Source organism: Martes martes, assembly GCF_963455335.1.
Source record: "Martes martes genome assembly, chromosome: 15".
Lineage (NCBI taxonomy): Eukaryota > Metazoa > Chordata > Mammalia > Carnivora > Mustelidae > Martes > Martes martes.
In genome coordinates, this window is record NC_137903.1 from 22,168,091 (window position 1) to 22,744,806 (window position 576,716).

Genomic DNA, 576,716 nt, shown 5'->3' on the forward strand with positions numbered 1-576,716 from the left:
GGGGAATCTGCTTGAAGAGTCTTTCCCTCTGCCCCTCCCCCTATTTGTGCTTTCTCTTTCACTCTCTTTCTCTAAAATAAATAAATAAAATTTTTAAAAAAGAATAATGTTTTCCATAGGTTATTTTTGTAGGTATGCTCACTCAAGTTAAACATGTTTTACTTCTAGTTTGCTGTGAACTTTTTGTGTGTATCTTTTTTTTTTTTTTAAGATTTTATCTATCTATTTGACAGAGAGAGAGATCACAAGTAGGCAGAGAGGCAGGCAGAGAGAGAGGGAGAAGCAGGCTCCCCACCTAGCAGAGACCCTGATGCGGGGCTTGATCCCAGGACCCTGAGATCATGACCTGAGCCGAAGGCAGAGGCTTAACCCACTGAGCCACCCAGGCGCCCCTTTTTGTGTGTATCTTGTAACATAAATAGGTACTACTTTTTAATAAATTTTTAATTTTAATTTCAGTATAATGAACATACAGTATTATATTAGTTTCAGCTGTACAATACAGTGATTCAACAATTCTATACATTACTCGGCGGTCATCGTAAGTGTACTCTTAATCTCTTTCACCTATTTTACCCATCCCCCCAACCCATATTCCTTCTGGTAACCCTCAGTTTGTTCTCTATAAATAGGAGTCTCTTTTTTGGTTTGTCTCCTTTTTCCTTCTCATTCGCTTTCTTTCTTAAATTCTGCATATGAGTAAAATCATAGAGTATTTGTCTTTCTCTGCTGACTAAATTCACTTAGCATTATAGGCTATAGACCCATCCATGTTGTTGCAAATGGCAAGATTTCATTCTTTTTTATGGCTGAATAATATTCCATGGTATGTATGTATGTGCATATATATATATATATGAATATATGTACCACTGTTCTTTATACATTCATCTATCAATGGACACTTGGCCATCTTCCATTTCTTTTTTTTTTTTTTTTTAAGATTTTATTTATTTATTTGACAGACAGAGATCACAAGTAGGCAGAGAGGCAGGCAGAGAGAGAGGGAGGGAAGCAGGCTCCCCACTGAACAGAGAGCCCGGTGTGGGGCTTGATCCCAGGACCCTGGGATCATGACCTGAGCCAAAGGCAGAGGCTTTAACCCACTGAGCCACCCAGGCGCCCCCCATCTTCCATATCTTATCTATTGTAAATAATGCTAAAATAAACAGAGGGGTGCATATATCTTTTTGAATTAGTATTTTTGTATTCTTTGGATAAATACCCAGTAGTGGAGTTATTCTATCATAGGGTAATTCTATTTTTAGAACCTTCATATGGTTTTCCAAAGTGATTGCAACAGTTTGCATTCCCACCAACAGTTCATGAGGGTTCCTTTTTCTTCACATTCTTGCCAACACTTGTTCTATTTTTAATTTTAGTCATTCTGACAAGTGTGAGAGGATATCTCATTGTGGTTTTGATCTGCATTTTACTGATGATTAGTGATGTTGAGCATCTTTTCATGTGTCTGTTGGCCCCCTGTATGTCTCCCTCAGAGAAATGTCTGTTCATGTCTTCTGTTCAATTTTAATTGGATTATTTGGATTTATTTATTTATTTATTTTTGGCATTGAGTTGTAAAAGTTCTTTATGTACTTTGGTTACTAACAGTTAGATGTTACTTGCAACTATCTTCTCCCATTCAGTAGAGTATCTTTTAATTTTATTGTTTTGTTTAGTGTGCAGAAGCTTTTTATTTTGATCTAATCCTTATAGTTTATTTTTGCTTTTGTTTCACTTGCCTCAGGAATACAAAAATTATTTTTTAATTGCAAAGAGAAGATATTGCTAATCACCCATGTGTTTTCAAAACATATATATTCTCATTTCCTGTGTCCTTCCAAAATTCTTTTATTTATTGGCAATATGTGAGGCTTCATATCCAGATTTTAATATTAAATTTTTCATTTTGGTTTCCCATATGTTTGTTTAAAAACTATTTATGGCAGGGTGCCTGGGTGGCTCAGTGGGTTAAGCCTCTGCCTTCGACTCATGTCATGATCCCAGAGTCCTGGGATCGAGCTCCGCATTGGGCTCTCTGCTCATCAAGGAGCCTGCTTTCCCCTCTCTCTCCACCTACCTCTCTGCCTACTTGTAATCTGTCTCTGTCAAATAAATAAATAAAATCTTAAAAAAAAACAAAACTATTTATGGCTCTAGTCATTTATCTCCACATTAATAAACATGTATTCAGATAGAATATAATCTTTACTTCCTTTCAATGTCTATTATATTTCCTCTTATACTATAATTTTCCATTTTATAGTTCTTTACTGTTGTCTATTCTTATAAATTGGTGGATTAATTTTTTAATCATTTTCCCCTCAGGAAATGTACATGGGAGCTCTGTTTCCTCAATTATTGAGCCTATGATCAGATATTTCTGTGGTTTCACACATGGATGCTATGTGGCTGAGTTGAAAATCTGTACATCACAAAATTTTTTTTAAATTATTCTACGCAATTATTTTCTAGTGTTTAATATTTGGAGATGAGTTATGAAGATTTTCATTTTTTAAAAAAGTTCTTTAGTAGTCCTTTTTTCACACATGGATGCTTGGATGATTTTTTTCTGTCTATTTTAATTTTAACACGTTTAATCTCTAATAAGGAGAATTCCTTTTGTCAGATGTAAATGTGAAAATTATAATAATTAATTTTGATATCTATTTTCCTGGGGAGTCAAATGTAACCTTTATTTTTACAGCACCTTCTGTACCTATATTTGAAATAATAGCAGGCCTAGTTAGAGGAATTTAAAAAACATTTTAATGCTGAAAAGAAAGTTATCTCTTAACACAACACAATGCGACTTCCAGAGATTTTCTCTCTTCTTCATGGCAAACTCCTACCTTATGTACTTTGATTTGGAGTTAGAGGGCAAATTCTAACTCTAATTGTTGTTTTTGTTAATAATTTTTTTTTAAGATTTTATTTATTTTTTTTTTCGAGAGAGAGGATAGGAGGGGTGGGGAAGAGAAAAGGGAGAGGGAGAAGAAGACTCCTTGCTGAGCAGGGAGTCCACTGATCCCAGGACCCTGAGATCTTGACCTGAGCTGAAGGCAGATGCTTAACCAACTGAGCCACACAGGCACCCCCTGTTATTAGTAATTCTTTTTTTAATTTTTTTTTTTAAGATTTTGTTTATTTATTTGTCAGAGAGAGAGAGAGAGAGAGAGCACAACCAGGCAGAGTGGCAGGCAGAGGCAGAGAGAGAGGCAGGCTCCCCACTGAGCAAGGAGCCCGATGCGGCACTCCATCCCAGGACTCTGGGATCATGGCCTGAGCCAAAGGCAGATGCTTAACCAACTGAGCCACCAGGCACCCCCTGTTATTAGTAATTCTTAAGACTTGTTAGTACCAAAGTCTTTTTTTGGTCTTGTTTTGTTTTAGTTCCAAAGTCTTTCTTAAATGAATTCCATTCCTAGCCTTGGCCTTTAGGCAAATAAGCCTCTTAGTGCTTTGCTGAGTTATCTTAAACTCCTAAAGGAACAATCCCTTACAACATGTTATAAATTATATAACATAGAATGTTACAAAATGTAAGATAATGCTGTGTGTGTGCATTGTTTTCATTAGTAAAAACATTAAATTTTATTTTTTAAAATTTTACTATTAATATTTTTTTAGGGAGGGAGAGAGTGGGGTGGAGGGGCTGAGAGAGAGGGGGGAGAGAGAATCTTAAGCAGGCTCCATGGCCATCACTGAGCCTCACCCAGCACTCCATCTCACAACCCTGAGATTATCACCTGAGCCAAAGTCAAGAGTCAGATGCTTAGCAAACTTAGTCACCCATGTGACCCTTAAATTTTATTTTTAAAACATATCTGTATCTTTTATTTTTCTGAAGTTCTTATAACTTTTGGACATATACATGACCATGGTAGACAGGCTCTAAAGTTAGTCTTAGTTATCCCCATCTGCTGGCACACTTGTTAATCCTTCCGGCCCTTGTGTTGGCTAAACTTATGGATCCGACTTCTCACAAATAAAATATGGAAGAATTAATGGGACATCATATAAAGGTTAAGTTATAAAAAGATGTGGCTTCTGTCTTTGGTATCCTCTCTACTTTGCCTTGCATTGCCTTGAGAAGCCTTATGTTGTGCCATTAGGGAACCTCATGGAGATGCCTGCATGGTGAGAAACTAAGGCTGCTAATAACTACATGAGTGTGAGCAGGAATGCACAATCTCTCACTCAGTCCAGCTTCAGACAAAAACCACAGCCTTGGTTTACAGCTTGCCTGCAATCTCATGAGAAATCTTGAACCAGAAACATACAGCTAAAACTGTGCCTGGTTTCTGGGACCACAAAAACTGTGAGCTAAAAAAAAAAAAAAAAAAAAAAAAAAGTTGGTTGTCTTGACATGCTAAATTTTAGAATAACTTGTTCCACAACTGGAGATAACAAACATAGTGTTTTTCCTATTTATATGTTTTTCTCTTCAACGAAATAAGAGCCCAGTCCCACATATTAAGGTGGGGAACATATCGGAATGAAACAATTATTCATTCAATCATTATTAAAAGATCCTACAGGTAGAAATTGTATGTTTTTTTCCTTTACATACGCTATTTCAACAATAAATTCCACGAAAGAATAAACCAAAAGGCATAACTTTGTAGTTAAAATGATTATACATATTAATAATATCAGGAGATAATGTCCTAAGTCATTGCCATACCAACCTGAATTCTGGCCCATTCATTGAATTGACTGTTTCTCCTTGATTTTCCTTGGTTCTTCTTTACCATTTTAAATCATTACATGTTATTTTTGCTGTTGTTGTTTTTGTTATTCTTTTTTATAGGAATTCACCAGGAGCTGGGCTTTATTTACATGTGGCTGAAAACTAAATTTGGGACAGCTATAGTAATCTTAATTTTTTTTTTATTATTGAGAGTTTTTTAAAAAATAATGACTATGATATATTTCAGGAAACAGTTTCTTTCATGTCAATAATAAAAGTAAAAAGACTTAACTCATGTATCTTTTATGAGTCACTTTTGAGCTTTGAGTGCAGAGACAGTGGCTAAATCAATCTTTTTTGGAAGCTACACTAACAATTTGAAGCCATCAGGAAGAAGATCATGCAATGCCAACTCAAAAGAAATACTAACTGTGATTTATGACAATTCTGTTTTCAAATATATTTTCATAAATATTTCTCTATCATAACTTGCCCTAGACAAACAGATTTTTTTTTTTAAGTGCTAACACTGTTTCTTTAAAGCAGTCCAGGAGGCTATCAGATAACAGCTTTCAAAAATGTCATAAAATCTTAAAACGTGGTGTCACATAGGAAGCTCATGAAGTCAAAAGGTCAGGATTCTAAAAACTACCAGAGACTATGGTGGTACATGTTGTTATGTTGCATGAAAATAATTTTTGCAGCTTTTTATTTTAGATTAACTTAAAAATATATAGGTTATTAACTTTTAACTTCATTTTAACTGCAGCAAGTCAAACTCTGTAATACAGATCCTATTTCTAACCGCAGAATTTTACAAAGAAAACAGGTCTTAATTTATGTGTGATCTCAAAGCTTCTAAGATCTGTTACATTGTTTTAAAAGTCTTCTGGACAAGTTTCAGCATCAGATTAGTCCCTAAACCTTGGTAAAAACCATGGTATTATGGCTTATCTGCTTGTAGATCACTGTTGTGTAATAGGTTAGTGTTTTCATGTATAAAACAAAACATAACAAATGTGAATATAAAATATTTCCAAGGATCCCACTCCTCAGTTCATATTAAAGATTTTCTGGTCAATAGTGAACTGACTACAGTAGTTTATACAAAGTGACCAACATATTCGATTCTGGGCATAGTGGTATAAATTGTTAAAAAGAAAGGAATTAGATATTTATCATCAAAATATTTTCCTCTTTTACTAATCAAGTTTAGAATTGGAACTGTTTACCAAACTCTTTAGTAAATGTTTTAAGCCATAGAAGTGAAGTTAACCTAGTGCCCGTCCATCGCCAAAATATTCTCATAACCTGGGAAAAATACTGTGTACTTAGGCCTGAGAAAGTGAGTATTTTACAAGTGAGTTCATTTCCTATTTGATTAAATATTATTTAGGGTAGTGTTTGTGTTAGTTTGCTAGTGCTCTCATAAGAAAGTACCACAAACTGATGATTTAAACAACAAAGATTTATTGTCTCAAAGTTTTGGAGGCTAAAAATTTAAGATAAATGTGTTGACCAGATTGGTTCCTTCTGGAAGCTGTGGGGGAGAATCTGTTCCAGGGCTTTCCCCAGCTCCAGGTGGTCACTGGCCATCTTTGGCATACCATGGCTTCTGCTGCATTGCCCTGGTTTTCCCCTTCATCCTCACATGGCATTCTCTTGGTGTGTGGTGTGTGTCTGTGCCCAGATAGCCCCTTTTCACAAGGATACCAGTCAGATTTGGGCCCATCCTATTCTAGTATGACCTCATCTTCCATTTGCCATGACCCTATTTCCAAAGATGGACACATTCTAAAGGACTTGGGATTATGATATCAACATATGAATTTTGGGGTTGTGGAATTCAGCCCATAACAGTGTTCTCATTGTTCTCAATACCCCCCCCCCAAATAAATGGAGGAAAAGACATATTCACCACACCTAAGCCATAAATAAGAGTTTGTAGGTTATTAATGGACAATGGGATGGTGGCAGCTGCACAGGAGGACACTTAGGTGTTGAATTGTGTCCATTTTTTTTTTTTTATCCTGGAAATGAAATATATTTCTCTTATTTTCTCTTCAAAGTTCCTAGTCTCTCCACTTTCTATTTTTGAGGAATTCTCCTCCAGTTTCACCTAATTCTGATCTTAGTTTTAAAAGGTTAAAAAAAAAAAGGAATAGATAAAAATAACCAAAAATAATAAAATAAAAGCAAAGTCTGAAATTTCTTATGGAAGTCTTTTCTGTATTTCACTTTTTTGAATATTGATTTATTTCATTGAACTTTTAGTACATAGAGACTTTATTAAATCGCATTACCTTTTTCTTATTTTTGGTCTAGATAGAGTTTAGGGGATATAAAATATGGACCTTGTGCTACCCTATGAGAGAGTAGCATATGGTGGAAGTGTAGAGAAAACACATATGTTAAGGATTGACTATTTATGTCCACCCAAATTCATATGGTGAAACTCCAACCCCCTAAGTGATGTATCAGGAGATGGGACATTGGGATGTAATTAGGTCTAGATGAGCTCATGAGAGTCAAGTCCTCGTGGTGGGGTCAGTATCCTTATAAGAGGAGAAAGAGGCACCAGAGGTTCCTTCTGTGCTGTGTGAGGATACAGCGAGAAGTCAACAATCTGCAAGTCAGAAAGAGAACTCTTACCAGAACACAAACTTGTTGGTACCCTGATCTCAGTGTTCCTAGCCTCTAGAACTGTGAGAAACAAATGTCTGTTGCTTAAGCCATCCAGTACATGGTATTTTATTATAGCAGCCAAGCTAAGAGAGACTAAAATAAATATATTATATAAATATGTTAGTCAAATCTAACACTATCATATAAGCATCTAATTGTATATTAGAGAATGTTGCTGGGAGATCTTATGTTCACCAAACATAACTGCTATTTGTAAAGGGTATCCAATAGAACGGAAGAAACTTAGTTGAGCTGATGAGCCCTGGGTGACTTTAAATTATTATGATGGAGATAATGACATTAGGACACAGCACAGTAAATATTTTGTTTAAAGGCAGACACCTGGGATTGTTGAAACTATGGCCATTGTTTCATGAAATCTTGTTCAGTGAACTATAGTAATGTCTCGTTTAATGTCTTGAAATAAGAGAATGATTACTTTTGTCATTTTCTAAAATTACAAAATAGATGAATTATGTTTCTAGTTCTGATGAAAGAAGCATAATGATGCTGCATTAGCAAATGGAAATGCAATTAACCAAATACATGTAACATCTGAATAATTACTTCTAATATTAAAATAATTATTACATAATTACATAGCTTCCAATAGACTAAACTACATTTTATGAAGCCCATCAATAAGTAAATGTCATAGCATCTTACCATATATAAATAAAGCCCTGTATAACACTTTTATTTTATTTATAGACCACTATATGTTAGTATTTTATTTTAACTGCATCCATCATAGTTTATAGAACTAGCTTTTGGTGTCAACAGATGAAATGTCTAATGAGTTATGATCAGAAAAAGGAATACAGATGTACTGTATGTCAAATTCTCTTTTCCTCATTAGTACAGCAGCTGTTTGGCTGACAGTTTGAATGATGTTTTAGTGTTTATTCTAGATTGGTTTTATAATTTATGGAAGTTTTGGTTGGAACTTCCTATATTCTTCTTTCCTTTATTTTTCAAAGAAGCAAGTTAAAATAACCTTAGGTGAATCACCTATTATATTAATAAAACAAAATTATATACACATTGACCAAATAACCAAATAGTATAAATTGTCTGATATAATTGCATCCACAAAAAATGAGAAACAAATTATATTTCAACATTTAAAGATGTTATGATTTGTAAAAACCTATGTAAAAATCTATGCAACACTTTACAAGGAATATAAAGTGGACCTGTACATATTACTATTTTAAGAAATATATCTCAAGCATATTTGTGAATGGAAGGCTTAAATTCTCTCTCAATACACTCACATAATTAATATAATTCAAATAAAAATAAAATAAAATAAAAGAAAGTATAATAGAAAGAATAAAATAACAGAATAATTTGTCCTAAAATATTATTAAGCTGCAATACAAAATATTTGTTACTGGTGCAGAAATGGGCATACATATTAAGAAATGGTTGACAGAAGGGTGTTGCAAATGAAACTGAATGACGTCTAGGTAATTTGTTTGTCTAACTAAAAGAAAATTGAAACAGTTTGGGGATGAAGGAAATGTAATTTATAAAATGATTAAACAAGTTGAGTGGGGAAGGATCTAATAAAGAATATGACCTGGGTATCTAAATCCATTACAGAAAAAAATAGTTTAAAAACCTGAACAGAGGAACTCTATATATGCCATGATTATGCACCAAGCTTAACCACATGACTGGTAGAATTTTTATGAGAAACATTGTAATTGTAAATATATTTCCGAATCATACGTCATTCTTAAAAATAATAATAGTAATTCTTGAACATATGCTTTCAGAGTATTTATCTAACAACAGGCGATTATGGGTAGTCATGGTAGCTTATTAGAATCTTAATGAAAAAATCATAGCACCTCTGTTATTTGTTCAACAGAGAAAAGGAATTCCTATGTGCCTAAATAAATACCTACCAGTGAACTCCTTTTAGAAGGTGTTATGTTAGTGTTTTTTTTTTTTTTTTAAAGATTTTATTTATTTTTTTTGAGAGAGGAAGAGCAAAAGTGGGGAGAGAGGCAGAGGAGGAGAGACAAGCCAACTTTCAGACTAGCAAGGAGTCCAAGGCCTGGCTCCACACAGGGTTCATCCTAGGACCCCGGGATCATGCCCTGAGCTCAAGTCAAGACACTTAACTGAACCACCCAGGCACCGCATGATAGTGTTTTTAAACACATTCTTTACCTCTGTACATGTTACCCTTTTAATACTAAGATCACTTGGGTCATTAATAGTTTTACAAATTCTATTTTAATTTTACATACTACAGTTTATATATTAGAAGCATACACATTTTTATGTAAGGACAGTGAAATATTAACCCATCTTAATTCATTCCAGGAAAAGGTGAATCAATGTTGAATAAATGTGGTAAATTGTTAATTTTTAATTTCAGATTCTGTCTTTGCTGCAATCAGATTTCTATCCCGATTCAAGATATTTTGCTTCATTCAGGTGAGTCACTGCACTTTCACACAATGTATTAATAAACACAAATTTAAACAAAGCCAGAAGCTTACATTAGCCTAAAAACACTAACTCTCACTGGAGATTTTCCTTTGTATTTCAAAATGACATATATTGCATCATCTAATTTATTCTTAAATTCAAGCCATTTTAGTAACTTTCTTTTTTACATTTAACTTAGCTAATTTATTTTTTTATTATGTTCAGTTAGCCACTGTATAATAGTACATCTTTAGATTTTGATGTAGTGTTCAGTGATTGATTAGTTATGTATAACACCCAGTGCACATCACAACACGTGCCTTCCTTAATACCCATCACCCAGTTACCCTCTCCTTTTAAATGATCTGTAGGCAAATTAAACTTTTAAGAAAAACGTATTGGATTTTCTTTTGAAATAATTGACCTGTAACAATTTGAAAAAAAAATTAGGAAATGCAAAGTAATAAAGAGAAAGATTGTAGTATAAATATTATTATCAATTTGATTTATTATTTGTTTAGCTTTTAATTTTTATATGACTGTGGAAATCAAGGTATTTACTGATTTCTTAGTATTAAAATACTCCTTGCTTTCATTCTGTTTTTATTTATATGTTAAAGATTTTTCCTTTATCACTAAGACAGTTTAAAATAGTTTATACATAATTCAGAATGGGTATCAACATTACATATACACTTAATTTGCCAAGATTCCTCTAATTACCTTGCCATTGTCAAACCCACGAATTAATCCTTTATTTTCTTAAAAGTGAGATGAATGAAGGTTACTTGCAATCTCAGATACCTGGCTAGGCAGAGGAAGATCACTTCCTTTCTTTAGCAAATACAGTATCTTGAATTAAAAGCAAACAAGGGGACAAACAAAAAGAATAATAGGAATTACTGATCCTGAGCTAGGTTGCAATGACTGCCCCATTGACGTATATGTCTTCAGGTGACGTAATTTTTATTTACGTCTAGGCATTGTTTTGAAACAGGAATTTAATTTATGGAATCTCTAGTTATGTAGAGTATTAACATGTATTCACAATGTATGTGTACAATTACCCATTTAAATAAAAAATGGTAATAAAGAAATGTAGCAGGAGGAAAGTGAAGATATTTTAGAGTCAGGGAGAAATGTACTTGTGAGGTAATAATAATTTTCATATTACTGTATTAATTCATTCTGCTTATATCAGGAATATGATTTTAAGAAACCAGGTACAGAATCCAAAGTTTGTGTACTATAATACTTTAAGTATACTAAATAATACTTACTTTTGACGAGACTGAGTTGTGCTTTTTTGGATTGTCATATTTTTAGATTCAGTTCTCTATTACATATTTGAATATGAAACTTTATGGACAAAATTATGGAAAAGAGCATACATAATAGTGGTAGAGAAAAAAATACTTAAATGTCAGATGAAAGTATGTTGCCTATTTTAAATCTATGGGATCCCAGGGGAAATATTTTGTATTGTAAATATCTTGAAATTAACATATCATCCAAATACACTGCATTAAAATATGCTAATTGTTTTCTGGGTTAGCACATCATTTCTGAGTATTCTTGACAATTCTGTTTTTCCTAAAGATGTGCCTGAAAAATATGCTACATTTTAAACATAAAATATCATGTTACCAGTTGATACGCCCTTATAATTTCATGTTTCTGTCTTCCATTAATCTCATTTTACTCTTTTTATATGTTTATTGTTCTTAGAATTATGAAAAATTAGAAATATTAATGGGTACTACTCAGTTTTTCCCAAGATAATTTATCATTGATGATTTTACTCCCCTCAGAGAATTTACTAGCAACCAAAAAGCAGCAGATAAAATTGCCTTCCTCAACTAAATAAAGCAAAACAAAAAGAAAAATGTCCTAAGAATCTATTAGCAGCCACAAACCAAATTTGGTCATTCTATTCAAGTTATTATTATCACCATCTTCAATTCCTTGTTCAGTTATTACTTAGCCATTTACCATTTCTATAACCATATTCAAACAGACTAGCTTTTTTATAATATGTATGACTGAATTATTGCAAAATTAGGGAATATAACAACAAGAATTTTGACCAACAGTATATTGTTAATTCAATCACTATAATGAAAGTACTGTTCCATAATACATGCATGTTTTAATAATTAGGTTTTTTTTAAGATTTTTTTTTTTTTTTATTTGACAGAGAGGGATCACAAGTAGGCAGAGAGTCAGGCAGAGAGAGAGAGGCAGGCTCCCTGCTGAGCAGAGAGCCTGATGCGGGGCTCCATCCCAGGACCCTGGGATCATGACCTGAGCTGAAGGCAGAGGCTTTAACCCACTGAGCCAGCCAGGCGCCCCAATAATTAAGTTTTTTTTTTTTTTAAATAATATACTTTATGGAGTAGTGACAAAATTCCCTACCACAGTACTCGTGTAGAGATCTAAAATGCCAAGCAAGTTCTGCTCGTGTACATCAATGCCAATGTTAAGGTCTATAATTAATGGAATTATTATTTTGCTGGTATGTAAATCATTAAGTAGAATGTTTGCATTAAAAAAATGGAAATCTTCAGGAACCATAGTTATATATCGGATTCCTTGCATCAGCAATGCCTGATGCTTTATTTCTTAAGATAACCAGTGCTTGAGGTGTATTTAGTTCATATTAAATATCCTAGTTCTTGTTGAACTCAACCTTAGTACAGGTTGCATCTAGGAAGCACACAGGATTCTTCTTTTAACTCAACCTTCACTGAACAGGGATGTCTTCTCCGCCCAGGAGCGTCATTTTCTTCCTGTCTTGTGCTCACCTCTGAACGTTCTGCTTCCCTACATCATAGAAAGCCTGCTGTGTCTCTAGCCTTGAATAAAACACAAACAGCAAAAATGACAACACTGACCAAGCCAGAGTGGTCTGGAGGCGGCTCTCTGGAGGTGTTTCACACCCCTTCCTTTTCAAGGTTACCGTCTCCACTTTTCCTCTTCATTTGCCTCCTTCTTTCACCAGATAATCACTTTGTTACTTGGTGGATTTTTAATGCCCTGTTAAAGCATATTTTTCTGTTAGAGTTTTGCTAAAATACTTTCAATGTAATGACTTCCCAAATATCTTACCTTAATATAAATAGAGAGAACTTACAATAAAGAAGATATATTAAAATCCAAAATAACTTTTATTTTTTCCTTTAAAAGGAGTGGTAAAAAAAAAATACATGGGAGTAAGTCAAATGCTGAGTTAGATAACTGAGAAAATAAAATAGGAGGTGATAATTTTACATCATTTTAATTGAAAATGTTCTAAATTACTGTTGATTATAATATGAACTCCAGGAAATAATGCAAGTTTTTAGGATTTAGGGTATGTTTTTCAACAATGAGAGTGAGTTAGTAGACATTTGAATACTATCTCAGAGAATTTTCTTTTAAGTGACTAGATTTTAAGAGATTATTTTACCCCATCTAAGGACAGATTATATGCTTATGACTATCTTGAAATCCAATGATCTGTGTACAGAATTTGGATTTCTTAATTCCCATTTCAGAAAATAAACTTTAAATGAATGTTAATATTATGCATTTTCATGTGTGTGTCCTTTTACACATTAACACACACTGAGATAAACTGTTAATCAATGTTAATATTATTTATGCATTTTCATATTTAAGTGACTTCTAGGCATAACATAATCCATAATGCAATGTACAACATTTTAAATAAATTAGTAATTCTTCCACTGTTGGTAATAAAGAAGAATCCTTCTTCAAAACTCACTCTAAAATAATAAGCTACTAAATAATTAAGACATCATTTTACATATAAACACACACATAAGTACACACAGATTTATAAGTCATGGTCCAAAGAAGAATTGGGGTTACATGAACTGGAACAACTTCTATTCAGCATAAATGTAGAAAACACTGATCCTCAGGCATAACTGGGCTGGGCACACAGAGACAAAGTGGGTCATCATTGAAACAGGAATCAGTGAAGATTAGATGTACAGAATAACTTTTGAATTGGGTTTGAGAATATGTAAGGCTTTGTAATGCAGTGTGTTATTTGTGGGTGAAATTAATTACACTCTCAAATCACATAGTAAGTAGGTGATATAATGGATTAATAATACTATTTTTCTGACAAAAACTGAAAGCTGTTTGAGCTTCATAGGTTCTGTTGAATATCACCACACAGTGCTTAACAATGTGAATGGCTCTATGCCTGGCGCTATTAAGTGAAGTTGCTTTTAGAAAAATATTAGATATTTTGATTAGGGCAAGAGGGAACATATTTTAAAGAAGGCACCCTTATAGATGGTTTAAAATAACGTCAGTGACCAAAGGTATCTGACCTTTGAATGTCACAAAATGTCATTCTAATCTTGAACCATAGAGTGAAAATAAAGTTTCATTTACTATGGTTAGAAAATGGTGCATTTAGTTCCTTGCTTATGTATTACCATCAACAGAACACCTAGTAAAAGTCTATTTTTATGTTAAATAAAAAGAGCCACAGTTGCTCTTCTTTCAGTACAAAAAAAATGTTTGTTAAGTATTTCATTGTATTTGGAGTGATCAAATATTAGATCCAGGGAGCATATATTGTAGTAAAGGCTATTTCCTCATAGAGGTCTATATACCATAACAAAATAGAAATCACTCAATTTTTAGATATGTATTATCACATATTTTGTGTCAACAATATTTTATTTGGTGAGAATAAGAACAAAACTGGAAAACAAGGCTTGAAAGGAACTTCAAGTGCAGTTGATAAAGAGAACAAAGCAAGATAGCACACACATTGCATTATGTTACAGGAAGTGTGAGGATCTTAGACTGTCAGAGAATAGATAATTATATACAGAGGGAAATCACTATAAAACTTAATGGTTGGAAAAACTGCAAATGGTTAAATATAAATAGGTAGAACCAACAAGCATATTGTATATTGGAGATAAACAAGTCCAAGTGTATAGGAAAAAGTTCAAGGCAAAGGTAATTTATGAAAAAGTGGTATATAACATGATTTAATAAAAAGGGTGATGGGGGGCACCTGGGTGGCTCAGTGGGTTAAAGCCTCTGCCTTCGGCTCGGGTCATGATCCCAGGGTCCTGGGATCGAGCCCCGCATCGGGCTCTCTGCTCCATGGAGAGCCTGCTTTCTCCTCTCTCTCTGCCTGCCTCTCTGCCTACTTGTGATCTCTGTCAAATAAATAAATAAAATCTTTAAAAAAAAAAAAAAGGGTGATAGGAAAACAAACTAAACCTACTACCATAATTATACTACTTACTCTATCTCTGGTAACGTATCATTGTGGGGATTGTTCAATATCATCACTAAACTCTACATGCATTTTTCAAGCCCACTCACCTAACAGGTAGTCTGCACTATTAGAATTCAGGTTCGTTACTGGCTTGTGAATCTATGAACCGCTACTCTGATCTTACAAGTTGCTCTAAGTTATGTCTATATTTAAAATGGAATGGCTGTGATTATGAAGAGATTCATGTCATCTGAAAAAACCATTGCTTTGTTTTCAGGATTTGGGTTTACGCAATGTCTTTTGTTTTCGTTTTTGTTTTTGCTTTATATAACCTTACACAGTGTGACAAGTTATACATTCTTATGTACTCACCAATTGGGTGTATGTAAAAACAGGTAAGAATAAAAATGAACACCAAATGCATATAAATAGTTACTGGTGATAATTTACATAAGAGAAGTTTAAAGAGGCTTCTCATTGCAGTGTAGCCTTCAGGAAAACGTATCATATCTTTGGTCATGAAAGTAATTTGAGCAACTGCAGACAGAAACTGAACATAAAATAGCATAGTAGCAAACTGAGAAAAGGCATAGGGATCTGAAAAAATCTGTGCTTTCCAGGGATTTTCTAAGTTATCTATTGCTGTGTAATGAATTACCTCACTCCTTAGCAACTTAAACCGGCATTTTTTTTTTTTATATTAATGTTTTCGTGGAACAGAAATTGGTAATAGTTCAGTTATGGTGTTCTGTCTTGGGATCTCTCTCAGTTAAGCTGCAAGGTCTTCAGTCATGTCCAGCCTCAACGGGGGCTTAAGAATCTGCTTCCTGGGCACCTGGGTGGCTCAGTGGGTTAAAGCCTCTGCCTTCGGCTCAGGTCATGATCCCAGGGTCCTGGGATTGAGTCCCGCATCGGGCTCTCTGCTCCGCGGGGAGCCTGCTTCCTCCTCTCTCTCTCTCTGCCTGCCTCTCTGCCTACTTGCGATCTCTGTCTGTCAAATAAATAAATAAAATCTTTAAAAAAATAAAAAAAAATAAATAAAAGAATCTGCTTCCTACTTCACCTCTATCATTGGTAACCTCAGTTCCTCACTGAAGTTTGGTGGAACTTTCTGATCCTCATCATGTGAGCTCTCCGTAGGGTTGTTTACAACATGGTAGCTTGAGCAAGTGATTTAAGAAAGAGAAAGAAAATCCAAAGTGGCAGTTATAGTCTTTTTATAACCCCAAATTGTTTGCCAAATACCATTAGCATTGGTGACCATTCGTCACAAAGATCAACTGGTAAAGTGTGAGAGCGAACTAAACAGAGATCTGAAGAGCAGAAAGCGAGAGTCATGAGGTCCCTTTGGAGACTGGCTGCTACACAGAGCAGAGAATTCTACAGTCAAAGACATGACCCCTATCCCCTTCCCAGGAAATAGTTGGCAACATAGGGAGACAAGTTTGTCTGTCAGAACTAGGGGTGTTGTCTCTGCTATCTAATAAGAAAGGGCCAGAGATGCTGATAGACATCCTACAATGCACAGGACAGGCCCCCAAACTAATTTCCACCCACACATGTCAATAATGCTAAGGTGCTATAACACTGTTGAGCTAAGCTAGAAAGTGTACAGGAGGCTATTAATAAAAGTGATTTGTGACATGCATATTCTCTAAATATTATTCGCATATGACATTCAATGGAAGCCAGTGAAAGGGGCACTCAAATAAAACAAGAGATCTAGAAAGTTTGAACATGAAAAAAAAAAACAAAACAAAACCAAACCTGTAGGCATAGACAAAGAGAATATTATTGGCTATAACAGAATTAGGGAGAAAGAGAATTGTTTGCAAATAAATATTATTAACTCACTGTAATTTTTTTAGACATGTTACATGGACCTTTTCCCCCTTAATTTATAAATATCTCTATTGATAAGTCAAGTATTTACAGACTTTTAAAATCTTGTTTCAAGCTCCAAGTATTCCAATCTCCTTCTTATCCAGTAATCTTATAATTAAGGTTATTGACTTAAAGTTAAGACATTCTTTTCAGGGTTGATATTTCGATGGAAAAGTTTACCTTAGAATAATTAAAACAGTTAAAATATTAGTATTTTCTGGAAGAATTTCTTATGAAAAATCTTCCTTACATTAAAATTTTCCCTAAGTGGTAACTGAAATTTGTAATTGTGCTTGAAGTTATGCCATTTAAAAGATAAATACAAGAATGAGAATACATTATCCAGTCAAGAGGAAGTGTAAGTTTATCAGCCAGTGAATCCATAAGGAATTGACTGATAGTAAAAAATGAAATATCACTTGAGAATGCCTTGGTGCAGAAATCAACATCCTCCTGGAAAGTAGAATATGTGGAGAGTCGCTGTCTTTCAAAACAAATTTCTCATACACAATCAAGAACAGGAACATTTTTATAAGGTTTCAAAAAGATTCCTTAGGCAGTTGATGCAAATGATACCAGTCTGAGGGGAACTTCTTAAATTGGTATTCCTTGAGGTGAATTCAGAAGACAAATCTATTGGCTCTTTGTCTGTCTCCTGATTTATGAGCGTGGACTAATAGACATGTAACAGTGTTGCCAGTGGACAAACAGACAGAATGGTTAGTAGCAAAGCAGTGTTCCTACAGACAGTCAGCAAAGAAAATAAGTGTAATTACGATCATCTAACCGAAAAGGTATGGAGATCTTTATTCTTAGGATAAAGTAAATAAACTCAGCCTTGAAGGTCTTAATATCATTCAAAGCTTGATTCAGCATAGAACTTGTGACCAGTTGGCCTTGGCTGTGCTGCTTATAAACATAAAACCTATTACTGCATCTACAGCAAAGATTCATGGCCAAATATAGTAGAATCTCCAATTCTTTAGAAGCTCCCCCGCCAATTGCCACAAAGTTAGTTTTGCTTAGTGAAGCAACAGAGAGTCAAGAAGCACCAAGGGAATGGTTGAGTGTTTCACGGCAAAGGCATCTGGAGAAAAGTACTTAAAGAATTGGATGAACTAGAGTCAGTCCTTGAATGGTCTTGTTAGGGTGGATCAGTTTGCCACCTAGAGAACTCCTTGAGCAGTAAGAGAAATGCATGATGCTATAAGGAATTACTGATAAACCAGTTTTCCTGTAGTATTCTAGAAATATGGGACTGAATGTTCTGCTTAAATGAGTTTGAGTTTAAGCATTTGTCTTAAATTTCAGATTAACTTTTTTGTAAGTTACAGTTTTGTAAATTATGGTTTTTTCTATATCAATTCTTATGTGTCTGTTGTATTTTATCCAACATTTCTATGCATTATGCAGTACGAGTTTCTTTGTTTTTCAAGATATTTCCTGTCAAATATTGCTGGAAAGGGAAATGTCACATTATTTTGAAAATGACAAAAGAAAAAAATTAAATATAAGAAAAGTTTGCATTTATCTTTGCTATCATGAAGGGCTGTGGTGACTGATTTTAGGCATATCTGCTTTCATTACATCAAGGCATACTTGGATAAGTAAGACTCTTAATATCAATCAAAAGTAGATCATATTTAAATAAACATAATAACATTGAACATCCAAATCCCTGATGCCTGGAGCTAGAAAGGTTATTCAGTATTGCACAGTGTCAGTGATTTTGCATATTTTTGAAAAACGTTTTGTTGTGCATTCAACCTAAAAATTGTTCTATTCTTGCTTAAGTTCAATCCCCAGTAATACGTATTTTCTACTTCAAATAACATAAAGAGAGAAGTTATTTTCAGGCATGGGTAGCAAATGAAATTCCAGGACACATTTTCAAGAACAGTAAAATTTACTGCATAAAACTATTCAATGTTTAGTATTTGTATAATATTTGGAAATATACATAAATCTGAAATTTCATATTTTAGGCAAAGGTAATAACTTTTTATTCTTAGAATATCATTCTTATTATAAACTTGAGTCAGGGGTACAGGAGTGGCTCAGTCGATAAGTGTCTAACTCTTGATTTCAGCTCAGTTCATGATCTCACAGTTGTGGGATTGACCCCCCATGTTGGGCTCGACGCTCAGTGTGGCATCTGCTTGAGATTCCCTCTCTCCTCTCCTTCTATCCCTCCCCCCTTTTCTCTTTCAAACAAACAAAGCAAAACCCGAGTCATTTGAACCACAAATTTCACTGGCATTCAGGATTCCGCTAGTCATCAAAATTATATTCTGTAAGAATCATCACTTATAGAAGATGATTATTTCTTCTTAAAGTAATTCAAATAACAGTACTAATAGAGAGTTTCGAGGAAGGGAACTGGTGAATTTACATCTCTGTGTGTAAGTGTTTGTGTCCAGTGTTTGCACATTATATAAGACCAGGAAGGAAGTTCCTTGGCTAAAACCATCCGATCATTTGTGAGGTAGATGCTTTTCTCAAGCTCCATTATTCTGTCTATAAACAACATGGGTAATGCTAAGTAGATAGTTTTAATATACACCTATAATAATAAAAGGAAGATTAATCCAAACTTAACTAATGTCCCAGTGCAATACACTATATGTATCAATATAATTTGAAATCCACATATATTAAAAATTCAGAAATATATTTATAAGTGCATTTCTCTAAGAAACATATTAGGGAATAAACTACAGTTATTCATTAGAAAATTTGAAAGAACTGAGGAACAATTGAAAGTAGAGTTATTTGTTTTCAGGATTGTGTTTTTATGTTTATTTCTTAAAAGTTATTTTATTACCTATAACAAAAAAGTGTAGAGGAAGCCTGGAGTTACAAATAGAAAATATTAGAATCAATAATAATGAACTTCCCAATAATTAATAAGGCAGTTTAATGATTAACACATGATGAACTTAAACATGTGTGTGACAAATTCATGTTTTATTTTATTAAAATTAGTTGCTCCAAAGAAGTAAAAAAAATGAAATTGAAGCTGCCTGCCAAAAAAGAGAGAGAAAGCTCATAATGAGGACCTATACCGGGAGAGATAAGCTCAAGTATGAAGGGAAAAACAGTTTGGATTCCTTTGAACACTTGTTTCCCCTCAGTTTCTAATGGCACTCTGAGGTACATTTCACGAAGTGACTAATGTGCTATAGTACAGAAAGTAGAGTGCCAAAGAATTTTTTTTCCCTGATTGTGTCAAGATTAAAAATAGCAGTTTTAAAAACTGGCCTGCATGTATACCAGTTTCAAAATGTCAGCTTCAATACGGCACGATGGATAAAAAAGAGGGGAGAATGACCTAAAGCAGTGGCTTGACAAATGGGAAAAATAACTTGAAATAAATATAAATGTATTTTTGACATAAAAATGCCACCACTCATATTTTAAATGCACACCATCATTCATCCAATATTGTTATGTCCATTCTAATTTTCAATGTTTCTATTAAATTTCTCAACTTAACATGTGAAATATATATTCTTAATGACGGATATAATAATTATATTTAATACCTCCATGGTTGTTCAAAATGAAACTCAAGCTGTTTGCAGTAAGGTTTAGTGAGCATTTAGTTTGCATTCATTAAATGATGTAGAGGCTGACAAGAGAGACTCATTTTTAACTTTGTGATTTTTATATAACCAATTTAGAGAAGTTTAATTAGTACCTAAGATGATTTATCATATAACAATGATTTTACAGATGGATTTTGTGAAAAGTATATGTTCAAGCTATAAAGTTACATTTAATACATATTATTAAACCTTTGTGGATGCAAAAATTCTACTGAATAGTTATTTTACATATTTTCCAAAGTGAAAGTTTTAGGAGGTGCACCAGGGAAGTCTATTAGCTTCTTAGAGAAAGAAAGAGAGGGAGAGAAAAGAATATTATATTATGATTCCCAGTTCTTTTCAATATTTTATATTTACACAGCAATGCATGTAAAACTCGTTTCAATGAATAAGGTATATGAAGTGGTAAGAAGGGATATAAAAAAAGCACAATATCAGATTGGTGCATATTTTATAGATATTCTGTTATACATTCTAAGTAATGTTTAGAAATATAGGGGCACCTGGGTGCCTGAGTCCTTAAGTGTCTGCCTTAGGCTCAGGTCATGATCCCAGCATCTTGGGATTGAGCCCCGCATCTGGCTCCCTGCTCAGAAAGAAGCCTGCTTCTCACTCTCCCACTCCCCCTGCTTGTGTTCCCTCTGTCCCTGTGTCTCTCTCTGTCAAATAAATAAAATCTTAAAAAAAAAAGAAATTTAAAAAAATTACTCTTAAGTAGTATCTCAAAGTTTTCAGAAATGTTGACTCAAAAAGTGAGAGCCTTTCTATGTTAGCTAATTATGTACTTTCACATTTTTCTTCATCTTTGCTACATGGCATCCTCTTTGAACTTGCCTCTATAAAAATCTTCCTCTCTGTCTTATGTGACTTCAATACTAGACTATCTCATCACCAGATCATTTATTTATTTTCTCATTCAACAAACATGTATTTGGTGTTTCAAACATGCTTGACCTCATGCCAAGAAGTACAGAGTTGAATAAGGTAGACACAGATATTGATTTAAAAAATTCACTTCTTTTCCTACTAGCTACAAAGTCCACTAAGCTAAAGACCGCTAGAGTTACTTCATTTTCCAAGGAAGAACATGATAATAATTCCACATTTATTATGTGATAGGTATTAAGCAGGGATATTTACAAATAAATTATCTCATTTAACCTCCAAGACATCCTTTTGAGCTAGTTGTTCATAGCCATACTCTCACCTGAGGAAAACAAAGCTCAGAGACATAAAAACAATTTGCCCAATGTCCTCAGGTTGGTCTATAGTGAACTCAGGACAAATTTTGTTTCAAATCCATGTCAAGCACAACTTCATTAGGTCAAGAATCAATATAAGGTGGTGCTCTAGTATTTTTTAGTAGGCAGATAATTTCAGACATATCACAACTTCTCTGAGAAGATTTCCTTTTTAAAAATAATTCTCCCTCCTAGGCTATTGTGAAAAAAATAGAAATAAGTTACCTAAACATTATAGACCAAACAAATTAAACATGCCATTTACACATAATTATTCAGCTTATTGTGCTATGAATATACATTTTTTTCATCTCTTCTCAGTCATAAATTTCCTGGAGGTAAGGTTTAACCTCAACAACCTCGTGGTGAGAAGCGTATGAATTAAACCAGACCCTGAGGCTCCTTCAGATTTGAAGATTTGTGAGAAGGATTACTCAGGCTCAACTGAGTTTTCTTAGACTTTATTTTATTACTGAGCCAACAAGCAAGCAGTGAAAAGGAGAAGATTGAGAATAGATGTGGTTGGAGTAAATGAAACCTTACAGTGCTCTCCTCTGCAACATTAAAATCTGTGATATCAGCAGATATAAAGTGAAGAATATGCCAGGTCAGAGGAGCCCAGGACTACCAGCCCACTGACTTTTATCCTGCTTTAAATTAAAGTGGGTTGTTTTAACCCTCCAGGTCTACTGTGTTGCCGTAAATGGAATTCCATTTTGTATGTGCTTACCTGCTCTCCGTTTACTTGATGCTGCACCATTGAGTTTGCTCAAGATTTCAGTGCAGCTAGCAGAATGCAGTCTGTCCCCGTACAGATAAGTGATACAGCTGCTGGAGTGCAGCAGAGAGGAGCCAAGTAGAGAAGGAACAAGAGTGACTCCAGAGAGAAGTAAGGAGGTTGCAGCGGATTGCCCCAAGAACAGGCAGATGCCTGAGCGGAGAGGCAGGTGGTTGGGGTGGGGGGGGGGGCGGGGGGGATCAGTAGGAAGAGAGGCACACAAGCAGACACTCATCTATGGAAGGGTAAGCCAAAAACTAAAATCAGAGTGTACTGAACTCAGGATGGATGACCTTCGGAGACATTGGGATTGGGTAGCGGAGCCAAGCCACAGCATATTGACTCGGTGATGGGAAAGATTCCCAGAAGCCAGGCAGTTAAAATGGTTCAGCCAAGAATTTGCCAAGTTAATACCAAGATTAAAACCAGGTGTTGATAAATGAGCTTGAAGAGGTGGAATTAAACAGGATGGAGAGAAGCAATGCCATGTATGCAAAATTGCCAAAATAAAATCCTACCAGAGAATTCGGTGTTTGCTTGCTATGAATTCTTTTATTTCTGGTTAATACACGTGTGTATCGTCAATGGGAAAGCATTAAATAACTTAATGATTAATATATTAGTTCTTACAGTCTAATACTCTTCATCTCAATGTGTCTTCTCCTTTTTCAGAGATAGACTCTAAGAACAGAATTAATCATTTGTATTAAATAAAAAAGTATTTAGCCCCAAAGATGGAAATATATGCTCAGAAAATAGCTATATATATTTTTTTTAAAGGTAGGAGTAGGAAGTCAGAATAATTTCAGAAGGAACAGTTTGGTTATATCTGAAAGCATATTTTGAGTTCATATTTGTCTTGACATAGTTTTGGTATATAACAAGGCAGCCAGGAAAAAAAAAATGAAGGTTCAATGCTACCTCCTCAAATAACTGTCAGCAGTTTGATGCAAACCCCATTCAAAGAAGTGAAGATATATCATAGCCCTATATCATGCTCCCCACTTGCTAGAATTCCACCAAAAGGAAATCAGAATGAGTAATTTATATAAAACAGTTGGGTACAATATATTTGGAGAGCTAGAAAGTTACATTAATGGGATAGTTAATGCTTACCTAAGTGATTATTTTTGCTAGGTACCATTCTGAGCATTTAACACACACGAATGCATAAATACAGACACGCACATGTACATTCATACATATATATTTTTTCTATGTGTAATGTTCATATAACTTTGCGGCATACATGCTTTTATTATCTTTATTTTAAAGATGAGAAAACTGACGTGCACAGAAATCATGTTATCTGCCCAGAGGCAAACAGCTAATTAGTTGAATTGTTATTTGAGTGTTGTCTGGTTCTGTAAACTTGTACAGAACCAACACCTTATGCTGCTTTTTCTTAGATAGGGATAAATTTGTAGCTGCAGATAAAATATAATGATAAAACCGAAAATATAAAACAAAAATGTACTTACAGAAACAGAAATATCATGCCAGCTCCCTGCCCCCCTGCCATTATGTAGGACAGTCAAGAAAAGATGTCTCAGAGGGAATTCTGAGGAGGTGAAATTCAAAAAGGAAACTCAAAAAGAATGTGTAAAAGTGTGAGGGCTGAAATGGGGGGAAGAAATAGGTATTCAAAAAACCAACCATTGGATTTATGTGTGTGTGTGCATACAGGTATATATGCACACACAAATATATACCAGATTTTAATACAATTTATGATTTTAGGGAACTTACCAAGTAATATATCAATTTCTTTCCATTATGTATTCCATTGAATAGACAATATCAAAGCTATGTATTTAATAACTTGCACTTATGTCAAAGATTTTACAAGGTAGAAAAAGTGATTAATCCAATTTTTAATTACATTCAAGACATCGGCTCCTAATAGGTATGTGTAATTTCTTCAAACTATGAAATTACTTGGAATTTTGCACTTTATGTAGAGTTTTATGAAATAACAACTGCTTATATTTTATGGGGGTTTTTTTGGCTCAGGAAAATTTTCCCACTATTTTACAGAAATATCATTTAAAACATATAATATTAACATAAGAATTTTCCAATTTCTTTGGAGATCGGAAAATGTACATATTCTTTCATATATATTTTACTGCACAATTACTATTTTATATGCACCAGGAGAGTGGGCAACATATTTATTTTATTCACCACAGTATGTTCACTAGGACTGAGCCTGGCAATAAATAATGAATTAAGTAAGTTAATCAAGTATATTTTAAGGTGGGGAAACTTGGGAATAAACAGTGTACCTGATTTCCATTGTGAAGGGAGTAGATGCTCTAATCATGAGAGCTGTTAGTATCTACTTAGACTGATTCTTACTGATATTATTAATAGTCGTGTTGCATGACACATCAGAGAAACTAATCACACATTTGCTTACCAATTTATTCTCTAAATAGAAAAAGAGAACATGAGATTTCGAAGTATTTGATAAATTAAGCCTTCTATGTAGCGTATCTTGGGGAGAATACAAAAAGCCAGCTACAACTAATGAAATGTACATTTTAATTTATGATCTACATATAAAAGGAAATATTTAATAAATGAACTAAAATGAAAACTGAAGGAAGTTAAAGCAACATGCTTTGCATTTTTAATTTAAATGCAATGAAATATAAATACAACGGCATTACTGGATATTTTAATCATTCCCATTACAGTTTCTAATTTTCCACTAGGTTTAAGATAATGATGATAAAGGAAAAATAAAAAACTTAAGAGTGACGAATAAAGGCACATATATTACATAGCTAAAAATAGTAGGTGAAATTCAAGTGGATTGTTAAAATATTTCAAAGCTTTCTTTTATATTTTATTATTAATAACTCAACCTACTTAAATGAATACCTCTATATACATGATATATGAGTAGTTTGATCACATACTTTCCCCCGATGAGAGCTAAAGCTTACAAAGATAGCTCTTGCTTTAGAACTTCTAGAACTTTGCTTTTCATGGATTTTAGCTCTGCTTAACAAGCTTATTTCAGCTCCATAGTCTGCTCCCCGTCATTGCCCCATTAGCCTCACATCTGGCATACTTTCCCCCTTTGTGCTGCCTTGGTTCCTTTGATTGCTTTATTTGGGCATAAAATCAGGCTGGTGCTGCTGACATTGCCCAGGAAGCACCTGTCTCATTCCCACACCAGGCCTGATCAGGTAAAACCAGTGCAAAGGAGAGGCCACGGACCTTCCTTGAGCAGTAGGAGAGGTGTAAAATGTCTTTACTCTTCCTTCAGGATTTAATGGAGAAAATCCACCCCTCCCCCTAATCTATAATACATATAAGGTTTTACATCTGATAGATCAAAGGGAAATCTTTTTTGGGGGAGGTTTCCATTAGGTTAATATCCAAAACATCTCAAAAACCAAATTACTTAATCTTTATAGCCACCTCAATCCTCCTCTTTCCATATGCCTAGGATGTGTATATTGATATTATCCATCTAGGGAGCCAAGTTAGAAACTATATTCCCAGTATCTTCCTTGGCTGCATCTCAAGAAAATTATTCTTTGGAGACAAACCATAAGAGACTCTTAATCTCACAAGACAAACTGAGGGTTCCTGGAGGGAGGGGGGTTATGGAGAGGGTGGTTAGGTTATGGACATTGGGGAGGATATATGATATGGTGAGTGCTATGAAGTGTGTAAGCCTGACGATTCACAGACCTGTATCCCTGGGGCAAATAATACATTATACGTTAATAAAAATAATTAATAAAAATGATATCATTCGTTTGTTACAATTAATTAAGATTAAATTCCATCTTAGAATTTCTGCAATAGGCTGTACTTTTTTCTTGAAAAACCGGTGTAATGCCTCTAGAGACTAAGGTTCTCAAGCTTTGCCGTTTTGTGCCCTGCATACTTACCATCTCTGCTCTTCTTTTTTCACTGTAAAACAACTCTATTTTTATTAATTTAAAAGAGTTGCACAGTAACAAATGGGAAATAAGCCATTTGTAATAAGTAAAAGCCATAAGTATGATATCCTTATTCTTAGCAGCAGAATGTTCTGATTATCCTTTTGAAGGGTAGTAAACGTTTGTGTCATTTTAAATACTTTTTCCTTGTTAATATAACCTGAAATACTGAAAAAAAAATCTGAGAGGTGAATGGGTTTCAGGCAATGAAGTTAAATGTTTTGCAGTTTTCTGTATTTGCAACAATTTAAATTTTTGCTCATCCTCAAGAGAATATTATCTCCCACTCTGTGCTTCATATAGATAGGAGGACACATGTTTTGCACTGTTTAAGGCTTATATCTATAAAGCATTGAATTAGACTGCTAGTTTTATTGACTTGATTACAGTTCTTAAATGTCCTAGGGTAGAGCTTAGATACACACAAAGTTGGAAGGTAGACATTAGGAGTCTGGTGAGGTACCTCTTGCTCATGAAAGGATCCATATATTCTGTGTCTTTCTGTTTTGGAGTACACAGCTTTAATTTTTAAGGCCAAATTATGATTCATAGCCACTTCTTGGAATCCATTCGCATCATTTCTCTCATGGAAAGCAGAAATGAGAAAGGAAAGACAGTCCCCCACACTCAATGCAGCTTCCTTTCAGCATCTTTCTTTGAACTTCCAAGCAAGGTGTTTGGTTATGTCTCATTGACTAAAGAGTAGTCCTATGTCATGCCTAGCTGTAAGGGTGAAAGGGAAGTATCCTTTGGGCCAGGTACATTGCCACCTCCAAACAATATCATTCTTAAGGGATCAAGACACAGGATGTTGGGTGCAACTAATGTTATCCAACCCCATTAAAAACTTCAAGGAGGATCTAATCATATTTTAGAAAAAAATCCACTAATGTGTAACTAAACAGTATGTTATGTTTAAGATGGAATTTATCCTGTGAATCCTTCCCAATCCAAATTAGAAAATCAATTTAATTGATCACTTTTAAACATTAATCTATCTATCTATCTATCTATATGATTGATTATTTCCATAGTTGCAAAAATGGATAAAGTTGAATCTATTTATGATAAAAATTCTTTTTTTTTTTTTTTATAAATTTTATTTATTTATTTGACACAGAAAGATCACAAGTAGGCAGAGAGGCAGGCAGAGAGAGAGGAGGAAGCAGGCTCCCTGCTGAGCAGAGAGCCCGATGTGGGGCTTGATCCCAGGACCCTGAGATCATGACCTGAGCCGAAGGCAGAGGCTTTAACCCACTGAGCCACCCAGGCGCCCCTATGATAAAAATTCTTAACAAAGTACTAATAAAATTATACTTTCCTAATCTTGTAAGGAGTATGTAAAAATGCTGTACAAACCTCAGACTTAATGGTGACTGTTCAAAAGCATGCATCCCTTTGAGATGAGGAATAAAACAATTATGTCCACTCTTACCAATTCAGTTCAAAATTGTATTGGATTATCTAGCCGAAGTAGTTAAATGAGTAAATGATAGAATGTTCTAAAGGAAATAAAAGAAGGAAATATCCATAGATATTTTATTACAGTTGATAAGAACTTGGTCAAGCCTGGTGGTACAAAATCAACATACAAAAATCAGTATTAGGCCAGCAAATTGTTAGAAAACGAAAATTTATTTTTAAAATACATTTCAAAAAAGCACTAAAAATGTGAAGCATTTAAGAATAAATTTAACAAAATATCATTATAGTTTTTAAGGAAAAAATCTATTATTGAGAGAAAATTAAAGAAGTCTAAAATAAATCAGATAAAACAACCTACATATAGTGTTGTAAAGATATCTATTTCCCCAGATTTAATACACACCCAATATAGATTTTGTGTATATGAGAGAATGTGTGTTGTACCCACAGGTATGTGTATATAGATTACAGGCAGATGTTATAATATGTATGTAGTAGAAAGGGTCAAGAATGGCCAAGATACTTTTGAAGAAAAACATGGCAGGAAGCCTTGCTTTATTAGATTATCTAATAAATCCCTTCAAATTCACCATGCCAGATTTCTACTCTTAGTTATGTAATACGGCAAACTCTTCACATGTGCACCATGAGTCATGTACAAGATTGTCTATTGCAGAATTTTTTTTTCAGGGCAAAGTGTTATAAAAATATGAAAGGCAGTCAATAATAAAGGGCACATATATTATGGTATATCCATACAGAGTTATACTCTAAGCAGAGGATTAAATAATCAGCCTGGATATATTATACACATATAATATCAATGGAAAGAAGCAAAGCAGAAAGAAATCCAATAATTCTATACATAAGAAGTCTCAAGACAGTTGATATGTATAACATGTTGCTTAAATATGCACATGTGGAAGTTAAACCTACAGATAAAAGTAGGATAGTTATTTAAAGGGACAAGGGATGCTTTTGCAATAGAGATGAAGAGATTTCTAAAATAAATTGCTTATTGTCTTAACTGATTTGTGGTTGCATAAGTACTCACTGTATCATTTTCTTTAAGGTGCACATGTATGTTTCATATATTGCTAGATATGTAATGCATTTTACATAAGTAAAAATAAGTAGAGGAATAATACCTTGACTGTTTTTCATTCTTTCAGCTTTCACGGTAATCCATTTTACAGTTGTCTTAGTTATTGATTGTGTTCATAGATTTCATTTATACATAAGACACTGAATCTTAAACAGAAGAAAAGGGCAAAATCATAAAAATTTAACTTTATTTTTATTTATTGTTTATTATTATATTCAATTAGTCAACATATAGTACATCATTAGTTCTTGTTGCAATGTTCAACAATTCATTAGTTCTGTATAACACTCAGTGCTCATCACGACATGTGCCCTCCTTAATACCCATTGTGGTTACCCCATCCCCCCAACCCTTCCTTCTGTAACCCTCAGTTTGTTTCCTGGAGTCTAGAGTCTCTCATGGTATGTCTTCCTCTCTGATTTCTTCCCGTTCTGTTTTCCCTGCCTTCAAATTGTTTTTATTTAATTAATGAATTTATGTATTTTGTTTGGTTGGTTGGTTTTTGTTTGATATACAAAAAGCTGTATACAATTAATTTGTGTAACTTGTGATGAGCTTGGACATAAGTATACACCTGTGAAGCCATCACTATAGTCTGTGTCATAAAACCATCAAAAGTTTCTTCCTGTTTTCTTTATCATTACTTTTTTGGGATCCAAATACTTAACATAGATCTACCCTCTTAAGAAATCTTCAAATATACAGTACAGTATTGTTAACAGTAGGCACTGTGCTATGTAGTAGACCTCTAGGACCTATTCCTCTTTTATAACCAAACCCTTGTACCTGTTGACTAATGTCTCCTTATCTCCCTTATATTAAACTTTAAAAGCACTTTGTCAAGATGTGTGAAAGGTTTGAAATCTTGCAGTATTTTCACACTTACAAGTCTGTTTCATGCTGACACAAGTCTCCCATGTTAAAAACAAAGAGTTTATTACAGTATGCCCAACAGACTGTCATGTTTGTATGCTTCTCTCTGCACCCCACAGTCCATGAGGGAGGGAGTCACAGGTGAGTGGCATGTACATGGTGGGTTTACAACACTGCAGAGGAACCCTGAGCTTAGAAATCCTCAATCATTTATAGTGGCTTCTAGCAAACAGCCCAACCGTTGTCCTCGAGTCTTTACTATTCTGGACAGTGAAAAATGTGTTCTGTGCTTTAGAGTGAGACACTATCTCTCTGTCTTCCAAGTTTACTTCCTGCACAAACATCCTTGACATTATGGCCAGAACAAAAGAAAGGATGCACAGAAACTGAGACACCTATGAAAAATTATTTCCTAAGTCATATTAATTACTGAATACTTATCTTGAAAAGTTACAAAAGGCATTTGAAGATGTCTATTTAAATAATGGGTATTTCAAAGTTTAGTATTTGTGATCATCCTTATATTTATATTAAGTATAAAATTTCCCATAATATCAGAATTTTTAAAATAAAATTTCATTTGAGGAAGACACCAAGAAATGGAAAAATGTTCCATGCTCATGGATTGGAAGAACAAATATTGTGAAAATGTCTATGCTACCTAAAGCAATCTACACATTTAATGCAATCCCTATCAAAATCCCATCCATTTTTTCAAAGAAATGGAACAAATAATCCTAAAATTTATATGGAACCAGAAAAGACCTCGAATAGCCAAAGGATATTGAAAATAGAAATAGAAAGAATGTTGAAAAAAGAAAGCCAAAGTTGGTGGCATCACAATTCCAGACTTCAAGCTCTATTACAAAGCTGTCATCATCAAAACAGTATGGTACTGGCACAAAAACAGACATATATATCAATGGAACAGAATAGAGAGCCCAGAAAGAGACCCTCAACTCTATGGTCAACTCATCTTCGACAAAGCAGGAAGGAATGTCCAATGGAAAAAAGACAGCCTCTTCAACAAATGGTGTTGGGAAAATTGGACAGCCACATGCAGAAAAATGAAATTGGACCATTTCCTTACACCACACACGAAAATAGACTCAAAAGGATGAAGGACCTCAATGTGAGAAAGGAATCCATCAAAATCCTTGAGGAGAACACAGGCAGCAACCTCTTCGACCTCAGACACAGCAACTTCTTCCTAGGAACATCGCCAAAGGCAAGGGAAGCTAGGGCAAAGACGAACTATTGGGATTTCATTAAGATCAAAAGGTATTGCACAGCAAAGGAAACAGTTAACAAAATCAAAAGACAACGACAGGATGGAAGAAAATATTTGAAAATGACATATCAAATAAAGGGCTAGTATCCAAAATATATAAAGGGCTCACCAAACTCAACACCCAAAGAACAAATAATCCAATCAAGAAATGGGCAGAGGACACGAACAGACATTTCTGCAAAGAAGGCATCCAGATGGCCAACAGACACATGAAAAAATGCTCCACATCACTTGGTATCAGGGAAATACAAATCAAAACCGCAATGAGACACTACCTCACACCAGTCAGAATGGCTAAAATTAACAAGTCAAGAAATGACAGATGCTGGCAAGGATGTGGAGAAAGGGGAACCCTCCTACACTGTTGGTGGGAATGCAAGCTGGTGCAACCACTCTGGAAAACAGCATGGAGATTCTTCAAAAAGCTGAAAATAGACCTACCCTATGACCCAGCAATTGCACTACTGGGTATATATCCTAAAGATACAAACGTGGTGCTCTGAAGGGGCACGTGCACCCGAATGTTTATAGCAGCAATGTCCACAATAGCCAAACTATGGAAAGAACCTAGATGTCCATCAACAGATGAATGGATAAAGAAGAGGTGGTATATATACACAATGGAATACTATGCAGCCATCAAAAGAAATGAAATCTTGCCATTTGCGATGACGTGGATGGAATTAGAGGGTATTATGCTTAGCGAAATAAGTCAATTGGAGAAAAACAACTGTCATATGATCTCCCTGATATGAGGAAGTAGAGATGCAACATGTGGGGTTTGGGGGGTAGAAAAGAATAAATGAAAGAAGATGGGATCAGGAGGGAGACAAACCATAAGAGACTCTTAAGCTCACAAAACAAACTGAGGGTTGCTGGGAGGAAGGGGGTTGGGAGAGGGTGGTGGGGTTATGGACATTGGGGAGGGTATGTGCTATGATGAGTGCTGTGAAGTGTGTAAACCTGGTGATTCACAGACCCGTACCCCTGGGGATAAAAATACATTATATGTTTATAAAAAAATTTAAAAATTAATAAAAAAAAATGAGTAAGAAAGAAAAATAATGGAAGCCCCCCCAAAAATAAAAGTTCATTATTATGTTCACTAAAAAATAAAGTCTGTATACATGATTTGGTATATACTCACCAAATAAATTGATCATTTGAATGTATCTGTTGAATCAAATAATCTATTAGATTAGGGATGGCTAATCGGTGTGAACTCACACTATCTATCTAACCATTTGGTACTTGAATTCTCTGAAATGCTGAGTTGAGAAGAATTTTGAGTTCCAGTTATATTCATTATGAAAAACAATGTAATCCCTTATTAAAAGTGTTTACCATAAAAGTCAAAAAAAGAGGAAATACTGAACTTCTGTTTTATACTATCTTAAAAACAAAGCAGACAAAGACACCATTCAGCAAAATGATATGTCAAGATTCACACAGCTATCGTTTTTATGGAACACTTTACTTAATGTAATATACAGAGTACACATATTATTTATAACTCTTTTTTTTCCCTATGTTTTTATTTACTCCCAGCAAGAGCTCTAAAGCTAAGGCAAAGATTGTTCTATTTCATTGGCATAGAAATCAAGAGTCTTTTGATGAAAATAGGTAGCACTGGAAATAAGATGTTCTGAAAAGGATCTATCACTGAGGAAACTGAGAATACGGAGTGAATGCTTCAGTTAATGAAAAAGAAAGAAAAGCACATGACTCAGTTGGAAGGAACCAGATAGAGAAGATTTGATTCTTATTGATGTAAAGCGAAAGTGAGTAATCACAGACTCTTCCTTAATGGCTCCTTGAATTACATTGAATTTAGTTCTTGGCTCCACAAAGCCCTGGGGAATTTGGTCTCTTATTTGACTAATGGGTGCTTTTTAACTATAGGCACCCATACCCTACCCAACTCTTAAAGTAGCTATGGAAGGTTGCCTGGATGGCTCAGATGGTTAAGCGTCTGCCTTCGACTCAGGTCATGATCCCGGGGTCCTGGGGTCAAGTCCCGTATTGGGCTCCCAGCTCAGTGGGGACCCTCCTTCTCCCTCTGGCTCTGTCATGAATAAATAAAATCTTTACAAAAATAGCTATGGAAGAGTACATGTTCAGCAATACCACGTATTTAAAATGAACTCTGTGCCTTTAGTATGGTCACTTGGGAAATATAATTTATCCAAAAACAGGAATTTGAACTTGGATATGGCATTACTGTAAGGTAGAAAGTAAGATTTCTATACTCAACATGGGATAGAAGGTGAATTACTTACAGCAGGCATTAGCAAAACAAGTAAAAAAAAAAAAACCAAAACAAAACCATATATTCTCTTATTACTCAGGAGTGTGTTCAGTGAGATAAAAAAAAGTGCCACACTATAGCCACTCCCCCTAGAAAGCAGGTGAGATAATTGAAGATTGACCTCAGAGGGCTCTTCCTGGGATCTCCTACCAACTAAAATGCAGCATGGTAGATCTGAGCCGCCGCTGGGCTGCACTTTTGGCAATCATATTTTTGACTTCGAGACTCACATGCAAGAAGAAAAAAAAAAAGGAGCATATCAGTGGAGTGACCCATAAGGTTTGTAAGATTCACTAGTTTTATCACATACTCTACTGTGCACAAGTGTTTGATTTTAAAGTACCAGCCAGTGTTATATGCAACCAATAAATCATTGAACCTATATGAAAAACTAATGATGTACTATATTTTGGCTAATTCAATTTAAATTAAAATGAATAAATAATTATGTACCACAAATAAATATGATCAGCATATTAAGTGGCTACAATGCTGTCTGGTAGTATTTCTGAATTTTTGACATTTAACAACAGAAATGGCACTGCCAGTGTTCTGTTTGTACTCACTGATTTTACATAGGTTATGTTGGTATTGATTAAATGTAACTTTTTATCTCTAGACTGAAAAATGCTAAACAATAATATCTAGGTTGGGTTGGGAATAAAACTAGAAGAGAAATAGAAAACTGGAGGTTGTGAATTCTGAGACTAATGGAAGAAAAATAAATATGACCATAGGATACATGTCTGGATGAATGATTTTGTAATGGCTTTGGATTACTCTCTGGGTAGAGATTAAATGACTGGGCCTGTTGTATTTGTGATTACTAGGTAATACTAGTAGGAATATTAGAAAACACGTTTTGGATGAGGAATGTGTGTGTGTGTTTCCAACCAACAAGGTATGCAAGTGTATAATATTAAGAAAAACTGCCACAACTATGTTTATTGCAGAAATAATTTGTAACATATTGTCTTTATTGTTTTAATATGACTAAGTAGTTCTTTTGTTTGGGATTTTAGTCTTCCTGTGTCTATGGGTGTCTTGTGATTCTGCTTCCAAAAGACAGGAAGGATAGGGCTACCTATAGCTTCTTTATGAAAAGTAATAATCCATTTGTTGGCCAGCAAATTAAGACAAGAACTAGTGTGGAGACATACAAATCAAAAATTTTGAAAAATAAGGACTCAAAATATCTGTAAACAAGAATAAGGTCAATTATCCCTATGAATCAGGTTTCCTGTTTTTTGGAATTTCAACAAAGACTACAATGAAACCCTTAAGCTTGTAACAAGAATAGGAATGAAAAAGTTAAAAAAAAAAAAAAAGAAAGAAAAGCAAATTTATGGGAAAGTTCTTTAGCTAGATTAAAAATGAAGCACTTGGGGCGCCTGGGTAGCTCATTCATTGGGTATCTGTCTTCGGCTCGGGTCGTGGACCAGGGTCCTGGGATCGAGCCCCACATCGGGCTCCCTGCTCAGTGGGGAGCCTGCTTCTCCCTCTCCCATTACCCCTGCTTGTATTTCCTCTCTCACTGTCTCTCTTTGTGTCAAATAAGTAAATAAAATCTTTAAAAAAAAAAAAAAATGAAGCACTTGAGTAGTGGTTCTCAACCCTGACTGTTGTTATTAGAATCACCTAATCGCCTAGAGAGCTTTTAAGAACTACCAACGTCAGGGCCCTGTCCTGATCCTTTTGGTTTTTATGGGACGTACACATGAAAAAAAAATTTTTTTTTGAGGTTTTCCAGGTGTAACGTGAAGGGCATATTGAGAATAAGTGCACTAAACCCAAATTCCTACAACAAAAATCCCTGGATCAGTAGGCTTACATTTAGTTTCAGTTCAGAAGGCCTGCTGTATTAGGGTTAGTGTTCAGCTGTCTGTAACAGAAAACTCCCCCAATCTAAATGTCCAAAGCTAGTGATGTGACTCTGCTGTTATCAGGGACTTGCTCTCCCTGTTGAGATCCTTTAATGAAGGAGGAAGAGAATAGACAGATACTGAAAAGGCAGCCAACAATCACAAGAGACTAAGAAGTGCTATTTTCTGGTCTCTGATTTCATGAGAGCCCTCTCTCAAATGCATTTGAGAAATCTTATGTAAAACAAAGCTAAACACTTTTCTTTATTGCAGAACTTTTTTCAGTCTCTAATATATAGAAAACGATCTGAATTTCCAAGAAAAATAGATTGTTTGGTGTTTTCCAGATTTACTTGACAATTCGTTAAAAATAAAATCTAGCATTTTCTCTCACTCATTCTCTTTCTCTCTCTCTCTCTCTCTCTCTCTCTCACACACACACACACACACACACACTAAAAAAAAAAAAAAAAGAAAAAGAAAAAATTACTTTGGGAAACACTGCTATCCTGAAGTAGCGCATTCCTATGAAATCTTTCATAAGCCTGAATGATGTAAAGCATGGAAACAGTTACTAATTAATTTATATGGAAAATTGTGAGCATTCCCAGACCCCTAACATAACCTCTTGGTTTTTAGGACACATCTTTCTAAGGGATGCACAGAATAAATCTAGATAAAGCAAAGATCCTCCCAGAGTTCAAAGATCTGGCTGCTTGATGCTGAGAAGCTAAGTGTGGTTCCTGCAGAAGGGGCTTGCTGGGGCCATTTTCCCTGCTCCTGGTATGTGCTGCCTCCATAAGGCTAGCTGCTTTTTCATAAAAGCAAAAGTGCTCTTTGGATTTCTTTTGATTTTAGTGAAAACAGGTGCCAACTGTAGGTCTTAAAAATGAAGTGACATATTGTGAACTTTCAACAAAATGTGGGGAATAACTATAGAGAAACTATCCATTTTTCTTTTATTTCTGTCTACTAATAATTTTTCAAAGATTTTATTCATTTATTTATTAGAAAGAGAGTACAAGTGGGGAAAGGGATAGAGGGAGAGAACTTCCAAGCAGACTCCTGCTGAACATGGAGCCCAAAGTGGGGCTTGATCTCAAGACCCATGAGATTTTGACTCATAAAATGAGGAGCTGAGCTAAAACAGAGAGTCGGATGTTTAACTGACTGAGCCCCCAAGGCACTCTTATCTATTAATTATTTTAAGTAAAAGAGATACTCTTGCCTTAGATATTTCAGGATCTCAAAAACAAATTTTAAAACTCATAATTATGTTAGTTATTTTATATTTAGTTATAATTTTATAGGAATCTGTTATTCCTGCCCCATTTTCAAATAACCCCAGGGAAAATGTTGCAGTTAGTCAGGCATCATACTATGCTTTGTTCATCCCTAATACTGCTATTTGAACAGAGGTTCCTGATTAATAAATTAAATAGGAGAGATTATGATATCCTGTTATAAGGAATTAATTTTCATGATATGCCTCAAAGGAGAGGAATTTAAAATATCTCTTCTTTTATAAGAGTAGGTTCCTGGTACTTATTCCAGTGAAAATGTTCTCTAATATTATGACAAATGTGCAGTACCAATATATGTTTAGGGAGTCTAAAAGCTTGGAAGCTTGTGTTCAAGTAAAGTCAGAAACTAACTTTTCATTTAAATAATCCTTATTGATCACTGGCAGTCTTAGGTAGTGCTACTTACATGTTTCACGAACTATTAAAGGAAACAAAACCTCTACTGAACTGAAGACTACAAAAAACATGGTATGTTAAGCAAGAATAAATCTTAAGTGTTCTTACCACATCAAAGAAAAAAATCATAACTAACATGAAGTTATGGATGTGTTACTAACTTGGTTGTGGTGATCATTTCAAAATGTCTGTGTATATAAACCCCTCATTTTGTACACCTTAAGTATATACAATTTTGTTTGTTAACTATAATAGTGCTGAGGAAAAAGAAAAAAAAGAAAAAAAATTGGGAGAGAAGTTGATTTACCAAATTTGTTCATTAATATAGATGTAAAATCCTATAGAATTACGAAAAATATAATATTCCCCAATCAGACTGGATTCAGTGAGCTTGCCTCCAGGGACTCCTGGACTATAGCTAAGAGGGGCTGGACCCACTTCACCAGACATTTTAGGTTCACCATTAGCACCAAAGTCTGTGGGCCTGTCACTCGAGGAACTGGTGACCATGACTCTTCCTGGATCCTAGGACCAGTGAGGTTGAATTGACCACATGCACCCAGGCCTGTCTTGGTGATTTTGGACTCCACGGGCGTGTCACAACTTCCTGCCTGGATCCCCAAGCACCCACAGAGGCACTTTGTCTTGGGTGGCTGCCAAATTATTGTTGCTGATGGAGGATAGAAGAAGGTGAGGTCTTATTCTTCCATCTTGCTGACATCACTCCTCTTTGTCCTTTAATATCTTTGCCAGATTTTGTTATCAAAGTAATCCTGAGGGGCAATTATTTGGAAAATTCTCTGTGGACATATGTCTTCTGAGTGAGGCTCTGACTCCCATTTATTCCAGACAAACTTTAAGGTTCTTTGTATAGTGAATGGCTTTGGGAACTAGAAATACTGGCTGCCTTTGGTAGGCTACTGTCTTGTAGAAAGAGATAATATCTCTCTAAAGCAAAGATTAGGTAGACTTCCAAAAGATTTGAGCTCCCTAAGCCTGCTGTCCCTGTCCTGTAATATAACTCACTGTGTGTACTGGAGTCAACTGGCACTCTCTACATTACAAGAGAATAATGGCTTATGAGTTTCAAATCCATGTAAAATTAAAATATTTAAGAATAATAGGATAAAATTATATAAGATATAAATGGAGTTATAGTCTTCTACATACCTTATATTTTACAGGAAGTTTTAAAATTATTAATTTTTCTTATGTAAAAGCATAACTGTGAATTTCATAACTCATATAACCATAAAAAGCTTATCAAATTAGTATACAATTAGCAAGCTAATAGGAAAATGGAATAGTGAAATATTTCAATAGTTTAAAAATGTTGAAAGAAACACAAAATAGATGGCAGAATTATTAGGCATGTAGTAAAGTGGTAGACTTAGCTAAAACAAAGTAATTATATTAAATATATATGTACAAATGTATCCATTTAAAAATCTGTTAGCCTGGATCAGGGTAGACAAACATTTTCCATAAAGAAGTAGATAGTAAATGTTTTGGATTTGGTTGCCCATATGGTGTCTATCAGAACTGCTCAACTTTTGGATTGAAGCATGTAAGCAGCCATTTGTAACTGAATGAACAGGGTTGTGCTTAGAAAATTGAATTTACATAATAATTGGTGGGTAAGATTCAGCCTGTTGGAAGCAGTCTGCTGACCCCTGGTCTACAGCTTAATGGAATAGTTAGGAAAATATCTTAAATTGTTAATAAGAAATACCTTATTTTATTTTTACTTTTTAAAAGATTTATATTTATGTGAGAGAGAGAACTTGAATGGGGGGAGAATCGGAAGAAGCAAACTCCCCTGCTGATCAGGGATCCTGATTCGGGCCTCAATTCTAGGAATCTGGAATCGTGACCTGAGTGGGAGGCAGATGCTTAACTGACTGAGCCACCCAGGCATCCCAGAAATACCTTAAATATATGTACAAGAAAGCTTGAAAGTAGTAGGATGAAAAAGACAAGTACTGGGTACACAGATATTAGTTAGCTATACTAATAACAAGTAAAACACATTTATAGATAAAATGTATTACTAGAAACAAAGCACACCCAAATATTAATGTCCAATAACAGAAAAAAATAAGATGCTAAATTTCTATAAACCTAAACATATAATTTGAGAGTATACTAAAACAACAGGACCAAAAAAAAGGAGAAAGAAGACAAATTGAGAAAGGGGGAGAAGATTGATTATTGTTGTCTTAGTTAACTGACAAAAAAAAAATATATATATATATTAAAAACATGAAGGAGTTGTAGTACATGAAAATTATAAAATATGTTAAAATAAAAATTGTCTTAATTGACATTCACAGAACATTATATACAACTGTTATTATGAGTTTGTCTACATATTTTAAACTAATTAAGTTGCTGTTACTGTTTATAAATACCAATTTACATATATATATATATTTTAAAGATTTTATTTATTTGACAGAGATCACAAGTAGGCAGAGAGGCAGACAGAGAGAGAGGGGGGGGAAGCAGGCTCCCCACTGAGCAGAGAGCCTGATGCGGAACTCGATCCCAGGACCCTGAGATCATGACCTGAGCCGAAGGCAGGGACTTAACCCACTGAGCCACCCAGGCACCCTATAAATACCAATTTATATTTAGATTTGTTCACATATTTACTCTTCCATTGCTTTTTATTTTTTCCTGGATATTTATTTGTGCTTCCTTATGCCTCAAGAATGCCCTTCGTTACATTCTTCAGCACAGTTCCTTTGGCGACAGACTTTCTATTTGGTTTATCAGAAAATTTCTTCGTTGTTTATTTCATTTTAAAATTCTAAGTCAGGTGTTGTTTTGTTTTGATGCTTTAAAGATGTAATTCCATTTGTTTCATGGCTATCATTTTTTTCCTATTGAGAAGCCAGATGTAAATCTTACCTCTCTTTCCTCTAAAGAAATATGTTATCCTTTCACCATCTGACTGTTTTTAATCTTTGGTTTTCAGTTATTTATGATTTGTCTATATGTGGTTTGATTTGTATTCATCATGAATTTGTTGCATTGAATGTCTAAAAACTATGACTTTATGTCTCTTTGTAAATATTGCTTCTGTTATTTTTGGAATCAATCATAATATGTTAGATCTTTTCACCATGTTCTATAAATATTTTATGTTATTTTTCTTTCACTTTCTAATCATCTTACTTTGTATGTTTAAATCTGGATATTTTCTACTGTGCTATTTTCCAGTTGATTTATTCCTTCTTCAACTATGTCTCATCTACTTTCAAGTCTATCCACTGGTTCTTACTTTCAGTTGTTATTTTGGGTTCTTGAATTTCCATTGGAGAACACCATATATATTCCAATTATCTCATCATATTCACCAACTTGTTATTAATCTATTGAGTTAATTAATCACAGATATTGGGTCTGCTGGAAAGTAAATTTGAGTTTTTATAAAGCCTGTTTCTTTTAGTTTCCTCTTAAGCCTGTTTTATAATCTTTTGTAGTTTAAACTGAAAACGGAAGTTATTTATCAGTGACTCTCCTTTTTCTGCTCTTTGCTAAAGTTCTGTTTAGAACTCAAGGGAGAGAATAAGTCTAAATACTTTGTTTCCCTTTCTCTTCAAATTCTGAACATCTTAGTTCCTTGCTAAGAGGCTGAAATTTTGACACTTTCTTGTAGATTTTAGTTTCCGATTGTGTCTATTTTTTCTAGGTGTTCTCAGTGGGAGTGTATTTACATTAAGCTAATCTATGATAACTAAAAGCAGAAATACCCCTTGCCCATATTTTTGGTGGTGAACTTTACTGAGATGGAAAAACTAGAAAAGGAAATAATTTGGTGTTCATAACCAATTCCACCTTTAGAAAGATAGATTTGAGGTATTAATGGGATACACATAAAATTTTCAGAGGACAGTTGGATATACAAGTTTATCATTTGGATGATTTTAATTATAGATTCGAGTTGACAATTCCAATGAGATGTGTAAGTTCTTATAGGAATAGAGCTTTAGAGATAAAAAATAAAAGAGGGTTTAGATAAAAATTCTATGGAATTACAAAATTCAGATTATAATGGAAAACAAGGATAATGTCAAGGATAATACTAAGAAGCAAGCAAAGAGGAAGGAAGGAAGTCAAAATAATATGTTCATCTAAAAACTAACAAAAATATATCAAGAAAGGCAGAATAGTCAATTGTGACAAATTGTACACTTCAAGATGAATCAAAAAATATATCAATTGGAAATGGATTTTATAACAGAGTTTCTCTATTAGAGTTGTGGGGTGGAAAATAGAGGAGTGGGATAAAAATGAATGGAATAGGGGCACCTGGGTGGCTCAGTGGGTTGAGCCTCTGCCTTTGGCTCAGGTCATGATCTCAGGGTCCTGGGATCGAGCCCACATCGGGCTTTCTGCTCAGCAGGGAGCCTGCTTCCCCCTCTCTCTCTGCCTACTTGTGATCTGTCTCTCTCTGTCAAATAAATAAAATCATGAATGGAATACTATAATTTCCAGCAATTTTATGAACTATAAAACATTTTTAAAAACATCCTATTCTAAAGCACCATGTAATATTGTGCACAATATAAGAAACATTATTTTACATGCAAAAATGACTTTACAGAAACAGAAGAAAAACAGTCCTAGAGGATAGAAACAAAAAAGGAGCTAGAAGTAAGGCTATGAGTTGAAACAAAAATTTCTGCTCCCTGTCTCTGTAACAAAATACCTGCATTTGAACCACTTCATAATAATATTACAAAATGTAATACATATTATGTAATTCTTGAAAATAAATAATAAAATCACAAAAATGTATTAGGTGGAGTTAAAACAGAAATTAGAGTAAAATGGTTAAAAATGCATATATTTAAACAGAATCACTTAGAAATAATGAGGTGAACTCAGATGTAGGAAATAAGAAAAAGATAAACAGAACAAATCCAAAGGGAGTAGAAACAGGAAAATAAAAGTTCAGATACAAATTAATATGTGAAAAATAAATTAAGAGATTCGATATAGCTAAAAGTTGGTTACTTCAAAAGATGAATACAAATCTTTCTCAAATTTGGCCAAAACACACACACACACACACACACACACACACACACACACACGAGAGAGAGAGAGAGAGAGAGAGAGAGAGAGAAAAGAGAAGAGAAGAAAAATATTTTAAAAATAAAAAAATAGAGAATATGAACTACTTTTAACCAATAGATTTGGCAATATTGATGGTGAAGTAAATTTGACAAGTTGAATGGTTTTATCAAAAACTGGAGTTATTAGAAATTATAAAAAGAAATAGAAAACCTGAATAAACATGTTAGGATTAGAAAAGTGAATTCAGTAGTAAAATTATCCATAAAAATAAAATGAACACATGAAATCAATAACAACAGTAAAAAAACAGACCATAATTTTATAGCATGTTTTAACCAACATTCTAAGGACATATTATCCTAAATCTGTACAAATTCTTTAAGATGATAGACATTAATTTTATTATGATTGTATAACCTTGATTACAAAAAGCAGTTTTTACAAGTTTATAAAACTGTAAATTACATCCATCATTAGTTATTAGCAGACATATCAATACCAAAAGAGAACAAAGCAACCTAAATCCTTCAAAGTATCAAAAAAAATAGTCTATAATGATCAAATTAGGTTGTTTCAAAGAATAAAAGACTGTTTTGACACTTAAAAATCTGTTGATGTGATTTATCACATTAGCAGAATAAAAATAAAGATGACAAATGATTCTTCTCATTCAATGCCGAAAAGGACTTCAGTAAAATTAAAGTCATACAAAATCTAAAGTATTTGATCAAGCAAGGACATTCCTAATTTTTAAAAAAAGGTATTGATCAAAAGTCTTTAGAAACTCCATACATAATGATCAAACATTGAAGTCTTCCCTTTGAAACATAAATAATTTAAGGTGCTTAGATAATCACTTCTTTTCAGTATTGTCCTCCAAGTCTTTCAAGTACAGCAAGACAAAAAGAACATAAAGGTTAATAAAGATGAAGGAAGCAAAACATTATTTTCAGGTTATCTGTCTTTTCATATGAAACATAAGAGAAGATAGACAAATTTGGGGGATTAGAATAGTGTTAGTGAATATAAGAGCCTATAAAATACATTTCATTCTTATATACTAGCACCAAGTAATGATGGAAACAGAAGTACATAAACTATTTATAATATCAGCAGAAATAAGTTTGATGAGGATTAACTATCAGAATATAATTTTATAGGCATATTTGTAAAGAATGGAGGGACTCAGGACAGTCTAATTAGATGTAGCAAAACTTGAAAAATAACCAAGTTAGCATTTCAGATCGTGAAGGACCATTTAATAAACAGTTTGGGACAACTGAACGTATTTTTAACCAAATATCCAGCATATTAAAAATTAATCTAGAATTAGGTCTTAAATATAAAAGAATCTTTAATATTTATAAAATACATTCATCCAAATAACTTTATAATTTCCCTAAAAAAGATTTTTTTCAATAGCACAAGAAGTGAGAGCAACAACAACAAAAAATTAATACACTTTTTTTACATTTATATTGAAAAGATAAAAGGAATGGGAGGGATGTGAGTGATGTGAAAATGCAAGTTTACACAAAAATGTAAAGAAATGAAAGTACCATATTTAAAATATAATAGGCAAATCTGACGGATATCTTCAAAATAAAATCAGATTGTTAAAAAAATAGGTCTCCTTTGCATAATCTGCATAATCAGAAGATAAGTATAGCAAATAGTCATAAATCTTTGACTACAAAAAAAACTGTGTTCCAAATACTAAATACTAAAATTACTTGTGTGCATGTGTTGCGTGCATGTATCAATTTTTAACAAAACTGAAAAAATATTCTTGCACAAGCAGGTACCCACGAAGTACCCTATTTGAGTACCTCTCTAAACAAAACCTCAAAAGTAATTTTTTAACAGTTTTTTAAGGATGAAAAACTCTCAAGATGTCAAAGGTTTAGTGGAGATCTAACACCTGGTGTTCCCTATTGTATATATTAGTCTAATGTATCAAAAAAGTAATTACTTTTTCAATAAGCTTATAAAACCATCATAGGCTAGGTTATAGCAGAGTACATAATACAAAAAATAAAAACATGCATGTGTTCATTCACACACAACCCCCCAAGGATAGCAAATTAAATATAGTGAATTCAGTAACTTATTAATATATTAATAATATACAAAAAACCCGAGCTTGCCAAATGCAATTTTAACATATGAATTCAGAATTGTATTCGACACCCTTATGTCAAACTATAAATAAAAACAATACTATGATAAGGAAAATAAATGTCATCCAATCACGCCTTCTGGGTAAAAATACCTTCAAATAGAAATAAAATACTCCTTTTTAAATATTAAAAGAAATAATATCTACTTTAAAACATCTTACATGTGGTAAAAACTGAAGAGACATGAGGTAGGCCCCATTATTTTATATACATTGACTATTCAGGGGTGCCTGGGTGGCTCAGTGGGTTAAGCCTCTGCCTTTGGCTCAGGTCATGATCTCAGGGTCTTGGGATCGAGCCTCGCATCGGGCTCTCTCCTCGGCAGGGAGCCTGCTTCCCCCTCTCTCTCTGCCTGCCTCTCTGCCTACTTGTGATCTCTCTCTGTCTGTCAAATAGATAAAATCTTTAAAAAACAAACAAACAAAAAAACCAAAAAAGTTTGACTATTCAATTATTTTAAATGTTATCGTACAAGTGTTTTAATGCCTTCTTTTTTCTTTTCTTTTTCTTTTTCATTTTTTTTCTCTTATTTTCCACTCTCTGGATTCCTCAATGGTATCTCTCTGCCCTTCACCCTCCACCTGGGCAACCCATGCTTATTACCTCCCAGTGGATCCTTTCAAACAATGTTGAAAAGTTTTTCCTTCTCACTGTCTCAGTCTCTATGTTTATCTCTTTAGATCAAGTACTTAACTAGATACTTATTTAGTTAATTATCTGAAAACATACTTACCTGTTGGCCTCATTTTGAGTCCAGATAGGAAACAGATACCATACCAGCTACTTTAATACAGAGAATTTCATATGAGTAACTGCCCAAAAGATGTAAAATCATGATGTTAACACAAAAATGCAGCAAAAAGAATATTAACATATCAGAGAGGTATTAACTACAGAAAGCACCATTCCTGCAGCTGGGGAAACAGAGGAAAACTGTTGAAATGAGTTAAGGAATAAACTTTTTGGCAGGAGAACAGCATGGAGGTCAGTGTTAGCTGAGCTTGAAGGAAGGGTCTTCTGAGGCTGGGACCAGGTCTCTGAGGAGATTGCCAGCTGGATGAGGTCGTAGTCCCTGAGTTAGGTGAGCCTGATTTCATGAGCTTTAGAAACTTGCCAACTGTGTTCAACTGCTGATACAGAAAGGGACTGCTGATGCTGGGGGAGGAAGTGTAGGATGTACTCAGAAATCAACAAACAGAAAATACACAAGGAACAAAAAGGAAGCATTCAGTCGTTTATTGGCCAACCCAGCATGGGACACCTGGCACATGAGAAATGCAGTTTACAGAGTCTCAGCTCTGAAGTCATAAACTCCAGAAGTTTAGCTTTGGAGCTGAGAGGGAATAACTTCGTCAGTGGCACTGTCCATCCTTCAGGTCCCCCAGCATCTATATGTGCATTTCCGTTAAAAACAAACAGGGAAGCTGCTCTTTTCTTGCTTCTGGCTATTGCTTTGTCAAAAAACAAAAACAAACACAAATGCAAACAAACAAAACAACTCGCCAAGCATGCATACAGCTCCAAGTTCTGAACGGCAAAATTTTCTTTCACCTTTCTTCTCCAGGGCCACCCATGAGTGAGGCTATAAGGTGGCAGCTGTCCTCTTCTGGGATGGTGCTCGTGCATCCGAGTAGGATGCCATCTGAGAATTTCTACATAATTATTTAGAAAAAGCATAAATAAATAGATAGTGTTTACTAGAAAACAAGTTAGTCATAGCTCAAAATTATGCAAAAGAGTCACAGATAAACACTAGTGTTGTTTGTGCAGCTTTGAAATAAGGCTGTGGAAAACTGTGAAGTTGAGTAATAACAGAGTATACAGAGTCCCTCAAATTCTTTTTCCCCCACCTACAATTTAAATTAGCATAGATGAATTGCCAATGTCTAGTAGAGAAGAATCCCACTCTCTGTTTAGCATGGCAGAGAGTAGGGGGCATTTGTAGTCACAGGACAATTGGAGCAAATGGCCTTGTTAAAGAGAGGGAGACAGGAGACCAGTAGCAGGGTTGACATCACTCACACATGCTGAACCAGTTCTTATTAAATAACCTAGAGGAGGAGGGGAAGAGCCTATGGGACTATCTAGATTTGCTTGCCCTTACTCAACTCTGCCAAAAGTATTAAAAACTTAAATGAAAATAAAAACATAACATAAAGAAACTGAAAAAAAAAAGAAAAAAGATAATGACTATGTACATGACTTTGAGTGGGAAAGAACTTTGTGAGTATAATACAGCTAGAGAGCCAGTCATGTGAAAAAAGATTTAGAATCTTCTAAATCAGCAGATGCCTCCTTTATTAGATGAAATATTGTCAGGAATACTGAAATCTATATTGCATTATGTCTTTGTGGTCCTTTTCTCTAATTTTCCTAATTTTCTATGACTAGTACATATTTCTCTTATTATCATGGAAAAATAAAATGGTCATTGTTTCCTATATGTTTTTGATTGCCGTGTAAAAATTATTTGCCAGGTAAATCTTGTTTTTCAAGCTTGAAGAGAATAAATAATTCTTATGTTGCATACACTAAGCATAATTTTAAACATTAAAAATGATCAGGATATTCCAAAAACGGTAATCGCAAAGGAAGGAAAAGTTAAAAGCAATATAAATTGGCATAGTTAGCCCATTATTTTAGAATCTGCCCAACACAAATTGGACTGGTATTCACTCCTTGGAAGATTGTCCGTTTCTTCCCACTCCAGCCATATGGAGAGAGCCATATGGTTGTAATTGCCTTCAAGTCTTTTCTTAAATGTCGCCTTATCAGGGAAGTCTTCCCTGACCATCTTATACTAAACATAACATCTCTCCTTTGTTCTTCATGCCCTTTACAGTTTTATTTTTTGTGATAACATATGACAACCTGACACATTATTTTATTTGCCTCTTGTCTGTGTGCTCCACTAGCTTAGAATTAGAACAGGGACTGAGCTTTATTATCTATTTTATCCCAAATGAGTAGAAGACTGCAGTGGATGTGATAGGGCTCAACTAATATTTTTGAACATTTGATGAACATGAAAATTGTATCCTCACTGACCACATTTTAGTTTTGGAGAAGTCACATGAGTCAGAGTACTTTCAAAGCTTTACTCTACTAAGGAAAGAAGGGCTGTTGAGTCTTGTGATGGCAGCAGAGTGAGATACTGAGTGACTGACAACCCACAACAATGTTCCCAATATTATGATAAAGAATGGTCTAAAGTAATGAGACTGACCTACGGAAAAACCAAAGATGTTTGATTGAAGAGAAAGTCCAAGTGAGAATTGAGTTTCTCATTCCTATAATACTTAAATCTGTGCCTTATGTGCCACTGCCATGATTTATTTATATGAGCAACATATTTTCCTTGTGCGTACTTATAACATTTGACTTTCTGTCACTTTCCACAAATACGTTGCTGACTGATTATATTAGAATTATATAATATACTACAAGAATGTAGATTTGTAAATAATTCTTAGTAGATTTTAAATAATTTAAATAATTTAATAATTTAAATAATTCTATAAAGAATTCTATAAAGAATAAATAATTCTATAAAGAATAAAGAATTTAAATAATTCTTAGTAGATTTTAAAATAAAAATTAAATTAAAATTAAGTGAAATCTATAGAAATAAAATAAAAAATAAAAATAAAATAAAGGAAGAATATTGAATTTTAAGAGATAGCATTATTATTCTCTCAAGTTTGATTTTATTATCAACTTGTATCTCCTCTTTGTCAGTGAAAGAGTCTGACTCCAGAGCAGCTTTAGTTGAGATGCTAGGAAAAGTTCTAATCCGTTCTGAACTAGTTCGTGTAAAGTCCATGAGAAGAGCTAAGCAAATGTTATTTTTTATTAATTACTGTTTCCTCATTGTCTAAGTATTTCTTTAAATACAGCATGTACTTATTGAATCTTTACACCTCAGCTATTAAAGTTAATTTTTAGAGGAAATCTCTGTGAGATGGTGTTTTTCTCTCTCTCTTTCTCTCCTTTAATTTGTAATCTGAATAAATAGGAAAACTGAGGATATGTGCTTTCTCTATCAGGTATAGAAAAGAAGAGTAGTTTAAGCCCTCTATGGTGACTGTTCTTTTTTATAAAATCTAAGATGAAAATAGCTTCGTTGATCAGCACGAAGATATATTGTAGAACATTAAACATCTCAGTTATCAGCAATAAATGCAGAGATTTCCTGATTACACATTTAATGCTATGCAATTTACTTATCAAGATGCCTCTTATAATTAAACTAATAATCCTTTTAATCGTAGGATATTTGATTTACCTTTGTAATTGAGAACTTTACTTAGAGTATGGCACATAGTAGGCATTTGGGAAATATTTATGACATTGGGCTGAGTTGATCACTAACAGATTAGAAATTTTTTTAGGAAATTTTAATTTTAGAACAGTGTTTGAATTATAGAAAAGTTTAATACTATAATGTAATAGCAAAAATTATCCTCATATACCCATGCCCCAGCTCCCTATTATTAATATCTTATATTAGTATAGCACACTTATTACAATTAATAAACCACTATTAATACATTATTATTTGCTGAAGGTCATACTTTATTCAGTAGATTTTCTTAATATCTTTTTCCATTCCAGGATCCTATTACTACATTTCATTTAAGTGTCAGATCTCTTTAGTTTCCTCTAGGCTTTGATAGTTTCTATAACTTTCCCTGTTTTCAAAGACCTTGATAGTTTTGAGGACTATTGGTTAGGCATTTTGTAAAATGTGCTTTTATTGGGATTCTTTTCATGATTGGACAGAGTTTTGGATTGGCGGAAAAAACACAGAGATAAACTGTCTTTTTCATCATATCAAGAGTACATACTATCATCATGACTTCCCACTATAAATGCCAACCTTGGTAAATTGTTTGATGTACTTGTTTGCCAAGTGTATCTACCCATCAATAGAGTTGTTTCACTGATAGATGAGTTTTGGTTTTGCTTTCATTGAGTTCAAAATATTTTCTAACTTGCCTTTGGTTTCTTGTTTGAATCATGGATTCTTTGACAGTATGTTGTGTAATTTTCAATTACTTGGATATATTCCAGACATGTTTTTGTTGTTGGATTTGAATTTAATATTTTGTGATCAAATAAACTTGTCTGTATAATTTTGTCCTTTAAAATTTGATGAAATGTATTTTTGCTTAGAGGGTAGTCTATCTTGATATATGTTCCATATACAGTACATATATATGTATATATTCTATACACATGATTTAGAGTATATTTTTGTGTAAATATACACTAAGAAACATTATGTTTCTTAATGGGAGAGGTGTCAAGTCTTCTGATTTCTAAATTATTTTTTTGTCTGCTTTATACTATCAGTTACTGAGAGGAGAATGTAGAAACTTGCAAGTATGAGTGCCATCTGCGTTTACTTCATTTACTTTGTAGCTTTTTAAAAATGTTATGAAAATCACCATATTCATGGTTGATTAGGACCTAGATTTCCTTAAGGTTAATGACACTGTGCAGCACATGATATATTTGTTAATGGAGAAAAACACATACACACGCACCATAATAAATTGAAATCCATGATGCAACCATTGAACAAGTTACCATAGCTCCTCCAAATCATTAAATATATGAACTTAAATTTTTTATCAATGTGAAGTTTCTAGAAAATAAATTATGCTATCAATAATTATTTATATATGAATGACAAATATATGAAATATTTTATGTGAGCCCCTGAAGATCTAATTATACTTTATTTATTTTTGTGGCTAATGGGATAGGGACTGGCAAAATAATTGCTGAATACAAGAATAAATATTAAGTCTCCAATTTAAAGTGTGGAGTGTACATAACCCCTATATTTTATTCAAATTCCAGCAGCTAAAGTCCTACTTGTAAATATACTTAGATGTCTTAACGGCCAATGACTTCTAGACCTTAGTCATGACTGGTTTCATACTACGTAATTCTATCAAATACACTTTCTATTTTCACGTTACCTTATCCTTATTCTAAAACTTTTAATGATTCTTTCTTACCGCCAGAGAAAGAACAAATTCCTTTTCTAAACTTTCTGAGCTCCTCAGTCTTGACCCAATCTTATTATTATTTCACTTCACTTTTTTTCTACTTCAATTTCCTCAATTGTAAATTGGGATTTACAAAGTTTCTTTCTTCACCCTACATCTAATTGGAAGAAACACCATGTCACAGAATATATCTCCTAATCTTTATCCTGGTTTCTTTCTCTCCCTATTGTTTTATCACTATATAAAATACTTGACATTTATATGTTTAACAACCAAAATAAGCTAGGATATGCTGCCATATTTAAAATCAAACTGAAAAATCCCAGGGCTTAAAGTAACAAAGGTTTATTTTTCACTTATGTCATGTATGTATTAATGGTCAGTTGGATTCATCTCTTGGTTTTCATTACCCTCACTCCAGACCCAGGATGAATGAGCATCATTATCTAGAGCTTTTCTAGTCTCAGTTCTAAAACAAGAGTGATTGTGACAACATGTGCAGTGGAACTTAACTTTCTGTCCAGAAATGACAAATCACTTCCACTTGTATTTTATTGCCCCAAGTAAATTAAATAATTGTGAACAGGTCAAATGATTATTATACATTTTGGATATTGCCCATCTTTCTCATGAGCTATCAAACTCAATTAAAGTAAGAAGCTTTTCTATTTCATTTACTCTGCTATGATCTGGTCCTACAAGAGTACTTTACATATGGTTACCTCTAAATAAATACTTGTGGAATACACGTATTTTAATATGTTGTTCATAAAATAAAATTAATCAACATTTCTAAGTATTTAGAACACTATCTGGCACATAGAAAACATTGAATAATGTAAGCTACTCCTATTCAATGAAACAGAAACATATATATTAACAACTACTATTTACTGATTTCAGCCATAACTACTTCGTATCTTCTGTTTGGTAGGTAATGTGGCGTGTGTGTGTGTGTGTGTGCATGTGTCCTGGCTTTATTGAGATATGATTGGCAAAAGATTGTATGTATATTTTTAAGGTATACAGTGTGCTGTTTTGAGTATACCTTGTATAATGGTGGTAGGATTTTTTTCATATTGATTTTTCATTTCTTACAACCAAAAGGTAGGATCTCCTTCCCTGACCCTTCAGTTCAGGCTGGGTTTGTGACTTAATAAAATGTTCATAAATGACATTGTTACAGTCCTACCCCTAGGTCTAAAGCACCTTGCAAGCCTCTCTTCTTGCTGGAATATTGCCTCTGTGATAAGAACAAACCCAGGCTAGCCTGCTAAATGATGAGGGGCAAGTGGAGAAGAGGTGTACATGTCAGCTGGAAAGCTTCTGACCTCCAGATACATGAGATAATCTCCTCTAGGTTGAATCATGTAGATCCCTGACAGCACACTACAGATGCGTAGGATAAGCCCAAATATGACCAGAAAAATAGCCTAAATTCTCTATATGCACTGAGTGGAATAAATGGTTGTAGTGTTAAGCCACTGAGTGTTGAGATAGCTATTACAAAACAGATAAGTACACATAAAAAAAAATACAATAGCTATATGATGTCCTGAGACATCACACAGGAACCTGGCAGTACAAAATGTCATATCAAAAAATGGGACCCCTGTCCCCTCAGCTCTGAGTTTTTAAGATTTTAAGAATTTAAGACTCATGATTAGCCTAGCCTCTCTTTTGTTGGAATAAGAGATTAGGGCCAAAAGATTATAACATAACCAAATCTTGACTTATAGCCAAGGCCCCAAACCTCTACTTTCATTGTTGAGAGTGTACTGCCCCCATCACTTGTGATCAGTAGCTTGAAGCCAATGCATCTGCATAATGTATTTGAATAAGAGTTTTGGATCTGATCCAATATCAGTGTTATTACTAATATTGAAATCATTGGACTGATTTTAGGACATTTTAGGACATTATTTTATTAATAAATTTTAGGACATTATTTTATTAATAAATTTTTACTACTTAAAATGTATTGGAAATATATGGGAATTTTTAGAGTGGAAAGAGTAGTAATTACATTTTAAGATTCCAGAGGTGTTGAAATAGATGAGAAAAGAATGAAAACATTCAAGGGGCCTCAAAATGAAAAATTTCAGCAAAACCTTAGATCATTAAAGATTGCAACTTCAACTCAATATTTTTCACCTAAATACATGATTTTTTAGTAAATTCTTGCTAAGAATATTAAAGTTCTGGTGTTAAGAGGGTTAAACAATGGATATTTATAAAATAATATGGAAAGATTCCTTTGCTTATAAAAATTAATAAGCAATTGTTATATAGTATGACCAAAATTGGCTTCATGATTTAACTAATTTATTTTTTTAAACACTAGAAGGATATTGTATATAATTTATAATTTAAAAAAGTAGAAGAACCAACCACAGAAAGGAAGTCATAAAGACTGAGGGAGAGCGTGCACAGGGCAATGAGAAAGAGACCATGAAGACTGAGTGAGAGAGGTATTATATTATGAAGCCAAAAATAACTATTTCTGAGTTAGTGCAGATGAATCCATAGAACTTACATATTGAATTGGGGTAATTTGGCAGGTAATCATTTTATAGTGATATTAGGTTAAAAATTCAATATGAGATAGAGTTAAAACTGCTGGATAAGTAAATAATAGCATATCTTAGGTCATTAGTAGACAGGAAGGTTTTAAGAGTCTACAAATTTTTTAATGTTCTTTTTTTTTTTTTAAGATTTTATTTGTTTATTTGACAGAGATCACAAGTAGGCAGAGAGAGAGAGAGAGGGAAAGGGAAGCAGGCTCCCTGCTGAGCAGAGAGCCCGATGCGGGGCTCGATTCCAGGACCCTGGGATCATGACCTGAGCCGAAGGCAGAGGCTTCAACCCACTGAGTTGGCGCCCCTTTTTTAATGTTCTTATTGTTAAAACAGTTAAACTTTTAAAGATCTCTTATATTCCTTTTGACTTTATTCAGTTTTTAAAGTTAAATTTTAAAGGAAGAAATGGTATTTTGAAAATAATTTTGTGATTTTACTTAATGGTGTATTTTAAAAGAACTTCTAGATTCCTCATCCAGTTGCTTTGTAATAATACAATTGTTCTGTTATAAATGATGCACTATCTCTCAGAATACATTATTTTCTAAAGAAATTGGTCTATGCCAGTAAGAGAAGCAGGGTTTAGTGCAAAGCAAAATATATATTTCTCTGAAAATTGTTTTTAGATACAAAATAATAAAGTGTCTGAGTAAAAGATCATGATTCACTGGATACAGTAATTTCATGACTTCAAATGATATGTTAGTATTAAAAATACTGTCTACTACCTGAAAATGAACAATTTCCATTTTATCTTTGTCATGTGTAGACATTTTTTGTAAATTAAATGATGTCATGTAATAACTGCTGAATTTGCAGATGTTAGGAAAATGTGTAAATTCGTAGTAAGCATTTTCATCAAGCTGAATAAATATATCATACATTTTCTGTGTAATAGAAAACAGGTTTGCCCCCATTAATGGTTCATTACTGTGCTGAACATTTTATTTTATTAACATCATGTAGTGGCGTTTTTGTGTCTTACCATAAATTTTGTAGCTCGAATAAAATATAAGTGATTAAAAATAAAGATGAATTTTAAATCAGTGCCTAGCACATTGCCTAGCATCATAGACATTCAATAAATTTTGAATATTTCATTAATCACCAGAATTACACTCCATTCTTAGTTACTTTATAGGAACTATATATCTGTATCTTTATGTTTGCATTCCAGAAAATGTTTCCTTAATTAGAAATGTGATGTTTCAGCTTTGTTTATTGAATCCTCCCAAAATATATTGTATGAAAGCAAAGATAAATAAGCAAAAATAAACTAGCTTTCTGCATATGTTACACCTAAAATGTAACCACATGCTATTTTATATTTCTCATTCTGAGGGGCAGTTTTTATCCTTTATTTCACAGCAAAGAATTAAACAAGTTAAATGATTTGTTCAAAAAGATTCACCTAGTTATTTTAAGGGGCGGATTTTGGACTGAACCACTATTTTATATCTCTAATACTTCTTACTCTTTATAAAATAATTTGTTTATGTAAGAATTAGAAGAAGAGTTATACCCAGTTCCCCTCAAATTATATATCAAGCAACACATTTAAGAAAGATATAGCTAAAAAATCGAGGAATTCTAGGAAATGCTGACCATAATAAATTCTCAAATTGATTTTTAAATAATTATGAATTTTATAATGTCTGCCATTATATTTATTCTTATAAATATATTTGTTGTTCAGGCTGTTTTTGAAAATGCTAAATTTCTCAGATAACCTCCTTCTGCTTTCACTCAATAATTCAATTGAGTGAATGATATTTTATTGCAGCATTAGGGGAAAAGCATACTCCTATATTCATGCCAGGTTTTGGGGGTGACTTAGCTGGAGTGCATTAATCTCTGGTGTGCATTATGTACATCCATTAATTGTTAAACACACAGCTAATCTCTAAAGCCGCTTTGAGCAACAGTTGAACTATCAGTTGAGGCCACCAGTTCACACCCCACTATTGAGAAAAATTAACAGTTCTCATTCCCTTTATCTCTCATTGGCTTAAGCCAACGTGATCTTTGCTATACACTCCATGCATCATTTGCTATACATGACCATCACAGTTTCTGTCCTCTGCCATGGAGTCAGAATTTATCATGGTAAGCACCCTGGCAAGAACACTGGTGCTTTTTAGAAGATAATCAGAAATCAGTTATCTGAAAAAGAAGGAAACACTTTTCTCATCTCCATATTGTACCAGTATCTAGCAGAGTTTGGAACTACAAATATTTGTTGAAGAAATGAATTGATTGTGGATCTGAGCTTAACATCTAAGAGAATACTAGCGCTAAAGAAAATAAAGTATAAAAAAGTTGCAAGATTCTGTCTAGTCCAATTTGGCAGAGAAAGAAAAGAGACTTGGACTTTAGGGCCAAAGACTAAAATGCTATTCTTTGGGATTTATATCACAGGTAGCTGAGGATGCAGAAATGATAAAGAACTGTAATATCAGTATGGGAAAGAAATATTAGAATTTAAAATGAGTGCAAAATATACAGAAATGTACTACTATACTATTGTCCTAAATCAATACCTAATGATCTCTTATTTTCTATTTTTACTTTCTACTTTCTATTGTATTTGTGTATGTGTCAATGTGTGTGTATACCTGTGTCTGTGTATCTGTGTATCTGTTAATCCAAGCTATAAAAGGTGCTATAATTTACCTTTGGAAACTCCTTATAAGATATTTTTATATTATACTTTCATCAAAGATATGTAAGATTAACTTGTAAATTCCATAGATTTTAACATGGAAATATCTACTCTGAACACTGGCAAAGAATATCTTAAGAATTTGTAGATCGTGGGCACCCAGGTGGCTCAGTCAGTTGACCATCTGCCTTTGGCTCAGGTTGTAATCCCAGGGTCATGGGACTGAGTCCCACATTGGGCTCCCTGCTCAGAAGGGGAGTCTGCTTCTGCCTCTCCTTCTGCCCCTCCTCTCTGTTCCTGCTCTCTCTCTCTTTCTCTCTCTCTAAAGAAATAAATAATCTTAAAAAAAAAAGAATTCATAGATTGTTCTCATATTTTTGACTTATTATTTATTTGGCAAAACTGCTCTACTCATAGCACACATAAAGATATTTTTAACAATTAATGTATGTTAAACACCTTTATAGAAACTGCAGCATGCTGAAAGTGGCATTGCTATTATAATTATTATTAGTATATAAGAAAAATAAAATCACATTTTATTACTAAGTCTGTTTCAACATGTCCAAAATAAAGTTCGAATTCATAGATTCTTTCTGAATATCAGCCACAATCTATTTATAATTTTATTATTCCATATCTATTATAACCTGTTTTGGAATATATGTATACATATTCTATATTCTGTATATTCTACATGTAATGTGGATATGTATTATAATATACATAATATTATATATTTATGTATGTATTATGTATATATAGCTTATATACTCTATATGTATATAATAGCAATATTTTATTATATAGTATACAGAATGTTATACATATAGAATATTCTATTATATGGAATATATACACATATATAAATAATATATTAACACATTTTACACATATAATATAAATATATACATATCCCAAATTTTAGTATATTCACACAATGAGATTCTGTACAGAAATAAAAATGAACTTCAAGTTTGACAAAAATAAGTTTTAATACGAGAAACATAGTGATGAGCAAAAGATGATGGGCAAACAAAAAATATATTACCATATGATCTCATTGTATAAAGTTTAGAAAAAACAACTAAAACTAGTCTATGCTGCCAGAAGTCAGGATAGAATTATCCTGGATGGGGGGTGGAGGGGGTGGTCAACAGGAAATGGAAGGGAACATGAAAGAGGTTTCCAGAATGATTATATATTCTGTTACTTGATCTGACGGCTGCTTACATGGGTGTGCTCCATTTGTGAGTTTTCATCAAGCCGCATACTTTGATATGCGTACCGTTCTGTAAATACAAGATCGAGAAGGGAGAAAGTGGAGAGACTCACCATCACTTTAAAGATATGATTTGGAAGTTAGAACTATTGTCTTTGCTCCTAATCCTTGGGAGCCGTCTAACATCATGACTATAATTAGCTGGAAGAAAGACTGGGAAATGTGGTCAGCTTTCTGGCAGTGAGGTATTCAGCTAAAACAGATGTTCTCTTACTAAAGGGCAAAGGAGAAAAATGGAAATGGAGGGACAAGTAGGAGCTCTGCTGCCTTGAGTCAGGCCTTATTTCCAGAATGATGTTAGATTGATAGTTCAGTAATCATACCTTTCCTGTGCATTAAAAATGTATTTGAACTTGAAGTGAAATTTAAGGGGCAATGAAGGAGCAATTTTCTCAATAGGAAAAAGTATCTTGGTAAGACATTAGAAAATTGTTTGAGAGCCTGTAAAAATGAATAATCACAAAAATTCCCCGCATCATTTTATCTGTAGACTTTTTCTTTTTTTTTTTTTTTTTTTTTTAATTGTATTGGGGTACCTGGGTGGCCCAGTTGGTTAAGTGATGGACTCTTGGTTTTGGCTCAGGTTGTGATTTCAGGGTCATAAGATACAACTCTGCATGGGGCTCTGCTCAGTGTGAAGTCTGCTTAAAATACTCTGTCTTCCTCTGCCCCTCCCCTTCACTCTCTTTCTGTCTCTCTCTCAAATAAATAAATCTTTTAAAAATACTATTAAAAAGTGATTATATTTGAATTGTTTTTTTATACCTACAACTGATCTGGAAAATGATTTTGTGTAGAACATTTAAAGTCAATACCATCTGTACATAGAGCTGACAACTGATTTGACTGAATGAGGCAAAACTGTGGACAGTGCAGGAAAAACTTGTTTTAAGGGCTAGGACTAGATCATCTTGATCATTGGACAGGGTAAAGCTATGTCTGTGTAAGTCATTGTGTGTTTTTTTCTTATTTGTAGTAGATAATATTAAGTCTGGAATGCTTCCAGAACCATTTCTTATAAATTAATTTAGTCAACTAAGTATTTGGTCAAGCAAGGAATACATAGGGAAGAAAGAAGACTTCTATAATATGAGGGGAGTGGCAGGAAAAGTGACCAGAGTACTTGACCCACATCGAAAGATCATCCTCCCTTAGGGTCAATTATCAATACTTGAGGAAAGAGGAGTCTCTAGGATCTACAACAACAACAAAAACAAAACCCACCAACAATATAGATACTTGTGAGACGTTCCCCTTTAAAAAAAAAATAAAGCTGACAAATCAGTTGGTGGTTAAACCATATCTATATGCCAGAACTGACCTGTGGACCATCAATATGCAAACTTTGCATTACAGTTTGAAATGTATATTAATGTACTGTAAGTTAAGTATATCGTGCCACCAAATGTGAAATACTCCCTTTCATTATTATTTCTTAATATTGTTCATGTTGAGACTTCATATTTAAAGAACATTTTTTGCAGAACTTTTTTATAGGAAAACTAAAAAAAAAATTACAGAACTCTTTATTTAGTAAATAAAAAGTGTGTAAATGGAAGCAAATTCATATACTGTTAAGTAGAAATAAAAAGCACATAAAAGAATGTAGACATTACATTGATACATTTTCACAAGAGTTGACAGATTTGCACGACTGAGCCATGGGATATTTATAGTAAAGATGTCATTTTGAGTGACCTAGTGTATCTAATTAGGTTTTGTAGGTTTATGAACATTTAAAACCTCAGGCTTAAATGTAGATACGACAATTTTAAGCAAACAATTCAGTCATTAAAACTTTTCAGTAAGCTCTTGGGTAAATTTTTTTTTCTTTAACTTTGTTTCCTCACCAAAGATAAGTAAAATATTTACCTATGTAGAATATGTAAGCCAGGAAGGGAAAAAAAATCCCTTCATATACATATACATATACATATACATATACATATACATATTTTTGCCTTTCCAAAATTTTACATATGCTAGCATATATACTGTAGAAGTATTCTATTAGAAAATCCCCTTTTCCTGTTATTATACTGTTAAAATTATGAAATCTATAATATTTTTATCCTTTCTACTAAAGTTCATCTTCAGAGTTTTGATGCAATTTTAAGGCTTGGCAATGTACTTTTGAATTATGATACTATCGTTAAACTTATTTAAAATGTTACTTTTTAAAGATCACTAATTGTGGGGCACCTGGGTGGCTCAGTGGGTTAAGCCTCTGCCTTCGGCTCAGGTCATGATCTCAGGGTCCTGGAATCGAGTCCCGCATCCAGCTCTCTGCTCAGCGGAGAGCCTGCTTCCTCCTCTCTCTCTCTCTGCCTGCCTCTCTGCCTACTTGTGATCTCTGTCTGTCAAATAAATAAATAAAATCTTTAAAAAAAAAAAAAGATCACTAATTGTGTTATTTTCATATTCGTTTTTTCCCTTCACACACACACACAAAGATAGAGTGTAAGAAGTAATACATCATTTAATACATGTAAGAAATAATAGATCATGCCCAGAACTGGGAGAGTAGGGTAAGCAACAGTTAGGCTGGAAATGGGTTAGGAATGAGAATAAATTAATCCGAATTAGTAATTAGTAAATTACAGAACAAGACCTAGAGTTAAAAACAGTCAGAAAAGCAAATAGAAGAAAGCAAGTATTGGGGATATGCGATAAAGAGAGGCCAAGAGGAATTCCAGGAACAAATCAAGACAAATGTGATTAGAGCATCGGGACATGCAACATGTCCAGAGAGTTGATATCTTCAGGCAACTATTGAAGAATCTGGTAGTTATTAAAACTCAGCTCATAAGGGATCTATAAAGCAGAGAGAAAAACTGCACTCCACAAGCTGGGTCCTCAAGCACTGAGGTTCACCAACAGATTCAAGACTGGTTATGCTTCCTAAATTACAATAAAGTGAAGACAAGTAATAGCTTACTTGTAAAAAATGCTTACTGTATTATTTGACAGATGGATTTCGTATATAATCTCATTTAAATGACACTTCTGAAAGGAAGACATTATTATCTTTATTTAGTATTTGAAGAAGCTCAGACCCAGAGATTTTAGGAATCATGCCCCCTGTCACTAAGTTAATTAGCAGCAGACCTGAGAACTCAGTCCCTGTTCAATAAGACAGTGAATTAATTTTCACTTTCTACTACTTTTTTTTTTTTTACACTAACTTCTACTATTAATTGCTGCTCTGTTGTCTCCTACAAAAGCAAACCTATTACCTTTCGGTTCTGGAGGTCAGAGGTCAGGGGTCAGAGTAGGTATTGCTTGGCTTAAATCAGACAATCAGTTCAGTAGGGCTGCTTTCATTGGGGCAGGCTCCAGGGAATGACCCCATTTCATCCACTATGCTGGATACCTTTTTACAGTTTCTAGAGGATGCCTATATTTCTTGTCTTGTGACCCCATTCCTCCATTTTTAGAGCCAGAAACTGTGGGCTAAGTCCTCACATCGCACCCTCCCTGGTTCTTCCGAGTCACAGCTTCCTCTAGATCTTTTTAGGACCCTTACAATCACATTGGGCCTGCTTGGATAATTGAGGCTCATCTTCCTTTCATAACATCAGCTGGTTAGGAAACTTATTTGCACATGCAAACTTACTTCAGCTTTGCTGTGCAATGAAAGGTATCCACAGGTATTCCGGGTATTAAGGCCAGGCTGTCTTTGGGGTTGTGGGGGACATTGTTCTACTGACCATAGACATCAAAGCCTTGATACTTAGCCCTAACCTTTAAGGCTTCACCCAGTCAGGGGAATTTATATGGGTAATAAAATTATGAACACAGTGCCAGTTTCCTCCTCACTTCCTTGCCTAACTAGTTTTCTAGCTTTAACACTGAATCAGGGCTAATCCTCAAAAGTGTATAATCCAGAAGCAAAAGCTAAAGATAAGTGTGAGCCCCGGTTTAAAAAGAGAACTTTAATGTTCTGTTTTGTTTGTATTTTTGTTTTATGCTGATGAAGAAAAATGATGGATATATCATGCCAAGAATCTGGTCAAAAAATAAAAATTCTGTTTCAATATGTTCATATGTTCAGGTAATATATTTTTTTAGGGAAAGAATATAATCAGAAGAAATGTAAATGAGTATTTTTAAAAAATTAAGCTCCAGGTAGCTAAGAGGACATTATGTTAGAAACATGTTGAAATTGCTGATCTACTCAGATTCCTCCCTAGTGAATTCCAGCATAAATTATTTGAAAATGACAGTATGATAGACAAAGTAATTTAAGGTAATTGTGAGAAAATAGAAATATTTTTAAGGATAAAGAAATACAGATAAAATTATATTAAACATACAGATAAAATTATATTAAATCCATAAATTTATAAAATCCTAACATTAGAACTAGGAATCCAGGGGTTCTTTTTTTTTTTTTCTTTTTTTTTTTAATTTAAGTATACTTGACACACAATGTTACATTAGTTTCAGGTGTATAAGATAGTGACTCAACAGTATGCATTATACTATGTTCACCATAAGTGTAGTTACCATCTGAGAAGATACAGTGCTATTGTAATATCATTGACTATATTACTTATGGTGTGACTTATTCCTGTGACTTACTCATTCCATCACTGGACTCTTTTACTTCCCTTCACCCATTTTGCCCATCCCCACTCCACTTCCCTCTGGCAAACATCAGTTTATTCTATGTATAGGTCTAATTTGCTTTTTGTGTGTTTATTAATTTGTTGCTTTTTAGATGCTACGTATGAGTAAAATCAAATGGTATTTGTCTTTCTGTCTTTTTTTCACCTAGCATATAAGTAAAATCATATGGTATTTGTCTTTCTCAGTCTTTTTTTAACCTAGCATAATACTCTCTCAGTCCATTCATTTTGTCACAAATGGCAATATCTCATCCTTTTTTAAAGGATATAAAGCTATATAATATTCCATTGCACAAAATAAAAAGGGAAAAAAACCCAAAAAACAACTTTGTAGTTTAAGAGAATCCAAAGATTCTTAAACCTTTTGTGAATGATAGTTTCAAGTAAAATGAAAATTTCCTCTCTCTTGTTCAAAAACTGTGGTGAGTTGGAAGTATAAATTGCTTAACAGTGATTAATAGGTCATCCCCATACAGTAACTTCTTCTACATTATTAACCAAATAAACAATATAAGAAATAAAAGTAGACGGTGACATGATGGGAAGAGAAGGATGGAGTGAGGTAGGAATGGAACACTACTTGGGGATGACATCCTAATGGTCAGAAACCAATCAAGATTGCTGGATCAATCAAGGATCAACCAAGCACAGAGACACTCATTTCAATTAAATTTAAAAAATCCAATGTGACTATCTATTGTATAAGAAGAACATACTTAATTAACACATTCATCTCTTCATGCATTTGCCATGTGTTTGTGTGTGTATGTGAGAGAGAGAGCAAGAGAGAACTCCTAAAGTCTACCATCTTAGCAAATTCCAGTCTACAGTGCAATAGTATTGACTACTGTGCATCAGATCTCTAGAACTTATTTATTCTATATAACTTGTGCCCTTTGAGTAACATCTCCCCATTTTCCCCACCTCCCTGACTCTGTTAACCACTATTGTACTTTCTGCTTCTGTGCATTCAATATCTCTAGATGCTACAGAAGTGAGATCATGTAACATTTTTCTTTCTGTCTCTGGCTTTTTCACTTAACATAATGTCCTTCAGTTACATCCATCTTGTCGCAAATGATGGTATCTCCCTCTTTTTAAGGGCTGAATAATATTCCAGTGTGTGTAGAGTATTGTGTGTGTGTGTGTGTGTGTGTGTGCATATGTGTGTGTGTGTGTGTGTGTGTGTGCATCACAATTCCTTTGTCCCTTTCTCCATTGGCAGACACTAGAGGTACTTCCATGTCTTGGTCATTGTAAATAATGCTGCCATGAACATAGGAGCATAGATATCTCTTTGAGATACTGATTTCATTTATTTTGGATATATACATAGAAGAACGATTGCTGGATCATATGTTAGTTCTATTTTTAACATTTTCATTTCAGTATATTAATGTATATCAAAACATCATGTATATTTTAAATATATTTACATTTTATTTAAAAAAATGATAAAAAAACAAAACAACACAAAACAAAAAGAACATGCTTAAGGAAACAAAGAAAGGCAAATTAAAAAAAAAAAAAAACGAACAAATAAGGGAACATATAAGACATATATGAACTTAAATAAATCCCAGATTATCAGTTTAGTAGTAGCCAACTAAGGCTTGAACAGGAAAAGCCTTATAACAAAAAAGAGCAATTTTATGTATCAGTAAAATAAAATAAATCAATTTTTTGCAATTGTATGTCACTTGACAAAAGTAGAATTACAAAAAACAAAAGGATAGTAAAATTACCATATAAAGAAACTGAAATACAGTCTTTTAAATTGCGTGTGGTCTGATACAGTCTAGGGTTACCTGACAAGAGTATGTTAAATGACAAAGATGACAGAATATCACTGCCTTAGTTATGTTTCCTGACATATGACTCTGTTTAGCAGACTAGAGAGAGATAGTCTCCTGCTGGTCTTGAAGAAACAAACAGCCAGGTTGTGAACTCAGGAGAGGGTCATGAGTCACTGCTGGCGGCCTGTGAGACTGAAATGTGGCCATCAGCCAAAATCCAGCAAGAAAATGGGAACCTAATTCCTATAATCACTAGGACATTGATTCTGCCAACAACCTATGGGAGCTTGGCAGATGATTTATGCCTAGGCAAATCCCTAGACCACAAATGCCAACACCTTGATTGCAGTCTTGCAAGACCTTGAGCAGAGGGCACAGCTAAGCTGTGTTCAGACCTGTCCCAGAAACTGTAAAGTAATATGGGTGTTGTTTCAAACCACTATGTGTGTGATCATTTGTTTTGCAGCAATATGTGTATGTATATCTTGGTTAAAATAATACATAAGAGCTAAAGAAGGAATTCTCATGATTTCTAGAGATATTTGAAAAATTCTTTTCATATATTGAAGATAACTTCAAGTTAAGGATTTTTTTTTAAATTTATTTAAATTCAATTAGCCAACATATAGTATATGTTTTGGTCAGATTCTGCTAGCATGATGAGTCTAAATGTGATTTCATAGTAATGGGTTATGATTGAGCATACTGTACCTTGTAAGCATTTGTGAATTTGAACACATATTCAGGCACATTAAAGGAAGAACCTTGGGGGGATTCTGAATAAATTAAAAGAAAAATAATTTAATTAATTTATATTAATTTTTAGATTTTTTGTTACTAAAACTCTAAGAGCTTGTTAAATGAGGTTATAAGATAAAGTATTGCAGAGAATATAATATAAAAATCAATACAGCTAAACTTTTAAACACTGTTAAAAAACATAAAGACAAAAATGCAAATGTAATGAGATTTAGTAAGAATATCACCAGTTCTGACATGAAATAGGCAAAAAATGTACTTTAAATATGTGAACAACGTAAGTAATAAAGTGGGCATGAACTCAGAGTAAAGAATTAGAATTGTCTTTACCTTCCTTTTTTTTTTAGAAATTTTTTATTAGATTTTTTTCTTAGGGCAGTTTTATGTTTATAGAAAAATTGAGCAGAAAATACAGAGAGTTCCCATATATCCCCCACTCCACACAGTTTTCCTTATTTTTAACATCTTCCATTAGTGTAGTACATATGTTACAATTGTTACTCATAGCTGAATTAAACTGATATTTATTCATTACTACTAACAAAAGCCCATAGTGTACATTATGATATGCTGTATGTATTTCACATTCTATGGGCTTTAACAAATATATAATGCCATGTTTCCATCATTAGATTATCCTAAATAGTTTTACTGTCCTAAAAATCTTCTCTACTCTGTCTACTCATCCCTCCCTCTTTCTTCCCCAATCCCAACACCACAGATCTTTTTACTGTCTCCATTTTCCAGAATGCCATATAGGTGTAATCATACAGTATGTTGTTTTTTCAGATTGGCTCATTTCACTTAATAACATGCATTTGGTTTTCTTTATGTCTTTTCATAGGTTAATGACACACTTATTTCTATCATTAAATAATATGCCATGGAATGGATGTATCAAAATTTTTTTATCCACTCATCTGTTCAAGGGCATTCTGTTTACTTCCAAGTTTTGGCAATTGTGAACAAGGCTGTATAAACAGTTATGTGCCGGTTTTGGTGTGAACATAAATTTTCAACTCATTTAGGTAAATACCTAAGCGTGCGATACCTGGATCATATGGTGAGATTCTGTTTAGCTTTGTAAAATACTGCTGAAGTCATCTAAAATGGCGACACCATTTTGCATTACCGCCACCAATAAATGAAGGTTCCTTTTGCTTCACATGCTTGCCAGCATTTGGTATTATCAGTATTTTTTACTTTAAGCCATTTTAACAAGCGTATCATGCTTTCTCATTATTGTTTTAAGTTTCAATTCCCTAATTACATATAAAGTTGAGCATCTTTTCATATGCTTATTTGCCATCCGTATATCTTTGCTAAGATGCCTGTTCAGATCAGTTAATTTGTGTTGTTTTCTTATTGTTGCATCACTTTACATGCAAGGACTTTATATGCAAGTCCTTTAGCAGGTATGGGTTTAGCAAATGTTTTCTTCTCGTTGATGAGTTATCTTTACAGTGTTTTTCACAGAGCAGAAAGTTTTCATTTTAACAAAGTCTAATGTCAGTATTTTCTTTCATGGGACATGTTTTTGGTGTTTTATCTAAAAACTTAGTGTCAAACCTTAGCTCATCTAGATTTTCTGTTCTATGTTGTAGGACGTTCATGTTCTTATGTTTTACATTCAGGTCAATGAACCATTTTGGGTTAATTTTTATGAAGGATATAAATTATGTGTCTAGATTAATTATCATGCGTGAGGATGCCCAGTTGTTTGAGTGGCACTGTTAAAAAGGTTATCTTCTCTCCATTGAATTGCCTTTACTCCTTTGTCAAAGATTACTTGACTATGTTTGTGTGGGTCTCATTCTAAGTTCTCTATTATAAGCCTATTTTTCAAGTATCCTTGCAAAACTTACAAACACTGACTATTTGTATTTGGAACTAAATTACACCTATAGATTTGGAAAAAGTTGACATTGGCATCATTCAGTATTATATATTTTCTGTTTGGGTACGTTGTATTTTCTCTCCAATACAGTCTATTAAGTCAGAAGTTTTGAGAATTTTAATATCTCTAAGTTTATGTTGAATTGAGTATAAAATTTTGACTTTGTATTATTATTTTCTTATTAATTGGTTGGGAGCATTTCTTCATAGACCACCAGATTTTCTGTGGATAATTTAGTTCTGCCTTGTTATTTTTGCCTATCTGTGAAATCCTCTCTGAATAAAAGTAAAAAGAATTTAGTAACTTTCTGATTTACTAATGGTTCCCCATCATAACATGGATAATGAAGGCTGACATGTGAGTAGGCAGCAATCTACTAATCCTTGGAGGTTTCTACTTCTAACATGGATTTGTGGTGATTTACTACATATAAGCCACAGAATAAAACTATTAGAACAAGCTATCTTAAATCATAGCTGGGAGTGTGAAATAAATTAGTTAAGAGTTAAACAAAATAACAGTATGATTGGCTATTATTACATGAAGCTTTATAATGTTTGAATAATTGTGTAAATGATTCAGTGGGAAGTCTTGTGTTTCAATAAATTAATCTCATGGAGTGAAACATAAAGTATACACAGAATACTAAGATATGTTTCAAATAGGACTTGTTGCATAGTTAATTTATTCTTACTAGATTTATGTATGGATTGTTTACCAACAAATTAAACATGAATGATTTAGAGAGATTATTATGAACTTCAAAGTGGTAGATACCCTGAACTTGCTATTTTAAAAGCTCAACAAATTATGCAAATCTACTACTACTAATAATAAATATAGTAGATAGAAAAGCAACACTAATATCTTCTTCCTGCACTGGTAACATGGGAAAAAAAATAGGATACATTGAAGATGCTACATAGTATACCTGATGATAGTAGTCATTTTCCTTTACACAGATCAACTGATTGCCAGTTCCAAATAGCATAAAAACTTTTTAACATAAAAGAAAATCAGTGTTTTTCTCTTTGGAATGCAAGCACTTATAAGTATGTGTGAAGTACAAAGAAAATAATTCTAAATTATTTTTAATGTTAAACAAATGAAAAAAGAAAATAATACCATTTCCTGGGAACATTGTGAGAAAAGAAATAAAGAAGGCATTTATAGGACTTTTAAAATTACTCTCGGTCTGTCTCTCTCATCTATCTATCTATCTGGCCTAAAATTTTGTATGTCTTTTTCTGAGGAATGTTTTGATTCATATTTCCAAACATTTAAAGCATTTCAAATATCAGTGTTCCATATCATTGATAATGAGTTTTTTATACAAAGAATAATTTGATTTTAAATGTTTGCCTCTTTCTTTTTCTCATTCTCGTAGCCTCTCTCTTTCATCTCTCTTTCTCTGTCTCCCTTTCTCTGTCTCTCTCTCTCCAGCTAGCCTGGCAGAATATGTCCAAGTCAAAATAAAATCACAACTAAGCAATAATCAGTGAGCTTTCAGTTATAAATGCTATGTCTTTTAAAATACCCATTGCTCTTGTGATGTAAGAGCTTTGTTAATCGAATACATAAATAAATATTACTTTTTTGGAAGTATATTAAAGATTACATGCTAGTAGTAAAAAAAAGGTGTTATTTGTGCAATATTAATGACAGTATATAGAAAACAATGGCAGGAGGAAAGTAACAAGAAAAATGAGGTGAACTTATTTTATCTAATCATGGGAAATCAATTATTTCACTGGCTTACCTAATCACATAGCACAGATATCTTTCTTTTCCTGATAAAAAGATAGATGTACATCCAAGAATTTTTTAAAAATGGTATTCTTTAGGTAAGGACAATCCCTCACTTTTTTTTTTTTTTTCTGCATTCTATTTGGCTGATAAAGCTAATTAGGAAAATATCTGTTATACCTCACTTAATGTCCTCAGATCCTTTAAATTTAAAAGTTTATACTAAAGGATTTTGAGTGAAGTTACTAACCCAGCATTGATTTGTTTTGTTTTCCACACTTTAGTCAGCAATATCAATGTCTGGAAAGTAATTGAATTGATTAGTTGTAAACATGCTTGATGGCAAATTATAGAGGTTTGGATGCTGGATATTATTAGTTGGTGGAAACTAGCTTATAAACCCCCTTTCTGGTCATGTACCAGTTTATTTTAGATGCAAGAGATTTGGTTCCTAAAGAATAGTTTGACCATTCAGCAGTGTAACTACCTTTCTAGAAAATTTCAAACATATTTTGAATGTCAGAGTTGACTGGGGATATTTTCTGGTAGATCAACCACTGAGATAATTGAAATTAACTCTCTAAAGAGGCAATTCTAGTTTACAAGCTTAGAAAATAAAATGTACAATCAATAAATAGTAAATAATGTAATGCTGCTAGTAGCACATGGCACTAAAAAAACGAAATTGACAGTTGGCCATAAAGCAATGTCTACTAATTGGCATTTCAATTAGTATAATATCTAATATCTTTTGCATATATTATAAAATTAGTATCTCTAACATAAGAGTGCTTCTAATCACTATAGAAGTCTACAAACAATTACGAAAATAATATATATTCACACACAAGCACAAACTTAGTTACAAACTAAATGGAAATATAATTTACCATAAATACCAAATTTTGTATACAATATTCATAGTTCAAAATGCATGTTGATGGCTGTGTTTGTACAGGCTTATAAATAATGAACAATTATAATTTTTTTTATAATAAGTGTTTAGAATAGCTCATGGAGATTTATCATACTATCGCTACTATTCACAGTGGTAGAAGTATAAAATTTAAATATTGACAAAATAATATTCTATTATAATTATATATATATTTTTTTCAAGTGTTACAAAGGCAGAAACAGCTGGCTCTTGGGCCAAAAGTGGTCAGTAGATAGACATTTTGGGGCCAGTACTTTGCTTTAACATTAGGAATTAATATGTCTTTCTATTTGTCAAAGACTTAATACTTCTTTTCTCATATTTGGCCAGGCTTGTACTTTTATTTGGAACTCTGATGTTTGCAGGCATTTGATTTCCCTAAAATGCATGTTTTTTAATGGTCTTTGAATATCCTCTTATTGGTATTTCTACCTCATGTTTGATAAAAAGGGAAGGTGTATGACATCATAGGCCAAATAGCATTAGAGATTAATTCTTAGTTGATAATTCAGCCCCTCACATAAAGATATGCTTGTTTTTAAGAGGCCAACATGAGCACAATTAATGGGAGACATTATAGAAGTTTACACTGACTTAATTTTCAGGTCCTCAAGTAAACTCACATGGTGGAATTGTCTCATTGACCTTCTTAATCTCATTCTTTCCTCCTCTGGCCCTAGAAGCTATAGGTTTTTCTGCTTTACTGAAACGGGATTATCTCTTTATCTCTTCCAGCCCAATCATTACATTCTCAGGAGACTATCATACCCATAAAAATCTATCAAAATAGTTCCTCCTCGGGGTGGTTCATTCCCTTAGCATCTGCCTTTGGCCTAGGTCATGATCCCAGGGTTATAGGATCAGGATCTGCATTAGGCTCCCTGTTCAGGAAGCCTGCTTCTCCCTCTCCCTCTGCCTCCTGTTCCCTCTGCTGTGCTCCCCTCTCTCTCTCTCTCTCTCTCTGTGTCAAATAAGTAAATAAAATCTTTTTAAAAAAAGAAATAGTTCCTCCTCCAAAAGATGATTATTTTCCCATGAAAAGTATCATTTAACTGTATGTTATAATAACTATAATTTCCATTCCCATGTATACTCCTTTTGGAGTCCTACAACTTGGATTTAATTTTCTCAACAATATTTATGTATAAATCAGAGACAAATTTGAGCAGAATTTCACCCAAATAATGGTAGGAAGGAATGGCACAAAAGAATGTGACAAGTCATAAAAATTTTGTATGGTGTAATTATATATGGTAATTTGATGGAAATTGGAAATAATTAGCCAAATCCATAAATATATTCATGCCTTTGAACTAGTAATTTCAGGATTCCTGGAGACTGATTTTGAACAACTAATTTTAAAAAGAGCTGTAAATCAAAGCACTCACAAAAACATAATCAATAATAATTTTAAAGTAGAATGGTTTAGAAAATGATTATATGCAATTAATAGTTTTTAATCATTAATATACTAACCATGAAGATTATAGAAATATCAGAATGTCAATTATTTTTTAAAGAATATATAAAAATCAGGAATGTTAAAAATTTATATGAGTAATAGTAGTAATAATATAAGTTATTATAGTGAATGTATAGTAAATAGTATAACTGTTAAGTGGTACTATAATAAAGCCATTAAAATGTTTATTTCTATAATTATTAATAATCCCACTAAGAAGAAGAAACATATAGATACAGTTGTGAAATCACTGGTACTTATTAAATAGGAATTTCTATAAGGAATTTCCCACAATATGGGACACTGTATTTGACCGTTATTTTTCATATTTGGCAGGGAATCAGGGAAAGGTTTTCTTTAAATACACTTTTAAATTGCTTAGCATTTGAAGGAAAACATGTGAAGGAATTGCATATCCTTAATAGAACAAGGAAATAGTTAAAAATATATTTTTCAATAATATCTAGATAAAATATAGAAAAAAGTAAGAACTTATGTGTTTTAAGAGCTATGTATTTGTTCAGTTGCAGTCAACAACTATAATGTGCAGAATTCAAAGCCACAACTGACTTCATTTGCCATATCAAATAGGATATTGAATTTTCTTTTTCATTTCCTTTCACTTTCCCTTCATTTGTAAAGAGTTATTATTTTTAAGTGCAAGACATGTGGTTCTCATTAATTTGGTCAGTAGGAAATTTTGAAGAGCACAACATTTGTGTTAATGCTTTAAAATATTTTTTATTGGGGCGCCTGGGTGGCTCAGTGGGTTAAAGCCTCTGCCTTCGGCTCAGGTCATGGTCCCAGGGTCCTGGGATCGAGCCCCAAATCGGGCTCTCTGCTTGGTGGGGAGCCTGCTTCCTCCTCTCTCTCTGCCTGCCTCTCTGCCTACTTGTGATCTATCTCTCTCCCTGTTAAATAAATAAACAAAATCTTAAAAAATAATAATAATAAAATACTTTTTATTGCCTCTAAGAATGAAAAGATAAACTTATGTTATCAAGGACTAAGGATTGCATTGTCAACATTTTAAAACTTTTTTGAGTTTAATATAAGACATTATGAGTTATTTGTCACCTTATAGACAAAATCTGGAAAAGCATAGGTGAATTTTAATACAATGAAGATATTAAAATCTATTTGCACCCCTATAGAGGACATCTTTATATACTTATTAAATTTATAGCTGCACTGTATATTCTTTTAATCAGATTTACTGAATTATAATTTATATACAGTAGGATTCATCATTTTCATCTAGTTCACTGGATTTTGACAAAAGTTGTATAACGGTCACTACAATCAAGATATATAATGTCTTGAATACCACAAAAATTCCTCATGCTCCTTTGTACTTTATGTCCTTTCCTTACTTCACATACCTGACACAATTTGTGTGTTTCTTGCCCAGTACTTCAACCTACCCAAGCATGTCTTATAAATAGAATCTTATGGTACCTAGTCACTTAAGCCTGGCTTCTTTCACTTAACGCATTTGAGATTCCTCTCTATTGTTAAAAGAATCAGTAATCCACTCATTCTATTTATTTTATTTTATTTATTTTTTATTAGAGAGAGTACATGTGTGAGCAGGAGGAGGGGGCAGGCAGAGGGAGAGGGGGGAGAGAGAATCTTAAGTGTGAAACCCAGCGTGGGGCTCAGTCTTACGATGCTGAGATCATGACCTGAGCTGAAATCAAGAGTGAAGACTTGACTGACTAAGCCACCCAGGCACCGCTGTCCCTATTCACTCTTTTTATTAATAGCATTTCCATTCTATGTCTGTACCATAATTTGTTCAACGATTAAGGTCAAAGACATTTGGATTATTTTCATTTTGTGTTTAAACCACTGTAAATAGTTGCATACATATTTTTATGCAGATGTATACACTTACTTTTCTTGGGAAAATAGTCTCTTAGAATGCAGGTTTGTATGGTTAAGAATACGTTAGTTTATGAGGAACACTCCCAATTAATGTATCATTTTATAGTTACATCCATACTTCCTCTATCTTTTCCACCATTTAATACTCCAGGTTAAATTTGGAATCCTTTGTTGTGAATATTTTCATCTTTCATGTTTTTAATGGTGTCTTGATAAACTTTTTTTTTTTTTAAGATTTATTTATTTATTTGTTTGAGAGAGAGAGTGAGCACAAGTGGGGAGAGAGGCAGAGGGAGATGGAGAAGAAGTAGACCTTCCAATGAGCGCAGAGCCTGACTCAGGCTCAATCCCAGGACCCTGGGATCATGACCTGAGCCAAAGTCAGATGCTTAGCCAACAACTGAGCCACCCAGGCACCACCTGATAAGCAAATTCTTAAAAAAAAATCAATGATGTCCAATATATTGACATCTGGTAATGTTAGACACCAAGATATTTTATTTTATTTTATTTTCTAATTTTAAGTACAATCTGCCCTGCAATGTGGGGCTTAAATTTAATGACCCTGAGATCAAGAGTTGCATGCTTTATGGACTGAGCCAGCCAGACACCCCACGCTAGGATATTTTAAATATGAAAATAATACTGTCCTAATTTTATACCTGACTAATCATACTGTATATCTGTATCTGCTTTTATCTATATTTATTTATCTACAGAAATCTAATTAACATCTTCAGTGGTTGCCTCATGGACATAACAGATTTTTACAATACTTTGTCCCATCAACCTACCTCTTATTTCCTGTCCCTTTCAGACTCACTAAGTGACATCTTAATCCATGTTATTGCTCAATTAAAACTATCTGGATTCCTTTCTTTACATATTTTTTTTTCTCTTTTTACACAGCATGTCTCACTCATCACTAAATACTATGAATTAGAACTACAAAATCTGTCTTGATTCCTTCCATTTCCTTCTATATCACTGTCACTTCCATGATCCAACTTCCACTCTTGTCCTCTGCAATCATTGATAAATTTTTTACTATTTATTATTTTACTATTTACTATTTTTTACTATTTAGTATTTTTACTTTTTTACCATTAAATATTTTACTGTTTATACTTCCATACAGAATCATAAATGATATTTCTTAAATGTTAATTGGACATAAGTTCTGCTTGGAACCAACTAAAATTCTGTCTGTATCTAGCCCAAGCTCCACTCGTATAGAATTCTTTTCATTCACTCAACTATGGTCTCACTAGATTGTCAGTTCTTTAAAAAGCCCAGTATTTGTTTTTTTCCCATTTATGGTCCTAACACATGTTGTTATATCTCATTAAAGGCTTTTCCTTCCATTTTTAATTCTCAAACTCTTCCTTCAAGTAGTAGGTCAATTATCTTTTCTTCATCCACAATTTCCCTCACCACAGCTCTACCAATATCCTGTGTCACTAAAATACTTGCAGAGTAACTTAAAAGATGTAAGAGAGGATGTGAGGGCAATCTGGCTGTGACATCTGTCACCCCATTGATCGCAAGGGTTGATTCGGCTGATCTGGCTGGGTAGGCAGCCGTCCCCTTCCTCTCTTGGTTGAAGAGGATGACCTTCCCCAATAGAGGAAAGGACCCTTCTCCAGTCAAGGGTATATGAGTAGCTGTGCTCCCCTGCTAGAACCTCCAAACAAGCTCTCAAGGTCCATTTGTAGGAGAATTTAGGGTAGTCAAGCTTCCAGGACTCCAGACACATCCAAATGAGGTGCTGCACGTGACAGTCTCCCTTCAACAAATAGGAAAAAAAAAAAAAAAAAAAAGATGTAAGAGAGATGGGGTTATTAAAAAATTACTCATTAACCCCAAGAAATATTTTGAATTTGTTCATATTTTTTTAAAAAGTTTGAGTTCATTCATAATCTTTTTTACACCTTTAACAGCAAGCTTAATTTCCCACAAATAAAAAAAAATGCCAAATATAATTTAAATGCCAAATATATACATATTATTGGTTGCTTCCTCCCTGACTCCACCAGTTCTTATCAATCACATAGTAAAAAACACATTTTATCAATCATACATATAAAATAAGACTATTTTATACCCATACTGTGCAAAGGTGATTTAATAACAGCCAAGGGGATACATATTTTAATTAACTTGTGAGCACTCTGTTGGATTTACTACAGCATAGTAGTAAAATTTTATGTTTAATCCACAAACAGTGGTGACCTTTCCGTAATTTCCTCTTGGAAGAAAATGTTGGACAGTTAAAAGAAGTAAAAGAATTATTGCCACATGTTCACAATTTCGAAGCAGATTACTACTCTCTGAATGTAACCTGGTTTATTCAGCTATTGGTTGTAACTATTAATTTACACAGGCAAAAAATTTGAATGCATTTTATTCATGAAATCTATTTGGGTTTTATGGCAGTAGCAATAGATTCTTATTAAAAATGCATTACATAGAAATTCTCAAATTTATTATTTCCTATAGATGTTTCCAGGAAACAAAAAGGAGAATAAATAGAATTTAATCAGTTTTCAATATACTTAAATATACATATGATTTCAAGTAAGCAGCACTTACTTAACAACCTGTAATAAATGCTTGTGGAATCTTTGAATGGGCTTATATTTGACACTTACCCAAATTAAGACATGTACACATGCATGCTAGTTTAATATCTCTAATTTCTCTGTACTTGTCTGTTTTACACTAAGACTTTAAAGAAGTTGAATCATCACAAAAGGACAAAGTGTTTTCCACTTACCTGTCTTGGTCCTCCTCTTTTTTTCGGTTTTAGCTTTTTTACCTCCCTGTCCCGTTAATTCTGAGGCTATGAATATTTGCTCTTAAGATCTTCCTTTTTTTTTTTTTTTTTTTGTTTTGGTATCTTGTTGGACACTTGTTCTCAGTTTACCCTACTTTTAATCTGTACTTCTTCTTGGATATCATTTGGTTAATGGCTTGCCATCGATTTAGGTTGTATGGAACAACCACCAGGTAGCTCAATCTTTCTGAAAGGGACTGAACAAGATACCAAACATCTTAACACAAAGCGATTCAACTGATGCACAGTATTTTATCATCATGCCTCTTACTTCTGTCAAGAAAGAGTGTGTAAGAATGATCTGTGTTCAGTTTTGAATAGTTTCATGGGTAACTCAGGGTAAATACAGTCAAGGTGAGATGATATTAGTTTCCTGTTTTGCCAGAGAGATGTAATTGATCTTAAATATATAGTAAAAGGAAAGGAAAACTAGAATTCTTCTTCCAAGAACATCTTTACTTCCCATTTATTTTTACCCAAGAGCAACTTAAACCCTGAGGTATCTTTTCTTCCTGACAACCCAGTGTTTCACAATATATTGCAAATTCAAACTACAGAACACTTCCTCAGTACCTGAGGAATGATTTAATTGTTTTCATATACAAAATGATACAAATAATTAAAAAAACACACACTTGTATATATTTAACAATAATCTCTGTAAGAGAACAAGATTAGCCAATTGCAGGTTAAAAACTAAAACTAAAATGTGGACATTTTTATTTATGGTAAAAAAAAAAAAAAAAAAAAAAAAAGAAAAAAATCAGAGTGAACCAGAGGGAGAATAACATTTAGAAAAGAAGTAACAGGCAAAGTTATACAGAATTTTGTGACAAAAGTTAACTACATTTCTGTCTATTCCAATGCTTTTAGAGATGAGGCTACCTAGATCATTACAAAATAAACCAAAATTGAAAATTTAGTTGGCAGAGTAAAGATAGTCCTGATAAAGTAAGAGCATTTACAAGAAACAACACAAAAATAGATGAAAAAGATTTTGTTTTTTGGCATTAAAAGACATCGCCATTCGGGTGCCTGGGTGGCTCAGTGGGTTAAGCCGCTGCCTTCAGCTCAGGTCATGGCCTCAGGGTCCTGGGATCGAGTCCCGCATCGGGCTTTCTGCTCAGCAGGGAGCCTGCTTCCTCCTCTCTCTCTGCCTGCCTCTCTGCCTACCTGTGATCTCTCTGTGTTGGATAAATAAATAAAATCTTAAAAAAAAAAAAAGACATCGCCATTATAAGAATTCTGTCTTGCAATGAAGACAAGTCGATTGGGTCTTATTAAAGACAAAATATTAGGTATGAAATGAAATAATGGTAACTTAAAATAGTCCATATTAAACTCTCAATTTCACAGATTTAAAAGCAGCAACTAGAAAGTATGTGGAGAGAAATTCAAACTGTAGCACTTAAGGACAGCATGCCTAATAGATGTCTGTAAAAGTGTTGTCCTTACCCAACCCCATCCAATTGACCCCAGGACCACCGTTACATCAGGCAACTCTCCAAAGCAAACCTCAGACACCTCAAGCCCAAAATTGTTGGCAGGATTTTTGTTTCCCAGAATATTCTGGAATTATGTGTTCTTTTTTTTTTTTTTCTGAATACATTCTGCACTAATGATCACCATCCATTTCTTGAATTTGAGCTGTTTGAGTTTTTTGGTCCAGTTTTTTGTTGGCTTATTTGTTTAATTTTTTGCTATTTAGCTAAATGTCCACTTAATTTTTCTCTTCAGCTTCCTTTCATGTATTTGAATTCAGACACACATTTCATTATTTTGTGGAGACAACTCACTGGGTTTAAAATCTTGCTTCCAGTTTCTGGACTGTGTCCTTTCTGACCACATCTGCAGTGCATCCCATCCCATTCAGAAATCTGGATTTGAATACTTAGAAGGAAGAACTTTGAGATCACTGGATTTTTCACAAGGCCAAAATTGGGAGTTTAGTATTGATTACTTCAAGTTACCTTCTGGCTTAAAGTTTTATGATTCAAATCAAAATTTAATAGTGGTAATAAAATAATTCACATAAAAACTTCATACCAAATAATAATGAATATCTATCTTAAGTCATCCAGGCTTTCCCAATATGCTCTCATCTATTACACAAAGAGAAAGTATATGCCTCTTACCCAGGTAAGAGCTAAATGGAATTAAAATTATTTTAAATTAAAATTAATTATTTCAATTAATTTTAATATCTATTTGTGTTATCAATTTTTAAAATACCCACATAAACCCAAAACACATAATGACCTTGTAGCATAGATTTAAATTGCAAAATGGAGATATTTACATAAGTCCCTCTCTCATGTGGGTATATGTGTATGCTTGTACATTTTACATATCTTTTTATTTGTTATTATTTATTACAATGAAAGAAGAATGGTGAAAATTTTAAATTTTTAAGTAGAGAAAAAAGGTCCAGGGAACAATTACCCATTTTTAAAATTATTCATATATTTAAGAATGTAGTTCTATTTAAGCTGGGTCTTACAAAACCTGTAATAAAAAAAAAAAAAGAAACACAAAACTGTCCCATTTAATTGTTTAACCAGTTATCAGATTTCTAAGCTTCTAGACCACTGGAATACGTGTCCTCTATGGTCTCTTACACTTTAGTGTGGATAAGACTTATGAATATGATGTGATTATATTACCTTAAATTATGGCAGAAGGGATTTTAAAGGTGTGATTATGACCTCTAGTCAGTTGACTTTTAGTTAATCAAAAGAGAGATTATCCTAGGTGGACCTGACCTAATCAGTTGAACCTTTCAAAGATGTCTGGAGCTATTCAAATTGGAGTTAGAAAGATCTCTTGCTGCCCTTGCAGGAGAAAAATCCTATGATGTAGTGAGGGTCAGATAGCAGAGAATGACAAGCATTCTGTCCAGATTTATAAAGACCGGATTTATAAAGAGGAAGAAAGAGACCTTAGTTCTATACCCACAAGTGATTGAGTTCTGCCAACAACTGGTGAGTTTGGAAGAGAGCATTAGATGAGCTCTCAGCCCCTGTTTACTGTTTGATTTCACCCTTACAAGATCCTCCCTGGAGAACCTAGGTATGCTATGCTCAATCTCGTGACCTTATGCAACTGTGAGATAATAAATGGATGTTACATTAAGCTGCTACATCTGTGATAATTTATTATTCAGGAAGAGAAAACTCATGCAGTTGAACTAGACAAAATTCTAAGATGGTAGAAATTTGTACTCTCTGATGTACACAGGATGCAAAATCCCCTCCCCTTGTAAATGGGGAATGTATGTACTGGGACCTCTGACTAGAGGGAGGTAGAGGTCACTCCTGTGACTAGCAGGGGAGAGTGAAGGGACCTTTCAGATGAGATTAAGATCCTGAATTCGTTGTTTTAGAATTACTGAAATGGAGGATTGTGTTGGGTGGTTGTGAGCTATTAGGAGAAGCCCTTAGAGAGAGACTTGTCGTTCTGAAGAGATTTTCCTGCTGACTTGAATAAGTAAGCCACTACATTGTGAAAAAGCCTGGTGGGAGTCATGGGGATGGACCTGCAAGCATTGAGAGTTTCTGAGAGCAACCCCTAGCAGAGCGCCAGCAAGAAAGATAGCCCACAGCTCAACCAATGCAAAGACATGAATTCTGCCAGCAAATGCAAGAGCTTGAAAGGGGAGCCTGGGCTCCACGAAAGAATGGAGCCTGGCAAAATCCCTGATGGCAGACTGTGAGACCCTGAGTGAGAGACTCAATAGAGCTGTGCCCAGGCTGCTAAATTTATGGCCATTTGTTATGCTGAGATAGAAATAGAATGTGTATGTTGAGATTAAGATGAAGCTATGTGAGCAAAATTTAGCAAAAATCTGATGATTTTGATTAAAGTATTCAGAATTGTGATCTACACTGCTTGAATTCCCCAGACGTAATGTCCATATAGCTTTAACTTTACTTATGTAAGCAAAGATTTGTAATTGTGGAACATAGAAAAATAATTTTTCTTTTTTTTTTTTTAAGATTTTATGTATTTATTTGACAGAGAGAGATCACAAGTACGCAGAGAGGCAGGCAGAGAGAGGTGGGGGAGGGGTGTATGCAGGGTCCCTGCTGAGCAGAGAGCCCGATGCAGGGCTCCATCCCAGGATCCTGAGATTATGACCTGAGCCGAAGGCAGAGGCTTAACCCACTGAGCCACCCAGGTGTCTGAAAAATAATTTTTCTTTCAAATAATTTGATATGAATATGACTAATCTTTCCTGCATCTAGTAGTCCATAAGAATATGTTCTTGAGTAATTTTTTTCTTCATTTCAAATATCTTTTTGGATGAAGATGTTAACATAATCTGAATAATTCTGACTTTCAGTATTTAATGCTGACTGCCTTTTTTTTTTTTTTTTCTTACTCACTGTTGATTTTTTTCCTTAATAGTTTGTGAGTATAAACCTGGCCAGCTACAAGAAAATAGTTGTGGTTTATTTCATTTTGAGGTTTGAGAAAATATCTGTATAACCATGTTTAAATCATTCAGTGGTGAAATTAATGCTCTATTCATAGTATCAACAGTTTCCAGGCTGCCTTCCTGATTGGCAGGACTCAGATATGGCTAAAGCTGAAAGCTTCAAATCTGGCAGAATTTTGATTCATTCTGAAGAAGATAATTCAAAGTAACTAATAATGTGTGAGCATCTCGTATCAAATATAATTATCTTACACATTTTGCATATTCGGAGAAGAAACAGTTGACAACTGGTAGAGCTAAATTTCTTATTTTTAGTTGTGTTTATATATAATGGGTCAACTGGAATAGTCAGTCAATTCACAGACATATTTACGTATGTAAATAGTAGAGAATACACACAAAGCATATCTATCAGTGAATACAGACACATATCTATTTATGTAATTATGTTCCTCATCAAAATCTCTCCTCAGTCTTAGCCCCCAGTATAATTTATAAATACATTATTCCTTCTTGACTTAGGGGTTGTTAGTTTCTGTCTCATTTATCTATTCCTTCATATCTGTATCTAGATTTAAATGTCTTTTTATATCGGTACAAAATCATGGATTCTTATTTCATTCAAAGAGATAAGTAATAGAATCCATTACTATCATACTCAACACAGACAGATCCAGTTCTCCCACCAGTGACCTATGGAGCTGTTGATTCTCCCAGTCAAAGTCCCAGTCTAGTATCATGCATTTTATTCCATTGTCAAGTCTTTTCACTCACCTATAAGATGCAGCAGTGTTTCACACTCTTTATCTGTGCACTGCTTAACCTTGATATTTTAGAAGAGTGTAGGTCAGTTATTTTGTAGAATGCCTCTCAGATTGGTATTGCACAGTGATTAGATTCAAATTATGTAATTTTCAGGAGTATCAATGAACTGATTTGTCCTGCACAGTGCATCTTATTAGGAAGTGTGTGATGTTGACTTGTCTCAGTAATAGTGATACTAGTTTTGATGATTTGTTAAGGTAAGTGGCCACCAATTCTCTACACTGAAAGTTACTGTTTTCCCATTGGTAATTAATAAATAATTAGTTTGGGAGCGCCTGGGTGGCTCAGTGGGTTAAGCCTCTGCCTTCAGCTCAGGTCATGATCTCAGGGTCCTGGGATCGAGCCCCACATTGGGCTCTCTGCTCAGCGGGGAGCCTGCTTTCTCCTCTTTCTCTGCCTGCTTCTCTGCCTACTTGCAGTCTCTGTCTGTCAAATAAATAAATAAATAAACCTTTAAAAAATAATAATTAGTTGGGAGATACATTTTATATCTATGTAATATTTTGTTACTCTTCAACTCTAATGCATTAGCTTTATCATCCATTACAATTTTGAACTATAGTATCTCTTCCCTATGTACTAGTTGGCATATTGCTTCTATCTCATTTGTGTATGTATTTCTTGTTTATGTATGTATGTGTGTATGTATATATGTGTGTGTGTATTTTATATATATATATAGTGTGTGTGTGTATTTTATATATATATATATAGTGTGTGTGTGTGTGTGTGTGTGTGTGTGTGTAGTATAGAATATATATATATAGTATAGAATACAGAATGCAATACACTTGATTTGCAACCTTGGGAGATATTAATTTGCTACCTTGGGAGATCCCCAGGGGAAATTTAAAACTGGACCCTGTATATGGAGTGCAATGAGAGTCTGAAGAAAAAGACCACTCCAGATTGTTAGGTGGCAAGCTTAATAAGCAAAGAAACCTGCATGTGGGACTTATCTTGGTGGCTGAAAGCTCAGTAGATCTCTGCACCCACCTGCCAAAGTCTTAAAAGTTTATAAGAGGCCTTAACTGGGTTCGTAATATTGAGTTCAGATGGTCTCAACAACATCTTACTCTCTCATGCCTATATCCTTGAAATAGCTGCTAGGTTAGGAACAGTTGGTGGAATGTACATTCTGAGAACAGTTGGTGAGAAGCGTCCAGTTACATGAGTCCAGCTCATAGGTCAACCAGTGATCATGTCCTTCAGATGACCCCCTTGAACAATGGATTCTTCTTTTATTCAAAGACTTACAGTCTATGACTTATTATTCAGTTCATGTTCAAAATGTCACAGATGCACCAGTGAAGGAAGACCATCTCTGATGGACTTTCATGTCCTTTTGAGCTATCCCCATGATACTTTGAGTGCCTTCTCACTCTCTGTTCAAATAGTGTTTTAGGTACATCTTGTAATTTTCCTATACCAGCCCTGAAATTAGTCAAATTACCAAGGAACCCTTGTTTTTGTAAGAAATGAATGGTATTTAGAAGTCTAGATTTGCAAACTACTTTTGTTCACTGACAACAGAGTGTTACCTTCTATACAATTAAATACATATATTTATATTTACTATCAATTGGTAGATCTATCTTCTGTCAAAAAAAAATGTGAATTCTTACTAATTCCTCCAAATACAGTGGGTACACTCTAGTTATTACCACATCTGTTTCCATCATGCCCACTGGATAGTTGGAAAGGCCCTGCAGATATCCTAATGATGTTCAGTGTGTCTAGATAGACAAATATCCAGTCACCTCTTGCATAAATCCTTAAGTCCTGAGGCATTCTGTCTACACAAAATATATATTTCAACACTCCCCTTTTGTGGAAATCCAGGCTTTCTCAGTTAAAATCATTTTGGTGTTTTTGTTTTCTAGCTCTTTGCCACAAGACAGAATTTTCTATGGCTCACTCATGATCCCACATCACAGCACAGTCTTCAAGGATATAATACAACAAGGAGTGATGTGAACTGAATTCTACTAAGGGGCATTTAAATTATAATTGTGTGAAAAACTATTTTCCACAAAATTAAACATATATATTTTATTTCCTGTTCAAGTTTGAAAGTCCTGGCTTAGACTGTAAGGGGAAAAAAACACTTTTTAGCACTCACCTGATGCATGGAAAGTCAGGAAAAGACAAGAATTTCAGATCAAGATACCATGGCCATGCTTGTGATACCATGGCTATGCTCTTGAGAGAGTGAGAAAAATTATTTCATTGATTTTGATGTCTACGTGTATGAGAATAGAATATTATTGATTTTTTATCAGATTATCCTATCACATTAATTTTGATAATATCTCTGGCACATCTCTAAAAATCTAATGTTGACTCTCTATTTAAAATTCACTTTATAGCACCCAGATATGATGTTTAACTCATTTTCCTAAGACATAGGCACGTATTCAGATTTTTAAAACTTTCAAATTTGCAGTTTACATGTAGAGTTTAATGCTCAGCCTTAAAATTTCCTATGTAAAAATTGGCCATAATATTATCTTTCCATTGGCATATACCCTTTCTCCCTGTGTATATTCAGTGGTAATCTCTTCTTAAAAGAATTATTTTTAATTTATAAAATAATAAGTATTTAAGACAAAAACAATTCAAATAGTACAGAAAAATTTTGCATTTAAAACCTTACTAATTTTGCCAAGTTGTCCACACCCCACAAAAATATTTATTTACATAGTAAGACATACATGAAATCTTTTCTTATGTCATCTTCTCTAAAATTTCCCACATTTTCCCCACCCCCACCTCTCTTTCTCTCTCTCACACACACACATTGCACCCCCAAAGGAATTATTATATAAACTTGTTTTTTACTTGTATTTTAAAATTAATCAATATATGGGTCTTTATTCTACATCAATACCTGTAGATAACTTTGCTTCAGGTTTTTAATTATTACAATGTTGCAGTTGTCGTATTTAAATAATTACAGCAGTGATTGCTTCACTTTTCAGCTTCTGATAAGTAAATTACGGGACAATAGCTATGACCTCTCTAAACTACTTTCTGCTTCAAGCACACAATCAAAACTAGAAGAGTTCAAATACAGTAAGAGGAAAGTTTTATCATTACATTAGAGATAGTGATATTTGACTACTGATTGGGAAGGACATTTTTTTCTTTTTCTCTTCCTGTATATCAACCGGAGAATGTTTCATCCTATTGGATTTCCCCAGTGACTAGAAACCTTGTCTTCCAGTATTTTTTTTTTTTTTTTAAGAGAGAGAGCCATGGTGGAGGTGGGGGTTGGAAGGAGGAGAGAAGGGAAGCAGGGGCAGAGGGAGAGGGAAAGAGAGAATCTTAAGCAGACTTCATGCCCGACACAAGACTTGAGATCATTACCTGAGGTGAAATCAAGATAAGTCGCTTAACTGAATGAGCCACCCAGGTGCCCCTTCTGTGTTCCTTTATAACAGTAAAATTCCTACAAGGTCATTTAGGTAATAGTTGTTAGCTCTTAATGATTTTATTATTCTAACCATTTTGGCAACTAAAATTGTTATTTTTCAAAAAGTTATATTAATAGAATCAATAGGTCAAGAGAGAATATCAATTTCTCTGCCTCTTTCTCTTTGAAATGTTTAAAATAGATAGTGAGATGATATAAAAAATATCTTAAACAGAGGGTTCTCCAAAAAACATGAGTGAATTTGTGGCTTTTATGGATGTTCTTTTCCCTGTAGATTAGGATATTCATTTATTGATATTTAATGATTTCATTTAACTCAATAGGCTTATTAAGTATTTATTATGCCATGAGAATAGTAACTTGCCTTAACACATACTCAATTCACCATTATCAGAGATGTTTTAAGCTTTGGATTTATAATCAATGTGTAGGAAGAAAAAACAAGAATGTGCAAAAAGAAATAGAATTATCTTAAGTGAGTGACTGAAGATCCCTTTGAACTTCAGAATTTTAAGTGAAAATGATGATACTCAAAGGGAAAAATTATAAAGTTGTGTCATAATCCCTGACTTCCATTATCCAACATTTAATTACACCTGTTTATCTGTCCCTTATTCTTTCCTACACAAATATGTATTCTTTTTTTTAAAAAATTACATTCCATTAGAACTTGTTCCATATCATTATTCGTAATTTTGTGTATAAATAAGTAAAACATTTACTGTATTATTAACTTTGTACAAATAATAAAAAGGCTAATGATAGATAGTATCTTCTTAATGATGTATTTCAACTCAATTTTTGGAAATGGTAAATGTTGCACATGATTATTAGAGGTTATCAGGTTATGCTAATGACCATGGCCTAAAATGATCCTTGGATTTCACATTGTCGTGAATACCAGAAAAGTATTTATCCATCTGGAATCACAGACTACATTAAGAATAATAATAAAATGCCTATTAACAGTTATCTAATTTAAATACTGTATCAACAGTATCCCTCCATAGCTATATTTAAATAAACGCAAACTATTAGGCAGTATTTTTAAAATGAATGAGATGTTCGCAGTTTTCTACCTGCCATCACATTTAAGACATTAAAGTTAACACTTTTAATTTAAATCCTAGATTGGAGACAAAAGGGCTACTGGAATATTTTTTGGGGTGGTGGTGGTGATAATTTATGTTACTTACTTTTGTGACTTAAGAGTGGCAAGGAACTTTACATGTGAAATGGAGCAAGCTTTACAGTTGTTTCAAAGCAAAAGTGTTCTTTACATTGGAAAAATTATTTGCACATAGAGTCCAAACAGGATATATGGATATATGGAGATATAGGTATACATATATATATGTATATGTATATCTATATCTCCTCCAGTCTATACTACTTCAACCTGAGTAAATATAGATTATAGGCAAGTGGTTAGGAGATTATATTGAGAATGTAGATTTGCTGATTGTTATTCTGAAATCAGTCCCCAATTATGGTTGTACATTTGTGTTTATTGATGAAATTTTTAATTAATATCATCTTAATTGAAAGTCCCATGATATTCTGATCTCCTTTTGATAAAAAATATGTTTGACAAATTAATGATCAAAATTCTTCATTTTCATTTAGGAGTACTGATTGAGTTATTGTTATTATACTCTAATTTGCTATTAAATGGGCTTGTGCATTTCAAAATAAGAAATTTTTATATTAAATAACTACTTGTTTATTTCTTGAAGGATAAAATTGATTCAGTTTTGTTGTAGTTGCTGTTTAAAATATAGGCAATTATTCAATCTGTGGTAGAAAAAAGAACATTCATACTGAACCCTTGACTAAACCGTTGTTTAGAATTAATGGCACAGCACTGCATGTCAAAATGTTTCAAATCTGTCTTAAATATATTATGCATTTACTCTCCCCAATGTTTGTTTTGCATATTAAAAATATGAAATGAGGAAAAGGCAAAAGTGTCATGTCCAATGCACCAAGCACTGAATAAAAAACAGATAGCCTGATTCAAATTCTAAACATTTATTTACTAACCTACACTACCACTTTTTATGAGAACATTTTTTAGCTTAAAAATGAAAATATTTTTATATATTCTGTCATTTAAATAGAAATATGAGGGTAAAATGTTTTGAGGTTGAACCTTTTTTCTTTGTTCATATAGTTTATTTGTAGATTATCTTTTGAAACATTGTGGTAAGAATAAATCACTTAATGCAAATCCATATTTGAGAAAATATTAATTCTACTAACATCTCCTTTTTGTATTTTTATGTTTTAGAGAAATTGAAAACTCATAATAAAGACTATTTGATTTAGCTAAACATACTGAATTAGCAAACATAGAAGACAATTTCCAAGGTTATTTTTCCTCCTGCTACTTGTATCCTCTTATCTAAATGCATACAGCTTTCAGCCTGAACAAGCATTTGAATTCACTCTTCAAATTATGTATGTACACTTGACTTAGTCCAATGTGGGAATGTAACATAAACAGGAAAATCTGTACAGCAAACTAAAGCTATCAGAAAAAAATATATTTTTGGTGTCCTAGTATTCTAAAAAGAGGCATAGTAAAATTAAAAGTTAGTAATATATATTAAAAAGATTTTTAAAATATTTTAAGAACATGTTTTTTCCTCTAAAGAATTTTGCATAGCCTCAAGTGAATGATATATTTTAAGGAAGTTGTGATTTTTAACAAGGTATATTCTAAAAATTCTTATCAAAATAAAAGAACCTAGGTAGAGTTTTATTAAATAAAATTTTCTTCAAAAATGAGAGAAATAATTCAATTTTAAAATTCTATGTGAGTGCTATTTTAAGTTAGTTTCATATGTACATAAAGTTACTTAGTAATAACTTCAGAAGAAGTCACAAAGTGATGATTTAATTGGTAAGTGATGTTTCTAAAGGTCATGAAGATATTGTTGATTATATAATTTCTAAAGTTTCTCTGACTGCTCATCTGTTAACTCAAATCTGTTAAGGGCACTTCTCCAGATCCATATTAGCAATACATCTGTTACACTTGATCAGGTTGAAATAGAACAGAAGTAAACAGCATGTATTTGCCCAAAGAAGGTTGATTTTAAGTTGTTCTGGGGAGAGGCAGTCAGTTTGTAAAGTTCTGGAGAAGACAATAATTTTATTTGCTTGGTGAAATGTTCTCTCTCTATAGTATCAAATTATTTCAGAACAAGATATTTAAAAAGCAAAAGGAACTGAAATAATTAAAAAATATTCTACCATTAATAGTCAAGCCTGTCTTGATGTAACAAAAAATACTAATAATAAAACAAAATTTTATTAGCAAAATAATCTTATTAAAAATGACTTATTTTATTAATAAATATAGTATAACATTAGTGTAACAGTAACCAAAAGGGAACAAAAATTGTTGGAAAATAGGCATACAGCTAAACATGTATATCTTCAGAGTCTAAATACATCATAAAATTTCCACATACATTTAGATACAGAGAGTAAAGTAGAAGGTGACTAGATGTCTAAGAGCATGCATTGAAAGCAAATTGACTGAACTACAAGAGAAACTTGCCTTACCTGTGTTTAAAACTCATAATAGGGGCGCCTGGATGGCTCAGTGGGTTAAAGCCTCTGCCTTCAGCTCAGGTCGTGGTCCCAGAGTCCTGGGATGGACGAGCCCCGCATCAGGCTCTCTGCTCAGCGGGGAGCCTGCTTCCTCCTCTCTTTCTGCCTGTCTCTCTGCCTGCTTGTGATCTGTCAAGTAAATAAAAATAAAATCTTTAAAACTCATAATAAAGCTTGTAAGGCTCAAGCTAGTGTATGATAAAATTGCTCTAAAATGTACTATATAGGGACGTCTGGTTGGCTCTGTTGGTAGAGCCTGTGGCTCTCACGTTTATGAGTTCAAGCCCTACATTGGGCATGAAGCCTACTTTATAAACAAACAAACAAACAAAATGTGTTGTAGAACATATAAGGCAGTCATACTTGTTAGAAAACCAGTAGTCAGAGATTTTCAGGCACAGAATGTTAATGCCACTGCTTTTTTGCCCACTTGCTTCTTCTATTTGGCCCATTCCAAAACCTGTGTTCCAGATTGAAAAGGAATCCATGAAATTCTCACAATGATCCATTGTGGTACTAATATATAAAAGTTTATATTCAGGTGTTTTTTTGTTTTGTTTTGTTTTGTTTTTTTTTTTTTTTTGTTTTTTGTTTTTTGTCTTAAAAAGAAGAACAAGTAAGTTTCCTTGTATTTAATGTATGGATTTACATTGGAATCCCTCCTCTTCCATTAGTCATACATACTATGGAGGTCTGAAACTGCTTAGTGGATACAAGGCATCCTGAAAGAAGAGTGGGATTTCCCAGCACTGGGAATGTGGAGGTAGAGACTGGAAGAGAATGATGGGGTAGAAAAGTGGAAGGAAGAAAAGGACATGTAATTCATAATCAGAATTATGACATGTCTGAGAGTGAAATGAAGCCCAGTTGGCCAGGACATCAGCATAAGCCAACACTATTTTGTCAAAATGACTGGTATCATAAGGATTCATTGCTAGCCTATTGGGACATAGGGAATTTTAATGTGTGAAGTCTAATGTGGTTAAATTTATACCATACAGGTATTTAGTTATTTTTAAACAAATAAGTTATTGGGAAATGGACAAGAGATATGTAAGTTAGAGTTTGGTGGTGTTCATGTCTACAGTTGCTTATCAGAAACATCTCCAGGTGGATGTCTTACAGAATTCAGAATTTTCGAGTTTATGAAGCTAATGAGTGTATATTATCCCACCAGGTTTTGAGAAAACTTAAACATATTTCCACATATGTTAACATATTTTCAACAAAACACACATGTAATTGTACTGAAATACATAAAGATAATTAGTAACTTCATGCTAATTCACACCAAGTTTTCTACTAATGGATCACATGACTATATTTGCTTCCAAAAGTTTTGGGATTTAAGTTTTGAAAAAGGAATTATGGATATATAATACATATAAGAGGTCTTTCTTGGTAGAGCTTTACATAGATTTTAAACATTTTTACAATAAAGTAATCCACTTGCTTCTTAGTTTACTAATTAGATATTCATCTTCGCAGAACTTTTGTTTTGCCTGGTCTTTGCTTAAAATTGAAAATATATTTTTTTTTTGGTAATCCTGATGGTTCATTTTGTAAATTTATGCATGGCCATCATCTTTCTCTGAGCTCTTGCTATTAACCAAAGTGCAGATTTTCTAATAACTATTGTCAATCAGGAATAATATCAAATATTGCTTATAACTTTTGTACATCAGACAAAATGAGTAAGTCTATCAAATTTGAATTTCTCAATAAAACTAGATTAAAAGTCTAATCCTATTCAAGTGCAAATTTTTGCCACATTGTTTAGTATGTTTTTCATACCTATCCAGAATGTTATTCAAAACAGATTTTCACCATTCATTGTCAATCATGATGCATAGTGTAATTAAAGTCTCATAAATGACAATCACATACTCAGATGACTCAGTGGAATGATAGATTTCTTCTTTTACTACATCATTTTTCAATACTGAAATAATGTTGTTGGATAGCTTACCTAACTCATTATAATAAACACATGTTATATTATATATATGATCTTTCTATCTATAACATATTTCCTAACCTACCTCTGAAGAATGACTTAGGTTTTAAGTAGAACAGTGGGGGTTAAGTAGTGCCTCATAATTTTCTATCCTTACAGAAGATAGACAAATGGAATAATTTGAAAATGAAGAGATAAAACAGGTGCTTAGAATAATTTATTTAGAGACAGTTAAACTTGAGAATAAATGTGTAAACATTCAAGTCAATTAATGAGTGAGTTATGAATTTCTTCTATAAAGCCTTAAAAACTCCTATGACTTTCCTTCTAACTCAGTTGACTTTAACTGTGTGTTAAAGCTTTGAAAACCCTCCAACTGTGTAATTTTGTTAATGAGTTTTTTTTTTAAGATTTTATATATTTGACAGAGATCACAAGTATGCAGAGAGACAGGCAGGGAAGCAGGCTCTTTTCTGAGCAGAGAGCCTGATGTGGGGCTTGATCCCAGGACCTTGAGATCATGACCTGGGCCAAAGGCGGAGGCTTTAACCCACTGAGCCACCCAGGTGCCCCCTTGTTAATGAATTTCTTAATACTAAAGGGAGAAATAGCTTTCAGTATATTTTGGCAAAATATATGATCACAGAACTGAAATATTGTGCAGAACTGAAACACTGTATTTGTCAATACAGAAGATCTGATAGATTATGACTCTTAAATTTGAAAGATAATGGGTTTAGGTTTAGGTATATGAATAAGTATAAGCCATGTACTTATTTATAAATTGACTAAAAACCCTTTGATAATGAATAAAAAATAAAGGAATTTTGAAGGCTAATATGTTATTGGATTAATCCTCCATGACCAGTTGCAAATTCCTATAGAAATACACAGAGAACAAAATTCACAGTGAGATTATATGTAATCATCAGCCATTTGCTAGAGGATGCAAAGAATGTGAAATAAACATACTGAACAATAGATGGGAATAAAAAGACATCATGAGATAATGTGTGCTTTAACCTTTGTGGGAGAACAGCAGTGCCCAGTAAAATAAGAGTAGAAAATGGAAGAAATTTACAATCCGGCCCCTGATATGAATTGAAGGAGGTTTATTTCTGAAAACGTGAGATATTTTAAGATGTTTAGAGCTAATGTCTAAGTTTCTATTACTAAAAAGAAACCTGGGAAAGGGAGAAGGAAGAGAAAATAAGCAATTGATCATGATCAAAATCAGAATAGAATGAACTGGAGAAAGATCACAGATCACTCTTAAATGATGGGTTAACTTTTCTTCTGAACCTAGTGTAACTGAAGAAAGGAAGAATGTTGATATGTAAATCACTTCTCTTAGAATGTAAAATTAAGCACAACTCTGCCCTCTATTACTAAAGACTGACTCAGTAAAGTATCAATTCTTTTTCCACTCTTTCTTCTCTGGAGGATATGTATTACCAGGAAAAGTAGGTAGGAGAAGATTCAATCACAATGGCTTCCTACAAATTTCTGTCCCTGGTCCTTTTTCATCTCTGTTGCTCTGGACAGGCCACCATGGTATCTGGTCCCAGTGATTCTGTGCCTGATGATGGCGGCTCCTTACAGCTATTTTCAACTACAGCTCTTGATGTTTAGCCTTCACAGGCTTATATGTGCCTTTGAAGCCTGCCCATCCAGGAGGGACACAAGCGTTCACCTATACAGAAGCCTGAATGCTAGGTATCTTTCATGGATACTGAGAAAACACTTAAAGACTATAACTTTTTCCTACCCTTGATGCTTGACTATATTTTCTCCGTTTCAGATTACTTAAACTACTAAATGCAAATGCTTGCCAAATCGCTCTGCACAAGGAAAGGGCTTAACTCAAGGACTGTAATGACTGGCTAAACTTCTCTCAAAGGGATTTAATGAAAAAATATATATTTATTTATCCTTTACTTATGAACCCATAACATCAATATGTATACACACAGATGCCCCCCCTTCACATCCACACATATATAAAAATGAGTTCATCGAAGATTATCTATTCAGATTATCTTCCATATTATTTTATGATTAAAAATCTTATTTGGGGGTGCCTGGGTGGCTCAGTGGGTTAAGCCACTGCCTTTGGCTCAGGTCATAGTCTCTGGGATCAAGCCCCATATAGGGCTCTATGCTCAGTGGGGAGCCTGCTTCCCCCTCTGTCTCTGCCTGCCTCTCTGCCTACTTGTGATCTCTCTCTGTCAAATAAATAAATAAAATCTTCAAAAAAAAATAAAAAATAAAAACCTTATTTTGGAATATTTTAGTTTTAAAACCAATGATATTTTCACTGACTCAGAAAAAACTTCACTTGTTATATATAGGTTTAAGTTAGACTTATGCTTAATGGAATTTACCATGCATAAGCTGAAATCAACCATAACCAAAATGATTATAACTATAAAGCAAGTACTATAAATTCAATATCTCTTATTACAACTGGTAACATATAAGTTTATAATTTAATTAAAATTGAAAGATTAGATAATATCTTATTTATTAAAAAGGAAAAAGGTGAGACAATGGAGAATTTAGTAAACCCGAAAGAATTCCAAAGCATTAGAAAAACGAAAATATAATATATGTTAGTCATCTTATTTTATGGTTAATCAGAAGATGTAGAAAGAACTTTTTTTTTTCATACTTAATAGTTAAGGAAAACAATAGGTAAAAAGCATTAATGATATTTTCTGATTCATGGAAAGAAAGCCTGTGTTTTCATCACTAACTTGGGAAATGAGAGCTTAACTGATACGTATTTTAAGTATTTTAGTATTTTTCTATGTCTCTGTAATTCAGTGTTGTGGAAATTCCTCAGTGTCTTTTCAGTTGTATTACCTTTGTATAAGGAAATTCAATCCCAGGAAATTAGCTTAAATTCAGTTATAGTCTCTATTTTCTATGAAGTTATCTATGATAATAACACTGTCACCAAGATACCATTTATTCTGATATACGTGGAGGAAAATTTAATGTTCATTGCATGAAATCAAGAAGGTATTAAATATAACTTTGTTCTTACTCTTAAAAAGATGCCCAAAGGCAAAAGTGCCATTTTCTGTCAAGTACAACTCAATTGATAGTTCACTCTCCATTCTGCACAAATGCCTCTTTTAAAATGATTCAATTCCTCTACTACCTCATCTTCTCTGGCCAGGCAGGAGTCATCCAGAGAGAAGATTGGCCTATTATCTTCCCACTCTGTCAGAGGCAGCAGCAGTAATGGTCATGATTCTCTCATATGCTACCAGTTCAATGCTCCATAAAACACACGAACTATGCTATCTAGACTTAATTGTGCCTAGAGTAAAATAGAATGAAATGAGGTGAGTACTTAAATAATATGTTGGTATTCTGTTGTCTCTCTATGTACATATTTTAATTTTTAAAATCTAAATTAACATGTGACTACAATATATTAGGCATTACATAGTTAAAAATTTAACTTGCATTTCATCTAAAATTTGAGTTGCTTGGGATATTTTTACAATAAACAATCTAAAGAGCTGTTATAAAACATATTCAGTTCACTTTGTTAGCCCCCTTGTAAATGAAAAAAAAAAAATTAAGTTACCAGGTGTTATTTGTCTCTTAGATCAATTAATTTTGAACATATGGACAAAGCTTTAAGGATAATTGAATGCAGCTCTCTGCCCCCTCCCCCACTTTATTTTTCCTTTCAACTTTTGAGAATGTGATTTTATGTATGCATGCGTGTGACTGTCTGCATGAGTTCAGAAGCCAGCTGAAGGAGAAAATATCCTGTGCGATAGTCTTCTTTTTTTTTTTTTTTTTTTTAAGATTTTATTTATTTATTTGTCAGAGAGAGTGAGCACAGGCAGACAGAGAGGCAGGCAGAGGCAGAGGGAGAAGCAGGCTCCCTGCTGAGCAAAGAGCCCAATGTGGGACTCGATCCCAGGACGCTGGGATCATGACCTGAGCCGAAGGCAGCCGCTTAACCAACTGAGCCACCCCTCTTCTTTTCATGGCATTTCTGATCTTGCCAGTTAGAGAGTTAAAAAAAAAAAGATATGTGCCAGTTTATTCCTGTCAGATTTCCAGGCTGTTTCCAATTAAAATTCTCAAAGAAATATAGATGAACTGCAGAGAATTAAAACAAAACAAAACAAAAAAATCACGTACTAAAAATAAGTGTATTTCATAATCAGGGGACCCATCAAATCTCTCATTTGGCATATTAATGACTAGCCTCAGTAAAATATTAATCCCTTAAGCAAAATTTACCATTAACTCTGGTGTGCTCTATCCCAATTCCAGTCGTGTAAATAGCTATGAATAGGAGGAATATGGTACACATGTAGGCACACATGCATGCATGCATGCATGCCCATGATGAAAATTAGGACAAACCTATAGAAAGATTGAGAGCTGTGAGCTCATCTCTTTGGGAAGGAAGAGAAATCTGAGCTAAGGATAAAATGGAATATTTCCAGGAAAAACAGCAGAGGCCCAGCACTAGATGAGGCAAACAAAGGTGATGTCTAATAAGAGCTAGTGGGTGCAAATTTGCCATCTTGTCCATTCTATAATCTGTTGTATTTGGTGAATGCAATCAGGGGATAAAAGACCTTGGTAAGGAACGGCAGTACATGGGGGCATGGTAATAAGAGTTTCTACAGGGGCAAGATCAGCAAATTTGGGCATTTAACAGTTAATTGTGTTTCAGGGAAATTCTACCCACTAGGGCAACTACCTTAAACCTTAGCCCACCCAAGAGTCACGGATTTAAGCATTAATGACAACTCTTCCACCAGGGATATGTTATTATTATTAATTCATATTTTTAAGATAAAATGTATAATAAGTAATTATTTTTGAAATACATCTAAATAATATCCTACACAAATATGTTCTAGATCCAAACAGCAAAATTTCAAGGATCAGAAAACACAATGTATTTTAAGAGATAAGTGAGAAGCATGGCATAAAGTATGTTTACTCAACTCATCCAATAAGAATAATTATTGGGGCACCTGGGTGGCTCAGTGGGTTAAAGCCTCTGCCTTGGGGTCAGGTCATGATCTCAGGGTCCTGGGATCGAGCCCTTCATGGGGCTTTCTGCTCCATGGGGAGCCTGCTTCCCCCTCTCTCTCTGCCTGCCTCTCTGCCTACTTGTGATCTCTGTCAAATAAATAAATAAAATCTTTTTTTAAAAAAAGAATAATTATTAAATGGATTAAAACAGCACAAAAATAATAATATAGAAAAATGTCAATTATAGGCATTCATATGAAATTGGAATCTAATAGTGTACTGGTAAAATTGTATGTGTTCTTATTCTGGAAATTACAGCCTATATTTTCTAAAACTCATGACTCAAATTAAAAATAATATAGAAGTCTGGATGAAAAAAAATCTTCCTAAATGAATAGTTTTTAGTTTTCAAGAGATATAGGAATATAATATCCATAGGGGCAAAAAAAAAAGCAAGTTAAATTGGTAGTACCAGCTATAATTCTCCTGAATTTCTTTGATAAGTTATGTGGGAAGAATTTTTTTTTTTTTGTAGGAAGAACCTTAACTATCCCTAGACAGTACAAATGGTGGGGGGGGGGGGGGAGTAGTAATTGTAGTCTTGACTCACATTTAGAGAAAAGTCAGACTAAAATAAATATGCACCATCCTCACAGACATCTTCAAACACAATATATAAGGAGACCCGTGAATGGTGACTTGGCCTATGTTTGCTTAGGAGATAATAAAACAGTGAAGTTTCACTGGAAATCCTAAACACATTGAAATAGGGCTATATTTTAATCTATGTCAGTGGTTAAGCAAATTACAAACCAAAAAATAATATAGTGTCTTGAAGTTCCTAAGGGAAGTAAAAATTTTTTAAGGCAAATTCTGGAAAATCTTGTCTGAAGAGATAACCTCCCAACTCATACTAATTGACTTACAGCTATTAAGTAAATGTTATTGATTGTAATTTCTTTCATCAGTAAAACAAAACAGAATACTATATAACAGAAGTCTATGTGACTTCACTACTAAATTCTACCACATATTCAGGAAGAAATATTTCAAATCTTACCCAAACTATTTTAGAGCATAAAAAATAAAGAAAATATACTTAGCCAGGGGGCGCCTGGATGGCTCAGTGGGTTAAAGCCTCTGCTTTCAGCTTAGGTCATGATCTCAGGGTCCTGGGATCGAGCCCTGCATTGGGCTCTCTTCTCAGCAGGGAGCCTGCTTCCTCCCCTCTCTCTGCCTGCCTCTCTGCCTACTTGTGATCTCTGTCTGTCAAATAAATAAATAAAATCTTTAAATAAAAAAAAAAGAAAGAAAATATACTTAGCCTGATCATATTGTATGAAGGTATTATAATGTTTAGTGAAATCTAGACAAAGATAATATAAGAATGAAGAATCAGAGGATAATTTCACTAGGGAATATAGATTCAAAATCCAAGTTGTTAGCAAATTATATTTAGCAATATTGAGAAAATACAAGATACAACAAAATTGAATTTATCTCAAAAGCCATTAAACATTGCTTTAAAAATTAAAATAGTTAAAATTGGTACATTAAGAATCAATACAGTCATCTCAGCGAAGAGGCCAAAGTAGTTCTAAGGACTTGTTTTTATACAGAAACAATGAAAAAGAAGCAAAAACTGTCAGAATAAGTTCTGTCAGAATTCTAGAAAATAGACAAAGGTTTATAGCAACATGCCAGCATATTAAAAAAAAAGGGGGGGCGAATTAAAAATGATAATAAGGGTCGCCTGGGTGGCTCAGTGGGTTAAAGCCTCTGCCTTCGGCTCAGGTCATGATCCCAGGGTCCTGGGATGGAGCCCCGCATCGGGCTCTCTGCTCAGCAGGGAGCCTGCTTCCTTCTCTCTCTCTCTCTGCCTGCTTCTCTGCCAACTTGTGATCTCTGTCTGTCACATAAATAAATAAAGTCTTTGAAAAAACGATAATAATAACTTCGTGGTTTTTTATTTGCTTTCTTCTTCCCTATATTCAGTGCTACGGCAGTCTTCAGAGAGCATCCAACATTTCCAGTGTGGGATCTGGGTTATGTTTGTGATGGAGCAGAGTAGACCTTATTCTCAAGGATCAATTGTGCTTGTTTAGCCCTGTCTGAAGGTTAACTGAAGAACCAACACAGGACACTGGCCTTTGTTTCGCCTCATTAGGAACTGTTTCAGGCCAGAAAAGTGGTTACAGTTACCTGAAGGGCATTCCTCAAAAGCATTCAAAGGCAAATGAACAATCTCAAGAAATTACACTTGAGGCAAACAATAGAAATGCTTGTAGTCTGAGAGGAAACATCTATCCATGTCCTCCTTGGCCGTAAAACTTCACCATACCTTGGTTCCGTCAAAAGGTCAGTGTATAACTTTAATAAACGCTGCCCTATCTCCTTAATATATAACCAGTGAACCTCCTGCCTGACTAGATTTCCAAAACAAGTCACAGAATTCAGTCTCCATCTTCATCTACAACTAAAAACTTTTTGAGGTAAAATTTTCAGCCATAGAACTCACTATGCTCCCCTCAAGGATCTAGATGGAATGGCTTCCTTCCAGTAGCAGCTCAGATATCATCTAACGAGGGAGTGAGATCCTGGCAATCTAGAACTTAAATGCATTCTCCATGGGTCTCTTACTTAGGTTGACATGAGGTAATGTTTCTGCCCATGACCATAAGTAATTTTTAAAGAGAAAATTATGGGGCACCTGGGTGGCTCAGTTGGTTAAGCAACTGCCTTCGGCTCAGGTCATGATCTTGGAGTCCCAGGATCAAGTCCCACATCAGGCCCTCTGCTCCTCAGGGAGCTGGCTTCTCCCTCTACCCCTTGCCCCCTTCATGCTCTCTCTCTCTCAAATAAATAAAATCTTAAAAAATAAAAAAATAAAAAAATAAAAAATAAAGAGAAAAGTATGAGTAGGCTGAGGGAATCAAGAAAGGTGGTGTCAAGTGGTAGTTTGAAAATAAATGATTAGTCAAGCTAATGTCTGCAGGAATATAACAGCAGGAAAAAAGATTTTAGGTAAAGAAGGAAGTATGAAGATTAAAAAGTCTTGATTAATTCAGAAACCAAAGGCAATTATAGTAAAGACAAAAAGCAAATAATGGTATTTAATAATTGATTTAAAAAAAAAAAGAAGCAGCAGCTTGGGGAAAATTAACTTCAATTTGGAGGATCCAAAGAGACTTTTTTGAGGATATTGGTTCACTTAATTTAACTTCATCTACACATGTGATTTATTTTCAATTTCTTATTTCTGATTTATTAGCTTTTTATAGTAAATGTTTTTATGAACTGATTATTATTGAAAAAATTTATAGGACAATTTCACATATTTTTATGTTTAAAATACATTTTTACATATTCTTGTATTTAAGAATTCTGTTAGGCCTATATGATTTCTATGTGATTATACATGCGTATGCAAACAGAATATTCAAATAACATTTGTATACATTTCTTGGGAGTTTTTACAATAATTTTAAGTTTGGGCATTTTTTTTTTTTTATTTGAGAGAGAGAGTGAGAGAGAGCACGAGAGGGGAGAAGGTCAGAGGGAGAAGCAGACTTCCCATGGAGCTGGGAGCCCAACATGGGACTTGATCCTGGGACTCCAGGATCATGACCCAAACGTAAGGGAGTCGCTTAATCAACTGAGCCACCCAAGTGCCCAATAATTTTAAATTTGGATCTTCAAGCTCATGTTATAGCAGTAGGAACTAATAAGGACTTAAAAAGAAACATAGATATTGGGAAGTTTGGGGTATATTTCTATCATTCAAGCACTTTAAAATACTTTAGTTAAAAGCCATACTACAAACACAGTTCACCTTTAGCAAACTTAATTTTATCTTCTTTGATATTATGTCAGTTAATTAGGTATGTCCAAAAATTACAATGCTACCTTCTCTATTGACTATGTGAGTGGTTATTTTAGGAGTTAATATTGGGTTGTCATTTTATATGCAGTGCAGCTCTTTGTTCACAAGAATAAGGAACAATGAAATAACAACGTTTAACAAAGGGCTGTCTCTGCTAAACTGTCAGTACATGATGACAGGGAAACTAATGTAATCATTTTTATAATGTTAATATTTTTAAATAAAATAATACATACAAATTATAAGACAAAATGAGAAGTCATATAATTCAGGGTCAGATTGTGGAATCATATATGTGGAATTCCAGATTTTACATTGAAATCATTCTTTTCTGAAAGAAATAGGGGAACAAAGATAGAAATGACCTTGACTCTACCTTCCCTCAATATTCAGAGAGATTCAAATCAAATAAAGATAAAAAGTTTATTTTTTTTATCAACATATAATGTATTATTAGCCCAGGGGTACAGGTCTGTGAATTGCCAGACCTATAATTTTGAATTTACACACTTCACAGCACTCACCATAGCACATATCTTCCCCAATGTCCAAAACCCAATCACCCTCTCCCAAAAACTTTTTTTTTTTTTTTTAAGTGAAATGTGTGGGACATCTGGATGGCTCAGATGACCGAGGGTCCAACTCTTGGTATCAGCTCAGGTCATGATCTCGAGGTCCTGGGATCAAGCTCTGAGTCAGGCTCCAGCTCAGTGTAGAGTCTGCTTGTCCTTCTCCCTCTGCTCCTCTCCTCCCCCCAATCCTGCTCTCTCTCTTGTGCACTATCAAATAAATAAATAATTTTTAAGTGAAATACCCTAAACAATAAACTATAAAACAAAATAGACAATGTGTTTTAAGCACTTACATCATTTATTTCATACCCATAAAATTTTTGATCATTATATAGTTTTATGACATTTTTCCTCTTTAAAAGCACTCTAAAATTTATATACTGAAGGTATGAAAAGTCCTGAGAGAATAAGTGGTCTTTATAATTAGTAGAAAGGATTGAAGGGCTCTAGTGATTCATAAAAAATGAGCCAAAAAGGTGTAATGTGAGAATCTCAATATAATTTTAAAAAGCACGCATAATTTTTAGGTCTTGATTGTGTAACCTCTGGGAAAATGCTTGCACTTTCCATTCAACAACTTGGTAATCTTGTTTTAATGTTTATAAGAGCAAATGTAATATTATTACACATTCTTAGGCATTTTAAAATGAAAATCTAAATAATATCAGAAATGACAAATCTATTATTCAATTAGAGACTACTAGATAAGGTGGCTATAATCATGAAAAAAGAGAGAATTAGATGTATTCGACCTTATAAACAACTTTCACTCAGACAAATCAAGTAGAGCTTAATTACTCATAGGAGAAATTGCAAAACAATTGTAGTTTTGATAGAACTGTAACTTTAAAATAAGTTGACATTTTAAAAATAGAATATTAAATTAGTTTAGCTGTTTATAAAACCATAATAATTAAAAATAGAATGAATTAAATCCTTGGTGAGCAGCAGGTATAGCATATCACTTCATTTACATGATATAATAAAGATCACATTTCAAATGAGGTAATAAATAATTCAATAAATAGTGCTAGAATAATTATTCTTTAGGAGCTTGTTTTTAATTGAACTACAAAAGTTGTAACCAAACTAATTTCTAGGTGGACTAACATGGCACTTCTAAACTATCTCAGGAAAAAGAAAATAGCATAAATTTTTCAGGGGCACAGGATGATTTCAACCTTTCAAAACAATGGTAAAATAAAACAAATGATTTAGTGTTTTGCAGAGTAAATAATAGTTCTATACCAATTCTCTCTTCAGAGTTTCTAACTGCATATATGTTACACACTTAAGGATCTAAGCAGTGATCTATAACATAGCACTTGTTTGTTTATTTATTTTTACGATCTTTATTTATTTGAGAGAGAGAGAAAACAGCGAGAGAGAGAGCGAGAGAGCATGAGCAGTGGAGAGAGGGAGAAGCAGTCTTCCCCCATCCCAGGACCCTGGGGTCATCACCTGAGCTGAAGGCAGACGCTTAACGACTGAGCCACCCAGCACCCCATCACTTGTTTAGAAGTGCATTATGTTCTTTAATTACAAGCCTACCTTGTTTTATTGAGCTTTGCTTTATTGGTGTTTTTCACAATTCGAAGGTTTGTGGCAACTCTGTTGAGCAAGTCTATTGCATCATCTTTCCAATAGCACTTGCTCACTTCCTGTTTCTGTGTGATATTTTGGTAATTCTTACAATATTTCCAACATTTTTCATTATTAATGTATTTGTCACAGTGATCTGTGATCAGCGATTACAACTCGCTGAGAGTTCAAATGATGGTTAGCATTTTTAGCAATAAAAATTAAAAACCTTTTTTTAAGGTATACACATTATTTTTTAGACATAATGATTTTGCACGCTTGGCAAACTGTAGTATAGTGTAAACATAACTTTTTAATTTTTATTTTTTAAATTTTTTATTAACATATAATGTGTTATTTGCTTCAGGGGTACAAGTCTGTGATCATCAGTCTTACACAATTCACAGCACTCACCATAGCACATACCCTCCCCAATGTCCATAACCCAGCCACCCTATCCCTCCCCCCAACCACCAGCAACCCTCAGTTGGTTTCCTGAGATTAAGGGTATCTTACGGTTTATCTCCCTCCCTATCCCATCTTGCTTAATTTTTTCCCTCCCTGCCCCCCATAACCCCCCACCCTGCCTCTCAAATTCCTCATATCAGAGAGATCATATAATTTTCTTTCTCTGATTGACTTATTTCACCTAGCATAATACCTCTAGTTCCATCCACATTGTTGAAAATGGCAAGATTTCAGTTCTTTTGATGGCTGCAAGTATTCCATTATATACATACAGTATACACACACACACACACACACACACACACACACACACACACACCACCCCACATCTTCTTTATCCATTCATCTGTTGATGGACATATGTGTTCCTTCCATAGTTTGGCTATTGTGGACATTGCTGCTATAAACATTCAGGTGCACGTGCCCCTTCAGATCACTACATTTTTATCATTAGGTTAAATACCCATAGTGTGATGGATGGGTCATAGGGTATCTTTATTTTCAACTTCTTGAGGAATCGCCATACTGTTTTCCAGAGTGGCTGCACCAGCTTGCATTCCCACCAACAGTGTAGGAGGGGTTCCCTTTCTCCACATCCTCTCCAACCTGTGTCATTTCCTGACTTGTTAATTCTAGCCATTCTGACTGGTGTGAGGCGGTATCTCATTGTGTTTTTGATTTGTATTTCCCTGATGCTGAGTGATGTTGAGCACTTTTCCATGTGTCTGTTGGCCATTTGAATGTCTTCTTTGCAGAAATGTCTGTTCATGTCTTCTGCCCATTTCTTGATTGGATTATTTGTTCTTTGGGTGTTGAGTTTGATAAGTTCTTAATAGATTTTGGATACTAGCCCTTTATCTGATATGTCATTTGTGAATATATTCTCCCATTCTGTCAGTTGTCTTTTGGTTTTGTTGACTGTTTCCTTTGCTGTGCAAAAGTTTTGATCTTGATGAAGTCCCAATAGTTCATTTTTGCCCTTGCTTCCCTTGTATATATTCACAATTTTAAACACAACAGTATTATTGACAGGAATTAAAAAGGCAGATTTTGACTCTTGCATTTTAAAATAATAGTAAGAGTTGAAAGATATATTCTTTAGGTACTAAAGAAAATGCTTCTTAGCTGCCCAAGGGCAAGTTTTAGAAGGCAATTGTCCCTGTGACTAATTCAGTTGATAAAAATATATTCATCACACATTTAAACAATTTTATCAAATAGCTACAGTGCGATAGATATAATCTCTGACACTAAAATAAAATAAAGCTAAAATTGACACTATTTCTACCTACGGGGAGAATAAAGTTTTCCAAAGGAGAAAGAAATAGCTGAAATGATTGCAATGTGCATGGATAGATGCCACCTTGAAAAGCTCTGTGAATATGTTGCATAGTTGTGCGGTAGGACAGAGCATGTCACCTAAATAGCACATAAAAAGAAGCCCTTAGGGCTGGAGATAATACAAAAGGGATAGGGATGAAGGGTGTATGTGTTGCAACACGGGGCTACAGAGATTGTCAGGGCCCATCCTTTTAAAGGTATTAAAAGCAATTTAATAGCTATTTGTCTTCATAAGGACACGTCAAACTGAATTTAATCAAGTGGAGAAAGTCAGAAGATGGGAGACTCATAGGATTCGTTTTGCATGTTCAAAGTATCACTCTAATGTGAATAGTGGGTTGGAGGATTTCCACGATAGGGGGATTGGTAGGTCAGGGAATCAGTCCAAACCTGCTGGACACAGGCAAAAACTTTCTTAAAGAATCCTTTAAAAGTGCATAATCTTTCCAGCTTCACTCTAAGTATAGGAAAATGGGATTTCATGGCAGAGTAAGGTTTTCTTCAGCTATTGCCAATCTAATGAGAAAATGAAAACTGATATCTAAAGGATGTGTTTGCTACAAGGGAAGACACACATGATTTGCTAAAATAATGAGTGTTGCTTGCATTCAACTAGGCTCAAAGGAAAAATGGGACTGTATGGGCTTGCCTAACTCAATTCTGCCTGGCCCATGGAGGGAATGTATGCTTCCTGAATATTAATTAGAATTGAGCAAAATTATATCATCAGTTAATAAATTGCTGTTAATATGAATATACTTTTATTAATATGAATATAGTTTTGTCACTATGTAATATATGTTTTCTCACACTTAAAAGTTTTGATTTTTCTTGGGGAAGTTCTTATATGTATGCAAACATTTTTCAAAGGATCTTATCTAACAATAAATAAACATTAATAACTGAAATGTCAAGATTATTATTTTTTTCCCTGCAGGGGAAAGGATCTGTTTTTGTTGTTGGCTTGTTAGGGCTTTGCCCCAAGCTATAACAGAAAAATACCTTTTTTGAAAACAGAGTCAGTATCTTTAAAATAAGAAACTAGTTTAAAATTCACCTTTATTAAACCCAGTGCATATGAAAATTATAGAAATGAAGTAAAGGTAATATAAAACAGTGCAAAAAATAACACCACAATACTCTTAGGAATTTGCATCTTTATTAACATGAATAATAAGTGATTCTCCATTATGATTATTTCTAGACAATAATTCTCCATTAGCTAATGACAAACCTAAATATATCTAGAGAAAAGATGATAAAAAAAGATAATAAAAATTGCATATGAATACATAGAAGTTGTATCTTTTTTCTAAAATGATTTGCTCCAATTTGGAAAATTCAGAGCATGTCGAATATCTGTCAAACAATACAAAACTACAATCTTGCACCATGGGTCATGGCCTAGTTTTTTAAACTGTAACCAGATGAATCACACGTATTGCAGTGACTATATTTAATAGACAATGAGATGGATGGCTTGTATATTCCCTTCTATTGATTTTACCCAGTTTTAAAATAAAGTTTTTGCTATCACCATAAAATGAGTTCAGTAGCCTTCAACCATCTAGTCTTTGGAACAATCCACATCCAACAGGAATATATTTTCCTTCTTCCAAGCATAAATTTGGTGGAACTTCTGATCATATTTTAGATGGCTGCTTTTATGGGATGAAGATTTTCCTTCTCTTTAGCCATTATTTGTAAATTGAAGTTTTCTGTTTCTTTTTCACCAAATGTAACATTCTGTAGAAATTAATTTTTAATGATGCTTTTAAATTTTTATTGGTGTGTGTTTGTTTATAATTCACTTTAAGGGTCTTTGTATTTACCTTGTCTGAATTCGTGAAGCTCTAACACATCACATTTTATTTTTTGGAAAGTCTCTACATTTTTCTTACCAGGTCCTTACTAGTCCTGTTCCTATTATTGTTCTAATCTGATGATTTTCAATGAAGCAGCTCTTGTTTTTCTTGTTTTAATATTGTTTTATAGTCAGTTCTTTGTTTTATTTAATCTTTTCCTTATCTCTATTTTTCTTTTCTTCCTATGAGAGGAGGAGCAATGGCATTAATTTGATACCGTTTTGCTAATTTCGTTAAGAGCGTGAATGCTTTCACTTTGTATTGTTTTTGATTAATACATTTAGACAACTTTTTTCTTTTGCGGTATTTATTGCGTGAAAGGATCCAAGATCTGTTGTTGCTGTTATTATTGTTTGTTATTTAACATTGTCTCCATTTCCGCTTTAACCCAAAGTTTATTCACAGGAAGACTTTCTGAATTTCTATTTTTTTTCTATTTTTTATCAGTGATTTTTAATGATAGCAGGATTTGTTCATAGAATGTTCATTTTTGTGGGATTTTTCAGGCTTTCTTGTAGGTTAAACTAAAAAAAAGTGAATGTTATATTCTCTATGAAACTATAAACATATTCTCTATTAGTTCTGAATTCATTTTTGTGTGCTTTATTCATTTTAATTTTGAGTTATTGCTTTTCTGCATCTAACTCTTACAGTTTAACTCTGATTATTGATTTATATTTTCTGCATTTTTTTAAGGTTGTACCTTATATATTTTGGATTTATACTTTGGTTGTTTTTTATGTTTCATATTCCACATTAATTTTTTTTATTTTAAAATATGTAATTTTTTCCTTATGATTAAAAAAATTGAGTTACTGGTTTTCTGATATTAAAACTAACTAGACTTTCTTTTTAAATTTGGGTGTTTTTTTTTTTTTGTATTTTTCTTTTCATCATTTGATTTTCAGCAACACTGCATTATTTAGATTAAAATGCTTACCTTCAAATAATACATTGGTACGTCTTTTTTATTCTAATCCAATCTGAGAGTATCTGTTTTTTTGATAGGTAGATTTTAAAAAATTATTTTAGGTCACATATTATTCTGTCATCTCAGGTCCAGGGATGATAAAATAGCTAATTTAATGTTACAATGTAAACTAACATTAAATTAGCTATATTATCATATGAATAATAGTAATTCATATGTACTATATTTTTATTTTGATTATTGCCAGAATCTTTATATTTGAAGTTCTTTCTTCTATGTTTGCCCAAAAGTTAAGAAACAAGGTATTATAATAAATTATTGATTACATTATCCTGGACACACAAAAAAATGTTATACCATGACTGAATCAATTTTGGTCTTCTAAACTATTAAGAAATTAAAACTTTTTTAAGATTTTTTTGAGCAAACGGATTCAAATCAAGTATCACTAAACCAAAAGCGTTCCACCAGCAGGCTGGGACAAAGTCTTTTACAGAGCAGATGCTGAAGCAAAGGAAAGAAATTATTTGATTGGCTATGGCTTATGTGGTTGCCTTCTTTGGGAAAGTCTAGTTGGCTGCCTCAGACTTATTGTTGTTAAATTTCATTTTTTTAGGATAGGAGTACATTTACAGTGGACTCTGGCTTGGGTTTCTGTCGGTTTATATATGCTTCTAAGGCCCTGAGCCACATCATTTTAATGGCTTCCTTGTATAATTACTTTAACATTACAGTGTCAGGGTCACTATTATGCCTTTATATTTTTGATGTGACTATAACTTTGATGGCATTGATTTTTCCCCCCAACAAGAGGAAAATGGTTGGTTATTCCCCTCCACTTAGTTTCTTATTTTTTATTCAGATATGAATAACCAATCTTAATACTTCTGAAGCCTGTAATATCTTTAGAGTGTCTTCAATTTAAACAATGGTTGGAACAAATATATCCTTTGGAGTTTGATTTTATTTCCCTCAAGCTTAGAAAGTATTATTCCTTTCTTTTCCCTCTTGCTTAGAGTTTTGCTATTAAAAGTCTGACATGAATGCTAAGGAGAGATTGCATTAACAATATAACTTATAGTGTTTATTCAGTGCTTAGTTATTCGGTCTCTAGAACCAGTCTGACTAGATTTAAATCTCACTCATGGGTTTTCTAATATATAACTGGGAATAATGATAGTATGGTACAATTGTTGTATTAAGTTAGTTAATCACTTAAAACTGAATAGTCGGTAGAACATTTTAGCATTCAAATTCATTTAAGCTCCATTATTAAATATATTAAATGTGAAATCATTGTAGAAACCATATTAAGTATCCTCACTATTAATTTTGAATCAATATAAGATAAATACAAAACAAAGGTAGAAATTCATTACACTGAAAAAAAGAATGTATATTTAATATTGTCAAAAGTACCTATCCAACTAGAAGAAAAGAAACACTGGGTTTATGCTTCCTATTATATAGGAAAATTAACTCCAGATAGGTTAATAGACAAGTAAATAGAATAAATAAATATCTTACAAAAATTTTAAAATAGGCATGTCAAGGTCAGAGGGCCTTTGTAAAAAAGATAAAAAAGCACAGCAAGTATACTATAATGAACCTGTCCCCTCCCCCCACACACATACACACTTTCAAGATACAGAAGGCTATATAGAAATTTGTGAATCATTCATGACAAAAAATGACACATAGGAAAAAATGGTTGCTACTATCTAATAAACAAGTAATATACATAATAAAAATGCAATTAAATGCAATACAGAGAAATTAATAATCAAATAGAAAATATCTAAAGAATATCAAAAGTCAAAGAAGAGCAAAAAATAAATAATAAATACATTAAAAGAACTCAAACTTCACCAGTAGTCAAGAAAGCCTAAATAATCCATCAGTATAACTTTATGTTCATCATATAGCCAAAAACAACTATAAAAATGATCACTTGGGAATATTAGGAGAAATGATAGTATCATTTTGCAAGTGATTAAATAAATATATAGTCTCTTAGACAAGTAAACTGGCAATCTCAATCTCTCTCTTTCTCCCTCAGCTACCCTGCAACCAGGAGTATCATGTTAATATAGAAATATTATTACTGAACGTGATCAAAAAGATATGTGTACCTTAACATACATTGAGAAAATTTTCTTGATATCAATAAAAATTTGAAACTAAGTGCATATGTCATATTCAGCATGGTAGAGACTATCTTCTTTTTAAAAAAGAAAATAAAAGATTTAAAGTTATAAGGGATATGTAGGTATTGAATTAGAAGTATATAACATAACGATATACATAATGATGTACATAACGAAGTACATAATGATGGCATTGAATTAGAAATACGTAACAACAAGAGGAATAGAAAATAATAATTTTGGGGTGCCTGGGTGGTTCAGATGGTTAAGCGTCTGTCTTCAGCTCAGGTCATGATCCCAGGGTGTTGGGATCAAGCCCCGCATCTGGGCTCCCTGCTCAGTGGAGAGCCTGCTTCTACCTCTACCACTCCTGCTCTCCCTGCTTGTGTTCTCTTGCTCTCTGTCAAATAAATAAATAAATAAAATTTAAAAGAAAAAAAAGAAAAGAAAAGAATTGTTTGCTAAATAAAGCAAAATAGCAAAGTATTTGAAGAAAACGCAAAGGAAATAGGATAAAAAGAGGATAAAAGCAATGTATCAAAACCTATTAACTAAGTTAAATCAATAATTAAGGGAAGTTTATAGAAATAAATGTTACTATTGGAAATTATTTGGAAAAAAGAAAGGTCTAAAATCAGTAAGCTAAGCATCAATCTTAAAAAGCTAGAAAATACAAATGAAATCCAAAGTTGGTAAAAAGAATGAAATAATCAGATAGCAGTTATCAATGAAACAGAAAGTAGACAAATGATAGAGAAAATCTATTAAACTGTTTCTCTTTGTTTTATTTTTTAAGGATTTTATTTATTTATTTGAGAGAGAGACAATGAGAGAGAGCATGAGAGGCAGAAAGGTTCTGAGGGAGAACCAGACTCCCCATGGAGCAGGGAGCCCGATGTGGGACTCAATCCTGGGACTCTGAGATCATGACCTGAGCCAAAGACAATTGCTTAACCAACTGAGCCACCCAGGTGCCCTTTGTTTCATTTTTTTATTGTAGTTAAATACACATAACATAACGTTTACATTTTATTCAATTGTAAGTGTACAGTTCAACTGTATTAAGCATATCATCACTATCTGTTGTGCAAACATCACCATCATCAATCTCAGGAACTTTTTCTCCTGGAAAAACCACAAATCTATATCCATTCAATAATAATTCCCCATTCTTCTCTACACCTACTTCCAGGCAACTACCACTCTACTTTCTGTCTCTATTAAATTTGACTACTTTAGGTATCTGATATAAATGAAATTATACATTATCTGTGTTTTTGTGATTGGTTTATTTCACTTACTATATTTTTCTTAAAGATTTATACTTATTGTAGCATGTGTCAGAATTTCCTTCCTTTTTAAGACTATTATTTCATTAAATATATATCTGTTATATGTTGCTTATCTGTAGATATATTGAACGAGAATCAGGTTATTTCCACATGAATACTACAGCTATGGGAATGAGGACAAACATCTATTTGATACCTGTTTTGAGTTATGTTGGTCATGTACCCAGAACTAGAATTGCCATACCATATGATAATTCTTTTTTTTTTTTTTTTTTTTTTGAGGAACTACCTTTGCTACTTTCGGCAGCAGCTGTACCATTTTACTTACATGCCACCAATGTGCAAGTTTTCATCCACATCCTCAGCAACACTTGTCATTCTCTGTATTTGGTTTTTTTTCACTTTATTTTAATAGTAGCCATCCTGACGGGTGCGAGGTGGTATCTTATTGTGGTTTGATTTGTATTTCCTTAATGATTAGAAATGGTGACAGTCTTTTGATGTGCTTATTAGCCATTCATACATCTGTGAGAAAGTATCTTTTCAACTCCTTCACCCAATTTTAAGTCAAGCTATTTGTTTTCTTGTTGTTGAATTGTAGAAGTTCTCTGTATATTCTAAACTTTAACCCCTCATCAAATCTATGATTTGTAAATGTTTTCTGAGTTACCTTTTTACTCTGCCTTTTTTTTTAAAGTTTTAAAAAATCATGGAAATCATGAAAATCATGAAATCCAATTTGTCTATTTGTTGTTGTCGTTTCCTGTGCCTTTGGTATTGTATTCAAGAAATCATTGCCAAATGCAATGTTGTAAAGTTTTTGTCCTATGTTTTCTTCTCAGACTTTTATAGTTTTAGGTCTTAAATTTATTTCAAGAATCCATTTTGTATATCATTTTAGGTAAGAGTCCAGCTTCATTACCTTACATATGAATTATCTAATTTTCTTAACACTCTTTGTTGAAAAGATTGTCTTCTCCACTGAATGGTTTTGGAGTCATTGTCAAAAATAATTTTACCATTTATATGAGGACTTGTTCTGGACTTCTTACTCTCCTTTACTGGTCTATGTCTCTTCCTTTATAATCAGTACTACACTGTTTTGATTACTGTAGCTTTGTAATATGTTTTTAAATCAAGAAGTGTGAGTCCTCCAGATTTTTTTTCTTTTTCAGGATTGTTTTGGTTATTTGAAGTCATTTGAGAGTCCATATGAATTTTAGGATTTTTTTTTTTTTAATTTCTGCAAAAACAAAATGCCATTAAGATTTTTTTAGAGATAGCACTAAATCTGTAGAGTACTTGGATTGTATTGACATATTAACAATATTAAGTTTTTTAATCTATAAACATGGGATGTCTTTTCATTTATTTATGTCTTCCTTAATTTCTCTCAGGTGTTTTGTAGAGTTTTTTCTTTTCTTTTCTTTTCTTTTTTTTTTTAAATATTTTATTTTTAAGTTACCTCTACATCCAATGTGGGACTCGAATTTACAACCCCAGGATCAAGAGTCACATGTCCTACTGACTGAAGCATCCAGGTGCCCCTGTAGCTCTTAGTATAAAAGTCTTTCACTTTTTTGGTTTAACTAATTTCAAAGTATTTTTTATGTCATTATAAATGGAATTATTAATTTTCTTTTCAGATTTTTCATTGTTGCTGTATAGAAATATAACTGGTATTTGTGTTGACTTTGTATCCTACTACTTTGCAGAATTCGTGTATTATAAGATTATTGCATGTGTGTGGAATATTTGAAATAGTCTATGTTAAAGGTCATATTTTCTGCAAGTAGAGATAATTTTGCTTTTTTTTCCCCAAATTGGATGTTCTTTTTTAAATTTCTTTTTCTTGTTTAATTGGTCTATCTAGGAATTTCAGTACTATGTTGAATAGAAGTGGCCAAGGCAGGCATCTTGATCTTTGAGGAAAAACTATTAGTCTTTCGCCATTAAGTATGATGTTTTCTATGTATTCTTTATATATGGCTTTTATTATGTTGAGTGGTTTCCTTTTTATTTTGTTGAATGTTTTTATCATGAAAGGATGTTGAATTTTTTTCAAATGACTTTTTGCATCAACTGATATGATCTTGCACTTTTGTTTTGTTTTGTTTTCCTTTATGATGTTAATGTGGCATATTACTTTGATTGTGTTGCAAACCACCCCTGCATTCCAGAAGTGTTCTTTACTAGCATCATCACATGGCTAACCCTTACTACAGCTGGTCTCACATTCAATTTCATTGCAGATTTTCTTTTCTACAGAGGTCAGTCTCACAATACGTGCTCTAATAATACCTGTACTATTTTGTGTCATCCTTAATACTTAAATTACTTTTCATAAAGCTTTCTTCCTTCAAGACTGAAAGGATCTAGGGATCATGTCTCTCATTCATCACTGAATATCTCAGACTTCAATGGTTCCTATAATACAGTAGTTTTAAAATAATCTTTTGCTGTTTGCAACAATGATTGGGTGAGGAAAAATATATGAGAGTAGACAACAAAGATTTAACCTAACCTACATCAATGTTTTGACTTGAGTCAAAACTCTGATTTGTGATTTTCACAAGAATATTTTTTCTTTTTTTTTTAGTTTTTGTGTTAATGAGACTTGAAAATTTGCAAGCATATATAGACTTTCACATTTTCTCACATGATAGTAAATTCCCTAGAAAAATAAACTGATAAGGTTAAGACATTATAAAAATGCCAGTCTTAATTCTGTTTGCTGTATTTTGTCAAGGATTTTCACATTTATTTTCATCTAGATTATTGGGTTATAATTCTCTTTTCTTGTACTATCCTTCTCTGACTTTGATATCATGGTAATGCAAACCAAACTTAATAGCACATTAAAATCATCATACACCATGATTAAATGATTTTTATCCCTGCAATGCAAAGATGGTTCAATTTAGCAAATCAACAAATGTGTTACACCACATCAACAAAATAAAGATAAAAATCATATGGGCATCTTAAGAGATGAAGAAAAAGCATTTGTCAAAATTCATAGTCATTTCATGATTAAAACTCAACAGGTTAGGTAGAGAAGGTATATAGTTCAACATTATAAAGGACATATATGACAGACACACAGCTAACATCATACTCAGTGATAAAACTGAAAGCTTTTCTGCTATGATCAGATAAGGATACCTACTCTTGCCACTTCTGTTCAACAGAGAAATGGAAGTTAGTCAAAGCAATTAGACAAGAAAAAAACCATGAAAGAGTAAAACAACCTCTGTTGGCCAACAAAATGATCTTTTGTTCAGAAACTCTGAAGACCACTGAAAAACTATTACAACTAATAAAAAATTTCAGAAAATTTCCAGGATACAAAATAACATACAACTATCAGTTGCATTTCTAGACATTAACAATAAACTAAAAGAAGATTAAGAAAACAACCCCATTTATTATAGCACCAAAAAACAAAAACAAAAACTTAGGAATAAATTTAACCAAGGAGGTAAAAGATATATGCACTAAAAACTATCAAACATTGATGAAGTTAAGGACATGAACAAATGGAGAGATTTCTTCTGTTATTGGATTGGGAGAATTAGTATAGTTAAAATGTCCATACTATCCAACGTGATCTACAGATTCAAGTGCAATCCCTATGAAAATTTAAAGGCATTTTTCTAAGGAAAGAAAAAAAAATCTTAAAATTTGTGTGGAAACAAAAAGACCTATATGGCTAAAGTAAACCTGAGAAAGAACAAAGCTGGAGGCATCACACTTTCTGATTTTTTAAAATTATTTATTATTTTTTTTTTATTTTAGAAAGAGTGAGCGAGAGAGGATGAGTGGAGATAAGGGTAAGGAGACAAGGAGAAAGAGCATCCTCAAGCAGACACCCTGCTGAGTGTGGAGTCCAACGTGTGGCTTGATCCCAGGACTCTGAGATCATGGTCTAAGCCAAAATCAAGAGTCAGACACTTAATCAACTGAGTCACCCAGCCACCCCCCCAACATTCTGATCCCAAATTATATTACAAAACCGTAATAATCAAAACAGTATGTTATTGTCATAAAAACAGACAAACAGGCCAATGAAATAGAATAGATTGCTAAGAAATAACATATATATGTATATATTCAATTAATTTAAACCAAAGAGCCAAAAATATTCAGTGAAAAAAAGAACAGGTCTTCCAGACCCAATTCAGCTGGGGTAACTGAATTGCCACATGTTTGCACAACCCATCTTATACCATACACTAAAATCAACTCAAAATGATTGAAGACTTGAACATAAGACCTACAAATGTAGAAGTCCTAGAAGAAAACTTATGATGTTAAGTCTTGACATTGGTCGTGGCAATGACTTTTTTGGATTTGAAACCAAAAAGCAGAGGCCGCAAAATCAAAAACAAACAAGTAAGAATGCAAACTAAAAAGCTTCTGCACATCTAAGGAAATCATCAGAAAAATAAAAAAGCAACCTATGGAATGAGTAAAAATATTTGTAAACCACTTATTCAATGAAGGGTAAATATCCAAAATATACAAACAACTCAAACAACTCAAAAATAAAAAACAACCTAATTAAACAGAGGACGTGAAAAAACATTTTTCCAAAGAAGACATATAAAAGGCCAACAGGTACATAACAAGAGGAAGATGGGTATCTCTGCCACTCAGAACTTTCTCAGCATGGAATAATGTAATTAACTACCTTTCCTGTTAGAGTTAAAGAACTTTGTACAAAACTCTTCTATGAAAACAAACAAACAAAAAAACCTCCTATATTTGGAGACTTTAATGGTATATCATACAATGTAAGCAAATATATGCATCTATATGTATACATACATTTACATATATAATACAGATACTCAATTTACACCATTTTCATTTTTTTCTGTGTGAGTTGTAGTGTGAACAACCATCATCTGATATAAGATTAATTTAAACAAAAGAGAAACGCCAGGTGTATGGTATATTTAGAAATTGGTGACTAAGCTCAAAAGTCATCAGTGTTGTTTCATTGTATAAAACTTTCGTTATTTTTTTCTGCTACTACCTGAATTTAGACAGCACAATAGGATAATTGAAAAAGACACATTTTATATTTAAAGAGTTGGGTTTGTTTCCATGGGAACATTTGGCAATGATTTTTGCAAAAGAAAATGACTAAGCGTTCAGATTCTAATGCTGCTCTGTTTTGTTTGTTTTTTTTTTCCCCTAATGTTCAAGTCTCGAACAATTTAAATGATTGAGATTTCTACTGCTTAGATGAAATGCTTAACAAACTGCATTTCTACTTAAAAAAATGTAAAGAAAAAACATTTTCTGATTCATAGCAGTTCCATTTTTAGGCAGTCTGAAAGAAAGTTAATGCTACAATTTCTCTCTCTATATATGTCTAGGTTTTATGATATCATTTACATTTTTTTCTTTTCCAGCTATTTGTATTTGTGAACAAATCTTTTAGAGTTTTATGATTGCTTTAACTCGGTATATTTTTGTTTTTTATAGTTTAAAAAGGAAAATATATAAACAGTAATTAGCTTGATATCACATGAAATGATTTCTAACAAAAGAATTTTCATTGAAAAAATTCTCAATTTATTATGTTTCCTTTGAAATGAAATGTTCTACTTTATATGAAATAGAAGAGAAAAAAAAATAAAGTCCCTTGTGACCTTTTTGATTCCTGTGGTACTAATTGCATAATTTGTTCTCTTTTCATTTCTAAGCTATTTATTTGAAATTTCTCTCTCTGTTTTTCTTTCAGGATAGCTAAAGTCTTGTCAGTTTTGTCTTCAAAATACAGCTTTCACTTCTGTTGATTTTTTTCTGTTCTTTTTCCATTCTCTATTTCATTAATTTCTGATCCTATTATTATTCTCTTCCTTTTGCTAACTGTGGACTTAATTTGTTCGTTTTTTTTCTAATTCCTTAATATGTAAAGTTTTATTTATTTGAGATTGTTATTCTTTTTTAATGTAGGTGTTTATTGTTATGCATTCTTACTGCTTTTGCTGCATCCTATGTTTTAGCATGTTGTATTTTTATTTTTATTTGTATCAAGATGTTTTCTGATTTCACTTTTGAGTTTTTCTTTGACTAATTTGTTGCTTAGGAATGTATTGCTCGGTTTCCACATATTTATTAATTTTCCATTTTTGCTTCCTTTTGATTAATAATTACTTTGATGTCCAGTTTCATATCCTTGTGGTTGGAAAACATGTATGATATGATTTCACTGTAAAAATTGTATGACAACAAATTGGATAGCCTGGAAGAAATGAGTAAATTCCTAGAAACATACAACCTACCACGACTGAACCATGAAGAAATAGAATATTTGAACAGACCAATAACGAGTAAAGAGATTGAATAAATAATCAAAAACTCCCAAAAAAGAAAAGCCTGGGAGCGGATGGCTTCTCTGATGAATATTATCAAACACAGGAGAAGAATTAACACCAATCCTTCCAAAATTCTTCAAAAAATTTGAAGAGGGGATTCTTCCAGCTCACTTTGTGAGGCCAGCATTACCCAGATACTAAAATCAGAGAAAGACACCACAAGAAAAGAAAATTATACTCCATTATTCCATATGAACATAGATGTAAAATTTCTTAACAAAATACTTGGAAACCAAATTCAGCAGCCTATTGAAAGGATCATGGACCACAAACAAGTTGGATTTCTTCTTGGGATGCAGAATGGTTCAACTTCTATAAATCAATAAATGTGATACACATATTATCAGAAAGAAGGATAAAATAATACAATTATCTTAATTGATACAGAAAAGATTTCAACATCCTTTCATGATAACAGCACTCAACAAACTAAGTTTAGAAAGAATGTACCTCAACATAATGTCGTATATGATAAGCCCGCACCTAATATCATATTCAACAATAAAAACTGATTTTTATTTTATTCAATTAATTAATTTATTTATTTATTTATTTTACCATGGTCAAGAGCAATACAAGGATGCCCACTCTTGCTACTTTTATTTTAACATACTACTGGAAGTCCTAGCCAGAGCAATTCAACAAGAAAAAGAAATGAAATGCATTCAAATTGAAAAGGAAGAGGAAAAATTTTCTTTGGTACCAGATATTATTAATCTATAAAAATGGTAAACACTCCACCAAGAAAATTATTAAAACTAATAAGACAACAATTTAGTATAGTTTCAGGATATAAAATCAACAAAAATAAATCAGTTACATGTCTACACCCTAACACTGAACTATCTGAAACAGAAATTAAGAAAATTCCATTTATAATAGCATTGAAAAAATAAAATGCTTCAGAATAAACTTCACCAAGGAGGTAAAAGACTCATGCACTGAAAACTACAAATTATAGATGAAAGAACTTCATTAATATGTATATAAATAGAAAGACATCTCATGTTATATGGATTGGAAGCCTTAATATTAGTAAATGTTTATACTACCTGAAACAATCTCCAGATTCTAAAATTTCAATGGCATTTTTTAAGGAGGTGGGAAAAAAAATTTTAAATTCATGTGGAAACACCAAAGAACCAGAATAGACAAAGCAATCTTGGAAAGAACAAAGCTGAAGCCGTCATATGTCCTGATTGTAAAATGCATTACAAAGGTATAGTAACTAATACAGTACAGTATAGGCATAGAAACAGACATAAAGATTAATGGAACAGAATAGAAATCCCAGAAATAAGCCCACACATATATGGTCAACTGATGTTCGACAGGGTGCCAAAAATACAGAATGGTGAAAGGACAGTCTCTTCAACAAATGATAAAGAGAAAACTGAATATTCTCATGCAAAAGACTGACATTGAACCTCTATCTTATACCATGTATAAAAATCAATCAAAATGGATTATAAACTTAAAGGAAATACTTAAAACCATAAGATTTCTAGAAGAAAACATGGATTGAAAGGTTGACGTTGGTCTTGCTAATGGTATCTTGGATATGACAATTGAACACAAGCAACAGAAGCTAAAATATACAAATAGGACTGCATTAAAATGAAAAGCATCTGCACATCACAGCAAAGGAATGAATCAAGAGTGAACATCAACCTATGAAGCAGGAGAAAATATTTGCAAATAATTTATCTGAGATGTTGTTCATGTCAACAATACATAAGAAAATTCTGTAACTCAGGTGCCTGGGTGGCTCAGTTGGTTGAGCGACTGCCTTCAGCTCAGGTCATGATCCTGGAGTCCAAGAATCAAGTCCCACATCTGCATCCCAGCTCCAAGGGGAGTCTGCTCTCCCTCTGACCTTATCCCTTCTCATGCTCTCTCTCTCTCTCTCTCAAATACATAAATAAAATCTTTAAAAAAAACAACCAAAAACTAACTTTAAAAAAACAATCATGTAACTCAATGGCAAAAAAAAAAAAAAAAAATAGGTACAACAAATAACCCAATTAAAAATGGGTAAATGACTTAAAAAAATGACCAACGATTATATGCAAAGGTGCTCAAATAAACTCTGCAGATCTTCTATATAACATAGAAGCATAGTTAAGGACACAGTATTGCACACTTAAAATTTTATTGGAAAGTAGATCTCATGTTAAGGGTTCTTACCACACACAACCATAATAATAATAAAAAGGACATGAACTTGTAGAGGCAATGAATATGTTTATTATTTCCATTGTGGTGATAATATCATAGTGTATGCATATGTCCAAATCCATCAAGTTGTATACACTAAGCATGTGGAGATTTTTGTATATCAATTATGCCTCAATAAGTTGTTGTGAAAGAGAAAGCATATTTTGTAAACAATGTGAGCATTTGCCTTAATCACTTCTTAAGGCTTTACTGAGAAATTAAAATCCAGAAATTCTAGATATACTTATGAAGTGTCTTAATTGAAGCTCTGCTTAAAAATAGTCTGAAGAATTACTTTGCTCTCACATATAGACTTCTATTTTGTTTCTTGTTTCTCTGCCTCACTTAGTGACTGTATAGTTCAGACATAAAACTTGGCTCATAATTTTATCCTGAAAAAATTGCAAGGTTTGAGGAAAAATTTTCCTGTGGATTTTCCTTTTTCTTTTTTCAACCTCCTATATATTTATAACAGCAACACACAACACACACACACACACACACACACACACACACACACACACACATAAATGCACACACAACACATACAAACACACACACACACACACACACACACACACGTATACTCACATACCTTCAAATCATCATCCCCTTTAGAAACTAATGTCACTAGATAGAAAAGAAAGAGTCATATATTTTCCTCTTCATTATTTTCACTTCCACTGACATAACTGGCAAAGAAACAACACTTGTTTATGCGGGTCTGCAGTGTTCTGCCTGTTCTGCCTTTCCTCTCTCTTTTCTCCTATGTATTTAAAATGTTCATAAAGGGAAAAAAAATGTCATGGATCCATTAATTGTTTATAAGGTTAGAAGACAATAAACACCAAAAAAAAAAAAAAAAAAAAAAGAAGTCTAAGAGAAAAGAAGGCAAGATGCTAGAAGAAGACACATAAAAGAGATTAAAAAAGTAAAAGATGCTGTAAAAAGGTAACTAAAAGCCACCTAGCTTTCATAGTTGGGCCCAGAAAGCATGTAACTGTACAGATGACAGTGTAGTCAGTCTCTCACACTGTCTTGTGAAATGTGTCATTTCTGTTCTTTGTAATGACAACATTTCTGGCCCTGATCTACCAAGCCAAACTGTCACAGATGGAAGTTAGATGTAGTGTGAATCTGTCCTTTTTCCCATGTTCGGGAGAACACGGTTCCTAATAAGGAATATAAGTTTTGATGTCATTTTCTTTTGATGATACCTCAAAAAAAGTTCAGATTTTGAAGATGCTCACTTCAATGGACTGAGCTCGAAATGAGATGCTGTGAAGTCTGTAGGGAAATGACCTTTTATAATTTCTCCAAAATGACTTTGAATGCAAAGTTGTGCAAAACTCAAAAGTGGCAAATTGTTCATGTCATTATTTAATTGAAAAATCACTTCGTTAGTGGATCAGATATACTTAGTGTGTTATAATAAAAGAAAGTGTAATTTTGAGCTCAAGAATTCCATTTCAGACAAGCAAAAGCTTGTCTGAAAAAAAAAGGACCTGGAACACACCCATTGATTGTTACCTAATTTTTCTCAATCTTGTCCTGTAATTGTCAATTAATTTTACTAAGACTTATGAAAAGGAAGAGGGGTGGAGGAAATAGGAAGTTATTATTCAATGGGTATAAAGTTTGTTATGCAAGATGAATAATTTCTACAGATATGTCACATAACCTTGCCTATAGTAAACAATACAGTATTGTGTATTTTAAATTATATTTAGAGGGTATATTTCATGATAAATGCTCTTACCACATAAACAAACAAAAAACAAAAACACTCAAGGAAACTGTTGGATACGTCTATCCTCTGTACTGTGATGGTATGGATTTTTGTGCATGTCTAAATCCATCAAATTGTACACATTAAATATGTGCATTTCTTTTCATATCGGTTATACTTTCTCCATAAAGCTGTTGAATTAAAAAGTTATATATCTAAAAATCATAAAATGGATAAAAATATACTATATTGAAATTTGAGCCAGACTAATTTATATGAAAGTTTAATATCCATTTCAGGACATGTGGACCATTTTAACACAATAATAATGGTGAGTAAGGTTTTGAATGTCACTTCCACTAGTGTTTATCTGCAAGGCCCTGAGCAGGACAAATGTGTGATTAATATTACCTTCTTCATAAAAATGCAATGAAAGAGAAATGAGATATATAGTACAAAATAACTCAGGACTTCTTAGCTTCCAGTGAATGTTAAGTACTATTTTATTCTTTAAAGAAGCTTTGATCTTGGGTTGCCTGGGTAGCTCAGTCGGTTAAGCTTTGGACTCTTGATTTTGGCTCAGGTCATAATCTCAAGGTCATGAGATCAAGCTTCAGGTCAGGCTCCCTGCTGAGTGCTTGCTCTCTCTCTCCTCCCTCTCTCTCTTAAAAACCAAAACAAAATGAAACATTGATCTACTATGTAACTTCTTGTTTACCTTGGATTCCCAGCACTCAGCAGGATCCTAGCAAAAATTAGATCTTCAGTAATTATTTATGGACACATGAAAAATACCTTGAATTACATAAATCATCATTTGTATGTAATTCTCGAAAATGCCATTTCTAAATAATAATCAGTATCCAGCAGAAAAAAAGAAAACTGTAACGTAACATAACTCCTCACTTTGAAAGTCACCATATGAAGTAAGAAATACCTGATACTAAGGAAAGGAAAACCCAAATTTAGTAGATTGCAGTATGATCTCATTGTTTTGGCTACAGTTATCATTTTGGAGCATGCTTTTAAAGCCAAGCAACTTCTGAAATTTTTTCCCATTATATCATCTGGTGTTCTGCTTGCTCAAATCAACTCTGTGAGATAGGTACTATTATTGTCCTTCTTTTTTTTTAAAGATTTTATTTGTTTGCCAGAGAGAGAGAGAGAGAGTACACACAAGCAGGCAGAGAGGCAGGCAGAGGCAGCGAGAGAAGCAGGCTCCCTGCGGAGCAAGGAGCCCGATGGGGGACTCGATCCCTGGACCCTGGGATCATGACCTGAGCCGAAGGCAGCAGCTTAACCAACTAAGCCACCCAGGCGTCCCTATTGTCCTTTTTAAGAGCAAAGGGAAATTAATGAGGTTAAGATATTCTCTCAAGGTCACTCCACTGATACATGTCATTTTGAATTTTTAACATTTGAATATTGTATGAGTATGTATGTAAGTATGTTTGTGTTTAAGGCTATTACAGTTTGGTTATATATGTGTATTGGAATTTAATTTATTAACCTTATAAAAATGAAAACCTAGATTATTTTAAATGAATAATTTAAATTTGCAAATCATATTTTATTCCCCTTTTAATTTAATATATATGCCATTGAACAAGTTAAAATATTAAATTCCCCTAAATCATTTTCCGTTTACAAATTTAGCTAATTAAATTACCATAACATTTTATTGTTTCTACAGTTAACATGATATTCTAAAGCACTTTAATAGCTCTCAGAATATTCTTAAGATTAATCAAGCAAACTATTTCCATGTATTTAAGGAAATCTCATAATAAGTCAAAATAAAAAATACAGTAAATTAAGACCTCTTAAATATTCCAATATCACTTACAAACCTTAAACCTGATTATACATGCAACCTAATCTCACACACTTAGTTCTGACTGCATCTTTCAAATTAAAATTATACCTAATATTCTGGGTATTCTCAAATTTCATATTCTCTTAAAGATTAATCTTCAATAATAAACGCAATAAGTATACTGAAATAAAACTTCTTTCTAGGCTGGGAACACATTAATAGTGTGGGTTGAGATATTTCAACATCTTATTTCTAGAATATTTACTTCTAAAATTTAAAATATCTGGGGTTATAAAGTCATTCACATACTTCATGAGGTAGTTTTACCATTTTATTGTTTTGAACTTACTGGGAGAAAAAAATTAATAGGAAAGATACAAACCAGTCACGTATTAAAGATTGAAAATGGGGACCAGTGTACCATAGACTATAACACTGATTTCATCCTGTGGAGCTATCTCTTATAGTCATGTTCTCTGCTCTGTCTGCCACATCAACAATGAACTTTGAGCAAACACCTTTTTTTTTTTTTTTAAGATTATTTATTTATTTATTTGACAGACAGAGATCACAAGTAGGCAGAGAGGCAGGCAGAGAGAGAGAGGGGGGAAAGCGGGCTCCCTGCTGAGCAGAGAGCCCCATGCGGTACTTGATCCCAGGACCCTGAGACCATGACCTGAACCTAAGGCAGAGGCTTAACCCACTGAGCCACCCAGGTGCCCCAAGCAAACGCCTTCTTTTAGGATTTAGTTTCACAACTTAGTGGGTCATCCATCCCTTGAGTAATTTTAAATTTTAAATTGCTCAATTACTTTTGTAATTTTTCCCAGTTTAACACCTAATGGGGTAGCTGGAATTCTCCACATCACTCCCATACTGACTTATGTCCACACCCACGCATACATATGCACACAAATGCAATTAATGTATTTTCTGCATGACTAGTTAACCACTTTCTACAGTTACTAGTTTATAGTAGTAATAATAATTGTTGTAATGATCTCTCTTTTATTTGAGAATACTGTCTCATCTCCATTATATCATCTGTCTCATTGGCAATGAGTTTATATTTATAAAATTTTAAATATAGAGATATATTGTAAGCAAAATACTAAATAACAAGATTAGGGAAATATTTAGGTAATCGCTATTACTTATTAAAAGAACTGTGTTTACATGATTCAGATCAACACTTTGTAGATGACTATATAAAATTTATCAATGTGATGATAGGTGATCTTTATTTCTTAGCATGCTCTTATGCATTCCTCTTGTTTACACCAATTCTTACATTAATAATCCAGAGATTTCATTCTATTTGTTTTCTTCAGGAAGCTTTTATCCAGTCCAAAATTGGGATATTTATCCTCCCAGTGGCCTTTCTGCTAATTCTATCTTAGTGACCCACACTCTGCATTGATTGTGTCTATTTAGCTAGCTTCTGCTAATATACCATGGTCTACTTGAAGATGGAGCTAGTGATTGGCCACCACTTTCCTAGTAGACTGAAATATAATAAATGATCAAAATTACTTATTGAATATTATTTGTTAAATTATTTATTAAATAAATGTAATTTTTACATACACTCTACTAAGCTATATACTTCACCTCGATTAAATAATTATCAAACATTTTATAAGAGAACTTAAAAAATCTACCGAATCTGGGAAGTTATTAGCTTTTGGTAATGAATGAGGTTTTTGAATACACTTACCAGGCCCTCCTGGCCCCAGTAGTTATGGATCAAAAGTATAAATTAACTAAGACCAATTAATGTTTCATTCACCATAGTAATACACCAATTATCCTACCTGAAACTTCCATTATCACAGTCTTTAGAATGTACTCATCGGAAGCTTTTTCAAAGTTAACAAACTGAGCAAAAGGTAATGTTATAAAAATAAATTCCCACATTCTGTAATTTCCCTATTGTTTTTTTACTAAAACTGATCTGCCTGTGGACTGACCTACATACTTTCATAGGTTCCCCTTTCTCACATACCTTCCCTAAAACTCCTACTTAAAAAAGAAATATATCCTCTTGCTATTCTGATGTATTGTTCCTGGGGGTAAAACCACATGGGATGCAAAAGAAAGTGTCAATTAGAATTATTAGTTCTTGTGGAAACTCCTTTTATGATTTATTATAGCATAAACATTCTTGCTTTTCTCATACATATTTTTGTTTGAGTTAATGAGGCTTTAAAAGCAGAGTATTTTGGCACTTCTTGAGATCTTTTAAATTCAAATATATTGTAGAGCAGTTAGTGAAAGTGATTTGTCCTCTTCCATTTTTCCACCAGTTTTTGTCAAATAATACATGGCTTCTTAAGAAGAGAGTTTTAAAAACAAATCAAAGAAAATATCAAAAAAACAAATTAAGCAGTGTTTAAAGGTAAGTAATATTTTTAAGCTTTCTCAAAACTCATCATTAGGATGAATGAGTGGCTGAAAAGGAAAGCTGTGGGGGTGAAGAAAAAAGCTAAGTTTGTTTATGATGCCAAATCTTTTAAATATCACTGGAGTGCTTCCCAGGACACCCACAATTTTCAGGATGCACTGAGTAAACAAATGCGATTTCTTTTAGATGCACTGTTCATAATCCAATGAGATAGGTAATAATGTCATGAAGTATTTTCTCCAAATATGGCCATCTCTAATTTTATTTTTTTCTTACGATATGTTGCATTTCCTACTTATTATTACTGAAGTAGCTGTTAGCCATTTGATTTCAGCAGTATATAATTTTCATTCGATGCAAGGGAAATGGTGGCGAAAACAAACAGAATGAATGGATTTATTTCTTATTTTATTCATATTCTTATTTATTACTTAGATGTCAAAATCAGACTGCTATATACCCACACATAACTAAGAAATAATATCCTTTATTCTATCATACATCTTACTTCATAAATAACATAATTTTTTTAAAGATTTTATTTATTTATTTGACAGAGAGATAGAGAGTGCACAAGTAGGCAGAGCGGCAGGCAGAGGGAGAGGGAGAAGCAGGCTCTCTGTCAAGCAGGAAGCCTGATGTGGGGCTCGATCCCAGGACCTTGGGACCATGACCTGAGCAAAAGGCAGCCACTCAACTAACTGAGCCACTCAGGAACCCCTAAATAACATAATTTTTAACAACATAATAGAATACCTTGTTGCAGTTTAGATAACAAGAAACTTATATCATCTTAAACATGAAAAAGTTAATTATATTACCTGCAAATGATTAATTTTAATTCATTTTAAACATTAAAAAGTTATTTATATTACCTACAAATGATGTTGGTCATGACTTAAAAATTGTATTTCACAATTTATATCTTGGTTTTAAAAATATTTTGTAAGTGTATTTTAATATGTTCTTTGAATTGAAAAATGAAAATCATTTTCTAGAGAAGTAAATCTGATTTGGCTGGTTGGTTTGACAATGACAGCTGATTATTTTATAAAAATAATAAAATAGAAAATAGATGTAAAATTTAATTTGAAGATTTTGGCGAGAACCATTTAAACATGACATTTAAAAGACATTTTATTTGGGACAGCTGGGTGGCTCAGTTAAGCATCCAACTCTTGGTTTTAGCTCAATCCATGATCTCATGGGTCATGAGATCAAGCCCCGTGTAGGGCACTGTGCTCCCTGCAGAATCTGCTTGAAGAATTTCGCCCTCTGTCCTTCCCTGCTCGCTCTCTCTCTCTCTCTCTCTCTCTCTAAAATATGTAACTCTTTTTTAAAAAAAATTTTTCATTTGAAAACTGTAATAACACATGTATTGCCATTATTATTTTACCAAAATTGTTTGTAAATCTGATAAAATTAAAGCTCTCCACACAAAGGCATAATATATAGAATTACTAGTCATGTAATATAACTTATGAAAACCTTTGGTAAAAATTTTAAATGTAAGTGCATTTAATGATAGAGACAAATTCTGTTACATATCAAACTGGTTTCTTTTATATTGATTTCAACAACATTGATAAGGGGCTGGTTATCAGTTGGTAGATCATTAATTTTGTGGTGACAGACTATTATATAAATTTTGACTTACAACTTGAAATGAGTTCAAATAGTTGTGTGGTATAGATATATTAAAATTCTTTCCATGCCATCTACTACTATATGTGACCCAGATTTCTTAGAGTTCTTATTATCATTATTATGTAATTCTAAAATTCTGTAATTACATAATAATTCTAATACCAGATAATCAATGAGCATGAAAGGTAAGACTGGCTCTGTATTTCTAATCAACATGCTATTTATGAATTGGTGAGGTAGGAGTTCAGAAAAGGCAAGTTAGAGTTGATAATATTTGAGATAAGTCCAAAGAATGAATAGATCAGGAAAGAGTTTAAATATTTGCAGGTAAAAAGAAAAACCGGCAAAGGAAAGTAGGTGTTTTACACTATGGAGTACGTCAAGAAAGGGAAGTCAGTGTTAGGAATGGTAAGGTGAAAGCTAGAAATGCACTTTAAAAAGCACAAAGATATCCACGCATCAGTTCTCTCTTACACTCAGATGAACTCTCTAGAGTTTATGTTGGCTGCCAATGCAAAGATCTTGATAGAGTGGAGAAAAGGCAGGGGATGGATATATTTGGATAGTGAAAAAAGTTGATATAGTTGATATGTAGTTGCAAGGTGGACCTACATGGAGGAAGACTATGGACAAATAACTATAGACAGTAGTTACCTCCTACACAGATTTTGACTCTATTCATTCTGCTCCATATGCACCATCATAACCCTTGTCCATTCCATTTTGAGCTCTCACTGGAACTGTTGCAATATACTGCCATTTTTGTTTTTCATCTTCTGATCTTTTCCACCTTTCCTTTTCTTCATTCCTCACTAATACAATTCCACACAGCAGCCAGTGTTGTTATGGCTGTTACTTAAATTAGATGATGCCAGTCCATTGTTAAAAATGTTAAAAAAAATTCTTAATTAACTTATCATGTATGTTATATGCCAATCTTTGGACATATTCTCTAAGTAGAATGATTGTATAATTCCCTGTGTAAAAGTTTCTGAGGGTGACAGGGGGCACTATTGATAATTACACCAAAGCAACAGTCATAACCTCATTTGGGGCTTGCTGGAATGTATAGTTGCCCTCTTTATAATGGCCCATGTCTCTGTCTCCTATCTATCCAGCCAACCTCATCACATTTCAGTCTCCATCGTTTCTCTTTAGTTTATCTGCAGTAATCTCTTATATGTTCCATATAATCATTTGTATCTCTTCAATGCAAATGGTGTTATAATTGTTCTTCCCTTTCCTTCACCATTCTACCCAAAGTTTCTCCTGCTTTCCCAGTTACTTCCTACCGTATTGTATTTTTATTTTTACATATTATTTTTTACTTTCTGACTTTTGTTATTGAATTTGTCTACTTTCGTGTCATGTGTCTCCTCTCACAAGAATGAGGTTATATAAAAGAATGTACTTCGTCTGACTTATTCATTACTCTATCCCCAGTGCCTAGAACAATGTCTGGCACATTCAAAGAACTTAAATTTGTTCAGTAAACACATGAATAATTTAATTCATGCAGGGTTTCAGAAAACGCTGCAGTAGAATAGCCAAGATCTCCTGAGATATCGAAACCGCAATCGGTATTAGGGATCAAAAATAAGAAATAATAAATGTAAGAAATATTGCAGCAGTAAAAGAAGGAGGATTTTAGATTGACAAGCTTTGGATAGCACATAACTTTTCCAATGGGTAATATTGACATTTTTGAAGTAATAATCCTTTGTTTATTATTATCTGGTATATTGCAGGATTTTAGGATATCTGACTTTGGTCTACTAAAAACCAGTAGTATTTCTGTGTTTGTGACAATGAGATGTGTTCTCATGTATTTTACTCCTTCGAGAGGTGACAAAAGTTGAAAACCATTGAGTTAAAAAAAAAGAAGAGGAAACTTAATGACATTCAGATTTATGACAGAAGATGATATAAAAGCCAGTAAAAATCTAATAGTCAAGAAGTGACAAATTTTTCATGAGGTTGCAAATAATTAAGACTAATTAAGGTTTTGGGGTGCCCAGGTGGCTCAGTTTTTTGCGGGTCTGACTGTTGGTTTCAGCTCAAGTCATGACCTCAGAGTTGTGGGATCAAGCCCCATGTGAGGCTCCACACTTAATGTGGGGTCTGCTTGAGATTCTCCTTCTTCCTTTCCCTCTGCCCTTCCCCCAACTCGTGCTCTAAATAAATACATAAGTAAGTATATAAATAAATAAATAAAACCTTATATAAAAGAATAAGGTTTTGTATGTCTCTGAAATATACAAGCATTTTTAAAAGTAGATCCTCCACTAAGCTAGAAATATAGTTTTGAATATTGCCCATATTATAACATATGTGAGCAGATTACCTTCCCCAGTGAAAACAAGGAAAAAGGGCATTGGGCTGAGGCCAAAAATCCAAAGGTCACTAAAACCTAGAAAGCAGAGCAGAAAAGCTCACATAAAAACTGGGAAGAAACAAATTTAGGGAGAAGCTATGAGATTAATCACTAGGAAACCAAGTATCTTTTTGTCTATTAGAAGTTAGTTCAATATTCTTCTGAATAGTTATGAATTAGGAGATAATAATGGAAGCAAGACTTTTCTGATCTTTGATCCATTCCTTTATGAATCTTAATATTGGATGATGACAATAATTTAGTGTCATATGACTGGCTCCATTAAAGAATGAAATAGATAAAATCAAGTTTGAATAAATTCAAATTAGCTAATTTCCTAAATGGGAATTCAATGTGCAATGTTTAAAGAATACTAATAACATAAACTAATAAGAATGTAATATATAGTTTTCAAAATATTGTCATCTGTAAGTGTTCACTGCAACATAATACAATTCATGAAATATTATCTTAAATCTACTTGAGTACTGATCATTTTATTTCTGAATAAGTTTCTTAAAATAATTTATTATTATGGAATATTTGTGTCCATACTTATTATGCTTCTGAAATGGATATATGATTCATTGATATTAGTGTGTTATTTTTTTAAAGATTTATTTATACTGAGAGACACAAAGAGCACACACAGGGAGGAGGGGCAGAGGGAGAATGTAAGAGAGAATCTTGAGGGGCACCTGAGTGGCTCAGAGCGTTAAGCATCTGCCCTTCATCCAGGTCCTAGGATTGAGCCCCATGTTAGGCTCCCAGCTCAGCAGGGAGTCTGCTTCTTCTTCTCCCTCTGCTTCTCCTCCTGATTGTGCTCTCTCTGTCTTTGTCTCTCTCTCAAATGAATAAATAAAATCTTTAAAAGAGAGAGAGAGAGAGAAAGAGAGAGAGAGGGAAAGAGAGATAATGTCAATCACACTCTCCACTGAGCAGAGAGCCTGTCACAGAGCTCTATTCTCACAACCCTGAGATCATGACCTGAGCCAAAATCAAGAGTCAGATGTTCAACTGACAGACACCCAGGTGCCCCAGCATGTTATTTTGAACAACAACAGAAAGAGCCTTCAACATGGATGAGTATAGTATATACTCCTTTTAATTCTCAATCACAATAATAGTATAGATTCCTTATGATTGATGTATGAATTTCATATTAGCAGGGTGTTAAATGATCCACCTTAATTATGAATTTTTCAATCCACCAAAGCTTATACATCAAATGATTTTGAGATTGAAACCAAATTCCTAGTGTCAGATAACAGTTGAATCCATATTGTTTTCAGTATCTCATTACCTTTGAGATATTTTAATTATACACCCACATATTTATTCATTCAATAAATACTTATTGTTATGTGTAACGACTGATATTGACACTGAAAGACCTTGATTATAAAATGATAAACAAGAGAAACATACTCCTCCCCTCTTGTGTTTACAATCTAGGGAGTCTGTTAGAACCTACAGGAAAGTAAATAGACAATTTTAAATTTTCAATGTAGGGTCTAAGACAGTATTTCAAATGTAAGAGGACAGCCAGGTTTATGACAATCATATGTTCATTGCAAAGGCCAGGACTCTCGAGGCTTTTCTAATTCCCACCCAAAAAACTTCTCTGAAAAGAGATGACAGAAGTTTGGAACCACATTTCAGGGCAAAAAATTTGTTAAATTTTCTAATACAAAGTTCATCCATCTACAATATAAAGATGATAGTAACCTATACCATAGGGTTTTGATGAAAATTAAGTTAAGCTTTACCTGTAATGCGTAGTGCCTACAATGTCTGTGTATGTCTGCATGATTTCAATATATTATTGATATTATTATATTCATGCTGGGGTTCCTTGTACAAGACAGGAAGGAAAGATTGAATAGCAGAAAAGAGGTAAAAAGTGAAAAAAAAAGGGAACAAAATGTGACACTCTGTTGACTCTGACTGGTTTTAAATTCCCAATAGGTGGATGGACAAAACAAATTTAAATGTAATATTTAGTAAGATATTGAACTACTCCATAAGTCCCCAGAATCTTCACAAATATCTATCATAAATTTCAGTGTTTTGTGATATACATGGATGAATATGTGAATATATGTACATATATTAATGACAGAAGGAAACTGGTGCCCGAATTTATCATAAGAATGTTTCTGTATTTCTTCTTCCAGAAATCTGCATAAATCTTGGTCTTATGAGGACAGTTTTCTCTCATACAGGATGCAGTTGGGTATATTAAGCCAATACAATGTAGATTTTAAGTCCAAATCAAAGTCCTAACCTCCATATCATTTTCATATGTTTGTACCATTTATGAAATACAATTGATGAACGTATTTTAATGAAAGTTAAGTTTATCATGTTGATAAATTCATATCATGTTACATTGAATAAAAACATGAAGTGAATTAAATTAATAAAAGTACCTTAAAAATAGGACTTCAATTTGAATATGTATTCATGTAATAAAAATATCCTCCAGAATAGAAAAATATGAGAGTTATACATGTTTATATTTGTAAAATATGAAAAATATTTTGATTTATTAGGAGGCTTAATCATCTTTTTAAAAAAATACAAGGCCCAAATCATTTCAAAAATGATACTTTTCCTTCAAAAATACTCAATCTTTTTTAAGATTTTATTTATCTATTTTTAGAGAGAGAGATAAAGAGCATGAGCAGTGAGGAGGGACATAAAGGGAGAGAGAATATTGTGCAGACTCTGCACTGCATGTGGAGTCAATGTAGGGCTCAATCCCACAACCCTGAGATTATGACCTGAGCTAAAACCATGAGTGGGAGGCTTAACCAACTGAGCCACTCAGTTACCCACAAAATACTCAGTCTCTTAAAAATATACTAGAAATATAAAATAGTAGAAACAGTAAAAATATAATTATTGCAAATGAAGCTTTGCCAATATCTGTTCACTCATCTCATTAATCATGTCTTTGACTATTGTATTCTAAACAAATTGCAGATGATAAACACATAAGACGAATGACAAGGAACCATGAAATAATTTTATGAGAGAAATGACATAGAATTTGAATGTCAGTAAGATGCATAGTTCAATTTTTTTAGTGCCAATCAGAAATGTTGATCAAAGATACAGAAGAGAGGGTGCCTGCGTGGCTCAGTTGGTTAAGTGGCTGCCTTCAGCTCAGGTCATGACAGGATCCTGGGATTGAGTCCCCCATCAGGCTCCCTGCTCAGCAGAGAGCCTACTTCTCCCTCTCCCTCTGCCTGTCGCTTTGCATACTTGTGCTCTCTATCTCTCTGTCAAATAAATAAATAAAGTCTTAAAAAAAAAAAAAGGGATACAGAAGAGAGCTATGGTGCTAGATTCAAGAATCTTCATAAATTTAACTGTGATTATAGACTCAGATGTAGGAAATACTCTTTAGAAGAGGTATTTTAGATATTTGGAGTCTTTTTAGTCTAGCATCTGAATTTTTTTTCATATATTTAAGAAATTGTCAACTACCATGTAAGTTAAAATTGGCCTAGGGCATAGGCTTGTGAACAGGTCTCTATTATGTGGAAAGTATTGCTGATTGAATCTCCTCCATTCCATTTTTATTCTAGGGTACCTTTTTTTTATTTTATTTTTCCCCAAAATGTTACAGCTAGCAATTTAGTATGAAAACTTTCCAGGAAATAAGTATATGCACTCTTGATTTCTGGCAGTCAGAACTAAAGAAGAAGAAAAAAGTTGTCTTCCTGCTTTTTGAGGCTGTTTTTCTGCTGAGTCAAACAAGACTTCTCCACTTAACATATTCTAGCCAATAGGAAGGAGAAAGCATAGAAAAGAAAATGCATGTTGCATCCCAGAAGTATTAAAATGTAGTGGCAAGTGTCACTTCTTTTCATATCTTATTTGTCAGAACTTAACCACATATTTCCCCCAGTTTTCTGGGACAAAGTCGTTTCTCTGCAAGATAAAATCCAGGAGGAGTGTTATTACAGAAGAAGTCAGTACCTATTTGGGGAACATTTTTCTTGTAAGCCATTAATACCAGGCACAAGGAGATAAGAACACCTTCCAGCAGTGGGGCTGCTAATTGTTGCTGTGACTTTGGTTTCCATCCCAGGACTGACAGTGGCACACAGTGCTGGTGCTTGGTGAGTGAGAATGGCTGTGGTTCATTACCACTTCTGCGTGGGGGGCAGGGCATTGCTCTGGCTGCTTTGCCTCAGGGCCTTTGTTGCCAGCCTGCTCTGTGATCTACACAATATCCTTTTAATGGACTCATTGTCTCTTTAAAGCAGCTGGATGCAGCTCCTCTGGTGACTAAGAATTCTGAGTCTCACAATGATGAATGCAGACAGATGGCAAGAGGATAACAGAATCCAGAGGAATACAGCCTTTTTTCCCCCTATGGAAAATTAGGTACTAGGTATAGAAATCCATTCAAACCAATGTTAGTTGATCTTTTTAAAAGATATTTGTAGTATAAAGATAATGTGAGGGACTTCAGTTTTAGGAATCTCAGTTGGAGGAGTTTTTGAACTCTCCTATAAAAATTTCCAGGTGCGTCTACACAAAGAGTTATTTTGGGTTGTGCTGAGTGATTTAGATGATCAGTGTCTCATTTCTAAATTTCTTACAGAAAAGTCAGATTAGCCCAGCACATGATTTTTGGCCAGTAGAGTCAGGTGTCCCCCTCTCTCTCCCTTCTTCAATCAGTTTTGACATCAAGTTTCAGGTCTGCACATCTCCCTGTCTATAAAAAACACCATCTGGTATGACATGAAACCCAAAAATCTAAGTGACTAAAAAATAAAGCTGTATTTCCCACTTACAACAAGTCTGATGTGAATATCATTTGTCAGGAGGCTCTCTTTGGTGGCTCTTCTCCAAATAATAAATTCAAGGACTCATGCTTTTCCATTGTATATCTCTAGTATTATAACATCTTTAATTGCCAGTCATGTAGAGCAGGACAGCAAGAGTGGGACAAATCCAAGTTAGGAAATATATCTTCTATGTGCCAAAAAGGAAAATTAAGTCCTTTCATGAACATACAGCATTTGCCTCCTCCACATTATCCAGTGGTTGAACTTGTTGAGAGTGGTCAGTTTCTCTGAGAAAGACAGAGGAATAACACACCGTATGAAGCATTTAATATAAATGCTTAGAAACAGAAAATGTTCACAAAATTCAGGAAATACTATTTTCATTTTATAACTAACCAGACACAGAGAAACTAAGTAATTGTCTCATCATCACACAGCTGATTAGCAAAAGAACCAGATATTAAAACTGTAGAGTTTATCTTCATTGTTCGCCTTTTTAAACAATATTCTTCATTGGCCTCCATTGGCCTTTTATTCTGAAATTGCAAGATTTTTCTTTTGATGTTAATTGCACTTATGTATTTTTAGTTGTATTTTAACCAAAATCTTCATGTCTTTAGAAAATAAAAAGGAGGGATGTCGTCTCATTTCAACTTAGTCTGCCAAGTCTAAGTGGAAGGAGTAAATAATTTTTAACTATTAGAGAAATTAAAACAAAAATATAAAAAAATTACCTATTTAACAAATTCAAATTAAGAATGTAACAAGAAATAGCATACCAATTTCATAGATAAACTATACATTTAAAAAAGTACACACATAGTGATATATTTTTAATATCTATATTAATCAATGAGTTTTGAAAAATGGATTTTTAAACTTTCATAAATAATAAAAATTTTGCTGAAAGTGTCTATAAGAGAAGTATGCGGCAAAATGATTGATTAGTTTAGTATCAATTTATAGCCACTAGGATTTTGAACATTATACAATGAAATACATTACACAAAATGTGGGAAAAGAGAACATTAACACATTGCTAGTGTAAATATAAATTGTTACAGTATTTGAGACCTAGGAAACTATTCCATACATCTAAAACCACAAGTAAGTAAGTGTGATTGATCTTCATTAATTTGTTCAGTTTCCTCCCAAACTTTTTCTAAAGTGTAGAAGCTTGCATTCTTTGATATTTGGGATTAAGATAGTATTTTAAGATCTGTTAGTTGGATGCATTTGTGCAGGCTTTGATTTACAGCTAAATTATTCAGAGATAAGAACATTCAAGAAGGCATTCATTTTGCTCTTATTAATTATAGGAAAATCAGCATGGTTCTGATGTCTGAAATTATAATAGGAGTGTCCTGACTCAGGATACCAGATTGCAGAATTGAGAAGCACAGTTCTGTTTTGTGTTGTGAAATCTTATCTCTGGAGACAGACTAGAGAGATTTCAGCCCTCTCAATGATCTGGAAGGTTATGTGTATCTATTTTACGTGCCTGCGCATGCACAAACACACACTCACTTCCTTCATTAAATTCCTTTATATGAAAACTAGCAAGAGTGATTTCTGTTATATGTAATTAAGAATACTGAATGGTATAGTAACTGAGCTAATAAACATTTAAGGAATAGGTATCTATATCTATTTGTATCTATGTAATTGTATTTATCTTTCCTACCTGTTAGTTTTGTAGGCACTGAAGATCTGGTTTCAGGAAAGAGATATAGTAGGCCATAGCATTCAGGATTCAGTCAGTGGGGTCCTTCAGTAATCAACTGTGGTCATCTCGAATAAAATGTCTATTGAAGCAATAGGAGATAATAGACTGACATGAGTTGGGGATCATAAGGAATATAAAGACTGTAGCTATCTGCTTCTATTTACCATGGAAAAAGAATAGGTTTATGTTTTAGATTTTTCACCTTAAGGCACCGTCAAGAAAAAAAAAAAGAAAAAAGAAAAGGAAAAGAAACAATTTCTATCATTTACTTTAAAAATCTATTATATCAAAACCCCTAAGGACTGACACAGCTGAAATTAATGAGCCATTGCTAATCTTATGAGTTGGAGAATTACAAGACAGGTTTGATGTATAACTTCACAGGTTTGTATTTGTTTCTTCCAGACTTAGAGATCTGACTGGGAAAGAATAGGAAACCAAGATCTTACTGGTGATGTTTGAGAAGAGTGAGATGTCTTGTTTGTAGAAAAACATCTTATCTCTGGAGACAGACTAGAGAGATTTCAGCCCTCTCAATGACCTGTTAAGGAATGATAGGGCAGACATTATTCAGGAGGTATACCACCATGGGGTTTTGCAGCATGGGAGAGAGATTGGGTTTCACTCCAAATACAATAAGGAAAAGTGGAATTTAGAGCAGAAGGCAGGGTGGAGAGCCATGGATGTTTTTGGTTGTAATGCATTATAAGCCTTTCTAATTCCTTAATTACACAAGAGGCTCCTTAGGATCTGGAACAAATCTCAGTTTTCTGTAACTAGAAAATACTGCCCCTTTTAGATTCATTCCTTACCTTGGTATTGGACTTCAGAAATGACTTACTACCTGGTTTACATTGGGTTTTGCATGGGATGCTTTCACAAGCAAGAACTGAATGATTTTATTATCAAAAATGAACACAGAAGTGACTTAGGGGAAAGGAGGTTAGGGAGTACTTGTGGCGATGTTTCTTTCAACACATAGAGTTGTCTTCTTCCTCCACAAGGACAGACGCTTTCTTCTAGAGATCGGAGATCCACTCCAATGCAGAGGCAGTGGTTAATGATCTCATTAGAACTACTGGATGGTCAGGGACTGAAACAAGTAATATTGGAAGGTTCTTTTTAAAAATATGTTTGAAGGAAATATTGTGATGGAGTTTTTGGAATAGATATTGAGTATGCAGATGCTTTTCTTGAAAGCTATTTCTCAGGCAAAACCCTTCTACAATGACAGTTCTTAATCTAGGGGAAAGATAATCTATTTATGAAGTCAGTGAGCCTCTTCCCCAAGTCAACCCAATAGTTTCCCAGCGGCTTCATGATCAAAGTGTCTAGAATGGCAGTGATAGAAATTGTGTGGGTTTTTTAAAAATTTAATTTCATGAAGACTGATCAAGCTACTGTCAATTTTAATATTGATTCGACCATCAATAGGAACCAATGCTTACTCTCCAAGAAAAGCACTATATATCATCAAGGATGCCAGCTAGTTACTGGACCCATTCAAACATGAAAGAGGTAGGAATATTTTCTTCGCAGCACCTAACAACTCAAGATCTGGAAAAGATTTGTTGAGGTAAAGTAGGAGAAATGAAAGGATAAGAGATAATCAAAATCTGACAAAATATTTCAGTGTGATTTTAGTTTTTTAAAAAAATGATAAAAATAAACTTAAGAAGCCAAAATGAGCTATTATATATTCTTAGAGTCTATCTTGCTATTTTTGTTAAATATTTTACCTTTTTTTAAGGAATGTAACAGCACTTCTATTACAGATTATAGAAAATTGGTTGAAATTTCTTCAGTACTTTTCAGAGTGTGATAATACCTAACACTCTTTTATTCTTATGAAACATTTAATCATAAAATTAGCAATAAATCATAACTAAAAATGCCAAGAGACATATTTCCATAAAATAGGAAATTGCACCAATCTGCACATAGAAGCATTTTTCATTCTAAAAGTACTAAGTTTACTTGGATAAGACAAACAGATAAATAGGCTATTCCAAAATAGCACAATGTTTGTAAAATGGAGGAAAGTTCAGCAAGATTAACAGTTTTATTTAAGATTTTAAGTAGTTTTAGATTATTTATCACTGCTCCTTTGCTTTTCTTCTCCAAAAGGTGGTCTTAACTAGTTGCAGGACATCCATGAAAAAAAAAAAAAAAAAAGAAAAGACAAGTAAATATAAAATAAACATCTCAAATAAAAAGACAACTAGAGCATGTACACCATTATAGCAGCCAGCTGGAACTCAAGGGGAGAACACAAATGTAATCCATTGATAAAATAATCTCTTATGCACAAGGATAATCACTGTAGGTACAGGACCCTGATATGTAAGTGGAAATAAATACCCTCACTCTGTGAAAGGAAGAACAATCTCTTCTGATATAAATAATTTTAATCCTCTGAGTGCAATAGGCCGATAGCTAATTCCAGAGAAACCTAATGACAAAATTTCAAACAAAAAGCAATTAAAAATATATTCTATCAAAAATTTAGGAGTTGATCAGAATTCTCCTATGTTTTATAGATTTGTATCCCACACTCAGGTATCACTAATATCATGCAGAGTTGGCTTTCTCTTTGCATACATGTATTTAAATATATATTGGTCCATTTCTATCTGACCATTTTATTTATCCTTTAATTGAGTCACCTTTTGTTTCTTCATTATTAAAAAACTCAAAAATGAGAAATGATTATAAATAAATTTCTAGTGACAAAACAGTTACGTCTAATTGAATAACCTTTAACAATAAATGGATCTTATAACATCAATGGTTGTATTCTTAGTTCAAATATTACAGAAAAGTTATCCTTTGTATCTAATAAAAAATCAAGTTACATTTTTTTAAGTTTTTTTTTTTTTTTTAAGTACTTTCTACACCCAATGTGGGGCTGGAACTCACAACCCCTAGATCAAGCGTAGCACGCTCTATCGACTGAGATAGCCAGGTGTCTCTCAAGCTGCATTTTTTTTTTTTAAAGATTTTTATTTATTTATTTGAGAGAGAGAGATCACGAGTAGGCAGAGAGGCAGGCAGAAAGAGAGGGGGAAGCAGGCTCCCTGCTAAGCAGAGAGCCCGATGCAGGGCTCAATCCCAGGACCCTGGGATCATGACCCAAGCCGAAGGCAGAGGCCTTAACCCACTGAGCCACCCAGAGGCCCATCAAGCTGCATTTTTGAATGATGAAATGTTTAAGTTTAGGGCTTGTATTTTAAACACTACACAAAACAATATTAGAAAATAGTTAATATACTAAGTTATGTAAAATAATGCTGGTTTGTTATCTAAAGTCAAAAGTACTACTGTTTAGGAAAGGTCAGATTGAAATGGAGAAAAAAATCATCCATTTTAACTTGGCCTCATTCTTTTTAAGGTTATGAATATTTTATTTATTTATTTATTTATTTATTTTTTTAAAGATTTTATTTATTTATTTGACAGACAGAGATCACAAGTAGGCAGAGAGGCAGGCAGAGAGAGAGGAGGAAGCAGGCTCCCCGCTGAGCAGAGAGCCCGATGTGGGGCTCGATCCCAGGACTCTGAGATCATGACCTGAGCTGAAGGCAGAGGATTAACCCACTGAGCCACCCAGGTGCCCCAAGGTTATGAATATTTTAGACAGAAAAATAACTCATGGATATAAACAAGTAAAATCAAACAGCACTTTTTTTGGATTTGTTTTAATATTTTCATTGAATCTGCAGTCATGTCAAGCTGTTCGAAATTGTACTGCAAAAAGGTACTAATGCTCTCTCTACTTTTTAGAAGTTTATCTTAAGTAGGATACTACTCTAATATATTAAAATTTTGACTAACTAGAATCAAATTAATTTAGGCAAATGATAAAATATATCATATGATTAAAAAGTTTTTCTTTGATCTATCTACTTGTATTTTCATGTCTTCATTGATTTAACTATTATTTTCTAGAAAGTTGTCCATGTTCTCAAGCATCTAATTATTATTATAATTATTAATATAGTCACACAATTTACTTCATTAAATTTCTTAATTTTTCAAATATTATTGGTATAGTTCTTGGTTTTTAAAATTTACTTTAACTTGTTTTGGGGTACCTGGGTGGCTCAGTCATTAAACATCTGCCTTTGGTTCAATTCAGGTCATGATCCCGGGGTCCTGGGGTCCAGCCCTGTATCAGCTCTCTGCTTCCCGGAAAGCCTACTTCTCCCTTTCCCACTCCCCCTGCTTGTGTTCCCTCTTTTGCTGTCTCTCTCTCTGTCAAATAAATAAATAAAATCTTTAAAAAAATAAAAACTAAAAAAATATTTTTTTATTTCTTCTCCTTTGATTTGTTTGACCATTCTAACTTAGTAGGGAATCTCCTGGATATTTGGCATTTCTATTATTAAAGCAATTTTGACTTAATTTTTAAGAATTAACTCTATATTTATATTAAATTTTAATTTTAACTATTTTTCTATGTTTTTTGAGATAGAATTGACATATAATATTAAATTAGTTTAAGGGTACAACATAATGATTTGATATATGTATGTATTGTGAAATGATTACTATAATAAATTTAGTAAACATCCATCAGCTCACATAGTTATAAAATCTGTTCAGTGATGAGAACTTTTAAGATTTATTTTTTTCTTGTCTAATTGCTCTGGCTTGAATTTTCAATATTATATTGAATAAAAGTGGTGAGAGTGGGCATCGTTGCCTTGTTCAACCTTTCACAATTAAGTATGGTAGTTGTGGTCTTTTCATATATGGTCTTTATTATGTTCAGGTATGTTTCCTCTGTACCCAGTTTGTTAAGAGTTTTTGTCATGGATTTTTGACAATTTGACAAAAATGAGAGTTTATGTCATGTTGGTTTATCCCTTGCGTGAGGCCATTGTATTTCAAGAATATCCATTTAAAAAAAAGTTTTATTGTAAATTTTCATGTATTTCATAATTATCAAATGTTTATAGTCATTTATTAAATGTAATCACTATACATAAATATAGCTATAAATATATATGTGTATTTATTTAATTATCTATAGCCAGTAATTATTGTACCCTTAATAGTTTTTCTCCATTCTTCTCATTAGCAGAACTTAGGAAAACATACTTTAGATATGTTGTGGAATTGACAATTCTACTTGATTTCCACATTGGCATTTATCTTCTGCTTGAATTTTTTAGTTGGATTCTTCTCTTGTGCACTTTCTTTTAAGTGGATAAACTGCTCTTTTATTTTCTGAATTTTTAAAATATCTGCAAATGTAACTTTTCTCAATGCTATGATTGTGATATCTTAGTTAAGAAAAGATTTTGGGGCTGTGATCTCATTTCTCAGAAATTTTCAGATGCTCTTCTAGCAGTTGAGGACACTAGCAATAGAACTTTTAGTTATTTGTTAGTCATATGTTCTCTCTCTGTATGGAAATTTTGTAGATTAAGCTCAGGAGTTGTATGAGGCTAAGCCTCATATTAATATCCTTCCTCTCAATCTTGTCTATAATTAAAGGGTGGAATTCTTTCAGTCTTTAAATAAGGTTTCAAATTTTTTTCTTTCAATTAATTTTACTTGAAATATTGTTCATATGAACAGAGAAGAAAAAATAATTTGATGTACAGCTGTAACTGCAAAACACAACTTTTTCAATCTTATATTTATCAGGTTTACTCCAACTATTATTTTGTTGCCACTTTAAGTGAAAATAACTTACACATAAAGAAATTTCTTATGTATTCCTCCACAATCTATTCATCTTCCTCTTTCACAAGAAGGAAGGCATATAATGAATTTGGAAATTCTTAAACAATAGATGTATTGGAAAATGTTTCTCTTGTGATAAAATTTTAAATAAATGGTATATACTTCTGCAACTGCTTTTATACTTAGCATGGTTTTTGAATTTTATCAGTATTGATGCATATAGTGTTTGTTCATAGGTTTTAATTGCTAAATAATTGCTTCTAATATATGCATATACATAAAAAATATTTCTATGTATTTACATACATTTTGTAAGTTATATTTTGGTATTTACAGAAGTGCATATATACCTCAATGCATATATACATATTCTTAAATTATACATACATATTTAGTATTCATTTTCATTTTAATGTACATTTAAGATATTTGAAGTATTGCTATAAGAAATAATTTTAAACAAAAAATTTATCTTCCAGAGATATATGCACACACTTTTCTAGAATATTTCCTTATTAGTGGAATTGCTAAATCTTGAGTAATATTATGTAGCACAAAGTATAAAATACGTTCCCGGGCATGTCTGACTTAGTCTTCTGTTAGATATCTTTTTCTTTACCAAATCTATAAGGGTATTTCCCTATACTCTATATAACACTTTAATGTATTATGTTTTGCAATCAAATAACACCTTCATGTTTTTCTATGTTATTACTTGAGATGCATATTTTCTGTGTGAACATCAGGAAAGGATTAATAAGTAATAATTAATGGAAAAGTTCATGTTACCTGGAATTTATATGTGTGTATATTAGCTGATTACTCAATATCAAAGCATCATTTATTGAATATTTCATTGTTGTCCAATCCTATCATTAGTGAAGATGATAATGAGGATATAAGGACAAGGACACAGCTCTGTCTCAGGGAGCTCCATAAATACCAGAGACCCAATATTGCCAATAGCATGACACTAACGTTAAATGACCTGGTGAGATTAGCCAATTACAGAAATATTTCTGTGCATGAAACTAAGACTAGGGAACTGCATTTGTTCCTAAGAACAACTTTTATTTGACTGCAACTTACATTCTGGGGGTGGGGCACCAGGGTGGCTCCGTCAGTTGAGTCTTGGATTCTAGGTTTCAGCTCAAGTTATGATCTCAGGAACATGGAAGCCAGCCCTGCATTGGGCTCTGGGTTTAGCATTGAAGTCTGCTTGAAATTCTGTGCTTTAGGGCACCTGGGTGGCTCAGTTGGTTAAGTGTCTGCCTTAGGCTCCTGTCATGATCCTGGCATCCTGGATTTGAGCCCTGCATCTGGCTCCCTGCTCATTAGGAAATCTGCTACTCCTTCTCCCTCTGCCTGCCACTACCCCTGCTTAAGCTCTCTCTCTGTCTGTAAAATAAATAAAATCTTTAACAAAAAGGACATAAAAAGACACTCCACTGAGCTCATAGGTGATCCTGTTGCTCCTGCCAAAAAACAAAAACAAAAAAAACCCTTAAAATTAATATGTGAATTAATAATTAAAATAAGTAAGACTTCTATGGTCAGATTTTGGCTAAGTTTCATGTGTCCTTGAAACTAATATAAAATTTTATTTTTGTGTGTGTATTAGATTTTCAATATATCTATTATATAAAGTCTATTAATTATAGTCTTTCTAAGGTTTTTCTGATCATTACCCGCCCATTAGTAAAATAGTAAACTAGGGAATAGTTATTTGTTTTTTTTTTTTAAGTGACTGTGGATATATAAAAATTTTATTTGTCTTCTTTTTCTACATATCTAAGAGTACATAATCACAATCATCTACCAAAAAGTTGATTTCTTATATCCTCCTGTTCTTTTTTTTCACTTTATGATTAATGTGCTCTCCCATTTCATCATCAATAATTATTTTTTTCCTTAAGACCTCTTTGTCTGATACGAATATTGTGCCTACTTCATTTATGTGCTTATATCCCCTGTATATTTTAACATTTTTTTTTAAATTTTAATTTTCTTGTTAAGAGCTGATAAATGGAGTTCTACTTTTAGCCAGGATGTAGAAACAGACCAGAGTTGTCATCCCAAAGCTTGATACAATTAAAAGACCAGACAAAACATAGCGATGGTTTTGAGACCTTGGACATAAGGCAACATAGGACACTGATCCCTGCTGGTGGGGAAACAACTAAGTTGAAACCTCGGTTTGCCCCCAGCATCCTGTCTGGAGAGAGTTTTTAAGCCCCAACAGAGGAAGAGGGAAGTCTGGTGGAGCATGGTAGCCCTCCCCCCGCCCCCCAGTTGAGAAAACTTTGGGACAAAGGGAAGAGCAGGGCAGCTTGAGTTTGCAGGGCAGACAAGCACCAGAGAACTACTTTGACTGAGAGCTTTGAAAATCTTCCAAGGATCCCACTGGAGTCACCAACCTTGGTCTTCATAAGTAGTCCTATTGTGTAGGGTTAAATAACAAAGGTTTTACTGCTTTATATACAGGACTAAGTAAGAGGAAATCCTGCCTCATACTTATTTGCAATGGAAGCACTGATACAGTGGTTTAATAGGACTTAGAGTCATCTTTTCTAAAGGACAAGATTACCTGTAAAGTCTGTGTCAGGACTAACTGTGTAAAGAGGGTGTAAGAGATCCATATCATAATGTAAAATATCATAGAAGGGAAAGTTACATAAATAATTACAGAAATAGTTTATGTAGAGCTATGTTAAAATAAAATCAATATGGTTGTTTTCAATAGGAAGCCACTAATCATTATTATGTGAAGCACAACTCTTCTAAGTAGGAAATATTCATTAGAAGATAAGTTTTAACCCAATTAGCTGAGTGGTTGTTTTATGGGCGATCAATAAATTCAAATCTCCCACTCAGATCAATTAAAATATAATTTGTGTGCTGGTGAATAAATGCATTTCTGATGCATTTGCTTATTTAAAGGAGCATGCAATTCTTTAAAGATCAAGGGACAGATAAAACATCATTGTTTTCATGGAAAGAACTGACATATATACCATTTAATAGAAACTAAAAAATAAATAAAAAATTCTGAACCTGACAGATGTATAAAGCTCTCTATCTATTCAGGAACTCCACAGTAGTTAGTCCCCACCCTCTCTCCACATTTGGATGTAATGCTAGGAGAGCATTTTGGAAGAATATTTAACTAAGTGGAATCTCATCAGGAAGCACTTCAAAGGAGTGCTGTTTAATGTTCAAATATAAGTGTACTTTGATGACCTTCCTTTTATCGAGCTCACTATTAAAATGCTTTCCTAATACTTCCTTCCCCCAAAGCCTGGGCTTGTTAATCATATGATCTCTTTGAATAACCTTTGATCCTACTAGGTGATTAAAACCAAATTTGAAAAGAATATAAGGCATTGAAGCAAATTTGACCTTGGTAAAATTATAAACATTGTCTTCAAATATCCCCTCATCTGAATGTCATTTTGTTTAAATTTATTGATTTTCCTCTTATTACTCATGCTATCCCTCACTTCTCTCTGTCTTTTACAACCTTATCATAGCTTTCTACAAAGGTTGCCTACTTTCAAAAAATGTGACATTTGTGAGAACACATAATTGCAGAGAAACCCACACTCAAATTCTTCCTTCACTATTGTATTAGTTGGGTTACCTAGAGCCATATATTCTTTCTGAACTTCAATTCACTCATGCACGAAGCTGGAAACAAAAATCTGTGATTCCACATAGCGTTTAGATGGAATCAACTGATAATGCAGATTGATTTTTTCTTAATATAAAATATACTATAAATTAGTGTATTATTACCTTTAAGGTCATTTGTGGCATGTTTTTCCTCAATGAAGCCTTTTTTTTTTTTTTCTGAAAAATCACTTTATTCCTTTAAAAAAATCACTTTTGCTTTGTTTTGTATTATATCCCATGAATAACCCAGTTTGAAAAACACATACGCTGACATGACTTATCTTCCAGTTCATGTTAAATTAACATACTGAACATAAGAAGGACCAGTTAGGTAACACATTACAGGTAGAATATAAGCAAACAGAGTTAAATGGATAACTAAGGAAATGTTACTTCAAGTATTGTGAACAGTCTCTCTGTGGAATCTTTTTAATAGAAAAAATTCTCAAAATACTTTCCTTTTATATTCCAGTGAATCTATTCTATTCCTAATGGAAAATGAGGTACAACCTCATTGATTTTCATGTTTGCAGACTAAGGTGTACTTCTAGTAAATCAAATGAGTAATTAAACCAAAGTTTGGTATTCAGAGAAGAATAGTAATTCAAACATAATTTCCTGGTGATGTCTATGAAGTAAGTATTAAGCAGTGTACATGCCAAATAATGGCTGGCTGAACTGCAAAGCTCCTACTATGCAATGTACAAGTTTCAATTGTGGACACTCTTTTTGCAAAGAGTGCTTGCTCATTGGTTCTTCATGGTGTTATGGTTATGACATGGTACAGTTTTCAAATGTGGACACTTTTGCTTATATTTATTTATTGCTCCTAGTTTTGTTTTACTATAATTAGTATACTCTGCTGTAGCTTTTTAGTTAGCCCTATGTATCATAATGATATTTATAATAATATTTTTGACTTATAATTTCCTAATAACAAGATCAAAAACATGTTTTTAATATGAACAAATAAGTAAGATGTGTGCGGAAATCTTAAATATCTGAGCCTTTTTTTTCCAAAGGACAGTATGGATACATGTTATAGTTGAGCCAAAGGAGATAATCAAGCTGAGCAGAGTAAAACTGAACTTTTCAGAAAAATTTGGTGCCCAAATTTACAATATAAAAGAAGTATGTCAATTATGATTCTGGGTGGCATGGAATTTAAGAAACAAAACAATTGAGCAAGGGGAAGAGAGAATGAGAGAGAGAAATAAGCTAAGCAACAGCCTCTTAACTATTGAAAACAAACTGGTAGTTACAAGAGGGGAAGTAAATGGAGAGGATGGATGAAATAGGTGATGGGGATTAAGGAGGGCACTTGTGATGAGCACCAGATGATGTATGGAAGTGTTGAATCACCTGAAACTAATACAGCACTATATATTAACTATACTGGAATTAAAATAAAAAAAAAAGATTCTTGTGTGGCAGGAAATGGAAATGACTCGATAATTTAAAGGAAAAATAAATTTACTAAAAGATATAGACTAGTTTATAGAATGGAAACAAACCTCAGATGGCCTGGACAGAATAATTTCAGAACCCTGGGCACAGGCACTACTGGCAAACTTGTAGGCATAACCTAAGGAAGGACCTAGCTATTAACAGTTTGTTTTGTTCTAATAATTTCAAGTCTAGTTAGCTAGAATTCATCTCCAGCAAATATTAAATGTATTATTTGGTAGAAAACTTAAATTATCTGTCAGTGAATCACAAATCTGCATTGTATGCATACCACTGTTTTTAGCCTTTGATTTTTCTAATGTAGTACATTGTATGGTTTTTGGATGGAAGTCTATTTCATTATTTAAAATAAAATGTTTAAATATCTTCAAGTGTTATGGCTAACCTGGAAAGTTTCTAAAATTAGATAAAAATGCAATGCTTTTTAAAAGTGTAACTTAAAGTCTTAATGGCCCCTCATTTTCAGATGGTCCACTCTATATTTTTTTTTAAATTCTTTTCTAGAGAAAGTACATTTTATGGTGTACTTGGGAATGAAGGAGAGGGATTGATATATATTATATCTCTAGATTGAGAGTCATTTTTAGAAAGACAATAAATAATGGTTTATCTTCTACATTTTAGAAGAGGATGTTAGAAAAAAAACTTGGCAATGGCTGCTTTGGAGGGATGTTATTTTCTTTGAGAGTACACTCTAAAGGCCCCAGGCAAGTACTTTAATTAACACCGATTCCATCTATCATTTGAGTTCCCCCAAACTCAATTATCCACTTGAATAGTTCCAAACTTCCAGAATAAACCTTTGAACAACATAGCAGAATTATCAAAAGTGAGAAAAGCAGATTCATGGCTTACCCCCTTCAACATGGTCATTTTTTTTTTTTTATCACAGCCTTTGTGCAAGCAATAAATCCATTTTTCTTTACATAAGGTGGATGACATTATAGTTATAATCCTAAAATGTATTTTATATAGATATTGTTAATTCACATTTATGTGGATGTTTTAAGTTTTTAAATAAATCTTATTTAGAATAAATCTCTTTTAAGAACTAATGATTGGACATGAATGATCTTAATCACCTTGCTATAAATAATTTTCACTACTGATTTCATTAGAAAGTTTGTCAGAATGTAATATAGAGTATAAATAGCGATAATTCACAAATGTATGAATAGCCTTATAATTCATGGTGGTTCAGAGAAAAGCATTGGTGTCAGAACCTTGTTTTGACCTTGTTTCTGATAACTCTAAAATGTGTGTTTTGCTTAAACAGTTGTGTTTTTTGTTTGTTTGTTTTAGAGAGAGAGCTCCTGTGTGTGTAAGTGGGAGGAGGGCAGAAGGAGAGAGAGAGAATCCCAAGCAGGACCCACATCCTGGGCAGAGCCAGATGTAGGGTCCACCTCACAACCTTGAAGTCATGACCTGAGCCAAAATCAATATTCCGGCGCTAACCAACGGAGTCACGCAGGGGCCCCATTTTGTTTCTTTACTTTAAAAAAAAAAAAAAAAAAAAAATTGCTGACAGGTTAAATGGACTTAGTTCTATAAAAGGGCTTAGCAGAGCATCTTGTATATAGTAACATTTAAGAATTTGGGGGTGTATTGATAGAACCATACTAATTAAATTAATTTCTAACTAAACATACAAAAATGTTTGAAGACATTTTTTCCCATTTTATCAACAAACAAGTATTTTTCTAAAGTTCTAGTACTTTGAACACATGTTTTTGTTTATATTAGACTATCACATCAGTGAATACATATAATTGCTTCATTTTATATATACTTAAATGTTTGCAAGATAAAATATAATGTGAATATTTTATGAATATCAAATCTTCTACTTCTGTGGTAGAGCTGGGAACTGATGATCCCCTAAGTTCTATCAGTTTTGGTTTTCTCATTCTAGATTATTTTATATGAAATATCATGTTAGTTTATTTTTGTGCTAAAGTAAGAGTGTATTTTACAATAAAAAAAACCAAACTAAGATGTATAAAACAACACAAATCTTTCTAGTCAATAAGATACTGAAATATGAAAGGTTGTTTATTATTATTTAGCATCCTTAGAGACTGTGAAGACAAGTATCTTTTCTTACCTATTCCAGGAAGCTGAGGAGAACAGAAAGATTATTATTATTTGGCTTATTTTGTTGTTAGTCCGTTAGTCCTTCCTTCCATTCTTTCATCTTTTTATCCCCTCTTCCTCCACCCCTTCATCCCTTCATCACTTCCTGCCTTCCTGTCCGTGTTCTTCTCTTAGAGTAATGGGGTTAATTTCTGAGGAGTCATTCAGCTTCTGTGATTTCCTCTTATCCATAAGTCAGGGTTATTAAAAAAACAAAACAAACAACAAACAAACAAACAAACAAAATCCAACACCAATTGTGAAAAAGGAAAGATACAATCCCAATCAGCAGGCTACCATCCCAGTAAGGTTGATACAAGATGTGTTGCTGGGACGCTGACACTGAAGGTCACAGAAAGCAGATCATAGGAAAAGAAAGACAATCCATATCATATCACTTGAGGTTAAAATCAAGCCATACCTTAATACAAGAGCTCCCCTGATTTTTTGAACTTAATTGATGGTATTATCTTATGTGTTTCAAAGAGTTTGTATCTGCCCAAATGGAAAGAGTCCTAAATGACGCATCCATGCCCAACGATAAATACACGTTTGTGTGAATGAACACATGCATGTGCATGAGAAATCATGGGATATTTTCCAAATGAAACACATTTTTCCAAATAACATTAAACATTAAGGTATTTAATAATCTAATGTAAGCTATCAAACAAACATTGTAAGAGAGTCACTGGTTAAAAAAAGAGAGAGAGAGATTTTTCTCATCTTCAGCATGTGTGTTTTAAAAATCTCATGGAATTATAGATATCTATGGAATATGAGAAAGACATGCTTAGAAATTTTTAAATAATTCTGATTGCTGCCTACTTCTTTTCTGATAATAATGAGTAGTGATATGTCTTATTTATTACAGTACCTGCCCAAAAATACCACTCATTTAGACTTAGGTTTTCACCTTTGGTCTTTACAGATAACCCTAATTATTTGAGATAATCAGTTGCTCTTTATTTATTTTTTTAAATGTGCCTGTTGAATATTCACAGTCACAGTATTGGTTTATGGAAAGTATAACACATTAATTAAATGAATATTAAATTTTGCCATACAAATTCAACAGCAGGCATAAAAAATTCTCTGTTTCAAAATATAACATGAATGCACAGAGGAGACTGGCACCATGAATCCTGCTCAGATCATTTTTCCTATCAAGTAGAACTTGACACAGAATGGTTTTAAAAGATACCTCATACCTGCATTATACTTTGGGAAAGAAAATATGAATCATCTTGTTCTCTATTGATTCTTCTTTCATGGTGATCTTCCAGTTTCTCCACTGGATTCTGTTTGAAGCTCCTGCTGGATATTTCCATATAAAAAGTAGGACAGGCATGCTGTTTAACTCCATTTCAAATTTACTTCATTAAAAGAGATGTTTTAAAATAGGTATCTTCATTAAAAATTCTGTTAAAAGTTACTTCTAGCCTATTTAATGGGGAGACATAGTTTCAAAAAAAGTATTATATTTTATTCCACAATAAGATACTATTGTCATAAAGTCTTGAAAATATATGTGATACTCAGAACATTATGTCCATATGGCAAGATGGTTGGTGACTCATGGCCCATAATATTGCTCACTTTGCATGACTAAGCAGCTAGCCAAATGTGCAAATATAATTAGCCACACGTCTCATCTGTGAAAGGATGTCTTTAAAATGAATCCGGTTCATGGAGAATATCAGGTTCATTAACTCTTTGGGGCCATTAGGGTGCCATTTAAAAGGCATTTATTCTCTGTGACATAATTTTCCAAATCAGACTCTAGTGGCTTGTCTTGGGTATTCATTTACTTGAAGATACCAGAGAGAGGGTGTGGAAAAAGAAAACAAAAGAAGGAAGGAACGAAAGAAAGATTTTTATATTCATATCATGCCATGTTCTCAGTTTGTCCTTTTCATTTTTCTCCAACAAATCTGTATTTTTAGTTTTAGAAATATATACACATTATTTATAAATATACTAATAAATAACTGTAAAAGGTTTTTGGATTATTGTCTGAATCACCATGATTAAGGAAAAATAGGTAGTATGTCTTTTAAATGTAAATTTTGGAATCTATATTTGAATAATCTATAATAATATCTAAATAATTTGAATGATCTAAATCTAAAAAATAAATAATCTATAAAAGGCTATTTTCTATCAATCAACCTATCTATCTACCTATGTACCTATCTATATAAGAAACAAATAACTTCAGTAAGATCTTTGAATTTTTTTACATTAGCTAAAACTCAACTGTCAAGCATATGCTATATTACGGGGAAAATATGTACCCTAAATATATAGGAAAACTGTATTGAAGTTATAGTTCTTATTAGAGACCTGAATTCTTACCTATTTAAATGTTAAGTAAGATACCTTAAAAGCTATTATATTGACTTGTAAATTATATTGATAGAGTCCAGCCATTTTATAAACTGGGAAAATGAAAATTATACTCTGAAACAATATTTTTGTGTGTTTTCTGTATAGGCAAATAGGAATTTCATTACTTTTATTTACTTAAGAATACTTAAAAGGAAATCTTAATGCTTTTGTGCTATATATATTTTTAAATTTTCATTCTTTAATTTTTATAATAATAAACTTGATTTATACCTTTTTCCTATTGAAAAACATATGTGGGATATAGGACAAAGTCCTTAACAAGTGCTCACTTAGGATTAAATGGATAAATATCTAGACAGTAGAAACGAGGCAGATCAATTTTTAATGCACATTACTTACTATTTTTAAATTACCTGTTTTTAAGTAGTTTCCTGCTAAAATTTCCCTACGTAGTTTCAAATTCCATAAAATTGTTTGAATCTATATGAAATAGGTCTATCAGGTAATAGTACATTTTGGAAGGACTATCACCATCTTGATATAGATACACATGGAAGAAATGATAGTGAATGTTTAGCTATTTGAACAATGTTTCCAAAGTTTTTCTTTTTTTTTTTTTGCCTCCTTTAAAAAAGTTGAGATATAATTGACATACAATAATCGTGCAAGTTTAAGGTGTGTAACATGTTGATTTGATACATTTATATATTGCGGTATGATTCCCACCATAGCATTAGCTAACACCTCTATCACCTAATTAACATTTCTTTTTTATGGTGAGAACATTTAAGATCTAAACTCTTAGTAAATTTGAAGTATATAATAAAGTATTGTTGACTATAATCACTATGTTGTGCCTTAGATCTCCAGAACTTACTCATCTTCTAATCCTAAATTTGTGCCTTTGGAATATATTCTCAATTCCCTTACCCCCTCAGCCCCTGGTGATTACCATTCTGCTCTGTTTCCACAAATGTGGCTTTTTAAGGCTTCATATAGGGGCGCCTGGGTGGCTAAGTGGGTTAAGCCTCTGTCTTCGGCTTAGGTCATGAGCTCAGGGTCCTGGGATGGAGCCCTGCATCGAGCTGTCTGCTCAGAGGGGTGCCTGCTTCCCCCTCTCTCTCAGCCTGCTTCCCTACCTATGTATGATCTCTTTCTCTCTCTCTGTCAAGTAAATTTTAAAAAGTAAAATAAAATATTTAAAAAAAAGGCTCCATATATAAGTGATACCATACAGTATTTGTATTCCACTAACTTACATCTCACTTAGCATCATGCCCTCAAGGTCCATCAATCTTGTCACAGGTGATAGGATTTCCTTCTTCCTCATGGCTGAGTAATACTCCATTGTAAACATAAAGAGTATTTGTCTTCATCTATTCATCCACTGATGAACACATAAATTGTTTCTATATCTTGAAGAGTTCAGATAGCTCTTCAATATCCTGTTTTAACTTCTTTTAAATATATACCCAGAAGTAAGATTACTGTATCATATGGTAGTTGTATTTTTAATTTTTTAAAAGTAAACCCCGTGCTGTTTTCCACTGTGACTCTACCAATTTACATTTCCACCAATAGTGAATAAGTGTTCCCTTTCTCTACATTCTCACCAACAATTTTTATCTTCTGACTTGCTAATAGCCATTCTAACATGTGTGAGGCAATATTTCATTATGGTTTTGATTTGCATTTTCCATATGGTTAGTGATATTGAGCATCTTTTTTTATGAACCTGTTGACCATTTACATGTTTTCTTTGGCAAACTGTCTATTTAGTTCTTCTGACCATTTAATACCCAGCCTGTTTTTTATATATTGATTTTATGAGTTCTTTATATTTTGGATATTAACCCCATATCTGTTATATGGTTCACAAATATATTCTACCATTCCATAGTTTGTCTTCACATTTTTTATTGTTTCTTTTATTGTGCAGAATATTTTAAGATTAATATACTCCCACCTTGTTGATTTTTGCTCTTGTTGCTTGTACTTTCATTGTCATACTAACGTCATTGCTAAGACCAATGTTGAAGAGCTTTTTTTCTGTTTTCTTCTAGGAATTTTATGATTTCAGATCTTGTGTTTAAGTCTTTAAACCATTTTAAGTTAATTTTTGTGAATGGTGTAAAAATGGATGAGTTCAATTTAATTTTTCTGCATGTGGTTATCTGGTTTTCTCAACACTATTTATTGAAGAGACTATCTTTTTTTTTCATTACGTATTTTTGGATCTGTGTCAAATATTAGTTGACCATATATGTCTGGGTTTATTTTTGTGTTCTCTGTTCTGTGCTATTGGTCTGTGTCAGACTGTATGTCAGTATCTTTTTTTTTTTTTTTAGTTCCCCGGGCCCAGTGGTGTGACCTATCTGGGGCACACAGGGGATAATCCCCCCCTCCCCTGCCGCATACATGAATATCATGTTTGTTTTGATTACTACAGCTTTGTACTATAGTTTGAAGTCAGGGAGTATGATACCTTTAGCTTTGTTCTTCTTTCTCAAATTGCTTTAGTTCTTTGGGGTCTTCTGTGATTCCATTCAAATCATAGACATTTTTTTGAATTTATATGCAAAATGTCACTGAAATTTTGATAGGGATTGCATTGAAACTGTTGCTTTGGTACTCCCAGACATTGGGTAAGAGGGGGTTAGAGCTGTTTTACAAGTAATTACCAGCTCCACAGTCCATGACAGGGTCTGTCTGCTTATTTCCCGATGCACATATGGGCAAGACTCCTCCCAAATCCCTTGATGTATGATGTTGAATCTCACAGTTTCCACAGACACACTCTTATTCATGGATAGATTATGAATTTTGGATACGGAGGGTGGGTGGGATGAAACATGTCTTATGCCACCATGATGCTGACATTTCTCTCCCTTGTTTTATATACATAAATTTTTTTTTTTTTTTAGTTTAGTTGTCAAGAGTTTTAATTTTATGATTTTCCACCACCATATGATTTAATGTCTTCGGGGTGCCTGGGTGGCTCAGCCAGTTAAACCTCTGACTCGTGATTTCAGCTCTGGTCATGATCTCATGGTTCTGAGATTGAGCCCTGTGTTGGGCTCCACACTGGGCATAGAACATGCTTAATATTCATTCTCTCCCTCTGCTCTGCCCCTTCCCCACTCTTGCACACTCACACCACTCTCTCTCTCTCTCTTAAAAAAAAAAAAAAAAATTGAATCTTTATCTAGTACTCATTGGCATATTTTCTATGGTCAGTGTTGTCTTTGTTATTAATTTTTTGGTGTTTTTTAATCACAAATCTGTTCTCCCACTGTATCACAGCACTCTTTTCATCAGTGGTAACCCATTCATCAGCTTTCATATGTTTATCTTTCCATATCTTCTTTTCAACATCTAATTTTCACTTAAAACATTATTCCCTGCATTTCTGTGTTCAACATTATTTGACAGACAGGTCAAAAGTTTCTGAAAATATTTTCACTCATTGATATTAATATTCTGTTTATATAAGCATGATTTCAACTAAATCAAGGCTCCAACTTGGTTAATCTCAGCAAAGAGTCAAATTGAACAAATATGTAATAAAACAAAACACAGAAAGCCAAATCACAAGTCTGATATCCATAAAAAATATTAAAAATGATTATAACCTTTTCTATATCTCTTGAATAGTTATTTTATGACTGTAATTCTTGAATAGAGTTACATAGCTTGGTTCATAAGAAAAGATCTTATCATGACTCTTAACCCCTCTTCAAAGTTTCATTAAGTATGAGTATTTAGTCCACAGACTCCCTTTCTTTATTCTTTTTATGACAATTTTACTTTTTAAAGAAATTGATTTTCATTCCTTCTCCATGCATTACATATATATATCCTTGGTTGACCTCTTTCAGTCTTTTCTTTTAATCAGCATAAGAAATTCCTGGAAACCAAGAGGAAAAGAAAAAAAATCTTTATTTTGGGATTTAAAACAAGTTATAAATATTTATACTTTGATACTTTCGCTCCAAAATACATGGAAGATATATGATGATTATGTTTGTTTATATGTCTCTATTTCTCAACCTACATAATTATCAAAATGACAATCTGTTATAAGAGAAATTACTGCTAATAAAAATAATATTAATATAATAATAACAATAATAATATATATTGTATGTCTAGTCCTGTTAGTTACATTATCATAAGGGCCTCATGACTTTATTGATGTGGAAACTGAACCTAAACCTCAGGTAAATTATGCATCTTGACCAAAGTCACACTTCCAGGGAAGAGTTGTAGTTGCAATGTGAACACAGACAGCCTTACCTCCAACACCCATTTTTATTTCTATACCCTTCTGGTACATATGCTGTTCTTCCCAATTTTCTACAAATGATATTACTTTATTATTATGTGTGTCTACTAATTTGCACAGAGAATTCTTTAATTAAAAGATGTTTGTTTTAAGAACTCATGGGGAGGTAAGAGAAACAAGAATGAGTTTCAACAGCTATACAATCATACATTACTGAAGAAATATAGTGTTCATTATAAAACCTATTGACCAAAAATTAATTATAACACTTAGGCATGGAAGCTGCTCTATATTGTAACAATCATACAAGCTGAACTTTTTCTGTCCCTTCTGCATCAGATTTCCTTCAACTAAACACTGACTTGCATTAAACCTTCCAAGTGATTATGTGACTGTGTTAATCCACCACCGACTAGAGCACTCGCTATCATATAGATGATGCTTTGTAGTCTGGTGTCATTTACTGAGACAAACCAGCTGATAAGAATAGAGGGACTTCATGATACAACATCCAAGAAGAAATTGAATACTTCTGGCCAATTTTTCTTAGCAGGGAAAAAGAAAAAACTGTGCACATGGCATCAATAAAGGTACATAGAGTTTTGTACATATGATCAGAAAATAAAAGGATTAAACAGTGAAAGATTTAGTGAAAAACAGATCAAAAGTCTTAACAAAAAGAACATATGTAGTCTTGAGTCCAATGAGCTCATTGACCATATTTTACTCAGGCATATTTTTCTTTCATATAACACAATCCCCAGAACAAATTGATAATTTTCTAAACTAATGAACCTGGAGACCATGAAGGAAAGGAATCATGAACAATTAACAAAGGGCCCCTGGGTGGCTCAGTTGGTTAAGTGTCTGCCTTTGGTTCAGGTGATCTAGGGGTTCTAGGATCCAGCCCAGCTTTTGGCTCCCTGCTCAGCTGGGAGCCTGTTTCTCCCTCTCCTTCTGCCCCTCCCCCTGCTTATGCTCTCTCTCTCTCAAGTAAATAAATAAATACACTGTTAAAAAAAAAGAACTAGATTTCCAGTTCATTGGAACAGGGTTTAAGAGGGGACAGGAAATTGAAAATTTTAAACTTGGTGACTTAGAAGTTTAGTTTCAATAACATGGAGAAAGAATAAAGTATAAACACAAGGAAGTATCTATAGGAAATTTAGATTATGTCAAGTTGGATTCTTCTTTTTCATACCAATCAAAATTAAAATTTCTCTGAGCGATTAAAATTTATTTATTTTAACCCAAATTCAATATTCTACATTTTAAAGAGTTATACTACTGTATTTATGTCTATGCTTATTTTCTCATTATGTTTCCAGGCTGAAGTTTGTTTTTCTAGCCAGTGTGAACCCAATGCTACTTAATTATATTTCTTGATTTAGGAACCATACAGAAAATATTTAAGTATAATTGATTGTATGTGCATGTGTGTGTGCATTCGTGCACGTGTGTGCTTGGTGGGTAGGTTCAGTAATCTGTTTGCCGTTCAATTCTGCCACTTCCGTTGTTCTGTTTTGTTTTGGAGAACCGTTCTTGTGATTTTGTCATGACAGGCTCAGTCGCTGTGTCACCCGATGCATAGACAGACTCTGAGGTGCCAACTTCATTTCAAATATTAATCATGTCATCACATTTTAATCCTACTGATCATTTTTTGCCAATGGTTTTAAAAGTTCCTTCTTTAGAAAAAATATTTTTTGGTTTCTGCCATAAATAATGTTTAAATATACTCTTTCATCATAAGCAAAACTAAATATACATGCTTAAATATTCCATCTTGCAACAATACTACAGATGCAGGTTTCAATCTTTGGCATCTCCTGTTTTTTCTTTAATTCTGTTCTTTTGACCGTTAAAAAACTACCTCATATGCAACTGTAGTTTTAAAGAGAATTTGATTTTCAAAGCTTAGGAAATCTTCCTTTTCAGTTGATCTAATAACTGAATGTTAACATACACGTATAATTGGTATCTAAAATAGCACAAATTGGGGCACCTGGGTGGCTCAGTGGGTTAAAGCCTCTGCCTTTAGCTCAGGTCATGATCCCAAGGTCCTGGGTTCTCTGCTCAGCGGGGAGCCTGCTTCCCCCTCTCTGCCTGCCTCTCTGCCTACTTGTGATCTCTGCCTGTCAAATAAATAAATAAAATCTAAAACAAACAAACAAACAAACAAAACAAAACAAAACAAAACACCAATTTACTGACTGGAGAGCTTCATTTAAAACTTACTCTGCTTAGGGGCACCTGAGTGGCTCAGTTGGTTAAGCATCTGCTTTCGACTCAGGTCATGATCCCAGTGGGCTGGGATGGAGCCCTGCATTGGGCTCCCTCCTCAACAGGGAGCCTGCTTCTCCTCATTCCCTCTCTCTGCTGCTCCCCCTGCTTGTGCTCTCTCCCTCTCTCTGTGTCAAATAAATAAATAACATGTTTTAAAAAATAAATTTTATTCTGCTTGAACACCTTCACAGCGATGACATAAAATAAATAGAACATAAACTATTTTCAAACTTTCTTTGAGAAAGAAATTCTTTCTCTGTTGTATAATTCTCTGTTTAAGATACGAAGAGATACTTTCTTTACATGAACATCCCAACAAGATGACTCAAAAAGTGTGTATGTGAGGTAAGTATGTGTGTGTGTCGTGGAAAGGTGGGGAGATGGAGAAAGCCTTGTGTTAAGACAGACTATGGAGGATTGTTTTCCCATATAAAATTTACCACAAAATGTAACAGAGATTGTTCTCCTTTAATCAGTGTGGTTGTTACATGTTAAGATCTCAAGCCATGCAGGTTAGAAGAGGTGGTTGGTTTTCCATGCAGCTGATTTGACCAATGTATTAGATGCAGTGCTAAGCTGATTTCAGGGCTTGGTGCAGGAAGCTAAGTCTAGAAAGTTAGCTGGTCGAAGATATTTTTAATAACGTAAAAGCAGGTAATCTTTGAATAATCCATTATAGCTCACTGTTACCTGTTTCCTTCTCATTTTCCCTGTGTAGCATCCGTGTAAATAAATCCGCTTCTTTGTTTATTTCCTTGTTTCTTCTTCTTCCTTCCTCCCTCCCTCCTTCTCTCCCTTCCTTCCTTCTTTTCTTCCTCCCTTCTTTCCTAAATAATAATTTTTTTAAATTAACCTCTTATTTTTAAGACCATGACTACATTTTAAGTCCAGATTCTGACTGTGTCCTCAGTTTCAACTAATTTTAGTGTTGAAGTGTTTTGAAGCTTATAGGGAAATTAGAACTTTCTTAGTCCTAATGTCACCATGGTAAATTTCTGGAAATGTGGAAATAGTCTCAGGATGGTCCTAAATCTGCTAGCTAATGACAGGTTAGAAGGTAGGCCTCTGGTTTTTGTAAGTCCTCATCTTATTTTATTCTGTTATTTTATTTCACTTCATTTTATTTGTTCAAACAGTTATTTCCTGTTGAGAATAACATTCTTTATATTCTTGAAACAACTGAAATTACTGCTATTGCCAATAAATGTAAATTAGCACAAGTGATACCTGCGGAAACAGTAAAAAGAGAGTAAATTTTTAAAAATGATATAAGAATTGCTTGAAGATATCTTAAATTGTAAAATATTCTTAAAGCAAGATACTTAAAGTTCTGAGGTTGTACAAACATGATAACTTTATAAACACCAGGATAAATATATTCAGTTTCTCAGTGTTTACCCTATATGATCCTATGTCTCAATAACTTATTAGCAAAATACAGAAGTTATATAATAAATTTAAATATATATATATAATTAACAACTTACCTATATATATCCTTCAAAGGCAGATTACTTATGTGAACACAAATCAATGACTTCCTCTCATTTCTGAAAGTCAGGTAATCAGTAAAGAAAACAGTACAATAAACACATCCTTGAATGCTAATCAATCACTCATGTTTCTGCAAATAATGTCAATCTACTTTTACATCTGAAAGTCTACCACCACAGATCTCCATGCTTACCAAGAAACAAAAAACAAACAAACAAAAATACATACACATACGTACATACATTTATGAAAATCAACAGCCTGCACTGGTTGGAATACTGTGATTGACCTCCATGTAACTAACCATATATTGTAAGCATATGACATTATAGAAAGTTACAAATTCAGCTTTACCTTTTCATTTCAGATATTAAACCATGGTCTCATTATCCTTTGACGATTCTGGAAGTGGTCCTGAACTTACTCAAAGTCTCCCGAGTTTGGATATTTGAGAGGACTCATCAGCTCTCACAGGACATACTCATAGAAGACTTTTATTTAAAGGCAAGTGATATGGTGTCACAGGATAAAAAGAGTGTGAGAAAGCAGTAGGAAGTCCTAGAAATAGCTCAAGAACAAGCTCTCCTGGGTCTTCATTAATATACAAATGGACTGTCCTCTATTTCCAAATTGGACCCCCAATATCTATGTATAGAATCTCAGGTTTTGGAAGAAAATAGTTTTTCAGCACAGTTTTTACATGTGTTTGATCGTGTAACCTGGCCAGACTATCTAGAGTCAGCTGGGTCAGTTGAAATTGACCCTGGGGGTTATTTGTGGAATTTTGACTTTCAATAGCACATCACAAATCCCTCGAGTCCTAACCTCAAACAACAGTCAAAAAAAAAAAAAAAAAAAAAAATCCGAAAAACACAGACACCTAGGAATCCCCAACACCTTTCCAGTTTATCTATAAATCAATTCTACTCTCTACACTGCATGAAAGACCCTTGGTTGAGAGTCTTCTAGAGCTTCCTTGTACCGAGACCTGTACTCACTCTGCTGCTTGAGCTTCAATTCCATTTTTTCTTCCAGTTTGCCACCAGGTGTTTTGAATTCAATAATGATCTGAGTTTTAGTAGTTTGATTTAGTTCTTGCTGAATTTAGCTCTCTTAGCATCGTATTTCTTTTTTTTTTTTTTTTTAATTTTTTATTTATTTATTTGTCAGAGAGAGAGTGGGAGAGAGAGTGAGTGGGCAGAGACAGAGGGAGAAGCAGGCTCCCTGCCACGCAAGGAGCCCGATGTGGGACTCGATCCCAGGACACTGGGATCATGACCTGAGCCGAAGGCAGCTGCTTAACCAACTGAGCCACCCAGGCGTCCCTAGCATCGTATTTCTAACATAATAGGTCTTTGTATAGAGTCTTTAGGTCCATGTCATTATATAATATAATCAGACACAGATGTTTGTAGTATAAAGTAATCACATCTTTTGATTTTTAAGGTGTACCACATGATAAATAATTCAACTTGTTTCTTAGCATAAGGTACTCAGGACCAGGTTTTTGTATTAAGCAAGTTGAGTTTTGATTTGAAGGTGTATTTGGTAAATAACTAGGCTGAGGCTTTTGTACAAAGTCATTAGACATTTTGTTTTGGAAGTATAAAATTTAGTAAATATTTTGACATTAACCTGCTTTTCTCTTGCTTTAGCTATAAGCAAAATTAGCTGATAGTTAATAATAATAATAGCTATTGTCACTGCTTATCTATATATTGGTTTGCAAATTTTATTGAAAGAGACCACACAGTAAATATTTTAGGCTTTTTTTGGCTACATACCATCCCTATGGTAAATTCTTCTTTTGTGATTTTTACAAACATTTACAAATGTAAAAGTCTTCCTTGATTCAAAGGCCATAAACAAAAAGTCGTTTGACCTGTTAGGCTCATTAGCCATAGTTTGCTGACTACTACCTGTATGAGGACATATTCCGTGTATTTTTGTTTTACTCTTAACTGTCTTATTATAACTGATTTTTTTCAAAGATTTTACTTATTATTTATTTGAGAAAGAGAGAGCATGAGCAGGAGGAGGGGCAGAGGGACAAGAAGACTTGAGAGTGAGTGGGGAGCTAGAGGATGAAGCAAGGCTCAATACTGAGATCGTGACCCGGGCCCAAGGCAGACACTTAAATGACTGAGCCACCCAGGTACCCCTCCATCTGAATTTATAGACTCTTACAAGGAAAGATGGGGGTCATAGGCCCAATAAGTGTCTAATCCAAGTAGTCCTAAAAAGCTAATTGTTGGAGGTCTGTTGGAGGTCTGTTAGACTGAGGACCAGTTGGAAAACCATAATTAACCAATTTTGCCTTGGGCCTTACTTACATCTTTAGGAGCACACTTCGTATATCATTTATTTGTAAAATCAGAAAATCCTCATCACAGGCAAATTTCCATATAAAGTAGCCAATTTTTGGTCAAACCATCTGTATGTCACATACGTTTTTAAATTATCAATTTGGTCATAGTTTTTCTTTTTCACAGCTTTAGGTTTACACATTTCCCAACTAGTGTATCTTGTTCACTTCAATAATAAAATCTTGTTCACTTCAACAATAAAAATAACTTGTCTAAGTCCAGGATTTGATAGAGAAAATTATCACCCTAACTATATAACCTAGTTCTTCCCAGCTATCGTTAACACAACCAAATTAAAAAGTGATATTAAAGCTAAGATATACATTTATCTTGCCAATAAAGTTATTTTTAAAACAATGGATGAATTAAGAAAAATAGTCTTATACTAGAAGAATTATTAAGGTGAAAGAATATATCCACCACAGAAACACCCAGAGAAGACATTCCTACAACTGTGGTAAACTGATGATAACTGCAGTAAGACTCTTGGATTATTCTTCTTAGGTCTGAATTAAGCTCTTGGTGTCAATCTAAGACCAAGGCTAATTGCTTTGTGGGGATATTAGTTGAACAATTCTAAGGATATAATTCCCCCAAATACTCAGTGGGTTATGTATCCTTATAAAACTCCAAAGGGATGAAACACTATCTGGTGAGATAAATATTATCTAGTGGAAGAGACAACCAAAAATGTTCATTCTGTCAGTAAGAGTTGGAGAACTTGAGATGGCCATCAAAATAGTTGTGGCTGCCATATTAAATAAGGATATCCAAACCCTGACTGCACAACAATCCTGTCTATTATGCTTATTTTAAGTATGGATAAGAAGCTGGGCTTATAATCAGGGGGTGGCTATATATGAACTATCTAATATATAATAGTTCATGAATCATTGGGATTTGTCTTCTGTTATAGAAAAATTATGACACATTCATTAATTGTTGTAATTTTATTTTTTCCACAGAGAGTGATTTGTTGTTTGCACAGCAATTATTTTTTGTCAACACAAGGTGTGAGTTTGAACTTCTATCCCAAGTGTAAGTCAGATTTCTTATTCAGATCATCTATATTCACTCAATATTTTGATCAAGGTGTGAAGTCTTAGATGAGTTAACTGAACACATAAATGCAGTCATTAATATAATTAATCATGCCATTATCTCATCATTACAAGTTGTAAACTTTCAATTTATGTGGAGATTTTTTTTGAATATCCCTAGATTTGTAACATTAACTTGAAAGTTTATCCTCACTTGTAGTACTAGATTTTAGTGCCTTGTAACTTGACAATCTCCTACCAACTCCACACCAGTATTAATCAGTATTAATTTACTTCTTCTCCTAACCTAAAATCTGACATATGATCTCCTACAGGGGTGAGATAAATTTCTTTTTCAGCATTTGGAATCATCCCCTCTTTGATCTTATGAAGAAAGACTAACAGTATTCTTTTTGATCTTGGTAACATTTTATGTGAAACTCTGCTTCGAAGATACAATGATTTGGAGATTCTAATTTATAATTTATACTGCAGTTAAGTCTATGGGTAAACAATTTATGCAATTGTGGAAATAAGTTTATTTTCTGGTACTTCAGTGAGCATTATGATATCATTAAAAATGAACCATGAAAATGGAACTTTACCTTATTCTAAGTCTCTATCCTTGTTAGGTACTTTTGCAAAATCACATTTGATGTATTAGACAGTGAGTCCATTATTGGCTCTGTCCAAATGAAATAGGTAAATATTTCAAAGTATATTAGTGAAACACTTCAAATATTGAAGCTTTGATGATTTTAACCATTTTGACTTTTTTTTTTTGCTTTTGACCATAAAAAAATTTTATATTATGTTCAGTTAGTCACTGTATAGTATATCATTAGTTTTTGATATAGTGTTCAGTGATTCATTAGTTGCATATAACACCCAGTGCTAATCAGAACACATGCCCTCCTTAATACCCATCATCCTGTTATACCATCCTCCCACCCCTCAGTTTGTTTCCCGGAGTCCCTAGTCTCTCATGGTTCATCTCCCTCTCTGATTTGTCCCCCTTCAGATTTCCCTCCCTTCCCTATGCTATTGCTTATGTTCCACATATGAGTGAGGCCATATGATATTTGTCTTTCTCTGCTTGACTTATTTCACTTAGCATAATCCTCTCCAGTTCCATCCATGTCGATGCAAATGTTGGATATTCATCCTTTCTAATGGCTAAATAATATTCTATTGTATATATGTACCACATCTTCTTTATTCATTCATCTGTTGAAGGACATCTCGGCTCCTTCGCAGTTTGGCTATTGTAGACATTGTTGCTATGAACATTGGGGTGCGTGTGCCCCTTCTTTTCACTACAGATCTGTATCCCTTGGGTAAATACCTAGTAGTGTTATCTCTGGGTCATAGGATAGCTCTATTTTTAACATCTTGAGGAATTGCTAATAGATAGGAAGGAAATCGAGGAGGCCTGGGATAAACAGCTAAAAACGGACTCAGAGAGATTAACAATGCCATGAAATGTTCAAATATCAGAATTATTAGGATCCCTGAGGGGGGTGGAGAGAGAGAGAGAGGACTAGAAGGTATATTTGAGCAAATCATAGCTGAGAACTTCTCTAATCTGGGGAAGTAAACAAGCATTCATGTCCAAGAGGTAGAGAAGACTCCTTTCAAGATCAATGAGAACAGACCAATGTCCCGACATATAAAAGTAATATTTGCAAATCTTAGAACCAAGGAAGCTGTCCCGAGAGCAGCTAGGGGGAAGACATTATGATTGTTCTATGTGGGAATTTCTCATTCAAATGGTTTCTGACTCAGTCCTTACAAAGCTCCATTTTCTTGAGTTCTACTAATGACATATATGGAGTGCCAAAAAAGAGAAAACATAAAAAGCATTAAACTTATGCCTGACAAGAATGTTATTGTCTAGAATTGGTGAAAAAAAAAATTGCAGAAATAAGTGTGAAAGAAATTGTAAGAGAAATGTAAGAGATGTAAGAGAAATTGTAAAAGAAAATGTAAGAGAAATTACTAGGGACCTACCTTATTTTACCTTAAGTAAAATAAGAAGCCAATACCTGTCTGTTGAAATAAATAAGACAATATCTCTAACTTTTAACTCAGAGATGTTCGTCCAGAAAATAAAATCCTTATTCCACCACTGAGTAGATTCAACTCCCGAATGTTTGCCCATTTCCTCACTCCATAACTCAACTTCCACTTATAACCGTTCCTTATTGTTTTTAGATTTGTTGAAATATAATTAACATGTAACATTGTGTAAGTTTAAGCTGTACAATGTGGTGATTTGAGATATATATATGTGTGTGTGTATACATATATATATATATGTATATATATACAATTATCACAATAAGGTTAGTTAACCTGTCCATCTCCTCACATAGCCCCTCCCACCTACCTTCCTTCCTTCCTTCCTTCCTCTCTCCCTTCTTTCCTTCCTCTTTCTTTCCTTCCTTCCTTCCTTCTCTTTTTCTTCTGGTGAGAATATTTCTCTTAGCAACTTTCAGCTGTATAGGAATATAGTATTTTTAACTAAAATCACCATACTGTACATTAAATCCCAAGAACATATTAATCTTATACCTGAAAGTTTGTACTCTTCGACGGACATCTCTCCACTTCTCCTACTTCCCATTCCCTGGAAACCACCAGATCAGAGGAGAACATAGAGAAAAATGGACAAGGGAATTTTTCAAACTAGCAGGATCAGAAACTAATTGTTTGGACCATCTCCTTTTCAACCTGTTGGTGAAAGATGCATTTGGGAATGGTCATATGCACAACACATGCTATTAGACAGATGAAGTCATGGCAGTTTGTCACATAAAAGAATTATATATCATAATAGATAAATGTGTAATACATAATTATAATATGTAATTATATATTATATATGTGGTATTTATATATAAAATTATATATAAATATATATAATTGTCACTTATTAGTCACATATGAAATTACAGAGGAGGAATACACCATGCTGTCCAAAGTTACATAAGGTTTGTACTTAAGACAGGAACGAACAAGGAGGGGTTGTGGGAGGCACAACATCTTTTGTTGTAACAAAAGATGGGGTAATTTCTAATTCTCAGGAGAATGTGATTATGTTGTTTTTGAATAATGTTTTGGGCTGTCAAGGAACTGAAGCTAGCTAGCTATACACAAGAAGGCAGGTGCTATACCTAGAGGGCTGTGTAGCCATAGGACCTTATTCACAGGAGTAAAGTTAGGGAGGGGAGTGTGTGTTTAGGCATTTTTGGCCCTCCAAGCTTCTGATGTTATGGCAGCACATAATATTGAATCTTAATTTCAGGTCTTGTACCCATCAAAGAACATTTTATACCCAAAGGGATTACAGAGTTTCTATGGACCAAACACTGATATCTGGAATTATGCTGTACAAATTTCAACAGTATAGAGGATGTGTCACAGGGTAGATAACTTTTCTTTTTAGTTATGCAATCTCCAGATAAAGAGAAGGTGTATCAAGAATATGAAATTACCTTATATTACCTCACAGTGAGGATATTATAGTGCATTACCAAAAACTATTGGACCTTGATCTTGATGATAGGACTGTGTGAATTATTGAGTAATTTCCTCTGCAAAGAGCTTGAGTGCATTTTATAAGCAAATAGAAAGTGAATTTGGTATTTGATGGATTCTGGTGGCTATTAATGGTCTTCACAAGCGCTTAATTTCTCTTCATCTGAAGACAGCTTTGGCCCCTGGCTTATTTCAGCCAATGAAATATGACAAAAATATTTTATTTGGCATGTTATTTTCTCTCTGTTATGTTAATATGAAACATTATATATGGTGCAATCTCAGTTGGCTGGAATTCTTGAGTGTTTCATGACCCACACTGGCCAGCTACCTCTGATTTCAGCACCACCACTGTAATATTTTCATGAATACTAGCATGTGCAGTTACATTATTATTTTCCCGTGTGGATAAGTAATAGATATGTAGCTTGTACTACACACACAGACACACACACTCATACACACATGTATGTATATATAAATAAATTTTCTTGTTTTATGGCAGTGAAGTTCTAGTTTTTTTTAAGCCTCTTTTTTTTTTTTTTTAAAGATTTTATTTGTTTATTTGACAGAGAGAAAGAGATCACAAGTAGGCAGGGAGGCAGGTAGAGAGGGAGGAGGAAGCAGGCTCTCCGCAGAGCAGAGAGCCCGATGCGGGGCTTGATTCCAGGACCCTGAGATCATGACCTGAGCCAAAGGCAGAGGCTTTAACCCACTGAGCCACCCAGGCACCCCTAGTTTTTTTTTTAATACAGCTTTACTAAAATATAATTAACATAATAAACTCTATGTATTCCCTAATGATTGTTTTTTCCCCTTATCATAGATCATGTTTTCCCCACATCTTTGCATGACTTTAAATGGTGTGTCTGACAAGAGACAGTGTGAATTTTTCCTTCCTCTGTGCGATGAATAATTTTTTTTAATCCCTTAAATATTTTTTAGCTTTGTTCAGGGAGATCATAAAATTTTGAAAATGGTTTGTTCCCTTTCAATTTTTCTTAATACCGTTGAGGGAGGAACAGAAGTATCTAGTCTAGGGTTAATTTCTTTCCACTACCGAGGCAAGTCTTTCTGAATACTCTACCCGATTCCTCATGAACGAAGAGGGTTTCCAGTATGATTGGTAAGAATAGGCAGTTTTCTGGCATTTTGTGAGCTCCAGAGATTGTTTTGCTCTAATCCTGTCTGTAGCTCTTCCCACACCCTTGGGTAGTTTCTTGGTCAATATGTAACTGATTCTTGAAGGGGTTACCTGAGGATATCTGAGGTTCTCCTCTTGTGCAGCAGTCTTTTATCTGATATATTTTCCTGAAGTTCTGACTATCACAGTCTGCCTGGTTTCCTTTCTCTGTCTTACCAAGTCAGGGAAACTTTCTAGGTCTGCTTGGGTTCCTGCCGTCTGAACCTTGAGCCACAGCCTGGAAATATCTTCAGGCAGTAAACTGGGGAAATAATTGGATTTACTTTGTTTGTTTCCCATTTTCTCAGCAATCATTCTCCTTCACTGCCTAATGTCCAATGTCTTGAGACCCACTGTTTCATATATTTTGCCCAGTCTTTCAGTCGTTGGAGATTAGGACACTAAATTTTGCCCTGGTTACTGCATCATGGCCAGAAATGTATGTCATGGCTATTTTTTAATTACAACATGAGCTAGCCTTTTTGCCTACTATAGGGAAAGTTATAATAGAAGCAGTATACTAAAAAACTGATGCAGGACAAATTTTTAAAAAAGCACCTTATATATAATTTCTAAATAAGTTCTGAACATATGTGCATGTGAGTATGTATACATGTTTTATATGAAAAGAGAACAACCTTAATAAAGATAACCAATATATCAATCAAGATTCTATGCAAGACCAAGAAGATGCTTACACAATTTTTGGATGAAATAGAACAGTTGAAGTCACACAGTTACCATTGGGTTTGGGCTTTAATTTCATACAACTACAACTAGGATCAAGAAGCCAGGAAACTGCTTTTGTCCCCCAGAGTTTAGGAAATTGTTTCTGCCCCTTTTAACAATGCTGCCACAGTCATTACTTTCTTGGAACATGAGTCTGGTAATTAGACATTAAGACATGGATCCCAGCTTCTGCCAACCCTCATTGTTTTCAGAGCAACCTTAATCTGTCCAAAATACTCCAGAAATATGGATCTGCCTCATTTCTGACTTATAAATGTAATAACTAATTTATGTTCAGAACTCTAGCTTTGAAAATGTCTGAAAAATGCAATATTTAGCTTCCCAACCCTAGAAATACAAGGTAAAAGAAAGGTTGTCAGTATCAATCAACATATCCATCATACCCCATCAGTTTGGCTCCTCCAATTCCACTCATCACTTCCTATACATAATGAATGTCTGTCTTCACTGTAAGACGAAGCCAAGGGGGATTCCCAGTGCACCATCAGTCATGATATTCATCTCAGTGAGATCCATTCTCTGCTTATTTGGTCAAAATTCTGCCTTGATTTTCTGTAAATAGAAAACCAACTTATAGCTCAACTATCAAAGAATACAGCATATATAAAGTATTAGGGAAAAGGAAGGGGAAGCCTTTATCCATAATAAGGCAAGGAGAAAATATCCATAGTTACTGTATTAGGAAAGTCATAGGGAAATGTAGCTATATGTATCACCATGGAGGTATTTGAAAGGAAGAGAGGCCACACTCAGTTACTAATGTCTACTTTTCGGTTCCCAGGGCTACAGTTGATATTCATCTTACTCTTTGTTCACCATGTATTCCATGTTGCCTTTCCCTTCAGCCAGCATCTTAGCACTTAAACTTTTATTACTTGGTACTTTGAGCCATTAGTGTTTTTGCTTTTTCTATTAGTCCAGGTTATGAAGGAGTTGAGTGATTTACCTGAGGATCCTCTGTTTTCAAAACACACTCCTGCCTACCTGCTTCATCTTGATAATCAGAATTAAATGTCTCAGTGCAATAAACATCTCTTCTTGTGATTTAATGGCATAGGGTTCTAAAGTGGTATGGTGACTGCTTGGAAACAGTGTTTTGTTTTCTGAGTGAATTTCAATTTCTAAACCAGAAGAGCAGATTTCAGGTGATTGAAAATGAAAACTTACTAGTGAATTATTAGGAAATACCATTTACAGATATTGAACACCAGAATAGTATGTTGTGGCTGTGGCAGAAACAGTATCAAATATTGCCTAGGGAAGGCATGTTCATATCCTCCGTAATTGCTTATTCCAGTACCTACAAAGAGATGGTTATATCTATGGTATTACAAATAGATGGTTACATCTATGGTACTATTTGTAGTACCTAGAAATAGATTAGACAATATACTTAAACAGCTTATAGCAATGTCATTGTTAATTCTTTAAAATGTCCCTTCAGCTTTACATGAAAACAGTTTATTCTAGCTGAGAAAACTGGTAAGACAGATTCCCTAGACAAATGCCATTCCATCCTCAGTATTAATTTTTTTCCTGTTGTTTTTGTAAAAATGAATTGTTCATTCAAAAACAATGGTGTGCATATCGTAACCATGAATTAGACATTTGGCAAATCTGTAACTGATAATTCTCAGAGAAGTCTTATGGCCAGAGATGACAAATCCATATCCAGCATAATTTTTATCAAGGGAAGAAAGTTGCTCATTTAGAAAAGAAGGGGGTCAAACTGTCAAGATTTCACTGGGTGATTTCCCGATCCTCCAAGGAAATGGTGTTATATCAGTTAACAACAGTCGTCTTTGCGATTATGAGGCTGGGTTCCATCAATGGTTGTGACGCATTTAGCCTCAGTGAGGTGCACGCCCTGCTGTTTGATAGGGATGATCTCTATCCTGGCTCCTGTGTGAGCTTATTGATCAAGTTTTATGGTAATTAGGGAAAGAAGCTGACCAGGATGGGTAAGCTTGTCCCTCTGATTATCGAGTGTCTCTTCTGCAGTACATACCGTTTCGTTAGGATTCACATAGGAAACAGATATGCCCTCACTTGAGTCTCACCCTGAAGTTTCTATACATACAGTTCTTCCCCAAATTTCTTTATGAGGAAACAACTCTTTTCTTTTGTATTAATTGCCCTTGTCTTCTTGCCATGTGGTTAGCCATTGCCCATAAATCATTGCATAGTTGTACTTCCGGTACTTTTTTTCTTTAGGAAAAGTATACTTCTATATATACTGTTCAAAGTCCTGTCCATATGAGGGCTGATATTTTCCCCTAGCCTTCAGGTCTGTCCTTGAGTGTGTAGGTAAAATGGGATAACATTTCACTCTTAGCAGGAGCCAGTCAATGAGACAAAACAAACTGTAAATCAGACTTGAATCTGATTTCTTGAGTTGAGTGCTCATTATAAGCTCCCCATGGGTCTATAGATATGTACAAAATATTAGTGGCTTTAAGACAGATAGTCAGTCCTCCCTCATTTATACCGTTTCTACTTGAAGGAGTCCTGCGGCACGAGTGTAGGAAGCTGAGACTATTTCTCACAAGAAGAATGGTTCTTAGCATAGCTTCCTTTCATAAGCTAGTGGCCTGTGATGCCCTTCTCTGATTGAAGATTACTGCAGACTCTGACCAGAATCCTGATCCACCAGAGAAACATCGATCCTCTTTGGGATCTGCTGGATCAGCAGCAGCGTTCACGCAACACTGTGAACAACAGCTGGGACAGCATCTAAGCTTTTTCTGATTCTTGACTGTTGAATTCATGGGTTAAAACCAAATATTCAGCCAAATAGTCTATGTGACCTCCTAAATCTAAAGACATCTAATAAGAGTCATGTATTCTATCAGCTAAGAAAACCAGATTTTGTGATAATTAAGCACCAAAAAATCTCAGTGAAGGAAAAAATAGCCATAATCAAAAAAGAAGAAATAAGAACTGTTAATAATCACAGGTTATATGATTTCATGCATAAAACTATCCAAAGTAATCAAATTAATAATAATTGCTAATTATTAGAATTAACATGAGATTTTTAGGATGGCTGAATATACATTAATACATATATATATACATTTTATTTTAAAATAAAGTTACAAGTAGATTTTATTTCCTGATTCTAAAATTTAAACCGAAGTTCAACTGCCTACCATATCAAAATGCTACTGAAGGAGGAGATATAAAGAAAAAAAAATTGGTATTATTGTAGGAATTGACAAAATGACAATTGGGACAGAAGAGAAAGCCCAGGAATAGACCTACACCTATGCAGAAACTTGATATGTACATCATGGTATTCTAGGTAGTGTGAGGAAAGAATTTTTAATAATCAATGGTAGGAAATTTGTCTATCCATATAAGGAAAAGAAATGAAATTGGACCTCTACATCACACAATTAAAAGGGAATCAATGCCAGGTAGACTGAAGACCTAAAATGTAAAAGTTAAATATATAAAGCTTTTAGAAGGTAATATAGAAAATGATCTTCATTACAAACGTGGTGCTCCAAAGGGGCACGTGCACCCGAATGTTTATAGCAGCAATGTCCACAATAGCCAAACTGTGGAAAGAGCCTAGATGTCCATCAACAGATGAATGGATAAAGAAGAAGTGGTATATATACACAATGGAATACTATGCAGCCATCAAAAGACATGAAATCTTGCCATTTGCGATGACGTGGATGGAACTAGAGGGTATCATGCTTAGCGAAATAAGTCAATCGGAGAAAGACAACTATCATATGATCTCTTTGATGTGAGGAAGTGGAGATGCAAGGCAGGGGGGGTTGGGGGGTAGGAAAAGAAAAAATGAAAAGATGGGATTGGGAGGGAGACAAACCATAAAAGACTCAATCTCAAGAAACAGACTGAGGGTTGCGGGGGGAAGGGGGGACGGGAGAGGGTGGTGGGGAAATGGACATTGGGGAGGGTATGTGCTATGATGAGTGCTGTGAAATGTGTAAACCTGATGATTCACAGACCTGTACCCCTGGGGATAAAAATACATTATATGTTTATTAAAATAAAAAAATTAAATTTAAAAAAATGATCTTCATGACCTTGAGGAAGAAAATGATTTCTAAGACAAAACATAAAAGAACTAATGCAAGGAAAACATTGAGATCTTGTATAGGCATTGAAATTAGGAACTCATAAAAGTTGTGAAAAGATAATCTAAATAATGGTGACTATATAGAATACATTAAGTACTTGACAAATCAATGAGATTATTTTTAAAAAGCAAGTGAATAAATGGGAACTTTACGAAGGATGGACTCCAAATGGACAATGAATGTGTGAAAAGGCTCTCAATGTCTTTAGTAACCAGGCAAAAGCAAATCAAAGCCATACGGTGATGTTCCGACATCACAGATTGGTTAGCTAACATTAAAATCTGCCAGTATCAGTATTGGTGAGGGTGTAGATCTATGAGAACACTTCTACACTGCTGGATGTCATGCAAATCAGACAAAAGTTTTGGAGAACAAGTTGGCAATTTCTACAAAAGTTCACATATGTGTATCCCACAATTTAGCAATTCTACTTCCAGCTATAAACCCTAGAAAAAGAAGTGCACATCTAATCCAAAAAACATGCATGGCAATCTACATAGAATCATCATTTAGAATTGCCAGAAATTGGACATGACCCAAGTGTTCATCAACATTAGAATAAATGAATAAATTGTGGTATAACCACAACAGAATATGCAGAGCAATAAAAACTGATGAACCATAGCTATAGACCATTGGGAGGTATCTTGAACAATTCTTAAAAACAGAAAGAAAACAACAACAACAAAAAAACATATACAAGACAGAACCGAAGGCTAGTATGTGTTGACAGATTAACATATGTCTTCTTATCAACTCCTAAGGAATTTTTTCCTTGGTCATTTTTTGTCTGTCAGAGTGTTGAACATAGGTCATAAGGACTGAATATTATAATCTGAGGAGGATAGTTTTTAATGATACTGTTATCACACTGAAATCTAATGAGCAGGTTTGATTCTGCTATGTTTAACCTTTCGGCAATGACGGTTCAAAATCTTTTATCCAGTCAGGTGTATAATAAATTTTCATTAAGCTTATAAAGAAAAGCAGGAGAAAATGAGGCTAACCTGCCATTTCTCTGCGAGAGGATGCTTATTTTTAATATTTCTGCTAAGGACCATATGATTGAAAGCAAATGTTTTCACTCTTTTGTTCTCAATTTTTTTCCTCTTGAATCTGAAGAGGCCTGTACTCCTAGACATTTCCAAGATAAACAAACTACTACATGAATAATGCTTTGTGATGTTATTGCAAATGCTAATGTAATGTCTTCTCTCAGCCCATTTTTAAGAGAATAAAGTCATAGGAAACTCCTCTGAAGAGGCAGCAATAGATGTGGTTTTTAGACTCATAAATCCACTCTCTCTGGCCATGGTGAATAAAGTGAGGGTGAATGGCTGAGGGAAGAGTCTTTAATCCACACACTCGCCTGAATTTATGGTGAGGCCTCCTGAGAAAGATAACCTGAGTCAAACAAACTCTCATCTTGGGGACTATCAGCGGCAACTGGGACTGGAATGATGCACTGCAAGAGAAGATCGGGGTGAGCTGAAGTCATTACTGCCTCTAATGGGGATTTTAATCTTTCTGACTTTTTAGGTTCTTGGCCATGCTTTTCGAATGTTATCCATATACTTTTAACCCCATCTAGTGGGAAATAGACCTCAGCCTGATTTATGGTTTTGGCTTTGTGTTTCCACTACATGGAGACCACTTCTTCTAGCATTCTAAAGATTCACAACAGTTCACTAAAATTTCTATGGTTTTCAGACTTCTGAGTTTTCCCCATTTTTGTCCTCTTTCTTTATTCTGTTCTTTTTTCTGTTGTATATGGCTTATCATAAGTCCATGATTTCTTTTTCTGGATTGGTAGAATGATAGGACGAGCACAATAATCACTGGTAGGCCCTCCTGCTTTGACACTTTGGGGACCTGGAACTGAATACACACAATGCCATTGAATCAGCTGGTAGAAGAAAAACATTTCAAAAACCATATGGAGATATTCCAAAACCTCAGGGTTCTAGAGGGCAATGTGAAGTGCTAATTTATGAGTAAATAAAAACAAGAGCTACACAGGAATTTTGAGTAAAGTGAAGCGAGGACGTGGACCAGGATGTCAGTGGAAGAGGAGGAGGTTTGGTGCACATTGTAAAAGCCTGAATATAATGGCAGAGGAGGATTGAGGGTGCATGGCAGGGCTGATCTGAAAAGCTTTTGTGGACAATTGCATTTGTGTTGTAGTCTGCGAAGCCTGTTTATGTGTTATCCCTGACTTTCTATGAAGTCCAACTCTAGTAATATAATCCCAGGTTTCTGTTCTCTACCCTTATGGTACATAAAGTGTTTCCTTCCCTCCAGGCTCAGGAGCCAAGAAAACCCATGACTTAAGGCAGATGATGAACCTGGAGTAAAGCTCTCCAGCATACCAGCCCATACCCTCAGTATTAGTTAAGGCTGTTGGAACTGAAAGCTCCTGGTCCATCAAATGTCCCCATAACAACAGAACCCAAAGCGAGCTTAAGCACTGACAAAATTCACCCAATACTCACATTCAAGAGTAGTCAAAAAAATGTGCCATCAATCAGCATAACTAATATTTATTTCAGACGCAAGAGTCTTGCACATCATTAATCATCCAAGAAACACAAATTAAAACTACAGTGCTAACATACAACCAGCAATATAGCAAATATTCAAAAGAAAGATTGAGAATAATGATGGCAATGTAAGGCAAACAACTTTGTTAGAAATTGCTGGTAGGAGTGTAGATTAAGTAAACTAATAACTTAATTATTAATCATATAATATATTAATTAGATTGATAATTTCAATATTATTAATTATGTAATTTAAAAATATTTTATTTATTTATTTGACAGAGAGAGATCACAAGTAGGCAGAGAGGCAGGCAGAAAGAGAGGAGGAAGCAGGCTCCCTGCCCAGCAGAGAGCCCAATGTGGGGCTCAATCCCAGGACCCTGAGACCATGACCTGAGCCAAAGGCAGAGGCTTTAACCCATTGAGCCACCCAGGTGCCCCTAATTATGTAATTTATTAACATGAGTTTGCTCCTCTCTGAATTACAGGTGCAGACTACACCAGGTGGAACTGAAACACAAAAGAAATCTTATTTGAGGCAAATAAGGAAATCAAGGGGATTAACTTCCAAAGCTGTGACTTTCTGATCAAGGGTGAATGGTTTCCTTTTATTTTAGGGTTATGGTGAATAGTCAGAAAAGGAAGTTTTGTCATTTTGCTTAGAGGCAGGTAGAAGGGTGTGTTTGCATCTTAAGGAAACAGGCCCATACCTTGTACGTAATATTAATGAGGTTTGTGCTCCTCCTCTGGTGGAGACTTTAGCATTACAAGGAGGAAGAGATAACAGTCCAGGGTCCACCTGCCGTGATGGAAGTCAGTGGTAGAGCTCAAACTGCCCTGGACAGGTCAGAGCTCTTCTTCTGGACAGTTGTTACTGCTTAAGGAGTGGTTTCGGTTTCCATCATCAGATGCTTTGCCCATTGGGTCTTTGGCCTGAGTTAAAAGATAAACTGGAAGGAAGAACTTAAGGAAAATGTGGGATAAAGGTTAGGGAGTACATGCAGGTGGCAATAAAAGTCAGGTCCTGGGGTCTTGCTGGTGACAAAATCAGTTGGAAACCTATTTGGAAGTATTTGCTAAAACTGAAGTGTGACTCAGCAGTTATATGTCCAAGGAAATTGCGTACATATTTATACCAAAAGACATACCCGAGAATGTTCAAATCAGTGTTATTAATAAAAATGCAAACTGGGGATGTCGGGTGGCTAAGTTAGTTAAGCCTCTGACTTGATCTCAGCTTAGATCTTCATCTCAGGGTCATGATTTCAAGCCCTATATTGGGCTCCATGCTGGACGTGGAGCCTACTTAAAAAAAAAAAAAAAAAAAAAGCAAACTGGAAACAACAAACCTACCTTACTATGGTATGGTGGGTAAGTGCATTATCATTATGGAGTTAATACTACATATCAATGAAATGAATGAGTTATAAATTTCACAAACAATATTATCTGAAAGAAGACAACAAAAGTGTATACAATAAGAGTCCACTCATATTAGTATTATAAGATGATAAAATTAGTTGCTGGTGATAGAAATCCAATCAGCACTTTCTTCTGGATGGTGATTATCAACTGTGATGGACATTTTTTTGGTAGTTTCTGGGTTGCTATTAGTATTCTTTATCTTGTTTTATGCTGTAATAACATAGGTGTATTAAACTTTTCATAGTCCATCCAGCTGTATTATTATGAACTATGAAAATTTTTATGAATAAACAAAGTACTTAATTCATAAAAGAAGATCCAATCCATTTTCCCTGAAGACAGAATAAACAGAGGCATTTTGAAAGTAAGCAGGTGTTGGAAGATCAGGCCTTCAAGGATGTGGGCAATGAGAACCATGTACCCTGGCAAGCTGGAGTACTTTATCACAGACATTGTTCATACGTGCTAATTCATCATGGTAATTGAAAGCAGACTGAGTTTCAACCAGTGTATTATTGTTACATCTCTAAAACGATGTACTCTCCTATTGTCTGTACTCAGGACAGACCATCCTCATGGCCCACCCCCTTAATGTATCACTACTTTGAACAAAAAGCAAGCAGGAATCACAATTTCAAAATCTAACAACATACTACTCTAAGCAATAAATTAATCATTTATATTGAGAAATGTTGTGTATTGATCAAAAGAGCAACTCATCAAACATAGTAATTATCAGGACGCTTGGGTGGGTCAGTCAGTTAAAGCATCTGACTCTTGATTTTGGCTCAGATCATGATCTCTGCATGGTGAAATCCAGCCCCGAGTCAGGCTCTGTGCTTGTCATGGAGCCTGCCTAAGATTCTCTCTCTTCCCCTCCCTCTGCCCCTCTACCCATCCCATCCTCCCACCTGCCCCACCCCACTCACGTTCTTTCTCTTCCTCTCTCTCTGTTTCTCAAAAAAACAAAAACCTTGCAATGATCATGAGAATATACATGAATAAATCAAAATACATAATGTAAAATTATATCAATTTGAAATCAGCATTTATTGAAGGCTACTTTGTATCAAGCCTACTTCTAGGCACTTTGAAGACCTTGGTCAATAAGAGGTTTAAACTCTCTGTGGTTATGCAGCTTTTATTCCAGTAGATAAAATCAATAAATAACCAATTCAGGGGTGCCTGGGCGGCTCAGTTGGTTAAGCATCTTGCTTTAGCTCAGGTCATGATCCCGGGGTCCTGGGATCAAGCCCCACGGTGGGCTCTCTGCTCAGCAGGGAGCCTGCTTCTCCCTTTCCCTCTGCCTGCCACTCTCCCTGCTTATATGTATGCTCTCTCTCTCCCTCTCTCTGTCAAATTAATTAATTAATTAATTACCAAATAACCAGTTCAACAACAGTAGCACTTGGAAATATTCACACATCATTTTTGAAAGCTGCTGGATTCATGAGACAAATAAAAACAAAAATAAAGACCTGAATTGTGTAATTAACTAGTCTAGACTATATGTTGAATGTTATACAGTAAAACCATAAATATATTCCTGTATAGTATATGTGAAAAGTGGACAACGAAGTCCTTTTGTATTAGTCTACCATGGAACCCACCATTATCAATCTATTACCAAAAAAAAAAAAAAAAAGAAAAAAGTTCACGCAGACAATAATTCTTTACTTCAATAAATGTAAGAAATGTAGGAGTCAAGAACAGAAGTGTAGGCTAAAAAGTCAGTATGTCTGAAAACAAAATAACATAGTTAAATAACTTTTAGATTAAAGGTGAAAGCTTGGTTTCTCACTCTACTCTTTTCGAGGTAAGTGGTAGAGGGTGACTGTGGTGCATCCTTCATTCCTGTGAAAGATTTCTCCATTCTGTTCATCTTTCTGCCCTACCAAGACCATTACCTTGCAAGTGGAAGGCATCGGGAGCTCCAGGGCGTCTCTCATTGCTTTCCTTGCCCTTGTCTTCAATCAGCTTGTGCTGGTGTCCTGCAATCAGAAAGACATCTTGCACATCTCTCTTGGATCTTTGCCCTGCCCAGCTTTCCTGCACATGGTGAAGTCCTTGGAAACAGAGGCCTCATGAGTGCACCCTAGGACTTGGACTCCTCATCATTCTAACCATGACGCCCTTCCAGTGACAAACGTTTGTTAAAAATTTGTCTGGTTTCTCCACAATTACCAAATTAGCAGTTTCCTTCTCAACCTGCTTTTTTTTTTTTTCTTTTCTTTTTCTGATGGTATTTTCTCCCTTAAAAATGGGTAGGGGTACCCGAGTGGCGCAGTCAGTTGAGCATCTGACTCCTAAAATTTTGGCTCAGGTTATGATTTTAAGGTCCTGAGATGCAGCCCTGGCTGGCGCCCAGCTCAGCAGAGAGTCTGCTTCTCTCCTTCATCCGCACCCTCTGCCCCTCTCCCTATCCAGGCCTGCGTGTGTGTGTGTGTGTGTGTGTGAGAGAGAGAGAGAGAGAGAGAGAGAGAGATTGTGTGTGTGCACGTTTAGGCGCTAGCACTTGATCACTCTTTCTTGCTCTTTCTTAAAAAATGGCTAGCCACTTTCTGGAAATTCATTTACATTTCTTTACATCCCCAGCTTTTTGACGGGTTTTGAAAAATACTATGATTTTTGTGGCTTATTTGGCTTAATCTCATATTTTATAGAGGAAAAATGATCTACTGATAATTTCTATACCCGACACAGCAGCATTCTGTTTTGGTTTTAAACTAATGACTGCAAAAAAAAAAAAAAAAAAAAAAAAAAACTAATGACTGCAAACCACATCACTAGATATATCGCAAACAGAATATTATCTAAATCTGAAACCAGTCATTGTCTTTAATTATTTCAACTTGGAAGTATTTTCACACCTGGGTTCCACTTAGAGATGACATCCAGTTATTTCCACCATACTGTTTTATCTACTCATCCATCACATTCATCCAAACACGAATTCCACTGGGTGTCTGTCTTTTCATGCACCTCCACCAATGATAGCTATGCTTACATCCCGAGTGAGCAGATTGGTTTCTATCCTGCTGCTGATCCTCCCCCCCGTATCCTATAAACTCATTGTCCTTACATTTCACCTCATTCTAGAATATTTTCTTCTTGCCTCTTAAACGACCTCAGACATACCTCTTCCTGCTGTGTAATTATGTTCTTTGCTGTTTTTGACGATTTCATATTGTGTTATTTCTTATGAGAAGTGTTGCAGATGGTGATGCAACATGATTTGTCTTACTCAAAATTATTTCTTTTCTGCGCATGACATTCTTGTTTTTAGAAAAATCGTCCATTCGGAGCCCATACATCTTCACATTCTTCTGGTACCAGTTCATGTTCTCCACCTTTGTTAGCTTTGTGATCTGAGAAACTTCAGTAAATAAGTAGGTTTCTCACAGAAGGGATTATGTACTTATCCCCTGATTGCTCTAACCCAGTGATTTTCACCTCTTCTCTATTAATCTCATCCCATAACTATATCCTGCAGCCTAACAAAATCTTGAACAGCTTTACCTCTGAATTAATTAAACATCAAGATATCTAACTACAGCCCTTCTAGTTCTCACTAATTCCCATATTTACCTACCCTGATGAATTTGTTACCTTCCCCTTATGCCCCTATTTATTCTCAATTAATGATTTTCAATGTTTATTCTCCCTTCTGACAATCTAGAGAGACTGTATAAGACTAACTTCTTTCTTAAGACTTTCTCTATTTAAGACTTCATCCTTTTCTTTACATTGCCTTACATTTCCTCTTGTGAAAAACCCTAACTTGAACTAAGTATGTCTTCTTATTTCATTCACTTTTCGGAAACTGATAATAAATGTCACACTCTAGAAAGTTGTTTCTAAATATCGGGCTCAGTTGGTTGGGCAGCTGCCTTCGGCTCGGGTCATGATCCCGGCGTCCTGGGATCGAGTCCCACATCGGGCTCCTTGCTCGGCGGGGAGCCTGCTTCTCCCTCTGCCTGCCACTCTGTCTGCTTGTGCTCACTCTTGCTCCTCTCTCTCTCTCTCTGACAAATAAATAAATAAATAAATCTTTAAAAAAAAAAAAAAAAAAATTTGCACTTGACCCTTTGCTACTTGATGTTGTTTTGAATGTTTTCATGATAACTTGGTTAACAGTTCAAAATACATTTATGTGACTGATAGTTCCTGGTAACAAATAGAGTAATGTAAAATGTAAATCTAGAGATACAAAATTTTATTTGATCATATTTTATTTTTAATGTATCTATATACTATATAATAATTATATTCAATACAATGGCTGTATCAAGAAATATTACATTAAACGATTTTTGACCTTGACATCAGGTGGTACATTTTAAATGAAATGTTTTCCAGCCATTACTTTTATCTTGATCTTATGTTTTTTGCATTCAGGAGGAATTATTTGTGAAGATTGAACAGCAAATTGAAATAATGATAAGCAAAATACCCTTGAGTTTGCTATATGAATAGCATACAGGAATGTTAAAAGAAATAAAAATATCTGAATTTTAGCATTAGAGCTTATTTTAAAAAGGTGATTTGGAAATGATAATGCTGTTGAATACAAGCAGTACATTGGAAGTCAAACATTGTCAATAGGCTAAATTTGGTACCACTCTAGAAAATAAACAGTAGATGATTCCTGATCTCTACTTGAATTGCTTATATTTTAATATCTGAGCTAAGTTGTAAATTGGTTTAAGATATATGAATTAATAAATGTTCATGCAACTTGAAATACAAACCCTGACCTTAGCCAGAATTATGGGACTGATAAAAAGCTACTGTATGAGAACTCACTGCAGGGAATTAAAATGGTACAGCCTAGTAAATATGTCCTTCAATTAATCATTGAAAAGAAGGTTAACTGTTTATAAGCAACATTTTTCAGAATCTAAGGCAGTTAGATGTGGTAGTAAATGAGAAAGACAACTGTGCTTTCGGACATTATTCTTCACAGTGCTTTCAGTCCTTAATGATCTAGGGCCATAGTCCAGGAAGTGTGTTAACGCATTTGGGGGAGTCTGTAACTTTAGGATCCTTGAAGGTCATTAAAGATGCATGTGGCTCATGTACAGAAATTCTGAATTAAAAAAAAAGTTATCAACAGGAATTTGAAATTTATTTTTGTCAATTACCATCATGTCTTTGAATACCACCACAATTTCCAATCAGTGGGTGCTAAAAAGCAAATGAATCTGCACAAAAGAGATTTTACATGTGTTTTGTTTTGTTTTGTTTCTTAAATAAGATGGAAACTTGTATTGAAGCCAGAGGAACTGAGGGCCAAAGATAAGTAGGGAAAATATGAGACCTGTGACTTTATTAAGAATCATACTATTTTAAACGTTGGGATATGCAGTCTATAGGATTTCTTTTAGTCTTCAAAATACTTTCAAATACTAGATTTTCTAGAAGTGGTAATAATAGTATCGCAGTAGGGATTTAAAAATACGTTCTCTATTGTGTCTTCTGGGGAAAGCAAGCATATCCATTACAGGTTAGTGCATATATATTATTATTATTATTATTATCATTATCATTATTACATTCTTGCATATGGGGATATTCCTTTGCATTCTCCATGTCCACTATTGCATTTGTTATCTATTGCTTATAATAATTATGCTAAAATTTGGTCACTTAAAGCAATAAACATTATCTCACAATTTTTATGGGTTAGGAATCCAGGGGCAGCCTAGTTGGTACCTCTGACTCAGAGTATCTGTAATCAAGGTTATCACCTGGAACTTCAGTAATCTTGTGGCTCAATTAGGGATGGACTTACTCTTCTGGGTTATTGGACCAAAGATCTATGTTCCTTGCTGCCTATTGGATGATATCTGGACTCTGTTCTTTGCCATGTGAACATCATGAGAGATGCTACAATGGCATAACTACCACAAAGAAGGGATCATGGGGAGCCATTTCTGAAGTTGTCTACTGCAATCACATATTCAGGTCTATAACATAACATTATGTTTATAACATAAACATAATGCTTTCTGAAGAAAGCAGAAAGCATTAGATTTATTACAATTGCTCAAAATACTGCTGTCTTCATGGAAAAAAAAAAGAAAAGGTTAAAAGTTATCCAAGCCAAAAAAAAAGTTAAAAAAAATGTATGAGAGTCAAAAATTATAATTTTAATCTTCAAAAATTGTTTTCTCTAAAATGATGTTCTGGAACTCCCACTAACCCATTCACTATTAACACAGCCTGTGATCTTGCTGTCTTGAGTTGTTCAAATAAGAATTATAAGTGCTGGGACGCCTGGGTGGCTCAGTTGGTTAAGCGGCTGCCTTCGGCTCAGGTCATGATCCCAGCGTCCTGGGATCAAGTCCCACATCGGGCTCCTTGCTCAGCGGGGAGCCTGCTTCTCCCTCTGCCTCTGCCTGTCTCTCTGTCTGCCTGTGCTCACTCTCTCTGACAAATAAATAAATAAAATCTTTAAAAAAAAAAAAAAAAAAAAAAAAGAATTATAAGTGCTGTTTTCTACGGCAGCATTTTTTTCAACACATTTGAGTCAGGTTTTGAAAAGTATCTATCAGTTCTCTTTAATTCAAGAGTATATCATATACTCTTCATATCACTTGCATTTTATAGATTCTCAGTAAGCACTCATTATGAAAAAGACTGCCAAACATTTACTTGTATTTTAGGCATTCAAAAATTATTGGAATATGTGGCTACTAATTTGAGAATTCATAGGTTAGTTGAAGAGATAAGATATATGTAATTGGAAAAACAAAGTTTCAAAGCAACGTAGAAGTAGGTGTCAATATATAATAAATTATATGTCAATAATGTGAGGTAAGACTTAGTTTTGAGATAGAGCAGATCAGGATTCAAGGAAAATAATAGCATTAGGTGGGCAGCTAATATGTATTTATTTCTTTATTTTTAAATATTTATTTATTTATTTATTTGAGAGAGAGAAAGCATGACCAGAGTGAGGAGCAGAGAGAGAAGCGGGTTCCCTGCTGAGCAGGGAGCCGGATGCAGGACTTGATCCCAGGACCCCAGGATCATGACATGAGCTAAACTGAAGGCAGATGCTCAACCAACCGAGCCACCCAGGTGCCCCTTATTTATTTATTTTTAAAGATTTATTTATTTATTTGTCACAGAGAGAGCACAAGCAGGGGAAGCAGCAGGAGAGGGAGAAACAGCTTCTCCACTGAGCAAGAAGCCTGATGTGGAACTTGATCCGCGGACCCAGGGATCATGACCAGAGCTGAAGGCAGACGATTAACAAACTGAGCCACCCAGGCGTCCCAGCTGATATTATTTAATTAGGGTATTTACTTTCATCAAATGAAGATAACTACGTAACAGGATTTGCCTCAATATTCAACAAAAATAATGTGACTTACTGCTTTGAATACCAAACAGAGTCGAGATGTTTGGTAAAAAATGACAAGCAAATAAACATACAAATATATAACATATTCTCATAGATACACACATATACAGACACATGCATAAATGAGTGTATAAATAAATGTGTGATTGTGAAATTAGTGAATTAGTGAAAACTTGAAATGTTATCTCCAACTTTACCAATTTGATAAGTCAAGAAAAAAAATCTAGAAAATATAGAGAATCTGTGGGTTTTGGCAAGTTTAAAAGCAATACATGGATAAATGTTGTTTTTTTTCTTTACTGATTTCTATTTTTCCTAATTTTAGCAATCCACATGCCTTTCTTTTATTTAGAGAATAGTAATATTATTTTTAAATGCAACAAAAATAAGTAATAATAAATAAAAGGAGATGCCAATACCTCTTTTCATATTGTGGCTTGAAAGAGTTTCCTACGCTATATATTGCTTTCATGCTATAAATGAAGAAATGCTTTCTATGATGTTATTTTGTCACTAGGATTTTTCTTTCTTGTGCATGTGTCTTTTATACATAGTCTCATACTTTGTTGCATTCCACTGCCTATGTTCAATTTAACTTAGTTTTACACCATCTTCATTTCTATAGGTGAAGATCGATAGTGAAGGCAAAGTTCTTATCATAGATAACTTTTTTCCTGTGAAAAAGGTTAAAATGTTCTCTATATTTCTTATTTCCTCTTCTATTTTTAAACTGTTTGCTATTCACAAGGACTCTTACATCAGCCAGAAAGGGCAAACTTCAGCTATGATTTACTATCTTCTGATTTCTGACAGGCTTTGTTTATCCACAAAAGGACTGGTTTTACATATGCATTTACAGACTGTCTTACTATGTCTCCTGAAATGCTAACCTCATCAAGGAGGGGTTGACATTTCCTCTCCATCAGAATGAAAACTTCTCTTTGCTCCGTTTGGTTCTGCCCTTGCCCTTGTTTTTACAAATGTTCTATGTGTCTTTTCTTTCTAATATATAAAATTCATTTACCATAGTATCATTATAATCTTAAATCCAGTACTGAGACATAAATAAAGCAAACAATAGAATATATCTCAGAATAAGCGTGCCTACATCCTGATTCCATCATTCACTAATGCTATAACTGTAGATACATGTTTGAAAACTCTGTTTTACTGGTGGCCAACTTAAGATGGCCCAAGAATGGGATCATATTGAAGAACTGAGATAGAAGAAATTACTGATCAAAATGATAAAACAATTAGCAATTTTTCACAACCAAATCCTCAGCCAATGTAATAACTAAAAGCAGTCCTACAAATATGTTAATTAAATATTAATGTTTAAGAGGAATAAAGCATAACCCCAACCACCTCCAAGCTTCAGTGATAATATATCGGATAATAAACTTCTATTCAATCCAAATTATGGGAATTTAACATATTCGCTATGTGCATATATAACAGTTTATGTGACCTTTTAAATAATTCCTTTGTTTGTAGACCACTTTTAAAAGTACTATACTAGAACCTTCAGCCACAAGTTAATATCAATGCATACCAAAACTAACTTTAGTAACTTTAATAACCAAAAAGCCTTCACTTTTATGTACAAATTAAAATGCGAAATTAAAAAAAATTATCCCATGAAAAACAAAAAAAAGAGAGGACTCGCATTTTTGAATTAGCTTTTAATTAAGCACGGAGTTTCCATTAATCTACATATGTACTGCAGAACATACGTTGGTAAAAGTTTAAAAAATTATTAAATTTATGTTTATAAGCTAAATCTCTTTATATACAATAAACTCATCATACATGATTCAAGTCAGTTATTTATTGAGAGAGAGAAAGATAGAGAGAACATGTGCAAGCAGAGGGTTGGGGGGGCAGACAGAGAAGGAGAGAGATAATCTCAAGTAGACCCCTAGCTGAGCCCCAGTGTGGGACTAAGCCTTATCACCCTGAGATCATGACCTGAGCCAAAATCAAGGTTCACATATTTAACCAACTGAGCCACCCAGGTGCCCCTAAATCATTTCTTAAATTGCCCTATCATGTTCCCTCAGAGTGTATTTCGTGGAACATCCATTTTTCCTGAGTCTACACAAGAAGTAAAAATGAATTTCTGATTCATTTAATTTGGGAAATACAGGATTTAAAATAACTAAAATTTTTAAAAGTACATCTTACAGATTTCTTTTTTTTTTTTTTTTTTTTCATCTTACAGATTTCTAATAGAATAATGAAATACACATCTTCCAAATATATTTTATTGTATGGACCTTACTTCCAAAGAGACTATTGTGAATCTAGAGTAACATTGTTTAACAGACATTTCTCCAGTGATTGAAGTGTTCCTTGTCTCTGTTTTCCAAGACCCAAAAGGGTAGCCACTCATCACAAATGGCTATTCAATATTTGAAACGTAACCAGTATGACTGAGCAACTGAATTTTAATGTTATTTAGTTTTAATCAAAATTTGAAGTTACTTGCAGATAATGCTTATTTTATTGGACAACTCTAGTCTAGAGATTCATAAAACACACTGAGGCATGCTGTCCTATCATTACAGCTTATGAGTAATTTAGTTAGTTGGAAAGTACCTCTAAGGGGACATCAAGTAGGAATTTGATGATTGTAAATATCCCCATAGATCATGGACTGATGAGTGTACTAATGATGAAACCAGAGGAAGGGGGTTGTCTGCAAATAGAAAAGGTGTAAGGATCTGGGCATCAGGGTGGCTTGGTCAGTTAAGTGTCCAGCTCTCAGTTTTGGCTCAGGTCATGATCTCAAGGTCTTGGGATCGAGTCCTATATCTCAGCAGGGGTCTGCTTCCCTACTGTCTCTCCCCCTGCTCCTTCCCCCACTCCTGCACACACACACTCTCTCTAAAATAAATAAATCTTAAAAAGAAAAAGAAAAAGAAAAAGAAAAGGTGTAAGGGTCAGGAATGGAAGTTGGATGAAGCCAAAAGCAACTACAGATTCTAAATTGTATTATTTATTTCAGCTTTCTTAGAGGCACCCCTCACTTATCATCCTTTCTAGTGTTACAAAAAAAGGGAAAATAGAAATGAGTTAGCTAAAATGAATTGTTATGTTCATGCTGCAGAGCTACTTTTCAGAGACAAGCCTAGAACCCTGCAGTTACAAACATGGAATCACATTCTATTTCATTCCAATACTATTAAATTACAACTTTATTTATGATAATACATAAAACTTTATATGGTTATGAGGACTGGCTTACTAGTATATTGTATTAGTGAGCAGAACTTATTCTTGGAATAAGGTGTTCTTGGAAATATTAAGGGAAAATTTGTTCCTGAGTCTGTTCATCTCCGTAACTATTTTCCCGTGGCCTTCAACTTGAAGTTAATAGAACTGAATGAAGGTTAACTCACGTTTTCCCTCTTAATGATCTTAAAGTGTTGAGTATATAAACGTTGCTGTTGAAGGGAAGAAAAGCTCTTCTTTACCCCAAGGTCTTCAAGGTAGGCTGAGAATTAAATTTACATGAGATGGATTAACAGGAGAAAAAATCAGTTTTATTATGTGCATGAAGGCCCGATAATGGAATGGAGATCTGAAGAAATGATCAAGTCAGGCAGCTTTTATATTTTTTTAGACAAAGAGACAATAAATCCGTGAGGAATTGATAGAAAAAAAGAAAAAACAGAAGCTATAATTAGCAAGGACTTCTAAACAATTTGGGCTGGGGTAGTAAATTCGTAAAAAGTAACATGTTGGCAGAGGTAGGGCAGGATGGACAGTATAATTTTCAGTCAAGTGTCTTCTGCTTTTTTTAAATTTTGGAATCCAAATATATATATATATATATATATATATATATATATATATATATATATGTGTGTGTGTGTTTGTGTGTGTGTGTGTGTATAATATACACATAGATATATAATACATTATATATTTTTTATTTATAATATTTAAATATTTTAAAATTTAATATACATTTACAATTCCTAAAATTGGTTAGGTCTTATTCCATATTGTGTTTTTTTAAAATATTATTTTTGAAATTTTTTTCCTCACTGTCTTTTTATTCTGAATAAGTTGTCTGTTTTAAAGTTTCAAATAAAGTATTAGGTTAAACTTTTCAAATTTTTTTTTGTCATTTTATTGTCCTTTAAACCTCATTCATTTTATCTTCATCTTTTTATTTCTTATGACAACTGTATATTATTTTAGAGTAATCTTCACTTGTGCCCATTCATAAACAGATGGATTTTTTTTTTTTTTCTGACATCAAAGGTTTAGTTTTGTCTGGCTGGAATGGGCTATACTTTGTCTTCTCAGTGAGCCATTTCTATTACCTTCCAATCTTAGACACATATTCTATTTTCCTTGTAAATCTTCACCCAGCCCTTCCATTAGGTCCTTTTCTTTTCTCTAACTAATGCTCAAATAAATGTGCATTATCTTTTCTTCAGAATTTAGCCCCTGCCCTTCTGAGAGTATATGTTCACTAGATCTCTTTTCACTCTTAAGGACTTGACCATTATGGTACCATTTAGTCTTTGAGTTTCTACTAAATTTGTATGTGTATAACCCAACTGGAACCTCCGGGAATTTCTCCAGAATTCCCTGATCATGTTCAGACTTGTTTGCTCAGGATTTCAGTAAGGAGGGGCATCTACCCTTTCTGACATGTGTATTTGCTGATAATTTTTGGTCTCTGCCCTTATCCCCTATCTCCTATCACTCGACCAAAGGGGATCCCATGCTTCGTTTGATGTGATGGGTAATTGGCATTATGAGTTTGTGTGAGTGTTTTCCTCTTTCCCCAAAATCATACAGACCTCCCAGGATAGCATATTATTTTAAAATGCTGTTGTGACAATTTGCCAGAGACTTGGTGGCTTAAAATAGTACAGGTAGATTCTCTCACGGTTCCGGAGGGCAGAGGTCATTCATTGATTTTGGGAAAGTCAAGGGGTCAGTCAGGTTTGTTCCTTCTGAAGGCTGCAGGCAAGATTCCCCATTCCTTGTCTCTTCTGGTTCCTGGTGGCTGCATTCGTTTGTGGCTACATCACTCCAGTCACTATTTCTGTGATCACATTGCCTTCTCCTAGAAGATCCCAGCAATTACAGTGTCTGCCCATATAACCCATGGCAATCACCACATCTCAGGATCCTTAATATACTCATATGTGCAGAGTAATTTTTGCCATTTAAGGTAACACAGTCACTGATTTTGGGATTTGGATGTGGAGGATTTTCTTTTGGCGGGGGGGGGGGGGGGGCGGCATTTTTAGCCTGCTATAGATAGTCAAGAATAACTGGCTGGGGGGGGGGGAGTAATAGATAAATTGAAAAAAATATTTTTATTTTGGAAAAATAAAAATCATTTTAAGACATAAAAAAGACTGAGTTCAAACAGTACTTAAGGAATGAAGATCCCAGGAAGAAGGGAACTCCTCATAAGAGGGTGTTTCAACTTAGCGTCTTAGGGACAGGAAAGATTTGGAGGAGACCATTTTTGTAAATGATAATGCTGACGACTCGACATTCGGAGGAACTCTAGGTGGAAGAGAAAGAGTCTGACAGCTGCTGTCTGTCTGCACTGGTATTTACCAACTCTCCGAGTCGTTTGAGCTGTTGCTGCTGTCTTTTCTTACAGGCAGACCAACAAAAGTGGGGTAGCAAGCAGAAAGCTTAGCCGTGTTTCCTCCCACCATCTCCCACACCGCGGCTGCACACTCCATGCACCCAGCTGCTGCAGATCGCAGGCCTCAAATCGGATCTCAAACTGCAAAAGGGATTTTAATTTTTATTGTTATCATTAGTTCCTGAGCTCCTTCTACTATGTATTTCTGGCTTTGGAAAACGCATTCCCATTTCATATATTTTGATAGTGCACATTATAGGCATTTCAAATATTGTATGCAGATTGTCACACATTTTGGAGAATGTAGGTGAGAAATCCCTTTGACATTAGACCCTTATTAGGTGAAAGAGAGAGAAAGAGAGAAAGATAGAAAAATACACATGCACAGAGAGAGAGAGAGAGAGAGAGAGAGAGACAGGGAGGTCTGCTACATTGGCTAATTTCCCATTGTTCCAAAGTTAAAAGACAAATGATTCTTGAAACTCTTTTTTTTTTTTCTCTTTGCGAGAGAATGCTGCCATAAAGATGAAGGAAAATAAACAGAGAACTCAAGAAAGAGGATTTAGACTGGACAAGGAGGGAAGCTTTATAAATGTGTGTTGAGAGTTCTAGATTCATCTCTTTACTCTCAGTGAGCAGGCAAAGGTTATCAAAAATAGTTACCTAAACCCTTTAATAAGAAATAAAGCAAATAAATGCTTTTCTTTGTTTAAGCATACTTTTATTTTACTCAAATGTAGCATATGGCTCGTTAAAATACTAGATTTTATTTTAGCAGGATGGCCTTGCAATGTTTCTAACATGTGGTGACGCATTTTAATCCTTACCTTCCCATTTATAAAACTACGTTGGCATCTGCCATGTGTAAACAGTGTGATCAGCATCAGGTAAGTGTGTCGCTGTTTATTGTCCTCTAGGGGAAAAATGGAGGATGGCATTTAGCTGTATAAAAAAGAGTATACGACTTCTTTAATTTTGAAAAAAATATCATTGGTATTTCCACACTGTCGAATGCACGAATCTAAGATGTACACATTAGCAAAATAGGACATTTTATGTTCTGAGAAAATTAGATTGGCTAACAATCTGGTATTTCCTTATACAAAACAACGTGAACACGGTGTGTATAGAAAATGTGTATATTTACAACGCTGATATTTTGCTATGGGTTTGGCTGCTTGCAATATATTTGATTTCCTAGGACAATAAGACCTGAAGGAATTTCCTGAGGTCATCACATCCATTTTTCTGACTTAGAGAAGGTCTGTAACAACCCAAACAAAACAATCACTCACCAAGCCTGATTCTCATCTCACCGTGGGGAAAGACTAGGTTCGGAAATAACTGCTACGGAGCCTCAGAAGAACGCGTCCGTATGTAATTATATATATATATATATATATATATATATGTATATATATATATATATATAATGTATATAATAAAACACCAAAAATCATGCAGTGTCTCTTCTCAGGTCCTCAGATGCTGGGCCTGCTCTGACATTATAATATTCCATAGCTGTTTGTGACTGTTTCATTTAGATAGTGCTTTTCGCAAGCCATAGATATTTTTTATAGCATCATTAGCTCTTGAAATAATAATGACCATGTGCGAAGGATGAAGTATGAAAGACAATTTGAGGACGAGAGTTGTGAATTAATAAGTGGTTAGTCGTGTAACCTCTGGTCACTGCACAACAGCTCTCTCTCGTGCAGACAACAGAAGTGAAACGGGGGTAAGTGTGGATAAGAGGGTTGTGGGACAGAGTACGGGACTCCGAATCTGGCAAACTTAGCTCTCCGTGCCTCAACCCCGCCCTTCCTCCCTACCACAGCTCTGCTCCCATCTCCCTCAAACGTGCAACAACTCCTTTAATAACAAAGGGAGATAAAAAATGCAATTTTTCACTCTGTTGCAATCAAATCAAATTACATGTGGTCTCACCAAATTACACCAAAAGTGAAAGGTTGAAAAGTGATGGATTTTTAATAGCATAAAATATTTGGGTTTCTTTCCCTTGAAAATTTGCAGCACGAACCTGCTGACCCTGTATTTGTCCCCTGATAAGAAAAGACTTCACAGGCATTCCAAGTTTCTAAAATTCAGTCACTGTAGGTTTCTGGTATGTCCATGGCTTAATGTTCAAGAAATCTGAAGTAGAAAGAGAAAGGAGAATTGGGGACTTTCCCTTGCAGATTGCTGTAACCTCTCCCCACCTTGACAGATAGTGCCTGGGGCAAAGGCTGGAGATGAAATAACCCATATTTTATCTTTATCCCAAAGATTTGTCTCCATGTCTTGTCCTGCAAGCGGCTGTCTTTTTCTTGTATTTCTTCAACTTTTTTCCAATAATAACTTTTTCCCATTTTAGCTTAAAGGTATTTGGATAATTATTTCTAAAACAATTCTATAAGTATTTTAACAAAATAACTGAGCCAGGGAACGTACAATAATTCAAAGACTTTATCACATAATGTTTTTTGCTGATAAGATAATTTTAAAGGATATAATCTGACCTATACAAAACACAATGTAGACAAAGCTCAAATATAGGGGTGGGTGAAATTTTCAGAGGGAGAGGGAGAGACAGTTTTACACAGAGATCTGTGACTACAAGGAATAGTCACTGAGATAGGTGATTAAAACTGACCCCAACCTGCACGGTTCTCTTTTCATGTTTCCTACCATGGTTATGATTTCCCTTATGGTTTCTTTTAAAGTTTTAATTAGAAAGAAGGTTTTCTAAGTAAAGAGAATCAATGTCTAAATAGAAGATGGTTAAAAAGAAAACATGCTTGTTTTCTTCTTGAATGGTGGAACACAATTAATTTTGCTGATACAGAAGTTTTTTTCAAATATACCGTCTACACTACTGGGAGAGAATGAGATTTTGAAGAGCACACCAGGACTGAGAATAGAACAATACTTTGCAATCTGGTCATGAAATATGAATTATTTTTTTTTTGCCCTTTTGTTGTCTAGTACAGCTTACAAGCATTTATATGCGTATGTATATACATATGTGTATGCTTAAGAATCCACATATGTATTTGTGTACATACCATATACACAGAACACACAGGAGCACTGTCCTGAGCTAAATAATATCAATAACACGAAACCATTACAAGATGTTTTCTATTCTTGTGAATAGTTTAGATTTCAAAAGACAGGGAAGAATTGCATACACAAATATATGCATAATAATACAAAAATGTGTATTAGAAATATTGAAGTTGATATTCTTGTATAATTTGAGAATACTTTCCAGACCTGAACAAATTTTGAATTTGCAGATGAAAATACATACAGGAAAAAATACTGGCTGAGTTGTGCCTCCCCTCCTGCTGAGTTTATAGGATGAAATCTTAACCCCGATACCTCAGAATATGACTGTATTTGGAATTTAGGTCTTAAAAGAGATAATTAACATTAAATGAGGTCATTTGGGTGGGCCCTACAGCAATATGACTGGTGTCCTCACAAGAAGAGATTAGGACACAGGCACTCACAGAGGGAAACCCATGTGAGATGTGGGGAAAAGACGACCATCTATAAGCCAAGGAGAGAGATACTTAGAAAAAACCAACCTTACCTATACCTTGACCTTGAACTTCTGGCTTCCAGAACTGAAAGTGAATGCATTTCTATTGTTTAAACCACTCAGTATGTGGTACTTAGTTATGGCAAATCCACTAAACAAATACATTTGGAATATCAGATCAAATAAATGAGAAAAAAAAACAACTGGCTTTTCCACACATAAATTAAGAACATTTTCATTGTATTCAAGGACAACTGATACATTTAAAAACTTTTTTCTCAATAAAAAAATCATTACAAGATCAAGGTTAGACTGCACTTAAATGCCCCTCTTTTTCAAACTCAAGCTTCTCTTTTATTGCTTATACTATCCCAAAAGTAATAAAAATGATTGAAATAACTGTGGGTGTTTTTTGTTTGTTTTTTGGTTTTTTTTTTCCCATTTTGAAGGAAAAACAATTATTCCCATGCTATATCCACTGCCAGATGATGGGCCCCAAGACCTCAAATTTGTTTTTGTTTTTGTTTTCTAGATCTGGAAAAAGTATTTCTTAACAGTTCACTGGCAATAATTTGCATAGAACCTCTTTTGAATGATTCCCCTTTATTTTAATGTTTTTGTCCTAGATCACTCTTCCTCCAAATGTGCGTATCTCACATGCTCACTCCTGCTCACTCCCGCCCAGAGTCCCGCCTAAAGTTTTCACTAGCAATGTTGTCTAAAAACCACCCATCACAACCTATCCCTCTACCTTTTTTCCTCTATATGAAGAATTTCTACAAAGAAAAATTTATTACCTCCTAACATATATACGCTATGTTTATTTGGTTTTTTACCTACCTACCCACCTACACACACACACATGGACACACATATTTAAAGAGAGAAGGCCTTGTTTTATTCACATCATGTGTCAATAGCAGAGATTTCTGGAATGCTGTTGTTATTTATTAGAGTCAAAGGGAATGCACCTGTTACTTGCATATACTGGCCCATCTTTTCCTGGATTTTGCAAAACCACCGGCTGTTTTGGTCTTTGGTGAAATCAATACCTATATATTCTGGGGCCCTCCAAAAAAGTTGAAAAGGTTTAAAGTCTTTTGCCCTGATCCTTAGGGACTCCAGGGCCGAGAAATTCGGGGACTTGAATTTGAATTGGCTCCTCTCAGACCCCACATCTGCCTCTTTTGGAGGTATGTTATGGCCTGGAAGATGTTGTGGTTGTTAGACTGGGCTTTTGTTTTAATAAACAGATGCATTCCTTTTGAATAATTAGAAGAAAGAAAAACCAGAAGCAAGGAAAACTGGGATTCAGAAAGATAAACTAATCATTATTTAATTTTATGAAAGTTATAAAGGAAAGCATAATTGAAAAGTAAATTCTTCTGAATATTTTTCAGTGACTTCCACTGGTCTTTTTCAAATCCACATTTGTAGCATTGCAGACCCGGACTTCTCTAGCAACTGCTAACTTATAAATCCATGCTCTATCCTAACGAAAGCTTTCACCTTGGTCCTGTGAAGTTGCTTCCCCCCACCCCCAACCCCCCAGTTTGGAATTTATAAAATGCTCAAAATAGTATTGTGTAATTGCACACTTCAGTTGATGAAGTGTTACACAAAAGCAAAGACTGTGAGATTGGAAATAAGAATAAATCTGAGTTCCTCAAAGCTGGGTATTGTTTTTCAGCATGAATTTCAGTAGAATAATTATGTATTAGCACATCATTGCCCTGGGCCATACCTTGCATAGCATTTTTCAGTGAAAGGGTTCAGATGTTTCTAAGATACCTAATAGTTTTTAAATGGAGATGATAAATGCATGCAATTGTTCTCCAGACACTTATGCTCAGCAGTGTAAAATTTGGGGCAATCAAATCAGGAAACACAGATTTAAAGCAATTTCCTCAGACTTATGGTCACAATGAAACCCATACATTCCTGATTTCAGCCCTGTGCTTGTGCATGATGTGGGAGCCTCCTGCATAGTTAGCTGAGTGACGGTTTACCTCCTTAGTGATCTGCTACAGGCTCAGGGACCAAAGATGGGGAGTAGCCCTCTTGAAAGAGAGGCCTTACGAACAGCTGGAAAGTGAAAACCACTTTAAGTATGACAAAGTAGAATATATTTTCCTTCCATCAAATAGCACATGATATTGTATATAAAACCGTGGTTCTGGCTTCCTACAGTATTAAGTTTGCAAAGTGCTTGGGAGGGAACATGAGTAGAAATAAAAAAATACACATTTTATTTCTAATATGACGTCTGTGTGATGACTGGAAAAGGGTCTAGGGATAGCCAGTGTTGCAGGAGTTTAGGCTCTTCTCAGAGGTTAGATGAGGAATTAGGACAAAACTAGTGTTGGTGACATTTCATTCACAGATCTCAGTATCTTTTGACAATGGATGCAGCACATTCCAAGACTAAGTTCCCCCAGGAAGTCCTTATCTTGTATTCTTGCCAAACAAGAGGTGGCTATGCTCTAAATAATTCCAAATGTGCCGAGATTGTAAAATTGAAAAAGTCTGATGCAGCAGAATCCGGTACAGTTCTATTTTCACAGTATTCAGATCTTACCTTGAATTAGACAATTTAACTTAACCAGGACGATTTATTGAAAAATCTGTTCGCATTGCATTTTTCTCAATGTGCATATTTAATTTGGTTCACTTTATTTAAAAGAAAAAAAAAAACAGTCATGCATTAACACGAAAGAGAGGGAGATTATCCAAAAAAATGTATTAGAATTTCACCAAATTCAAAAGCAGAAGTACTGGTGGGGCCTTCTGGGAACTGAAAACTCATTATTTCTGTCTCTCTTCTGCCTGGGGCTACAAGGGCTCGATGCTCTGCTTCTCTGCCTTGTTTCATCTTCTTCTCTCTGAAGACTGCAGGCTCCACTCACTCCTCTGCTATCAGATGATTAGTCATATTTCTTTCCCTAGGTGGCAGCCTCAGCTCCTTGGTCTACCCACTCTTCTGGTTCCTCACAAACAACTAAGTTTTTTATATCCCAATTCCAAAATCTCCTTTCCAGGAATCCATTCAGCCTGCTTTGGCTCGGGTTCCACCCCGAGTCTAATCAACTCTGGACGGAGTCTTCTGGAACACAGGGCAGGCCATACCTGGCTCTGCGAGTGAAAGGGCAAAGCACAGAGGCACATATAGAAAGCACAGAGCAGAGATCTCTAAAATCTCTTTGGATAAAATTTCAATTTACCTTCATTGAAGATATGTAAATGATGTGAATGATGCTTTCCTTCAATGGTCAATAATGTTACAGTGTTACTTGTTAATGTTACAGTGTTACTTGTTATTATTAGTTGCAGCATGTAGGAGAATCTTGATAGGAGCTTAACTATTTTCAACAGGTATGGAGTACAATGTATTTATTTAGGCAGCAAACTTTTATTGACACTGTTTGCCACACAATGGTAATAATACGATAAGAAAAAGCATGAATAGACAAGCAAGGATCAGTAGAGGCAGAAATTGGAGATTTTGCTGAAAAGTTAAGTCAATCAGAATATGAAGTGGAGCTACTATTCTTCTGTTGGCCTCCTGTTAACTAGAGACAGTGTTAGTTTAAAACTGTCCTTATAACATATACAACCACATTCATTTATGTCTACTGTAGGTTTCTTTTTCTTGTTAAAACTCATTTATGAATTTTCAAAAGAAGACATAAGTACGTATATTATTCAGTTATTTTTTTGCTTGACATCAACAATTTTTAGATAAAGTATTTGTTTGCTAACATCAAGATAAAAATGAGCTGTAATTAAATCACATCACCTCCTATTTGTCAAGATAACTACAAATGTGCTTCTGTAGCACATTAGTTCCAATTCCAAAATTCATAAAATAAGAAAGTAATCCACTCTAATTGAGAAAATTAGAACACATTTAATACATTAGCTATATTTCAGTGATGTGCTAGTTTGAATTTACAATCATTTCCAACAAAGCCACCACTTAATGAGTTACAAAATTTTATGTACTCTTTTGAATATTGCTTCAAATTTTGCTCTACATTTTATATTTAGCCCTTATTTTGACAAGCATGATAAATACTGAATTTTTTCCTATAAAATACAAGTCTTTAAAAAAATAATATACAGAAAAATTCACAAAATTCCCAGTTCGAGTAGTCCTTTAGAAAGTTTTAAATATCATGAAAACAGTTGCAGTCTGCTTAAAGGAGATTATCTGAGGTAAAGTATGTGGCCTCATTTTAACAAGAGTAACCTATGTAGATTAGGGTTACATAAATTCTATTACAGTTGGAACACCAATAGAGTTATAGTGTTAACTGAAAATTAAGCCATATATTCCCAAGTTATTACGATATCTTAAAATATTGTAAAATTCGGTATTAATTTATATGCATTTCCTAAAATACAGACATTAGGATCCACTAGGAATGGACATGGAGGGACTGATTTGTATGCCTGTCCTCAATCCAAACATTATTTTCCCATTAAAAGTATCCTTCGATGAGGAGGGGGGAAGATATTTATTTTAATTCAGTGCAGAAAATAAGGTCTGTCTAAAGTATGGTAATGTACCATCATTAAAAGAACAGGTTTTAAATTTTATCAGATATCTTCTCATATCTATCATGGCTCATAAAGATATGTAACATATCACAAGTTACTGACATTGAATTATCAACTTAAAGATTTACATTTGAAAGTTTATCAACATACAGTCTTAAAACAGTGACTTGTGTCAGAGTTTAGGGTGATGGAATATAAACCATAAAAAATGTTAAACTATGGAAATACCACATTTTTATTTAAAAAATCCCATTTAAAACACACATACACGCACAAGGGAATAAAGCCGAGAATGTGAGATGGAGCAATAATGGCTTCAAAATCAACTGACATTTTAAGAAAGATTATATTATACATACAATTTAGAATCTAAAGCATGCATGGAATAGAAATACTGCTTTTGAACTTATCTGATTTTCAGGTTAGAGAAAGTGGTTCGGACAATCATTCTCTAATTAAACTCCATTTGGATGGTGTATTAAAATTTTTAATGGAAAATAATATACAAAAACTTTGTTTATATTGCTAATTAATAATCCTCCATTACAAAGTCATGACCTAACTTGATTGCTTATTAGTGGTATGTGCTGCCTTGTTCTGTGTACTCCTTACTCTCATTCATTCACTCATGAATGGTACTTTTGGCCAAGGAAAAAACTGTATTGGTTGTTCTCAAAAAGAGCAGAATTTCAAAGAAAAATAGCCCATGTCTTTAAAACTCAAAATGGAAAGAAAATTGTCCAGAATTTAATCAGCCACAGAGTTCAAAGGCTTTCTTCCTCTAAAATTGAACTTACTTTAATTATTTTCTTTAATAGGTTTACAGGGGTATGCGAATACTTCCTGATAATGTTGCATTGAAAGGTTTGCAAGAAGGAAAAAACTCTACACACAAAATAAAAGTGTTATAATAGAGGGTCGTGGAGTTTATAATCTGCCGTGGCAGTTTCCATAGTGATTTCACAGAGAGAAATGCTGCGTGCAACCCAGGATAACCTCTATTACATATAAAGAGACACACCTTTAATAAAACTAGATCATTTTAATGGATTTCAGGCTGACATAGCTCTTTTGTTTTATTTAGGTTTCATGGTTTTTGTATGGTACATTTACAATCAGAATCTCACTGAATGACACTTTGATTTTTTTCACTTTTATGAATATATCCTGAGATCTTAAGATATAAAATTTGAAGTTATTAAATCAGTAATCATGCCACTTATACTGTATTTGGTATTTCTTTCACCTAGAATGGTGCCTGAAGCATAGTAGGTGCTTAATAAATATGCATTCAAAGGATCACAAGTGTCTTCACCAGTTTAATTAAGAAATGTTTCCGTTTTACCCTTTCTTCACCTTAGTTCAGGACTAGTGCAAGGAGTATTGGCTGATATGATCACAAGTCTGAACATTTAGTCCTCTTTATCATGGACGCATTCCAAACCTCATATATAAAAGTGAAAATACATTTCTGAATTCTACTGACAGCAACATTATTTCATCTTCTGTACAGCCTCTGAGAGGAGGTTTAACGAGGAAAGAGACAATTGTTGATGCTTATTCTTTAATTGTAATTTTCTGTGTTTTCCCATTTAAAGTTTACAAGTTCAAAAGTAACTACGACTCTCCCATTCTGGATTGTAATCATCTCTCCAGTTCTGTCAGAACAGTGTAAAGATAAGGATCCTAAAATGTATACTAAGCAATTGTTATTCATAAGTTGAATCTGTACAGCCAACTGGGTACATTTATAAAGCAAACATTTATTAAATATTAAGCTGAGACATGAATGATAAGACAGCAGACTCTTAAATATTTTGTGGAAGAGATCATTTCACTCAGAGAAAATAGCTAATAGGCATAAGGGGAGAAAAGATGGGAGCATTTGAAGGGCAGCAAACAGTTACGCTGGATCTACTGGGTGAGAAGGAACAGAAATAAAAGGTAGTATGCAGATAGACAGCTGAGCCACCAATCACAGATGGCCTGTTAGGTGGAGAGAAACTATAATTATTTCACTGTATTTATGATGGGCTACCCTTGGATAATTGTGATTGTGTCTGGGATCTAGGTAGGGGATGATGGTGGTGAAAGAAAAAGAAAGTGGAGCTGGGAAAGCTCTTGAAAAAAAGCAAAAGAAAAGATGATAATGGCTGGAATAGTACTGGGCATGATTACCAATTTAATAACTTCAAAGAAGTGGTTAGATTTGGACATGCTTTGCATATATGAAAGAAGACTTGATGGGTGGGATGTGAGTTGTGCAAGAAAGAGAAGAATTAATGATGATTTCTTGGACTTGGTACTGATCAACTCAAATTAGTTGAAATTTGACTGGGACTCACTCAAGTCCCACTATGTGCTAATGGTTCAAGAATTCTATAACGGTATCTTCATAACCATACTCCTTAGGACATCCCACCATAAAAGTTTGCACTGCATGTACATAATGTAATATTATATGTAGCCACTAGATACTGGCATCAGTTTTGGGAAACAGAACCTAGGTAAGTGGGTGATGACGAATAACAACTTGCACCAGAGAAGATCTTCTCAAACTTCCAAGATATAAAGATTCTGAAAACATTGTGACCACTAGTTGAAGATGCTATTAAAAATAAATAAAGGTATATTAATAGTAAAATTACTGCTTGCTCTAGTTTTCAATTATTAATCTGTAATTCATACCTTAAGTCATAGGTTAGATTACAAGGTTAGGTTACAGCTCTTATGTTTTTGTTTTTTGGCTTTACACTTTAGTAGAAAACCCTCATAATAAAAGACTGTTGGGAATGGCATAATCTGTTTGGTACCTGTGCCATACAATTCTGAATATTTGAATCAATCCTGGATCCATAACTTAAGGAGTGATTTCTAATTGAAATCTATTTATCACTGCTAGATTTCTGACACGAGCAGGTGAAGTTAGGATTTACTAATATTTGAGGTAGTAAAATGGGGTTTAATTGACTAGTGGCTAAATTCTGTAAAGTATTTGTTCCTGTGTTGCCCACTGTGAAAATGTTGGGTTTTTTTTAAATTATTATTATGTTCAGTTAGCCAACATATAGTACGTCATTAATTTTTGATGTAGGGTTCAATGGTTTGTTAGTTTTGTATAACACTCAGTGGTCATCACACTGGGTACTCCCCACCCCCTCCCTTCTTCCCTCAGTTTGTTTCCCAGAGTCCAGAGTCTCTCATGGTTTGTCTCCTTCTCTGATTTCTTCCCTTTCAGTTTTCCCTCCCTTCCCCTATGGTCCTCCACACTATTCCTTATGTTCCACATATGACTGAAACCATATATGATACTTGTCTTAAGTATAATAGCAATTAATTTCTTTATCTGACTCTAAGAAAGTAATTGAAAAATAGTCAGCCTCAGTGAGTGAGTTCTTTATACTAGTCTGGTGTTGCAATATTCACATCTATACTAAAAACTAAGCACTGAAGTGATGAATTTATTCAAGATAGATAATTTATACTACCTCATAACATCTGTCATATTGTCATCTGATCTCCAATTATTTTTAAGAAATTTATTTCTAATATCTCACATTTCCAGAAAACTTTGTAGTGTCAACCTTACATAAAGTGTTAGGCTGGAATGGGCCCCAACAACTCACAAAAGTCAGTTTTCGACATTTCAGAAATTTTGCAAACAATTATTAAACACAGCAACTTAAAACATTGAATTATATAATCTTACAATTAAATGGTTATATTAGAAATAAAGGTAATAAATGCCCCAGCTCATCAGTTCCTTATTTTTTGTATTATATTTATCTAATAACTGTGATCCAGGGTTTTTTTTTTTTTTTTTTTTTTCGTATGTGCACAATAAAAATTCTATGTAATGGCTTGTTACTACACATCTCTCCCAACTCCCTGTTCAATGGTGTTATATTGCTACATTGAATTAGGACATTGTGAATATATTTATACCATGGAGATTGGCAAACACTACAGATAAGACTTGTCTTACTGTTTTTATTTCATAATTTCATAAATCTCTTTAGATTTAATACAATAAAGGGAAAATGTTAATAATGCAGATTAAAATAAAATTATGTGTAGCCTTTATACTGTGATTAGCACACAAGGAGAAGAAATGTACTTTAAATGTTAGAAACTATTGTCTGATTCAGTGAAGAAGTTGCTCACGTGATTGACAAATGAGGGCAGGCCTGCTATATATCTTAGTTGTTTCGCTTTTTTCATGCTTGTTAATATAAACAAAAAAAATAACTAAAATTCATGTTGGTATCACACTGGGAGAGCTGTTTGCCAAAAATTTATCATTACACCAATACTTGTAAATGTCTCTTTGCATACATGTGAGAGACTTTACCAAGTGTAATTCCAGAGAATTGATAGAAAATTTATTACAGATTGCCAATATATTCTCCAAAGTGGTTGTATAGTATGTATTCTATCAGTGAATGAAATTACTTATTGTTTTACATCTTTAGTAACACATGTTTTTTTTTTTTTCAGGTCTTTTAATTTCTCTAATGCAATAGCTGAAAATGACACACGAAGTATATAAATACACATATGTATATAATTAACCAGACGAATTATGAAGATGAGAATACTTCTAATATTTATTTATTTTTCAAGCATCCTTTTTCTGAATTGGCTGTTCATATATCCTACACACATTTTCGTGGGAAGGTCTTTTTAATTTAACAATTATATATGTATCACACACACATACTTACATGTATATATTATTCATATACATTTATTTGTATGTATATTCATTTATATACATTTATATGCATGAAATATCTTTTTTGTGTATGGAATTTTAACTTTGGTTATAATATTTTTCATAATTTTTATATTTCCATATAAATAATTAACATATCCTTATATTTTCCTTTATAGGTTACCTTTTTTTTTTTTTACTTCAGGTATTAAAAAATAAATATAAAAATCTCTTCCACGGGGTATGAGTCAAGATGGCGGAGAAGTAGCAGGCTGAGATGACATTGGGTAGCAGGAGATCAGCTAGATAGCTTATCTAACCATTGTGAACACCTACAAATCCAACGGGAAATCGAAGAGAAGAAGAGCAACCATTCTAGAAACAGAAAATCGATCACTTTCTGAAAGGTAGGACCTGCGGAGAAGTGAATCCAAAGCGACGGGAAGATAGACCCCGGGGGGAGGGGTGGGCTCCCGGCAAGCAGTGGAGCAACGGAGCACAAAATCGGGACTTTTAAAAGTCTGCTCCACTGGGAGACATCGCTCCAGAGGCTAAACTGGGGGGAAAGCCAGGCAGGGTCAGTGTAACCCCAGGTCCCGCAGGGTCACAGAAGGACCGGGGGTGTCTGAGTGCCGCAGAGCTTGCAGGTATTAGAGCGGGAAGCTGGCTACAGCGACAAAGCCGAAAAGTGAGCTCTCAGCCCGGGGTTACCTTGTGCCGGTTGCAGGCAGAGGCCACGGAGACGGAAGCGACCGAGAGCTTTTCTCCAAGTGCCAGCAATTGACTGCTTTCCTCCAGACGCGACTACAGGCCAGGGAGGCGGGGCAGTTGGGTGCTTTTCTCTGAGGGTGCTCTGAGGAGTGGGACCCCAAGCTCTCGGCTCCTCCGGGCCGGAGACTGGGAGGCCGCCATCTTCATTCTCGTCCTCCAGAACTCTATGGAAAGCACTCAGGGAACAAAAGCTCCTGAAAGGAAACCCGAGCAGATTACTTAGCCTGGCCTCTGGCAAGGGCGGTGCAATTCTGCCTGCGGCAAAGGCACTTGAGAATCACTACAACAGGCCCCTCCCCCAGAAGATCAACAAGAAACCCAGCCAAGACCAACTTCACTCACCAAGAACAGCGGAATTCCAGAGGAGGAGAAAGCAAATCTTATCTGGACAAAATGACAAGATGGAAAAACTCACCACAAAAAAAAGAACAAGAGGCAGTACCGAAGGCTGGGGACCTAATCAATATGGACATTGGTAATATGACAGATCTAGAGTTCAGAATGACGATTCTCAAGGTTCTAGCCGGGCTCGAAAAAGGCATAGAAGATATTAGAGAAACCCTCTCTGGAGAGATAAAAGCCCTTTCTGGAGAAATAAAAGAACTAAAATCTAACCAAGTTGAAATCAAAAAAGCTATTAATGAGGTGCAATCACAAATGGAAGCTCTTACTGCTAGGATAAATGAGGCAGAAGAAAGAATTAGTGACATAGAAGACCAAATGACAGAGAATAAAGAAGCTTAGCAAAAGAGAGACAAACAAATACTGGACCACGAGGAGAGAATTGGAGAGATAAGCGACACCATAAGATGACACAACATTAGAATAATTGGGATTCCAGAAGAAGAAGAAAGAGAGAGGGGAGCAGAAGGTATATTGGAGACAATTATTGGAGAGAATTTTCCTAATATGGCAAAGGGAACAAACATCAAAATCCAGGAGATGCTAAGAACGCCCCTCAAAATCAATAAAAATAGGTCCACACTTCATCACCTGATAGTAAAATTTACAAGTCTTAGTGACAAAGAGAAAATCCTGAAAGCAGCCCGGGAAAAGAAGTCTGTAACATACAAGGGTAAAAACAGATTGGCAGCGGACCTATCCACAGAGACCTGGCAGGCCAGAAAGAACTGGCATGATATATTCAGAGCACTAAACGAGAAAAACATGCAGCCAAGAGTACTATATCTGGCTAGGTTATCATTGAAAATAGAAGGAGAGATAAAGAGCTTCCAGGACAAACAAAAGCTGAAAGAATTTGCAAACACCAAACCAGCTCTACAGGAAATATTGAAAGGGGTCCTCTAAGCAAAGAGAGACCCTAAAAGTAGTAGATCAGAAAGAAACAGAGACAATATACAGTAACAGTCACCTTACAGGCAATACAATGGCAATAAATTCATATCTCTCAATAGCTACCCTGAATGTTAATGGTCTAAATGCCCCAATCAAAAGACACAGGGTATCAGAATGGATAAAAAAGCAAAACCCATCCATATGCTGCCTACAAGAAACTCATTTTAGACCCGAAGACACCTCCAGATTTAAAGTGAGGGGGTGGAAATTACCATGCTAATGGACATCAGAAGAAAGCTGGGGTGGCAATCCTTATATCAGATCAATTAGATTTTAAGCCAAAGACTATAATAAGAGATGAGGAAGGACAGTATATCATACTCAAAGGGTCTGTCCAACAAGAAGACCTAACAATCTTAAATATCTATGCCCCTAACATGGGAGCAGCTAACTATATAAACCAATTAATAACAAAATCAAGGAAATACATCGACAGGAATACAATAATAGCAGGGGACTTTAACACTCCCCTCACTGAAATGGACAGATCATCCAAGCAAAAGATCAACAAGGAAATAAAGGCTTTAAATGATACACTGGACCAGATGGACATCACAGATATATTCAGAACATTCCATCGAAAAGCAACAGAATATGAATTCTTCTCTAGTGCACATGGAACATTTTCCAGAATAGACCACATCCTGGGTCATAAATCAGGTCTCAACTGATATCAAAAGATTGGGATCATTCCCTGCATATTTACAGACCACAATGCTCTGAAGCTAGAACTCAATCACAAGAGGAAATTTGGAAAGAATGCAAAAACATGGAGACTAAACAGCATCCTTCTAAAAAATGAATGGGTCAACCAGGAAATTAAAGAAGAATTGAAAAAATTAATGGAAACAAATGCTAATGAAAACACAACGGTTTAAAATCTGTGGGACACAACAAAGGCAGTCCTGAGAGGAAAATATATAGCGGTACAAGCCTTTCTCAAGAAATAAGAAAGGTCTCAAATACACAACCTAACCCTACACCTAAAGGAGCTGGAGAAAGAACAACAAAGAAAGCCTAAACCCAGTAGGAAAAAAGAAATCATAAAGATCAGAGCAGAAATCAATGAAATAGAAACTAAAAAAAACCCAATAGAACAAATCAACAAAACTAGGAGCTGGTTCTTTGAAAGAATTAATAAGATTGACATTAAGAAAGAATTAATAAGATTGACAAACCCCTGGCCAGACTTATGAAAAAGAAAAGAGAAAGGATGCAAATAAATAAAATCATAAATGAAAGAGGAGAGATCACAACCAACACCAAAGAAATACAAACAATTATAAGAACATACTACGAGCAACTCTACGCCAACAAATTTGACAATCTGGAAGAAATGGATACATTTCTAGAGACGTATAAACTACCACAACTGAACCAGGAAGAAATAGAAAGCCTGAACAGACCCATAACCAGTAAGGAGATTGAAACAGTCATCAAAAATCTCCAAACAAACAAAAGCCCAGGGCCAGACAGCTTCCCAGGGGAATTCTACCAAACATTTAGAGAAGAATTAATTCTCCTGAAACTGTTCCAAAAAATAGAAATGGAAGGAAAAATTCCAAACTCATTTTATGAGGCCAGCATCACCTTGATCCCAAAATCAGACAAGGATCCCATCAAAAAAGAGAATTACAGACCAATATCCTTGATGAACACAGATGCGAAAATTCTCACCAAAATACAGGCCAATAGGATCCAACAGTACATTAAAAGGATTATTCACCACGACTAAGTGGGATTTATTCCAGGGCTGCAAGGTTGGTTCAACATCTGCAAATCCATGAATGTGATACAATACATTAATAAAAGAAAGAATAAGAACCGTATGATACTCTCAATAGATGCTGAAAAAGCATTTGACAAAGTGCAGCATCCCTTCCTGATTAAAACTCTTCAAAGTGTAGGGATAGAGGGCACATACCTCAATATTATCAAAGCCATCTATGAAAAACCCACTGCAAATATCATTCTCAATGGAGAAAAACTGAAAGCTTTTCTGCTAAGGTCAGCAAGGATGTCCGTTATCACCACTGCTGTTCAACATAGTACTAGAAGTCCTAGCCCCAGCAATCCAACAACAAAAAGAAATTAAAGGCATCCAAATTAGCAAAGAAGAAGTCAAACTATCACTCTTTACAGATGATATGATACTATATGTGGAAAACCCAAAAGGCTCCACTCCAAAACTGCTAGAACTTGTACAGGAATTCAGTAAAGTGTCAGGATATAAAGTCAATGCACAGAAATCAGTCGCATTTCTTTACACTAACAACAAGACAGAAGAAAGAGAAATTGAGGAGTCAGTCCCATTTACAATCGCACGCAAAACCATAAGATACCTAGGAATAAATCTAACCAAAGAGACAAGAATCTATACTCAGAAAACTATAAAGTACTCATGAAAGAAATTGAGGAAGACACAAAGAAATGGAAAAATATTCCATGCTCATGGATTGGAAGAACAAATATTGTGAAAATGTCTATTCTACCTAAAGCAATCTACACATTTAATGCAATCCCTATCAAAATCCCATCCATTTTTTTTAAAGAAATAGAACAAATAATCCTAAAATTTATATGGAACCCAAAAAGACCTCGAATAGCAAAAGGAATATTGAAAAAGAAAACCACCATAGGTACTGGCACAAAAACAGATATATAGATCAATGGAACAGAATAGAGAGCCCAGAAATAGACGCTCAACTCTATGGTCAACTCATCTTCGACAAAGCAGGAAGGAATGTCCAATGGAAAAAAGACAGCCTCTTTAACAAATGGTGCTGGGAAAATTGGACAGCCACATGCAGAAATATGAAATTGGACTATTTCCTTACACCACACACGAAAATAGACTCAAAATGGATGAAGGACCTCAATGTGAGAAAGGAATCCATCAAAATCCTTGAGGAGAATGCAGGTAGCAACCTCTTGGATCTCAACTGCAGCAACTTCTTCCTAGGAACATTGCCAAAGGCAACAGAAGCAAGGGCAAAAATGAACTATTGGGATTTCATCAAGATCAAAAGCTTTTGCACAGCAAAGGAAACAGTTAACAAAACCAAAAGACAACTGACAGAATGGGAGAAGATATTTGCAAACGACATATCAGATAAAGGGCTAGTATCCAAAATCTATAAAGAGCTTAGCAAACTCAACACCCAAAGAATAAATAATCCAGTCAAGAAATGGGCAGAGGACATGAACAGACATTTCTGCAAAGAAGACATCCAGATGGCCAACAGACACATGAAAAAAATGCTCCACGTCACTCGGCATCAGGGAAACACAAATCAAAACCACAATGAGATACCACTTCACACCAGTCAGAACGGCTAAAATTAACAAGTCAAGAAATGACAAATGCTGGCAAGGATGCGGAGAGAGGGGAACCCTCCTACACTGTTGGTGGGAATGCAAGCTGGTGCAACCACTCTGGAAAACAGTGTGGAGGTTCCTCAAAAAACTGAAAACAGAGCTACCCTATGACCCAGCAATTGCACTACTGGGTATATATCCTAAAGATACAAACGTGGTGCTCAGAAGGGGCACGTGCACCCGAATGTTTATAGCAGCAATGTCCACAATAGCCAAACTGTGGAAAGAGCCTAGATGTCCATAAACAGATGAATGGATAAAGAAGAAGTGATATATATATACAATGCAATACTATGCAGCCATCAAAAGAAATGAAATCTTGCCATTTGCAACAACGTGGATGGAACTAGAGGGTATTATGCTTAGCGAAATAAGTCAATTGGAGAAAGACAACTATCAGATAATCTCTTTGATATGAGGAAGTGGAGATGCAATGTAGGGGGGTTGGGGGGAGGTAGGGAAAGAAAAAATGAAAAGATGGGATTGGGAGGGAGACAAACCATAAAAGACTCAATCTCAAAAAACAGACTGAGGGTTGCTGGTTGGAGGGGGGACGGGAGAGGGTGGTGGGGATATGGACATTGGGGAGGGTATGTGCTATGATGAGTGCTGTGAAATGTGTAAAGCTGGTAATTCACAGACCTGTACCCCTGGGGATAAAAATACATTATATGTTTATTAAAATTAATTAAAGAATTAAAAAAAATCTCTTCCACCTTGAATTGTTTTTCACATGTATTTTCATCATGTTGGAATTTATTTGCATATAGGAATGCATCTTTCCATTTTTGAACTGGAAATCTAACTTTCTATAGCATTAACTCCATAACATCCATATTGGATTAAAAGAATGCCATTTATTTTCTATACCAAATTTATATAATAAATTTAATAATTTTATAAATAAATAAAATTAATAAATATAAATATATACACACATTTATATAGGTATGTATATAGACACACATCAATATGCCAATACATGCACATACATATATATATGCCTCGCTATAGGTGATTAATAACATTTAGGTAATTTTTTTCTTTAAATTGTTTTGAATTATATTAGTCAATCTTTAAATTTTAAGCCTTCTTTGCATTCCTGCAAAACATGTTGTTAGATCATAGCATATCGTTTTTTAGCATTGCACAATTTAATTTGTTAATATTAGATTTTGGATTTATGCATTTTTAAAAAAATTAACAACTTACAGTTTTCCTTTCTTTACCACTGAAATGAAAGTTATTTTTTTCTTATTTCAGAATATTTATATTATGTTTGGTAGGATTTTTTGACATATGCCAAAAGGAACTATCTATCGCTGTTGATTTTTAAAGGGAATATACTTGAATTACACTTGAAGTTACTTAAATAATTTTTTATTAGTCAGCTTCTCCAGTTTATGTTTATATAAGAATATAGTTCACTAAAGTTTTAAATCCTTTAAGCAATGATGTCAGTGTATTATTCTACAATTTTAAAATTACCCAGTTAATGTAAAAACATTACCTTTTCAATCCATGTTTATTTTTAGTCATGTCTTCTTTCTTCTTCCCAATGTTCTTTTTCCTTGGTCGATCATGTAAGTTCATTGATGTGGAAGCTATTACAAAAGATATTGGAATAAAGTAAAAAAAGACATATGGAAGGTGAAGGCAGTGAATGTAGACAAATCTCTTGTGAATATTTACTATAAAATTAAAATGCTGGTCATAGCAGGATAATGTCATGAGAAAGATTGTTTCTCCTTAGATGTCTTGGATCATGTTTTGGTTTGGATTCAGATGGGTGGTTTTGAGACAGAGCAGGAACTGGACTCAGATCCCGTCAACCCTGACCACAAAATCCAACATTTCTTGATAGCTGAAACCCTTTGTAGCACATTTTGGGGGAATGCAGAAGCAGGATACTTAACCAAAGGAGGGACTCAACTACAAAGACTGGCAAAGACCAAACCAAACCAGTCTATGCCAGGGGTTGACCTTTCACTGACTTTTTCCCCTCATAATAAGAATAAGCAAGCCCAGGGGTGGGGATTTAACATGTGAATGAACTATGCAGTACATAGTCTGTCCACTGCACCAGGTAACCTAGTGACCACCTTCCTGCAGCTTTCCCTGACCTTAGTGCTTATATGTCACTCCTTTCCTGTCTTAGCGCTTTAAAACTTTCCCGGACCTGTTTTGAGAGCTAGCATGGAGGACCCATTCTTTTTGCTGTCTTCTTGGGGATGAAGCATGAACCCCAGTAAAAGCCTTGACTGGGAATTCCCGTTTAGCCCCAGTCGGTTCTATTACTTGGAGAGTCTAAGGACTCCAGTTGGTACCAGTTTCAGAGCATATTTATTGGTTCATTTGTATATTGCTCTGGCATATCCAGAAAGGAATGGAAATAACTGAAAATGGTGATTAAAAGTAAATTTTAAAGGAAATATGAACAGACTGAAATTTGAAGAGCAGCAGACGTCTTCATTTGTGAAGGGAAAAGATGCTATGAACACAAATGAAGGTAAATGTGTGGATTTGATGGTGATGCAACAAAACAGTTTAACTGAAATTTATGAAAAGGATAGCAGCTCAAATTGAGGAAAGGGGAGGAGGGTAGACAGTTTCAAGAGAGAAAACAGAAATCTTCGATTTATAGAGGCAGAGTAAGTTTGTTGCAGTGATGAGATTTCGGTTATTTTCCATAAAGCCACTTGTGTATTTGAATGATTTTCTTCTGTATGAACCTGCACATGGCAGTATTACACTTGATTATATGCATTATTGACATTTTTCGATTGAAATGATGGCTTCTACCTTTGGTCATCATGCAGTAAGCACCACTGGACTTGCCCTACCACTAATTTATATATCATCAGAGTTCCAAAAAGAAGAGATGGTAGAGCAGAAAACAATTGAAAAAATAGTGACAGATATTGCTGCAACTTTGGTTCAACTGTCAACATTTAGATCCAAGAAACTGAAAGAATCCTAGCCTAAAAAAGAAAGAGAAATAATATATATAGGCTGATCATAGTGAAATCACTAAAAATCACTGGTAATGAAGAAGTGTTAAAGGAAGCTAGAGAAAAAGGACACAAGATATGCAGGTGATGAATGACACAATGACATCTGACTAGTCATCAGAGACAACAGAGTTTGGAAAACGTTGGAATGACATCCTTAAATTGCTGAAAGGGAAAAGTGTCAAAAAGATTCCTATATTTAATGCAAATATTCATCAAAAAAGGCAAAGCAGAGATGTTTCCTGATTAAGAAAAGCTGAGAGAATCCTTTGCCAGCAGACCTGGCCTAAAGGAAATGTTAAATATAGTTTTCAGGCTTACAGGAGCTTACATACAATCTATACTAAGGTATGAAGAGCAACATGATTAGGAAATATGTTTTCAAATATATCTGTGTGTTTTCTTCTTTTAATTTTTTTTAAATAAGGAAAGGTAGATTAAAAAGTTTGCCAGACATGAATTTTATGATGGATGCTGGATTCTAAATAATGATAGTGAGACTTATCCATAGAAGACTTACATGCAATGTAAATAATATGTCAAATTGGTCAGAAATCATAATAAAGTTTATAAAATGTAGTGTGTTACTTGAGTATTAGTCTGTAAAAAAACAGAATACAGAACTCTATAATTTTGGAGCTTTGCAATATTTTGTAATTACTCATTTCTACTTTATAACCATTTGTATAGACTTAAGGAAAGCAGTTTGTTTGTGGATGTAGACATTACATATAATTAAGGCAGGAGGTAATTAAGGTAAGGTCTCATGGTCTTATGGGCCATGAAACCAAGATCCTAAAACTAATGTTTTAATGACTAAGATAGAGAAGTTTCAACCAAGAATCCCCTTATTATTGCCCATTAAATGGAGGAAAGGTTCACATATCCAAATACCTTTAGCCTCAGAGGAATAGGAAATTTTGTGAAAGTTGTAATGGTAAGTAAGGAGGACACCTTTTCATCCTAATGTACTTATGGTGTGAGATACATTTTAGTGAATTGTAGTATCTTCACAAAAATAGCCATATATATGCATGCATATGCATGCATATGCATGCATAATCATACAAACACACACACACACACACACACACACACACACACACACATATCTACACTCTGAGGTGAATGGATAGGTTAGAATTCAGTATCCTCTTTATTTCCCATAACTAGACATTTAATTAAGGATTTACCTGACGTATCAGCATACAGTGGATTTTAAATGCTTAAGGGCAATTCTAGAACTCCAAACATCAAGTTAAGGGAAATTATTAAATTTAAAGGAGATGGGAATCACTTAGACCACTCTTAAAATTCATAGGATCAAGAAAGTTGATCATGTGTAAATCAGGGAGTGTTCCGTGTAGAACGCATGGGGAAAATATTTGCTCTGGGTGTACATTCTAGACAAGAAATTTTTATCAGAAGATAATGGGATACTAATAGAATGTGGACTAAAATAAAATAGTCCAAATGGAGAGCGAATGAGGCTGCTGAAAGAGAGGAATCACATAGCCCAACGTGTCTCATCTGATAAATGTCCACAGATCCTCAGAGGAAACATGTGATGATCCAGTGAGAAAAAATGGTTTTAAATATCAGGCAGGTCTAAAAAAGGGGGGGGGGCATCTTGCAATTGCTCCATTCAAATAAGAAATTTTGGCTCCAATCCCAGAGATGCAGGTAATGGCAGTTAGCCAGAAGACTAGGAAGGGGCAAAAGAAGTGAGTAGGAAAAACGAGCCAACCACGCTTCCTTCCATGTAGGTGTCAAGTCCACTGATAGATTCCAGCTGGAAGAATCGAGAGGAAGGTGATTCTTCTGAGTGAAGAGTAAGTCTTTATTAATATATCGAAGGGGTCATTGAAAATGCTGAAAAGAAGCTGGGCTTGATGAATGAAAGAAGCCTTGGGCTTTGCCAGAGTTTTCATTTAGTTACAAGAAAAATAATTTCCTTGTCATGTGTATATTAAACAGGAAGTGTGGGAGAGAAATATAAAGTGTGTTTTTATTATGTCCCACTTACTGTCCTTGTTCAAAGTACAGATTCCATCCCTTTAATGCACTTTCCCAGAATTTGCAGATAGCCAGAGGCATTCATTGAATATATTGGAAGGTTCCTACAACTAATTTCAGTTATAGATTTAGTACACGGTTAGAGACTGTTATTTTTCAGAAACATACCTTTCATGGGTTTATACAGGTATCCTGGTGAAAATAAAAGTGCTCAGATTTCATAGTCGATAACATTACGGTGAATAATCTAAACCACAGTTTATTCATATACAAATAGAATGACAATAATTACCTTGTAGGGTTGCTAAGAGGTTTCCAGATAATTAATACAAAGGAATTAATTCACTTCCATTATTTAATATACATTCTTGTCATCGTGCTGCTATAATTATTTCACAACCAACATTCTCTAACTCATTGTCACAAATTGCTAGATGGATACTAAGGATAAAATCTGAAATAACTTTCAATTTTACTTGATCTCAAGCTCTGCCTGTGTGTGAGGTGCTGACAACATTGACTCTATCGTTAGCCCTCCCTCTTGTTCATACCCTCAAAATGACCTCCCTCTGGGCCACAGGTTCCAGGCCCACTGCAGGATAATGTAAGCCCTGACCAGGATGTGGGTAGGCTTGTTCTGACCTTCCCTAAAGGGGCACCCAGGAAGCTCCACTTTAGATAACTAGTAGTGATCATCTGGTGCACAGAGGGCACCATTTAGATAATTGCCCTTTGACCTCAGCACAATGCCCCTTGCTCTATAAAAGCTGTGGGTTAAGGTCTGGCTTGGTGGAGAATAGCTGCATGGCGTTGGGTTGTCTCTCTGCCTAATTCCCCCGTCAGTAAGTTACCCTGCATAAAACTCTGTGTAAGTGGTATGCAGTACCTTGCTTCATTTTTTTGGTTTCAAATGTTTTCTCAGTCTGGAGGATACTTTACTGTCCCTCCTCCAGCTTGTAACAGCTTGATTACAAAACTTTTAATTAGACTAATCAAAAATTAGGGAAATTTGGGAATGCAAGAATATAGTCTAATAAATATTAAATAGTCTGTATTCTCTGAATTGCATAACATGCTGGTATATTTTTTTTTAAAGATTTTATTTATTTATCTGTCAGAGAGAGAGTACACACAAGTAGGCAGAGAGGCAGGCAGAGGCAGCGAGAGAAGCAGGCTCCCGCTGAGCAAGGAGCCCGACGTGGGACTGGATCCCAGGACCCTGGGATCATGACCTGAACCGAAGGCAGCGGCCCAACCAACTGAGCCACCCAGGCGTCCCAACATGCTGGTATATTTTTAAACCATGAATTCACTAAATAAGGCTTACTTTGTAAATAATCCTCTGGGACATTTATAAAAGATATAACATTGAACTATATATATATATATATATATATATATATATATATTAGTAATTTACTGGGACAAAAGTCACGTAGCATATAGTCACTCTTTTAAAGTGAGTAATTCCATGAATTTTAGTCCATCCACAAGGTTGTACAAGCACCACCCCATCTACTTACCAAATATTTCTCACAATATCTTGATTTATTCAAAACAGGCAATAGTCAACTTTTAGTGCTATTATTTGAGAATTCAAGTAACAAAGAGAAAAATGTTTAAAAATCATGAATCAAGATACTTTTCATAAATATTTAATTCTATTCATTATCATCAGTATTTCTCCTTAACATATAATAGCAAAAATAATTTTTACATTGGAAAGAAAAACTATATGCAATCATTCATTTTAAGGAAATATGTTCATGGAAAGTATTTAAACAAAATATAAAAATGAATTTAAAGATTTATTATTTGAGAGAGAGAGAGAGAAAATGTGGGGGGGGGGCAAGGGGCAGAGGAAGGAAGAGAGAGAGTGAATCTTAAGCAGACTCCCCACTGAGTACAGAGCGTTACTCCAGGCTTGATCCCACAGCCCTAAGATCATGACCTGAGTTGAAACGAAGAGTCTGATGCTTAATCAACTGAGCCACCCAGGTACTCCTAAAAATGAATTTAGAAGTGAGTCACATGCCTGTCATAGCAACATTATATGAATATTAGCATTTGGTTCAAATTTAAAATCAAACCCAATCATAATTTTATGTACTCAAAAATGCTGCATACAAAGTTTTGTTTCTAATGCATTTTCATCTCTATGACATTTTATCGCCAGTGCAATGTGTGATTACTTTTGTGATCTGTGTCCTCTTTCAGGATCTGAACTTGGCTAAAGAATATGGAGTGCGGGGGAAGATATCCAGGGATAGTTGGCTTTTGTAGGATAGAGCAGTTAGAGGGTGACGTGAGTGTCATTGATTTCAGAAGTTGGGAGAAAGGGGTTATGGAGTAGAAACAAAGGGTAACCAAAGGTTTGTGTTGCTGATAGATTTCTTTAGCAGCTGACAGTTTTCTGGCATTGGGTACAGGATCATATTATTGGTTCTCATTAATGTGAACTTTGTTTCATTCGCTGCTGCTGTGGTGGTGATTGTTGAGTGTGACTATGGAGGAAAGGAGAACAGAAAATAACAACCTAGGGAAACAGATTCTGGAGAGCATGGCAACCAGAAAGATAGGCCAAACTGACTAAGCTCCAGGTGGTCTGCAACTAAGCCTGCATTATACCATTTCTATATGTTCTAACAAATAGAATTATGATTCTGAGGATGGATAAAGTTAAACCAGGAAGCTGAGTCCCTCTTTTCCTGAGCAAAAGTACTCTAAACTAGGGCATCTTCCAGATAAGAAAAAAAATTCTTTTTTTTTTTTCTTTAAATCAGGACTCTGAGCTACCCCAGTCCTTAGCACACACTTTCAGATTACAGTTCATTAAATGGGGATACAGTTCATTATATGAGGATACCCTGTAAAATTAAGGACAGCTATATAGAAAACCTTGCTATGAATAGTTGAAAAACTCTTCTATTAACTTCTATTAACTTGCAATGTTAACTGCTACATAAAGGGCATTTTTAAATTTAATCTATGTTTGCACACTTAAAAAACACCTCAGGAATAATGCAATTGTTATATTATTTAAACAAAACTGAAGATAACGTTAACTTATTATAATCAAGCCAAGTGTTAACTGCTGTTCAAGCATCACTATGTAACTGGGTATTCATTATGCATTTTTATGTTCTGTACAATAAGAAAATGCACTGTTTGGTTGAATGGAGTTTGCTTAGAGACATCAACTTCACGTGGCAGCAAAATTAAACTCTGCCAACACAGCAAATTTTGTTTATTCAATTGCCAGGCTAAATGACCCATAATGACAGGTATTCTAACTTTGATTTCACCAAATGTCTTCTGACTTTAAAAATGTTTTAATGTTATTTAATTAGAATTTTTAAAATTAATAGAGGTACATTTGTTTTGCTGATATGGAAAAAATCATGTCATAAGTAATATTTTTAGAAAATTGCTTTTACCGTTTCACAGCATGACCATGGCAAATTTCCAAAAGAATATTTATAAACCTTCTTTATTGATTTTATAACATTTTACTTATTGCTTTTAATACTTGATTTTAGTTAAATGATTCCATATGTGTCATCTTTTCCATGCAAATATAGATACTAACAAACTCAGCTTACAGATTTTGTTTTATCTTTCCAATCATTGAAATTTTTATTAAAATATATTCACATTTCTATAGTTATGACTGATCCATTAAAAAGTAATAGATTTCTAAAATATTCTGAGAATCTTGGCTTTTATAGTTTTATAAAGAATTATAAATTTTTCACTGCTCCGCAAGTTTTCTGAAATACAACCTGGTGTTATTTGACAGGATATTGCATTAGCTAGAATAGTCATTATAAAGTTGTAAAATAATATTTTTAACAGTAATACTAAATTGTTACTTATTTAATTGGCAATACCTTAGTGAATTAACATTTTCTTTTTTTTCCATTTTCTAGTCCCAAATTGTATTGATTTGAAGTCCATGTATTTATGATATTTCTGAGTGAAAGTGAGAATAAAGTAGAAAAATAGAGCAAAGGAATTGTACTATTCATGCCCATTGGTGTTCTTTCTCTTCTCACCAATCAAATGTCCTTCTTTTCCCAAAGGGAGGAGCCAATGAGAAGAAGAAAGAAGAAACATTTTTCCCTCAAATAATCCTGAAAAGGTAAGTGTTCTTTTTTCCATGTGAAAAGAAATTCAAGGAGGGTAAGAGATAAATGCTTGGCTCCTAAATATTTATTCATTCGAGAAATCACAGTTGGTATGTATTAAGGCAGCAGAAATAAGTGGTGAACAAAAGAGACAAAACTTCTTGTGTTCACTTTGTTTTCATTCCAGTGCGTATTTATTTGTATGTGTAGGGATAATAAGTGTATTTAACAAGTAAATTATATGGCACAATAGTTGGTATTTAGTTGTGTGGAAAAAAGGAATTAAGGGGATGCCTGGGTGGCTCAGTTGGTTGAGTGTGTCTGTGTTTGGCTCAGGTCATGATCCCAAGGTCCCGGGATCCAGTCCCTCATCTGGCTCCTTGCTCAGCAGGGAGTCTGCTTCTCCCTCTGCATGCTGGTCCCCCTGCTTGTGTGCACTCACTTTCTCTCTCTCTCTCTCTCTCTCTCTGACAAGTAAATAAAATCTTTAAAAAAAGAAAAAAGGAATTAAGAAGGGTAAATAGGGAGTACCCGGTAGGTATGGAGGATGGCAATTTTGAGTTGGGTGTTTTGGGCAGGTCTTAATGAGAGGTGACATTTGAACCATGAGGCTCAAGGGAAGTCTCCCTAGAGGGAGACAGAATAGTGTGTACAAAGACCCAGAGAGGGAATTTGTCTGGTGTGTTCCAGGAAAAGCAAGGATGTTGGTCAAGGGGAAAAAAAAAAAAAAAATAACAACCTTAAATTTTGGGTAGAAATAGTCTGTAAAACTGTCTGGGTCTGGTAATCCTTTGTAAACCTTTTCGATTTATTTTTATTGAAACAGCCTGTTCAGGTTGTCCACATCTTTATGAGCCATCTTGGCAATTTATATTTTGAAAGAAAATATGCCATCAATTCGAGATACTAGAATAAACTTCAGCTTTTGTCTTTAAATTCCATTCATCTACTTTTAGTGTTTATAGCCCTGTTTTCCTTTGAATTTTTCATGTGACCTCCTGCCCCAGGTCTTGCAAAAGGTTTTAAACCAAATTTTCTTTTCAAAATAATTCTTTAGGTAAGTTATCAAGACACTTCAATAATAATTTTAAATAAGTAAGAACAAAGTTCCTGCCACATGGAGCCTATACTCTGGTACAAAAGGTGGAAAATAGAAATCAGTAAAATATGTAGTATGTGAAATAATAACAATGCATATGAAGAAAACAGCTGGAAAGTAAAAAGTTGTTAAGGATAAGTTGCAGTTTTAGATCGTGTGGTCAGGAAAGATCTCTACAAAAAGCAACAGGGTGATCTGTTTAGATATTTGCTGAAATTTTTCTTGGTGTTTTCTAAGCACAAAAATTTGAATCTAGGATAAGGCCAATACTAACACTCCATGTTTTTTAGTTGAAGAATTGTTCTTATAGACAGTCCATTTACAAGTTTTCTTTAAAATATGAATTATACATTTATTTCTCAGATTTTTGCATTCTATAACATTGCATTAATAGGATTGTTTAATAACATAATAATACTAATTAATTACAAAATAGACAGCAATAGTAAACATAATGTATTATTGATAAGTTATGGAGAAAAATAAGAAATGTGTAATGAACCATCAAATGCACATTTTTCAAAACAATTACAGGTAATGACAATAGTGAAGACAGGTAAGAGTGAAAATATTAGCGAGAGGAAATTAAAATGCATAGTGCTGTGCAATTAAACAAAACTTCATTCAGACATAATATTTTCTATTATTTTTGTTAGAAGTGCCAGAATTCCCAAGAGACTTTTCAAATCTGTTTTTAAAAAGTTCCTCTGTAAGCAAAGTTAATGCTGATGTTTGTACATTTGTTACATCTTTTGGTTAGTTGCATTGAATCAACATTTAATGATAGAGAAGTAATCTAGAGAAATAGTTTGAACTGCATTGAACATGAACTATTCTGATGACTAAGAGACTTTTTTTTTTTTTAAGGAAGAGGAATTTAGCATGTTAAATCGAGTGAATCTGCCAAAAATTTTATCACAGAAACCAAATGGTGGGAGTTTCCAAAAGCAATGAGAAAATGCAGGCATGGAAAATCCATCGTGAGCTTGCATCTCAATTCTAAAAGCTTTATTAATCAAGCATATAAAGTACACATTTAAAAAACTGATGTGGATTCAACCAGATTTACTGTGGTGATCATTTCAACATATACAAATATTAATTATTATGTTGTATGCCTGAAACTTATATAATGCCATGTGTCACATCTCAGTAAAAAAAAGATATATTTGATTTTCTCAAGTTTCTAATAAATGTACAGAATAACACATGCGTTTCCCTAGTCATGATGCTACATAAAAGATCAATTTGCTAAATATATTTCAAAGATATGCAAATCCTAGATAAAAAACTTAATTTAGAAACACCTGTTTAATAAGGTAAATATTTAAAATATTTAAAAATGATTAAATGAATTTAACATAACAATACCTTGAACATTTGTTTATGTTTCCAGGGGAAAAATATCCCCATTGTCCATCATATCCAGACTTCTCCCAGAGAGATTCTTGAGAAACATGCTGACTAATTTAATTGAGGTGATTTTTTAAAAATTTTATTGTCACAGACATTTTTAAATTAAACCTTGTGTTTTAACATAATTATAGATTCACATTCAGTTGGAAAAAATAATGTAGAAACTAATCTTGTGTATTCTTTACGCAGTTTCCCCTAATAGTAAGTTACTGCAAAATTATAGTACAATATCACAACCAAGATGTTAACACTAATACAGTAAAGACAGAGCTCATTCCCATTACCACTAGGATCCCTCATGTTGTCCTTCTATAATCACACTCTCTTCCCTCCCACCCAACACTCCCACTCTTAAACCCCAGCAACTACTAATTTGTTCTCCCAATTTCATAATTAGGTTGTTTCAAGAACATCATATACATAGAATCATAGAATATATAGTCTTTTGGGACCAGATTATTTTACTTAGTTTAATTCTCTGGAGATTCATGCAGGTTGAAGTGTGTATGAAGAATTTCTTTCTGAGTACTATTCCAAGCTAGGTATGTATCAAAATTCCTTGATTCATTTACCAGTTGAGAATATTTGGGTTGTTTCCAATTTGGGGCTATTCCAAATGAAGATGCTATAAATATTTGTGTAAGTTTGTATGTGAACTGAAGTCTTTGCTTCTATATGATAAATACCCAGGATTGCAATTACTCAGTCATATATTAGTTGCAGGCTCAGTTTGTTTTTCTTTTTTCAGAAATTTCCGAAGTGGTTTCCAAAGTAAGTGTGCCATTTTATATTTCCACCAATAACGCGTTAGTGATACTCACCGGCAGTTAGTGTTGTCACTTCTTTTAGCCATTCTGCTAAGTGTATAGTGATATCTGATTGTGATTTTAATTGGCATTTTTCTAATGGGTAATGATGTTGAATATCTTTTCATGTAATTACTTGTATGTATATCTATGGCAAAATATCGCTTCATGTCCTTTGTTGATGTTATAATTGAATTGTGTGCTTTCTAAAATTTACTTTGAATTTTGAGAGCTCTTTATATCATGTATATACTAGCCCATGCTGGATACACTATGTGTTAATGTTTTCTTTAAATCTGTAGCTTGTCTATTTATCCTTTTAACAGGGTCTTTCACAGAGGGGGGAAAAATCACTTTGATGACATCTATTTTATCAGATTTTCCCTGGATGGATTGAACTTTTGGTATCAAGTCTGAGAACTCTTTACCAACCCCTAAATTTTCTTTTTTTTTCCTAAAATGTTTCATAGTTTGACAATTTACGTTATGCTCTGTGATCTATTATGTGTTAATTGTGTAAGATGTGAGGTTTATATTGAGGTTTGCTCCTTTTTTTCTTTTTCATTCTTCTTCTTCTTCTTTTTTTTTTTTTTTTACTTTTCCTTTTCTTTTTTGGTCTATGGATGTGTAATTGTTCTGCCACCTTTTGTTGAAAAGGGTGTCTTTCCTTGAGCATGTTTTTGTAGGTTTACTTCTGAGTTCTCCATTCAGTTCCCTTCATCTATGTGTTTCTCCCTGTAACATTGCCAGAGTGTTATTTACTGTAGCTGCATAATATGTTATGAAATCAGATAAAGTGATTTCTCACATTTCCTTTTTATTAAATTTTTACTTTATTCTTTTAATCATTTTACTTGTTCTATTTCCTTAGCCATTCTATTAAAACAATTTAGTATAACCTTGTCTATGTCTAAAAAAATCATTTAGGAATTTCAGGCAGAAATCATATGTGATGATTAATTTTATGGACACCTTGGTATGTATCTGTCCTATGCATATGTACCATGAAATATCATATGCATACACATGCCTTATAATAGTCCAGAAATGAATGAAAAATTATTCTGAATATGTATTTAAAGAAACTATGATTCTAAGGCATTTTATCTAAGATAGACATTAGCAGAATTGGCACTGAACTCTAGATCTCTTATGTCAAGATGCATATTCTTAATTTCTATATCTAAAATATCTTCTCTACTATTTCCCTCAGATGGACACAATCTTTATGTAGTTGGCTGAATAATTGCCCCCCTCCCAAAGATGTTTATGTCCTAGTCCCCATAGCACATGAATATGTTACCTTCTATGGTAAAAAGGGATTTTATGTATGTGATTAAGTTAAGGATTTTGAGAAAGAATTATCTTATTTTATCTGAGTGGGTCTAATGTAATCATTAGGGTCATAAGGGAGGCAAGGAGAATGGTTTCAGAGACAATGAGTTAGCACTGAGGCAGAAGTCAGAAAAGAGAGATGTTACACTGAAGGCTTTGAAGATGGGGCCAGAGGCCACTAGCCAAAGAATGTAGGTGGGTACACAAAGCGGCTAAAAGGCCACAATTTTCCTCTGGAGACTCTAGGAGGAGTTCAGGCCTCCAGACACTGATTTTAGCCACTGATGTTTCACTCTGACTTCCAGAACTTCAGATGATAATTTTTGTTGTTTTAAACCACAAAGTTTGTGGCAATTTATTACAGTAGCAATGGGAAAGTAATATACCACGGTAGCTCAGTCGTCTATTATGTAAGATTCAACTTTCTTACATTAACGTCCCCATGCCACCACATTGTGGCATCACCACATTCTGGTGCCCTATGTATATAGTCTTCTGTAAAATATTTTCATATTCCTTGACCTTCTTCTTATTGGAATCTTTGCTTACACTCACCCTTAGTCTCCTATACATTCTCATCTCTGTTTCATAGTCATTTATCAACATTCTAGTGTAACTTATAATTCACCTTGATGTTTTCATTTAGTTTTTTGTTTGTTTGTTTTTTGTTGAATCTCTTTCCCTCTACTTTAATAATAAGTGTTGCTGCCCCTTTGCTTAGATATATGCCATATATGGTCTTTTGGTAAAGTCTTAGGTGAACTTCTTGCATCCCATCCCCAACTGCTTTATATAAAATGAACTGCAATTGTTTGAGAAAAAAAGCAGTCTTGTTCACATTTTTAGCTTTTAAGAGGTTCAGCAATATCTCTAAATAAAGCATGGCTATTGCAAAGAACAGAAACCACTCCAATTATTTTGAGTTAAGGGAGATAGTTATGTAAATAAACACTTGCTTAAATAAAATCCAAGCAAGAAAAGGGGGAAAAGGTAAGGTCAGGACAAAGAGCAGCTAACTGAACATTAGAACATCATGGACAAAGAACATTTTCTTCAACAGATGGCTCCATGGACTGTTGTTTTATTTCCTGTTGTCCGATTTCTTTAAAGTATTTGCCTTGCTCTCATTTTACCAAACATACTGCTCTAAACCTACCTTTAAAAAACCTTTCAATTCAAGTGCTTCTAATAACAGGTTCTATGCTTTTTAGTTCAAATCATCAAGTGATAAAGAATCTGATTGGCCAGTGATTTGAATGTCTATGGTAAGGTGCCACCCTTGGTTCAGTTAGCTTTCCCTGTGGGTGGGGATGGGTATATGGGAAAAGCATAACCTAGGATGAACTTTTACATGAGTGTGAATATCAAAGCTTGAGTAGAAGGGGAAGATACAGGTAGGTACATGGAATTTGACAAATGTCTACTCCAAAGCACAAAATTAAATGAAATAAAAATAGTACCTACGCCCAAAAGATACTTTTGTTCCTAATTTAATGATTTGGGTAGTCTGTGCTTTAGATTTTGAGTTGAGATAATAAACACATGAAAATAAGGCGCCTGGGTGGCTCAGTGGGTTAAGCCTCTGCCTTCGGCTCAGGTCACGTTCTCAGGGTCCTGGGATTGAGTCCCGCATTGGGCTCTCTGCTCAGCGGGGAGCCTGCTTCCCTCTCTCTCTCTCTCTCTCTCTGCCTGCCTCTCTGCCTACTTGTGATCTCTCTCTGTCAAATAAACAAATAAAATCTTTAAAAATAAAATAAAATAAAATAAAATAAACACATGAAAATATCAATTCATGTTATCTTACCTCTTCAGCCATCACAAGAAACTGTGTATAGGTTAATGTATTTAAACCAGAATTTAACAGTATAATCTGGGGATGATGAAAGTAATTATACTTTTATCTTTTTTTTTTTTTAATTATACTTTTTCATTATGATGAAAGTAATTATACTTTTATCTGCTTTTTATGTTTATTAGTTTAATGATGTTATTAGTATTTATTTGCTTAGTTATTTTATATTAATGTGATACCAATAAACAATTAGATAACAAAAATGAACATTTATGCTTTGAGACCCTTATAATTAAAATGTAATAAAAATCTATGAAAGGTTTTATATGTATTTATTTCACTCAACTACCTCCATTTATTAGCAATATACTGGATCATTCAGAACCCCCTTTAGGCTTAGTAAAAGACATGTACAATACAAGCAACAGCTTTCTTTTTTTTAAAGATTTATTTATTTATTTATTTGACATATAGAGATCACAAGTAGGCAGAGAGGCAGGCAGAGAGGGGTGGGCAGGCTCCCTGCTGAGCAGAGAGCCTGATGCAGGGCTCGATCCCTGACCCTGAGGTCATGACCTGAGCCTAAGGCTGAGACTTAACCCACTGAGCCACTCAGGCACCCCCCCAGCAACAGCTTTTAAAAAATATACTGGCACATTTTTTTCTTATGAAACAAAGGGTGATGGAGTCAATTTGATTTACAAAAATGTATTAAAAATAAAATATTAAAGATTTTTCTGAAGTACCACACTTAAGAACTCTTATTTCAAATTGCAATGCATCTATTATTCATTTATTCTAATTTCAACAAATTTAGTGAAACATCACTAAAGTTCTACTAAGTCAGTATTAAAGTGAATTAAAACTCTTATTTAAATATCAAAGTTCTGGTGATTGAGTAAGCCTAAAAATGGAAATCCTGCTCTTTTGTAACTATCTTGCTACCTCACATATATGTCCCCATGTACTTCTTTCTTTGTACTTACACATTAGTGCTCACAAGGGCACTATGAGTCTGGATTGTTCCTGGTTGAAGTCACCTAACCCACAATAACAACTACTGAATTTATAAATCTAAAATCTGCTATCTCAAGTCCAAAGTTCTTTGTTGAGATCCTGAATCCTACCTAACTCCCTATAGTACATGTACTTTCAGGGTTAACTCTGTGAGCTCTGAAAGTAGGGCATTAAAATAGAACATAAAATATTTTCCTCTACTTCTGCTCTAGGTATCCTGTAGACACTTCCTTTAACTGTCTCTGAGGTGGATTATTGGATGCACCACTACATCCAACATCACAAATGAATGTTTATTTCGCCATGACCTGGGAAAGTTGCTAGCAGTCCCCACTGAGTTATTGGCTCTCCTTGGAAAATGCCTCCTCTGAAAAGAGGCATTTTATGAAATGCCAATTTTTTCTTCCTGGGAATCCCACACCTACTGACTGTTTGACATGGGAGTATGAATATCAGCCTCTTGACTCAAATGGGGCCATTCTAAAAGGCTTTCTCAGCTTCAGAGCTCCATGGATGGTCAGCAGAGAGCCTTGACAGGGACCACATCTAGGTTCAATTTCTCCCTCTGCTCAATCTTATCCAAACTCTTCTTACTACATGCTGAAAAAAACCGATGCTAACAGGACTTTGGAGTTAGATCACACATTAACTTGTTGGCCATGAGGATACCATCATCACTAACAGAGGGAATATGGATAGTACCTGGCATGACAAAGCATTGCAACTGTGAATTTTTTTGTGTGTTAAGGTGTGTTGGATTTCCAGTGGAAGGGAATTAGCTATAATATTAGGTATAATATTAGGTATAATATATCAGACTTCTGTAAAAAAAAAAAGGCGGTGGGGAGAAAGAGTAACCATAAGGATAGTGGGATTGTGTGATTATTGCTGAGTATGGACGATGCATTTGAAAAAAGATAAGGAAAAGCTGAGAATGATTAATCAGCAACTGATCACCGAAGGTGAAAGCCAGAGGCCTCCTTAGTAACACTTAAAGAGTTTCTTATTAGAAGAGAAATCTGAGTCCTGGGCCCCTCACCTAATAATAAAAGTAGCAGATTCCCAAGAATCTTAGTTGAGATAGATCTGCTATGCTCGGTGAGGCCATTAGCTGGGAAAGAATTGGACCCTCATATATGGCATGAGGGCTGGGTTTATGTACCTGAAAATCTTGGCTCTTCAGATAACCCAGAATCTTTGGGCCTAGAGAAGTGGATCGGAGTTCACTATTAAGGGCTGTATTGCTTGAAGACAATGCAAAGGCTTCACTTCGCAGGATAAAGTAAGACTTCACCCACCTTCCCTCCCAGCCACTAGGCCACTAGCTAGGCTTAAGTCACAATGTAATTTCCCTGTGGGTGTACTCAGCTTAATAAAACATTAAATAAATTAGATGTCAAAATACCTGCAGAATCTAGCCAAACATGTACTGGCAGGAACAAGAAAGTATGTATTGAGCTTCATCAAGTGAGCAGAACATAATTTGGATGAAAAAAAGTTGATTGATTTGAGAACACATTTATAGGATTCAGGATAGAACTCTCCCAAAGGACCCCAAAAGACAGTACAAACACATTACTAATATGGCTCTGAGAAGCATGAAAAAAGTGCAAGTCCACATTAAATGTTGTAGAAAGACTGAAATTCCCATAACAGATAGTGGGTTGTGAGATTAAAAGATTTAGAGCAGTGAGCATGCTAAAATGAATATATTATCTAACACCAGAAGACCCACAATATTATTGTATCCTCTAGGAGGGCGTGGGAAAGAATGTCTTGTGAAAGGATTACCAACATCATGCATAAAATCAGTGGTGGCTTTCTTCTCTTGGCTGGTGGCAATGCCCAAACAGAACTGTACAAACTGATAGCAGTGAAGACGATGGGACTCCAGGGAGTGGATGATAGTTAAGGCAGGTGGATGCAATTGTAATTAGAGATGAGGAAATAGTAGTAATCATGGGGGGCTGACCCACAAGGAGCTATAAAGATGAAAATCTAATGCAGCATTCATGGGGATAATGTATATAGGCAGTCATACAGGAGAGAAGGACTCTTCCTCATGTAGCCTACATGGTACTGGGAAAGACCAGAAATAAGCATATTATTTCTGTGTTTGATACTATGAAGTAAAAACGAAGTAAATACTAGAGTGATCATCGGAAATGACTTCACTATTGTGGTCAGAGGAAATCTATCTGAGAACAATTGAACCATGGGGAGTCAGTTTAGCAAGGAACCTGAAGATACAATATTTTGAAAGTGTAAACAGGAAATTAGGTCAATGAGAAATCAGGCAGATATAATTATGTTAACAAACCAAAAAAAGAGAGCAAGAGAGAGAAAAGAAAGAGAAAGAAGGAAAGAAAAATGAAAAGTCAATAAATTATTTCAGGTACCTAGGATTAAAACATTATATTTTTTCTACAATATTTCCTTTAAGATCTTAATTTGCCTTACATTTGTTTCTCCTTGCCTTAAATTTGTCTTATGTTTAAATCCCTCATATTGAACTAAAGACTAATAATTTCTCAAACATATAATGTCTATCTCAAATTTTGGCTTAAGAGGTTTAATTTGAAGTTTTGGGAGTTTAAAAATATTTATAAAAATGTTAATTCAGCAATTCCAAAATAGATTTAAAACAATAACATGTTAGAATATTAAGTTATTAGTGTATAACATATAATAACATTTAAGTGAACATTTATACTCACAACTTTAACAATATAATTCAAACCACCAATTATTTATGTTTAACATATCTGTTTATTCATTTTGTAGTCAATAACCATTTGTGTAGTACTTGTCATGTACTATTCTAGAATAAATGTGTACATGAGTGAACTAAATGTAGATTACTCCCTTGGGTTTGTATTCTAGTAGGGATATATAGCTGATGATTAAGTAAATAAGTAAATATATAAATATAATGTAGTGAGAAGTGATCTAGAAGGAATTAATACAGATTAAAGGATCACAGATATAGAAGTGGGTTTTGATTTTACAGAGTGTTGGGGAAAGACCACGTGTATAAAATTGTTTGAATAGAAGATTTTAGAAAGTGATAAGACCATTATATGGAGGAAGAACATTCTAGGCAAAATGAAGAGTTAAAGCAGATACTGAGGTGAATGTATTTAGAGATGGTCATAGAACAGCTGAGGGGTTGGGGAGGAGGTTCAGTGTCACTGGAGCAGAATGAGCTGGAGGAAAGAGGAAATAGTTGAAGTAAAACAGGCAGTAGTTAACACACAACTGGAGATCTGTAAGCCATTGTATGGGTCTGACTTTTACCCCATCCTAACCAAATAAAGTGTTAATGGGGTGACATTTATCTACCTTTATTTGAAAACCTTTATTTTAACTCCCTTGTAGAAACTAGTCTCTACGTGTGTAAAAAATGGAAACACGTAATGAAAACTATTCCAATACTTCAAGTGAATGATTATGGCGGCCTGGCCCAGGGTTGTAGCAGAGCACATGTGGGGAATCATATGGACTCTTGGTGTGTTTGAGCACTAAGAAAACTTTGATGGTGGAATGGATTTGGGATGTGGGAGAAACAGTGTTAAGGAAAACGACAAGTTTTGGGGCTTGAACTACTTCAGGAAGAGAACTATCATTAATTGAGATGAGGAAGATTTTTGGAGGAGCAGATTTGAAGGAGAGCATAGGTGCTGAGCTTAACACTATTAAGTTGAAAATGCCTGCTGAGCTGAGAAGTGAAGATATGAAATAGGTTCTGGTATATATGAGTATGGAGTTCAGGTTAAATTTCTGAATTAAAATTATAAATTTGGAAGTAATTTAAATATTGATAGAACTGAAAATAATGAAGCTGGGTGAGATCCTATTGGCAGTGCTTACAGTTATTATTTTGATGTGTTATTGTGAAACAACATATCTTACAAAACAATTTTTAATTCTATTATTAACTATAAAACTGCAGAGGCTAATATTTAAACACAGGGAAATTATTATAATTAAAGAAAGTAGTAAATGTCTCTCAGAGATACAAATTGATAATTCTCTTCACATTTTAATCTTTCATTGAAAACTAGGAATACATGCCTGGACTTTTGAGGCAGTTTTGTTGACAGTGTTTATACACAGTGAACATGTCTATGCATGCCTTCTTATGTATGTGTGTGTGATTTTCCCTACTTACATATATATTCATAGGATAAATAGTGTTTTCTTCCTCCTGAAGTTAGCGATAGAGCATTAACAAGAACAACAAAAAGAGAAGAACCACTGCTTCCACACAATTTCCTATTTAGCAAAACTTTCAAAATAGATTAATTTACATTCAAGAAAAAAAATGTGAAGTTAATGCAATCCTCATAAATTCACTTATGTATTTCTGGGTAGTTATTTCCTTCTTTGCCTTCCTTTTCCATCAGGTGACACAGATTGGTACTGTAACTGAGGATTTTAGTATGACTGCCTGAGTTCAAGTTAGGATTCACACACTGGTAAGTATGAACCTTGAGAAAAATAAGCCAAACTCTCTTTACCTCCATTTCCTTGTCTCAAAAGTGAAAGTAATCATAGAACTTGCCTTATGAATTTTGTGATGATTAAATGAGTTAAATCTATAGGCTCGGGGCGCCTGGGTGGCTCAGTGGGTTAAGCCGCTGCCTTCGGCTCAGGTCATGATCTCGGGGTCCTGGGATCGAGTCCCACATCGGGCTCTCTGCTCAGCAGGGAGCCTGCTTCCCTCTCTCTCTCTCTGCCTGCCTCTCTGTCTACTGTGATCTCTCTCTGTCAAATAAATAAATAAAATCTTTAAAAAAAAAAAAAAAATCTATAGGCTCAATAACAAAGGGGTTGACACATTAAGGATTTAATAAATGTTAACAATTATTAGCTATTACAGAGGAGATTCTTCTGTTATTCCACTGATAAAGGCACTTTATATGATTGCTTTATCACCAACACCAGCTAACTCTGTACCTAATAATTATAGAAGTTAGTTATTTTTTTCTAGTAAACCTCATTTATTAGAGGTAATTACAACTAACAACCTAACCATATCTCCTCTTATCTGCATCTTAAGCATCTAATTAAAAAAGGACAGAAATAGAAATTAAAAAGATAAAGTCTAACAACTTTAGTTGTCAGGGTACTTTAAACTTCATTGTATATGGCACATTAAATCAAAATGGATAGAGCAAAATAAATCAAGTGAAAAAATTCATAAAAAGAGTTTTTATATCATCTTCGCTGCATTATGGTTCTCGATCTCAACATGATATTTTTCATTATTTAATGTTATGACATTCGTAGGATACTACTTAGAATTTATCTTTAATAATATATTTTCAATCACTTCACTTAGTATTTACTATTTCTAAGGCATCATGCTAGGAGGAAGTAAAGAAATAAGTATTGAACATTATACTTTAAAAGTACTAAAATTTCTAGCTCTATTGTTGGTGTAATGACTTGCTCACTGTGAGAAAAAAGAGTGCCCCAATATTAGTTCTTCAGTTTGCTTGAATTACTAGGGTTAATGAAAAGCCTACTTCAAACTATGTAATGTTATTTGTATCGCTATCATTGTGGGGGAGTTTTTCTTTATGAATAGGTACACCTAATTTTCTTTGAACATCCAAATATTAGAAAGCAAAAAAAATAAAAAATTTGTTTTTCTTTCTTTCTTTGAGAAGATTTATGGCTTGAGTCTGAGAATAGGGGAAAAGTCTAATTTCAGAAATTAAAAGTTATGTCTTCTAGTAGAATTTTGATCAAAGGATACTCCATAATAAATGTCTGCTATAATTATTATCATTAAGATTATGTAGATTAATGATTCTTCAAAAAGCTGGAATTTTAGACAAACAGTATTTTTGATGTAATAAAACTTAAGTTTAATTCAAAAGCAAAGAAAGTAAGTCTATTACATCTATTAATGTCTACTTTGACCGAATATAATTATGAGTAATTTTCAGTAACAGCAAACTTACCAAGCAGCGTCTACTCACATACTATATCACATGGCAAATAACCATGGAAAGGAGTGAACAGTATCAAATTTGAACATAAACATGAACGTAAGATCCAGGGAGAATACAGCAATTGAAACAAAATCAATTTCCAACTTATAAATTTGAATAGTGAAATAAAATTATGCTAATCTAATGTATTTGCCTTATTGTGTTTTTCAGTTCATTATGCTGCATGCATAAATATGAGATTGTTATTTTTCCTTTGATAATACTCCTTAAGTTATTTGCTTTAAATGGGTTTGCTTCCTTTAAGTACTGGCACAGTCTTGTGAAAGATTTTGTTTTCCAATGAGCTTTCATTGCCTGTTATATTTTATTTTTATTTAGTTTTGTTTACATCATGTAGAGGGCATTACCAATTATTTTACTTACTTGTATTATGAGACTATAGTACATAACTATCCCAAATTGCCTCCCATTTTCTTTTCAGAGTTCTATTCTCAGTAAGAACATATCAAAATTCTAGGATACTATTTCTGACAGTAAATACCTCTGAATTTTCCAGTGGTTCAGGTCATTGCTGCCCAACTTCTCTGACCCAAATTAACTTTATTTTTGTCCTACTTACTACCTAGCTGTTACATCTTTTTTTTCTCCTTCATATTAAGCACTTTCTGGTCTTTCACTATTATATAATCATTTCTATTTCCTTCATGGGAATGTCTCATTTTACTGAATACTCTGTGGTTACGCCAATAAATGAAAAATGAGGCATAAAATATTAAAATGATGTGTATGCTAAAGACTAACAGCATAAAATATGTTTATTCAGATTTTTCTTGTCTCTAGTTTTATTTTAAAAGTTCCAATATCTAGTAGAGGCTTACCACAGTGATACTGGAGGTTCAAGTCCAGACCACCATAACAGAGTGAATATTACAATAAAATGGGTTAAATGAATTTTTGATTTCCCAGTGCATATAGAAGTTGTGTTTATACTGCACTGTAGTCCACTGAGTGTGAAATACCATTATTCTAAAAACTGTATATACTTTAATTAAAAAAATTATTTATTGCTAAAAAGTGTTAGGTATCATCTGAGCTTTCAGGATGTTATAATCTTTTTGCTGACGGAAAGTCTTGCCTCAGTGTTGATTACTGCTGCCTGATCAGAGTAGTGGTTGCTGATCATTGGGGTGGCATGGCGATTTCTTAATATAAACCAACAATGAAGTTTGTCACAGTCATTGACTCTTCCCTTCACAAAGAATTCCTCTGTAGCATGCAATGCTATTTCATAGCATTTTACCAACAGTAGAACTTCTTTCAAAATTAGAGTTAATCCTCTCAAACCCTGCCGATACTTTATCAACTAAGATTATGTAATATTCTAAATCTACTGTTGTCATGTCAGTGGTCTTCAAAGCAGTTTCACCAAGAGTGGAGGCCATCTCAAGAACGCACTTTGTTTGGTCATCTGTAAGAATCAATTCTTTTCTTAAAGTTTTATTATGAGATTGCAGCAGTTCAGTCATATTTTCAGGCTTCACTTCTAATTCTAGTTCTTTTGTTATTTCTAACACATCAGCAGTGACTTCCTTCACTGAAGTCTTGAACCCCTAAAAATCATCCAGGAACATTAGAATTCACTTCTTCCAAACTCTTAATGTTGACATTTGACCTCCTACCATGAATGACAAATGTTCTTGATGGCATCTAGACTGATGAATCCTTCCCAGCAGGGTTTCAATTTATTTTGCTCAGATCCATCAGAGAAATCCCTATGTATGGCAGTTATGCCGTATGAAATGTATTCCTTAAATAATAAAACTTGAAAGTCAAAATTACTTCTTATCTATGGACTACAGGATGGATATTGTGTTAGCAGGCATGTAAATAATATTACTCTTTATACATCTCTATCAGACCTCTTGGGTGACCAGGTGCATTGTCAATGAGAAGTAATATCTGGAGAAGAACCCCTTCCTCTCCGAGCAATAGGTCTCAATGGTGGGCTTAAAATACTTGGTAAACCATGTTTTAAAGAGATGTGCTGTCATCCAGACTTTGCTGTTCCATTTATAGCACACAGGCAGAGCAGATTTAGCATAATTTCTATGGGCTTTAGGATTTTCAGAATGGTACATAAACATGGGCTATGACTTAAAGTCACCAGCTGCATTAGCCCCCTAACAAGAGATTCCACTTATCCTTTGAAGTGGCGTTGACTTTAAAGAAGGCATTGACTTCTCTCTAGCTAGGAAAGTCCTAGAGGGCATCTTCTTCTAATAGAAGACTGGTCTACATTGAAAATATATTGTTTAGTGTAGCCACCATCTTTAATGATCTTAGCTAGATCTTCTGGATAACTTAGGCATCTTCTGCATCAGCACTGGCTAATTCACCTTGTACTTTTATGTTATAGAGACAAGTTCTTTCCTTCAATCTTATGACTAACATTTCTTAGCTTTAAATTTTTCTTCTGCATCTTCTTCACAGCTCTCAGCTTTCATAGAATTGAAGAGAATTAAGACCTTGCTCTGCATGAGGCTTCGGCTTAAGGGAATGTTTTGGTTGTGCATAGTGCACATCAGCAGAAAATTCAAAGCAGTGGTTTAAGATTTTGGCTAGCATGGCATCTTCAACAAAGAATAATAGTTTGGAGAGAAATGACAGGACAAACGAAAGCAGTTTTAGGTCTACAAGGGAGGCAAACTATGGGAGGATAAATATATGGGAGGGAACAAATAGAATAAGATTTCTTTGCAGTTCCTCTGGTACCATCTCTGAGCTGATAAGAGTTTGTCTTCAAAAACAGATTTTATATCCTGCCCTGAGGCTGGAAAAAGGAAGATTTTTCTGGATTTTCCGCTTCTTAATTTCCTTCACCTTAAAATTACTCTATGTCAAATAGACATATTTGGGGTGAAATATTCTAGTTTCATCCAATAGATAGACCAGTATTTCTTTAAATCTCAGAGAGCTGAAATTGCCATGCTCTCTAGTTGAACAAGCCTTAATAACATCTCAGGTAGCATTTTGTTAGATAACTGAAAATCCTAAACTAAGCAGTAGAAATGCAATTTGCAAAACAAGCAAGAACTAGCCTCTTAACATACCTTCTTTGGAAAGATAAGTCCATTGGACTTTTATAGTAAATAAGCAGCATGAAAAGCTACTTTGAGCATGTTCTCAAACCATTTGAAAGCAACTGCCACCTGACCCTTTCACCCCAATATTAGTTGTTACCCAAAAGTTAATTCTTTTGGTAACTGTGTTCTCCCAAGTCCTAATCCAAGCCATAGCCCTTGTCCTAAAATTTCCTCTGAACGTACCTTTCTGATCAAGTTATTAAGAATTATTCTTAGCAGCCAATTTATATGCTCATAAAAATAAGGATAAACATGACTTACTTCTTTCATACATGTTTTTGAAATTATAGTTACTTGAAAAATAAAATCCAAACTTCTAGATCTTTAATATATAGGTTCTAGGCTTTTAAATATAAATTCACATTAACACAAAAGTTAACTCATCACATATTATATAGGTCTTCTTCTTCTTCCATAATTAATTTAAATGTGAACTTGTATTTCTTGGTACTATGGGCAAATTCTTTGTTATCCTAATCAAACAAAAAAGTCTTTATTGTATCTATATATTATTTACAGACAGACATAGAAATGGACATAGGTAGATTAATCTAGGCATTTCTCATAATCTCTATAGAATATTACGTTAAAATTAGACCAGTTACATTGAAAACAAGAACGCCTTCCTTAACGTGTGTCCTAACTCTTTTTTCCCTAAAGATCCATCTGTCCCACCTGAAGAGCTCTCAGTACTGGCCCCTTTTTGACTGTGAAGCACACATAGCCATTGTGACCTTCTAACATTGCCTCTTCCAGTATTCCCTGTGTTTGTGGCACAATGTGATATGCCATTGCAGATGCCCACCAAATTGTAAAGGATAGATTATATAATAAAGACAAATGTTTTGTTTTGAGAAAATGGGGAAACTATGCAGTGTCCATGAGATTGACTATACATGTATCTCATGCCCCAGAAATCTTAATTCTGAGTATGTGCTTAAGATTAATCATGTACAGATTCATAAGATGTGGACAGGAATATTTATTTCAGTGCAATTTGTGTTAGACAATAATTGGAAACACATTAGATGCTCATAATTAGAGAAGTAGATTAATTAAGAATGTGGTGGGTACAAATTACAATATGATTTGTAGCTGGAAACAACTATCTATATAGTTACAGTTAATATACATATGTACAGATAACATACTTATATTCATAAAAATAGATACACAAATACATTCATACATATATACAGTAACACAGAAGACTTTAAAAAGTAGAAATAGCAAAGACTAACGTAATACTATTAGGCAAATTTTTAAAAGGAATACACACAGTGACAATACTATTTTGAGAGCATACATAATCTTAAAAGACAGATGAAATCTGTGTCTGTGGAGAATGGGATTGGGTGCAGTTAAAAGGGAAAATTATAATTTAAAGACAAAATAGAAAACACAGACAGACTAATGTAAATATGAATTTTAGCATATGGGTATTTCAACTTGAGGAACAGATTCCTATAAGAAATATTAATATATAATCGAGGAGAAATTGTGTGATACATTTTTAGTTTGGTCTTGTTTTTGCTTTTTTCCTCTCCCTTGCATAGAGATGGTAGTTTGGGGATTGGATTTTTAATGATTGATACCGTTGTACAAAGGAAGAAAGGAATCATAATTGGCTATTTTATTTCATATATGGAGGATTTCCTTTTTATTTACTGTCAGAAGAGCTGATTTGAAAACTTACATAAATATAGTTGGACAGGCTAACTATGTTAACCAAACATAATTATTTAACAAAAAAAGCATGCTTTTCATTTTGACCTATAACTATTCCCTGCTAGGTATTTTGCAGTATTTAGTTCCAATGTATAATATAGTAAGAATAGACATAAGTAATAACAAAATAAGCAAGGGCTCCATAGTACATGGTGAAATTTTAAGAAGGAAAACACATTTTATATGAAGTGAACAATTAGTCTGATTAAATTGAATTCATACCAGTAACTTTAATGTTGACCTCAGAAACAGTAAGAGTTTTAAATGTGCCCCAGATCATATTTGAACTTGTAAGATGACTCTGGCTGCCCTGTGGGAGAAGATACAGGAGAAGAGAAGATACAGACAAGGAAAGAGGAGAATATCCAATTTAAATGGGCATTTTCCCATTATATTTTTAGGTTTTTATTTAAATTCCAGTTAGTTAACATACAGTATAATGTTTTTTTTGTGTGTAGAAAGCATCTTTCTATTTTATTTTTTTAATTTAAATTCAGTTAACCAACATATAGTACGTCGTAAGTTTCAGACATAGTAGTGATCAGTAATTTATCAGTTGTGTACAATACCCAGTGCTCATCACATCATATGCTCTCCTTAATGCCCATCACCTAGTTACCCCATCTCCCTACTCCCCTCCTCTCCACCAATACAGTTTATTTCCTATAGTTAAGAGTCTTTCGTGTTTTTCCTCCCGTTCTGATGACTTCCCAGTTTTCCCTCCCTTCTCCTATGATCCTCTGTGCTGTTTCTTATATTCCACATATGAGTGAAACCAGATGATAATTGTCTTTCTCTGATTGCATTATTTCACTTAGCATAATACCCTCCAGTTCCACCACATCACTGTAAATGATAAATATTCATCCTTTCTGATGCCTGAGTAATATTTTATTGTGTATATATACCACATCTCCTTTATCCATTCACTTACTGATGGACATGTTGGTTCTCTACACAGTTTGGCTCTGATGGACATTGCCACTATGAACATTAGTGTGCAGGTGCCCCTTCAGATCACTACATCTATATCTTTGGGGTAAATACCTAGTAGTACAATTGCTGGGTTGCAGGGTAGCTCTATTTTTAAGTTCTTGAGAAACTTCCATACCATTTTCCAGAGTGACTATACCAGCTTACATTCCTACCAGAAGTGTAAGAGAGTTCTGTTTTATCTGCATCCTCACCAACATTTGTTGTTTCCTGTCTTGTTAATTTTAGTCATTCTGGCTGGTGTGAGGTGGTATCTCATTATGGTTTTGATTTGTGTTTTCCTGATGTCAGGTGATATGGAGCATTTTTTCATGTGTCTGTTGGCCATTTATATGTCTTTGGAGAAATGTCAGTTTATGTTTATGTCTTCTGATCATTTTTTGGACTGGATTATTTGGGTTTTTTTGGGGGGGGGTATTGAGTTTGGTAAGTTCTTCATAGATCTTGGATACTAGCCTGTTATCTGATATATCATTTGCAAATATCTGCTCCCATTCAATGAGCTGCCTTTTAGTTTTGTTGACTGTTTCCTTTTTTGTGCAGAGGTTCTTATCTTGATGAAGTCCCAATAGTTAATTTTTGCTTTGTTTCCCTTGCCTTTGGAGACATGTCTAGCAAGAAGTTGTTGGGGCCGAGGGCGAAGAGGTTGGTGCACATGTTCTCCTTTAGGATTTTGACGGATTCCTGTCCACATTGAGGTATTTCATCCATTTAAAGTTTATTTTTGTGTATGGTGTAAGAAAATGGTCCAGTTTCATTCTTCTACATGAAAGAATGAATTTTTCTAGCACCATTTATTGAAGGGACTGTCCTTATTCCATTGGATATTCTTTCCTGCTTTGTCAAAGATTAGTTGACCATAGAGTTGAGGGTCCATTATTGGGTTCTCTATTCTGTTCCATTGATCTATGTATCTATTTTTGTGCCAGTACCATACTGTTTTGAGGATTACAGCTTTGTAATATACCTTGAAGTCTGGCATTGTAATATCACCTGTTTTGATTTTTGTTTTCAACATTCCTGTGGTTGTTTGGAGTCTTTTCTGGTTCCATAGAAATTTTAGGGTTACTTTTTCCAGCTCTATGAAAAGTGTCAATGGTATGTTGACAGGGGTTGCATTGAATGTGTAGATGGCTCTGGGTAGCATAGGCATTTTCACAATATTTATTCTTCTAATCCATGAGTATGGAATGTTTTCCCATTTCTTTGTGTCTTCATCAATTTCTTTTATAACTATTCTCTAGTTCTTAGAGTAGAGATCTTTTACCTCTTTGGTTAGGTTTATTCCTTATATCTCAAGTTTTTTGGTGCATTTGTAAATGGGAACAATTCCTTTATTTCTGTTTCTTTGGTTTCATTGTTAACATATAGAAATGTAACTGATTTCTGTGCATTGATTTTTATATTCTGCCACATTGTTGAATTCCTGTATGAGTTTTAGCGATTTTGGGGTGGAGTCATAAAGTATCATGTCATCTGTGAAGAAGAGAATTTAACTTTTTCTTTGCCAGTTTGAATGTCTTTTATTTCTTTTTGTTGTCTGATTGCTGTTGCTAGGACTTCTAGTACTATGTTGAACAACAGTGGTGAGAGTGGGCTTCCCTGTCGTGTTCCTGACCTTAGGTGAAAAGTTCTCAGTTTTTCCCCATTGAGAATGATATTTGCTGTGGGCTTTTCATTATGGTTTTTATGATATTATGGTATGTTTCCTCTATTTTTACACTGTGGTGTGCTCACTTCGGCAGCACATATATTTTTACACTGTGGAGAGTTTTAATCAAGGAAGAATGATGTATTTTGTCAAATGTTTTTCCTGCTTCAGTTATGATGATCATATGGTTTTTGTCCTTTCTTTTATTAACATGATGTATCATACTGATTGATTTGCAAATTTGAATGACACTTGCAGCCCAGTAATAAATACCACTTGGTCATAGTGAATAACCCATTTTATGTACTGTTGGATCTTATTGGCTAGTATCTTGGTGAGAATTTTGGCATCCAAGTTCATCAGAGATATTGGTCTGTAATTCTCCTTTTTGATGGGGTTATTGTCTGGTTTTGGGATCAAAGTATCACTGGCCATGTAGAATGAGTTTGGAAGTTTTCCTTCCATTTCCATTTTTTTGAAACAGCTTCAGAAGAATAGGTATTATTTCTTCTTTAAATGTTTGGTAGAATTCCCCTGGGTAGCCATCTGGCCCTGGACTCTTGTTTTTTGGGAGATTTTTGATTACTCCTTCAATTTCCTTGCCAGTTTTGGGTCTGTTCAGATTGTCTGTTTCTTCCTGGTTCAGTTTTGGTAGTTTATATGTTTCTAGGAATGCATCCATTTCTTCCTAATTTGTTGGAATGTAGTGCCTGATTTGCTGGCATGTAGTGGCTCATAATATGTTCTTAAAATTTCTTGTATTTCCTTGGTGTTGGTCATGATCTCTCCTCTTTCATTCACGATTTTATTAACTTAGGTCCTTTCTTTTTTCTTTTTGACAAGTCTGCCAGAGGTTTATTGATCTTATAAATTCTTTCAAATAACCAGCTTCTAGTTTCATTTATCTGTTCTGCTATTCTTCTGGTTTCTATTTCATTGATTTCTGCTCTGATCTTTATTATTTCTCTTCTCCTGCTTGGTTAAGGCTGCATTTGCTGTTCTTTCTCCAGCTCCTTTAGGTTTAAGGTTAGCTTGTGTATTTGAGACTTTTCTAATTTTTTGAGAAATGCTTTTATTGCTACATACTTCCCTCTTAGGACTGCTTTTGCTCTACCCCAAAGATTTTTAACAGTTGTGTTTTCATTTTCATTTGTTTCCATGAATTTTTAAAATTATTTTTTAATTTCCTGGTTAACCCATTCATTCTTTATTAGGATGCTCTTTAACCTCCAAGTGTTTGAGTTCCAAATTTCTTCTTGTGATTGAGTTCCAGTTTCAAAGCATTGTGGTGTTAACATATGAAGGGAATAACCTCATTTTTTTGGTATTGGTTGAGACCTGATTTGTGAGCCAATAAGTGATCTACTCTAGAGAATGTTCCATGTGCACTGGAAAGGAATGTGTATTCTGTTGCTTTAAAGTGGAATCCTCTCTCTATATATATTTATGAAGTCCTTCTGGTCCAGGGTGTCATTCAAAGCCTTTGTTTCCTTGTTGATCTTCTGCTTAGATGATCTGTCCATTGTTGTGAGTGGGGTGTTGAAGTCCCCTACTATTACTGCATTATTATCAGTGTGTTTCTTTAATTTGGTTATTAATTGGTTTATATAATTGGCTGTTCCCAAGTTTGGAGCATAAATATTTTTAATTGTTGGGTCCTCTTGATGGATAGCCCCTTTAAGTATGATATAGTGTCCCTCCTCATCCCTTACTACAGTCTTTGGTTTAAAACCTAATTTGTCTGATATGAGGATTGCTACCCCAGCTTCCTTTTTTTGTCCATTAGCATGATAAATTTGTTCTCCACCCCCTCACTTTCAATCTGGAATTGTCTTTAGGTCTAAAATGAGTCTCTTGTAGACAGCATATGGATGGGTTTTGCTTTTTTTTATCCAATCTGATACCATGTGTCTTTTGATTAGAGCAATTAGCCATTTATATTCAGAGTAACTATTAAAAGATATGAAGATAAGAATTTAGTGCCATTGTATTACCTGTGAAATCTCTGTTTCTGCGTTTTGTCCCTGTTTCTTTCTGGTCTGTGTTATTTTTGAGCTCTCTCTTCACTTACAGGATCCCCTTTAATATTTCTTGCAGGGCTGGTTTAATGGTATCAAATTCTTTTAGTTTATGTTTGTCCTGGAAGCTCTTTATTTCTCCTTCCATTCTGAATGGCAGCCTTGTTAGATAAAGTATTCTTGGCAGCATGTTTTTCTCATTTAGTACCCTGAATATATCATGCCAGCCTTTCTGGCCTGCCAGGTCTTCTATAGATAGGTCTGCTGTCAACCTGTTTCTACCCCTGTAGGTTAAAACCTCTTGTCTCAAGCTACTTTCAGGATTTTCCCTTTATCTCTGAAATTGCAAACTTCACTCTTGTGTCAGGGTATTAATCTATTTTTATTGATTTTTGAGGGTAGTTCTCTGTACCTCTTAGACTTGAAATTCTGTTTCCTTCCACAGATTAAGGAAGTTCTTGGCTATGATTTACTCAAATATACCAGCTGTCCTCTCTCTTCTTCCTCTGGGACCCCAGTAATTCTAATATTGTTTCACTTTATGATATAACTGATTTCTTGGTCTCCTCTCATGGTCTATTAGTTGTTTTTCTCTCTTTTCTTCAGCTTCCTTCCTTTCCATCATTTTGTCCTCCATGTCACTGGCACTCTCTTCCACCTCATTTACCCTAGCTGTTAGGGCATCCATTTTAGACTTCATATCAGTTAAAGCATTTTTAATTTTGGCCTGATTAGATTTTTATTTCTGCACTTAAGAGATTCTCTAGTGTCTTTTATGCTTTTTTTCCAAGCTCACCTAATAACTTTATAATCATTATTCTGAATTCCACCTCTGACATTTTACTTACATCCATTTCAATTAAATCTGTGGCAGAGTATTATCTCCATTTCTTTCTTTTGTTAGAAATTCCTCATTGTAGTCATTTTTACCAGAGAAGAATGGATAAATGAGAGAACAAAATAAAAAAGATCAACCATGACCCAATGAAATACACACTAGAAAAATCCGAAGTGGTCATAAACTAAAGAAAAGAAAAAGAAAAAAAATAAAGGTAGGCAGGGAGAGAGAATACAATATCCCAGCTGGATAAGACAGCATGATCCACTTGGTCCTGGGTGTATTTTGGTCTGTTTGTTAGAAGACACTAGATCCCAAAATTGTAAAGAAAGCAAAACTTATATATATACACAAAAATAAAATTCAATACAGTGAAAGGAAGCCAAAAATGAAGAATATATCCATAAAATGTAAATGTAAAAAATGAAAGTTAAAAAAAGACTTAAAAAAAAGAGTTGATAAAATAAGAAACTGGTTGAAAAGAAAAAGGAAAATTTTAAACTGAAAAATAAACAATTCATGATAAAAAAAACCTTCCAATTCAATGTGCTATTTTCCCCTAGCACTGGAGTTTTGCAGTCCTGTGTCCTCCATAAACTTGGTATTCCTGATGTTTTAGCTGGTCCTCTGGGGAGAGGGGCCTGCTGCACTGATCCTCAGGTGTCTTTGCCTGAATGGAGTTGCACCGCCCTTTGCCAGGGGGCCAGGCTCAGTATAAGCTGCTTTGGGTTGCTCTATGTGACTTTTGTCCCCTGAAGGCTTTCCACACCTCTTTAGAGGATGAAAATAAAAATGGCCATGCCCTGATCTACCACCCTGGAGCTAAAATATAGGGTCCCTTCTCTTCAGTAATCCCTCAAGGGTAAGTGGCCTTTACTTTTGTATGTGCCAAACTGCAGACTCCTGCAGTGCCCACTGCACTGATCCTCCTGAGGGAAGACAAATGGTTGCACTATTTCTGCCCTTTTCAGGGCCTCTACATAGAGAGTGGTCACCCAGTCATGCCAAAGTTCAGGAACCTAGTTGAGATTCCCCTCCCCCCATTGGCTCACTGACTATAACCAGTTTCCCTGCTCCAATGCTTGGGAACTCTCCAGGCTCAAGCATCCCCATTGTTTCTGTGACCCCAGGGATCCTGAGACCATACTGTCCAACCTAGGATCCTGCCTCCTTCACCACCTGACCACCTTTCAGGCAGTCATCTCTCACTAAAGATGATTTCTAAAGGTTCTGATTTTGTGCCCTGGGGCTATATCACTTTCTGGTAGCCAGCTTACAGAGGGTCCCTTTCTCCCACTTATCTTATGATATAGATCTCACCTCCTACCTTGCAAAAAGTGATCAATTTTCTATTTGTAGAATTCCAACAATTCATTTCCTACATCTCAGGTTGAAACCATAGGTGTTCAGAATGATTTGATAGTTATCTAGCTAAATTCAAGGAACCAGATGAAATGAGGTCCCCTACTCTTCCATCATCTTGCCTCCCCTGCCATCTTCCCATTATATTTTGAAGTTAGAACCTAAAGGATTTGACTTCAGTTACTTTAAGGTAACAAATGTTTTGTTTATGTTCTTGGGTTCTTTGATGTTAAAGTGAGTTAATAACTGCAAATTTGTTGGCATTATACCCAATAAGTGGTGATGTTGAAATCCAGATATTTCTGTTTATTCAAAAACTGGATTATCTGCATATTTTTAATAATGTATTTTTCTTATCAGTTAACATAGTTGCATTTATTTTTCCCTTTAAAATGTTTATTTACATAGAATACTAATACTTACTTAAAGAGAAAATTAGAAAAAATTAACTTTTCTCCTCTGCATTAGTCAAAGCAATTACTTAATTCTAATTCTATCTATTTAAATCAGCCCTTCAATATATATATATACATTTTCCAAATTCATTTAATATTTAGGGTGTCAGGAATAAGGTGTTATGTTGTGGTCCATCCAAATACTAGATTTTATGGCATATGCTAATGTTAGATGTAGTTTTCTGATGCCTCTTGAGGTGTGCTGGGTGTGATTGATCCTAAGTATGGTTATCCAAAATAAATTGATTCAGGTCATTTATAGTCAGAGGCAATAAGGCTTGATGTCCTAAGTAAAATGTATGTCTTTCAAAGAATTAATACAAAAATTGGAATAATTCTTGTTTGAGAAAGGTGTTTGAATTAATTACATCTTACCCAACTTATTAATTTTTTGGCTCATTGACCAGAACCTATCTTGTCTTTTGGGAGCACTTTTGGGAGAAAAATGATTAAATTGTCACAAAATCAGAATATGTTAGCTATGAAGTAATATTATATCTTATATCTTATATAGGCTTTATATAGCAGGGTAACAAGCACAATATAGTTCTTTATACCACATGAATATATGCAAATCAAAACTTTTTCTCCTTTCTTTTGCATCAGTAAAACTCCTTACGAGCCTGTACATGTTTATGACACTTGCTAAAAGTGATTGGAATTGAAGCATAATGTCATGAATACAGAATTTAGTCAATTACCCAGAATAAAATAAGAGTGTTTGTTAATTTCCCCGGGCATATGTGTGATTTATATATTTTGCTTAGTTTCAATGTGAGAAAAGTTCTAAAATATGGATACAAAAAGGATTGTTGATGATTAGTTCTAGAGTAATACCCCAGGCATCATCATTATGATCTATTTGGTCTAATTTTATTTATATTATTTCCCATTGAACTAAAGATTATTTTTTAGAGTAGTTTTAAGTTTACAACAAAATTGAAAGGTATGGAGATTTCTATATACCCCCTTTAGACTCCACATGCATAGCCTCTCCCATTATCAGTATCACTCACCAAAATTGTACATTTTTTTTACCTAATTTACAAGGGCATATCATAACCACTGGAATTCCATAGTTCACCTTTGGATGTACTCTTTGTGTTGCACATTCTGTAGTTTGGGACAAAGTATAATGATATATATCTACTATGCAGAGTATTTTCACTATACTCAAAATTCCATCCTCTCCACCAGCGCCCAGACAACCACTGATCTTTTCACTGTCTCCATAGTTTTGCCCCTTCCCAGAATGTCATCTAGTTGGAGTTACATCAGTACGCAGATTGGTTTCTATAACTTAGTAATATGCATTTACGTTTCCTTCATGTCTCTTCATGTTAGATGATTCATTTCTTTTTACCACTGAATAATATTCCATTGTCTAGATACACCACAGTTTATTTCTGAACAGGTATAATGGCAGAGCAAATTAAATACTTAAATTATATTTGCCCTTTATGACTATACAATATAAATAGGCTAGATGTAAATAGTTGAGGTGTCAAATTAAGCAATGGTAGGTTGAGCAAATACATAAAGATTTCAGTTGACCTCAGTCTCAATGTTTATCACTTGTTTGAGTTAGTTTTCAAATAAAATTTTATGTCAACTTCAGCTTTCCTAATACAAGTGTAAGACTGGAATGAGAGGAGCTCTAATACCTACCTAAATTGTATTTATCCAACTACATGTAGAGAACTATCAGTGCTGGGTATAATGTTTTTAGAGTTATCTTTATAGTGTGAAGTAGAAAAAACTTGAAATTTGACAGTAAATATAGCATTTAAAAATACTTAGGAAACATAGTAAGCTTAAAGAAATTATTTGATAATGAAAATGTAGTTATTTTGTTTTTCAAATTATTATTTATTAGAGTCTGTGACTGTATAACTGGAATATCTGTTTAGTTCACGTGACTTTACAATTTAAGCTTTGAGATGCTTGGAGGGCAGAAGAGAAAAATACAGGCTTCAATTCTTCATGATTGCCTAACTGTCTATCTGTCTATCTACCCATCTGTCTGCCTGCAGGCAGTGTTATGAGATAAAAGATGCAGAGGAGACAAAAAAGCCATGCCTCTGTCTGGAAGGACCTTATAGTCTCATAGGAAGAACTCAGAATGTATACAGTTAAATAACATTTTGTTATTTGATGGTAGAAATTACATAATCAGGGGAATTTAATAGAGGGTAACTTTATGAAGGCCTGCATTGTCTATGGAAATTGAAGGCTCTCTCTAGTAATATTATCTTTAGACAAACCCTGGTGAGATAAAAAGAAGCCAGCCATGAATAAAATAAGGATCAATATTCCAAACAGAGGGAGGCAGCTTATACATTTAACTTCCAGGGAAAAGGAAGTTTCTAGAAGTTCACTTTGGGAGAAACATCATGAATAATGGAAAGAGTGATTTGGAATGAGGTTGGAGATTTTGGTGGATGAAGTCAGTAAGGAGTGTTGGTGTTTTGCTTCCAAGCGAAATGAAACGTGGTGGGCTAAATATTTGTTATTTTTGTTTGTCCAGCATCCAAATGTCCTTCTAATAACTAAGACTTAATGAGAGACAGGTCCCCACCTTCAACTATAAAAACAGAAGGAACTTAGAAAATCTATTCTCCTGGCTCCCCGACAACTACTGTATTGGCCTAATTATCAGTGAGAATTACAGGGAACAGATCCATAAGAAAATGTAAGTAATCTTGGACTGATTACATAGCTAGCTAGGAATCCAGGTTCCCAATTAATATTCTCAATAGGAATATAGTGAATCTTGCTCCATGGGAGAAGGAGAATATTGAATTATTCTTGTTAAACTTAGTTATCCTTAATACCCTTCATATATAGTAAAGAACCCACTGAGATCTAACATTTTAAGGACCACATCGTCATTGCCACTCAATGGTGTGAACAAATGAAGAATCAAGAATTGTGAAGTGGGGTGCAGCCTCAAAAATCAGGAAACTTTAAAAAGAGCATAAAAGTTCAAATATTAGCTCAAGGCATTGGCAGAAACCAAGAAACTTTCTATAGCAGTGGTAAAAGAATCTTTTATCTCACGAAGCTGCAAAACTGAGATACCTGACATCCAAAATCAAACATTGATCTGTTGATCCTGCTGGTTGCAAATTACAATGTCAGTTACATTTACAGTCCTGCCAGGTATCCTACGTGAAAAGTAGGACATCTATAGGGTAAGATCAGAATCTTCAGAACTGTAATGGTTTAGGTTAGCATGAGTACCTGGTTGGACAGCTCCCACTAAATCTCCCGTACAGATTGCATTTTCTTCTTCACTTACTGATAAGGCTGATGACGCTGCTTGTCAGTGGTAATTTTCTGAAAAGGGGGACAGATGGTCCTCATTTCCTATGACTATCACTGCTCAATGTTCAAAAGTCTTTTAACAGAGTTGAGTTACCTCATGGAAGCAAGGTAGAAAAGAAGTGACCGTCAAGAATCAAACCATAAGAGGGAAGTAGAAGATAAAGATTTTTAGGACTTTTCCAATTTATGTAGGCTATCTAAATCTAAAGAGTAGGTGAAAAATTGATTCTAAATATGCATAACCAATGGCAGAGGAGCAAGTTATATATAGAACTGGAGCAGATACATTACTCAAACTTTCATCATATTCCCTCCTGACTCACAGTCATCTTTCAATCTTTCATTCTACCAACACTTGGGGTCTATAAGGATTTTGTGTGTGTGTGTGTGTGTGTCCATTAAACTTAGTAGGATAAATTTCAAACCTCCTTTAAAAATGGCTCTACAGGACATGCTGGCAGAGATCCTGATAGCCCTTCAGTGCCACTAGATCTTGCATAAAATAATCAGGAATGGCTTTGGTCTCATTTGGTCTCATTATCTGTGGTCTCTGGAAGAAGATAAGGTTTAAGGTAGGGATAAGCAAATGTACTTAAAAGTCTGGTGTCACGCAGAGCACACCAGAAGGACTCAAGGATGGCTGCTAGGTATGAACTCAAACCACAGTTATACCTCGCAAAATTTCAAATTTTCAAGAAGCAACAACATTTGATTCTCAACACGTTAATCAGATAGTTGCTGAAAGCAGATTGGCAAAATTGGGCTCATTTCCCTATGAGGAGGCCAATGATTTGTTTTTACTGAGTTATACAGACATTCATAATTTGGATATGCATTCTTGGTCTATTATACTTTTTTTAGCACTTAATTAATAACTTATAAATTGTCATGATATACTACAGAATATTGTTATGAATAGGAAATTCACCTTACAGTGAAATAAATATGTTAATAGACAATTAGCCATGTAATTTCTGGTCATATAAGATATCCCATCTTTAAAAAAACACTTGGATTTTTGGAATTACAAAATGGCCTATTGAAATTACAATTAATAATTGCACTGGAGATACTATCTTGAGGATTTTGCGCAAGAGTGTAAAGGAGCATGTTCTCTAAATTTACAGTATGCGGCTTGAGGTAGTTCACATTTAATTGCTTCTATAGTCTCTAAAAGAAAGGAGAGAAGTTCAACAAAATGAGTGTGAGAAATCAAAATGATAAAGGTAACCCAAAGAAAATATTGATAACAGGATTAGCAACTAGATGAAAGAAAAATGCTATTACTCTTGAACATTGCTGAGGGCCTGATCTAGTTTTAATACTGTTTACTATTTTGTTGCTAACAGTATTCTAAGTACTGAATGAAACAGAGCCCAATTTTAATCCTAATGTGGGGAGAATAAAAGTGGCAAAATATTAAACATCAAAGTGACAAGACTTGACAAAGGAATTGAGTGAAAGGAATTAAGAATGACTCAGTGGTTTATGGACTGAGCAACAGCAGCAATGTGGTAGCCAGCTGCTAAGCAAAAAGTCTTGGGAGAAGCAGGTTTGTGACAAAAATCATATATTTTCTTAAAGTAATGTTATTATTTTCGGAGTTCTGGTATTTCTTGTAGAAGTGTTCTCCAAAGCAGATAAAAGTGAGAAAGAGATTATTTGGATTAGTTTTTCTATTTTATAGATTAATTCAGTTAACAAAGAACCTGTGTGTTTAAGGTGAATAGTGAAGGGAATGAAGCCAAGGGAGATCCTATCAGAAGAAATGAAGGAGATATGGTAATGGATATCTCTGTGAAATCAACTAATAAATATTAAGTCATAGAAACTACACAATAAATCTAAGGTAAATATCATTACCCTTGCGGTATTGAGTTGTAGCTGAGTCTTAGAAAGTTTAATAACTTGGATAATACTTGGGTCTGCCTCTCAGCTAATAAATACTGCAGTTGGAATTTGAACTTTGAACAGTTTTTCTGACTGTTACGTAGTATCTCAACTGCTAAGGCATATTGTTTTTTCAAAAATTAGTAATGTCAAGGGATTTTGGTTAAATATGGCAAATCAAATTCATATATGTTATATAATATATTATGTAAATATTAATATAGATGTCCATTCTCCTCATGAAACTAATAAACAAAAAAATTCAGAAGTCCATGTTTTGTATACATTAATTTTACATAAAATGTATACATTCATTAAACAAAGAGAAAAACAAATGGAAAATAGGGAAAGAAAAAATCTAAGAATATTATAATATAAACCAGAACTTTAAGAAAAGGGCATATAGAAACTGATAGGAAACTATCAAACAAATAAATCAGTAAAATTTCTAGATCTGAATAACCTATCCTTTTGATTAAAAAAAAAAAAAAGTCCTCATGCACCAAATGCCTAGACAAATCTATGCTAAAATAGCTCCATAAACTACATTATTAGGAATTTCAGAAAACTATATGCTTAATGAAGATCTGATGGGGTTTAGGATGTATGTGGGTAAATAGAACAAATAAGAACAATCAGTACACACAAGCCATTGCATTTTTTTTAACACTTGGAAGCACAAAGATCATGCAAAATAACTTTAACATTTTTGAGGGAAAATGATATAGAAACAGGATTTGTATAATCAGCCAAATTGTATTTCAAAAAGTGAGGATAAAATGAAGTCTTTCAGACAAGACCCAAAATTGTATTTCCCCAGTACCACTTCTTGGAATCTGCAGAACTGTCTTGGGGTGCCTGGATAGCTCAGTCCATTAAGCCTCCAACTCTTGATTTTGCCTTAGGTCATGATCTCAGGGTCCAGGAACCAGCCCCACACCAGGCTCTGCACTGGGCATGGAGCCTGCTTGGATTTCTCTCTCTCCCACTCCCTCTGCTCATCCCAGCCACCCCTGCCTCAAGTATGCATGGTTGCTCTCATTCTTGTGCTCCGTCTCGAAAAATTAAAAAAACAAAACTCTCTGTGACATCAAAATGAGGTAATAAATCAAGAAAAGTAGAATGCATGGTCTCCAGGAGGGAAGAAATAGGAGATGAATGAAACACTCCAAAATGGAGGCCAGAGAAATTCCAGAAAGACAGTAATGTAGCAGACCTAGAATCAGGAGAATGTACAATTAGAGGTCTATCTCCAAGGAAGAATAAAAAGTGAAACCGACAAATGTTATATTTGATACTGTTGCAAATAGATTTATATTTCAACCAGTGAAGTGTGCACAAAATAAGAAAATGGGACAATATAAGCAATCAATATCCCCAGAAAGAAAGAGAAGTGGTATAATAAGGAAAATTATAGTATACTATGCTATATGTATCATTACTGAATTTGATATTTACATACACATACGTACGCATATAAATAAAAATAATAATAATACAATGGTAGTGTAACAGAACTAACTTGAGTTCACTCCTTTCTGACTTACAGATAGCAGACCAGGTGGAGCTGTCACAAAAAAGAAACCTTATTTGAGGCAAATACAGAAATCAAGGGAATTAACTTCCAAAGCTGTGACTCTCAGAGCAAGGGTGATTGGGTTCCTTTTATTTAAGGTCAGGGTGAATAGTCAGAAAAGGGAGTTTTGTCATTTTGCTTAGAGGCGGGTAGACTGCTGTATTTGCATCTTAAGGAACATGTCTATTTATTGTACTAATATATTGTTAATGAGGTTTGTGCTGCTCTTTGGGTGGAGACTTCAGCATTACAATGAGGAAGAGACAACAGTCCAGGGTCTATCTGTGGTGATGGGAGTCGGTGGTGGACCTCAAACTGGTCTAGGCAGTCTGGAGGGGTCAGAGCTCTTCTCTAGGCAGTTGTTACTGCTTGAGGGGGTAGTTTGGGTTTCCATCATTGGATGTTTGCCCATTGGGTCTTTTTACCCGAGTTAAAAGATAACTGGAAGGAAGAACTTAAGGAAAATGTGGGACAAAGGTCAGGGGTACATGCAGGTGACAGTAAAAGTCAGGTCTTAGGGTCAATCGTGCAGGGTTTTGCTGGTGACAGTATGTTGTCAAAGAGAAGTGTATGTGAAAATTGGAGGCCAAGTGTATGAAAGCCATAGGAGGAAGCCAAGAAAATTGTTTAATTGAAAGATAAATTATAGTAATTTTTTCGGGAAATTCAGGGTAAAATAAGAAGGAGCTAAAATACCTGGCTGTTTTCTCTGGGGAATGATAATTAGCAAATTTGGGAAGAGATAAGGAAAGAGACTATTTTTGTTTGTTTATGATTACAATCCTTTTAAAACTGGCCTTTTAAAACTTGAAACATGCAGGGCACCTGGGTGGTTCAGTCAATTAAGCCTCTGCCTTTGGCTCAGGTCATGATCCCTGAGTCCCTGGATCTAACCCCATGTTGGGCTCAGCAGATTCTCCTTCTTCATCTATCCCTTCCCCCAGCTTGTTCTTTCTGTCCCTCTCTCTCTCTCTCAGATAAATAAATAAAATAAATAAAATCTTTAAAACCAAAAATAAACTCTGAACATGTATAACTTTGAAAAAAATGAGAAATAAAGAGAGAAAATAGGAGGGGAAGATCTAGAGATAGCCCTTGTATTTTAAAAAGTAAGTAACAGGCTTCAGAATGATTCAAAGCCTAGTAACTTCCAGCATTGATGAAAAGATTTTTGTTTGTTTTCCTGCCATTATTTTAGACAGTGATTTGAATATGTTTCATGTAGTTCTACAATTATTATTTTAAATGTTCCAATTGTCCTAAACTAGTTGATCATATTATTTCATGAGAACAAACCAAATATGTCTCCTAAAAGAGTGTAATAAAATGTATAGAACTCTTTTGTCCAGTTTCCTGATTATAAACACGTTTGTGTGATTGTATAAAATTGTGACTGTGTTTGTGTGTGTGTGTAGCAGTTCTCTGAAGATAGAAGGAAGAATAAGAGAATGAGACTGTGGATACTTACTAATTTTGCTATTTTGATGTATGGTAAGGGACAGCCTATCTAAGGGAGGTAATGTATGAAGTATTAATTAAAAGGAAGGTAATGTATTTGGAACTTAGTGTTATTTTATATTCCTTATTATACCAAAGAAATGTATCTTAACCACTTAAAAACTTTAAATATCATATGGTCTTCATTTTGCAAAATTTTGTATATTCAATGTCTGAGTATATTCAGAAGTTTGCACCTAAATACCATTTTTCCCCCAATGCTTTAAAACAAATTTGGATGCCAAACTGCCTGTTCATATCCAGTAGAGAAGAAACAGTTTCTTTTGAGAAATAGCCATATGATAGCAGAATTATGTTTCACAGATCTCACAGGGAAATTGCAGCTTTGTTGTCCAAACAATTCAAAAAATCTATTATTTCCTGACAGACCATATTAATATATTTGGAAATCCAGCTGTTTGTTTACTTACAATCTCCATATTGTTTTACTTAGTAAGCCCTCTTTATGTCCCTGCCCTTTAGGAACACATTCCCATTTCACATAATTGCAGACACGGGGTTTTAAAACCATGGGGAACCAAAGAAGATATATGGATGGTGAATAAGCATATTGAAAGATGCTCCACTCAAAAGACATGAAGGAAACTTAAATGGGTTTCACTAAGTGAAAGAAGCTAATCTGAAAGGGCTATATACTGTATGATCCCAACTATGTAACATTATAAAAAAGACAACACTATGGCGACAGTAAAAAGATCAATAGTTAGCAGGGGGTAGAGGGAAGATAGGGATGAATAGGAAAAGCACAAAGAATTTTTAGTGCAGTGACACTATTCTCCATGATACTACAATGGTGGATACATATTGTTAGTCATTTGTCCAAACCCATGGAATGCGCAAAACTAAGAGTGAACCATAAAGTAATGATAGAGTTTGGGTGATTATGAAGTTTCAGCATAGACTCTTCAATCCTAAAATATGTTGCATTCTTGGGAATAATATTGATGATGGGGAGACTGTGTGTGAAGATGGACAGTATATAAGAACTTTCTGAAAAAAGCTGCTCTAAATAATAGTCTATTTCAAAAGAAAAGCAAAAACCAAAACATTAGGGGTGCATGAAATAGTTGAATAGATTTTAAATGTTCTATTTCTTAATCTGAATAATGAGTACAAGTGTGTTTGTAGTCATTCTATATAATTTATATGCAATATTTAGATATGTTATTTGAAATCTTTTATGGCATATATTAAGTTTTACAAAGACTAAGAAAATTTTTTGCTTGTTTTCAGTATTGGTAGTTGTGTGTTTTGTATACTGACCTAAAAATAATTTCTATAGCACCCTTTGTGAATTAAAGAAAAACTGATTAGAAATCAAGTATAAACTCATCTTAACAGCTCAAGTTTAAGTAATAGAGTTGCTTTCAGAATTTAAAATGAAGTTATCTGGAGATAGAAAAACGTGCAATTCCTTGTCACCAGCTGTTTTCAAACTATAGTGTTTTTAAGTGGCTGTAATACTTTATTGTTTCCCAACTTCAGATGTGCCCTTTATGTTGTTAATATTATGTCTGTCTTTAAAGTTTCTACTCTAAAATAAAAATGCTTTCAAGGAGTGTGGTTTCTACAGTGCAACATACCTTGCCAATATATTTAATGACATTCAAGTATATAAAACCCAGTTTACTAACAGACAGAAATGAAACTTAGTAGTTGATGTTTGAAAGCATTAATGTAAATGAGGAAAAAATTCTCCAAAATCACTGAAAATATTATGCCACTTTGTTGAAACTAATCAAAAATCTCCAAAGAAACAGGCAATCATCAACCACATATGTTATGATAAAAATGATGAACTAACAAAATTGAGATTTTCATTTCAATGGAAAGTTAATTTAGGGATTTTGAAAATATAATTAAGGTATTTCAATCTTATATGGAAATATAACATTTAAATGGGATGAGTATTTAATTTGATACAACATTAACTAATTGGCCTTCAGGTTCCAAGTAAGATTATTTCTAGGATTGTGTGTTGAGTGTTTGAAACAGTTATCAAGTTTACAAAAGTGAAAAAAACGCCATTTTATTTGTAATATTGTAGGTCTTTATCTTTATTCTTCTATAAATCTTCCAATGCCAAATACTACCATAAAATTTAACAAAGGCACTTTGAAACCTATATATGTTATCAGAAATACTACTATTTCAAATGGATCCCATTTCAAGGTAGATAAAGTATCATTTGGTGAATCCAAAAATTGTTAAGCTTTGCAATGCACTTTTATTGGGGCTATAGTTCCCAGACTAGAATGATTATATGTACCAATATTTTCCTTTAATACAATATTTTATATGAATAAAATAAACATAGTTTTAGCTTTAAAATAACTAAGCATACCATCAAAGTTATTATCTTATGATGCAATATCTCCTCTAGTTTGATTTGTAAAAGCTATTCAAAATTTTCTTCTTCATTCCAATGGCAAAACTGTAATGTTATCAGTGGTCATATTGGCTATAAATACATTAACTCTGAATTAAGAACTCTTGATAAAATTGCATTTTTTTCTTTTAGTTTACAATATAAATTAGGAAATTCTCATAATAAATGGGAAGAGCTATTCATCTCATCTATGTGTAAATTCTGTAATAATTATCTATTGTGCAAAACTGTGACTACTTCCAGTGATTACCTTCCTTATCACTGAGGACATGACTTACTCATCTTTGCCATACCACTAGGAATTCTCTAGCATTTTTCCTTTGACTTTGAATTAAAATGATATTGGTATTGTAAGACATAGAAACATTTTAACCCAGGTATCAAGGATTTTGTAAGGACCAAGGGTAGGCAGCTCCAAGATGATCCATGTTGGCATGAACATTATTTTGAGTTAAAAACAATGAAAACCGAGCAGATTCAGTAAAAGCTCTTTACTTCTCTCTATCAATCGCCTACTTGTACCAGGAAGACAGCTATTAACAGTTTCCTCTTTACCTAACAAGCTTACCTATATAATATGGCAACCTTTGTTTTCCAAACATCTCCTTTCACCTTCCTGTTAATGGTCTTTCTTCCCTTTGTATTCTCAGACCCCTACCCCTCCCCTTAGCTCATATAAACATCATGTTGCATGACTGTCTTTGGAACTCCCATATCTGCGTGGATCCCCAGTACTCACAGGCTATTAAATTTTATTTTCTCCTGTTAACCTGTCTCCTGTCAATTTGATTCTTAGTCCAACTAGAAAGACCTGGAAAGGTAGAAGTAATTCTTCCTCTTTTTATAGCAATTGCCAAATTTTCTCCAGAAAATTATTTCAAGTGAACATTATAATCAAGAGTTATCTGTTCTCCCAATTGCAGCAATAATAAGTATTGAAAAATACACCAACTAAAAAAACCAAAAACCTGATACCATTTCTAATTAACATAGAGAGGAAGAAGAGAAATAGAGGAGAAAAGTAGGGAGAGGAAGAAAGTCTAATAAATAAACCTGACATTCTAAAAATAACTAATTTTTTCTTTTTTTTTTTAAGATTTTATCTATTTATTTGACAGAGAGAGAGATCACAAGTAGGTAGAGAGGCAGGTGGGGGTGGGGGAAGCAGGCTCCCTGCTGAGCAGAGAGCTCAATGTGGGGCTTGATCCCAGGACCCTGAGATCATGACCTGAGCTGAAGGCAGAGGCTTAACCCACTGAGCCACCCAGGCACCCCTAAAAATAACTAATTTTTTAATACTCAAAAAATACAACTTGTTTCTTACAATCATAACTATGTAGTTAGTTAGTTGGTTACTGGGTAAGTTATTTAATTTCCTCTCAAATGTAACTTCATGAGGTACAAAATGTTTTCAAGTGCCTGGTACACCAAGCACTCAATAAATACATGTTAGATGGATAAATAAATGCATTTGTTCACCATTATTATATAAAATATTGTATTTTGTTTACCATGCGATTTTGTTTTAAAATTTTTAAATGTCCACATCATCTTCAAAAAAATACCAAACCACTTATACTGTCCTTATAGTTATGTCTTTCAAAGAATTTTAATTAGGTATTGCATTTTCTAGCAATAGGGCTTCAACTTTAACTAAGGTGTTTGAAACACATAGAAAGCAAGGAAAATTCATATTAGTTGGTGAGAGAGATGTTCAAAGAAGTATAAAGCAGGAATGTGACATCCTTAACATTGAGTATAAGGGAGGAGGGCACCTGGCTGGCTTAGTCCATAGAACATGTGACTTTTGATTTTAGGGTTGTGAGTTCAAGCCCAATATTGAGCGTAGAACTTACAATAAAAGAAAACAAAAAGGAAAAAATGTGTAAGGGAGCAAATTTTCATCTATGTTGTGCAAAACAAATAAGGAATTAATTAATCCTAATAAAGCAGTTCTATCGGTTGTAGCCCTTATAAGAAAAAGTGATGGTCATACTTATAATATCCATGGGTTCTATACTAAGTATTTTACATGATTACATTTTCTTAGTTATATCCATCACAACCTTAAGACTTAGGTATTATTATTATTACAGATCAGAAAACTGAGCCTCAGAAATCTGAAGCACTAGGAACTTTAAGTAGCAGTATTACAAACCAGATTGGATTTAAAAAGGAGAGTGTTCATTAAAATATACTTCTGCTAATAAATAAAATACTAAAATATTTGGTAGAAATTAACATGTTCATCTTTGAATCCTACACACACACACACACACACCCCTAGAAACTGTTTTTAGTCACATTAGCATGTTTAATCACAGTGATAGCCGTGTTTTTTCAGCTTCACTGGGTATCAGAATCATCAGGTTAGTAAAGAACAGATTTCCAGGTAGTCCCAGAGTTTCTAATTCAGTAGATCGGAATGGTGATTGAGGATTTTCATGCATAACAAGTGCCTAGCTGACGCTGATGTGCTATACTATGAAGAGCACTAATCCCGAGGTATAATCCCTATACAAGGTGCTCTTTTGGTGGGTAATAATACAGAGGTGATCTCTATTATCTCAGAGGAAAAAGCTTTGTCTTTGCATTTCATGCAGGCTAATGGACAGAATGTTTACCACTGCTGCTGGACACATGGGAAAGCATTGCTGATTGAGTAGAGACAGAGGCAGAATGGAAATAATTTATTCCCTAGAGAATTTAGCTGTTTCTCGATTCTCTGAGACTTTCTGAGATTGTCAAAGGGTTATAAAATAATTGTTATACATCCTTCTCTTCCAACATAGGTGCACTGCATTTTCCCAAATTAAATATGTGATGGTGGGTGCAGAAGAGAGATGAGAGTTATCAATTCCAGGTGATTTGGGCTTTCAGCTACTTTTCCAAAGAGAGCAGGAGGGATCCCAGAAATCCATTTGTGACATGCAAAAACTTCAGTCGCTTCAGCTGAGGGTGAAATAAGAGTGCTCAAAATATATATGGGAGGCATTCCCGGCCTTAACCGAATGTAGAGCATTTCTGTTTCAAAGACTAAGGGAAAGTCACAGGACGGATAAAGATCTCTAAAGGCACAGAAAGCTGAGAAGGGGCTTAGAGAACAAGGAAAACTCCTCTGTGACCCAAAAGGTCTATAGGGCTGGGCTATAGGAGCTGGGCTATAGGAGAGAGAGAGAGAGAGAATAAGATAAACTGAGGACTTAGCTAAAATAAGCACAGAGATCTTAGGGATCATGCAAAAATGCAGGTTCCAAACTTTTCTGAAGGAAATGTTCTGATTCCTCCTCAAAACATTTGAAGGCATGGAGCAAATGAAATCAGAGTTGCATAAAAAGCCTAAATACAACTTAAACACCCATCATATTTACTCAACACCTTACATCAGTAACGTGTCAAGACGCATGCTCTTTTCTGAAGGTAAATAGAGAGCAAAAGAAGTAGAAGAAGTATTTGAGAAATATTTGAGAATATTTGAGAAAAATAAAAGAATTAGAATATTAAAAAATGAAAAGCATCCACCCATAGATTCAGAAAGCTCAATCCTTTAACATACTTTTGTGCACTATGCCTTAGTAGCCAAAGCCAAAATATTAGGGCATTTCCTAACATATTGCATTACTCATTACTTGATGTGTATATATAATCCTTAGTATATATTTGTCAATTAAAATATAGAATGTTTCCAAAATTGTATTATCCCAGCACTATCGAATATTTGGTTGGTTCAATAAATTAAGACAAGTTGATTACTATTGTAAATATGGACCCTTTGAGCTGAGAAACAAACCTCAGTTGTCATGTATTCTGTGTTCAAAATCACAATTCACTGTATGTTTCTAATTGAAACAAAGTTCCCTATCTCCCAGGCTCATATTATATAGAAAAATCTCTCCAGAAGTACAATGTTTGGTCAATTAAACGATAAAGCATAATAAGTCAACAACTTGAGTTATCACACCAGCGATGCTTCTATGAATTAAAAGAACAGAATTTAGAGATTTTTTTAGAGAAAATTTTAGATTTGGAATCTAATATTTATGTTTTAAAGCATAGTGGCTAAAGAGGTTTCAAACAGCCGCAGTTAATTAATACAGTTCAATAAAATATACATACATGCCTACACACACACAATGATGCACACACATACATATGCGATCATACTCAAAGAATGCTGACAAAACCAAACATCTAGACAAATTTAAGCAAAATCCTAGTCAGCTTTCCAAGACCACTAACGAGTATAAATTATTGGTGGGTAGGTAGATATTAAATGTAAAGCAAAGTGAGATTTTTTTTCATTTTATTGTTAGTACTGTCATGTTAGCCCAGATCAAAAAGTCTGCACTGCAGTGAAAAAATACAGCTACCCATTTTTTAATTGACAGTAGGAAAAAAATTATTTTTAAATTAATTTTTAAGTTGTTTAAATGAGAAAAACAAAATAATCTATGACCAGGTTACAAAGATTTTTAAAAAGTTTTCATTTTCCATGCCATAATAATATACAGATTTATGATTTTCTGGCAGAAATTTTAATTATTTATTCCCAATGACATCACTTCAAAATATTATTGAATCTTTTGTTTAAATTCCAGTTGTGTCTTTTAACATTTATCAAGTACACCAAGAATCACAGGATGTGCAACTAGCTCTGGGTTTTATCCAAAGTTATTAAATCCCTAATTGTGGACTCTGTGTTGTCAGGAAAATGAGGGGAGTGTGTGTCATTTTACATGTTAAGGATGGCTGAACACAATGGGATTTTGTGTATGAACATGCATCAAATTATATTTCAAATGCATTGTCATCAGCAAAATTTCCGGTGAATTTTGTAAGCACTTAATGTGTCTCATTACCAGAGAAGACAGTAAAGATTTATGCTTTTGAGTTTCAGGGAAGGTAATTAAAGGTTCCCTAATAGGGAAGAAAGATTCATAAAATAAATAAGCAATAACATTATACTTTTTGATGCTCTTCATGTGGGAATTGCTCACAAAGTTATTCAATAGGTTCAATTTAAATAGGTTCAATTTAAAAGCACTTATTTTGGAGTCCTTACACAGAGGAAACTCCCATGCATTGAAAGAGCGGTTGTCCATTTAAAAGAGGATTTAAGACCAAACTAATAGAGGCTTTTTAAAAAAATTTTTATTTGTTTATTTGTTTGTTTGTTTTTACTTGCTTAGAGCCTGCATTTCTTTTATCTGATTCAGAATAAACTTAGCCATGAAATGCTTGGGAATGGCTTTCACAGAAATCAGTTTCCATAAAAATTGACAAAAACAAAATCATTAATTATTTTCCTAATTTGTGAACTATATTTATTAATAAAGTGATAGAACATTAAGCTACTATTCCGCCATGCTGTCCAATAAAGCGGACTCTAGACATGTTGCTATTTCAATTAATATTTATCTGAATTTAATAAAAATAAGAATTGAGTTTTTCTGTCCACTAGTCACATTTCAGGTGCTGAGGAATTACATGTAACTAAGAACTACCATATTGAACAGTGCAATAATAAAATATTTCCATCATTTCAGAAGTATCTATTAGAACTGGTGTAGAGTGACTTGTCTTAGATTAATCGGTATGTCGTGATGATAAGCAGCTGATAGGGCTTTTCCACTATGTTTTCAAAAATATATACCAATAAATGTATGTCTTATCATATATTGGTTATTTTCATTTTTTTGCAGAGAAGTTTTTACATATTGTAGACATACACTTGTAAGTAACTGGATTTTTTATTAACATTTTATAGCAAGGATCCCAGGAAAATTTTTAAATTTAATAGAAGTGTGCTCTTTTCTGATTCTTTCTTATTGACAGTATGATTATGTTAAATGTTTGGTTTCTTACTACTTTTAAATATTGATCTTATTTATAATTTTTAATATTTTCCATGGTAGTTTTTTTTGCATCATTAATTTACTGTACTTAGATTTAAGCTAGGTCAAGAAATATATTACTAAAAATCACAAAAGTTTGATTTCCTGTTTCAAAATGGAGTATACAAGATATTCTACAGAAATAAAAAATAATTATTATAAGGCTTAACATTAACCAGACTATACACCATCAAGATTCTAAAGAATCATAGTTATTTTTATTTTAGTATTGTTATATTTCTTATGAAACAAATTAATATGAAATAGAAAATATAGAAGGGAAAACAACAAAGAGGTGCAATAAGGGCCATAAGACACAATTTAGATATGAGTTAAGTGCAATTTAGAGGCAATCTCATTGACTTACTTCCTTAACATATCCTTAGTCTGTTATATTATTCTGTGTATTTTTTCTTCCACGAAAATGCCTCTCATTCTAACATTTAGTCCAGGAGGCTGCCCTTTTGAAGCTATAATCTGAATAAACAGCAGTGACCTATGTGAACAGTTATCCTGTGGAACCTAATTGGCCACACTTACAAAGCTTAGCTTTGCATTTCCTTTTCTGAGGTATATGTTGACATTTTCATGCAAAGGGAGAATGATTAAGTCCAATAATAAAAAGGACAGTTTGATAGTACAGAAGAAGTCTACTGGCATTTGCTTCAAAACTTCTAGTAGCATTCATTGAGTGTTAATGAGATCTCCTTCTTGGAAGAGTATATATAACATTCGTTTATTCGTAAGACATTTAATGAGTTCTACTGTGTGAAGGAATTGCACTAGACTTTCCAACACAACGAGACCGGTATATTGCTCAGGCATTAGGGATGAGTGGAAATGTTTTGTTTTGATGATTATCAAGTGACGTTCAAAGATGAGTACATGATTTCATCAGGTTTTTCAACTTCAGCACTATTTAAGTTTTGGACCAGATAAGTCTTTATTGTCAGGGATTGTCCTGTGCATTGTAAGACAATAGTATCATTGTCTTCTACCCCCTAGATGCCAGTAGCATTCTCAGTGACAACTAAAAATGTCAGTAGATTTTCCAAAGTCCCCTTTTGGGTTGAAGGATTTAAAACTGCCTCCAGTTGATAACTACTGGACTAAATCACCAGTTAGCGATAAGTACCAGGATGAAGATTTTCACAAAACTGTTCATAGTGATCATCTTTTTGCATAGCATATAGTCTGCCGGATGAGATGGAAATTGCTCCTCTCAGGATTTCAGTGGAGTGATAAGGCAGAAATCAACTCACTATAGGCAATAATAGGGAAATGGGAATCAGAAATTGGAGACAATAAATGAGATCCTGTATGCCAAGATACTTGGTTATGAAGGGGCTTCATATGAAGGACTTTGTGGAGTGACAATGAAGGGTCCAATGGAGTGAATATCATGCAGAGAGTCGGTGACACAGACCTGAACCTCAGACTCAGTTCTGGCTTGACTGTTCACGTTATGGTAGCATTAGTGTATTGTGATAAGTTAGCCACAAGTACATGGCACTTTTACTTATGCTAGCTCTTTTAAAACTTTAAATTAAAATTTATAGTCAATTAAGACAATTATGGGACATTCCACAAAATATCTGATCAGACTCTTTAAATTTTCCAGAGTCCTAAAAGATAAGGAAAGACTGACCAATTGCCCCATATTGGAGGGTACCAAGGAGATATTTAAATGAGATGTAGTGAGGGATCCCAGATAGGATTCTGGAGCAGAAAAAGAATTTATTAGAGAGAAATCTTCTAGAGTCCAAATGCTTGATGTACTTTAGTAGTAATAGCACTGTATCAAGGTTCATATTTTAGTTTTGATTAATATTTTGTCTAAATACAGGTAATTTGTCTTTTTTAAAAATATGTGTTTATTTTTTATTATGGACCACAATTACGGTTCAACCAGCCAGTATTTTTCTTTTTTATTATGAGTTTCAGATTCTCTTAGAAAGGACCTTGAAAGTAAGACACTCTTTAACACAATTCTGTTCTAATGATTGTATTTTTAAATAATTTTTCATATGTTATATATATTTTATTTCAGTGGAGAATCAAAGGTGACCTTAATATTTATTTTATATATCCTTTTCAAGTCTGTTAAAAATGCTACTTGCATTATAAATAAATTTTCAATATATGCAGGACCATTTTTGAACTTTATTCTTTATTAACTTATTTTTTATAATATACTTTGTTTAAAAATAAATCTGAAAAATATTATGACAAACTCTTTACCTTATTGTTTTTGTAACAAAATTGTCTTTATTACTCTTTGTTCATTTAATTTTCCTGATAAACTTCAGATTTAATTTATCATGTTACCAAAAACATTTGTACATTAATGTTAACTTGAAGATCTAAGTTCACTTAGAAGTATTGAAATCTCTGATATGTTTGTATATTTTTATATTATCTCTCAGAAAAAAATATAATTCTCAATTTTTTTTAGTTCTTTAAGGTTATATTTTGCATCTGATTATCTTTGCATATCAAAAACAAATCATATTTTTATGTTGAAAGTGGTATTTTTCAAGACTATATTACTTAGTTCACATAATTACATAAAAAGTTATTGACTTTCATATATTAATCAGACACCTAACTGAATCCCTTTTAACATAAAATCGTGTTTCAATTAATTCTCTGTGGTTTTCCAGATAATGAATCTTATCATCTATAAATAATGATGGCTCTTAAAATCTAAGTTGCACTTACCACATGCTAGACACTCTTTTGAAAATTTTATAAATATTAGTTCATGTAATATAGATTTGTAGTTTATTTTTCTTGTCTCATTACACTGTTTTATATACCTTAAAATAATACTGAAAAGCAACACTGACAATCTTTTTAAATTTTTTTTCATTCAATTACAATTAACATACAGTGTTATATTAGTTTCAGGTATACAATATAATAATTCAGTAATTCTATATATCACTCAGTACACATCAAGATAAGTATACTCTTAATCTTCTTTATCTCTTTTACTCATCTTCCCACCCACCTCCCCTATGACAACCACCAGTTTGTTCTCTGTATGTAAGAGCTTGATTTTTGTTTGTCTCTTTTTAACGTGTTTGCTCCTTTGTATTATTTATTACGTTCCCACATGTGAGTGAAATCATGGTATTTTCTCTGACTGACATTTTATTTAGCATTATACCTTCTAGGTCCATCCATGTTGTTGTAATGGCAAGATTTCATTCTTTTTTATGGCTAATATTCCATTTTGTATATGTACCACATCTTCTTTATCCATTCATCTATCAGTGGACACTTGGATTCATCCCATGTCTTGGCTATTGTGAATAACGCACTAAACATAGGGATGCCTATGTCTTTCTGATTTAGTCTTTTCATTTTATTTGGGTAAGTACCCAAAATCAATGTTGTCCATATCTTGCTTGTCCTCATCTTCAGAAATTCTAGCATATTTTTTCCCTATTTATTGTATACATTAACACTTAAAATTGGGCCAAGATATTTGTGAATTTATCATGTCACTGAGCCTACCCAGTTTGAATTGCACTTCATTGAGTTTCCTATAGCAAATGAAATTGGAAATGAAAGTCCCTTGCATGTAAAGATTAAATGTATGTCACTTCTTCTTAGCAAAGTGCTAATATTCAACATATATAACTTCTGTAAATTTATGGAATTTTATGACAGTAAGTTAATTTAAGTATCAAAAAATATAGTATATATAAAAAAGAGTAAATATATTCTCAAACTTAAATGAGCATTTTTGATGTCCAAAGATAACTATTTTCCATTTTCCAGAGAAAGTTAATTTGATAAAAGAAAATTAAAGGCAAAGTGACATTGGGTATAGTTTCTCTTTATTTCTTGAAAATGACAGATTTTGTGCAAAATGTCCTGAAAATACATGTAAAGTCCTGATTTTCCTCACTTGTTATGGTTGCCAACCAAAGGCTATAATATGTGTAATGAAATACTATTTTGAGGCTACCAATTCAAAGCCTTAGCTTTGCTAGCATTTTCTTTTCTGATACTGCAGACGATACATATTCCCCAAGTGTCTAATATCCTGGAATATATAACTGAAGCAATCACACCCTTGTCAAAACATTTAGTACTCAGGTTATAGACCCATGTGTACTGCCTGATTTGTGAAGCACTTTCTTAAATTCTTAATGACTTTCTCTGTAGGAAGATCTTCAAGTTGTAACTCAAGTATAAACTTCCAGACCCAATATTTGGAACTCTCTGTTAAAGATATACTTTGGATCTGGTATCTTTAAGCTACTTTCTTGTAAGTTGGGCATTTTTCTTCTCTAAGTATTAGGTGAAGAGCCAATTCAAACCTTTTGGCTGTAGTTATGTTTGGCAGATGTGGCATTCTTTGGATTTAAGAAATCTTAGAAAGTCAGGAATAAAAGTGAAAAAAAAATGTCTTGGAAGCATGTTGAAGAAAACTATTAACTTTTATTATTTAATTTGATCATGACAGAACACATTTGTAAAATTAAACTTCATACATCACAAACTCTCCTATAAAATATTGAACAATATATTTAAATAAAGTTTGGAGAAAAACAAACTTTTATTGGTGTATAAATTCAGAGAGAAAGAAGAATTAGAGCATTCAAGGGCTCTGGTTTTTGGAGGATAGGGCCAGATAACGAATTAATTTGTAATTTCTTAGATTCCACTAATAAAATATGGTAAAATTAAACAGAGGATGTGATTTTCAAACTGATAACAGAACAAACAGAATGAGGAAAAACTTTATGCAAATGAGGGAGAATATGAATAAACAAATTGGATGAATGGAGTGTGTAAAATAAGATATATTTTGAAATATATCATGAGCTATCAATAATCACTATAAATATAAAACTCCCTATAAACTATAATATGACTTGTTATAAGGATGCCTGATTGGCTCAGTTGGTTTAGTGCCTGACTTCAGCTCAGGTCATTATCCCAGGGTCCTGCTTTTCCCTCTCCTTCTGCCTGCTATCCCCTGCTTGTGTTCTCTCTCTGTCTCTGACCAATAAATAAATTAAATATTTAAAAAAATATGACTTGTTATAAAAACAAAAATATCACATAACATAGAGTTTTTAATCCAAAAAGCATTCTTAAAAATAAGGAAAGGTACAGTATTAAGAGTTTTAATTCCGGGGCGCCTGGGTGGCTCAGTGGGTTGGGCCTCTGCCTTTGGCTCAGGTCATGATCTCAGGGTTCTGGGATCGAGCCTCACATCGGGCTCTCTGCTCAGCAGGGAGCCTGCTTCCCTCTCTCTCTGCCTGTCTCTCTGCCTAATTGTGATCTTTGTCTATCAAATAAATAAATAAAATTTAAAAAAAAAAAAAAGAGTTTTAATTCCTCTTGTGTCTTGATGAGATCGATTTATAAAAACTCAAATGCATTTTGATATACCAGCAGCATACAGTTAGTGCACTTTACAGTACAGTAAAGCATCAACCAAATATTGTTTTAACAGATTCCTTAGTGTTTCTAGAAACATTGTCTCTCAACTAATAAAATGATTTTTACCAGATCATCTATTAAAGTTAAACATTATTATTATTATTATTATATGTATCATTTTAATAAGTGTATTATTCTGTTATTATAATTATAAATAAATTGATTGTATGTATGTTATAAATAAGCAGAATAATTGACAAACTCAGTGACTTTCCTCCCTGGCTAATAACCTCTTCATTCTTTGTTATCTTTGACTTATCATTTTCCTTGAATAATTATTGCAGTCCAGCCAAAATTTCACTGATCTGATTTTTTGATTATGCCATTTATACTCTTTCAATGCCTTTTTGTAGCAGGGAAATATTCTCATATTCCTGTTCACGAGGCCCTTCACTGTCCACTGCCTACCTCTCTAACTTTATCCGGACCCCCCTTCATTCATTGCACTCCCACATAACAGGGCTACTTTGAAGTATTTGAAAATCTACCTTCCTTTTAACAGTTCCTTTACAACTTGGTTTTATTACATCCGTTATTCTCTTCTTTAAAGAAAATCAGATAATGACCCAAAGATACATAGTAAGAACTAAGAGCTGGAGCTAGAAACTTGTAGCGTCTGTCACTAAATTCCTGAATCATGTTACAAGGAAAATAACCATTTTTGGTTTTGTTTTATAACAGAGTAACTCTAAAATACACATGAAGAGGAAAGGTGAACAACAGGTTCTTAGGTCATTCCTCTGAACCATCTTTGGACAGGACTGTTAGTCAATCTCTGTGACAATATTAACTAAAAAAACTTGTTAGGAATTTTCAGGTCCAAGTTGTAAGATTTGGGCAAAAGACTACCTATAGGATTAACTGCCTTTATCTGTTATGAAGATCCAGTAATAGGTATCCAGCATTTATGAGAGGCAGCTAATCTAGAGAATTAGGCCCAGGCTACTGTGCCTGAGGGCTATGTGATTTACGAGATATCAAAGTGGGAAGAACCAACACTGATGGCTTCCATGGTCTGAGGTTGTCCATGCACATTCAAGCTTCTCATGACTGTGCATGTCTTCAGGCCATCAGAATTCTGCCTGGAATCCAGTAGATGTGTGTGATGCTGTTGCTGTGTTTGCTATTTTGTTTCCTGCTCTGTATACTTTCTGATAACTAAGTAAACTTGATATTGGTTGAAGCTTCTCATGAAGCTTGTTTCTCTTAAGTTGTCAGTCTGCTCCTACCTAAGAGATGATGCTCCTATAAGCTGATAGTATGTTAAAAACTACACAACCCAGAGGACACTAAAATAATCCTACTCAAATTTCAGTGAAGCTCTGTTTCATTTTATCCTTATATGACCTGATACAACTTGTAAACAACTTTTTCTCCAGATTATACTAGTCTCTACACTGAGTTCTCCAATACAATAGGCACTAGGTAAAATATGATGTATCCAAAGGATACATTTGATCTTATACTATACATTAAGATGTTTAATAAATATTTCTAAATGATTTTCTAGTTGTACTGTAGTCATAATATCAGGGGACATTTGTCAGAAATTCAATATAATAAGAACAAACATTTGGCTTTATTTCCCTCAGACAGAGAAGATTAAATTACATCTATGTTGAAATTTTGATAAATACTATATAGTTAGATGTTTATTTAACTGGTGACGTGTGAAGAAGATATTTCATTAATTTTTCATTTCGTCAGTTTTGGTGGGCCAGTCATATAAACTCTCATTTTGTTATTTTATTCATATTCAACAAAGAAAATATATTTGAGGTATATAGACCTATGTAGCAAACTCTCTTTAAAGTAAGAAACTGATAACCATAAAATTTAAAATAGTAGTTACCTCTGTGGAAGAGGCAGTGATACAATAGGAAGGAGCAACCAGAAAACTTCAAAGTAACACTGCTGTTCTGGCTCTTAATTAGGGTGACTAGGTCGTGGCTGAATTATTATGCTTAATAGTATTCACATGTGATTTTGATTATATAATTACATTTGAGAAGTGTAACTGGGAAAGTCCTTGGGACAAGATAATTGTCTATGCGTACGAAAATGTAAAATAACAGGAAAATTACAATGTGTCTTAAGTAAAAATTTCTTTTGACTCATTGCTTTAAGAAGCCTAATCTAAGCCATTCTGTGAAAAAAAATTTCCCCAAAATGTAAAAATGGTCGGTGCTGTATATTTAACTTATATATAACTTATAATGTATAGAAAATTTGTGTTTAGTTTCATATATATTTTATCATCCATACTAATGTTTTATGATTGCAATTGAATTTGTAGAGATGAAATCCACAGATAACATTCAATAGTAAGTAAAGACTTTGACTTACAACACCATGAGCTATATTATTCCAACTTAGTATAGTGTATTTTTTACTTATTGCTGTTCCGAGATTTAATGGCTTAAAATAACACACATTTATTATCTCAAAGTTCCTGTGGTTCAGGAATCTGGGCATGATTTAGCTGGGTCTTCTGCTTCACATTTCTCACAAAGTTGTAATCTATGTCAGCCTAGGATCTGTAGTCTCATCCAAAGGCTCAAATAGGGAAAGATCTCCTTCTAAACCACCTAGTTATTGTTGGCAGCTTTCAGATCCTTGTCGGTTGTTGGCCGGTGGCTGTCCTCAGTTTCTTGTAACATGATCTCTCAAATGTGACAATTTACTTCATCAAAACTGTACACTGAGAAGAAGAGCTTGAAAGATGGAAGTTATAAACTTTTGTAACCTAATCATGGACGTGACCTATAACTTTGCCATGTTCTATCAGTTCATTACCATTTAGGGGAACAAAATTATACAGTCCATCAATACTAGGTGGCAGTGGTCATTGTGAAGTATCACAGAAGTGTATCTAGCACATATAGAAGGCACAGATTAATTAACTTAAGTAATTTGGGTGCTTGGAATAAATCAGTAATAAATATATCTAGTTGGAAAGGTGTGATGTATGTTTGAATGTGAGAATAAGGCATGCCAACTCACTGCACATTTGCAGCTACAAGCCTACTGAGATTGAAGGCATAACTTTCCTGTATGGTAGCATTTTATACAATTAAATTTAATTCATCTGACTAATTTCCTCTCAGGCAGAGAGTCAGACACTGGAAAGACTTGGTTTGTATTATAGTCATTTAAGTAGTAAAGGTAATTACATCTAGTAGGATGCTGAACATTTCATAGGCTTTCATCAAATGTTATGGTTTTTAATATCAATGTAAATAATCAAACCACTCAAAAATGTCTTCAAATATCTCAACCTCAAGTATTAGCAATAAAAATTACTATTTATATTTACTCTATGAAACATTAAAATATTATTATTAAAATAGTTATACATAATTATTATAACATCAAAATATATAGCACAAATCTATTTTAAAAGTAAAAGACATGAATTTTAAATCAAAGTAACAACTCAGCAGATAAGTGTATATAGTAAGGAAATGAGAGGTATGTGATTTCTGTGGCAATCACCAATACATCTTTAGAGTATCCTCATGATTAAAACTTTGCCAAACCACTTAAATTTATAGGGAAGATACCAAGGAGACTTGGGACACAGTCAACTATTTAAACTTCATGACAACTTTATGAGATGGATACTCATAATTAATCCCATAATAAGGATTATGAAGTATTAACAAAGAAAATTCATTAACTTGATTAAGGTTCATGAATGTTGACAAATACTAGGGTCATGTTTTCAACCTAAGTGGCTTGGTTTCAGAATCTGTGCTCTTAACCCAAAGCTGGTTTTTTGTTTTTTTTTTTTAGAAAATAATCTTAGTACACATAACTCCCTTATAAAAAACCAATTAACAAAACCAATTAATAATAACAACTATATATTTGAGAAATCATATAATTAAAAATCAAATTGACATGGAAAAGTATACAATTACAAAGCTGTCCATCTCCAGCCATTTCTAATTATTACTCCTTTATTTAAAAAGAACATGTCATTATCTGTGAACTGTAATCCCTGACTCCCCATTGATTCCTTGAAACTTTTTTCGGTTTCACATTACCTGAATCATAAATAAATGATACTAAATGTAAGCAGACTATTTTATCTCCAATGATGTAATGATGTTTGAACTCACTCAGCTGAACGTCCCTGGTAATTTCAAACTTCTGCTATGTAGAAAGGCGTAGGTTTTGTATGGTGATATGAAATCTGTCCACCTTGGAGAACTATTTAGTTCTGATGTCATGGGTGTTGCATCCTAAATATGTTTTACAAGCTCATGCAAAACAGTAATACAATGATGTGGGGACTAATCACTTGGATTAGGAGCATGGTGTAAGGATATCATATTTGACTGACCTTAATAGGAAGAAGGGAAAAAAGATTGGAGGAGCCTGGGTGCTTTAATGCATTAACCACATAGAAAGGAACAATCCAGATAGTTTTAAAGCCCAGGATACGGAACTAGATTCTCAAGGTCTGAACCTTGGCTCAGCAACTTAAATGTTTTATGATTTGGAGAATGCTAATTTGTTTTTATTTCATCTTTAAAATGGTAATAACGAAACTATCCATTTTAAAAGAGTGTAAACACACAATGCATTTATTGTGCTGAGACCTTGCTTTCTCAGGCCCTCTCTTAATTCTACAAGCTTTCTTTGGACTCCTCAAACCCATTCTGAATAAAATAAACTTCAGTCCTGAGATCTTGTCTGTATCCACCATCTCTTTTCAGTTGTCATATGTTACACATACTGAACTCCCCCACCCCCACTCACCCCTTGCTACTGGAAATCCTTGCAAAATCCAAATCTTTGCTTATTTTTTACATTTCAAGAAACCATCCCTGATCCTTTTCAGACCATTATTGGCACATACCTTCTGAGTAACAACATTACAACAGTTTACTTATTTTATAGATATTTGCAGTTATTTATTTTTACATTATCTCACTAGTCTGTGGGTTCTTTATGGCAGAGGCCATGTCTTTTAATACGGTGTCCCCAGTGACAGCCATTGTGCCTCAGACATCGTAGATGTTCAGGAGATCCTGGAACAAAGGGAAGTGGATAAATTATCTTTCTGCATGCCTGGTGCCATGTTTCCTCTACATATTTTTCCTCAATTCTCATTATAAAGCTATGAAGCAGTATTTTTGTCTCCATCTCACAAATGATAAGAGTCTGAAAGAGTTAACTTCTTCTCAAAAGATCATACGCTGGTAATTATAAAGCAGAGAATGGTTCCTAGACCTGTCTAGTCTAAAGTTCATGCTCTTTTCACTACCCCCTGACTGAGTGAAAGATGACTAAAGCTGCATTTAAAGAAGGACGTCTGGTGTCTGTGTGCATTATTCAAGGACTAATAAGAGCTCTAGCTTGCTTTAGAGGAAGAAAATGCTCTCCAAGGACAAGAGAGGCTGTTAGGGAGAGTAGCAGAGAAAAAGAAAGCTAATGGTAAGCCCAACTGGACCAGAGCCTGGAAATGATGATACCAAAGAAAGCCTGGGGACCCGTGAAGAATAGGTTCCAAGAGATCACATGGTCATTTTAGGAGTGATGGCATTGTTTACTTAAGGCTATATAAAGTCATTCTTTTTTCTAACAGAGTCCAACAAGAGCACACATACTTACTGATACCAGCAAAGTAAGGGGAGGAAGAATTGCAGACAAATTTATTTTTCAAACTATCAGTAAAATGAATTAAAAATGCAAAGGTTTTTTTCATATTTATGTACCATACAATTACAAATTGCAAATACAGTAGCAGTATATGCCTATTACTGTACTTTGTGAGATGGTTAGTTTCATGTGTCAGCTTGACTGGGCCATGGGTGCCCAGGCATTTGATTAAACATTATCTGGAGTGTATATATGGGGGTGATTCTGGATGAGATTAACATTTGAGTCAGTAGACCCAGTAGAACAGATTGCTCTCCCTAATGTGGGTGGGCCCCATCCAACTGCTGAACGAAAAGATGAGGAAGAGGAGCAGGAGGGGATTCCTCCTGCTTGGTGTCTTTGATCTGTTTCACTGGTATTTTTCTTGCCTTCAGACTTGAACTGAAACATTGGCTCTTTCCTGGGTCTCAAGCATGCAGACCTTTGGCATAGAACTATGCTATTGGCTCTCCTGGATCACTAGGTGCCCGCAGCATATTATATTCACTTGCATCATTATGTTACATAGTGTGCCTACCATGATCGTTATAGTAAAAACTGAAAATTGACCTCATATTTTTGTTATTTATTTTCCTGCTACATTATTGTTGTTGTTTTCCTTATAATTTATTGCTGTTTTTAACAAGCTCTTTTACTCAATGTTCCATTTTTGGATTGTTGCATGAAAAATGACCCCAAAATTCAGTGGTTTTAAAAAATAAACATTTTTACTATCGTTTACGACTTTCGTGGACCAGAACTTTAGGAAGAGCTTGCATAGAGTGGTACTGTCTCGGGGACTCAATGATTGCAGATTAATTACTGGAGCTGCGGCATCTGAAGGCTGGCTAAGAATTTTGTTCTTCATAGAGTCTTAAAGTTTCTCTATGGTGCCTTTCAACCAGGAGTTGTTTGATCTTTCTTACAATATGGAGGACTAAGGACAATCGAATTTCTTACAGTTCAGGGATCCAGGGTGAAGTGTTTCTGCAAGGAATCCAGAAGCCTTTTTACCTTTTTCTGACCTATGTGATGTGACAGCATCACATCTTTCTGATGTGATAATACTATAAAGTAGCATTGTAATTTTTCCCAGAGTCAAGCAAAGATGTCATGGTCCCCACTTTTGTCCAGAAAAGTATCAAATTCACATTTTAAAAAAAAAAGGCATATAGAGAGTGTTAAGCTGTCTTCAGAAAATACAATCCAATGGGGATCTGGGTGTCTCAATCTGTTGAATGAATGACTCTTGGTTTTAGCTTAGATCATGATCTCATGAGTTGTGAGATCCAACCGGCCTCAGTCCTCAGGTTGGTACTCAGCAGGGAGTCAGCCTGAAGAGTCTCTCCCTCTGCCTGTCCCTACTTGTGTGTGTGTGTGTGTGTGTGTGTGTGTGTTCATGTGCACACACGTGCGCCTGTCTGGCTCAGTCAGTTAGGCATCTGCCTTTGACTCAGGTCATGATCTACACATCCTAGGATGGAGCCCCGCTTCTGGCTCCCTATTCAGCAGGGAGTCTGCTTCTCCCTCTGCCTCTCTCCTCTGCTCCTGCTCTCTCTCTCTTTCCCTCATGAATAAATAAATCTTTAAAAAAATACAATCTTGGGGCTCCTGGGTGGCTCAGTGGGTTAAAGCCTCTGCCGTCATCTCAGGTCATCGTCCCGGGGTCCTGGGATCGAGCCCTGCATGGGGCTCTCTGCTCAGCAGGCAGCCTGCTCCGCCCCCTGCACCCCCTGCCTCCACCTGCCTCTCTGCCTACTTGTGATCTCTGTCTGTTAAATAAATAAATAAAATCTTTTAAAAAAATACAATCTAATACTCTCATTTATTCTATACTGATGTCTTTTGCACCCCCCCCAATACACACATTAGAATGTAAATTACACAAGAGCAGACCTATTTGTGTACTGGTTTTCTACGATTATATAAGAAGTTACTGACTTTCATCTTCCAATCACATACCTTATGAAACTGCTCATGACAAAATATTATAGTTCAAATGATTCTTTGGAGTTTTCCCAGATAGTACCTTTTGACATCGATAAATCATAATGCCACTTGAAATCTCTTATGTAGAAATTATATACCCAAGCTTGGATGTTTTATAAATATTTGTTCATATAATATAGATTTGTAATATATTTTTGTTTTTGCAGTTGTATATACCTTAAAAGTAGTGTTGACAACCATATTTTTTTTCTTAACAGAATGTTGTCCATATAATCCTTGGTGGTAAATACCATGCTATTTTTAACACTTTATCCAACGTTTTTAAACTGACTGGTATAAAATAGTTTATGAATTTTTAAGATTTATTTTGTATTTGTATGTGTCACTTGTGTCAATGTTAAAATACAAGTGTCTGTGGACCCAGGAATGGGGCACTTTGGATTCTTCAGATTTGTATAAATATATTTTTAAGTCATGTGCATTAAATATGATAATACCTAGAGACTGCTTGTTAAATTGCCTAGTACATAGGAAATAGGTGATGTATAAAACCACTGTCCACCCAACCCCCATACTTTTGCAGCTTACACTCAAATGTTCCAGATGCTCTAGGGATTTGATATATATCAATGAACAAAATACACAAAGATGATTGGACTCATATAGCTGAGAAACTAATATAATTAATTTTTTGTATGAAATGGAAGTGCAACAATTTTTTTAGATTTATTTATTTATTTTAGAGACAGAGGAAGTGAGTGAGGGGAGGAGCAGAGGGACAGAGAGAATCCAGAAGCAGACTCCCTGCTGAACACAGAGCCCAGTGTGGGTTTCAATCCCAGGACCCCAAGATCATGGCCTGAGCCGAAATCAAGAGTTGGCAGCCTAACCAACTGAGCCAGCCAGGTGCCCCCAAAGTGCAACAATTTAAACTAGAATTCTCCTTGAACTTAGGAATACATAACATGTCAGTAAATAAAATGGCTTCATTTTATTTTTATTTTTTATTTATTTTTTTTAAGATTTTATTTATTTGACAGAGAGATCACAAGTCGGCAGAGAGGCAGGCAGAGAGAGAAGGGGGAGAAGGCTCCCTGCTGAGCGGAGAGCCCAGTGTGCGGTTCAATCCCAGGACCCTGAGATCACGACCTGAGGTGAAGGCAGAGGCTTAACCCACTGAGCCACACAGGTGCCCCCAAATGGCTTCATTTTAAACATATTTATCTCTACATATTTATAAGCAATGGAGTAACAAATAATAAATACACAATAAAAATCAGCTTTTATATGACCATTTAAGTTAACTGTTGGTAAGGCACATTCAATACTATTTTCAGAAATAGAACTTTTTTCTTTTAAGGGACTGTATTAATTTTAGAATCTTTATTAGCAATAATATACAAGGTTATAGAAACAGCAATAAACAGAAATTAAAAACATACTCCAGAATAGAACACTACATATATCTTGAAATAAATAACCAAGGTTTCTTTCCTGATATCTCTCTTTATTTAATAAACATTTACAAGTGCCTATATTTTCTTTTCTAGATACTATGGGAGGCATTGTAGATATGACAGTGAAAAGGAAAGGTATCTTCTATGACATGATAGAGCTTACAGTGGAATAGAAGAAAGCTAGAATAAACACATAAAAAATAAGAAATTAAATTAAATATTTACAAATTGTGTCAAGTAGTTGATATGAAAAATACAGTACTACAAAAGAGAATAATGGGACAGTGTATTTTCATTAACATGTCAGAGGCTGGTATTCTACAGACGTATTTCCATCTCCTCTAGAGTAGAACTCTTAGATTTTTTAGATGAGTACCTGAGTACTTCAAATAAGTACTGACCTACCAAATTTTTCTTGATATTAGCAATGACCACGTGACCAAATTCTAGTCATTGAAAGAAAAATAGAACTTTCTCCTCTTTATCTCCTTCCTGACATCCAAATGTCATGTGAGGACCTAAAGGCATCACTGTGTACCATGAGATGGCATCCACATGTTGAAAAAGTGGGAAGAGCAAGAGAGAAGTTTGTGGGTACCAGATGACTAAGGAACTAGGAGGTTACCCCAAGACTCCTCATCAGGAGTTTTATATGAGAAAGAATTCCTTGAAGCGGAAACACAATCCCGTATCTACAAGTTGAGTGAAGTAATTAGGGCAAGGAAAGATAGAAAACAGACCGGCAGGAAAATGTTTTGCCTTAAAGGGGATAAAATAAGGCTAATGTGGATGAAATCAAGTATACTAGTGAGAACACATTAAAATATAAAGTTGAAAAAAGGTCCAAAGGTGCATACTATTCTTTGATTATACAATTATTTATTCAACACCTACTCTGTGCTTGCTGCTGTTTTAAGCTTCGGAATATGGCAACGATCAGGTCAGAAAAGGTCCCTTTGTCTCATTGCACTCTTTTTCTGAAAGAAGATTAAAAGATAAGTAAGCAAGCAAGCAAATAGTGATGCAGACTATACAGAGTTTGATCTGTAGGATGCAGGGATTCTTCAAGTAGTTGAGGAAGGCCTGTCTGAGAGATAATATCCCAGCTGAGATTTGTGTAGAAAGAATAAAACAACAATATCAAGAGGACAGAGAGCAGAAGTTTATAACCTGGGGTGGGAAGAATTAATCAAGGGGGCATATGATATAAGAGAACTACACAATGATCAGATAGGGTTGTCTATTAATGCAAGAGATATTAGATCATATTCTAAATTCAGTGAGAAATAGAGTGCTAACAATGAAATGACATGACTTAAGATATTAGTGTAGTTGTTGTATGGAGAATAGATTGGAGAAGATAAAGATACCTATTAGAAGCTGAACTGGTCTTGATAAGAGATATTTATTTGGCCAGGAAATTGACTGTAAATATAGAAAAAAAATTCGGGAATTCAATATATATTTGGATAAAAACACAGGGCATCCTGCCTTCTAGTTTCAGCTTTTGCAAAGTACTTAGTTTTTATTCCCACCCTTACAGTAAGAAAAAGACTGACCTTCAAAATTCCCCTTGATATTATTTGTGGCCACCTTACAAGTTAAATATCAACAAAACTTCCTTGGATACATCAGAGAACTGAAATTGCTGGCAAACCACCAGTCCCAAGTCTGGAGAGTTGGGTATATCCGGATAGGCACAGCTGAGATCTGCTTACGTGGAGCAGAAGCTGCCAGATGCCATAAGTTGGCAGGAATATTTAAACCATATATTTGACATAGTGCTGGAAATGAAGTGCAGACTATCACGAGACTGAAAAGTTCCTGAGGTGTTATATCGGTAGGGAGTTTTCCATAGTTTTGCAGGCTCTTCCTCTAGGTACCGCAGCAGGTTCTCAAAAAGAGGATTAGAGACAGCTCCCCAGGTGTAATGTCGGGGAAAAGGGGCAAGGCAGCCATTGTGAGATTGTTCAGACTCATGCCCCCAACAAAGGCTTGACCACTAGGGAAGGGAATTGGCCAGAGTACAACTCCGAAATCTTACCCATGTCAAGGAGTGGAACACACCAAAGCAGCTAGCTCTCGTCTTCTTGGCACATCCAGCCAGCCAGCCAGCCAGCCAGCCACAAATACATAAAGAAAATTTATTTAAATGCATATATAAATAAATAAATGAAGAAAAATAATAAATAAATGGCAAATGAATGAATGAATGACATAATCTATAGAGGAGAGGGCAATTAGGAAAGAGTCTGGAAACACTATCACCAGGGAAGGGACTAGGGGTTATGAAAGCTCTAATTCTGGAGAAGGGCAGAAGTATTTCTGAAGGGCACACTCACCAAACACAGGACTCTGAAAAGACCGAAAATTAGAGATCACATAACACCTCATGCTCTCACAACCTACTTTCACATTGAGAAGCATTGAGCAATAATAACAGTGGATTATGGGTAGAAGACGCAGACTTTCTCTGAGGACCAGCATAAAAAGAAACTCTAATGCCAAAAGGTAAGGGGGGTAAAAAAAAACAAAAAACAAAACAAAACAAAACAAAAAAAAAAAAAAAACAAAAACAAAAACAAAAACAAAACAAAACAAAACAAAACAAAACAAAACAAAACCTTACTAGAGCACTTTGAAGCTTCTGGTGCCTATAATTATATGAAGCAGGAAACATAGCCCAGCTCTAGAAAGATTAATAAAAACACAGATGCTAAAGGTCTATTTATCTCAGTAAATATTACTCCATACAATATGTCTGGTTTGGGACAAAAAATTACAAGCCACGTCAAAAGGCAAGAACAAATATGTCTGAAGAGACAAAGCAATCCTCATAGCCAGATTCAGATATGATACAGATGTTGGAACCATCAGACAGAGAATTTAAAATTCCCATGATTAGTACATTAATATTTCTGATGGGAAAGGTTGGCAACAGGCAAGTCCAAATAGATCATATCAACAGAGAGATTAAAGCTATAAGAAAAGGGAAGGGGGGGAAAATCCTAGCTATCAAAAACAAAGACAGAAATGAATACTTTTTCATTGACTTACCAATAGACTCAACAAGATGAGGGGGGAAAAATCAGTGAACTTGAAGACAGGTCAATAGAAACTTCCTGAAAAGAAATAAAAATGGAATAAACAAATCAGTGGTTGCCAGGGGTTCAGATGGAAAGGGGAAGGTTGAATAGGTACAGTGCAGGGTTTATTTTTTATTTTTATTTTTATTTTTTTCAATGCAGGGTTTAGAGGGATGAAGCTATTGTATGTGATACTCTAATGAGAAAGGTAAAATATCAAATATTTGTCAAAATTCATAGACTTTATAGCAAAAGAGCAAACTATAATGTAAAGTGTTAAAAATGGCTCAGGAGCCTAGGGAATGCAGGCTGGAATACAGAATGTGACAAAAAGAATCTAACTGTATTACAAATGTATGAGACACTAATGAAGGGAATGGGAGAGAAGTTGCTGACCTGAGTAATTTTGGAAATGGATGGAGTCTGTAAGGCAAAAAAGCAAAAGAAACTGTTCATAAGCACTGTACTTTGTTTTCAAAGTTGTTTCCCACAGGGGTATCAGTTAATTCTGATAACACTGTACTTATCTGATGGGATTGAATAATTAAGTAAATGAATGTTGAATGGTCAGAGCCTGGTTTCTGGCCGTTTGACTAAAGTTACAGATAATCAAGGGGAGGAGACTAGAATGATCCATGTTGTGATAGATTAGAATTGGAGACATCTGTATGAACTCATGTTTAGCTTAATATGAAGGCAGATCGTTACACAAAGAAGTATTTACATATACGATTATATCCCCAAGTTAGCATACACACATATGTTTTCTTGCTTTGTCGGCTGAGAGGGCCTAAAAGCAAAGGAACTTCAGTAGCAGTGAGCAGAACTAGTGCCCAGATCTATACCATTCTCCAATAAAAGTAACTTGCACTTGTTAAAAAAAAAAAAAAAGTTGATTCTGGACTATGGGGAGAAATAGACAAGATAAGCCTGTAACTTCTTGTAGACCAGAAAGTAAGGAAGTCATCAAAAAACAAGCAAACGAAAATCCTCAAACATTGGAATGCTTTAGAGGGACACAGGGCCAACTGAGAGTTCCCAATGGCCAAGGATGGAACAATTGGGGCACAATTGGGGCAAGAAAGTAAATTACTAATGGATTATAATTCAATATATAAAATGAACAGTCATCATCTTAAACAATAGAAATAAATAATTGAAAAATAAATAAATAAATCTCTTATGCAGACACATTTCAAATAATTTATGGAGATATTCCTCCCTGAAGGCGGATGAGCATATCACCCTATTCCTTACATGTAGTTTATAAGTAATAACTTTCAAGGAGTACAATGTAGAAAAGGATGATAAAAGAACAATTTTGTAGTTGAGAAACTTGACTAATAATGGCCACATGATCAAGGTTCACATTATCAGTGATTAAGTCAAAATGATAGCATGTACTCTTGATACATTGTATTAAAAATGGTACTTCACCTCTGTGCTCTCCCATCCCAAACCTACAAATCCAGTCTAACCATTAGAAAAGACATCAGACATGTTGAGGAACATTCTACAAAATATCTGACCAGGGCTTCTCAAATCTGTCAAGATCATGAAAAACAAGAAAAAAATTGAGCAACTGTTGCAGCTCAGAGGAACCTAGAGAGACTTGATAAATAAATGTGGTAAGATATTCTGGATGGAATTCTGAAACAGCAAGAGGACATTAGGGAGAAACTAATAAAATGCATATAAAGTACAGAGTTTAGTTAATAATAATCTATCAAATAGGTTCATTAATCATGACAAATGTACCAAATGTGGGAGATTAGGAAAAAGGAAATCAGGGCTGGCTGTCTAGAATTGTTGATACTCTCTTTCTGCTTTTCTATAAATTCAAAATTACCTCAAAACAAAAAAATTTAAAATATGTAAGTAATTTTAAAAACAAATTATGCTAACATAATATACATTACATATGTATGTGCATGTATATATAGATGTAAATATATAATTATATATAAATATATAAAATATATATACATGCATGTATAATTATGTATGTAAGTGTATACACACATATATTTGTATATAGATATACACACACACACATATAGAATATAAAGAGTAGAGTAATGGCCATGAGTGACTTCCAAAATTTTGGGGAATCAAGATTATTTTTAAATTTCATCTAAAGCTTCTATAGTGACTACACAAGATTATCTATGTTCAAGATTCTCTTTCTTCTCAAACAAAGCTATACATTTTAATTATCTGTGGAAGTTTTTAAAATTAATGATATCTGGGTTCCACCCTAAGAGATTCTGATTGATTGCTTTCTTCAGAGTTTCTACATGCTTCCTTATTGAGTTATCACTGAAAAATCACTATGTAGTTCATTTATTCCAAATCTTTATACTTGATGATACATTAAAAATTATTTTATTAATGGGAAACATTTCATTAGGTGATTAAATTTGAAGTCTAAAGTATAAGTCACTGATGTAACTAAATGATTTTCATTTTAGGAGCAATTGATAAAACAACTAATTTATGTGTGAGAGGAGAACACATGACACTATTTGAAATCAAATACTCTCCTGACAGGCAAATTTTGGGGTTTACCTGTACACTTTCTACCCAGGCTGCCCAGCTCTATCTATTGAAGAAATGTTCTATAATCCACACTGTCCAATATGGAACCATATGTGGTTATTGAGCATTTAAAATATAAGTAGTGTGATTAAAAAATGATTTTAATGTTTTAAAATTTAATTTAAAATTATTTAAATTTCAATAGCCACGTGTAGCTAGTAGCTATCATATTAGACGGCATGATTCTAGACATTTGTTCTGCAGAACCTGAAAGAAGTAAGACATGTCAATACCAAACTTTATTGGCTTTTATTCAAATGCATGGGCTCCTATTGGTCACAATAATGAAAGAGATATAAAATATGAAAATCGTGGGATGCCTGGGTGGCTCAGTCAGTTAAGCATCTGCCTTCGGCTCAGGTTATGATCCCAGGGTCCTGGGATTGAGTCCAGCATTGGGCTCCTTGCTCAGTGGGGAGCCTGCTTCTCCCTCTTCCTCTGCCTGCTGCTTTCCCTGCTTGTGCTCTCTCTCTCTGAAAAATAAATAAAATCTTTTAAAAAAAATATCAAAATAGTAAAGTAAGAAAACACAAAATACCCAAGGTGATGATGGAGTAAAGAACTAAGAACTAAAGATTTTAGATACAGCTTGGATAGATATGCAAAGATTTGACCAAATTTCTTAATTCATTTTAAACAAATATATAAGCAAATAATGCAACCAATATAAAATTCCATATCCATTTTCAGTGAAGCTTTCATTAATGAAATACATATTTTAATCTTTGCTAAACTAAGTTTTCCCTATTATATTACTCATTTGATAATTATTTAAAAAAAAGTGCCAGAATATGTATCATTTCATTAAGAGATAGGCATCTCCCATTTCCCTTTTATCTCAACTATACACGATTTCCATGTGCTATAACAAAATTCTGCACTTTCTCAAGTATTAAACTATGAATCTCTTTGGAAGGTGCTTTTTTTTTATGTCATACACAACAGATTATACAATTGGAAGAGTATACACGCTTTCAGAAGATTATAAAGTAAGAGCTAATTATACATTTGTTGAATAAATCTTGTAGCCACTGAACTTAAATGTTATATCTTTGCTCTTTTTAATTGAAAGTATTTAATTGAAAGTATAAAAGTATAAAAGTCCTGGTTTATGTCTCTTTTAGATAAAATCAGAAAACTTCAATGTTTCTATCACATGCAATAAACCAGCCATTGTTTTCAAATCACCCTTTAAAACACAGGAAAAAAACAAAAACAAAAACAAGACATGTGCTTGATTCTGTTATATTATCAGGTCTTTTCTGTTTCCTTTGTGGTTAATTAGAATCTTTTGTGCTTGCCTTCAGAGAGCTCTCCTGCTGCTTTAAGCATACATGCCCGTTGATATTATGGTTTTTAAAATGCATGTGATAAATTGTGAATTATATAATATGGAAACAATTAAGATAGAGATCAGGGTTGCTTAGAATATTACTGTCAGCAAGAGCGTGATGTTTTATTTTAGAGATATTCAAAGTAATATATTAATATTTATGACATTTACTCAAGCTTTGCAATCTGTTATGATTTGTCTCTGGGACCAAATGTTTCCTTGTTATAAATCTGTTAAAAGAAAAAATAATAGTTGTACCTAGTAGCTTCTAATATTGTTTGACTAGTAAAAAGATCTTCTTTCTATAATATATAAATAATATTGCCCAGAATATATTTCACATGGAATAATTTTGTATCTTTAAAAATTGATTTTATGAGAATATATATTTTTGAGTTTTACTGTGTGCAGCATTGAGTGCTATGCACTGTGTAGATTCAAATGGCATGGTGTCAGAAATGAGTGAAGTCACAGGCTGTACCACCAGCTTTCAAAAGAGGAATAGTTTTGAAGCTCAGGCATAGCTAGATCTGCCAAAACTGTGAACACTTTGGCAACTAAATTTATGATGAAAATTCATTGGCTCAATTTCTTCCTGATTTTTTTCTTAATCCTGAGAGGAATGTTTGCTTAGGTTAACAGTCTTTATGACCTTATACTATTTGATAATAATTTCTTATTTTTTTTTTCTTTGCAGCTTCGGTTGGGGTTAGCTATTTTTCAAAAAAGGCAAGATGAATAATGCAGATTTAGAAGACTATGCCCTAAACTAATATTCCTTAAAAAGAGAAAGAGAGAGAGAGAGAGAAATATTCCACAGAGAATTAACAGTTGTGTACCACAAAAACCAAAACCAAAAACAAACAAAAATAAAGCTCCCATATTAAATAAATTTGAGAAATACTGAGTCAAACTTTATTATACAGTTCCTAAGTGAAAGAATGATGATAGCATTCATGATTTTTAAAAAGGAAACATTGAACTACCAAAAGTGGGATTTGTTCTTCTAAGCGTATGTGTGTGGGGGGGGGGGTGGGTAGAGTGAGTGTGTATACATGAGAGAGAGAGAGAGAGGAAGAGAGACTCAGATACATACTGAAATACATATAAAATCATTTATCTAAAAAATGAATATGGAAGCTATATCTAGTATTTTTCCAATTCTGAATCTATATTTGACTAATCATGTTTCAGTTATCTATGTAGTATATTACATATGACAGACATTATTTCTAAACATATGCCAACTTAAATTATTAACATTAAATTACTCTCTCTTTAGAAAGTTAATCAACATAAGGAGTACACAGAGGACCATAGGAGAAGGGAGGGAAAACTGAATGGGAAGAAATCTAAGAGAGAGACAAGTCATGAGAGACTCTGGACTCTAGGAAACAAGCTGAGGGTTACAGAAGGGAGGGGGTTGATGAGAAAGGGTAATGGGGTGATGGGTATTAAGGAGGCACGTGTTGTGATGTGCCTGGTGTTATCCGCAACTAAAGAATCATTGAACAATATATCAAAAACTGATGATGTACTATATGTTGGCTGCCAACATAATAAAAAAAGTAATAAATACTAAAAAAAGTAAGTCACCTTTAAAGTCTGTCAAATATCTGAGCATCATTAAAGAACATTTCAAAACCATTTGTGGCAAAGCAAAATCCTATGCCAGAAACAATGTCTAAATGTTTTAATTTGAATGTGTTTTCAAGAATTAAGTAATTAATTGGTGATGTATATTCACATTTAATTGGATGCCTACCACACAAAGAAAAAATAACTCCAGGTGCATTAAGAACTATAATTTAAACAACAAAACCTTAACGTATTTGAAAAATAGAGGAGCATAACATTCTAACCACATTAAAGGCAAATGCTTTCATTAAAAGGAAGCAAAAGGACTGTTATATAATGTTATTATATTAAACTTATGAACTTCATATCATTAAATCACAAAAAATCCTTGAACTGAAGAAGACATTTATTACATATATAATTGGGAAAAAAGGGCTCCGATTATATGAAAAACTCATGATCCCGAAAAAGGGACAATTCAAGAGAAAGAAGATAAAACATAAGAGAAATACAAATGACCAATAATCATGAAAAATTTGCTGAACATCATTGTTAATCAGAATATTAAAATCGCAATAATCTGTTACACACACAACAAGAAAAAAAACAATTTAAAGTCTTTTAATAGCAAGTGTTGACAAGGATTTGGCTCATTGGATCTCACAATGTGGAAAGTCTGTAATAAATTACAGTATGTAGTTAGAAAAAAATGGGTCTTAATCTATTAAAACAAGCTAGCATGTGTTCTCTGCATAAGACCCAGCATTTACTCTAGTAGGTTTATATCTTAGAGAAAGTCTTGACCATTTCAAACCGTAAACATGTATAAAAATCTCACTATTGCCTTGTTAAGAGGTAAATGAAAATAATCGCAAAATCTAAACAGAGTAATGGGAAAATAATTTAGACAGTGTTCACACAATGGAATATTACAAAACACTGAAACTGCATAAACTTCAGCTTCATGTGTCAGCATGGATTTACCTCCTATGTATAATGTTGAATAAAAACGAGTTTCAGAAGAATTAATTATTATAAGATGCTATATTAGTACAAAGACTAGTAATCTATTAAACTGGTCTCTATAAATAAGTGATAAAGTTTTAGGAAACATAGGTTTGGGGGTTTTTTTTTTGTTTTTTTTTTTTTGTTTTTTTTAGTTCAAGATTCAGGCTATCTGGGGTAGGAGGCAGGAAGCAGATATTTAAAAGTACACAGATGAATTGAAAAACATGTGTAATACACACATACACATATATAAAACACTCATAAAACATCCTTCATCAGGGAAATAAAAAGATACATATCTATATCTCTAGATCTAGCTCTATACATCATGTTATTATCTATTTCAAAACAAAATAAGTTATATATATATTCTTTGTATATTTAAAAAAATGTTTTACAACTTTTTAAAGAAAAAAATATTCATTACTGAAAAATAGAAGAAAACTCTAGCCCAGCCAAATTTACAGATCAAGGGAATTCAATGTTCATTTATATACTATATTAGAAAAGGCCACTGTCTGACATGAAACATTACCAAAGATTAAAAATGATATTGCTACACTGTTATATGACCTGTAGTGAATTCCAGTATCAATATGAGCCTGCAATGCTGGCTGTATGTCAGAATCTACAGTAGCAGTCTGGATCTTAGAAAATACTGATGATCCTAGTCCTGTTTAACTTGGAAAAAATGAGGACCACATGAAATATCTGTGAAAGTCTTCCTTAACGACCACATATATATTCACTGTACAAGTTTCAGAGGCATAAGAAATACAGTTTGAAATATAGATGTTGCATTAAGGCAAATATTATTTGAATAAAAGAAAAGCATTTAAGAATGACAGTGTTCATTTTCAGCAGAGAAAATGACCATTAACTCAGGATGGAAGAAAACATTTGTGTCACTTGTTTTGTGGTTATATTAAATAAATTCAACATTTGATAACTACTGTACCATGAAAGTATATGAAATCACATCACTACTTTAAATATTTGTTTCCTCTGTTGGTTTTCAGTCATTATAGATTTATTATGTGTGTTATCAAGGTCTTTCTTTCTCTTAAAGTTAAAAGTATTCCATGGTATTAGAACAAATGAGAGAAGAGGTTTTTTTTTTTTTTTTTTTAAGATTTTATTTAAAAGATTTCATGCTCGGGCACCTGGGTGGCTCAGTGGTTTAAGCCTCTGACTTTGGCTTGGGTCATGATCTCAGGGTCCTGGGATCGAGCCCCACATCAGGCTCTCTGCTCAGCGGGGAGACTGTTTCTCCCTCTCTCTGCCTGCTGCTCTGCCTGCTTGTGATCTCTCTCTCTCTGTCAAAATAAATAAATAAAATCTTAAAAAAAAAAAAAAAAAGATTTCATGCTCATGTCAAACACACACACACACAGAGTAAGCTCCCTGAGCAGGGAGCCCAATGTGGGACTCAATCCCAGGACCCTGGAATCATGACCCAAGCCGAAGGCAGACGCTTAACCTACTGAGCCACCCAGGGGCCACAAAAAAGAGACTTTGACCTCACTTCTATCCCTTTTCACTGTTTCAATGGTATTCCGACCGTAAACACTAGACACTAAGGAATAGAGTATGTTCGATCTGTGAGAAAACAAATCTCAAGAGATTTTTTCAAAGCATAACAAGACTCTTCCTGCACACACTTGCTTAAATAGAAAATGCAGGTTGAATATACCATGGACTCGTGCAATCTCCCCAAGTTGTCAAAGCTCAGTGGAGCTACCGAGAAAGGGCAGAGAAACAGAGAATGCTGACCTGCCAGGTGCTGGAGCAGACCATTCAAGCAGTAACCCCAAAAGAAAAGAAGTCCTCAATCATTCACTGTGATGAAATATGCAAGTTCTAAATGGGGGGAAGCTCTAACTTCTGTTCCACTCCCCGCCAGGAAAGCAGACTCCATTCAGAGTTAGGTGGGTCAGTGCCGTCCTGGGGGTTATCTCACTATTGAGGAAACCCCAACAAAGGCTTCAGCAGTTTTATGGACCCAGGGGGATCAAAAGGAGGGGATGGAGTTAGGAGTAGAAAAGCAGGATACAGAGTCAGCGTGGGAAAAAATGTCTTCACGGTTTCCCTTTCCTCACCATCCTGTATAAGGAGGCTTGGGGTTGGAGGGATCGGTGAGGGAGCCAGAAGAAGACCCCTGCCCAAGGCCTGGGTAAGGACCTAGAAATGCAAATATCTGGAAAGCATAAGGACTAGAGGGTCCTGAGTCCTTGAATGAAACTCCCTTCAGAGACTGCAGTGGACTGACTGTGCAGTAAATCTAATGTGGGGAGGACAGCTTTTAGGTAAGGTCTTCGTAATTGCCAGAATCCGGCCTGAAAAATCACATAAAGGTGTATAGTCAGGAGCCAGACTCTTCACAGGAAGTTTTTATAGTTAGGTGGGGACTAGGCCAGGACCAGAGGTAGGACCACACACAATTTTTTTTTAAATCTTATTTGATGAAGAGCATACATTAAATCCATTCCCTGATTTAAACATTACTTGATAATGACATTCAGTTGTCGGATTGCCATATGCTGGGAAATATCTATATGTAGTTAAAATATAGCTGAAACTTGTCTGTGATGCTGAAAAAAATAGAACAGAATGTTATATTGGCACAAATATAGTGAAGAGTTCCTAATTAGAAGTGTTCAAGGAGACATTCATAGTTATATAATTTTAGATTTGGAAATAATCTGACATATCAAAACCAATCTATTGATTTTAAACAGGCATATAAAAAAGTAGAATTTAAAAAATTTGTCTAAGCTCACACAATTAATAATGGCATATTTGGGGCTATAAGCTAGAGTTCTTGGTTCATAAGCCCTTGAGCATTCTCCTGCATCATACGATCCTGATGTCAAGAGGCATATCATATAGTATTATAGAAATAGCATGAAATAATACACAACACCACCAGTAGAGTTTGGGCTACTTCACCTGGGAATTTCATATTCAAACTGCAGAAAACTAAAAGCAAAAAGAAAATAATGAAAAAAATCCAATCTCCCAATTTATGAAAATTAATATTTCATAAAACCCCAGATGCATTCCTCATATACAGACCAACCACTGGAAAGCCTGTCTCCCTGAAATGAATTTATTTTATTATTTTATTTAAGATTTTATTATTTATTTGACAGAGAGAAACACAGCGAGAGAGGGAACACAAGCAGGGTAAGTGGGAGAGGGAGAAGCAGGCTCTCTGTTGAGCAGGGAGCCCGATGCAGGGCTGGATCCCAGGACCCAGGGATCGGGACCTGAGCCAGACAGATGCCCAGTGACTGAGCCACCCAGGTGCCCCATGAAACAAATATTTTAGAACAAAAACAATGCTAACTTGATTCACAGCTTAAAGTGATCTGATTGGTCACAGCATTTGCTCTTTAGATGAAAAGTAGTCTCCATTTCTTATTCTTCATAGTCACAAATGAAATACCCAGCCACTGACAAGTAAATGTCAGTAACATTCAGTGATTGAGACATTTCATGTATGAAAGGAGCACATGCAATTCTCTCAGAATAATTCTATCAGCAGTGATACAATGATTGCCTTTACGATCAAAGTGAAGATTTAAGTAAGCATTGATAGCTTTTGAGCATCATATTTAGTTGCTCCAAGATTGTCAATAGGTTACTTACCTGGAGAAGGTTATTTTTGCTGTGTTGTTTCATTTGACAGTTACCTGGGCTTACTTCAATCTGACATACTTCAAGAAAAACTCTCCACTCTTAAATTGTTTCTCTTGCGATGATGCACTATAGTTACTTCTACTCAGGAATTCCTCAATTCCTGATGTGTTTTTCTTTACAACCGTTAATCACCTTACATATACTTAACCTTTATCTTATATTCTAATATTGCTTTTTAAGGAGGCTCAATATTTTAAATTTGGGATATCTTAAATTGTTAGGTCTTATCACTTTAGCTAAAAAATATCTAATAGTTCAATCTAAAATATTCAAGTCAGTAGTTGACCCACTTTATGCTATAGGGATGTAACCTGGCAGTTATTTCATCCCCTTAAAAGGAATAATAAGCCTTGGCTAATTGAATTTAAATAAAAAAGGAATAATAAAACTGTTTATAGACAGAGAAAGGAAAAGAAGCTAATATCAGAGAAGTTATTTTTCAAGACTTTGTTATGTCTTATGGGAAAATTGATTAAATGTGTGTTTGTAGATGGTAAAATTTTTAAATTTGTGTGTATTAGAGTGGACACTATTTGAGATTTCAAGTGAATTTTACATATCATGGTTGGGTTTAAATATTGCTTTAATGTTGTTTCTTATGTTTTTACTTTTTTAATAAAGACATTTTATTTATTTATTTATGAGAGTGAGTGGGCGGGGGGCGGGCAGAGGGAGAAGGAGAGAGAGAATTGTAAGCAGGCTCCACTGCTTAGCCTTGAGATCATGACCTGAGCCAAAATGAAGTGTGGGAAGCTTAATTGACTGAGTCATCCAGGCACCTGTGAAGACATTTTTAATTATTCTTTAAGGGAATTTTTTTTTAATTTTTAGTACAAAAATTATTTAAAATATTTTGGCATATCCATCAAAAAATAATCCTTAATTGATTATAATGTACAAAGGAGAATCAAATTGATATCAAATATCCATTACAAGAAAATATATTTCTAGATGATGATGAGGTTTTTTCTGTATTAAAGTGTAGTTTATATATGTTATTACATTAGTTCATTTATATGCATTACAATATGATCACCATGATAATCTAGCTACCTTCCATCATCATGCAAAGTTGTTATGTTATTATTCACTGTATTCCCTATGCTGTTCATTAAATCCCTAGGTCTTACTTATGAACGAAAGCTTCTGTTTTTTAGTCTCCTCCCATTTCTTCCTTTTTTCCACTTTCCCCACCCACCTCCCCTCTAGCAACTACCTTATTGTTTTTGTATCTGTGAGTCTCTTTCTGTTTTATTTGTTCATTTATTTTTTTATTGAAGATTCCACATAAAGTGAAATCATACAGTATTTGTTTTTTTCCGTCTAATTGATTACACTTTGCATATAACCCAGTGATCCATCCATATTGTCACAAATGGCAAGATTTCATTCTTATTTTATGTTAAAGAGCTTACTGCTTATGTTTTCTTCTAGGAGTTTTGTGGTTTCCAGCATTATACTTCAGTTTTTAATCCATTTTGAGTTTATTCTCATATCTGGTGTAAGTAATGGTCCAGTTTCATTCTTTTGCACATAGCTATCTAGTTTTCCCAACACCATATTGAGAAGAGTGTCTTTCCCCATTGCATATTCTTGCTTCCTTCATCAAAGATTAATTGACCATATATGTGTGGATTTATTTTTGGGATCTCTATTCTGTTACATTGATTTATATGTCTGTTTTTATGTCACTATTATACTGTTTTGATTACTATAGCTTTCTAGTATAGTTTGAAATTAGGGAACATGTTACCTCAAGCATTGTTCTTTTTAAGATTGCTTTGGCTATTTGAGGTGTTTTGTGGTTTCATACAAATTTTAGAATTGTTTGTTCTTGTTTTGTAAAAAAATACCATTGGTGTTTTGGTAGGGATTGCATTGAATGTATAGATTGCTTTGGATAGTATGGACATTTTAACAATTAGGATTCTTCCAATCTATGAGCACTGTATATCTTTCCATTTATTTTGTGTTATCTTCGATTTCTTTTGTCAGAGACTTACAGTTTTTAGAGTACAATTCTTTTGCCTCCTTGGTTAAATTAATTCATAGGTATTTTATTCTTTTTGATGCAATGGTAAATGGAATTGTTTTCTTAACTCCTCTTTCTGAAAGTTCATTATTAGTGTATAGAAATGCAACAGATATATGTATATTAATTTTGCATTCTACAAATTCACTGAATTTATTTATTGCTTCTGTTAGGTTTTAGGTGAAGTCTTAAGGGTTTTCTATGTGTAATATCATGTTGTCTGCACAGTGACAATTTATTTTACTTTTACTTTTCCAATTTAGAGTCCCTTTATTTCTTTTTTCTTGTCAGATTTCTGTGACTAGCACATCTAATTCTGTGTTGAATAAAGGGGGCGAGAGTGGGCATCCTCCTCTTGTTCCTGATATTAGAGTAAAAGCTTTCAGCTTTTCAACATTGAGTATGATGTTACCTATGGGTTTGTCATATATGACCTTTATTATGTTGAGTTATGTCTTTTCTATATCCACTGTTGAGAGTTTTTAACATAAGAAGATGTTGAAATTTATCAAATGTTTTTCTGCATATGATGGGCATTGTTGATGGTTTAATAATCTCTTAGAAAAATAGTAAACATGACTTAAATGATGACAATACAAACTACTGAAATCATGAGTAATTCACTTGCCTATAGTAGGTTTGCCCTCTATATTCAGTGGCTGAGATTCACTGTATCTTCTCTTTGGAGGAAAGAAGTGGATCAAGCAGCACTGAGAACATACATAAATATTCATTTTTTTTTTATGATAGGAAAAAAAAAGAGAGATTTCCAGTTATATAAAAATGAAATTTCTAATTTATTCTTATTAGGGGTAGACCAGATGAAAATCAACAGGAATTTTTATATGAAGTTAATTGATAGCAACCTGGTGCTGTTCCCAGGGCATTAGCTAATAATAATTAGATACTTGAATATTTTTTTAGTTGTTTTTGTTTTGTAAATTTTTAAAATAGGCTTCCTTTAGAGGATTGCCTGTAGTAAAGTTATAGGTTCATTCTTTTTAACCTTTCATCTAATTCTTTCATATCTTTAGAATAGTTTCTCTTTTCTTCTCCAAATAGTATGCTTTCTTTTAGGTGAGTGTGAAGAGTTCTGTAGAAATGGCAACAGGAAAAAAATCAATACATGTCAAAAAATCTATGTGGTTTTATATCAGAAAAAGTAAGTCTGATAATACCAATTGATGCTGAAAATGTGGAAATGTCTGCCTGCTGATGGGAGTGCAAATCTGCCAAAACAATTTTAATGTCAATTTGGCAATATCTCACAAAATTAGAGATGCATATAACCTACTTGCCAGCAATTCTATCCTGATTATTTACCCTGGAGAAGCTCACACTATGTCTCTTGAGGCACAGGGCAGTGTTTGGTCCAGCCATGCTTTTTAATACCAGCACTTAAAAAGGAGCACCTAAGTGGCTCAGTTGGTTGAATATGGGACTCTTGATTTCAGCTCAGTTCATGATCTCAGGGTCCTGAGGGATTGAGCACCACCCCACCAAGGGATCCACATCCTGTGGGGAATCTGCTTCTCTCTCCCTCTTCCTCTCCCTCTGCTCCTCCCCTGCTCATGCTCACTTGCTCTTTCAAATAAATCTTTTATTATTATTATTATTATTATGTTTTATTTATTTGAGAGAGCGCAAGCATGAGCAGGGGTAGAGAGAGAAGCAGGCTTCCCACTGAACAGGAAGCCCAATGCAGGGACTCAATCCCAGGAATCCGGCATCATGACCTGAGCCAAAGGTTTAACCAACTGAGCCACCTAGGTGCCCTTAAAATCTTTAAAAACAAACAAGCAAAAGCCTTAAAACAACCAAAGTCTTTGATGAAATTAACAGAACCAAGCCAGACATATCAGCAAGATGAACCTCACAAACACAAACCTGAGAATTTAACAGGTTGTAAATAAAATCCACGGCATATAAAACTATTTGAATAAGCCATTAAATTTGTAATACACCACCATCCCTTTAAAAAGGTACCTATGATATAAAAAACAGATGTGTATATACCATTAAATATGTAATTTAGCTCCAATTCAATTAAAACTATTTAATAACCGTGCTTATTTCCCACCCTCCCTCTCTCTCTCTTTCTTGCTCTTTTCCAGTTATGGAACATACATGCTAAAAAGCATTGAGTTTAGAGAAATATAAGTTTGCATTGAATATCAACTCAAAAACTTCATAAATGTGTAGTGTTAGGCTAATTACATGACCTCCATGAACTGTAATTCCTTCATCTGTTTCTTCAAAAGTACTGTGGAGTTTAAAGGAGAAAATGAATTTGAAGCTGCTAATATAGTGTCAATCTAAGGGCAGATATGTCTCTTTCAGATATCTATTTTTATTCCGTAAAAATAATCTTTGGTTATTAGTTATAAAAATATAATTAAGTAAGCTCTAGAAATTTTACATCTTCATATTTAATTTAAATACATTAATTAAAAACTGACAATATGAATTTGCCTGCTTTTAAATAGTTATTCATTGCCAAAATTTGGATATATGATTGTTGCTAATTCAATTTATTTCCTAGTCTGAACTTTTATTTCATTTATCATCTCTTTGTTATTCTTATGGGCAGAGAGTTTTTGTTTTGTATCTTTTAACTGCAATTTAAATAAAATTGGTTCTCTCTGCTTTCTTTGTTGAATGAATATGGATTAAAAATAAAAGGGCAAATACATTAAAAAGCCTATTTCTTCATAGCTTTTGAAAGATTTCTTGAAAGTTATTATTTCACATATTCTTTCATTAAGGAACTCATAATATAAGGGATTTCTACTCTGTTACTTTGTTAAATGCCATAGGAGATACAAAGCTGAGTAAATCAACTCCTATCCTCAAAAAACTCAAGCTCCATTTTGATCCTCAATGGGCACATCTAGGAATTCACACGACCAAACCGTGCTCTCAAGTGACTAGCGGGTTACTTTGCATATAAAATAGCGATTATTATAGCCAAACTCACTGCCCTCTTAAATTTTTCCATTCTAAATGTCTGTTCCATTCAGGAATTTTTATCTGTTCTGTTACTGCTTTATCTCTCTGCAGTGCCAGTGAAAATGACTATTGTAGATTTAATGGATTAATGAACAAATGAATGAAGAATGAATGAATATGTGTATTTCTGTGCAAGGACAACTTACATCCTTTGGTGCTTTTTAGTATATTTTGTTAACATAAGTACAGATTTTTTTTTTCTTCTCAAAAGGCTGCTGACCCTTCCTTTATAATAACTTAATTATTCAAAAACCTTCAAAATCTTTACCAGTTGTCCAAAAGTTTACACTTTTATTTCAAATGAAATTTTACTATGTTTTAAAATCAATATGAAGCTATGTGCTATTTTAAGTACATTTGTTAGTTTTTTAACTACTCAGAACAACCCGTGAAATAGGTTTTTCCCCCTGTGTTATATATGAGAACATTGGGGCACGTGAAAGTTAAATAATTTCTCTCTTAGAATAGATTGATTCTGCGATCTGAACCATGAAGTTTCTCTTCAAACTTTATATTCATAACAGCTACACTATTTTTTCTCCATATAAGATTATGTGTCTCTCTATAAAGCTGATATATACATATATATTATAAAAACTGAAGCAATAAAATTAAAAATGAGTGTGCAGAACACATATATAACATAAAAACTTAAAGGTGCACAAAAATATGTACATGTATGTGTTATGACACTGTACCTTTATTTTTAAGTTTTTATTAAATTGTTCTAATTGCAAAAGAAATCTTGCATTGCTATCGACCTTAAGAGAGATTATCCAGGGAGACTACATCTAATCAAGGATCCTCTTTAACAGCAGAATTTTCTCTGGCTGGCAACAGAAGAAAAAGTCAAAGAGATCCAAAACTTAAAACTGATTCACATACAGATGTTAGTTTGATGCTGGAGGAGGCAGGTGAGAAAGAATGTAGGCATCCTTTAGGGGCAGAGTGGCCCGGCTGACAGGAAGGAAACAGGGACTTTTAGCTTCCTGTTACAAAATATGGATTGTGCCAACAACTGGTAAGCTTGGAAGAATCCCACGTCCCAGATGAGAACTGCAGCCTTTGCCTACACATTATGATATGTTGAACAAAGAAGCCAGCCAGCCATGCCACCCGAGATCTGACATACAGAACTGTGAAATCATAAGTGAATGCTGTTTCATGCCCTATAATTATGGTGATTTGTAAGCAGGAGTAGAACACTGTGCATTCACTTTACCTTTGTGGTTATTTCTAAAATGAATGAAAACCACAGAAGAGGTACTAGCCTCTTAGACTGATTTGAATATTTGTTTAGTTAAGTAGATTCTCTTGTTTCCACCTGTAGATATTGATTATGTCTCTTCTGTATCTCTACCTCCTTTTCATTGTCTTAAGAAGTTAGTTCCTGTGGGCACCTGGTGGCTCAGTGGGTTAAGCCTCTGCCTTTGGCTCAGGTCAAGATCTCAGGATCCTGGAGTTGAGGCCTACATGGGGCTCTCTGCTCCGCAGGGAGCCTGTTTCTCCCTCTGTCTCTGCCTGCCTCCCTGCCTACTTGTGATCTCTCTCTCTCTGTCAAATAAATAAATAAAATCTTAAAGAAAAAAAAAAAAGAACTTAGTTCCTGCAGAACAATACAAAAAAACAGCAGTAATGAAAGACTTCACAATTTTTTTCTTCACATTAGTAGTGATTCTTTTATCACTTTATTATGTTAAGTATTGATATTGAGGGATGTACATTATCAATAAAGTCATGATACGTTTGCCTCCTTTTCAAGAATTTAACCACAATTGCTTATTAAACACTATCAAATGCATTTTAGTATCTTTTGAAATATGTAAATGGTCTTCCTTCTTTTAGTCATTTTTAGAATTGAATTATGTTACTAGTTTTCCTAAGAGTAAAACACCCTCATCTTCCTTTAATGACACAACCATTATTATACTGTTTTCTGTTTTGTCACTGTATTTGTCATACTTAATATCTTATTAAGTAACTGTGTGTCTATATTTGCATAAATGAAATGAATCCATTGTGTTCTTTGAGGGAGCAATGATGTCTGATAGAGTTGTAAATTTTATGCTACATAAAAAGAATTATAAAATATTTTCTATTTTTCTCTGTTTGGGAACACATAGAACTCTTTTTCTTTTCTTTTCTTTTTCTTTTTTTAAAGATTTTATTTATTTATTTTCGAGAGAGAGAAACAGGCTTCCTGCCGAACAAGGAGCCCACTGCAGGACTCAATCCCAGGGTCATGATCTAAGCTGAAGGAAGGTGCTTAACCATCTGAGCCACCCAGGTGTCCCAGAACTTTTTTTCTTTTTAAAATGTGTTCTAAGCTTCTTTTCTTTTAAAGCCTATTCATGTTAAATAATTCTTATGATTTAACATTAGCAATTTTTTCTTTAAAATTTACATCCTTCATTCAGTTTCTTTCAAATTTGTTGATAAAAGTTCATGTTGTTTATAAAATTTGCTTATGTTTAATCACCTCTGAATCTGTCAGTGTACTCTTTTTAATTTCTACTGCTTAATATTTAGGCTCAATTATCTTTTAGCATATGCCCTGATCAAGTTAGACTTGAACACAGTCTTCCTTTTAATTATCTACAGGCTTTTGTTTTTCATTTAACTACTGTGGTTTTCTTAATTTTTTCTGTTCACTTTCTTTGAAAGTTAATATTCTAGCTTCTTAGTTGGAAATCGAATTAATTCAGTCTTAGACATGCTTGCATGTATATATATATTTACAGCTTTAAATTCTCCCAGCATTGCTTTGAACCCACCCATTAATTGTGACAGGGCGCCTTTGGTTGTTCAAGTTACGCTGTCTCTGTGCAGTAGCGTACCACCTGGGTGCATGCTAGTCACATCTCAGACGTTAACTTCTGTGACAGCGTGTAATGAAATACAGTCTTTGGTCTTCCAGTAAAGTCTTGGAGCAGAAGAGGCAAGCCCCATTCTAAGTCAACCTATATTAGCACAGATAGCTGATAATTGCCACACAGACCTACCTGTGGCTACATGTTGTCCTTGGTGTTCTCCGAGATCCTCTTGAATGCTCTCTGGGGATCTCTTGAGATTTTTTTTTTTTAAAGATTTTATTCATTTATTTGACACAGAAATACAAGTAGGCTGAGAGGCAGGCAGAGAGAGGGGGAAGCAGGCTCCCCACCGAGCAGAGAGCCCGATGTGGGACTACATCCCAGGACCCTGGGATCATGACTTGAGCCGAAGGCAGAGGCTTAACCCACTGAGCCACCCAGACAGCCCTCTTGAGATCTCTTTTCTCCAGGGGATCCTTCTTTCTTATAGGACTGGATTCTCACTATTGGTTCCCTGTGGCCGAAACCCATCAAGCAGATAGGTGTGCTATAATAGCAATTTCCCCAGATTCGTAACCAGGGCTTAGGCTGCTGAGTTTCAAAGTTTACATTATATATTATTTTTATTAAATGAAAATAATGGCAGGCACCTGAGTGGCTCAGTCAAGTAAGCATCTGCTTTCAGCTCAGGTAATGATCTCAGGGTCCTAGGATTGAGTCCCTCATCTGGTTCCCTGCTCAGTGGGAAGCCTGCTTCTCCCACAACCCCTCCCCCCTGCTCCTGATCTCTCTCTCTCTCTGAAAAATAAATAAAATCTTTAAGAAAAATTTTAAAAAGCAGTGTATTGGTCATTGAATCCCACTACCAGAGCTTTTCTTATACTTTCCCTACTCATTTGTTTTTTTCTTCTTTCCTTTTCAAGATGACACTGTTCAGGGTCATCTAACACTGCTGAATTGGGGAGACCCCTTCAGTTTTGCTTTTCCCACATTCAGTAATATAATAATATTGTCTGAACTATCATACCATAAAAAACCATTACCTTGGGGAGTAAACACCTTTTCTTATTTTGCATAAATACCACTTTGGGCCAGTTAGCATCCCTAGGTTTTTAAACACAAATTATTTCAGTTTATAATTTTAGCTTTGAAATCTTCTGTAAGAAAGCTATTATATGAAAAAGAAATTGTGTGTATTGGCTTTGTGGTCATTCTGGTATTATTATTTTAGAAAGTTTTATTTTTTTTAAAGCTTTTATTTATTTATTTGACACAGAGGGAGATCACAAGGAGGCAGAGAGGCAGGCAGAGAGAGGGCGGTGGAGGGGGGGAAGCAGGCTCCCTGCTGAGCAGAGAGCTCAATGTGGGGCTTGATCCCAGGACCCTGAGATCACGACCTGAGCTGAAAGCAGAGGCTTAACTCACTGAGCCACCCAGGTGCCCCTGTTTTATTTTTATTTTTATTATTAAAGTATGCTTGCCATGCATGCATTGTTAGTTTCCGGTGCACAACATAGTGATTTAACAATTCTATACATTACACAGTGCCCACCACAATAAGTCACCATCTGTCACCATACAGCATTATTACAATATTGACAATAGTTCCTATGCTGTACTTTTCATCTCCATGAGTCGATTGTTTATAATTGGTTTGTACTTCTTTTTTTTATAACTTATTTTATTTAAATTCAATTAGTTAACACATAGTGTATTATTAGTTTCAGAGGTAGAATTCAGTTATTCATCAGTTGTATATAACACTCAGTGCCCATTACATCACATGCCCTCCTTAATGTCCATCACCCAGTTATCCCATTCCCCGACTTACCTCCCCTCCAGTAAACCACAGTTTGATTCCTGAAGTTTGTACCTCTTAACCCCTTCATCTATTTCATTCATCAAATTGTTTCCATTTATATTATCACGTAATTTCCTTTTTGTAAATGTCACAGGCTTCTGCCAAACTTCTACCTTATAAAGTAATAAGTGAATGAATATGTATGCATATGTGTATACTGATTATAGTTCTTTGCCTATTGGAAAGAAGAAATCAGAGGTGGATATGAGGCCAGGCAATAATTCCTTTTGGATATATGGAAACTTGATTTCTGGGTTTAAGAGTTTATGTGTTGAAGAAGACCACATATTACCTGGAGGCACTGCTTCATTTCTCCCAACAAGCCCCCACAATCTGGCGGCTTCCTCTGGTAGATCCTCCCATCAACTTGCCTTGGGCTTCAGGCTTAAAACACTGAAGTCAGCCATTCTGAGAATCAGGAACAAGAGCAACAAAGTAATTTAGTAACTGTATTAAAGACCCATATCCTGGGGCACCTGGGTGGCTCAGCGGGTTAAGCCTCTGCCTTCAGCTCAGGTCATGGATCCCAGGGTCCTGGGATCGAGCCCCGCATCGGGCTCTCTGCTCCGCGGGGAGCCTGCTTCCTCCTCTCTCTCTGCCTGCCTCTCTGCTTACTCGTGATCTCTGTCTCTCAAATGAATAAATAAATTCTTTAAAAAAAAAAAAAAAAGACCCATATCCTTCCCTTTTCCCAGATTCTTTAGCCTCTGACAGTATAGATACTCAAAAATTCTGCTGTGGAATCTGGATTTTCTGTCATCCTGATTCTCACCTATATGTCTTTGAAAGATGTTCAACACTTTTTATCCTTTTATATTAATTTGATTTCACCTGCTTTGTGTTTTAATTTCTCACTGTTTTGTTCCATTAATAACAAATGTCCTGATCTGCATTACACGATATAAGCACTCTTATTTTGCATTCCTTCAATTGTTTCAGTTGGATTTAGTGAAGGAATGGAAGGAAACATTCATTTACACTTCATGAACTAGATTTCCATTCATTTGTAAGACATCTTAATGGAAAAGAAAGTATTGTAATTATACATAAAATTATGGATGTTTAACTGTGATTATGCAAGTTATCCTGACAGGTGTCAAAGAAACTTATGACAGATTTCAAGATACTAATAATAGAAACATAGCTGTTAAAATTAAATTTCAAATCTTTTATCACCAGCAACATGACACACAGAGTAAAAGAGCTGTCTGAAAGTCAGCAGAGTGAACCACACTGAGGCAGAGTCATGTACTCATATTTTAATTTAGAAATTATCCCACACTTTATTTTTCCAGTCCCACTGAAACAAACTCATCAGTTAAATATATAAAGCTTTAGTCTCTCTTACTGACCATCCTTGGGTTTTCTTTGTTTGTTTTATTATTTATGTTTTTGTTGGTTATTTGGTTAGTTGGTTCTTGATTCATTAACCCAAAAAGAAGTTAAGAAGGATTTTGTTAGTATGTGTGATTTGGTACTCAAATACAACATTTCTAAATCATTCTATAGCCATCCTGAAGAGAGTGGTCCCAAAAGTCTGTCCTTTAAACCATGCATGATCATCAGAGATGAGTATCCTGGTAGAAGTAACATCTCATGTAAGGAAGGAGGCTATTTATAATGATACTATGTGTCAAATCTTTCTTGGAAGAGAAATATTGGTCCCTATTGTTGTAAGGACTTTTGTTAGTGTTCCAGTGGAGCCACATTCTAGACAGAAGATGGGAGTCATTTCTCTGTTATGCATTGAATTGTTGATGAACATCAACCAAAACTTGAGCTGCCTTTTTCAGACATCTATGAAGCCCATGGGACTCATGTGCAATGCCAACAAGCACAAAGATGCCTGTCAGGGTACTTATTATTTTTCTTTCTTCCCCTTCTTGTTTGATGTGGTCTTTAACGGTATTTCATTTAATCTAAGATTTTTTTTTTTTTAAAGATTTTATTTATTTATTTATTTGACAGACAGAGATCACAAGTGGGTAGAGAGACAGGCAGAGAGAGAGAGGGGGAAGCAGGCTCCCTGCTGAGCAGAGAGCCCAATGTGGGGCTCGATCCCAGGACCCTGAGATCATGACCTGAACTGAAGGCAGAGGTTTTAACCCACTGAGCCACCCAGGCACCCCTAAGATTTTTTTTTTTAAGATTGTGGGATTTCATTCTGATCCTTATGAAGCATATTTGCCACAATAGAATTCTCCATGAATGTTTCAACTCAAAAAAATATAATTACTGAGAACAGAGACCAGACTTCAGTTAAGAATTGTGTAATCTGACTAGAATCATTGCCCACCTTCCAATATTCTTGGACATAGCTACCTCATCACTAGATTCAGTAATTCTCTCAACACATCTGACATCATCTATGGGCAGTTTTTGACACGGTGGAACATTTCTTCCTCGTTAACAAGCTTTTCCCACTTGACTTCTAGGGTGGCCCTTTCTTTTTTCCTTACTGATTTTTCTTTCTTCTTTGCTTCCTTTGGACATATCCTAAAACTTTTAACTTCGGCGTGTCCCCAGACCTCTCAGTTTTTAGATCTCTTTTATTTTCCATCTGTAGTCCTCTCTATGATAAGCTTTTATGGCTTTAAAATTCATGTAGATACCGATCACTCCCAAACTTGTATCTCAGACACTAGCCTCTTCTCAGAACTCCAAGTGTATATCCAAATGCCTATCAGATATGTCTTCTTATATCTTTAATAAATATTGCACTCAACTGATCTGATCTTTCCCTGAAACTTGCTCTATCACCTTACTCCTTACTTTCAGTTGAAGACTCCATTCTTTAATTTGTTCTGTTTGAACACCTCCAAGTCTTCTTTGATTCTGTTTTTCTCTCAGTTCTCATTCAGTTATTACACACAAATCCTGCTGCCTGTAGCTTCTGAAAACTTGCCAGTACTTTGCTCAAACTCTTTCACTTCTTTCTTTGCTCAAACTACCTCGTTTCTTTTAAAGAACTTCTGATGACCTCAAGGCCCTACATGGTATATACTTTCACTCCCCCCTTAACTCTTGGCTTTAAACCCATGATATTTTTTCCTCTCATTCCTCTGTGGTCATGCTGGGCTGTTCTCTGAGTCTTATACATACTAGACATTCCTCCATCCCTGGTCTATGTTACCAAATTCTCTCTCTGCCTAGAGTGTTCCTATATAGATAACCAGACGGCTTACTCTTTCATTTCCTTCAAGTGTTGTTGATAAGTCACTTTTTAGTCAAGGGCCGCCTTGGCCATCCCAATTTAAATAACTTATCCCAATATTCTTCACTCTATGGAAATATTTGCTGTAATTATATTTGTTATAACTTTTCCCCATTACTTTCACTTTCTAATATGCTATATCATACATATTTTTAAGATGTGTTTCTTTCCTCATTAAAAATGGTCCTACCCATAAGAAAATCACTTTTTCACCGATATATCCCAGTGCTTAGAGGACTAGATATGACATATTTGTTAAGTGAATGAATGAAGGAATTGATAAATGAATAAAAATAAACTACATATAGCTATATGGTGCCTAATTTTATTTTCTTTCCTTCATAGATTTATTCACCTGGAATAATCCACTCAATCTTTGTTTCCTTGCTAAACTTTAGCCATAATGCAAATATAAATATATATTACACACACAATTTTTCTGGTTTTACCTTTTTAGGTTAAATAATTCTGTACTGAAGTGCACAGTAATGAATTTTTGATTAACTGAAGAAGTGATGATGAATTTTTGATGTGATGAATTTTTACAACCCAAATACCTCCATGAAATAACAATCTTGGTGAGGGGGATGTGGGAGTAGTAACAGTTTTCCAAAAACTTCTCTCATGCTTTACTCCAGTAATTATTACTTCAAAAAAATTAACCTCTGACATCATAAATTAGTTTCTTGTTTTAAAACTTTATAAAATTGAAATTCTTCTTAATGTACTCTTTTACATCTGGATTCCTTGTATTTCTCCAGATCTTTTGTGAGATTCATCAGTGTTGTTGCATGTCATAATAATAGTTCTTTTGATTGCTCTATAGTAATATATTATAAATTATGTCTATTCTAATTGTTCATAGACATTCGATTTTTTCTCATTTTGAGATGTTGTAAAATGCTTCATAGATGCTCCTTTGAATATTTTGTTCATTTTTTTGGTGCAAATAGTCATATGATTAGGGGAGTAATAACTGAGTCAAAGAGTAGAAATGTATTCTGCTTTAGTAAACAATTATGAACCCAGGTAGATACAGCTATTTACACTTCCATCAGCAATATCTAATAATTTTTAGTTACTTTAAATGTTTGTCAAATATGGCCTTATTAGTTTGCTGTTAGTGATGATGTTGCTGCAATTTTACTTATTTACTTACTACTTTTCATTGTTTTTATTTTTGTTGGGCAGGAGGCTGGTTATAGTTCTTTTTGTACTTTTCAGAAAACTAATGATGTTGAGAAATTTTCCATAAATTTATTTGTTATCTGGATTTTTTTTCATTCTCTATTCAAACACTAAATTGAATTTCTGGCTTTTTAAAATTGATGTCTATGTTCTCCACAAACTTTTATATATATATATAATCTTAGGTACCATATATATTTTATATATCAGGTATATAATAGGTATTAACATAATATTTATAATATGTAACATTTAATACATACCATATATGTAACATATAAAATATAATAATATATATTTATCATATATATCATATAAACACCAAATACTTCTATTTTGAGACTATGTTTTCTGTACTTTGATGAATATATATATATATATTCTTAATTATAATGAGGTCTAATTCATCAATCTTTATTTCATTTTGGTTAGTACTTTGTGTCCAGTTTAAGAAATCATTTCCTCCCTAGTGTGATGAATGATTCTTGACATCTACCACATGTCATAAACAAAAATTAATTCCAGTGAATCATAAACTGGGTGTAACTGGCAAGATTAGCTTTTAAAAGATAAACACTAAGATATTTTTAAATACATTGAATATTATATTCTATGTAACATATTGTACATATTATACATAATGTACAATATATGATATGCTGTATGACAATATATGATATATAATACGTTATGCATATGTATAATGATACATAGAATATATTTAAAGATTTTCTAGTGTTTATCTTTTATTTATTTTTAAGATTTTATTCATTTATTTGTCAGAGATGGAGGAAGAGAGAGAGAGAGAGACAGTGGCAGGCAGAGGAGAAGCAGTCTTCCTGTTGAGCAAGGAGCCCAATGTGAGACTCAATCCCAGGACCCTGGGATAATGACCTGAGCCAAAGGCAGACACTTAAATGACTGAGTCACCCAGGCATACCTAGTGTTTATCTTTTAAATGCCTTATTTTGCCATCCAAATATAGGTCTATTCTATAAATCATTATAATAATGTATATTATGTATTATATGTTATTATAAACCATATTATAAATAAAGCAATAATATAGATCCTATATGACCTAAATCATGATATACTATATATATATTGCATATTGTGGATTATATATATTATATATATAGTCATAATGTATTATTCAGCTCATTTATTATTACATTATATAATGTATTATGTGCATCTATCACTTTCAGTTAGTTTCTTAACACATTTTTTAGTTCTTAATTTTGTTTTATTTTTTTTTTTTTAAAGATTTTATTTATTTATTTGACAGACAGAAATCACAAGTAGGCAGAGAGGCAGGCAGAGAGAGAGGAGGAAGCAGGCTCCCTGCTGAGCAGAGAGCCCGATGCGGGACTCGATCCCAGGACCCTGGGATCACGACCTGAGCCGAAGGCAGAGGCTTTAACCCACTGAGCCACCCAGGCGCCCTTAATTTTGTTTTAAATATGTACTTTTATTACTTCTAAGAAAATGCAAGGTCCCTGCATAACTTAACCTCTATTTACTGTATTCCACATTTTTTCCATTGTTTTGATAAATTTCAATTTTTCATACATTTAAATCTCAAAAGATTATGGTTTTAAAAATTGTATAGCCCTTAATATTTACTGACACAATGTTGTCTGATGCTTTTTATTTTTTCTTATACTGGTGTAACTCATTTAACATCATATACCTTGATTTACTTTAGTATTTCTTTTAGTCCAGGCCTCTGTCAGAAAATATCTGTTTCTATTTGCTGAATTTTATTTATTTATTTATTTGTTTGTTTGTTTATTTATTTATTTTTAAAGATTTTGTTTATTTATTTGATACAGAGAGATCACAAGTAGGCAGAGAGGCAGGCAGAGTGGGGGGAGGGGAAGCAGGTTCACTGCTGAGCAGAGAGCCCAATGTTGGGCTTGATCCCAGGGCCCTGGGATCATCACCTGAGCTGAAGGCAGAGGCTTTATCCCATTGAGCCACCCAGGTGCCCCTATTTGCTGAATTTTATTTTATTTTTTTAATTTTTTTAAAAGATTTTATTTATTTATTTGACAGAGATCACAGTAGGCAGAGAGATAGGCAGAGAGAGAGAGAGGAGGAAGCAGGCTCCCCGCTGAGCAGAGAGCCTGATGTGGGGCTCGATCCCAGGACCCTAGGATCATGACTTGAGCCAAAGGCAGAGGCTTTAACCCACTGAGCCACGCAGGCGCCCCAAAGGTTGTACGAATATTTGCTGAATTTTAAAAAATATTTTCATTGATGGCAGGATTCTAGGATGACATTTATTTTATTTCAACACTAAAAGGTAACATTCTTTTGTTTTTATGCTTTCATGGTTTCTTTTGAGAAATGAAGTCTTAACTTCTTTAAAAAGAAGGTGTGTTTCTTCCCATATAGCAGTTATTAGTATTTTTTGTTTGTTTTTGATTTTCAGCAGTTTACTAGGTTGTGCTCAACATGCTTTTCTTTGTATTTAACATGCTTGGGTTTTATAGAGCTGTTTAAATATGTAGTCTGATCTCTTTCAACAGTTTTTAAAAATTCTCTGCCTAGGTCTTTTCTTCTGTAATTCAAATTATGTATATATACTGTACTTTCCTATTTTGTTTTTTAGTGGTATTCCTGCATTTATAATCTTGTTTTCAATTTAATTCTTTAATCTGGTTATTTTGTACTGATGTAATATAACTTCCACTTCACTAATCCTCTTTTCTGTTGTGTCTATTCTTTTTTTAATCTCATGTATGTAGTACTTAACCTTAGTATCTTTAAGTTCTATGATGTCTTTTTTTTTTTTTTTTTTTTTTTTAGGAGATTCAAGTTCTCTGGTAAGATTCTCAATGTTTATCTACTATCCTTAATATATTAATCGTAGTTATCATTATAATCATGATTTTTTCCTTCCATGGTGGTAAGTTTATATTATCTGCTTTCCAATTTGGTTTTATGCTATTTGGTACTCTTTGCTAGCCAAAATTCATAACTAAAAATTTTAGGTAATTTTTGATGAAATGCCTGTCATCTTGTATGGTAGCTTGTACAGTCTGTGGCTTTCCCTGAAGAGGATTGAATAGTTTTGTAACAGAGTCATAGGCTTTAAGTTGCAGCTTTGTATCAGTCCTCTAAGCCTCTGACACAGAAGTGAAAATACCGGTCTGAGGTTAGGGCTCATTTCACTGCACTTGTCTTTTACCTGACATCTTAACATATCATGGTCTATTTGGTTGATTTCTATTGTCTTTTGTTTGTTTCTGTTGAGGTAAATTGACATATAATGTTAGTTTCAGGCGTACAACACAGGGATTCAGTATGTATATATGCTGCAAAATTGGTCACCACAGTAAGTCTAGTTAACATCCTTCAACACATATAGTTACAAAAAATGTTGTGTGTGTGTGATGGTGACATTTAAGATTTAGTTTCTTAGCAACTTTCACATATATAATACAGTATGATTAACCACAGTCACCATGCTGTATATTATGTACATGTAACTTCATTTTGTAACTGAAATTTTGTGACTTTTGACCCCCTTAACCCATTTTGCTCACCCCATTATGCTGATCTCTGGCAACCACCAATCTATTCTCTATCTTTGAGCTATATTTTAAGTTATTCCTTTTGTGTTTTATGTATTCTGCACGTTGTCTTTGTTGCAAAAATAAGCGTAAAAACAAACAAACAAACAAAACCTTTAAAGCTGCTACCCAGCCATTTTTTCATATACATAAGTTGAACCACACTCTATTTGAACATTTTCCTGATCTATACCTCCTTCCATGGTGTGTTGAAGGAGTATGACATAATATGCATAAATCTCTCAACACTTTTCTCAGATACACTCTCAGTAAAGAGTAGCTAGCATTGTTATCACCATTTTCATGATGATGATGATAGTGATCACCATGTTAATAATCATTATCACATACAAACTTTAACAAAGATTAAGACTTTACCCTTTGGAAATACCCTGCAGAAGCCTCAACTTACTGATTTGTAAAACAGGAATAGTGATGCAACTATAGTGGAAATTTAGTGAATGTCACTGATCATCATTTTTTACCCTGTTTATGATTATGATACGCATTTCCTTGAGCTATTGATGTGTTTCATTTCTGAACATTCAGCACCTCACACGGGAGCAGAACCATTATAACTGCCTACTTAGAAATTTTTTAGACGAATTGCACGTGTATATTAAAAATTACTGCATTTTATTAACAATTTACCACGTCAAGTATGCTCATTCAAAATCAAATTATTTATTACTTCCTTAAAATTTAAGAGGGATGCCTGGGTGACTCAGTTGGTTAAGCATCTGGCTTTGGCTCAGGTCATGATTCCAGGGTCCTAGGATCAGCCCCACATTGGTTGGGCTCCCTGTTCAGCAGGGGGCCTGTTTCTCCCTCTCCCTCTGCCTCCTCTTCCCCCTGCTTGAGCTCTCTGTCTGTCAGATAAATAAATATTTAAAAAATAATAATAATAAAATAAAATTTAAGAGCATATATAATATATAATAGATACCCAAATAGAGCGAAGCACAACAGAATGGGTTTATGCTAAGAATTGATGAAACGTTGGATGTGTACTTCAAAACTGATAAGCACATGTCAGTCTGGATGCTTATCTGAGGTGTACCAGCACTCTCTTTAGGTTTTATGATCATGTTGACAACCACCTCCTTCCTGTGACATTTTCCTATTTCGGGAGAGTCAAAGAATGCTATTTCTCCGAGCCAGTTAAACTGGAAAGGGCAATGTTCCAAAAAATAAAATTTAGGAAATAAATCTCTTCCAATAAAATATTAATCAAGGGATTTCTTTGAAGTAAAATATTTTGTAGAAGCAGATATAAAATTGCTTTGACCTTTCAGGTACAATACAGAACAACCATTTGCATTTACAACAATAAAATACCTCACCCATATTAGACAGAAGGGTTTGGAAATCAGGAGAAAGTTCAATTAAATTTTCTCTTAGGTCTCAGTCCTGAATGCTAATTCTAGGTAATGTTAATAGGTGTTCCACATTATATATTTTTATTAGTATAAAATGGTAGATTTCTAACACAGGTATTCAGTAATGAGAAGCAAAAATGACCCTGCCTGCTATTCAGTTATTGAAGTTATAAACACAAGAGGACATTTTGGTTTTGTTTGGTTTTATTTCATTTTATTTTTATTTTATTTGGTTTTTAAGGAGTAGAGGTATTGGATGTGAAGTAGAAATCTAAGGTGGCAGAGAGGGAGGAGGAAGGACAGCAGAAACAACATTTTTATAGTTTTATAGCCTTGCCTAGGACTGGTCTTTGTCTCACGTAGTTGCTTCAATTTTCTAGTAATTTATAGGTGTGCTGCTATTGTAGACATTAACCTTAAATTTCCAGAGGAAAATAATGAAGCAAGAGAAAGTTAGTGAAAATAGATGAGTGGCAAGACATAAACGTGGCTTCTGCATTTTATGCTCACACCAGTGTATTCTACTTTAAATTTCTGTAATTTCCCCCCACATTTCAACTTAGTGGAAATTATTGGCTGCCCTTATGTGTAGTTAGTACATTTCTTTTGTGGGGGGAAAAGAGTTTTTTATTTTATTTAATTTTCTATTATGATATAAATCATATATTACATTGTGTAAGTTTAAGGTACACCACACATTGATTTGATACATGTGTATATTGCAGTTAGATTGGCACTGTAGCATTAGCTAACACTTCTACCACTTCCTATAATTATCATTTCTTTTTCTTGTGGGAAAATTTAATATCAGTCTTTTCACAACTTTCAAGTATGTAATATAGTATCTCTGACTATAATCACAATGCTGCACATTGGATCTCCAGAACTTACTCATGTTCTAATTACCAGTTTGTACCCTTTGAACAATATCTTCCCAGTTCCCCCACACTGCAGCCCCTGAAAACCAGCATTATACTCTGTCTCTATGAGTCTGGCTTTTTCAGAAGCTGCTATAGATGATAAAATACAGCATTTGTAGTTCTCTGATGTATCTCATGTAGCAAATTGCCCTCAAGGTTCATCCATGTTGTCACAAATGGAAGGGTTTCCTCTATTTTTATGGCTGAATATTTTCCTATTCTCTCTCTCTCTCTCTGTATATATATATATATATACAGAGAGAGAGAGAGAGATTTACATTGGCCAAGATATGGAAAAAAAAAACTGTGTCAAGATATGGAAGAAAAAATCAGTGGATGAATGGATCAAGATAGATCTCTCTCTCTCTTTCTCTCTGTATATATACACTGATTTTTTTTCCATATCTTGACACTTAGTTTTTTTTCCATATCTTGGCCAATGTAAAAAGTTGTGCAATAAACATGAGAGTGCAGATAACTTTTTGATATCCTGTTTTCATATTCCTTTCAGTATATACCCAGAAGTGGGATCACTGGATTATATGGTAATTTTATTTTTACTTTTCTGAGAAACCTCCATACTGTTTCCCATACTGGCTGAATTTTTATTTCCACCATTAGTTCGTAAGGGTTTATTTCTCTCTACATCTCTTGTCTGCTTGACGATAGCCATTCTAACAGGTGTGAGGTGATATATCATTGTGGTTTTTATTTGCAATTCCCTGATGATTAGTGGTGTTGGGCATATCTCCGTGTACCTGTTAGTGATTTAGATATCTTTTTTGGAAAAATGTCTTCCCAGTTCCTCTGCTCATTTTTAAATTAAATTGTTTGTTTTACTTTGATTTGTTTTGTTTTTTGATTTGGGTTGCATGAGTTCTTTAAACATTTTGGATATTAAACCCTCATCTAATATATAGTTTGCAAATAGTTTCTCCATTCTGTATATTGCCTTTTCATTTTGTTCTTTGTTTTTTGCTATGAGAAGATTTTAGTTTGATGTAGGCCCACTTTTTGATATTTGCTCTTTTGGTGTCACATCCAAAAAAGTCATTGCCAACACCAATGTCAACGAGCTTTTCCCCTGTGTCTTCTTCCAGGAGTTTTCTGGTTTCAAGTCTGATAGTTAAATCTTTAAACCATCTTGAATTAATTTTTGTTAATGGTGTGAGATAGGAGTCTGGTATCGTTTTTCTGCCTGTTTATCCCACTCTCCAGCACTATTTACTAAAGAGACTATTGTTCTCTCATGGTCTATTCTTAGCTCCTTTCATAAATAATTGACCATGGGTTTATTTCTAGGCTCTCCATTCTGTTGCATTGATCTATGCCTTTGCTTTTTATACCAGTACCAGACCACCTTAATTATTATACCTTCGTAATACAGTTTGAAATCAGCAAGTGTGATGTCTTTCTTTGTTCTTCTTTCTCAAGATTGCTTTGGCTATTAGGGGTTTTTGTGATTCCATACAAATTTTAAGATTTTTTTTTTCTATTTCTGTGTAAAGTATCTTGGGAATATTGGTGGAAATTATACTGAATCTGTAGGTTCTTTAAGTCATATGGACATTTTAGCAATTTTAATTCTTCTAATCCATGAGCATAGAATATTTTTCCATTGATTTGTGTCATCTCAATTTCTTCCATCAATCTACTTTTCATTGTACAGGACGCAATTTTAAATAGGATTACTTTCTTAATTTCACTTTTTGATAGTTTTGTTATTATTGTATAGAGGCAAAACTGATTTCATATATTGATTTTGTGCCCCATAACTCTACTGAACTCATTTATAAGTTCTGACAGGTTTTTGGTGACATCTTTAGGGTTTTCTATATATAATATAATATCATCTGCAGGTAGAGATACTTGCTTCCCTTTTCTTCATGGGAGTGGTCACAGCTGGCTAATTCAGCTTTATACTGCACCACCTTGGGGGAGAGGCAGCACTTACAGAGTTCCTCTTACCCTCTCCATTGTGGCCAAACTCATTTGTTTTTTTTCTCTCATGGAGTGCTGGAATGTCTCCTCAGGAAACCAGGACTTCTACAAATGCTCTTTCATCTGTGGGTATCTCCTCAAGTCAGCGATATCCTATAATTAATTCCCCAACCTTGACAAAGAGAGGGGAGGCCAGTTCACAGCCTCTTGCTGGTTCCACAGCCCATACTGAGGCTTGTATACCACCTGAAGCACAGGTGGGCAAGACTCCTTCCAAGTCCCTTAGCATATGGCACTAGATTCCACCACTTTCACAAAGACACCCTGCCCATATGTGGATGCCAAATTTTAGTTGTTAAGAGGGGAGGTAAAGGGGAACGTCTTATGCCACCATGATGCTGATGTCACTCCAGCTAGACATTTTGTCATGATATCTTCTATATAATTAATAATTGTTAATTAGTACCCAAAGAAAGTACTGTTGCTACTTTAAATGGTAATATGAGGGGCGCCTGGGTGGCTCAGTGGGTTAAAGCCTCTGTCTTCGGCTCAGGTCATGATCCCAGCATACTGGGATCAAGCCCCGCATCTCGCTCTCTGCTCAGCAGGGAGCCTGCTTCCTCCCTTCTCTGCCTGCCTCTCTGCCTACTTGTGATCTGTCTGTCAAATAAATAAATAAAATCTTTAAAAAAAATAAATAAATGGTAATATGAATCTATGGAAAGTAAACCAAATATATAATTTTACTGCTTGTAGGATTTCTCAGTTTAATATATGTGTGGCTCACATTTAAAGAAAAAAACACCAAAATAATTGATTGAAAAAGAAAAATACACATCTCTTCTACCCATTAAAACTTAATTTAAAAACAAAGTACAAAAGAAAAAGTTCAAAATAATTATGTAGGTGAGTTTGAAGCAGCTTAACGAGTTATATATAATGACTTTAGACCTTTGTTAATTATTTTAAATAAAATAGCAGCTCTAATTAAATATTTAAGGTCTTAACACATTCTTGTGTCAATTTTATATTTAAGTGTATGCATTTTGAACAAAGTTTCAGATTGATTCTTGTTTGGTTTTAACATATACTATTATTTGTCTTAATGTACTGAATTTTCCTTGAGGATGTATTTTTTCTTGCATATCCTTGCCATATTAATAAATAACAAATAGAAATGGAACATCTGCTTAAGTCAGCCTTATAAGAATCCCTAATCACTAACCGCAGACTTAGCTACCTCCCTGAAAATTTATTTTTTATGTTTATTTATTTTATGTTGAAAATAATTTGTAGAATCTGAGAATAAGCAACCAACCAAACAAAAAACCCTCCATTAATAAATTACAACTGAAAACCTGGTAAGAATATATCAGTAAAGAAAATGACAATGTGAACTGAATACAATTAAAATTTTCTTAGCCTTAAAGCCTGATTCTATACTCAGGGGAGGTGGCAGATTATAGGGAGAGTAAAAAACATATACAAATTGGGTAGAATATTACTCTTCTCTATTGATTGAATTATGTTTGTGTGTGTGTGTTTGTGTATGTGTATGTGCAAGTATGTGTATATATTCATATAGTGTTTGTGCATATTTTATATGGGTATATAGAAGTTGAGTGCAATCCCTAAGGTTTACTACTTGAGAATAAGCTCAATAATATTAAGAGTCAACTCAGGACTAAGCTTGGACTTTTTTGACATTTTGAAATTCTTGTAATTGAACTAGATGGAAATACCAATATTTAAATAAAAAGAAAGGATATTGCCTCACAGGACCATTAAAACTTTACTTAGGAGCTCTCCAGTTATTCATTGTCAAGTCCATAAAACTGAGCTATTTTCAACCCAACCTTTCAACCTAGCGTTCTAAATAAGATTAAACATTTTGTAGTGTATTTCTTGGTAAACTAATGAATGATTGGAAAAATCAGGATCCCATTCCCGTTTATTTTTCTTATTTCATGGTGTCACAATAAGAATTACATAGTCACTACTTGTTTCTTTATCTGATACTTACTTCTATCCTAAGTATCTTCTATTTAAAATAATAATTACTTTAATTCAACATTGAATAAAAGGATCCAACACAATGTACTGGAAAGAGCATAGGGATGAGAGATGGGAAAACTTAGGATTAATCATCTATCCAATTCTAAAAATACTGATTAGTCTTTCTCATGTAATACACTCAATTTCCTAGACTTAATCCCTCCAATTAGAAAACAAGGGTTTGTTTTACCATTAGGATACTGTTAGGTACTATTTCTGTCATCTCTAAAAATTGTATACAAAATTGCATCCTAATTTATTTATTTATCTATCTTTTTATTTATTTATTTAATGTTTCAAGTTTTTATTTAAATTTTAGTTAGTTAACATATAGTGTAATATTGGTTTCAGGAGTAGAATTTAGTGATTCGTCACTTACATACAACACCCCATGCTCATAACAAGTGTTCTCTTTAGGAAAGAATATTAGAACTGCCAAAAGTCTAGAATGTAATGTTCAGAGATCACTTACATTGCTTTAGAAACTCATGGTACTGAGAAAAGGCACTGAATTAAAGTCTATGTAAGATATTCCTAGAAAGTTACTTATCATTCTCCAATCACCATCACAGGGAAGGATCTATAGGACTTAAAGAATATCTCCTTTCTAAAATTGAAACTAGGGGCGCCTGGGTGGCTCAGTGGGTTAAAGCCTCTGCCTTCGGCTCAGGTCATGATCCCAGGGTCCTGGGATCGAGCCCCGCATCGGGCTCTCTGCTCAGCAGGGAGCCTGCTTCCCCCTCTCTCTCTGCCTGCCTCTCTGCCTTCTTGTGATCTCTGTCTGTCAAATAAATAAATAAATAAAATCTTTAAAAAAAATAAAATAAAATTGAAACTAGATCTTGATTGACAAAAATGTAGTTCCTCCAGCTATAAGGCACTTTCTCATGGCCTCTTCTTAATTTCTGTTCCATCGTTAAGTCATGAACAGTTTTACAATTCTAAATTAAATTAATATAAACTTATTATATAACAAAAATTTAAAAGAAGATATATAATACAACCATAAAAGATAATACAAATCTATTACATGATTTTCCAAATATACTAAAGCAGTTGTCATCATTTAAACTTTAGAACTGAATGAAACTCAATGTGAATACTACACATTTTGTTTTCCTTTAAATCAAATAATTGATTAGTCTCTGATTTAAAGTTTACAGGAAAAAAATGCTGCATTTTATTTGTGTTGCTGTTGTTGTTTTGCTTTTGTTCTTTTAGTAATTAGAATTCAATTTCCCTCCAATAAAGAGAATTAATTGCTCATGAAAATTTAAAAAAATCTATATTTCTTTCACTGCATTGTCCTCAACTTAAATACTTAAGTGAGAATGCCTTACTTAAAGTAACATTTTTCATTTTGATAAGATCAAAAAAAATCAGAGACTCAGGTATAATGCTGTTTATTCTCTGAAACTATAAAACTATAGTTGCATAATAATAAATATTTTCATGAAAGTTAGAAAAAAGTCAGCTAATTATTATTTAGATAGTTTTTATTTTCAAATATTTGGAAATGAATGCTTACTGTTCTTAAGATGGTATTTCTTCCTGGATTTTATTTTCATGCTTCCAAAGAGACCTTTATTTTTTACACTTTGCTGTTATTGAGAAAAAAAAAAGATTACATTCTAGAGAGGAAATAAAGTAGTCCCCCTTTTGTAAAGGGGGTATGTGTTCCAAGATGTCGAGTGGAAGCCTGAAACTGTAAATAGCACCAAAACGTATATATACATTATTTTTTTTTCTTATATGTACGTACCTATTTTGTACCTATTTGTAACTTTACAAATTAGGTACAGTAAGAGATTGAAAACAATAATAATAAAATAGAACCATTATAACAATATTCTGCAACAAAAGTTATATTTCTCTCTCTCTCTCCCCAAATCTCTCACTGTACTGTGCTCACCTTTCTTGTGACAATGGGAGATAATAAAAGGCCTACATGGTGGGATCTAGTAAGGTTAATGATACAGGCGTTGGGACGTGGTGTTAGGCTACTATGGACCTTCTGACCGTTTGTCAAAGGATCCTCTTCTTCCCCCATCGTTGAAGGCAGGTAACTGAAATCACAGGAAGGGCAGCAGCAGATAAAGGAGCGCTACTGTAAACTGCTAAGCCATCCTTCCTCCATGTCTCAGGCCCAAGGTAAAATGTTTCTTTTCCAAGAATTGAAAAAAACAAAACAAAAAACACATATACACACATACAAACATTGAATCACATAAGAATCAAGGGGTAGAGTTATTCCGACTAATCTTTAAAACTTTACTATTTGTGCAGTCTCCTCTTACTAAATATAGAGATACCCAGATGTTCAGGCTGAGCTTTAAGAAAATTTCTACCAAAAAAAAGAAGAAGAAGAAGAAGAAGAAGAAGAAGAAGAAGAAGGAGAAGGAGAAGGGGAAGGGGAAGGGGAAGGAGAAGGAGGAGAAGGAGAAGGAGAAGGAGAAGGAGAAGGAGAAAAATAAAAAATAAAATATACACACAAAAAGAAAATTTTTTCATTGTATTAAGTTGATATTCAGTATCATTTTTTTTTGTATGTCCTGAATTTCCAGTCATAAGGAGTTGAGAAGAGGATCTACAAATCTTTTAAAAGTAACGATAAACTGAGGCGCTTGGGTAGCTCAGTGGGTTAATAAACCTCTGCCTTCGGCTCAGGTCATGATCCCAGCGTTCTGGGATCGAGCCCCGCATTGGGCTCTCTGCTCAGCGGGGAGCCTGCTTCTCCCTCTCTCTGTGCCTGCCTCTCTGCCTGCTTTTGATCTCTGTCAAATAAATAAATAAAATCTTAAAAATAAAAAAAAATTTAAAGAAGTAATGATAAACTTTACCACCTTCACATTGAGGCACAATTATGGCTGATTTTTTTGCTTGACCTTAAAAAACACAATTTGTTATATTTTCTATAACTCCTATTAATTTTTCCTTCCATAATAACACATAATAACACTTGAAAATTAAATGAGTAAACCATCATAACTTAATATGTTGACAGTACAAACTTACATATATTACTGTATTTGTTGTTTTTTTCCTCAGAGGTTAGCATTTCATTCTAAAAAGCCTTGATTATTGATAGACCCTCACTGTTATCAGTTAATTATTTATTTTTATTATGTTATGTTTGTCACCATACAGTACATCATTAGTTTTTGATGTAGCGTTACATGATTCATTGTTTTCATATAACACCCAGTGCTCCATGCAATCCATGCTCTCCTTAATACCCACCACCAGGTTTACCCATTCCCCAACCCCCTCCCCTCTAAAACCCTCTGTTTGTTTCCCAGGGTCCATAGTCTCTCAAGGTTCATCTCCCCCTCCAAATACTCCCTTCATTTTTCCTTTCCTTTTCCTAATGTCCTCCATGCTATACCTTATGTTCCACAAATAAATGAAACCATATGATAATTGACTTTCTCTGCTTGACTTATTTCACTTAGCATAATCTCTTTCAGTCCCATCCACATTGATGCAAAAGTTGAGTATTCATCCTTTCTGATATTCCATTGTGTATATATGGACCACATCTTCTTTATCCATTTTTCTGTTGAAGGGCATCTCCTTCCTTTCCACAGTTTGGCTGTTATGGATATTGCTGCTCTGAACATTGGGGTAAATATGTCCTTCTTCTCACTACATCTGTATTTTTGACATAAAAACCCATAGTGCAATTGCTGGGTCATGGAGTAGCTCTATTTTTTTTTTCTTTTTTTGTAGCTCTATTTTTAACTTTTTGAGGATCTTCCACACTGTTATCCAAAGTGGTTGCACCAACTTGCATTCCCACCAACAATTAATAATTGAAAACTAAGCTATTGGGGCATCTAGGTGGCTCAGTCATTGAGTATTTGTCTTCAGCTCGGGTCATAATCTGATCCCAGGGTCCTGGGATTGACCACCACATCAGGCTCCCTACTCAGCTAGAAGCCTGCTTCTCCCACTCACACTTCCCCTGATTATGTTCCCTCTCTCACTGTGTCTCTGTCAAAAAATAAATAAAACCTTAAAAAAATTAAGGTATTTTTATGTTTGGTAATCTACATTTTGAAAAACCTTTCACATATATTATACTTTTAGGCTCCAATTCTGCTAGTGGAAAAATACATATGAGTTTTTCTTTCTAGAATATGGTGGCCAAAATAAAATCTCCAGAAACAACTGAAATATATTAATGATATCATATGAATAAGATAGTTTATAAATTTAAAATATCATGGAGAGAGCTGAGAGTTCTCAGTACTGATAATTCTTCATAAGCCTTTCTCTATAACAGAAATCTGCACAATGTTCTGCATGTTACGAATATGCTACTCCAAGTAACTTACTACAGAGTGGAAGGATTTGTTCTTGCAAAATAGAATACACAAAAAATGAAATATATGTCTCTCTTTGTCATTTACTAAAATATGGAAAATTATCCTTATATTTTTGAAATGTTTCTTTTTGCATTACTCATAATTAAAGAACTAGTCACGTTCTTTCTTCATCAAACTGAGTCCCATTGCAAGAGTTTTTGGAGATTTAACATCAAGGAGGATATAGAAGCCCAGCGGCCAAGCTTTTCACTATGAATCTTTTAGAAAATCAGTTTCTTGACCTGTATGCACTCATCTGTTTCCCTGATGAGTTTATGTGTAATTTCTGGAACTCTCAGTGATACATAAACAGGCTTTCAGGATCTAAGTTATTCTTAAGATATTAAACACAGTTATAGTTACAGTATAATTGTCATTAATACATTGACAAAATGATTAAAATGCTTGTGAGTGTAATATTTAAGACACAATTATTTAACATTTTATTAGATTATGGTTCTGTCTGAAAATGTTTAAAAATGTATCATTCTTTCAAATAACTGAAAATAAAATAGATTCAACCTGATACAGACCTGTTAATGTTTGCTATTTTGGTCTGTTTTATGTGGAAAGATATTAAGATATGAGCTTTTTGCCTGAACTGGTTGAAAGGATTAGATCTTTGGATATTAAAACACAAGAACAACATTAGTGTAGTAGGCACTCTATGCTAAGCACATTCTTACTCTGTAACAGCTTGTTGCCCTTGCAAATTACCCATGTTATTAAGTGGTCTTCTCCGTTAAAAAATAGAAAATAAAATCACTTGATTTTTCTCAGAGACTTTTATAATTTCTGAAGTTTATTTTTAAGTTGAATCATGAGGTTTAACTGGTTGCTCTATGGAAGTTGCTATGGAAAGTGATCCTGAGAATCCTGAGACATAAGTCAGGTCCTATGTCATAATTGTGAGAGGATGACAGACAGAGAGCTACTCCCTCGTACAACCTTTTAAGTCAGTGTTCCATGGTCCTCTGGTTGTGTTTTACTTTTACATTATGAGTAAAGATCACTTATTAACAACGAAAATATCACTAATTTATTCTTTTCTAAGTGTGTAGCTAATGAAAAATCCATCCTTTTTACAGAATAAATCAATGATTTTGGAAAATTTACAGGCCAGCGCTTCTGTTAAGGTGCTAATATCCAGGTCCATCAATTCTGTTGCACCAACTTTTGTGACAACCCCCAAGCTCTGAGTCATTCTGAACCATAATGACCTTAAGACTCCAAATGACAAAGAAGATCAAACAGCTATATGAAAAAACTCCTTCAGAAATTTTTAAAGGTTAAGTTTTCATAAAGAGTAGAAATATTATAACATTTTATTTAGGGGAAATATATTTATATCCTTGAGGAAGGAATGGGAGACTCTGAGATTTAAGAAATGTCCCCAAGATGATCAATCAAGAAGTCACAGTGAACAGACTTAAGACATTTTCTGTCCCCCTTCTCAAAAAAATAACATTCAAAATTAATCATGGGGGGGGGGAACTCTGTCTACTAAAATTAGAAGGGAACTTGAAGCTATGCCTTGCTTCTCTTGGCTTTTATTCCTTCTTCTAGCATAGTGACATATGTATATCAGACAAATAATAAATACTTGTGGATAAGTAAATTAATGGAGACTCTGCTTCTGCACTGGTAAAATAAGGGTAGGGTGGAAAGCAGAATTAAATGAAACCTGAAAGGTTTTCTTTTCTATACTCTTATACTCTAAAATACAATTTCTGTAGCTAAAAATAAATTATGGCTATCAATATTTTAAGATTTAACATAAAGTTTAAGTGAAGTATGTAATTAATTAAATCCTACTAAAGTTTTTATTCTCTTGGCTTACATCCCTTACAAAATGTTAAGCAAAACCTATCAACCTTCAAGTAAGGAAGATTTTAATCCTCATTTCATCCTCTGAATCTTAATGCCTGGTCATATTCCAGCATTAATTGCTTTATCTCCAAACTAATGAGCTAATTTGCATTTTTTACACAGTGTACTTGCTGTCAAAACATCTATATGAAACTGAAATTTAGTCAATCATCCATATATGTATCCTCATGCTTCCAAACATCTGGCTATTTAGAAACTGCAGGATGTTTGAAATAGCGTTTTAGCATTCATCTGGAGTATTGTTCATAAACTTTTGGGGTCAAAGGACTGTTTGGCAATAGATGATAGCTATCAGCCTAATCACTGGGGGGAAATTGCTTATTCACACACTCAGAAGATTTTGCATGCAATTTCAGAGAGTTAAATCATTTGAAGCCTGTCCATAATCTCAAGGCTAATTATCCCTGATCTTGAAGTTTACTGTTTTACAGTCAATATTTTAGGATAGATTATGTTGGTGTTAGGAGAATTTCAACCCCATCTTGTTCTGTACTCAAATCTTTTCAAATGTCTATAAACTATTACATATTTAAAGCATCTTTACATCATTATTTGCTTAATATCTACCTCCTCTGTTAGATACTCCCTGAGGTCAGTTATTCTTAATTTTGCTTAGCCATTTACCATCAGCACAGAAGATATTTCTTATTCCAACAGAGAGTGGTTGTTGAACTAACCGAATGGTTTATGAGTGATTCAATTATCCATGCTTGATAATATTTATATATTTGGTAATATATTGATAATATTAAACAACATTTTCAGTGCAAGAACAATTTTTCTTTCTCTGTCTCTGTTCCTCTGTCATTCTCTCTCTTTGTCCTGTTTTAAAATCCACAGTTTCAAACTAAGCCTAGTAGATATCTGTCACAGAAGAAAAGCAGCCATAATTTAAAATCTCTGTTTCGACTGTGAAGATTCAACTGAAGTACAGTTTTAGAGACTATGAAGAGGCTGAGATGGAGAAATTGACATGCATCCTCTGTATCTTCTCTATATATTAGATTTTCTTTCTGTACACAGACACCATCTATTTAGGTTACTAAGGTGACAGGAGGCATCTTGATCCAAATCCCAGTTAACGTAAATGTTTCTTAGCATTTGAAACAATGTATTACTCCTTTCTGATATATTCCCTTCACTAGGTGTTTTGGATCTCACATCTCCCTGTCTCACTGCTAGGTCTTTTGCTGCTTCCTGCTTTTATCCATGAATGTTAATGTTGAAGTGCATCAGAATTCTTATTTTCTCTCTTCTTTATCTATACTCACTCTTTTGGTAATCTCTTTCTGACCAAGGGAGGTTTTTTGTTTGTTTTGTTTTGTTTTAAGATTTATGTATTTATTTGGGAGAGAGAGAGTGTGTGTGTATGTGCAAGCAAGGGGTGAGTGGGATGGGGGGAGAGGGGCAGATGAAGAGGAAGAAAGAAAGAATCTCCAGCAGACTCCCCACTGAGCTCAGAGCCCAACATGGGGCTTGATCTCAGGACCCTGGGATCATGACCTACACTAGAATCAAGAGTTGGGTGCTTAACTGACTGAGCCACCCCGGTGCCCCTGACCAAGTGTTTTTAATTTCTGCATGCAAAAGAAAAAAAACAATCTGAAATGTATGTCTCTACCCTTCTCTTTCCCAAACTCCAAACTCAAACTGAATAATTAAGATATCAAATGTAATATATTCAAGATTAAATTCCTGATTTTCTCTTAGTCTCTTCCCGACCTCATCTTTTCCTTTCCCTACTGGTAACTTCATTAGGTCAAAAATATTGGATTCCTATAGGACTCTTCTTCTCCATTCATGCCTGATGCTTTAAACCCCATACTCAATCCACTGTAGAAAAAGAAAATGTTGGTTCTACCTTTATAACATATGCAGTATCTGAGCACTTGGCATTGCCTCTGCTGCCAACACCGTGGTCTGTACTAATAATCTCTAACTTGGATGGCTGGAATAAGCAGATCCTGCTTTCATACCTAAAGTTTGCACTTTATACTGAGGATGGAGTCATTCTTTTAAATAGAAGCAACATGATGACATTCCATTTCTGTAATCTTGCATAACTTAGTGTAAATGTCAAAAATCTAAATGATGGCTAAATCCCCACATGAGCTGGCTTCACACCCCCTGTCTGAATGTTTCTCTTTTTACTTTTTCCTTGGTTTGCTCCACTTCAGTCAGTATGGTCTTCTTGTTGTTTCTCAGATACTCTGGGCACATTTCTGCTTAGGGTTTTTATTTCATCTACTTGTAATCTACATCTACTTCTTGGTTATCTCTCAAAGTTTTTGCTCAAATCTTAACTTTTCAATCATCGGCCTATTTAAAAATCTCAAATATTTGCCTAGATACTCCGCCAAAATATTCCTTATCCTCTTTATCTTATTTTTTCATTTTCTTCCCCCATAACACCATTATTTTCTGGCATATTAGACAATTTGCTCACAACATTTAGTTCAGCACATAATCATCTTTGCATGAGTAGACTTTGAGAATACGTTTTTGATCTCTGATAGACTACTTCATAGAAATGTTGTCATCTGGGACGGCACCCAAGAAAGTGATTAAATCAATGTACACATAGTTGTGTAGACATCGAAGCATCAACCAGAATTAAAGGATGATTTGTTTTTACTGGAATATAATGTAGTGACTCATTTATAAGCATAATCACAAAAATGTAAAATTGGATGTAAAAATATAAAATTGCAAGGAAAAGACACAGTGATTTAAAAAAAAATCTATGTTAGGTATATAGGAAAGAAGATCAAGAGTAACATGATATTAAGGTTTTAATTATGTTTAATTTGTCATGCTAAAATGAGTACTGGAAAGATGCTTGCAGTTGTGCATTTTATACAGTTATTCCCAAGATACCCATATGCTTAAGGAAATAAATTTCCCCCTCTATAGGATTGAGTCCATTTGTTATACTGAAAAAGAAACTGTAGGAGTGAGGTATGACATGAAGAAAAATGAAAACTTTTTAAAAAAGGACTACTAATCTAAGGGCAAAACAGCCTTTATTTTTCCTTGATATGTGCCAAGATAAAGTTGCCTAATGGAGTCAATGGTTGGTCAGATATTTGGGAACCACCATCATCCTACGTATTAATAAATTTCCTTTATTATATAAAACTTCCAATATTTCCAACAAAAGCCCTGTTTTCCTCTAAGAAATAGGTTATAGAAAGAATAACAACACACACACACAGACACACACACACACACACACACACAATTTTACTACCAATGATGTTGGATTATTTTTAGTTAAAAAAAGAAATTATTGCCATGCAGATGTTTTAAAAAATGAATTTAAAACAATACTCTAGTTTATAGAGAAAACTTGAAAGTGTAACAAAAGCATTGCTTTTAAAGGTGAAATGTTTCATTTAAAGAATTCACATAGGTATCTATTTGGTATAATAAAGAATAGAAATATAACATCTTCCAAAGTAACATAAAATTTCCTTTAGAGTTTTATACCAGCTTTGTCAAATCTGAATCTCAGGGGAATGATAAACTGAGAATCTTTTGGGCTGTTTTAAGAGCCTTCACAAATGGGTCATGGGTGTAAGGATTGAATAGTACATAATAGAACAATATATTTTAAAATCTCAACATTAAAAAGAAATAAAATCTCAACATTTCATGTATGTAAATATTGTATCAATTAAAAAAATAGAGAAATGGTAAGAAAAACATATTTGGTGGATACTATGTTTTGACTCATAGTAGTCTATTATTTACTACTAGTTAATTGAATATGTCTCATACATCAAAATCCACAATACAGCAACTTTCTAAATGCTTGGGGAGTAAATACGGGGTATAAAAACTTGGTAAGATGTGGCTTTTTTAGTTGCCAGTATAGTTGCAATAACAATGCGTAACAATCTTGGAATTATATTTGAGGGACTTCTGAAAGAATGTGCTAATAGAAGACTACATACAAGATGAATGATTTGGCAGGAGAATCTTGCCAACTGCTCCTATTGTCACTATTTCCCCCGAAGCCAATCTACTTTGCAGTTCTCACTAAATCCTATTTGATTGGCTAGTATATGTGAGTAGGTATTAAACTCATTCTTCCGTGCCTGGAACTCACTGTCTTAAAGTACTGTGGATGACCTTTTGCTTCCTCGTTTGCAACCAAGTCTATACTTCCATTTTGGTTTGTCTTTGATTTTCCCTCTTGTTTATCCCTCAGACATATTAGGTGGTCGAATTCCTGCATCAGAATCACCACACACCTATTTCTGATGTGAGAGTGGCTGACCCTTCCTATCCTAAGTTTTGTGGTGTAAATGTAGTGTATTTCCATCTTCGGTAAAGTCCAATAAAGGTATTGACTAAATTTCAACACCTTACACAATAAATGTACACTAGAATGTTCACTCAGCATGTACACCATAAAATTTTTATAATATAGACCATTTTTAGTCCTTATTAGCAACTTTTCTAAAAATTCCCTAGTTTTCAATTTCTCAAAGACTTTTCCAAAGAAACCTCATCAGTAATGTCTGGGATACACCAGGAATTGGAATCCTTCTGAACCAGGCAGGGATATTCTATATTTCAGGTAGAAGTATAAGCTAAGGAAACACTATTTAATTAGAGAAAATAAAAAAAATGAAAATCATGATCCATAAGGATAATAGAGCAATGTCTTCTGGGTAACATATGTACAATTTATCCATTGATGAGATAGATAATTGTACGTGTTAGACTAATTTTGTATTTCTAGCATTCTCTGGTTTTCTTGCCGTTATTTGTTCTTTCTTTGATTATATATAAAAATGATATATAAGAATGTAGATTCCTCTCTACATCAATTTTAGCCCATATAGAATATAAAATTTGAAGAAACCGAGCAACAAAAAAATGCTTCATTGAAAACAGCCATATTTTTAAAGGACGGTTTTTAAATGTGATTAATAAGTTCTTTCTCATATAAGCTGTAGTTTGTACATGGTGTATTATAACTTTCATTAAATAACTTTTAATCAACATGGTTTTAATCAGAACATTTGTTGATGAATCTGTGAGTGGGTGTAGCAGAGGAAACAAGCAAAAAGGATATGATGAGAAAAAAGCAAAAGGTTAAAACACATTAAATCTAAATTTTGTGATTTATTATCTTTGGTTTATTATTCTTTCTTAACGTTATATTCTAGAGAATATTTTAACCTTAGAAGAACAAGTGTAATAATTTCATCATTTAAATTGTGATTAAAATCAATAAAAGTGCTTTATTATACTTTATAAAACTACTAATTGTATTTAAGTAGGATATAGTATATGAAACACAGTGGAAAAAATAAAAAGCACACAAAATAGAGATTTATCTCAATAACCCCATTTAAATACGTAAGAATTATTGACATGTCATATGTATGCATAGATGTATTCCATCTGTCTAGATCTATCTATTATCACTCATCTATCCATCCACCTCCCTGTCTGCCTAAATATCTAGTTGTATAGTTATTATCTCTAAATAATTATATTTTTATGCATTTGTTCTTGTTTAATATTCCTTGGACTCTTCTGTGACGTTATGGAAATAGACATCAAGTGCATTATCATTAACAGTTTCAAAGATACCTTCCTTACCATCAAAAATATGAAACTTCATCATGGTGTAATAATATATAATAGGTTTACAATTTTTGCCTGAACTGGTAGTATGAAGATATACTGGGACAGAATTATAATTGTGGAGTTATATTGTACTACACAAAGGCACCACATTCAACAGGTATCATTCACATCAATGATTATTTTATTTATAGTGATAATTTTCCAAATGATAAGAATAAAATATCTTGAGGAATTATTGTTTCTGCTGTTTTTCATTATTTTCTTTTCTTTTTAAAATTGTATTTCTTTTTAATTTTCACAAAATTTTCTTGGGCTAGCAATGACCTTTAGACATTTTGTTTGCTTAGACACCTACATGAAAACCATCACTGAATACTTCAGATGTAAAAGTAGCTGGTCCTTTTATGCACCTTGTCTAAGTTCTTTAGTGGAAAAGTAGTGCATCTTGATCTTTTGCATCTTCTCTACACTTACTTAGAAATTATGAAAGCTGTAAACTATGACTACTTCTTCATTAATGCCACAGGAGTGGTATGGCAAGGAAAGTAGGATATAGCTATATTTTCATGATGCCATGCAAGAGTGACATGATGTAAGATCAAAAACCTTACAAGAGTTTTATAGAAAAACAAAAAATCAGTACAAAATGCATCTCTTTGGTATTATCTCAGGCAAGATTGCTTCTTTTGAAGTGAGTTATTTTTAAGTGATCAAAAGGTTAAAATATAAAAATCGCAATTAGACTAAATACTAATTTTTACTTTCTTATGTTTTTCTTCTTAAAAAGTTAATAGCATCATCTGTAACCTACATTTTAATGAACATGACATTTTTTAAATTTAGAAAATAAGTAATTTTAATAATTTTAAAAGATTTCTCCTTGTTTTATCTTTCCTAATTAAACAGCTTAATCTTCTTTAAAAATAGTAATACAGATAAATCCTAGAGTTACTAGAGTTAATAATTAGTAGCAGTTAATAAACATTAACTCTTAAATATCAAATTTAAGGAACAAGGAAGTTTATTGGGTATTGCAAACATCAGTCTACATGGTGAACATAGTGAACAAACCAATGTGTGAGCATAATCTCAACACCTGTTGCACCTTTGGGAGGGAATAAATTGAATTAAAACTATAAGTCTGTATTTGACATTTGTCTTCCAGAGTGACAGTCAAATGTGCTCTATACTGAGTTAACTTAACATTTTTGTTGTTCTTTGGATGTAGCTAATCTGTAGTAATGCAGAGTACCTAGTGTTAAATATTCAATATTTGTATGAAATTTTTCTGGCTCATAATATATTAAAAAATGAGTCATTTGCCTACTAGCACACTAGAAGTATATATATATATATATATATATATATATATATGTATATACATATGTATATATATGTGTGTGTATATATATATATATATTTTTTTTTTACTCAAATTCTATGACTAAATTTGCACTCTGCTCAACCTTCCCACACAGAGTCCTGAATAAATTTTGAGAACATAAGAAAATGAGAACAACCTCCCCTTCATATATTTAAAGATCGTTAAATTTCTTAAATGAAATAACAAAGCTTTTGAGTACTTTTAAAGGATCTGCTGAAAAGAGGCTTGACAAACTGGTAAAAAATTAAAACAAATGAATGGGCAGCAATAATAGCAACCTTGCATAGTGTATAGTGTATTTTGCACTGATGATCAATTACTGAAGGGTACACACATTATAGTTTTCAAAATCATACACATACATGGAGAAGTAATACCTTTTTTCTGTAGTGAAAATAGCCAACATTTGTTGAGAACCTTCTATATTCTCAATTTTATGAAATCAGTACTCTTTCTTCTCAAAAGTATAGACATTAAGTAAATTGGCTAAGGTTTTTAAGCTTCAGCGTCCATCTGTAGGAAAAAGATTTTATAGTTCACTTGCTGTGTTATATTGTGTTTCAATACAGCATAATGGTGTCAAACATCTCAAAATCAATGTTATAAAGTCAATGAAAGAAAATAGAACACATATAATAGGATCTCTACATGTCATCTGAACATTTGCATTAATGCCTTTCACTTTTTACCATATTGTTAAATTAATAACAATGTTAATTATTTGCTAAAATTAATTAAGCCTTATTCATATGATTAAACAGTAGGATCTAGGAAATATACCAATAGAGCTTCTGAACCAAGAATTAGTCAAAAAAAATTCTAATCAAATCCTAGTTCGTCAAGAAAAAAAAGTTAAAAAACATTTCTAATTACTTTTGACTTTATCTAAATAAATTCACATGAAAAAGTTTTGAAATTTTGAATTATGGCAAAATATTCACATACTTTCAAAGTTATATATATATATTTTAATTTCTATTAGCAAAACTACATTGGATTCAGTTGTATTTGTAGACCTAAAGGCAGGAGGAAAAAAGCAAAAATAAGCAAATCAAACTACATCAAACTAAAAGGCTTTATGAGTTCTAGTAGTTTGGGGGTGGAGTATTTTGGGTTTTCCATATAAAGTATCATGTCATCTGTGAAGAGAGAGAGTTTGACTTCTTCTTTGCCAATTCAAATATATTTTATTTCTTTTTGTTGTCTGATTGCTGTTGCTAGGAATTCTAGTACTCTGTTGAACAACAGTGATGAGAGTGGACATCCTTGTCATGTTCCTGATCTCAAAGGGAAGGCTGTCAGTTTTTCCCCATTGAGGATGATATTCGCTATGGGTTTTTCATAGAGAGATTTTATGAAGTTGAGGAATGTTCCTTCTATCCCTTAAACTTTGAAGTGTTTTAATCAGGAACAGATGCTGTATCTTGTCAAATGCTTTTTCTGCATCAATTGAGAGGACCATTTGGTTCTTCTCTTCTCTTATTGATTTGTTCTATCACATTGATTTGTGAATGTTGAACCACCCTTTCATCCCATGGATAAATCCCACCTGGTCATGGCAGATAATCTTTTTAATGTACTGTTGGATCCTATCAGCTAGGATCTTGTTGAGAATCTTGGCATCCATATTCATCAGGGATATAGGTCTGAAATTCTCCTTTTTGGTGGGGCCTTTGCCTAATTTGGGAATCAGGGTAATAATGGTTTCATAAAAAGAGCCTGGAAGTTTTCCTTCTATTTCTATTTTTTGAAACAGCTTCAGGAGAATAGATATTGTTTCTTCTTTGAATGTTTGGTAGAATTATCCAGAGACTCTATCAGGACCTGGGCTCTTGTTTTCTGGGAGATTTTTGACCACTGCTTCAATCTCATTACAAAATATTGATCTATTCAGGTTGTCAATTTCTTTCTGATTCAGTTTTGGAAGTTTATAGGTTTCTAGGAATGTATCCATTTCTTCTAAGTTGCTTAATTTATTGGCATATGACTGTTGATAATAATTTCTGATGATTATTTCTACTTCCTTAGTCATGATCTCTCCCTTTTCATTCATAATTTTATTAATTTGGGTCCTCTTTCTTTCTTTTGGATCAGTTTGGCCAATGGTTTATCGATCTTATTGATTCTTTCAAAAAACCAGCTTCTAGTTTCATTGATGTGTTCTACTGTATCTCTACTTTCTATCTCATACAGCAATTCAGTAGTGTGGCAGAATACAAAATCAATGTACATAAATCAGTTGCTTTCTTATACACTAACAATGAAAATATAGAAAAGGAAATTAGAGAATCAATTCCATTTACTATAGCACCAAGAACCATAAGATACCCGGGAATAAACCTAACCAAAGAGGTAAAGGATCTGTACCCAAGGAACTAAAGAACACTCATGAAAGAAATTGAAGAAGACACAAAAAGATGGAAGAGCATTCCATGTTTATGGATCAGAAGAATAAACATTGTTAAAATGTCTATACTACCTACATCATCTATATTTTCAATGCCATCCCAATCAAAATTCCACCAGCATTTTTCAAAGAGCTGGAACAAACAATCCTAAAATTTGTATGGAACCAGAAGAGACCTTGTATAGTTAAGGAAATGTTGAAAAAGAAAAACAAAACTGGGGGCATCACATTGATTGATTTCAAGCTTTACTACAAAGCTGTGATCACCAGGACAGCATGATACTGGCACAAAAACAGACACACAGACCAGTGGAACAGAGTCGAGAGCCCAGATATGTACCTTCAACTCCATGGTCAAATAATCTTCGACAAAGCAGGATAAAATATACAGTGGGAAAAAGACAGTCTCTTCAATAAATGGTGCTGGGAAAATTGGACAGCTATGTATAGAAGAATGAAACTTGACCATTCTCTTACACTATACACAAAGATAAATTCATAATGGATAAAAGATCTCAATGTGAGTCAGGAATCTATCAAAATCCTAGAGGAGAACATTGGCAGTATCCTCTTCAATATCGGCCACAGCAACTTCTTTCAAGACATATCTCCAAAGGCAAAGGAAATAAAAGTGAAAATAAACTTTTGGGACTTCATCAAGATCAAAACCTTCTGCACAGCAAAGGAAACAGTCAATAAAACAAAGAGGCAATCCACAGAATGGGAGAAGATATTTGCAACTAACATTACAGACAAAGGTCTGATATCCAAGATCTATAAAGAACTCCTCAAACTCAACATTCAAAAAACAGATAATCACATCAAAAAATGGGCAGAAGACATTAACAGATTTCTTCTTTCCAAAGAAGACACAAATGGCTAAAAGACACGTGAAAAAGTGTTCATCATTACTAGCCATCAGGGAGATTCAAATCAAAACCACATTGAGATACCACTTTATACCAGTTAGAATGGCCAAAATCAACAAGACAGTAAACAACACATGTTGGAGAGGATGTGGAGAAAGGGGAACCCTCCTACACTGTTGGTGGGAATGCAAGTTGGTGCAGCCACTTCGGAAAACAGTGTAGAGATTCCTTAAGAGATTAAAAATAGAGTTACCTTATGACCCTGTAATTGCACTACTGGGTATTTACCCCAAAGATACAGATGTAGTGAAAAGAAGGGCCATCTGTACCTGAATGTTCATAGCAGCAATGACCACAGTTGCGAAACTGTGGAAAGAACCAAGATGCCCTTCAATGGACGAATGGATAAAGAAGATATGGTCCAAAAATACAATGGAGTATTATGCCTCCATCAGAAAAGATGAATACCCAACTTTTGTTGATATGAACGGGACTTAAAGAGATTATGCTGAGTGAAATAAGTCAAACAGAGACAATCAATTTTCATATGGTTTCACTTACTTTTTGAGCATAAGGAATAACTCGGAGGACATTGGGAGAAGGAGAGAAGTGAGTTGGGGGAAATTGGAGGGGGAGACAAACCATGAGAGACTGTGGACTCTGAGAAACAAACTGAGGGTTTTGGAGGGGAAGGGGGTGGGGGGGTTGGGTGAGCCTGGTGGTGGGTATTCAGGAGGGCACATATTGCATGGAGCACCAGGTGTGGTGCATAAACAATGAATTTTGGAACACTGAAAAAAAATAAATTTAATTCAACTTAACTTAACTTTATTTAATTTAATTTAAAAAACTAAAAGGCTCTTCTACTGCAAAGAAAACCATCATCAAAGTGAAAAGGCAATGTACTGAATGGAAGATGAGATTTGCAAATCATAAATTGATAAGGAGTTACTATCCAAATATGTAAAGAATTCACACTATTCAAGAACACCAAACAACAACAACAACAAAAAACCCTCAGTTAAAACATGGGCAGAGGGTCTGAATAGACATTTTTCTAAAGAAAACATCTAAATGGCCAGTAGGCACATGAAAAGATATTCAACATCACAAGCCTAGCCCTCCATGGAACGGGAAGTCCCAGAGAATCTGTCATTTCTGACACAAGTCTCTAAACACAGAACATTCTCAACCTAAGAAGTTCTCTGTTCTTCTTAAAACTTTCTTAAATGAAGATTTGTTTCCAAAACAAACAAACAAGCTTCTGCATTCACTTGTTGTTTATTGTCACCTTAATGCATATTGGCACAATGAGATCCCCTGCCAGCTTTGATCAGGATCAGAATGAATAGTAGCTATAATTGGTAAATCAGAAGAAGGAAAGTATAAAAGAGGACATATTTCAACAAAGATAAAAGATCTTCTTCGAAAGAGCAATCCTCAGTGAGCAATTAATGAAGATTAACAAGACAAGGGTGGTCCTTTTAGAATAAGTGAGATTACAGTAGGGTCATAAAGAATACATACTTTTAACAGAACCTTAATGGAAACTTTATTGTTTAATAATGAGATGTGATATTTAGCCGAGATGTCTTTTAAAATACGATGCCTATAAACTTCAAATGACATTAGTTCAAACCTGTGTCTCTTTGTTTTGAGTTTTCTCCTTCCATGAGACAAACAAGGAAGCCACTTTTGAGTTTGAGGATCATACAAACTCATTTTTCAGAACAGTTTAAATTTAGATATATCTTTCCCCTATTTTCATAAACATACTTAAGGAAGTTTTTTAAAAGTCTTAAATGAATCCGTGATTAATGGTAGGTCGAAAGTCAGGGATAGCATTCTTTTCTTTCCCATTGCATTATGAGATCTTCTGTGTAACTGCTGTCTGTTTACAAATTGCAGAGGGGACTATGTACTTTACTTCTATGTGCAATGTGTCTCAATCCATATTTTTATAAAGTTATATAAACAATGGTGAAGATCAATGGTGAAACAGAAGATTATTTTGGGTAAAAATGAAAAAAAAGATTTTTATGTTGCAATAGAGAATAACTTTCTACTATCCTAAGTATATATGCGTGTTTGTGTGTGTGTGTGTGTGTGTGTGTAACCATGTATATACTAGTGAAGATCTGATCTTTTACTGAAGTATCACTCTAAAAGCACTATAGCTTAATCAGTGCAAGTACATGGTCTTAGATTCTGACAGCTCTGCTAATAAACATTAGCTCTATCACTTGATTTGTGTCCTTAGTCAATTGCTATAAATTTTTGAGAACACTCTACTCATTTGTAAAATGGGGATATTGATGCATCCTGGAAAGAGTATTAATTCAGTACCATATTAACATGATATAGATAGCACACTATAGATCCTCAGTTGATGAGAAGAATTAATATTATTAAATATTGCTTTAGCACCATACCAAAGGCAGTACATACTGTTTAAAGAAAAAGGTAGTTGATAACATTAAAACAAATTTTTTTTTGTTTTCACTCAAGTAAAATTTGTCATCATTAAGGTAATACTCATAACTTCCTCTATATTTTCCTCAAGTGATTTTTTATATTGCTTGGCTCAGAAACAGAATTGGCTTGTATGTGCACAGGAAGCTTAGTGTGAAATTATAACTGCCTTTTAGTCACCAGGTTTGTCACTCTTCTTGGGTAGCAGCTCATCTACCAGCAGGATAAGCTGCCACCGGGAGTTAGGGGTTAGAATTTATCTGGATGCTGTCTGATTAACTAGAACCCATTACTGTTTTCCTCATTCATTCCCAATGAAGAATCCCTCTTTTTGACAGTGTCACCCATTACATGGACTTCAGGGATCACTGTGGGGAACAAAAGCCTCATTTGCTAAAGAAAAGAAGATTCTAGACTCTTTCTATTGAGAATTTCATTAGGATTTACAGTCCACTTGACAAGACAAATAATCAGGAACATGAACTCAGTGTACCCACAGGAAAGATCGAGTATATAATCTTCAACAGAAATTCTTATATAGACACTATACCAATCTGAAGACTTACACTTCATGTGCTAAAAAAAGGTTTTGTAGACTTCTTTGTCAGGGAATCTATGGGGTCCGGTGTTGTTCCATGTTTCTGCAAGGTTCACATTTCTAACTTGTATCAGTGTAATATCCTCCCCCCCAAAAAAGATGATATTCTAAGCCATTATCCTCATTTCAAAAGTGTGCAGATAATTCAAATTGATCAAACTAGCAAGCCACTAGCATTTTCTATAAGGCACTTTGCTAAGTACTGGAAGTATATGAATATATAAGCTGACCTCCATGCCCTCTAAGATAAAGCAATATAATTTAAAAGATTCAAATACAGAAATGATCAAATTACTAGGAGTATACAAAGAAGAGATTCACCTAAATTAGATGAATTGGGACCTAGAATTTGAACATTTAGGGATAGATTTTCAAAGATCAACAAAATCATATTTGGTTTGAAATGGCAGCAGGTAGACTTTTAATAGGAGTAAAGAGAATATAATAGCTCTCACATATTCAAGATGATGTGACTTTGCACTTATAAAATGTGTAAATTTCATAATATAGATACATTTAAATGATATATAATGCAAATGCATATAAAACAAATCAGACTTTTACATCAAAAATATCTCTATTTGTGTTAAAATTTTCCCATGGCATGTGATGACTTTACCAATGTAGATAGTCCTGTGTTATATTAATTCTGCTATATACATACAAAGAGAGCTTAATATAGTACATGTAATTGGGGTGTGTGTGTGTGAGAGAGATTCTGTATTTATGTACCAGTATTAGGTTCAATGAATCACCTGTGAAACTCAGAGCATTCTTTTCTACCTCATGTTACATATATATGTCATTTTGTCTGGAGGCTTTTTTTTTAAACTGCTCCCAATAAATAAGAGCCTTTGCAAACCAAGATCCATCAAAATGACCAGAGGGTCACAGAACATAACACTTAACAGGTCATGTGGTGTCACATTTTTCCCTTACAGGCGGCATTTAAATATCATATTCCAATAACAAGAACCTTTTTTGACAGCAAAGGGAAATGGCATAAAAGAAAGCTATTTCTGTGACAGTGATTTTGGCTAGAATGCCAAATAGTTCCTTACTTCAATCTTAGCTTATATAAAATATAATTTTACTTGTGATAATAAAGCAAACTGCACAAGTGGTAGCTGTTAAGGTATTGGAAACACAGTTCATAGACATATACCTTGCACATAATAATGATTTTTATACAACTAATTATAACAAACCACCAGGTTCAATGGGCGTTAAATATAAACAAGCTGATACTTAGTGAATTTGCTCTACAACATAAATGTAATATTTCAAATTATAATTTAAGTACTAGGTAACTAAAAGTAATTAAAATTATATGTTAATGTTAGAAGGATCTTAAAAGTTTGCTAGGTACTAATTTATAAATATACATTTATACATGTCTAATGATTTAATTCATTAACAGTTTGTAGACATTTTTGTTAAATATTATTTATTAATATGAAATCTTTGGAACAGTAGTAATGAAGACATATTTTGTGATTGAGAAAGAAAATCAAAAGCAGAGATTAGCAATTCTCATAACCTTTCAAAAAAAGGAAGTGGAGATAATTTTGTCTTTCTGACAATAAACAAATAATTAATTGGTACACTTAATGAAAATAGTCCAGAGGGCTTGTTACACATGACAACTGAAAGTCGTTTTGGGGAGAATCTGCTGATAGTTGTGTAAAGTACTGCATTTATCACCAATACTAAAGAATATATGAGGCTACGTTTTTAAAAGCCCAAACTCTCTTTCAATCATTTAAACATTATTATTTATATCTTTGGTGCTTGTTATTTACTTTACTTTTTTAAACAGCAAATTGTGTGTGTATGTGAGAGAGAGAGAGATTGTAGTGGTTGGTGTTGGTAGTATTGTCCTAATTTACTTCTTTTTGTTTCCATGTCTCATACCATGTGATGTGATCTGTGTTCCTTCCACTAGAAACTGGATTGACTTCTCACCTCTCGATTTGAGCCCACTCATGTAACTTGCTTTATCCACGGAGATATTAAGACACATGCATGTTTGTTTGGTGAACTTTCTCTTTTGTGCTGCTCTTGGCATGACAATAAAGGATCTGGGTAGGCCACTTGTTTAAGAAGAATCAGACTTCTTAAAGAAACAGACTTGAAACAGCACCTACCCTAACCTTTGTCACCCAAACACAAGCCAGACAAGAGATATGTGAGCAAGATAGATAATTTTTTTAAGTTTAGGTGTTGCGGAAAATCTGAAGCAACCGAGGAAACTCAAGCGGCACACGGAAATCAGGGAGAACTTAGCTTTATTATCACCGGCGGGCTTAGCGGGATCCTTTCCCAAAGGCTGAGCACCTGACAGGGTCAAGGGTGAGTTTTTATGGTTATGGGTGATGGGGGATGGTAACGGGGTTTTTTCGCTGTCTCTCAGGGCCAGTTGGCCCCCTTCGTGTGGAAGTATAATCTATATGGAGGCGTTTCAGGAGAGCGCTAAATCATCCCAGGGGACTTGTTTTTTTGTTTTTTCTTTTCTTTTCTTAACCAAACAGAATGGACATTTGGTCTTTTCTTTTGTCTCAGCAGGAGCAATGACTTGTTTTCTTATCTTAACCAAACAGGACAGCCATTTGGTCTTTTCTTCGCCTAATGGAGAGCAGCGGACAGGAAGGGGCTGGGGCCTGGGGGTGTCTATCTGCCTCATGTCCCCCCTCTTGATGATTGGCAGGGGTACCCTAGAGATCATCATTATCTAGACTTAAGGGACTGTATCCTTGGAGGGCGAGGATATGGGCTGTCATGTGTTAAGAGACGGTATTTCTGATGAAATGGATGAGGCTGTTGAGGAGACAAGGGCCAAGGGTGACTAGGAGGAGTAGGGGCAATAAAGGGCCTGCAGGGGGTAATAGCCAAGATGTCCATGATTGTGGGTTGAAACCCCAAGGTGTGAGTTCTTCTCAATGATGCTGGATGTGTTCCTGCAGCTCACGAACGTTGGAATTGACAATCCCAGACTGGTTGGTATCGTAGCAGCATTCTTCCTATAGGAAGAGACAGGTTCCTCCCTTTTCAGCAGTGAGGAGATCTAGTGCTCGCCGATTCTGGAGGGCTATTGCTGCCAGACTGGAGAGTTGTGTCCGGAGGGATGTTAATGAATCTGTGATGCGTTCCATGTCATCATGAAGTTCCTGTGAAAGCTTGAAGTAAAAGTTAAGGGAAGTCCCGCGGCCTGATGCACCAGTAGCTATGCCGGCGAAGACTCCGGCCCCCAGGAGGAACAGTAGGACTACTGCCCGTCGGCTTTGGTGGTGAAGAGAGACCCGGGACTGGAACTGGAAGTCTGAATATAGTGAGACAGAGGGGGACCAAAACAGAAGTATGCAAACAGAAGAGCATTACTTTTGTTGCGGCACCTAAAGAGAAGGTTGTCCCTGTAGCTGGCTCAGCATCTCCTTTTTGGTGTCCCTGACAGTGGATGACGGCTAAGCTCCCGGGCGCCCATACTGCTTCTAACAACTGGAGGATTTCGTTTTTGTTCTTGATGGTTTTTCCATCAGATGTGCGGAGTCCTCTTTCTTTGTAGATTGCCCCATGTATACGTAGAGTAGTGAAGGCATATCTTGAGTCAGTATATATGTTGACCTTTTTGTCCTTAGACAGTAAGAGCGCCCAGATGAGGGCCCAGAGTTCAGCTCTCTGAACTGACCATCCTGGAGGGAGTGCTTTAGCTTCTGGGACTTCTGTAGCCATCGTAACAGCATAACCCGCTTTTCTTGGGCCATTGCTTAGGAAGTTGCTACCATCAGTGTATAAGGTAAGGTCAGTGTTTGTCAGAGGGGAGTCGTGGAGGTCCGGCGGGCTGGTGTAGACTTCAGTTATGATTTCCAAACAGTTATGTTCTGGTTCCCCTTCCACCGTTGGGAGGTATGTGGCCGGGTTGAGGGCCTGCAGGGTCTGTAGGTTTATGCGAGGATTTTCTAGAAGTAGCCCTTGATATTGAGTGAGCCTGGCATTTGATATCCATTTCTGACCCTGACTGTTCAGAAGAGTGATCACTGAGTGGGGAACTTTTACTGTGAGCTGTTGTCCTAGAGTGAGCTTGTCAGCTCGATACTAGAGTGAGAAGTGTGGCGGCTGCCAAGGCCCGTAGGCAAGGGGGCCACCCGGAGGAAACAGGGTCTAATTTCTTTGAGAGATATGCTATGGGCTTTTCCCAAGGGCCTATTGGTTGGGTTAGAAGTCCTAAGGCAATTTTGTTTTTTTCATGAACATACAGGCAGAGGGTTTCCTGGTATTGGATAGGCCTAGGGCTGGGTCCCTTCCAAGTAAGTCCTTGAGTTCCTTGAAAGCCTTCTCTTTTCTGTCTTCCCATTGAAGAGGCTGATTATCCAGTCCCATTAGTGAATCATACAGGGGCCTGGCTACCACTGAGAACCCTGGTATCCGGATTCTACAGAATCCTGCAGCCCCCAGGAACTCACACAAAGCTTGTTTGGTGGTGGGCCATGGGAGCTTAGTTATCACGGCCTTTTGTTCGGTGCTGAGGGCCCGTCTTCCTTGAGTTATCATGAATCTTAAGTATTTGACCTCTTGTCTACATAATTAAGCCTTTTTCCAGGATGCTCCATATCCTCTTTTTGATAAGAGACGTAGGAGGTTGAGTGTTGCTCAGCGGCAGGTTTCCTTAGTTGGGCTGGTGGCAAGAAGGTCGTCAACATACTAGTGTACCATGCAGCCAGTTTGTTCCCTGGGGAAGTCAGCCAAGTCAGAGGACAGGGCTTCACTAAATGTTGCTGGTGAGTTTTTAAACCCCTGCAGAAGTCTGGTCCAGGTGAGTTGCATGTGGCATCCCGAGTTGACATCAGTCCATTCAAAGGCAAAGAGAGGTTGACTTATGGGGGCTAGGAGAATACAGAAAAAGGTGTCCTTTATATCGAGGCAGGTAAACCAGGCAGCGTCCAGTGGGATCTGGCTTAAGAGGGTATAGGGGTTTGGCACCACTGGGTGTAGAGTCTGAGCAACCCGGTTTATGACACGCAAGTCCTGGACGGTTCGGTAGTCACCATCGGGCTTTTTGACTGGGAGCAGTGGAGTGCTCCAGGGAGACTGGCATTTGACTAGAATACCTGTTTCTTTTAGTCGCTCTGAGTGGGCCTGTATGCCTATTTGGGCTTTCCGTGAGATCGGATACTGCCTTTGCCGTTGCAGCTATGTTCCAGCCTTTAGTTCCATAATGACTGGAGCTCTCCAGATGGCAAGTCCAGGAGGGTTATTCCAGTGGCCCTCAGGGTTTGTCTCAGGGTGTTCTTGTTCAAACAGTCTCCATTCTTCGTCCTGGGGTGTGTTGAGGGACAAGATGAGTTGAGGTCCGGCAGGGTTTAGGCTCATGGTGGCCTGTCCAGAAGATTTGAAAGAGATTTGTGCTCCTAATTTTGAAAGCAAATCTCTTCCCAGTAAAGGGAGTAGGCAGTCTGGAACATATAGAAATTCATGGGACATAATGTGTCCACTTAGCTTACAAGTTCAGGATTGGCAAAAGGGTTGGCTTGTGGTTTGATCCCCTGTGGCACCCATGATGGTTACAGTTCGTCCTGTAAGGAGTGTCACTGGTGTAGTGTTCTGCCCCGGTGTCCACTATGAAAGTGATCTTCTGGCCTCCCACATTTACATTAACCATGGGCTCCCGGGGGCCTAACGTTAACGAGCCCGGTCCCCATCGGTCCGAGTCTATGTTGGCTAGTCTGATAAAGTCTGGATCCCAGTCTGCCTGGGTTTCAGGTCGGGTGGAGGATGTGAATGGTTTTGGCCTTAGATTTGGACATTCATTCTTCCAGTGCCCCGTTTCCTTGCAGTATGCTTGTTGGTCCTTTTTGGGGGTTCTGCGTGGTTGAGGCTGTTCTCTTAACTGTTCTGTAAGTCCTTGTAGTTGAGAGTTTTGTTGAAGGGCTGCGGCCAGCAGGGTGACGTTTTGTTCCATCTTCTTTTCAGCCTTGTGTTTTGCTACGGTCTCTCGGTTTTGATAGACCTTACTGGCTATTTTTAGTAGCTGGGTGATGTTCATCCCCGCAAAACCCTCAAGTTTTTGGAGCTTGTGATGCATATCAGGAGCTGACTGTGCCATGAAGGCTTCATTTACCATCCACTGGTTCTTGGGTGCTTCTGGATCAAATGGAGTATATATGCAGAAAGCCTCGCAAAGCTGCTCTTAGTAATTACCAGGAGTTTCTTCCCCGTCCTGAGTCACATCAGCTGTCTTTGACATGTTGGTAGGTTTCTTGGCACCTTGTTGGGGACCTCACAGGATGGCTTCCTGGTAATGCTTGATAGCATTATGGCCTTCTTCTGTGTTGAAGTCGCAGTCAGGCTGATTATCTGGTACAGACTCCTCAGCCCATCCCTCGGTATTCATAACACCTGCTGGAGCCACCTCCTTGAGCCACTTACATGTCTCCTGAAGGATTCTTCTCTCCTTGGTGTTGAACAGGGTGCAAAAGAGCTGTTGGGGCACCTGGGTGGCTCAGTGGTTAAGTGTGCCTTTGGCTCAGGTCATGACCCCAGAGTTCTGGGATCGAGCCCTGCATCAGGCTCTCTGCTCCATGGGAAGCCTGCTTCTCCCTCACCCACTCCCCCTGCTGCTGTGTTCCCTCTCTCACTGTGTCTCTCTCTGTCAAATAAATTAATTAAAAAAAAAAAAAAAAGAGCTGTTGACAATCTTCCTACGTTGGTCAGTGGGTTTGGAAGATGGATTCCATGAGGTCAGTCATTGCCTGTGGTTTCTCTGAGTAAGTGGGAATATGATGTTTCCAGTTTAGGAGGCTGGTAGTGGTGAAAGGCTGATAATAGACGAGGGGCTGACCCGGTTGGGGGGTGTCATCTGCACCAGTTGTATCAGGACCTCAAGTCTCATGGAAGGGCACTTGGTAAGTTGGGATCTCCCATGTTCAGAGACGGTGTATGGTGTTTCAGGGTTCAGGTTCTGGGGAGGAGTTCCCATCACGAGTAGTTGGTGGCGGTGCAGAGACTGGTAGTGAAACCATTGATGGTTGGGGAACTGGAGGTGGCAGGGAGACTGCGACTGTTGGCAGAATCAGGTGTCGGAGAGGCGGCAGTTGGCACTGGAACGGGGGGAGGCAGGGATGGAGCCAGAGGCAGCTGAGAGACTGAAGGTGGCAGGGTGCTAGATCCCACTGCAGAAGCAGTCGGGGGGCCAAAGGAATATACGGTGGTGGGAGCTCTTCCTCTGAGTCCCCCTGATGTACGGCTTTATTCTGAGTATTTCTGGTTGGTTGAGCGATGAGGATCCTACACTGTCCCTTACTGTAAACACAGAACCGTACCCATGGGGGAAGGGTTCTGGCTATTTCTAATCAGGAGTCAATATATGGAAACTGATCTGGGTGCCCTGGGTTTCCCTTGACCATGTGATAAACACGTCTGACAGTGGGCAAATCTAAAGTTCCTTCTGAGGGCCATCCAACATCAAAACTAGGCCATTCTAGCTCGCAGAGGGTCCTGAGTTTTCCCGGGGTCATATGAACCCCGTAGTCACCGCTGAAGCCCTTTTTAAAGTTTTTAAGCATGCAGTCTAAGGCAGTGGGTTTACTGGCTTTCCCTCCCATTGTGAATGATGTCGCAGACAAAGGGAGGGGATTCTTTCAGGTGCTGTCCTGCTCGTGTCCTCGTGGGAACTTAGGAGTGTCTTAGCTAAGGTCTATCTGAATAAGCCCCGGACGAGGCTACTCCATGGAGTAGATGTCCGTTATGCCATATGACGCCCCGCGAGACTCAGGGTGCAGCCCACTCCGTAGCTGAAGCGGTGGAGCCGTACAGACAGAGTCACACAGTCAGGCCCTCTTCATATTCAATCAGGTTGGACACCCCCTTCTCTGGGTATTCCTGACCAATGGGAGGTGATCAGTCTCCCTTTCCATCCTCAATGGACGGGTCTGAACTGATGGTGTCATTTGAAGAAAAAAGCTTTTAAAGAAAAACAATATAAGGGCACCTGGGTGGCTCAGTGGGTTAAGTCTCTGCCTTTGGCTCAAGTCATGATCTCAGGGTCCTGGGATCGAGCCCCGCATCAGGATCTCTGCTCAGCAGGCGGCCTGCTTCCTCCTCTCTTTCTCTCTGCCTGCCTCTCTGCCTACTTGTGATCTCTCTCTGTCAAATAAATAAATAAAATCTTTAAAAAAGACTTAAAAAATATTTTGTCTTTGGTTGCATGTGCTTTTGGTATGACATATAAAAGCTTTTTCCTAGCCAGGTTTACTAGGCGATGCTCTAAGTCTTGTAGTTTTAGCTCTTACATGCTTTCATGCTTTTGTATTTTTGTCCTTCTGGCAGTATGACAATGTGCTCATTAAGAAAACTTTATAAATAAGTCCTAACTTATGGAGATATCGTTTCTTTTTGCATTCTTTGCACATCTTTTAAAATATTTACTCACACGTAATGGGTACTTTTTATGCTATCATACTTGACATTGTACTTTTAAGATACTTTCTAGCTGTGTGATACTAAAATATAATTTTCTATATTGTACATGTATCCATAAACTTACTAAATGTACTTATTGTAATAACTTTCTTGTAGGTTCCTTTATATTTTCTGTATACAAAATCATTTCAACTGAAAATAATGATCTTTCTTTCTTTCTTTCTTTCTAGTCATTAATCATTTTATTTCTTATTCTGGACTAATTTTGTGAGCTAGATCCTGCAGTACAATGATGAATGGAAATGGTGGTAGTGACCTTTCTTGTTTCCAATTTCAATATTTCACAATTCTGTAGAGATTGGCAGAAACTCTTAAGTAATTAAGTTCCATTCTCTTCTAAATGAGCATTGAGCTTTTCAAATACTTATTATATTGATAAGATCACATTTTTTTCTGTTTCAATCTCTTAATGTGGTGAATTATATTTTATGATTATAAAATGCTAAAACAAAAATGCTTTCTTAGCATAAACGTCATTTGGTTATGTAAGGTATCTTCCTTCCTGCATAATGCTTGATTTATTAATTGTTTCAGGTTATGTTTATGAGGGAGATCAGCCAGTAATTATCTTTTCTTATAGCATACAATTGCAATTTCTTATAAAAGGAAAGAATGTGAGAAGAGAAGGTGTTTAAAACATATTTTAGGGTAGGAGCAGATGAGAAGTTTGTTTATTTTTTGTTGAGAAGTTTGTTTATTTAGAAGCCTGTTAAATCAAAGATTCTTATTATTTATCCAAGAGAAGATGCCAAGTAAGAAATTGGATATATAAGTCCAAAGTTCAGAAGTGGTGTGAGCATTAGTGTTTGAAATTGGAACTTTGACAGTTATAGGTATTTATGGTATTTACTGCCAGGAGACTGTTCACTCACAACATAGACAAAGAAAAAAGTCTAAGGACACACCCCCAATAAGATAACACTTAAAGTTCAATGAAAGGATGAGGGAACCGTTTTGCTATAATAGTAAGGAGAAAAATGGTGAATTGTCTGAAGGGGAATCTAGAGATAACAGGAGACCTTGTTTTCAATTTGCTTTAGTTAATATAGCCTATTTGTATGCCAATGACTCAGTAAAAAGGGAAAATTACAAGATTAGTGACAAAAGGGGATCATTGTTGATTTGTAATCCCTGTGTGCTCAAGAGTAGATGGGATCCAGGATCCAGCGAATGAGGTGACTAAAAAGTCAATTTTACAAAGTATTCAATACCTACCTAAATTCTGCATTAATTAAGCTTTGTTCAATATTATACAAGTAGTCCGTGATTTATGGTATTTTGACTTACAGTTTTTTGACTTTATAATGGTGCAAGATGATAGGTATTCAGTAGAAACCATATTTCAAATTTCAAATTTTTGTCTTTTCCTGGAGTAGTGGTATACAATACCATCCTCTCTCCTGATGCTGGGCAGAGACAGAGAGCTAGAGCTCCTAGTCATCCCTGTGACCATGAGGGTAAACAATCAATGCTCTTACAACCATTTTGTACTAGGACAAGCATTCCGTTGTTCACTTTCAGTAGGGTCTTCAATAAATTATTTGGGATATCAAGATGTTATTATAAAACAGGCTTTGTGTTAGATGCTTTTGCCCAATGGTAGGCTAATGTAAGAGTTTTATAATGTAAGCTTCGAGGAATGAGAAGATAAATAAGGGAAAATAAGTATAAGTCACAAAGAAAATGTCTTTATATCTCCTCAAAGCAAGTATCTCATAATTAAAGTTGTTTTAATCAAGCATTCATGTTATAAATAGAGGCATAAAAGAACCCCAAATTAATTTTGTGATCTTGAATATATCTTAAATATACATAACTACAGCTTAATCATTGGAAGTTGCGTAGAGATTGTAAGAAAAAGTTGAGGGAATAAATAGCTCCTAAAAGAATGCAGGCATTGCATAAGATGACAATGGTATTTAGACAATGTTTATAAGTATACAAAAAACTGGGGCACCAGGGTGGCTCAGTTGGTTAAACATCAGACTTTTGATTTTGGCTCAGGTCATGATCTCAGGGTAATACTGTTTATAAAATATACTGAATTATCATGTTTGGCCATATCATCATATGTAATTAACAGTAATTATTTTTCCTTGAAAAAATCCATATAGATTTAGAGATTTTTAAAACTTATTTTAAAATAAAAACTATCTTTTTAAAATAAAAGTAAGCATTTAAAAATGTGTAGTCTCATGCAAAACTCCTTTTATGATTCTTTATTATAATTTTATTATAATTATTTGTTAAGTACCTGACAATGCATGCCCAGGTAAGATGCTAGATGTGCAAAGTATGTGGAAATGAATAAGACGATTGCTTATAAGGAGTTTAAAAAAACTATAGTGTGTGTTTGTGTGAGTGTGTGTAAGTATATGAGCATGCACATGAGGAAAACTCACAGGCATATAGTATATTCATAATAGATTCTTCTGGTGATAAATACCCACCATCCTTTTGGGTATTCATAGAGGAAAAGTACAGCAAGTTGTAGATAAATTCAGAAGAGGCTTCATAACAAAAAATTAATTTGACACTGATACTTTTGATTTGATCTTGACAACCAATGACTGGGGTAGGGAGTAGAGGAAGAGGCATTCTGGTGAGTCATGTGAGTCATGTGATTAAAGTCACAGAGGTAGAGTTGGACAGGTGTCTTTGGCAAGCAGACAATCCAGTTTTCCTGATAATTAAATCATGTGGATTGTCAAGTTTGTAATCCCTCTCCCAAATACACTGTACTTCTATTCACTTCCTAATTCCACAAGCATGTATTGCTTTTCTATTATATTCGAGAAGGAGCAGTACAATCTTAAGAATACAAAGGTAGAGAAAACCTAACTTACCACAAAGAAACAGGATTTAGTAGGCAAAAATGATGTTTTGGCATTTTGTGTGACAACTACCATTACAACCACAATATTGCAGTTAGAATGGCAGCATAACTAGAGGAATAAGGAGGGTGGTAAAATACATCCTGATTTTCCATCCTGAAATTGAGTAACACCTTGTACTATTCTAAATATAGAATCACCAGCTCTCTGTTAACTATGGGAGTGTCCTTGAAAGCACACTGAACAGGGATTTACAAATCCACAATTCAAATCATAGCTTGTTTATTTATTAGTTAAATGAACTCAGCCAAGTGACTAAGAGGTCAAAATGTCCAAGAAGAATTTCTGTTTTATTAAATCAGATCCAAGAAGAATTTTATTTGTTTTATTAAATCAGAGGTTAAAAGGTCCAAAAAGAATTTCTGTTTTATTAAATCAACAATTGGAATTTTAGGGCTCTGTAGTTAACAAAGTCACACTTTACACAAACTAGTTATATTTAACCCATTCACAGACTCCCTGAGGACATAGTAAGTACCATTCAGAAATGTGTGTCCTTTCATTTATGGTTTTGGAGATTTTACAGGGCCTCATTTTTAATCTCTGTAGTTATAAATTAGTGTAAGAAAATCAATAGAGCTATTTTCATGAAAGTTCAAAATTTTAGCTCTGGAATTAAATTTTAGGATGGCTGTATGAATTTTAATACTAATTAATACTAGAAAAAGCACATTTATCTTTATGTCCAAGACCATAATATCATACCAGAATTTTTATTTGTTTTTTAAGAGCTCAAATATTAACACGAATAGAATTTTAAAAATCTTATATCTGGTAAGATTCTATAACATAATTGGAGTCTAATGTTCTTCAATTAATTTTATATTTCAAATTTATGTCTTAGAAATACCATTGTAGGAAGTCATTTTGAATTAAAATTCTGTCTACCTTCTATTTTATTTTATTTATTATTTTTTAAAGATTTTGTTTATTTATTTAACTCAGAGAGAGATCACAAGTAGGCAGAGAGGCAGGCAGAGAGAGAGAGGGGGGGAAGCAGGCTTCTTGCTGAGCAGAAAGCCCGGTGTGGGGCTCAATCCCAGGACCCTGAGATCATGACCTTAACCGAAGGCAGAGGCTTAACCCACTGAGCCATGCAGGTGCCCCTCTACCTTTTATTTTCAGCCTATGAAATCCGTATTTTATTCAAGAACAAATGGTTACGTTGAAAAATTATCTTTTGTATAGAATACAAATGTTTGTATCTCCAAATTATCACTTCAATTATGTATATTTTATTCCTTTTCATTCAAATTTGTGCAAGTTATTTCCCTGGTACACTTTAGATCAAGTCATTAATATTGGTGATTAAGTAGGCAGAGGCAGTCATCTATATAGTCTCAAAATATGTAGACACACAAAAAGTATTAACTAGAACTGTATCTAAAAATCACCAATTCTTGAAAAAATGATAAATTTTATCAATCTTTAATTTGTCTTTAGTAACAAAATAATGATATTTAAAAACTGGAATCAAAATGAATTCTTTTCTAGTTATTACTTCTGTGTTAAAACATGAATTCTCTTTAGCTCTTCATGATAGTGAATTATTTTACTGTTTTCAGTACCTTTCTCTGAAAGAGGTTACATTCTAAATGACTTCTTTTGACTTTCAAAGTTTTCTATCTGGTAAAACAAAACAAAACAAAAAAATTACATTTCTCTATTTCTGTACATGTGTCCCTAGAGGTCCCCTGCAGCATTTCATGCGCTCAGTCCCTAACCAAAAGGTGACATGAAATACATTTGTGTTGTTATTTCACTTTTTCACCCATGTGGCATGGAAAGAACTATACAAATCCCATTCCTAACTTTATTCAATTGTGAGGATCAAATGAATTAGTATCTGAAAGTGCTTTGAAAACTGTAGAGCATTGTGAAAATATAAGGCATTGTTATGGGTATTAAGGGAAGGACATTTTCAGCCTTTATTATTTTCCCCTTCATCTTGGAAAGTAATTACTTCCAGTTGTATTCTTCCTACCTCTGATTTATATTCATCATTGAAAATGTGCATTGGATTGAGAGCAAATTTGGGGGAAAAAAATCTATGGCTCTTTTATTTTCTGTTTCATGTGCAGTGCTTATAGAAGTTTTGCAAATTGCAGCAGAGAAAATTGAGCACAAATTTAATGAACTTTCCTCAGTTTGATCTATTTGATTTAGCAGTCTTTACAGAATGTGTGTATTTGTGTCACCTGGGTGTTTGCTCTAATACAGAATCCTGGGATCCCTAGGATCTACTGAAACAAATTCTTAGGAGTATATGTTTCTTAAGGTTCCCAAGTGTTTTTTTTTTTTTTTTGTTTTGTTTTGTTTTATTTTGTTTGTTTGTTTTATGTTAAGTTTGAGAAATTTTCTTCTGGGGAGGTTAACATTGAATTGTGTGAAAATAAGCATTTAGTATAAGCCCAGGTTTTAAATAACCTGTAGCTACATTCTGATTAAACATATTTTTAATGGCAAAATATGTTGAAGTATGTTTTTGATATCAAAATTAAGGAGTTAAAACTATGTTTATTGAAAATAGATTTCAGCAAATTAAACTAACTAAAGGCATTACAAAAATTCCCTGGATCTTATCATGATTGTTTTCATTTGAAATATAGTCATTGGTATGGTCAATGGTAATCATATTTGGAGGTCATATTTTAAGGATTGCCTAAATAACAAGGGATATAGAATGGCAAAGTAGCAAAAGGCAGGATGCTATAGCCAGAGGGATGTTCCATATCACTTTAATAATAATATTATAATACCCACGAGTACAGAATGATATAGACTCACTGTGGAATGATAAAGACTCATTCTTTCCATAAAAACTAGAGCAGAATCAATCTGTATGTTTCCTATCCTTTTCTACCCAAAGGCACATCTACATAATTCAGAGCTGAGATGCTATAGAAAACTGATAAGAGTTTCAAACTGGGAATATTGGTATTTGATCAGAGAGAATCAGAATGACTTAGAACAACAGAGAATAAGGAATGTATTGCACATGCAATGCCTTATATAATTGTGGATACTGATTTAGTATCTATGTAAGAGTGTTTTTTCTGTATCTGATGTTGGGCTTGAACCAAACAGAACCAGAAGTTGAAAAGGAGGTTGAAGGAGGACATAAAAACTGCAAGAGTAAAGACACAGTGAAACTCACAATGACAATCTGGAAACAAAAGAACACATTGGAATATGCATCTGTCTCTCACTATTTCAACTCTTGTGGTACAAGTGATGCATAAACTGGTACCCTTCCCATTGAGCTGCCCATGTGCTTGCCCCACAATTTTAAAGAAGCCAAATCTGGTGGGAGCTACCGATTTGTGAATACGGCTGTTACCAATAGTTGAGTCAGCCGATGAGTGACACTGCATGGAACTGCAATAGGGTCTGGCCTCACCAATCTTCAGAATGTGAAAAGATGCTACTTCCTTTTCACATCCCAAACCTCACACCAGTTTCTACTGGACCAATTCTAACATAGGGACATGTGAGGAAGGGCATTCTGGGAAATGCAATTTTAGCTTAGCTAACTGGACGATGTTCAAACCCACTAACATCCTTGTCAATCTGGCACCAATACCCAGCACTTTTAGCCATATCTTAATGTTCGAATCAGGAAGTAGGAAAATTATGCTTCCGCTAACATGACACAGCTTGGCTACATCTAAACAAAGATGCAGTAATCCACTCCTCAAGAAGATACAAATTTTTGTTCTCTCTAAGGGACATTCAGATGTTCATTCCTCTGCTGAGTTATACTCTCTATTAATAGCCTATAATTTAAATGCTGGATATAAAATTACCTAAAATTTACAGTTCTAAGTGACTTGGTAGAAGGAAAGAAAATAAAAATAGGGTTTAGAATATAAGTATACATATGTATAATATATGTTCTGATCAGAATATGGAGAAATGTTCATAACAATTATAGTAATTTCTATAACTGGGCACAGGGTCATAGCTGATATTTATTACATCCTTTTTTTTATTACTCAATATATGTTCCTTTGCTCTCAGCAAGCAACTCAGTGGTCATAAATACTTGCTTAGTGGACTGATCCAAAACTTCCTTCCTAAAGAGTCTGGGCCATTATCTGCACTCCTCATAGTAGGTTGTTGCACTTTCCATTTTCTCTAACCACAGGACATAGTAATATTTAGAGACACCCTGTGGATCATCTGCATTCCAGACATCCTTCTCATCTTCAGTGTGTAGTAGCAGCTCAGCTTCTTTTCAGTTAAATAAGTTGCTCTGTCTAGTACAGTGGTCAGCATTTTGCCTGTTGGAAAGAGAATGTGGTCAGAATGTATCTTGTCTTCAAGTTTAATGGAACTCTTGCTGAATCTCCCGATGGACTCATTTGGGAAACTAAGGTCTTTAGACCAACAGACTTAAAATGAAAAGATCCATTTAAAGAGTGGTGAAAAGATAGGCTCTAATTTCTACTTCTTGACTCATGGTCATCTGAATTCCGGCTCTAAGAAAAACATCACATATATTAGTGCTGATTTTTCACAACATCCTAGAGGATCTTACTTCATGCTAGTTAGGTTTTTGCCACCCAGCTGGTATGTATGAGAAAAGCTGTTCAATTATTTTATCAGGATAGCTACTTTATGGTAATGGGAACATAATAAGACCAGTGAACTCCAGAGTTATCAACCCCATTGCCATGCTTCACTTGCTGGGAGATTATTTTCTTGGTCAGAAGTCATACTGTGTGTAATACTAAGACAGTGAAGACGGTATTTTGTAAGTCCACAGATTTTGGTTTCAGCAGAAGGAATAAGTAAGAGAATGCAAATCTGTAACCAGAGTAAGTGCCTATTTCAGGGAGAACGATGCTCTGTCTCTTCCATGATAAAACCACTGTTATCAACCTGCCACTACGAAGCTGGCTGATTCTACCGGGGAACATTAGAGTATGGGAACTCGTTTTTGTTTTCTGATATTGGCTAGTTGATCATGATCATGTGGTTGTAGCTGAGTAGGCCTTGGTGATTAGAAGTCATTTTGCTCAGTCCTTATGTAACATCCATTCTTGCCTCACTAGTCATTTTCTATGTGAGTCTTTTAGGCAAAGAAAAAGGATAGCTGGAGAAAATCTGATTGTCATCCACAGGGTGATTTATTTTGTTTAATTGTTAATCCTTCTTGGTTATTTACCTGGAACAGAAATATCTTTATAGTTTCTGCCCCTTCTGAAAGGGCTATGTACATATCTCTTTGCCAGAACTTCTTGTTACCAAGTTTCTACCAATTTCCTGCCAAACAATTAGACCTATATCTCTGGCCATCTCTCCTCCTAGGCAAAATGAACAACCAGATGCACGGCCCAAACTCTTGTCCACTAAGAGGGGAGAAGCTGGTACTCTTCATTATGGAGCTTCACACATGCTTAGTTCAGGGTTAGAGGGGCTGATGGAGAAGACCTGGCCATTTCTGGAGAACGTGCAGACCAGCTGCTGACCCACACCAACAAGAAGAACTAGCAGATCAGTAATATTGTGTAAGTCACAAGCACTTGGCATAACACTGGCCTTCGGTCCATAAAAATAGATGATTTTCTGTTTCTGTTTTCCAAATCTCACAGAAATTTTGCTTGTAGGCAAAAGTTACTTGAAAACATTCAGTGAAGAGAATTTTGGGAAACAAAGTTCAGTTTAGCTAATTGACAAGCAAAAAGCCATCACCTAGGGCAAGGATATTATGGATGAGGAGATGGAACACATTTGAAAAATGTAAATAAATTGCAAGTGATGATAAGGAAGGTAGCTCTCAATTGTGATTATAGTTCATGTCATTGGGTGAATGGTCATATCACCAACTGAAATAATAAAGAGGATAAAGATCCCTATCTTATCTCTGACAGTTACATTTCCAATATGACCTAAAAATCCAATTCTTCCAACTGAAATCAGAGAATAATTCCATTGTAGCATCACCACTATCTTCTCTACTATAGAAGGATAGCCCTTGCAGAGCTTTGGAAGTGTGCCAGTGTTCCTATGACTAGTTAATTTTTAATATCTTGGTCAAAGGAATGTCCTAGGGGGCCCCACCCGTTGTGGTAAAAGGGTAGTTGAGCTATTTGCTTATAATAGATTTATTCCAAAAATTTCATCTGGAGCTTTCAGACTCCATCCTCTACACAGGATGTCAAGAGTATTAGAAACGTACACTCAAATGGGACATTTGTAGAGAGTTTAAGAAAGAGATAATTTACATAGCTCTGTGGATGGCTTAAGGAAACCAAAAACATTTTGGAACACCAGGGCCGATATCCGAGAAGAACAATTACCAGCCTATGATGGTTACTTTTAAGTGTCAGTTTGATGAAGCTAAAAGGATGCCAAGACAGCTGGTAAAACATTATTTCTGGGTGTGTCTGTGATGGCATTTGTGAAAGAAGTTAGCATTTGTATGAAGATTATACTCACCAATGCAGGTAGGCATCATCCAATGTGCCCAGGGCCTGAGTAGAACAAAAGTGTGGAAGAAGGGCAGATTTGTTCTCTGCTTAAGCTGAGGCATCAGTCTCTGCTCTCAGACATCAGTACTTCTGGTGCTTGAGCCTTTGGACTTAGACTGGGATTTGGACTTAGATTGGGACTTGTATCATCAACTCCCTTGGGTCTTTGGACTTGGACTGAGTTATACCACTCACTTCTCAGCTTGCAAATTGCAGACAGTAGGATTCCTTAGGCTCCAAATTGTGTGAGCCAATTCTTATAATAAATCTTATATATATGAAACTGATATATACATACATATGAAACTGATATATACATATATAGCTACTTATATCTATCTCAGTCTTCTATCTCTTTACTTATCTACCTACCTATCATCTATCTATCTTTCTATCTATCTATCTATCTATCTATCTCCTTTTGGTTTTGTTTCTCTCAAACCATAATACACAGTCATAGGCCTAAAACACTGGTTCTTGGAAGGGAAAGATTTTGCCACCAGAGGACATGTGGCATCTGGAGATACTTTTGATCATACAGCTGGGGGGTTGCTCTTGGTATGTAATGTGTAGAGAGGCCAGGTACGCTGGTGAACATGCTGCAATGCATAGAACAGCCTTCTCCCAGAGCAAAGAAGTATGTATTCCCAAGTATCCATAATGCCAAGTTTGAAATACTGTGTCTCAAGATGTAAAAGGTAGGGGAGATTACTTTAAGTAAGGGTAACTTAGAGTTATTTGAAGAGTAACTCTAGAGAGGAATGCCTGAAAAGATCAGTCATTCCAAAACAACCCAACATTTTAAGAGCCCAGAAGATAAAAACCTGATAGGACTGCTTTCGTGCTTTTTTATACCCTGCCTGCGCTTCCAGGGAGGTGAATCTGTCTGCATATCTGCTAACAAATGGGTTACATGACACTGACTGGAAAATTTAGCACCTTAGGGCATCGGGAAAAGAGAAGTCAGGTAAAGAGTGCATCTGGAGTGGCAAATGGGGGATACCTACGTGATGTGTATAACTTGAGAATATACTTGACTATCTAGAAGAGGACTATAAATATAAAAATATATATATAGGATAGGACACTGAAGAACCATATATAAATGATGTGGAGAGGAAGTGAAACATGCAAAATATCAAATAACAAAGAAAAGAGATAGAATATATGAATAGCTTTCTTCTTCTTCTTCTTCTTTTTTTTTTTAAAAGATTTTATTTACTTATTTAAGAGAGAAAGTGAGAGAGAGCATGAGCGGGGATGAGAAGAAGGAGAAACTTGGGGCTCATTCCCAGGCCCCTGGGATCATGACCTGAGCTGAAGGCAGATACTTAACCGACTGAGCCCCTCAGGTGCCCACAAATGGCTTCCTTTAATGACATCACAAATTTAGATGTGTAGTCCAAATGGAAACAAATGTATTTCAGTTTTCTCTTACTTTCTTTTCTTCAAGTTTGGCTGTATATATTACCCAGTAATCATCACATGTTGCCTTGTTCAGATATTTGGCTTCTTCTTAGTCAGTAGCTTTCAAAGTGTTTTCACTAGATAGCAAAGTACTTTGTATTGAACACTCGAATCATACTTTCTCCTAAGACAAATCAAAACATTATCAAAAAAGCTCTACTTTAATTTGTAAGATTTCTATGGGAAGAAATAACTCAAGGCTAAATTTAAAAAAAATAGAACATCCACATTATTTTTTTGTTTGTTTTTCACTCTTTGGCTAAAAGTTTTAAAACCATAAAAAGACATCATCTGGATGATATCTATGTAGAGCATTTGAGGTTTTTGAATTTAATATTCCTGGAAGCATTGGGTATGCCATAAATATAGGAAGAAAGAAAAGAGCTGTTTGCAAAACAAATTTTGTTTCTATATTCACACCTTGAGAGTAATAGAGCAACTTTCAAAAGTCAAAATTTAAGGACCGTTAGATCACTTTAAAAAATGTGTGACAATAACAAAACATATTTTCAATATCCTTGGAAATAAAAGGCACTATTCAAAATCAACTTTATTAACTTTTTAGTAGTATTGATTTTGTGTTGTTTGTACACACTTTGCATTTGCTTATGACTTTGGGCAACTTTAGTAAAATGGTCTCATTTATATGCATGTCCACCATTTACTTGCAAATGTGAACTGAGGAATCTCATAAACATCTGAACTCTGTATTCAGGGGAAAATAACATCTGTTTTAAAGAAAAAGGTTTCACAACTGTTTCAAGGGATTTAAGGTTATAATGTCTGTGGTACTTTGCAGAGTCAACAGTTAAATTACATGTGTGTCAATGTGAGATAGTTTGTAGATACTCAATATTATAGAAGGAGAGACAGAGAGAGAAAAGAGATGAAGGAAGGGTACTTGCATAAAAAAGCAAAACCATTATATTAATAAAGTATTTTATTTTGTATGATAATGGGGGAAGCACTGAGACATAAAAGGAGTACTGAGATTTCTACAATTAACTAATCATTATAAATTATTTAGTTATGACTTCAGATGTGTGTAGAATTCTTTAATAATATTAATTCATCAGGGAAAATTCTCTCTATAATTTTGATTATGCTGAGAATTTAAGCTGTCTGTGGAACATGATGCTAGTAATTTTTTCCAAGAGATTCTTGTCCAGGAGGATTAGACTATAAACCAGTAAACAACTTCATTGCTCACTTTGGGAATTCCTAAAAATCAATTTATCTGACTGTTCAAATGGCAACATTCTCAGGGCAAAAGGTTGATGGTGTGCACAAATAGCATACTTCTCAGAACAACAGATCACTTAAGTGGGCAAACCATTGACTTATCAAAAACAGTTTATTCAAACAAGAGTCACAACCCTGTGTCCATTAGTCCTAAGCTCTGTAGCAAACGTTATTCAAATCACAACTGCATCTCACCATGAAAATACCTAACTACAGCTGCCATCATGCAGAACAGTAAAACCCTAGAATGTATCCTGCGGATGTTTCTCTTCTGAGTCATTGTAACATTCTGTCAAGTTGATGTTCCTCCTTATGGTAGGAAATAAACTCAGTTTTTCTTGATCAGCAAGTTATTCTTGTCAACTTTTAGGGAGTCAGCAGTTGAAAAAGTCAAGGTGTTGCATGGTACAGCAGTGTAGTATTTATACATATTTGTCTCTGTGGTCATCTATTATTTTTTGCTTGTGGCTTATCAATGCTTTAGAAATATGCTATATAATTATCAGCTACACATCATTGAGTTATTTGTTTTTAGTGAAAAAATTGGGAATGAATTTCCCTTACTTAGGGTAGATTTCGAAATTGCCAAGATTATTCAGGTAGCTGTGTTATGCCCAAGAAAATCAAACAAATGTTATCTAAATTTAAGCATAATTAGGACTACAAAACTGTTAAAAGTCAAAACAAAAAAGTCAAATGAAAGTCTCGTGGGTTTTGACCCATTTCAGATTTTGCAGGAAACTTCACCTCCCTCCACTGTGTGGGAAAACTCTCTGTCTCGTACCTAGTTTCTGGGAAAAATGTGAAGGTTCGGAAATCATGAAGCAAACAGTAACGAAAAGTATGAAAGCATAGAAGTTGAAAAACACCTCTATAGAAATGCAACGTAAGGAAGCAGTTTGGTATGTGTAAATGACCTTAGTTATTGCCTGAACTTATCAATTTGAACTTAAAATGTGTTAACAAAGTCAGAATACAGAATGTTCCCCTGGCATGTGACAGAGATAGCCTTAAAGTTCCCCTCAGCTTAATTAAATTTTAGACAAGCTTCTTCCAGACCACAGGCCCCTGATCTTCCTTTTCTGTAAAGCATTTACTTGAGAAAACTTTGAACAGTAAATTCTTTCTTTGTGCTTCTGAGATAGAAATCTTCTCCTAGACCCTTGTCAGTTCAAAATCCCTTGTCTTTCTCATTAGCCTGGAAGTCGTCCCTTTGAAATGTAATCAAAGACCTGTGAGAGGGTAGCAGCCTACTTTCCATAAGCAACAAATTGCAAATATGGTTGGCCTTAATCACAGAGAAAAACATTTACAAACTCAGGCATAATGACAAGATTAACCACAAATCAGTGTTTTTATTTTGTTGCATTGATAACATTCTACAAGAGGAAATTTTCTAAAACAAACAGTAGAAAGTTAAGACTCTTCTAGGCATGGTGAACATTCAAAGAAACCCAAACCTGATGAAGTTCTAGAACATAGGTGAGGTTCGGTGGTGTGAGGTCCAGAGCCGACGACCAAGAAAGAATTCTTGAGACATCTTTCATGCAAAATGGTGGTTTATTAAAGCACGGGGACAGGACCCGTGGGCAGGAAGAGCGGCTGCCCCGGGGATGTGAGGCGTGGTCTATTATATACCTGTAAGTTAGGGAGGGGATTAGGGATGGCCTAAGTCTCTGTGGAATTTTGGAAGCAAGGTTTCTAGGACCTTGAGGGGCTAGCTATTGTCTGGGGAAAAGGTTATTCATTACCAGTAATAAAACCTTCTCGTGAGACCCTTTAGATGTGTATCAGGGGGCCATATGCTTGGAAATGATTGTTGACACTATCTTGGAGGTTTAGAGATAAAGTTTCCTAAAGGAATTGTTAAAGTAGACTTACAGGATCCTGGTTGGGAGTAGGGGGTTGATCAAGCTAAGATTGCCCTTTGCCCTTAGCAAAGCCTGAAGGTAGAGGTCACTCTGCCTGTTTTAAGGGCTTGTCAGTAGGTAAGGAAATTTAATAATTATTCTTCTGCCTCTGTGTCCCACATCAAAACCCAAATCCACAATATTCTAGAAAAATTGAGTTTGTTCATTAATTAGTACATCCCATGGTGAAGTAGATGAAGGAATTGGATTGTATACCTTTTATAAAAGTCCACAATAAATATATTTCCTTATTTCCAAATTTCCCCTACAAGTTCCATCTTTTTCTAAAAACTGTTTTAATTCTCTCCTGCCTGGCATTCTTTCTAACTCCTGTACCCCCCGCCCTCAGCTCCTTAAGAATAATTACTTAAGGTATGCTAGTCCTTTCGTACATAAATTTAAGAATTTGCCACTTTGCTTTTCCTTTATTTTACTGATCAGATCAACATGGTATAAAAGTGAAACAATGAACATCCATCTTGGAATACTTTGGACTCATAGTACAACAAATAGTTGTTCTTAATAGTTCTTCATAATAGTTTTTACTTTATCAAATGATTAATTTCTCCATCTTGAATGTTCACAGAATCGGTTCTCATAAATAATATTATTTATATTTGCATTTATTACATTATATTTATGGTGCTAAGCTTAATTAGTGGTTTATAATCCTACCATCTCTTTCTTTTATAGTATAGTGACAATATGGAGATACCAAAATTAGGAAGGAATTCTGGCAGTAAGAAAAAAATGGCAATTAAAAATACTATGAGGAAATAAATATGGATACACTTGGGTGCTGTATTTTTTAACCATTTAGAACCTGATCCACCATTAGTGATACCCAAGCTTCTGGTGATCTCAATTCCAAAAGCTTTTCCTTTTGCAAGACATCTTCCTCATTGAGACCTCATTTGGTGCCAGTGATATTTTCAAAGCACTGCCCACAAACCATGATTTCCCATTTAAAAAAAAGTTATGATGCATCAAAATAATAGAATATAATAAAATACTTTAAAACCCACATTTAACAGAATACTTCACAACAGGAAACATGCTACTAATATTTCAGTAATTTTAAAAAGTAAGATGACAATAATGTATTTGATGCAATGACAGTTTGTGTTGGAAGAAATGTCTGTAAAAAGTACACAAAAATAAATAGACCTACTTGTGCTTTTGAGTGGTATTTATTTTAATCTGTATTCTCAAATATGCTTTCCAATTTCTCCAGTAATCATGTATCTTACAACCAGAATCTTCATTTTTTTCCTGCAATAAAAATCTCAATAAATAAAAATTAGGCAATGCAAAAAAAAAAAAAAAAAGAAAGAAAGAAAGAAAAAGAAAAGAAAAAAATAAAAAACTAACAAACAAAACTAAACCAAACACAAATTTTGGTGACCACAGAAAAATAAATAATAAAACATTAGTGTTTATAAAAACAGTATTTTTTTTATTCATACAGAATGTATACTTCTAACTTGGTTTTTAAAACTCACACTTGGCTTCAGCTATAAATGGGGCCATGTCAAAAATAGTTGCATGTATATGGGTTGTGGAAATAAATAAAGATAGCTGAACCGAGAAAAAAAAACAAAACAAAACAGAAACTATTTATTCAGTTTGCTATAGTAAAGTAGTCAGCCACAACCACTATCGCTTGCATTTGGCAGAGACTCAAAGGCAAACAGGAGAGTGGAATAGTTTATAGTGAAAAAATTAAGAAAGGGAATGGCTTCAGATATATTCTGATTAGAGGTTACTGGCAAGGGGTAGCCCAAAATGGGTTAACTAGAAATGGGGCATCTTATGTGATTGGTTTTAAGGGGCTATGTGGCTTTCTCTGGTTAGTCCTGACTTGGAAGCTATCTCCAAATGAAGTCACATTGAGAGTTAAGGTTTTCAAAAACATGAATTTTGGGAGGTTGGCTACATCTCAGTTCACAACCCTGGGTGTATGTTTACTCTCTATTGTTTAGATAGCCGACAGTCTCTGGTAAGTGCTATGAATTCTTCCGTGTAGGTTGCCCTTACCTCAGGTGTATTCTAAATGAGAGTTTAAATGAGCATATTCTGCTTGATAACCTCCAGTTTCAGTTTTGAGGTAGGATCCGTAAATAAATAATACTAGATCAGGGTTCTTAACGAGAGTCTGTAATAAAACTGGATTCGGTGCAAAAAGTTTCCTGAGATCAATCATACATTTCCCCAACTTCTGATTTAGAGGAAAGCTAATGCCAGCATTCAGGGTGTTGTGGTGGTGAATAATAATGAGAGAGGGGAAAAAGTAACAGAATCCTCTAAGAGGTTAATTAATTGGCTAGCTAAAAGTGTTGCGGGTTCTCAGTCAGTAGTAATGTTTGTACTGAATGAGGAACCATGAGTTGAAGCAGGGAGCCTAGAACTAGTTCAGCAGAAGTACCAGCAAGTCTTACAATGGCAACTAATGCCCAAAGAAAGGGAGGTAAGCCTTTGCAATCAGGTCAATGGTGAGGCTACGGTAAGTGATGGGTATTTGATGGTTTAACTAAAGTTGAGTTGAAACTCCAAGAGCTTACCAGATTTCTAAAACACAAATGACTAAGGGGCTTTCTATTGTTTATGATGGCTAAGGAAGGAGGCTATTCACGAGTTTTCTTTGGGTATTAGAAGCCCTGATCTTGTTTTGCTTCTCAGAGGAAAAGTTGTCTAACTGAAGACTAGTTGATTCATAAAGTGGCATTGCCATCTTTGAAAAACTTGCCACTCATTGTCTGCAATATGCAGTTAAACCCATAAATCTTACTAACTAGTATTTTATGAGGGATCTAGGATACATTTGGACAGGCTTTAGTCTGTTGAGAGAATGCTTTTCCCTCCTTAGATATGTCACACACTAAAAAGTAGACTATGTTTTGGCCAAATTATAATTTGTTTTTGAAAGTTTCATGTCCCTTTTCTGCTAAGGCTGAAAGCAAAGTTAATGGAAAGCTTTTTAAGACTACCTTGTTTTCCAAACAAACTAGAAAATCATCTACATATTATATCAGAAATGCCTCACAAGGGAAATTTAGATGGTTTGATTTTTGATAGGAGTCTTAGGTAAAATAAGAGGATATTTCAGTGAACCCTATAGTCGTGACTGTCCAAGTGCATTGCTGTCCTCCCCCAAGTAATGGCAAAAGGTATTGATTGTCTTCTAGAGACACACTGCCAAAGTCGAGAAAAATTCAGTAGTGAAGCAGTAGCTTCAGGCATAATTGTTGTCAGGATGGTATTTGGTTTAGGTACTGCCAGTGAGCAGGAGAGAATGATTTTGTTGATGGCCCTGAGGTCTTGAAAAAAAAATTAGTATCCTTCTCTATTTGGTTTCTTTCCTGGCAAGACAGGAGTACAACCAGGACTAATGCAACATAGGAAGAGATGATTGGCTATAAGGCTTTTAACTTCTTAATAAGGTTTAAACCCTTCCTTTACTTCTTTCTTCAATGGATATGAGAAAAGCTTTGGTAAGAGCACCTGGGTGGCTCACCTGACCTCTGCCTTCAGCTCAGGTCATGATCTCCAGGTCCTGGGATGGAGCCCCATGTCGGGCTCCCAGCTCAGCTGGGATTCTGCTTCTCCTCTCTCTGCTCCCCCTGCTTGTGCTCTCTGTCTCTCTCTCTCAAATGAATAAGTTTTAAAAAATTTAAAAATGTAAGTTTCAGTAATAGTTTGATAAGATCTATCTAACCTTTAATAGATTTTGCTTTAATTATTTTTCCTATGTCATTAATTTCTATGTCAATTATTTTTTAAAAAATGTGATTTTTAGAACACTTTTAGGTTTACAATAAAATTAAGAGGAAAGTACAGATTTTCTTATATACCCCCTGTTCTTTTGTGCATAGGTTTCTCCGTTATCAACATCATTCACCAGAATTTTATATATATATATGTATTTTTTTTTTAAACTAAAAATGAACTTGCATTTTCACATCAGAAACATTCCACAGTCTATAGCTTACCTTAGGGTGTACTCTCAGTGTTTTACATTCTGTCAGTTTGGACAAAAGTATAATGATAAACATCCGTTATTATAATTCATGCAGAGTATTTTCAGTGTCCTAAAATCTTCTGTATTCTGCCTATCCATCCGCCAAACCCACACCCATAGCAAACACTGATCTCTTTATTGTTTCCATAGTTTGCTCTTTTCCGGAATGTCATGTCATTGGAATCGTACAGCATGTACCTTTTCAGACTGTGTTCTTTCACTTAAGCCTTTCCATTTTCTCTTTGTCTTTTCATGACTCAACAATGCGTTTTTTGTTTTAGTTTTTGTTTTTTTAAGCACTGAAAAATATTCCATTGTCTGAATGTACTGTGGTATATTTATCTGTTCACCATACCAAAGCACATCTTGGTGCTTTCCATGGTTTGGAGATTATGAATAAAGCTGCTATAAATATCCTCGTTCAGGTTTTTATGTTAACATAAGTTTCCCTTTCCTTTAGGTAAATACCAAGGAGCACAAATGGTAGATCATATCTTGTTTACCCTTGTGAGAAACAGCCTAATTGTCTTCTGAGGTGGCTATCCCATTTCTGCCTTTCCACCACCATTATGTAAGAATTCTTATTGCTCCATAGTCTTGCCAGCATTTGGTGTTGTCGTCTTTCAGATTTTGGTCATCTAATGGTGTATAGTGGTATCTTATTGTTTCAGTTTACATTTTCCTGATGACCTATCATATGGAGCATCTTTTCATCGTTTGGATGATAGTCCTTTCTCAGCTGTGTCTTTTGCAAGTATTTTCTCCCCAGCTGTGGCTTATCTTCTAATGCTCTTGATTTTGTCTTTGCATAGTAGAAATTTCCAATTTTAATGAAGTCCAGATTAGCAATTATTTCTTTAATGGATCATGCCTCAAAAAGTCATCATCATATCCAAGGTAATCTAGATTTTCTCCTGTTATTTTCTAAGAGTTTTATAGGTTTGCATTTCATATTTAGGTCTGTGATCTATTTTGAGTTGTTGTTTTGTGAAAAGCATCAGGTCTATGTCTGGTTTCACTTTTTTTGCAAGTGGATGTCCAATTTTTCCACCACCATTTGTCATAGAGCTTTTCCTTTGAAATTAGAATAAAATACGAACTTTTACTTCGCCACCAAATTCCTGTATGATTTCAGTCTTTTTACTTTTCAGATTTCGCATCCTACTCTTCCCTCCCTGTTCACTATTATTCAACCTCACTAATTTATTTCTCTTTCTAGATCAAACCAAATTCAGTCCTACTTCATGATCTTGGCACTTTGTACCCCATGACTGTTAATGAGCTAGTTTTTTCTCTACTCAAATTTTACTGCCACAGAGAACATACTTTTGGCCAACCCATAGGTTATTTTCTATCACATTCAGCTGTTCATTTCATTCGTGGCCTTTATCAAAATTTGAAATTGTCATTTTAGTTTTGTGTTTTCATTTTTATTGTGTGTTTCTTAAGAACACATTGAAAAATTTATGAGGGAACTTGCATTATTTTTTATAGCTCTGTTCTCAGTATAACACCTCAATAACTTTTTATTTAATAAAAGAATGATCATTGTTGTCAATAGCATGAAAAACAAATCTCACAATGTCCCAAATAACCACATTATATAACAATGACTAATGTTTAGCAGATAGTAAAAATTGCTGTATCTATTATTTTCACTTCCAATAGAAATTTTAGCAAGTCACACTTTTAATAAAGTCACACTTGTGAGACACAATTGAATAGGTATTAGCAGAGACAAGTGAGATAAAAATTAGCAACCCTGAAATCTATACACAACATTGATTTTTAAATGGTGCCTAAACTACATGCAATTCTCCTTCACAGGATAATTATTCAGACTGAGTGATTGTTCATTGAATCAAAGTCTATTCATATGTTTCAAATGCAATGGCTTTAGAAATGATTTTGAACATAGTTACTGAGAGTCAAAAAAGGGACAAGGAAAGCAAGATTTCTGTCATAATGTTCAAAGCATTTGTAGCTCTACTCCTGCCCACCCCTCACCATCCCTCCTCCTAGCACAGGCTGGGTTTAAAAAGAAAAGAAAAAGGATTCACAGAGTTACAAATACACATTTTCATCATTCTATAGCAACCAAGTGAAATGTTTAAAGATCAATTGTGGTTGTTTTTTGTTTTTCTTTTCTGCACAAAAGAAGTTGATAAATTTTATGGATTGCTTTTTGTATTGCTTTTGAATAATTCACAGTGGCAATATGGAGTAGAGCCACCATATATTTAAGGTTTACTCTGGGCCACTAACTTTTCTCATTTAACCCTGACAATTATTTAATGACATTGATTAGAATAATCAGTTTTACTAATGAGACCTTGAAGTATAGAAAAGTTAGGCAACTCATTCAAAGTTACACAAGTCTGAGTAATAATGATGGAACGTATTTTCAGATCTGACCAGATAAAGCCAGTGTCTTTTCCATAAACAATTATCTCATATTTTCTCACCTACTGACACATAGGTAGCATATCTTTTTGTCCTTATTTATCAAATCCTTTTCTCTTTCTAGTATTAACATCACTATTTTATCTTATTATTTTAACAAAAGTTTTTATCATTCAGTTTCACAAACATTTATTTTAGAATAAAAAAAATGTTAGAAATGAAAATGGACCTTCAAGGTACTCTCACTATAATCTGCTCATGGGAGTATACACTGGTGGGCTCTAACTGGAAAAAAATACATTTTAAAAACTTTAAAATATATTAACTGTCACAGTGTATCTACTTCTAGAAATACCATCTTAATGAAAACAATCCTAGGGACAAATGAAATATAATCATATGGTATCACTATGAATAAAACAAGAATTATGAAAATCCAAGAATAATAAACTAATTAATAGAGGGTTTGCTAAATAAATGAGGACATGTTATGGTGCCATGGAAATTGTGTTTTTGAGGAATATTTATTAACATGGAAAACAGTTCACAAAATATTTGATTACATAGGAATACAAAACTGAATGTAGGATAAATTCCCAATTTCAGTAGGATTTGTGGAACTGTATATTAGAATGGAAGGAAATAGTTATTAAAGATGAATTCTCTAGTCCAAAAGAAGAGTCTAGATCCGTGAGTAGTTTTTGTGTTTTTTTCTTGGATGAAGAACCTTTACACAAAATCACCGAGTAACAGAGTTTTTAAGAAACATAAGTAAGCATTAATGTTGCCTCGACTGTGCTGAGACAAAGTGGGAATGACCGGGGTGGATCCTCAGCCAAAGGGAAGAGTTGAGTTACTACTTCGAAGCTAAGCAGAATCTAATGCCTTCCTGAGCTGAGAAGGGGTATCGGGAATTGGTGTTATTTAGGTTACATAGGTATCTTTAGAATGACGAGTTCTGTCTGATTAAATCAAGGGCAGGTAACTTCATCAGGACATTTTAGCAAAGGCTGTTCCAGATGAAAGGAAAGGCACCACGTTCTCAACCTATTCTCTTTTTTCCCCAAACACAAAGTGACCTAAATGGACCAGTTGAGTATCTCTCTCTGACCCTTTTCATAACACCAAGGCATGTAGGGGGCAAACACCTTTTACCTTATAGAGGATGAGCATTTTAAAGGAAATATATGTATGCATAGAAATACATAGGGGATCTATATATCTCCTAAACTCTATCTATCTACACACACACACACACACACACACACATACACACACAACAGGGTCTATACCTCTATGCAATGTTAGTTAGGTTCTGAGGATGACAAGACATAACACAGTGATTCTAGGATTGATAAAAAAAAATATTATTATTATTTACAACTTTGGAGGAGGGAAGGCTGCCACACTGGGCCATATGGGGTTTGCTCTGAAGAAAGGGCTAACAGCAGGCTGGAATTGTAAGAGGTGATTTATGTGTGACAAGCTGACTTCCTACAGATTGGGTGTTCTGCGTATTTCCATGGGCCTAACAAAGAAGTACCTGTCCCTAGATGTTTGGCATCTGGGATTTATGGCAGCTGGGTATGTATGTTGTAACCCAGGAGTTAAAGTCTATAAGGGAAGTGGCTGGTAGGCAAGCTTAGCAAACTCATTCAAAGTGGAATTGAGACCCGTTTTTTAGCCATGATCTCAAAACTGGATCAAGACAGGCCCCATGAAATATGGTAGTATTGTCTCTCCCGGAAACTATATTTTTAAAAGCACAGTCAGTAATATACCAAACATAGGTTTGATTCCTAAATTCAAACTGTTTTATTGCAAGCAAGTTGCATCTGTGAATCTGTAAGAGTGTGTGTGTGTGTGTGTGTGTGTATGAGAGAGAGGCGGGGCTGGAGATCCTTCATTCTTTAAACTGCTTTAGAGGCAATTATCAAAAGGAAGCAAGTTGTTTTTCAAAGAGGCTATAGGGAAGAAATAGGCTAGGCCCCAGCAATTGATTATTTCAAAGTCTCTTTATAAGGACACTCACTGTTAATGTAATGTTAAACTTAAAGATGAAACAGCCAATTATTTTACTAGCAAAATGAGTTCGTTCCAGAGTATCCAAGGAATTGCAATTTGGTTCAAGCAAAGTATGGTGAACCATAGCAAAGTCCAAAGAGATGAATGGAAGGTCAGTTTTGGTTAGGTGTTAGGTGGAAATTGGAGAGAGTTTGAACAAAAGTTCATTGGAGAACAACAAGAGTTAAGAAATTGTGATGGTTTCTCATCGGCTGCAAGCAGTGGTTAGTGCATTGTTGCTGGAGCAGGGAAAGATCTTCCTTCTTTTTCTAAAAAGCAGGAGATAATACTTCTTTGTGGAAAAAAAAATTTCTTGGTCAAATTATTCTGATTTTCCCTTTTTCCTGCTGGTTATGCAGGCTACAAGTGGTATGTGCATGAGAGCGCCCCCCGCAGGGCCTCCTGTTCTTTTTTTTTTTTTTTTTTAAGTTTTTGTTAATTTGAGAGAGAGAGAAAGTGACCTGAGGGGATGGGGAGAGGCAAAGGAAGAGAGAGAATCTAGGGGCACTGTGTGCTCATTTGGTTAAGCATCTGCCTTTGGCTCAGGTCATGATCCCGGAATCCCCATATGGAGCCCCATGTTGGGCTCCCTGCTCAGCAGGGAGTGAGCTTCTCCCTCTCCCTTGCTTCCTTCTTACCCGCCTCCCCCACCACAGCTCATGCTCTTGCTCTCTCTTGCTCGTTATCTTTCTCAGATAAATAAATAAATAAATAATTCTAAAGGTGGCGGGGGCAGAGGGGTGCGGGAGGAGACTCTGAAGCAGTGTTTATGCTGAGCATGGAGCCTTGCCCAGAGCATGATTCCGTGACCAGAGATCATGACCTGAGCTGGAATCAAGAGTCAGCCACTTAATGGACTGAGCCACCCAAACATTCCCTGAATCCATTTTTAATGAGGCTCCCTTTACTCACTTCCACAATAAAAATATTCCATTGACTGTCTCGTATGGGTTTTATTTTATTTTTATACATACTTATTTTTATGATGTTTTTTGCAATGTACATGTTTATCTTTTATAAAATGCCAAAATAATCATTATAGAAAGTATCATACAATTTAAAAGATTATTATATTCAGACATATTCTGGATAAAGATCTAATAATTATTAGCTTTCTGATATCACATTAAAATGTTAATGTTTTATGAATGACCATTCTCATTTTTAAATGAGATTATTTGACATTTCAATCATCTTTATTATTGTACTATTTATTAAACCTTTCCCATTGTCATAAACCCTGTTCATATGGACAGAAAATAAAAATAATTCTTGGGGAGCTTACTTTCGAAGAACTTTGACTTTTTTGACATAAGTTTTATTATTTGGACTTCTCATGTTATTTTTTCAGTTGTTTTGATTGTGTGATGACCTTTAAGATTTTGTTGACTATATATCCTATCTCTTCACCATTTTGTAAGCTTTCTTTACACAGGAGAAGCACAAATATAAGTAAAGCAAAAGGATATAAGGAGAGTAGTGAGTTTTTGTTGTTCTTTCATAAAATAAGGGAGAAGATCAAAGATCTATAGGTGGTTGTCAAAATGAGGCAAATTCAAGTTCAGCATAAAGAAATTGTGATACCTAAGGAATTTGAAACACAGAATGGATTGACTTGGAAAGTTTTAAGCTCTTCCATGTACAGAATGGAGTAGAAATTGGATGATTATCTTCAGGTATATTTCATAAGGAACTTATATCTTGAAAGAGAAGAATCATGACTTTTAAGTTTAATTCCAATTATGCCATTTTGGATTTTTAAAAATTAAGACAGAAGCACATGTGGCTCAGTTGGTTAAGTGTCTGACTCTGATTTTGACTCGGGTCATGATCTCAGGGTTGTTAGATCGAGCCACGTTTCAGGCTCATGCTCAGTGGGGAGTCTGCTTGAGATTCTCTCTCTCTCCTTCTCCCTCTCCCCCTCCCCCCTGCTCTCTCTCATTCTCTCTCTAAAATAAATAAATAAATAAATCGATTTTTGAAAATGTTTAGATAGTCTAGAATAAACTAAAATGAAATCACTCATAATGGGGACAGAGTGGAGACAGTCAATGCAAAGTATAAAGGAAAATGAAACTTGGCCTCACCTAACAGGAATTTACAGTGATTCTTAGAGATCAGTAGGAGACTTCCAGTCCATCTTCAAATGCCAAGTCTGTTCATTAAAACTCTGGATTGCCTACTCAGCTACCCTGATCCAAATAAGGAATCAAGCAATCAAGTGAATAAAAACAAGTAACTTTCATATTTATCCCATAAAAATCTGTTAGTCTGTGAGCAACCTGCTCACAGCCCATTGCTCCCATAACCTTGTGTTTCACAGCTTATAGGTTGAAACCCTTGTAATAAACTCATCTTTCTGCTTTGTTTTACTCAAGTGTGCAGAATTTGGTTTCTGACCCATGGTAAAATGTTTATATTTTGAAAATAGTGACTCTTTCATTAAGACACAGGCAATGATTAAGCTATTTGGGCTCTTTGTTTTTTAAATGTTTCTACCCAGATTATAAAGGCAATGATTAGATCTATGCAGAGATCCAGAACAGTAATAATAACACTTTAGTTGCATTGATATAAGCTCATATTTATATCATCTTAAGATAGCCCTCAGGAAACTAAATGTGAATTCTGTATCTATCCTGCCACCAGGTTTATTTTTAGTTTTGTGTTGTTATTGTTTTTGTTGTTGTTAAGTTGGTAGTTTTCTTATATATTCATATGACCTATTCGTATACTGAGGTTAAACATAGTGATCTTAAGGTCTAATATAAATATTGTGCAAACCACTGATTTGCAGACCTATAGACATTATTATGATCTCACTAATATTGGACTGTGGTCCACTTACCATGTATTTTGTATGGGGAAATCATGAAGGATTATAACATTAGGTCAAGCATCCATCTCACTGACTTCTATCATCTTCTTGTCCAATAGGATTTGGGGGAAGAAAAGCAAAAGATTCAAAGTATATCATCTCTAACTGCTGGGTGAAGATTTTGCAGGTATGTGTGCTGGGCTGGTTTTGCTGTCTAAAACAAAATCTGACTAGTGAACTTGGAACTGTGCAAACTGTCCTTTGCAGTTCTTCATAATGGTGGTATAAGTTACCACATCATAATACTTCCATTGCAGATATTAAGATTTTTTTTTTTTTTTTTTAATTAGGAAGCCCTGTTCTCCTACCATGGCCAGTTTCAGGCTGACATGATGATGTCACTGATCATGGCGATGGCAGAAAACACAGCTCAAGAAAACTAAATGATCTCCAACACATACAAAATAGGATTTGGGTTACCTTTTATATTAATTCTTGATTATATATTTTAACTGTTATGCTATGTGGGGGAATAAAAAAGTGTATATTTATCTTTTTCTTCTTGCTCTACTCTGGCTATTCAACGTTTGTAAATTACATGTTTTTTTTTTTAATATTTTGTTTATTTATTCGACAGACAGAGATCACAAGTAGGCAGAGAGGCAGGCAGAGAGAGGAGGAAGCAGGCTCCCTGTTGAGCAGAGAGCCCAATGCGGGGCTCGATCCCAGGTCACTAGGATCATGACCTGAGCCGAAGGCAGAAGCTTTAACCCACTGAGCCACCGAGGCACCCCTTTCATATGTTTTAATTTTTTAATTTCAGTCTGTGACTTTTATGGTATGTTGACTCATAGATGGGCTTTTAAAATTCATGTTTTTACTAACCTGTTTTTTGACTGCTTAAGAAAGTCCTTCCCTCCCCAAAAGTCATAACGATATCCTTATATATATCCTAACAAAGAATTATTATTTTTTGCAATTAGGTCTTTAATCCAAATAGAATTGATCTCTGTGTGTGAAGAAAAGGAAATTTATTTTATTTTACTTTCCATATGGATAGCCAGTTGTCTCATTTACTGAATTGTCCATCCATATCTACTTATTTACAATGACATGCCTGTGATATATCAAGTTTCCATAAAAGCATGAGTTTTTTTCTGAGTTCCTCATTTTGTTCTGTTAGACCATTTATTACATCTTTTCCAATACTAAACTGTCTTATTATTCATAATGTTTATAATAATTGTTGAAATCTGATAGGGCAGTGAGCTCACTTTTTCTTGTTTGAAATTTTCTTGTATATTTTCTTCCTTACAGTTTTTCACATGAGTTTAGAGTTATTTTGTTCAGTTTTGCAAAAAAGCCTGTTAGGAATTTGTCCAGAATTATAATGATATTTTATATTGATTTAGAAAGAGTGAACATTTTTATTATTTGGACTCATAGACATTATGAAATTCTCATTTCAAGGACTCTTCTTTAATGTCTTTAATAAAATGTTATACCTTTTTTCATAAAGATAATGTAGATACATTTCTCAAAAAATTATAGGCTTTGCCAGTATTTCAAATAATATGTTTTAACATATTCCATTTTTACAACTGCCTTATGCTTGTATAAATCAAGCAAACCAGCTGAACTTATTACTGCTAGAGTATATTTACAGATTTTCTCAGCTTTTGAGGAAAAAGGTTCTATTCCAAATAATGACAAAATTGGTTCTGTTTAAGTCCTAATTAGATCTAATGTTTTTTCTTGATTCTCTGCCCTAGATAGGAACTCCAGTAAAGTTTTGGGGAAATGTAGTAATTCTTTCTCTGCTCATAGCTTTAAAAGAAATATTCCTTATGTTTCTTTGTTACGAATGATGTCTACTATAGTTTTGTGTATTTATTTTGTTGTTATTTGCATTACTATTCAATTGCTGTGTAGCAAATTACCACAAACTCAGCAGCCTAAACAATACATATTCATTTTCTCATAGTTTCTGTGGATCAGGAGTGTAGCATGTTTTTACTGCGTCCTCTGTTCAGGGTCTCACATGGCTAAAATACAAGTATAAGCTTGTCATGTCCTCACCTATAGACACCACTGGAAAAACGTCTTCCATGGACACTCAGGTCACTGGCAGAATTCAGTTCGTAACCATTGTAGATCTGAAGACCGCATTTTCTTGCTGGTCGTCTGCTGGACAGGCCTCCTGGGGTGGGTGTCAGGTCCTTGCTATACACTCTGCTAATTCGAATCTCTTCCTACAGCAAAGGTCCAATCTCCTTTTCAAAAGCTCACCTGAAACCTTCAGGCTCCTCAGTGTAATCTCTTTTTCCTTAACTCAAAGTAGTGAATTTGGAACCTAAATTATATCTAAATCTATGGGATTCCTTCACCTTTGTCATACAGGTAAAACTAATCACAGGAGTAATTATTTATTTATTTATTTATTTATTTTTTAGTATTCAATATCCTATCCACATTCAAGAATAGGGGATTATACGGGGTGTGTGCACAGAAGGCAGGATTCTTGGGGACCAACTTAGATTTCTGTTATCACATTATTCTTTACCAAATTATTATCATCCTTTTCAATTATTGGTTTACTAAGACATTGTGTTTTTAAATATACTTATCCTTATACCTCCCTCACAAGAATCAGGGCTAGCCTGAAAGTAAATCTTTAAATCAGGCAGTACAAACTTCAATTTTTTTTCCAATTTTATTTTGACTATTCTAAGTTCAATGTATATTAATATAGATTTTAGAGACAATTGACTATTTTTTTTAAACAGAGAGACCTGATATTCTCTGGTCTTACTTATTTCTAGCATCTTTATGGTGGAATTATTAGAATTTTCTATGTACACAATCACATCACCTGAGATAAAGATGGCTTTTCTTCTTCCTTTCCAATTTGTAGCTTTTAGTCATTTTTTCGACCTAATACATTGTTTAGATTTTCCAATGTTGAATAGGAGAGGTGAGAACAGAAAACTTTGTCTTGTTCACAATCTTAGAGAAAAAACATTCTGTCTTTAAACATTGAAGAAGTCATCTGTAGGTTTTTCATAGAGTTTTTTTTTTTTTTTTTATCAGATTGAGGAATTTCCCTTCCATCTCAGCTTCTTAAAATTTTTTATCGTGAGTCGTATTGAATTTTATCATGTATGCATTCTGTATCTCATGAGATGATTATGTGTGTGTGTGTGTGTGTGTGTGTGTGTGTGTGTGTTCTCTTTTCTTCTGGAGATTTGGTAAGTTAAATTGTTTCATTTTTCCATGGTAAACCAACCTCTCAATTCTGTTACAAACCCTGTTTTTTCATGGTGTTATCTTTTTATATATTGCTGAATTTGATTTGCTACATTTCATAGGAATTAAGATACAATGCATCTGTGTTTGAGAGGAATATTTGGCTGTAGCTTCCTTATAATTTCTTGTCTGATCACATAATACTGTCACCAGATGACTTTGGGGTATTCATTCCTCTTTATTTTCTGAAAGGGTTTGTATTGAATGAGTATTATTTCATTTTTAAATGTTTGATAAAACTTGCCAGTGAAATCATCTGGGCTCAGTGATTTGTTTAAAGGAAGATGACACCCAGCTTGGAAATTGGAAATTGGAGAAGAATTTAGTTCAATTCTGCTGTGGATATTGACATTTCTGGTGCAATTCAGTAATTATTTACTGAGAATTCTAGTGTATCTGAGGCATTTAGCCTAGTACTGGGCAAATAAAAGAGGCAGTTCTTGTTCTTTAGGGATGTTAGAGGCATAAGAGAAATAACATTTAGAATAGTGATGATAAAAGGTTATGTTTACAGGTAAAGGAATAAAGTTTTAGAAATAAGAAAGCATGGAGAACATACAAAGGACAGAAAGTAAGTAAGTTTCTAGGAGTGAGTAGTCCTTGACAATACTACACATAGTCTGAAATTTGAGTATCATATTAGGTGGCCATATTTTTTGGGTGTGTGTGTGTGAAGATTTATGTATTTATTTTACAGAGAGAGAGAGATCATGCACATTTAGGGAGAGGGGCAAAGGGAGAGGGAGAGAGAGAATCCCAAGCAAACTCCCTATTGAGCATAGGGCCCTATGCAGGGCTCAATCCCAAGACCCTGAGACCATGACCTGAGCCAAAATCAAGAGTCCTATGCTTAACAGACTGAGCCACCTAGGTGTCCCTAGGTGGCCATATTTTTATAACACCTATATCAAAATCTACTTAATAGTTTTCTTTAGTCAATCTTTACTTATGTGACTTAACATATATACAAAATTTCTTTATACATGTACATGTATATATATATATATATATGTGTAAATAAAAATGTTTATCTGAACATCACTTAAAATTAATGTACCCATCATTAGTGATACAGCCAATAGCATCTTTATGACACATTGTGAAATGTTGAGGGTAATTATTAGAGACAAATACAAAGTACATTTTAATTATCCTGCAGGGAAACTTAAATGCCATACTAAGAACTAGTTATTATTTCAGCAACCTGTGTATACCCACAGGGCTTTTCTCGACAGGGAATTGCCATAATCAGAAGTATGCTTTAGAATGACTGATCATAAAAGGACATAGAGAAGAGGAACTGGATAGAGGATACCAGTGGACATGCAGGTAGGAAGCTGTTATAATGGACCCTCTGATTATAAATCTCCATTAGCTTTTGTCCTTCAATGATACCGATTTAAGTAAATTTGTTGATTATATGATCAGAAAAAATTGTTGGTTTAGATTTGGTTTTGTTTATTTCAGGACAGAAAATTTAATAGTGGATTATTACATGGTTTGTACAACATTCATTATAAAATTAACATGACTTAAGGAAGGAAATGAATAGCTAAAATAGGTATTGCAAACCCTCATTTTAGAAAGACAATTTTCTGTGAGTTTTCTTGAATGGGAAGATAAATGTGCCTATTCATTTTGTCAAGGAATCATTTCTTAAAATATAGTTAAATGCCATTTCTAAATTTTAAAGTTACATAATCAAAATATTCTTGATTGGAATAATATGTACTTAAACTAAAAGCGTAAGCTATTTACAACGAAAAGTAATTTATACAATAACTGGGAATGATTTTTAAGATATGTACAATATTTACATAAGGAAAGTAGACAAGTTTTCAGAAGATCTTAAAAAAGAGACTTGAATAATGATATTTCTCAATGTAAAAGTGCACCTGTTCTAAAGGTATCATTTACCCTTAATTAAGATATAATTTTATGACATTTCAATAATAATGCTTAGTGGAAACTTCTTACAAGCATAATAATTCATGAGAATGTTTTATACAAATATTTTAAGTCATTTTGAATCTGGCATAATTAAAACCATGTGTTCTTGGCAACATGAAAAATAAAAGTTTCAGCAATAAACCAAAAAAATTACATGCAATAACTTTATTGATCATAAAATGGCATGTAAACTTGGTAAAACTAAGTAGAATATTAAGTACATGGTAATGATATAAGAGGCTAAGCTTCGGGTAAAATATTATATTCATGTATCTTTCACAAATCAAAATAAGTCTCACTACATAAAATAATATATGTAAGAAAAAAAAAAAGAAAAGAAAAGAAAACAGGAGTGCTTGGGTGGCCAGTTAGTTACACATCTGACTTTGGCTCAGGTAAGGATCTCAGGGTCCTGGGGTGGAGCCCTGGGTCAGGCTCAGCAGGGAGTCTGCTTGTCTCTCTCCCTCTGCCCCTCCCTCTTTCATGCTCTCTCTGTCTCTCTCAAATTAATAAATAAAATCTTTTTAAAAAAAGGAACCATAAGAACATTAGAATTCTCTCATAATATAAAAGTGAATTCTCTTGTAATATAAAAATACAGGGCTTTCTAATGACAAAAATAATTTAAAGCAATACTGAATTAGGTGAATCTAACTGACAAACAGAAAACTTCCAACGTAAATGAATGAATAACAGACAAAAAACCCAAGAAGAGTATCTGTGGCGTATATCACAGGTTAATCAGGAGTAAGGTTGTTATAAACGGAGGTAAATGCATGCATATGGAATGATTAAGAAGGCACATTCTGTCAGAGAGCACTAGGGCCACAACCCAACAACAATCTTAGTTAATTTACTTAATTTCTCTGTGCTTCATTTTCCTTATCTAAAAATTGGGCATTCTAATACCTGCTTTGCAAGTTTTTTGAACGTTAGATGCATTTAAAGATGACTTATCCCAATGTCCAGCTTTTAGTAAGCACTCAGTGTTGAATATTGCTAATAGTGAATATCCCTTAAATCAGTGGTATTGCTTCAATCAGCTTGGTTGGACTTTTTATCACTTATTTACAAAAGAATAACAAAATATTTAGAACTTAATACTTGAAGTTAAGGTGGAGTAATTAAAGACAAAAAGGTAGAAATGCTGGATTGTGAGAATGAACACCAGCTACGGTGAGGTGAGAAGTTAGTGAGCTTTGTCATGCAGGCCTACAACGTCTAAACCGCAACTCACTTTTATGTGTGACTTAGGTGATTTCTTACTTAGTTTGCATCAGTGGAAGACACGGTAGGAAAAACAAACAAACAACTGCTTTTTAGCACTTTCAAAGATGGCACAAAATTGAAACTTGAGTCTAGGTTGAAATGGGTTCCATGAAAGCAGAGAATAAGGAAGATTTCGTTGATAGGAATTTTTTGTCTTTTGTTTTCAGTCATAAACTAGAGCCTGCAGGGATTGAAAGAAGTGGATTATGGTTTTATCACCACTAGAAACCATGTGAGCCAAAGCAAAACACAAGCAAAGTGTAAGAAGTAAGATGGGGATCTGGGAGAACCCTCATCTCCTACGCCCGTCCTAAGTGCTTACTGTTAGGAACTTCAGGATGACGAATGTGACAAAATTCTTCATTGCAAAGCCGCTGTTGAGCCATAGGCGAGGTCTGGAAGCAGATTCCAAGGGCCTGCCCATTCGGATAGTGTTTTAAATTGTGCTGAGGCAGAGAACAATTTGGGGGCCATTAAGATGAAATTTAGAGAGAGAACAGAACATAAAAGCTGATTTCTAAGACAGAAATTCCCAAGCTGGTTTCCCAACTAAAGGGGAAAACAAACAAACAAACTATAAATCAATAAGATCTCTTGTTTTAGCCATTAGATCATGAGAGTAGCCTGAAGTAAATTTAGCAAAAGCCAGTCACATATTTGGGGAATTGTTTCCACCGTGAGGCGAGCTCTAGAGTAGAGAGCTTCCACAAAGCCCATCTCATATATACCCTTAAACCTGGACAAGGTCTGATGCACAGGACCCCGTGTTTTGACTTATCACTTATCACAAACACAGGACCACAAAGACAGTTTGTCACTGTTTCATAAAAGTTTCCTCCCTGCTCCCAAAGTTTTAACGTGGCTCACCATACAGGAGTATGGGATGTGATCAGGTTGGGGCTGAACAGGAGCCCCAAGCCAGAGGAGAGGGACTAATGAGCCTGTGGTGTGTTGGGAAGAATCATCACGCTTTCTGCTCAGGGAAAGTAGAGCAAGAATTGCTGTTTTTGTCTTGAGTTAGCTACCCTAACACACCCTAAATACATGTCCAGGTTGACTGTGTTTCCAAACCAATTGTGTCCTTTTCCTCACCTCCTTTTGGGTTTTTTGGGTTGCATGCACTTGCGAGGCACTTAGAATTGTCTGGGAATCCTGCATGAAACATGGAGCTCAAAGGCAAAGTCTTGGCCTGAGGAGGCTTTCAGATTCCCTCCTTGGGCTGAGGAGTGGAAAGTGATGGGAAGGAGGGTGTTTAAATTGGTCTTTGTATCGAATCAGATTTTATAGTTAATCATAGGATTTATTTGTATGGTCAGCCTAGAATATACCTATACGATGTAAAATCAGAAAAAAAAAATACAGAACTAAATATTCTTAAATCCTTCAATTTTAATCAGTATCCATCCTCTATTTAAAAAATACATCCCATTTTTTTATTTTGTTTTGACAATTTTTTAAAAAATATTTTATTTATTTATTTGAGAGAGAGATCAGAAGTGGGTAGAGAGGCAGGCAGAGAGAGAGGGGGAAGCAGGCTCCCTGCTGAGCAGAGAGCCCAATGCAGGGCTGGATCCCAGGTCCCTGAGACCAAGACCTGAGCCGAAGGCAGAGGCGTAACCCACTGAGCCACCCAGGCACCCCATTGTTTAAACATTTTTATTCTTCCATTCCTAAAGTGGTATACTTGGAATTGAAATGTGTCAACTCTAACATACATTAGACTTGGGAAAGTTTCCCAGTTCTGTCACTAACTGGTTTTGTGATCTAAACTGCTATCACCCAGGCCTTCCAGCCATCAGTGTCATCATCTGTAAAGTAAAAGAATTGTACTAGGCTATATCTTAACATAAATGGAACCCTCATAATCAGAGGCTTTAAGGAGAAGGTGCTAGCAAATGACGCAGAGAAGAATGGTGTTTGTATCTTATCCTTCTAAACATTGCAAGCCAATCAGCAAAACAAATTTAAAGCAAAACTCATTATTCAAATAATTGGGCTTTATACTCATTCTGCTAGTTTATTATTTTATAATAAATTATCACAAGTGATAATGAAAACATGTTGTGTATTTTAGTTTAAGTTAGGTTGTTATGTGCTAATTTCTATAAAATCATAATTTAATATTTCATAAATAAAACTACTGTTTATTCATATTGTAAAACTGAAACTGTAAATAATGTCCAAAGTTGTACCTTATTTTTAGGCCACCATCATTTACCAAGAATCCTTCAATTTAGCTCTCATTTCCACAAAATATTTCATTGGAATGGGTATTTATGAGGACAAAAGAAAATATTTATAGTATTTTATTTATATAAATAAAATTTATTTTATAATAAAATTTATTTTTAACAAAAATACAATTTAATTTATAATATTAACTTTACAGTAAAATATATTCATTCATGACATACATTTGAACAATTTTTTTTATGTGAACTTCCCTACATCTTTCAGGATTATTTACTGAAGGATCCTAAAACTGAATTGGAATACTTGAGACTCTATTATTTAAATAATATCTCAAAGTCTCAAATGTATTTTTAATATCTATTACATCTTAATAGAACTGTGGTTTTTCAAATATGATATTGTTTTAATTAAATATTCCAAATTATAAATACCTCAGTAGTTGACATATCCTTTTACTGGCTCTTTTGCTTATGTATATTGTAACATCAGTGACAATGTTAGAGCAACCAAAATGCAATTCACTACTCAAAACATCCATCTTTAAAGAATCAAGCACAAATGAACTGTTAAATGATACATCCTATAATTGGCCTTACCTTTTAAAAATGTATACAGTAGCAATGTAAATAATGGATGTATGGAAAACATGGATATCAGTACAAGTGGATTTTTTTTTATGTTCAGTTAGCCAGCATATAGTACATTGTTAATTTTTGATATAGTGCTCAACGATTCATTAGCTGTGTGTAACACCCAGTGCTCATCACAACACGTGCCCTCCTTAATATCCATCACCCTGTTACCCTCTCCCCCACCCTCTTCCCCTCTCTATCCCTCAGTTTGTTTCCCAGAATCCAGAGTACAAGTGGATTTAGACACAATTTTAAGGTATTCCTTCTGTATCAGGACTTAATATGAATCCTCCTTTTTAAATAGAAAGTTTTTTTATTTTGGAGTATGTTACTATTTAATCACTTGTCTTTTAACTGTTCCGAGGGTTAAATAGAGGCTTATTGAAATACACTGTAAATCAAATTTAAAATGATGGTTTTCTTTTTTTTTTTTTTCTTTTTCTTGGAAAACATTTTCCAAGCACATGGGCTTCCTGGCAATGTATTCAGAACTTTGAACATAGACAAAGAAAGCTATTGACTAGCTGTCATTTAGAAAGGGCTTAAAAGTGTGTTCACAGTCTCAAACACATTAATCAAAAATATCCTACTGTATTCTAGAAATGAAGTAGAAGAAAACCGGCCAAAATACTTTGTTTCTCTAAATGATTATCATATAGCAATCCATTTAATGATTTCACTTTCAAAATGTATAATTGTGGAATATTTTAAATGATTATTGTACATTTTTGAAGCAGAAAATTGGATGCCTGTTGATAATTTGCTTAGTAACAGAATGAACCCCTGAAACCAAGGTATTCCTTCAAAGAATGCTTCCAGAAAATATGGAAAATATGTTTGTTTTCATTTGGGAAATGAAGAGTGATCTTAAATTTTCAAAATAATTATAGCAGAATGAAACACAAAATTTAAACAGATTCTCAAAGAAATAATACAGAGAACATTGCATGTACTAAAGAGAGGGAAGTTTAGATATTTTCATTTAGCACGAAAAATAATAGGGTTTTATTTTAAAGACATCATTCCTCTCCCCATAAGTATTGTTACTAGGATATTTGGAGTTTAGAGGAAGAAAACACACAGCTTTTAAATAATTCTCACATCATTAATTTTATTTGCTCTGAAGTATATTTATATACTGCATAAAACTGATTAAAGTAATAAATTCTATAATATTAATGCATTATTGTAATCTTCCTTCTTGATATTTGATATTCAAAATCCCCTCAATGATAAATCTCAGTTCATCTGAGACAACACATTATAAATAATATAAATAATAAGATAATATAACATCAAATCTATGGGGAAATAAAGTTCATCATGATATTTATTCAACTGTTCCTCTATTGGGGGAACAGGTTATAGACAAATAGTTCTGAAAGCCTACCTACCAGTTGCTGGTGCATCACCTGTCTAAAACAATGTCTTCAGGAAGAAGAGTTTCTTGAGAAAGTCTTCTAGTCATGCATTTAAATTGCTTTTTAAATTCCATAAAACACCTTCTTAGTAGAATAAGCTTATCCACATTTTAAGTGTTAGTATAATGTGGGTTTCGTCCTTATGTTCCATACACTACACAACATGAGGAAAAAAGAAATTTTAGGGGGACAGTGTATGAATCTGTTTCAACTCATGTGGATTGGCACTCTTTAAGGCATTTGCATTGTACAGCTGGTTTTTAGGGATACTTGGTAGAGCCCCCATGAAGACCATGGTTAGCTAAAACAATGAAATATTTTTTTATATCTACTTTTATTTCATAGGCACAGATTAAGACTCTAGTAAGTTTAATTCATGATTTGATCAAGTTTAAGAAAATATTTATACTTTTCAAGCAATGCTAGCAAGGTACCTCTCCTCGTTTTCATTTGCTTTATTTTGCAATCGACCTATGTGGTTCTATTATATTACTATTTGATGGTTTTAGTTACTTAATTTTTAGATATGCCCATAGTTACATAATGGAACAGCAATCATAAATCAGTGTTAATAAACAAACACCTTTTACTAACTTTTGACATTGATTTGTCATTATTTCCTTTGAGAATCACTTATTTTTCATTCTTGCCAACCAGTATGAATAGTAAATTTGAGAGAGAATGTATGCAACTGTTAAATTTTCTTGGTGAACCTATCATTAATTTTCATCCTGTGGAGCAATAATTTGCTGTGATAAAGATCAGACATAGCCAAAGCAGACAGAATCACTTTACTTTGTGTCACAGATATGGACACATTTTCCTGATTTCTATAATGGGGTAAAAAGTTGGGGTGAAATATGAAAATTAAAAAAGTATAAATGCCAATATTCTTTTCTTTTTCTCTTTAAGATCAACTTTGGCATCATGTAAGAATCCCATTTCATTCAGATTTCAACCAAGACCAAATAAATGAAATGCCCACTATATTAATATATTCATTCAGTGTTGATGGATATGTCAAGAGTAGATTATAAGGGATTTATAATCCCTTATCATTTAGGTGACAGGGTAGGGGAATACACACACACACACACACACGTCATATGTCATATATGTGTCACATATATGTTGTATGTCACATATGCCATATATATGACAAGGTAAGGGAATATATATGTCATATATATGATAATGACAGGGTCGGGGAATATATACTGTGTGTGTGTGTCTCATATGTCACACATATGTCATACGTCAAAAGTAGATTATAAGGGATTTATAATCCCTTATTTAGGTGATAGGGTAGGGGAATACACGCACACATGCACACCATGTCATATGTCATACATGTGTCACGTATATATCATATATATGCCATATATATGATAAGGTAGGGGAATATTTATGTCATATATATGATAATGACAGGGTAGGGGAATATATATATTGTGTGTGTGTGTGTGTGTGTGTGAGATATTTCTCCTCAGTAAAGTATCATAAAATCTTAATTTTATCCAAATAAATGACATTTAGGCTTGTGTGGAGCAATTCAGATTTTTGTTAGAATCGTCTTCTTAAATGAAGAATATCTTGAATATGAAAAGTGCACTCAAAATTATTTTCTTTGATTCTCTTCACCTGCTTGGTCTACATAGCTGTGCCAATGTACTCCACATTAAAATCTTCAGGTCACATTAGACCATTCCCTTTCCTTAAAGCTATGTAATTGAGCATGAGTCCTGTTGAGTCTAGCTCTGAACCATAATTCTAATCTCTTTCCTCCCAACTACATCATTAAAATAGTTAAATTCTGGTTTTATCCATCTTTTCTTCTTTTTTTAACCCGTCTTTTCACAAGATAATTTTAGTAATTGCTAACCTCTCTTCATTCTATTTTTTTTATTCCTTCAGTGTATATCCCATACTTTAAAAAAATGTAGTGAACTATAAGATTTAGAACAGCCTGACTCACCTGTCTGGCATTGAGCAGGCCGTTCTGGGTTTCATCTCATGGCTTCAGTCACAAGATTCTGAAAGCAACCAAGAAAGCGATCTGTAATAGTGCAAGCAGTTTTCAAGAATATATCCATTTTGCCAATTTTTCTTTTCAGTCAAATTAAGTCATATGGCCAACCTAAATATAAGGGGTAGGAAATGAAAAACTTGATGAAAGAGAAAGAATTGGTATGGTTGTTGCAGTCTAGCATCACTTTCCTTTTTGAAAGTGACTGCTCGTTGCCCCCGTAAGCTCTGAACTCTTCAGCGTGGCATACAAGGACCTTGTCTCCAGGTCCCACATCCAACCACGCCAATCTGTTCACCAGCTTTATTGCACCTCTCGGCATGTGTTTTCTCTGTCAAAGAGGACTTAATTTTCATGCCGTTCTTACTCTGCTATGCACACCCTACCCATACCTATTTCTTTTCTAAATGACTAATTCTTTTGTGCTAATTAAAGATCAGGTCACTAGACAGAGAAAGATAGATACCATATGATTTCGCTCATATGTGAAATCTGAAATAGACCACAGAAAAACAAATAAAACAAAACAGAAACAGCCGCCTAGATACAGAGAACAATTTGGTGATTGCCAGACAGAAGAGGGTGGGAGGATGCTCAAAATAGGAGAAAGGGATCAAAAGGTACAAAGACTGATAATTCGTAGACCTGTACCCCTGAAACAAATGATACATTTTATGTTAAAATATATATATATATGTATATATACACATATATATACAGGGAATACAATGTCCAATATGTGGAATATAGTTAATAATATGTAATAACTTTGCATGGTGACAGATAGTAGCTAGATCTATTGTGGCAATTAGAAATGTCCATGCTAAATCACTATATGGTACACTTGAAACTAATACAACATTGTGTGTAAAATATGTTTAAATTTGGAAAAAAAAATCATCAGGTCACTTTCTCCAAATGATCTCTAAAGTTTCAAAGAAAGTTCCAGTAAAAATGGCTAACTTCACTTTTATAGATCTTTATATTTAAAGCACCATATAGTATTAGGGTTATTTATTTGCTTTAACTTTTTTCTTCACTGCCACAGCCCCAAATCCAGAATACCAACTACTTAGGACAGGGATGTTATTGTCTCTTTGTCCTCAAATCCTAGAATGGTGCCTCTGATGTTATAAAATGAATGTTGTGGGACTGGATGTATTGAGGCATTATTAGTCCCTTCTGTGTTATATTTATAAATGATTATATGCTACCTCAGTTTTATTTTAAACTAATGGAGCTATATATGTTATATACACATTCTTTGGTGTAACATTTTCTCTTACAACGGTGTAAACTCCTTCAAGGAGAAATGAACCTTTTTATTTTTGTATGTGGTTTATGTAAGTGTAGAAACAAAGTAAGTATTATAATAATAGTTTTGAATTAAGTAAAAAATTCCTTCTTGCAAATTAAAATTATACATTAAATATCAGTTTTAAGTCTCATATCTGGTGACTAATCAATTTTACTGGGTTTTTAAAACTGTAAAGAGAATTTTATTTTTTCACTGTTACAAATATTTGACTTCAGCTCTATCCAGTTTATACAACTCTGTGGAGCTCAGACCACTTATAAAAAGCCTTACACATTTTTTCCCCCAAATACAGAAATAAATATGTGGCAGAAAACATTTACAAAGCTGTTTTTTAGAATTAGTAGTGCCTTGTAGTCCAGTTCTAAGAATAATGAAAAATCTCAGCTCAGTTTATTTAAAGAAACGACTGTAATCTGAACATTTTGAATACATGTTAATTTTTGTAAGAGAGTTTTATTTAGGTCCTTGACCCCATTTATTTAGCTAAAGTTTGTGAAGAATTTAGTTGCTCAGACCAATAACTTGTGAGTGAAAGACACCAGTAAAGTGTTTTGGTTGAGTGAACTTTGGGCTGCATGCTAACACAAGGCTTGACAAGATATCTCTGATAGTTTAGCCACATTTTCTGTACTGTTTCTCTACTGCAATTTTCTTTTTTTTTTTTTCCTCTCTCTCTTTTCTAGCTTTATAATACTTGACTTTTTAATCCTCCTATAGTGGATTATATGATTTATTTTGTATCAGTAAATTATAAATTATAGGTCAGCATAAGCAGACGTTCATGTCTCTACTTGTCTCCTACCAAATTTTCAGCAATGAAAAAAAAATAGTGATGATTATCAGTACATTATTCAAATATATATACCTCAGTGCTTTGTTAGTTCTTAGTTTTGACCCATGGTGAAAAAGCCATGCCCTAAAACACACAAATGGTATGTGTTCTTGCCATTCAAAATATTATAATTAAAAGTCATATCCATGGAGAGCAATATTATTTTCACATGTTAAACAACTTCATTCTGGAGCTTGTTATACGGAGTTGCCTATATTAAAGTCACAAATCAATAACAAATCAAAACTGGTAAGCCTAAGAATCTATATAAACTGCATTTAAGATCAGGCTCACATTTAAAATCACTATTTTTTACTCCTTAGTTTTTTAGTACATGTGACTTGAATTTTTCATTTGGAAGTCAAGCAAACCTGTCATACTGCGGTACTGCGCCGAAGCTGATAAGACATGATTATTTTTTTGATTTTTCCCAGGGTTTCCAGAAAAAATTTTTGCATGTCACCTAATTTAGCCTAATCTACATTTAAATCAGAGTAATACAAATATTCACAAAATGTTTTGTTAAAATCTCCCTGCATTCTCAGCCTTTCTTTTTTTTTTTATAACTTAAAAAAAAATTTTTATAAACATATAATGTATTATTAGCCCCAGGGGTACAGGTCTGTGAATCGCCAGGCCCACATACTTCACAGCACTCACCCCAGCACATACCCTCTCCAATGTCCACAATCCCACCACCCTTTCCCTGCCCCCCTCCCCTTGACAACCCTCAGCTTGTTCTCAGCCTTTCTTAAGAAAGATTCTGTATTTTTGAGATGCTTCCTCAAACTATGCAATGAATATATTTATATTTACGTGATATACCATATTGAAAGTCACACCAACTAAAATACATCCTTCTAACTTGGTGAAAATGTTTCCTGTTTCCCCTGCCCTAGAAAAAAACTTCTCATTTCTTAGAGATATTTTCCAGGAGACCCAAAGTGAATTTTGTAATTATCACAAGATTTATAGTTTCAGAAAAAACATTCCTAAAACTCAATCTTCAAAATGGTCCTAAATGCATGTACTTATTTGCATTGTTGTGGAATTTATTTTTATTATCTAAACACAGGTTTTATTTTAGATCATTGTCTAAATTGAGAGTTTAAGTGTAAAAAGAAGCAGAAAATCCTCCCAAAGTACCTGAGGAGATGAGGTTATATTATAAAAACACCTGGGTGGCTCAGTTAGTTAAACATCCTGCTGAATAGTATTTTATATTTTGTTTATTTATTTTATTATTTTATTTATTTTTTTATTTTATTTTACTATTTTATTTATTTGTTTGTTTATTTATTTATTTATTTATTTATTTATTTTACTCTTTTACTAAAACATCCTGCTAGAAGCCACTTGGGTGGCTCAGTCAGTTAAACATCCTACTGAATAATAGTTTATTCTTTGGGTGTACCACAGTCTGTTTATTCAATCATATGTTATTGAATTGGTTTCCTCATACTTCATTGTGGACTATTTCATCTATATTCATAAGGGATATTGGTCTGTAATTTTCTTCCCTTGTGGTATCTTTAACTGGCTTTGGTTTCAGAGTAATGTTGGTCTCATAGAATGACTTAGGAAGTGTCCCTGTTTTTGCAGGGTTGGGTGCTAATTCTTCCTTAAATATTCCATAGAGTTCACCGAAAAAGACATACCATCCTAGACTTTTCTTCATTGGAAGATTTTTGATTAGTGATGTAATCTTTTTATTTGTTATACATCTACTAAGACTTTCTGTGTTTTCCTGAATTGGTTTAAATAATTTGTGTGTCTCCAGGAATTTGTTCATTTCATCTATGTTATCTAATTTTTTACTGTACAGCTCTTCATAAAATTTACTAATAATCCTTTATTATTTCTGTAAGGTCACTTGTAATGTTTCCACTTTCATTTCTGATTATAGTGATTCGTGTCTTCTCTTTTTCCTTTTTTGGTCCATCTAAATGTTTGTTGATTTTATTCTTTTCCAGAGGAAACGACTTTTGATTTCGTTGATTCTCTTTATTGTTTTTCTATTTGTTATTGCATTTATCTCAATCTAGTTTTTATTATTTCCTTTCTTCTGCTAGTTTTGAGTTGGTTGCTTTTCTTTTCTCCCTCTTCAAAGCTATTGTTCTGATTTATTTTTCTTATTTGATGTAGATGTCTGCAGTTAGGTTTTCCTTTACAGTTATCATATACCTTATTTTAATTTTCATTTGTCTCTAAGTATTTTTTATTTTCCTTGTGATTTCTTCTTTGACTCATTGGTTGTTTAAGAATTTGTTGCTTTATTTCCACGTATTTGTGGATTTTTCAGTTTTCTTCCTATTTTCAATTTCATTGTGATTAGAAAGATACTTCTTATGATCTTAATCTTTTAAAATTTATTGAGACTTGTTTTCTGGTTTAACATATGGTATTAACCTGGAGAATCTTCCATGTGTACTTGAGAAGAATGTTTATTCTGCTGTTTTGGTGTTGAGTGTTCTATTTTGTCTATTATATCTACTTCGATTATAATGTTGTTCTCTGTTTCCTTACAGATTTTCTGTCTAGATTATCCATTATTCAAAGTAGTGTCTTGAAGTTCCCAACTATCATTGTGGAATTACATATTTCTCCCTTTAATTCTGTCAGTGTTTTCTTCTATATTTTGGGCTCCATTGTTTTCCATGTATGTTAATAAATGTTACATCTTCTTGATGAATTAATCCTATTATTAGGGTATAATGCCATTTTGTTTCTTACAACAGTTTTTGACTTAAAATCTACTTCATCTGATATTAACATAGCTACTACTTTTCCTTTTGGTTACTATTAGCATGAAATATATATTTCCATTCCTCCACTTAATTTTGTCTTTGGATTGGAAGTGTGTCTTTGTAGACAGCATATAGATGGATCATTTAAAAGAAAAAAACCATTCTGCCAATCACAAGTTCCAAAATTTGGAGAATTTTATCCATTTACACTACTGTAACTACTGATAAAGTAGGACTTGTGCCATTTTGCTGGGTTTTTTGGGTACGTCTTATACTCTAGATTCTTGTTTCCTCCATTGCTGTCTTCTCTTGTATTTACTTGAATTTTTTGTAGGGAACTGTTTGAATGCCATTTCATATCCTTTTTCTTGGTATATTTTTGAGATATTTTCTTTATGCCTACCATAGAAATTTTATCTAGCACCCTAAATTTATAAAATCAAGTTTGAATTTGAATTTATACTGACTTAAGTGACATACAAAATTCTACTTCCAGGTAACTCCACACTCTTCTCATGTGGAGTTATGTACAGTGAACTTAATTAAGGCCTCGAGTTACTCAGCTGAAAGTAGCTGAATCACCTCCAGACCACAGCACAGGCACTGTCTATGACGACTTACACATAAACCCAGTTATCTAGGTAGAAGTTAGCCTTGTAACTTAGTGGATGTTTAAGCCTATTCACAAATTTCACTGCCTCCAATTGTTAGTGTTTTGAGAAAGAAATCGTAATTAGTTTTCCTTATGTTTATACTTTTATACTTCATTTTCTATTAGTTGTCATTTTGTTCTGATGAAACGACACTATTAAGGCTATAATATATTAATCTGTGGATCTTAAAATGTCATAAAATCATTAACTAATTTTCTCTGCTATAGTGACCATCAAACCAAATAGCTCAGGAAAAAACAATGTGTTTAGATTAAATAATGTGAATATTTTCAGGTCTTTACAATGTAACAAACAAAGAAGTTATCTATATAATTCTTCTGGTTGTTTTAAGAAATATTCCCTAAAATCAAAAAGAAGGATGTTTCATAAATGAAACCTATCTTTCTAGTCTGTGCATGTAAATTAAACATTAGTATGCAATAGAATTTAAAGCTGGGATAAATATTCAGTATCAACTGCATTCAATTCATGTTAGCGCTTTTTAGCATTCCTGCTATCCATCATTGCTAGAGTAGTTGGCCAGCACTTAAACATGTTTGGCCAAAATCAGTTGGCAAGAGCATGACATTGTCAGTTAAATGTATTTTAGTGACTTTTGTATTATGATTCAAGTCCAACGTACCTTTTTTTAATCTTACTTTTTACATTTTCATGAATTTGAGTAATTTGTACAGTCAAAAATATATTGCATTTCTGGAAAGAACTTTCATTTTCTTTATTACATTTGATTTTATGTATGCCACACACACACACATACACACACACACACACACACCCCATCATTACCACCACTGCCACCAAAAGCAGAAATCTAAATAACTCTTCTTTATGTTTAAGTTTCTACAGTTCAAGCTTTTCCATTACTTACTAATTAAATATCTATTTGTTATTTATTAAATACTTCAAGTACATATATTATTGTTCATTTCCAAAGGTTTTACTAAACCCAATTTTTTTTTTAAAGATTTTATTTATTTATTTGACAGGCAGATCACAAGCAGGCAGAGAGGCAGGCAGAGAGAGAGGAGGAAGCAGGCTCCCTGCTGAGCAGAGAGCCCGATGTGGGGCTCGATCCCAGGACGCTGGGATCATGACCCGAGCTGAAGGCAGAGGCTTTAACCCACTGAGCCACCCAGGCGCCCCCTAAACCCAATTTTGAATGAAATTATTGAATACAATTTTTTGAATACTATAATTATAAAAGAATAGTATGCCTTCTTTTTAATATAGCTGTTCTCTAAACATATTCCTCCAAAACAGGATCTTTAAGTATATATGAATATGATGTCCATTTGATAAATAACTATATATTGAGAAAATTAAAGAAAAGTTTCAATAATAATCTATTTTATAACTATACTAAGATATAACAGTCTAATAGTTCCCCACACAATGATATTATAATGAGCTATCTCACTAAAAATGCTATATGATGCCATATTGGATCATTCAAGATATAATACCACAAAATAGTTAAAAGTTACAAAAATATTTTAAAAATTGAGATGAAACTCTACAAGATTTTTTAAAACAAAACTGATGAAGAGGGGCGCCTGGGTGGCTCAGTGGGTTAAAGCCTCTGCCTTTGGCTCAGGTCATGATCCCAGGGTCCAGGGATGGAGCCCCGCATCGGGCTCTCTGCTCAGCAGGGAGCCTGCTTCCTCCTCTCTCTCACTGCCTGCCTCTCTGCCTACTTGTGATCTTTGTCTGTCAAATAAATAAATAAAATCTTAAAAAAACAAAAAACTGATGAAGAGCTGAGATTTTGATTTCTTAAAGATGTAGATACTTTCATACAATTATATTGCTACATAATGGCAAGAATATTTGCTGATTTTACATACTTTAAATGTTCTACACCAAAAATTAATTAAGTAGGTGAACTTCAGTGTTTTATATTTTAGACCCTATAACCTCAATCTAATAAAATTGTGTTGTGAAGTTATGTAAGAGGTAATTTTCTAACTCATATTTAAAATTCACTGTGGTTAGTACACTTCAAATGACAATAATGGAAACCAACAAAAATAAGCTTAAAAATAAAGGTGTACAGGTTTTTTATATGAACTGTAAATGTAAACATACAGTTGTACCTAAAAAAGGCACTAGAACCAGAAGAGGAAAAAGGATGTTTTTCAGACTCTTGCCTCTTTTTCCGTCTTCAAATGACTTACTCTTTCCTCTCAGTACACTTTTTTTTTTTTTTTCTGTATAGTTCAAAAAGCGTGGTATGGCTTTCCCTATCTTTTAATTCAGCCTAGATTCCTATTTGCACAAGGAAAAGAAATTTACTGGAAAGAGATTGGGTTCTTTGTGGAAGCTTTGGGGATTGTTTTGGGAGACTTCAAAAACAAGCAGGAACAAACACGCATACATGCAGTTAATAGTGGGGCTGAGCTGATCTATGGGGTTGATCTGAGGAAGCTATCGTGGCTACTGCCATTTAATATTAATTCCATATCTTGCAATCTGGCACCACCAGTGTTAGCTGGATAGGGCCACACCCTTTCCTATTTTGCTTCTGGTAATGGTTGTAACAACTTCATTATTACAATAACCCTTAGTTCCAGGTTCAAAAATTGTGTAAAGGTATCTCTTCCTAGTTGAGCATCACCTGTGTCATAGGTATATCTGGGCTCAAAAAGTCTACCAAGAATGCACATATTTGTTCACCCTTAAGAATTCAAAGTGAGCTCTTTCTCCCAAGGAGACTTATAATTTGTGGAGATATCTAATCAAGAAATGGGGCACAGAAATTCTTCTAGACTAAGTGGTAACATATTTGTCTCTGTTATCTTGTTCACGTGATAAATACATAAGTTAACAGAAAAATTGTAAGATAGTTACCTAACTCCTCTGCCAAATTTTTAGGGGAACAGTGTCTCACTAGGGCAAATTTGATCAGGTAGTCTTTCCTGTCACATTTTATTTTAAGATTTATTTATTTATTTGAGAGAGAGAGAGAGTAGGGGGAGGGACAGGGAGAGAATCTTTTCGGCAGACTCTACTCAGCATGGAGCCCAACATGTGGCTCAGTCTCATGACCCATTTGATCACGATCTGAGACAAAACCAAAAGTCAGATGCTAACTGACTGAACCACCCAGGCACCCCCATTCTTGTTGCATTTGTTGACTGATAGGACATAGGCAACAGAAATTTGGACAAGCCTTCCGCTGTATTGGGTTGTTATGACTACTGTAATAAATTATCACAAATCTGCTGATTTAAAACAACAGAAATTTATTTTCTCATGGTTCTGGAGGCTAGAAGTTCAATATTAGTTTTACTGTGCTGAAATCTGGTGGCGGCAGGGTCACAGTCCTAGATGCTCTAGAGAAGTGTTCCTAACCTCTTTGAGCTTCTGATAACTGCTGGCTTTTCTTAACTTGTGGCCATATCACTACAATCTCTGCCTCTATGGTCACATTACCTTCTCTTTTTCATCTGTGCATGTCAAATTTTTTACTCCCCCGCCTTAAAAATGATACATGTGATTGCATTTAGGACCCACACAGATAATCTAGGATAAGATTATCGCAAGAGTTAATTCAATCACATGTGGAAATTCTTTTCTTTCTTTCTTTCTTTCTTTCTTTCTTTCTTTCTTTCTTTCATTTCTTCTTCATGTAAAATAATATGCACAGACAGCTTCTAAGAATTAAGACACGAATATCATTTACAGGGAATGGCATTCATTAAACAACTGCAGTCTGCCCTCAGCCTTTATTTATTTTTAAAACATTTTATTTATTTATTTGACAGACAGGGAGAGAGAGAGCAGAAGCAGGGGGAACTGCAGGTTACCTGATGAGCAGGGAGCCCTATGTGAGGCTCGATCCCAGGACCCCGGGATTGTGACCTGAGTCAAAGGCAGCGGCTTAACTGACTGAGCCACCAATGTGCCCCTGCCCTTAGCCTTTAAAGATTCATGTCCACCCTATACACAAAATACATTCAGCCCAGAGTGTTTAAGAACCTCAACCCATCAGAACATGAACTCAGAGTCCAAAATCCAGTCTGTTGGCACAGACATTCCCAATGTCAGCACCTAAATTAAGTATGGGTAAGTCTCTGTGTATGATCTATCCTGGGGCAAATTTGTCTCCATTTGTGGACCTGAGAAGCTACAAAAGAAGTTACCTACTTCCAAAATGCAACAGTGGTACAGGCATAGAATAATAGTTACAGACATTCCCATCCCCTAAAGGAGAAAATATTTTCCAAGGAAGGAACTGATCTTAAGTTATTTAGTTTTTAAAGATTTTTTAAAAAGATGTTTTATTTATCTATTAGACAGAGAGAGAGAGAGATCACAAGTAAGCAGAGAGGCAGGCAGAGAGAGAGAGGAAGCAGGCTCCCTGCTGAGCAGAGAGCCCTATGTGGGGCTCGATCCCAGGACCCTGGGATCATGACCTGAGCCGAAGGCAGAGGCTCAACCCACTGAGCCACCCAGGTGCCCCAATCTTAAGTTATTTTTAACACAAGCAGGAAAAATTTCATTAGGTTTCAAGGAATGGGGGGAAAAAAAAATCCTCCTTGGCTTGATGTTTTGCTCTCTGGATTCACAGAGGTAGAATAATTTTCAGATTCCAGACAAGTTGCTATGATTTGGAAGAAATATCAAAATCTATATAACTACAAAAGGAACTGCTGGCAAACTTAAAAAATATCCTTGGAAACATATTGGGTACTCTTAAGTTGTCTTATCAAGGAAAGTACTAATAAAGCATACAAGTAGAATGTCTTTCAAATCCAGATCTATTCAGTAACTCATTATATGAGAAATTCAGAAAATAGTCTTATGTTGTGACCTTTTTAAAAAATGTATATGCTTTTGGAAATTAACTGTGCATTTGTAAAAGTAAATATATATATATTGTAAGTATATATAATATATAATATACATTATAATATATAATATAATATATAATATAATATATATATTTTTAAGTATTACTAAAATACTTAGCATATATATATATGCATATATATATATGCTAAGTATTTTATTTTCTTAACTACTTCTTTAGTCTAGAAATTTGAATATGACTCCTCAAAGAAGAAAGAAAAACAAGGTTTACTCTAAAAGGTAAACATTTCCTACAATCATGACTTTCTTGAGAATTTATCATAGCTTCTGTTTGAGTCTCTTTACGATAAAAAATATTCTTTCCTCTCTATTTAAAATCCATTGATCTAGCTGTGCTATTTAAAATGACAAATAGAGTCTTTTGTTATGAAAAGGAGTTAAGCAACCAAACAATGAGTCAAATTACTTTTTTTGTAACTTTTCATTTGCAAGATTGCCTGGTTAATGACTTGAAAAAAAATGTTCCACTGCCCCATTTGACCGGGTGAAATGAAGCAACATTGTTATACTTCATTGCATTTAGGCCTTACAACATGTCACTTTTTTTTTTTTTTTTTTTGAGATAAACCACAAACCATTGACTGATTTTTTTCCCCCCAGGCAAACCTTATTTTGGAAACAATTTCCTGATATCTCCTACCCTTCTCATGGAAGGAAGAGACAACTTTTGCACAACAAAATAATTCTGGAGCATAGATATGAAATTACCGGTTTCTAACATATTACATGTTTATTTTGTTCATTTTTTTTTCTTTTTTAGTATCCAACAATACTAAGGGCTCCCATTTATTTAGCACTACTAATATCAGGGTATATTTGATTTTCGCAATTACAAAAAAAAAAATCTCTCTTTCAGATAAAGAAATTGAAACTGAACAAATTAATTTTCAAAAACCCATACTGTTATTAATGTCAAACTAAAAATAAAATATTGCATTTCTCTGGCTTCAAAATCTATGATCATTCCATTGCAATTCATGACCTTTGTAACAGTGGATAAACATAAAAAGCGATTTTATCTGTTCACATTTTTGCCTATATTTCTTATTTACAAGCAATATAGAGTTAATTTAAGAGTAAACTTATTTGGGGTGCCTGGGTGGCTCAGTTGGTTAAGCAATTGACTTCGGCTCAGGTCATGATCCCAGAGTCCTGGGATCGAGTCCCACATCAGGCTCCCTGCTCCTTGGAGAGTCTGCTTCTCCCTCTGACTTTCTCCCCTCTCATGCTCTCTCTCACTGTCTCTCTCTCAAATAAATAAATAAAATCTAAAAAAAAAAAAAAAAAAGAGTAAACTTATTTGAGGTTTAAATGGAAGAGTCTTTTTGGATCATTTTGTGCAGCTGGAACTCTAACGCCTTTGCCTTTGGGCACAATGAGGTTTTTAAAAGCAGACATAAAAACATAATCAACAGTAGTCCTGTGGCTCTTGGTCCTTGTCCAGTAGCCAAATCACACCCCTGTCTGTAAACATGAAACCAATCCAATTCTCTGACCAAGCCCGGTGGGAAGCTGAATGAAAAAGTCGCTTTAAGAGCTATAAGACCTCAGTGTAGACTGACCTGGAACACTTTTGTACTGGAATAGATAACACCTTGGCTGATTAACTTCACTCTAACTAAATGTCATGAGCTTCTAGCTACAACTTGCAACTCCTGTAATTTTCTGCAGTCCTCTTTATGTATATTTTAGGACCAGGGACAGTTCTCCATTGTTCTGCCCTCTTGGACAATACACACTTTACCCAAGAAGCTAGGGGCATACTGCTTTATGAATATGGGAAAATATAGATTCTCCTCAATGAGTTGGCTGACACATTTTTACCAACGAAAAATGGTTAGGGAGAAAAATTCCCCACATTGGTCCCCAAATTAAACCAAAAGTGGTAGCCTTTTTGGTCTCTTTACTTCTCTGAGGTAATTTCTATGCTCACACATTCTAACTTTTTTTCTACCCCTTCTTAGATTTCCCCTAACTTGACTTTTTAAAATTAGTGCTTTTTTGCTACTTTGGGAATTGTTCCATGCATGAAACAAATCTATTATGTTAGTTTTACATAAAGAGAGACGTAGAAAAAGGAAACAGTCTATTGGAAACAGATTGTTGATGGAGGAAATTTCATAGAGAAATAGTATAATATGAAGTTTGAGAGTAGAGGGTTTTGCTTGTTTGCTTTTTATTGTATGCAAGAACAGTATTCAGCTCACGAGATTATTTGAAGTTTCAATGGTATAACTTTTAAAAATCCCCATTTCTAAAATAAGGCATAAAAATAGATATTATAATTATATTCATGATTATGTTAACGATTATGTCACTAATATGGAAGCTAAAACCACATATGGATCTTATTATGGCAAGAAACAACAGGCATTTCAGGGATAATGAGAGCTTCCCAAGAAACTCTTTAATCTTTTAAGTAATTTTTATTTTGGTTTACAGAAATCAATAGCAACATCACTAAGCTTTCCAATAAGCAGCCATGTTTTCCAAGATAGCTCATTCTTGAAGTTCTTGTCTTTTTTAACTTCCATTGTATAAGTCTGCTGGCAGCAAATCAAATTGGACACTTGCCAACTGGATTATTATCATCTGTTCTCTGGAAATATTTTCTATTTTCCATCTGATCCCTCAGTCAGCCAGTGCCGAACACAGCAGTTGCACCATCTTCAATTACGAAAGGTACTTCTCATATCAGTGATCAAGCATATATATTCCATTCAAATTTGCTATTATTGAAGCAGTCATACGTAAAAAAATATATATATATATCAAAAATTCCGATTTTACAAGTAACACAAGTGCCTTCTTGAAATTTGAGAAAATTACACATGTATGAAATAAATTAAAAGTCTCTGTTACCATAATAATCATTTTAAACATTTTTCTTTATTCTATGTGGGTATATTTAATACATATTTAAATAAAAATTTCTCTAACCTAACTCCAACTATAAGAAAATTCAAAATGGTGTATTAAACATAAGCCTAACTTTGTAAAAAATAAATGTATATGTATATATACTTTTTAAAAAAGATTTTGTTTATTTATTTGACAGAGAGAGAAATCACAAGTAGGCAGAGAGGCAAGCAGAGAGAGAGAGGTGGGGGGAGGCAGGCTCCCTGTTCAGCAGGGAGCCTGACGTGGAGCTCAATCTCAGGACCCTGAGATCATGACCTGAGCCGAAGGCAGAGGCTTAACCCACTGAGCCACCCAGGTGCCCCATAAATATATGTATATATATATATATATGTATATATATATATATATACTCTTCTGTTTGCTTTTCTTTTCATTTTTACTAAGTTTTTAATTTTTATTCCAGTCTAGTTAACATATAATGTTATATTAGTTTCAGGTGTGTAATGTTTCAGTACATTACTCAGAACTAAGAAGTCTTTTTATCCCCCTCCTATGCAAGAGGTGATTCCATAGGCTATAGAAAGAAAAAAATATATAAAATATGACAAATTTGGAGCATTTTTAACATTCAATTTTTGAGTCCTTATGTTGTTAAATTTTAAGAAACTTTATCCAAATAATGTAATTAGAATATCTATGAATGGAGAAATGAACCAATATAAATGGTGAAAGTATAAGAAAATGTAAGCATTTGTAATAGTGAAAGTATGAGCTTTTAAAGTTGACCTGTAAATTTCAGTTAGTGCACTTCTTATGCCCTGAATTATCACCGCCAATTTGCTTAGCTTCTTTGATCTCAGTTTCCCCATTGTAAAAAAAGAGTAATAATAGTACCTTACTCAATGGAGTTTTAGAAGTTTCATGAACTATGTATGTTCTCAATAAATGTTGGCAATTATTATGCAAAATAAATAAATCAGGCAATTTTTCTATACCCTACAATTTCAAATTACCTAGAAATTTTAAAGTGAGAAAAACTGAAACATAAAAATATGGAGCAAAGAAACAAAAAGCCTTCCATTAGTCATGGGAGAGCTTTATCCTCTCATGATAATGAAACATATTTTTCATTTAGAGTTTTTATATTTTGGGGGAGGGAGGCTGTTATGGTTCCATATAATATGACATTCTACATTATCTTTTATGTCAAGTTAGCAAATTAAATGTGTTGAGTATTATATGCCCAGAAATTATTTGTAGGTTTTAAAATGTATTTTTGTTTTCATACATTAATAGACAACTAGGAAAATTTAAATATATATTTGGATTTGAGTAAATTTTACATCATTCAGAACACAGTATTTTTATAAATGTGATAGATATAGACTGAAAATAGTTTGCACAATATTCTTGCTTCTTTTATTTTCAACATCAAAAATATCAGCAATCGGGCACCTGGGTGGCTCAGTGGGTTAAAGCCTCTGCCTTCGGCTCAGGTCATGATCCCAGGGTCCTGGGATCGAGCCCCACATCGGGCTCTCTGCTCAGCAGGGAGCCTGCTTCCTCCTCTCTCTGCCTGCCTCTCTGCCTACTTGCGATCTCTATCTGTCAAATAAATAAATAAAATCTTTTAAAAAAAAAAAAAAAAAAAAAAAAAAAAAAAAAAAAAAAAAAATATCAGCAATCACCTTATCAATTTCCTTTCTGTAAATGAATGTCATCATTGTACTTATTTTCTGTTTTCTCAATCTTTTTTTTTTTTTTAATTTTTTATTTTAATAAACATATAATGTATTTTTATCCCCAGGGGTACAGGTCTGTGAATCATCTGGTTTACACATTTCACAGCACTCATCATAGCCCATACCCTCCCCAATGTCCATTTCCCCACCACCCTCTCCTGTCCCCCTTCCCCCCCGCAACCCTCAGTCTGTTTCTTGAGATTGAGTCTTTTATGGTTTGTCTCCCTCCCAATCCCATCTTTTCATTTTTTCTTTTCCTACCTCCCCCCAAACCCCCCCACCTTGCATCTCCCCTTCCTCATATCAAAGAGATCATATGATAGTTATATTTCTCCGATTGACTTATTTCGCTAAGCATGATACCCTCTAGTTCCATCCACGTCGTCGCAAATGGCAAGATTTCATGTCTTTTGATGGCTGCATAGTATTCCATTGTGTATATATACCACATCTTCTTTATCCATTCATCTGTTGATGGACATCTAGGCGCTTTCCACAGTTTGGCTATTGTGGACATTGCTGCTATAAACATTCGGGTGCACGTGCCCCTTCGGAGCACCACGTTTGTATCTTTAGGATATATACCCAGTAGTGCAATTGCTGGGTCGTAGGGTAGCTCTATTTTCAGTTTTTTGAGGAACCTCCACACTGTTTTCCAGAGTGGTTGCACCAGCTTGCATTCCCACCAACAGTGTAGGAGGGTTCCCCTCTCTCCGCATCCTCGCCAGCATCTGTCATTTCTTGACTTGTTAATTTTAGCCATTCTGACTGGTGTGAGGTGGTATCTCATTGTGGTTTTGATTTGTATTTCCCTGATGCCGAGTGATGTGGAGCATTTTTTCATGTGTCTGTTGGCCATCTGGATGTCTTCCTTGCAGAAATGTCTGTTCATGTCCTCTGCCCATTTCTTGACTGGATTATTTGTTCTTTGGGTATTGAGTTTGATAAGCTCTTTATAGATTTTGGATACGAGCCCTTTATCTGATATGTCGTTTGCAAATATCTTCTCCCATTCTGTCAGTTGTCTTTTGGTTTTGTTTACTGTTTCCTTTGCTGTGCAAAAGCTTTTGATCTTGATGAAATCCCAATAGTTCATTTTTGCCCTTGCTTCTGTTGCCTTTGGCGATGTTCCTAGGAAGAAGTTGCTGCGGTTGAGGTCAAAGAGGTTGCTGCCTGCATTGTCCTCAAGGATTTTGATAGATTCCTTTCGCACATTGAGGTCCTTCATCCACTTTGAGTCTATTTTCGTGTGTGGTGTAAGGAAATAGTCCAATTTCATTTTTCTGCATGTGGCTGTCCAATTTTCCCAGCACCATTTGTTGAAGAGGCTGTCTTTTTTCCATTGGATATTCTTTCCTGCTTTGTCGAAGATTAGTTGACCATAGAGTTGAGGGTCTATTTCTGGGCTCTCTATTCTGTTCCATTGATCTATATGTCTGTTTTTGTGCCAGTACCATACTGTCTTGATGATGACAGCTTTGTAATAGAGCTTGAAGTCTGGAATTGTGATGCCACCGACTTTGGCTTTCTTTTTCAATATTCCTTTGGCTATTCGAGGTCTTTTCTGGTTCCATATAAATTTTAGGATTATTTGTTCTATTTCTTTAAAAAAAATGGATGGGATTTTGATAGGGATTGCATTAAATGTGTAGATTGCTTTAGGTAGAATAGACATTTTCACAATATTTGTTCTTCCAATCCATGAGCATGGAATATTTTCCCATTTCTTTGTGTCTTCCTCAATTTCTTTCATGAGTACTTTATAGTTTTCTGAGTATAGATTCTTTGCCTCTTTGGTTAGATTTATTCCTAGGTATCTTATGGTTTTGGGTACGATTGTAAATGGGACTGACTCCTCAATTTCTCTTTCTTCTGTCTTGTTGTTAGTGTAAAGAAATGCGACTGATTTCTGTGCATTGACTTTATATCCTGACACTTTACTGAATTCCTGTATAAGTTCTAGCAGTTTTGGAGTGGAGCCTTTTGGGTTTTCCACATATAGTATCATATCATCTGCAAAGAGTGATAGTTTGACTTCTTCTTTGCCGATTTGGATGCCTTTAATTTCTTTTTGTTGTCTGATTGCTGAGGCTAGGACTTCTAGTACTATATTGAACAGCAGTGGTGATAACGGACATCCCTGCCGTGTTCCTGACCTTAGCGGAAAAGCTTTCAGTTTTTCTCCATTGAGAATGATATTTGCGGTGGGTTTTTCATAGATGGCTTTGATAATATTGAGGTATGTGCCTTCTATCCCTACACTTTGAAGAGTTTTAATCAGGAAGGGATGCTGCACTTTGTCAAACGCTTTTTCAGCATCTATTGAGAGTATCATATGGTTCTTACTCTTTCTTTTATTAATGTATTGTATCACATTGATGGATTTGCGGATGTTGAACCAACCTTGCAGCCCTGGAATAAATCCCACTTGGTCGTGGTGAATAATCCTTTTAATGTACTGTTGGATCCTATTGGCCAGTATTTTGGTGAGAATTTTTGCATCTGTGTTCATCAAGGATATTGGTCTGTAATTCTCTTTTTTTGGTGGGATCCTTGTCTGGTTTTGGGATCAAGGTGATGCTGGCCTCATAGAATGAGTTTGGAAGTTTTCCTTCCATTTCTATTTTTTGGAACAGTTTCAGGAGAATAGGAATTAATTCTTCTTTAAATGTTTGGTAGAATTCCCCTGGGAAGCCGTCTGGTCCTGGACTTTTGTTTGTTTGAAGATTTTTGATGACTGTTTCAATCTCCTTACTGGTTATGGGTCTGTTCACGTTATCTATTTCTTCCTGGTTCAGTTGTGGTAGTTTATACATCTCTAGAAATGTATCCATTTCTTCCAGGTTGTCAAATTTGTTGCCATAGAGTTGCTCGTAGTATGTTCTTATAATTGTTTGTATTTCTTTGGTGTCGGTTGTGATCTCTCCTCTTTCATTCATGATTTTATTTATTTGCGTCCTTTCTCTTTTCTTTTTGATAAGTCTGGCCAGGGGCTTATCAATCTTATTAATTCTTTCAAAGAACCAGCTCCTAGTTTTGTTGATTTGTTCTATTGTTTTTTTAGTTTCTATTTCATTGATTTCTGCTCTGATCTTTATGATTTCTCTTCTCCTGCTGGGTTTAGGCTTTCTTTGTTGTTCTCTCTCCAGCTCCTTTAGATGTAGGGTTAGGTTGTGTATTTGAGACCTTTCTTGTTTCTTGAGAAAGGCTTGCACTGCTATATATTTTCCTCTCAGGACTGCCTTTGTTGTATCCCACAGATTTTGAACTGTTGTGTTTTCATTATCATTTGTTTCCATGAATTTTTTCAATTCTTCTTTAATATCCTGGTTGACCCATTCATTTTTTAGAAGGATGCTGTTTAGTCTCCATGTATTTGCGTTCTTTCCAAATTTCCTCTTGTGATTGAGTTCGAGCTTCAGAGCATTGTGGTCTGAAAATATGCAGGGAATGATCTCGATCTTTTGGTACCGATTGAGACCTGATTTATGACCCAGGATGTGGTCTATTCTGGAGAATGTTCCATGTGCACTAGAGAAGAATGTATATTCTGTTGCTTTGGGATGGAATGTTCTGAATATATCTATGATGTCCATCTGGTCCAGTGTGTCATTTAAGGCCTTTATTTCCTTGTTGATCTTTTGCTTAGATGATCTGTCCATTTCAGTGAGGGGAGTGTTAAAGTCCCCTGCTATTATTGTATTACTGTCGATGTATTTCTTTGATTTTGTTATTAATTGGTTTATATAGTTGGCTGCTCCCATGTTAGGGGCATAGATATTTAAGATTGTTAGATCTTCTTGTTGGACAGACCCTTTGAGTATGATATAGTGTCCTTCCTCATCTCTTATTATAGTCTTTGGCTTAAAATCTAATTGATCTGATATAAGGATTGCCACCCCAGCTTTCTTCTGATGTCCATTAGCATGGTACATTGTTTTCCACCCCCTCACTTTAAATCTGGAGGTGTCTTCGGGTCTAAAATGAGTTTCTTGTAGGCAGCATATTGATGGGTTTTGTTTTTTTATCCATTCTGATACCCTGTGTCTTTTGATTGGGGCATTTAGCCCATTAACATTCAGGGTAACTATTGAGAGATATGAATTTAGTGCCATTGTATTGCCTGTAAGGTGATTGTTACTGTATATTGTTTCTGCTTCTTTCTGATCTACTACTTTTAGGGTCTCTCTTTGCTTAGAGGACCCCTTTCAATATTTCCCGTAGAGCTGGTTTGGTGTTTGCAAATTCTTTCAGCTTTTGTTTGTCCTGGAAGCTCTTTATCTCTCCTTCTATTTTCAATGATAGCCTAGCCGGATATAGTATTCTTGGCTGCATGTTTTTCTCGTTTAGTGCTCTGAATATGTCATGCCAGTTCTTTCTGGCCTGCCAGGTCTCTGTGGATAGGTCCGCTGCCAATCTAATGTTTTTACCCTTGTATGTTACAGACTTCTTTTCCCGGGCTGCTTTCAGGATTTTCTCTTTGTCGCTAAGACTTGTAAATTTTACTATCAGGTGACGAGGTGTGGACCTATTTTTATTGATTTTGAGGGGCGTTCTTAGCATCTCCTGGATTTTGATGTTTGTTCCCTTTGCCATATTAGGGAAATTCTCTCCAATAATTGTCTCCAATATACCTTCTGCTCCCCTCTCTCTTTCTTCTTCTTCTGGAATCCCAATTATTCTAATGTTGTGTCGTCTTATGGTGTCACTTATCTCTCGAATCCTCTCCTCGTGTTCCAGTAGTTGTTTGTCTCTCTTTTGCTCAGCTTCTTTATTCTCTGTCATTTGGTCTTCTATGTCACTAATTCTTTCTTCTGCCTCATTTATCCTGGCAGTGAGAGCTTCCATTTTTGATTGCACCTCATGAATAGCTTTTTTGATTTCAACTTGGTTAGATTTTAGTTCTTTTATTTCTCCAGAAAGGGCTTTTATCTCTCCGGAGAGGGTTTCTCTAATATCTTCTATGCCTTTTTCGAGCCCGGCTAGAACCTTGAGAATTGTCATTCTGAACTCTAGATCTGTCATGCTACCTATATCTGTATTGATTAGGTCTCCAGCCTTCGGTACGGCCTCTTGTTCTTTTTTTTGAGGTGAGTTTTTCCGCCTTGTCATTTTGTCCAGGTAGGATTTGCTTTCTCCTGCTGTGGAATTCCGCTGTTCTTGGTGACTGAAGTTGGTTTTGGATCGGTTTCTTGTTGATCTTCTGGGGGAGGGGCCTGTTGTAGTGATTTTCAAGTGTCCTTGCCGCAGGCGGAATTGCACCGCCCTTGCCAGGGGCCGGGCTAAGGAATCCGCTCGGGTTTGCTTTCGGGAGCTTTTGTTCCCTGAGCGCTTTCCGTAGAGTTCCGGAGGACGGGAATGAAGATGGCGGCCTCCCAATCTCTCGGCCCGGAGGAGCCGAGAGCTTGGGGTTCCGCTCCTCAGTGCGCTCTCAGAGCAAAGCGCCCAACAGTCCCGCCTCCCTGGCTTGCGGTCGCGCCTCGAGGAAAGCAGTCAATTGTTGGAGCTGGAGAAAAGCGCCGGGTCGCTTTTGTCTCTGTGGCCTCTGGCCGCGCTCCGAGCCCACCCAGCCTGCGACCGGCACAAGGTAACCCTAGGCTTAGAGCTCACTCCTCGGCTTTGTCGCTATAGCCGGCTTCCCCGCTCCAATACCTGCGAGCTCTGCGGCACTCAGACACCCCCGGTCCTTCTGTGACCCTGCGGGTCCTGGGGTTATGCTGACCCCGCCTGGGTTTCCCCCCAGTTTAGCCTCTGGAGCGATGTCTCCCAGTGGAGCCGACTTTTAAAAGTCCCGATTTTGTGCTCCGTCGCTCCGCCGCTTGCCGGGTGCCGGCCCCTCCCCCCGGGGTCTATCTTCCCGTCACTTTGGGTTCACTTCTCCGCAGGTCCTACCTTTCAGAAAGTGATCGATTTTCTGTTTCTGGAATTGTTGCTCTTCTTCTCTTTGATTTCCCGTTGGATTTGTAGGTGTTCACAATGGTTAGATAAGCTGTCTAGCTGATCTCCTGCTACCCGATGTCGTCTCAGCCTGCTACTTCTCCGCCATCTTGACTCCTCCCCTGTTTTCTCAATCTTAATGATCTCTACCTTAAAACTGTTTTGAAATAAAAATGAATAACAGTTTCCTGTTAGCTCTTTAGAGGATCGCTTTGACTACTACATCGCTGAAAATATAATAACATTTATTTTGGCTCCGATGAACAATTCAATTCAATGGATTCATGAATATAAATCAGTTATTTAGTGCTTGCTTAGCAGGTAGTAAATTCATATATATCTGTTTATATATTGGTTTGCAAACCCCAAGTCCATATCTTATTACATTTTTCAGATAATCCCATCTCTGTTTACATAACACAGTTCCAGTTTCAAAATTTAGACATTTATTTTGGTTGTACATGATCTAATCACATGCTTATGAAAGAGAGCTGTTCAATTGCTGCAGATTTGTTGTTTTCCTTTGCGTGATACAAAATGCAATATTGGATTGACGATCATGGTCTGCATTATAGTTGCAGTCAGTGTCCTAAGTTTGTCCAGTCAACACTTGCTTTTATAACTCAACAAAATGTGACGATATTAGTATTAATATTATTAATGGATGTGCAGATCTTTTTACTAGGTATGGTGAATTTTCAACAGAATCTGTTATTAGTTCATTTATTTCTCTTAGTTTGCAACTTGCTTTCTCCTTTTATCTGTTTCTTTAGCTTACATCTTAGTTTTACTATTTGTCTCTGGGCATCACATTTTTAAAAGTTTATCATTTATTTTCTAGTAGAAATACTGGCTAAATGAGTTGCTCTGTATTTCAAAAGGAAGCAAGTACAAAATACCAACCTACTACATTAGTAATGTTTCCATTTTTTTATCATGTATCAAAAGGATCTCTTTTCTTAATCTCCAAAGTTTTGGGGGCCCATTAGTAAAAAAATGATGTTTTACTTCTAGAGTATACTCCATCATACCTTTACCACATGAATCCCTTTGAAAAGAATAAAATATTATGTTTTCCTTAATTTTAGAGTCAAAATAAAATTAATAAACTGATTGAAAACAAATTCAGAAATTGAGACAAGCTATGGTTTGTTTTCAAGCCACATTTTTTTTTCAAAGATTTTATTTATTTATTTGACAGACAGAGATCACAAGTAGGCAGAGAGACAGGCAGAGAGAGAGGGAGAAGCAGGCTCCCCGCTGAGCAGAGAGCCCGATGCGGGGCTCGATCCCAGGACCCTGGGATCATGACCTGAGCCGAAGGCAGAGGCTTTAACCCACTGAGCCACCCAGGCGCCCCTCAAGCCACATTTTTATTTGTCTAGATCTTTATGTTATTGAAAACGATTGTGTTATTTTTATAAGTTAAGTACTAAACATTGAGATTTCAAACTCTACTAAGTAGTAAGTAGTCTACAGGAGATGAAACACAAGACAGTTTTATATGGCTCACCCTAACTCACAGAATAAAAGTAAGTGCCCTAAACATGATAGATATTTCAGTAAATGTCTTTTAATTTAATAGGTTATGGCTCTATTTTGACTATAAACTATTAAGTAAAAAATGTGTCCCTAAAGATTGTGGTTGAAAGGAACACATTCATGCTGACATTTCAGGAGGTGAGTTGTATAGAACTTATGCTTGTTTGTTTTTTTCTTCAAGATTTTATTCATTTGACAGAGAGAGACACAGCTAGAGAGGGGACACAAGCAGGGGTGGTGGGAGAGGGAGAAGCAGGCTTCCCACCGATGTGAAGCTCCATGTGGGGCTCAATCCAGGACCCTGGGATCATGATCTGAGCCAAAGGCAGATGCTTAACGACTAAGCCACCCAGCACCCTCAAACTTAGGTTTTAATCTTCATACCCAAGTCATACTAAAGAAATAATTCAATGCCTTTAGTATTTCTTAGCCTTTTATAAATATTTAGTAGTTTTAAGATTTACATAATAAACTCATCATATTAGTCTCTAATTTCAATATTATTCTGACAAGTTTGAAAAAATCTAAAAAATAACAAATATTAGATATTCATGTTCAAGTGACAGGGCATCCTCTTACAGAGAAAAAGAAGACACCAACCCCTTAGTAGATAAGCAATATATGGGCTTAAAGAGGAAATAAAATTGGTCTGGGAATCAAAAGTTCTGGGTCTTAGGAATCTGTGGTAATTTAGTAGTGCATTTAAGAGTTGTAGATAGTTGTAGATATTCTCAGCTGTGAAACGAAGAGATTAGATTATGGTTGCCTAAACTCATTCAGGGTGTCAATGTCTGCAGAATACAAGATGGATAAGCTTGTGTTTGCAACTGGTTAACTCTATGAGGAGAGGGATAATCATTGAATTGCTCACTTTTGTGTTTAGCAGAGTGTCTGACATAAAAGTACTCAATAAATATGTTGTGACTAAATAAATGAGCTGAATATGAGTTAGTGGTACATTGCTACTGCAAAAGAAAGCTTGATGGCACTAAAATGATATCAAACTACCTCTTACAATTTTTTTTTAAAGATTTTTATTTATTTGACAGACAGAGATCACAAGCAGGCAGAGAGGGGGAAACAGGCTCCCTGCTGAGCAGAGAGCCCGATGTGGGGGACTCGATCCCAGGACCCAGAGATCATGACCTGAGCCGAAGGCAGAGGCTTAACCCACTGAGCCACCCCAGTGCCCCTATCAAACTACCTCTTAAGACATGATTCTTCCACTCTGTGTTTTCCACTTACTAGAACATGTGTTTATTTGGACTAATGCGCATTAAAAGGATCTTGTGGAAGTAGAGTGGAAAGGGGTAATCAGAAAAATCCTAGTCTGTTTTCAAATCTCGCTTCTAATTATTTGTTTTCTTGTTTATGGAGATTGAAATGATGATGGACAGAATGTATATTCATTTATTATATAAAGATAAAATTTAGAACTGCATACACTTGGGTTTAAACATACCAGTTATGTCACCATAGACCAACTAAAGTCAAAAAGGTAGCCATGGGCCGATTATTTATGCTTTGCAAGTAAATGTCCTATCTCTAAAATGGAAATACAATGCTACCTATTCCATAGATTTATTTTAATAGAGTTCTTCAATAAATGCTCATTTCTTCTAAAGTCATGCCTTAATTATTTTCTCAGAATGCATGAGGCTCTTGATGTAGAGGACTTAGCAAACATAAATTAGTGTATTTGATTCTGGAAATTCAACTCAAAGAATATGAAGCAGGGGTGGCTGGGTGGTTCAATTGGGTAAGTGTCTACCTCCTGCTCAGATCATCTCAGGGTCCTGGGACTGAGCCCAGCTTTGGTCTTTCAGCCTAACAGTGAGCCTGCTTCTACCCCCCCTCCCTCTGCCTCTTCCCTCTACTAGTGTACTCTCTCGCTTTCTCTTACTCTCTCAAATAAATAATTTTTTTTTAAATAAAAATAAACTGAAAGAAGAATATGGAGCATCAGATATTTGGTTAAAGTTAACATGTATATATCAATTCTCTTCATTTTTTTTGTTTTAGATTATATTTATCAATATTGTGATTTACGGATAGAATTCAAATATATTTTCTGTCTCATCCCACAATGTGGTCTATTCAACTAAACTAGATTTCTTATAGATTCCACATTGCTCTCTCATTTCCCACCTCTCTTCTCTCATGCTCACTTTTTTATTCTGACAAGATTGCACCATATTTGCCAGACTTTAAGTTTGTATTTGTTATTTCAAATCAAGATCTAAAAGCACGTCTTTATTAAAGCCTTTCTTGACTTCACCAAGAGAGTTCATAATTCTAAATAAAATATTCATTTTGATTACAAATTTTATAATCACTTTTTTAGCAGTTGTTGTCTTCTAGTTACTTACTTTCATCTTTATTTCTCTCACTAAGCCAAGAACTTAATGAAGAATGAGCTTAGTGTTGTTTTACTTGCTATAACAAGTAGCCAAAAATACTTACTGAAGAAATGAAAAAAAAAAAAAAAACAAATGAGTAAATGAGACTTTATTAGCATTTGTTTTTACTTTCTTTTATAGATAGCTGCATATCAAGCAAAGTTGGTATTGGTCACCAAATTTGAGAATCAAAACACTTTGATATGACAGGTCACACACACACAAAGTCAGAAGGATATTATGCAGTAGGGTCCTTAGTCAATAATTGTTTTTAAGGGTTTGATTTATTCATTGAGATGTTCTAATATTTTCTTATTAGCTTGTATGAGTAAATAAAGATATTTACTTAACATAAAAGTCATCACTACTGTACACTAAGAAACATTTTACTGGTGAGACAATGTAGACATGGGGAACCATGAATCTTGGCTAAGATGGTAGATAAAACTGATCATTGATGTAGCAGAGAAATTTACAAGGTAGTACTTTATGATCAAGGTGTTACACTCATTATATGCTATATAGAATAGATGCATTCTAACCTGTATGTGTATACATCTATAAAGTAGAATCTTACTTACTTAAGCAGAACAAATATATCTTAATGAAATACTTAAGAGTATGTTTCAGGTTAAGATTAACTTCATAAAATTTATTTGATTTTCACAAAAACTTATGGTTAAATAACTCCTAATTTAGGCAATATGCTTTAGAATATTAGGATATGGCACTCTGAAGATAAAATATTAATAATAGGGTTTTTTTTAAGATTTTATTTATTTGACAGACAGAGATCACAAGTAGGCAGAGAGGCAGGCAGAGAGAGGGGAAGGGAAGCAGGCTCCCTGCTGAACAGAGAGCCCAACACGGGGCTCGATCCCAGGATCCTGAGATCATGACCTGAGCCGAAGGCAGAGGCTTTAACCCACTGAGCCACCCAGGCACCCCAACTGGGTTTTTTTTTTAAATAAAGCATTCTGTTTGTTTTATAGTGGAAAATACGGGGAGGGAGAGAGAAGGAGAGAGAGAGGTTCATTCTGGTTTTGTCTAATAATAATACCTCGTGTTGAAGCAGCTTGGCCTTAAAACTCAAGTTTATGGCCTATATCTTAAAAACCCAGTATGATATTTAATTTATTTCAAACAGTATTATAAACAATAATTGAAACATTAAAAAATTTTACTGTATGAAGATAAGCAAAATCTTATGAGAAAGCAGCTTATCTTACTTTCTAAATATTGCTTTATTTTTTAATTTTTAATTTCTTTTTCAAAGATTTTATGTATTCATTTGAGAGAGAGAGAGAGAGCATGTAGGAGCACAAGCTGGGGGAGGGGTAGAAGGAACAGAAGAAGCAAACTCCCCGCTGAGCAGGGAACCTGACTTGGGGCTCCATCCCAGAACCTAAGCTGAAGGCAGAGACTTAACTAACTGAGCCATCCAGGCACCTTATATATTGCTTTAAATCTCTTAATTTTGGATATTTTAACTAACAATGAGAACACACATCTTCAATATCTTTTTGGTTAAATTATGATACAGCATAGTTGAGATGGTTATATTGATCATGATTAGCTTTGAGCGAATGAGTACTATATATCTTGGGATCAGGACTCCATATTTGTTTTATTAATTAATAATAAGAAAATTAGTCCAGATGAGGTTTGACAAGTTAAAATATTTTGTATTTATTCAAATAATACAAAAAGCAACATGGCATAGTTCATAATATAGGAAAATTTAGAAAAAAATATTTCTACATTTTAGCATAAATCTCCCTGAGAACATGATTAAGCACTTCGCAGGACCTTCAAGCAGTTTAGATACCCTCATCTCTGGGGAGGCTTTGTGAGTCTAACCTTTTCAGAGAGAAGCCTAGGCTCTTTGAAGACCTTCCTTGCCATTTTACTGGAACTAATTCCACCTATTATTTGTTGCAACCCCTAAAGATAAAAATCTGAGAAATTAATAAAAATAAACAAATATCAGTAATGAAAATATTATTGCTATTACTTGTTCAGTGGAAGAAGAGAAGTGAAGAAAAAGAATGGAAAATGGCTCTTGAAAATTCTTTTAAGAAAGGTTTCAGTAATAAAGAACTCTAGAAACCATTGATGTTTGGGGTAAAACTTCAGGTTGTAAATAGTCTTGATCATCACAGACAATGTGTCCTTGTCCAGGATCAAATTGAAGGATTGTTTTGCTAGAGGACTGAAAAACACTGCAGCGATATTTAAAAACATAGCATTTTTGGCAGAAGGAAATGAATCATTTTCTTTTAGATTTGGGATTTAAGCTTTTGTTTTTCCCTCTTACAAGGCCTTTGTAAAATATGCACAGAATTTTAAGGGATTATTTTATATACATTTATTATGTATGCCTAATTCTTGGACATTGGAATGTTTTTTCTGTACTTCAATGCATTTAGACCCAAAAATATACAATAAAATGCATAGGGCATGAAATTATTTTCTATTTTTAGAATGCTTGGAACATTCCATTGTTTGGTACAATAAAAGCCTTTTCTTTCAGAAAAAGAGAATATTAAGGCAATAATTGGTTGACATTCAAGTATGTACTGACTAGTGTCATTAATATCAGGAGTATATGAAAATCAATACACTTAGTATTTGGTTTATTTACAGTTACTTTTATCATGTCCCATATACTCCTTCTTGTAGTCCTCATGCTCATCCTCTTCTTCTTCCTCAACAACTTAATCTAAATGCAGTTTACACAACAAAGGTACAATCATGTATAATAATACAGCTTAATACAGTTTTTAAAATGAATACACTTGTGTAACCAACACAAAAATCTAGACTTAAAATATTTCTAGCATCCCCAAAATTTCATAGCCGCAAACTTAGTACTACAGATTATATTTATTTACTTCAGAATTTCATAGGGATAAAGTTATATAGTGTGTATGACTTTTTGAACTTTTCACTTACCAAAATGGCTTTGAGATTCACCCATGGATTTAGTGTGCACCATTTCTATTACTGAGTAATATTTCTTTATGTGGATATATCCCAGTTTGTATTTCTGTCCAGTTGTTGGCTGAACATTTGGATTGTTCCAGGTTTTGCATCTTTTTAGAAAAGCTCCTAAGGACCTATGAGTGGAAAGGACATAGTCAAACCAATATGAAGGGTGAATCATAATACATTTCCTATAGAAGTAGAGAAGTTTTCTGTTCTCTCCTCATCCTCTTAAACACTTGGTATTACCATTCTCCAAATTTTAACCATTCTAGTGCTGTGCCATAGTATCCCATTGTGGTTTAAATTTACTTCCCCTGATATTTACTATTTATTTACCTTTCACGTGTTTATTTGCCATTCATGTATCTAATGCATACCATAGATCTCATACAACTCCACCATCTCATAGTCTACTTGGACTATTTTTAGTTGGGTTATCTGTTTGCCTTATTTTTTACTTTTATTTTTATTTCACATTATTTTGATGATTTGATTATTAACCCTCTCATTTTTTTTGCTTGTTTATATATCCACATTTTGTGAGGAGTGCTGAACTTGCATCTATGATGGTTCATTTGTTGACTTATCATTTTAGTTCTACTAGAATTTGCTTCAAGTGATTGGAAGCTCTGTTATAAGGTGAAGAAGTGAGAATTTTTACCTCTTTTTGAAGATTTGACCCTTAGTCATGAAATGCTCCTTGTTATGGGTTGAAATGAGTACTTCCAAGAAGTACTTCCAAGATATTTAAGTTCTAACCTGTGTACCTCAGAATGTGACCTTATTTGGACTTGGCATCTTTACAGAGATAACCACAGTAAAGGGAGGTAATTAAGACAAGCCCTGCCCCAGTATGACTACAGTGCCTTGCAAAAAGAAGAGATTTGAACATAGAGACATATACAGAGAGAAGATGATATGGGGGCACAGGGTAAATGCCATTTGAACATGGGAGTTATACTGTCACAAGTCCAAGAATGCCAGATTTTCCAGAGGACTACCAGAAATTTGGAGAGGGTCATGCAACAAATTCTCCCTCACGGCCCTCCAAACTAACGGATCCTTCTGACACTTTGATTTCAGACTTTTAGACTCTAAAGCTATGAAACAACAAATTTCCGCTGCTGAAGCCATTCTACTTCATTAGACAGTCAGGAAACTAACACACTTTCTGTATCTCTGTCAACATTCTTTCCCTGAATTCTATCATCTTATATTAAAGTAGTCAGTACGGTTTGTATAAGATTATTTTTGCATAGTATATCATTTCCTATCTTTTAACTTTTAATTGGTCTATTTCTTTATATTTTTCTTATGGATAAGATATAAATGTTTTTCACTTATTTAAGTTCACTGTAATTCTCTGCCTTAGAGTGTTATTATTATTTACATTTAATCAAATTTTAATACAGTACAGGTAGGCCTACCAGTTGCTTTTTGTGTTCTACTTGTCTTATCTGTTCCTTTCCCTCCTTTTCTACTTTTTCTAATTTATTTTGGATAGTGTTATTTTTATTTTTATTTCACATCCTTTTGATTATTTGATTATTAACACTCTCAATTTTGACTAGGGTTAAGTACACACCCTTTTTATTTATCACACTCTATTCTCAAATAATATGACAACACTCTACATCTGATGGAATAAGTGCATACTGATGTGCTTGATTCCTTTCATCTTCATATTTAAATATACTGACCCAGCTTCCTTGAACAAAAGTGTATTTGTGTATGTCGTACCCTGTGTCAGCATACTCCTCCCCTCCCCCGCACACATACATCATTAACTGATGGATAGAACATATGTTTACTGCAACTATTGCACAGGCTGTTCCCGTTAGAGATGATGGATGATGATATGGGTATAGTTGTTGTTTTTACTGTTGTTTTCATTTCTTGGAATTACATTAAATGTCAAAAGAAAAGAGCACAAATAATAATGCTTTATTGAAGGAGGTACCTACACTCTCCTTCTTCCTACTGAATAGAACATGTTTTTAAAGACTATGGTGATATCTTTCAAGTGCCAAAAGATTAAGAGCAATTTTAATTGATAGCTTCTAAATTAGATCCCCTGGAAATGATGTTGCAACTATATTCCAAAAATGTGTGTGTGTGTGTGTGTGTGTATAAATGTCTAAGGTAGCCTCTAAATTACATTTATTTCCCATAGGTAATCACATTCTGGAGTGTCCTTGTCTTTCATTAATTTCCATAAAGATTGTATAAGGAAGTACTTTCTTCTTCTTAACCCATTGTTTCTTTCTTTTCTTTTCTTCTCTTTTCTTTTCTTGAGAGAGAGTGAGTGGAGGGCAGAGGGAGAGTATCTCAAGCAGGCTCCATGCCGAGCTCAGAGTCCAACATGGGGGTCTGTCTCAGAAGTCTGAGATCATGACCTTAGCTGAAAACAAGAGTCAGATGCTTAACAGACTAAGCCACCAAGGTGCCCCTTAGCCTACTGTTCTTTGTTGTTAGGTCTAGAGTTAATAGAAGAGTTTGACAGAGATTCCAACTCATCTTCCTTCCCCCTCCTCATTTATAATACAGTCCCCTCCAAAGTTGAGTAAGTTACGTGGACACCAAAATTGAGATTATACTTCACCAGCAGCTAAATGGGGCCAAATGACTAATTTATGGCCAGTGGGATGGGAGAGGCTTTGAAATATGTAATTTCTCAATCATGTCCTTAAAATGATTAGATCCCTGCTTCTTTTACTTTCTTTGTGTTTTCCATGGGCTAGCACATAGCAATAGAGTGTCAAAACTCACTATGCAGAGAATTATAACTTAGTAGAAAAATATAGAGTGGCTGTGGAGGATATTGCAGGGCTAAATCCCTACCCTCCCTAAACTGCTTCTCTGCATCCAGTTCACTACATAAGAGATCAGTCTCATGACCGCACTGTGTAATTTTGGTTACTTTTATTACTATGGCTCGGTCTGTTCTCCATTACAAGCGCTTATCCTGTATTTGATTTTTCATTTGTAAAAAGCTGGAAATAAAATGCCAAACATTATAAACGTCAAACACAGAATGAACACATCTTTTGTACAAACAAATCACTTATTTGCATTTCCAGTTTGCTATTTTAGTATATATTTTGGGAAATCCTTCCTGCTAACTGCTGAGAACTATAGAAAGAAGATATTATTATGCTTTAAAATTCCTTTTTATAGAAAAATCACCTATTTAATGATTATAATAAAATATTTTACTCTTGAAAAACATTTTTTTTAGTAAGAAGTAGATAGGATATACTTTGTGGTATTTTTGTCACTTTATTTTTATACTTCTGACTACAATTATAAACCAAAACTGTCAGGATGAATTATGAACTGGACTTGGTTGTCATGAAACCTGTTTTTTAAGAAGACAAGTTATAAAATTTTATTTCATTTGTGGCAGAGAATTTATAATTTACACATTTAAGAATCAAACCCCATATATTTTAACATGTTTTGAAGTACATTTCATTACAAATATAGATTGATGTTTTGTTTTTTCAAGAGATAAATTTGTAATCATATAAATACATATCACACTCTTCTTCATAAAGCAATGTGAATATTTTATAAAGAGAATTATAAAAAATAATATATTTTTAATGCAAGCATGTTGCTCTTAACAGTATGTAACATATTGGGAGGATCTATAGGCAGTCCCATTGTATTGTTCTCCATTATTTTGTGGATTACTGAGAGCTTTTATTGTAACATGGTAGGATCATGATGTGCATTTAATTGTGAAATGAAGTAATTATTTTATTACCTAACTTTCCTTCTTGCCATGATCATATACCATGCCTCTGAAGACAGCTACATCCACCAGAAGCTGTTCAACTAATTTAATGTTGGTTTTATCAGCCCCTAGCTAATGTATTTTCTCCTGAGGATTAATAAAGGCATGCTCATTCCTCAAAGGGTGATAAAGTCTGGATCTCTTCTAATTATTTATAGTAATGGAGGACACAAACACAGCTTTAACAATCAATGTGGAAGTAGTTTCTAGTAAGAAAATAAGTATAAATGTCAAGAGTTCATCTGCCTACTTTTCATACACAGTTGGCTTCTTTCACCCTTATTAATTCTTAACCATTTTAATTACATATATTGAGTAGAATTCTTAACCCTTACGATCCTTAATTCCTACTAAATACTAAGAAGTAAGCAATTGTGAACTGGTAAATTCACAACTTTTAAAAAGATTTTATTTATTTGAAAGAGAGAGAGAGAGAGCAAGTGAAGGGAGGAGCAGAGAGAAATGGACAAGCAGACTCAGTGGTGAGCAAAGAGCCCAATGCAGGGTTCAATCCCACAACCCTGAGATCATGACCGGAGAAGAAATCAAGAGTCAGAGATTAACCAACTGAGCCATCCAGGCACCCCAATTCACAGACTGTAGTTACAGGTTGCCTTTGTAAGAGTTTGTCTTTTTTTTTTTGGTAGGTATTTACAGCTTCTGAGACCACCGTTCTTAGATATAAAATAAGCAGTTGTGCTGGAAGGTGGCATGTTCAATCCTTTAAGACTCAAGGATCCCATTTCTTTAGCTAAACTTTGGGTCTTTTAGAGTCAAATTACTACCTAGGAAGAAATTGCCATTGGGGTGAAGATTGTATGGTGCTTACAGGGTACTATTTGCAAGGAAATCTTCTTGATGTTGGTGGGTGATCGAGTGTTAATCCAACCCATACCATGACCAATTTATCCTAACGCGGGAGTCTTAGAGATATATGGCAAGCACTTTAACAGCTTTTAAGTGATCGATTCATGCCCACCAATTTTGTGGCTTTGGCTCCTGAAATTCCCATTAACAACAAACCTATTATTTTTTTGCCTCATGTGCACATTAATAGAAACCAACAGTAGGTAAGGAAACAGAACTGTGGACACCAGCAGTAGCCAAAGAGATGGTACTGCAGACTGACCAGAAGAATGTCTTAGGTGCACACAACCAGCAGTTACCAAAGTAGCTGTATAATTTTGGATCCTTCTGAGTCCAGTTTACTACATGGAAAAAACAAATTTACTGAGCTCAAAAGATCCCAAAGTGGTCATTAGTTTTTCAAACTGTCTTTTGTTAGATCGTGCCATCGAGACAAAAATAGACATGAGCCAGACTTCTGGAGGGAACAGCAGCCTCTTCAGTTTGGCCAGACCTCATGATTGCAGAATGCACCAGGTATAAACAAACTTGCATTCAAACTCAGTAAACTGTCAACACATAGAAGCACAACCCAGAACCCAAGAAAGCTTACCTCCAGCAACTCCTGATTCACCGCAGAGACTGTGAGCCTAAAGGGCTTGGTCTGGAGGGAAGTAACTGGGGTTGCTACTTTCAATGCCACTTCAAGAAATGTCAGAAAACAAACTCTACATTCTGAATAAAACAAAACAGAAAGTTGAATTTATTGTAAGGCCTTCAATCAACAAGCTGGGAAACTCAAGGCTACCAGGACAATGAGCTTCAAGCTGCTCCCAGACTGAGGGACTTCTATGAGATAAATATGGAAGTAACTTGGTTTTTGTTGTTGTTGTTGTTGTTATTGTTGATGGTTGCCTAGGCTTCTTTCTTTGGATCACAGTAGCTGAGTCAAGTCAAGATGATGTGAATATACTTAGTGCCTGGGGATTTGCTGGTGTCCTCTGCTGGTTTCTGAGAAGAGACATAAATTCCTCCAAGATCAGGTTAAATTTCCTTTATGCACCTGCATTGATCACCTCCATTTGGTCTTTTTCATAAGTGACTCCATCTTGGTTTGGAGGTCTAACAAAAATGTTTGCCTTAGCAAAATCAAATGCAAATCCCATGAATTACATAAACTGTGAATAATTACAAATATCTCCTAGGAAAATGCATGTTATTTGCATTCTTTATTAGTAAAGGGAAAATAGTCAGAACATTTTGTAATTCGGTATTTGCAAATATCTTGAAAAACTATTTTTCACCAAAATGCAAATGGTGAATAGCATAAATGTAAGCCTTTCTATTGAAGACATATTTTGGGCCTCAATTATTCTTTCATATTATGATCTAATTAGTTGATATTTGTTCCTCATATATAAGGATGTCTAGATGGCAGTTAGAATATTTTGCATGAAAAATTGATGCAGTCAAAAAATAGAAAACAATAGGCATTTTTTGTGCATAAAAAATGTCATTCTCATTTTTTCAAGAATAGGTATATGCCCCTTCACCTCCAATAAAATGTCATTTAATTTCTATGTGTCTTTTCTGGCTCCTCTAGAATGCTGCTACTCCATACTGGGCTCATTCTATCACTTAGGTGCTCCACAGCTCTCTGTATTTCTCTTTATTTTGTTGATCATGCTTATGTTACTGGTTTTTCTTCCAGGTGATGAATATCTTGTTGGACAGGAATGCACTTGTCTTATTCATTTCAGTACCTGACATTTCTTAAAATAAATTGTTGTGGAATGCTGCGTTGCTTGGACTAATGTCTAATGGTGATTTTTCTTTGTTTCCTTGCGTTTTTCTTTTTCATGGTAAATTTGTGTGTATTTGTTTGTGTGTGTATGTGTGTGTAGTCTAATGTATGCATGCATTATTTTCCTTTTCCCCATATATTGGAGTCGTAGCAAATTGTAGTCTAACTTAGCTCCCTGGCTATGGCTGAGTATATCCTCTTGCTTCTAATCAATTCCCCATTATTTACATTCATGAAGATAACTTTTAAAACACCCATCTGAACATTTATTATTTAAAGTAAAATTCTTGGTAAGAAATTTATACTCACCTTTCTAGATTTGTGTTGACTTGAACATACCAGGTACTAAATGGATTTTTGAGTAATTCAGTAATTGGGATTACGTATCTTGACTGGTTTGCTAAATTGTATTTCCCCAGCCCCTGTAAACCTACCTTATAATGCTAGTTATATATATATATATATATATATATATATATATATATACTGACATAAGAAAATGAAATGTTAAAGTAAAGTGTACGTGACATGATGTATACTTAATTTTATGTAATAGCAAAGTTTGGCAATTTTTAATTCATCTGCAGATCATTCTGATGATATGTGTGCAGCCAGAACAGTATATCTAACCTCATGTCAGGTAAAACAGAGATATTAAATAAGCTCCTCTGAAGCAAATGAACCACATATTTCCCACCTGTTTGGTTAATTCTTCTTTATTTTATTTTTTTATATTTTATTTATTTTTTAGAGAGAGAGGGAGAGAGAGCATGAGTAGGTGGGGAGGGACAGAGGGAGAAAAAGACTCTTCCCTGAGCAGAACCCCTGACATGGGATTTGATCCCAGGACCTTGGGATCATGACTTGAGCCAAAGGCAGATGATTAACTGACTGAGCCATCCAGGCACCCTAGTTAATTCACCTTTAAATAGAAGTGGCTAAAAATATGTTTTCCCCCAAGATATTACAAATTCTTTCAAGGATGATCTTTAGAACCATTTAACATATTATCTATTTTCTTATAAAAGGAATAAAAATATGGATTCTTATAGTACTGTTAATTCCTTACATTTTAAATTGATTAAATGGCAAATCCAGGGTATAATTTTTAGGACAAATATATATAACTATATATAAAAGTATATATAAACTTTGCAAAACATTAAAATAATTTTTTCTCTCCAAAAAGATTTGGAAATAAAGGAGGAAGAAAGAAGAGGGAGAAAGATGAAGGGGAGGAGGAAGGGAAGGGGAGAAGGAAGGCCAGGGGGGAGGAGCGGGGATTGTTACCTGTCACATAACAGGTGCTGAAAAAATATTTAGCAAATTAACCGTCCCTGCCATTAATCCTTAAATAGGCTTAATGCTCAATAAACATTGCTTAAAATAACAAATGAGGGTAAGAATACTGGTAAAGCTTCTCTTAACAAACTTACAGTGTTTCTGGAAATATACAAGTTAAAAGTAAGTATGTATAGGTTTAATTTTTCTGTTAAAATAAGGTGTATCGGTTTTAAGTATACTCATTAGCCTATAAATATATATACTACAAAATTTAAGTCATTTAAAACTGTTTTTAAATTTAAAAAACATTGTATACATTTAAATAATTTATTCATATAACTCATTAATTACATTGCTCTCAACAGTTTTTTTGTGCAATTCTTAAAATTTTGGTAAATATTTAAATTAATATTCAAACTTTCATAGCTATCCAGCAATTCATTATTACCCTAAATTGTTTAGTGCGATATCTAGAATATTATGTGTTTGTATACCCTAATTTCAAAAACATAACATATCATTATTTTTACAATCCTGAACAGTAGTTTCTTGAAGGTTTTAGTTTAATTGTGTGTTCTTAGTATATGAATTGTTAAAATGAAGCTTAGAAGGAAAAAAACAAAATAATCCTGAAATGATATAAATGTCATTAAATCAAATCACTGAATTTTAGAATTTAAAATTTAAAACAGAATGTAGACGTAAGATGTTGTATCCATGTAATTAAGGCTGTAATGGTTAGAATGACTCAGGAAAACGAGGATCCCAAACTACCCAGTCTAGTTGAAATACAAAACTGTATTTACCAACACAGAGAACGAAAACTTGAAGGGTCAGTTTACTATAGTTTAGATTAAGAAACAAACATCTACTAATGTAAGTAAAGGCTAATAGGAAGCATTATACTTTAGTAACAAGAAGGATGATATGTGCCACATTGTTCAGGAGCAGCTTGTCAAGAAGGAGGAACATGACAAAAGCAAGTTATACTCAGTCTTGGATATCTTTTCACAATAACTCACAGGTAAGTAATATGCTTGTGGGATATTCTCGGCTATGGAGCCTTTAATACAAGGGGAATTTTTGATTGTGTTTATCGCTCAACTCATCTCTTTGGATAAAAGCATTGAACACACACACATACAAACACTCGAAAGTAAATTTATATTCCAGCCTATATAAGAAATCAAATCTCATTGTTCAATGTATCAGAATATGTCTATAAATGACGTTTGTAATAAAATTGACATACATTGAACATATTTATAATCTAGTGTACTAGTCAATGATTGACAATATTTTAGTTTTCATTTGTAGTACAAATACTGTGTTAACAAGAATGGCTCACCCTTCAATTCTCAGATTAATCCATATTTCCCCAGTGGAGGCATTTCACTGGGCAAATATGACTGATCAGTTTCAATAAAAATTTAATATGCCTTCATCACTGTTTTTGCACTAACTTGTAGTTGCTTTGGGGGAAGGGTGAATGGGGGTGCTTATGTTTTTACTGGGTTGTAAACTATTGTAGCATCCAGCATTTAGTAGGAAGTGTATAATATAATAAGCTTTAAAATTATATGGACTGATTGAAAGAATAGATAGGAAGTGGAATAACAGAGTAACATTTACAGATGATAGATATAAATGCCAAATGCTACAGAGAGTATTACAAGAAAGTTGTTAAATCAGTGAAAGATTATATGTGGGAAAGTTACAGAGAGTAGGCTAATATATCCACAGCAGATTATGGACTTTATTTGAATTACTCTTTTAATTTATCTTGTAAGATTATCTAGTGCACCATCTATCCCTTTATCCTTGCCTACTTCCTGACTCCTTCTCTTCCCAATTCATGAGAAAGTATTAACACTAAATATTTAAGAATTGCCTGAAACTTTGTACATTTCATTGGCACAGACGGATGCTCACAGAGTGTTACAATACAGTAATTTGACTTGAAAGTTCTCGTCTGCCCTTAAATCAGGATATAATCTCTAGAGATCTTGGGGACAAAGAGTTTAAATGGGCTTTTAGAAAGCTGCAGGGGTTGCGGGTGGAGGGGGGAATCATGCTTGCAGGAACACACACAGATTCACAGAGTCTCTTCTTTTGACCTTAGAAAAATCTTTGGAGGTTGCATAATGAAGTCTATTGTAACATGAACAACAGTTAAAAGGGCACTTATGATCCCAAATGACTTCTTTTGTGAAGGGGATTCCATTGTCTATTCTATATTAATTACCCTTTGATTGCTTGCTACATAGATGTGCTTTTTATTCTGTAGAATTTCTATCCTTGATATTGAACATTTAAAAAATATCTGGGCTTCAGATATATTTGAATTAAAGTAAAACTGTTTAAAAAGGAGAAATTCATTATATGAAGAATGTTAATGAATAAAGACTATGGCTATTTTCTATTTAACCAGATATTTGATTGGTGTAGTTAAATGTAAGTCTTTGTTTCTCAGACTGCCCCCTATTGGATTTATACTAAGTAAGATCTCATTTTATGTACTTCGTAATGGAACTGCCTCCAATCTATTAATATTACTTTGTTCTTAGGGAGTATCTTTGGGTTCCCTGGAAAATAGAACTTGAAACATGATTTATTTATTGTACAATATAATCCCAGGTCAGAAGAAAGGGGGGAAGAAAGTAAAACAGAGACATCTGTGAAGCAAATACAAAGTGACTGGTTTCCGAGCTGCTAATTAGCAAGGCAGGCTGGTTCTGAAGCTGTAATTGATAATCATCATCTAGTTTTTCTACCACTTATCATAGTACCCTTGTCTTTAACCAGTAATTTGGCTGGTGTGGGTTGCTTGATGGTGGTGTAACCCGGAACTTCAACCCTGAATGGTCCTGCTTTTGGATTATGTTGTGATTAAAACCCTAGACCTGTATTGCAATTCAGGATGAACACCCCAGCCGATGATGTAACTTTTTTTTAATCTATGGATAATTGAAGTTTGATTAAGGTTAAATCAATCATAGCTAAGTAGTTGCAACTTACAGGCAGTGTCCTTTTCCTGTGTTTCTTTTCAGAAATGTTCACTTCTAATCCAGTACAACCTAATCTTGTAGGATAAAATTGCAAATAGAGATGTGAATCTGTGGATGATGGGGTCCTCTCCTTTGATACTCTTTCTGGGATACATATTCTACATTCTAGATACTTCAGCCCTGTGTAGTGATATTCAAAGGTGATATCTTGGCTGAGTTTTCGATAAGGCTTTCCATAATTCTATCAGGGTTGCTGTTTCTGGATAAGATGAAAGAATTCCATCTCATGAACCAACTTTCATGCTTTGTTTTCATTACTCTAGTTAAAATGTTTGTGTCAGTGTATTTCTGGGGAGTCTGTACTCTCCCATTTACTTTATACTAGCCTCATATAAAGTTTTTAATGTGAAACTGATGCTCAAAATGTGTTTGTCATATGGTGTCCTTAGTCTTCTAGTCCTTATCATTCCCACAAAAAAATCATCTTTCAAAGCTTTCAGAAGCTTCTCACAAATCTACCAAAATAAAAAAAAAGAATTGCACTGTTCTATTTTTTTCAACAGTTTGCTATGTATCAGTGATATTGATAGTCTTAGGCATGAATTTTCAAATTCAACAAACATTTTTTTCCTACCCTGGAAATAAACTTAGTGTTTAGTTTTTGTTCTTTTAAAAAAAAAAGATTTTATTTATTTATTTGACAGAGAGATCACAAGTAGGCAGAGAGGCAGGCAGAGAGCGGGGGGCGGGGGGAGCCGGCTCCCCACCGAACAGAGAGACTGACGTGGGGCTCGATCCCAGGACCCTGAGATCATGACCTGAGCAGAAGGCAGAGGCTTAACCCACTGAGCCACCCAGGTGCCCCTGTTTTTGTTCTTCTTATTCCAAAAATGATTTCATAGATTTTCTATTTCTTACACTCATCCTCACCTACATGTTACATCACATCTGCTTGAATCAGCTAGGAATTTGAGTTTCACACTCTGGCTCAAAGTACCACCCATCTCAATGTTTTTGGTTTTTTTTTTTTTTTTTAAGATTTTATTTATTTATTTGACAGACAGAGAGCACAAGTAGGCAGAGAGGCAGGCAGCGAGAGAGGAAGAAGCAGGCTCCCTGCTGAGCAGAGAGCCCGATATGGGGCTCGATCCCAAGACCCTGGGATCAGGACCAGAGCCAAAGGCAGAGGCTTTAACCCACTGGGCCACCCAGGCGCCCCTCAATGTTTTCATTTTAATCAGAATCAAATCCTTAACTTAGAAGTGACAAAGCAATGATAATGCGACCTTTAAGGACAATGAACATTTCTCTTTCCTAATACATTTAAATAAAATGTCTCTTTGTTTAGGTTTCTCTTAATTCCTACAGGTAAACTCCAGTCTTTAAGTTTCTATAATTCAAACATTATACAGACTCAATCTGAATTAAATTAACTAAAATGTTTGGTATCATGAATAATTAATAAATTTCTAAAACTATGAAGGGATAAGAACGTAGTATGTGTCTTAAAAGACATTTTCTTATTTATTATGAAAAGTAGCTATGAACTTAGTTTTATAAATATCAAAAATGCTGATTGTATATTAATATCTATGAAGACTAATATGTTTGTCTTCTAAGAACTTACATTTTAAATAAGACAATACTAGAAATCATTCAATTTTTATTTAATGAACTTTTTTTTTATGTAATTGAACTTTTCTCCTAAGATTTATGAAGCTTGAGTATTTAATCAAAAGAAATACTTGAGAAACTTTTGGGGAAAATATTTTCATAAGAAATCAAATTATGAATCTGTTGCTAATATAAGATTTAATGAATAATTTTATTAATTATAAGAAACTGCTTTGGAGCAACCAGTGTTGTTCCTAGAGAAGTCATAGGGCATTTAAGAATTATATACACTTATATTAAAATAATAATAAAAATTTTCTATATTATTTAAGTATATGCATACACTTTAATGAAACTGGAATAAATGCAGAAGAAATATTTTATTTTTATTTTCTGCAAAAAATTTCCCAATATTCATGCCTAACTAGAAGTAATTATGCATGGCTATGATGAAAAAGGAAATGTTACATATCAAAGACTCCGATGAAAAATATAAAATAATTATGTAAATATATAATCCAAATACTTACAAGTTACAGAAAAATGAGAGTGATGTAAAGCTCAGAAGTGCTCATTCTGAACCTCTGCTTTATTGAAGCATTGTTTTCATTATGAAAAAGAAGTCAGTTTACCCCTTTGTCGTGGTTGCCCAACTGGGGCTAAGGTGATTGTATTCAAGCCTTTTGTTGTATCTGCGGGATTAACAGAGAGTTAGGCAAAATTAAGTTGACAAGAACATCCTAACTATATGCAGCAAATTAATGGTATTGATTTCAGTTGTGTCTGAATTCTGTCTCGGGGTTAGCAATATAGAGCTAGGGCCCACGTTGACCGTTAAATATAAAGTTGTGGTTCCTTTCTCCCTATATTTCTCATAATTCCCACCATGCAATCATGACTCCACTGGTTCTTTATGCTTAGTTATTCCTATTGAACATAAGAAGCAGGGGCACCTGGGTGGCTCAGTGGGTTAAAGCCTCTGCCTTTGGCTCAGGTCATGATCCCAGGATCCTGGGATGGAGCCCCGCATCGGGCTCTCTGCTCAGCGGGGAGCCTGCTTCCCCCTCTCTCTCTGCCTGCCTCTCTGCCTGCTTGTGATCTATTTGTCAAATAAATAAATAAAATCTTTAAAAAAAAGCAGATATCTCAAGGACATACTGGACTTATTTAGTGGAGGTTAAATGTAATATTCAGGGTCAGAGAAACATAGCTCTGCCTTCTCTGCATATACCTAAACTGCATGATTCAGGGCATATCTCAGGAAGCCTGGGACAAATGAACTTTCTTTGTATGACTTCAAGGTTATTCTGTTAAACTGACCTGAGTCAATTTAGTATGTAATAGGGGTAGCCTCTGTTTAGAGTTATAGTTCTCCACAATCTCCTCTGGATACTAACAAATGAAAGTTGAAGACCAAATCCATCTACCATGCTGATATTTGTTTAGCACACATTCACCTTTTTAGCACGGTGGTATAAAATTTTATATACATTCTGTTCCAGAGGCTTGATTAAAACAACAATAACAATAACAACAAAACAAATAACAAAACAACTTATTCTTCCTTTAATGTGCTTATATCAAAACTTAATGGTCTATTCTAAGAAAAGGAAAAATATTCTATAGGCAGAATATTCTTATACTTAGGATCAGTATCAAGCCACGAACACTTAGATCCACTGTTAGACACAGAAACAAACGAGTCATCATCAAGCCTTGGGTGTCATCCCTCAAGTTGCATGCTACATGGCTTGCAAGTTGCTTAAGGTCTGCTCATTCAGGAATAAGGAAAATATCTAAATATTTTAAATAATTCACCTCGACTACTAATCTCAACGAAGAGATCTCATTTTTATAGCCCATATTGTTATTTAGCAGACTATTAATTTCATAACTGGACATTCGCTTATTATGCTGAGCATGTTAGCAAATCTTTTAATATCAATCAAATAAAAACACAACTAAAGCCATGAAGCAGCCATGTCTGAAGTATGAACTGGCTGCGTGACGCTGGCAGACGCTCCAGGAATCAGACTGACCCAGTACACACTAGCAGGCATGTACTACATTCACAACAGAGACATGGTTTTTGTAATTGAATATTTGACCATTTGCGATTCACTCAGAACAAAGCGCAAATGGAGACCTGTTGTTCTTCTTTTTACTTGAACTACGTGAGGAAAAACAGTTATGGGGCGTGAGAATTCAGTATTAGTCAGCGTATTTCAACCACAGAATCGGATGCAATAAGAAGAATATATATTCTGGGTATGATAAATCTGGAAAACAGCGTCTTCCATTTTGTATTTCAGAATAAGATAATTATGAAACTGATCCTTTAAAATGAAGAGTCTATGATGTAAGCAGAACTGGAGCCGAAATACTATATTTGAGGCTTTTCAGGTAAAGAGAAGTCTTGTAAGAGAGACACAGATAGCTCCTTCTTGGAAAGCATATTTTTCTCTGTTTCTATCAGAGGTCAAGGCAGAACTCACAGTAAAAGGTGAAGGGAAATTGACATTTTGGACCTGTAAGCATGAAATACTGGGTTTCTTTTTATCTTGGTGGTCTAGTTTAGGAGTTTAATGAAGCAATCACTACTTTAGGTTCCAAACACTTTTAAAGAAAATGCATAGATGTGTGTGACTATAATAGCCAATTTTGTGTATTATTTCAGAAGTAAAGAATGCCTCTTGTTATCTTTATGAGTCATCGCAGGAGCAGAAGAGAAGAAAGTCCTTAATAAGGCAATGATATCAATTCATTTTTATAAATTAAAAATGCATATTACATTTGTGTATATACATATGCCCATGCATATACACACAGAGACACATACAAGTATGTGCATATACACATGGACATACATATGATATATGTCATGAACACATATATAATATATACCATTCTTTCTGAAAACTGAAGATGTGTTTAAGAAATACTACAAGGGGACACCAGAGTCCTGATGACATTACCTGACCTTGCCAATGACTGTATATTTTATATTTTACCTCAAGCAAGATATTTAGACTGTGCAGGACTCAATTTCCATTCAGCAAGACTGTAGGAGAGGAAGGTGTGGGTCTTAAGGTCACTCAGGTTCTAGTATTCTTTGATTCTCTTTATCTTCAATTTAAAACTGAATTTTTCTTTTAAAACATTGTGCTGTCTGTAGATTATCATCAATGACTAAAACTCTGAGAAAAATAAAGTTTGGAAAGCTGAAATTCCTTGATAGCTTTGAAAGCGTTTGCTTCTTGAAGAGCTGTATTTCCAGAAATATACAGCAGGAAACTATTGTCCTCTAGGCCCTGCCTTAAAGCAAGATAACACTTTGCCACTCAAAGAAGGTAGGAAAATGAAATATGGAGGTATGTGATTTTTCTTATCAAATACTGTTCATACCCTCATTGACGAATGTAATTTTTATGTGATAATACTTTAAAGTAGCTGGGCTTTTTTTACGACTATGGATTGAGCCTGCATCGTACTTGTATTTGCAATTTATGAGGTTATATTTACTAAAAATTATCATTAATACCTTGGATCATTAAGGAGTAAAAAAATTAAAATTCACTAATAAAGAAAAATACTCCCAATTTGGCCTAAAATTGCAATTTTTCTTGACATATGTTACTTTTTGCTTAACATTTTAAAGGGGTTCATAGGAGTTGTCTGTTTTTTTTTTTTTTAAATTTCAAGTCAATTAACCAACATATAGTACATACTTAGTTTCCGATGTAGTGCTGAATAATTTATCAGTTGTGTATAGCCCGGAGTACTCATCACATCCCATGCCCTCCTTAATGCCCATCACCTAGTTTCCCCATCTGCTTACCCTCCTCCCCTCCAGCAACTCTCAGTTTGTTTCCTATAGTTAAGAGTCTCTCATGGGGGCACCTGGGTGGCTCAGTGGGTTAAGCCCTTGCCTTTGGCTCAGGTCATGATCTCAGGTCCTGGGATCAAGCCCTTGCCTTTGGCTCAGGTCATGATCTCAGGTCCTGGGATCAAGCCCTTGCCTTTGGCTCAGGTCATGATCTCAGGTCCTGGGATCAAGCCCTTGCCTTTGGCTCAGGTCATGATCTCAGGGTCCTGGGATCAAGCCCCGCATCGGGCGGGCTCTCTGCTCAGCAGGGAGCCTGCTTCCCCCTCTCTCTCTGTCTGCCTCTCTGCCTACCTGTGATCTCTATCATATAAATAAACAAAATCTTAAAAAAAAAAAAAAAAAGAGTCTCTCATGGTTTTTCTCCTGCTCTGATGACTTCCCCTTCAGTTTTTCCCTCCCTTCCCCTATGATTCTCTGTGCTGTTTTTTATATTCCACATATGAGGGAAGCCATATGATAATTGTTTTTCTCTGATTGACTTATTTCACTCAGCTTAATACCCTCCAGTTCCGTCCACTTTCATGTAAATGTTAAGTATTCATCCTTTTTGATGGAGGGCCTTAGTTTTTATGGAGAGGTGAATTTAGTGAAACAGGCGCTTTAACATCTGCCAGTATCATTTCTTCCTTAACCTTTGTTACTAACATAATTTCTGGCTTTCCTTTACCTTTGTGCATGTATGTTAGGAATGAGCCTGCAAAGCCTACAGGATTTATAACACAGCTTTCTAGATTATAACACTGTATGTTAAAGATGGAGTTGTTTGGCACACGGAAATTACTCTTTGATTCAGATACTGTATTTCTGCTTAAAGACACAATCTAAGCAGGGCATAATAGTTTTCTAAGAAAAGAAATGAAAGTGGAAATCAAATGGACATTTAAGTATCAAGCAACTGTGGTTAAGAATGCACTGCTACATTTGTATACTTCATATTAAATTATGAGTTATTTAATCATTCACCCTTTATAAAATACATTTAGATAATTTTTCATATTCAAAATGATAGAATGCTTTACATTTTATGCTCAAGTCTGTGTATGTAAATTTTGAAAACCTACCTCTGTCAATTTGCTTTGACTTAATTCTAACATAAACTTTCCGTGATTATCACAACTCAGTATTACTTTTTGCAGCTCTTTTAAAAGACTCTTTCTGTCCTTTTTATCCCAATAATTTTATTAGCTAAGAAATCATCTTACAGTGGATCTTTTGGAGATAAGTATATAGTTTGTGATTTGAAGGGAAACTTGATCTACATGCAGAGATGTCATTGGCAATTATAACTTTGTTGTTATTTTTTAAAATATTTAATTTATTTATCTGATAGAGAGAGAAAAAAAAGAGGGCAAGAGACAGAGCATGAACGGGGGAGTGGCAGAGGGAAAGGGAGAAGAAGACTCCCTGCTGAGGAGGGAGCCAGATGCAGGGCTCCATCCCAGGACTGGGATCATGACATGAGCTGAAGGCAAGATGCTTAACTGATTGAGCCACACAGGTGCCCTGTTGTTAAAAATGTTGAATGATTTCATTTTGTAAAGATAACCATTAACATGGTGGTATAAATTTACATTTTATTATTAATAGGATAGTGTAAGCTATAAAAATATTATATATAAATATTAGTATATTTATATATATAAATATATATAAATATATATATAAATATATATTATATACTATATATAATATATATTTATATATATTTATATATATATAAATATATATTATATAATATATATAATATATAATATTATATATTAAATATATATATTATATAATATATATTATATATAAATATATAATATTATATATTATATATATTTATATATTATATATATTATATATTATATATATTTATATATTATATATATATTATATATTATATATAATATATATTTATATATTATATATATTTATATATATAATATATAAATATATATTTATATATTATATATAATATATTATAAATATATAAATAAGTATAAATATTATAATATTTATAATATATAATATAATATTTATAAATATTATAATTGAATTTCTAAAAAAATATTTGACACACACTGGAACACAATCCCAGAAAGTTATTGTAATTTTTCTGCTTCTATTTTCCTAATTCTTTTATTTTTGCTTTGTAATTTTTACTTCTAACTTTTTATAATACACATATTTAAAAATGAATAATTATTCAATGTACTATATCAAATGTTAAAGTTAAAAATGCCCTGTTTAACACTAGAAAAGAAGTCACTACGATTCTATTCAGTGAGTTGCTTCAGATTTTCAAATCTCAAATCATTTCCAATATCTGAGGGAAAGTTCAATTCCTAGTTCCAACATAGTCAGAGATATTGTTATTTAAAGATACAATCTTTTTACTTACTCTTTGGCTACTTATCCATACTAATATTAACTATAAAAATTCTAAAGTTATACTGTTTTATATTAATATCATACCCTGGTGTTATATAATCATGCATCTAGCATGGTGTCATTACCTATTTTAATCATGACTTAAAATTTTATTGTCATAATACAGGCATACCTCAGAGACATTGCAGATTTGGTACCAGACTACAATAAAAAAAGTAAATATTGCAAGAAAATAAGCAAATGAATTTTTTTGTATTTTAGTGCATATAAAAGTTATGTTCATACTATACTGTAGTCTATGAAGTGTGCAATAGAATTATATCTAAAAACAAGTCAGACCTTAATTAATTATTTCTAAAAATGATAGTCATCTTACTCCTTATAAGTATCAATACTTGATATTTTGTCATAAATCCACTGAAAGTTTAATACTGTCCTGAAAATATTACATCTCACTCTGTTTGTGATTGTCAATAGTGTATATAACACTCAGATTTTCTGACTATACCAAAGGACAGTTTATGATTAATTCAATTAGTTTTTATTGTTGTTGGCAATGTGATTGTGGAAAAAGGAATAAAAAGACCCATGCTAAAAGTTTTATAAGTATATAGATTAGAAAACTGAACTCTTTATTAGTGCAATGACTTTTTTACTATATATCATTTTTAGTATAGAACTGTGTCATATATTGTGCCAAAATGAAGCAAACATATTGAATTATACCAATTTCCAAAGTATCTGCTTTGTCTAGTGTAGTTTATGCAAATAGTGAGACTTGAAGTAAATAAAACAGAATTTTCTTAAACATGTTTCTTAAATAATTCAGGTCAAAAATTCTCATTTATAATTCTGATTGCACTTGGATTTTAAAGAATCTTGTCTGTTGTTATTTTTTTAAATAAATCTATACTTATTATGTGCATAACTTTCATTCATTGTCAGCCATGATAGATAATGTTTGGTGTCTTAAAAATTCTCCTCAATAAAGATAACTCATGATATTTTGGGGAAAAATACCATTTGGTGGAGTTGCCTGGGTAGCTCAGTCATTTAAGCCTCTGACCCTTAATTTCAGCTCAGATCATGATCTTGGGGTGTCGTGACCTCAGGGTTGTGGGATGGAGCCCCACATTGGTCTCCACACTGGGGGTGGAGCCTGCTTGGTATTCTCTCTCCCCTTCCATCTGCCCTCCCCCCCCCCACCATCCTCTCTCTCTCATGAAAAGAAAGAAAGGAAGAGAAATTAAAAAAAGAAAAATATTGTTCAGTGAATTGTGGCCCAAATCTCTAGAACTGGAGAAATAAAACTATTTATAACCATATTGTTACACAAAGAGAAAGAGTATCCATATGTGACTTAAAATATATCTGAACATACTAAAAGCATTGGCATTTTCTGGAAAAATTTTTGGTCTCTGGATAATGACAAAAACCAGAAGAAGGTAGAGATAATTTAGATTCCTCAAATATATGTCCTTCTAATTCTTAGTGTTTATTTTTGTATGTTACATATTAATCAGAAGAAGATGTTAAGAGTTAACCTTATACCAGAGGAAAATTGACATGCACCAGTTTCCTACATCTATAAATCATGGGAGTGGAATCCACAATAAAATAAACTTCCTGATCATATTATGTTCTAGTTCATTATCTTCTCATATACCCCTATTCTTACAAATGGACTATAATTTTGTCAAGTGTTAGGATCTTCCAAATTATTTTTGATGATTTGGAGCAACAAGCAAAACGAGACAAAGGCAAAGACTAGAAGTAACCATTGAAACTATGAAAAAGTACAACGCAGAGATAGGATTATATGGAGGTCAGAAACAGAGTTTAAGAATTGAGCCTTAAATCATAAAATTCCTGATGGATTTGGGCTGAAATGAGCTTGACTTTATATTCTTCTTATCCTGCAGCTACAGAGAGAGGAAGTTTTGATTAAAAAGCTATACATACCAACTGTTTAATATTTGGAAATTACAAGAATTCATATAAAAATAAAAGGATACACAAGCAATGCAGAAGACTAAATATATTTTTCACACTCCCTGGATTAAATTATTTTTAAGGCATTTTCCCTGAATATAACATTCGCTAAAGATTTTACCATATATAAATCGTATTGTAATAGTGTTGTATGGTAACTACACTTGTGTTGAGCATAGCATAACACATAGACTTGTTGAATCACTATATTGTACACCTGAAACTAGTGTAACATTTTGTCACCTATAATTCAATTAAAAATTTACATATACTTATTTTGCATCATGTGGTTGTAAGAACGTCTGCTACATGCTTAATACCTGTATGAAGTTAGTGGAATTATCCTCCATACTTTATTAAACCATATCACTAGTGCAAATATTTAAGTTGTTTCCAACTGAATCATATGCAATTATGATCTCTTGAGATGTGAAAGTAGTTTTCAATTCCAGATTCCAATTGCTTATATTATCAAAGAGCCCTTCCACCCAAAAAGAGATTATAATAATTTACACTTTCACACTCTGAATATAATCCATGACTGAATAATTCATTGCAATTTTCATATCCAAGAAAAACTCCCATATGTAAACCAGAAAATTTCAATAAGAAAATCCATAGCAGTATTGTTTATAAGAGCAAAAATGAGAAACATTCAATTACTCTTCAACCAGTGGGTATATAATAAATTCACACTGTGTGATATTATAAAACAGGAAAATGAAAAAAACTATAGCTATGTACAGAAAGCAACATAAAATTCTGAGTGATAAAAAGTATGTCCTAGAAGACTATTGTTTCATTCAGGGCAGTAACAAGAAACAGAAAGCACTCTCATATGAGAACCATTGTAGGCAGATACACGTGGGAAGCTGGGGGAAGAGGGTATTTAATGGGAGACATGATAATTTGGGAGGTAGCAGGCACCAGGTAGCTAGTGCTCTCTGGGACAGAGACTCGGCTACCTGTATTCAGCTTGTGTCTTGAAATTGAGTGGTAAGTTTAAACGTTTTGTAATTAAGTAAAGTGGTAGTTTAAATAATAACTAGGCTCACAGCTTTTATTTTGATTTAAAGATATATATTTTAGGGGCACCTGGGTGACTCAGTGGTTAAGTGTCTGCCTTCGGCTCAGGTCCTGATCCCTGGGTCCTGGGATCGAGCCCCTCATCAGGCTCCCTGCTCTGTGGGAAGCCTGCTTCTCCCTCTCCCGGTCCCCATGCTTGTGTTCCCTCTTGCTGTGTCTTTCTCATATATTAGAAGGTACATTACAAAATTTGCAAAGGCTGTTTTGGAAATAAGTCAGTAATATTTTTTTCTCCTTTTCTTTTCCCATGAAAAAAAAAGATTTTACATATGTGGAGTATGAAAACTTGAAATAAACACCTGAGCTGTTCATATGACATACAACAGTGGGATTTAAATTAGGTTTTCTTTTCATTCTGACATCAGTATTCAGTCTGCATACCATCATCAGCAAAATTTAAGAAACAATCTTTTAACCAAGTTCTGATATTGAAAAATTATTCTTAATACATTATTTTGATAAATGTGCTCAGATTCAGAGGCAATCAGATTCACTTATTTTCATGGTATAAGCATACCTTAGTCATTCATGTGTAACAAGCAACTCATAGTTTTGTGATCTTAAAAATAAGGAATTCAAATGGAGGCAATGAAATCAAACCTGTGCTTGTACGTTTCAGTGTAACTGTGCTACATGCAGAGTTTACAGTCTCATAAGAAAATGGGATTTTTGTGATCAATATTTGCTTAATTAGGATAGTTCAAGAAATCTTTTCTACTTCCTCTTTCTATACATTTTAATCTTTCTTTGAAAAAAGTATCTTTGAGGATATATAATCAAATTGAATCATTTACCAGTTTAATTAATTTCCTCAGTATAGTTGTTAATATTTACTCATCCCCAATCCATAGCCTGTAGAGATGTGTTTTTTAAATATACCCAGAACCAATGATTCATTAATACGTGTGGTGTTACTCCTTAGAACTCAGGACTACCAGCCCAGATTTATCTGTGCACAGAGTATAGTTTCTGGAATAATGACACAGATAAAAATTTTCAATTAGCCAATGAGCTTTCAGAATATTTTGTCACAGGGAATCTGAATCTTTGGATTCACTTAGATTTCACTTTACTCTGGCCAGTTTAATGAACATCGACTACCCATTGTACTTTTTCACAAGTAAGGGTACTCTGGAATTGTTATTTTGTTGGTTTAGATAAATATTTTTAAATTATCATCCTGCTGACAATTAAGTCTTTTCCCAGGTCATAACCCCCAAAGGTAAAAGACCTACAAATGGTCTCTACTTCAAAACTGACAGTGAAGAAATGACTCTTAATATATTTATATAACTGCCAAATTATACACATATGTACATATTTATTTACATGTATTCTTCAGTGTATTTACAGGCATTCTTTATTCAGTCTGTTCATTTGCTCCCTCCTAAGGCTTCTTAAATACATATTCATAATTCATGCTTCTTTATTTATATTTATTCACTTTCAGCATTTTCATAACATATACAGTGTTGTATATATGTATGTTAAACATATACGATGTGTCATGAAATGTGCTAACTATTAAAGATACTGTATAAAATGCTGTTACTAAATAAAATGTAAAGTTCCTGAATAAAATGCTGTTTTTGTATGTAATACGGCAGGCAGATAAATAATTACAATGGGGCTTGTAAGTATTGTATTGGATGCTTAGCATGTGTAAAATGGACGCCCAAAAAGAAAAAGAGTCTTTTTTGATGGCTTTTCCTGTACTAAAAGCTACCCCTACGTTTTAGGTATTTGTTAATTAATAGCATAAAACAAGACCCATTTATTATATCGGTTTCTGCAGGACAGAAACCTGAGCATGGCTTAGATGGATTCTCTGCTCGTGGCCTCATGTGCTGAAATCAAAGTGCTGGCAAAACTGTACTCGCATCTGGAGATAAATAGATTATTATAGATATTGTAGATATTATTACAGATATATAAATAGATCATTATAGATTATTCAGGTTGTTCACAAAATTAATATTTTGTGTTTGTAGTTCTGAGATCCCCGTTTTTTTTTACTGGTTACTGGTCGGGAGTTGTTCTCAGTTCCTAGTGGCTCCACTCAGGTCCTAGCCAAGGACTCATGGTCTTACCCTTGTGGCCCTTTTTCACAAGGTTCCAGCTTACTCCAAAGACAACAGGAGAATCCCCTCCAGCTGGCTACAGGTCAATGTCATAAAACGTATCCCAATCATGAAAGAGATTTCCCCATCACCTTTGCCATATACTATAGCTAAATGCCGGGAATGACAATTCCATCATATTCATAGGTTCCACACAAGCTCAAGAGGGGAGAATTATACATGGAGTTAAATGTATCAGCATTTTCCTTTATGATCTTTAAAAATGTCCTCTGCTTTTATTGATTTTTTTCTGTTCCAAATGGATCATTTTAATATTTATTTATTCTATATTTAAATAAATAAGACAATTGGAAAAATCTACCATGGCAAGTAGAAGCAATGATCATATTAGGTTTTTCTTTAATTACTTTTTGTTTGCTTCTTTAAGAAATTCTTCTCATCCACCTCTACTTAATATTGCATAACATTTTCTCCTCCTGTTCAGGTGTCAGTCTCACATTTAAATGTTATTCAGTTTGCTTTGTGTATAGTGTGTGGTAAAGGTTAATTTTTTACCATGTACATAGTTTTTTTTATTATTATTGTTAGTTTTTTTCTCCAACATTTGTTGAATAATCATTCTTTTCCTATTTATAGTTTTAGCTCTTTCATATATGAAAGATGTTCATGAGCAACATATTCCGTTTCATTCTTCTATATCCCTACTCCATTACTAAAAACATGTCTTTATTGCCACAGGCTTGTTAAAAAAAAAATGGTATGTAACAGAATTGTCCACAATCATGTTTTATTTTTCAGAGTGTTTTGTATATCTTTGGGTTTTAACAAATATATTTTATGAATAAATTGTCGTGTTCTACCAAAAATATGCTGTGATTTTGATCAGATTCACATAGAATCTATAAGCTAACTACAACAGAACTAACATCTTAGTACCATTCCCTTCTCATCCATAACGTTGTTGTCCTCTGCACTTACTAAACCTCCTTTAATGTACTTCAATACCCAATTAATACTTCTTTATGTAAATTCTTTGTACATTCTTTATGATTATTTCTGCTAGATTTCCTTCTTACAATGTTCTCCTGAAATTAGTATGCAGGTTGGACTACTGTGTTCTACAGTGGAAGCAAGGGAATCACTTAATTAAAAGGCTATGATAATAATCCTATTAGAAATAGTGATGGATTTAAGTATTATCAATTTTAAAGAGATTTAAAAAATTAAAACATGTTTTCAAAAGAAAGCACTTTCCTTTCCAAAATTTTCTTTCACTTGCCAATGTTATTAATCCTAGATTTTTCTTAACAAACATTGAGGGGCACCTGGGTGCCTCAGTGGGTTAAAGCCTCTGCCTTCGGCTCAGGTCATGATCTCAGGGTCCTGGGATTGTGCCCCGCATCGGGCTCTCTGCTCAGCGGGGAGCCTGTCTCCTCCCCTCTCTCTGCCTGTCTCTCTGCCTACTTGTGATCTCTGTCTGTCAAATAAATAAATAAAATCTTTAAAACAACAACAACAACAACAACAACAACAAAACAAACATTGACAACTCAATTTTTCAGGTTTATTAACAATATATGGGAAGGAGACAGATCAAAATATCCACATGCTTGTGTATGTGTGTATAATTGATATACCATGAAATCAGAATGTATGTTAAACTTACAAAAATTTAATTAAATATTCCTACATAGTTAATCATACAAATAAATATAGATCATTGTGCATAACAATGGAAAATTTATGTTAGATCAGAAACCAGCAGAGAAAAAACTTTTTCATAAAGACAGTAGGTTTTAGAATGATAAGCCTCATTTGTTTTAGTTGGTTAAGCCCCTGAAAAAACTATAATAACTTTCATTTTTATTGTGCTAGACTACAGTCAGGCAAACTTAACCTGGGCAAGAGGTATCAGAAGCTGCAGGACGATCTGTGGACATTTACTCGAATATTTAACGTCTAAAAGTTTGTTCCCACCATAGTTTATAAATTTTAAAACAAATAATATTATATAAAATATATTGCATGACTAAATACAAGTATGTTTATATATTTTTTAATATGATAAAGCATTAGGATAGGAACAGAATAATATCCAGATAAGTGGTAACAGCAGCCAGTCTAATAATAATGATGGTGATAATAGTAGCAATAGTAAATGTGTCTATCCTCTTGAGTGCTTCGCACATGTAAGATACTGTATGAAGTGTTCTGCATAACTGGGATCTGTCTACAATATAAAAATGGCTTGATATAACATCTCGTTCTTTCCTCAAAATAAAGTACATTGTTTTATTTCAACTCTTTATACAAAGAAGGTAAATAAGAGTCAGAGATGTGTGATTTCATTAAGTTCTCACACTATAATGTACTTGCTTAGATTATGTACTTTCTGGCTGAAGGAATTTCAGTTCTAATTTTCACAAATGTAAGATGGAGATAAAAATAATCTGTATCTCACAGTTTTAGAATTTTAAAAAAACATAATGATGGTAAATTTTATATTTCACAAAATGTAGGGAATCAACAAATACTCATTTTATTATATTTAACATACAATTAGATAATATATCATCCACATATTACTGAATTAATATAAAACATTAAATGTATATAATTATAATATAGTGTATTCTATCAAATAGCAATATACTTATGAATATATAGGTACATAAATATGGAGATATATGGTATATTCATATTGTAGTTCATGGTATATTATCTAATATTATTTATTAATTACTATGAATATTAATCAGAGTTGAAATGTAATCTTTGTAGCTCCAATAACACCTACTATTTTTATAATGACATTATAACTCAAGAAATCTAACACATATTTTAAACATTCTTTTAGTTACTATTTTCTATTGTTAACATGAGAGAGATTAAGTATATTGCTCTTAAAGTTATATTTTGCTATTAACTTTGATGGAATTTTTAAATGCAGAATGTATCAAATGTTTTGACCTGTCCTTATACCCAGAATTTTTTTTAAAGTTTTCCACATACTTTCATTTAAATTTTGAATACAAATTGCTATTTAAGTAACTTTTTAAAAATCTTCACTTTTGGTATAAACATTTTATATTTACACTGTTTTCTGGAAAAAAATGTGAAAAATTATCTTGGCTATTCATAAATCACCGTATTTTTAATATTCTACTCTCCCTCTTTATTTAACTTGAGGAATATATCATGAATCCAGCATTCTATGTTGAGACTTGGTGATTTTTTATAATGTTGAGTCAATGAAAATATAAATTTCCAATTCACTTGTGCATTATTAAAGCTAACTTTTTAACCTCTACAATGTGGTAAGGGATTAAGTTTTCTGATGAGAAATATAGTTTATGTCTCAAAGGTTTAATCTTCTATCCTGAACTTATTTTTATTCAAGGCAACTAGGCAAAATCTAAATGTTCTTTTCATGAGCTGTCCATCATTTGCATTACATGAATAGATAAATAAACATAAATCTGGAAGAATGTACAAAAATCAATTAACCAAACAAATCATGCATAGAACCCAAAAGATGTAAATTCTAAATGCTAAAAATGTATTGAATCAAAAATTCTAGCAGTTAGCTAACATAATAATTATTTATTTTTATTTAATATAATGTATTTTTATAATGGCCTTTTAACCTGGGAGTCAGTTAGTTTGAGTAACCAGGGAGATAAATGTAAGAATTCTGGTTCAAAATTATTCTTCAGTTTTTAAAAGTTAAAAAGTATAAGACTTTCTTAGAACAGTGTTTATACTAATATATAACTCAAATTTCTCAAATAAAGGAGAAAGTTCACTCTAACATAATGAAATATAAATTAAACATTTTGTGCTTTTCATCTTTGTGATTCTCAAGTACAACACACTGAGGGTTGCTGGAGAGGTGGTGCGTGGGGGGGGCGGTAAACAGCTGACCGGTCTTAAGGAGGGCACATATATGCAAATGATGAAGCACTAAATTCTCCCTCTTGAAACTAATTTTACTGTATACATTAATTAAATTGAATTTAAAGAATTAAAAATTTTTTTTAAATGAAACTTAAAATAAAACTTTATCAAACACCTATACCTTTGAAACTACTTAATACAAATAGCACGGTTGCTAATAAAAAAGGTAGTTTTTCTCGGCTCTTCAAATCTTAATTAATAAAAAAAATATTTACCATAATTTTTTGCACAGCATGGTATTTTTAAAACTAGAAATTTTGATTGCTCTAAAATTTAATATCAGTGTGTGTATTTATATGGTAAATATGCCTTTGCCTTTTTACTATTATCTTGTCTCAGGCATTTAGCTGTTAAACTTTATAAATGAATGGATTAAGGTAAATCAACTCTGATGTCCTTATTTAGCGAATAGAAACTATAGCACAGTCAGTAGAGGAGGCAATTTGAATATTTAAGACTTTCTTGAGCCTTTTCTCCAGTACTTTCTTGGTCTACCTCCACCATGACTGCAAATTTACTATCATACACTGTATGAATCAGGGCCTTGAATAAGTATTTCTTATTTTAAGTCTCCTCTGAGGTACTTGCTTAGCAATTAGGAAGTGGCCTCTGCCTCCAGTTGAGTTACAGAAGTTGTTAAGTGGCGATGAATCTACCAAGTTGCCAACCAAAATCCCCAATACGCTCTTGAGAATTTGCTCCTCCACAGAACTGGGATTTGAGTTTCTGAAAAATACAGTAAGCGCTCAGTTCAATAAATTATTAAGAAGGACATCTTATTAATAAGACTATCTTGTATTTGAGACCTCTTTCAGCCAACACAGAAATAAGTTTCCACTTAAAAAAAAAAAGAGAGAGAAATAGAAAAAGGAAGTTTCCTTAGCCATGTCTTCCAAATTATTTCATTTAACCTTTGCAACATTTTATAGAAGACTGATTCAGAATGACTACCTTTCATTCCCTTCAATATAATGATTAAACCAGCCAGTTTTAATGGCTGAAACTAATTTCTTTATATTATTTTCCTGTCCCCTTCTTTATTGTTTTCTTGGGATTAACAGATTTGTTTCACTCCCTATTATGCAATATTCATTTCTTCATGTCCTCATTATGTTCAAGGCCCATCGTTGAAGATCTTGGAATATCACCTGACAGATTAATCCCACTGCAAATTCTAATCTGAGTCCCTAAATGGAGGTAAAACTACCAGAGCCAAGAAGAAGAAATAAGCATCTGAACCTATGAATCATTTATTTGAATATTTTCAGTTCTGTTGTATGTTGCTGATATTATTTATTCCAGAATTATAACCAGTTGTGCACACTTACTTGTTTCTTTTTTATCAAATCTCTGCCATATGCATTTAGCATAAATCAAGCTGTGTGATAATTTGTCAATGGTTTACATCAGCAACTTCTGGTCTATGTGATTTCAGATGCCTTTGGTACCATTTTTGATTAATTTACTTTGTGATTCAATTATTCCAAATTCCAGGAATAATTGCTGGCCCAAACTTTACCAAATGAAAGTAAGATTGCACCTCATTGAGTTTTATATATGTGTTTCTATTTTCTGGGACTTTCTTTGATGTTCGGTCCAGCCTCTGTAGAACTATTGTTCTGTTCATTTAATTGCATTTTATCACATATTATTTGTAAATATACAAAAATGGAAATATAATATTTAAGTACCCATAACTCAAGTGGAGGGGCAATAATCCTAGTAAGAGGATTATGTAGTATTATATGGACATGTGTTAAAATCACCTTGAAAACTAATATATCTTCTGGGAGAGTTACTTTGCAACTAAGCAAATATGTTTCTCTTAAAATATTTCTTCACAAATTTTATTATTCGTCATTGCTCTTACCTACAGGAACTACTATTGTGCTATTCTAATGGTGGTTTTCTTTTTTCCTTTTTTTAAAAGATTTTATTTATTTATTTGAGAGAGAGAGAAAGAGAGCCAGCACAAGCCAGGGGAGGGGGAGTTGAGGGAGAGGGAAAAGCAGACTTCCCACTGATCAGGGAGCCCATTGTGGGCTGGATCCCAGGACCCCAGGGTCATGAATGACCTGAACTGAAGGCAGACACTTAACCGACTAAGCCCCCCCAGGCATCCTCTAATGGTGATTTTCTGTTCCTGACATTCCCTGTATGTTTGTTGTTTAGAATTGTTCAAGATTTGTTCTTTATCCCTTTATTTAAATCAGATGGATAAATTGTTATTTATTAATTTTCTACTGAAACCTAAAAAAAAAATTGCACAAACTTAGCAGATAAAACAGCATTCATTTATGATCTCATAGTTTCTATGCATCAGGAGTCTGGGCCATAGTGCAGCTCGGCTGGTTCCTTTGTTCTCAGACTCACAGGACAGAAAATAAGGTGTATTCAGGGCTGGATTCCTTCCTAGGGTCACTTCCAAGTCCACATTTTTGGCAGGATTCAGTTGCCTGTGATTGTAGAGCTGAAGTTTACTTACTGGATGTCAGTCAAGCAACATAGGCAGTTTTTGGAGGTCCCTTGCATTCCTTGATTCAGTCTATTTCTAAGCCAGCAATGGTGTTATAGACCTTCTCACGCTTTGAATCTCTCCTTTGCCACCTCCTCTCATGCATCTTTCTGACTGAGCCCAGCTGGAGAGGAATCTCTGCTTTTAGGGGCTTATGTGAATAGATTGGGTTTATCTGGAGAATTGAGGATAATCTCCTTCTTTTAAGTTTCATAACTTTAATTATATTTGCAAAGCTATTTTTTCTATGCAACATAGTCTATTCCAGGCAACCAAGATCAAGAAAGCCCAAATTCCACCATAGTTATATATTATTTTCTTTAGTTTATAAGCAAATGATTTGGTATTGTGTTTTGTTGCTCATTTTCTTCTAGCTTTGATCACTAAGGGCTCTTTCAAATTAGTTCCTATATTCATGATCCTCCTCCTTTTTTTTTTTTTTTAATTTTTTAAAGCATTTTCTTATTTCGTGGCACACTACTGAATGTCCCAGGCTCATCTAGTATTTTCCTTGTCCCAGGAATTATATATACAATTATATATACAATTTCTATAAGAACACCTGATTTCTTTTATTCCAAATTCCTTAACACATCCTCAACAAACAAAAACAAAATGAAGCAACAGCAACAACTAAAAAACCCAGAATAACCATGAGACAAGAGAAAAAAAAAGTATCTATTGGTAACACGTAAGTAGGAGACATAGAATACTATAATTTCACGTTACCTATAACCAGGCAAGCAAAAACTAATGCTTAAGAGTTCACTCTGGAGTCCACATCTGATTGGTGAGTCAGGAAGAGACTGTGATTCATATTTAGGTAGTAATATTATTTTGTCCCTATTTCATGACCTTCTTATAGTCTAGGTAATTCTCTGACATTAGGGCTTTGAATATTGTCTATCTCCTATTCTCCCAACGGTCTCTTGGAACAAACCTCTGTTGGAAGTCTTAACATCCCATGTCTCCTAGCTTCTCTCTTGTATTTCCATTTTTAAATTTTCTATAATTTGTTTCAAGTCTTTTGTTCATTGCTACCTATATTTTCAACTATTGTTTATCTGCCATTTTAGACATCCACTGAGGTTTTTTCATATTTATTGTCAGAATTTCAATTTTGTCATTTATCAAATATCAGCAAGGGCAAAGATAGAAATAGGAAGTTATGTGCTGAAAAACTTAATAAAATTAGCTTTACCCTTTATCACAATATACATATAATCATATATGTACAAATTCTAGTATTGTTTTAAATCTGGTTCCCCTTAAATGAAAATATGTGTTTTAGGGTGTTTCCTATATGATATTCTATGGGAATATCTAACATGAATAATATGACAACCTTAGAATTTTAATTATAGACTAATTTGACTACAGATTTAGATTTTACCAAATCCTGAGTCTTACTTAGCTGGGGTTTGGTAATTCTCATTTTATGCTCAAGAATGCTAAAACACGGAGAGGTTAAAGAATAAGTTCAGTGTTAAAATTAATATTCAAGTCCCCTGGTAATCTGATCATAGAATCTATGCTCCTAACTACTGTCTATTACTATCTCCATTGTAATGACTAAATACTGAGTTTCAACTAAATTTTGTGTCATGTAGAAAGCCATTTTTGTCCAAGGGAGAACACAAGAAAATAAAACTTATTATATCTGCTTTTGCAGAATTTGTACCCTAATTAGAATATTGCTGGCAAAGGCTAATTAACTTATTGAATCAAACAGTATTCTCGAAGACCAAATATAAGACCTATACCACACTATACGGACAATACAAAAATGAAATCAATGTCCATTACTATCAAGAAGTTTACACTGGGCAGATTATGGCTGTATTTAAGAAATAAAAATATGCTGCAGAATGGAATAGTGGTTAAAGAGAGAGATATAGTGTGCTTGTATACTTTTTCAGGTATCCATTTAATATGCCTTCAGACCTTTTTTCCTGAAACATTCTCTGGTATTTGTGGGTATGTAAAACTCAATTTGTATTCTAGCACCTATCAACTTCTCAAACTGCTTATCAAAGTTATGTTAATTGTAGGGAGGTCTGAGTAATGTCTATTCTCCCAACTACACATGAGCTTCATGACAGCAGGAGCCACATTTGCTGAAATATCAATTTTTATATCTTTTCTCATGACATTTAGATGCTGATAATATGATTGTTTCAAAAAATAAAATTAAAAACTCTTTTCCTTAAAGCACAATTTAGTCAGTGTCACATCAGAAAAACTGAATACACTTTAATTTTTAAATCATGCTTTCCCCCACTTTTCCATGTGAGCTGTTTTATGTAATTTGTCATGCTCCTTATATTTATTCGATAAAGAATAAGAATCTTTTATTAACCCAGAATATTAATTTGAAGATAATGATTCCCTAATTTAGAGTGGTCATCCTATGTCTTCCCTAATCAAAAACTTATTTTTTACTATTAAGGGATATATTCCATTTTTATTAATATAAGTGAAATGGAAGAATATCGGAATGCATGAAGCTGTTCTTATATTTAGGATTATTTTCTTGGGCTAGATTCCCAGCATTGTAATTGCAAGAGCTGAGAGGGAACATTGGCATATTGAAATAGGATGATTTTCAGATTATGTAAAATGTTTCCTGAAGGCACCTCACATGTAATATTAATAAGGCAGATAAGGTTTATAATTATAGTATTTTGCCATAGGAAACATGGAAATGTTGCATGAGAGAAATTATATTTTTTAAATTATATTTTTATTGCTATATTTTCTTGTATCTGAATGTAGCATACATGAATTTTTGACTGATTCTCATATTTGCAAAAGCAGTTCTTTCAAAGGGAAACCATCCGTGCTTATACGGAGAACCATAAGTGTAATCATGAAATGAATAGCCATTCAAGTTTCTATCACTGTGTCCCTTGTATTTTTTTTTTCAAAGCACATCAAAGTTTACATTGGAAGAAACTTGCTGAATTTGTGGGTTCAAGAGTTGTATACTTAAAATTCATAGGTTGTTTATTTATATGAGCTTTTCCTTTGTTTAACAGTATAAACGAGTGACAGGAAACAGAAATATTCTAGGTATAAAAAGCAGAAAGGTCATCAGTGAAGGCAGTATTAAGTCTTACAAATCAACAGATGGAGTGACAATCAAGATCCATCATTGGAATTAATGAATTCAGGAACAAATAGTCACAGAACTATGGAGACAATAAAAAGATTAGTGCCTGCTATGGGTGGGAGTGGGGGAGATGCATTAGCAAATCACAGAAGATTTTTAGGACAGTGGAAATAGCCTGTATCCTAAAATGATAGCTCTAATGATGGGTATATCATACTTTTGTCCAAACCCAGGTATACAATACTAACAGTGTTAAAGTCTTAAAAACATTTTTAAATGGAAAAGAAAATGGAATTAATTTTTTTAATGAAAAAAAAAACAACAACAACAAACAAACCCAAATGGTCATTGTTATGAGCCAGGGATCATAGCCTCAGCAGCTATTTGGAAATGGACTAGTAGGTGGCCACTAAAATGCTGGCTTGTTGCCAAAAGAATCAACAGAAGATGGCTCCATTTCCTCTTAAACATCTTTTAGGATATCAAACAAATGTTTCTTACTCTAGAATGTAACTGCTGCCCATATGCAACCACAAGGAGTAGAAAAGAAGTAATTATGAACATTCAGTCTCTACTATTCAGGAGAGCACCCTAGGAGAGCATGAGAATAGATACTGAGAATTAATAAGCCCATACCTCATACTGGTTTGCTACTGAAGATCTATATGGTGTACTACCTACCCATAAAAATTCCCATAATAATAAGAGAAACAACAATTATTCCCACCTAATGTATCACACTTATTCCTGGCATGTGCACACATGCACATACACCATGCATTAGACATTTCCTCAAGAGATATCTGAGTATCCTTTTAGTTGCCTTATCCATCTTGGGGTGATTACGTTGCTATAATTTAAAGACCATCAAACAACCTCTAGCACCAACCTCTTTATACGTGTTGTGCATGGAGAGGGAAGGTGGGAGTGCAGATAACTATTGCCATAGTCCTCATTTACACAACTGATCATAGTTAATATTTTGGACTTCTTTTTTCAACCATACTTTGTGTGCTCTGTTAGTTTTCCAAATGGCTTGTGTTATTTTTTGGGGGATAGGAGAGACCAGAATTTCTATTCTTGAAGTCTAGCTGTCTTGATATTATGCCTGTATTAGGGTTTGTAATCACTCATTTTCTTTTATCATTGGACATAGCAGTTATCAGGAAATGCCTTAGAATTGCGGTTACCAAGCATCATTGTCCGGGTACACCGTAGAGAAAATCTCAAGTGAAATGCATTTCCAGATGTGTATGTCATTTTGAATTTGCCATCTGAAGCTTTTCATAATTAGAACAGTTTCAAAGTATGCAGCTTTGAGATACTGTAATTATTGACCTTTAAAAACAAAACTTCTGCTTTTGTTTTAGGATAGAGTCACAAGACAACTCTCTTGCACCCTAACAACAGGAACATAACATCTGAGAGCTTAGTGGGCAAAGAGTCAAATTAACTACAATTCGAAAAGTGACAAGTCTATTTTGGGGAAGGAGGAACCCACAGCAGCTTTCATTCTTGGCAAAGCAGCAGGAAGCAAAACGTCCTGCCGCGGACGCAAGTAAGAACGCTGACGAAATTGATCAAATTTGTAAAACCTGAGGGTGGTCTGGCATGATCGTTTAGAATCCCTGGGAGGCCCAGACACAGCAGGAATCTCCATGCAATTTCCACTTTTTAACACAGATTCCCCAGAGTGCTCCTGCCGTGGTTGGCAGAAAAGCAGGAGGTGGAGAGAAATGTCCTCTGAGGAAAGAGTGCTGAAGTTTGAGGGTGGAACAGAAGAACCCAGAGACAGTCTCCAGGCACTTCGGTCTTCACACTGAGTAGGAGGCAACAGCTGTCTCCCATTTGGGAGGGGATGTGGAGGAAAGCTGAGAGTCCTCCATGGGTGCATGCTAAAGAATCTTGCAAAAATCTGGTATTAGGCAAGTGAGAGAAACCCATGATCAGTCTAAGCCATCTGCAGATGAAAGATGGTTAAGGAAGTTGAAAAAAATTTTTTACCCACTAAAGATTAAGCACAAAGGGTCCGCTAAGGTCTAAAGGTAGAGAAGAGCAAAGAAAGAAACTTCATAGGCAACCACCTTACATTGAGAACCAAGCTGTGGCACCATATACTGGTGTGTGCAGATGGCCTGAAAAGGACCTTTGAGTTGCAGGTACAGGGGCCTGCTGATGTCTGAGCATAGGGAAGAAGATCTGCAATTTAAATCACTTGAGGGACGCTTCTGTTCCCAAACTGCAAAGCCCAGACCCAACTTAGCTCCAGGCCAAATTGACTTTATGACACATGTTGATGGCCTGACAGAAAGATAGCCAATGATCTCTTCTGGGGATCATATTATTGTTATAAATAATATATTGGTATTGGGGCACCTCGTGGCTCAGTTGATTCAGTGTCTGACTCTTGGTTTCAGCTCAGGTCATGATCTTATAGGTCCTGATATTGAGCCTCATGCTGAGCTCCATGCTCAGCCGGGAGTCTGCTTGAAGATTCTCTCCCTCTGCCCCTCCCTGCTCTCACACGTGCACTCTCTCTTTCTCAAAAATAAATAAATCTTAAGAAAATAACGTATTAGTATTATTTATTTAGTGTTCATTGTCCCTTTACTATGAAACCTTACATTCAAACCAAATATTAGAGAATTTATTTAAAAAATAATGGGGGCACCTGGGTGGCTCAGTTGGTTAAGCAACTGCCTTTGGCTCGGGTCATGATCCCAGGGTCCTGGGTTCGAGTCCCACATTGGGCTCCCCTGCTCTGCGGGAAGCCTGTTTCTCCTTCCCTCTCTGCCTGCCACTCTCCCTGCTTGTGCTTTCTTTCTCTCTCTCTCTGTCAAATAAATGAATAAAATCTTTAAGTGAATACATTAAGTGAATAAAATCTTTTAAAAAATTAATGAAAATGTGACACAGTATTAAGAGAGGAAAGAGTCAAAGGAACCCAATTCAGAAATGGAACACAGTTTGAAATTTGAAAGGGGAACAACAAATATGTACAGAGAAATAAGTCCATAAATAACATAGAACAGAATAAGCCAATTATAATGCTCATAATGAAAACATGTTGTCAGAGATGAATAATACTTCGGTGGGTTTATCAGTGGGCTGAACAAAATAGAAGAAAGAAGCAGTATAAGCAATCAATAGAAATTATTCCAACTGAAACAGAAACAGAAAAAGAAAATGGTAGAAAAATAAATGTAAAAAATATCCAAGTTATTGAGGTGAAGTAAAAGAAATAAAATATTCTAATATATAAGTAATTGGAGCACCTGACGAGAAGAGAAAGAAAATGGAACAGAAAAAAATAGTGGAGAGATAATGTCCAACAATTTCCTCAAATTAAAAGCATAAACCCATTAATCCCAGTAGTTTAGAAAAACACAAGAATAGAAATTATCTCTCTCACACACACACAAACACACACAGACACATCTAAGTGCATCCTTATCAAACTGCTGAAAAGCAATATGATGGACAAAAATGTTAAACCAACTAGTAAAAATAGATGAATTACATACAGAAAAGCAATAAGAATGGTGTCAGAGTTCTCACCAAAAATAATGGAGATCAATTAAAATTAAGGAGGACACATATTGCATGGAGCACTGGTTGTTATATGTAAACAATGAATCATGGAACAGTACATCAAAAACTAATGATGTATGGTGACTAACAACGCAATAAAAAAAAAAAAAAGAAGGCAGCAAAGGGAAACATATTTAAAGTACTAGAAGAGAAAGTAAGAACTATCAGTCTAGAATTCTCTGAAAATATCCTTCAGAAAGAGACGTAAATAAAAATACTACAGATAGACAAATGTTGAAAGAATTCATTTCCAGCTACAAGAAATACCAATAGTTCTTTATAACAGAGGTAAATAAATGTTATGAGATGATCTTCATTTGAAGATTTTCAGAAAACTCACACACAGTTCTTAAAATTACTCTAAATATATTCAATACATATAATTAAATTGCTTTAATGGCTATGTTGATTGCTCGATATAAAAATAAATAGCTATGTGTTTATTCATGAGTTAACATCGCTATTTCCCAGCTCTGTTCATTGAGAAGGTTTAAAAGCAGCAAAACCTCACTAAAAATGAATCCACCTTATGCTCAGATCTTTGTTTTAATTAACAGTCCCCAAGGAAAGGAATCAGAGCTACTTGAAGAAATAGCAGATTCTAGGACTTGAACCTAGGAAATAAAAGATAAACATGGAGCATCTTATAGAACACAGGGAGTTTTGTAAAAAAGAAAAATGAATGGAGCACATTCAAAAGACGAGGGAAGTCAATGTGGAAACTCCCCAGTGGTGAAAGTCAGAATAATTTAAACAAAATAAAGAATTATAATATTGGATTATAACCCTAAGAATGACATATTTGCACTTCATAATTGTTTAAAATCCTGCCTTTATATAGATGGAGAAAATTTGACAGTATTCTAATTTTTTCCTTTAGCCATCAAACAAAATTGAAAATGTTCAAGAGGAAAAAGGAGACCTATTGCACATTTACCATATTTTTAAACTTTTGACCCATCAGTTATATATAGATGTATTATTTAGTTTCTACTTATATGTGAATTTTCCAAATTCCTCTATTACTGTTTTCTTTAAAACCTTTTCCAGCTTTATTGAGATATAATTGACATATAACATTGTATAAGTTTAAAATATGCTGTCTGATGATTTGACACATCTAATGCAAAATGATTACCACCATAGTATTAGCTAATACCTCCATTTTGTCGCAAAATTCCTGTTTCTTTTTATGGTGAGAACATTTACAATCTCCTCCCTTACAAAATTTCAAGAATATAAAACCTTATTATTAGCTATAATAACCATGCTGTAATATTAGATCCTCAGAACTTGCTAATCTCTTTGACTTGAAGTTTAAACCCTTTGACCAGTGTCTGCCCACTTCCCCCAATTCCAGCTCCTGGTAACCATCATTCTACTCTCTGTTTCTCTGAGTTTGGCTGTTTTGAATCCATACCCCAGTGTTATTATATAGTATTTGTCTTTCTCCTATCTGACTTTTTTCTTTTAGTATAATGCCCTTAAGGTTCATCTAAATTGTCACAAATGCCAGGATTTCCTTCTTTCGTATGGCTGAATAATATTCCATTATACATCTATTTTTTTTATCCATTCATCCATTGATGGACACTTACCTTGTTTCCACGCCTTGACTAGTATGACTAGCACAGCAGGGAACATGGGGATGCAGATATCTCTTCAAGGTCATGCTTTCAATTCTTTTGGATATATCCCTGGAAGTGGGATTACTGAACATCTGATAGATCTATTTTCAGTTTTTTGAGGAACCTGCGTGCTGTTTTCTATAGTGATTACCTCATCAGTAGTGCTAGCTCATCAGTAGTGCACAAGGGTTCCCTTTTTTCCACTGCCTCACCAATACTTGTTGGCCCTTGTCTTCTTGATGACAGCCATTCTAACATGCGTGAGGTGATATCGCTCCATGATTTTGATTTGCATTTCCCTGATAAATAGTGATGTCAAACACCTTTTTATGTACCTGTTGTCCATTTGTAGGTCTTCTTTGGAAGACGGTCTATTTTTTGTTTAACTGTGTTGCTAAAACCTCCTAAGTGGTCTAGAGGTCTCTCAGAGCTCTTTTTGTTCATGGATAGCTTGTCTAACCATTGCTTTTTTATGGGGAAATGAAAGCTGGTTTCTTGTTGCCATTTTTTCCACCATCCCTCCATTATTTATTTCTAATTTCATTCTATTGTTTGCAGAATACACTTTATTTGATTTCATTTCTTCTAAATATATTGCGACTCATCTTGTGGTCTTGCATGTGATCTATCTTAGAGTGTATTCCGTATGTGCAAGAGAAAAATGTGAACTTGCGATGGTTGTATGGAATGTTCTAGAGACATATGTTGGATCTAGTTAGTTTAGAGTGTTTTCAAGTTTTCTGTACGTTGTTGAAATGCATGGTAGTACTATTTATTATGGACTATAGGGTATTTAAGTCCAAAAATCTTATTATTAAATTGCCTATTTCTCCTTTCAATTCTATCAGTTTTGCTTCATGAGTTTTAGGGCACTATTATTAGGTGAGTATATGTTTATACTTGTTTTTCATCTTGATGGATTGACACTTTAATTATTACAAAATATGTCTATGCAAATAATCTTTTATGTCTATCTTATTTAATATTAGTACAGCCATTTCAGTTCTTATAGTTTCTGCGTGCATGATTCCTTGTGTGCATGGTTCGGTACTTTTACTTCAATCTATTTGTAACTTTGAATCTAAAGTGTGTCTCTGGGGGACAGTATGTAGTTGTCCTCTTGACTACGCTGCCTGAAATTGTTTCTGCAACCTAGAGCTGTAGGTGTGAGTAAAGATACAGGGGGCCTAGACCCCTAGAGCAAACTTGTAACCTTCAACTGGGAACTAGTTCTGTGTTCTTAGCTGCATCCTCCTGGAGGATATCATGCTAAGCTGGGGGTGGGACCTAAGGAAAGAGCATGTGTGGTTCTCACTGCTGTTGCTGAGATTTAGTCAGTTTCTGTAAATATGTTTTTCTATTTGCTGTATGCTCTGAAGACAATTTCCAGAGACTTCAATGTTATATATGTGTATTTTTGTCCATTAAATGTTCATTTCACTGGAGAGAGGGTTTGTTGAGCACCTCACTCTGCCATTGTGAAAATCTCTTGTTGTTTTCACGGTAATGATGGTCGGCTGCAATCTGCCCCATCCTATCCAAGAGCACAGCTATTGCTTATCTTTTCCGTTTCTTACCTATCACACTTTGCTTCCTTTATTATACTCTTGACCAGCAAAGATGAGAAAATGACAAAAGCTTAAGGAGAACGTTAAGACACCATATCAAGCTCACCTTTCAGAGGCTCCGTTTCTTTTGGCATCTTGACCTGTGAAGTCCAGGGCACCTTCATACCCCTGATCTCCAGTGTTTGGCCAGCTACATGAGACTGCTGTAGTTCTGATCTTCTTTTTCTTGACCTCCAAACTGAATACCAATTAAGAAACAGAAAGTGTCTCAAGGAAAAGGCAGCAGAGAATATCGGGCTCACCTCACTGCATTTCTTTTGTGGTACATTGACCCTTAAATGTCAGCTGTCTTGGATGCTTTCTAAGGCTCTCAAATGTCAGCATGTTTTTATTTCACCGAGCTTTTACAGCTGTTCTCATTGTGATGTTTGTATGCTGCTCAGTCATAGCCTGGGTTCACTTAACTGTCTAAAAATTCTCAAGTTAAAAAGGGTACCTTGAAGCATGCCTAGGGAGAAGTTATTATAAATAGTGGTGTCAACTCTGTTAATGTACCTATTATCTTTGGACCACAATTTTCTTTTCTTTACTATGTCATTTTATAATTATATTGATGCTTGATGTATTGTTGGAAGTGTTTCAGTGGTCACTTTCTGTTTTTGGTAATATTTTCAGATGTGTGGCTGTTGGTGTTATCTTCAGTGTTTGGAGAATATCAGAATTTGAGAAAGAGATGTACATAGCAGGAAACAGATATTGTGTCCTTTGGTTTTATTTTATATTTGAAAAAAAAAATGTGACTCATGTGTGGGTATGGTGATAGCTCTTCATACTGACCTCACTTTAGTTGAACTATATGTGTGGTTGTCAATCAACTGAATTGTCAATCAAGTCTTCAATAAGATTGGGCTATTTAAGCGTTGTCATAGAAAGCTGTTGTATAAAAAGTCAGGAAAAACTGAGCAGAGAAGCATAATTTGATAGAAAGAAGCAAACATTCATTTTTAAAAGGATGACTAGATTCCTCCCACCCCTTTCTTTTTGAAAAGCAACCAGGAACAGCTTTAGAGTGACTAAGGAAAACACTCAGAGAGGTAGATGGAAATGGGTTGTTTTGTGACTGAAGTACATGCACAGAAGTTGCCTATGACATGTTAAAATGCAAATGAAGGGGCGCCTGGGTGGCTCAGTGGGTTAAAGCCTCTGCCTTCGGCTCAGGTCATGATCGATCTCAGGGTCCTGGGATCGAGCCCCGCATGGGGCTCTCTGCTCAGCAGGGAGCCTGCTTCTCCCTGTCTCTCTCTGCCTGCCTCTCTGCCTACTGTGATCTCTGTTTGTCAAATAAATGATAAAAAAAATAAAATCTTTAGAAAAAAAATGCAAATGAAGCAAGATGATTAGGAAGTCCAGTTAGATAGTAACGATTCATTAGTTGGGCTGAGTTCTTTGCATTGTATCATAGTTTAAATGAAGGATTTTTCTAAGTAGCATAAAAAAATAATGGTTCATCTTAACAATTGTTAACACCCTCAAATATGTGAAATGAGGTATTAATCTATATGTGAAATGTGGTATTAATCTATATTTTCTTCCATTTTTGTGAGTTTGGTTCACAATGCATTGTATATACCACATCCCAAATATTTTAGTGCATGTTTAAATTATGAGGTTTCTTGTATATATATTCAAGAAATTACTTTATACTTATTGTTTTGAAATAATTTTATATTACAATTATGTCTTATTTGAAAAGTTTAAGTTAGGTTAAATCTTTAAGTGGTTAAACTTTTACATATGAAATTTTACATAAAATTTACATTCTCCGTTTTATAAATGTTTGATATTTTGAGGTCTAATAAGGTTCAGATTCCTTCAAAAATATATTATCTTTGAGGTTTTCAGAAAAAGTATTCTGATTATTTATTGACAACACAAAATTTTGGCTATTTTCACAGCAGAGGCATATCACTAGAATTTTCATTAAGTTTCAGTTGCTAAAATGTTGAAAAGGAAACTGTTGATCAACTGGGATCTGCTGGTTGGAGAGTCAACATATCAGAAAACAATGAATTTTCCCATTGTTTTTAAATAAAATATTTTTCTATGATATTTCTTTATACTTTATTTGAAGAACCTCAACAAATGTGATGGAATTTTTCTTGTGTTTGAGCACCATGGCTCTATGAGATGTAGGTCTGATTCTGCTCTGGGGTTAAAGAGTGATAAGTTCTAGCTTTAGGTTATCTATTCATCAGTGAGGCAGTCGTAGACCAAAGCAGCCTCTTTAGGATTTTGTGTGCTCATCTAAAAACTAAGCTGATAACTGAGTTCCCAAGAAATTTATTATATTCACTATGCTTTTATTATCAGAATACAATGAGTAAATTCTTATTTTACATGTCAAGAAATACATTTTTTTTTCTAATAATTATGTTTTGGAGGAAAGGTGCCCCCACATAGACAAGCGATTATTTTTAGCAATCTGTTTAGAGAGCTGTCCATTACTATGAGGATGTGGTAACAGCAATAAGCTTTCAGAACAAAGATACGTTCATTGTAAAATTATATGATATTTTGATTTTAGAAAATAGACGAATGTTGAAAAACTCAAAGGGTAATTTCACTAACATTACATTGTGCAAGGGCCCTTGTTATATTTCCCAGCATAAATTTAGATCCAGTATTTGCTCAAAATTTGCAAAAAAAAATCCCTTTTAATATATTTCATTCCCTTTGACTACCTTAAATGAAACTTTTATTAAATAGCAAACCAACAAAAACAGTCTGTGTCCTAAAATGTATATTCATCTCATAACTAATCAGGATCTGCTCTTGATATAGACTAAAAAAAGCACATTGATCCTGACATGATTTCAGATCAATCATTAGAAGCCACACATTGGACCAAAATGGGCTGTTTTGGAAAAAGACTAGCTTTCCTGTAATCCCTAATACAAAGTTTGTCTACCCACAATTAATAAATCAAATAATCTGAAAAATTATTTAACTACAAATACCCAAATGCCTTGTATATGGTATTCTTATCTCACATCTGTAGATAGAGTGAAGCCTACAACCCCCACTCCCTCCATTTTCATCTGTGCCTAGTATACTTTGAATCCACAAGACCTAATTTGAATAATTTGTCCCTCTTCCAGACTAAACCAAATCACTGCTTGATAAAACAAGAACATAACCCCTTAATCAATATTGCATATGGTTGAACATGGCACAATGATTTTGAAATGTCTGATTATATTGCACTACCATGATGTAGTTGATTGAAATAAAATATATGCATGTCTGAATGTTTTGGAAATTAGAAATTAGCTACTCATTTTTTTCTTTTTTTTTTTAAATAATGTGGTAGGTTTAACTTAATGAAATTTATTTGCGTAAATGGCAAATTGAATTCATTCATTACTGCTATCAAGTGTTTTATTCATTTTAATCAAAGCATGTTTCTTAAGGGTTTTGATTTCATCGTCCCTGTGATAATATAAAAACTAATGAAGAATAAAGGATTAAATGAATGTATTGCTTTAAAAAAATAATATATGGAAATAATCTGTAAACAGCACAACTTCATTGTATTTACTAAAAATAAATCTCTGATTAAGGCCCCAAATTGGGAATAATAACCGATGGTGGATAAAAACCTCCAAAAATTGCCTGCTTTTTACAGTGATGCCTTCAAATGCAGAACTAAGCTCTTGATTCCCCTTAATATATCTTTGAATATAAAGTCTGGTTTGGGCTAATACATCAAATTCCTGTGGAACCCTGCTGGATAAAGTAAACTGTATGGAAGCTTTCTACATTATTTTTATCGTGAGAAATAGAAAAGATGTTGATAAATGAAATGTATATGATACCTAATAATGATTATAAGGACAATGACTTTGAAGCTTGGTCACTCTCAACATCTGACTTCCATCTGTATGCCCAGAGTGGCTGCTTCCCTTCCTGTCATTCCCTAGCCACGAACAAAGATACCAGGAACCAGAGGAATAAGAAGCCAATTATTTTAAGGACAAAGCCTATGTTAAGTACTAATTGTTGCTAGTTATATTAGTTGACTGTCAGAAGTTGGCCTCATCAGCATGTCTAGTCACCAGGAAAGACAAAAATGGGAAGATTAATGATGAACCAAAAGAAATGTGTCAAATGCTGAGTTTATTTTATTGTGGAAGAGGTGAAGAGATACAGGGTGAGGAGTGGGCAACTGTCCACATCAAGGATGGAAGAACTACCTTAGCATTTCCCCTAATTCCAGTGGAGAAGTTTGAAGAAATACCTATACAATAAATAAATGCATTATTTCTCTAAAGAATTTTGATATTTCAAGCATCCAAATATTGGAGCTATCGTTATTTTTAATACATGTGTTTTTAATTTTTAAACTAGGGTTGAAATTGATTTACACAGCACTGTTACACCATCACAGCATCTGATTTTGTTGTGCATTTGCCTTTACCAGTTAGTTTTATACATTCATATGTTTTCAGATGTCAGAGCACTTTCATTCGAGTTTGAAGAACTCCCCTTTGTATTTCTTATAAGGCAAATCTAGTGGTGAACTACTTCAGCATTGTTTTGCTTGAAATGTCTTTATCACACTTTCATTTCTGAAGGACAGTTTTATCAGGGATATTATTGTTGGTTGGCAGTTTGGGGTGTTTGGTTTGGTTTTCCTAGCAATTTGAATATACTATCCTACTTTCTCTGCCCTCAAGGTTTTTGCCAAATTTTTCATTTCAGCCCTTGAACCCTTTAGTTCTAAGATTTCTCTGTGTGTGTGTGTGTGTGTGTGTGTGTGTGTTATGGTTTCTATTTTTTTGTTGAACTATTTATTTTGTTCATGTATTGTTTTTCTATTTTTATTTAGTTGTCTATCTTGTAGTTCACTGAATATTTTAAAGAAGATTATTCCTAATTACTTGTCAGCGAGTTCATAGATTTTTTTATTATTATTTTATAGTTATTGGAGCTTTTTTACTTTCCTTTGATGTTGTCATATTAACCTGATTCTTCATGATCCTCGTATCCTTGCTTTTGTACCTGTGCATTCAAGAAACATTCTCATCTTCCAGGACTTTCCAGTTCCCTCTGGCAGGGAAAAAACTTCAACAGTCTTCCCAGACTGGGGTTCTGGGCTGGTCAGCTGGTAGTATCTGAAGGTAGGTGGTACCTACACCTGGGAGACATTTCTATAAGGCTGCTGCCCTTACTGTGTGGAGTGAGAGTTGGGAGGAGGTCTCATGCTGTTCTCCCTAGTCATGTGGGACTGCTGGCTGGGCACCATGCTCAGGCAGGGCCACTAACTTAGTTCTAGATTGTTGTGCATGATTGGGTGGGTGGGTGGGGGGCTACAGGCTGGGTTCTACTCTTGGGCAAGGCTGCTGGCTGAGATTCCCGCTAAGGTGGGGCTGTCAGCTATTCTAGCAGTCAAATGTAGTCTGTGCTCTGTGGTCAGGCAAGCTTATTGTCCATGCCTGCCCGTGGAGTGACACTACAGGCTAGGCCCCACCTTTGGGTTGAGTAATAAATTCATTTACATGGGCACCTGAGTGGCTCAAAGCCAAAGTATCTGCCTTTGGCTCAGGTCATTCATGACCTTGGGGTTCTGGGATCCAGCCAGCTCTCAGTGGGCTCCCTGCTCAGTGGGAAGCCTGCTTCTCCTTCCCACCTCCCCTCCCGCTCATGCTCTCTCTCTCATTTTCTCTCAAATAAATAGCAAATAAAATATTTTAAAAATTAAATAAAATAATTTACATTTTTTCTTCATGAAAATAATATTCTTGTAATTTAAAATTTTCAAAAATTTCAAGTGATCGTGATTACATTATTATCTAGGAATATTACAAGTGAAAAACTTGATATGGAGAAATGCTCAGGGTGACTCTTTCAGATTCTAATTAAAATTTTTGAAAATAATTTTTGGAAGTATATACAAATTCAGTATTTAATAATGTGTAATATTATCTCTTAACCTAACCATATAGGTCACATTTTAAATGTTTAGGCAAGTTTACTTAATAATATAAGTCCCTTACAGTTTGTCCTCTGTGCTGTGTAAATATTAACATTATTTGTGTTTCCCACATCTGTAAGTTTAGGAAGAGCTGCTGTTGGCACATCATTACCAGTAGCTGTCCCTCTGTATACTCTCCCCTCCATATATCCTTCTATCTATGACCTCTATCTTTCTTTCTTACAGTGTCTAATACCACAAATATGAAAGTTCTACAACTTTCTAAAGCCTATTGATTGTAACAGTTTATTAGACACATTCATTCCACATACCTTCACCTCCTTCCTACCTAGCTTAGACTGCGTGTTCAATATAACTTTCTCTTGAATATACAATTAATTGTATGGATCCTTGCCTCACATTTGATAATTTTTAAAAATTCAAATAGGTCATAATTTAAATGCATGACTTAAAATACTACAAATTTTAAAATTAAATATTAGAGAAAATCTTAGTGACTTTAATTTTGGCAAATGTTTCCTAACATATACAAAGCATACAGTATAAAAGTTGAAATATTAATAAATTACATATAATCAAATTTTACTTTATTTTTAAAGATTTTATCTATCTATATCTATTTATTTATTTATTTGTCAGAGAGAGAGACAGAGAACACAGTGGGAATGGCAGGCAGTGGGAGAAGCAGGCTCCCTGCTAAACAAGGAGCCTGATGCAGGGCTTGATTCCAGCGCCCTGGGATCATGACCCCAACCAAAGGTGACTGCTTAACTGACTGAGCCATCCAGGTGTCCCACATACAGTCAAAGTTTAAAATATCTTTGCTCTTCGTTGACTCTGATAAGAAAAAGGAAAAGGAAGTCATAGATTGGAAAGAAATATTTTTAAAACATATATCTGAAAAAAGCTTAGCATCTAAAATATCTAAAGAACTCTTTGAACTTAACAATGAGGGGTGTCTGGGTGACTCAGTCTGTTAAGCATCTGCCTGCAGCTCAGGTCATGATCCTGGAGTCCTGGGATACAGCCCCACACTGGGCTCCCTGCTTAGGGCAGAGCCTTCTTCTTCTCCCTCTGCCATTCCCCCAACTTGTACTTGATGGCTTTCTCATTCTGTCAAAGAAACAAATAAAATCTTAAAAAAAGAGAAAAAAGGACTTAATGATGAGACAAAACAACCCTATATAAAAACAACAACAAAAAAACCCTATATAAAAACAGATGAAAGATTTGAACAGACATTTCATCAAGAAGATATATGCGTGACAAGTAAGCAAATGCTCAGTGTCATTAGGGAAATGAAAATTATGATCTCAGTCGGAGAGCACAAAACACGCACTAGATGGCTGAAATTAAGAAGACTGACCATCTATTTTGAATATTTTATTTATATTTAATGTGATCATTAGAGTATCACTAAAGAGATACAGGTTTTCTGGGATGAATATAATGCTTTTCTTTGTTTTGTTTTTCTTGTTTTTAAAGATTTACTTATTTATTTGAGAGGAAGACAGCATGTGCGCATGTACCTGTGCAAACAGGGGGAGAGACAGAGGGAGAGGGAAAGAAAGTCCCAAGTGGATTCCACACTAAATTCAGAGCGCAGTGAGGCTCAGTCTCATGACCCTGAGATCCCAACCTGAGCTGAAACCAAGAGTCAGTCACTGAACTGACTGAGCCACCCAGGTACCCCTGACTATCTTTGATTTTATGTACAGAAAAGAAGGAAATTAAGGTTAATATGGAAATGATTGGTGAGTGAAAGTTTCATATCCTAAGAATAAATGAGTTTCCCTGCTTTTTTTTCAAGAAACGTTTACGGATAAAGACTTTATTCACAGAAAGAAACTTCAATAGGAATGAAATTTATGACTTTGTAATGCTACTGTTCATCTAGTATCTGATTGTAAGAATGGCATGATCAATCAGTTCATTTATGCCTTTAATTTCTTTGTGGAAAAATTAAGAAGTCATTACAGTAAAAAAATAGTCACAGTCCAGGAAAGTAACATATTAACATTATTTTCATTCCTACCACTAAAGATACACATTGAATTCATATAATATCAAAGTTTCAAAGTCAAAGCCTTTCAACAGTACATTACCTGCCAGGACTGATTTGGAAAATTAGTAGGCAAGGAAAAAAAAAATCACGTGCATGAAATACCAATACAAGCTGTTCAATGAAGTCAAGTATCATACCCGTGGCAGAAATGCAGCATGTTTAGATCTTAGTAATAGCTATATAATGCACAATAGCCCAAATTATAAGCACTCCCCTCTTCCACAACTTTTGCCAAAGAATTCTACTTCTATGAAGACAGAAAATATAATTAGAATTAAAAATATCTTGAATAGAGTAGAATCTTCATAATTTGATGGAAACGGATAAGAGTTCAGTGACCCAAAGCATTATCACTATATGTTTAGGTTACAAGTGTTTTATATTTTTTTAAGAAGAAGAAAGCCAATAATGTTCCTTTTTTTGTTTTGTTTTGTTTTGTTTTGTTTAGATGCTAGCATCAGAAATCTGTTTATTATTGGGTTTTTGTCTCATGATCTTTAAGGAATAAACTTCAGGGATACTGAGAACAATCACTGTAGAGATGTATAACATCTCTTATTGCTTGACTGAGCATAAAAGCCTTAGGAATAACCCTAGGGGGGAATTCACTCTCTCCCTGTGTACTTAAAAATCATTTATGCTCCCTGGATTCAGCACTCAAGCAGGCCATGCTAACAGAGCAATGCAATTAACCTTTCTTATAAATTAAATGTGCAAATGTTCTACGTACTACTTGCTTAGAATAATTTTCCATCATTTGCTGAATGTGTTAGAAAATAATTTTCTACCAATGGCTAGGCAGTTTGAAGATTAATTACAAATTTACTTCTTATTTTTGAACAAGTTATCTATTTTCAAGGGAAAGAAAATAGCAATGTGTGTGTTACTGTTTCTCTTTTACCACATTTCAAAAAGCACACATGTCCTCCCAAGAAAACAAGATATAAATATCCATTTATGCTTCAGAATATACTTATATTAATTATTTTTTGTTAATGTTGTTTTTCAAATAATTTGTCTTTAATAATTCAGTACATATTTACTGAGCACCTTAATTTTTTTCTTATATTATTGTAGTAAGAACACAACATGAGATTTACCTTCTTAACAAAATTTAAATGTACCATAAAGTATGGAGAATTATAAGTATAGTACTGTACAGCTGATCTTGTGAACTTATTTATCTTGCATAAATGAAACTTCATATTCTCTGATTAGTAACTCCCACTTCCCCTTCCCCCAGCCTCTAATAACCATCGTCCTACTCTCTGCTTCTATGAGTTTGACTATTTTAGGTACCCCCATAGAATTGGAATCATACAATATTTGTCCTGTGATTGGCTTATTTTACTTAGAATGTCTTCAAAGTTCTTCCATGTTGTGGTATATTGCATATTTTCTTCTTTTTAAAGGCTGAGTGATATTTCATTGCATGTATATACTACAACACATTTTCTCTATCCATTCATCTATCGGTGGGCGTTTAGGTTGCTTTGACATCTTGGCTATTGTGAATAGAGCTGCACTTAACAGGAGAGTGCTAATATGTCCTCAAGATCCTGATTTCTTTTCTTCTGGAGAAATACCCAAGAGTGGAATTACTAGATCATTTGGTTGTTTATTTTTCATCTTTAATTTCTTTCTTTTTTTTTTTTTTTTGTTTTGAAGAACCTCCATACTGTTCTCCATGACTGCTGTACCATTTTGCATTCCTACCATAAGTGTGCAAGGGTTCAAATTCCCCCACGTTCTCACCAATGTTTAGCTTTTGTGTTTTTTTTCTTTTTTATGAGATGATTATCTCATGGTGGTTTTGATTTGCATTTCTCTGATAATAGTAACATTAAACATCATAAATTACAAAGTACCGATATGTTACTGGCCTAAAGACAGGCCTATAGACAGTTGAAGTGGTTGCCTCTAAGAGGTAAAATTGAGTGTGGTTGGAAAGGGCAAGAGAAGGTCACTGTGGTTGCTGTTATACACTCTATGGTACTTTGACTTTCTTTCAACTTTTTAAGTTGTTTATTCCGGTTTTTATTTCAATATATCTAAATTCTATACTATTTTTTATTTATATATATGTTATCTATTGTTTTTATCTCGTTTGCTTTTCCTAGTCTCCCCCAGCATATCTCCTGCAGAGTGCTGTTATAAACTCTCAAAATTTTCTATTTTCTATTTTATGTATGTATAAAATATATTGTAGCATATACATGTATGCAAAATGAACATGATATACCCACAGAAGTAAACATTATTTTTGTTAGTTAGCTGTTACTCCACACTCTACCTTTAACTAATAAATATACATTTTTCAATAATTGATGTAATAGTGCATAAAAGCAAGATTCTACTATGGGGGCCTCGTTGGCTTAGTGGGTTAAGCCTCTGCCTTCAGCTCACGTCATGATCCTGGAGTCCTGGGATCAAGCCCCACATTGGGCTCTCTGCTCAGAGGGGAGCCTGCTCCCCCCCTCTCTCTGCATGCTGCTCTGCCTACTTGTGATCTCTCTCTCGCTGTCCAATAAATAAATAAAATCTTAAAAAAAAAAGATTCTACTAAAACATATTAATCAGTAACCTGGGCTCATTGTTCTGCATAGGCTAAATAACAAGGCTAGGTAATACTAAGTTTTCAGTGATAATACTAACCCTTCAATATCATATAGTTGTTCTTTGTATTTTACTCTTCTAAATGAACTAGCAGTAATAAAAGTTAACATAAATAGAAAGAGGGAGATTACATATCTTATTTAAGTTGATCAAAAGGGCTTTTGTGAAGTAGATCTAAATCAAAATATTTTTTCAGTATAGCACTGTGAAAATAAACCCACTGAATTTCATCATCATTAAACCAGACGGAAAAAGCACTTGAAAGTAAAGAAATATATTATAAATTTCATCATAATAGTACTTTTGTATAACATTTTTCTTATTCATCAATAATTAAACAAAAACCACTTGGGTAGGTTCAGAATACTTATTGATGTTGCATCTGGAAGTACTAAATTCTATCTTTGGCTAATATGGGATTGTAAATCATGAGATGCTGTGGAACACTAATTAATCGTTGTTAATTGTGCAAGAAAAAAATTATTGGATCTGACAATGTGAATCTTCAAAGGATGGAATTTTTATTTTTATTGCTGTGGAAAACATATACTATGGATTAAGGAACTATTTATTAATTAATAGATGCACTAATTAACATAGCAGAAGCTAGCTCATTTCTATTACTTGTAATAGTTCTCTAGCCATGTTAAAATCAGGCAATCTCAAAAATATAAAAAAATGGAATAAGAAATATATGCTGTACAAATATAGTATTCTGACTTTCACATGAAAATTTACTCTTTATACATTTAGTGAAATGTGCATTCACAGAACTGAAAGATAATGCAGGGATATTTTCGAATTAATATTTCTTTCATCTGCGCTATTAAAAATACATTTGTTCCATTTCATCTCATTCATTATTTATATAGTTCTTTCTAGTACTACATTTTATCCACTTTCTAAAACTGAATGCATCCACTTCTAAGACAAGGAGTTGATAGCAGCAGTGGCCTACACTGATGATTTGTTTAAAAAATATATAATGTATACCTAATAGGTGTTAGATTCCTCATTCTAACACAGGCAAGTTCATTTTCTCTCTGGTTAAAATGTATATCCAGATTGATCCTGGGAAAATCAGAAATAGATATGCCATGACTAATCTCTGCTATATTGTCTTCAAGTTTCATCTTACAATTCTGTTTTTATAATATATATGGAGAAAAAAATATTTTTCTTAAATTTGCTGGGTATTTAGTCTTTTGCTTACTTTGTCTTATCATTTACTCTTTCCTTTACCTTCCCATATCCATTTTCTGTCTTCCTTGGGGTTTTCTAATCAACAGTCTGGTGTTTTTTTTTTTTTTTTTTTAATTTTATGGCATATTCTTGTCACATTGCTTGCTCCCTGTTGCTATGTAGTATGGTTTTATACTTATATATAATACATCAAGTAATTCCAATTTTACATGTTATCGTATACAAGAAAATATTTATCACTATCTGGAAATAAGTAAATTCTGAAAATTAAGACCAAATACTAGCCTACCTAACACAAACACAAACATCATGAAATACGGCATTTCCCTAATAATTTGGAAGAAACTTATGATAAAGTCAATAAAAGAGAATCTCAAGGAGAGATGACAAATATATTTCACATTAAATGACCATTCTATTCTTACTAAAACAAGTAAAGTTGCAACTTAGAGAAAATTATTAGCTTTTAGCTAAAATTTATATTGATAAGGAATAAAATTATTAATACTTAATTAACTAAGTAAATGAATAGTCTTTTTTTACTGGATCTTCATGTTCTATAAATACATCTGTATTTTATATTATGAATGAGGTTTCAATTATTTGATCTTCACCCAGGCAAAATAGGTTTCAACAATAAAGTAATTATTAGAATAATCCATCTTACTAACTTAGCTTTGCCTGTCTAGGTCATAAGTAAAAGCAGCTTTTATTTTAATTAGCTGAATAATTTCCTTAATTCTAAAATTACTTAGTAGATGTGCTACTGTCAAAACAGTGTGAACTCAACTCTGTAGGAACAAAGACTGGAAAAGTTTTCAGGTGGGATGCGTTATAAGCTATTTGTGTTTGCTATTCTACCTTACACAAAGGAAAAACCAACTTTCTCCAAACTTCATGACAGAAAGTAATTTTTCAAGTTGGAGCAAGGCACGGGATTGTAGCAATGCACCAAGGGAAGTTCTTGGGGACCAAATTGTAAGGAATAATTTCTTGTATTGGTCCCGGGACTTCTGGAATTGGCAATCTAATCTGATTAGATTTTAAAAAGCTAACAAATAGCTTTTCCATTAATATTAAAAAATAACTATTTACTGTAAAATGTTTCCATAATAACCTCTATAGTTCAGTTTATATTTGTTTTAACCAAGCTGTTCAACTATGTCTCTATAAGTACACTCAAATCTATCATAGCTATTCATTTAAAAATACTGTAAGTTGATACTTCACTATTATTGTCAAAAAAAGCTTTGGTGATCATAAAGTATCTATAAAATACATTCTTATTTTGTTTTGACCTAATAAATTTTCCACTTTGCATTTAATAATATTGCCAGGTAAAACTAAACTTTTTATATTTTCTCTATAGATCTTTCATGAGTCATATCACATTCACCAATAAAAATGTGCTAATTTTTCTGCATGTTTGATTTACTCTCTTCACTCATCTTGAGTATACTTCAGAATGTATATAAATTTTTAATTTACTATGCTTTATTCTTAGCTTATTTGTACTTAACACCTGTCAGTTTATCAACTGAATGTAACATGCTCCAATTTATTGTATGGATCAAATTGTATTACTTTTTCTTCTCACTTATGAATCTCTTTCTTGCTGCATTTTAATGATTCCACTATAACTGCAACATTAATATACAGAGAAAATCAGAAATTTACACATGCCCTTAACAGATAAGCTTAAATAGATAAATATTCATGACAAATGTTATATGTTTATTGTATTAAATTGAATATGCCTTTTTAAAAACTATTGAAATTCTGACCTTTTTTTTTTAAGATTTTTAAAAATTTATTTGACAAAGAGAGATCATAAGTATGCAGAGAGTCAGGCAGAGAGAGAGGGGGAAACAGGCTCCCTGCTGAGCAGAGAGCCCGATGCAGGGCTCGATCCCAGGACCCTGGGATCATGACCTGGGTCAAAGGCAGAGGCTTAACCCACTGAGCCACCCAGGTCACCTCTATAATTCTAACTTTCTAAAGGAGCAATATAATCAAATGAATTTCACTCTGTGACTCACTTGAGTTATTCAACAATTTCTTTTGAAACTTCATGGTTGTAGAAGTTCCATAATCTAAAATTTTATTTGATTTTATTCAAGATCCTTGTTTATTTTTTTTAAAGATTTTTATTTATTTATTTGACAGACATATTACAAGTAGGCAGAGAGGCAGGCAGAGAGAGAGAAGGGAGGAAACAGGCTCCCCACTGAGCAGAGAGCCCGATGCAGGGCTCGATCCCAGGACCCTGGGATCATGACCTGAGCCAAAGGCAGAGGCTTTAATCCACTGAGCCACCCAGGCGCCCCCTAAGTTTATTTTTAAATCTTTATATAAAGAAAGGAAAAGTATGTCTAGTATTGTCATCCTGTATTATCAGTTTCATATCATACTTTAGAGTTAGAATATTTGTGTTAGGAATGTAACATTTCATTGACATACATAGCTCATGTAAAGAAAATAACTGGTTTCTTTCTATATTTAGATGTTGAAAAATTGCCTAGGATAGCCCCAATTTTATTAGACCCTATATATTAAAGGGCCTGAACAGATTAAAGTTAATTTCTAAATAACTAAGATTAATCAGTAGGAGCTTCTTGTTGAAAATAACCTGACATTTCTGGAAAGTTAGGTAAAAAAGTTGACTTCAGGACTGTGATTTTCTTGTGTTTACAAACTTCAGTTATTCAATGAAAAAAATAAATTAGCTTGAGTTCATGGTTTAACAACTATATTCATGGTGCAACTTTGACTTACAACTTCCTGACATCTGGACTCTTTCGTCTTGTTTTAATATGTATTAGCTTTTCATCATCAAGTTTAAGCTTTCTGCCTTGATCATAGCCCTTTGTTTTCCTAGTTCCTTGAATTTTGTTAGACCCCAAATGTTTTTTTGAGCTATGCATTCTGACTAGTCTTATGAACATGGCAAAAAAATAATAATTTTTATATTGTATAAAAATATAATATTTTGACTGAGCTGAAAAAGAGGGGTGGAGACAAAAACTGATTTAATTTACCTGTTTAAAAAGTAATTTATTTTTAAAAATTGAATATGACTAAACATATCAGAAAATAATTACTTCACAATTTAATATCTAAAAGTAGTTACATTCAACTATCAAAAACTTATTAATATGTACTCTGCTATGTTAAGTAATTTACAGGCATGGTTTAATCTATTTCTCATAAGTAACATTTAAAAATATATGAATTCGTTTCTTATGTATGAATTCAAATATACTTGATACAATATAAATCCAAATGTAATCCATATTCTATGAATTATATTTTTATTTTGTTTTTGGTTTGTTTGGCAAGTTACTTAAATTATCTGAGCCTCATTTTACTCATAAGAAAAATAAAGATAAGACTACATGTCTTATTGGGTTGCTGTAAGGTTAGAGATAATGTAAATAAGCTAGTTGACTGGCTGTGTGCCTGGCACATGGGTAAGGCTTAGAAATTAGTGTCTGGGAACAGGATATCTGAGATAGTGAAGTGAGTAGCTCAACAAATCTACTCCCCAAGAAACAACAATAAAACTGGACAAAATATTTTATGATTGTGGAAATTAACCAAGGACATACATCTCACTGAAAAGTGATTATATATTAAAAATTATTGAACTTTGAATATCAACAGTAGAAGTCTGTCATGTTTTTGTCTGGGGCTATGACCACTCCTTACCCCTATCCTGGTCAACATAGTTGTGACATCAGGGTGCAGTAAGACATGGAAACCAGTAGCTTCACTTCCACTGGCTGATTTTATTTGGAGCCAATCATGTAAAACCCTATGCCCAGAAGCAGCAGTAACAGTGGAGACCTATGTGGCAAATGAATGGGCCAACTATCAACTTCATTGTTCTGAAGTTCCTGTCTTGTTTGCAACAAGTAATTGACTGGAAGACCAACTGGAAATTTGCTTCATCAGGAATATGCGAGAAGGAAGCCATAAAGGCCTTGGACAGGCTCTCCATATATCTATTTTATTGTGACCTAAACATTTTAATGTGACCTAAGCACTTTGAAAGTATTCCCTAACACAGTTCCACTGGCAAAAGTTGGAAGCCTTACTGGCTCAAAGTGTTGAGCACAACTGTTGTTCTATCATTGTTTGATGATAAGTAAGCTATACTGACTTCTAGGAAGTTAGACATTAAAAAAAAATGTGTAACCAATTATATAAGAAAGAATAATGAGACTTAGAAAGGTTAAGACACTTGTTATCAACAGACTCCATTATGCAGAAATACAAATCCAAGTAGCAAAGGCAAGGGTGACCTGATTATGAATTATGAGTAGATTTGTAGAGATCTAGATTGATTTGCTATACTTCTGTTTTATTGCTTTCCTTACTCTGGACCTAAAGGAAATTGAAGTCATTCATGGAAATAGGTGAAAGCCTTGGTTTTATAGAAAAGCTAGAAAACATCACATTCTCTCTTTAGTGATACATGTTAGACAACATATGATTTTAAGCATTTTGCTTGTTAGGTGTTTAGTTCTTAGGTTTCCTATCTTACAATGGACTGATTTGTAATGAATGGATTGGTATGAATCAGACATAGACCAAGTAGCAAGAGTTTGTATCTGAAGTAGAGTAGTAAAAAAGATGGCTAAAAAAAAAAAAAAAAAATGTTTAGAGAGAAATAGGAAAGGAAATAAAATACCTGGGCCAACTGAAAGTATGCTTTATCTCTTTATATTGAATTATCTTTGGAAATATTTAGATTAAACTACAGCCAGCAAGCCAAATACAGCCTTCTCTTGTTTATTAAATAAAATTTATTGGAATACCACCATACCCATTCATTTTTTACATTGTCTATGGCTTCTTTTTACTACACTGGTAAAGGAGCAGTTACTCGAGAAAACCATGTGGCTCATGAAACCAAAAATATTTATTATTTGTTATTACCTTTATAGAAGAAGTTTTCCAGCCCCTAATTCAAAGTAAAGACAAAATTTTCAAGTCAGATTTAGAATTATAGAAAAAGGCATATCATTGTTTGATGGTACGTTAGAGAGTATCTACCTATCTCCCTTACTTTACAGATGGACAGATAACATTCATTGAGGCTAATTGATAAGCCCAGCATTCAAAATTAATAGTCAAGGGGCACCTGGGTGGCTCAGTGTGTTAAAGCCTCTGCCTTCGGCTCAGGTCATGATCCCAGGGTCCTGGGATCGAGCCCCGCATCGGACTCTCTGCTCAGCAGGGAGCCTGCTTCCTCCTCTCTCTCTGCCTGCCTCTCTGCCTACTTGTGATCTCTCTGTCAAATAAATAAATAAAATCTTTAAAAAAAAAATTAATAGTCAAAACCTCCAGTACCTGAAAGATTTTAGGAACACGTTAGTTTTCTAAACTCAAGTCTCAAAAATGAAATAGGACACCAAATATCACTGAAAGAAAAAGGAAAATAAGAAAACCTTAACTTATGGTTATATACAATGTTTTAAGCACTACATGTTTTAGAATATAAATAATTCATGATTAATTTCAAAAAATAGTTGTGAAATTTCTCTGAATCATGTGGAGCTATAGGAGCTGTAAGCCTTCAACCCAAACAGTTGAAATTAGATAATGTTTTAAAGAGAATTCAATCTGAATATACAGTTTTTCATTTCATTTTCCTTAGGCTCTTTAAATCTTTCCAGAGAATTAGTAACCAAATGTTTGCATTCAGTTTTTTAACTTATTTTTTCCATGGTTAAAGAATACGTAAATTGAAACACAAAAGGACGTTTTGTGATAATATACAAATTTTGAAAGTAAATACAATCTATATCAATATAAAACAAATTAGCATCAGGGTAAGAAGGAATCAATATAAATAAAATCCATTACATTACAAGACAAGATCAAGACTAAAAATGTAAAACAGAGTAAAAAATGCAAGATTTACATATACATACATACACATATGTATGCATATGTATATATATAATCTTGAGAATAAATTGTGAACTTCATATTCCTCTGGGAATAATACTGCTGTTCCCCTGTAGAGTTGCCAGATAAAATATAGCCTATCTAGTGAAATTTGAATTTCAGATAAACAACAAATATCTTCTTTTAGTACAAATATGTCCCAAAAGCATTCACAAGGCATGCTTATACTAAAAGAAAAAAAAAATGTTGCTTATCTGAAATTCAAATTTCACTGGGCATTCTGTGTATTTATTTCCTATAATCTGGCAACTCTATATTCCCTGCCCAATTCTACTGGTGCTTCTATACTTTATCAGCTCTGTTACTGAATAGTTCCCTTGTAGAGCAACAGGTGTTCTCTGGTTAACCCTCTGAGACAGTTGTACCACATATAAGTTTGATTCTATTTGCATCCCCTTTTCTAAAGCTGTATGATAATTTGATTTCATCTTCCTCTCTGCTACATCTATCTAAGCAATGGTAGACTGGTTCTTTTCAAGACAAAGAGGGAAGGTCTACCCTCAATCTTTATATCTGGACTTAGTTCTTTCCCTTAAGATTTATGTAATCTGAACTAATAGTCTCAAAATTTTAATGCTATAACTTTTTTTCTGTCCTAAAAAAATCACTATAGGTTTTACTTTTAAAATTTTTATTTAATTACCTCATTGAATCTGACCATAAACACATTTGGATTTGGAAAGAGTGAGAGGGAGAACTAATAGTGAATATACAGTTTCATTTCAGATAATTTGAAGTATATTCATGTATTAAATGTTACTTAGTGCCAGAAATTAAATGAAATGTATTACATACATTATCTTACTAAATCGTGGCTCATATTTATGAAGTAGTTATTATGTCTATTTTAAAGATGAGGATTTGAGGGGCACCTGAGTGGCTCAGTGGATTAAGCCACTAAGCCATTAAGTGGATTTCCAGTGTTTCTGAAGAAAGACCTTGCTTTCTGGGACATGGAAACACATGGGCTATAAACTTATTTCATTTACCCGAGAAGTATCCTTATGTACCATGAGAATTAGATCTATAGTCATTATCTGATTAATTGCTGTGTTCCAAAAGAATCCGATAAGAATTAATCTCTTCCTAAAAGGGCTAAATGCTTACAGCCTATCTGGACAAAGTTCTGAAAGACTGAAGACTATTTATCCAAGTCTTTATCTGTCAAAATGGATGAAGTCCAGAATACAGAGACACAACCTGGTTGTAAACGCTAGAGAAGACTGGAGACACCTGGTTCTGAGAGACAGTGTTCACATACTAAAGGGTTGGAAATAGAATTCAGATCCATTAGTTTCCAGGGAACTTCATTTAGGAAGAGAAGGAAACTGGTGCCTTCTTCTTCTTTATAAGCAGAGAATCATTTTTCTTTATCCCTTGCCTAAGGGCTGTCCAGCTACTGGACAACTGAGCTGGTTCTCATCATGTCACCCTATGCATAAGCTGACACATGCACTATGTACTGTGAAGAGTTTAATGTAAAATTCATATTTGATACAGAATGCCATTTGAGTGAATTCAAGATAAAATTAATAAAGGTGAATATGATATTAAAAACCAACAGATACATCAGAAAAACTGCAAGAAAGACATCATGTAAGAGAACTCAAGATATGGAAGCTTATTATTTCAAAAACGAATAACACTACAGATATACACATTTTGTTTTTTTAAAGATTTTTATTTATTTGACAGAGAGAGAGATCACAAGTAGGCAGAGAGGCAGGCAGAGAAAGAGGAGGGAAGCAGGCTCCCCGCTGAGCAGAGAGCCCGATGCGATTCAGGGCTGGATCACAGGCCCCTGAGACCACAACCTGAGCCAAAGGCAGAGGCTTAGCCCACTGAGCCACCCAGGCACCCCTCATTGTTCAAAATTTACATGTTTCTGTATATTTTTATATTTGTTGATTTCTTTCTATGATTTTATTAGGTCACTTCCTTAGGGTGACAGGGAAGAGTATAGAAATATAAAATGATAACAGTGATTAAATAATACTCTCACTCTTATACTTAAGAACACTGAAATAACTTCTAAAATATACACAAGAAAATTGAATAGAATAACATTGAGGAAAAAGTTGCAAATTAAAATTAAATATATCTTAGGAAAAAATTTTACATCTGAATTAAAGCTCTAATCCCTTGTGCAGTTTTTGCCCACAATTTAGCTCCATACTCTGAAATAACATCAGTAAATAAAGAATGCATTCAAATGTAAGATTTATTTATTGGTTATTTAAAAACTATACTGGGTCGTCAAGAGAGACACATTTTCTTCAGACTGAAGGTTGTACCAAGGAAGGAGACTATGTGGTAAAGAGCATACAGCATTTCTCTCTTCTCTGTGTTCAAAATTTATGAGCACCTTCTTAATAACCATGGCAGATGTAGAATAAAAAATTAAAAACGCACAAAAAACAAACACACAAATCAATAAATAAGAAGGTTTTAGATATTAATAAGTTGTTTGAAGTATATTAAATTGAGTAATGGAATAGAGAATGTCTGTGGAGGTGCCTATCGGCAAGGAACTGGAGCTGTCTCTCATTCAGACAAGAAAATTTGTGTAGTTGTTGGGGAACTCAAAAAGTTCCTCAGAAGCTTGGTGAACTGGGCTCAGAAAATAGAGCAGAAATAAAGAAGGGAACATTACACAGCTAGCACCCCCAGCCAGAGTGAAGACACTGACCTTGTGTCCTGATACCTGGCTCCTGGAAGTGTTGCCAGAATGTTCTCTCTGGCCCTGCTGAAACTGCTGACTCCAAAACCTCGAAGTTCTTACTGCTTCAGCTGAACCTCCCAAAATGCATCTTCCATTGTCCTGAGAGGCACTAGATCTTTTGGTTCGAAGTGAATAAAATCTAGTTAGCTGAAGTTAGACCAATGCAGACTGCAAGGGGAACTGAGGAAATAAATACCTAGGTTTTTTGGCTACTACGTTAGGAAGCAGGTGCTGCCTCCGACCAGGGCAGAAAAACTTCAGAAATCACTAAGTTAATTTCAGTATTTGGCCAGATCAAAACAGAAAGGTGGGTGGGGGAAAGAAAGAGAGGGAGGAAAGAGGGAGGAAGTAAGGGAGGAAAAATATGTGCTTAGATGTATTGGAACGCATGACTGAGGCGAGCTGAGACCACACTGATAAATAGAAATCACCCACAAACATAGTCCAGGTAATTCCTTTGCAGGAATATTGAACAGCAAACTTGAAATGGGAATCAGGTCATTGTGTTTAAATAGCAGGAAAAACAGCGTAGCCATCGTGGTTTGAGCATAATGGATTGGCTTTCCTTTGATGAGTTATGGGGTTGGTGAGATAGGATCCTTCCATTATGCAGAGTCTGTATGCCACATTAACAAATTTGGATTTTATTTAAGGGAAGATATTGAAATACACTGTTGCACTGTTGCTTTTTTATGTTTTAGTCTGTCATTTAATTATTTTTTATAGAAGAATGGCTTAAAATGATTTAGTTTTCAGGGCACCTGTGTGTCCCCGTTGGTTGTGTCTAACTCTTGGTTTTGGCTCAGGCGCTGATACGAGGGTTGTGAGATGGAGCCCTGCATGGGGGCTCCGAGTTCAGTGAGGAGTCTGCTTGAGATTCTTTCTCTCCCTCTTCTTCTGCCCCTCAGCGTGCTGATGCTCTCTCTCTATCTAAAATAAATAAATAAATCCTTAAAAAATGATTTAGTTTTAAGACATTTTTATAAACTGTGGAAACTGGCTACTGGGACATAGAAGTGGAAAGAGGTAGGTTAATTCGGAGTCTTCTAAATTAGAGGAAAATAGGTGGTGGCTTGGAGTGGAGTAATAGCATGGGAACTGTTGACCTAATAAGATGTGGACTGGTGGGTAAAAGGGGTCAGAGAGTGAATGGAATATAGAATGCCTTTGAAGTTTAGGTCCTCATTAAATGTATAGATCACATGTATCCTAAATTGAGGTTAGAATTGGAAGTAAAGCATGTTTGCAGGTGTTAGGAAACATATGTTCTCTTTTGAGGACACTGGACATATTTATATAGACATCCAAGTGAATATGTGGCATTAGCAGCTGGAGATAGAAATTTAGAGCTTAAAGATCAAATCAGGATAAAGCTATCCATCTCCGTAGTAGACATAAATAGCTTCCTTTAAAGCTATTAGCTTCAGAAAGAGCATGAGTAGAGAAGGAGTTCACTCTCTCCAATATTTAGAGGTCAGGTAAAAGCATAACCAGCATATGAGACTGTTTTATGCTGGTCTCAGCCTATGGGGAGTAATGCTCTCAGATAAAATGCCTGGGGGCACTCACCTGGTTTGCAGAAATCTTCCTCCAGACATCTCCCCTTTCCAAATCAGTGTTCCTCCCAGACAGACCCTCGTGGCTCTTATGATGGAAAGATGCTCTTCAGCAACATCCATCAGGAAACTTTGAGAAGATTTATTATTTATTATTTACAAGACCTGGAAACTCATCACACAGCTGGGGACACACAGGTTATGGTAGAGAAAAAGAGACAGCACATGGACCACGAGTTCTTGTTTTATTTTGGTCAAGGACAGAGGCTTAGGGTTTCCAGGCTCACACTTTATTGCTGACTTTAAAACATAAGAGAAGGAACTTAAAGCACAGGGGAGAAAAAAGACAAGTGTCCCATACCCTCAGTTATCAACATCAACCCAGATGCTAAAACAAAGGAGCCTCAGCAATCAAAAGCTCACTGTCAAGGTTTACATTGCAGAGACTTCTCAGAAACTGAATGAAGTTCGTGGTAAACAAGGAAGAAGCCAAGAAGAGAACCAGTTTTCAGAAAGAAGTAATTGACAACCATAGCAAAGGCTTTTTAAGAGGCTCTAAGATTAAGGCATTTGTTATCCAGTGGGTTTTGAAAATACAGTATATTTGTAATAACGTTAAGAAAAGATGTGTGAATTAAAATGTTCTATTCAGATGAGTTGAACACAGAAAATGTAGGTTTGGCAGGAAATCCTTTAGTCTAGAAATATAGGAGCCTAGTTAATTGAAAAATACCTGGCATTGTTAATTATACTTACTGATGTTTCTACAGCATAATCAGAGGTTCAATGCTTTTTTCATTGAGACAGTCTTGGAGGGTAGCTGGTACTGGAGGAGAACAAATTTATATGCAAACTTATTTTCACATATGGAAAAATAAATACAGAGGGGAATGTGGTTTAACCTGTTTCTCACACCCAGTAAGTGGCTGAGCCTGATTTCTAGCCTAATGCTATCTTTCTAAGTTAATGTTCTTTTTACAACACAATGCCTATTGTTCTTAACACACATATAATTTTAGGTTTTTATTTCAATTTAATGTACTGTTTTCAAGAGGCCGGTAAAGTGGCCTGATTAGGAGCTTGCATGTTGACAGCAATCAACCATGTGTGATCCAGATTAGCCAGTTAAAGTAGCTGTTTAACTTTGGAAATTGACTTGACCTATGTAAGGGTAAATTTCCTCACCTATAAAAGAGGATTAGCAATATTTAACATATGGTGTTACTTTAAGGTTGAAATGAGATGCCACTGTCAACTTTATGCCACACTAGACCATTCAAATAAAAATTTTAAAAATAATGAAACAAAAGCTATTTAATTAATGAATTATATCCCTTTAAAATGGTTCATAACATCATCCTTTTTAAAATATTTAACAAAGTAATAATTTTAGAAAATCATTTCCAAAATTCAGCATTGATCTTAAGAATATTATTGTAATCACAAATTCTTCAGAAATGCATGTTTTTAAAGAACAAATTCCAAGATTGTTTTACTGAAATGTTTTTGTAAACTGTTACTGAATAAATTTGGAATAATTACAATTTTTAAGATGATTCCTTACTTATGAACTCAGAAACATTTGTTTTGTGCCATAATTAAGCAATAAAAGCTGCCCTGTAACTATTTAAGTTCAAAGGTTATACTCTGTATGGTAATTAAATTGCGTCGGTCCAACATTCTGAACATGAATTATAGCGACTAATGAGATTATTTCTCTGCTCTGTGTATTAGGTGATTATCTAATAGATACCATTTATAACCAATTATTTAGAGAATTCCTGTAATTTTCTTTCCAATCAGGATATTTTAGATAATTAAAATCTTTCCTGCATTCTAGAATAAAATTAATTGATGGCAGACAGGAACTAAGAGACTACTTTTCTCTGAAATGCAACAGTTATCTCAATGGGAATATGCTATGTCAACCGATACTTGGATTGATATGAAATCTTTGCACATCCATCTCCCAAACATCATAATAAATATTGAGTAAAAAAAAAAAAAATCAATTGTTTTTGAAATGCTAACAGGAAAAAATGCTCCAGGATCATTCAAACAGGTAAATATTACCTGTTGTGTGGGACACTCAGATCATGACTTCTCTGTTTCTTAAGGTTACTAAACATACTCCAAGAAAGAAGTCCGAAAGAGTGATGCTATAAATCAACTCTTGGGATTATGTGTTTCATATCTGTACAAAACACAATTAAATTGGATGACAATATAAAGTAAAGCACATCACAATCTCTTGCATGCACACATGCAAAGAGTTTTCTCATAAGATCCATCTGCCAAACCCCTGTGTCATCCATGTGACCTGACATCACATTGCTGCCATCACCTATCACCACTACTTAACCATGAGAATGCATTCAGTGTTTTACAATGCTGCTTCCATTTACCCTGCATATGTAGTGGAATTTTTTTTATTAAAGGAGATGCAATCATAACCTTGCATGTTTTACAAAACTTTCACGAGACATATATCACGATCTTCCCCAAATTATTAACACTCTCCACTATACTAATTCTATCTGTGCTTTAGTTGATTCAATGGCAGAAAAAATAGAAATATTTGCAAACAGCCTAATGAAGGCTTAAGAAAATCTCACGATAAACGTACTAGAAAAACATGGTTTTCAGCATCAAATATACTTGTCCTTTTTCAAGTTGTTTAGTCTTTCCAAATATCAACTTTTATATCTATAAAATATAATTGTGATTTTTTAAAAAATAAAAGCTGTTATATGAAATCCATGAGTTCAGAGATATTCTACAATAAATATATGATAAATGGGAATTCTCTGGCTTCTACTTTCTTTTCTTCCACCCACTGCCCTCCTTTTCCATGCAGAATGTGAGACAAAGACCATTAGAAAACCAAAAGACATTAGGAAACTTTTTTTTCAATATTTATGTTTTATTTTTTTATTTTATATGTATACATTTTATTTTATTTTGTATTATGTTAATCACCATATAGTACATCATTAGTTTTTGATGTAGTGTTCCATGATTCCTTGTTTGTGTTTAATACCCACTGCTCCATTCCATATATACCCTTCTTAATACCCATCACCAGGCTAACCTAACCCCCACTAAAACCCTCTAAAACCTTCAGTTTGTTTCTCAGAGTCCATAGTCTCTCATGGTTCATCTCCCCTTCCAATTTCCATCCTTCACTTTCCCCTTCCTTTTCCTAATGTCCTCCATGCTATTCCTTATGTTCCACAAATAAGCAAAATCATGTGATAATTGACTTTCTCTGTTTGACTTATTTCACTTAGCATAATCTCCTCCAGTCCCATCCATGTTGATGCAAAAGCTGGGTATTCATCCTTTCTGATGTCTGAGTAATATTCCATTGTATATATGAACCACATCTTCTTTATCTATTTGTCTGTTGAAGGGCATCTCAGCTCTTTCCACAGTTTGGCTATTGTGGACATTACTGCTATGAACATTGGGGTGCATATGGCCCTTTTTTTCACTACATCTGTATCTTTGGGGTAAATAACCAGTGATGCAATTGCTGAGTCATAGGGTAGCTCTATTTTTAATTTTTTGAGAACCCTCAACACTGTTTTCCAACTTCATACTCACTGACAGTATAAGATAGTTTCCCTTTCTCTACAACCTCTCCAACATTTGTTGTTTCTAGACTTGTCAATTTTTGCCATTCTAACTGGTATAAGGTGGTATCTCAATGTGGTTTTTATTTTTAATTTTTTTTTAAAGATTTTATTTATTTTACAGAGAGATTACAAGCAGGCAGAAAGGCAGACGGGGGTGGGGGGGCGGGAAGCAGGCTCCCCGCTGAGCAGAGAGTCCTATGTGGGGCTCGATCCCAGCACCCTGAGATCATGACCTGAGCCGAAGGCAGAGGCTTAACCCACTGAGCCACCCAGTGGTGGGGCAGCCACCACTGCCCCCTCAATGTGGTTTTGATTTGAATTTCCCTGATGGCTAATGATGATGAACATTTTTTCATGTGTTTGTTAGCCATTTGTATGTCTTCTTTGGAGAAGTGTCTGTTCATGTCTTCTGCTCATTTTTCAACTTGATTATTTGCTTTTTTAGGTGTTGAGTTTGAGAAGTTATTTACAGATCTTGGATATCAGCCCTTTGTCTATAGTGTCATTTGCAAATATCTTCTCCCATTCCATGGGTTGCCTCTGTTTTCTTGACTGTTTAATTTGCTGTGCAGAAGTTTTTTTTATCTTGATGAACTCCCCAAAGTTCATTTTCTCTTTTGTTTCCCTTGCCTTTGGAGACATGTCTTGAAAAAAGTTGCTGTGGCTCATGTCAAAGAGGTTACTGCTTGTGTTTTCCCCTGGGATTTTGTGGATTCCTGTCTCACATTGAGGTCTTTCATTCATTTTGAGTGTATCTTTGTGTATGGTGTAAGAGAACAGTTGAGTTTCATTCTTCTGTATATAGCTATCCAATTTTCCCAGCACCATTTATTGAAGAGACTGTCTTTTTCCTCTGGATATTTTTTCGTGCTTTGTCAAAGATTATTTGACCTTGGAATTGAGGGTCCATATCTGGGCCCTCTATTCTGTTTCATTGGTCTATGTGTCTGTTTTTGTGCCAGTACCATACTGTCTTGGTGATCACAGCTTTGTAATATAGCTTGAAATCAGGCAACGTGATGCTCCCAGCTTTGTTTTTCTTTTTCAGCATTTCCTTGGCAATTTGGGGTCTTTTCTGGTTCCATACAAATTTTAGGATTGTTTGTTCCTGCACTTTGAAAAATGTCATTGGTATTTTGATCAGGATGGCATTGCAAGTATAGAGTGCTCTGGGCAGCATAAACATTTTAATAATGTTTATTTTTCTGATCCATGAGCATGGAACCTTTTTCCATCTTTTTGTGTCTTCTTCAATTTCTTTCATGAGTGTTCTGTATTTCCTAGAGTATAGATCCTTTAACTCTCTGTTTAGGTTTATTCCAAGGTATCTTATGATTTTGGGTGCTATTATAAATGGAATCCATTCTCTAATTTCTCTTTCTACAGTTTAATTGTTAGTGTATAAGAAAGCAACTGATTTCTGTGCATTGATTTTGTATCCTGTCACATTACTGAATTGCTATATGAGTTCTAGTAATTTGGGAGTGGAGTCTTTGGGGTTTTCCACATAAAATTTCATGTCATTTTGTGAAGAGAGAGTTTGACTTCTTTGCCAATTTGAGTACCTTTTATTTCTTTTTGTTGTCTGATGGTTATTGATAGGAACTTCTAGGACTATGTTGAACAGCAGTGGCAAGAGTGGGCATCCTTGTCATGCTCCTGATCTTAAGGGAATGGCTCTCAGCCTTCCCCCCATTGAGAATGATATTCACTGTGGGGTTTTTCATTTCTTCTTTGGATGTTTGGTAGAATTCCCCAAGGAATCCATCAGGTCCTGGACTCTTGTTTTTTGGGGGAGGTTTTTGATCATTGTTTCAATCTTATTACTGGTTATTGGTCTATTCAGGTTGTCAGTTTCTTCCTGTTTCAGTCTTGGTAGTTTATTAGGTTTATAGGAATGCATCCATTTCTTCCAGGCTGCTTAATTTATTGGCATATAGCAGTTGATAATAATTTCTAATAATTGTTTCTATTTCCTTGGTGTTAGTTGTGAACTCTCCCCTTTTACTCATAATTTTATTAATTTGGGTCCTTTCTCTTTTCTTTTGGATAAGTCTGGCCAGTGGTTTATCGATCTTATCAATTCTTTCAAGGAACCATATTCTAGTTTTGTTGATGTGTTTTACTGTTTCTGGTTTCTAATTCATTGATCTCTGCTTTGATCTTAATTATTTCCCTTCTTGTTTGTGGGTCAGGCTTAATTTGTTGTTGATTCTCCAGTTCTTTAAGGTGTAAAGATAGTCTGTGTACTCAGGACTTTTCTTTCTTTCTTTTTTTTTTTTTGAGTGAGGTTTGAATAGCTATGTATTGCCCATTAAGGACCACCTTTGCTTTCTCCCATATGTTTTGGAAAGATTTTTTGTTTTGTTTCTTTGTTCTCATTCTTTTCCATGAATTGTTTAAGTTCTTCTTTGATATCCCGGTTGACCCAAACATTCTTGAGCAGGATGGTGTTTAGCTTCCAAGTGTTTAAATTTCTTTTAAAATTTTCTTGCGATTGAGTTCCAATTTCAAAGCATTGTGATCTGAGAATATGTGGGGAATAATCTCAATCTTTTACTATTAGTTGATACTTGATTTGTGACCCAGTATGTGGTCTATTCTGGAGAAAGTTCCATGTGTATTCGAGAAGAATGAGTATTCTCTTGTTTTAGGGTGGAATGTTCTGTATATATCTATGACATCCATCTGAGGTTCAGTGCGTCATTCAAAACTCTTATTTCTTTGTTGATTTCCTGCTTAGATGATCTGTTTATCCATGAGAGTGGAGTGTTGAGTTCTCCTACTGTTAACATGTTGTTATCAATATGTATCTTTATTTTAGCTAACAGTTGGCTTATGTAGTTGGCTGCTCCCATGTTGGGGACATAGATATTTACAACCATTAGATCTTCTTGTTGCATAGATCCTTTTAAGAATGATATAGTGTCCTGCTGTATCTCTAACTACAGTCTTTATCTTGAAACCTAATTTGTCTGATATGAGAATTGCTACTCCAGCTTTCTTTTGAGGTCCATTGGCATGAAAGATGTTTCTCCATTCCTTCACTTTCAATCTGGATGTATATTTAGGTTCAAAATGAGTCTCTAGTAGATAGCATTTGAATGGGCCCTATCTTTTTATCCAATCAGCAACCCTGTGCCATTTAATGGGAGCATTTAGGCTGTTCACTTTGAGAGTGATTACTGAATTATGATTTTATTGTCATCATGTTGCCTGGGAGGTCCTCGTTTCTATAGATTGTCTCTGTATATTTCTATTCTGTGTCACTCTTGGGATCTTTCTCCTTTTGTGGAACCCCTCTTAATATTTCTTGCAGGGCTGGATTAGTGGTCACATAGTCTTTCAGTTTCTGCTGGTCCTTTCCTTATCTCTCCATCCATTCTGAATGACAGCCTTGCCAGATAAAGAATTTTTGGCTGCATGTTCTTCTCACTTGTTACCCTGAATATTTCTTGCCAATCCTTTCTGGCTTGCCAGGTCTCTGTGGACAGGTCTGATGTTATTCTGATGTTCCTCCCTCTGTATGTAAGAAATCTCTTCCCCCAACTGCCCTTAAGATGGTTTCCTTGGTTCTAAGACTTATGACTTTTACTATTAAATGCTGGGGTGTGTGCTGGGGCGTTGTTCTCCTTGATATTGGGAATGGTCCTCTCTGACTCTTGAACATTATTCTCCAGATTAGGGAAATTCTCAGCTACAATTTGCTCAACTATTTCTTCTAATCCTCTTTCTCTCTCCACCCCCTCAGGCATCCCAATAATGCTGACATTGGAGTGTTTCATGATATCATTTATTTCTCCAATTCTGTTTTCATGGATTTTAAACTATTTGTTCCAGACCACCTCCTCCTGTTCTGTCTTTTATATTGGTTTGTCTTCTAGATCACTAATTCCTTCTTCTGTTTCATTTACCCTAGTTGTTAGAGTATCTAGTTTAGATTGGATCTCATTGATAGAATTTCTAAGTTCTGCCAGGTCAGCTCTCATTTCTGCCCTTTGAGAATCTATGCTGCCTTTAATAGTTTTCTCTATCCTAGCTATTGTATGCATAACTGTTACCCTGAAGTCTATTTCTGACATCTTGATTATATTCATATCCATTAGTTCTGTGGCCAAAGTCACAGTTTCTGAGTCTTTCATATTTTGTGGGTTCCTCCTCTTCATTCGGTTGAGGGGTGGTTGTGGGAATGTATGGAGTCCAAATTGTTGCCCATTACTCAAACAAGATGCACCTGTTTTACAGGGACCTTAGGGTTGTTGGCCTTTTGTTCTTCCAGCCTGTCTTCTGAGGGAGGGGCCTGCTACACCATTACTCAGGCATTCCTGTCTGGGAAGAGTTGCCCTGACCCCTGTGGAGGGAATGAGCTCAGTGAAAACCTGTTTTTTGGGGCTTTTGTTCTTCTGGTAGCTTTCTCTGGTGGCTTTCCCTGGTGGCTTTCCATGTTCCCTCTGCCCCCATTCCCCACTGAGAGTCAGAACAGAAGTCACCATATCCAAACCTCTGTCTCAGAATAGAGAGATTGCAGTCTGCCCCTCAGTGACCTATCCAGGCCACACTGTCCTGTTTCTGTCTCTGCTGCCAAAAACCACAGTGTCCTGGGTTCATGCCACACAGCAGCTCTCCTAACCCTTGTTTCTTGGTCCACCAGTGGCCCCCAGTTTATATGCAGGTTTCAGTTTGTGGGTGGGGTCCCCTAAAGTCCTTTCCCCACTGCTACCGGTCTGGGAGTCTGTGCCAGGTCCCCAGTGTGGGAGACTTTTGTGCTCTGGTGGCACAGGATCTGGAGGCTCGCTCTACCTTCCATTTATCTTCCAATATCTGCCCTCAGACTCATGGCTCCCTGCTTCATACCTTGAGACCAACCGGCCGAGATACTCTTTTTGTAGAGATCCAGATATATCTTCTTACATTACAGGCTGATTTTGTGGATGTTCAGAATGGTCTGGTACTTATCCTGCTCAGTTCAGGGGACTGGTTGAAATAGGGTCCCTTACTCTTCCAGCTTTGCCACTCCCCAACAGGGGAAACTATAAGCAAATAGGCTTTTTTTGTTTGTTTTTTAATTTGTTTTTTTGGTAAAGACCTTAGATCTTTGATAATTACATGAATAGTTGAAGATATGAATCTACAAGTTGTTAATAATATCTGGGAACATTTATATTCTTTCCTGTCCAACTATAAAAACTTTAAAAATTGGAGGTAGGAAGATTAATTTTACTCATTAAAAAAGTATAACATTTGGGGGGGAGGAGTCAAGATGGTGAAGATGTAGCAGACTGAGATGACATCAGGTCGCAGGAGTTAAGTTAGATAGTTATCAAACCATTCCAAATACCTACAAACCCAATAGGAGATCAAAGAGAACAGCAGCAATTCTAGAAACAGAAAATTGACCACTTTATGAAAGGTAGGATGTGCAGAGAAGTGAATCCGAAGTGACGGGAAGAGAGACTGTGGGGGAGGAAGAACAGAGCACAAAATTCGAACGTTTAAAAGTCTGCTCCAGTGAGGGACATTGCTCCAGAGGCTAAGCGGGGGTGGAACTGTCAGGGGGACAGTGTGGTCTCAGGCCCTGCAAGGTAACAGAAGGATCAGGGGTGTCTGAGGGTAGCTGAGCTCGCAGGTATTAGAGTGGGGAAGCCAGCTACAGGATGGAGCCAAGGAGTGAGTTCTCAGCTCAGGATTACCTTACACTGTGATCTGTGGCACAATCAGACCACTGCTTTTTGAGCAGGGACCCCACAAGTGGCAGATCTGGAGAGAGCCACTGGAAGAGCAGAGCAGCAGCAATCTTCTGCGTTGGGAGACTCCAAATGGGGCTGTGTGCCAGAGACAGAAACGCTTGGTCACAGGCCAGGTGAGCTCAGAGCGTGGCTGGAGGCCAGGGAGACAGAAGTGATTGAGCACTTTTCTCTGAGGGCACACTGAGGAGTGGGGCCCCAAGCTCTTGTCTCCTCCTGGCCAGAGATTGAGTGGCAGCCATTTTCATTCCTATCCTCCTGAGCTCTATGGAAAGCATTCAGGGAACAAAAGCTCCCAACAGTGAACTCAAGCAGATTACTTAGCCTGGCCCCTGGCAAGGGTGGGGCATTTCCGCCTTGGGCAAAGACATTTGAGAAACACTACAACAGACCCTTTCCGCCGAAGAACAGCAAGAACATCCAGCCAAGACCAAGCTCACTGATTAAGAACAGCAGAATTCCAGAGGAGGGGAAAGCAAAGCATAGAATTCACGGCTTTCTCCCCATGATTCTTTAATCTTGCAAAGTTGATTAAATTTTTAAATTTTTTTCTTACTCTATTTTTTTAACTTTTCCTCTTTCCTCTTTTAACTTTTTTTAACTAGTTTATCTTAACAATACCTTTCCAAAAAAAATCTTTTCAAGCCTTCATTGCTATTGTCATATTTCATCCTTCATTGTATCTAACTTTACTTTTTGTATACATGTAGGGTTTTTTCTTCTTAAAAATTTTAGGATACAATTTCTTCTAATAGATCAAAATATACCCTAAATCTAGCACAGGGCTTTGTCCTAGTCTCCAGCCTGAGCAAATTCTCTCTAAGTTCCTTTTCTTTCTTTTCCCAATCAACTTATCTTATCAATTCCTTTTTTAGAATTTTTAAAATATTTTCTTCTTTACAGTCATATTCCATCCCTTCATCATGTTTACCCTTATTTTTGTATATATATATATTTTTCTTTCTTTAAAATTATAGGAGGTACTTTCTTCTAAGAGACCAAAATACACCCAAAATCAAGTGGGTGGCTTCATTCTATTCACCAGTCTTATATATATATATATATATATATATATATATACACACACACACACAAACACACACATATATATATTAAAAAATATATAAATATATATGTGTGTATATATATACACACATATATATTTATATATATTATTTTTTTAATTTAAAAAAAAAACCTTCTTTTTATCCCCTTTCTTCTCCCCCCTATTTGGGGTCTCTTCCAATTTCATTAGCATACATTTTACAGGAGTCTTTGCCACTCTTTTAGTATTTTATTCTCTCATTCTTATATTCTTATCTGGATAAAATGACAAGGTGGAAAAACTCACTCCCCACCCCCAAAAAGAAAAGAACAAGAGACAGCACCAAAGGTTAGGGATCTAATCAATACAGACATTGGTATTATGTCAGATCTAGAGTGCAGAATGATGATTCTCAAAGTGCTAGCTGGGCTTCAAAAAGGCATGGAAGATATTAGAGAAATTCTGTCTGGAGAAATAAAAGAATTAAAATCTAACCAAGCCGAAATCAAAAAAGCTATTAATGAGGTGCAATAAAGAATGGAGGCTCTTACTGCTAGGATAAATGAGGCAGAAGAGAGAATTACTGATATAGAAGACCAAATGACAGAGAAAAAAGAAGCTGAGCAAAAGAGAGAGAAACAACTACTGGACCACGAGGGGAGAATTCGAGAGGTAAGTGATACCATAAGACAAAACAATATTAGAATAATTGGGATTCCAGAAGAAGAAAAAAGAAGGGACAGGGGCAGAAGGTATATTGGACAAATTATAATAGAGAATTTCCCTAATATGGCAAAGGGAACAAGCATCAAGATCCAGGAGGCATAGACAACCCCCCTCAAAATCAATAGGAATAGGTCCACACCCCGTCATCTAATAGTAAAATATACAAGTCTTAGTGACAAAGAGAAAATTCTGAAAGCAGCCCAGGACAAGAAGTCTGTAACATACAATGGTAAAAATGTTAGATTGGCAGCAGACTTATCCACAGAGACCTGGCAGGCCAGAAAGAACTGGCATGATATATTCAGAGCACTAAATGAGAAAAATACACAACCAAGAATGCTAACCAGGTAGAAGATCACTGAAGATAGAGGGAGAGATAAAACGTTTCCAGGACAAACAAAAACCAAAAGAATTTGTAAACACCAAACCAGCTCTACAGAAATTTTGAAAGGGATCCTCTAAGCAAAGAGAGGGCCTAAAAGTAGCAGACCAGAAAAGAACAGAGACAATATACAGTAACAGTCAACAGGCAATACAATGACACTAAATTCATATCACCCAATGTAAATGGGCTAAATGCCCCAATCAAAAGACACAGGGTATCAGAATGGATTAAAAAAAACCCCAAAACCATCAATATACTGTCTACAAGAAACTCATTTTAGACCCAAGGACACCTCCAGATTTAAAGTGAGGGGGTGGAAAACAATTTACCATGCTAATGGACATCAGAAGAAAGCTGGAGTAACAATCCTTATATCAGATAAATTAGATTTTAAGCCAAGGACTATAATAAGAGATGATGAAGGATGCTATATCATTATCATACTCCAAGTGTCTGTCCAACAAGAAGGTCTAACAATTTTAAATACTTATGCCCCTAACATGGAAGCAGCCAACTATATACACCAATTAATAACAAAATCAAAGAAACACATTGACAATAAAACAATAATAGTAGGGGACTTTAACACTCCCCTCACTGAAATGGACAGATCATCCAAGCAAAAGATCAACAAGGAAGTAAAGGCCTTAAATGACACATTGGATCACATGACATCACAGATATATTCAGAAGATTCCATCCCAAAACAACAAAATGCACATTCTTCTCTAGTGCACATGGAATATTCTCCAGAATAGATCACATCCTCGGTCACAAATCAGGTCTCAACTGGTACCAAAAGATTGGGATCATTCCCTGCATATTTTCAGACCACAATGCTCTGAAGCTAGAACTCAATCATAAGAGGAAATTTGGAAAGAACCCAAATACATGGAAACTAAAGAGCACCCTACTAAAGAATGAATGAGTCAACCAGGAAATTAAAGAAGAATTGAAAAAATTCATGGAAACAAATGATAATGAAAGTACAACTGTTCGAAATCTGTGGGGCACAGCAAAACAGTCATGAGAGAAAATATGTTGCGATCACAAGCCTTTCCCAAGAAACAAGAAAGGTCTCAAATACACAACCTAACCCTACACCTAAAGGAGCTGGAGAAAGAACAACAAACAAAGCCTAAACCCAGCAGGAGAAGAGAAATAATAAAGATCAGAGCTGAAATCAATGAAATAGAGATCCAAAAAAACAGTAAAACAAATCAATGAAACTAGGGGCTCATTCTTTGAAAGAATTAATAAGATTGATAAACCCCTAGCCAGACTTATCAAAAAGAAAAGAGAAAGGATCCAAATAAATAAAATCATGAATGAAAGAGGAGAGATCACAACCAATACCAAAGAAATACAAACAATTATAAGAACATATTATGAGCAACTATACACCAGCAAATTTGACAATCTGGAAGAAATGGATGCATTCCTAGAGATTGTATAAACTACCAAAACTGAACCATGAAGAAATAGAAAACCTGAACAGACATATAACCAGTAAGGAGATTGAAGCAGTTTTCCTAAATCTCCCAACTAACAAGAGCCCAGGGCCAGATGGCTTCCCAGGGGAATTCTACCAAACATTTAAAGAAGAATTAATTCCTATTCTCCTGAAATTGTTCCAAAAAATAGAAATGGAAGGAAAACTTCCAAACTCATTTTATGAGGCCAGGATTACCCTGATCTCAAAACTAGACAAAGACCCCATCAAAAAGGAGAATTACAGACAAATATCCTTGATGAACATGGATGCAAAAATTCTCACCAAAATACTAGCCAATAGGATCCAACAGTACATTAAAAAGGATTATTCACCACGACCACAGGGGATTTATTCCTGGGCTGCAAGGTTGGTTCAACATCCACAAATCAATCAATGTGATGCAAAACATTAATAAAAGAAAGTATAAGAACCATATGATACTCTCAATAGATGCTGAAAAAGCATTTGACAAAGTACACCATCCTTTCTTGATCAAAACTCTTCAAAGTGTAGGGTTAGAGGGTACATACCTCAATATCATCAAAGCCATCTATAAAAAACCCACAGCAAATGTCATTCTCAAAGAGAAAAACTTAGAGATTTTCAACTAAGGTCGGGAACATGGCAGGGATGTCCATTATCACACTGCTATTCAATGTAGTACTAGAAGTCCTAGCCTCAGCAATCAGACATCAAAAAGAAATTAAAGGCATCCAAATCAGCAAAGAAGTCAAACTCTTTGAAGATGATATAATACTTTATGTGGAAAACCTGAAAGACTCCACTCCAAATCTACTAGAACTTGTACAGGAATTCAGTAAAAAGTGTCAGGATATAAAATCAATGCATAGAAATCAGTTGCATCACTATACACCAACAACAAGACAGAAGAAAGAGAAATTAAGGAGTCAATCCCATCTACAATTGCACCCCAAACCATAAGATACCTAGGAATAAACCTAACCAATGAAGCAAAGCATCTGTACTCAGAAAACTTATTAAAGTACTCATGAAATGAATCGAGGAAGACACAAGAAATGGAAAAATGTTCCATGCTCCTGGATTGGAAGAACAAATATCGTGAAAATGTCTATGCTACCTAAGGCAATCTACACATTTAATGCAATCCCTATCAAAATCCCACCCATTTTTTTTCAAAGAAATGGAACAGGTAATCCTAAAATTTATATGGAACCATAAAAAACCTCAAATAGCCAGAAGAATGTTGAAAAAGAAAGGCAAAGTTGGTGGTATCACAATTCCAGACTTCAAGCTCTATTACAAAGCTGTCATCATCAAGACAGAATGGTACTGGCACAAAAACAGACACATAGATCAATGGAACAGAATAGAGAGCCCAGAAGTAGACCTTCAACTCTATGGTCAACTAATCTTTGATGAAGCAGGAAAGAATGTCCAATGGAAAAAAGACAGTCTCTTCAACAAATGATGTTGGGAATATTGGACAGCCACATGCAGAAAAATGAAACTGGACCATTTCCTTACGCTACACACAAAAATAGACTCCAAATGGATGAAAGACCTCAATGTGAGAAAGGAATCCATCAAAATCCTTGAGGAGAATGCAGGCAGCAACCTCCTCGACCTCAGCTGCAGCAACTTCTTCCTAGAAATATCACCAAATGCAAAGGAAGCAAGGGCAAAAATGAACTATTGGGACTTCATCAAGATCAAAAGCTTTTGCACAGCAAAGGAAACAGCCAATAAAACCAAAAGACAACTGACAGAATGGGAGAAGATATTTGCAAACAACATATCAGATAAAGGGCTAATATCCAAAATCTATAAAGAACTTATCAAACTCAACACCCAAAGAGAAAATAATCCGATCAAGAAATGGGCAGAAGACATGAACAGGCATATCTGCAAAGAAGACAACCAGATGGCCAACTGACATATGAAAAAGTGCTCCACATTACTCAGCATCAGGGAAATACAAATCAAAACCACAATGAGATACCACCTCACACCAGTCAGAATGGCTAAAATTAACAAGTCAGGAAATGACAGATGCTGGCGAGGATGTAGAGAAAGGGCAACCCTCCTACACTCTTGGTGGGAATGCAAGCTGGTTCAGCCACTCTGAAAAACAACATAGAGGTTCCTCAAAAAGTTGAAAATAGAGCTACCTTATGACTCAGCAATTGCACTACTGGGTATATACCCTAAAGATGCAAATGTAGTCATCTGAAGGAGCACGTGCACTTGAATGTTTATAGCAGCAATGTCCACAATAACCAAACTATGGAAAGAACCTAGATGTCCATCAAGAGATGAATGGATAAAGAAGTGGTATATATACAATGGAATACTATGCAGCCATCAAAAGAAATGAAATCTTACCATTTGCAACGACGTGGATGGAACTGGAGGGTATTATGCTGAGCAAAATGAGTCAATCAGAGAAAGAGAATTATCATATGATTTCCCTGATATGAGGGATTTGAGAGGCAACATGGGGGGTTTGGGGTGTGTGGAAGGAAAGAATGAAACAAGATAAGATCAGAAAGGAGACAAACCATAAAAGACTCTTAATCTCACAAAACAAACTGAGGGTTGCCCAGAGGAGGGGGGTAGGTAGAGGGTGGTTAGGTTATGGACATTGGGAAGGGTATGTACTATGGTGAGTGCTGTGAAGTGTGTAAGTCTGATGATTCACAGACCTGTACCCCTGGGGCTAATAATACATTACATGTTAATAAGAAAAAAATACTCTCAGAAGAAAAATAAAAGTGTAACATTTAGGTATTTTGAGATTTTTATAAATTTCATTTTCATTGTCTACAGGATTTTGTCCCTTTGATTGAGAAAATTAAATACTTATGACCTATTACTTATATAAACAAAGGAAAATAAATGAAGGCACTGTGCCTTCAAATATGGATGATTTTTCTAGAGAAGTTTCTTAAATAGAATAAGAGGAAATTCTGTAGATCCCCATGCTATTATAATGAAACAAAGAGATGTAGGGTCAAAGGATAGGCACAATTTAACTTAATACTTAGTGTCATTTGATTTCTGCTAACATGGCTTATTTCTTTCAATGTGGAGTTGGAATTTGACACAAAATAATTCACTTCACCATTTATGGTAACATGGTAGCACTCTTTACTTCAAAGCGATATAGCTCAATATCTAAAATTATAACAATTTTATGACTTTATCTTATGCCAATCTTTATTATTTCTAAAAAGTAGTGTTTACATCATAAAACTAATAATTGCTATTTTATGTTTCCTTTTTTTTTTTTCTCATGACTTACCTTATAAAATAATTTTATAGGGCCCCAGGTACTATAAATCACAAATAGTTCATATAAACTTGTAAATGCATGTATTAAGAAATTAGAAATAGCTCCATCTGGTAAGTATAATGCTAAAAGTAAAAGTAAAGTATATCAGTTACTTTATCACTTTCAAGAAATTACACAGTATTGAGTAAACCAATACAATAATTTATTGATTAAAGGGCAGAAATTTCCAGTTACAAGATGAATAAGTTTTGGGGATTTAATGTACAGCATGGTGACAATAGTTAACAATACCCGTGTGGTACACGTGAAAGTTGCTAAGAGAGTAGATTTTAGAAGTTCTCACCATGGGGGGGAAAAACATAACCACATGAGGTGATGGATATGTCAAGTAACCTTATTGTGTTAATCATTTCAATTTGTATATATATCTTAACTTAAACAATCTTATATGCCAATTATATATCAATAAAGGTTGGGGGGAGACTTGGACATACGGGGCAAGATCTGTAGGAAAAATTCTTCTCATGAACTCTGAAAAACGTTCAAAAAGGGGGTGGGCAATCAAATTGAAGAGATTGTGTTTGATGTTAGGTTCCTTTGACAGGGAAGGGTTTTTTGTAAGTACAAGCTGACTTACATTCAGCTTGGTGGCATGCGACAGGCTCCTGGGGCAGCCTTCATCTTATGGGTCTTGATACATGAATTAACTTTATCAAATGTGTTCTTGTTAAAATTAGGGATGAGTGGAGGATTTGGGAGCAGGATTTGAGGTGCAGTTTCAATAATCCCAAATTTATCATGCTAATTCCCAATTTTAATATTTTAGGAGAGAAAATTTTGAAAAGATTTATCAGTGTTAACATGTTACATCTTTCAGTATCTTTTTATATGGAAGTGTAATCTCAGTGACATTGTTGTAACTACTTAGGCATGATTTAGCTTCACTAAAGTCACATCACTGAGAATTGCAATGCCTGTAATGTGAAAGACTAGGCTTTGTTATAATGCTTAAAAAACATATAACATAGATAAAATATAGTAAAAATGTCTGTTGAAGTGCATGCCTGGAATTTAGAAAAGATGAAGAAATTCCCATCTTTCAGAAGAAAATAAAGAGCTGAAAACCATAGCTCTGACTCATGAGCTAATGATTCTTCAACTACCCTGGGGAGTTACTGGATCCAGAGTAATGGCTTGGATTATACTGCTCACATGGGACTGGGGCAAAGGTTTTGAGATTCAATCTAGAATTGTATACAGTACTAAAATATCATTCTAGGGTAAGGGAAAAAATAAGGTCCTGGTTCTTAATAACCACCGTTGGTATTGGAAGGAAATATTTAAAGATATGATTCATGGAAAAAATATGCAGGCGTGGAATGCAGTTAGGGATATTGAGAAAAAAGGGTGAGAGCAAATATGTTGACCAAAATCAATAATGATAATGATTATTTGGAGGTTGTAATGTAACGATTACTTGGAGGTTAAAAACAGATGTAAATAAGTAGCAGTAAAACATGAGTTTGGAAGCAGTACCTAGAAGAACAAGCTTTTAAGAGCTGTGCATTATTCAAGAGATACTCTAATGGAGCTTAAATCTCCCAGCTCTATCTTGCATCATATTCTATTGATATATCTCAAACCCAGCTGTTCTTCCTTCAAGTTCTTTTAAAACACCTTACTTTCTTCTATTCTAATGGCCTTTACACATAATATTTATACTGCCTAAAATGTATTATTCCATTCTGTTACTAAATACTTTCTCTTTATCTTTCAGATCCATTATTTTTCAAAGAAACTTTCGCTGATGCCATCAACTAGATGTGATGCGGTATTGGGTTATTGTTAAGAACTCAGGCTCTGGCCCCAAACATATGGAATTTGTTTCTAGTTAAGCCACTTACTTGCTTTGTGGCCTTGGGTAAATACATTAACATTTCTGTATTTTAGTTTTTTTCATATATGGTTGTTCTGAGGATAAAAAAGCTAATATATCTAAAATGTTTTGAATAGTGTTGGAAACACAGTTAAAACTAAATCATAGTTATTATTATTATTACACATCAAATGTCTTTATACTGAGATCAAATGAGCTCTTCCTCTTGTAACACCTAAAAGAGTTATAAATGTAATTCTTTTGTTGGATAATTTGATTTCTCTCTACCTTGCTCACCCACATTCAACCTCCATGAAGGGAGACACTATGGATGTTCTGGCTCAACCTTTTATCACTGCACATAACATGGAAAAAGATCCAGTTAAAGGACTAAGTTAGTTCACGAATAAATTAATTGTCTTTTTCTTAATATTTTCTATTAATTGTCTTTTTCTTAATATTTTCTATCATTATTTAGACATTTAGAAACTGAGTCTGTGACTAGGAATAAAAATTATAGTTTATTGTAAAGCCATAAAATACAAACCTGGGCTACCTCTGCATATATCACAGTTGTGGATGAGGGAGCCCTGCACATAGTGATGCCATGTGGAGAGTTTTTTTTTTTTTTTTTAAGACTTTATTTATTTATCTGATGGAGAGAGAGATCACAAGTAGGCAGAGAAGCAGGCAGAGAGAGGGGAGAAGCAGGCTCCCTGCCGAGCAGAGAGCCTGATGTGGGGCTCGATCCCAGGACCCTGAGATCATGACCTGAGCTGAAGGCAGAGGCTTAACCCACTGAACCACCCAGGTGCTCCGGCCATGTGGAGAGTTCTGAGCCCTCACACTTACTCAGTTGGACACAGTGGATGGAAGGCTAATGCTCTGGGTTCCTCATGTATTCCTAGAGAAGGCTGATGATGAAAACTAAAATGGAGGAAAATTAAGGAACATGAGAGTGAGATTTTTTTTTTTTCAATTGGATATTCTCCTTGCATTCCCAAAGACTTATAGTATGAGATGCTGCAGAGCCACCTTGAAGTGTGTCTACCACAAGGACAACGGATGAGAAGGAACTAGGAGACAAAATCTTCCCCTTTCCTATCAGTATGTTCTAACATAAAGAAAACTCTTTCATGCCTATCCAAAGAAGCTTCTTGAAAGGCACTTGTGAAGAAGCTGTGGCTAGTTCTGTATAGCATTTCTAATTTTTCATCTTTCTCTTCCTTGTCTCTGGTCCCCTTCCTTCTTAATTCTCTCTCTCTCTCTCTTTTTTTTTTCCAGATTATGTCTTCTGAACATATTAAAACTTTGTAAAAATTAAAAAAAAAGTAAGCCAAAGACAGTTGGTTGCCCAGTAACAGAGTGTTCTGAATGCCAGAGAACCTCAATGACAGCGTTAAAGGAGATGCGCGTCTCCTGCAGCTGTGGGGCTGACTTTGCCAAAAATCATGCTTAGAAACTGATAATGAGGGTGACAGAACTGCAAATGAGACAAAATTTTCAGTCAAAATATCCTCCTATGTGTAAGTCAGAGCTTTCATATGGGACCCGTAGGTCACTGAAACACAGCATGGCAATGATCAAAAGCATTTGAATCCCCAAATTCACCTGAATGTTACTAGCTAGCAGAAGTGGTCCCTGCTGCCTTTGTAGAGGAAAACAGACAACTCATGCCAGGAAAAATATAAAGCCAAGCTATTTCAAGGTGTTTACTTTCCTCCTCTCCTCCACCAACACTACTACTTCTTCTTCTTCTTCTTTTTTTTATTTTTGATTTATTTATTTGACAGACAGAGATCATAAGTAAGGAGAGAGGCAGGCAGAGAGAGAGGAAGGGAAGCAGGCTCCCTGCTGAGCAGAGAGCCCCATGTGGGGCTCGATCCCAGAACCCTGAGATCACAACCTGCGCCGAAGGCAGAGGCTTTAACTCACTGAGCCACCCAGGTGCCCCCACTACTTCTGTCTGTTCATAGTCAGCAGTTTTAACTGAAGCCCATGCAGAGAAGTGCAATCCCTGTTCCAGAAACACATACCTTACACACTAAAGGAAGTGCAGGACCTGGCTAGTGTTTAGCCTAAAGAACTGAAACTGTATTTTGATGGTATTGGATTGGAGGGGTGAGGGGATATAAAGTCATAAGGGAAGAATTTGTTGATACAAGTTTTTCGGCCGTGATTCAAAATTCAGTGTTGTAGTGAAATACCTCGAGTGGCTCTAATTGTGGAAAAAACGAACAAACAAAAAACAGATAAAAGCTGTATCCCGACATTCATAAATTTATTCAACAAATTAATGACCACATCCTACATGCCAGGCATTGCTTAAGACACAAGGCAACATTATCAAATTGATAAAATTTGCCCTCAGGGAGCTTACATTGTAGAAAGAGAGAGTATAGAATAAATAATATGCACAATGAATGAGTACATTGTATTTTTATAAGGCTATTAGTATTATAACATTAAGGCAGAGTCAGGTCCACTGGGAGTGCTAAGGGGAAGGCTTGTAATTTCAAATGAGGTTGTGAAGACAGTAATCTGAAATGAACATCTGAGGAAAATCTTGAATGCAATGAAGGAGTTAAACAAGGAATATCTGGGAAATTTTTTTTCCATGAAGAAGTAAAAATGAGTAAAAACACACTAAGCTTGGAGTACATCCTCCTTGGTAAAGGAACAGCAGAAGGCCAGAGTGCCTGGAGCAAAGTTAGCAAAAGAGAGAAAAAAGGAAAGATAGGGTCAGTTAATGGAGCCAGGCCAGGTGGGGCCAGTTCTTTGTCATAATTTTGCTTTGACTCAGCATAAAAAGGATAGCTCTATGGAGGGTTCTAAGAAGGGAAGTGACTTATCTTATACTTTGAAAGGAATCAATTCAGCTACTATGTTATAATGGATAATGTACTATGGGAAAAAAGTGGGCAGGGAGTGTTAAAGTGAGACCAGTTAGAATTTTATCATAGGAAACCAGGTGAGACATGATGATAGCTTGAGTCTACAGGTAAAAGAAGATGGCTAGAATGTTAAAAGGCATACAAATAATTTTTCTCCATTATATATTTTCTCAATAGAAAACATATGTAAAAGTAATGGAACAATAGCTTCAAAATATGTGAAAGCTATCATTCTAGTATCGTACACTATATGAAATTATCAATTAAAAATTAAGTAAAATTAAACACATTTTCATACAAACAAGAGCTGAGAAATGTATTAACAGTAGACATTCTCTAAGGAAACTTCTAAAGAATGAACTTCAGATAGAAGTACAAATTCTACAATAAAGGTCTCAGCTGGAAGAATTAGTGTTGAAAAAATATAAATCAAAACTGTTTTTGTGTGTATGAAACCATCATTGTATCTGATACTTGGCTTTGCAAGTCATTGTAGAACTAAAGTGAAAAAAATGTCAGGAGGAATATTTGAGTTAACAAATCCTGGGTTTCTTATATAATTTGGAGAAGGTTACTAACATTTTAACATAATATACATCATAAGTTAACCACTATAAGGTAAAAAAAATGGTTATAATATCCAAAATAATAACATGAAATAGAATTAGAATGGTATATAAGTAACATCAAAATATGACAAGACAGAAGAGCACACACATATACACACCCAAACACACATACATGCTAAGCAACAAAAGAAATGTCAAAAATCAAATGAATAGAAAATAAAACAGAAAATAAATAAAATAAACTATAGGAATGGATCCTAATATATTTTAAATCAACTGTTTAAAATGAATAAAAGATCCAGGTAACAAATTATTATTTAACTCAAATGAAAAATAAATAGTTGTATGCTTTTTTGCAAGGGGCTAAGTTTAGGTCCTAAAACTTACCATAAAAACACTTAGAATTTGAAATTTAAAAAATGCAAAAATAAAAAATATTAAAGATGTTGATAGTACATTTATGTTCATGTGGAACAAATACTTCAAGGAGTACTGTTAAGAATTAAAGTGAGATTAACTATAAATGTGAATGTACCTAATAATAGCATCACAGTTACTTAATACTGCAGAAATGCCAGAAAAAAAGAACAAATCTGAGTCAGGGATATTAACAAGCTGTTAAAAATTAGTAGAGATATAGAAGATTTTAACTAAACAAAATCTTGATATAATGAATACTTTTAAAATTTTTATTTATTTTTAAAATTTCTTTTCAGTGTTCCAGAATCCATTGTATATGCGCCACACCCAGTGCTCCATGCAATACGTGCCCTCCATAATACCCACCACCAGGCTCCCCCAGCCTCCTCCCCTCCTCCCCTCCAAAACCCTCAGTTTGTTTCTCAGAGTCCACAGTCTCTCATGGTTCATCTCCCCCTCCAGTTTCCCCCAACTCCCTTCTCCTCTCCATCTCCCAATGTCCTGCATGTTATTCCTTATGCTCCACAAATAAAGGAAACCATGTGATAATTGACTCTCTCTGCTTGATTTATTTCACTCAGCATAATCTCTTCCTGATATAATGAATATTGATGGAACATGGCACCGAACAAATGTAGAAAATATATTATTTTCTTTTCTATTCTTTTTTTTTTTTTTTCTTTTTTTAAAATAGCCTCCACACCCAGCAAGGAGTCCAGCACAGGGCTTGAACTCATCCTCCTGAGATTAAGACTGAAAACTGAGATCAAGAGTCAGATGCTTAACTGGCTGAGCCATCCAAGCACCCTGAAAGTATATTATTTTCAAATAAACATAGCATATTCACAAAAACTGATCAGCTACAAGGCAGTAAAGCAGGCCTCATTATATTCACAAGTATCAGTATCTTAAGGAGCACATTCTTAATCAAATGCAATTAAGTTGGTCATCGGTATAAAGAGATTACTAGTGAGCAGGCATGTCATGAAGTTAGAAAAAAATAAAGTCACTCTTACACAGAATCCCTAGAAGAAATAATAATATGATTTAATGATAATGAAAATGCTGCACATTGAAACTTCCCTATTGAAGCTGAAGTGGTATTTTGTCCAAAATAAAACATATATTTAATTAAAAAGGAAAGATGAAGAGAAATCAATTTGGCACTCAGATTAAAAAGTTAGAATAACACTAAATGAAACAGAAGTAGGAAAATATTAACCATAAGAGCAAAACACAGTAAAAACTATTGAAATAAAATATATGGAATCAGTAAGCACAATTTTGTTCCTTGAAAAGACAAATAACATTTACAAGCAAGCAAATAGTTAAGTGCAAAGAAAGGAGAACAATGAACAATATTCCAATATTAACAATGGAAAAGAAAACATAAGGCTATAATTGTTGCAGAAATAATTTGATGATATTGCAAACAGCACTATGCAATGGGCAAAATGAACAACAACAACAAAAAGTAATAAACTTGATACAGAATGAAACAGAAAATCCAATCTATAACAAATAAATTAAAATAGTGTTTTTCCCTAAAAAGAAAACAAAAACCACAGGATTTTCTTAGGGAATTCTAATAACCATTCAAGACATACATATTTTAAAGACTATTCAAACATTTTTAGAGAATGAAAAAAGCTTGTTATTTTATAATTTCAGTATAAACAATACTAATAAATATATAAAATTTCTAAACAAAATATTATTAACAAATTAAATGAATAATGTCCAAAATTTTTATGTGTCTATTCTAGAAATGCAATGTTAGTTCAATGTTAGAAAATATATGACTTACTATATAAACATAGTAAAGGAGAAAAAAAACTATATATTCATCTGAATAGATGCATTTTTAAAAAAAATAAAAAATTGTGTTGAATACTTGTACCAAACTAGGAATAGAATGAAACATACAAGCTGTAAAAATGGAAATCTACAGAAGAATTGGCAAGCAATATGCTGAATACTCAAAAGTCAAAATTTTCCTTTAAAATCAGCAGTAATACTAAAATATTCAGTCAGCAATTCTAGTCATCATTTTACTGGAGAGTATATTCAACTCAATAAGGTGAGGAATGAGTTTGAAAGAAAAAAATAAATTCATCGTGAATTACAGAAAATATCACTGATGTCAAAAATACAATATAGTCAATAAAATGTTAAACAATATACCCAGATATAAGATAAACTGCATCTACATGGAATAGTGAGTAAAACTACAATCCGAAAGAAAATAAATTACTTAATGTAGGAATAAGTCTAAGACTAGATGTGTATGAGATCTATGTAGAAAATTATAAATCTTGGTTTAAATATTAAATAATATCCAAATAAATCAACGCATTTATATATTCATGGATATGAAGATCAAGTATCATTCAGTTAATCTGCTGATACAAAAAATTAGATTAAAAATCTCCAAAAACACATGAAAAGCTTATTCTAAAATTTATGTTGAATATAAAGAAACTAGTAGGACCAAGACACAAATACGGAAGTATAAAATGTTCAAAGAACCATTTCTTCTGCTATCATGATATTTTATAAAGGGATATGCAATAAGATTGTTGGATATTTACCTGATACTGGGGTGTTAAATCATTGGATATTTACCTGATACTAGGGTGTTACAGTGAGCAACAGAATATTAAGCCCTGATACAGATTCTTATATGGAAAGATGACAGTGAAAATAACTGGAAATAGTATAAACTGTTGAACAGTAAGAAAATTGTTTGGAGAGGATATTAAAATGGATCCTCTTTATGTTGCCAGACACACAAAAAATGAATTATTGGTGAAAGAAAGATTTACACATAAAAGGGACAATTCCCAAACTTTCAGAAGAAAATGTATTAGAATACCTTTATGATCTCATGGAAAGAATTTCTTTTAAAAGACACATCAACACCATGACAGAAAAAATAAGAATTTCTCTTTATTAAAAGACAAGAAAACAGGGATGAAAATATAGACAAAATAGGAGAAAGTATTTGCAAAATATATAAGGAAGCAATGATCCAGCAATTATAAAGAACTTCTATAAGTTGAAAGCATAACAAATAAAAGTAATTGATAAAATACATAACATAGATATCTGTCATAGATATAATACAATATTATAGATTTTATATATATGCATATACATATAATATAATAATATAATATATAATATAGATAAAATACATAAAAAACACTTTTCAAAGAAGAGGAAACAAAATTATTTGGAAAATAGAAAATATTGACACTATTAGTAAACAAGATAAAAGAAGTTTAACCCATAGTTTTGTTGTAGTCATATTGGCAAAATTAAGAGGCTGAAAATGTTCTGCGATGATGAAGATGAGGAATAAGAGAACTCTCATGTAGTGCTGATGGGAATGTCGATTGATCCAATTAAGAGTTTCAAAGTTATGCGGTAAACTACACCGTATTGTAGTTTATTGCAATACTAACACCCATTATGATCCAACCATTCTACTTCCAGGAATAAACCCTTACACACATGGACAGGTGAGAATTTTCATGTCACCAGTATTTGTAATAGCAAAAATCTGGGAACAAATGAAATGCCTGTCACAAAAAATAAATGAATTATGGCTTATTACTAGTAATAAAATCAGGTGAATTATGGTAATATAAAATAGCATGTTTGCTCTCAAAGAGAAAACATTGGAGAAATTAATAGCCACATATGAATCCACACAATATTTTATTTATTTTTTTAAACATTTTATTTATTTATTTGACAGAGTGAGAGAGAGAGAGCGAGCGCACAAGCAGGTAGAGCATCAGGCAGATGGAGAGGAAGACCTGGGGTGGGGGGTGTTCTATCTCAGGACTCCAGGTCATGACCTGAGCTGAAGGCAGATGCTTAACCACTTAACTAAGCCACCCAGGTGTCCCCCACACACTATCTTTTAGATATATTATTTAGATATTTAGATATATTATTTAGATAAGTATACCTGTATGGTAAAAGTATAGAGAAAAATATAATGATTAATAAAATATTCAGGAAAGCAGACAATTCTTTTCAGGAAATTGCAATCACTTAAGGGCCTAAATGGGCTCCAAAGATACTGGTATTCTCCCATCTATTAAATGAGATGTTATGAGTAAGTGCGTGTTTGCTTGTTTTATATAATATTTCTTTTTTTTTTTTTTAAGATTTTGTTTATTTATTTATCAGAGGGAGAGAGAGAGAAAGAGGAGCTACAGGCAGAGGGAGAAGCAGATACCCCTCTGAGTAGAAAGTCCAATGGGGGACTAGATCCTATGACTCTGGGATCAGGACCTGAGCTGAAGGCAGACACTTAACCAACTAAACCTCCCAGACACCCTGTTTAATGTTTCTTTAAATGTTCATATTGCATATATGTGTGTGTGCTTATACATTTAACATATTCAATTATATAATTAGTGCATTTATTAAGAAAGTGATTTACATGGGGCACCTGGGTGGCTCAGTGGATTAAAGCCTCTGCCTTCGGCTCAGGTCATGGTCTCAGAGTCCTGGGATCGAGCCCCGCATCGGGCTCTCTGCTCGGCGGGGAGCCTGCTTCCTCCTCTCTCTGCCTGCCTCTCTGCCTACTTGTGATCTCTCTCTCTCTCTGTCAAGTAAATAAATAGATGTCTTTAAAAAAAAAAAAAGAAAAGAAAGTGATTTACAGCAGGTTGATGAGCTTTTGCTGTTTATGGTCTGAGAAGCATAATTTCATGGATCTGTTAGCTTATTAGCTGTGCATTATTGCTGGACTAGATTGGGCAGAGAGCACTTTTGTAGTCATTGGAGTGCACTACAGAGTCTTGGTTCCTCAAGGCTTCATTCAAAAACTAGAAATGTAGGGGCCCCTGGGTGGCTCAGTGGGTTAAAACCTCTCCTTCGGCTCAGGTCATGATCTCAGGGTCCTGGGATGGAGCCCCGCATGGGTCTCTCTGCTCAGCGGGGAGCCTGCTTCCTCCTCTCTCTCTGCCTGCCTCTCTGCCTACTTGTGATCTCTGTCTGTCAAATAAATAAATAAAATCTTTAAAAAAAAAAACTAGAAACATATGATACATTTAGAAATTGTCATATATAAACCACAAATACTAGACTTTAATCAACAATGAATATAATGCAAGATATGCCAAAGTTAGTATTGTGATCTGAGTTAGTTTAAAAAGAGATAAATAAGAATCAGGCTATAAACTGATTTAAAAAATCTATAAGTACTGCCCATGCATGCAACTAGTCCATCTACAAATGACTTGCACTGTAAAAGCTGGAATTGGAGAAATGCACATTGTGAAGACAGAGTCAAATTGAAGCAGAGAACAAGAGAAAACTACTGTATCCTTCCATACAGTTATCTGGCTAAAGTATCAGGAACAGGAAATTTATACAAGAGAATATTTTTAATTTCTTTTAAATCCATAGGCTTTGGTAACTGTTTCGTAACATTTTTTTCCTTGATGTTATAATTTTTGAGTGTAAGAATGTTCTTCAAACTTATCACCCTTTTGCAAAGGACACACACATAAAAAACTTGGCATATACAAATAACAGCCCTGCCATACTCAAATTAAAGAGGAAAATGGCATGTTACCCTATAAAGTGGAGATCATGAGACCAGCCATTACTGTTTGCAAGGGAGAACAGTCAGTGAAAGTTAAAATGTGTTCATTTATAGTTAAGAAGTTGGGTAACAGATGCCAAGATAAATGGAGCATATCAATAGTATGTAAATTTTTGACAAACATAGTAAACATAATGTTTCCAAAATATGGCCTCTCGGCAACTTTTTATCTTAAGAGGTTTTAATTAGTAGTTTCAAATCTAGGCTATTTAAAAAAGATTCAGATGAACTTAACATTTGTAAGTAATGGAATGGGAAAGTTGCTGGGTAAACATAATAAATACAGAAAATGTATTCCTGGTGTATAATAGATAGTGACAGAAAATATTGCAAAAAGAAGGTGTGTAGCTGGGAAGCCTACAACTACAGAAGTGGGGGGAAAAGGCTTCTCTACTGTCTAACCATAAATGAGCGTGGAAGCCAAGAGAAATCTGGCTCCCATCCCAGATGAATATAAATGAAATGAAAGGAATTACAAAGCACAGGATATGGCTCACCCATAGACATACATTCAGTATCAGTCACATGAGAAAATATGTAATTGCTCCTCCTGGGACACAAAATTATTCCAACCAATATGTTCCGACTCTCAGAGATGTGAATTATGAAGAGAAATTGAAGAAGTTAAGCTAGTTCTCATAAAAAATAGAATGGTAGTCACTTAATTGAAGTTTTAAACCCAGCAGGGATCAACAAAATATTTCCAAATGAACTCCTTATATTTGTAAAATGGAGTGACAAACAGGATAAAATGTTACCAAGATGTTCAATCAAGATTAATTGGTTTATAAATCAGAAGAAGCACATTATCTTGCCAAGTATCCTTTATTTTACTAAATCTTTTTCTTAATTTTACATCATGCCTGTTATCTAAGGGATTTGAAATCTTTTACTAAGGTTACCATATAACATAATTAGGGAACCACATGAAACAGATAACTTGGGGTGAATACATTGCAATGGATGTTACAAGTCACCCAGAATGAACTAATTATTAGAGTTGGGCTCTAAACTTCATTTGTAGTTTCATGTCACTAGAGTGTGAGCACCCTGAACACAGAACTGATGTAACATTCTTTTTTGCATCTCTATCACCAACCCTGTTTCCTGCACTGAAAATATCTGAATTGATGTAATTAAAATTAAAAATAGGGTCAAGACCAATTTTATATTTGAATTTAAAAATAGTATTTCTTCCACAGGTATTGAGTGTATATTTGTGTCAACCTTTCAGTAGTGAACAAGGGCAGACCTCTTTCCTCAAGAAGCATGTAGCTCAGTTAGTAAGAAAGTCAAGAAAATAGGTAATTTCAATACATTGTAAGAGGTCTACAGACAGGGCAAGTTCACACACTATAAACACACAAAAACAGAACTTAATAGTGAGGGGTTAGAAAAATTTTCTTTACACATTTTGTGTGATCGATAAATAAAAATTAACCAAGTTATAAAACAACGTCTGATTAGACAGATTAATAAGTTTATTTGCAAAAAAAATTTCTTTTCAAAAACCTGTTTTATGACAAATACTGAATGACAACAAAAAAATGACAACATATTTTTCTTACTTCAAATATTGTGCAAAAATGAATAATTTTTTTAAAAGATTTTTATTTATTTGACAGGCAGAGATCACAAGCAGGCAGAGAGGCAGGCAGAGAGATGGAGAAGCAGGCTCCCTGCTGAGAAGAGAGCCCGATGCGGGGCTCGATCCCAGGACCCTAGGATCATGACCTGAGCTGAAAGCAGAGGCTTTAACCCACTGAGCCACCCAGGCGCCCCAAAAATGAATAATTTTAACTAGAGCTATGTCTTCCTATTGAATTCACAACAGCCAAAAGATTTGGGACCATAGTAAAGGTTGATATAATTCAAGATATAGATTATTAAATCACCTATACGGAATATATGTCCATACTTATACCTTACATTAATCAATAATGTGCATTTCTTAATAAACCCAACTCAGTACTGTTTTCTTCCAATGTTGAAATGGATAAATTTGTCTAGTTTGAACATTAGATGATGCTACTAGTTTGTGTTTACAATCATATTTAACACGAAATGTCTTTCCTTAAAAAATCAGCTTCAGTATTGTGTGAAGTTCCAGCTTCAGTATGGTGTGAAGTTCATTCTGTGAAAGTGGTGGAGAAATGAGGGCATCCGACGGAAGTGGGATCCTATCTTCCATCGTCTTCCCACTCTAAGGTAGACTCTCTGAGTAGAAGCAGAAGGAACTGTTAATTCTATTTATATGGTTTAAACTTCTCTATCTCTCCCTCTTTTTTTTTTCTTTCTTTTTCTCTCTCTCTCCTCCCCCTACCCTTTTTACTCTTCCTCTTTATACATGAATTAGTTTTCCTTTGCTGAACAAAAATTTGTCATACACTTCATCATTTACATCAACTGTCACTTATTTCACAGTTGTGTAGATCAGAAGTTCAGGCAGTGCATTGTGGGGTTCTCAAAAGTTTAAAAGTTGAAGTGTCCGCTGGGCAACATTTTCATTTGGAACTTGGATTCCTTTTCCAAGCGCATGTAGTTGTGGCTGAATTTGATTCCTTGCTGAATTTTTAAAACAGGATCCTATCAGGTTACATTAAAATGTTGCACAAGTAGGAAATTTTGTGAAACATATTTCTGAATTACTCCTTCCCATCAACCTTATTTTTTTGATGAAGCTCAATGTTCTTTCATCTATTTATACATGACAAATATAGGTGGTTATTTAAATGACTTTTAAATGTCAGAAACTGTTAAATCTTTGAAAGTTGGTTGGAAGGGGCAAGAGGACAGAGGTGGCAAATGTAGAGAAGCCACAGTGTCTTCCAGTAGGCATCTAAAGACCTGGGGAGTAGCCATACATAGACAGGGCACAGGCCAGTGCCTCCACAGAATGAGAGTACAGTATTCTTTGATAAATTCACAATTAAATAAACCCATCGCTAGTAATCTCAGAGGAATAAAGGGAAAATATATGCACGCACATGTACACACACATGCACACTCGCAGAGCTTTCCTAAGGTGAAGATAAGGAATATAAACCATGATTCTTGGAAGGGAGGGATGAGTTTTGTCTTAAAGGTAAGGAAGAGTTGAAGATGTAAGCAAAAGGTAAAGAAGCATCCCATGAAGGGGAGAGATCACAGGCAAATTGTGGTGATTTGGGCACAGCTAAGCTGAGCTTAAAGAATTTAATAACAGAGACCAAATCATAGAGCCACAATAGCCATTAAGTGTCTGTTATGAAATCCGAGGCAGCAGAATCAGGCATCCTCAAGGGAGGCAGCAGGAAGATTAAAGCTGTCACTTCTCAGGAATCAAATGTATTTCTTTAATATAAATTAGAGAAAATTTGTTTTTCTCTAATAAAAATATACAGAGATTTGAATGGCAGGAATGGAGTGAATGGAGTTGGGAATTGAAGCCAGAGAGTTAATACTTGTGAAAGTAATAACATATACTTCATTAGAACTTTGAAATCCCAGGAACTAGCTGAGGCACATTATTGATGCTTGCTTAATCTTTGAAGACAGGTACAATTATACTCCACCCCATGGGATGCATGTGTCAGGCAACACGGCTTCCAAATGCAAGCCAAATCCTTCTCCTGATACTATTAGCATCCATATTTTTGCAATATAATGCTCTTTATTTCAGACAATTCAATATTTCTAATGACAGAAGTTAACCTAAAAGTGTTATTTATTGTGTAGATTTATTATTAGGACCTATTTTATATTAGGTTACTTAGGTTATATTAGGAAACCAGGATGTTTCAAGAACACATGCTATCTGTATGAAGGAGGACATTATTTTTGAGTGTATTTTAAGTTATCTTGATGGATTCGTGTGCAAATGTGTAAGAAAAGAGTCAAAGTAAATTCTTGTTTTGTATCCCTGAAAAATTTTAGACTTATCAATTCATTCAGAACATTGCAACGGATTCTGACTGAAGTAGTATTAAGGAATAGAAACTGTTAAAATATGAATGATGGAATATTATTGCAGCAAAACTTACAACAAACATACGTCTTTAATGTCAAAGTCTACAAAGTTACAAGTAATTTAATTAGCTCTAACATATTTCACTCTATTGGATTTTGTATTTGAATAGTTGAAGCCTAGACCTGTTTATTTTTAGCAGAATATTTTCTTGATGACTTAATTTGCAATAATTTTAAAAGAAAATGACACATATTTTGTTGGAAGATTTGGTAAGACAATATTTTAATTGAGGATAAGGCAGTATGGCCTTTAAAAAGTGAACCATTGGGGCACCTGAGTAGCTCAGTTGATTGAGTGTCTGCATTATCTCAGGGTCCTGGGATCCAGCCCAGCATTGGGCTTCCTGCTCAGTGGGGAGTCTGCTTCTCCCTCTGCCTCTCCCCCTGCTTGTGCTCTCTCTCTCTGTTAAATAAATAAAATATTTTAAAAAGTGAACTATTATTTGAATCAAATTAAGTCTGGCTATACCATTAGAGCTAAAAAAATAAAAACAACTGGAAAATTAAAGCAACAATCTTAAGAAATTCTGAACGGCTAAGTGGTAAGAAATATCCTCAGACCACTACTTATGTTGAGTGTTTAAACAAGATGAACTATAGAAAAGAGAGTTAGAGAAACACCTTATTCAAAATGAGCTCTGAAACTCACCCTATTAGGAGCAATTGATACTCAAGGTATTAAAAAGTCACATTCAGAGGCACCTGGGTGGCTCAGTTGGTTAAGCAACTGCCTTTGGCTGGCTCAGGGTCCTGGGATCGAGCCCTGTGTCAGGCTTCTTACTCAGCAGGGAGCCTGCTTCTCCCTCTCCCTCTCCCTGCTTTTCCACCTGCTTGTTCTCTCTCTCTCTCTCTCTCTTCTCTCTCTCTCTGTCAAATAAATAAATACAATTTTTTTTTAAAAAAAGTCACATTCATGAAGAATTTTTTGTTATAAGAAAATAGTCTTCAGGGGCACCTGGGTGGCTCAGTGGGTTAAGCCTCTGCCCTCAGCCCAGGTCATGATCTCAGGGTCCTGGGATCGAGCCCCGCATTGGGATCTCTGCTCAGCAGGGAGCCTGCTTCCCCCTCTCTCTCTGCCTGCCTCTGTGCCTACTTGTGACCTCTCTGTCAAATAAATAAATAAAATCTAAAAAAAAAAAAAAAAGCAATGTTTCACAAGTGACACACAAGTCACACTGTGTCAGAAACATGCAGAGGGAGAATGAGCATAGACCCCCTCCCCTCCCCTTTAAAAAAAAAAAAAGAAAGAAAAGAAAATAGTGTTCACATGCAACAAGAAGAATCTTGTTAAGGCACAGTACTTACAAAACAAATTCTGATTTTATATAATTATTGATGCAAAAAAAAAAAAAAGAAAAGAAGCAGTTTCCTTCAAGAACGTAAGATAAAATGCCAACCTTTTATTTAGTAATGAGTCTCAAAAGTACTTTGAAAACTCCTATTTTAATATTACTTTACTTGACCTCTAATACTTCCAGTCTAAGCATAAATGACATTGCCTCTGAAACAGCATTGTCCAGGACCATAATAAAGGTCCATAGTAATGATCCTGAGACTGGAGGTAAGTAGAGGGGAAGCTACGTATAATATGCAGGCACCTCCTTGACAACTGAGGGAGGCATTATTGAAAAGTGCTGAATTTAAAAAGGCTTGTCAAGAGCAATTTTCTTTATGAAATAATGGCAAAGGTCTTCATGACATACTTTTAAAGATGCCGGCCACCTTAGTAGATTGATTGCCAGTCTGTGGGCTGTAGTAGAGCTGCTGACCGTTGTCCCTTGCTTCTGCCTACTGTTGAGGGAGGAATTGACAATGTGTGAGGAGAAGAACTCATCACAAGCCACTCCCGTGTTCCCTTCCATATTCACTTTCTTTCTGTGGGATGCTAGGGACTAAAAGCAATTCCAATGAATGGATTTCATGTACTCTTGGCATCAGTTTCCCAAAAAACCAGAATAGTGTTTTCTTGACAGGAGGTAAGGGCAAAACACAAGTGGTCAGAAAGTCAGAGTGAGCTTGAACCACCGCTGATGACCATAACGATCTGTTCTAGGCACCAGACAAAGTAGAGCCATGTGGGTGGTGAAGCTGCGTAATACCAGCCGCTGGTGAGGACTCATTGTCATACCTCAGAGTCCATTAACACCTGTGTTTTGAGATGCAGCCTAGGATTATACCATTTGAAACGTTGCTATTCCAAACAATGTGTAGCAACCGCTCTGCTAGCTGGGATCTAGCAGTGAACAAAATAGTCAGATCTTGCTTTCAAGAAAATGACAGGAAATACAGACAAAGAGCTAAGCAAATAAGCATGTAGTATAAAATGACTGGGTTCTTTGTAAGGACTGTAAAGAAAACTAAAGCAGAGTAAGGAGAGAAGAATTGATGAGAATTACTCTTGGGTAAAAGAGTCATGGCAGCTCCATAAAGAATTCTTGTAAGGAGAATGCAGTGGGAGTAAATATAAAAGGTAATCAGAATGCATGGATCAGGGGTGAGGGGAGGATACAATAATTGTGGTTAGTATTTCATTTGCCTAGGCAAGAAATCTTTCCCCAGTCTCTCTGAAATCCATCCACGCAGCTCCAGACTGGTCATCTAATGTGTTGTAATTTCTCACTTCGAGTGTATTTTTAATCTTGGCCCCTTCTCTCTTCATAATGCACACCCATGATTCTTATTAAATTTTGTTTCTTAACTTTGTGCTTTAACTCATAGATTTCACTCTGAACTATTTTATCCATCCATTATGTCCCTTACATTGAGAAGCTGAACTCCTGGTACCTCTTCAGATCTCAGTCGACTACATGTTTTCATTCCTTGGATGGTCATTCAAGTTGAGATCTTTGGATTTTGTCTGGCCAGTTTCCCTTTACCATTCTTCCTTGTGATATAGTCCCTCATTTCCATGTACGAACTCTGCCGCCACTTCCTTAATTTGCTTCTGGTGGATCTGTTAATAACAAAGGGATTCCTACTCTATCAGTAATATTTACCAGGCTATTTTTCAAGAATTCTTTTTTTTTTTTTTAAGATTTATTTATTTTAGAGAAAGAGGGAGGAAAGAGAGAGTGTGTGTGCGCGTGGGGGAGGGGCAAAGGGAGAAAAAGAGAGAATCTCAAGCAGACTCCCTGATGAGTGTGGAGACAATGGGGGGTTGATCTTACACCCTGAGGTCATGACCTGAGCCAAATCAAGAGTCAGACACTTAACCATCTGAGGCACCCAGGTGTCCCTACTTTTCAAGAGTTCTCTTTCTCCCTGAAGTCAGGATTATTCCAAGAGGCTAGGTCTATGGGAAGGCAATTAAAATACATTGTACATTTCTTTTATTTACCAAAATGATGAAAATATTTTCAAAAAATTTTTAAGATTTTATTTATTTATTTGACACACACACACACACACACACAGAGCACAAGCAGGGGCAGTGGCAGGTAGAGGGAGAGGGAGAAGCAGGCTCTCTGCTGAGCAAGGAGCCCCATGCAGGGCTTGATCCCAAGATGCTGGGATCATGACCTGAGCTGAAGGCAGACCCTTAACCAACTGAGCCACCCAGGCCCCCAATACAGGAAAATATTTCCAAAAGCAGTTAATCACAGAAACCAAAATGCAAAGACAGAGAACTAATGAAAGGCAGAGTCCTGATATCATATCATTCACTGGATCCAGACTTTCTTGAATTAGACAATCCTTAGAATCAAGGATTACATGAAAAAAAACAAAAACATGCAATACTTTAAACAATTTGAAGATTTAAAAAAATAAATTCAAAATAAAACTCTCTAACATTGCTCTCATATTTCCTCATGAACAATACAGGTAAGACTTTCAGTTGTAACTGTTTCCTTATCTGTATTTCTCACTAGACTGTATGATATGGGAGGAGCCAGAGAGTGTTTGCTAGTTTGCTGTAACAGTCCCAGAGCTGACTAAAATATCTTTTACATTCTATCATTTGGAAAATATAAAAAATCTGTATCAGAATACGACAAGCCCTATTATCTTTTCCATGTCACCCTATATCCAAACCCTCAGGTTGGATCCAACTTAATATAGATCCAAACTTAATATAGACCCAACCATGGGTCTATATTAAGTTTTCTTTTCTTTCCATTCCTCTCAGTTTTCCTTTCTTCTTTCCAATAGAATTATTTCCTTCCCTTCTCTGTGATCTCTTTCACCACACATTACAGGGCTGCAGGTTATTCTTCCTTAACTCAAGGGATAACCAGTGGAGATTTGGAATCACTTTATAACATATGTGGTGAAAGCAAATTTCTGATTATTTGGATCACAACTAAAACAAAACAAAACAAAACAAAACAAAACAAAAACACAGAGGAGCATGGTAACTCACTCATCCAAGACTTCTAATGATTTTATAAGTACCAATTCTCTATATTAAGTATATTTTTACTTGAAGTACGTAAAGTAGTTTTTGGCTTCTTTATACAATTATGAGTGAAATAGAATAGAGCACTAATAGTGTTTCCAAGAACTAGACCATCAGAAAAGGCAGCTGGAAATTGTTGATCTCTCCAGATTGTTTTGGAAGATTCTAAGTGAAAAATGTATACTGGCTTTCCATGGCATACAACTGCAAATAACTCCTTAAATTATTATGAATGACTGAATAAAGTGTCTTTTGAATGGAAGGTTTAGGAAGGTTAACTAGCTGTTACCAAAACACAGTATAAAGGATTAGTCCTTATAAGACTTGGTTGTTTTTGTCCAAACACCATAGCCAGTAGATTAAAAACTTATTAGTTTATCAGTTTAAACTCTCAGCCCAAGAGTGGTAACAAGACTTCTAGGCTTACTTTTAAGTGATCTTTTATGTTTTATAGTTGCAGAATATAGCTTTCTGTAAGCCAGACCTTCCTTATCCTCTGAGTTCCAGAATCAAGAGGTGAATGAATTCAGAGCATAGCTGTCTTTTACATGAAATTTAGATGATTCATTAGGAAAAAGTTTCACCTTTAAATTTCAACCGGATATATATGGAAGGATTTAGATTCAACTGAGCATTGAGATGACCTGCTGGATATTTTGGGGTTTATACCTCTGAAACTAATAGGCAATAGTATTGGTTATTACTGGTTGGAATGACTGAGCCTACCACATAATAGGTGTAGAGGCAGATATCTGAAATCCAGAAGATTCCCAGGGGCTATTTCATTGTACTTCCTTGTCTAGTTAGTGAAGACAACCGAATCTAATGTAGTCAAGGACACCAAGACTCTTCACCAAATAAGGAATCATGAACAACGAAAAATGATAGCTGAAGGCAAAGAAGACATGGACTGAAGGATGTTAAAAACACCAACACCCCTTGACTAACTGCAAGCATTTAGAGGTAGGTAGGCATCATCTTTCAGTCTTATGGCATATATCAGCTACTCTTGTCTCTCTTCCTAAACATTACATGGAAGATATATTGATGCTGATTTACCTTATAAGTTTATCTCTGATTACTGTAGAACAGTTTATCTTAACTAGGAAACAAACACACATGTCCTCCAGAGATGGATATAGTGATTGATTCAACTGCGGGTCTCTACCCTGAAGAGAGAGCTTCAGTTCATCTTCACCAAAATGAGGAATGGGTGTGTCACATTAGAATAAAGCATGTTATTGTTGATTGCGTCATTGTTCAAAAGTTAAAAGGAAAGCCATCGGTTGAACTATGGGGAATAATGGAATTTTGGCAATGAACCTCAATTCCAAAATTCTCTGTGGTCTCTGGTGTAAGGTGTAAAGTCTTCTGGTGTAAGGACTATAAATGTGAGAATTACGGATATTAATTCCCTTGCCTCCAGATTTCTGGATGATATTTAGCTTTCACCAATGAGATTAGCTTACTTGAGATTCAGAAGTAATCTTCCTCTAGACGTGGTAAGCAGAAGCATATACTTTTATAAAAGTGAGGGTTTTTTGTTTTTAGTTTTTTAACCAACCTTAGTTCATTCCTCCACCATTCACTTGCTTTGGCACTATTATCGTAAGAGGTGGCACTCTTGACAAGGTAGGGAGGAGAGAAGCAACAATTTTTTGACTCTCTGGATAAAAACTCATGAGTAAAATCTGAAAACCAAACCATCTTTCCTTGACTTTCACTCCTTTAGTTCCAAAACAATTTTATATGTGTCTGATTCTCTGTATTGATACCTGTTGCTTGAAAAATTTTTAATATTTCTCTTTTCCAGAGTAAATCCTGATTGGTTCAGGCAGCCAGTTTACCATTTACTCAGCCAAAATTTCTTTTCCTTGAGACTGTCTTGAAATTCTGTGTATAATACAGTAACATTTCTAAAATCAATATCAGTTTTATGTTTCAATGATAGATTTACATATAAAATACATATCTATACCTGAATATTGAATGTTACCAGTAATTTTTTCCATGGGGAAAAAATGTAGTTTTTGGAAAATATACAGGAACACATTAACATGATCCTTTAAATGTCAAATAATGATTTATTTCTGTAGCTTACAATCTTTCCGCAAGCACTGATCTCAGTGAAACAGTCAACTGTGCATCTGGCAAGTTGAATTTTTCAATTGACAAATCCCTGAGTGCTTTACATCAGATAAACAAAAAGATTCTGAAAACCATCACTGGGGAAATTGTAAACTGTCAAAGAGTGAATTACTGAGAAATTCTCTGGTTGTGATCTCCTCAGATTGCCATATTGTCCCTCAAACACCCTAAACATTTGCACTTGTTGCTCCCTCTGTTCAGACACTTTTCCCTTAAATATTTTTTTTTTCAAGATTTTTTTTTTTTTTAATTTGACAGACAGAGATCACAGGTAGGCAGAGAGGCAGGCAGAGAGAGAGGGGGAAGCAGGCTCCCTGTTGAGCAGAGAGCCCGATGCGGGGCTCGATCCCAGGACCCTGGGATCATGACCTGAGCCGAAGGCAGAGGCTTTAACCCACTGAGCCACCCAGGCGCCCCTTCCCTTAAATATTTGTAGGGTTAGTAAACAGAAATGGGGTTCAAAGCTTTGTGTGTATGTGTGTGTGTGTGTGACATCAAATCTCTTAAAACCCACTCTTCTCACCATGTTTCCTGATTGCTGTTTACAAAAGTCACAGAATGGAAAGAGAAATGTAAGAATAAATCTGTTAAAATAAAAAAAAAATGAAAGAAGTTTAGTCAGGCACAGAAATAGAAGAAGAATAATCAAGTAAAACAATCCAAGGAGAAAGTTAAGATCTGTGTATATAGGTAGGTACACGGATGCACAAATGCGTGTATACATAGATCTGTATACCAGATACCTACTCAACAGCTACATGGACTCTCTAAGGGACCTCTCAAACCTCATGTCAAAAGCTCAACAGCTCCCTTCGTCTACACTTCAAGCTAAAGTTAGCTGCAATTTCCCCCATATTCATCTTTTACTTGCTCTGGACAAAAACTTGGTGCCATCCTTGATGATTTACTCAAATATGCACCAAATAATCCCCTTAGCCATCATCGTCTATTATAGGGACTCTGACCCTCCCCCCTCTCATGCTCTCTTTCTCTCTTCCTCTTTCTCTCTCAAGTAAATAATAAAAATAAAAGTCTTTATAAACTTCCTAATAGATTTCCTTGCCTTGGGGGGCACCTGGCTGGCACAGTCGGTTAAGTGACTGACTCTTGGTTTTAACTCAGGTTGTGATCTCCATGCTGCTTAAACTCAGCTTGAGATTCTCGCTCCCTCTCTCTCTGCTCCTCCTGCTCATGTTCTCTCTTTCTCTCTCTACAATAAATAAAAATAAACAAATCTTAAAAAACAAATAAATTTCCTGGGTCGTCTTCTTGCCCCTCTAAGTCTGTTCTTAAAAAATACCACCCAGGAGCACCTGGGTGGCTCAGTGGGTTAAAGCCTCTGCCTTTGGCTCAGGTCATGATCTCAGGGTCCTGGGATCGAGCCCAGCATCGGGCTCTCTGCTCGGCAGGGAGCCTGCTTCTTCCCGCTCTCTCTGTCTGCCTCTCTGCCTTTATCAAGGACAGTTATTTTCATAAACATATATGCATATTCTTGTTTATTTTTTACATGATCAAGGGAATGACAAACTTAAAACACCAACAGCTCTTTACAAATTGACTGTGGTTTCACTAGGGATTTATACAAACTTCTTTTCAAAATATGTGCCTAAATTACCTGACAGAGAATGTTAAGATAGAAATTTTCTTTCTCTTAAGTAATTTTTTGCCAATGGTACAACCATTTCATTTTTTAGAAATTAAATGTTAATTAGTGAAAGAAATTAAAATATGAACTATATTGGGTGTGTACCGTGAACCTATAGTCACTTTGGGTAGTATAGACATTTTAACAATATTAAATCTTCCAATCCATGAACATGGAATTACTTTCCACTTTTTTCTGCGCTCTTCAATTTCTTTCATCAGTGCCTTATAGTTTTCAGAACACAGTTCTTTAGTTTCTTTAATTAAATTTATTACATTTGATTCTTCTTAATTAAAATTATTCTAGTTGATTTTGTTTTTTTTTTTTAAGCAATTATAATTTAAAATCTATAGGTCAAACTACTTTTTCAGCTGGTTTTACTTCCCTTTTATTGGCTAGGCCTTCTGGTTGTTAAACAATATATCAAGTGATGCTTGTCCGGTATTGGTCATGCAGTTTTACGCTGTTCTGTTCAATTTAAATTCTTTAGTAAGTTGCCTTTTTTATTAAAATACAGCTTCAGATTAATATATATTCTGTTTTTAACTGAAAATTACTATTCTATCTATACAGTAAGTTAGCCAGAGAGTTAATTTCAAGAATCAACTGTTGTCCTAATAATTGACAGCACTGGGTTGGCTACTAACATTTAGTCCATATTGATTTCTTTCCTCTTGTAAGATGAATGTGATTTTCCCACTCATTCTGTCGTCATTTGGTGAATTTCTACTTAGAACAGCTTTATTTCTATTTAGTAAAGTCATAGTAATTTTTAAAAAATTCGCTGGGTCTGTTGTTCCTGCATCTTCATTTCCTTCTACCATATTGAATACTTCCAAAATCCCTAGACTCAACCATACCCCCAGAAAAAATGAAGTGTCATCCGAGAGTGAAGTATTTTATGTAGATGGTCAGTTTCTCAGAAAGATTGTCTCTGCTTTTACATCTTATAAAAAGGGGTAGAGAATGAACTCACGAACTTCCTGAGAAAGAGCATATCACTTGCCAGTCAAGAAGAGAAATATAAATCCTTATGAAATTTACTCAAGATTATCTATGGAATGTTACAGATGTCATAAACAATTTTTTTTTTTTTTAAAGATTTTATTTATTTATTTGTCAGAGGGAGAAGAGTGAGCACAGGCAGACAGAGTGGCAGAGGGAGAAGCAGGCTCCCTGCGGAGCAAGGAGCCCGGTGCGGGACTCGATCCCAGGACGCTGGGATCATGACCTGAGCCGAAGGCAGCCGCTCAACCAACTGAGCCACCCAGGCGTCCCTGTCATAAACAATTTAAAGACTTCAACCAAGCCTATTATGTATGAAGGTGAGGTATTGGAAACAATATAATCAAAGAATTAGCTGTCTAATCACAAAAATTAGTGCAAGAAAAATAGTGCAAGAAATATTGTACTGTATTGTTGAGTATTGTTACTACTACTGCTACTGTTGCTGCTGTTGTCAGTGTTGTTATAACAGCTAGCTAGCTCTCGTATATTGAGAACCTAATACACACTGGAACTATAATTAGCATTTATATAAAACCTCATTTATTACTCAGAAAATTTTTGAAGTAGGGCATATGGTTAATTCAATCTTACATATAAGATACTCGTGCATAGAAGCATTAAGTAATTTATACAATGTCACACAGTGATTAACCATTTTTAGACTTAAAACTGAGACCAAGACCTCTAAGATCATACTCTCAAACCTGGCAAATTTTATTACTTAGAAAAATTTTTCAGTGAGAAATAAGTGATGTCAGGTACTCACTAATGAATTTAGTTATCATCCTAATACCACACAGTATATATAATTATATTTTAATAATCTTATTTTAACTTTACCCAGGACAATATGGTTGAACAGAAGGAATAAGCAGTCATCTTTGTGTGTTCAGTGCATACTTACCCCTGGTGTCTGGGTGGGACCTCAAGCCAAGAGAGAATGTCTGGCATGCTTCATGTTATTTCCAGCCTCTCATACTGTTACCATTATAAGGATCGTCATTACAATATATAATATTAATTATAATTTATAAAAACATCCAGAAGATATGATTTGTAGTTATTATTTCACTTATTACTCATAAAAATGTATAACTGTAAATCATGTATTAATAGGGAGGTATTATGGGGAATGTGTAGAGATTGCTTTTGCTACCTCATTAATGGAGATGTTCCAGATGAATAATCCATAAAGTAAAATGGTCAACAGTACATTTCTTATCACTTCGACAGATCTTTGTTTAGTTTTGCCTTTCAAGTATTTATGAGCAAGAAGAGGGACTAAACTTCAAATAGGTTTCTTCTTGATCTCCTTATTTACTTTAGAAAACTTGCAATTGTAAATTCTTTCTCTGTCCCTTTGAGATGTAAATCTTTACAGCAGAGAATGTCTTTCTCAAGGATCTGGAAGCTGTCCCTCTGAAATGTCATCATCAAGAAAAGACTCCTGTGTCCCAGTCTCTGTGGGAGGGCAGGAGACTGACTTCCGTAAGTGCCAATGAACAAGCACAGATGGACACCCTTCAGAGTCCTGTCCTGCAGTACTTTTTCATTAGCTCACCGCAGTGTTTAAAAATCCGCTATCTTTTGTTTCAGTGCAGTTGAGTTCAATCTCTCTCCCCTTGGCAAAAGTCGTGACCCTTATTGCAGTAGTATTGAAAGACAACTTTCTGGCCTCTTATTTAACTCAAATGCAATTTTTCTTTGAAAGATCTGTGGCCTATTTTCTATTGAAATCAATTAACCGAAGAAAGAAATCTTACTTTCAAAATCCATAATGATAATTGTCTGTGGGCTGCTGTAACAGAATAACCAGGTGAATTCAACAACAGATATTTATTTCTCATAGTTCTGGAGGCTGGAAAGTCAAGATGAGGGTGTCAGCAAGTTCAGGGTCTGGTGAGTGCCCTCCTGCTGATTATGCAGGGCCATTTTCTCATTGTATCTTCACATAGTGGAAAGAGAGAAAGGGCTAGCCCTCTGCAGCTGCTCATAAAAATTCTAATCTTATGTGGGGACTCCACCCCATGACCTAGTTGCCTCCCAAAAGCTCCAGTTCCTAATACCATCCCTCTAGAGATTAGGGTTTCAGCATATGAATTTTGGAGAAACACAAAGATATAGCCCATAACAATAGCTGGCATTATTCAGCAAGATTTACTTGGAATGTTTAAGGCACTATGCATTTATTTATTTTTATTTATTTATTATTTATTTATTTTTAAAGACTTTTTTTACTTATTTATTTGATAGAGAGAAAGAAGCAGAGAGCGAGCACAAACAAGGGGAGTAGCGGGTAGAGGGAGAGTGAGAAAAAAGCTCTCCACTGAGCAGACAGCCAGATGTGGGGCTGGAACCCAGTACCCTGGGATCATGGCCTGAGCCCAAGGCTGATGCCTAATTCACTGAGCCACCAGCCACCCTGGCACTATGCATTTAAAGAGTAATATTCTCTAATTGACTTTATTTTATTATTTATATTTAATTTTCCCAAATTAATTATTTTAAAAATTCATGAACTTTTTAAAACTTTTGTTGAATTAACTATAGGAAGACTTTTAGAAAACCAATATGTTATTTGGTCAAAGAAAATGCCAATCTACTTGGCAAATTGAATATATTAAAACTCAGTTAATTCTCCACTCTTGAAATCAATAATAAGACATTTACAAATTTATTTTAATCACAGATTTGTTCAATGTTCCCCAACATTTATTGAGTATAACCCCCTTTTCTCAGCAAACATCTACAAGTTCATTATCAGATGAATAGATACATCATAAATCTAAACTTTTCAAATGTATAAATCATTGATACACCATCATTATCACTTTCAAAATGTTCTGAGTCTTTTGTTTGATATATAAATTACAACATGTGCTTCATAAAACAGTTAGCTCTTTTTACGAATGCACCAGGATAGTTCTGACTCATATATTGTTTCTGAGAAAGAAGTTGTATCATTATCTTAAAATATTCATTAACCTGTCTTAACATACATCTTTAGATGAGTGAGAGAGAGAGAGAACCGATTGCTCTCTCTCTCTCTCTCTATATATATATATATGAATTAATGATTAATTAAAAACAAAATTAAATGTTTTCATGATATAAGTAAAAGTCACTGTAATAAAATAAAGACACTGACAAATTAGAAAAATACTTTCAGTACAGTTCAAAAACATTAATTTTTATGAGGAAGAAAACTGAATTTATAAGACACTGAGTAAAAGAGCCTAGTGGAAGTTGAACATAAAAAAAAACTATTCTCATTTATAATAAAATGTATGTAAATTAAAGTCACATGAGCTATAATTTTTAACCTATTATATGGGCAAAAGAAATTAAAGGTGAATAACAAACAGTGATGTCTTGGAAGTGGAGAAAGAGGCACTTGTCCCTTTGCTGCTGGAAGTGTAATTAGCACAGCTGCTTTGGAAGATGAGTTAACTATATCAAAATTGAAAATGCACACGTTCGGGGCGCCTGGGTGGTTCAGTGGGTTAAGCCGCTGCCTTTGGCTCAGGTCATGATCTCAGGCTTCTGGGATCGAGTCCCACATCGGGCTCTCTGCTCAGCGGGGAGCCTGCTTCCCTCTCTCTCTCTCTCTCTGTCTGCCTCTCTGCCTACTTGTGATCTCTGTCAAATAAATAAAATCTTAAAAAAAAAAAGAAAGAAAGAAAATGCACACGTTAGGTTTGGGTTTCACTAGGAATACCATAATAGTCTCATTCTGAGTTTTCTCCCTTCTCTGGAGAATACAGTTGATATACTCTAGACCCAGCAAACTCTGTCTTTACATCTGGAGAAGCCTGTTTGACTCTTAGTCAAGATAAGAGCAGAAGGATTTCGATGTGCTGCTTAAAGCCCAAAACTCTGCTGGCCACCCAGGGTTGGTTGGCTTACTGTTTCCACTGGCCTAACCAGTTAGATAGCCTTGCATGGGTATATCACCAGAAAGGCATTAACAACAATAAGAAAATAAAAATCCTGAAATATCTACCTTATGATCTCTCAAGCTGATATCCCTTGTGAAGACCTTCATGGTCCCATCTAGAGACAAGGGCTGGCGTAAGTGAATAAGCACCCAGTCAGGCTTGCACCTGGATCTTGAAATTCTTGCCTGCACTCTCTCTGGCTGCACTGGATACATTGTCTTTAATAAAAAGCCTTCTGTGTTGATGCAGAATCTGGCGAGTCCTTTCAAATATTCAAGCTTGGGAAACCTTCACAATTTCCTAAAGACCATTGAGGGAAAAAATAGAAAAAGAAACAAACTCCTAGAAGCATATTTTCAGTGACATCAGGAGACAGAAGATCCTAGTGCTTATGAGTTCTGCAAGATGCACGGTGTTAAGCTGTCTTCGAAAGAGGTGGAAAGGTTCTGAGAAGGTGTAGAGGCTCACGAATTTCAAATATCTGTGGGTTTAATGAGACAGGCCCAGCCTGAGAAAGAAATTCTGTAGGCATCATCCAAATTGAGTAATTTTCCTGTCTCTGAGGAGTCTCAAGGCAAATGATGCAAGATCCCTAGCACATGAGTAGGCAGACAACATGAGCAGATGAGAATGTCCAGAAGTACACCCAGATACAAATGGGAATGTGTAGGACAAAAGCAGGATCTCCTTTCAGTGGGATAAATGTTAGCATTTAAAAAATCACAATGAGAAATCTGAGTGGCCACTAGAAAAAAAAAAAAGGAAAAGAAAAAAAGAAAGAAAGGGAAGGAAGGAAGAAAAGAAGGGAAATTGCATCCATATTTCACTACATAAACCAGAAAAAATTCCAAGTAATCAGAACCATGTAAATATTAGAACAAAATATGGGTGAATTCATGCATTACTTTAGACTGAAGTAGCCAATTTAAATGCGGTCTCAGTAGGTTTTAAAGTCCAGAAAAATGTAGAAGAGAAAGGACACAATTCCTTTAGGAGAATAAAAACTTCTGCATGAACAAAATACCAAAGTCTAAAAACAATGATTAAAATGGAGAAATATGAAGAACATATCATAGACAATGAAATCATTCCTTTTACCTTTATGTTTATATTAAGCACTTTAGAATGTAAAATAACAGTGAATTGCTTAAACACAAAGACTCACTACTTGGAGCATTTTTTTATAGAGACTAGGACTTTCCATGTAAACATTGAGTTTTTTCTTTCAATCTCGGGCTCTTTGTCATCTTTGAAACAGCATCAGTAAACTCCATTATGCCTTTGGATGCAGGGGCTTCTCATTATTATGGCAGGATTTAAAGAAACCTGGTTGTAGAAGTAGTTTTGATTTAATGGGGGGTTGTATGTACACAAAGATACATACATTTTCTTCATATAAAACAATTTGAGGGGCACCCGGGTGACTCAGTTGGGTGTCTGCATTCGACTGAGGTCATGATCCTGGGGTCCTGGGATTGAGCCCCACATCAGGCTCCCTGCTCAGCAGGCAGCCTACTTCTTCCTCTCCCTCAGCCCCCCCTCTTCCCCTCCTTCCCCTTCCCTCCCCTCCCCTCCTCAGTGGTCTCGCTCTATCAAATAAATAAATGTTTAAAAATTTTTTTGAAAACTTTTTAAGATTTTAATTTTAATTTTTTTAATTAAGATTTTTGTAGAGCCAATTAAGGTCTCTAAAGTAAAGTTGTTTCTTCTAGAGATGCGAGGGGTACCTGTGTGACTCAGTGAGTTAAGTGTCGGAATTTCTGCTTAGGTAGTGATCTCAGGGTCCTAAGATTGAGCCCTGTGCTGTGGCCTTGGTGCTCAGCAAGGATTCTGCTTCTCCCTCTCCCTCTGCTCCTTTCCCTCCTTGCACACATTCTCTCTGTCTCCCACAACAATACATCAATAAATAAAATCTTTATTCTTAAGTTTTGATGATTCTTTCCAGTTCGTATACTCAGAGTTGATATTTTCTGTAACTGTGAACTATTTAGAGTGACAATAAATAGAACACATATAAAAACTATAAAAACAATTGCAATAAAAATCATTTTAATTACAAAGCAAGTTTATTTCTGTATTAGAGGATTCATTGGAGGCTAAAGGCTAAAATGCAGAATTATGGAGAAAAGAGACTGAAAAAGTACAAGATTGCACAAAAAGGGAGATTTATGCAAAGGCATAAAAAGAAACATCTACTTGTCCATAGAAGGAAAATAAAATGTATATTTTGGTAAAAAGAGTATTTTTTCCTATTAAAAAATCCAAGATCAAATCCCAAGCATAATAAGCCATTTGTGCTCTCTCTCTTTGTTTTTCTGCTTTAAAGAATGAATATTAATACTTAACTTGCTTGGTTGATGTCCAGAAACTTGTTGGTTCAGATATAACAAGTGATTTGCAAATTTCTTTGAAGTTAATTGTATGTCACCTTGTTACCAGAACTGATATAGGCAATACATATATTTCAAAGAAGAAATTAAATTACACAAAAATATTTTTGTAGTTGAAAAATTTGCTAATAATTATTGGATTCTCTCTAGTCAAGTCTCAATATTATATTGTCAGTTATTGACTAAAACTATAATGAAACTTGAATTTGTGGAGATTTCAGTACTAACCAAAATGACTAGCTCCTGAATGTAAGGTTGCAATGGGTTATGTTTTGGGCAGGAATTGTGTTCATGAGTATAAAAAAGCAACACCTGGGGAAGAGTTGTATTAATTAATGCAGAAACATTCTTTGAAAATTTTTGTTTTCTTGCTTTGTCCGTAATCTAATCCCTGTTTGCTAAAGTTATATTTTGAAAAAAGTTAAAAGTCATTATTTTCATTTATTTATGTTTTACTCATTGTTTGACAACTTGTTAGGCAACTTTCCACTTCTTAGTGGGCTGCAGGCATCAAACAACCAGCTTGGTCTGGTACTCACTCTCATCAATTGCACAAAAGCTCGTTTTTCCTCTCGTGGTGTGTTGTATTTCACTTTGACCTGTGAATCCTCTAGTTGTAACCTTCTTCAGTAATGGCACTCCTCCTCATGACTCAGTCTTAACTCCTGTTCTGAAAAAAATATGTTGGGAGATGGTAATGGGGAGGGACTTGGCCCTTAGGGTTCTCTCTTGACTCCTGATAAATACTGTAAAAAATACTACAAGTCACATTTGTGTTGTGGATCTTACGAGTAATAGGAAATATTAAATTGATATCTATCGAGTAAATAAAATAAAGCATTTCTTTCTCAAGTTTAAAAAATTAAAGTATTTATTTTTATAGTTACTATTGAATTCATTTATCAAATCTTAAATATAACTAAATAAAATTTTTACAAGTAATATTCCTTATAGCTTAGCACATTTTCAATGTTTAATTTATGTATAGTTTAATAAGTATTTAAATATTCAAATTATTTTTATGTAACTTGTACATGAAGGAAAATAAAATTCTAGTAACTACAAAGAAGACTTCTCCAAAATAGTTATCCTTTACATGAATTTATTGATGCCAACAGATCCTGATTTGCAAATTAATTTTCAAAATGTAATTTGCTTTTGTTTGGTTTGAAGATTATTTCTGTTGTCTTTTCAAAGGCTTGGTATTGAATAAATACATTCTTTTGTTACCAATATGTTTGTCTCCAGCAACATTATGCATTTTTATAATTAACAACTCTAAGCAGAAAACTAAATTTTTTGTATGAGTTTCTTGATAAACTGAAACATTTATACACTAGGCGTATGGCCATTTTCAAATAGAAACCCGTATCTACCTCTATTAAAGGGTTTTGAGGAGGTTTGTGATATATCATTGAAAGAGTATGATTAGAAGTGAAAAACATAAAAGATTATTAAGTATAAAGAAATAAACTTTGTCTCTCCTTTTTTTTTAAAGATTTTTTTATTTATTAATTTGGTAGAGAGAGAGATTACAAGTAGGCAGAGACAGGGAAGCAGGCTTCCCACTGAGCAGAGAGCCCGATGTGGGGCTTGATGCGGGGCTCGATGTGGGGTTCAATGCAGGGCTGGATCCCAGGACCCTGAGATCATGACCTGAGCTGAAGGCAGAGGCTTTAACCCACTGAGCCACCCAGGCACCCCTTTAAGTCTTTCCTTAACAGTGCTTTAGATTTGGCATAGACTCTTATAAAGCATTCACTTATCTTCAGTGTTCATCTGTACTTATACCTTCAGCTGATTTTGCGATAGAAGAGTTTAAATTTGTTGATTCCTCTCAAGTTACATGGAAGAAAGATATTCTGCAGCTTTTTCTGGTGAAAAGCTCTGTTATAGATCACATAGTAATTAATTAATTTCAAGGATGCCAGAAGAAGAGAAGGTAAAGAGAGAAGAAGAAAAGAAAGAAAAGAAAGTCAAAGCAAGGAAAGGAAAAGGAAATTTAAGGGGACAAAAACGTGTATTCAAATTTACCCATGTAGTGGGAAAAAAAAAAAAAAACCCATATTTGAGTTTAAGGGGGAAATTCCTGTTGGCAAAACATACAAGAGTATTCATTTAAAAATTCATCTTTGATTTTCTGCCAACAGATTTGTGTATGCAGTTACTACCCATTTAGTAAATATCAATGACTTACACGAAACAGCACAAAAACTGAATTTTCTTTCATTTATTTTTCTGGCTTGCTTGAAGAGGAAATGTGGTAGAAATGTTAAGTTTACTCTCAAATCTTGAGATATCATCAGTTTATTGTACTGAAGAAAATCATTCTAAATTGGGATAGTTGTTGGAATGAAAATACTTTTCTTAAACTAAAGAGGTTCATAGAGTCAAAGAGTTTGGGTTTTTTTTAAGTAGAAAATTTAATAAAAGGAAACCTTTAATGAATATAAAAGCTTAGAATCTAGGTCTCATAATACTCTATCTTGGGAGTTTGAAAACTATAGCCTGAAGACTGAATCTGGCCTGCCACCTGTTTCTTTTTGAAATAAAGTTTTACTGTAACACACACTTGTACATTTGTTTAAATATATTTACATAACATCTAAGGCTGCCTTTGTGCTACAAATGCCTAGGTTAGTAATGTGTTACAGTCTGTATGGGCCATAAAGCCTAAACAATTTACTGTAGGACCCTATAAACAAAAAGTTTGTTGACTTAATATCCTCCTACTTCAACTTGGATACAATGTCTTCTAAGTTTTGTTTTGTTTTCTCTGAAATTTTGTCTGCCTTCCTGGTTTTTGCATCTATGAATTGCTGTTACAATGAAAGACATATCCATACCATTTGATGCTTACTTTTCCTCTATTTCTTTATAACTATATTGCATATAAGGGTTGAAACTATACTTCTTTGATATTTTTTATTACAGAGCCCATTGTAAGTATTATGCCATGGAAAGATATTGTTAGTTACATATCAACAGCTTTTTATGAAAGTAAGTATATAGAATAAGTAAAACTACATCCTTAATCCATAAAAGGTTTGTCATTCACAGTATTTTACTTTAAAAATAATTTCTAGTAACAAAAAGTGGCTCATGGAAGAGAAAAGCCTTAAAACTAAAAAAATTTAAGACATATTTTTAAAATATTTTATTTATTTATTTATTTATTTGAAAGACAGAGAGAATGAGAGAGAGCATGAGAAGGAGGAGGGTCAGAGGGAGAAGCAGACTCCCTGCGGAGCAGGGAGCCTGATGCAAGACTCGATCCCGGGACTCTAGGATTATGACCTGAGCCAAAGGCAGTTGCTTAACCAACTGAGCCACCCAGGCACCCCATATTTTTAAAAATATTTTTAAAGCCTTCTTAACATTGCTCAATAAAGACATAAAATATCAACAACCCACAGGTAGCACTTTCTATTAGCAGATATGCTACTAAAAATTGTCATTAGATTAAAGCATCGTTAACAATTTTTCATATGTGCTCTAATAATTGTTTTTGTCATTTATTTTCTATTAACTGAAATCAAAAATATATTGGGTATAAGCATAAACTGTGCATTATTACTGATGAATTTGCCAACTAACATCTCAGTGGCCTCTCCATTAGGGTAATATACTAGAAATCCCATTCTTGAATAACTGATAATTTTGAAGGTTCTTTACTCAAGCAAACAGTTGACATCTTGGTTTTATAAATAAACTTGAAGAAAAACAATGACACAAATTATGAAAAGAATAATATTTCTGAGAAGATAATGCATACTCAATTGTAAAATTTAAGCCATAAATAAGTAGAAGAAAGAAATTCTGAGAACTTGATAATGAAATAACCATTATCAATATTTGATGATACTCATTTAATCCAAAAAGTGCATAATCCAGATTACAACATGCTGAAGTTTCATAAAATGAACCCATTCTTGTGTCTAGCAGCTTCAGATGAAAAAACAAACATTGCTACACCCCAAAAGTACCTTAATGTTGCCTACCAGTCAAAATCTTCTAAGGACAATTGCTATCCTGAATTCTACCATATGTTTTGCTTCTATTGGAGTTTTATGTAAATTGAAGCATAAAGAATATACTTTTTGGGGCTTAGCTTCTTTCACTGAGGTTGTTTTTGACTTTTATCTATACTGCTAGATACTTTTTAGTGTGTAAAATCTCATTACTGTTCTGTTATTTGAATGAAGCATAACTGGTTTATCTATTTCACTCATGAGAAGCATTTGGATAGTTTCCAGTCATTAACTACTACTGATAATGTTTCTATAGACATATGAACATTTTATTTGCGGTAATTATATTATAGGTATGCATATGTTCAATCTGGCATACAATGCCAAACACTTTTCCAAAGGTGTTCATAATGTGTATGTATTCCAGTGCTCAACACATTTATTATCCCTTGGTATTTTTTGTTTTTTAAATTTCAGCCATCCTGCTGAGTAGGGAATGAATCTCAATTTTGTTTTAATATACATTTTTCCTGGTGACAAATAATGTTGTGCACAGAAATTTTCGGTCATTCTTTTGCCAATTTTTTGGTGGATTATTTGTCTTTTATTATTAATATATTGGAATTCTTTGTAGTTGGGGATATGAATCTTTTCTTGGGGGAAAAAAAACTGTATTTCAAGTACTTTTATCCAGATTTTGATGTGTATATTTGCTCTTACAAATGTCTTTGATGAATAGAAGTTTTTATTTTTAATATACTCCAATTTATCATGCTTACTTGTATGATTATTGCTGTTAGATCCTGATTGAGAAATAATTCCTACTCTGAGATTTTTAAGATGTTTCCCATGTGTTATTTTCTAGGAGATAATTCTTTTTCTATTCCCACTTAGATTTGTAAACTGTTTTGAATATATTTTTTATGTTTGGTGTGAGGTAGGGGGGTCACAATGTTTAAAAAAAATTTTTGTGGTTCTTTAAGCAAACTAGTAGTATCTCTTAAAATGTCACTTTTCCCTCTCTTTTCACTGCAGAGGGAGATTTGTCACACATCAAGTAATCATACAATGTGTGTTTGTCTGGTCTCTCTTTTTTCTATTTCATTGGTTGTTTTTTTGAATTCTTGTATAAAAGTCTCACTCTATGACACACCAATGCTGTATAAGAATCTTGATAGCTGGTATTAGATGGTGATAATACTAATAATTGTGGTACCAAACTTTTTTGTTTGTTTGTTTAATGTAAATTTTCTTTAAGTTATCAAGTGGAAGAATTGCTTTATTTTCCTTCTGAACATTTTTTTATTATATAGTGGCACTCTATCTCACTCATAATACTTTTTGCTATAGTCATTTTGCAGTATCTGATTTTTTTCCCAATCTGGTACTAAGAAGTAATAGAAAATAAGGTGAAGAAGTTATTTTCAGTGGAAATACTTTACTAAAAATACAGTGCTATGGATCATAAAATGTAACCTCATCAAATCCAGGGGTAGTGACCAATTATCCCGACCTGTTTACTTACATCGTTTTTTTATGTTATCTTCAAAACAATGTCTATGAGATTTCTGCATTATCTAAGATCTGCATGAGAAGATCTCAATTCCACTGTTATACCACTTAGTAACAAAGGTATTAATGTGCTTTTTTGATTCCCATATTTGAGAAATTGTTCTTAGACTTGGGAGCAAGGTGAAAGGAAGCTCTAGGCTGTTTCTTTACCTACAGCCACACAGGGCACTAGAAGTCCTAGTCACAATGGAAATTTTTAAAATTTATATTGAAGACCTGTTTAATATGTCAAAACTACTATATATGCACAGTTTATTGAATTTTAAAATATAAACAATAGTATAAGTCAAGGAGAAAACACACTAAGATTAAATAGGTGAATGTTTCTATATCACTTTAATTAGATAAGCATAGACAATAAGAAATATATCAATAATTTCAAGATGTCTTCAAGATGTCTCCCCTTTCTCATATTAGTCACCAAGTTCTGCTAATTTTGCATGTAAATATACATGTATTGCTCCACTTTTCCATTCATATAACTTGGCTCACTCTAACTTTCTATTCTCAATTTCACCACATTTTTGTGCGGATTATACACTGAAGACCTTTGTGTATACCAAACACACCAAACAATTAAATTGCAAACACATCACATTTACATAAGTATCTTTCTCACCTTATCCACTGGAATTCATGGTTACACTTCAAGAATCAGCTTCACTTTTATTATTATCACATCTTCCCTTTGCATTGTCTTCCCTGGCACAAACAGTAATGTCAATAAACCCAGTGTGCCTTTTCATGGATTTGTGGGTTCTGTTGTCCTACTGTGAGATTGGATTGTATCCTTAACTTCTATTATTATTAATGGGAAGATATTTTTTCAATTTCCAACTGTGTCATGGATGTGATAACAGAATATACTTCATAAATGCATTATGATGTCTGAATGAGATAGCGGTGACAATATGCTTGGATTAGTACCAGGAACATAAGAGGAAGAGCCCAATGACTATTGCTAATAGTGACATAATAGTGTCAATTGTATTGTTTACTGCAACATGATTGTTCATTCTCTCATCTTGCCTTTCTGAGGTACTGTGAGCTCTTAAAAAAAAATGTGACTTGTCCATGACTTATTAAGGACAAATAGTTTTCATGTAATCTAATCCTAAGTCAATGCCCAGTGCTAAAATTATGTTTACTAATCTTTAAAATAAATAGATTTTTACTTAATCAGATGGTTGTATTAAGGACTGAGATGATATATGTTGATTTTGTGGCAAACTATGAAGTGCTAAACAAGTATTTGTTGATATACGTGCAATTAATATAACCAAACTTTACCTTTGCAGTTTTCCTCTCCAATATCTAGAAAGAAACCTGTTTATGAAAACTGGTTGAATAATTCTGTCAAATTTAAGACAAATTCTGAAAAACTTCAGAATGAGCTCTCTGGAGAAAATATGCAAAGTCACCATATGTTCTCCTGTTTTTACCTTTCATGATTCATGAGTCCAGAGATAGTTGTTACAGACATAAACTCCATATGAAACTAGACAAATTATTTTTTCTCAGTAAGAAAAATTGTTAATGCTTCACATTAGCAGCTTTTAAGACTTTGAGGAAATGTTTTCTGAAATCTAACCTCACCCAAATGGCTATACTCACCTGTGATATTATAAGGAATACATTTTAATAATACCAAAATAAGCAGTCATAAACATTTGATAATTGTAAAAGGCATATATCTATTTAGGCATCTTAATAATATATAGATTCAAAATTTTCAAACAGATTGAAGGTATTTGCATATTACTGCTTATATTGCATTAGCTAGACTTTTATGTACCAAGGAAATTATATAAATAGAAATTTTAATGACTATATTTGACTAACACATTTGAAGATATCCAGGGCAGCACAGCTGCCTAACATACATAAAATAGATTGTTGTGCCAAGTTCTTTAATATACTGTGAAACTACTCCTAGAAAAAGAAGCAGAAAACATAAGCAGGTGGTATTTTTACTGTTTTATCATATTATTCTCTAGTTTCTTCCCTTTGGCTACCATTGCCTACCAGATGTGCTTTTTATCTTTCCTTTTAATTAAAAAAAATCTTTAATGTGATCTATATCTTTACTTGGCTCTATACCCCAGAAAAAAATCAGTTGATATAGTATTTAATCACCATGATAAAAAACACTGTATAGTTAGAAGAATAAGACTAGGTTAACTAAATATGTAGGAAAAAAACCTCTTCAATAAATATTATATAAATAAATAAATAAATAAATACTGTCTAAAAAAAATAAAATAATTTTGGGTACCACGCAAACATTTCAAGTTTTCAAGTTACCACATATTTAACAGTTATATATTTCTCATAGTCAATAAAAATAGTTATATCACTGTATATCAACCTTCCAATGGCAGATGGAATACATTTTCAACATTAAAACTTTCTCAATAGCTGTACATGATATGATTCTAAAATATGGATGCTTAATATTTTATTTTCTTTGAGGATTAGTTTCATGATAAAATTATATTGTAATGTTTTTTCTCCTAAATAATGGGAGATTAAGGAAAAATTAAAGAGAAGTCATAGTCCTTAATAAGATTTATTTTCTATTTAGATTGTAGATAATTTATTCATTATTTTAATCATGTTTTTATTCAGATATGTATAAAATGGAAAACAAAATAGAAAAATTACAGGAACTATATCTGATACCAATTGTGTTAGATCCCATAGCTGTCCTGAAAAGAGACAACCATTCTTTGCCCAAAGAAAACTCAAAATATAAAAGAAGGAGCCAGAGCAGAGGTAGATAGAGGGCAGGATTACATGTATAAAACTTGAGTGGAATGATGACAAATTTAATGACAGAGTGTTATTGAGTCCTAAAAACAAATGTTACCCAAATTAAAGGTGGAAGAGAAAACATCATGTAGAAAATAAGAATGCTTTTATCTTGAAACATGAGTAAACCTTTCAAAATAAAGTCATGGAAGGGAGCAATATATGATTGAGTTCTGGAAGATGGCATTCCTAGAATTTGAAGGATCCATTAGGTCTAAAGGAGTTGGCATGAGTAGGAAAAACAGACACTGTTAAAATTCCAAGGTGCCTTTCAGCTCTTACACATGTGCACACACACCATACACACATACAACCTCCTCCCCTTTATTCTGTGATCAAAATAAATAAGTAACTGAGGAGAGGTAAGAAAGGAGACCTTGTCGCTTGGACACTGGGATACACAGGGAGCTGATAAGGATAGATGCTATTTCTGGACAGTAATTGCAATTTTATCAGACTGAAAAATGCTCCACATTCTTCAAAACAATAAAAAGCATGGTTTTCACTGCACTGGAGATGCCATATCATTTTCCAAAATATTTGAAGAAAAATAGTGACAAAAAAATTATGATGGTACAATAAATTGTTCAGAGCCTACAATTCTTTCTCCCTGCTGACTCAACTTCTCCTTGTATATCTCCCCAGTCCTTCAAAATTAGAAATACTGACTGCCAAGGGCTGTCTTACCTTTGGAAGGAGGCCACATCAACCCATGGATTCCATATAGTGTATCTAGTTTATAAACTCAGCCTTGACAAAATATCAAAATTCTTTCAGTATGTATAATATCTCTTCCTGGGTCAGGTTTTTTATTCAATACTTTGGGTTCCATTGGAACTGTGTTGTAGCTATAAGTCTGGGGGCAATGAGAGTTAATGTTTCCAAAAGAATCAGCATCCTCTTGCAAAAACCTGCCTCAGGTGAATGCATTAGAGACTCTTGGAAAGTCATCTAATCTCCCCAAAGGTGAGAGAAAGAATGCAAGAGTGAATATACTCGTATAGTAATATTAATTGAAATCTACCAGTTTGATTTACTACTCTAATTCTCAGGATGCTACTCTTTCCCAATTGATATTATAAATTTCATACAAAAGAAAATTTCAAATTACATTTAGTTTTGCAACTTGTATGATAAAATTCAAAGTCTTGATTTCAGATAACATTTTCTGCATTTCCAAGATGTAAGATTCTTTTAGAACATTCATGGAAGTCTTGTGGTTTTTCTGCCTTGTGCTGAATTTTTCATTTTCTTCACTGTATTATCTGTAAGTTAGTGAGGAGTTATCTGACCCAACAATCCTTCTTGTCTACAGTTTCATCAAAATCTTTTGCAATAGTTATTGTTCTCCTAAAGCTCTATGATCAATAGATAACTTCATTTGAGAAGACTCCATGTGATAATTTAAGTAGCTATTTGCCACTGCAACCCATCGACTTCCAGTATCCTAGTTCCATTAAATTAAAACCATTAAACTCATTGAATCTAACCAATTCAAATAAACAATTCCAAATTTCCATCTGTAAAAGTTTCCTGGAAACTTGTGTACCACGTATTTTCTATTTTCATGTTCTCTTTTTCCTCCTTGATTAATTTTTCTAGAAAACAAAATGTTAAATACTTGATCATGTTACTTCTCTTGTATACTACACCATTCATAGTTGTATAATTTTATTTTCATTATTCCTTCAAATACATATTTAAATGTGGATATTTATGTGTTAACTCTTCTGAGCAAGGACATATCTGAGAAAAAAATGTGAAATATCCCCTTATATTTAAAGATAACCCAGTTGATAAAATTCTAAGTCCAAGGTTATTTTCTTTATGTCCATTAAAAATATTATGTTCCCATATCCAATATTGCTATTGAGAGGCTAGATAGCTGCCCAATTCTCATTTCTTTATTGATGATCTCCTTTTTCTTGAAGTTTTAACATTTACTACAAATTTTTATTTGCTTAAATTTTATTCTGTATTTTCCTTTTATTTTTCTTTTCTTTTTTAAGTTTTTCTATTTTCCCATTTTGTCTCCATTTTGGAACTCTAGGATTGATTGATTAATTGATTGATTAATTACTTTATTATGTTATGTTTGTCACCAAACAGTACATCTTTAGTTTTTGATGTAGTGTTCCCTGATTCATTATTTGCATGTAACACCCAGTGCTCATTACAACTCTATGGGACTTTTTTTTTTTTTTTAAAGATTCCATTTATCTACCTGACAGAGAGAGAGATCACAAGCAGGCGGAGAGGCAGGCAGAGAGAAAGGAGGAAGCAGGCCCCCTGCTGAGCAGAGAGCCCTATGCAGGGCCCAGGACCCCGAGACCGTGACCTGAGCCGAAGGCAGAGGCCCCAACCTACTGAGCCACCCAGGTGCCCCTATGTGACTTTTTAATGTGTAGTTTTTCATCTTTTTCTAATTCTGGGTAAATATTCCAATTTCTCTATCTTAACTCTTCTACTAGAGCTCCTACAGCACTAATTTTGAAACTTCTACCACTATATTCTTTATCTATAAGGTTTTCTTTTATCCTTTCTATTTTATATCTATCTCTATTTACTTTGGTGTAATTTTTCTATTTTTCAAGTTAAAAATGTATTTTTTATCTGTATCCAATCTTTCATTGGTGCCAGCATTCTATTTATTATTTAAATTATTTTAATTTTCCTTTTGATTAGGTATTTGTTTTTATACCTGTTTGATATCACTAATATATTTATTTATCTTCTTAAGTAAATATGTGCTTTAATAAATTAGACCACTTTATGATTCTGTTTTAGATAACATTTTATTATTTTTATTTTTAGATAGACTCTCAGGTGTCATCCCATTCCTGGACATATCAGTGCTGTTGTCTGAAATTGTGGGAGAGGAAACAGTTAACAGGCAAAGTTCTAACTTGTCTCACTTTTAGTTTATATAAAATAAGTGGCTACTAAATAATAGTAGAACCCATAAGACTTTTTGTTTGTTTGCTTGCTAAAACTTTGAAAGTGACATTTTTTTGGAGAATAAACTGAGCGAAGTTATATCTCTTCTCATATTACTTCTTTCAAGTAGCGTAGAATTAAGATCTTAATTCTCAAAATTACACCGTTCAGGGTAAAATTAGATAATCTGGCCATATAGAAAGACTTCATTCAGTTCAAGTTTTTATATTATAGTTGATATTGACAATGACCTGAATACCTTCTATGGTATATAGATATTTCTATATATATTCTTAAGAGTTTATGTAGAATATAAATTGGAAAATGAATGTAAAAGTGTTAAAAGTTGTCGGTGCAAATAATATAATCTAAGAGCTTGTGTGTAGTCAGAAGTTTCACTTTGGGCCTACATTTGGTGGCATTAAGTGGAGAATTACCCAGTGTGATTCATCTGGTGGTGGTTGAACTTCACTGCAGATACTTTAACTTCACAGCTAAGGTGGATTTTTGTTTGTGAGTTTGTTTTAAATTGGAAGTTCATATTCTTTTGCCTTTTTCCTTTGTGTTCCACTTTGTAAGTATAAAATGAATACTGCGTATGATACAGGAGTTCCAGGAATCAGAATAGTCCTGTAGGAAGATGTGAAATGTTTTAAGATTTAAAATAAATTTGGATTCACTTAGATTGGCCATCTGTGTCTATAAACAAACATGTTGATGGAAGAATTTCTATGTTCTTTGATTTAATTGTTGTCATTTGGAATTCATGCTTGTTTCTCTATCCTATCCTGAGACTGAATAGTCTGCACTGAATATAGTGTGGTGGTCATTGAGCAGAATGAAGGTTCTGGCACTCCTAAGTTCTCATTTAAACAACTGTGAATTTTGGTTAACCTTGAGAACAGTTCTGCTGCTATGTTACATTGCTTCTTAGAACTGCCATAAGACCATTTTTAATTATTTGCATGTTCTGCGACCTTACAGAGTAACTCAATAACAACTGGAGATGCATTTAATTCATGGTGATTTAGAGGGAAAAAATGAAGAGAACCAAGTGCCCAGGAACATCTAGTTACTCTACACCAATATTCATTTCTTCTGATATTGTCCTGCGGATACATAAGCCAAGTGTCAATGCCATTTTGGAAGAAAAAGAAAGGTGACAGGGAACCAGAGAGAAACAAGCACTCTGTATGTTCCATTTAATGCATATTTAGTTAATTATTCAGTGTAATGATGAAATGTTGATATGCATTTTCAAATTACTTTTTTTTCCCCTAAAAGTTGTTTTCTGAGCATTCTTGTACTTATGTCTTTGAGTAAGAGTAATTCTAGGCTGTATGCCTAGAAATTGAATTTTGGAGTCATGAATAAAGTCGTTCTCAACTTTACCAGATATTGACAAAATGTAATCCAAAGTAGTATAATTCTTTTCTACTTATATGCCTGCAGTGTGTTAGAGTTCCCTCTACTTTCTGTCTTCATAGAAAATTAGTACTGTCAGACTTATAATTTTAAATCAATTTTATAGGTGTACAATGGTACCATATAGTGCTTTTAATTTGAAATTTCCTAGTGTCAATGAAATTAATTATCCTTTAGTTTGTTTTCTGGCTATTTAAGTATTCCTCTGTGAATTTATGCCAACCCAAAGATTTTATCAATTATATCAATGGTCTTTTTTAAATTTATGTATAAGTATTTATTGGAACTAATGTTTGTTGATGATATACACTGAAATATTTTTGAGAGGTTTTCTAAGTGAAAGTATTTTTCTATAATTTTCTTTTTGTGACAATACTTTATTTTTTATATAGCCATATTCATTGATTAATTTTATTTTGTATCTTTCAGTATTCTTTCTTTTCTAATAAATTCTTCCTTACATACAGATCATAAGTATTTATCAATTATCTTCCAAAAGTTTTAAAATGAATATTTTGATTTTTTATAATTTTTCCCTTAAAAGTTTTGTTGCATTGTGTATACATTAGAAGTCTAATTTTTCTAGAAGCTTATATTAATACTATGTTTCTCTTGATTAATGCATGTTATCTATCATAAGTTATGTTCTCATGCTTTCATTAGTTGCTTTCTGTTCTTTTTATTTGCCTTTAATATTTTCTTCATAATATTCTATATCAGTACTATAATCTCTTGATTATCATACTACTAAAATACCTCTATATCTTGTAAAACAAATGATTTGCCCCTTATATTTCTTCTCTTGTATTGACTGGGATTATATTCTTACAGTGATTATTATAGGGAAAATTGACACTATCATGATATTTTCATTGTTCCACTGATTATTGTTTTTTTGCTCAAACATATTTTTTCCTGACATTAGTATAGCTTCTTAGCTTTTTAAAATTAATATTTTTATGTTTTATGTTTTTTCAATCCCCAATCCCTTTTTCCCAGGTTTTGCATTCAGAAGGTATGGAGAACAAACCTGACGTATTTTTAGGAAGCTTCATCTATGGTTAATAATGGCTATAAAATAAGTAATAAAATAAGTAATTGGTTAACAACCAATAATTTTAAGAACTACAAAACAACCACTAGCATTGTATCTAGATCTTTGCTCTAGCATAATATAAAATTTTACTTTCCAGAGAGGTTCACTCTTGATAATATTGTGTGTATCATACTCTTGCTGTTTTATTTTCATACCAGTGGATTTGTAACTATTGTAATATCATCTCTTCATTAATTCATTTCCTGTTTTTTAGGTCGGTGTTTATTCTCCTTCAATGAGTATGTTTTTCACTTCCAAATTTCTACATAAGAGTTTATTTTTGTTTGAATCTCTATCAGTATTCAACTTCATCTTATTTTGTCTCATACTTTGTTGCTCTTTTAACTATAAGTTATACTTTCAGTTATAATTTTGAACATCTTTTCCCCACATATATCAAGTCTTTAAAATATTTTTCTTAAGGACTGATTTTATCAGGCACACATTAAATGTTTGTCTGTTAATGTCATTGACAATTTTAGCATTCCATTTTTAAAAATTTTTATTAAGAGTTCATTTTCAGTAAGAGATTTTGCTTCCTTTTCCCTCTGTTGGGCATTTTGAAATCATGTGCCTCATGAGGAACTATGGCCTTATGATGTGTTTAGTAACGTTTAAAAGTTTTTTTCTCCTTTTGTTCACTGATAAAAGTGGAAATACTGGCTGCAAGCAGAGCTAATCTCAGGTCCCCAAATTTGTACGGTAAATTAGAGTACTTACCAAGCAGGAAAAAACTCCATATGAAAGATTCTGTCTCCAGGTTTATCTCATACACAAACCCAACATGTTTTTTATACTTTCTGGGTTTAGAGCAAAGGGCAACATCAAAGCTGAAAATAACTGTCGTATTGCCCTAGTTATTTGGGCTGAGTGTCAACATTGTTTGCAGGTGAGAAAGAGCATGCACTTTTCAATTATTGGAAGGAAGTTCAACGTTTCTTGAGAATCCAGTGAGAACAGGATAGTTATTAAAAAACAATAGGTAACCAAAGACTCTATCACAAGGACCCTTTTATGTCATATTAACTTCATCTTTATAATTTTCGGGAACCACTAAAAATTTTTATGTAGGAGTAATAATGTTTTTATCCATGCTAATTTGATAATTTTAATTAGAGAGTTTGTATTTTTTAGGTTTGTATATGATAAATTCATCAATAATATTGTTAATATAATCATGTATACTAATATGTATACTGTATCATTTTTATCCTCTACTTTGAACTACTTCTGTTATACATTTTGCTTCTTTTTTCTTATTGGGTGTAGTTACTGTAAGTTAGTAATATAAAAATAAATTTACTTATACATAATGTCCAAAAAGAGCCATATGACTGTTGACTCTCTTACTTTAACCTATAAAGAAACCACTGGAGATTCAAATAATATGGGAAACAAATATTTTTGGAAAGACACTATGTAAGCATTTAGCAATCTTTAGTGTTCATTTGACAATTGCATGTAGTTGTTCATGAATTTTTATTTATTTGCTTAATATTGGTTAAGTACTATTCAGCCCAAGTAACTTATCTTACAGTTAAGACAAACAAGGAGCACATTTGTTTGTGTTTACAAATTGTAACACAAATTTGTAACAAATTGTGTCAGCAAATTGGATTTCATGAATGAGACTAATTCAAAAATTTATAAGTAAATTGATATAATTTTAATTAAAAATTATAAATAAGTGTAAAATTCCTACATTAGCAGTTAAAACTTATATTCAAATTTAAATAACTTTGTTTTAAAATTTTTTTAACCTAATTGTTTCTGCATATGTTGTACCCTGCAATGGATACACCCATCAGATACCTGTTTTGAGAAAACATAATTTGATAAAAATCAGAGTATATAATAGCTGCTTCTATGCACTATTTTTACTAAGGCATTTAAATGTCTCTGGGAGGATAATTCACTTTATCAAAATGATAGCTTGATGGCAATAAATTCCTTTACTCTTTGACTACAGTGTCAGTTATGCTGACTTTGCTATTAACATAATTCTTCATTACTTACAGTTCTTAGCTTATGCAAAACAAATTATATATTCTGCTACCTCACTGCCATAAACTAATGTTAGCCATAAAGTCTCCTGAATAACAACTTATAACTTTGTTAGGCAAATTAGGTAGGGTAGCGATATATAACCAATTTAGTAAACAGTATATAATAATCTGTTTTCTTTTAGTTGGGCCATGTGATTTTAAAAAGAAAAGATATAACCATAGAGTGGTTATTTTCTACATTATAAAAATGCTCTCAATTAAAGGCTTAGTTACAACTTTTATACATATCACATTAAGGAATGTTAACTAGGATTTTCACTTAAAAATGGCAGATTAAAAACATGAATTCAGTACTACTTATCCTCAAACCTAAATGTGTTCAGAACATAATGAAATTTTTTAAATGCATAAACCCATAAGGACAAAAAGGATGGAAGGGTAAAAATAACAAAAACAAAACAGCAAAAATGATCCTAGATGGGAAGCAGTACTGGTGGAAATTACTAACACATTATTTGTTTTAAAAATATTTTTTATATTCCTATTTATTATGTTTTTTTTTCCTATGAAAATGAGATGGGTCAAAATATACTGCCGTTTGCCCCATTCCTTACTCTATCTCAGTGAATTAGAATGGCTTATATATTTCTCAAGTGAGTGGAACTAACTTATCAATATTACTGAACACAGGGCTCTGGGTCTCCCTCTTTCTCTCTCTATCTTTTATAAGATCTACGTAGGTATATGATCCCTCTAGCCTGTTTGCACTCTCACATCAAAATATATTCTAGGGGCATCTGGGTGGATCAGTCAGTTAAGTGTATGACTTTTGATTTCTGCTCAGATCATGATGTCAGGATCATGGGACCTAGTCCCCATGTAAGGCTCTGCACTTGGCAGGAAATCTGCTTGAGATTCTCTTCCTCTTCTCTGCTCCTCCCCCACATGCACTCCCTCTCTCTCTCTCAATAAATAAATAAATAACCAGCTTTATAGAGTGATAAAAGTGATATTTTGTTCTTCTACTTAGTGATATTTTTGTCTTATTTCAATGGGTTCAGATATTGAGGGATGAACAGAATTGTTACTTATTGGGATGCATCAATGACCTTATTTTTGATCATAAAAATAGATTCAATTATACTTCAAAAGTTACTTTCTCATGTTTCCTATATTGAAACTTTAATTCTGTATTTTCTCCCCTTCATATTTTCTCTGTGTACTGGAATAGTAAGTATTTTTATAGCTATTAGATTATACCAACTCTTAACACACACACACAAACACACACATACATTTTACACCTTACAACAACCATATAAAATAGATATTATACCCTACATCATGCAGATAAGGTATAAAAAATTTAATTAAATTTTCTTAGGTCACAGAAGTAGTAAATGGTAGAGTAGAGCTTCACACTCAGGCAGTCTGATTCTAACATTTCTTCTATATCTCACATAGTTTTTACCAATTTCTTCATTAAAATTATACACAACTCAAAATAAAATGAAGTGTGGATTTTTTGAACTTCTGATGACATATTTATTATTAAAGACCAAGAGTCAAAGTTAAATAAGAAGATGGCCAAGGAGTGGGAGACCTTAGTTTCATCTGGCCCCAGGAATTCAGCTAGATGGCTGTCAGATCATTCTGAACACCTGTGAACTCAACTGGAGATCTAAAAAGAATAGCTGCAACTCTACAAATAGAAAAGTGACCACTTTTTGCAAGAATGATAAGATGGAAAAACTTATCTCAAAAAAGCGAAGAGGCAGTACTGACTGCTAGGGACCTAAACTGTCTGAATATAAGTAAGATGTCAGAACTAGAATTCAGAATAACAATTATAAAGATGCTAAATAGACCTGAAGAAAAAGCATAGAACACACTAGAGAATCCCTTCCTGGAGAAAAAAAAGAACTAAAATCTAATCTGTTCGAAAATAAAAAGGCTATTAGTGAGATGCAATAAAAATTGGAGGCTCTAATTGCTAGGATAAAAGAGCAGAAGAGAGAATTAGTGATCTAGAAGACAAAATGGTGGAAAATAAAGAAGCCTAGACAAAGAGAGACAAACCACTACTGGATCATAAGGGGAGAAACTGGGATATAAACAATACCATAAAACACAACAATATTAGAATAATTAGGATCCCAGAAGAAGAGGACAGAGAAAGAGAGAGGCAGAATGTATATTGGAACAAATTATAGCAGAGAACTTCCCTAATCTGGAGAAAGAAATAGGCATCCAAGTCCAGGAGGCACAGAGAATCCCCCTTAAAATCAATAAAAATAGGTCAACACCCCAACATACAACAGTGAAATTTGTAAATCTCAGACACAAAGAGAAATTCCTAAAAGCAAATCTCAGACAGAAAGAGAAATTCCTAAAAGCAGCTCCAGACAAGAGATTCATAACCTACAAGGGTAGAAACATTAGATGGGCAGAAGACCTATCCACAGAAACCTGACGGGCCAGAAAGAACTGACATGGTATATTTAGGGTGCTAAATGAGAAAAATATGCAACCAAGAATATTTTATCCAGCAAGGATGTGATTCAAAATAGAAGGGGAGATAAAAATCTTCCAGAACAAACAGAAACTGAAAGAATTTGTGATCACCAATCTTGTCCTACAAGAAACATTAAAAAGGATCCTGTAAGCAAAGAGAGATCCCCAAAGCAACATGGACCAGAAAGAAAGAGAAACTATATACAGAAACAAGGACTTTACAGGTAATATAATGGCACTAAATTAATATCTTTCAATAGTTACCCTGAATGTAAATGGGCTAAATGCCCCAATCAAGAGACACAGGGTATCTGATAGATTAAAAAAAAAAAAAAGACCCATTGTTACACTGTATGTAAGACACTCATCTTAGATCCAAAGACACCTCCAGATTTAAAGTGAGAGAGTGGAAAAATATTTATCATGCTAATGGACATCAAATGAAAGCTGGGGTAGTAATCTTTATATAAGACAAATTAGATTTTAAATCAAAGATGATAATAAGAGATAAACAAGGATACCATATGATAATTAAAGGGTATATACAATAAGAAGATCTAACAATTGTAAATATTTATGGTCCTAACATGGGATCAACCAATTATATAAGCCAATTAATAATAAAATAAAAGAAACACATCAATAATAATACAGTAATAATAGGGGACTTTAACACTCCCCTAATGCAATAGACAGATCATCTAAGCAGATGATCAACAAAGAAACAAGGGTTTTGAATGACACACTGGACCAGATGGATTTCACAGATAAATTCAGAACATTCCATCCTAAAGCAACAGAATACACATTCTTCTCTAGTGTACATGGAACATTCTCTAGAATAGATCACATACTGGGTCACAAATCAGGTCTCAACTGGTACCAAAAGATTGGAATCATTCCCTGCATATTTTCAGACCACAATGATTTGAACTTGGAACTCAATCACAAGAAGAAATTTAGAAAGAACTCAAATACATAAAGGCTAGAGAACATCCTACTAAAGAATGACTGGGTAAACCAGAAAATTAAAGAAGAGTTAAAAAAATTTCATGGAAACAAATAAAAATGAAAACACAGCTGTTCAAAATCCTTGGGATGCAGGAAATGTGGTCATAAGAGGGAAGTGCATAGCAATACAAACCTTTCTCAAGAAATAAGAAAGGTCTCAAATACATAACCTAACCCTACACCTAAAAGAGCTGGAGAAAGAACAACAAATAAAGCCTAACCCCAGTAGGCAAAGAGAAATAATAAAAATTAGAGCAGAAATCAATGAAATAGAAACCAAAAGGTTTCAATGAAACAGATCAATGAAACTAGGAGCTGGTTCTTTGAAAGAATTAATAAGATTGATAAACCCCTGGCAAGACTTATCAAAAAGAAAAAAGAAAGGAGCTAAATAAAACCATGAATGAAAGAGGAAAGATTGCAACTAACACAGAAGAAATACAAACAATTATAATAAACCTTATGAGCAACTATATGACAAAAAATTGGACAATCTAGAAGAAATGGATGCATTCATAGAGACATATAAACTACTAAAACTGAAATAGGAAGAAACAGAAAACCTGAACAGACCCATAACCAGCAAGAAAATTGAAGCAGTAATCAAAAATCTCCCAACAAACAAGAGTCCATGGCTGGATGACTTCCTAGGGGAATTCTACAAAACTTTTAAAGAAGAAGAGTTAATACCTATTCTTCAGAAGCTGTTTCAAAAAATTGAAATGGAAGGAGAACTTCCAAAGTCTTCTGAGGTCAGACTTACCTTGATCCCAAAACCTAAGGCCCCACCAGAAAAAGAAAATTACAGACCAATATCCCTGATGAGCTTGGATGCAAAAATTCTCACCAAAATACTAGCCAACAGTATCCAACAGTACATTAAATGCATTATTCACCACGACCAAGTGGGATTTATTCCTGGGCTGCAAAGGTGGTTCAACATCTGCAAATCAATCAATGTGATACACTACATAAATATAAGAAAGGAAAAGAACCTTATGATCCTCTCAATAGATGCAGAAAAGAAATTTTACAAAGTACAGCACCCTTTATTGATTAAAACTCTTCACAGAGTAGAAATGGGGGAAACATACCTCGATATCATAAGACCCATATACAAAAAGCCCGCAGCAGATACCATTCTCAATGAGGAAAAACTGAGAGCTTTTCCCCAAAGTTGAGGAACACATCAAGGATGTCTTCTGTCACTACTGCTGTTCAATAAAGTACTAGAAGTCCTAGCCTCAGCAATCAGACAACAAAAAGAAATAAACTGCATCCAAATCAACAAAGAAGTCAAACTCTCAGTTTTTGCAGATGACATGATATTTTATATAGAACACCCAAAAAACTCCTCCCTAAAATTGCTTGAACTCATACAGGAATTCAGCAAAGTGGCAGGATATTAAATCAGTGCAGAGAAATCAGCTGTATTTCTATACATTAACAACTAGACAAAAGAAAGAGAAATTAAGGAGTTGATTGCATTAACAATTGCATCCCAAACCATATGATATCCAGGAATAAACCTAAGAGGCCAAGGGTTTTGTAATCAGAAAACTATAGAACGCTCATGAAAGACATTGAGGAAGACACAAAGAAATGGAAAAACATTCCATATTCATGAATTAGAAGAATAAATATTGCTAAAATGTCTATGCTACCTAGAGCAATCTATATGTTTAATTTAATCCCTATCAAAATATCATCAACTTTTTCACAGAACTGTAACAAATAATCCTAGAATTTGTGTGGAAATATATAAGAACCTGAATAGCCAAAAAAAGTCAAAGTTAAATGATTCTCGCAACAAAGAAAGTCAGAAAAGGGCATTAAATATGAAAGAATTCATAGAAAGTGTTTTGCTTTGTAATTTACTAACAATGTTTCATTGTAAACATAATAACTACTTTTTATAAATGTATTTAGAAAAATAAAATATACGGGTTTAAGAATTTATCAATAAATCTCACTGTCAACAATAAAAAATAAAATACCAACTGAACTACTAAGCTATGTATTAATTATAAGTATGTGTAAAGACAGAAAGTTTGAGGGAACTGTTTTCTGAATTAATATATAACAAAAATTCATAAAATAGATGTCTGCTTCTGACCATGATAGAGTAAAATTTCCAGACTGAACTTTCAACATAAACAATTAAAGAAGAGGGGTGCCTGGGGGGCTCAGTTGGTTAAGCAACTGCCTTTGGATCAGGTCATGATCCCAGGGTCCTGGGATCGAGCCCTGCATCAGGCTTCTTGCTCAGCGAAGGGCTTTCTTTTCCTTTTCCCTCTGCTGCTCCCCCGGCTTGTGTGTGCACACACACTCTCTCTCTGTCAAATAATTAAATAATATCTTTTAAAATAAATAAACAAACAAATAATTAGAAAACAGAGGAAAAATCTCAAACAAAAGGAAACAAACAAACAAACAAAAAACAAAAGTAAACATTGGATAACTGAAAACACAGGATTGTGTTTCCAGAAAGTATGAAAATCAGTGATGTGAGAATTTAAACTGCCTAGAGATATATTATGGACCACAGTGCAGAGACAGTGATCCCAAATAAACCACAGCAATATCACCGAGCTAAGACAGTAGAGATTAAAGTTGAGGAACGCGGAGGCTCAATTTGCAAGGTAGAGTTAACCTAGTTCTACATATGAAAAGATCATGAGCATTCTATAGATCAATTGCACCGAGTCTTCACAGAATGTTAAGTGGCATATGAAAATGATGAAACTTCATGAGGTGATAATATGAACTGGATAACTCCCAGAGCTCCAGTGGATTTCAGGGATGTATTTTCAACAAATAGTGCTAGAACGATGAGATATTCTCATGAAAAAGTGAAATTGGACTCCTATCTTACCCCATCTATGTAGTAACTCAAAATGTAGCGTAGGTATAATAAATGTAAGAGTAAAATATTCTAACCTCTTAGAAGAAAATATAGCATACATTTTCATGATCAATGATAAGGCAATGGATTCTTAAGCATGGCACAAAACCAAAAAAAAAAAAAAAAAGAAAAAGAAAAATACATGAATTTGATTACTTCAAATTAAAAAATATATATTTGTTAAAGAACACTATCAAGAAAGTGATAGACTACCCAAAGAGTGGTAGAAAATATATGTAAATTATGAATCAGGTAATGGTATATTACCTAAGATATATAAAGATTTTTATAATTCAATAATAAAAAGACAACCTAATTAAATATTGGGCAAAAGATTTGAAAACTACTTTCTCCAAAAATATATACAAATGGCCAATAACCACAGGAAAATATGCTCAAAATTAGTCATAAGGGAAATGCTGATCAATACTACCATATGACACTTTACACACTATTGAGGATTGCGTCAATCAAAAAGATGATAATATTAAAAATACAAACTATTGGAGGGGCACCTGGGTGGCTCAGTGGGTTAAAGCCTCTGCCTTCAGCTCAGGTCATGATCCCAAGCTCCTGGGATCGAGCCCCGCATCGGGCTCTCTGCTCGGCAGGGAGCCTGCTTCCCCCCTCTCTCTCTGCCTGCCTCTCTGTCTGACATGTGATCTCTATCTGTGAAATAAATAAATAAAATCTTCAAAAAAAAATACAAACTATTGGAGTGGATTGGAGCACTTAGACACCGCTGGAGAAGATGGTACATCTACATTGTTTTGAAGACCATCAAAAATTAAGAAGGGAGTTACATAACTCAGCAATCTTACCTCTAGACATATAGTTCAGGTAATTCAAAACACCTCCACCCAAAGTTTGTAACAAATGCCCAAGGAGCAGCATTCATAATTAGCCAAAAAGTAGAAACAAAATCCCATCAATTGTAAAATGTACTATATCCATATAATGGAATATTATTCAGTCAAAAATAAAATGAAGCACAGTTATCTTCTATAGCATAGATGCATGTTGATAATATTATGCTAGATAAAAGTAGCCAGTTAAAAAAGGCCATAAATTATGATTCTCTTTATATAAAGTGTCCACAATAAGCATATATGTATTATGGTGATAAGAAATAGATTAGTGGTTGCAATATCAAAATGTGACCATATGTGGAAACAGGGTCTCTGTTGATGTGATTAGTTAAGATGAAGTCATAGGTGATTCGGGAGAGTCCTAAATCCAAATAGCAGTGTCTTTATAAGAAGAAGAGAGGACATACAGAGACAGCACACACACAGAGGACAACATAATGTAAAGACAAAAGCAGAGATTATAGAGTTGCATGAACAAGCCAAGAAACATTAAGAATTGCTAATAACCCCCAGAAAGTAGGAGAGGCGGTTTTTCACTCAGGGCCAACCATACAGACTCCTTGATTTTTGACTTTGAGGCTTCAGAACTGACAGAGAACAAATTTCTGTTGTTTTAAGCCACCCAGTTTGTTCTACTTTGTAACAGCAGCTCTAGAAGACTAATACAGAAGGAAACTTCCTCACCTTAATAAAAGACGTTCTTTTCTTTTTTAAGACTTTATTTATTTATTTATTTGAGAGAAAGAGAGAGAGCACGCAAGTGGAGGTAGGAGCAGGGAGTGGGGAAAGAAGAGGAAAGAATCTCAAAATTTGAGCAGGGTGTGATAGATAGAAGACAGATAGTTGATCTACCAATTGGTAGGTATCTGGGAAATAACTTTTGTGTAACAGGCAGAATTAAGGCATTCAGTGATAATAATATGTATACAAGAAGGATAAGTTACTGTGTTGCCAATAAGAATTCTATTCCATATACTACTGGACGACAACCAGTTACTCTTATAATTGAAGAGACAATATTATAGCATTAAATTTTTAAAATATCTTTCTGATAAACAGACATCTCATGATTTATAGTTGATCAATAGCTTTTAAATTAAATGCATAATTTACAGAGTTTACATAAGTTGTTATAAGAGTGTGTTTTAAGCATAGGTACAAATTTAGTTAGGTTTAAGGCAATATAGGAATGAATAAAAATCTGTATCACTCAGCATGGTGAATGAGCTCTGATCATACACCAGCTTTTGCGCTATAATTAGAGGGTTACACTTAAATAGTTTTCATTTACTGCCTAAGCTGAGTGCTATGCATTGGTTGCTTTATCACTGAAAATGGTCTTAACTTAGTGTCAAGGAGATTTTCATATATATGATAGCTAAAATTTTGAAAATTTAATTAAACAAATGTATATACAGCATAGATTTACTCATTAAGAAAGAAACAATATCAGAATTACACATATATTATTATGAGTTATTATTATTAGATTTCTTTACAAAGATACGCAAATAAGTTTGAGACAAACTTTTGTTTACAATGCTACCCATAATAGGTAAAAATAAAAATTGGGGGGAAACAACATTATTTGTTAAAAGCAAAAGAAGTTTGCTAATAATTCTATGAGAAATGCCAAATGACAGAAAACTAAAATTATTGTTTAATTGCATGTATTTGTATATGGTATTTCTAAGTTTCCTAGAATTACTCATTTGTGATATTTTAAGTCTCACAGAAGTCCTCTAATAGTACTAATCTATGCACAGATAAGTGAAAATGAGCATTGTCATAAGCATCAAAATATGTATTAAACAAAAAGAATCAAGTATTCAGGAGGCATAAATATTCATTAAGGCAATGTGATTATTGAAAATTGATAGGGTAAGTTTTAGCCTGTTGCCCAGTTACTTTGCCAAAAGATTGGTTATTAATCAAGCCAAGTATAAAAGGTGTGTGGAGTTCAGCCAGATAATTTATTAGCTCTTCAATTGAGCCATCATTCCGTTCAAAGGCTAATTAGACCAATCTGTGAATGTATCAATCCCATAATTACTCAGACTAATTATATTAATCATGTAAAATATGTTCATGAGAAACAGCTAATGTATAACCTTGTGATTTTGCAATGACCTTAGTTCAACTAGGAAATGTTATCCATATATGATTCACTAAGTGTGGTTTATGATAAGTAGACAGACTAGGAATTTTAAAGCAGATGTATAGATAAGTAGATATGAAATTAGTTGAATAACAAGATCTCAAAAATCTTCAGTTACCCAGCGCTTAACCAGAAGAAAGAGTATTGAATACAGCTTCATGGGGAAAGATTGAATAAATAGGCAATTTCTTCTTTCCAGATTCTCTGTATGTGAATGAATGTTCCCATGTGCGTGCATGACTGCATCTGAGCAATCTGTATATGTGTGGATAATTATAATTATCAGAAATATGTATTAAATCCAGATGAATGCAATACATGTGAGGGCCTACTATACACCAAGTATTAAATGTGAGATGGTAGTCAACTATGCATAAAAAAAGAGAGATCCTTTTCATCCTAGGAGCACCTGTTTGCTTGAGGACAGCAAGAGATAAATATGTAATAATAACAAAAATGCAGAAACATTGAAATATCTTGCTTCTACTCACATATTATGGCAATATTCTTTGACATTGAAGGAATATTTGTCATTGGGCTGACGCTTAATATCCATTGTCAGGCAGTCAGAAAGGGCAGACTGAAGCCCCTTGGGCACTGGCTGAAACTGCTCTGCCACTTCAGCCATATGAGCCAGCAAATCTAATGGTATTTGGAGTCTTATTGGCGTATAGAGACGTTGTTTTGAGCCACGGGCAGGTCCCTGTAGGCGAATCACCTCTTAAACCTTTAAAGTTTTGGAATAAAGCCCAGAGATCATATGAGGATAACTAGTCTCCTTTTGAGCAATGGCTTTTGGCTTGTTACTGGGCCTTAGTAGAGAATAAATGCTTAATATGGGCCACCAAGCTACCATGAAACCTGAGTCCATCACAAAGTAGAATTTTCTGACCTACTGAGGCATAAAGTTGGGCATACATGACAGCACTCCATTATCAAATGAAAGTTCTACATATGTGGTGGGATTTAAGGAGGTACGGAAGGAAAAAGTAAGCTTCATGAAAAAGTAGCTCAATGCCCACGGCTCCTATTACTGATACTTTACCTTCTTGAGCCCAGTATAGATACTACTGCACAATATGAAAAGACTCTCAAAAGTTGATAGCAGTAACACCGTAGTCACTTTTGGGAGACATCTCTAAAAGACAGTTGGGAAGAGAAATCCTTCAATTTCAGTCAGTGAAACTGTGTTCATTTTTACCTAGAAAGAGAGAGGCCAAATGGCAAGTCAGTATCGGTTAATGAGATGTGGTCAGTGGTTTGGCTGAATGGACAGGGACTTAAAAAGTACACAATTTAAAAATTCATGAAAAGAGTCTTGGGGAAAGAATGTGGATAAATCCTGTTGGGTACAAGATATAAAGGTATCTGTGTTCTATGTGAATTACCAAAAAAAAAAAAAGAGTTTATAGAGGGGTATTTTAATAATCAAGTGAATAAAATGGTCTGTTTTGTAGACACCTGTCGGTATCTTCCCTACCCATTTTTGTCATTGCCCAGTGACTCATGAACTGTGCGCCAATAATGGCAAGGATGGAGGTTTGGCATGGGTTTAGCAACTTTGTCTTCCAGTCACCAAGGCTGCTCTGGCAACAGCCATTGTTAAATGTCCAGTATTCTGGGAATGGAGACTGGCCCAGAGTTGTCATGAGGCACCATTTGCTAGGGTGATCAGCCAGCTATCTGTGGCAGGTTAACTATGTTAGAACACTTTCTATATGGGATGGATAAAATCTTGTTTTTACTGGACTATAACTTTACACTGGGGGTGTTATATTCAACTAATGAATCATTGAACGTTATATCAAAAACTAGTGATGTACTATCCCATGGCTAATTGAATTTGAATTAAAAAATAAATTAAAAAAAGAAAAAAGAAATGTACTTGCCTCCCTTGCCCACAATGCTTCCACCCAAAGTACCATGACTTGTCATACCCACTTTCCTGGTAGCCCAGGCAGTGTTGTCTCTGACCAAGAATTCATTTCATAGAAAATGGAAAGTGACAGTGGGCTCATTTTCGTGGAATTTATTAGCCTTACCATGTTCTCTACCACCCTCAAGCATCTGGCTTGCTAGAATGGGAAAGGCAAGATCCTGAATGCCTGAAGTAATATCCTCCAGAACGTAGTGAATTCTCTAAATGAGATCTGATATACGATATTGTTTCTCCCATCACCAGGATTCATAGGTTAAGAAGCAAGAGCTGGGATTGGGAATGGGTCCTCTTAACATTACTCCCGGTGCTCTGGTAGCAAAAGTTTGCTTCTTGTCCATGTGACTTTAGCCTCTACTGGTTAGAGAAATTAGTTGAAAAAACAATTCAGTTGAACTGAACATTGTGACTGCCACCTGGTCATTTTAGTTTCTTCATGCCTCTGACTAGGCAGGCAAAGAAAGTGCTTATTGTAGTGGTTAGTGTGGTTGACAATTATTACCAAGAGAAAATAGGGTTTCCACTACACATTTGAGATAAGTAAAATTAGTCTGGAATACAGGAAATCCCTTAAGACATCTCTACTTACTTTGTCCTGTGATTAAAGTGAAGGGAAATTATAAAAACATAATTCACGCATGATTGCTAATGGTACACATAGTTCAAAAATCAAGGTTTGGGTTACTTCATTAGACAGAACCATAGCCAATTAAAGTTACTTGCTGAAAACAAAGGATATATGAAACGAGTAATTGAAGAAGTTAGGTATAAATAACATTTGTGCCCAAGGGAACAGTTGTAGAATGAGGACTATAATATTTATAATTTTTTCTTTCTTATTTTCATATGAATGTATTTGTACATCTATCTGTATTTATCTTGATTTAGATCTATATCACTCTAGATATATTTATCTATCATCTACTCTCTATCTCTATATCTATCTATGCATTAGTATTTTTCCTATATTCCTGTTTCCTATGTTTATATTTTTTCCTATATCTCTCTGGTAATCCCTTATTACCTAATATAAGAAGTGTTATTAATAATAGTTAACTTTATATCTCTGTTTTAAAGTTACAGTACTTTAAAAGAGGTTTTTGTATCTTTATAGGGAAAATGTTGTGGTGTTTTAAATTGTGCATGGAGGGGCACCTGGGTGGCTCAGTGGGTTAAAGCCTCTGCCTTCAGCTCAGGTCATGATCTCAAGGTCCTGGGATGGAGCCCCGCATTGGGCTCTCTGCTCAGCGGGGGGCCTGCTTCCTCCTCTCTCTCTCTGCCTGCCTCTCTGCCTACTTGTGACCTCTGTCTGTCAAATAAATAAATAAAATCTTTAAAAAAAATAAAATAAATAAAATAAATTGTGCATGGAATAGTTGTATGATGTTATCCAGAATTATGACTTGATTATCTTTGTTTGGAGATTAAATATATGAGGATAGGTGTGTGAATTCCAAATGACCAAAGTGTGGAATATCGGGGTTTTTTTTTGATGAAACAACTTGACTTGGCTAAACTACATCTTCCAGAATTCCTTTTCTATTATGTTTATACATAGGGTCGGCTACATTAAATATACTATCATGAGAATTCCAGGAGACTGAAAACTATTTTGCAGAGTACATGCTCCTCCCAATTATTCAATCACACACTAATCTAGGATCTCCTGTAAAGGGACTTTGTGGCTGTAATTATCATAGGAAAACAGATAATGAATTACTTGTTAGGATTTGTTTTGATGAAATCAACTATGAGGCTATGTGACAATGCTTTTAACCTCTCGTTTAGCGCGTAGTCATCGCTTCACATGCCTGGATCTCTTATTCACACTTCAAGAATGAAGACCAGAAATACATTTTTATATCATTCTGCATATACAGCACTACCACAGAATAATAACTCACAAATATGTGGGCCTAGTTGATTTAATGTATGGCTGATGATGTTACAACCTGATCCTCATATACTGTGTCCATAAACCATATCAGAGATAGAAAGCAAGTTGAAATTTTCACATATATAAAACTCAAACAAATTGAAAGTGTAACAATTTTAGGCCATTGTTTAAATAAACTTTTTTATTGATTCTGAAATCTTGTTAGAAAACAGTTTCCTGGGGTACCTGGGTGGTTCAGTTAGTTAAGTGTCTGACTTCGGCTCAGGTCATGATCTCTGGGTTCTGAGATTGAGCTCAGCATCAGGGTTCCTGCTTAGCGGGAAGTCTGCTTCTCCCTCTCCCTTTGTGATCTCTCTTGTTTTCAATTTCCCTCAAATAAATAAGTAAAATCTTAAAAAAAAAAAAAAGAATTGATCTCTTTAGGAAATTTAGGAAATTATAATGACAAACACATGGTTTTGCCCTTTTTCTTTCCTTGTTTCTAAATGACATTTTTGTCTATTATGACTTTCTTGCATTCAAAATACACACACACTCATATACACACAAATATATATGAAGATACATATCCATTGATGTCTGACTAGAGGTGCCACTAATTATAATATGGGTGAAAGAAAGGATAAAATTACATTAACCTCAAAAGCTACCTTTTATACTATATTGTTACCAGCAATTGAAGAGGATACTTTCAAACACAGAAAATAATGTCAATTAGAAATGTAATAGGTAACTCTCACCCATTCTTTGCCATGGGAAACAAGTATAACTGATTACAATTATAATAAAGGTCAGGAAATTTCTGGGATGGGGGAGTAAAATTTGAATAACTATATATAACATGAGGGAAAATTAAAAGATAGTATTGATTTTTATAATAAATTATTTAAAAATATAAGATAAAGAAAATTTACAGTATAATTAAACCTAGTCATAGGTAGATTAAAATTCATATCCTTTAGGTTACAAAAATTAAAATTTGTATTTTATGAAATAAATATATATTTATGTGTATATTTATTCAGAAATGAAATCAGAAAACAATGCCTAAATTAACAATAATAAAATTTACTATATTATTAACTAATTATACATTTATATGTATTTTTATCACTCAATATATTACGTATATGTATATGTATACTCAAAAGTACATTTGAGCATATGTGAGTATATATATACTCAAAAGTACATTTGAAAACAAGTGAACATTTAATTATACTAAATGCAATTTTGATATATTAATAAGAACACATACACATCTGCCTCTGAAACTTTTGTTTCCAGGGTCCTTTCAACTAATGTTGCATTTTCTTTTCAAGTATAGATGCATAAAATCCAAATAACAAGCTTTCTCATGTGAGAACAATTTTTATCTCTTTTACATATTTATGAAAGTGAGCATTTCATAATCCAGCAAGCTTGGATGTAGGAAGTGTTGGCCAAGAGGAGGTTTAGAGCAAATCGGCTCTAGTGTTGGAGGGTAATTATCATTTCTTAGGAAGTATACAGTACATAAATGTGCAGAGACAATTGGGAGAGCTGTAACTTTATATAAGAAAGGAGCATCAGAAGGTTTTAGAATAAACACAAGCTCAAATGTTTATAGCAATCTACCAAATGAGCACATTTTATCCAGGTATAAGAACAATCAGCTGCCAGCAATATAATCAAAGTATATTTTTATTGCATTCCTGTGCAAAAAAAGTAATATGGGATATTAAAGATTATCTTTGACAGTCACCACAGAAATACAGTTTTTATTAATAGATTTTATTTTTTTTTTAACCGCAGTTGTAGTTTTACCAAAAAAATGAACAGAAAGTACAGAGAGTACCCATATTCCCCTCGGATCCCGCTCACACCTCTGCTACACACACCCACTTTCTCCTATTGTTAACATCTTACATTAGTGTAGTAGGTTTGTTATAATGGCTCAACCATCATCTTTACATTGTTAAATATGTTCCACAGTTTCTCTAATGGTTCATTCTGTGGCGCAGAGTTCTACAGGATTTGAAAAATGCGTAGTGCCATGTGTCTACCATTACAATATTAAACAGATAGTTCCACATCCTAAAGATCCCTTGTACCCTACCTATTCATCCTTCTTTCCCCCTCCCACCAAACCAGAAACAGCCACTGACCCTTTTACTGTCTCCATAGTTTTGCCTTTTCCAGAGCTTCGTATTGAAAGCATACAATTCTATAAGCTTTTGAGATTGGATTCTTTTACATAGCAGTATGTATTTCAAATTTCTCCATGTTTTCATGCCTGGGTAACTCATTTATTTTTATTGCCTAATAACAGTCCACCAGATGGATGGATCCTAGTCTGTCTATCCATTCACCTAGTGAAGGGCATCTTACTACTTCTAATTTTTGACAGTTATGAATAAATTGCTACAAATACGCACGTGTAGGTTTTTGTGTTTTGAATGCATTTGGGTAAATAACGAGGATGGAGTTGCTGGATTGTATAGTAAGCCTATGTTTGGCTTTGTAAGAAACTGCCAAAGTGTCTTACACGGGAATTGTTAACATTTTGCATTCCCACAGCTGTGAATGAAAGTTCCTGCTGCCCCATACCCTCACCAGTACGATATTTGACGTTTTCTGTGCTTTGACATTTAAGCATTCTGACAGGTACATGGAAGTATCTTGTTTTGACAGAAACAAATTTTTTTTTGTAATTCATGTTTACTTTCATTTGGATGCATTCCTAATTTATATATATATTTTTCCTAATTTATATTTTTGATAAAGTAGCTATAGCCTAGTAGCTGAGAGCTTTTGTTATAGAAGCAGATTCTACCACCACATCTTATTCCTTATGAGGTACAGGCTTAGTTACTATGTGCTTTGTACCTTTATAGATACAATGGAGATAATACCATGTGCTTTACAGGGCTGTGATAATTAAGTAAGGTTATCACGGCACATATAAATAACAATAAGAACATCTGGCCTATAGTAACACTCTTTCATCCTTTGAACGTACGTATTAGTTTCATTCACTTTTTTTAAAAGAGGCAGTATTTTAGAAATAGGTTAATTCCAAATACAGATAAAATCATTGAATTATTTTTATTTTTAAATTAGTTTTAGAAAAACTCATGCACATACTGATAAAATTCTGTTACTGCTCTGACATTATTATATTTAGCTTTCAGTATGGTATTTGAATTCAGTAACTTTACATCTGTATCATTTTATGTAAACTTTTTTTTTTTTTAGATTTTTATTTATTTATTTATTTTTTTGACAGAGAGAGATCACAAGTAGGCAGAGAGGCAGGCAGAGAGAGAGGAGGAAACAGGCTCCCTGCTGAGTAGCAAGCCTGATGTGGGGCTTGATCCCAGAACCCTGAGATCATGACCTGAGCCGAAGGCAGAGGCTTTAACCCACTGAGCCACCCAGGTGCCCCGCATTTTATGTAAACTTTTAATATTGAGAAAGGCAGCCTGAAGAATTTCAGTTTTAAGGTTTTGGGGGTGGGTGGAGAAAGGAAGGGGAGTTTTAATCTTATTTTTTAATTAGTTTGATCATGATTTTTTTATTTGATGAGAGTGATTTCAATACCATAAATGTAATCACATAATGATGAAACTTATTTAGAAAAGAAAATATTAAAAAGTATATTTTTGTGATTATCCTTGAATGGAGAGAAAAATAGAATTTTGGTTAGTTGTATTGGGTTGTAGTGTCAGTCACAAAGTTCATCTTGATCCAGTATTCATTGTTAACTGTTTAAATGAACAGATTTTCTTAAAATTTCAGTTCTTTCCAGAAATACCGCACCTCGCATCTTAATGTCAATGTATAGAACAAAGTGCTGCTGTTCATCCAATTCATCAACCAAAGGACTGAACGGCTGTGGGTCTGGCCATAGAAGGACACCAAGTTCATAGACTTAATTATTACAGTCAGTATGTGCTCTATTTTAATTTTCTAGCGAGTAGCTCTGGCAGACGAACTCAGTTCATACCCTTGAAAAATGTTGCCGCTGCAGTTTAAATATGATAACACTGGCTTTGACCATTTTGCACTCTCAGTAGTCTTATGTAGTAATTTTGACCAGTTTCTATTAAAATCATGAAGGCATGATTCAACACAGAACTAAGTTGTGATTGTCATGGGCACCATGTTTAAGAGCTTTTCTTTCACATCCAAATTTTCATTGACACCACCAAATGATAGCACTAATTGGATGGTGCTATATATATCGGAGCTCTTCAGCTGCAATGGAAAATGCCATAAATGATTTAACTTTTTCATACAATTTGTCCTGTGAGTTGTCAGCCTTATCTTCATTACACTGAGTAATGGTATTTGCCTTCAATAATGCTCATTTTGGTTGTGGTTATGTGAGGCAAAATTTTCTTCTGCACTCAGAAGGTAATCCCTTATAAATTCTTCTTTCTAAAAAAAAAAAAAAGATTTAATAAAGAGGGTATTTTTTAACTTCATAGGTGTATTATTTGGGATGCAAATTCTGCTCAGAGACTGAGTTTGTCTTTTCCACGGTTTATTTAAACACAGACCTACGGCGGTAATTTCACAAACCAAAATTATACAGGATAATGTCTCTTATTAACTAATAAAGAAATTGTTGTCGAAAACCAACCCCTGTGCTTCAGAGCTAAAATATAACACCAAAAGTGTTGGATAAAGAGGAGCAACAGCTTTATTGTTTTTCTGGGCAAAGGAGGCTGCAGCAGGCTATGGACCTCAAAAAAACCCGTGAACCTGCCCAGAGGAAGGGGCTGGCAGGGTTTATGGGGAAATACAAGATCTAGCCAGTTTTGACAGGAATTGTGTTTGTTTTGCCAGCCTTGTTGTCAGGGTGGCCCTGGACTCCTAAAACAGAAGGCTAAGAAGGGAGGAGGGGAGTTTTGCAGAAGAGAGGAAAAAGGTTACCTTAAAATTGATCTTTGCTGAAGCATTAGTGCAGACATTTTGATTTTTGTTCAACCTTATGCTTTTAAGAGGTTTCAAAATAATATACTCCATACCAATGTTAGATTCATCATACTATTGTTCCAGGCAAGAGGAGATGCACAAAGTCCAAATTTAGGTGAATGTACCTTTATGGGAGTTGGTCCTCGGGAGAGACAGTTTCGCGATTCAGAGCTGCCGTCCAGTAGCCAGTGCAGAAATAAAAGTCGCATGTTGCCAGAGCACCTTGCTCGGTACCAAGGGCGCTGGTGTTGGGCAAAATGATCTTTGACAGGCAACTGTAGGACTTTCTCCACTGCCGGAACACTGTCGTCTTTGCCAAGGCAGGAGCTAATAGCCCCAAGGTAATGGAGCAAATTAGGGAAGGGAAAGAGCCCTTCTGTTGAGCAGACGGTTGAATATGATTCAAAAATTTGGAGAAGATATACATTCAGGAACCCAAATACATTGGTATTTAGTGCTCTGAGGCAAAAAAAGAAAAAAAAAAGTATTAATTGCTTATACAATAAGACGAAATCTTCATTTTATATTAGACTCAATAGTGTAAATTTAAGAAATTCTAAGGGTGTTATTAATTTTGGAATTGTGATCTTAAGAGAAAAAAAAGTGCTAACAGATATATTTGTCAAGAATAAGGTTATGGGGGAGGGCGGTCTGGGTGGCTCAGTTGCTTAAGTGTCCAACTCTTGGTTTCAGCTCAGGTCCAGATCTCATGGGCCATGGGATTGAACCCCAAGTAGGGCTCTGTGCTCAGCAGGAGTCTGCTTGGATATTCTCTCCCTCCGTCCCTTCCCCCAAGCTTGCTTACTTCCTCACTCTCTCTCTCTCTCAAGTAAAAAAAAAAAAAAATAATAATTAATTTAAAAAAAAAAGGCACAACCTGGTGGCTCAGTTGGTTAAGAGTCTGCCTTTGGCTCAGGTCATGATCTCAGAGTCCTGGGATCATGCCCCATGTCAGTATTCCCGATCAGCAGAAAGTTGGCTTCTCCCTCGCCCTCTGCCCCTCCCCTAGCTCCTGCTCTCTCTCAAATAAATAAGTAAAATCTTTTAAAATATTAAAAAATAAAAAAGGATAAGATTACTGGAACCTGAAGAAATAAAATAAAATTATATTTGAATAATATTTTTTGTACTTTATCAAGTGAACTTACTTTAAATCCTGTTGCCTATTAACTTCTTCCATTTTCTCTGCCCTTAGAAATAAAATCAAATATTATTTGAATAAAATTTTGTGAATTTTATGCAAGTGAACTTACTTTAAATGCTTTTGCCTATTAACTTCTTCCTTTTTCTCTGCCTTCAGATTCATACCATGAAATACTGGTGGGCATGGGTTTAATGAGCAGTAACTGGCGTTAGAAGTCAGAACAAAATCACATAAGGAGAAGATAAGATTTATGAATATGTAATGTACATCATTGCACCTTTTAGATTATTTTACTTATTCCTCAATTTAGTCCCTTATAAATAGATAAGGAAATTAAGATTCAAAAAGTTATATAAACTCTTTTAAGGTTATTATCTTAGTTTGCTAGGTCTGCCATAATAAAAATGTCACATCCTGTGTAGGGTAAGCAACAAATTTGTCAGTTTGGAGGCTGAAAGTCCAAGATCAAGATGCCAGCAGGGTTAGTTTCTCCTAAGCCCTCTCTCCATGGCTTAGAGATGCAATTTTCTCATGCGTCCTCCTATGGCTTTTTCTCTGTGTGCAAACATCCCTGGTGTCTCTTCCTCCTCTTAGCAGCCATGTTGGATCAGAGCCCAAGTATGTGCCCTCGTTTAACCTTAATTAGCTATTTGATTGCAAAAGGCCCTGTTGCAAAATATAGTTACATTCAAAGGCATTAGGGGTTAGGACTTCAATAAAAGAATATTTAGGAGAACACAAGCCCATAACATTCACATGGCTATTAAATAATAATACTGGGATTTACTTACTCTGAGACACCAAAAAATATGCTTCTTCCACTATGCCACATAATAATATCTGAACTCACACTTACATTTGAGGGTGAAGATAGAGGTAGGAGGAGTACAGACAGTTTGGAGGACAAACCATTCAGAAAGAAAGAGATCAATGTCAGGGAGATATATAACTTAAATCATTGCTCACTTCACCTTGGCTTAAATTACTTATATTTCATTTTATGACTAAAATAGAAGCGCTTCTTGTAAAAATTCCTTGTCACTCTTCTGAGAAAGAAAAAAACCATATGTGTGTGTGTGTGTGTATATATATATATATATATGAACTCCCCAGTGTAAAGATTGTAAAAGATCATCATAATGATGTTGAATTTCTCTTCATTCACAAAGATAATTTTAAATATTTAGAGCAAAATTAAAAATTTGTAATAAGATATATCTTCATTGAAACTATAAGATGTGCTTTAGGGTCTCAATATCCTCATCTTTTTTTTTTCTTTTCATGCCTTCCTGATGTTGCTTCGTATACTTCTCTGGACACTGGATTCATCTTTCTGCTTTAACCTTTGAGATAATGACTCCAACTGTTAACACTAAAGAGTATGTGATGAAAATTGGCCTTAAAAAATCTATCATCTATCTATCTAAATATAGATACAGATATATATCAAGATTATTTCACTGAGTATAGACCTAAAGGAAAAAAAAAATCTGATTTTGTCCAGTAGATAAGAGTAGGTATTCTGAGATATGAGACACTTAGTAACTTCCTGATATTATATAAAGCTAAAAATAACTTCAAACATATGCCTTCAATGGTCTTTCCTCTTTAGGGCATGTAAAGAAATAAACAGATTTAGATGTAGACTTAGAAATAGTGAAACAAACGTGTATATTATTTCTTCAGATATATAGCGTAGAGGCTGATTTTAAGTAACAGGCTTCAGCAATGGAAATTTATCAAGGCAAAAGAGCCCACGGTGGCTACCAAGCTGAATGCAAACAGGCTCACTAAGCGACCCACCTGGAAATAGCCATAGGCCCTGACTGATCAGTTATAACCAAACATAGTTCCTAAGATAACTGAAAAAGGGAAAAGGCCATACATCTCCATTCACCCTCACTATGTGGCTCCTCACCTCCACTTTGTCACAGACAGTCTCTCCTCTGCTGTCCTGCCTGATGCTCCCTTACAATGTATTCAATAAATTCTAACTCTTTTGTTCTTCCTTGGATGAATTCTTTTACCACCCACACTGCCAGCCCCCGCCCAAATGGGATGCCCCACATTTTGGTGGTTCCGCGTCCGATTGGAGTGCCCCACAGGAGCAATTGCGTAATTTTTTGCCTTCTTGATTACACCTCAGACCTGTAGAGATAGTGTCTTCTTCAGCATATTTAATCCTTTCTACTTCTTGTCTTTAAGTCATTGTAACCTAATTTGTGATGATAATTTAATTAAAAAACTATGTGTAAAATAAAGTGAATTACTCAATCAGAAATGGTTTGAATTTAAATGGTTTAAGTTAATTTTTTTCATTTAATTATATGAATGACTACTTGTGTTCTTACCCAAGACTGACTATCAAGTCAAGTGAATCTTTACCTGTAGAAATTATGGAACAGTGTTCTTAAATGGAAGAAAAGAGGACTGAGAAGAAACAAGAGCCAATTTTATCACCCTGTGCTTTTTTATAGAGACTGCTTCCCTGACATTTTTTGAAATTAACAGAAAAGTAAGCAAAACCAGCAAAAACAAAGAATCCAGTGCCTACCACCTTGAAAAAGGCTTTCAAATCAATATGTCATATATAAAGACAGTCCTCACTGAGTAAATTCAAGAAAAAGGTATGGGTTTCATCTTCTTTCCCTGATCTCTGATCCCCATCACAAGAACAATTATTCTTCTAAGGATAGATAGGATCCCTTTCTGCCTGGGGACATCATCCAAACCCAGCCTCCAGGGCAGGGCCCGAGCTATGAATCTCCAGAATCCTTTCCCATTGGCCTTGCTTTTACTGCATTTTAAAATATCAGAATGTCTTGTGGTGCCTGGGCAGCACAGTGGGTTAAGTATGGGACTCTTGGTTTCGGCTCTAGTCATGATCTCAGTCGGGGTTGTCGTCTTGGGCCTGGCATCAGGCTTCATGCTCAGTGTGAAGTCTGTTTGAGATTCTCTGTGCCCCTCCCATACGCTTTCTCTCTCTTTCAAATGAGTAAATAAATCTTAAAATAAAATAAAAATAAAAATATCAGAATGTCTTAACTTTAATATCATGTACTTTCACTTTTCTATGAAGTTAAAACAGTGTAATTAATATTATCATTTAAAAGGGGGCAACATAACAGTAGTATGTACAGATGATGACATTAATGAAAATAAGCATTTTGGTTAGTCATGGAAACACACAGGAAAAAGTCCACAAGAACACATATCACCTAGTTCATATCTTTGGGAAGAAAGTGAAATTTAATTGGATAAAATGAAATTTCATCTCTTTTAATTTTAAATATTTGTTTTCTAAATTAAAAAAAAAAAAAATGTTGGACTCTTAGACCTGACCTTTACTGCCTTTCTTGTGTTCACCAACTTCCATCCCACATTTTTTCTTAAACTCTTCTTTCCACTTTATCTCTTAACTCAGGCAAAAGACCCCATGGGCATAATATTCCAGTGACAGAAGCCAAAGCTACCCCTCAAGTAATAATGACTGCCTCGAGATAGAGCCCTGGTGGCCCAGACCACTCGGACCAATTTAAGGTTAACCCTGGATTCACACCTGTGGAAGGAGACAATGGAATGACCTCTTCAATGACTGACAATTACCTTTACTTCATTATAATACCAAAATCTCCACCTAAGGAGGAGCACAAGCCTCATTTACATAACCTGCCCCGTATGTATGGGCATGTTTCCTTAAGGCCCATGTGCAACTTTACACCCACCTCTACATATGATGACATGGCTCCCCTGTCTAAATATTCATCCTAATCCTAAAGAAAAGGAACCCATTCACCCTTGCTTGGAGAGTCACAGCTTTGGAAGTTATTCCCCATGATCTCCTCATTTGCTGCAAATAAAATCTTTTTTGTGTGACATTTCCACCTGGTGTAGTTTCTACCTGTGGCTCAGTAATGAATGAACTCATGTTAGATCAATTACAAAAGCACATATAGTCTTCAATTAAAAGTATATTAAACAAAGGCTATGTAAAACTGAGTCCTTAAAAATAAGGTTAATTAAAAAATCTAATTATCAAAATTAGGTGTAGACACAGAAACATTGAAAATAAACCATGGCTATTTGCATGTCTAGGTAGGACTGTACTTCAACTGTGCTCTCTGAAACCAGAGCCAAAGTATTGCTACACAGTCTTTTGGGTCTCTTATCTCTTAGATATAAGAGTAGGTAACAAATCAAATTCAGTGCTAATGAACTGCATCTGTTTCAGGCTTCACAATTCTCTAACCTCAAAAAGCAAAACTAATATGAGAAGGACTTGAAAAATCAACCAGAATACTGATATAAAGGCTACATAGGTGGAGGAATTAAAAATAAAAATGACCTGAATCTATTTTGTGGAATTCATTTTTTTTTAATTCTAGCCAAAAAAAAAAAAAAATATATATATATATATATATATACACACACACACACACACACACACACACACACACACATATACATACACACACACACACACACATTACACTACTTATTTTACTATTGGGAGTATTAACTATCTCAGAAAAATGGTGGGATACTATTAGGTAGATTTTTATTTCTTTAGAGAAGGGCTTTGGACACTTTTTTTTCTTGTCATTGTTGTTCAGTTAAAAAAAATACTGATTTTAAGGGTGTTCACTTTGTTGCAGTTGTCTGTTATTTAATGCTATATTATTGAATAGGTCCCTCATGTCACTTAGTTTTTTGAGTAATGAAGCTATGCAAAAATTTTCTAATTAAAGCCACACTATTTATTTCTATGCATGGGACATCAAAAGAAGCAAACTCTACTTTAAAGTTAGTCATACAATCCTCATCTTAAGTAAAAGAAACTCCTTTAAGATATAGAGCTATGTAGAGATATATACATCTCTATGTGGTGTCTCTCTCAATTGGAGGGGTGCTCCCAGATTGGGGGGTGACTGGACTGGGTGGAAGCTGGTGGTGTGGGTAGTGATAAAAGTGTATTGAATACATCACAAGCAGGTAGGACAGCGAAGCAGAGACTATCTGCCACGAGGCAGCAGTGAGGGGAGACTTCAAGCACAAGAGAAAACATCCAAGGCATGACTGGATGGGGTGTTGTGAAGGTTTTCCAAGACCAACTCATCAAGACACTGGCTCCTGGGTGTAAGTGACTTAGGGAGACTATCTAAGCACGTGGCTTTGTTCCTGGATTACTCAGAAGACATAAACACCAGACCTCCATCTTCAATAAAACTCCAGGCCCCAAGCAACCTAAAACTGACTCTCCTTTCCTTTCTGAGTACCCTGAAGACTCTGTCCATGCACACTCACTCTCTGTATGTCTTTAATAAATTCTGCTCTCACTTCCTCTCAGCTTGTGTTTGATTTCTATGTTGCTGGAAGCCAAGGGCCCTCTTGGCTGGTTCCATGGGATCACCCCACACACGCACTCTGGGTCCTCAGACCCAGCCAGCCTGCATCAAAGCTTTAAGGATGTCCTACTCAAATATGTATGGTTTGGTTTTCTACAATCAAAATTCTGTTTTGATATTTAACTCACACTACAATGTCTTGCTGTCTGTGGTAAATTATAAGTCTACCTTTTGAATGTACAAGTTTGAAGTCACACCAAGAACAAGCTATACCTTACTGAGCTCTTTGAAGACATAGAAAGCTTTGGAAATGAATAAATATCTCTAGAGAAATGTTCTGACAAAGCAATAATGGGAAGGTCATGCCATTTCTCATGCAGCATTTGTCTTATTTAATAAGAGGTGTGTACCAAGATTAGTTTCAATTACTGATAATTAGAAACATTATATTTAAAGAGGTAATCAGAATTACCTTAATACTAGATTAAGCACACTGGTCTAAATTTTTTATCAAAATGACATCTCTTTGATACTGGCATTCAGATTTATTCTCAAAGCTTTTTAACTTTCCCTAAAGATCAAGGGCATAGAGTTTTGCAGTTTCCATTTTATTGTAACTTGAGGCCAGTTTTTAACTATTACTACTTTAAGAATCATGGCTTATATCTGCAGGCAGGCTGGAATAAGAACAGGTCATAAGCATACCAGAACATAAATTTAAGTGAATACACGGAAGATATAAGATGTATAGAGCTTACCATAAAAATAGTAGGATATTTATTAAAATATGTCAACACTTTCAAGAATAAAATATCTACGTTAAAGTTATATGAAAGAGAAAAATAGAATGGAAAAGCCATCAGATACTTCTCATTGAACTTTCTTGCAAGAGTTAATTTAGATTATGTGTAAATTAGATAATTTACATAATGTCCTGCTGAAAGACAGCTAACATGGCAATGACATTCTTATTTCTGCTGAGGACTTATTTTGAGGAATATTGCAACTAACCTAAAACAACTTTAAACAATCAGAAAAAAACGCAAACTCCAAAATGTAGCTTGCTTTTCATCTATAAAATAGGAAAAACCATTTGCTTTTTAGGGCTATTGTAATGTGTGAATAAGGCTGCTGGATGGTGCTTCTCCATAAATGTTATATTTTTTCAATCTTGTCACTAGAGAATTCTGGAAATTTCTAAGCTTTGGGTCAAGGGCCTTAATGTCCCTTAGTGCCTACAAATTTACTTTGAGTGACTCCAGCACAAACTATTGAAAAACAAGAAAACTTGAACATTTTAAAGTTTGTTAAATATACTGATAGACTCTGAGATTGGAACAAAAGAATGGTTTTAGTACGGAATCATCTGGAGAAGTGAAAGAAAGTTTGTTAAAAATATTGAACATCCTCTAGCGAAATGGTGGAGGTTTTATTTTAAATATTTTATTTTTAAGTAATTTCTATACCCAACATAGGGCTCAAACTTACAAGCCCAAGATCAAGAGTTGCATGTTCTACCACTGAGGTGTTATTTTCGAAGGTAACCTAAATATAAAATTACCTAATTTTCACATTGAGAGGTTGGAGGTGGGGGATACTATTAGAAGAAATTGATTTCCATGGGGGCACCTGGATGGCTCAGTCAGTTAAGCATCTGCCTTTGGCTCAGGCTCAGGTTATGATCCCAAAGTCCTGGGATTAAGCCCTGGGACTGGCTCTCTGCCAGGAGCCTGATTTTCCCTCTTGCTCTGCCACTTCCACCACTTGTGCTCTCTTTTGCTCAAAGAAATAATAAATGAAATATTTTTAAAAAGAAGAAATTGATTTCCTGAGATCAGTGTTTTATCAATTGATTTCTAATTGTTTCTAGTTTATGTATATATGTATATTCCTTATTGAAAAAAGTTAAGAATGAGTTTGAAATATTTATTATATAGTGAAATTTATGCAATATATAAATATATTGTTGTATACTATTATTTTTAATAAAATTAGAGATTCTCTACAATATTACATTAAGTTTGAGATATTTCTTTACCTTTCATCATCAATTGGCTTTCAATCATTTTACAGATTTGATAGACACACATACACACACATCTACATCTAAATTTGTATCTCTCCATTTTATCACCTATATAATTATTAATTTATAAAATAAAAAAACAAAGTTCTTAGTCATCTTTAAAAAACTAAGTGCTTCAGTATAAAATTTAACCTTGAAATGTATTTTTTTCCAGTGTACAAATGACTCACAATACTTAAATATTATGCTGTTCTTATCCATTAGTTTCAAAAACACCTCAACCAAGGACATACTTCAAGGGAGTTCTAACCTTTCAGTAATGCATAGCTCAGGTTATTAGTTCAATGGTATCATAAATACACCAGATTACAATAAAAATCATGTAAAAAAAACTTATGACATTCATGTTGCTGTCTCATGAATTTATAATGTGTCAGAATATATGCTAAGTGAATTATTAAAATAAACTACTTTTCAGTTTATCAAGAACACTCACCTGAATAGAAGAAGAAAAAGTGTCCTTGCCAGAGAACTCTATGAGAATGCATAAACTCAGTAGTATAGGAAATGCTGCATGATGAGATTTAACTAACACACACACACACACACACACACAAAAGAAGTCATACACACAGAAAAGTTAACATTGATTATGAAATAGTACAAAATATTTTAAAGCTGTATAAAAGTATAGTAATAGAATTAAATGTAAAATATAATAATTTTATGTCATCTAAGATATATTCAGTGCTTTACCAACAATTTATTACTGAGGCTTTTATTTTTTATTTATTTTTTAAAGATTTTATTTATTTATTTGAGGGAGAGAGAGAGAGAGAGAAAGCACAGAGGAAAAGGGAGAGGCAGAGGGAGAGGGAGTTGGGAGCCTCACCATCACTGGACCCCAGGACCCTGAGATCATAACCTGAGCCAAAGGCAGACGCTTAACTGGCTGAGCCACCCAGGTAGCCCTGAGGCTTTTATATCTCCCAGATATTTTACTAGATTCTAAGAAAGAGAGAGAGGGAAAAAAAAGTGGTTCTTGTATTTAAAATGTTAGAGTGTCATGATAAGACAGACTTGTGGAAAAAAGAAGCAGTGAGCTGAAAGCCTGTAATTGTTACGTGCGCAGGAAATTACACGTATGCAGTGATTGCATAGAGAAAGGTGTACTTAAATATGTGACGAAGACTCAGGGAAGTTCTTCACACTCTTGGTGGCCAGATTGACAAAGCAGAAGGAAAAGCATTGGCAAAGGTGTGAAGTAACTGAAGCAGTCCAGTGTTTCTGGATCAAAAAATGCATGTGTGTGTGTGTGCGCGCGCGCGTGTGCGCGCGCGTGTGCGCACATGGGTACATGTGTGTAAGATGTGGAAGGAAGAGAAAATAAAAGCTCAGACTGAACCGTTAGGCAAATCAGAATAACAACGAGTTTTTATGTAGAAATGAATTTAGAAACCATCTTATGGAAATCTAGGGAGTACTGTGCAGATTGACATGTTCAGAATTGTATTACAAATATCTTCAGAAGCAGTGTAAGGGGTGCATTATAGGATCACAAGGTTTGAATAAGGGGAGAGAAATGACATGGAGACTATTGAGGTAGACAGAAATGTGCTTGAAAAATATCAACAGTGGTTTCGATAAAGAGATGAGCACTGACCCGAAATAAGGCACCCATAATAAGGGTTGGTGATAGGTTCTGGTGAATAAGAGAGGGAAGATATCTTCAACAAATCAGTTTCTTGACGAGGATAAATGAAAACATAGCAAGTCCATTCATGAAGTTTGAGAATACAAAAAAAAAAAAAAATCATTTGCAAAACCACTATATTTGTGATGCTGGTAGGGCATATCACTAAAAATGTCCAGGAACAACTATTTTGTAGTATATGTACCATATATAATGCATTATATACACGTCTCAGGGTCGAAGAGCATTCTGGGGCAGAAATATAGATTGTTGATAAAGATTAAGTGTAGAGTTATAATATAGATGAGAATTAAATGCTTTACATGGGTGAAATTTTAGAAAATGTATCAGAAATGGAGGAGTGTATAGAAAATGGAGGTTGGTCCACCAAGGAAAACCACCATTTAGGATCTGAGAGAAGAAAGATCGAAACACAAGACATCCTGAGAATAAACAGCCATTAAAACTGGAAATTACCTAGGTAATAGTGGGTCTGTGGAGAGAACGATATAAGAAGGAGAGATTTTTAAAAATGCAGCAGTCAGGGGCACCTGGTTGGCTCAGTCAGTTAAGTATGTGACTCTTGACTTTAGGTCCGGTCATGATTCCGGGGTCATAGAATCTAGCCCTGCATCCGGCTTCATGCTCAGTGTGGGGTCTGTTTGAGACTATCTCTCTCCACTCTCTCCCCAACCCTTCTCTCTGTCTATATGAAATAAACAAAATTCTTTAAAAAATAATGGCAGTCAGTAGAATTATGGAGAAAGAAAATGTTTCAAGGGGTCAGGCACAAATGGAAAGTGAGTAGGCTTTTTTTTTTTTTTTTTTAACTTTTTGGTAAACAGATTGTGAAATATAAAGTAAATTTAACTTAAATCTACAAGCCAGAAAACATAAACTAAAGGTTTCAGTCATAGAAATTATAAATTTATAAGTTCTGAAAATTCTGTACACTGACAGGTTATATTAAACTGGAACTTTTTTTTTTAAAGATTTATTTATTTATTTATTCGACAGAGAGAGCAAGAGAGCACAAGTAGGGGGAGCAGCAGAGGGAGAGGGAGAAGCAGGCTCCTCGCTGAGCAGGGAGCCTGATGCAAGACTCGATCCCAGGATCCCAGGATCCTGATCTGAGCTGAAGGTAGACACTTAACTGACTGAGCCACCCAGGCACCCCTGGAAATTTTGTTTTGATTCAATACTTAGTGGAGTCAAGAAACCTTGGGTATCTACAATGTGCACAAAAGAGAGAGAGCAGTAAAAGATCTTTTTTATTCTAGATACACAGATGATGACAGGTATTTTAAAAATCAACTTTTGACTTCCTGGATAACATATTTTATTTCAAATAAAGATATGTTTACTATTTTTCTGTTTGTTTCTTTCCCCTCTTTTAATTTGTGGCACCCTCTTCTATATTCTCAAATTGACCACACATTTTTTTTATCAACACAATTATATAATTAGAGATTCTGTGCATTATAAATAATTCAAAAACTATAGATGGAGTGAATAGCTTTGAGAATTTTATAGAAACCCCCCCCAAATGCTCCTTTATGACATCTAGATACATTTGGGAAATTATTTTGTAATGTTAAAATCCGCTGTCTTCCTACTGTGCATACACAGTAGAGATCTTAAATGCAGATACAAGAGTTCTGGAATATCATCAAAAAGTACAATAAGGAGGTCTTCGGTGGGGTTTCCTCTACTGGACTGCTGAGCGTGGTTGCTGCTGAGTAAAGAACCATCCTCACCTTCATGGAGAGTCTGTTGCTGGCAGGTATAGGCTGTGGGTACTGACATTATGAAATTCCCCAAAGACTGGCTTCAGCTGTAGAGGAGTCTGATTCACCATAGCCCCTAAGTGCTCAAACCATGCCCCTAACCACATTCTTTCTGAGAGTACTTCTCTGGTCTCAAGTCCTTGACATTAAACTATCTTCTCTTTTGTTCCTGAAATTTCTGTAAAATTTCAATCCTGTAGATTCCTGTCTATACCTCCCTTACTCTATTTGTTGACTTTATAAAAATCCTTTGTGGACAATAAGGAAAAAAGCTCAACTGAACTTGAAATTTGTAAAAGCCATGTGTGAAACCATTACCACCATTTAAAGAAAATCTGATACTACCCCCCCCCCCCCTTTCTTCTTGGACTAGAGCAAGCCTTTTAAATGTTTACCAAAAGCGAAAAGACTGTTTGTGGTTCCTAAAGGTGATGGGTATGAAACAGATGATTTCATTTCTGGAGAAAGCTTCCCCCCTCCCTAAAATAAGGGCCATTATTTTATGATTATATTTTTCCCAGAAAATTCTTATTTAGTACCTATTATGTACCATAAGCTCTTGTAAATCATACAGATAGAAAATAAAAAGCATTGAAGAAACTTGCTTTTTTCTGAGGAAAAAACAAATAATGATTGAAGACACAAATAATGTTGCAAATGAATAAATATAGGGATGAGTGCCCTGATTATTGAGAAGTCCTGGAGGAAGGAAAGAAAGCCTGTTAATGAGGTGGACAGGAAAGACCTCATTGGAGATCTGAAATATGAATGCAGTATGAAAATTCAGAGCCAGTTAAAAATAAAAGGAATAGCAAAAATGTAAGGGCAGGCCAGATATTTGTGTTTGCACAACAATAGCAAAAAATATGTAGGAGCTAGGTACAAGGAGCAAAGGTCCGTCAGGTAGTAAGAGACCACAGGATGATGTATTACTCCGAAGGCTAAGGCAGTAAGTTTGGATTTGAACCACCTAAAATGAAAGTCTCTTCAAGGGTTCTTAGCATGGAAGAATCTTAGTAATCCTTATATTTCGATCACTTTTACTGAGGTATATTTTATATACAATAACATTCACCTACTTTAAATTTATTAATCAATGAGTTTTGGCAGATGTAACCCCCACCACAATCATGTTCTGTACCATGATTTAAAATTTTAAGAAATCATTCTGGCTGATGAAGGAGAGTGTATACAAAAGATCAAGAGAGTAAGACAGTAGATGATTTTGAGAAATATTACAGTAATTTAGTTCAAATCATCATGATGGGATGAGAATGTAGCAGTGAGAAGTATAGATGTTTGTCATTCTCAAGATTTATTTTGTAGGTAAAACTGTCAACTTTTACAAACGGACCAGTAAGGAAAAGGGAAAATTGAACAATGACTCTGTGGCATCAATGTTGATTGACTCATCAATAGCCGATGAAATATCTTTCTAAAGTTTTCCTCCTGGATAGGAAACTAAAAATTACACTTCCAAGATTTCCTCCATCTGACCTATGTTCTTCCAACTGGATCACTCAACGTACTACAAGAGACTCATACTGCAACCTGAGCAACATAAGGTGGCAACCATGACAAGGAAGACCAGGTCTGTAATGGAAAAATTGTTTTCCTTGAGGAAACTGTAATTGAGGTTCTTTTCTTTTTTTAAGGTTTTATTTATTTATTTATTTATTTGTCAGAGAGCAAGAGCGAAAGAGAGCACACAAGCAGGGAGAGCAGCAGGCTGTGGGAGAAGCTGGTTCCCCACTGAGCAAGGAGTCCAATGCGGGACTTGATCACAGGACCCTGGTATCATAACCAGAGCTGACTGACGCTTAATGGACTGGGCCACCCAGATGCCCCAGGAAGCACAGTGATTTCAGAAGCTATAGCTTAAAGCAGATATGTTCACCATTAGCCAATTAACCCACAGATTCATGAAACTGAGTAATGGTTATTACTCAGTAACAAGCCACTGAGTTTAGGTTGGTTTCCTAAGAGGCACTATTAATGGCAATAAATAGCTCATATTATATTTAGTTGTAAACTACATACACTACCACCCATTGAGTATATTTATTCAGGTATTTTCTCACCTGCTTACACAATCAACAAATATTTTTCAAGAGTCAGGTACTAAAACGAGAAGTGAAGCAGTGACCGAAAGAACTAACATGGCTGCTGTCATGAGGATTACACTTGAGTAAATGAGAGAAATCATTAAATAATAGAAAAATGGTAAAATTAATTAATGTTCCAATTACTCCTCAAGAAGAAAAATCCACCTTGGATGTTCAGTAGGTTAAGAGTCAGACTCTTGATTTCGGCTCAGGTCACGATCTCAGGGTCATGAGACCAAACCACCATCTCCAACTCAGCACTGGGTGTGGAGCCTTCTTGAGATTCTCTCTCTGCCTCTGTCCCTCCCCCACCTGCTTGAATAAGCTTGTACTCTCTCTCTCCCTCTCTCTCTCAAAAAAAAAAAAAAAAAAAAAGAAAGAAAGAAAGAAAGAAAGAAAGAAAAAAGGAAGAAGAAATATCAGGAGGTCTAACTAGAGGGTAATATCTTACAGAAAGTTTTTAGGGAAGGTGTTTTTGAAAAAGTGATATTCATGCTAAGAATCTGTAGTCAGCCTCTCTTATTATTAAAGAGAAAAGGGTGTCAAGCTCCTCTCCCACTCCAGAGTGAATAGAGTGCCCTGGGATAGTTTGTTTATCTGACATCAATTTCTGATTTTTTTTTTCCTATAGGAGTCACCCCCACACAGTTCCAGATTCTGTTTAGGCTACAGCAGCCAGCTTGTGGAATCCCAGGTGACGATTATGAGTCCAAGGATGGACATTTGACCTAAATGGATCATTCATATTGATGGAAGGATCTATTCCTTAGCTTTGAGGAGAGCTTCTTCCCTCTCTTTTTACCTAAAATAATCATTTACAAGAATAAAAGAGAGGGGATTTGTAATCTGAGAAGATTAGAGAATACTTTTAAATGGTCAAGTCAAATATTTAGATTATCCATACTCCTGCACTTTCTATACTAGGTATATGTTGATACCTTATATAGGTATGTGGGGGTGGAGAAACACCATGAAACTATCTTAAATTCATCCTGTACCATATGAATTATGAATGTGAAGCTGGCACCTGCACTGTCACCTTCACAATTATGTTTGCATCTGTTGCCACACTCCACTACTGTGACTTGCTAGAATTTGTTTAGTTATACCATTTGAAGCTCAATGATTCAAAGCTAATTTGCCTTTTCTGTGTGAATTTTTATTCTCCACTGTCACCAATATTTCCTTGGCTTTTATTTGTATCAGAGCCTCTAACTGTGCTATTTTCAGTATTTTTATATTACTAGTAATTTATCATCTTGCAAGTAGAGGAGCACATTATGCAAAAGACAAGGAAAAACCAGTAACTTCTTTCTTGAACTCAATTTGCTTGATATTGTACTCGACAAAGATGGAAATAAGGATAGAATTATTATTTATCATTTGTATAGATTGTAAAATCTTGTCATAAAAAAGTCGTAACACAAAATCAAAGTTCACAGTATTATTCTCTTTTGTGTCAGTTATCAAGGTATAGCTTGAGATTTAATATCTCACTGGGTAAGAAAAATAACTATATCTTACATAGAGTCCTTCAATTTAGAGACCCTAAATCATTTAATGATTATATAAAATATATATGTATATATAATATACTTTGTTTAAATACACTGATACAATATTTACACTTTTAAAGCAAATGATCTGAATTGTTATAAAAAAGTTTAGGAAATGATGCTTACTGTAGGATATTGTTATAGTATTATTTATAACAGTAAACACTGGAAGCAAACTAAATATCAAATTTAATTTAATGCCAAATAGTTATTGAAAGCTTATTTATCTCAGCTACTATTTGAGCTTCTTGGTTACAACAGTAAACAGAAAACAGAATCTCATCTCAAAGATTATAGATTATAAGGAGGAAGAGAGAAATAAACCATGTATAAGAATATGTCATAATATTCAGTAATGGTAAGTGTTCTAAAATAAAATAAGACAGGATAAATCAGTTTTTAAAATATAATTTGATAAATTTTAGTTTTTTCTATAATAGAAACACAATCACAATAACTCTATATTGACAACTGGCAAATTTAAGGAGGAATATATACCCAAATTATGGTAAAAGTAGTGTTATCTGATGGGAGTTGACTGCTTCTTCATCTTTGAATGCATAGAGTACATCAGGGTCAAATTCAGAAATTTCAGAACAGGGAGGATCAGCTGCAGTGAGGAATATAAAGAAGCTACAAGAATTAAATGACCTTCACAATGTTTAATTCTGTCTGTATTTGAAGAAGGATGCCCAAAATTAGTGACAGGTTTAAATGAACCTAATCAACAGATCTAATTCTCCAACTCAAAATTATTTTAATCTAAGGCTTTTAAATGTCATCATGTTAAAGAAAACTCTGAATAATTTTTTAAAAGATTTTATTTATTTATTTATTTGTCAGAGAGAGAAAGAGAGAGCACAAGCAGGGGAGCAGCAGGCAGAGGGAGAAGCAGACTTCCTGCTGAGTGGGGAGCCTAATGTGGGACTTGATCCCCAGACTTGGGATCATGACCTGAGCCGAAGGCAGACACTTAACCAACTGAGCCACCCAGGTGCCCCTGAGTGATATATTTTTTGAATGTATAATGCTTTTACTCACCTAGTGTAAAACTATAGACCACATTGTAACCAGACATCTAAACCCTTTATTGGTAAGACAGATTCAGCAAACAATTTGTTTCAGGAAGTATGTATGTATTATATCATTATTTTCCTACTGCTAGTTTATAATTATTGCCTTATATTTCTGTTTTATTTTGAAATAAGAAAGGTATATTTGGTAATGATATTTATTTTTATTGACTCAATCTTTAAATTCTCTCACATGTTCATGACAATAATTTTAAAAAGTTGTGAATAAAAATACCACTTATTAGATTATTTAATGTATCTAAGATAGGAATAAGGGAAATTATCATGCTTCATCATCATATGTTTTCCATAATCTAGCCTTTTGTTTTATACAAAGTTGTTATAAAAATTGACCTTCTCCGGTACTCCTCATGGACTTGAAAAACATTTTTTAGCATTTTTAGCATGTTTCCATGAGATTGTTTGCTGTTACTTTATTTCATTTAGTTTTTTCTTTTCTTTTTTTTACATGGGAGAAGGTAGACATTCATTTGTAATTTTATGTTTGTGGTTTCATTTTGTTTTACATTTAAGGGCCAAAAGAAAGTACTTGAGGTCGTGTATTTTTCCTGAACATGACTGAATAATATGATTGATCATATTCTACAAAAAAAGTGTACAGTATAATTATTTAAAGTAAGGCTTATAGAATCAGAGTAACATTCTGTTTTTTAACTAAATTTTAACTCATCTGATTTACTTTAAAATACTATTTTGATTTATTCATTGGTAAAATAAGGATAACTATAGCACTCTCTTCATAGGATTTTTGGGAGAATTAAATCATCATTATGTAGACACATAACAGGGTGTGCTATGTATGGTGATTGTGATCCTTCTCATTACTTCTTCCTCTACATCTCTTTTCCCTTCAGATCTCTTCTCTCCTTTCTCTTCTGCCAAGACCCCCTCCTCTTCTTGACTATCCTTATCATTTTCATTATTCCCAATATCATCATTAATATAAGGGATACCTCAGGATAGTCAGGGATTTCATTTATTCAGCAATATGTATAAGTTATTATCAAAAGCAAAGTGTTCTACTTGATCTTAAATTTTAAAAGAAGAAAAGACACCAGGTGTAAATTTACCAGTGTTTAAGAAGAAGCCTCAAATATATTCCTTCATTACTTGTCTCTTTAGCGACATAAAAGTAACCATTTTGTCTGAAATTAATACTAGAGTTTCCAAAGTGAGTATTTAGCCCCTTGTTTGGGGAGGGGATGCTTTCATAAGTGGCTTTACTGATGTTGCTCTCAGATTCCTAAAAGGAATTCTCACATTCTTCTTGTTTAGCTCTTGTAGGAGGTCTTTCCTTCTTTCTCACATTCTTCTTGTTTAGCTCTTGTAGGAGGTCTTTCCTTCTTTTTGATCTATTTCAAGTTCTGGTCCTTATCTTTATTTCTCCAAAGTATCAACTCCTCTATTCGGCTAAATTAAAATACTCCTGGGCATTAAACCCCTATCACTTTAAACAAAAGTCACACCAATCATATGTCCTTGTTATGAACTATCTTCTATTTTTACTGATTTGTCCTATAGTTCCATAAAATCCAGGACCAAATCCTTAACTAGCCTTGAGACCTACGGGTTACATTTTTCCAAAATATCAAATAGTCTTCTGGGCTTTGTAATTGTTGTTCATTTTATTATTATGTAATTCAAATCACAATGACATGAGCTTATAACAAAAATGATACAGATGCATATAAAACATCCTTAATGCAAACTTTAACGATAAGCTTGATATTTCATACCCAATTTTGTTTTTCATAGAATTTCAGAGGCTTTCTGTTTGTTAACTCTAAGAATTACAAATGTACTTTCTACATATCGCGGTTTTGTGACTGCTGTTCTGGCCTTGTTTCACTGTTCTTTTCTAGATTATTTTATTTATTATTTACAGATATATCTACATAATATTAAATACAAATCAAAACAAAACAAAATCCCTCTCAAATACATCTTGATACGAAGTTTCTCATGGAAAGTTTAATATTATATACATTAATTGGCATAGAGTTCACATATCATATATATGGTTATTTAGCATGTATTTTTAGTAGAAATGTGCCTATGATGTATAGTCACGCATGTTAAATTATATTTGATATGTGGAGTTTTCTATATTAAAATGACCGTGTTAGTTTTTAACTCAGAGGCATAATTATAAGAGACAGGCAGAGATGTGTGGTATTAATGTCATTACATAGCAAATAGAGTAAGAGACATTGCTGACTAGAGAATATTATGTGACTATTCAATATTAACAATAATGTGCTCAACTGCAGTGATTCGTTGAACACTTGTGCTCTTCCTTCTTTGCTTTTTCTCAAATATTCTCAAAAATACTATTTCCTTATGAAATGTTCTCCTTTTTGCACTTCATAGCCACAGAAACAAATTAAAGTGAACAAAATGTACTATAAAGAAAAAATCAGTAGGCAGCTCTGTGGAGGACCCAAGCTGCATGTGGAGATAAAACTAAAGAGTCTTATAGCTGCATAATTAAAGTATCCATTCAGAAAATATAGAGCTGTTCTAGAAGCGCATACTTATTTTAAAGGACTTTGGAGAGGTGTTCTTTTTAAAATTTGTCCTACAGAATTTAGGGTAACTTTAGAAATGTTCCTTAGAGACTGGAAAAGAGTATCAAAAAATACATGGAGAAAAGTTTTAGTAACGATATTTATAGCAAGATATTTTTCTATGGTTCTTTCTCATTTGTATTATTTTTGTTTACTTTTACTTACGCATTAACTTTTATTTTCAGGAATGGTAAAGAGATAGATATTAAACTTGGCAAGGACATTTATTACAAATGCTGTTTTTAAAAAATGCATGAAAGTGCTATTACTGTTATGATAAAAAAAATCACAGAGAATCAATTCCACACATATGAAAACCTAGCTATACTTCATATAAATTCAATAATATTAACCTTCAAAATTTATACGATGAAGATGGGAATATGATTTAGTAAAAGAAATAATAACTTTATTTTTATTATTTTTATAGTTACAGAAATAATAAAGAGATGATTACCAAAGTGACATGTGATGGAAAAGCTGTTTAGAAACTGAAATATTAATTGAGGTAATGAATATACAGATGATTTGCTTAGAAGTAACTGAACTCGAGCAAATTGGCTAAAGCCTGTAAATACCAAGGCCAGAGATTAATTGGGCTTTTCCTTGTACATCCTGGAATAAGGTGTGTTTTTCCAGGAAAAGAGGCAGTGGTGTGTCGCTCATTGGCACTATTCAATGGCCTGACAGCATAGAAATATTCCTTAACTGCTTTATAGAGGTCATCTAATCTGCCAAGGACTAATTAAAACTAGATATGTGTAAGTTATTAAAGTTATGACCCAATAGTCTTTTTCCACTAAGTAGCCTGCTGAATCCTTATTGCTCAGGGGGCCTTGACATCTGCATTACCATTTTCTTCTTCAATTACTACGGATGTAGCTTCAGTAGAGTGAGAATGAATGTCATTCTGCCTTTGAAGCTTTGAAAGTTAATTTGTTTTTAAACTTGAGATTTAAACTCCATGAACCAGAAGTGTCAGAAATAAATATACATTTATATATCCTTGTGAGATGATTCAGCTCATCAATGCTGTGCATAAACACGTACGATGAATCCTCAAAAGTGACTGACTTCTCAATTTGCTTCTACATAGAGTCAAACAGAAAAAAGATAAGAACCTAAAACTTTTAGTAATCTAAAGAGTGCCAAAACTCAGTTACTTTGACATTATAAACAAAATAACCAAATAAGAAATGTCTTTTTTTAAAAAGTAGGTTGTCAAATATAAGACAAATGTGCTGACTTATTTTTAATTTACATTCATAGAACACTGCATTTTGTCTATATGAAACTGTTTATTTAAGTGATCTCTTTTATATAATTATATAAAAAGTGTCTGATAAATGTGAAGGATAAGAAAGGGCTATCTTCCTCACCCATGGTGGATGTGGTTAAAGTTGCATTGAGAATCAGGAAACATTTTTACCAGTACCAACCACTAAAAGTTGGGAACTCATAATGACATTGGCTCATCATCACATTACAAGATCTAATCATAAGCCAAATTTTCTAAGAAATGTTTTTTATATTAACAATCGGATGTGAAATTATAGTGACCACTAAGACATCTTTTTCTCAGTTAACACTTTTCAGTAATGAAAATCAACATAAATCCTAGAAATAATAAGTGCTCAATACATTTATAATTTGAAAAATAAAAGTTGACATCTTAAAATATGCTACAAATTAAATTTGTTTCTACCAAGAGGTTTTCCATTATAAAATGGGAAAAATTATTCCCACTTCAAAGTAATCATCTTGTACACATTAAGAAAAATGTTAATATTCCATAAAATACATTTTATCACTATATAGATTTTTAAATATAGAATATTTTTGCTTGTGTCATTATCACTAATGTCCACCAGGATAGGGTTACGATGTGACTGATTTACATATCTTCCCAAGTATTATCTTTGAACAATATTCACTCATTATCCGAATTTACTTTGAATACCTAGTAAATTCAGGTACTGTTCTAGGTTCACTGGATACAGCAATGAGAACTACAAAGTGCCTATGCCCTATGGGCCTTCTACTATGCGGGAGGGGAGGGAGACAATATACAGATATCTAGAATCTTACATGGTGGTAATTGTCTTAAAGACAAATAAAGCAAGGGAAATTAGATTTAAAATAACCATATGAATCGAGATTGATATTTTACATAATGTGTTCAAGAAGAATCTCTCTGATTAGGAGACGGAAACCATATAGTAATTTGAGAAGGGAAAAATTCAACCTTAAGAATTATTAATTATAAAAGGAGGTCAAAGTAACTGGGAACTAGTGGCTAGGAAATAAAGGAAACTAAAGAATATAGGGATTGTAGATTTTGGGAGCAACCACTTGATCTCTAGGACTGAGATGGAGCACAAAGGAAGTGGACTCTCCCACGTCCCTCCGGACCCAGAACCAGTCCATGTTGGACAGGGCATGGCTGTGGCTCACTGGATGGTGAATGGATCCCTCTGGCGCCACACCAGTGGAACTTCCTGGAAATCTGTCCTCTAGAGTTCTGGGGAAAACTATTCATTAAGACATGCCTCACGGAAGATATTTTACTACGAAATCACCTTATGGGAGTTCAGGAGGAAGTTGCTTGCTGTTGAGTTGTGCTGGCCCCCGTGCTGGTGTAATGGAGATGCTGCATGTGATATGGAAGCTCCATGCTTTCTCATGTAGCACAATAGACCCAGGAAGCACACAAGCATCATGAAGAAGAGAGCAGAGCACACCAGAACTAGGGAGCCAATCTCCTTTGCACTTAATTCCAGTGCTCCTTACGGACAAAGTTCAACAGATTTCTAGCTGGACAAAGGAAAGTAGTTAAAGGGACAAGATCCATTGGCACAGTTCAGGCAATAAATGATGATTTGGAACCCAGAGGCAATAAATGATTCAGGATACATGTCAGAGAGGAAGGGGAAGCAGAGAACCTAAAGGAAATAAAGGAGCAGGTCATGCAAATACTGGGTTAAGGACATTCCGGAGAAATGGAACTAGTGTAAAAGGCCTGGCTCCACGGCGTGCCCCACATGTTGCAATGTAACAAGGACACTAGTTTGTCTGGAGCAGGCAAAGGGAGAAAGTAGATATAAAACATGTCGGTGAAGTACCAGGGACAGAAGTATGGCCAAATGTGGACTATATTTTACTTTCACTGAATTGGAAAGCAATGAAACAGTTTTGAAAATATAGTTAATATGATCTTTATTTATTGGTAAGGATAACTCTAATTGTTTTGTTGAACATAGAGAATAGAAATAAAAAATAAAATAGACACATGTTATAAGTCTATTATAGTATCCAGGGAGAGATCCTGGTTAACTTGCCTAAAATGTTAATGGTAGAAATGGTGATCAGTGGTCAATATCACACACACACACACACACAACACACACACACACACATGCACAGATTTAAAGACACAGAGATATTGTATTGTATAAAAGAAAACAAGTGTTGAAGAGGATTAAGTTTTGGCCGGAAAGAATAGAGTTGTCATTTCTGAGTTGAAAAAGACTTCAGGAAAACCATGCTTTAGATGAAAATCAGGAGTTCTTTTTTAGATACTTCATGTTTTGGATGTCCTTTTTAGATCTGAGTGGAGACATCCCATGGACATTTGCCTATTCTGATACAGAGCTCACAGAAGAAGTATGGAGTAGAAGTAGTATTTGAGATTCATCAGCATAAGATGGTATTTAAAAGTCATCCAAAGGAATGGTAACACATATGGTAAGAATATAGAGGAGTCAGAACTGAGCTCTAACCTCAAAGAGGTGAGGAGAAATCTGTAAAAATAACATAAAAAATGGGCAGTAAATTAAGTGGAAAATCAAAACAAAGTGGAAACTAATGAAGAAAACATTTTAAGATAGAAGGAGTGATCAACTGTGATAAATGATCCTTATAGGTCCAGTAAAATATGTCCTAATAATTAACCATTGAATTTAACAATATTATGATTACAGGTGATCTTTAAAAATTATTTTGACAGGGAACCTGGGTGGCTCAGTGGGTTAAAGCCTCTGCTTTCGGCTCAGGTCATGATCCCAGAGTCCTGGGATCGAGTCCCGCATCGGGCTCTCTGCTCAGCAGGGAGCCTGCTTCCTCCTCTCTCTCTGCCTGCCTCTCTGCCTACTTGTGATCTCTGTCTGTCAAATAAAAAAAAAAAAAAAAAAAACCTTTAAAAATTATTTTGACAAACATAAGGTGCAGAAAGGTTGATTTTGAGGTAAATTCCAGGGATAAGAATATGCTGATGATAATAATTTTGCAACTGTTTGATAGTAAAGAGGGTACATATCTGGATTCTACGGATGCACCATGAGAGATAAAATAGATAGATAAGAAACAGTGAATTCCAAGTGGAGGCAGGGATGGGACACCTTTGTGGCTTAGTCTGTTATGCATCTGACTCTTGATTTCAGCTCAGGTCATGATTTCAGGATCATGAGATCGAGACCCGCATTATGTTCTGTGCTGAGCATGGAGCCTTTTTAAAATTCTCCCTCCTCCCTCAGCCCCTCCCTGCCTGCACACATACTCTCTCTCTAGAGACAAAGGAAGAAAGAAAGAAAGGAAGGAAGGAAGGGAGAAAGAGTGCAGGGAGAGGAAGAAATAAAGTTAAAGATGATCGAGTCATGGACTGAAGGTCCCAGTGTACTGAAATTTTTGAAATCAGCGGAAAAGAGGGATGATCTGGAAAAATAAATTATACTGGTTGAAAGGAGATATACCAGAAATTAATATTATGGAGAAATTGACATGCCGTTGTGGATAATCAGGACAGAGGATATTATCGTTATATGAGAGTACATCAAGAACTGAGGAGTTCATACATTAATAGACTCATCAGTATTGAAACAAATGTGAATTATGACAAAAATAAGTTTTGAGATATGATATCTAAAATTTTCAAATAATGAAGTTATTGAATACATGCTTTGCATATAATGATATCAAAGATAGTGGTATTAATTTCGTGAATCATGGATTTCTCTGGAGATGAAGAATGAGAATTTACATTTTTAATATGTATCTTAAGTGATTCATATATATACCAATGGTCTTCTAGTATGCATACTTCTGTTACAATTACTGAGTTAATCTAATTAATCAGCTAAGTATGGGGAATGAATGTGGTTTTAAGACATACCTATTTAATGTCATAAGCATACAGACACCAATACACAAACATACAGCAAAAATGAAGTTCCTCTGTTGTTGTTGTACAATTAATTTTGCATTTGTTCTAGTTTCTCAGGAAAGTTAAATGCCATCAAAATGTTTAGTAGAAATGAAAACAAAATGAGGAAAGTGAGATTCTGTGACAGAATTTTTGCCTAAAATGACATTTGGGTTTGCATTTGCTAAACTTCTTCCCTTTAGAATCTTAAATCCAAAACACATTTCTCTTTTCTGCCATTGACTTGGAAACGTAAAAATTAGCTGATGGCAGGAAAGTTAACCCAAATTCTAATACACAGAAAGTCACTTTTAGAATGAAAATACAAAATTCTTATTATTAGAAAACCTACATTTTCATAATTGTGAATTTAATATTTTTCTTCTTCATGAAGATTAATGTAAATAATATTAGCTACCAATGGAAAGTATGCAATGCATAGGCATATTTTATATTCTCTAACAACGAGATCATTGAGACCCAGGATCCACACTTTCAAATGGGATTGAAATTCCATTTTTCTTTCACTAAGTCACATCAGATAGTTCCCTGTCTTGTTTCACTTTTGTCTTCTATACAATGGAAATAACAACTGTTATCTACATCATTGCATTGTTATGAGGAAGGATTTAAAACATTTAGATAGCTTGCAATAACAATACTGTTACTTATTATTTATTAGTATTAATCCTCACTGCAACTTTCCCAGTTAGGCATTTATTTTCTCCCTTATAAATACCGTGAGTGGCAGAAATAACCTTATATTCAAAGAATATGTGTCATTTGAATATTATATGTATATATACTCACACATACATATATATACACATTTATGTAAATACCATCACAAAACTGTAAGTGACAGAGCCAAGATTCAAATTCACATTCTGCCTGACTCCATCTCTGCTCTTTTTACTGTACCACTGCAATCACATTGTCCCACATTTGTAACATAATTTCACTTAAATTGCAGCTCAGATCTGAAAAATAAAATCATTGCCTTCTCTTTAGGCAATTGTAAGATCATGAAGAAAATTCTAGAAAAATTAAAAAAATAAAAAGAATATCGTAAGATGTACAAATTTAGAAACCTCAATGTGTGATATTTAAATTGGGAACAGATGGCACATATATGTTAATAAGTTTTAAATACTACATAGTGTTATTGAAGGTGGTGGAGAGAGGTGCCAGTTAATCTTTGATTTATAAGATATGAGGAGGACATAAGGTCCTAAAAAGTAAATGGCTGAAAAAAAAATGAACGATTAAAAGCTCAATAGTTTTAAAGCAAGTTTTTAGGAATATATCAATTTAAAAGAATCTACAAAATTGTATTTAAAGGGCCAAGCTAAATTCAAATTAAAATAAAATTCAGCATAATGCTTAAAGATCTTAATATACATCTAAATTTAAGAAGAATTCTTTTTTTTTTTAAAGCTCTTATTTGTTTATTTAAGAGAGCAAGCTAGAGAGAGAGCATGAGTGGGGAGAGGGCAGACTGAGAGGGAAAAGCAGGTGCCCGCTGAGCATCAAGCTTAACAGGGGTTTTTATCCCAGGATCCTGGGATCATGACCTGAGCTGAAGGCAGCTGCTTAACAGACTGAGCTACCCAGGTGCCTCTTAAGAAGTATTCCTATATTTTAAAAATAAGTGGATTTTAAATAAATAGGTAAATAATTAAATACAGATAAAGAGGTAAATTAAATAAGTAACTATGAAAATATTCCTCTGGGAAAATAATCATTAACTTGACACAACAGAGCTAATATATTTCAAAATTCAACCTCTTATTGAATGATAAGCAATAGTAATAAGAATGCGCTAGAATCAGAAATAGGGGACTGTAATTTAACCACACGATAAAGGTAAATCATTTCTTTTGAACAAAATAGCAGAAAACCCCCAACAGATTCTAATACTTATTGTAACAATGTATAATAATAGAAAGTATGCATAAAGAATGAGAGCAGCATTTTGATAAAATCTTGAGCATTTGTTATCTATTACTTGAAAAACAATAGAAAATTTCAGGTTTATTACCTCCTGTACTGGCTTTTGAAAAGAACAGCCTTTTATAGTCCAGACACCTACTGGTTTTTAACAAGTTGTTAATTCTTTCAAAAATAACAAAAATAAAATATTTTGATAATATTTAAATGTTTATGTAGCATAAGACATAAACATGCTATTTTACTCTGATAAACATGCTATTTATATTGTGACTATGTTCACTGCTTATACTCACTATTCTTATTTGTAATTTAACATCAAAAGAAGCCAACACTATCTTGTTGGAAATTTAATCCTTGAAATTAAGCTAGGAAAGCTCATGCCTGGATTTCATCTGGTTTCTCCTCAAGTAACAGAATGGGGTACATAAAGAGATGAGAACTAAAGAAATGAAGCTAGGATTTCTGCTCCTGCCAGAATGGCAGATTACATAGTGTTGAAGTCCTTCCCATTCAAATACAGCTAGAAATTTCATGAAACAAATGTCTCTTGTAACTGAGTCTTTTCAAAGTAAGATGAAGCTTAAGGGAAAAGCAAATGAATTAAGAGCAATGAGCATCATCTTGAACATAAATGATATTTATATAATAGATGGACTTACTTTTGTGCCATGGACAAGGTGGGAGAGGCAAATTTGAGACTAAGGTTTAAACTTAAAAGCCAGCTTGATCGAAGTATAAGATTTATGATTAAATAATTTTGTTTTATGAATATAAAATATTTGTTAGATAGGTTTTCCAAGTACTGTTGCATTTGTCTCTGAGCTCTTTATTCTCTTTCATCAGTCTATTTGTTCTTTGATATGAAAATTTGAACTATTTTTATTATTTGCATTACCTATCCACAGCAGTTCTCACAAATGTACTCAGGTGAGATTCTAACACTCAATAATAATGTCCACTCTCCAAAATTAACATTGATTCATGGGCAAGTCCCTTCATATGTGATTCAGGAATGTGTAATTAACACATTAATTTATACGCAGATAATCATCTAAATGCCAAAACCTTTTTTAATTCAACACATTCTATCTGACTTTCAAATGAGAAGAGACATATGGCTCTAGATGTATATTAAACTCCATAAAATGAGAAGCATTGGAACAATTTCAAAGACATTTTAACTCTTGAAAACATATACACCACTGTCTCTTTATTATGAACAGAGGACAAGATTAGTATATTAATTTAGTTTTGTTTACCAATCAGAATTTTATTTAAGCACTGAAAGTGATTTATAAGTTAGTTCAGACAACTCTTCACACTGAAACATTTTTAAAATTAGACAAAGTCACAAAGATATATATCGATCAATGCCACGGTACTAATCGCTGCTCTTCCCTCCCTGGTCCCATCACTACTGCAGGTGCTGAGTCCATAATTTGTACTCTCAGGCTCTGCCAGTTTCATATCCAGTTCTGAATATGCCTGGCATTAAATTAAGCCTGGGATATATCTGGCCTATAATGAGGCATCTGGAGGTTTACCAGTATTTTTCTAACTTTGGAGATGTTAAAGAAAATATTACCCATGACATTTGTTAAAAACAATAAGGCTGACTTTATTTGGGGAGGCTGCTGCACTAGATAAGAGACTTACTACAATACAGTTTTGAATAGAGAAGATTGGGCTCAACTCTGATTTCCTTCCTCAACAAGGAGGATTAAGAATGTATAGTGAAAAGAAGGGCCATCTGTACCCCAATGTTTATAGCAGCAATGGCCACGGTCGCCAAACTGTGGAAAGAACCAAGATGCCCTTCAACGGATGAATGGATAAGGAAGATGTGGTCCATATACACTATGGAGTATTATGCCTCCATCAGAAAGGACGGATACCCAACTTTTGTAGCAACATGGACAGGACTGGAAGAGATTATGCTGAGTGAAATAAGTCAAACAGAGAGAGTCAAGTATCATATGGTTTCACTTATTTGTGGAGCATAACAAATAATATAGAGGACAAGGGTAGATGGAGAGGAGAAGGGAGTTGAGGGAAATTGGAAGGGGAGGTGAACCATGAGAGACTATGGACTCTGAAAAACAACCTGAGGGTTTTGAAGGGGCGGGGGGTGGGAGGTTGGGGGAACCAGGTGGTGGGTATTAGGGAGGGCACAGATTGCATGGAGCACTGGGTGTGGAAAAAACAATGAATAGTGTTACGCTGAAAATAAATACATAAAATAAAATAAAATTATACATTAACATTAAAAAAAAGAATATATAGTCAGGGAGCAGGGTTATGCTGTGACGAGGTCAGTGGATGGAGCATTACTAAGAGGAGACATCAGGGCGAAGGGGAGCATTCAGGTTAAACCCATCTAACAGGATTTTTACTGAATGCTGGAGTGATTCCAGTTGGGGATGAGAAGTTTGGTCAGAATTCAGACCAAATCAGATATTGTGAATGCTGGAGTGATTCCAGTTGGGGATGAGAAGTTTGGTCAGAATTCAGACCAAATCAGATATTGTGAATGGGGTATTCTGGCTAAACTGACTTATCAGGATTCTTACTAAAATTGAACTCTTAAAGACATACCTAAGGATGGAGCTTCTTGGAAAAAGAGCTCAGAGGAGCCTGACTAGAGTTTGATCAAGGAGAGAATCTTTGTCTTAGAGGAAAGACCAATTTCATTCTGAGCTCTTATCTCCTTAGAAATTCAATTTCTAATTACACTATTTCTTAAAATGTCAATAATTTGGACTATGATGAAAGATGTGATAGAAATAAATAAATCACTATATCTCTTTGGTCTGGCAGAAAAATAACATTTATTCATTCACTTTATCTTGTGGTTAACTATCCTTCACCCATCACATTCATTTTACATTTTTAAAATCACCAAATAGATGCATTTCAAATTTGGATCATTTTTTGTTTTCTTTCCAATATGTAGTTTAATTATCTGAAAATGGAGGGGAAAAAACACAAAACTGATACGGAGCTTAGTCCTTAAGATGATATATATAATTAAAGGGCAGTGAGGGTGGCAACAAGAAGAAGAATTAGAAAATAAGTTAAATTACGAATATTGCAGAGTTTGATATTGACTTTACTCAGCAAGAATTTGTAGTGTGCCTATTTTATTAGTAAAAAGAAAATGATCCTTAGCGTTGTAGAGACTATACTATAATAAGAGGTAAGATAGCAGAGTCTCTTAAATACATACATACAGAAAGTGATTGATATGTTAGAAGGATACAGTATCTTGGCATGTAACTCAGCTGGAGGGGTTGTTTGATTATAGTGTTTGGGGGCCCGCAGTCTGCAGCATTAAATCTAGTGGTTAGGATGGATAAAATTGAGAAAACAACATTTTCTCAAAGGTTTGCCAGAAGGCTCCACTAAAAAAGAGAACTAGAGGCCAATATCCCTGATGAACACAGATGCCAAAATTCACAATAAAGTACTAGCAAACTGAATCCAACATGCATTAAAAAAGTCATTCACCATGATCAAATGGAATTTATTCCTGGGATGTTAGGTGGTTCAATGTTAGCAAATCAATGTACATGATACATCACATTAATAAAAGAAAGGATGAGAACCATATCACCCTTTCAATAGATGCAGAAAAAGCATTTGACAAAATACAACATCCATTCATGATAAAAAAAAAAAATCCTCCACAAGTACAATTAGAGGGAAGATTCATCACCATAAGGCCTTATATGTTCAATGTATCATCCTCAATGAGGAAAAACTGAGAGCTTTTCCTCTACAGTCAGGAACGAGACAGGGATATCCAGTCTCACCACTGTTATTCAACATCATAATGAAGTAATGAAATTCCAAGCCACAGCAATCAGACAACAAAAAGAAATAAAAGGTATCCAAATTGTCAAGGAACAAGTAAAACTTTCACGATTTGCAGATGACATGATAACCTATACCAAAAAACTGCTAGAACTGATAAACAAATTCAGCAAAGTTGCAGGATACAAAATCAACATACAGAAATCTGTTGCATTTCTAAACATAAAGCAGCAGAAAGATAATTTAAGGAGCAAATCCCATTTATAATTTCACCAAAACAATAAGATACCTAGGAATAAACCTAAATAAAGATGTGAAAGACTTGTATTCTGAAAAATATAAAACAATGATGAAAGAAATTGAAGATGACACAAAGAAATAGAAATATTTCTTTACATGTTCATGGGTTGGAGGAACAAATATTGTTAAAATGTCTATACTACCCAAAGCAATCTACACATTTAACACAATCTCTATACCAACAACAGTTTTCACAGAGCTAAAGCAAATAGTCTTAAAGTTTGTGTGGAACTACTAAAGATCCC